This window comes from Cnephaeus nilssonii (assembly GCF_951640355.1).
Source record: "Cnephaeus nilssonii genome assembly, chromosome: 9".
Taxonomy (NCBI): domain Eukaryota; kingdom Metazoa; phylum Chordata; class Mammalia; order Chiroptera; family Vespertilionidae; genus Cnephaeus; species Cnephaeus nilssonii.
The window spans coordinates 29,743,600-30,320,315 of NC_137080.1; the positions used below are offsets into that span (position 1 = coordinate 29,743,600).

General features: G+C 39.1%; 1 protein-coding gene across 4 annotated transcripts; it reads left to right on the forward strand.

Annotated features, from left to right (window-relative positions):
• Positions 1-4,959: 4,959 nt before the first annotated feature.
• Positions 4,960-459,234, forward strand: UTRN (utrophin). 4 transcript variants are annotated; one of them, XM_079779951.1, is made up of 75 exons: positions 4,960-5,397; positions 10,284-10,444; positions 102,849-102,910; positions 116,714-116,806; positions 117,998-118,075; positions 118,405-118,497; positions 120,887-121,059; positions 123,461-123,576; positions 124,887-125,047; positions 129,650-129,853; positions 130,730-130,911; positions 131,661-131,811; positions 132,946-133,065; positions 134,705-134,806; positions 137,622-137,729; positions 138,013-138,192; positions 139,022-139,191; positions 143,962-144,085; positions 147,037-147,124; positions 150,584-150,813; positions 150,977-151,157; positions 153,087-153,232; positions 154,388-154,600; positions 166,149-166,262; positions 166,894-167,049; positions 174,926-175,096; positions 177,623-177,802; positions 181,005-181,139; positions 182,937-183,086; positions 184,025-184,186; positions 184,617-184,745; positions 185,576-185,749; positions 187,499-187,654; positions 189,372-189,542; positions 194,130-194,309; positions 197,693-197,821; positions 198,110-198,280; positions 198,906-199,067; positions 199,476-199,613; positions 201,073-201,264; positions 202,458-202,630; positions 205,945-206,095; positions 207,742-207,917; positions 212,152-212,287; positions 213,860-214,009; positions 215,604-215,679; positions 218,120-218,334; positions 220,311-220,428; positions 225,638-225,843; positions 227,383-227,537; positions 247,401-247,590; positions 322,628-322,800; positions 335,652-335,808; positions 351,892-352,021; positions 364,058-364,326; positions 369,853-369,999; positions 372,400-372,478; positions 375,797-375,857; positions 390,199-390,260; positions 391,646-391,720; positions 400,937-401,138; positions 406,905-406,990; positions 409,596-409,753; positions 412,043-412,209; positions 417,796-417,907; positions 430,914-431,050; positions 436,508-436,546; positions 436,773-436,838; positions 437,910-437,975; positions 445,495-445,653; positions 446,036-446,276; positions 449,377-449,485; positions 450,754-450,852; positions 454,695-454,723; positions 457,233-459,234. In XM_079779951.1, exons 2-74 carry the CDS (start codon positions 10,366-10,368, stop codon positions 454,721-454,723), a joined length of 10,293 nt encoding a protein of 3,430 aa, XP_079636077.1. In that variant the 5' UTR covers positions 4,960-5,397; positions 10,284-10,365; the 3' UTR covers positions 457,233-459,234. The 4 variants fall into 4 exon arrangements, with proteins under 4 accessions (XP_079636077.1, XP_079636078.1, XP_079636079.1 ...); XM_079779952.1 differs by lacking the exon at positions 4,960-5,397 and adding an exon at positions 5,883-6,019; XM_079779953.1 differs by lacking the exons at positions 4,960-5,397; positions 10,284-10,444 and adding an exon at positions 45,466-45,821.
• The last annotated feature ends 117,482 nt before the right edge of the window (positions 459,235-576,716 follow it).

Below are 576,716 nucleotides of genomic sequence, written 5' to 3' on the forward strand. Positions count from 1 at the left end.
GGACCCTTCAGTATGCAGCCGAAACGATCCACTGAGCCAAATTGGCTAGGGCTAAACTATCCTCATTTTAAAATTCTTGTTTCTTTTTCATATTCCAATATTTCCTCTACCTGTCTTCCAAATCACTAATTTGATTCTCTGCTTCATCTAATCTATTGTTGATGTTATCTAATGTATTCTTCATTCAGTTATTGTATTCTTCATTTCTGACCTGTTCTTTTTATGATTTCTATCCCTTTGTGCAAGTTCTCACTGATTTCATCTATTTCCCCCTAAATTAATTGAGTATCCTTATAACCAGTGTTCTGAAATGTGTATCTGGTAGATTGTTTACCTCATTTTGTTTAACTCTTCTTGGAGTTTTGTCCTGTTCTTTATTTGGGACTTGTTTCTTTATTCCCTCAGTTTGGCTGTCTCCCTGTGTTTGTTTCCATGTATTAGATAGATCTGCTACATCTCCCAGGCTTGTAGTGTGGCCTTATGTAGTAGGGGTCTTGTGGGGTCTCCTGCAGACTCCTTGGTCACCTGAGTTAAGTGCTCCAGGGGTGTCCCTTGTGTGGGTTGTGTGTGCCCTCATATTGTAGTTGAGCCTTGATTGCTGTTGGAATGGCAGTGGGATTAACCCTCAGGCTGCCTGACAGTGAGAACTGGCTGTTACTATGGATGAGCTATTCTTCCTGGGGCTGACCCCACAGAATGGTATTCACTTTACATGGGCACTGGTGCCTGCCGAGTTTACCTTTTGGGTGTGTCATTTGTGGAGCTGATTGGGGGGTGCTCTGGTGTGGTCTGAAGCCAGCCATTAGGTGTGTTGGTTTTGGGGCCTCTTAGGAGAAGCTCCAGTCAGGCCCAGGTCAGCCACTGCCTGTGCTCAGCCAGGAGTTATCTGGTAGGAACTACAAAGTGATCTACGGTTGGTAGCTGCCTGTGCTGGACTTGGAGGTGCCTGGGAGACACTGTGCTATGAACTAAGGCTGGCTGCCACTAGTGTTGGGGGCCACGTAGCAGGAGGTGCAGGGCTCTCCGAAGCCAGCCACTGCTTGTTTGGATTTGCGGGCCTTTGAGAGATTTTAGGAAAGTCCGCAGTGTGGGCTGAGGTAGGCAGTTTGTGAGAAACAACTGCTAACAGAGGTTCAAGCCAGGTGCTTGAGTTGGGTGGGGTGGGGTCTCAGAAAATCACCAGGGTGGGGCTAGAGTGGTATTAACCAGGCTAATGGAGACTCAGATATGGTGCCATCTGTGCCTGCTGGCTGTGTTGGGGGAGGGATCAACCAAGCAATAATGTCACCTGCCAGCACTTCCATGTCAGAGAGAGCTGCCTTTCCAGACCTCCCCCTGAAGCCAGACAATTCAGTCCCGCCCCACATGTCCCTGTAGCTGTTCAAGCTGCGAGCATTTGTGGGCAAGTGAGTCTGTGCTCAGGCCCTTTAAGAGAAATGTCTGAATCCCCAGTAGCCCTCCACCTCAACTGGATGGAATCCCTGCTGATTTTTACAGACAGCTATTGTGGGGACGCCTGTTCCTGCTACCGGTGCTCTAGGCTGGGAGCCCTGAGGGGGATCTCCACACCCAAGATATGCCTTCTGATTCTTAACTACCACAGGTGGCGGGGGACCAGCCCGGTCCAAGCCTCTACCTTTCTTATCAGTCTCCATGTGGCTTCTTTTTTTATATCCTTAATTATAGGAGTTCTGTTCAGCTCATCTTCAGGTGTTTCTCAAGGGTAGTTGTTCTATAATTTAGTTGTAATTCTGATGTGGTTGTGGGAGGAGGGGAGCACAGAGTTTACCTAAGCCACCATCTTGACTGGAAGTCCAGGCCCTGGTGATTCTTTAGCTCACCACACTGGAAGAAACTCTTCCTTCATGCTAATTATTCTTAAAAGTTTCATTCATCATCGTCATCATCATTGTCTTCTTCCCCTTAATTGTATCACAAAAAATTTCATTTATATCTATCTTCAAATTGCATGATATATATTAGATGTTGGACTGAAGAATTCAGCAACAATTTCAGCAAATATTCCAGTATGTATTATATGTAAGCTACAGATCTATACTTCCTTGACCTGAAAAAGATAAGAAAAGGTAAATTCCCTAACCTTTGTCCCTCTCTTAAACGCCTCCATGTAGGGCTTTATTCATAATCAACACCAAGTGTAAAACTGAAGGAGTGTCTTGCTTTTTATACATTGTGTTTCTGTTGTTTATAGAGAAACTGCATTTATGTAATCCTGCACAAAGTTTAGTAGAGAAAGTTTCCTTTTTGGCTCTTGTATTAGGATGCTGTTCCTTGTATATGAACAATATCTATGTGGAATTATGTCTCTACATATTATATATACATACATATGCATATATCTTTATATACGAATCTACATATACACGACTCATATCATAAGATTTTCTCCTATATCAAGGGCTTTAGCCCAATGACAGAAGTTCAATTTTCTTAAAATTTCACTGTTCTGTGATGACTGTTGGGTTAATGGTAGACCCTGGGCCACGTTCCTATCACTTTCTCTGAAGGCTCTACATCGATCTTGAAGTGGGCAGACACAGCCCCACTGAGCACGGTCATTGCAGGCCCACGTCCCTGCCGTGTGAACTGCAGGTGGAATGTTGGTTGCAGGTTATCTCTCACTCCCCAACTCCATTCTCAGGCTTCGGAGGAAGATGATACTGCCTGCCATGGAAATGTAGCCCTCTGTGGTCAGAATCTGCCATTAAATGTGATTTTCCCCACTTACACAGGAAACAGGGAGCAGGACCTGCTTCGGTCCTCCCGGTCATCTCATCAATAGGAAGTTCTCTGTTCTCTCTCGTCCAGGGCCCACAGAGAATATCAGTCTGTGCATGAGGGGGACCGGGCTAGAAACAGATAGAGCACAGGTAACACACCATAGGCCACTGAAGCTGTAGTGTGGGGTGGAGTCACTCCCGACAGATGGTGGCTGTTGTCCCTTATAACCCTTTCCTTACAGCCTTTCGGGAAACGTAACTAAACATTCCCTCGGAACTTAAAAACTCAGAAATTCTAGGTCCCCAAACGATTGTGTTTTTCAAAACCTTTGAGTTAAATATTTGTGTAGCACTTCACAATTTACAAAGTGCTTTTCACTTACATAATTTTAAGTAACAAAATCCTCAAACACTCCAATGGGCTTTTATTTTAAAGGAGGAAATCTGAGTTTCCATCAACTCAACAAGCAAGATAACAGTGCCCAATGAGAGCTTTTAAGGGTCTGTAGAATTATCAGTTCAAAGAAACAACAGTCTCCCTTAATACAGCCAGACTCAAGAAACACTTGATCTGTCATTTTCTTTTGATACTTATTGCTGATCTTTCATAGCCTAACTTGTTTACATGCCTTATCTCACTAGATTTGAAGTCCTATAAGGTAAGATCTCGATGGGATTTTTTACTTGCACCATTCACAGTACCAGGAGACCCCACAGGCCCCAAATTGGCACTTGTTGAATGAATGAATGAATGAATGAATGAATGAAAGAAAGTGAATGAATTATAACCATTTCAAATTAATCTTCTGGATTTTATTTGGATTATATGAAGAAAAACCCGCAAGGAAGAAAGCTAAACTAGAGATGTGAAGAAAGACTATCTTTCAGGACCTCCTACAACTCCGCAGCATTTAGGGACTGGGGAAACTTTCACTTTATAACTAATAAAAGGCTAGTGAATTCTTTCTGAAAAAATTTGTTTAAGGTTCCAAGGGGTTTATTTTTACTAACTCGTAAATACTAAACCAGCAAGAGCCCAGAGCTTGCTTATCAATCAACCTTTCCTCTTTGTTTATACCAATTAGCAACTTAGATTTTTTTTTTCTTTCCCTCCAAAGCATGAAGATCAAGTAAAAAAGAATCACAGAAACACACGGGGAATGAAATATGTGAATAAGAAAAAGGCACACACAGCACAAACTCCTTTTCCCCCAGATATTTTTTAGCCAATCCCTCAGCCTAGAGACGGGCTCTAGAATAGATGTTTGTATGTTTGTGTGTGTGTACATTGGACAAATAGGAAAATAAGGTCAGCACAAACACTATTTGTAGGCATGAATAACTATAAAACGAAATTTCAAGTTTGTCTTAATATTTAAAAGACACTAAGAAAACTACATAAAATAAATACTAGTATACTCTTGAAAGTAGGGCCAACAAATCAGGAATGACAGCCAACCTAGACGGAGTGAGTGGAGGAGCAAATGGAAATTTATCTCTAAAGGGGGAAAATATCCCTAGAACTACCCAGTCTGGCTGAGGAGGGGGCGTGCCTCACATTTTCAGATAATGTGAATGTAGGGGATTGTGTGTGTGTGTGTGTGTGTGTGTGTGTGTGTGAGGCTGGCTCCTGACTTCGGGAGCCGCGGGGGCGCGCAGCCCAGGCCAGCTGAGCGCAGGGCCGGCCGCCACCGGCCGGGAGGGCGCGCGGGGCGGGCGCTGAACGACCGGGCACGCGGTCAGGTGACTCCGGGCGCCACGTTCCCCGGGGCCCAGCCGGCGGTGGCCGCTTGGGCCGGGCTGGGGCCAGGGCCGATCTGGGAGGCGAGAGGGGCTGATCTCTCGAAACAAAGTTGCTGGGCTGGTGGCGGCGGGGCGCGGGAGGAGACGGGGAGCTGGAGCGGCGGCGGCCGGCGGACTGGACCTGCTCGGCCTCCTCCTCCTCCTCCTCCTCCTCCTCCTCCTCGGGAGACCGCGCCCCGGGGTGCCCGGCTGCGAGCCGGTTCCCAGGGGGGCGCCACGGAGCGATCCCGCGCCCCACCCTTCCTCCTCAGCCTCCAGCGCTCCGCTCCAACAAAGGGGCAGGCCTGCGGGCGGGGAGCGGGAGGCGGAGGAGCGGGAGGAGCGAGCCGCTCGCCCGAAGTTGGGGAGTCGCCTGGCCTCGGCGGCGGAGAGCGGGCGGCCGCAGCCTGCCGCGGGCTTTCTCCCGCCGCGGGCGAGGAGGAGCCTGGGGCTCCCGCAGCCCATCGGGGAATCCCCGGGAGCGGCGCCCCCCTGCTTTGGGGTCATTTCTGCGGACGGAAAACTCTCTGGTGTTTGGCAAACTTGGTGCCTCCGCGCCCGTTCCAGGTTTGCACTGGGACTGTTTTGTTTTTTTGGCGGAACTACGAGGCAGGAAGATTGCACAAGCCAGGGGCAGTTTTAATCGGGTGTCAAAATTCTTTTTCCCTTTCGGACCTCGTTTAGGTCTCTACATTTCTTCTTTTCTTTTCTTTTTTTTAAAAAAATTGCGCCACAGAACTCACGCTTGCACACATCCCCCCCAGCCCCCCCGCGATTACTACGGCTCGAAACACATCCCAACGAGCCCTGGGCCCGCCGGGGACGCGGCGGCGGCGGCTGGCAGGCGAGGCGGGCGCGTGGGTCCCGGGAGCAGGTAAGTGCATGCATTATTGAAGCGCCGCGCCGGGTAATGTGACCCAAGCCCCGGGGAAACGGGGCGTGGGCTGCGGGGCGGACGGGCTTCCCGGAGGCTCCTGCGCCCAGGCTCCGCGTCCCGAGCTCCTTCTCCACCCCGAGGGCTGAGATGCAACCAACTTTCGCGTACACTTTCCCGGGGACCCGAGTTCTGCTACCCCGCGGCGGAGCAGAGAATGACTGGAACTTGGAGCAAGGAGGAGGTCCCGGGGATCCGTTTAGTAGGGAAAGAGCCTCACTCCCCCGACAGGTTCCGGGCTGCCGCTGGCCACCCCCCCCCCCCCCCCAGCCTCCCCCTGCCGGGGTGAGAGTCCCGCATCCGCGCCTCGCGCCGTCGGGGGCGCAGGGCCAGTGATCTCCGGGAGGGGACGTGGCCTGTCACACACGCCCCAGCCGGGGAAGGCGGGGCCGGAGGTGTCCGCTAGGAGAGGGTGGCGTGGTCGGCGGGCTGGGGAGCAGTTCCCAGCCGTCTGCCTGACAGGAAACGTGTTGGACCTCCGGGCCGTCGCTGCTCGCGAGGGTGGGGCTCCGGAGAGGGGGCGGTGCGCGGTCCCGACTCTTGGCATCTCTTTCTGCAGCTGGTAAGGTCATTCATGCCCTACCTTTGGCCCCGGATCGAGGCTCTGGTTGTCCAAGGCCACTTACAACCCCCTCCCCCCGCAAAAAAGCACCGATTTTAGGCTGTGCAACTTTTAGAAGGCACGCTGTTAAAAGACCCCCCCCTCCCCTCCCCAGACCCGGAAAGGGACTTGTTCTAGGGAGAGAGAAAACGTGCCCGACCTCCTAGACCCCGCGGACCCGCAATTTGTTTTGCATTGAACGAGAGCCCGGGGTCCAACCTGGCTCTAAGGGCTCCCCTTTCTGGGACGTCCCGGGCCGAGCCTCCCCATTTCCCAGCCATCGGGTCGCCTGGGTCACCAGGGCCTCGCGGGTCAGTTTCCCATGCGGCGCTCGGGGGTGTCGGTGGAACGGTAGCTGCGGCCCCGAGGGCACGCGTTTGAGGGAGTCCCAGGTCCTCGGGACCGGACTGGAGCTCCCGCCTCTCGGACTGGCGACAGCAGCCGCATCCACAGCTCAGTGAGCTGCACGGGCCTCAGGAAGTCGGGTGGGCCGGTCCGGCGTGGGGGACGCCGTCGGCGGGCGGACGGCGCTGCGGGATCGGGCGGAGCTGGAGGAATGCGGAGCTCGTGGGGGCTTCAGCCTCCAGCGGCGGCGGCGAGGGCCCCGGGTTACGCAGTCATTCCCCTTATTTATGGGCCCGAGGAGACAGCTCTTTAACTTTCCTTTGGGTGTTTACGTACAATTTATGGCCCTGTAAACAGTATTAATCACGGTAGTATTCACCTTCCCTTGGAGCACTTCCGAGAGGGAATGGCAGTTCTGGGCGCTGGGTGGTGTCTTTTACTGTGAATCCAGCCGGGCGGCAACCTCCCTCCCCCGGGGCTTCCCTTCGCCGTAACTCTAGCTAGGGTTTTGGTGCCCAGCGTAAATGAATGAATACTTTTTGCCCACGCATCAGCATCACATTTCCATCAAAGTTGTACATTGTTGAACACATTTGTATCCTTCCATTGTGTAATTCCCATATTATTTCGAAATTAAAACCTTCCCTTGAAGGCCATCCCCTGTCCGTTCACCCCACACACTCCTGGTGTCAGGTCCATAGGACAGCCAGCCATGCTCCCAGGAAAATGTTGGTGAACCTTGAGTTGAGTGAGTGTATTGGTTTCAGCGAGAAGATCTGGCTAACCTTTGCGCACATCCTTTTCAGGGCACAGAAACATGGAGCAATGGTAACATTACATATAAATAACGGTAAATGGTAACAATACAGGGAAAGGGCTTAAAATCTCTAAAGGGACATCCCATTCATTTCTTCTCTTTCTCAACTAGCTGGGTGTGGAAGATGGCCTTCCCTCCGTGTCATAGATGTGAAAATGGAGGGCCACCTTAAGGCACATTGTTAGTGATGAAACTTTCATTCTGTCTCCTGACCACCAATTATACCCCAATGCAGCATTTATCGATTTAGAAGGAGGTATCTTTTTTTGCCATGTTACTCAACCTGGAGTCCCCTGCCATTCATGGCAACAAGTGGAAGGTGTTGGCTAGACCTGTTTCTTCCTTCTTCCCATTCTTCCCTTGTCCTCTGATCGATCCCCCTTTCTTCTGTATCTTTGTAGTATGTAAGGGATTTTGATGATCAAGCAGGGAAAATTTGAGAAATTATCTTAAGGAGAGTGGCAAAATAAAATGTTACAATGAGCAAATATTAATGTGAAAAAGAATTAAAGTCCTGTGTAAACAGTTCACTTTTTTAATGGAGTAGGATAGGTCTCTGGGAAGCTTTGAAGTGAAGACCTTTGGCTAAGACCAGTTATGGAGAGCATTAGAAATATTTCTCAAAGGGAATAGTTACTTTCCGGTTAAGAGAATTTTGTTGGGCAAACTTGATTTTCTGTAATAAAATTTTATATGCATTCCTCTGAACAAAGTTTTTGGTTTTTGAATATAATAAAATACACTTAAGAATTCAGCAAATCTTTACAGGCATGTACCCCCAAAAGGAAATGTAACCACATAATAATACCTAAAGTCTTAACAGTAGTAGAGCAATATAAAAAAATGTAAAACTTTTTTGTACTCATAAATTTTGGGAGACTGATGACCCACAATCCACATTTTCCTCCCTACTGGAGAGTAAATTGTTCCTACAACTTTAGGAATCTACCACAGTTTTCATCTGCTTCAACTCTTTAACACAAAACTTTTTTTCTAAGGTAATTTTGATCTCTTTATTATTATAACACACCCTTTTTCTGACTGATAAGGATAAAACTCTAACAATTATTACATATTACCTATTTATATTATTATGAAATAACATGATGTTTCCTTGAATATTACATATCATAAAAATCTTCTATATATATAAAAGCCTAAGCAACCCTTATGACTGATAGAATGACTGGTCGACTGGTCGCTATGATGCGCACTGACCACCAGGGGGCAAAACACTCAACTCAGGAGCTGCCCCCTGGTGGTCATTGCGCTCTCACAGCCAACCTCCCGTGGTCCCTGCCCCTGGCTGGCCCCGATGGGCCCTTATTGGGACTGTGCGAGATGGCCCTGATCGGCCCTGATCGCTGCCCAGGCCGAGGGACTCCACCCTTGCACGAATTTGTTCACTGGGTCTCTAGTAATATATAAAACAATAGTACATAAATTTAAAAAATGAAATACATTATAAAATAACAATTCTATATGATGCATCCTTGAGTTAAAGAATTGAGGTGTCTAATCCTAGCTAGCAGTAAACTCTGGCTCTGATATATGTTGTAATACTAGTATGTGAATTATCATCCATTTTTCACAGATTAGTATTTGGATGTGTTGCCTGTTATATTCCTAATGAAATGATTAATCTATTTAATTTGCATTTGGGGTCTGCTTAAGGGACTCTTAGGATAGAGCCAGTTGCTGATTGAATTCTGAATCTGTCTGGTTTTTGGGGGGCAGTGTGTTCCAGAAGGTATTAGGGCAATGCAGCAGTCTGATATTCTTAAAGAAAAGGTGGCATTGTAAGACAGAATCTTTAGTTCTTTAAATTCTAAAGAAGCTCATGACTAATTAATTACTAAAGATTAAAATTATTTTGTTGAGTGATATCTGTACCCAGCAGAATTAATGATGTACCTTCTAAAATGACATAACATATAACTATTCAGATTTATATATAATTCAAACTATACCTGAGATCAAACCTGCATACCCAACTGCTTTTTGTTATTTCCACGTATATATTTCAGAGGCACCTCAAATTCAGCAAATCCAAACTACCTTCATTATTTCTTCCTGCAGAGGCTTATCCTCCAGAACTCCCCAGCTCAGTGAATGACTCGCCCTCTACTCAATTGTGCAAGCCAAATTGGGCAGTCATTTTGTCCCTTAGTATCCTGAGCCTCATATCCAACCAGTTCCCAAATCCTGTGCACCTTCTTTACTTAGTCTTTAAACATCCCACATATCCACCCGTTTCTTTCCATATACCCTGGTTTAGGCCACAATAATTTTCTGTCTGTAATATTACACGAGAAAAAATATAAGACTAAACACTCAGGTATTCTTTAACTACATTCCCCACTTATCACTTTTCAATATTTCATATGTCTCTCTCTCTCTCTGTGTGTATGCATGTGTATATTTGTGTACATTTATATAGATAGACATATACAGACAGATACATGCTGTCCTTCTTGAACTTAAGTTGAAGATATTATCATACTTCATTGCTATTTCATCATGTGTCTTCTACAGTCAGACATTTCCTTGCATAAGGACACAGCCATTAACCAATATTAAAGAAGTTTAACACTGATACAATAATATTGTCTAATATAACGCCTGAATTCAGGTTTTTCCACGTTATCCCAAAATGTATATTTTGAAAAATTCTGAATTCAATCAAGGATTACCTAATTAAATTCTTCTCATCTTTTGAAAACTTAGCTCAAATGTCACTTCTTCAAGGAAAATTGCCCAGGGCAGGTTAGATTGCCCTGCTCTGTGATGGTGTTACTCTGTGCATCTCTTTTGTATGTTTGTACATATCAGAATAATTAATTATATAATTAACCGCTTAGTATCTATAAACTTCTTGATGGCAGAGGCTGTGTCTCTTTTTGATAGTCATATCCCCATTCCCAGATCAGTGCCTTATACATAGCAGGCACTGAATAAATATTTCCTGAATAAATGGTGACGATATATAACTGTATATGACTATATGTATTAAATGTGTATATATCTATTTTTTCAAGTCCATACTTTCCCTTTTCTCTTTAGGTATTGATGCCTTAAAAAAAAAAGAAGAAAAAAAAAAGGAGGATTTAGTAAAGTGTTTGGATTTTACTGAAACTCAGCGAAGATGGCCAAGTATGGAGAACATGAGGCCAGGCCTGATGATGGGCAGAATGAGTTCAGTGACATCATTAAGTCCCGATCTGGTAAGTAATGGGAGCCTAAGAAAATCCCAGGTTTATATGCATAAACTACTTAAAAGACATAGGTTTAAAAAAAATTTTTTTTTGGCTTGTGTTGCACTGTTCTTGTGAGATAAATTTCTTTTGAGAAATATAATTCTGACAAAGGAGTATTATATTATAAAAGGTAACATAGTGTCTCTGACTGTCCTATCTGAATTTCTCAACCCAGTTTGATCTCATCCTGTGCTGACTGGCATTGTTTAGTTACACTGCGACCAGCAGTTGAATGCTGTTCATTTACCAGACTCACCCCTTTCAACACAAAAATATTGCTGAGCATATTTTCCCTTTTCAGCCTATTTTATGAAGTTGAAAGGATTATATACTTAAAGTAGGAAGTACCGTTTTTTCTGGCAGGATGGATCTTCTGTAGTTTTGCTTCAATCACATATGACCTTACCCCGATTCCTTTTGGTGGTCAGGGCTAGGCCTACAGGTTTCTTACCTCTGTTTCCATCTTTGAAACTTCTTATGAACCTTCTCAAGGTACAGTTTTCACCTAGGTAACCTAATAAACCGGACTAACACAGATTAATGGTTTTCATCTGAACATTTAAATTGGGGACCTAAGATACCGCTCTCCCCCCCAGTCTTTTAATGTAACCAAGTGCTTTTCTGCTCTCACTGTTCAAATGAATCAACTGGGGAGATTTTTTTTTTTTTAATGCAGATGCACTGGCTCCTCTCCATACCTACTGAATAATAAATTCTGTATTTTAAAAAAGCTTCAAATATGATTTTGAGACAGGCTCTAAGGGGAGGTATTTTTGAGTAGGCTGGGCTTGTTTGAGCTTTGAAAATTACACAGAACTCTACCCTGGGTGTGAACACTGTACTTAAGTAACCTTGAGAGTTAGTCACAGGCATAAAATTACAACCAGTGTCCCTTTAAGATAAAAACAGTAATATACAGCCTGTTTTGCTCCGTGTATCATGTTTATATTATATTAGGAGCTTATTTCTCAGTACATGAAACTGCAGAAATATGCACTGAAAATCAGCTCTAACTTAATAGACATACATACTTAAGACACACATTTCTTTCTGTGGTACTGGTATTGGTTGATTGGTAAAGATTTTGGTTATAACAGTCCTGGCTCTAAATTTATAGTGACTGCTGTGGAGCTCGAAGGATCTTTAGGTACATTACAGCTTACTATCCTGTTTTAAACATCTGAGGATGCCTTTTCCTCTAAAATTCTTTTTGTTTTAAATATTTTAGTAATATAAAATATTATGTAGATATAAGGGATTATTAATATTTTCTTAAGAGTATAGAATGTGTATCCAGACTATGTAAATGTAACACAGAGGAATGTGAAAGTGAGACAATTTAACATATCCATGATGGTCATGTTCTATAAATTGTGAGGAGATATATTCTTAAATAGTTGTCTGAGTCAACCTCTATTACAGTAAGACCTTTGATATTTTTAACTATGTGCTTTAACCATGCCCATAAAAAGTAATTGAATAAGTTTCGAAATGCTAAGTATATATGATGAATCCACATAGCTTCCAAACTGTTTTTTAAATTAAAAATTATCATTTAGAAAGACTTACAATTCTCATACACTGTTGGGGGACAGTTGGGCAGAAATTATTACATGTTTTTAACATGTGTATACCAATTAGCCCATTAACTCTATTTTTAGAGTTATTTCCTAAAATACACAGAAATGCACAAGCAAGAAGTTGGTCACAACATTTTTATAATAGGAAAAAATTGGAAACACCATAAAAATACAGTATTGAGGACTGGTTAAGTCATAATTTCCCAAAGTATTTTGAAAATAGCATAAGTTCTAATTAAAAAAGGATGCCATGGACAAATAATTTTAGGAAATAGTGGTCAGCCTACTCTGTTCATTTAGTGTAGGGCCTCTGAACTGATTGTAGAGAATCTCAGTGGAGTTAATTATATTAGGTATATTCATAAAGCAATTACATTCATAATATGTTATTGATATATGTATATATAAGCATAGAAATGTGTTCTTGACATTGTCAAGTAAAATATGAATTCAGTTATGTGAAAATTATTTTTTAAAACAATTTAGCAGATTGTACACTACAATGTTAATAGTGTTAACCTTGGCATTTTGGGATTATTATTTTTCTCTTTTTGCTCGTATGTATTTTCTAAAGTTCTTCAATGAGCCTGCATTACTTCGTTCTTATTTTTAAAGAGTCTCAAATTGCTTAGAGTGTTTCAATGCCAAGGCTCTGACTGTTACATTTTTTTTGCTTGGTGGCACCTACTTCAAAACACATTGAAAAGTTAGCTGTTGCATAGCTGAGATATGAATCACATTCTTTTGGCTGTATTATGTTGCAAGAGCCAGTAGATAAATTTGGATTTGAATGGGCCTGTTAGTCCCAATTCTGCTTTCTGGAAGGCACAGTTTTGATTCTTTTTAGGTAAATATTAGTATACAGTAGTAATGTCTTTTGGTATACCAAAATGTACATATTGAATAGGTATTTTTAGTTCAGATTAATTCAAAGGAATCATCCACATATAATGCATTTTTAAAAAAAGATTCTTCTTGGACATGTTCTATGCTTAAGTTGTTGCTTTCTCATTGTTTTAAAGGGATGTTTTCCGATGGAAGAATTTTGAATCTAATCTGCTTCTCTAGATTTCTTCCTTTTGGAGATTGGATATGGGGGAGGGAGAAAAGATTAGGGTGGGAAAAACTAAAGTTGAGAGTAAATTGATTAATTTAATCTCTTGGTTTATCAAAGATTCTTCCTTTCTCACTCCTTCCCAAATACTTTAGTTTGGAAAGTTAAAAGCCTGGTATAACAAAAATATTTGTGCATTTTACATTCAGTTATGGGGATTATTTATATTGCCCTCATTCATTATTATTTGGCTTTATGAGGTATATGAGGTTTTACATTTTTTATGTTATTTCCACCTTCTAAACAAACATATGAAGTTATCAAGGGTAGATGATGAAAATGTGTATACCAATTAGCCCATTAACTCTATATGGGGCATATACACTGATTGGCCAGATTGTTATGATCTCTGAATGCATAATAATCTGGTCACTCAGTGTATATCCTATATAATAAAAGGCTAACATGCAAATTGTTCCCTCAACCAGGTGTTCGACCAGCAGGCAAGCCGGCCAACTGCCCATGTCCCCTCCCTGTGGCCAGGCTGGCCGGACCCCACCCATGCACGAATTCATGCACCGGGCCTCTAAGACATATATATATATATATATATATATATATATATATATATACACACACACACACACACACACACACACACACACACACACACACACACACTGAGTGGCCAGATTATTATGCGTTCAGAGATCATAATAATCTGGCCACTCAGTGTATGGTCCCATATATTTCTTTATGGTTGTACCACATTTGCCTTGGATTTGAAGGAACATTAGAAAAGAACTTGAAATAATATGACCTTTAATTATTAAGAGCTTGGGGTCGGGTAAACGGAGACTTGTCTTTTCCAAACTTAAACACACCTACGTCGTTTGTCATCAGTAACTGCATCTTTGACAGCCTGGATTAGTGGGCTTCAGAAAGCTTATCAAGTTAGTAAATATTGTGAGAAAGTAGGCCAAGATATAGAGTTGTTTGTTTGTTTTTAATGGAAACATATAGCCAATGGAGTCTGTGATGTGTACATTTCTGTTTGGAACATTTTAAACATGAAATAATACAATGGTTTGGGATGCATGTCAAGTCAAAGAATATGCTCATTGCTACTTCATCCTATCAATAGCTAACACATGTTAAAGCTGGTAATATAGACAAGGCATCCTTTTCTGTTGTTCTCAGTTCTGTTGTGGTTAAGTTTTAACCGAGACCCTCCTAACCAGGGTAGCTTTCAGGGCTAAAGACAGTGTGTCAGCTGGCTACCTGTGGGGATTTTGACAATCCGGGGATTCGAATCATAGACGCTTAGATGGGAAGGGGCCATTTGTTGAATGAGTTAGTCAGGTAAACGCCACATTGTTGCATGATTCAATTCGTTCTTTAAGTACCTTGGGTAGGAAGCCTGTGTATAACAATCTTACCCTTTCTTCTTCCACCTTTGTGGATCTAATTGCTGAGAGAATTTTAGAGGCCATCTAACTCGGCCATGCCTGCAAGGTGGTTACCCATCCTCTGCTTGCACACCTCCAATGATGGTATCTCATTGGTGATGATGATGAGGATGATGATTCTAGCAATTTACATTTATTGAACACATACTGTGTGCAGACGTGGTGTCAAGAGTTTCATCCTCACAACTACTGTTTTACAGATGACAAATGTGAGCCACACAGAAGTAGTTGACCACATTGGCCTTCCTTCTAGTTCTCCAAAGGCCCAGTTGTGCCGATCTCAGGGCCTTTGCACATCCCTTTACACCTGTCTTTGTCTGATGGGCTCCCTGTTAGCATCTAGATTTAGACGTAAATGCAATGTTTGAGAGATCTTCCTAGATAGATCTTTAGAAAGTAGGTCTCCCTTGCCCAGCTAGAGTGGCTCAGTTGGTTGAGTATCACTCTGTGCATTGAATGGCTGCTGGTTAGATTCCTGGTCAGGGCACATACTTGGATTGAGGGTTTGAAGAAGGCAATCGATCTATATTTCTTTCTCACATTGATCTCTCTCTCTCTCTCTCTCTCTCTCTCTCTCTCTCTCTCTCTCTCAAGCATGTCCTCTGGCGAGGATTAAAAGAAAAAGAAAGTAGCTCTCCTGATCACTCTTGACTGCATCAGTATATTTAAATTCTCTCTTTGTTCTTATCTCTATCTGGCACTCTTCTTGTTGTGTGTATTTATTAATGTACGTCCCACTAGAATTTAATTCCAGAGGTGCAGAGACCAAACTGCTAGCTCATAGTAGGTGAGCAATGAATGTTTATTCAATGAAAAAAAGGCTTACAAAGCTAGAAAGTGCCAGATCTGGGATTAGAGCTCAGGAGATCTGACTCCAGAAACCTTGCATTTGACCTCCACATAGTGCTGAGTCTTCTAGTTTACAAGGTCGTTTATTTTGTTGCTTGTGGAATTCTTCGTTGGGAGCCTAAATCTGTTGCTTACAAAGTTTTCACAGTATGAGTTGGACTTATACATGCCTCTGCCTCTTTCTTTATGGTGACCGAGGTCGGGACTCCAGGCTGTGAGGGAGAGCCTTCCTGGGCCCCCAGTTGTCATCGCAGTGCTGCCAAGGGAGGGCCGAATTGTAGGAGACACGACCTGCTGCTCCCAGACCTGCCCTGGCCTTCCCTGGCTCTGGTCTTTGTCATTCTCTGTCAAGAGTTAGCAAAGGGGAAAATACCAGGGGACAGGCAGTCCTCTGGGTGGAAGGTAGAGAAACTGATCATCTGTTTGTGACGTGAATTCTCCCTTCTCTTTTCTTCCGACTGCTGCTCAAGGCTTTTCACTGGCTGGTGAAAAAAGGTAGAGGATTTCAGATGCACTGCGATTTGGCACAGTTTAAGTCCTGGTCTGATGCCCAGATGGGTATCTGTGGGTTGAAAGAGTTGGTAAGAGGTGGGGGGAGGGAGAAGGGAGAAAAGAGAGGCCAGGGAAATAAAAAGAAAGTGAATTATTTAAGATGGAATATTACACCTGGTCACATTTACTGCAAGCCTTCTAAAAAGATGCTATATTTGCGATAAAGTAAGCTTGCTTAGCAAGATTCAGTTTTATGAAAATTAGGAGGAAGATTATCGTGTTTGTTTATCTTTCAGAAGCCTTTCTTTACAAAGGACAGTGGTTAAGTTGTATTTAGGGAGTCACTGGTCTGCTTTTCTCTCTCATTTAAAAAAAATATCATTGTGGGGATTTTTCTAAAGAGCTTAAGGGACTGTAAAAATTAGTGTTTTTTTTGTTTTTTTTTTTTTCTGAAGCTTTGCATGGCTGGAATACCTGTGCTCTGAAGGAAGGTCTTTGAACAGGTTTGTTTTTTTCCATGAGCCCTGGGGATTTGTGGTGAGGGACAAGTAACCCTGATGGAAATTCAACTCTGACAGAGTTGAGCAGCTATTCTCGTAATGCCTGTAACATCTTCTCCGTGTTGTTTCCTCATTGTGCTGAAATAGTGCAATCATAGAAAAGTTTTCTATATAGATGTGATTCCCCTGACTTGTGACTATGGTTGTGAAAGGTTGGTAGGTGATCCATACGTGATCGGAAAATGTGAATTGCTGAGAATGTTCTAGTGAAAGTACATTAATTATATAGACAGAACGGAAAACTCAATTTTATTGAACCTTCGTTGAGGCCAGACATTTAAACTACATGCTGATATGATGGTTTTCAGGGAACAAGGGAACATGTAAGGTCATTGAAGCAGTTGTAAATATTAGTTAAAATTTAATCGTGAAAGGATACTCAGGTGGTTTCAGATGTATTGACTGGACGACCCCTCTCATCCCCCGCCGAAGCTGTGTGTGGAGGCAGAGGTGTTTGCTATATTATTATTTTTGTATACCATAACTGTATAATAATAAACACTCAATTTGGTATTCAGAATGTGAGTTTTTAAATACCTATGTATTTACTCTCAAAATGCTGGTTTGTGAGCTGAGAAATCTAGTTCAGACCCAGCCTTTTCACATTTGCTTCTTCTGCCCCTGGGTGTGCACATGCCAGCTGCCGGAGGCTTGCACGCACCGTTTGCACAGCCAAATACCGAGGCTGATTGCAGCTGGTGGGGCTCTCTGTCAGAAGCCTGTGCTGCTGGCCTAGGGATGGGGGAACTGTTTGTATGTGCTCACTTGGCAGCTATGCTTAAGGTTGGGGGTGGTAAAACCTCGCATCAGTTTAGAGAATTCAGTTTCTTTAAGAAAAATCAATCCTGTCCATCATAGCCATCGAGCTCAAAGCGTAAAGTGTGAGAATAACATCTCATAGGTGAATATTTTCAAGTGAACTTTTCTTGGTGAGTGGGTGGCCAGTTAGTTGTTACGATTTCTGTCTAGTTCAATAACTCTTACATTTAATTATGAAGCAAATTGTTATGAAAGGGAAGAAGAGAACACATAATCACATTTCTGATGTAGCAGCGGAATCCATTAGAAAATATCACTTTGTGTCTCTAAAGTGGTGCAACTGTGCAATAAATACGGTGCTGTAATTGAAAATGTATTATCTGTTTAGATCTTTTCTAATTCCATGGTGTTAATACTTGCAAATTTCTTCCATTCCTTTTTCTTTTTCAAAAAACCTTTATTGTTGAGATTATTACAGATATCCCCCCATGTCCCCCTCCAGCTGGTTCCTACCCTGCCCCAGGCCTTTGCCACCCTATTGTGTTCATAGGTAATGCATATATGCGTATAAGATCTTTGTTTAATCTCTTCCCACCCCCAACCCCCTTCCCTCTGAGAATCCTCAGTCTGCTCCATTTCCATGCCTCTGATTCTATTTTATTCACCAGTTTATTCTGTTCATTAGATTTCTTATTCATTTATTTTGATTTTTAGATTCAGTTGTTGATAGGTATGTATTTGTTGCCATTTTGTTGTTCATAGTTTTGATCTTTTTCTTTTTCTTCTTCTTCCCCTTCTTAAAGAATACCCTTCAACATTTAATATAATACTGGTTTGGTGGTGATGAACTTTAGTTTTTTATAGTCTGTGAAGCTCTTTATCTGACCTGCATTCTAAATGATAGCTTTGCTGGGTAGAGTAATCTTGTTTGTAGGTCCTTGCAATTCATCACTTTAAATATTTCTTGCTATTCCCTTCTGGCCTGCATAGTTTCTGTTGAGAAATCAGCTGACAGTCACATGGTCATTCCCTGGTAGGTAACTAACTGCTTTTCTCTTGCTGCTGTTATGATTCTCTCTTTGTCTTTAGCCCTTGGCATTTTATTTATTTATTTATTTATTTATTTATTTATTTATTTATTTATTTATTTTACTGATTTGAGAGAGAGAGGAAGCGGGCATGAGAGAGAGAGAGAGAGAGAGAGAGAGAGAGAGAGAGAGAGAGAGAGAAAGAGAGAGAGAGATATCCAACCCACAACCTTGGTATATTGGGATGATGCTCTAATCAACTGAGCTACCAGACCAGAGCATCCCTTGGCATTTTAATTATGATGTGTGTTGGTGTGGTCCTCTTTGGATTCCTCTTGTTTGGAACTCTCTGTGCTTCCTGGATTTGTAAGTCTATTTCTTTCACCAGGTAGGGGAAGTTTTCTGTAATTATTTCTTCAAATTGGTTTCAATATCTTGCTCTCTCTCTTCTTCTGGCACCTCCCATAATGTGAATGTTGGTATGCTTGAAGTTGTCCCGCCAGGAGGAACAAGGGGTCCCAACCCCACACCTGACCCCCAGTCCAGGGTTCCAGAGCTGGGAAAAGAAGTCCCTATGGGCAGTAAGAACTATGGGCTGTAAAAACCAGTGCTGATTGATGCTCACACTATCTTCATATTTTGGGATTCTTTTTTCTTTTTGCTCTTCTTGTTGGGTGTTTTTTGCTTCCTCATATTTCAAACTGTTGATTTGATTCTTAGAATCCTCTACTCTACTGTTGAATCCCTGTTATTATTCTTTATTTCAGTCACTGTATGATTAATTTCTGACTGGTCCTTTTCCATTTTTTTTTTTTCTTTTTGGAGCTTTCTGGAAGATTCTTGAGTAACTTTATAACCGTGGTTTTGAACTCTATATCCAGTAGTTTGCTTTTTTCCATTTCTTTCATTTGTGACATGTTTCTTTGTCTCCGCATTTTGGCAGCTTCCCTGTGTTTGTTTCTATGTATTGGGTAGAGCTGTTGTATCTCCTTGGGTTGGTAGAATGTCCTTGTGTAGTAGGTGTCCCTTAAGGCCCAGGGGCTCAGCCTCCCCAGTCACCTGAACTGGGAGCTCTGGGTGCACCCCTTTGTGGGCTGTGAGCACAGTCTTGTTGTAGTTGAGACTTGCTTGCTGTTGGTGTCACTGGGAGGAATAGACCTCCAGGCCCATTGGCTGTGAGGACCAGCTTCGACTACAGTGGGAGAGCTGCTGTGCAGGAGACAGCCCTATGGAGCAGGACTTGCTTCAGTGGGGCTTTGGTGCTCACTGAGTCTGCCCCTTGAGTGTGTTGCTTATGGATGTGTAGAGCCGTAATCTGGTGTGGTCTGACACTGACCACTGGGTACACTGACTCTTGGGTCTCCAGGGAGGTGCAAAGTCAGCCACTGCCTGGGGCCATCCAGCAGGAGCTACAGAGAGATCTTCAGATTTCTCTCTCAGGTTTGAAAGTGCCCAGATGAGGCCCAACTCTGAAGCAAGGCAGGCTGGTGCTGGCACGGGGTCTTGGGCCTTTTATTGACAGGTTTGGGGCTCCTTGACCCAGCTGAAGCTTGTTTGAGATATTTTAGCCTGAGCAAGGACAGGCCATTCATATGCAAAAGCTTCTGCACACAGCTTGGGTGAGGTTGTAAATTGGATGAGGCAGCGTCTTAGGGAATCACCAGGGCAGAGCAAATAGAAATGGCTGCCAGTCAGCCCTGCAACGGGGAGGTCCCAGCATAGGAACTATGATCCCTGTGAGCACCTCCGTCTGGGAGAAAGCCACCCTCAAGTTCCTGCTCTGATACCGGATAATCCAGTTCCTCCTCGTATGTGTCTGTGATTCCCAGAGCCTCGTCCTGGTTCTGGAGCTTAGAGGAAGTGGGATGGTGTAAGTTCAGTTCATGGTGCTGGCCTTTTAAGAGGAACAGCTGGGTCTCCAACAACCTCTGTGTCACTGAGCCCCAATTCACACTGGTTTTATAGCCCGTCATTCTTACTGCATGTAGGGGCTTCTTTCCCCAGCTCTGGGACCCTGGGCTGGGGATCTGGTGTGGGGCTGGGACCCCTTGTTCCTTCAGGCGGCCTCCATAGAGACGATCTCCCTCCCTATTAACAAAGCGGCCCACGTGGGTGCTGGACCAGCCCATTCTGGGTCTCCGCACCTCCTACCAGTCTCAGTGTGCTTTCTTCCTTACTTCTCTAGTTGTAGGACTTCCATTCAGTCAGCTTTCCAGTGGTTTTGGATGATGGTTGTTCTGTATTTTAGTTGTATTTTTGATGGGGTTGTGGGAGGCGGCGAGTACAGGCGTTTACCTATGCCACCATCTTCAAATCCCCCATTCCTTTTTCTTTTTAAGATTTTGGTATTGTTCTTCAGTGTGATCTTTACATGAGGAGACTGTTTGTTTGGGGGTGGGGCGGGGCATAACATTTTGAGGGTGATACTAATTGGTTGGTTCTCTTGCTCCTCACAGGCTGTGTGTGAATCATGTCAATATTAATTCAGTAATTACATACATGTATGCATATGCTTTTATTTTGAAAGTCAGGCTTTGGGCTCTTTCCATGTGGGGTTTCTAACCCAGGCTGCATGTCACAACCACCCTTTGGGATTCTGACTCAGTCACGTGAGTAGGTTCCCGGCATCTGGAATTTTAATAAGCTGTGTTTAGTGCCATTGATTTATGGACAAAGGAGGCAGGTTTAAGACTCCCGGAACGAAAGAGAATGTGGTCTGTGCATTTCAGAGAAGCAAGGAGAGTGTTAGTCAAAGAGTGAAGATTATTTCTCCTTGTAAACACTGCCCTTTAAACAATTTCAAAAGTCAGTAGATATGTTGGTATTGGGCATTTCCCCCCCTTTTGATTTGTATTTTGGAGAGCTTGGGTTGTGCTGAGCCAAGGTAAAACTGTGGAAGTTGGTCAGGAGAGTGATGGCATTGTTGGTGCATTTCTTATTGTGGCCCATTGAACCAGAAGATCATACCAAAATATTCAGCACCAAAGTATTCCTTCACTGAGCTCCTGTCAAAGATGGCTTGCTTTGTTTTCTGTGTTCAATTGATTGTTCTCTTCATCCCTACTTCCCCTCCCCACCCTGTGTCTATTCTCCCACCCCCCAAATTTGAAACCTCCATCCTTCAAACTTCAGCAAAACATTCTACCACCTGATCACCGAGCTAGAATTCATCTCTGCCTCCTGTTCACTGTTTATTTCTGTTTTTGGCTCTTTTTGTTTGTGTATGGGTATATGCTTTTCTGATTTGACTTTCTGATGCCAGTAGGTAGATTAGTTGCTACAAACAGTAACTGCACTATAAAGGTTTACTGTGTACCTTCAGGATTAAAAAAAAAAATCAGATGTGCTTCTATATAATGGTTGTTGTTCAGTTTTTGTTTTTTTTTTAAATCATGGGTTCCGCAGTGAGTAAGACATGTGTCTATTCTTAAGGTGCTCTCAGGCTGCTTGGGAAGAGAGGCACAAATAGGCATCCTTGGTGCACACAAGGCCATGGGAACATAGGAAAAGGAAGCACAGATTCTTGCCCTGGTAGGAATGAGAGGGCTGTAAGAGGAGGGAATTGGAACTATGCTGTGAAGGATGCATAGGAGACAGCCATGTGGACAGCAAAGGAAGGGCATTGCAGAAGAACAATGCATTTTGAGTCTGTAGCTGGAGTATGGCTGGGGCTTTGCAGAGGATGAGCGAGATTGGGGCCAGATTTTGAAAGCTCTTTTGAAGTAGGCTAAGAGGTGTGATCTTTTCTCTGGAGGGAGTCACTATGAGATTTGAAGTTGGTTAATGACTGGCTCCATACTGTTCTTCAGAAAGATGACTTGGTTGGCAGTATGAAAGATCCCTTTAGAAGGGAGGAGAGTTGGAGGGAGGCAGGGAGCAGGTAAGAGTTGAGAAAATAATTGAGGTTAGAGATGCTAGGGGCTTGGACCAGAGTGGCACGGGTGGAGATGGAGGAGGAGAAAGGCTTTGAAAGATGGTTAGCCGTTAGTCACAACACAGCTAAAGCCTCATTGTACACTTTACCTTCATGGGATTTGTTTTGCATTTTTAATCACAGGTATAGTTTTTCAAATCATGTTGTAATTCAAGTTTTCAACACTGTCAGTTATTAGCTCTTCCTCCAGAAATAATTGTCTTAACTTGATTAGTTTCTTAACATTTAAAAAAATATTTTTATTGATTTCAGAGAGGAAGGAGAGGGAGAGAGAGAGATAGAAACATCAATGATGAAAGAGAATCATTGATCAGCTGCCTCCTGCATGCCCCCTACTGGGGATCAGGCCCGCAACCCAGGCATGTGCCCTTGACTAGAATGGAACCTGGGACCCTTCAGTCCACAGGCCAGACATTCTATTCACTGAGCCAAATCAGCTAGGTTTAACATTTTAAAGATAGGTGGTTTTTTTTTTTACTTTTTATTGAAGTTGATTACTGCTGTTTTTCTTACATTTCCTCTGGGTCAGTATATTTAGAAAAATTTACATTGAATTAAATTTCATTAGCCTTCATATTTTTTCTACATATATATTCTGAAAGAAAGGTCATGCTTCAGAAAAAATTAAATTAGTTAAAATGAGAGAAAAAATATGTTTATTCCATACAATATAAAAGTTCTTTGAAAAGGTAGCAAAGAAAGGTAATATTCATTTCATCTTAAAGTGAAGATAATAGTCTTAGGCAGCCAACAGAAAATCTATATGCAAACAGAGCCTGGAAAACTATTTCAGAGGGACCTCAATTGTATAGAATGTTTCATGTGATGATGTGAATATAATGTCAGCCTATATTTTAATTTCAGCTTCAGATAGGATGAGAAAATGCAGATTAAAAATAAATTAGGAACAGATGTTGAGAAGTACTTCTTCATTTAGGGAACAATGAAGTGGTAGAAAGGTCAGAGTTCCGTTAATAAAGCTGGATGTTAAGAAATCATAATTATTTGGGTAACAGATGCTTTTTGTAATGTGAGGCTCTGCTGTGGAGGTTTGGGGAATAGGAGAAAGAAGAGGCTGTTATTGTCATATAGTGTTTTTTTTTTAATTTTATATTTGAAATCCTTACATCCAGTAGGCTAACTTTAAATTCATGTACATAAGACAAGTATTCCAGAATGGTGGTTCTCTTGGCCTTTAAGAAAACAGAAGGTGTCATTTGGAATCTCTGCATTGTTGGGGTGTTCAAAAACACCAACTTTTTTATGTGGCCGGTGTAATTGGCTGTCTTGCCTGTGAATCTAGCTATCTTTAAGATTCAGCTCTATCCTAAGCAGTGGAGATCATTAGGGAAGGACTTCATTTGTCTGTGGGGTTGGCACAGGGTGACTGAGACGGTTCCAGTTGTCAGTTGTCTTTCATCTAGAGAGGGCAATGGCACACATTTTTAAGTAAGTCAATTAAATAAGCAGTTACACAGTTGTAAAAAGTACAATAGCACAGAATGCTGTGTGAGCTCATGGGAGTGTAGCTGATGTCGGAGAGGTCTCAGGAAAGGCATCTTTGAAGAAGGGATATGTACCATAGTATCAGAAGCATGAATGCAAGTTAGAGAAAGGGTGGGGAGCTGCAGGGGGGAGGGCTGTTAAGATTGAGGAATCAGTGCATGTTTGGAGGTGAGAACTGGGACTCTATGTGCCTGAAGAGGGAAGTGTGAAGTAAAGATAAAGACTGGGAAGGTTAGCTTACACCAGTTAATGAAGAGTGTAGTAAATCGCAGTTAGGTGTTTTGATTGTACCCTAAAGGTAACTGAAAGTGTTTTTTTTTTTTCAATTTAAAATGCTAATTTTAATATTATTAAAAAAATAATGAAGCAGTTAACGTAAACAAATTTACAGGAAGTGATATACCAGATATGTGTGTCCTTATATGAAATTTATCAGTTATTAATATTGTGACATATTGTTTTAGACCATATTTTAAAGAGCTAATTATATCAGCAAAGATAAACCTTAAAAACAATTTTCAGTATAAACAAAAATCAAGCTGCAGAATTTATTGACTGGAACCATCTATAAAGGTCACATACCTACAGAAATTACTATGTAATGTTTATGTATTCATAAATGCATCCTAAAATACAAACGTGCTCAGCTGTCAGCACTACCAGCCGCCAGGGGGAATATACGCATGCGTTGCCTCTGTCCTACAAGGCAGGTCTATGCAGTGCACCACAGCATCCCTACAATGATGCACTTTGTGTCTTCTTACTGTTGTCTATTTGCATGCTTGAAATATTTCGTACTTTTTCAAACCTCAGCATTAAAAAAAAAACTTTCTGCCGAAACCGGTTTGGCTCAGTGGATAGAGCATCGGCCTGCGGACTCAAGGGTCCCAGGTTCGATTCCGGTCAAGGGCATGTACCTTGGTTGCGGGCACATCCCCAGTAGGGGGTGTGCAAGAGGCAGCTGATTACTGTTTCTCTCTCATTGATGTTTCTAACTCTCTATCCCTCCCTCTCTCTTCCTCTCTGTAAAAAAATCAATAAAATATATTAAAAAAAACAACAAAAACTTTCTAATTTCTAAGTAATCCCCACACTACTCCAACACACACTCTCACACACACACACCCCTACAACATCAACTCCAGTTCTAATAGCCAGTCACATATTTACTGTCTATGGATCTCCAACATAACCCAAGTACCTACCCCCCTCCCCCTCCCACCACCGGCAACTGGAGATGCCCTGGTTTTGGAAGGCCTTGCTGCCTTTAAGAGGCTTTAAGCAGAAGGTTGGTCTGGTCAGATATGCTCTTCAGGAGAAGAGATGACTTGGGTTGGGGTGGTGGATAGGGCAAGTCTGGGGACTGGAGGGCTACAGTCCGAGAGTAAGTGACATTGTTCACCTGAATTAAGGAGTTGCGGCTGGGATGAAGAAGAGGGGAGTTGGAAAGCTTTAGGCAGGAGATAGATGTGATGGGACATAGTGGTAGGGAAGAAGTCTACTTTCTGGCTTCAACACCTGGCAAGTGAAGCCTTTCTATTAAGGTTTTGGGAGGGCGGGAAGTGGAATATATATCCAGGAGAATAGATGGCATGGTCTGGGATCACATCCTTGAAAATTGGCAGCTGGAGTTTTGACTATTTTCCTCAGTAATCCTTGGCTCTCTTTTAAATATATTCTTAACATTTCTCAAAATTTCATCAAGAACTGTTTAATTTCTCTGTATTTTCTGAGAGTTTTGACTGCCCTTAGAATGAGCGTCCAGAGGAAGGAGAATATAAAATGGTAGATTTTGGCAGTGGGGGATGAGGAACAAAGTGGATTTTGGTTTTTAATATTTTGATCTCCGACAGTCACAGGAAGCTGACTTGCAGATGTTATGCTAGCTCACCTGGTTGGCCTGGGGAAGAGGGGAGGGGTTGTTGATAAGTGCATGCAGTGTGTACAGAATTTTTTTGCACATGTGCCTCTGCACATTTTCTGGGAAAAAGTGTTCACAGTTTTCATTACATTTTCAAAGGAGGTCTATGATCCATCAAACATTGATCCTTATTAGGGTTGCGTTTCTTGTAGTGTTTCCGTCTTTTCTGATGGAAATGAAATTGACAGTCTGATACTCTGGCATGAGTTTAGGGTCCCACACTCTTGCCACAACCCAAATTCTGAACCTTTTGTTGCTTCCGTTGTCTCAGACCCATTCAAGCAAAATACCTGATTGCTGGAATTAGGGTGGGTAGACACAGGTTTGAAGGACATAATTTCCAATCATGTTTGACCCAGTTTTGTATATAATGAATTTTTATTTGTTGATGAATCTTTCCCTTTTGTTGCCAAAAGTGGCAAATAATTAACACTCTGGTTCAGATTTTTTTTTTTTTTTAATTAATGGAACCTGTGCTTCATCCATCTCTGGTGGAGTGGGTATCACATGCTTTATTTTTCCTAATGTCAAAGGTAATTTACTTTTCAAAAATGTTGATGTGTTTGTCACTTGAAAATAGGCCAGTCAATCTCTCTTTTACTCATGGAGTAATTATAGTAGTGGTTCTCACCTGAGGACCTTGCTCCCTATGGCCTCCCATGGGCCTCTTTTCTCCCACCCCTCTCTTACTCCCAGAGAGATTGGCGATGTTTGATCCTCTTGCTCCTCAGCTCACATCTGGATCAGACCCCCTCTATGTCATCAAGTTGTGTCACCAACTAAACCTCATTGTTGAGATGCCCTTCTGTCCCCCGCTTCCTCATCACTCTCATTTTTCCTTGGTTTTAGCTCCTGGTTCACTATCACCCTTTGTAGAAGTTACTTTTCTTTTAGTTAGTTCAATGTAAGCATAAAGTTCATCCTTCTAACACTCTACTCTCTCAGTTCTCGAACCTCTCTTGGCCAACCATGTCATCATTTATGCCTGCAGCCCCTCCATAATCTAAATTTTAAGTGTCGCACTTTCTGCTCACCACATCTTACATGGCTAGTCCACTCCCTCGTGTATCCTGATTCTAGCAATTTCTGACCTCAGAGGGGTCTACAGTCCATTGATCCTATGACCATTATGCTATCCCCATCCCTTCATGTCCTCTCTTGGCTCTTCATTGAGATTTATAGTCAATTGCCATCACTCCTTGCGGGCAGGTCTTTTGTTTGGGTTGGATGGCTAGTAGCCAGAACAGTGCCTGGCACAGAGTAAATGTTCAGTAAATGCATGTTGAGTGAATAAAAAAATTGTGTCTTTTGTTGCTTTCAACAAATGTGTAATCCCCAAGACAAATAACAGCTTAATCACTAGTGCATCTTTTTGCATTGATTAGGTAGCTCTAAATTAGTCTACTACTGTATTTCCCCAAAGCTGGCTGGCAGTACTTGATTTTTTCAACAGTCAGACATGAAATAAGAAGACTAGGGCCAATGTCATGTAGATATATGTCAGTGTTAGGTTGTCAACTGCCTTTTCTTCTCCAAGCTTGTCCTTTATTTAGAGAACATGTTAATTTCTGTTTGGCACAAAAATGTCCATTTAAGGGAATGATGGTGATCGTTTTTCTGTGAGATGGATTCTGGCAGTAGGAAGCTTTCCTCAGATTAAGCATTCCAAAAGGGCCCAAGTAAAGGGTTCTTGAAAGCATGCTAATACTTGGTTTTGTTTCTGATTTGGAGGCTGCCTACCTCTCCTCCTTCCCTTCCCCCTCCCTCCTCCCCCTCCCCTCCCCCCTTCACCTTCCTTTCTCCCTCCCTCCCTCCCTCCCTCCCTCCCTCCCTCCCTCCCTCCCTCCCTCCCTCCCTCCCTCCCTTCCTTCCTTCCTTCCTTCCTTCCTTCCTTCCTTCCTTCCTTCCTTCCTTCCTTCCTTCCTTTTGCCTTGAAAGTCTTTCTGAAAATAGCTTAGATGGAGGTGCATTTTAGGAATGTGAGGATGCATTACTGCCCTCTTTAATGCAGAGCTGACAGGCAGGGGGAGCTTTCTATAAAGCAAGTTTTGGTGGGGGGTGGCAGGTTGCCCCCCCCCCCCCCCCCCGCCCCCGCCAGACCCCTGAGGGTTCTTCATGGTTTTTGGAACATAATTTAGTTGATAAATTCTAGAAAACCTAAATGCCTTAGTCTCAGATAAGAGTTAGGTTCTAGTCTTGGTTCTGCATATAACCAGCTTTGTGACCTTGAATAAATCAATCTCTTTCTTTGTACAGTTAATTGATTTGTTTGTAAGGTGAGAAGTATGGACTGGATGACCTCACACTGATCGATGTATAAGCTCCAGAGAACCAAATTGTTGCTGACTTGTCATAGCTGTGCTGGTGAAGGTTGTGCTCTATTACCTTCTTCCTCATTGCTGGAATTTCAGTTTTGTCTGCAGTGATCTGATGATCTTCCCAAGTATCCTCCACACTGGGATTCTTAAAGCAAGCTTGTTGAGATTAATCCAGCTGGTGTGCTTCAGTGGTTGATCATTGACCTATGAACCAGTAGGTCACCGTTTAATTCTTGGTCAAGGCACATAACCCGGTTGCTGGCTCGATCCCCAGTAGGGGATGTGCAAGAGGCAGTCAATCAACGGTTCTCTCTCATCATTGATGTTTCTATCTCTCCCTCCCTCTCCCTTTCTTTCTGAAATCAATAAAAATATGTTAACAAAACAAAACAACATCAAAAAGAAAGGATTGCAAAATGGCATTTGGGATAAGCCTTTTTTAAAAAAATCAACGTAAGTATATTATGAATTTATTTTAATTTGTATGATAGATTTCATTTGTATGTTTAATTGGTAATGAAGGTAAACATTTCTTCACTTACTTATTGGCCATTTTGTTTCTTCCTTTGTGAATTATCTTTTTAAAAAAATCTTTATTGTTGAAAGTATTAGGTGTGTCCCCTTTTTCCCCCATTGACTTCTCCCACCCCTCTCGGTACCCCCAGGCCTTCACCACCCTATTGTCTGTGTCTATGGGTTATGCATGTACGCATATGCATTCATTGGTTGATCTCTTCCCCGAAGCCCCTCCCCTGCCTTCCCTTTGAGGTATGAGGGTCTGTTCGATGTTCCTATGTCTCTGGGATAAGCCTTTTATCTCTAAAGTGGGTTAGGTAACAAGTATACCATGATATATTTTACACTATATATATATATATATATATATTTTTTAAATATATTTTTATTGATTTTTTACAGAGAGGAAGGGAGAGGGATAGAGTTAGAAACATCAATGAGAGAGAAACATCAATCAGCTGCCTCCTGCACACCCCCTACCAGGGATGTGCCTGCAACCAAGGTACATGCCCTTGACCAGAATCGAACCTGGGACCCTTCAGTTCGCAGGCCGACGCTCTATCCACTGAGCCAAACCGGTTAGGGCACACAATATTTGAAAAGCAGAATAAGAAATGCCTAAGGATTTAAAATTTTTATCAGCACTCTCTAGGGGTGATACCATATTAGGGACTGGTTGATACCATATCAGATGATGTGGTTTTAAATGTAAATGTGGCCACCTATTGGCTGTGTGATATTGGGCAAATTGCTAAGCTGATCTGTGCCTCAGTTTCCTTTTCAATAAAGCAGGGATAGTACTAGTGCCTACTTCCTCACGTTGTCATAAAAATTAAGTACATTACTATATGTAAAGCACTTGGGCACAGCAGCACTCAATAAATGTTAGCCACTACTGCCACACACATGCCTATTATGAGCTGATGTATTCTTCCCAGTCTTCTAAAATGAGCATGTAAGAATAGTTTTAGATATATCACACAAGCAACCTTTGTGTCTTTATTTCTTAAATATATCTAGAATTTTCCTTTTTAATTGTTTGCTCTTTTCTATTTGAAAAGAAGGCATTTTAAATTAGACTGAACATTTTATAGACATTTAGGTGCTATGATTAAATCTCCCATGGAATTCTTTTACCTATTTTTTCTTGTGTGACTAACTATATTTTTGATAGATTTTTCTGGTAAGATGTTTTTGGAAAAAAATGACTGTATCCATACAAAATTCCTCCTCTCTTTTCCTCTTTTTTTTTTTTTTTTTTAATGTTGCTAAGGCTTGGTATTATGAGTTTTGGTCTGGGATTACTATTGTTGACTCATATTGTATGCTTTCGCATACCCCCAGAAATCTTATTTGCAATCAGTTTATTTAGGTCATTTGCAAAATTGCAAAATACATTACAGAGAGGCTAAACTGGTGTAACTCAGAATTCCATGGCACTAATAGGATTGAAGTTTATTTTTCTCTCATGTTACGGTTCAGAGTGGGTGGGTGGCTTTGGAGACTCTAATCCGTAAGGTCTCTCAGGGATCCTGGCTCCTTCTTTGTTGTTCTGTCATTCCTCAGTGTTGTCTCATCTTGGTGAAGTCTGGCCCCGAAGCATGGTGTCCAAGTGCTAGTCCAAGCAAAGGGGAAAAAGAGGGAGTAAAACACAAGCCATTTCATTTTTAAAGGATGTGACCCAGAAGCTTCACTCATGATGCCTTTTGCTGTCCCATGGGCTACAGCTTAGTTACATGCCCCATCTAGCTGCAAGGGAGGTGGAGAAATGTGGTTTGCGGTAAGATGGCCACGTGCTGAAACTGAGAGGAAGCAAGGAAAGGGCTAGATTTCTGATACCAAAGAGAAGAAGGTGAGAATGGATAATGCCAAATGTACTTTTATGACAACTTGGTGAGTCAGGTTTCAATTGAGGATTATCCAACTCCTCAGAGTTTGTGCAGGCTCCATTCTGCCCCGAGAAGGGCCTTACACACAAGTGGGTGGTCACCTGGCCAGTCTGCTTCCCTTTTCTACTTGCAAACAGAGGTGTGGCACACCTTGGGAAGTGAGCTCCCATGGACAGGATTACGGGGCTCCTGGGTCCCTGGAGGATGCTTTAGAAGAGGTTGCATGGGCTCTGAGTACATAGTTGCCCTTGGCCCTGAGCTCTCTGTCCCATGGGGAGGCGTGCAGCTGGAGGAGGGCCAGATAGGGCCCTTGAAGAGGCGGCGTTGAAGGCAGGGGCTCTCTTGTCTAGGTCTAAGGATAGTGCTATAAATAGAGCTCATTCACTTGATTTAGCTCTTAAAGTTTTCCACTTTCCCCATGCTGCTGCTTCATTGATACTCATATTTATTATTTATAGCATACACGTTATGTATTTAATCCACGACATGTAGAATATCTTTGGAATGAATGGAGTGTTGTTTTAATGGATGGTAAGGGTGGGGAAGGGTGCAGTGAGAGAGGCTGGAGAATATTCTCTTATTTAGTTTAATGTTTTCAACAGCCTGAAAAAAAACCTTTGAGTGGCCCTTGTGATTCGGTGGCAGTTTGCCCAGACTCAAGGGAGCCAGTGTTGGGACTGAAAACTAGATTCACTTGAAAATCTAGGAAAAAAATGACTGAACAGTTAGAATGTGCTTGATGGCTTGGGTCCTCTGAGAGCCAGTGAAGTACTGGGGCGGCCTTGGCTTCCGTGTCCCCGTCCGCTCAGCCTGTCAGCTCTTTCCTCCCCACCCAAGTGCCTGCTTCCCCAGGAGACTGATTCTAACCTGCCCCAGGGCTGAGCCACTGCTGTGCTCAGACCTCCTGACAACTGGCCTTCGAAGACTGCTCTTGGGTTGACCCAGCAAGCCCCCACCTCCTTCACGTTAGGGATGGGTAATGATACACTTTTTTTTCCCCCAGCAATAAAATTATTATTTTATTATTATTTTTCCAATATACAAAATAAATCTATTATCAGATTGTAGATACAAAATAATTAGTCATTTACATACAATAAACATTAATATTTCCAGAAAAACGATTTTAAATATAATATTACATGCAATAAACATTAATATTTCAAGAAAAAAAGATTTTAAACATAATATTACCAAACTGTACTAACATAGTATAATATCACAAAAGTTGTAGGAAATATTAAAAATCTGTAAATAACAGGATTGCCTCTATTATATTCTAAAATTTTCCCCCCTTCTGGCTCTATTTTTGTTCCTCAGTTTATGTTGTTCATTATATTCCACAAATGAGTGAGATCATGTAATATTTATCTTTCTCTGACTGGCTTATTTCGCTTAGCATAATGCTTTCCAGGTCCATCCATGCTGCTGAAAATGGTAAGAGTTCCTTCTTTTTTATGACAGCATAGTATTCCACTGTATAGATGTACCACAGTTTTCTAATCCACTCATCTGCTGATGGGCACTTAGGCTGCTTCCAAATCTTAGCTATGGTAAATTGTGCTGCTATGAACATAGGGGTGCATATATCCTTTCTGATTGGTGTTTCTGATTTCTTGGGACATATTCCTAGAAGTGGGATCACTGGGTCAAATGGAAGTTCCATTTTTAATTTTTTGAGGAAACGCCATACTGTTTTCCACAGTGGCTGCACCAGTCTGCATTCCCACCAGCAGTGCACGAGGGTTCCTTTTTCTCTTTCAATCCCGAATCCAGAGCCCCGAGAACCAGATGTGTTTTCAGAATGAATGATTTTGTTTGTTTCAGGGAGCTTATGGTACCTATCCCATAATAGATGTAATGTCTGTGGGAGAGTTTGGGACAGCACCTGCAATGAAAAAATATTACTATTCCTGCGGTAAAATATATGACTATTGCCACTAAATGGGACACAAACAAGGTTGTAAGTAGTCTGAAGTCAGTTCAGGTCACGTTTTGCTGCCAAGTGGGTCATGAACAAAACCTTGGGTTTTCGGGGCTCTTTGGACACTGGTGTCGCGGGTGGGGGGTTGTGCACCTTGTGTGATGGTGACTGTTTTCTCGGTGTTGACTCTGTGCCAGGCACGTTCATGCATTGCATTTTTTAGTGCTCACAGTAGGCCAAGGGGAAGGTATTCTGTTATCCTTCTCTCTCTCTCCCTCATTTCTAATTTGCTGTTTGAAGCTTTGGAATATAAGCCAGCGTGCGAATCCTCTTGCACATTTCATGGTTGCTGCAAGACCCTGGGGCAGTGCGAGTGCCGTTGGAGGTGGTCGCCTCTGTAACACTGTTTCTTGAGCCAGTGCCTCTGAAGCTCACCAGCAGGGTCTGGAACGGGGGTCGCCAGGCCGGTCTGCAGCTGATCCTCTTTCCTAGAGCTGTGTGGCTCCTCCCGGCCTGGCAGGGCAGTCGCCCAGGGCCCTGGGCCAGGACCACGGGGGTGTGGGCAGGGCCTGGGTGAAATGGAGGGTAGGGAGGAGAAGTTTGGGGTGTTTGGCGTGATAGCAGCAGAGGTCAGGGGTGGGGGAATTGGCTGAGGTCTGACACTCGTTGGGCAGGGCCCAGTTCCCGGCGCTGGTTCCTGTTCTCACAGCACTGGCCTTGGTGCTCCAGGAAAAGGAATTCTCGTAGAGGTGGTGAGGTTAGTGGGTAGGTCCATCAGGACTGGATGGGTGATATTTTGCCTTTTTGAATAGTAGGTCAAAACAGCCCTTCTCGGAGGACAGTTGGATGAAGGTGGTCCCTCGGGAGAGAGAGAATCGGAGGGACACACTTACTTAGTGGGCTGTGCCTCTGTGCAGAGAAGTGCGATGGTGACTGTTTTCTCGGGGTTACTGTGCTGGCCGGATATCAGCCCCTTTAGCACCATGGCCTGGTGCCCCTGCGGTGGGCAGACTTCCTCCTGCAGTGTGGCAGCTTGGGATGAGTAGAGATCTGTAGGAAAGCCCTTCATCCATCTAGAATCCTGGGAATTGGTCTATGATGATCCTGTGGAGTGGCTGTGGCTACAGTTGGACAGCTGGGAATGTCATGACATTGTGAGCTGCTTGGGCTCATCGCAGGAGTCCGTGGCTCATGGCTCCCTTGCTATCTTGGTCTGTTCCCTACACACCTGCCTCCGAAATGGAAGAGACAGCAAGCGGAGAGATTTCAGTATCTATATCCCCCAAGTGGTTCATCCTCCACTCCTCTTCTTTCATTATGATATTAAAAAGCCTACAGACTGATAGTGACTCATATTTGCACCCAAGTGACCACAGGTGGCTCTTCGTGACCCCATGGCTGTCCTTCATGCCGTTTGCGTTACAGTGGGCTCCTTGGGGGTGCCATTGGATTGGGAAATGCAGTTAGGTTCAAAGAAAACATCAGGAATGAGAAGGTCTGGGTAAAAAGTAGGACACCAGTCCCTTTGTTAGCAGTATCTTCATGTACGTGACCCTCATTTAAAATTAAACATGATTTGTTAAACTTTTACTTCATGTAATATAGAGGTCCAGGAATCTTAGCCAGAGTCAATGTTTTTTATGGAAGTATCTGGATATACATTAACCTTTTATAATTGTAACCAGTTTAGTTGCACCATAAAAGTTAGCAATGTGTGAACTAATTGATTGCTTGCTAAATCCACAGCACATGAGGAAAATTAATTTGAGATTGAAAAAGTACTTCCTAAAAGAGTAGAAGGAGGCAGAGAGATAAGCTTATGTGCTGGGACATTTAAAATACATTATTTCATTTACTCCCTACAATAATTCTATGGGAAAAACGTAACTTTCTGTTTCAGACGAGGATACATCTGAATTATCAGCCAGGTCTTACAGTAAGTTTCTTTGTAATACTTAAAAGACTTATTCCCTGTTTTATTCCAGTGTGCTACCAAAAGTCACATAAGAAGAAGAATTTGAAGAAAAAAAATACAACAAAAATGCAGAGAGAGGAAGAAAAGAGTTGATAAGTAAGATTAGGACAAGAGGAGTCAGTTCACAGAGATTCTGCTTGCTTTAGATGAGGTGCCCTGTCCTCTTGTTAAACTTCAGATGGAAATTTATCTCCAAGTGGGCAATGCGAAGAGGAAAGTGATTAGTTATTAGGCTGACATTATCCATCACTTTTCAAAAAGACATTTGCTGATGTGAAGCACAGTTTTCCTTTCCCCGCCTGGCCCTGGGGTTCCAAAACCTTTTCCCTGTAACTTCATAATGGGGCAGCGAATAATGTGGAGAACGATACCTCTTCAGCTGTATGTGATCCCTGGACTAAGAGAACTCTCACTTGTGGCAGTGCAGGTACACATTTATAAAATCACTTTTTCCAGTACAGATGGGAGGAAGTTTTCTGGTGTTTTGCCTTAAATCAACAGCCATTTTAAACAATTCTGGTATCTCGGTAAGTTATCAAATTTTCGTCATATGAGGATAGTACCTGCCCTTATCTTTCTTTTCACAAGTTAATCTTTAAAAAGTGGTTCTCAGACTTTCCTGTTAAGAAACCCTTCGCGATTTGGTCATTTGTCATGGTACTTTTTCCATAGTGGCGCATGGACGTCTACTCTCACCGTCAGTAATTCCTAACATGAGCATTCTTTCTGCGCCTGTTCTTTCCTCTCCTCCTTTCCTGGAAATAGCTTCCAGATGGGATTTTTCTTTTTACAAACCTCAAGTCCTTATGTTTTCTTATTTCTTGACCTATTATCTGTTTTCTGAGTTTCATTTTTGGCTTAGGTACTCTGCTTTTAGGATTTTTCTTAATACTTTGTAATATATATGGAAAGTACTTGGCAACTGTTAAGAGGCTGCAAAATACTCTGGTCATGATGCGGTGGCCTGGACTTCTCTGTCGCATGCAGTTCTTTAAAGAAACATCTTCCATCAGTATATCCCTTCTTTCTTACTCCTCTAGGAGTACTTAGAAGATAGCAAGAAATAAGGTGCTGCTTAGTTTATTCTTTATACTATCCATTGAAAAATTTAAAAAAGACAAATTTTAAATGATTTCGGATTAAAGTAAATTCATATTTTATTAGGTCTTTTTATTATTATTATTATTACTCTTTTGTAATTGTCTCAATTAAGCCGCATGCATTTCCCTCTTCTATTGTCCTGGCCCAAAGGTATTTGTCTGCCCATCCGGCTGCTAAGGGGAGGGTCTGGGGCTGCCTGGGAGAGCTGCTTTTGGGTATGTCAGACTTTCTGTCCCTTCATGGAGCCTTTGTCAGAGACTTCGGCACTTAAAGATCCTACATAATAAAAAGGTAGTATGCAAATTACCATCACTCCGCTACGCCCACGATTGGGCCAGCGGGAGACACAGGGGGCGGGACTCGGGGTGGCTGGGGTGGTGATTGGGCCGGCAGGACGCTGAGCTCGCGTTGCAGCACAGACGGGCCTCTGGGGCAGCGAGCCGGGGCATTTGGAGGTTTGGAGGCTACGCGGGTGGGCGGGTGGCGCGGCTCCCGGGGGAGGAGTCTGGCGGCAGTTGGGCCGCAGGAGCACGTGGGGGAGTCCCGGTGTCCGCAGAGGACGCGGGTTTCCAGGAAGGCAGAGGAGGCGGTGGCCCCAGCCTTCCTGGGCGGGAGGCGAAGGCAAGACCCCTGCCTGGGCTCCAGCTGCAGGAGGATCATGCCCCCGCCCCGCCTCGCCCTAGGGGCCCAGGGACTTAGGAGCTGCCGGCCACACCGGGTCCTGACCAGCGGACAGACAGCCTACATGTGCATGATTAAATCATGCACTGGTCCTCTAGTTTGTTGATAAAATGCTTTAAATTATTTGTTCTATGAGACATTTTATGGGACTTGGGACTAAGGATTTGGATGATAATTCTTTAAGAGTAACTTGATTCACCAACATCCTTCTGCTTCCTGTCTTCTCGTTTCTGAAAATAAGGGAACCTAGCAGGCTCCCCTATGGAATCTTCTACAGCATAAGATTTATTTGAGGTGTGTGTCTCTATCTTCAATTTTTGGTCCCAATTTACGTAAGGTAAATTTAAAAAAATGTCAATACTGGGCACTAGGTGGAAGAAAAATAATGATTCTGTGTATTTTACTGGCTCCGTAGAGTTGCTGTGAAGGTGGAAGGAGTTAAGAGTGTTCGCCTAATATTGTTAGAGGCTCTCGCTTTTGTTGCTGTTGTTGCTGTTGTTTTATTGTTACTTCCTGCCTTCAATCCTGCGCTCTCTTCCTCTCTTTGCATCACTTGCTCTTGACTCCCTGCAGGCTTATTGAGGGAGACAGAGGGTTACCAGGTCTGGCAGAGTAGTCTCCGACCCATGTTTCCAGCCACTACATTGGTTGACAAATACTCAGACGTACACACTTTGACATTCTGGTTGGACCTCACAGTGTAGGGACTAGGGGAAGCAGCAGGAGAGAGAGGAAGTGTATAGACTAAGGTGAGAGGAGCATTCAGGAGCAAAGGGCAGTTTCTCATAGGTAGGATTACAGAGGTAAAACATTAAAACAAGTTAGTGTAAAAGCAATAAAAACGAGTGCCACTCAGGCTGTTTCTCACCCCTTCCTTTGTCAGCCGTGGTGTGAAATGTTGGGATTCAGGCTGGTGAAGGACTCTCAGAAGCCTCCTTTATTTAATACTGGGACCACTCACCCCAGTCACCTTCTTAAATTCTCTTAAGTACTTTCCGAGCAACCGAGATTCCGCTTGTGTGTTATTTGCCAGATTCTCTTATAGCCTCTTCCTGCCGATGGGGATGGGGGGAGGGAGGTGCTGGCTGAAGCACCCGGATAAGCTTACTGTGTGTCAGTGGCTGTATGGCACAGGTGTTTGGAATCAGCCGAAAAACTTAAATCATCTCTAGCTCATCATATTAAACACAGTTGTACATGTTTAGTGTTTCCTTAACTTTAACCTGAGACACCACATGGAATAATTTGGTGTATAAGAAGCATTGCATAATGGGGGGATAAGGACACACATGTAATACCTTAATCAATAAAGAAATTTAAAAAAAGAAGCATTGCAGTAACAAGAAGGGTAGCTTAATGGTTTTTGCATGCTTCCTAGGCCAGTCACTATTAAGCTGTTTTACTCTTATTTACACACACACATACAACACACACACACACTTTCATATATGTGTATATAGGAATATATACATACGGACACACACACTTTCATATGTGTGTATATAGGAATATATACATACAGACACACACACACTTTCATATATGTGTGTATAGGAATATATATATACAGACACACACACACACTTTCATATGTGTGTATATAGGAATATATACATACAGACACACACACACACTTTCATATGTGTGTATATAGGAATATATACATACAGACACACACACTTTCATATATGTGTATATAGGAATATATACATACAGACACACACACACACTTTCATATATGTGTATATAGGAATATATACATACAGACACACACACACTTTCATATATGTGTATATAGGAATATATACATACAGACACACACACACACACACACATGAAATCATTTAATTCTCACAACAGCCCTGAGAAAGGGCACTTCTATTATCATCCGCATTTTACAGTCAGGAAACCAAAACGCAGAGTGGTGAAGTAACTTACCCCCACAGCACAGATCGCGAGCGGCAGCGTTAAACCCAGGTAGCTGGGCCACACTCTCAATTGCTACCTGTCGGATTTAGTGCTTAGAAAATAATAATGAGAGTAAATAAGTTTGAAGTTATCTGATTACAAGAAAACCTAAGGAACTCTATAGTTATCAAAATGGAGCCCGGCGTCGGTTGCTTGGCACATGTGGCCTCTGCTTGGGATCTGGCTGTTTCTGTTTGTTACATGGAGGCTTTAGCTGTCTGGATGTTTGTGCAACAAGTGCTCTCTGCGATTCCCTGTGATGTGTCCTGTCTCAGTGAGCACCCAGCCGGTGTGTCTGCTGGGTTTACCGTCCTGTCTCAGTGAGCACCCAGCCGGTGTGTCTGCTGGGTTTACCGTCCTGTCTCAGTGAGCACCCAGCCGGTGTGTCTACTGGATTTACCGTCCAGCTGGTGTGTCTACTGGGTTTACCGTCCTGTCTCAGTGAGCACCCAGCCGGTGTGTCTACTGGATTTACCGTCCTGTCTCAGTGAGCACCCATCCAGTGTGTGTACTGGGTTTACCGTCCTGTCTCAGTGAGCACCCAGCTGGTGTGTCTGCTGGGTTTACCGTCCTGTCTCAGTGAGCACCCATCCAGTGTGTGTACTGGGTTTACCGTCCAGCTGGTGTGTGTACTGGGTTTACCGTCCTGTCTCAGTGAGCACCCATCCAGTGTGTCTGCTGGGTTTACTGTCCTGTCTCAGTGAGCACCCAGCCGGTGTGTCTGCTGGGTTTACCGTCCTGTCTCAGTGAGCACCCATCCAGTGTGTCTACTGGGTTTACCGTCCTGTCTCAGTGAGCACCCAGCCGGTGTGTGTACTGGATTTACCGTCTTGCATCTGGAAACCTGTACCCGCTAATCCCCCAAAGTCCGTGAGAGCCCTTTCAACAGCTGTCCTGAAGGTCACTTTGTGGGCCAGGAATTCCTTTCTCCCACAAAACTCAGGGTTGTGATGCATCACCTGGGGTTTCTGTCTTTCCTTAGTAGGCACCTGGAATGAAAGACACTGACTCAGAAGCATTTTCAACATGGGGACCCGCTAGATGAGACTGATGGGCAGAGTGTGGGATACAAAGTAAAAGGATTTCATAGACCATTTTACGTCACTGCCTTGAACAACACTTGGCACATAGGGGCTGGATATGTGTATAAAGGATTAACGAATAGAATACTTTAGGCTAAAGACATAGGAAAATGTGCATGGAGTATTTGATTTTGATCTTTTTAGAAGGTAAATCCTGTCCAAATGTAGGGAGTGGAACTATTTTGGCTGCCCTAGGATTTTAAGGTCTATTCCCCACATTTAAGTAATGAAGACATTTCTAATTATGCACGAAACTTGGTAATTCTTACTTTGGTTATTGAATCAATTACACTTCCTTCAGAGGGCTATTAAATTGTCATGACTACTAGGTAAATTGTGGATTATAAATATTATTTGTAAAATGGTGAACATCATTCATCTATATTCCTTTATCAGCACTAATTGGTTACTATAAATGATAAAACTATTATCATTTGAATGAGAGTGGAAAAATCCTCCTGCTCCATTTAGTGATGTGGTGGAAGGGAGCAAGGAAATAAAGGTTGGAGAGCCTCTGTTTTGAATGCTAGGGGCTATTAAACATGCCTGGGTCAGAATCCAAGGAGCACAACATTAATACTGATTTTGCCTTAAGGTTGAAATCACTTAGTAGTCATTACCTTTACTTACTTTAGCTATTGCAGAAACAGGAAGGTTTAAAGAAAATAAAGAACGTATTATTAAATTTCTTGCTTCCTTACCATCTTTTTGTGATACATTAAAGATATATCATGACTTGGGCAAATATATTTTATGAGCTTCCATGACTTCCAATGGCTCAATTAAACTGGCTGTATGTGAGCTACCAAACCACATAATTTATGCTAAAGTTTGCAATTTTATGAATATGCTGGAAAACCTTACTTTTATTAGCTTGAGAAGTTTCCACTCTCTTTATAGGTAGCCACAGTCAATTTCACTGGGTTTTGTGGGGAATATTGGCATCCAGCTGTGAGGTTCTTTCTGATCCAAAAGAAGGTCTTGAAAAATGATTTCTGTATTTCAGCATGTTACTATCAGAAACATATGTGTTCCCTTTCAGCCAAGAGGGGAGTGGCTCTTTGTGTTTTTAAAACTTATAGGCACCCTGTTTATTGTTGTGAGGCACTGAGCTGTCGGGTTATAGGGCCATCTACACTGGGTACTTTTTCTTTCATTATTAAATGCTTGATACACCTATAGTTTTTTTAAAAATAAATATGGATGAACTTTGGACTTCTATCTTTATTTTAGTGTACACTTTCAGAGATAAAATTTATTGGAATTTTTAATAAAGTTATAATGCAATTTAGTATTATTAGTTTATAAAGTGAATGTGCATTAAAGTCCCCAAATAGCACTTAAAATTGGGCCATACTGAATTACTAAATGCAAAGTAAAATTTCACATTTGAAGGTCAAGCAAAGAAATGTAATATGCTATAACTGTAAAATTTTGCTACATATGAAATCGCTTTGTGTCATATTGTAAATGTTGAATTCAAATTCCAAATCGGACCTAATCATGAAGAGAATAAATAACTGACAAATCCATCTGATATTATGAATATTACTGCACAAAGTCTGGCTTGGGCCATAAAATATTCAGCAGAATTGCTTTTAGAATTCGAGGCTGTGAGGACCAAGTCTTTGCCTGCATATGGCACCATGGAAATCAGTGCCCGGCTCAGGGTAATGAGACCACATTACGGGGGGGGGGGGGGGGGGGGGCGGGTGTCTTCCTAAGGGTGTTGAAGAGAGCAGATCTTACAGCTGAAAGCGGTGGAGTGTATATATTTATCACTGCTTGCTGCCATGATATCACTGTAATTATGGGAGAAGAACAAAAAGGAATAAACTCGTGTGTCCAGAGGGAAGTGGAGACAAGGTAGCTATGCCTGGGCAAGGCGTCCCATGTTGGGAGATGGTGGCAGAGTGGTTACTACTGAGGCTCCAGAGCAGGGGCCGATGGCGAGAGGTTTCTGGATGTATCTCTCAGCATTTACAAGCCCCCTGACTTGGAGTCACCAGTACGGTCTGTAGTTGGATCAGCAGGAAGGGGGAGAAGTGGGCGGGGGGGGGGGGGGGAGCTAAAAACTGGGAGTTTGGTTGAGATCTGTGAACAGCACACTTTGCCTCCCTTCTTCCCCATTTGCACAGGAGAACAGAGATTTATATACCCTGGGTATTCCCCGGGGAAACTGAACCCTGGCTTGGGGTCCCTGACCTAGAGAAGACGCTGGGGCTCTGGTTTGACATCAGGAAGATTAAGGGTTACCAGGAGGGTGAAACTCTGGCACACCTGTCCCAGAATTCCTAAAGCTACACCAGCTCCAAGTCGAAGGATGCTTTTATTGGGAGTCCAGTGTAGCTACAGCATGGAAACTGCTTACCTGCTTTGAGCTCCCCAGTCGTCAAGTGACACCCAACCTCCTGGAACTTGAGCATTTGATGGCCTCATTTTAGTATGTGAGGGGCTGCCAGGAGCCAGGGATTTGAGGATTGATGCCGACCCCAAACAAACAGCAGGAAAAAGGAATTTAGGGGAAACAGGAAAAAGATATATAATAAATACCCTCAGAGAAGTGGGAAACTAATTGCATCTTCGAAACAAGAACAGGATGCTATAGAAAATCAGATTTGGGGAATGAGAAAGGTATTAGAAATTTAAAGGATGATATAAGAAACAAAAGACTGGATAGAGTCTTATCTGGTGTGGCTCAGTTGGTTGAGCATCGTTCCGTGCACTGAAGGGTCGGTCGCCAGTTTGATTCCTGGTCAGGGCACATGCCTGGGTTGTGGGTTTGGTCCTCTGTTGGGGTGTATATGGAAGGCAACTGATTGATGTCTCTCTCTCTCTCTCTCTCTCTTCCTCCTCCCACCCTCTTCCTTTCTCTCTCTCTTAAATAAATAAAAACATATTTAACACCCCCCCCAAATGTGTGAATACTGATTTTCCTTAAACAAACAAACAAAACAACAAACAAAATCACCACTGGATAGAGAATGGAAGAGTGGATATAAGGGAAGTAAATCCTTAATTACTATAATAAAATTCTGTAAATAATGTTTGACAATCTGGAAACCGTAGTATAAGTGCAGCATTTAGAAATGCGTAAATGAGTGTCAGAACAAACAGGTAACGGACAGAAGTGGCTGGCCTGCTGAAAGGGAGGGCTGGGCAGGATTGCTGAATTTTGTTGTAGTCCTATTTGATTACCCCCCCCCCCCCCCCCAAAAAAAAAACTATGAGCATTTATGACTTTGATACAGATTGAGAAATAGGTAATGGGAGATTTACTTTGGAAATAATTCTGTTGGAAAATGTATTGAAGGTATAGAAAATGCGCACAATATTACTGTCTTGGCAGTCACATAAACCTCTGGGAATAATGTGGTCTACGTTTTTTTCAATAGCTGTCTTTTCTCAGCACTGATTTCTCACCACTGTCAGGCATGGTTATCCCACCACTTCCTCTATCTTTTGCCAGGCTTCATGGCCTTAGAAATCATTTAATGTGCATGTGAACTGTAAATATCCAAATTAATTGGAGCAAGTTTCTCCTCACATTACAGTCACATACTTTTTGTATTGCTAGTGATTATGGCCTATTTTCTGTTAGACATTTCTTATGCTGTGTATCTTTAGTTTACTGGTAATGCAGTACAAATTAAATAATAGAATTCCGAATGAGACCTTGAAGCTGAAATGATCTCTTTCCAGCATTTCCTGACTTCTGCACCATTTTAGAGGTCAGTGGCCTTCTGTCCTTCCCACTCACTTATAATAATCATGGATGGCTGTTGTAACAACGTGGAGCCTCACAGGACGTTAGAGCTAGAAGATGCTTTACGGGACCATCTAAGTCTACTCCCTTTGCCTGATACTTGAGGAATCTCAGTCAAAGAGGGAGGACATGGCTTTCCAAGATTAAACAGTGGCCCCAAACTTAGTGTTCTTTCTGCTGCTCTGGGCTTCCCGGATTTCAGGGCAACGGCTCACTCCCTTTTGTAGATAGCTGACTTGTGCCTCGGAATAAACGTGTTCACAGATTTCAGGGAAATATTCTGCTGGGAGTTGGGGTGTGTGAATTTCTTGAAAGATTTCAGTTTTATGTTAACTGTGCTAATATTCCGAAAGAGATGTGATACCTGCCTGTGGATTCCAGCAGGCAGGCCTTGGACTTGGAGTCCCGAGTTTTAGGGTAAACAGGGAGGATGAGGGAGAGGGCAAGTGGGAAGGACAGAGCAGGGGTGCAAGGACCGGTTTCCCCCCTGTTGTTTTCCTTTTGGTGGGAAAGAATGAAAATGACATTGAATGTAACTGGAGCTGCTGAACGGAACTGGCCAGAAACTGTCTTAATTTGTGTGAGAAAAACTGTGTATTCAGTCTTCCAGAGCATTCCTAATAAGGAGAGCGGGACCTCTGGCTGCCATCGAGGGTCTGCAAAATTTGACTTACGTGCCTTCTCTGAGCTTTTTTCTGCTGACCCAGCTTCTAGATGCTGTCCATTGGCCTGCTACCTTCATGGAGGCCTGGCTCCTCCCTTCTCTGGTCTGCCTCCTTTTTTATTGGAGGGCGGTGGGTGTTACTGCTATTAAAGCAACTCACAGTAAGGTGTTAATGATTACTCTGTTACTCCTCCTGGTGGGTATGTGCGTATATTCCCAGAGCTGATCCAGAAGTAAGATGATAAGCTGTGGTATATTTTGTAACCCTACCTGCCTTGTTTCTCACTTTACCAACCCAAGGGGCTCTCTGGATCAAAGATGAGTCTTTCTGGAAAAAGTAGAAGTTTTATCATTATCAAGAATAGATCAAGGATGTAGAGTAGTTGAACTGTACAGTAACTATTAACCTTGTAAATGCCCCTCGAGAACTTCCTCTTTTATAGTTGTTTTGTACAAAAAATAGAGGTTTTTATTGAAAAAATGACTTCTTAATAATTCTGTTTTGCATTGTCTTTTTTTAGATTATGTTTTTATTTTTACTCCCTTTCCCAGTGAATAAAATTATGTTCAATCCATTGAAAACAGATTGTGTTTCTTGGTACATTAGTGTTTATATTTCTTGATGATGATGTAGATCAGAGTTTTCATTTTTTATTCTCATCACCTCGCTCCCTGTTTTTTTTTTTTTTTTTTCCCCATGGACCTCTTTCACAGTTTGGTGAATTCAGAGAAATGTTTTAAAATGCATAAAATAAAATGCAGGGCATTATAATGGAAAACCAATTATATAAAAATTCAGTTACAGAATACTAGGAAGCCTGTGATAGAGTAATATTTGTTTTTTTATTAGTGCATTCAGTGACAAGATCTAACAGTGGGCCCAGTAGCTCCCATACTGTTCTGAGGTGATAATCAGCCAATTTTTTATCTGTAATGTCTTATGAAAATGGCTATGATTTTTGTTGGTGATACAGTCAAAGGTATTACTAATAGTGCGCTTTATGACCTACCTTTGTAATACGTGATGCAAATTTCTGTTAAAGGTTAGTGAGAAATATCTACTTTTCCCCTTTCTGAGTTCATGGACCCCCTGATTTGTAATAACCTCTGACAAAGTTGATGCTTTAAAATGAACATTGGTTTCCTTAGAGCTGATAGCAGTGGGCCATGTAGTTTTATAGCGACAACAATCTGAAATGGAAGTAACTATTTATTGCGTGCCTCATATACCACTGCACTGGGCACGCTCAGGAAAATGGATGATCGCTACAGACATGATGTCCGGCCTCTGGGATGTGTAGACTAATAGAAGAAACAGTTATCAAAGGGCAGAATATACTAACAGTTGTCTGATTGCCTAGGGGCTAAGTGTGCTGCCGTGCTGTGGTAGTGTATTCTGATGGGCCTTTACCTGCCCGAGCTGGGCACTAGTAGGAAGGGAGGGCCATATTGCAGTAGACACGTGAAGAGGGTAGAGGGCGTTGGCTGAGGGCAGAGCTCATGTGCAGGCCCTGAGTAGGGCAGACCTTGGCCTACGGCCAACGTGAACGAGGACAGTGATTGGGGGTGAAGTGAGCAGCAGGCTGTGCGTTGAGGTTGGCAGAAAGGTGCAGTTTGTATTTCACTCGATAGTATTTTTAATCCTGGTTGAAGAGGCACAGTTTACCTTTCAGCTTGACCACATGCATTATTTAGGGTATTAATGGATGGCTCCTAAAAGCTTTAGCGATTCATCTGGAATATATAGGCTGAAAATTTTATTGTAAACGTTATGAGAACAAGCTCTCTTGCGAGAGCTGGACACTTGGGAACATTTTAAAAAGTTGTTTAATTCCTAAACATTTTGCCCACCCACATTTTCATTTGGCTCCAATGGAAGGAAAACCCAAGAAAAAGCGAGCAAGTGCTTGGCTTCTCTATATTCTAAGCAATTTGAACAGCCAGAATGCACACCTCCCATGTTCCTAGGCAGATAAGTGCTGTCACACATCCGGATTTTAAAGTGACAGGCTCCCCAGCCTGGCAGAGGCTCAGGCTCAGACGGAATAGACCAGGATTGGGCTGTGCTCAGGCAGGAATGTCACCATTCTGGTCGGGGCAGTTGGGAGGGACTCCTCTCTCCGTGGTTCCCATACAGTTCGGCCTTGTTTTTCAATTTGACTCCATAAAAGCACATTCTCCAGCGACTTTAGAAAACATGCGTGGTTGGTTGGTGAATCTTAACTGCCTTTGGAGGACATGCTGAGCCAAGGAGATCTGGAAGTGGCGTCCGATTTCACGCTTGGAGATGGCAGGGAGTCGCAGGCAGGTAAAGAAGACTCGCCGAGAACGTGGTGGCTGCTTAACCTTTTGTCCATCGGTTGTAGAAAGGAAACCTCGGCCGGACTCAGTGAGCTCCGAATTGGTGTGGACAGTTCTGAGTGACAGATTTTCAATGATTTTGTCCTCTGGGTGACCTTGGCATTTTTTAAAAAGCAGTTTTTCTTAACATTATGAAAAAAATAAATTACATGTAAAAAAATCTTACAAGGTCGGTCATTAACAACATTTTGGAAATGTGACTTGCTTTGCTTACTGGTCTTGAAGACATTCTAGGGCAGGGTGACTGTCAGCCTCAGAGCCTAGTGTGGGCCTGTCAGGGAATGGAATGCGTGCTTGTCCAATGTGAATGGAGCGGGGCCGGTGTCTAATGAAACGCTCTGAAAATTATCCTGTCACTTCTCTGTGATGCAAGATGATTTGCCCCAAAGGGTTTGAAAATCATATGGGGAGAGAAAACATCCTGTCTTCAAAACTACAAATGGGTTAATGAGTTGTAGCCATAGCGCTATTCCAAACGCCTTCGTTTAACTTGTCCATTCCTCTCTTGGTGTGGTCGCTCACTCACTTGTCATTTACTGCATGTCTGCTGGAGTCACGTTCCAGAACAGACTGCTGGGAAACAGACAAATAAGGCAAGATCCCTGCTTCTAGGCCCTTGACCACAGCGATGCTGTGCAGTGTGGTAAGAGGTATGACAGTGGCACGTACTAGGTGCTGTGGGAACACAGGTAAGGAGGGATTGACTCCTGGAGTTTTGTTCTTCTCTGGAGGATCAGGGAATGTCGCACAGAGGAGGGACCTTTGAGGTGGCAGAGAGTGAGTAGAAGGGAGGGGTTCCAGGCAGAGGGGAAAGTGTGTGTAAATGCAAAGGCGTGTTGGGTGAGTCACATGGCGAGATGCCGTTGGCATATTTATAATGAGCCTCCTCTCTCTCCGTCCATCCGTCACCCCATCTGTGGCTGGCTTGTAGCTCCAGGAGCAACATTTTTACAGGCTCTTTTCTCTGCCTGGAATATCTGACCCCCAGCACTTGGCTAGCCCCTTCCACTCTCTCTGGGGTTGGGCATGGGAATAAATTGTACCTCATCAGAGATGCCTGTCTTGACTACCCACCTGAAGTAGATTTCCTCCTATCCCCTGCCACTTGCCCTGTTGCTTGCTTCATCACAAATATCACAGTGCTGTTTGCTTTAACTTGGTTGTTGATAGTCCCTAGACTGTGCTCTCTGTAAGGGAAGGAGCAAGATTTTCTAGTTCACTGCTGTCTGTAGTGCCTGGCATAGCCCCTGGCCTGTAGGGATGATGGATCTTGTGAATGAATGAATGAATGAATGAATGAAAATATGTCATTAAAAAACACACGAAAGCACTCTTAAGAGATTTGCTATTCCAGTTTATTGCTTGAAGTTAGTAATTCTTAACTAGGTACCTAGGATCTTAGCTAAGAATTTTATTCAAAATCTTTGGGTATTACTTGGAGGTAAAAGGAAGTAGGGGTTCTTTTGGATCTTGGAAGGAATGAGTTGAAAAACCAAAGGATTCCTTAAATTGGATACATAGGATGAGAGAAATTCTATTGGGAATACTAAATACTGTTATAAACAAAAGAAAAATTCATGAATTTAAAGAAAATTAAATAGAATATTATTAGATTGAGTTATTATAATTTTATAAAATTAATTTACTACTCAATAAAATATTTTTATTGATTTCAGTGAGGAAGGGAGAGGGAGATAGAAGCATCAATGATAAAAGAGAATCATTGATCGGCTGCCTCCTGCATGCCCCACACTGGGAATTGAGCCCGCAACCCAGGCATGTGCCCTGACTGGGAATTGAACTGTGACCTTCTGGTTCATAGGTCAACGCTCAACCACTGAGCCACACCGGGCACCTCTCTATATTTTTATTTGTATTTCTCAGTTCTCTGACATCTCCTGGGAATTTTGATGATTTATTTTTATCTGTGCTCCGAACCCTTATTTTTATAATTAGTATCACTATGTAAGTCTTCATCTGATGTAAATCAGTGATGTTGTCACATTGATATTCTTTTTATTTGGTACAGCATTTCTATGACAGACATCCTTCATCAGCGGGCTCAATTTCATTGCCATTTTCCTCCATCCTTTCTGTCAGTTTTTATACCTCATAAAATGGCTCCACTTCTACTCCACCTTATCCACACACATTTTTCTTATACCTGTCACATATAGCACAAGACATTTTCCATGAGATATAATCAGTGGATTATTTTTATCATGTTGAAAAGACTGTACAACAGAATTTATTTTATAAACTCTGTAGTAATGGCAGGTGGACAGTGTTATATGAAATGGTGTTCTGAAAGAAAGGAAAATCCAAAGGTGGATTGCTCAAATGATTATGATTGCTTTTCCCATTTGGTTTTCTCCAAATGAGAATTCCCTGCATAGATCCCTTAGTCCCAAAGGGCTTCAGCCAGGGGGTTCAGGGGTAGGCACCCCCTGACATAGATGTTCATTGGTGATAGCTCTTGTTCTTGGCTTCCGGCTACAACCTTTTGTTCTCTTCTTGGAGAAATTGGGAAAAACTACACTTATATACTACCCTGAAAGTGAGATTTTGGTTACCTTTATTTGTGAAGACAACTTTTTGTTTACCTGATTGTTGGTTTCATTCATTCATTCATTCATTCAGTACATATTTATTGCCTGCCTCCTATGTGCCAGGCACTATACTAGTCACTGACATTAAAAAATGTTTTTGTCGGAACCAACATTTAAATTATTTTCCAGTAAACTGTTTTAGGAGGGGACTATGTCAAAAAAAGTCGTGTCAGCAGAGAAATATTATTTGATCCGTTTGCTAATTTTTTTTTTAAAAACAAAATTGCTGTGGCAAGGACATGACGCTTTGCGCCTCTGACATTGTTGCTAATACTGGGTTTCTTTGCTGCGGAGGCGACAGATGTTTTGAGAGTCATTATTGCACCGGAACGCTGCACCTGTTGCTGGGTGTTCTTGCATATGAAATTAGAACCTAGAGTCATTTGCTTTCGTTTCCCTTTCCTCTCCCTCTTTCCGGTGTGCAGGGGTCGAGTTAGTAACTCCTGTGTTGAGTAACCACCTTGTTCCTTTGGGGCTATGATTTCAGTGCCCTGGGGAGTGGAAGTGTGTTGGTGTTCTTTTCATTCTGTTGCTGAAAGACTCCCTTCTGAGTGGCCTCAAGGTTCCGAGGCTTGTGTTGGTGCTGAGTTCGGGACTGCGGTGGGGGTGGGCGTGGAGGTGGGGGTGGGCGTGGGGATGGTGGAGGTGGTGGGGGTGGGACCGCTCTCTGCAGCAGCTGCTGCTCCCTGATACCTGGACCCTCCTGCTCTTGAGGAACGTGCATTTCCTCCTGGTGTCACCTGGTGTTTGGCTGTGACTGAGGAAGAGAGGAAGTATTGTATGGTGTCCTTTACTTTCAGGAAAACAAATTTGCAGTGTCTGGGCTTCCTGTTGGTCCAGGCCATGCTGCTGAGAGCCAGGGCTGCTGCAGGAGGCCCGCGAGAGCTGCTCCTGAGGCTGAGAACACCCACAGCCTGGGTTTGGGGTTTCACTCCGTGTTCACAGACCTCAGTTACCTCATTTTTCAAATGAGCGTTGAGGTATTGACAGAGCTTAAGTTGTAAGCATTTTGCAGGCATCAATGGAAAGCGATGTGAAGGAACTTTCAAGTTCAGAGGTCCCGAAAGTTGGTCAGTTGTTACCGACCAAATTACATACTGCTGTTCCAATGGGAACGGTGGTAGTTCCCGCACGCCACCGAATTGGCAGCCTCCAGGAAGCAGTTCTCTTCGTCCAACATTCCTACTTTCAAACCCAGTTCATTATATTGGCTGTATTTATACGTTTATAGATAGACAGGTTTCCTCATGGAACTTCTCCGGAGGAGAAGGTTTCGTAGAAAGTGGAGTTTTGTGGGAAATGGGACATACATGGCCCCAACCTGCCAACCCCAGGACGGTCATCCTCCCCCAGGGACCGCCCTGGAGCCCGAGGGCCTGGCCTTGCTCTTCCCTTCTTTCCGGGTCACCCGTTTCTCTTTCGTACCTTCTCTGTGACTCCTTAGAACACGTGAATCGTAGGCGTGTGCTTCTTGCTTCCGTGGTGTTCACTCCCACCTTGTTTCCTCCTTGAATATTTCGCAGGCTCAGGCCTGTCGCAGGGCTCCGGCCTGGTCCCTGAGGCCGTGTCGGCACTGGGTGTGAGGTGGCTTCCTGGCCTGGGAACTGGCTCTGCTCCCTGCTCCGCCTGGAACCCAGTAGGTGCTCAGCAAACAGATCGTTAGCTGCCTGGCTCTCCTGAGTACTCCTTTCTGGACCCCTGAGAGCTTGTCGCTGAGTGTCATGCCTCCAATTCTCGAGTGATTAGCATTGTTTTCAGTCTCTGCTCCTCACTGGCTTACCCCTTAGAAACCTGGAACTGATGTACAATACTCCCTGTCAGTTCATTGGCATCGGTTCTGCCTAATTATTACCTGGCTCCTTCCTTTTCTCCCCACGCTCAGCCCTCAGTTGTCACAAGTAGGTGATGATGCCTTGTTCCCAAGTTGAGAGAGATGGCACATGGGAGTGTGGGTGGGTGTGCCCTCAGACGGGACAATCTTTGTGTGCTACCCCTTACAGATGACTCACACATGTTATACACCTATCTTCCCACGTCCAGCATCCTCAGGTTTGCTTAAGGGCAGAAGGGTCCATAGGCAATAAATTGAGATCATTGCTGCAGGTGACGAAGGGACAAAATTTTAGGAGTCCCATTAGGATTCACAGGCTGTGTGCCCAACGGGACACTTAGATCCCTTCTTCCACTAGATGGTTTTATTGTTAACAACAAAGAACAACCCTGTGCTTCCCTCTTCACACCTTCCCATGAAGCTTGAGGTTCTAGAACCCTCTAGAAACTAGCGTTTTCCTCACAAGGCCAGCAGTTGCACTTCAGGAAAACTCGCTTGCTGACTTTGGCTCCATAGCCCCGCTGGGAGACAGTGTTACTGCCTCTACTGTTACAGCACTTTTATTTCCAAATTACTCTTTATATTCCTGAAAGTGCCTTTCTCGCCTGGCCACAGCTCTCTAGTCCCGGCGGAGTCTTTCTGCAGCGTTGGGATTGCTGAGTTTGCCTCAGAGCTGCTGTTTTGATTTTGCTCCTGCCCTAGACCCTGCCACCTCCCTTCTGCTTCAGGTGGGCATGTCGCATGCTCTGTGCTCTTGGAGGTGGGGGGGGGGGGTGCTGGCCAGGCTTCTCTCACTGCCCTGGCACACCCTCCCTTCTACACTGATGTCTGCCACGTCATCTCATCTCTCTCCTTTCAGTAACTGTTCATTTATTAAGTCCATATCCCGTGCCAGGCACTGTGCCAAGGGATGGCAATACGAAGGCAAATGAGAAAAGACAATGTTTTTCCCTCCTGATGGATAAAAACAGAACAAAGTAGAAAATCCAGAAAAATCACCCCTCCTTTTAAAAAAACAATGTTTTAAAATTCCTCTTGCTTTTTTAAAGCATTTGTGTCTTATTCATCTCTTAATATCCCTGCAACTACTCTGCCTGTTCCCGGAGGAGCCCTGCAGCGAGCTTCCTTTTTACTGCTGGAGGGAGAGGTTTGCAGCCGGAGGGGCTGTCCCAGGGACCCTTGTCCTAGCAGACAACACCGCAGGGCTCCTCCCGGGGCCCTGGCAGATCGGATCCTGGCATCTACAAAGTGGTGGCACCACCTGGCAGCCATATGGTGTCTGCTTGTTCCACCGGATGCCATACCAGTGGGTTCCAGGCAGTTGCTGGTCTGTTTGGAAGCAATTCGGCCAGACATACACATGTACATGTGTGTACACACACACACACACACACACACACACACACTCTATTATAAAAGGAAGGCCTCCCTGGCAGGGAACCCGGGTTCCCTGCTCAGAGCCCTCCTCGCCTCACTTGGTGTAGGGAGAGGATGTCGGCTCCTACAACCTCTCCCTAGCCCCCTCATTAAGGGATTACTACTACTGTGCAATTTTCCTGGGAGAATTGTAAGAAAGGTTATAATTTTATCTTGAAATACAACTTCTAGGAATTTTTCTTTTAATTCGAAGTAGGTATCTTTGACTGTTTTCACATTAGAAAGTAAAAGCAATAATACTTAAAATATGATTTCTTTCTTCTTTCATTGGCATATTCCTTAAAGTCTGCATCTGATGTCAGCCTCTGGGTGATTTTGGATAAATTCTAAACTCTTCGATGTTGGGGATTTTTGTTTAATTCTCTCTAACATAATTCTGTTGATCATAATGTCATTTGGTTGCATGCATATACTAATATGGAAACAAAGGCATGATTTCAGATTTTATTTATATCTTTGTTCCTTGGAAAAACAATCCCCATGAGAAAGCACTCAGCCCGTTAAGTGCCATCCTTGGTGTTACTTTTTTGGGTTTGCTTGTTTTTAGAAAAGTTTTCCTGGCTTTTGCTTTCTGTAATTGTTTTAACCATACCAACAGTAACGTAGTGAGTATTTTTAGAAATGTGTTGTTAAAATCATGTGAAAAATTCCTTTTATGTCAACATGTGGGATTTTGTTAGTCGTGTGATAGTAATGTTAGTTAATGTGGTCAAGAACTAAGGTAGAGTTTTCTAGCTAGAAAAAAAAATGAGTTAAAGCTCCTGACATGCTCTTTGAATATTGGGGAAATTGTATTCTGAATGTAATTAGTTTGATGAAAATATTAAAGAGAATGAATTAGATTGTGAGAATCTTGATGATAGGGCTTGTGCCCTTTTTTTGGGGGTTCTCCTTGGATGTGATGCTGTGTAGATGGTCTGTGCAGTCGGAGGAGTTGGCTCAGGTGGTGGAGAGTTTTGTAAACCTCATGAAGATTAGACTCCCACCTCCATCCTCCTATGAATTTGGAAGCGAGGGAGCTGTAGGTGTTTTACAAAGATCACCCTGGGGGCTCCGTGGAAGGTGGGGATTGGAATGGAGAGAGCTTAGAGGCAGACATAACCTTGCAGGTTATTTTGCCAGGAGAGGGAGTGACAGAGGATGCAGCGAAGAAGGGCAGGAGATGGGTGAGGCCATGGATTTCATATGTACAGATCCAAGTGGCCTCATTTGCAGTTACAGAGCTCTGGAGACCAAAAGGTATTTTCTTTGTAATTCATTTGACAGTAAAACCTGAGTTTGGCCTGAACTCATTTGGTGGCAACATTTGACCTGCACTGCTGGGATGTTTTTCCAATCTTTATTTATCTCACTCACCATTAATAAAATATACATATTTGCTGCAGATGTATCTCAATGTGTTTAATTAGGGGAAATTTCTCTGGGTCTCACTGGTTTATGTTTCAACGTAATAGATGGCTTTTGTGCTGTCTGACTTTCTCAATTGGGGAAAGTTCTGATTTGGGAAGACACCTAGCTCAAGGATTTTGGACAAGGGATTGTGAAGCTGTATGAGCTGTGCTATGAGAGAAGTTTGATAAGACGAACAGATTATATATGGAAAGAATTTTGAAGGAAAAGAACATTTCTAACTGAGAAAACTCAATGGTCAATGATGACACTACCTCATTAACATGAAAACCAACTATTGGGGGGGGGGGGCTCAGGAATGTTCATTAGATATTGCATGAATTATTGGAAAGGATGTATCTTGGATTTTTAAGGATTTGCTTGAATGTAGGCTCTTGGATTGAATCATGATCCAGAAGAAGGGGAAATTATTAGAAATTTGAATAAGATGTGTAAAGTATTGCATCAGTACTAAATCTCTGGTTTTGATAATTGTATTTTGATTATGAAAGATGGTGACATTTGGGGAAGCTGGGAGGAGGGAATAAGAACTCTACTATTTTTACAACTTAAAAAAAATAAGGTTTTTATTGATTCCAGAGAGGAAGGGAGTGGGAGAGATAGAAACATCAACGATAAGAGATAATCATTGATTGGCTGTCTCCTGCACGCCCCCTATTGGGGATTGAGCCCGCAACCCGGGCATGTGCCCTTGACTGGAATCAACCCCGGGATCCTTCAGTCCCAGGCCGACGCTCTATCCACTGAACCAAACTGGCTAGGGCTTTACAACTTTTTTGGTAAATCTAAAATTACTTCAATTTTTAAAAAATGAGAAAAAAATTGCTTGTTATAACAGGAAATAGCATCATCTATGTTGTTTTTAAGAAGAGAATATCTGTTAGCAGGAGTGTGTTTTTTTTTTAGAGAATTCAAAGTCAAGAAAGAAATATAAGTCCAGTAGAATGCCAAAGTTAGGTTCCCACCCCCTCCCTATTTTTTTTTTTTTTAAGGCTGACCTTGTTTTTATCATAAGATTAATTTAACATTTTCTTGATTCCACCTGAAGTGCAGGCAGAAGAGTTACAAAGTGAAGCCACAGTGTCTGGAGCATTCACTGGAGGTCCTGTAACTCCAGGTTCCCTTGCACCTGGGCTCCCTGGTGTCGGTGGGTGTGGTTTGTCTCTAGCTTTTGTCTGCTGCTCCGCAGGGTTAGATGTAGTAGGTTCATTAGTCAGGACTGGCGGTTATAATTAGATGCTCAAAGCCAAGAGGGTTTGCAGATAACAGAAAGAAGGGTAAAGTATGTGCCTTTAATAGCCAAGGTCAGCTCAGCTGGTCTTGGCTGTGCTGATGTTGCTGGGCCTGTGTCTTCCCAGTGGAGAGGGGATTAGTCTTGAAATGACTTTGCTTCTCTCTCTCTTCTACACCACCTCCTGTAGTTTCAGCTCAGTCGTCCTGTAACTCTCTCTCCAGTCCAGTCTTTTTTTCCTTTCTGGTGAGAGTAGACCTAGGCTGGCAGCCAGTGACTGTTGAGCTATAATAGAGCTAGTGGTATGTGCAAAATTTGATTACTGCTGTCAACACCAGATTGAATAAGAAAGTGCATACCCTAGACAGATCCTTGCAGCATAAATGGCCTATTGATTTCACAAGAACTAGAAATGAGGCCACCGTGTAACACAGAAGAAGAAGGGGTCTGTGGATTGAGAGTGGGTTCTGACGTCACAGAGCAATTTTAAAAAGTGCCCTCCTGTTAGAGCTTTTTAGAAGGACTTTCAGATAACGTTGCTAAGCTGATCGCTGCTTCTGATTTTCTTCACGGTCAAGTGTTTACAGAGACTCCAGGGAAGGCTTTGCGCTGGTGCTTGTTCAGTGGCTGGCCTTCCTGTGCAGAACCCAGGCAGGAGTTGTGCTGGTTGACACAGACCACGTTTGCTCCTGAGCTGTGATGACATTCCCACTTAGCTTAATGTGCATGTTTTAGACATTTCCCACAATGGAAAGTTCTATTTGACATAGGAAAGTGCAGGGGTCAGCCTCATAGTCAGCCGTATGCCAAGAAATAACAAAAACAATGGATTACATGGTGCAGGCTTGGGATGTGGAAAATTTCTTAGAAGATGGATGAATCATATTATTAGTACATGCTGCAAGGCCTGAGGCCTTATATTGGAAAATAAAGAAAAAAAAGGTTACTTTTTAAAGTTTATAGCCTTTTTGTATTTGTGTGTGTGTGTGTGTGTGTGTGTGCTTGCTTTATGTTAATTATATTCTGTTTAGTTTTTTTTGGGGGGGGGATTAAAATCCAAAATAGGATGTCTTAGGAAAGAGATAATTAACATTGTCTATGAGTTTGTTCAAACACCACAAGGTCTGAAAAAAAAAAAAGATAATTCCTCTGAATTAGATTGAAGCAGATTTGATAGTCCCTTAGAATTAAAAAAAAAGTAATAATCCCTTCAAATTAGATTATTTTAGATGGTTTGAATTTTGAATTAGATAATCTCTTTGAATTAGTTTGGATAATCCCTTTGATTTACAATAATTACCACCCTTCTTACAATATCATATTTTTAAGAGGGAAGGGGGAATCCTGATTTGTTGTCCTCCTTGGCTACCTTCAAAATTTTTGAGATTTTTAATCTTAAATCACAACACAACTGATCTCTGTGTGCAGGAGGCAGCCGATCGATGATTCTCATCATTGACATTTCTATCTCTCTTCCACTCTCCCTTCCTCTAAAATTAGTAAAGACATGTTAAAAAATGGTGCCAGGTGGGTACTGGAAATATCAGGGGAATGCTTTGTAAAGTATATGACTGTCTAACCACTATGTTGTACACCTGAAACTAATATGAAGTGAAACTGAAGTAAACTGTAATTGAAAAATAAAATTAAAAAATTTCCCCATAAACAATTATGAGTATTCACTTACAAAACGCTGCCTTTTAATTGGGCCTGTTTCTATTTAAGAAGAAAATAAAGCAGAAAGAGCTGGTTTGTAAGTGATTGAAATATCATATTTCCATTGAGAATTTCATCTTCTAATACGTTTTCTTAAGCAGCCCTTTGGGAGAGCAAGCATGATCAACTACTTTAGCAGCTTCTTACCAGAGATAAGAAGGCCAGCACTATTTAGCTGGCACAAATCCATACAACGATACCAGTTGAAAATGTTGACATTCTTTCATAACTGTTTGAAAATACCCACTATTAAAGCTGGGTACCTTCAAGGTCTTGCTTAAGCACTGTAGCCAGTATCTATTCTGATCAAGTGGTCCCCTTGCCTTGCTGCTTGCTCTGTAGTTTGAATATGTAGCCCTGCCTTTAAATATGGAAGTATTTTTGGGCTACTGGTAGAGACTGGGCTTTAATAACCATCAGGGAACTGCAAATCACACCACCAGGGGATGTCACTTCTACCCACTAGGATGGCTACTATAATAAAAAGACAGGTAGTAAGTGTGGCTGAGGATGTGAAGGAATTGGAACCTTTATACACTGGTAGTGGAAATACTTTGAGAAAACTCTTTGGCAGTTTTTCTAAAACTGGTAGTGGAAATACTTTGAGAAAACTCTTTGGCAGTTTTACTATGTGACCCAGCAATTCTACCCCTGGGTATATATTCCCAAGAGAAATGAAAACATATGGCAACATTCAGACTTGTACATGAATGCTCAAAGCAGCATTATTCATAACCAAAAGGTAGAAACAACCCAAATATCCATCAACTGATGAATGGATAAATAAAATGGGGAGTGTTATTACAATGGGATATTATTCATCCAAAAAAAGGAATGAAGTACTGACACAACACGGAAGAACCTTGAAAACATTGTGTGCGAAGTGAAAAAAAAGACCCTGTACATATTCAATGATTTCATTTATATGAAATGCCCAGAAGAGGCAAATCAATAGAGTAAATGTAGATTTTTGTGGTTGCCTGGGGCTGGAGGGTGGGAGGAGGAAGTGAAGCGTGACAGCTTTTTGGGGTGATGAAAACGTTCTAAAATTGATTGTGGTGATGGATGCACAGCTCTGTGAATATATGAATAATCATTGAATTATACACTCTACATGGGTTAATTGCATACAAAGGGAATTATAAATCAATAAAGCTGTAACCCCTCCACCCCCCCCCAAAAAAAAAATTGGGCTTTGATTATCCTATCTAATAAAAGAGTAACATGCAAATTGACCATCACACCAGGACACAAGATGGCCACCCCCATGTGGTCAAAGATGGCTGCCCCATGTGGACACAAGATGGCTACCACAAGATGGCTGCCACAAGATGGCCTGCAGGGGAGGGCCGTTGTGGGAAGTTAGGGGTGACCAGGCCAGCAGAGGAGGGTAGTTGCGGGAGACCAGGCCAGCAAGGAAGGGCAGTTGAGGGGGACCGAGGACTGCAGGGGAGGGCAGTTGGGGGGGACCAGGCCTGCAGGGGAGGGCAGTTGGGGGTGGGGGACAAGGCCTGCAGGGGAGGACAGTTGGGGGGGGGGGACCAGGCCTGCAGGGGAGGGCAGTTGGGGGTGGGGGACAAGGCCTGCAGGGGAGGACAGTTGGGGGGGACCCGGTCAGCAGGGGAGGGCAGTTGGGGGGGGACCAGGTCAGCAGGGGAGGGCAGTTGGGGGGGACCAAGCCTACAGGGAAGGGCAGTTGGGAGCCAGCAGTCACTGGGATCGGGCCTAAACAGGCGGTCGGACATCCCTCAAGGGGTCCCAGATTGGAGAGGATGCAGGCTGGGCTGAGGGACACCCCCCGCCCTGTGCACGAATTTCGTGCACCAGGCCTCTAGTGTGACATAATCTGTATCACTGTGCTTCTCTCCTCCCAAGACTCTTAGGAGGCAGGTGAGGTCTCTACTCCCATTTTACAGGTTTGGAGATTGAGGCTTAGAGTGAGTATTTTGCCAGAATCATACTGCATCCAGTCTAGGCAAAATACACAGGTAAAGAGGAGGAGAGTGGGGTAGGTATTGGCTGGTTCTCTTTTCTATGCCTCAGCCAGCAGTAGTAAGGAAGAACACGGCTTTTAATTTAAACCCGTGTGTTTCTTGGTAAGGGTACATATTCTATGAAAATCTTTGCTTAAGAGTAGGAAGTTTCTATAAGCAAGAGAGAAAAAGAGAATAGGAACAGGAAAACAGGTGAGGTGATATGGTGATGATTTATCTTGCTTGTTATAGGTCTGTGGAAAACATGCAGAAGTGATAGCCAAGCGGGCAAGGCAAATATAGAAAATAGAATAGCCTGGAAATGTGAGTCAAAATTGTTACCTCTTATCTTAGAGTTCTATGTGGTTAATTTTTTTTTCCATAATAGCAGTTTTCTAAGGAATTAAGAAGAGATCATTTTGAGTTTTATTTCCTCAAGATATAGATATATACATGCCCATTAAAGTGAAATAACAAGTCCAATTTATTCTTTGAAGTATAGTTAATTTGTAACCGAACTCTTCACCCAGTTGTATACCCAGGGCAAAAGCCTCTATTTATGTACCTTGTGGGTAGAGAGGTGGGTGGAGATGTCCCTTTCTAGCTGAGGCCCATGCTGTCAAAACAGGAAACACAGTTATAATCTCTTTGTAGTTGATCAGAAATATTCAAAGGCTCTTACTTGTGACAATTAAAAGACAAAACAAAACAGAAAACAAAAAAGAAATCAACCCCAGCCCCAAATGACCCAAGGCGTTTCACTGACTGCTAAGTGTAACTTCCTGTCTGTCTTGAGAGGAGATTGGGCTAGGTTTAGTCAGATCCTCTCATGGGAAAAGAAAAGCCACCCCAACACAGGACATCCCAGTGTGCAGTTCGCAGGCTGCTTTGTTGTCCGCTTCCTCTGCATCCTTTTCCTCGCCTTTCAAGCAAATGTAGGTGATGAGCAGCCCGGCAGCCACCGCATTTCGTTGGAAAAAGTGCAGGTTTGACTTGCCGGGGCCAGGAGCTCACCGGGTTTACCAGCGAGGGCCAGGTAAGTTTGTCAGCTTGCCTGACTCCCCACCCGAGAGGTTTTGAAAGGGGAGCGTCAGCAAGGACAAGGCTCCCTCAGCCACTTACCCGAGTCTGTTTGTAACAGAGCCACTGAAGGCAGGGTTTTGCTGGTGACAGAGCGCCCTGTTCCTCCTGATGCCACCTCTGTTGTGGACTCTGAATAGCGGAGACCATCCTTCTCTGTCTGCTTCATCCTTCTCTTCATTCAGTGTGTGATGATTTGCCACATATTAGCTTCTTTGGGAAAAACACTCAAGGAGCCATACCTTGGTTGTGACAAGTGTGTTTCACTTGATTTCCCTGTATTTTTGAAGCAGCTTCTGATGTGTGGACTGTTTGCAGTTATACAGAGAGCAGTTTCCTCTGCTGTTGAATTGTGGTCGAGCTCAAGCCGTGCTGTATTTGATTTACTGTGCTGGTGCAAAGGATATTTCACTTTTGAAAATGTACAGTTCAGAGCTGACAAAGGGGAGAGCTGGAGGTTTGTACTTTTGGGGGGAAGTGGAGATGGGGGGGTTTTGTTTTACCGGAGAACCGCCAACGCCGAGCTTGACATTGGATGTGCTCATGCCCGTTTCCATCACTGGACCCCACTTCCACGTGACCTTTCTGGACCAGTTCACGTATATATTCATGGACGGTCATAGAAACTTTCTGAGAAAAACAAAACAAAGCAAGCGATGTCTTTTATTTGATCTCATATATCATGTTTGAACATTGTCACTATGGGAACACTTTTAGGCTAGTTAGTATTAAAAAATTTTCTTTCTTTCTTTTGGAATTACTTTGTCCCTCTTAATGTTCTATTCCTTATAAGTCCATGTAAATGAGGTGGTAAATGCATGTAGGCAGCGTCTCTATGGAGGGCATTTAAAGGGAAATGATTGGAGTGGCCCATATTTTCCTTGTAAATTTACTTTCTATGCCACATGTAATAGGAGAGCAGTGTGCTTATAATTCTCTCCTTGGGCTATTGACTTTTCTCTCTTATTTAAAGAACCATGTGGTCTCAACAAAAAATTAAAATAGCTTTCAGGCACTGAATTAAAACCCCGTGCTTGGGAGTAGCAATTACAGCATTGTGGTTTTTCGAGGATACTTCTTAACTCTCACTTAATCCTCTGTCTTTCCCTGGCATTAATAATCTCTGTAGTTTGCTTGTTTGCATTTTATTGTCTTGCTACAAAGGGTCTCGGGTAACTCTGGTGCTCAAAATCAGAAGATAATTAAAAGAAAAAAATACCAATAAACCTTTAAATAGTGAGCAAACTTGAAAGCAAGTAGACTGCAGCTTTAAACAGGAATTCCCATCCAATTAGACAAGATTTCTTTCCTGCCCTCTGACCAGTCCAAAGGCTTTAGGAAAATACAAAGCATTTAAAAAAAGATACTTCAGAACATGTTATTTTTAACAAAAATAGAAAACCAATAAGTCCATGATTTCAAATTCCACAAGGGCCTAAGCTCCCTGCACGTTGCTATTATTGAATTGAGTACTTCCTTATACCTACACGTAGATCTCTTTAGTGATCCTGATAGAAATAAAGATATAAAAATACTTTCTTATGGATAGTGTATTTCATTGCAACACATGGCCTTTTTTGTTAAAGCTGTCTCCATTATAGCTTAAAGTTTGGTATGAATCCTTTATTTACAGACCTCAAGTAAGGCAGAAAGTGAAACCATACGTGTTTTCTATTACATTTTTGACAGTGCAGAAGTTGATATGTCAAAGGACTGTTGCAGAATCTAAGTGGAATAAAAAAAATTAAATAGAGTGGATTTAAAAGACATATTTGCTCAAAATTAGCCTTTCAGTGTTTTTGTTTGTTTGTTTTATTTTGTTGAAATTGTCATTCTTTTGCTCTATGTTGTCATCTAGAATGTGGAATGCTAATTTGATGAATTTGCATCTCAGCTTACCCACTGAGATATAACAGGAGGAAACTGAATAAGGTGGACATATTAATCTCTGTCTTTGGTATAGAATCTTTTTATTTAAAACTTTGGTGAAATATTTTCTTATTCTTGATGTCTGTGTACAAATGGCCAAAAGTTTAAAATAATGTAGTTGAGAGAGACCAAAGTTAAAAAACCAACAGCCCATCTTGAAAGTGTGAAATAAAAATGTACAGGAGTCGTAGGCAGGTCCTGTGGCACAGATGACTTATGTCTGGAAATCGCCTGCTCAGGAAGCCACCTCTGAGAGGCCCTGCTCTTCTCGCCACCCTTCCTGCTTGGCTGGTGGGCCGACAGGACTCTGTGCCAGCTATTTCCTTTTCAGATGGGCAGATTAAGCTCTTTTCAACCCTGGCGGCACTCAGAATCCTTAAAGGGCTGGGGCACTCATGTAATTGGACTCGCCTTACCTGTGAAGCTTTTCAAAAATATCCAAGTGATTCTAATGGATTCAACTAGGAGGCGCACAGACCCAGACTGCTCGTTCCTTACAAGGCTAAAGGCTCCATGAGGTCGAGGACCAGAGGGAAGCTCTGTCACCGTGGTACCCAGCCCCTCACTGTGTGCCCGGCGTGCAGGAAGGCTCAGTATTGGCTTGTGGAATGGGTGAATAAATTTCTCTGAGCAGCAGGAGGGCTGGCCGAGGGTAGGATCTCTTAATTTCCGGTCTGTGTTGGTGTGGAGGAGTGTTCTAGGACACTGTAGCCCGCCTGAATATCGGCTGTCATTTGGGAAGCTCTTAGGAGAGTGACAGGGGGACAGGCAAACCTCGGTACGCTGAGCAGACCTCTCAGCACAGACCAGGCTCCAGGTTGGCGTCGTCTTCATGAAGCAAGGCAGGTGGAAAGGTTGGGAATCAGACTTTCATCAGGGGCTTGGGTGCAAATGGGTGTGAATGTGGAGGTGGGGCCTGTTGGGGACACTACCAGGAGGGTCTCCTAAAGTGACCTGGGCAAGGGGAGGAGTGTGATTATCTTTGGCAGGTCTTAGGGGCTGCCTGACCCACCAGGTGGCTACGGTATATAAGATTGAAGGAACACAGAATTCAGATCAGAGTGTGCTGAGGTTTGCCTGAAAAAATTTCCCAGGGCTTGTGAATTTTTAGCCAGTCTTAATGTTTATAAAAAAATGATTTCATGGCTAGGAAGAGCAAGTAGAATATAATTTGTGGAGGCTTGAGAGACAATTATTAAGTTGGAAGAAGAAGGGTAGGGACAGAATGATTTGTTTGAAACAAAAGAATTGGGAGGGGAGCTGAGAAATGTGATTAACGTAGTACTGAGCAGTGGTTCAAGGGGTGGACCTGGATCTCAGGCCCACCTGCCATGGATTGTGGAGGCACTTACCTTCTGTGATGGGTCTTCCTACCAGCAGGATTCCCCCAGCGGGTCCTGGTCAGGATTAATGATGTAGCACATTTTAAAGCACCTTGAAAGCTATATGTAACAGCTTCAGGTAAATACTAAAAGGAATAAGTTCTGTAAAAATTGTAAAAATCTAGTTAGTCGATAAAGAGCTTTGCCCGTGACCTACAGCCTAGAAATAGGAAATCAAATATTTTGTTCATTATGGTACTTAAAATACATTAAATTTGAATATCTATCTATCATCTATCTATCTATCTATCTATCTATCTATCTATCTATCTATCTATCTATCCATCCTGGGTCGGTTTTATGTTTCACTTGGGTTCTCTGACCCCTTTTTTGAGGGTACCAGGTGCTTCCTATTCCAGCTGTTTGCAAATTTCAGGATTTGGTTGGGTTATCTGTAGGGTGCTCTCAGTCCTCACCTGTTGCTGGTGGAAGTGGGCTTCTTGGGGTGCTGTGGGAATGGGAATTTCCTGAGGCCCCCACGGGAGGATGAGGTATCATGGAGAGCTTTATTTCTGTGGAACGAAACCCCTGACTTCCCAAGGTCCCATCTCCCTCTGTTCCACCAAAGAAATAGCTCCATTTTGTCTTCAGCAGAGCTAGGATCAAAGCCATTGCCCAGAGTTTCTCTCCATATTTGTACAGACCAGTTCAGCACCTGGCTAGGTTAGCTTGTGTGTTCCCAGCTGCAGTCCACTGTATAGGGTCCACATGGCCATGGGGCATGGGGCTTCTAGAGCCACATGGCTATGGAGGGAACATGGGTGGGTACAAGGAAGCAGGAGGGAGGCGAGAGGAGCAAGGTAGAGAGGACTCCTTTGTCTCGGGATTATGGATTCCCACACTTTCAGACTTGAATTAAGTAGCAGTTCCAGGTAAATAGTTAAAGGAAAAATAAATTCTGTAAAATAAGGTTTGGCCAATGATCTTTATCCTGAGGCTAGACTGACAGGAAAGCACCTTCCCTCCATTACCCTGACTTCACTGTGCAGGCACCCATCTTCCCCTTTGTTCGATCCCTTTCCCCAGTGATTTGCAGGGAATGGACCAGTGATTTGCAGGGAATGGATCAGTGATTTGCAGGGAATGGACCAGTGATTTGCAGGGAATGGACCAGTGATTTGCAGGGAATGGACCAGTGATTTGCAGGGAATGGACCAGTGATTTGCAGGGAATGGACCAGTGATTTGCAGGGAATGGACCAGTGATTCCCCGGGGAGTGTGAAGTTGCAGCTTCCTAGTGAAGCTGCCCGGATGACCATGCTTATAATGTCTGGCCTTCCCTTTGTTCTCTTCCTATTGTTAATATTTCTTCCTGTTATTAATATTAACTCGTTAGGACAACAGCAGTTGAAGGGCAATTGAAAGGACTGATGCCAGAATGCGATAGGGTCTGGGCCATGACACCGTGCTCTCACCCAATATTTTGACCTTGATTCCAACAGCTCGGTGAACTGGCAACTTAAGTCGTTTTTTCCCACTGAACTAGAACGTGCATTGTTTTGCAGAGGAAGATGAGTCATAGCCCAGTTCTAATATTGTGCCAAAGTGAAATTTTAGTCTAGGACTAAAGGAACACTGGTCAAACTTTCTGTCTATACCACGGAGTATTCAAACTTGGATTGTGAGCTGGGCAGCAATTGGTGTGGTCCCCTCTGAAGGGTTGCTTTCAAGTTACAGAAGCTCTCATTATAATACATTTTTTGATCTTCATTCTAACTTTTAATAATGTATTTAAAATATCTTTTAAAATACCTTAAGTAATCCAGCTCCTTCTTAAAAAAATTCAACGCAGAATAAAAAACAGACAAAGTGGAAAATTCTCATTCCCTCCCTCCCTCCATAATTATTACCAGCTTTGTTTGTCCCGCCATACTTTTTTTTCTATGAATATGCAAATGTACAGTTTTACATCTAAGTTCCCACAAGCTCAATTTTTCTTTCTGAACCAAAGTTGAAACCACCCTGTAGTAGTGGCATCCCATTTTTGAAATTATTAAAAATAATGACCTATGTAGGTGTCTTAGTTCATTTGGGTAATTTCAGTGCTAATAGGCTTTTACTGTTAAATTGCTATCTGTAAAGAGTAGAGAGATGAAAAGTAGAATATAATTGTTTGAACTTGTATTTCTTTTTCTGTGAAGTTGAACTTCCCTGCATATGTTTATTGGCTGTTTTGACAAGCTTCTTCAGTGAATTGCCTTTTTATACATTGCCTATTTTCTTCCATTGTTTGGATCTTTGGCTTTTAAAGTCTTACTGATTCTGAAGGAAATTCCTACAAAATGGCAGATTTTTGAATGACTATGTATTTGAATTTCTTTTGAGTTCTAAGACAGTTAACTTCCATCTGAAAAAACAGACAAATTTCCCGATCTCTGGGGCAGAGGTTTGAATCTTTAGAAATAAATTCTCTATTTTTTCTTTCTCTTTTTGGTAGTGTAAAGTGTCATCATCCGAAATTGTGCTGAAACTGGTAGTTATTTAGGTGTCCTCACTACTTTATTAACTTTTCATATTCTGATCAATTATTTTTATAGGGATAGTAAATCCCAGAGTTAACTATAGAATAACCCATTTTCCGTGTAATTTGTGGAAGATGTTAGAATTAGCAGGAAGAGACCTGGAGCCTGAGTCTCCCTTTCCTCACTTGCAAAATGGAGATAATGGGGCTATTGTAAGTCTTAAAAGATGTATGCATATAAAGTCCCTCGAACAGCACATGGCAAATGGCAGAAAGGATTATAGCCAATGGTGGATGTTTTTATTGGTAGAGACTTTCAAGTTAATGCCGGAAAAAGAATACACAAAGATATTAGTTTAAATGACATCCCATGTGTACCATGATGCCGAAAATGTACGTTTGTCCTCATCTCTCAGTCTAGATCTGTTAGTGATTTTTCACATCAAAGCATCGAGGCTGTAATTCTATGCCAGGCTCATTCAACCACAGATCCACTACATGGCAAGAAATACAGAGCTAAACAGGACAGCAAATGGCCCACAGTTGTCTGGAGAATATCCTTGTGGCAGGGTGCCCGACATGTTTTGTGGGTTCCAAAGTCCACCTTCATTTGTTCAGAAAGGTTTTTATTGTTTGCAAGCAAGCAAGGCCAGAAGAGGGAAAGGGCACACAGCCTCCCATATGACTCTGTGCTGTGCGACCTATTTGCCTTCCAGTGCCTTATATAAAACGCCTTATTTAGTCTGCAGAGAGGACTATTTCTCCAAATAGGGAGAACTGTCATAAAGGTCTGGAAACATGATAGATTTCGGTTTAATGCCGCTGATCCAGATAGCGTGAGAGGCTGGGCTACGCTGCAGTTGTAGGATAGGCATCTTGTACAGATTCTTCCAGGTCACTTGCATATCATCAATGGAAATGCCTCATCAGATAGCGATCTCCTTGGCCCTCTGAGAAAGAGCTCCTCCAGTCACACCAACACTGACCCTTTTCTTCTGGCCTGGCCAGCCCCGAGCTGAGCGAGTCTCCTGGCTTTTGACCTGGCCTGTTTTCTTGTTCGCCTCCCGGATTCTGTGCCTTTAGCTTCTGTTTCCACTCTTTGGCAATAGCTTCCTTTCTGGTGTTAGTAGTTCCTGTGCTGTGTTTGACAGAAGAAATGTATTTCCCCAGTAGATTCACTTTCTAGATAACTTTGACTCACCCATCCCATGCAATCTGGTATCTGACAATACTCTGAGAGCTGTTTAGTTAGTTTTTAATAAATATTTATAGTCTAACTCTGAGTAACTAGAGTTTCAGGAGGAAGAAGAAAAGTATAGTTGTGTGCATGTGTGTCTAGCAGCGATGTATGGAACATTTGGAAATAAAGGAGAAAAAACATCATGAGATGAAAATACCATATTTTATCTCTGCTCATGCAAATTCTATAAAGTACCTATGACATTCTATCTTTGTTCATAAGCATTTTTACAAAGCATAGTGTATTTTACGGTGATGGATTTTAAACTGGGAGGTTATAGATATTTTACAAGTGGGTTGAGAAAATAGTTCTCATTTTCCTCCTCCATGTCCCACTGGATTCTTCTTTTTTTAAAAAAATATATTTTTATTAATTTCAGAGAAGAAGGGAGAGGGAGAGAGAAATAAAAACATCAATGATGAGAGAGAATAATTGATTGGCTGCCTCCTGCACGCCCCCCACTGGGAATCGAGCCCGCAACCCAGGCATGTGCCCTTGACCAGAATCGAATCATGACCTCCTGGTTTACTGGTCGATGCTCAACCCCTGAGACATGCTGGCCAGGCCCCACTGGACCCTTCTTATCTACCTACCAATTTCTTCTGCTGTTACAAAGAGAATCTTATGTTTTATGATGAGAATTTATTTTGTAGCTAAATGAACTGTGACCTATTAAAAAAATCCTTGCGATTGCATTCTGTGTATTCTGAATTTGTTGCTAAGCCTTATGCTGCAAAATTTCTCTGAGTAATAAAATCTAAATGAAAATGAAAGGTGTTGAAGGTAAATCTATCCCTTGATTACTGTAATAAAGAATTGATATTTACTTCCCATAATCTGGAAGTCATTCAGTAGGTAATATTTGCCTGGTGTTTTATGGTGAACAAGTCTTATCATATTGGGTTTGTATTAGGAAGAAAGTAAGCATTGATTTCCCTGTAATTTTGAAAATTTCTCATCTTCATGTTTCTTAAAAGAGTAGTGCTTAGTTTTCTGTCAATCTCAACTGTGCCACACATGGCTAAGAATTAGAAGTAAGTTGCGGGGGTGGGGGGGGGGGAGGGAAGGAGCCCCAAATGATTTAGAGAACACTTATTGAGACCCGCTGTTTTTTAGCTCCTATTAAGGTTGTTGAGTGTTTGAAATCTGGTTTTTAACTTAATGATTCTGTTCACTGGCAGCCCAGACCACCGCCTATCCTGCAGACTGCACATAGATTAGAATGGACATTTGTCCCTTGGTCTGTGCAGTGTGGGGCCCTCATTCAGTGACTGCTTTCTTAATTCACACCCAGGGACTCAATTTCTGGGTCTAGGGCAGTAAATGAGAAGGGTAGCAGGCGTGAGTGCTGCTACGAATTGACATGATGACAATAATGAGATGTGCTGATTGTGGAGGAGAGGGGGCGGGGAGTGGGGGGAGAGCTGCCCAGAGAAGCCTCAAGCCCAAGCAACCTGGGTCAGATGGCATTATATTTTGCTACTCCAGTAAGCAAAAATTGGGAAAAATACACACATTAGCAGGTGAAAAACCTCTGCCAGTGAAATGACTAGTAAGTGAGGGACAGCAGCGTGGGCGCCTGGGCTGCAGCGCGCATTCAGGCTTTAGTGTATTTTGTTGGCGTATTTTGTCGGAACCAAGTGAATGAAAACAAAGCCCTTTTCTCTGGCTCCAGAGTGGCCCGAGCCCAGCCCTCTGCGCTGGGGTTGGTACTCTGCAGCCAGCGTTCGGTTCCTTTCGGAGTCACCTCCGGTGTTCTCAGTGAGCCGCGCCCCCTGTATGCAGGGTGTGTCCTTTGGTTTATTCTGCTGTTCGATCTCCAACAGTCCACTCCTAAGGTTGGTCAGGTGCACCTTTTCCAGGGATTCGTTGCGTACCTGTCCTGATAGAAAGCATTTAGAACCGCCTGCTGCTGCTCTCCTGCTATACAGGGTGTGGCAAACGTAGGCTTACAGCTGTAAGCTGTGAGTATGTGAAACACAGTTTATTCTTGTATTATTTCTTAATTATCGTATTGTTTTCCACATGAACAGCTGTCAGCCTACGTTTGCCCCCGCTTGTATAAATGTTTGCTATTCTTTTTACTATTGTTATCTCCCGTCATTTCAGTTGTTTATTTCCAATAAGTTAAAAACATACAGCCCCCGGATTTCTTTACATAGTGAAATCACCACATGTATTCCAAATAAGTTTATATTCACTACTTTACTCACAGTTTGTCAGAGACGCAGACATATGGTAGGAAGAAACGTTAGCTCTATCCACAAAGGAGGTTTGCCCACTTTCCTCACCCGCCTCACCTGCCACTTTCCTTCCTGTTGCCAGTAGGCTGTGAAGGTGGCTGGTGGGTGTGGGTTTGGAGGCCAGTTGTTCCTAGACTCTGCACCGACCTGCTCTGAGGTGATAGCGGCTCAGCCAGGCTGTGAGCTTGTACTTTGACTCATGCCAGATTCCCTTCCTGTCCCCATGATGATATGTTATTAGTCTCCTGATCCCTGTTATTTGTTGAGTTAATCGTCGCTTCAGGGATCTCAGAAGATCACAGCATTTTGTTGTCAGTGACCTCATTTTGTAATACACGCTCTGGGTAGGGGAGACTAGACTAAGACCTTTAAGCCCAACAATTTAATATCTACAAATAGTGTTTTATATTTAACGTTCCGATCCATTCCTCTGCAGCATTTTAGAAGCAGATGCTTAAAATGTTTAAACAGACAATCCCCTGTTACTTACTCTAAGGGTATCCATTTTATCATTAACAGGATATAGGCTTATTTTTTTAACCCTCAGATCCATGAGAAGAGAATATTCAGTGGGATATGAGGATCAGATGAAATCCCTCACGTTGGAATCATTGATCAACGGACTTCCTGCAGAAATACTGGCAGCCTTATTTATTTTTTTCTTCAGGTGTTTTTGGCAAACATTTGTCTGTCACTATTGATTATAAAAATAATTATTGAAAACATTTTAATATAAGCTTAATTAAACTTCGTAATTTAAACTTCTTTAAAATATGAGGTCTTGTTGGTTATGTCTTTGTTATGTCTACTCAGGCAAAGTAGAAAATGTACTTCAAAGGCAGGTTTTACATCCCACATAGCAGATTGATCAGTCAATTGCTGTAGGCAAGGGTGGGGAACCTTATTTCTGCCAAGGGCCATTTGGATATTTATAACATCATTCGAAGGCCATACGAAATTATCAGCTTAAAAATTAGCCTGCTATATTTGGTCAAACTTTTAATGAACTCACCCCTAATGCCTTGGCGTGGCCAGACTAAATGATTTCTCAGGCCTTCTAAGGCCCGTGGGCTGGACGTGTACCACTCCAGTGTAGGGAGAGGAGGAAGGTGGAACCTGCCCTCCCTGCCCCCGTCATGTTCCCAAGCACACACTGGGGCTTTGGAGTCACACTACCCGAATTTCAGTTCAGGTATTCCCATTACTAGGTGTGTATAATCTAGGCAAGTTACTTAATTTTAAGTGTCTGTGATCGCTTTTGAACAATAGGGACCATGAGAACATTTACCTTTAATGGATGTTGTGGGGATTAGATTATATATTAATCCATGCAGGAAGCATTCAATATATACTGCTAAGAATAGCAACCATAGTATATAGTGTATATATAATATTCCTAGTATTATTAACAAATTTAAAACAATAGTTTAAATATCTTGTAGAATAGAGCTCATAAAATGAATTAGACTTGGCTGCATTGAAATTTGATTCCTTTTGCCCATTCTCTTTAGGTGATAGTGAGCCATGAAAAACTAAAAGGTAGAAAGAAAGGCAGATAAAAAATCTAGGTGATTTATTCGTACACTGCTCAGCTGTCCTATGACTGTAGAATTTAAAGCACTAGCATTTGTTGCTGTTCCCTGGAAATCTGTATTTGAATTTCTTAATATTAACTATCTTCTTAGCCTGTTTACCCTTTCATTGTTAAAATAAAATGTTCCTTATTTCATTAAAATTGTGTTCTTTAAAGAAAATTCCAAATTTCTTATCTTCATTGGTAAGTGTTTTTTCCTTTAAAAAATCATATTAATATCAAAGAATATTAGAAAAGAAAAAATATCCATTCCATTTTCTGCCATCTTAATACCATGCTAACTTTCCTGTCTTATTTTCCCATTTAGTGTCTATAATCATATTTTACAATAATTATAATTATATAATCCTTTTAATTTTTTTGTCCTGCTATTTTAGTTTTATATTATTTTATAAGTACTTTCCATGTTTCCATTAGGTAGTTACACTATCATTTATTGAACTCTTTCCCTGTTTTGGGGGATTTAGTTCATTCCTAGTATTTCAGCATTATGGATAATAGTGCAGTGAAAAACTGTCTTTATTGATCTGTAAAATGGAGGTAATAACAATAATTACTGTAGGGTTATTGGGAGGATTGTATGAGTGAATAGATAAAAAGCAAGGTTTCTCAGCCACAGTTGCCAGTTGGGGCCAGGTAAGTCTTTGCTGTGGGAACTGTCCTCTGCGTCATAGATGTTTGACATCCCTCGCCTCTACCCATTAGTTCTGACAAAAAAAAAAAAAAGGTCTCCAGAGGTTGCCAAGGGTCTCCCAGGGGGTAAAATGGATCCCAGTTGAAATCGCTCCCAGTTGAGAACCTCTGACATAAAACAGTTAAAGCCCCAGTACCACTCTAGTGAGCACTAGATGAATATTTGCTATTACTGTTATTGGTGTTGGTATCATTCTTTATTGTAGTTATTCATTTCTGATAAGTTCCTAGCAATAGAATTTTTGGAACAAGAGGTTTAATTTTCCGGTTTCTGACATGTGTTCCTAAATGCTCTCCAGGGCTGTGGTAAGCTTAATGCCATCAGTTGTATATACATATGTCATTATCTTGGAGATCTAGCCAGTATTCAATTGTGAGTACCGCATATTGTTTTATTTTTAATTTCTGTAATTATTAGTCAAGACAGGCATTTCCTATTATTCTTTATTTGTGTTGTCATATCTGAAGATTCAGGAATTGCTTTTGTTGTGTTACCCTTTTCCAATTTTGTTTGTTCTTTAGCTGCTTTGTTATCTACCATTTGCAGTTGAAGTCATACCCTCAGTAACCAAGCCTGTATTACATTTCTTTGCTTGACCTTAAAAACATCCAAGTTGAACATGGTTGAGGTCCTTTCAGATTATTGTGTTTCACCCAAAAAGCCCTTTGCTTTTTCAGAATAAGAAATAGTAGTTGACAGTGCCCCATAATATGAGTAAGTATGAGACGGTTCAGGATTTAAATGTAAGGTTGCAGTCTCTGTTTTCTGAAGGATAATTTTGTGAAAAGCACTCAACTTTGTATCCTGTGATATGGGTCATCTGATAAACATGGTTGCCTCTGAGTTACCCTTTTGGAAATTCCAATCCTAGCTGTAGCAGAGGCCCTACCAGTAATCCCTGCTTTTAGCAGTTTCAAGTGCTGGGGACTTCCAGCTGCAGGCACCGCCATTCCTTTGCCTGAGGGTATTCCTGGGCTGGGAAAGCTCCTACTCAGGTTAGGCAGGAAGTGCCAGGTTCCAGCAGCCCACAGCCAGGGACTGCCGTAGTATAATCCCCCCAGCGCTCTGGCGTCTCAAGGCCAATTACACGATGTAATACACAGATGATGTAGCATAGAATTGTACACTTGAAACCTAGATAATCTAATATGACCCCAATACATTTAATAAAAAACAAAGGCCCAAATAATAATAATAATAATAATAATAATAATAATAATAGTTACGGAAACAAAGAAAATGAGTAAAATAAAAGAGTTGCAAATATTTGCTTTATTAATTAAAAAAATAAAAGGAACTTATCAGAGTTGATTTCTAAGAGTCAAATTTGGCGAGAACATAATAGCTAAATTTCTTTAAGTGGGGGAGGTCAGAATGCTGAGGTCCTGACATGGGTGTCTCATGCCAGGGTAGAAATTTCGGTCGCAGGCACGTACTGAAAGAGCCCTCCCAGGGAGGGTCTGTGGTCAGCATGTACACCGACACCTGTCTCCCCCACCCCCTCCCATCTGTCCATCACCCAGCTGCTGTCCTTCAGTGCTCCCTCTTCAGACTGCAGTCTCCAGGAGCACTTGTCCTAAAGTCACATCACTGTTTTGTTTTCTCACCAACAAAATGGTGAATGTAGTTTTTAAAAAGCTGAAGTCATTCCCCAGTCTTCAACGACCCTAGCTGGAAGTGAATATGACCCCGAGAGACCCAGAGTGCATGCTGGCCAGCATAGGTTTCACATTTTCCATGTGAAAGTTCTTCCTTTGTTGTTCATGATTAATAACTGAACAGGATATAAAGCCAAATGATTTCATTGTGGAACACAGACTTGAAGGTCATGAGAAAGTGCCTGTTCAAATGAAACTTTGCCAATATGTGGTTGAAAAGGTCTGCATTAGCACCTGGATAGTTTTTGAAGCAAGGCAGAGAAAAGACAGAAAAAAAAAAAAAAAGAACCATCATTCTTTATATGACATGAACATTGATTTCAACTAGACCAACTGATGTGTTGGATCCATAAGATAGGATTACCTATTAGGCTGAGTTTGCACCATGAGTAACATTTTACAACAAAGGTGTATTGAGGACCTGCTGTGTGCCAGGTTGTGCAGGTGAATTTGTTGTGCCAAGAAATGTGGTAAAGAATTAGCTGTAGGTAAGTCTACTTTGGTAATAGCTTGATTTTTAAGTTTGGTATCTTATTGGTCCACTGTTTGAAATAAGATTTTGAATGAAGTTTCTTAGTACTTTGAATTTTATTAGGCTTTCTAAAGAATTTAGTAGTTACATGATAACTGATAAAAATACAATAGTACTTTAAAAATAGAGAGAACAAGACACATGAAATGTAGTATCTTACAGAACTATATTTTATGTTTATCTTCCCTTTTAAAGTATTTTTTAGGCTTTTGAGTCAGAAGTTAGGAAAAGATTGGCTTCTAGTCTGTCCATCTTTACTTTCTCCACTTATGGAAGAAACTACCCCACCACTTAGTTATATACGTATATACATATGTCTGTTTGTATGACGAAATGCCACAAGATCTATCAGCTATAACTTTAAATCATAAGGGTAGATTCATTTTGAAAGCGACACGCTGAAAGGGTGGTTTTCCCAGGACTGGTACAATGTGAAATGGTTGAGGGATGACTGGGTCTGGCTGGGTCCTGTTCCTTCCTGTGTTTTTACTCGTTTGCTTTCCAGCTGGGTCTTAAATCTCCTCTGGAAGACGGCTTTTAGGTCCTAAGTCAACTGGTAGGAATTTGGTTGTGGGGTAGGAATAATGGCCGATGGGAGGGGGATGCACTCTCTTCACTCAACAGTTCCCACTGGAAAATTTCCCTGCTTAAAGCATGCACACACAGAAAACCCTAAAACATTATAATTTTATTGGAGATGAATTATCCCTGTTAAAGATGTTTTCTTACATGGCGAATTCTTAAGTTTTTTTGAACCATCAGGATTTCTCTCTCTCTGCCCCGTCCCCCGCTCCCCACCCAAGGATACATCAGATTATTTCTTTGGTAAGGATTCCTGTATATCTATGGTGCTTAAGTAACAGAAGCCAGGGAATAAAACAGTTTCTTCCTTTAGGGAGTTAAGAATCTCGTTAGAGGGGAGATCAACATAATATGGTCATGCATGTATATAATATTATTAAATCTTCAAGCTCCCCAGAGAGTTTGTTACAAGTAAAGAACAACCTGTGAATTTAATAGGTGGGATGAGGAAGCTTTCTAACAGCTTCAGGAAAGAAGGTACAATTTGATGTGGAAACGATGGGCGAGCTGGGGCTGGAGGACAAGGTTGCAGGCAGAGGGCACGGGTGAGTGGGGATGGCTAAAGGAAAGCATGCTGAATGCCACGAGCCTACAAGGCACAGCTGTACCTGGTTTTGAGGGCAGTGGGTGATGTTTGGGAGGATCTGTATGTGCAGAATTTCAGGATCCTAAGTTAATCTATCAAAGGTATTCAGGATGCAAATAGGAGGTGGGCGGTATAGGAGGGTTTTATAATACGTCAAAGGAAGGATATAGAGGACCCGGGCATTGAGGTTGGTAGCTTGGGAATATCTTGGTTCTGTGGAAGAATGAAATGTTATGGCAAAGCTCACTTCATGGTTTTTAATATTTTAAGATTCTGCTGCCAAAAGCTGAGCTCACTCTTCTCTTGGTGTAACTGTGATGGAAAGAACTCGTGTGTGAAAGGCTCTTCCCTCTGGTTGTATTTACAACATCCACTTCTAATTGAGGAGCTCAGCTGACACCTGCGGAAGTTGCTTCTTGAGTGTGACCTGCTGTGTCTTCTGTGCTTTTCCAACTTCTTTTCCCTCGACTGGTAACAGAAGGCGCTCATGCCAGATTTCATTCCTGTGGGTCAGTGTGTGTGGGATTGCCCCCTGTGCTGGTTTGTTTGCAGGGGCTGATCCGTGTATTTGCCCAGTTAGGGCTAGAGGCTTGCACGGCTACAGCTGGGCTGTCCCTGGTGTGGGCTGCTACTTCTGAGTTTGTATTTCAGTTTGTGACTCACAGGCAGGGATGAATGGCTGAGAAATGTTGCAGGTGAATGGGTGTGATCATTTCCTGTTGCTGCTATGGTAAATCAGCGTGAATTTGAATAATGTTTAGAATTTTTAGAGTAATAACAATTGGAATACTTTTGAGAAGGTATACATTTCTGAAATACTCGGGTTACTATTCGATTTAAAGTAAGGTTTTTGTCCTAGATGTCAGTGTAATAACCCACACACTTAGAAACTGCCTGAATCTTTTGTTTTCCTATGATAAAGTGGATTAGCTTTTATTTTCAAGGAGAAAATTATCTTCAAGGAGACAGTTATTTATTGGGTATTTCCAAAAGTTATTTCTCTTGGAGGGCCAAGAGAAAAAGTGTAGGAGTGTTAAGTCCCTAGATAAGGGGAAGTTTGTGTTTCTTTTATTACTGATAATCCTTGGTGATCTAAGGATTGAAGTCTTATAAGTTTGTTCCTACTCTTCCTTCAGATTTCCTATAAGAGACCTCATAGGAGCAGTTGGAAATTATTACATAGACTCTTAAGATGGTCTAATGTTTGAAATTTATTCCATCAGTTTCTTTATTCTGCAGCATGTAGAAGAAAGAAGCACAATCCTGGGATAGAACAAATAATAATAACATTAAAGAACAATGAGTCTGGCTTATAGTAGATGCTCAATAAATAACTCTTAAAGAAATTAATGGGATAACTTGTTTGTATATGTAGTTAAGGTTAGTTTTTATAGGATGGATTTTCTCCTTTTGCTCTAGGAAAGATTTTTGTGGTGTATTTAAAGAAAAGAGAAACATATCTTTAACATTTAGAACTATACATCAGAAGCTTAAAAATCAGATTACTTTAGTGTCATGCTAAGAATTACCCAGGAGGGCTTATGGAGATCTAATGATTATTCTTTCATTATTTTGAAGGTGTCTTTACTGTGCTTGGCTTAAGGACTTTTGTTTTGTTATTTGATCCTTTAATTTGTATCTTGACCTTTCATAAAATGAGATCTTATCATATTCTTTTAAGATAATGTTCTTAAACATTTTTGGAGTCAGAGAATCATTTTAAAAATGGATAAAAACTATAGAATTTCTGCCCCACTCAAAATCACATACGAAAGTACATAATTTTTTTTTCATGACTTAAAGGTTGTAAAGTCACTAAAACATGCAGATATGGACAAAATAAGAACTTTTGTTATCTGAAAGAATGGTGGTTGTTCTTTTAAAAACAATATTTGTATATATGTTTATAAATTTAAACATTTTATTATGTAAAAATTATGCCTTCTTCCCAGGGGGAAAATATCCACAATTAGATGTCATTTTTTGTTGTTTGTGTGCATATGTATTATATATTCACTTTGCCTATTTTTAATAAATATAAGATCACATTTTTATGTTGTTTTACAGGTTCCCCCCCCCCCCTTAACTATACATGTTTAATTCCTTTCCATGCCAGTATTGATAGATCTAGCGTATTATTTTAAACCACTAGTTCATCCTTTAGTTAGCATGAATATAATTCTATAGATGAACTAAAATTATTTGCAGATTACCTTTTATACTCACTGTGGTATATGACAGAAATAAGAGGAAAATAAGAAGCGACTGGCTGGAATGACATCTTAGTTGCTAAAGCTCTGCTTTGTCCATTTCTCAGAGAATGGTTGTGCAGGGCTGGGGGAGGCATGCATTTTGAACAAAGCGGGTTTTTGGCCAAGAAACAGGCCTCCACCTAACAGAACACCCACTGTGATGACTTACAATGTTTGAATCTCAGCAAAAATACCACTTGTGTTCTGAATTCCTTTGTTTTAACTGCATAACTCAGTAAGAAAGAAAGTTTCCTACAATTGAAAAGAACAGACACTGTTCAGAGGCCAAGTTTTGCCTTTTTATGGCTGAATGTGCTTTATTTTAAGCTACTTTTTCTTCTCAAGAAGATTGGTATAAACAACTGGAGGGGCCTCTGGCATTTCTATGCAAAGCATCAGTAACTATTTATTTTTAAGTTAGTTATTTTAAATCCCGGTTGCTTATTTAGTGCCCATTGCTATAGCACGTAGCAAGCTCAGGGTCTCTGACAGTACATCTTACTGATGAGCGGAGGCAGCTTGCCTGGGTGGGGATCTCTGCTTCACTCCTATTAGCTATGAAACCCCAGGCACGTTTGTTAAGTGTTCCCTCATCTATGAAATGGCGGATACTCATCGTACTATCTCATGGCTCTTGAGAGGATTAAAATAAGATAATGCAAGTGAATAGACAACCCAGAGACTAGGAGAAGGTATTTGCAAAGCATCTTATCTAATAAAAGGGTAATATGCAAATTGACCGCACCTTCGCTACACCCATAAGCCACGCCCACCGGCCACGCCCACCGGCCAACCAGGAGCAAATATACACGTTAAACCAGCAAAGATGGCGGGGGGAAAGGGCAGCACCCATGTCAGTGAGATCCAAGCCATGATGGTGGACCAGGGCAGGCGGCGTGGGTTAAGGCCGGCAGGCGGCTGCCCAGGTCCGCCATCCCCGATCGTGGACCTGGGCAGGCGACGTGGGTTCACGCCCGCTGCCGCCTGCCCAGGTCCGCCATCCCCGATCGCGGACCTGAGCAGGCGGCGTGGGTTAAGGCCGGCAGCCGCCTGCCCAGGTCCGCCATCCCCGATCGCGGACCTGGGCAGGCGGCGTGGGTTAAGGCCGGCAGCCGCCTGCCCAGGTCCGCCATCCCCGATCGCGGACCTGGGCAGGCGGCGTGGGTTCACGCCCGCTGCCGCCTGCCCAGGTCCGCCATCCCCGATCGCGGACCTGGGCAGGCGGCGTGGGTTAAGGCCGGCAGCCGCCTGCCCAGGTCCGCCATCCCCGATCGCGGACCTGGGCAGGCGGCGTGGGTTCACGCCCGCTGCCGCCTGCCCAGGTCCGCCATCCCCGATCGCGGACCTGGGCAGGCGGCGTGGGTTCACGCCGGCAGCCGCCTGCCCAGGTCCGCCATCCCCGATCGCGGACCTGGGCAGGCGGCGTGGGTTAAGGCCGGCAGCCGCCTGCCCAGGTCCGCCATCCCCGATCGCGGACCTGGGCAGGCGGCGTGGGTTCACGCCCGCTGCCGCCTGCCCAGGTCCGCCATCCCCGATCGCGGACCTGGGCAGGCGGCGTGGGTTCACGCCGGCAGCCGCCTGCCCAGGTCCGCCATCCCCGATCGCGGACCTGGGCAGGCGGCGTGGGTTAAGGCCGGCAGCCGCCTGCCCAGGTCCGCCATCCCCGATCGCGGACCAGGGCAGGCGGCGTGGGTTAAGGCCGGCAGCCGGCTGCCCAGGTCCACGATCACAGATCACGGACCAGGACAGCTGCCTGCCCAGGTCCATCACTGATCTCAGAGCTGGGCAGGCAGCGTGGGTTAAGGCCTGCAGCTGCCTGCCCAGGTCCATGATGAGGGATCACGGACCAGGGAAGGCGGCGAGGGTTAGCGCCCGTAGCTGCCTGCCCAGGTCCGCCATCACCGATCTCGGACGAGGGCAGGCAGCTTGGGTTAGCGCCCACAGCCGCCTGACCAGGTCCTGGATAAGGGCTTCGAGTCAGCCATTGCCAGTGGCAGCTGACTTAAAGCCCCTATCAGGGATCATGGACCAGGTCAGGCAGCGTGGGTTAAAGCCTGCAGCAGGCTGCCCAGGTCCACGATCATGGATCACAGACCATGGCAGGCGTCATGGGTTAGCACCCGCAGAGGCCTGCCCAGGTACCGGATCACGGATCCAGGTGGCGTGGGTTAGCACCCACAGCCGCCTGACCAAGTCCCCGATAGGGACTTGGAGTCTAGCATAAGGAAAAGAATAGTCAGCAAAAGCAGGAGACAAGGTTTCATAAGTTCTCCCCCAGGTCACCACTGTTCTCTTATACATTTTAAGTATCCCAGACTTTGCATGATGGGATTTGATTTGAATTATGCCTGATAGAGATTTCATGACATGAATTGTAGGCTCATTCTTTCTTTTTGTGGTTGCCTGACTGAGAAAGGCCTTGGAATGAGAGAAGGCACTTTTATTTTCCTTTTTCATTCTTTAGAGGCTGAGGAATTACAGTTATATGAAGAAGTTAGTGAGAGAATGAAAGTCTCATGCTGTATTATTCTGTAAGTTTTATCATGTGGACTATCAAAAACTTGGTGGGATCCTTTTCAAGAGGTGTTACAAAAATTATGTTGAAATTAACATTCAAGAGTAAAAGGAGAGAAGTGAGTGGTGGGTAAAGGAAAGAACTTTGTCCTAGAAACCAAATAGAAGCCACATAAACCTTCAGATTCTTACTCATTGTGCTTTGGAGGTATCCTATCTAATGAAAGAGTAATATACAGATTGATCATCACTGCAACACACAATATAGCTGCCCCCATGTGGTCAAAGATCCTGCCCCCATGTGGACACAAGATGGCCACCACAAGATGGCCAGCAGGAGAGGGCAGTTGGGAGGCACCCAGCCTGCAAGGGAGGGCAGTTGAGAAGGACTAGGCCTGCAAGGGAGGGCAGTTGGAGGTGATCAACCCTGCAGGAGAGGGCAGTTAGGGGTGACCAGGCCGGCAGAGGAGGGAAGTTGGGGGCAAACAGGCTGGCAGCAGAGTGGTTAGGGGCAATCAGGAAGGCAGGCAGGCAAGCAGTTGGGAGCCAGCAGTCCTGGATTGTGAGAGGGATGTTCGACTGCCCGTTTAGGCCCGATCCCATCGGGCCTAAACGGGCAGTCGGACATCCCTTGAGGGGTCCCATATTGGAGAGGGTACAGGCTGGGCTGAGGGACAACCCCCCTCCGTGCACGAATTTCGTGCACCGGGCCTCTAGTGTATCTGATAAAAGGATCTAGAATCCAGAATATATAAAGAATTCTTGCAACTCGTAATAAAAACACAGGTAGCCCAATGGAGAAATAGGCAAGGATTTGAATAGACATTTCTCCTAAGATACACAAATGACCAAGAAGCTCATGAAAAGATGTTCAACATCATTAGTCTTCAGGGAAATGTAAATCAAAACCAGAATGGCGTTCCCACTTTCACACCCGCTAGGATTGGTATAATAAAAAATGTGGAAAAGGACACACGTTGACGAGGAGGTGAAGAAATTAGAACCCTCAGACATTGTTGGTGGAAATGTAACATGGGTACAGTAGCTTTAGAAAACAGTTTGGCAGTTCCTCAGAAAGTTGTGGTATCCCCTGATATTCCCCTCTAAGTTATATGCCTAAGAGAACTGAAGACATATGTCCACACAAAAATGTGTACAGGGATGTTCATAGGAGCATTCTTCATAATAGGCAAAAATTGGACACAACCAAGTTGATGGATAGATTAACAAAATGTGGTCTCTCGATACAGTGGAACATTATTCAGCCATAAAAAGAAATGCGGTATTGATACAATGCACATGAACCTTGAAAATATAATGCTAAGGGAAAAAAGTCTGGTATCATTGGCCACATATAACATGACTATTTATATGAAGTGTTGAGAACAGGAAAATCCATAGAAAGTAGATCAGTGGTTGCCTAGACCTGGGAGGAAGGGAGGGACTGGGGAATGATTGCTAAAGGGTACAGGGTTTTGGGGGTAATGAATGTGTTCTGGAATTGGAGAGTGATGATCATTGCTCAACTTTGCAAATATACTAAAACCCACTGAATTGTACACTTTCAGTTGATGGGTTTTATGGCAGGTGAATTATATCTCAATTGACAAAATATAGGATAATGCATGGAAATTGGTACCAAGCCTTCACATGGCAAGAGCTCTGCGCTTATTAGCTACGTCTGTGGCGGCTATCATCATCATTGTTATAAAAAAGATAATTGCTTATAATTTGGTTATATTATTTTTAGTTCTTTCCTTCAAATTACACGAGTACTAGCAATTCAGTGCTTGAAAAATGTTTCTAGAGGTCTGTGTTTGTGAGCGAGTTTTGTGATGGAAAGCCTTCGAATTACTGTGAGTGTATGCGTTTTCCCCACTTGCTTGCACTGCATCTTCTTAGAGAAAATAAAGTACTTCTTGACATGTCCTATGGCACTTATAGATTTTTTTTTCTTTTTTACTCTCTTGCATTGGATTTCTCTGATTGGACACACTCAGCGGCTTTAATGGAGAGAAAGCAGAGAAACCAAGAGTAGGAAAATCTAGAGGAATTCCTCATTCTTGATGAAATTTCCTCTTAGTGTTTTCCCTCATGCAGTTAAACACATTTTTTCTCTCCTGGGCAATAGCTACATAGTAGTACATGCAATCTGCTACTGTAACCACACTTGTATGTTTTTAAAAAACCACTTTATATAAAATGCATGTAAAATAGACTCTTTTCTTTAGTCATTCATCTGGAATAACATTTGGACTGTGTTTGCTAAATATTGTGCACCACATCCTAAAACTGATCCTTTTAGAACTACTGATAGATGAGATTGGGGGCATTTCATGGTTTTAAGGATTACATGGTATTTATGCATGTGTGTAAACTTCAATAAATTATAGTTGTTAACAGGTGAGAATATTTGATAATGCTAGGGAAGTGCACACTATCTGAGGATTATAGGATCTGAAATTGATCAGAACTGTAACTTTCATTTCTGGGTTTATTTCCTCAGGCTTACACCGTGTTCTAGTTTCATTATTATCAACTAGTGTCCTGGTTCATGGATTCGTGCACATTGAAAGGAAATTAATTAGAAGAAATATTTTAATATTGCTCTTCGCCCTTTCTGTATAATAGAAGTGCCAACCAAATTCACGATCGACAATGACAGATCGAAACACACGCGTGGGATTGGCGCCAGAGAGAGCTTTATATGTATCGCGCATGCGCGAGTCAACTTAGCCTTTTATAGATATGGAATATCAAGACAAGATCATTTTGGTTTCCTTGTAGCTGGGCGTCATGGTGACATTTTTCTTTTTCTTGCCAAGCGCTTTGTTTGGTGTGACCTTGTGTGACTTGTGTTTAATTGTTATAGATCTCTACCCCCTGTCTGCCGTGCCTGGCTACTCATTTGCTATTTCACTTTGACCTTTGATAAACCCTACACCTACTCTTTCTTTCCTAGTGGACTCCCACCTGGTTGTCCAGCCAGTGGGATGCTTTGCTCTCGCTTGCTGGTTGGAGTGTGTCCCTTGATGGCCCTAAATGTTGGTATTCTTGTTTCCTAGCTCTTGTCTGGGTGCTGCTTTGGGGCACCCCTCTTTTGTTCTAGTGCACAGGCTGGTTTCCGACCCTTGCCGCCTTCTGCATGGCAGTTTAATGGTATGCTTTTTCCCCCTCACAAAGGGTAGCAGCCTTTTTTATAAGTTGTAGTATATTTAACATGAGTATTAATATAAACATTTTATTTATTTATATATGAATAAATTATATATGGTTGTTGTTTTGATACCTAGTGTCATTCTGAGTTGAATTTTTCTAGAATAATTATTATAGCTTAAACATTTATATTATTTATTTTCTTTACCTCTATTGTTCAGAAAACAAAGTTTCATCAGTGTGTTTTGGTAATTTATACATTAAAGAGTTATGTATTCAATTGCCATGGGAATGGGTGGTTAAATTCCTTTATCAAAATTTCAGTTTTAGTGAAGTGAAAAATTAAACACAGTAAAAATGGTCTAGCTTTATTACTTGGTTTATAGAGAAAATAAGTTATAGTTAATATTAATAATGTACTCTGAGCTACAATAAAACAAATATGTGTACCTGTTTGTCACAATGAGTGGAATGACCAAAGCTATAGTTTTTCAGATTCAATGAGTATTCTATCTTTCCCTATACCAAGTAACATTTATTCCTCAGTGAGTAAGTATATAATATACTATACAACATGTTTATGAGTATAATTGAGTTTATCATGTTCTGTCACTATGTATTCACATAAATCTATTAAGATGAAATATGTGCCATTCACCAGAGTTTGGCACAATTTTGTGTTTATACGTAAACCTGTGGAATTTAGTCTTGGTACTGCGCTGAGGTCCGTGGGTATGAATGTGGGTGGAAAGACTGCATGCTTTATGTTATTTCCACCGTGGGTACCATGCACAGTGTCTTTCCTGGGTAGTTGCTGCCAACTCTACAGTGGGGCTGTTCCCTGTATGTGGCTTTGCCTCCTAACTTACACACTGTCTGCTCCCAGGCCTGCTGCGTCTCTGGGCAGGAGCCAGAGCAGTATTGATTGGAAGCGAATGGCTGGGTGTGTTGCTTCACTCTGTGCTTTAGCTGCCCTTACTAGTATTTCTTGGTTCTCCCTTCAGCAGGTCTCTGATTGCTTCATCAGAAAATAATCTTGTGCAGTGTCATGATCCTCCTGCCTTTACAAATCCACTGAGCTGTGGAAAGGGAAATTATTATTCATCAAAACTCTAAAGATCAGGATAAAGTGTTCCTATTTAGATGAATTAGGGGTCAATTTAGTTTTCTAATGAGCTTTGGAATTGCTTTTTCAGTCTGCCTTTAGGGATTATTTTTATACCAGTGGTTCTTTTTTTTTTTAAAAAAAAATACATTTTTATTGATATGAGAGAGAGAAAGAGAGAGAGTGGGAGAGAGAGAGAGGGAGAGGGAGAGAGAAAGAGAGAGAGAGAGAGAGAGAGAGAGAGAGAGAGAGAGAGAGAGAGAGAGAGAGAGAAACATTGATTGGCTGATCACACCCATAACCTGGGCATGTGCTCTGACTGGGAATCAAACTGGTGACTTTTCAGTGCACTGGACGATGCCCAATCAACTAAGCCACACTGGCCAGGGCACCAGTGATTCTTTTTAATGTTCCTAGAAGGCCAATTTTTATTCTTTGCTAATAAAAAAAGATCTTTAAATATGTGAAAAAGAGGAAATGACAATGAAAGTCAGTGGGTCATCTTGATAATTATGATTTGAAAAATTTACAGAAAAGGCCATAATATAACAGAATCAAGTTCTTTTTACTGAAGTGGAAAAGTTAGAATTCTAGATTGAATAATGGTTAATACACAGTTTGTTTAGATTTAATGAACACATTAAATACACTCATTCAATAATTTTTTAATGGATACTCTGTTGGGAACTGCATATACTATGGTGAGCAAAGTAGACATTTATTGCCTGCATGGACTTATACAAATAAATATGTAATCAAATTAAGTACTAGGGGGCAAAGGAAAAGATAACAGGATGCCTTGAAGGATTGGAGGAGTCCAGAGTCTGCTCTGAGGAAAAGATGTTTAAAACTAGGCCTTAAATAAACATAGGAATTAAGCAGATAGAGAATGGGGTGAAGAGTACTATCGGCAGACAGAGCAGCATGAGCAAATATCCTGGGGCATCTGAGTAATTCAAAGACCTGTGTGTCTGGAGCAATTGAGAGGAGGGCAGAGCATTGCAAAATAAGACTTGCTGTAGGCAGGGCTCACATGATTCAGATCTTTGTAAACCATATTCATTTGTTTCAAAGTTCATGGTCAAGCTGGCTACCATTTCAAAAGTTGATTGAAAAGAAACTAGGAGGTTAATGTCAGATTATTGGTTTCAGGTTAGTGCAGTGGTTGGCAAATCGCGGCTCTTTGGCCCCTTGAGTGCGGCTCTTTGGCCCCTTGAGTGTGGCTCTTCCACAAAAATACCACGGCCTGGGTGAGTCTATTTTGAAGAAGTGGCGTTAGAAGAAGTTTAAGTTTTAAAAAATTTGGCTCTCAAAAGAAATTTCAATCGTTGTACTGTTGATATTTGGCTCTGTTGACTAATGAGTTTGCCGACCACTGGTAGTGGATTCCAAGCAAGAGATGACAGTAGTTTGGAACTGGGGGATGACTGGGAGGTGAAGAGTTGTGGATGGATTCATGGTATATTTAGGAATTAGAACTAACAAAAGTTGGTGATAGATTGTGGTATGAGATAGATTGTGGAATGCCAAGGATTTGTCTTAGGTTCCTGGCATGAACAAGTCAATGGATTTAGGTGCTTGTACTGATAAGAAAGACTGGAGACAGAATTTATTTGAAAGAAGACCAACAGATCAGTATTAGACATGTTAAGCTTGAAATGGTCTGTGAGATATCTTGTGGAGATATCAGGTAGGTGGTTGGATACATGCTATATGATTGATCTCTTGCTGCACAACAAGTTACTCTGAAACTTAGCAGCAGCTCTATATTAGTAATCTATTGTGTATAATACATTACTCCAATATTTAGCAGTTTAAAACAACAAATATTTATTATCTTATGAAATCTCCTGGGTCAGGAATTTGGGAGTGGCTTTGGTAGGTGCTTTGCCCAGCATCTCTCATAAGGTTACAGTCAAGGTGTTGGTCAGGACTGCAGTCAATTGAAAGCTTGATCGGGGTGGGAGGATCAGATTCCCTGATGGCCAATGCACATGGCTTTGGCAGAAGGCCTCAGTTCCCTGCTGACTGTTGGTGGTGGGAGACTCTAGGTCAGTGATGGCGAACCTGTGACACGCGTGTCAGCACTGACACGCGTAGCCATTTCTGATGACACGCGGCCGCATGCCAAGGATGAAACATTTGCTGCTCCTGAGGATGAAACATTTGCGACTAGAGTCTTGGAGTTAGTTTTTTCCTCAAAGTGACACACTACCCGAGTTATGCTCAGTTTTTTGGCGAAGTTTGACACACCATGCTCAAAAGGTTGCCCATCACTGCCCTAGGTCCTCACCACATGGACCTCTCCATAGGGCTGCTTCAGTGTCTTCATGGCATGGCAGCTGGCTTCTCCTGGAGCAAGTGATGTGAGAGAACACAAGGAGGAAACTGTAATGCCTTTTACACAGTCTCAGAAGTCCTGCATCATCACTTCTGCCGTATTCTCTTTGTTAGACTTGAGTTAGCAAATCCAGCCTACATGAAAAGGGAGGGGAATTAACTCTACCTCTTGAATGGTGGACAACCAAGTAATTTGTGAATGTATTTATTTTAAAACCATCCTATATAATAAAGAGCTAATATGCTCATTAGACCGGACAGCGGAACGACCTTCCGGAATGACCTTCCGGAATGACCAGTGGGCAGGGGGCAGGGCAGCCTGGGCCGCGGGGCAGCCAGGGCCACGAGGGCTGAGGCAGCCGGGCTGTGAGGGCTGAGCCCCTTGCACAATTTCATGCATCGTGCCTCTAGTTACTAGTACATATAATTTGGTAATTTAGTAGAGAGCTTTGGGTTGCAAATACAACACTGGGACTTTTGCACATAGATGGTATTTGAGACTATAAGGGTGGATTACAGACTACTTAGAGCAAATATATTGAGGTGAAGTTCTCTTAGAATATCTGACATTTAGAAGAACTGGGGGAATAGAGGAGAAGGAGAAATTTGAATCTGGGGAGACAAGTAAAGAGTGTTTTGAAAGGCAGGGAGTGATCTACTGAGTGTTGAAGGCTACTGAGATGTCTATTTGACTTAAACTTTTAAGAATTTATCCTTTAAATGGATGAATGAATGAATGAATAAGTAAATAAATGAATCATATATGTGTACAGAATTGTAACTCCAAGTATGTTTATTAAAGAAATGCTTATAAAATTAAAAACAGAAACAGCATTGAAAATGTATAAGAGGGTGATAATGGTATATAAGTTATTGAATGTTCAGTCAATGAAACACCTCTGTATCTTTAAAAATGACATTATAGAAGAGTATGTACTATGATGGAAGCATACTCATAATGTATTTTAAGGCCATAAAATGCCATGTATTTTCTTTTTCATTCCTTTTTTTTTTTGTAAAAAAAATAAAAACAAGCAGACCAAAATGTCCAGGCAGATGGACACAAATATGTTAACAGTGTTTATCTCTGAATGGATGGAAAATAGGCGGTTTAAGTTTTCTTGCTTTGGCTTACTAAATCTTCCTTAATACATTGGACTGATTTTGTGATAAATGTCTTCCCAGAGCAAAGCAAAAAGTTAAAATAATACTTATCCCAATGATACTTACAACGTGATTGAGGAAAACTGTAGTACAAAACTTTGCTCTGAACTTCCTGGCAGCCAAGACCAAGTGATACAGTGAGTGGATGAAATAGCACCAGTGTCTGCGAGAAAGCAGAGCTCTGATTTATCAGCACAGCCTGCCTTATTCCTGGTCCCAAAGTGAGAGGAGGCAATGCACATTGCCCTCTAAAGCAATTTCACATAAACTACAGAGATGCTCTTAAATCTTAGTGAAATCAGAGAGCATTCTTTGAAATGTAGGTTCTGTGAAGACAGTTGTGTGGGCAGAGGGCAGATTCCTGAGTGTGGCTTAGGTATATAAGCTCTCTAATGATTTGGTGCAACAAAGTGGTATCTTGAGAGTACATTCTGCAGTTCAGAGTCCCTGCCCCCGCCCCCACCCCCCCACAATTCCCCTCCTCCTCTCCACCAGTCACTGCTTGCTCTATGACTGGGCACCCTCCTGCTTCAATAAGTCTGGTTGGGCTCAAGGAATCTGTACTGAGGAAATTCAACAGGGGATTCTGATGTTTAGCTCTTTCTTGGGAATTTGGGCAGTATGCTCTTCTAGATGAATGACAATCACTTTTTGTTGAACCATATTCCCCTTGCTACATACTTTGATTATATTATCTTTTATTCTTATTACAATTACTTAATTGTTGCATTTTTCTCCCCCTTTACTTAGGAGGAAAATCATAGAGTTTGAATGAGTTAAGGCCTAAAGCTATCAAAAAGCAGTTCAATAAAGTGGCTGGGAGTACAGGCTCTTCCTTGTAAGGTTGTTGGGATGAAATGAGAAAATGTATGCAAAGTGATTACCCTTATGGCTGGCGTGCAGTAAGCATTTAATGAAGGTTAGTTTCATTAAGAAAAATATCTTTTGTGGATTGAGGTTCTGATAGCATCCTCCATGCCTTCATCTCACTACTTCAATCATTTGTCTTTTACCTCTTAGATGGGGGAGGTGACATGGGGACTGTTACAATTCAGTTTTATCAATATCCCTTTTACAGAGGTAGAATGTCTATTAGTAACTCCATCTTCTAGACCAGAAATATTCCTGAATTTCTTCCTTCAGACTTATCTCAGTGGTGACAAGTTGAGTTAAGATTGAGTTTACCTACAAGTAAGAGAAAGCCTTCTAGTCTGGCTTAATGAAGAAAGAATTCATTTTTCTCTAGTAACCTTTAGTCTGTAGGTAGGCAATCCAGGACTGGTTACCTGCTCAGGGAAACTGGCTGCTCTGATTTTTGGAGAAAAGTACAAGGCTGAGGGCAAAATGTTATGCCAAGTGAACTTGATAATTTTTTGACAGGGAAAGAATAGATTTGCTGGAAGTTTCACACAACACCCTTTGCATGCCATTGGTCAAAAACTGAGCCATATGTTTGCAAGGTGAGTATTATAACTGCCACCTTGCTTCAAGGAAAACAAGATTCAACCAGTAAAAAAAAAGGGGGAGAAAGGATTGTGTAGGTAACGAGTAGTATCTACCACAATGAGTTTGAACAGATAGTTCCCTGTTGAGTAAGATGTCTGGAGACATCTTAATGAAAACAATTCTGATTCTAAAATCCAGATTACCTGGATTTACATTCCAAAAGGATGATATGCTGAGAATAAGAGTTCTAAAAGATGAAATTGGAACCTAGTGAAGTTTCCCCCTTTGTCTTGCTGGGGTGTGTATGAACTAAGACATACCAAATATCTCTTCTTTGAAAATCAAGTTGAAATAGAAATGAAAAGTATTTATTGCATATGCTCTCCTTTCCTATTTTTCCCCCCGGTGGTGAATTACAAATAACATGCATTTTACTGTGATAACCACTTTTAAGTGAACAGTTCAGCGGTATTGAGTACATTTACATTGCTGTGCGACCATCACCATAATCCATCTCTATATCTTCTCATCTTTCAAAGTGTAAACTGTCCCTATTAAACAGTAACTTTCATTTTTCCTCTCTGCCTAAACTATGCCGACCACTATTCTACTTTCTATCTCTATAAATTTGACTACTGTAGGTACCTCGTGTAAGTGGAATTGTACAGTATTTGTCTTTTTTTTGTGACTGGCTTTTTTTTTTTTTTCCACTTAGCAAAAGGTCCTTAAGGTCCATCAATGTTGTAGCATATGCCAGAATTTTCTTCCCTTTTAAAGGCTAAATAATATTCCATTGTATGCATATACCACGTTTTGTTTATTTGGCCATTGATGGACACGTGGGTTGCTCCCACCTCTTAGCTATGGTGAACAGTGCTGCTTTGAACATGGGTGTGCCTATGTTTCTTCAGGATCCTGCTTCCAGGTTTGCTGGCTTACCCTTGTCCTGAGAGAAGTGCTAAAGCTTTAAAGGAAGATTATCTGTTCAGATCTTTTTGTTTGACTCACTGTCTTGCTAACTTTAAGAAAAAATTGTCCTCACGAGTTATGTTTTGTATAATCTAGGATCACGGAAGGGAGGAAGTAATTGTAGTGTTCTCAGAAGACACTGGCCTGGGAGTTGCTGCAATGAAAAAAAAAAGACACTAGTTTTTAGGGTGTGATTCGGAAGGAAACAGGAAAGAATACAGAACATTACCCTTCCTTTGCAAAGCTAAGGATGACCGTACACATGGATTACTCTCCGTGACTCTGGTCCCCTGCTTAATTGAACAGCGAGAGAAGTCTGGTGAAGGAAACTTAAGTCCTGGAGCAAATACATTTGATGTTTTTATAAAATGGGCTAAGATGATTAGGATTCTTTGGTCTAAAATGATAAAAGTGAAGAGAAAATGTAATTACTGGCCATAAAAGCATTTATTTCAGAAGAGCAAACATGAACTTGTTCTTCTAATCTTCAACTAAATTAATTAAATTAATCGTTAACTAAGTTAAATTAATATGGACTTTTTGATGTTTCAAAGAGGGACATTTAAGACTAAAAAAGGAACTATTTTATGCCGAAGATAATTACCAAGTCTGCTATACCCAGAGACTAAGTTTACAAATTTCTAAAAAGGCAAAGAAACGTCAGATCCACAGAAGACTATTAAAGGTGCTGATTTGAGGCAGGATCCTAATTTTCAGAGGTTCTTAGAGAGTAAACGATATAGAGGATAACATTAGCATGTTGGGGTAAGGCTGGAATGGGAGGTTTCTTGCATTTTTGTTCATATTGTAGATTTTCTCTATCTCCCTGTCCATTGCTACCTGAATAAGCTTTTCAGTGAAAAATATTAATAGTTCATGTGAATTTTTACATAGTTATGTAAATTGAAAATGAAGCAGTATACATTTTTTTCAACATGAGATTCAATATTTAAATTATTTTACTTATTAGCTTTCAATGTAAATACTTTTAAGTAAAGAATGTTGTGCTTCATGAGTCAATTTCATAACTGTGAAGTCCATGGGAAAAAGTCTTTACCCCTGAGTTTTTAAGGAGAAACATAGTGTTCCTTTCTGGCTTGTTTTCCCTGCTTATTATAAATATTTGTCTTGGACAAAGGATGGCATTTTAATGGACTTGAAATTTTGAAAATTCAATTATTACAGTGACTCTTCCTGTTAAAAAATTGTTTTAATGTATCATGCTTAACATTTTAACATTAAAATAAAGAAAATAAATTTAAAAAGTACTTCTAAAATATTCTATTTTTTATTTTGAAAATTATACTTATAGTGGGTGGTATTTCATGAAAGTATATGAACAAAGAACAGATATTTCTTATCCCCTTCCTCCCCCCCTGGTTTATGTTCATTTTCTAAAAGTGGGTAACATATTCTATCCTTGAGACAGTCTGGTAGCTTTGTGTGATCCATCAGTAACACTTGGTTTTGTATTAATCTTCCATGTTTGCCTTTCCATCTTAATAACTAATTATTATCGTGATAATTTTACCTAGAAATGCTTGAATTTATTGCAAATGTTGTATTTTCAATGATGCACTTCCCTCTTCAACAGTGTTTCATAATGAATAGACTAGAAGATGGGAAGAGATGGATCCCCATAGGTACTATTACTTTTCATCTGGCTAATTATCTCTTCAGACTGGAGTGGAAAACTCACTGGAAAGACAGATACAAGAAAAGCAATTTAACCTGCAGTTTCATTTTTAGAAATATGTGACCTTAACAGGATCTGGTTGAGAAACGTGGCTCCTAATGTATTTCTCTCATCCATCCTGTGGGGTTTGGCTCCATCAGAGAGCCCTTCTTGTGTATTGAGTGTGGCATCCCATCTCTCTCTCCCTCCTAGATCCTTCCTGTCTGCATGTAATGACAGGTAATGCAAGTCTCCCTTATTCTTATCCCTCCCCCCCCCCAAAAAAAAGCAAGCAGACAGGAGATCTTTCTCACTCAATTTAGGTTTTTGGCTGCTACATTCTCTTCCTCTCCTACTTGTCCACATCCAAGTGGAGAAAAATACACTGTTTGTAGGTGGTTGTTTTAAAGAAAAAAATGGTACAGAGTATTCTATTTTATTTATTATAAAAATCAGAATATATAGTTAATAAAATTAGGATATAAGAATATTCTCTGGGTCTTCTTAGAAATAAACAGTACTAATATTTTGGCTTTTTTTCTAGTCATTTATGTACACAGTATATAAATATACACTATATACTTTTTAATGACCATAATTTTTATTCCTTAATATATTAAAATATATTTAAAATACTGACTAAGTAAGAAAAAGAGAATGTTAGATATCAGTAGTTTTCAAAATATTGAGCATGTATTGAAATGATAATATTTTGAATATATTGGTTACATAACATATTATTAAAATTAATTATACCTCTTCTTTAATGTAGCTACTATAAACTTGAAAATTATGTATATGCCTCACATGTATTTCTATTGGACAATGCTGTTTTAGAGAGAGGATTTAGTTAAAGAAATTAGTCAGCATCAGGTAACTAAAATCCTTCTAGCCAATGGCTGAACAGAGGGCCTTAAGGGATCTAGTCTCCTCATCTCGCCAGATTTTTATTCTGTTTAATCAATGGTGAGGCATGTCTATAAAATATTTAGCCAATTCACATTCATTGAATAACACTAAACTTCACCAGTGCCAATTCTCAAGCCACAGTAAAAGCACATTTCTCACATTTACTAAATTAATTAGCCAAGTCTCTGGTGTTAATGGTGACAAAGATAGCTTATGCCTTGTAATTGGCCACCTCTGGCGTTTAGCCTTTCTAATTAAATTATAGTTCCCCTTCTCTGGAGTATTGTCCTGGGTTGGGACAACTGTGAGTCCCTAGCGTGGTTTTCATGCTGGAATTTGTGTGTTGTCCTATGGCCAGCTTTTCTTGTGGTTAAGGAACCTGGGGAGGCATCTTAGGTACCTGCCTTCTCCTTTCCCATCTTTCCTTTCAGGATTCCCCTTCTTCATTTAACAACAAAAAGAATCATCTCTCACCCTCCTCAGCTTTCACTGCATTACAGTGCTGTTAGGCACCAAGAAAGGGAACAATTTAAGAATGCAAAACAAAGAATACTCCATTAAAAATTATTAAAATGATCTGTGCCTTATTACTAGTACATGTAGGAATGAGGCTTTGTGCCTGCCATCTTTATCCATCCATCCATCCATCCATCCATCCATCCACCCACCCACCCACCTACCCATCTTAGAATGCTAATTCTGAAGTGAGCTGTTGTCCTGGAGATACATATTAACATGGTATTTAGATAGAAAACTAAAATCAGGCTTCCCTTGTCAGAAATTAAGTCTGATTTAGGTGACTAGTTTGATAGTGAGGACTAGCTTTTGCCAGTTAGGTAATAGAGAAGACATTTTCTATTAATTGAAGAGCTAAATTTGCAGCTCCTTAACAATATGCTAGAAATTATGTTTTGTTGCCTATTTAAATTTACCATAAATATTAGCTGTCTACTTAAAAACATACATGGGAATTCTTTTAGAGGTTCATGAACACAAAATGTTTGAAGCCTCTGATTTAAACTGACATAAATATAGCATTACTCATTCTCTGTTGAAATTTTAAAAAGTCTATTATAGACATCATACAGGAAGTTTCAAGAAGAGAAAGAAAAGATGCAAAAAGACATTCAAGAAAAGAAATAATGGAAAGAGACTCCAATGCTGTTGGATTGCTGTAGGGTGACCAGGACTGGTGTTGTGAGGCAGGCTTTATGGCTGAGAATTCTAGAATGGTCCAGGGAGGGATGTTGAAGAAGAAAATTCAGGGAGGTAGGATGGAGGAGCTTTTGGATGTTCAAAAAACTAAAGCAGTCAGAAGCAGGAAATGGTGCTGAACACAAAGAAAGAGGGGAAGAGTCCTGGCTCCAAAGATTCTGCAAATGTTGGGGTGTGGTCATGATAGCTCGTAGTTCTGTTTGTGGGAACGTTCTGGCCTCTAAGATTGTCTAAACTTTTGCTAGCATCTAATCTGGACGACCTGGAAATGCTTTTTCTTTGATCCTTGAGTTTCTTGAAGTCACATTGCTCTTGGGGCTACCTGGGGACTCTCCTGCTTAGCTGATGACACACAGATAACTAAATTGAAGTACTGGTATATTGCCACACTTCTTAAGTCACTGGAGTTGTTTGCTTTGGAAGGTTATCACTGGCATCTACATTGCTCATTCATTTAGTTTATATACTTGTATCTGAGTGTGATGACCCAAAGTTGTGATTATAGAAGACACATGGTACACAGTTAAAGGTTTTCTACATCAGGTCTATAGATAATACTAGCATTCCTATATAGGAGTGCAGGGAGCTATTTGGGTTCTGAAAGTGTTTTCTTTTTATTTTGATGTTTTTTCCTATAAGATTTTTTTTTGGTTTGAGAATGACTATTTATTGTTTATTTTTATTGTTTTATCATATGGATTTATAAAGAATCAAAAACATCTCTTAGATTCTTCATAATATGGAGAAAAATAAAGCAAACTCAGAAAAAAACACTGAATATTTAACAGCCTTGAAAGACATATTTTTTTCTTATTTTGGAAAGTAGAACTTGTTTTGACAAAGTCTGAAGTCAGATCAGTGGAATGTTTTTTACATTCAAAAAATTGTTCCCCATTCCCATGAAAAGTCATTTGCATGAATTTTCATATATCTAGAGATATCTGTTTATGAAGCAGTTATTCTTTTTTGAGATTTCTGTAGCATTTGTAGAACATGATAGACTTTTATTTAATAGGAATAAAGTGAAGAATTAGATTTCACAGTTTTATTTACTAAGTCTAAATTTTGTCAATAACTAAAAAAAATTAGTTTTCTATTGGCTTTTCATGACAGTGACTCATCATCCTTATGACTCATTCAGTTCCTCCTAAATAACCTCTCCTTGTTCTGTGACATTTCAACTGATTTTAATAAAACTCTTTTGCTCCAGGATAAGAGTCCAAAGTGAAGTATTTATATGTAAAGTTTACAATTTCTGTCCCCATAAGTTGAGTCCTTGTTCTTTTGCATTTGCATCACATATACTAAGGTTAATAATTAAGACATTAATAGTTTCTTAAAAGCTATTTACAGAGAGGTTTCAAACATTACTAGATGCCTATAAATCTTATAGTCTTCAGATTAAGTTTAGAAGCTCTAGAAAGTGAAAGTAGGGATACATTTCCTCTTGTATTCCTATGCATTTATTTAAACAACTTGAGGAGTTCATCAAGGTGAAAATAGGTAAAAGGTAAGTAAAGTCCAAAATTAGAACATGGCCAGGAATTAATGGATCTATCTAATTCTGAAAGTAATTATTTGGGTACTAGATTAATGATTTTGCAACATTGTGTAGGATAAATGAAAAAGAACATCTCTGAACCCTAGCTACTAGGAGTGTCATGCTGTTGAACTTGGACTAGTTCAGAACATCTTCAGGATCTCTCAAAGGTTGGGGGGTTTTGCTTAGTAGTTTTTGCATTTTCAAAACTCAGTCTATAGTCAACATCATTAGTGGTAAGGGAAATGCAAATCCAAACCACGACATATCATTTTATACCTACTAAGATGGCTATAATAATAATAAAAAAAAGGAAAATAAGTGTTAGTGAGGATATGGAGAAATTGAAACCCGTGTACATTGCTGGTGAAAGTGTAAAAGGGTGTAGCCACTACATAAACAGTTTGGCATTTCCTCAAAAATCGAAACATAGAATTGCTGTATGACCCAACAGTTCCACTGGGAGGTTCAGTGTATGCAAAGGAACTGAAAGCAGGCACTGGAACAGATAGATACTAGTATGCCAGTTTTCATTGCAGCATTTTTTTTTACAATAGCCCAAAGGTAGGAACAACCCAAGGGTCCACCAACAGATGAATGGCTAAATAAAATGTGGCATGTATGTACAATGGACTATTTATTCAGCCATAAAAAGGAATGAAATTCTGACACATGTTACAATATGGACAAGCCTTGAACACATTATGCTAAGTGAAAGAAGCCAGACACAGGAAGACAGATATATGATTCCACTTATATGAGATATCTAGATGAGGCAAATACATAGAAACAGAAAGGTTAGAGGCTACCAGGCCTGGGGGAAAGAGGGAGGGGAGAGTTCTTACTCAGTGGTTATATAGTTTCTTTTTGGGTGGATGAAAAAGTTTTGGAAACAGATAGTGGCAATGGTTGCACAACACTCTAAATCTAATCAATGCCACTGAATTATTCACTTTAATATGGCTATAATGACAAATTGTATGTAATATATATTTTACCACAATTTTAAAATTAATAATGTAAAATACCAAATACTGAATTGCAAACTTTAAATGGCTGAATTGTATGATATGTGAATTATATTTGAATAATGATATTTTTAAAAAAAGCAGTTTTGGGAGCTAGAGAAGTATTAAATAAAGAGACATGGATCCTGACTTATTTGTGACACCAACTTACTGCATGCTTTGGGTAAGCTTCTGACATTTCTGGTCTCTGGTTGATGAGGTGCCTCTTTATTTTCCTTCCTGCTCTTACACTGTGATTCTGTGATAGTAAGGTGAGCAGTCTGGTGGGTTAGGCTGGGTCTCAGCTGAAACATTTTCCTCCAATGCTGAGAATAGAAACTGTCTATCCAGTCAAGGTGCGGCTGTGGACTTTCTTGAACCCAAGTGCTCCATAATTGTAATGAATTTGGGAGCCGAGTGGATAGGTCAGACAGAGGTCATGCTAACAGAACATCTGTTTACTTAAACAGGTTGATTTTCAAGGAATCTATATCTTCTTACAAGGACATTCTTTTGACCATTTGACAAAGTAATCCCACTTCTAGGAATATATTCCAAGAAATCAGAAACACCAATCAGAAAGGATATATGCATCCCTATGTTCATAGCAGCACAATTTACCATAGCTAAGATTTGGAAACAGCCTAAGTGCCCACCACAGATGAGTGGATTAAAAAACTGTGGTACAGCCCTGGTCGGTTTGGCTCAGTGGGTAGAGTGTCGGCCTGTGGACTGAAAGGTCCCAGGTTCGATTCCGGTCAAGGGCATGTACCTTGGTTGCGGGCACATCCCCAGTAGGGGGTGTGCAGGAGGCAGCTGATCGGTGTTACTCTCTCATCGATGTTTCTGACTCTCTATCCCTCTCCCTTCCTCTCTGTAAAAAATCAATAAAATATATTAAAAAAACCCCAAAAACTGTGGTACATCTACACAATGGAATACTACGCTGCTGTACAAAAGAAGAAATTCTTACCATTTGCAACAGCATGGATGGAACCGAAGAGCATTATGCTAAGTGAAATAAGCCAGTTGGAGAAAGATAAATATCACATGGTCTCACTCATTTGAGCAATATAATGAACAACATAAACTGATGAACAGAAATAGAACCATTGAACAGACCGTCCAACCTAAGAGGGAAGGCAGGGGAGGGGGCGGGGGAGAGATCAACCAAAGGACTTGTATGCATGCATATAAGCATAACCAATGGACACAGGCAGTAGGGGGGTGAGGGCATGTGCTGGGGGATGGGTGGGAGTGGCTGGGGAGAGGTCAATGGGGGAAAAAGGAGACATATGTAATACTTTATACAATAAAGAATTAAAAAAATGATTTGGAGAAAAAAAAAGAACATTCTTTTTGAGCATATATTTCTAACGCCGTACGCTTGATCCTTTTTATGGGTTTCAACTGTTTTCAGGATGGAAAACTTTCTGAAGATTGGGTTATTTTAGAATTATTGTCTTGACATCATTATATGTTAGAGTCCTCTGTGTTTTTTTATAGATACATAATTATGTTTTTATTAAATGTGTTCTTCTTTATAGGGTCTGGTATTTAGTCTGAGCCTGAAATGGAGAGGGTGTTATTCAATTATGTCTTAATCTGTCTAGAATGTCTTTCTTCCCATCTTTGCATGAACCAAACTTCATCTGTCCTTCATTACATATTGTAAACACCAGTTCCCCCCATGAAACTCCCTTTGACCTTCTCTTGCTTGGTTGTGCATTGAACACAGGCTCAGGAGGTGGTCAGACCTGGTTCTGTTTGTGACTCTGTGACATGGTATGTGGGTGAGATTCATTTAACTTTTGTCCCTGGTTTCAGCTTCTCATTTGAAAAGTGAATGGCTTTCCTCTTCTTTCTCACTCCATCCATCTCCACTTCTCCCGAAGAGACCATCAACTGTTTTTTTTTTTGCTTTGTACAGAGTGAAGCAAAACTGTTTTAAATGCAGTTTTTAGCTTTAAGAACTTCAAATTATAAATGCAATAAAATTACAAAAATATAATTTGAAATGTTACCACAATTTCTTATACACTTAGGTAGTTTCAAAAAGCTCATTTTTTAATTTTGTTTCTCCCCACCCCCCCAGATCCTCTGAGGATGTCAGATTTTGAAACAAAATTGGGAGTTTAAGCACTCTGCTTTTGAATCGTCTGTCTCCTCTTGTCTCTGTTTCTTTGTCTATATATTTATAGTATTTTACAGATTATTACATAATATTTATATTTCTGTACGACATTTTAATACATATTGTTTGAATAAATGAATTGGTGTTTTTCAGAGACCAACAAATTGGGTATGACAAAGCGGGAGAGGAGAATGACATGACTAAGCCTTAATAATGGATTTATTTTGGGGTTGATTCACATACCCGGAAAAAGAGGGTGGTCTGAAATGCTTTCACTGCTTCTGAAATCATCTCCTTTTGCTAATGAGAAACTGCTTTCTAGGTTGTGTTAAATTTCTTGAAAGAGGCTTCCATAAAGTCAATCCAAGTTTGAAATCATCCAACAAGATATTATTTTTTGGCCTAAATTCTAAGGACTTCTTTTCTGAAGAGTTACATCTTATGAAACCCAGGTTATTGCCAGCCAATTGGACACGCTTCAGTTGCTTTGAAAAGTGTACAAGGGGTCATGCTTTCTGTCTAATAGTAGAGTTTTAGTGGTGGTGTATGTGCTCCTGAGACGGGTGTGTTTCCCTAGGGGATGCAACTCCTAGTTTCTCTGCCCCAATTCCAGTTGAACGTTTACATCGAGATTTGTTGCTAAGCTCTGCTAAAGGCATTTTTGATATGCATTTGAGCTGGTGAAGTGAAATAAATTTCTAACTCGTTTCTTTGAAGATTTATCAGGCAGTTTTGTTGATGTTTCTTGCTTCATTTCTCTTACCCATCACAGAAATAAAATTCCAGGCTAGGCAGCAGCCAAGGCTCTGGATCTGCGTGAGCATGTCAGAAGCATTCTAAGAAGAGCAAAATATTTAGAGGAAGAATTTGGAAAATCAGCCTTAAGGGATTTAACACATTTTTTCTTCTAATTCAGTCCCGTGTTTATCCCCCTAATGGAGAAAGGTCATTAATGGGTAAGATTTACTGAGTCAGGAAAGGCTTTCAGAAACTACATGTGTTTCTAAACTTCAAATCTAAAGAAAACACTTGTTTGGGAACCAGAAAGAATATATTTAGGCTGTAAATTATACTCACTCATTTAATCTATACTAATAAAAGGGTAATATGCTAATTGGGGCTGAAGTCTTCCGGACATCCATCCAGACGTCCATCTGAACAAAGCCACAGCGGCTACGAGGCCTGGGGCTCAGGCAGCCTTGGGTTCAGGCAGCCTTGAGCCCCTGACGGCTCCCAGACTGTGAGAGGGGGCAGGCTGGGCTGAAGGACCACCCCCCCACCAAGTGCACGAATTTTTGTGCACTGGGCCTCTAGTTCATATATAAATAATATAGTTATACGTAAGTTAACTAATATTGGCTTAATAATGGAGAGTTAAAAGAATTCAAGACTTTCGGAGTTCTGTGTAAATTTCTAGGAAGGCAAAATGGTTGATCAGAATAGCATGACTTAGATTTTGAGATGTCCTGCTACCGCTTTGCTAGTATATTTTCACCTCCCTGTTACAGAGACCTGGGCCAAGGTCCTAATGGTTGTGGTGTGGAGGGCAGTTCTATACTACCAAGTGTTCCAAAGCTGTTACATTTTTAATCTCATAATCAAAAAGCTGCAGGCTAATTCCTGTATTTTACTGAATTCCTGTCTGGTGTGTGTGTGTGTGTGTGTGTGTGTGTGTGTGTGTGTGTGTATGAAAAGAGTGAAATGTGAACTTAAGGCTTATTGAAATATGAATCCTTTTTTCCTCTTTAACTATACCACAAATATTAATATAAAAGAATTTTGATGAATTTTGGAGTGTTTTTGAAATGTTTGGGGTTGATTATCTTTTATAAGCCAATATTTTATTTTATATCAGTTACTTAGACTCGTATTCAGACTTTGATTGGACTCAAAGATCAAAGACTATTGTAGAAAAATTACCTCTTTGATTTTTATAAACATCTCTGTATGGTGGGAATCTATCTTTAAAATTTGATTCATTCTATATTTGATAAAATTGAAATATTTTATTTATCATTTGATAAGGTGATGAGTACTTCATTCTACTTTATACCTGTTGAGGACCCTGTATGGTATTAGATAATTTAATATGTTTTTGAAAATAAGAAGACTAAATACCTAGAAAAGAGGTTAAGAAAAAATACAATCCCATCTAATAAAAGAGTAATATGCAAATTGACCATACCTACACTACACCCACAAGCCACGCCCATCGGCCAATCAGGAGCGAGTATGCAAATTAACCCAACCAAGATGGCTGCAGCCACGGAGCGAGCAGGAGGCTTGGGTTTCCCCGGCAATGGAGGAAGCCAAGCTTCCCGCCCGCCCTGGCTGGCCCTGAACTCCACTCAAGGCTACAAAGTTTCAATTATAGAAGATAAATAAATCCCAACAAAAATGGCAGCAGCTACGGAGCTGGAGAGAGCAGGAGGCTTGGGTTTTCCCGGTGATGGAGGAAGCCAAACTTCCTGGCCAACCCAGGCCTCCACTCAAGACTACAAAGTTTCAATTATAGAAGATAGATAAATCCCAACAAAAATGGCTGCGGCCACTGAGCGAGCAGGAGATTTGGGTTTACCCGGCAATGGAGGAAGCCGAGCTTTCCGCCCGCCCTGGCCTGCCCTAGCCTCCGTTCAAAGCTACAAAGTTTCAATTATAGAAGATAAATAAATCCCAGATACCAGGTCCTCCACTTGGGTCGCTAGGGGGCGTGGCCAGCCTGCAAACCACCACAGGCCCCTCGCCCAGGCCACCCATGCCCCAAGGGAACCCCCACCCTGATCCGGGACACCCTTCAAGGCAAACCAGCCGGCCCCCACCCATGCACCAGGCCTCTATCCTATCTAATAAAAGAGTAATATGCAAATTGACCATCACTCCAACACACAAGATGGCTGCCCCCATGTGGACACAAGATGACCGGCACAAGATGGCCAGCAGGGGAGGGACCAGGTCTGCAAGGGAGGGTAGTTGTGGGCAATCAGGCCAGCAGGGGAGGGCAGTTGGGAGGGACCAGGCCTGCAGGGGAGGGCAGTTAGAGGTGACCAGGCTGGCAGGAAGAAGTGGTTAGGGGCAATCAGGAAGACAGGCAGACAAGCAGTTGGGAGCCAGCAGTCCTGGATTGTGAGAGGGATCCCAGATTGGAGAGGGTGCAGGCTGGGCTGAGGGACACCCAGCCCCCGCTCCTGTGCACGAATTTTGTGCACCGGGCCTCTAGTGTAGTAATATTGTCCCTTAGAATTTTTCTTATTTTTATGGTCAAACATTCTTAAGTTGTATGAAGGTTATGAAATTAACAGAATTTAATATTTATGACATATATATTTGTTTATAGCATTAAAGAATAATAGATACGGCACCATTTACAAAAATAAATCTTTTGAAAGTAGTGGGACAAGTAGATGTGCCTGGTTGCCTTATATCCTGTGTATAATCTGAGCTCTGTCCCTCTGGGGTGTGATGTTCAAGGCTGGGATATTCACAGCATGTAAGCAAGTCCTCTAGGTTAATAAATGGCTGATAGGTGGCATTGATCAGATGGTAGAAAGCCTGCAATCGGGGCTGATGCTGACTGCATTGTCCTCTCTGGAAGGAAGGCCTCTGCTTAGCACAATTAACATCAAGAAGTTTCTTCGACAGCAGCTTTGTTTTTCATCCAGTTGTCCCCTCTGTGTCCCGGAGTCAGTCTCCAATTACCCTTATGGATCTATAGGAGTGCACTTTCCTGAAGCTGCTGCTATATTTATTCCAGGAATGACCTTTCCATTACAAACTCTCCTTCCAGAAGAGAGTAAGGACCAAAGACACCCCAGACATGGGGAAGTGTCGGGGTGAATTTCTAATTATGCTGTTCGAGCTGAGTGCGGAGGTCTGGGTGGGAGGAAGCCCTTTCAGATGGGTGGATGGAGGGCAGGGCACACTGGGGCCTCCTCTGTTACTATTTTGCTGTTATCATGCCGCAGGGGGCGGGCGGGGGGAGGGGGGTGCTGGTGGTATGGACGGTAGTGGAACCAGCCGTGTGTATATAGCAGCTTTCTGCACTGTTCCAGGTGCTCCTTGGGCAGCTTTCAGAACTACTTAGAGGTTGTTAACAGGCTGCTTTGTAGGACTTAAATAACGATGGCTCTTGCTGGTTGTATTAGGGCAGTGGTCGGCAAACTCATTAGTCAACAGAGCCAAATATCAACAGTACAACGACTAAAATTTCTTTTGAGAGCCAGATTTTTTAAACTTAAACTTCTTCTAATGCCACTTCTTCAAAATAGACTCGCCCAGGCTGTGGTATTTTGTGGAAGAGCCGCACTCAAGGGGCCAAAGAGTCGCATGTGGCTCGCAAGCCGCAGTTTGCCGACCACGGTATTAGGGTATTGGTGAGCAATTGAAGAGGATATGATTAGAAGTAACAGAAAGGGTAAAATAGGTGTTTATCTGATTTGTTCATACATATACTATACTAACAACCATAACAAGAACAAAGAAGAATTGAACACCAGCTCTGTGCCAAGTATTTTCCACTTATAGTCACTAATCCTCACAGTGCCCTTAGGAGCCGGGTGCTATTTATCCACATTTTACATATGGGAGCCTAGAGGCTAGGAGCCCCTATAATGACTTACCCAAGGCCACAGGCTAGTACATTGGGATGTGGTCTATTTGGTTCTAAAGCCCTCTGATCTTTTCATTATACTGTCAGGCCTCCTTATAGCCAACTCAGTAACCCTGCCCATCTTCAAGAAGTTCAGGATGCTTTAGTTTTTTAAGGTCAATTTTCATTTGTGCCTTGAAAAATGAATTTGTAAATATTTTTAAAAATACTGATTTCTCTACTTGCAAAATATATAGATCATATTTATGGAACAAGATCATTCATATCTTGCCATGTCATTCTTTCTACAGGAAATAGGTTATGGAATTGACTGTAAACCTTATACTGAACCTTGAACTAGTTTTTGTTCTGGAAGGCATAAAACTCATATGAAAAGAAGGGAAATAATGAATTTCTTAGTTTTTAATGGATATTTTTTTTTTGTTTTGAACATGCTGACATTTTTATTATGCTGAAATTTTACTTAAAATGCAAGTCTGTATTGCATATGATAGTTCTATCCTACAAATGTGGATTTAATGGCTGCTGGCAATATACCGATGCTTGGGAAAGGTGCCTGAGCCTCCCTGTGCTGCATAAATGTGTTAGCAGGCTCCATAAACACTGGAGTCGTCAGCCATGACATTCTTCATTAGCTGGGGATCATTGTGCCTCAGGAATTCTGCCAGTAGCACCGTTTAAAACTCCCTGGGATAGAGATGGTCGTGTACAGTGTCTCATACTTTTCCCTTCTCTCTCTTTTTCCCTCCCACAGATGAACACAATGACGTGCAGAAGAAAACCTTTACCAAATGGATAAATGCTCGCTTTTCAAAGGTAACCAAGACTTGCCAAAACCCTCTGATGATTCACGTGCTCCATTCTGATTGATGGAGCTTAGAAATGTGATCTAACAAAAATATAGAGCTACATTTATTCTTCTTTTATTGTCTTCTAAGATAGGTTGAAATGGAAATTCTGGGATAAATAGTTCAGGGTGAAAATGGCTGTTTATTTTCATGTGGCAGTCTCTGGACATTAAGCCAATAGTTTGCTCCTTTTGCCTGTCTGAATCCTGGGTACATTTAGGAAATGAGCATATCACTGGGAAAATTTTGTGTTCACTTGGCTAAAAAGGTGATTTCATTTTGCCTGGTTAAGATTAAGTTGTTATCATTCAGGCAGCCTTTCTACCTTGTGCAGAAAAGTTTAGGGACTTTTACACTGGCTGCGGCTAATAATGCTTACCTACCATGTTGTTCTTTTCTTGTGAACTTCCTCAATTCTTTCCCCAAAGTTGTACTCTTCCCCAGTATTTCTTACCACTTGGATTATAATCAAGGTTTTGGTTGATATTTTGCTTAGGGGCAGAGTAAGCTGAAGAGAGGAATTGCAACACTATTTTCAAACTTGTCCTATTAGAGTTATCCATTGGTTATTGAACTGGTTCCCTCCTGGGGCCTCTGGGTAATCCAGAGGCTACAGGAAATTTTGTTCTCCGAGTCTGAGAAGAGAGGAAAATTTTCAGGTCAGTGGATTGTAGGATGACACTGTAGCAAGATGAAAAAAAAAAAACTTTCTCAGAGAAATGCCATTATGGTATTTAAAATAGTCTGAAAGCTATTTTAATTGAGCTATTTTTTAATAATTTCTACTTGGGAAGGTTGCAAAGGTTAGGAAAATAAACATTGCTATTTCTTTTGAAGCAAAATGAAAGTGTTTTAAGATTACTTTGAGTAGCAGTGCAGTTTAAAATTGCTCCACATCCCAATACTTAAAGTTGATGATTTGATTGCAATGAATTTTTAGGTTTTGCAAGTTTTTTTGTTGAGGAATATTTTATCTAGCCTCTGAGAATGTAAGGAGTGTGAAAACTGTCTGACATTGACAGAAAGGTCAAACATATAGAAGTGCTTGCACAATTGGTAGTTTTCTGTATAGGATTATTCCAAAGCAGACAGAGGTTTTTTTGTTTTTGTTTTTGTTTTTTTGTGTTTTTTTTTGTAAACTTTAATTTGCTTTGTTGTAGAGGCACAGGTAACCTTCGGGTGCCTTTGATTGCCAGTAGTCCCAGGATAGATGATTTTATGAACTTGATATTTAAAATTTTACATTTATAATGTACATATTATTTTGTAACATTAAATCAGGGCTTTAAGTTCCATGCAAGTTATTTGCTCCAGGAGGCTTGTATGTATTGCCAAGACAATGAAAAGCCCAAGTAACATTACCACTCAGTAAAAGCTAAAGTTATGTAAACTGACACGGAAGCTAAAAGCTTGTTTCATTTGGAGAAACAGTATTAAAAGTTGAGCTGATCCTGGAAACTATTTCTTTGAGATTACTTCTAATAAGAAATAGATGTCAAAAAATAAATTTGGATGAGTATAGAACAGATATATCAAAGAAATTATGAATATTTGGATATAATGAAATAGAAGAATATGTTACACTTTATATACTATATATACACTAGAGGCTCGGTGCATGAAATTCATGCATGGGGGAGGGGGGTTGTCTCTCAGCCCAAGCCTGCACCCTCTGCAATCTGGGATCCCTCTCACAATCCAGGACTGCTGGCTTCCAACCGCTCACCTGCCTGCCTGCCTCATTGCCCCTAACTGCTTCTGCCTGCCAGCCTGATCACCCCCTAACCACTCCCCTGCCAGCCTGATCGATGCCTAACTGCTCCTCGGTCAGCACGATTGCCCCTAACTGCCCTCCCCTGCCGGCCTGGTCACCCCTAATTGCCCTCCCTTGCCAGCCTGGTCGCCCCTAACTGCCATCCCCTGCCAGCTCGATTACCCCTAACTGCCCTTCCCTACAGGCCTTGTCCCTCCCAACTGCCCTCCCCTGCAGGCCTGGTCTCCCCCAACTGCCCTCCCCTGCAGGCCTGGTCCCCCCCAACTGTCCTCCCCTGCTGGCCCGGTCACCCCTAACTGTCCTCCCCTGCAGGCCTGGTCCCCCCCAACTGTCCTCCCCTGAAGGCCTGGTCCCCCCCAACTACCCTCCTCTGCCAGCCCAGTCACCCCTAACTGCCCTCCCCTGCTGGCCTGATTGCCCACAACTGCCCTCCCCTGTTGGCCATCTTGTGGTGGCCATCTTTGACCACATGGGGGCAGCCATCTTGTGTGTTGGAGTGATGGTCAATTTGCATATTGCCTCTTTGTTAGATAGGATATATATTTACTTATTTATTTTTATGTTTATGTTTATTTTTTTCTTCTGGCTGTCTTAAGTCCATTAATCTGACTGCTTCCATACTGGTGACCAGTAAAGGGACAGACTGGGAGATTCCCATAGACTCCTTGCTTGGCTTAACTCCTGCAGAGCTGGTGTAAGGTTGGATTTGAGCATGGTGTCACTAGGTAATCGAGAAGCTGGCACAAGGAAAAAATCCTGTTGAAGGGGATGAATTGTATGTCACTCCTACTTTATCCATGCCCTTTGGTATATCGTGGTGAACTTTAAAATAGAATTATTGATCAAGTCTGCTGCTTTCCTGTGGTGTGGGCCCCTCTGGAGAAATAGGGCTGGTCCCATGTGGTAGGAAATCCAACAGACCCTCATGGCATCTTCTGCCATTTAGGAATTTGCTTTAAACTCCTCCAAACATTTAAAACTTTGTGGCTTCCTCCCCGGCCAAAGTTTTGAACGTCAAGTCCTTGTTGATTCTAGTACCCTATATATTTAACATTGTCTCTTCCTCTCCATCTTTATTGACACCTTTTGCCAAGTCACTGTTATCCGAGTTAGGAAAAACTGTGAAAGACTTTAAGATTGGCAGAAAAGATTAGTGGGAGCCCTGCCAGCTAATCTATCTGGGTTATCTACCGTCCATTATTTTTGAGTTGCTCTGCAACTCATGTGATACATATTCATAAAAATGTAAAGTAGCTTGGAATGCAATTGATTATTGCCCCCATGGAAAGATCTGTTTTTCATCTATTAAAAATTTATTTCACCTTTCCTTTATATAAACATATGGCATTTTGAATTCTCCTTTGAACCAGTTTTAACACCTTACTGGTTCCCTCATTAATTAATGAGTTGAAGTCTTTGACACATGCTAATATTACATTTGAATGAAATCCACAGCTTTACCGTTGTTTTTTTTTTAAATTATTCCTGAACACACAGACCACTGTAATACTTTGCCAACTGGTTCTTCCTTTCCATGCTTCACTTTATCCATCCCCTTCCTTCCACTTTCTACAGAGTAGCTGGAGTGATCTTAAAGTGTAAGCCTAATGACCTCTTTCTTTTCAGTAAAATCTTTCAATGGCTGCTCGTTGTTTGTATTCGGTTTTTAAGGCCCTAAATAGTTAGCCACCCCCGCCCCACCCAGGGTCTTCCCATGGCTTGTACACAACTCCTTCCTCCATCATTTCCTGACCAACTGTTACTCTTCCTTGCCTGAGCGTAAATGTCACTTACTCAGGACACTTCCTGAGCCCCCAGAGTAGGGTGGGTATGCTCTATACTCTGAAAGTGTTACCCTTTAAAGCACTCATCATACGTGTAATTTAAATAATTGTTTCTGAAAGTATTTGTCTCTCCTCTCCTAGAGGGTGGTATGTTCGATGGGTGCGGGGTTGTCTGTTTTGTTCACTGAAACAACTTCAGGCACCCAGCAAGCACTCAGTGGGTATTTATAGACTTAAAAAATAAATGAATGCAGTGACTGAAACACACATTGAAATGCCTAATACTGTATGTCCATAAAGCAGTTAGAAGTGGTTGATTGGAAAGAGATAGGAGTGTGGAAATGAGAGCAAAGTGGCATAAACTCTGTTAGTTCATGGATTTAAATGCATCAGGGATTTTGCTGCATTTATTCACAAAAACAAACAAATCCAACTATGCAAAGGTTTCATATTTACCTGGTTTCTTGGAGGTGTGCTGCAAAGTTTATTAAATTGCCATTTGGATTTAATAGGTACCATTCCCTTGTCTAGAGGGTAGGATTCTTCAAATAGGATCCATCTATAAATTTAGAGTGAAGAAAATCAGTTTTAAAACTAAAAATTGGCTTAATTTATTCCTTGATAAGAGATTTGGAAAAGAGCTTGAGAATACTGAATACTATGTATCTAAAACCATATTTCAATTTTTAACTATATAAAATAAATATGATCGCTAAGACAGCATTCACTATATATACATATATTTGCTGTAAGTCCTTGTTAATATCTCACCAAGTACACAGTGCTTTGGAGTTTGGTTATCCTGAGAAGTCATACAGTATAGAAAAACTTATGGTTGTTGGATTTTGAAAAGTTATGTAAAGCACAGAAGGAAATGATTATCTAAAGGAGCTAAGTGTTAGGAAATTAAGCACTTCTTGCTGGATATGTGGCTCATTTATTTCTGACCTTTGGCAGATTATTAGCCAATTTTTTCAGGTCTCTTAGTTTTTATTCCTCTAGCTATGAGACACACTTGATCATAATTGCTTGCCTCATATTGCTAAGAAATAGAGAGGCATTATTGTGAAACATTATAGAAGATTATAGTTAGAAATGCTAAATTAAAACCCTATCAGGTACCCCAAACTTGTGGTATCCCTGGCCTGTGCTATTATATATATTTTAAAACAGAAATGGAAGAAGAAAGCATTGGCTCAGTAAGCCCACTTGATTCCATTGTCGGGTGGGTAAAGCGTGAGTGTTTTGTTCCCTCTAATTTGAAGAGCCTTTGATTTGTTAGTGGCTGGTCTCCTGGGGGACCAGCCTTGTTGCTTCACTGTTGGGAAATGTGTTCTGACTTTAAGCCTGCATTTTCTTTGGATGACTTTCAGAGCTTCTCATCTGGCAGAGCTGAGATGTACAAATTGCTGAAGCTCTTTTATCAGTTTAGTGAGGTGATTATCAAAAACAACAACAACAACAACAAAAAACAACAACAACAACAACCAAAAAAAAACCCCCAACGTTTAACACATAAAGGTTAGAGGTAGAAATGTGCAAACTTAAAAATGCTGAACTTGAGTTTGGGCATATTTCTGCTTTTCCCCTTTTGAAGACAAAGGTGAGCCAAGTTTTCATTTAGTTACTATTCCAGACTTGACATTTAAATAGATAGAACAGAAAAGGGGGAAATCTGGAGCATTTTTTTATAGGTTTCAATGTGAAGAGCTATTCAAATGTGTTCTTTTTGGAAACAGTGGGACGCTGCTGTTAGTGGCCTATCATTTTCTCCTTTTTTCATCTTAGAAGTTGATAGTCACAAAAATAGAAGTGGGAAAAGATGTATAGGGAGGTTTGTAGAGGAGGGAGCAACAAAAGCATCCTGCAGGTGTTTAAGCCTTTTTTAAGTCTTGTTAAGGAGACTGTCCAGGCTTCCTTGTGTGACAATAAATAGCATTTCCAGTAGAGATTTGAGCTCCACGGTTACGCACTGGGTCTACCATTGATTTATTTTCATGAATTTGTGTGTGGCATATAAAACACTCAACGAAGTGTCTTAGGGGCCATAACCATTCAAGTGGCCCCTTAGGAAGTTTCAGTTTATGTCTGTTCACCAATGCCTCTCAAAAGCGAACAATAAAATGTATTCCATATTACTAAACAGCTTCCTGATAGGTTTTGGCTATATTATGTAAGTTTGCTTGTTTTGTTTTCATTCTGTTTGATATTTGTTTGTTGGTTGGTTGGTTCCAAACATTATACTTGCAAAAATCACTTTCATTGGCTACTCTGGTGAAACTAAAATAAATACATAAGTAAATAATTAAATAAAAAAATAAAAACATATTTAACAAACTGTATTTTGTACATATTGAGTACTTAATAAATGATTTTGACTGAGCTTATTCGTATTTGTAGTTGTTAAATACATTTGGTATTATAGGCTGAATTTTTGTAATTGATGATCAAGTTTTGGATTAATCTGCTAAGAGGAAATGCCTTTTCACCCTTCACCTAGAAAGCAGTGAGCAGAGCCACCTACTTGTGTTCTATTCAGCTTGTGGGAACCCCCTCCCCCAATTTCGCCCACTCCTCCCTTCCAGGATCACTATACTCCCTCCAGTCACCACCCAGGGCCAGCTTTGGGTAAATGCCAGGTTAAGTGGTCCTTGTTCTTTATCTCTCAGATCCATCCTGCCCCAGCTCTTCCAGACCTCCTGCTGGTCACATCCAATACAGGCATTTTAGGCTGGGGGGTGGGGCACTAGGGGCAGGGCCTGAGGAAGGACCCCCTCTCTGCTGGAGGCCTCCCTTGGGGAGGGAAAAGCCCCCTGTCCTCTGACTCCTGGGCCTCTCCCACAAGCTCCTGCATCTTCTGCTACTGCCTCTCAGGTGTGCCTGGAGGTTCCAGAATGGCCAAATGTATATTCTGCCTCCTGCAAACAAAAATAATTTTTTTCTTGGAAAATTATTTCTGAACATGTGGATCACTGTAATAACCTACCATCTGGTTCTTCCTTTCCGTGCTTCACCTTATCCATTCCCTTCCTTCCACTTTCTACAGAGTTGCTGGAGCGATCTTAAAGTGTAAGCCTGGATGGGGAGGCCTAAGCCAGTGTGTGCCAGTGAGTTAGTTATAAAGAGAGAACTGGTGAAGAGGGGTGGTTTTGGGGGAAAGAAGCCTTTTCTGTTTAACAGAGCTAGGGGGCACTGGACCCATTTTCCGTTGTACGTGGCCTAAGAAGCTTTTAGCTGCAACTGCTACAGGTAGCCAGGCGCCACTAACCATGAGGGGAGCCTTCCTGGGGTGCTGGTGACATTGTTATTGTTTTCCCTGTTAGGGACATTAAAAAACAAACCTGCTAACAAAAAGGCCTTTATTCAATACTAGTAGCCCGTTTGCACGAAGATTCGTGCAATAGGCCTTCATTCACCTGGCTGCCTGCACCAGTTTTCTGCCGGCACCGGGGACCCAGGCCTTGGCTGTGGCCACCACCTTCTGCCTTCTTTCAGGGTCGGGGCTTGGCCCTGGGCGGTGGCCTTGGGCTCGGCCGCACCCAACATCCCTGCTAAGGATCGCAGGAGCCGACCCCCAGTGGTTTCCTGCGATCCATGCAGGCTCCCCGCTGGTGCCCAAGTCCGGGAAAGCCTCGAGCAGCTTTCCCGGCCTTGGGCTCTGCCACACCCCAACGTCCCTGCAACGGTTTCCTGGTGGGCGTGGCTTGGGCGTAGCGAAGGTGCGGTCAATTTGCATATTTGTCTATTATAAGGTAAGATAGAATCCAGGGAAAACACAATTTATTATGGAATATGCAGTTCAGACTAGTTGCATGCAGGCAGTGGCAAAAGACTAGAAAGTCTGGACAGAATTTCACATGATTATATGGTCAAGTAGAAGGAAGAACAGTGGGCACTCATGTCCTGGAGGGACAAATGGATGCACCTGTGAGGTCTCTTGTCTCCCTCCTGAGAGACTCCTAAGGAAGCGTTCAGGTGTTTGTTGTCTTGCATTGGAAAATTAGAGGCAATTTAATCCCTGATCAAAAATTGGGCCTATTATGTTTTATTTTTTTTACCATTTAAAAATGTTATTACATTTATTGGGGTGACATTGGTTAACAAATTATATAGGTTTCAGGTAGACAATTCTGTAATACATCACCTGTGTATTGTATTGTGTGTTCACCATCCAAAGCCACGTGTTCTGTCAACATTTACTTGACCCCCTTTACCCTTTTCTGCCTCCCTCTCACCCCCTTTCCCTCTTGTTACCACCATAAACTTGTCTCTGAGTTTTTTGTTGGTCTTGTGTGTTTGTTTGTTGCTTTCAGGTTAATATCTCACATGTGAGTGAAATCATATGGTTCCTAGCTTTTTCCGTATGACTTACTTTGCTTAGAATGATATTCTCAAGATCTATCCATGTTGTCGCAAATGGCAGTGTCTCATCCTTTCTTATGGCCGAGTAGTGTTCCATTGTACATATGTACCACATCTTCTTTATCCAATCATCTATCAAAGGACACTTCAGTTGTTTCTATGTCCTGTCCGCTGTGTGTAGTACTGCAATGAACATAGGGATACATATATATTTTCCAAATAAATATTTTCAAAATTTTGGGTGCCCAGAAGAGGGATTGCAGGGCCTGTTATGTTTTGAAACGAACACTCTAAGGCAGTGGTCGGCAAACCCATTAGTCAACAGAGCCAAATATCAACAGTACAATGATTGAAATTTCTTTTGAGATCCAAATTTTTTAAACTTAAACTTCTTCTAACGCCACTTCTTCAAAATAGACTCGCCCAGGCCATGGTATTTTGTGGAATAGCCACACTCAAGGGGCCCAAGAGCCGCATGTGGCTCGCGAGCCGCAGTTTGCCGACCACGGCTCTAAGGGAAATGAAGAGGCAGGGCAGCTGCCTCTCCTGTAGTAAACAAAGAAAGTGGCACTTTATTTACCTTTACGCTATCGTTGTCAATGCCATAACCAATGTTTCACCTGGTACCACGGAAGCCCATCTTTTTAGGAACCACATTCCTAGAAATACGTGGAATCAGCTGTGTTGTCTATTTAGTCTGCCTGCAGACCTTGCCTGACGTGCCTATGGAGCTGGGGTTTACTCAGCCAGCAGCCCTTGCCTGGTTATTTGTCCACGGAGTCCTCACGTGGCCCTGCCTCTGGCTGCCAGGTGTGTGAGCCCCACATATGGGTCCTTACCATTCCAGTTTTATGAGCACTGTCTCAGTGCCTTTGCTTACCAAAATCAAGGAAACAATTCTGTTACTTGCTGTGTGACTCCCGATGCTCTGAAAGACATATGTGGTGTAGCTAGTCATTCTTAAGGTACATGCACATTCATTGGTTTGATTCCTCTGTGAACACGGTGTAAATCATTGCTCTGTAGGTAACGTGGCGTTAGTGTGATCACCGAGCCATCTGTTTCTCTTATTTCCCTCTTTCTCCTTCCTTTCCTTCTCTCCCTCTCTCCTTCCAAACAAGTTTCTAAGTGGAATCTTAAGATCTTGTGGTGACCACCATGAATTTTTAAGGGTGAATTAAAAATTAAGCCCTGTACTCTCTAATTCTTTAAGCGACCATAGCACATCTTGCTAGTTTTCCTTTGTCAAGGTGTTTAAAGACTTTAGGCATTTCATGGAACTCATTCCGCTTTCAGTCAAAAGCCATGCTGTGTTCATTCTTTCACCAGATCATACAGTCTTCATTTCATTGGTTAAGCTACACATTTTGTAATTGTGACGAACCTGAATTGCATCAGTTTACTTAATGTGGCATAAAGAGAGTGCAAAGAAGGACAGGGAAAAAGGGGACCCGAGGGGCGGGCGACCAGAGCTGGGCACTTACAGCTTCTGTCTCTGGAATCATACAGTGTTGTTGCCCTTTTTATTTTTATTTTTTAAGGTTAAATGTGACTCAAGGCTTGTCTTGCTCCACGTTCAAGATTGTTTCTATTACTTTGTGTTTATTGGAAAACTATGGAAACCCTGTCATATGAATGGGGAGGGCGACCTGAACTTGGCATTTCTGCAAGGCCAGGCACAAAGGAGGTTTTCGCCAAATATTTGATTGAATTATTAAACTGTTCTCTCTGTCAGAGAAATCTCTGCAAATACATCTTTGTAAAGAACCAAAAATCTAAATTAAGAGGTTAACTGTCCGGAAGAAAGTTTTTATTTTTATTAAACGGTGACTTCTGACATTCCCAAACTGTTTCTCGGGGCAGGTCCCGGTTAGAGCCTGTGAAAGCACCAGCTCTGCTTGAGAGCCGTGAGCTTGAGTTCATTCAAATGTGATGTACATATACCTTGTTTCCCTCTTTGGGAAGTCATGGCATGTAACTCCCTCTGTTCTCTGCTCCCAACTGATGCAATATTTCCTTCTCTGTATGTTGCAGTTTTGTGATCTCATAATTTTAGTTGCAATTTAGCACAGACTTTGAGGACCTGGGTTCGGAACCAAATTCTGTGGTTTCACATCCAGGTCTGACTCTCAGTTGTCATCTCTACGTCTCAGTTTCCTTACCTTAAAATACTCTTAAAAGAAACAAATACTGCAAGTAAATAATACATCTAAATCTCTGTAAATCTCTTAGAACCTGTCTGAGCGATTGCTTTAACTACGTTGCAGAACATTGCATGCTTCCACTCTCTGTTTTGGTATGGCCCACGAGCTAAGAATGTTTTTACATTTTTATGTGGTTGTAAAAAATCAGAAGAAGAATAAATATTTTGTGACACATGGACATTATATGAAATTCAAATTTCAGAATCCACAAATAAAGTTTTATTGGAACCCAGTCATCATTCTGACCAGCTTATTTGTTTATGTAATGACAGTGGCTGTTTTCACATTACAACTGGAAAGAGAGGTTTCAGTAGAGACCAACCCCCTGGCCAGCAGCACCTAACCTGGGTACTCACTGGACCTTTACAAAAGACACTTTCTGATCCCTGCCATAGGGCACAAAGCACTGAATCACCACGCCTGCCGATGTTACTCTCCGGGTTGTAGGTAGAACTTCCTGTTAGGCTTGGGCTGTTTTTTCCCAATCCACATCTGGGACAAATTGTGTTTGTCGGGGATATGTAGTATTATGTATTGGTTGGCCAGATGTGCGGTGAGCATGGCTGTGCTTTTGTGTAATTTTGAACCATAGTTTTGGATTTGTATGAGTGTCAGTACCTTCCGAGAGGAGATTTCCAGGTTGTATTTTGTCTTGTTTGGCTGTCCTGCACGCGGTCCTCCTGAAGGTAATAGATGGGAGTGAGTACACACTGATAGTACCATCCTTGGGGATGGGGTAAGAAAGTGCTAGGATAAGACAACAGCACAAAACATATTTCTTATTGATTGCCATCAATATTTGTCTGAAATTTTGAAATAGAATAAAGAAAGAGTTGTTGTTATGGTACGGTTTTTGTTTTTAAAGAAAATAAAGGTATTGGCCGACCTTGTATGAGTGAGTGGCTTCTAGAAAGACAGGACTGAGTCTCAGTTGTCTTTGTTTCAACAGAATGCTCCACAGGGAAACTTTCTCAAAATTTGTTGTTCAGTAAATGAATGAATGAATGAATGGGATACGAGAGAGATGAAAAGAGTGTCTCATTCAGAAAAATTAATGCTACCTCTTAATTCACGCCTCCCACTTCACCACTGAGCAGCAGCGGAGCTTAAGGAGGAATCCAGTGAGTGTTCTGCAGAATTACGCCATCTCATGGTGCATACCTAAAGCACAGGTGTGCTCTCGTGTCAGCACATTCCTTAGTTTTGAATGGGATGCACCCTTCGTGAATTCAGGACCTGGAAGATATTTCTCTATGAATTGACACTACCATGTACTCAGGTTCAGAGCTTGCTTTTACATTCCTTCCTGAGATGAAGAAGTGCTTATTTGTTTTATCCATCTTTTCAGACATTGTTGAAATTTTATGGCACCTTTATGACAGTAGAAATATTAAAGTTAAGAGTTTATGAGATGAATGACAATATCTACTTATTGAACATCTGTCATCTTAGTTGTATTTTTGTTTTTTAAATTCTCACCCAAGGATATGTTTTACTGATTTTAGAGAGAAGGGGAGGGGGAAAGGAGGGAGAGAGAGAGACAGTGATGTGTGAGAGAAACATCAATCAGTTGCCTCCTGTATGCACCCCCATTGAGGATTGAACCAGCAACCTAGCTATGTGTCCTGACCCGGATGGAACCGGCAGCCTTTCAGTGCACAGTGTGTGCTCCAACCAACTGAGCCACACTGGCCGGGGCTGTCATTTTTGTTTTTTAATAGATGAGCAAATAAACACAGAAAAACCAAGTAACTTGCCCAAAGTTATACAGTGGGTAAAAAGCTTTTCTTGTCTACCGTGAGGTCATTGATGAACATTCATAATTAGTTGTAACTTGGACAGATGTTTACATGTATTTTATTTTATATTATGCTGTTTTATATTATCTTGTTTATACATGGACAGTGAATTTGAGATGGGTTCAATGCTGCCTGGACGTTATTTAACTGCCCTTGTCATCATTATTTCCTACGATCCTTCCTGTGCTTAGATTGCCCTATTTGTTTCTCCCATGAACTTGACCTCTATTCTTGTCTCTTCACTCTAAGACCAAGGTTGCTCACCTCCCCGTGAGACGGAATCTGATTATTTGGTGGCAGGTTGCTGAAGTGCACTTTGGTTGGTGGAGGAAGGGGAAGGTCAGAGGCCGCAGGTGAGCAGGCCACTTCTGCTCTTGGCTTTCCCCGAGAGCAGCAGGAGGGCTTTAATGTGCAGGAGACTTCCCCTCGCTCAGCCTCCTGAGATACTTCTGCCTCTGGACCGAGTCTCCTGTATCATGCAAATCTGTTTGTTATTGGGGAGATAATCTATGTGTCTCTGACACCATCGCTGCTCACGAAAGTGGGAACTGGGAAGAGAAGAGCAGCTTTGTTTCACATACAAATGAGTCATAGTTTATTCTTTGCTGATTCTATGATGAAAACTTGGCCATACTTCTCCTCATTTAGAGTATTTAGAGCATATGGAAAAGCCGCATGTTAGAAATCGTTTGTTGACTGACTGTTACACTTCATTAAAAAATGTAATGAATGAGGCGGAGAGGAAAAGGGGATAAATGTGAAGTTTCTGGAAACCTCAGACGGCTCCCCTTTTCCTCCTCCATTTCAAGCTCAGAGTAAAATTTTGCTTCATATGACTTTATGCATATGTTTTTTAAAGTGAAAAGGGAAGAAAGTAAAATAATTATTGCTTATAAAATACCTTTATTACTGAAAGCATCTAGGACTATTAATCTCTGTGAAAATTTTCTATTAGAAGGGAGTAATTTGATGCGATAGAATGATACACTATTAACTACAGTGGACTTTATAGTTTTCTGGACATCTTCATGTAGTATACATTATTTGATCTTTACTATATATAGTCTGTGATTCAGAAACAGGTTCAATAGCTGACTTAGCTTCACCAGCAAACTAATGGTCAAACTGGGATTAAGGCGGAGCTTCCTGATTTTCTGTGTGGTGATTGTCCCGCTGCACACAGCCTGTCTGATCACACAACAGTCAGGATGGGATGCGCCTTGGAGGGGGTGGCATCTCCTGGTTTCAAACACCAGAGCCTGTTTATCGGGGAAGCTGATCAGGGATGAGAGGATGAGAGTTTAAGAATTCTATAAGCTTTGTTATGGAAAACACTGAACCGATAACTGAACTTCCACACAGAGCCCAAAGCATGTTAATCATTCAGAACTGAAATGGCTAGAAATACAGACCTAGCACCCAAGAGCTGAAATTCATGCTCCCATAATGGAAATACAAACAGACATTCTCCTACCATGAACATAAGGGCAGTGATGGAATAAGGACCCGCACACTCTTCATTGGCCTCTGCCAGTTTGGAGACTCATTTATATTTTCACTGTATCTTCTTATTCCTTCTCAGGACTATATACCATCGTCAAGGCATATTGACATCAACCACAGCTTTATTTGCTCCCTTTCTAGGAAATAATGCACTTTAAATCTTTCAGCTCACAACATTTGTGATGAGATTTCAACGTTCTTTGTGTTTGTATTTGTTCTTTATATACAAAGCAAAGTTGAATAGTCAGCTGATCATTAGAAAAAAATAAACCATTCATTTGCCTGCCAGGCATGTATGGAATTTTTGCTGCTGAATTAAGTGGTATTTTACTGTTTCTTATGCAGAGTGGGAAACCGCCCATCAGTGATATGTTCACAGACCTCAAAGATGGAAGGAAACTGTTGGATCTTCTGGAAGGCCTCACGGGAGCATCGCTGGTGAGAGGCGTCAGCCTAGAGAACCAGGCCAAGGCATTGCCTGTCTCCCAGCATTAGTGGTACTTGAGGACCCACCGGGGCTGCTCAAAATGTAAAAGCTGAAATACAAATGTTAAAAAAGAAGTGTTTCAGTGAACTTTTTGATAGAGCAATATTCAGGCTTTCTGGGAGGGTGCTATATGTTTATCAAAGATAAAATGACTCAAATGTTTATTGTTCTCGGACAGCACAGTAGAGAATTATAAAGAAGAATGGAAACGTAAAGAGGGCATCATGTTTTGAATAGCAGAGTGTATAGAGACACGGTTAAATGTTATTTAACACATATTAAAACAAGGCTGTTCAAATGATGAGGTTTATCTTTATTCAAATTTTCAGTATTATTTTATTTCTCCATCAAATCCCACTCTATTACTTTATGTGCAAGGCACTGTATACTTACACAGAAATAGCTCTGCTAATGAAGAGGATGCAATTTTATGAATACAATCTTGAACACTAGAGGCAGAATTACTATAAAAGGCATAGAGAGATGCACTCCCAAGATGAATTCCTTTCTTACCGAAGTGTGGGGTGCTACACTCTCCCTTTTGCCTTCCAGATGGTGGGTAGGCCTGTTGGAGAGGCTGATCCCTCTGTCAGATAAGATTCCCTGGCCAGTGAGGCAGGAAGAAGCCTCCCAGATCACCTTTCCCCAGGTGGCAATTCCTGCCTTCCCAGTGGGCCCTTGCAATGCTAGCTGGAACCTGGGATAGCGCCCCCGAATCCCCCTGCTCTGTCCGCACTAGTGAAGTATGGATGTAATGCGACTTCTAAACTTCCCTTCATCCAGACCAATTTAGAGAAAAGAAGCTTTGTCCCCCAAATTTGTCTGTGCCTTAGAATCACCAGGGAATTCTAAAAATTCCAAACCTGGACTGCACCCGACTCACTAAGTCAAAGAGGCATTGGTATTTTTGGAAGCTCCCTGGGAGGGTTCAGTGTCCAGGCAAGCTAGGGAATACTGCCTTAAGGTGTTGGAGTGGGGAGTTTTCACCGTCAACACCAACCCCCACGCGGCCTGAGAAGCAGCCAGAGCTCCTGGCACAGAGGGGTGTCCATGCCGAGCTGCTGTGCTCTGTCCGTCTCAGTGTCGTTTTTTGTCAGGCTGTGGAGGGACTGTCTCACTTGATGTTGTGTTTTGTTTTCCAGCCGAAGGAACGTGGTTCCACAAGGGTGCATGCTTTAAATAATGTCAACAGAGTGCTGCAGGTTTTACATCAGAACAATGTAAGTTGGTCAGGTGATTTGGGGCCCCTTGGGTGCCATCGGGATTATTTATTGTGGAAACCAACCACAAGCTCTGTGCATGGGCATCAGCTCATTTATGGAAACATTTTTCTTATGATAAGTTTTTAACTTTTCCTATGAGTGAAGGAATAGTCACTCTTTTTCTGATTACTTTAATGATTTAGTGTATAAGTAACACATTTTTTGAGATTTAGGTTTACCTGATTTCTCTTATCATTCACATGTATGGCTGTCCAGATGTGCTCAACCAAAACCCTCAGCTTCCGTGGAGAACTTGTCTGAACCTTTATTTTCTTTTATTGTATCAGGTGGATTTAGTGAATATCGGAGGAACTGACATTGTAGACGGAAATCACAAGCTGACGCTGGGCTTGCTGTGGAGCATCATTTTGCACTGGCAGGTGGGGAATTTTCAATCACTTATTACTAGGCATTGAAAATGTGTCTTTCGTGTATTCGTTTCTTAGCTCTGCATCACAGAGCACCACAAACCGGGTGGCTTCAACAACAGAAATTATTTTCTCCCAATTCTGGAGGCTACAAATCTGAGATCAACGTGTCAGCAAGGATGTTTTTTTCTGCAGCCTCTTTCCTGGGCTTGTGGGTCCTTTTTCCCTTTGTCCCCACATGGTCTTCCTTCTGTGTATATCATATCCTAATCTTTGCTTCTGATGCCAAGAAACTAGTCATATTGGATGAGGCCCCTCCCCCCCATCTGATCTCCATTTACCTTAATTACCTCTTTCAAGACCCTTTCTCCAAATACAGTCACATTACGAGGTACTGGGGGATAGGACTTCAACATAGAATTTTGCGGGGGACACAATTCAACGCCTAACAGTTTGGAATGGAAGAAACTGACAAACTGCTCTATTTTCCTGGCCTAGGAAAAAGAAAATGTCTTTTTAAAATACTGAATTTAAAAATTTCAGACATCAAAAAGTTGCTAAAATAGCTTAAAGAATTTCCAGGTACCTTTACTCAGATTCCCCAAAGGTTAACAATTGTCTATATTTGTGTTTTCTCTCTATTTTTCTCTTTGCCTACATACTTCAGTGTATATTTTATGAAAACCAATTGTTCTCCTAAAATCAAGGAATTCTCTTACATAACTATAATATGTTAACATAATATAAAATGTGTACTATAACACTAATAGTTCTAACTTATTTATCATGTCTTTTTCATCTTCTTTAATCCGGAATAGTTTCTGAGTGTTTGTGTTTTATGATATTGACATTTTTGAAGAGTGCTGGACAGTTATTTTGTAGAATGTCCCTTTATGTGGGTTTGGCTGATATTTTCTCATGATTAGATTCAGGTTATTCATTTTGGGCAGGAATGCCGCAAAAGTGACGTTGATTTGTTCTTAGTGCACCGCACCAGGAAGCACACACTGTCCATTAGGTTTGTTCTGGAAGGGTTAACGTTCATCGTTTGGATAATGTGGTATCTGCCTAAGCCTCCACTGAACGTGACTGCCCTATGTTATTAAAAAATACCTTGTGAGATATACTTTGAGACTGTGTAAATATTCAGCTACTTATCAAATCTTCCCCATTAGTTTTAAGATCCATTCATAATTCTTAGCTGATCAGTTATTATTATGATGCTTGGCACATAGTAAATTTCTAATGTCATTGTTCCTTCTACATTGTAAGGAAGAGCTTTCCCTTGTCTCTTGTTTATCTGTCTGTCCATCTACTTTTTTATTCATTCATTGTACACGCAGTGTACACTCAAGGACTTTTACGTATTTAATAGGCTGTAATTTTTTGCTATTATTGTTTACTAGAGGCCTGGTGCATGAAAATTCGTGCACTGGTGGGGGGGGGGTCCCTCAGCCTGGCCTGCCCCCTCTCATGGTCCGGGAGCCCTCAGGGGATGTCCTACTGATGACTTAGGCCCGCTCCCATGGGCCTAAGCTGCAGTCTGGCGTCCCTCTGTGGGAGGTGACTGGGCCGATCAGGGGGAGGTGCCGCCCCCATCACCCTGCCGCTACTGCTGCTGCCTCTGGCCTCCTTCTGTGGGAGGTGACTGGGCCGATCAGGGGAAGGCGCCGCCCCCATCACCACGTTGTTGCTGCCACTGCCGGCCGCCGCGGCCACCTGCCCTCGGCCCTCACAGCTGCCCTGGCTTTGTCTAGAAGGACATCTGAAAGGACATCCAGAAGACGTCTGGTCTATCCAGTCTAATTAGCATATTACCCTTTTATTAGTATAGATTTTGATGCTTAAATTATACTAAATTTGGCCCATGTGATTGACCCCCCCTTAAATCAGCTCTTGTGTCCTTTTGACATGTCCACATCATTCTTTGAGCACTTCCTTAAAACACATGTATTTCTTTAGAATAATAATGTGCAATATTAGTTCTTGATTATAATTGGGAAAGTTACTTCATTCTTTGATTTTGCATTCAGTCAAAAAGTCTTCCTTGCATCCTCATCTTTTGTAGAAAATCAAAACAGTTATCTTTCTATCAAAAGTTCTTTGTAAATTTATTGTATTAAAATATTACTCTTTTAGTGACCATGAAAGTAATGTTTATTGTAACCAAATCTAATATGAGTATTGTTAAGATATAGAAACTATGGTAATGTATAATGATGAAGTAAAAATCACCTCTAAATCCTAGTACTTCAAAATAATCACTGTTTAAAGGAAAATTTGAAATAAATTGAATAACCAGTGACCTGATCCATATGGTTAATTAATGAAATAGTCCTCGTTCAAGGACTTGATCCCAGTAGCTGCTTTACGTCATAGGCAGACATGGTTTCTCTCCCAGGTGAAAGATGTCATGAAGGACATCATGTCAGCCTTGCAGCAGACAAACAGCGAGAAGATCCTGCTGAGCTGGGTGCGCCAGTCCACCAGGCCATACAGCCAGGTCAATGTCCTCAACTTCACCACCAGCTGGACAGACGGACTCGCCTTTAATGCCCTGCTCCACCGACATAAGTGAGACATGACTCTCCTTAGACATGGGCTTTCCAAATGTGTATCTTCTCTCTCCCTCCCTCACTGCTCCTCCCTAAAGCCCCTCCCCACTACCCCTGCTATCCTCTCTGCACACATTCTACCAAAATATTGAGAAAAGAGATATCATGGAAAAAACTACCCACCAAGTCTTTATTCTGTAGGACTTAAATGGCACAGTGCAGCCACAGTTGCTTCTACATATTTATAAGTTAAAACATGTAAAATGATTCACATAGTTCAGTCCCACTCATTCAGCACTAACCAGAAATATATGCAAAGAATTGTGCTAGTGTTCATTCTTATACCAAAGGGAAAGTTCTATAATTCAGTGCAATTCCAATTTATTATAGAAAATTATTTTTTTCATGAAATTTGTAAACAGATTCTAAATATATGAAAGACCAAAAGCCCATGAAGAGCCAGTACAATTGTGAAACAGTAGAACCAGGCTGAAGTACTTCTCAAACAGAAACCAAAACTGATTATGAAGCTACATTAATTAAAACTGTAGTGCTATAAATAAATACACTAATTTAATTATAGGCTGAACCATATGAAATTGCCAGTATTTGACTGTTATTTTGACATAAAACAATGGCAGTTTCTATACTTCAACCTAACAGAATAAAGGGCTCAGAAATAGCTCCATCCTGATATACAACTGAACTGATTGCTATTAAAATAGATGGTATGGGACAACTGGTTACCCATATGTAAATAACTGAATTGGATCTTTACCTCACCATACCCACAAATAAATTTCAGATGCATCAAGGATTTAAATGTGAAAGGTGAAATTTCTTATATGTTTTAAATAATTTAAATATGTTTTAAATAGCAATTTTAAATAATTTGTTTCAAGTTTTGTTTCCTGTATATGCTCTGCTTATATATAAAAATATAATTGACATCTCTACATCTTAGATCTAGAAACTTGTTAAAATTTTACAAAATTTAAGTTTGTTTCTGCAGACTTAAAAACATATTTTTGGTAGACCATCCATAGATCATAATAGTCCCCTCCCCTCCCCTCCACTCCCCTCCCCTCCCCTCTTCTCCCTCCTCCCCTCCCCTCCCCTCTCCTCCTTCTCTTTTTCCCCTGTTCATTTGTGCAATGTCTTTCAATACAATATTGATTTGAATTGGTAATAGTGAGCAGAATATTTTGTACTTGAAAATAAAGGGAATGTTTTTAATGTTTTACAATAATAATGATATTTGCTGTAGCTATATATATATATATATATATATATATATATATATATATACACACACACACACACACACACACATATATATATTATATCTGGTTAGAGAACCTCCACACCCAATCTTTCACTGTATCAGTTTAGAGAAGTTACCCTCTGTTCCTAGTTGGATAAGACATGTAGTCAGAAAACTTGAGTTTTAGCCTAAACTTTTTTCCATTGATTACTTAATTGGTTCAATAAGTGTGTTTGTAGTACTTTCCCTGTGTTAGGCTCAGGTTGTATAACAGAGAAAAAAGTGCAACACCCCCATCTCCTTGGGGTTTATGTGCAAATAAAGGGAGGCAGACAATAAAGAAAGAAAAGGAAATATAAGTTGTGTAGCATAAAGCAGTGGTAAACATGCTGAAGAGAAATGTAGCAGGCAAGAGGGGAGGCCAGTGGGTGCAGGGCGGGCAAGGCAATCCCAGGAGGTAGGTGAGTGTAGGATGCAATAACAGATAGAGTGCACAAAAATGACCAACTTTTGGATAAGTCAACACACAAAATGTCCAGTTCCTAGGATTAAAAGAAAATCTAGATAGACATGAAATACTAGGCAATGTAATATGGAGAGGGTGACTGGAGGGTAATTCTCTCAGGACCTTTGGTTTAGGAATATCCTGTGAAGATTAAAGCTGAACTTTCCACTCTGCTAATATTGGTCTTTCAATAAGAGAATTAATTCATTAGCATTAATGGCGGTAATTGGTGTATTTAGGTTAATTTTTCATTTTTTTTTACCAATTTATTTTGAGCTTTTTATTTCTCTTTCTGTATCTTTTTTTCTTTTTTTATCTTATATTAATAGGTTCATTCTCCCCTTATTTTTCTTTTACTATTTGGGAAGTATTACATACTATTTTTAATCTTCTAGTGGTTACTCCAGAAAATTTAATAGGTATGTTTAGCCAATATAAGAAACTTAGAATATTTTATCCATTGTTTTTATTTTTATAAGTTACTTTAAAATACTATATATTTGACAAAGTTTTGGGATATAAAGTTAAACTTTTAAATTTAAACTCACAAACAAAAAAAATCTAAAACTGCAATGTGTTAGATTATAACAATGACCACTTCGTTTCCACATGTGTTGTCTTCACCGCATTTTATTTGCATGGTGTTTTCAGACCTGATCTCTTCAGCTGGGATAGAGTTGTCAAGATGTCCCCCACTGAGAGACTTGAACATGCCTTCAGCCAGGCTCAAATGTACTTGGGAATTGAAAAGCTGTTAGATCCTGAAGGTATTGTTCAGTGATTAATTTTAATCTTGATTTTGCTGCACAATTTTGGATACTTGAAGAGCAGTGTTTTTTGTTGTTGTGTTTTTTTGTTTTGTTTGTTTTTTTTTAGGAGGAATTATGAGAACTGAGCAGTGTTCTTCCGTTTGAAACATGGTGCAAGTCATTTTGTCTCAGTTATTCGGACTTTTGTACTTAACAATTTGTAGGATCCTTTAGGAGGAAATTTAATTACATCATTGGAAAATAGTTATTTGATACCAGCATAAGAGTTAAAGTTTTAAGAAAATATAATTATTGGATAACCAATTCAGTATTTGGTTTAATTTTACTGAAATGCATTTTTATACTAGTCTAGAGGCCCAGTGCAAGAAATTCGTGCACAGGGGGTGGGGGGGAAGGGGGTGTCCCTCAGCCCGGCCTGAACCCTCTCCAATCTGGGACCCCTTGGGGGATGTCCGACTGCCAGGATCCAGCCTAAACTGGCATTTGGACATCCCTCTCACAATCTGGGACTGCTGGCTCCTAACCACTCACATGTCTGCCTACCTGATCGCCCCCTAACTGATCCCCTGCTGGCCTAATTGATGCCTAACTGCTCCCCTGCTGGCCCGATCACCCCCAACTGCCCTCCCCTGTCAGCCCGATCACCCCCAACTGCCCTCCCCTGCTGGCCTTATTGCCTCCAACTGCCCCCTCCAACTGCCCTCCTCTGCTGGCCTGATCTCGCCCTCAACTGCCCTCCCCTCCTGGCCATCTTGTGGTGACCATCTTGAGGCGGCAATCTTGTGGTAGCCATCTTGTGACAGTGTGGGGGTGACCATCTTGTGGCGGCCATGTTGTGATGACGTGGGGGTGGCAATCTTGTGGCTGCCATCTTGTGACAATGTGGGGGTGGCCATCTTGTAACGATGTCACGCGACGCCACCTAGGCTTTTATATAAGATATGCTTCTTGTGTATGATGTGAAAACTTGAGTTACAAATGTTGTGGAATTTAATTCTAGACTTATTTTTATAATGTTAATAAAATCTGGCATTATCTTAAATGTCAGTGTATCTTTGAGCATTTGGGAGAAGCTTTCAGGGAAGAATTTTAAGAAATGGGATACTGAACAAAATTAAGAAAGTGTCTATGCCTTGTTTCTTATGTCATTATATGAAACAGAAACTTAATGAGCTATGGTACTGTAAAAATATATATAATAGTATTGTTTATGGGTGCTGAAGATAGTTATTTTATATCTCCTACTGAGCTGTTCACATATTTTGGACATCTAATTTAAGCTGGTCTTTATTTCCTTCCCCTTTTAGATGTTGCTGTTCAGCTTCCTGACAAGAAATCCATAATTATGTATTTAACATCTTTGTTTGAGGTGCTACCTCAGCAAGTCACCATAGATGCCATCCGTGAAGTAGAGACTCTCCCAAGGAAATACAAGAAAGAATGTGAAGAAGGGGATATTAATATACAGGTAAAGGTAAATTTTTATTGAAATGTTTGATTGGCTGTATTTGTTATCTCTTAGGTACCAGATAAAAACACTTTTAGGGGATTTTTTTTCTTTCCTTTTAAAAAATGTTTTTATTAATTTTAGAGAGAGAGGAAGGGAGGGAGAGAGAGAGAGAAACATTGATCGGCTGCCTCCTACTGGGGAGTGAGTTCAAAACCCGGGCATGTGCCCTAACCGAGAATCAAACTGGCAACCTCTTGGTGCATAGGACCAGCGCTCCAACAACTGAGCCACACTGGCCAGGGCAGGGAATTTTTTTTCTTGACTGAGAACATCTTGGCTTGTCCATTTGCATACACCTTAGAAGTTCAATTTATAAGTTAGCATGCTGTCACGTGTCACATGTGTGTAACGGAAAACCATAACTCAACTGATTTCTTAAGAAGGAAATATTCTGTTTCACACAATAAGGGGGCCCAGGGCTGTGATCATGCTGCTGCATGATATGCTTAAGAAGCAGTGTTTTTCCATCATTTGGTCACCATCTTCCATCAGTGTCATTTTGTGTTACAGATGGTTTCTCTCATGTCAGCCTAGCTTTGTTCTAAGTACTAGTTTTCTTTTCATTTTGTCTTTAGCAAAAGGATTTTTGCCATTATATTTTCACAAGGGCTATCAAAATACAAGGTTTATTTTCTCTTTCATTTAGAAGGAATGACAATATGTTACTTGGTGGGTTTTTCACCTAAAGATTTATAATGCTTTTACTCATTAGGATAAAGATTTGTTTTTTTAAATAAAGTCATGAATTTTTCTTCCTGAATTATCCTGCCTTGAATTAATACATATTTTATCTTACTTACTCTGTTTCAATCTAACTGGTCCTCTTAATTCATAAAATGAGAGAATCTTAACAGTTGGGTAAGACCTTAAAAAGTCGTTCAGTCCAACATTTCAGCAACCAAGAGATACACATGAATTTCAAAATGATAAGAAATATATTTTAGAGAGGCAGAAGCATGGAGTTTGAAGCTTAAATTATATTCCTGTCCCTATTTGTTGTGGATTAGTTACTTCCCCTCTCAACCACAGTTTTATCTGTAAAACCTGGATAAAACGACCCACTTCATAACAATAAGCAACTCAAAGTGTCTAAAATAATATTAATAAGCACTCCATAAGCAGCAGATACCATTATTATAATTTTTCCTTCTTAATTTGTTTTGGTGTTCTTTCTCACTCAACAAATTCCTTTGCAAAAATGTTCATTAATTCTCATATAATGATAATGGTCTTGAATTGGCATGTCATCTCCTTTTTCCTTTTCCAAGGTTCAAAGAACTTATTATTTCAGATTTTTTTGGGGTAGTAGGTACCAATCCTTTTAACTTCTTCATTCAAAAATAGTATGATGTCTAGAAAAAGGAAAAGACTTACGGAGGAAAAGAGGCAAGAGATGGGGCCAAATTGTTAACCTAGGGCTTTTTTTTATAGTTTTGAAAGTCAAGTGATGCTGAGGAAAAGCTGTATTTTTATAATTGACTGAAAATGCTGAGAAGCATTAGTCTCTAGGGGTGAAGTTATTATCCTGCATTAATGATGTGCCCTTTTAAGTGGTTCAGATAATCTGCTGAGCTTGCTTTTTGGTTTGAGTTATTTGTTTATTGAATTTGGCTTCTTTTGTTAGAAAGCTGGGGTATCTTACTTCTTAGAGTTAAGGCCATTCTCTCTTAAAAAGGAAGATTTCATTTGCCTTTCATGAAGTGTAGATAAAAATGATCGCGTCTGTGTAGGGCTCAGGGTGGCATGATAAGAATTGTAGAACCTATTTCCTGTTTGATTAAGAGCAGGTGCATTAACACGAACCTCTTCATTTGCATGCTTTCATTCGTGCCTTAGAGATTGAATTAAGCTAATTAACGAAATAAAACGTGGTGTACTTTTAATCATTTACTGTTTGACAGAGCTTGCCATCCGATACTTTGCAATGAACACTAATAGCCAGCCTTCCTCTCTCGCTGTGTCTTTCTACAAATGTGCTGCGGAGCATTAGGTGGTCAGCAAATAGTTCTTGCGTTTCTCTTTAATGTCTCAGTTGAAAGTCTCCTCTTGTGTTTTAATTAATACCTTCTGGACATTTGAATCCAGACGGTGCCTTCCATCTGTCTCCCACCTCCCTAGATCCTAGTGCTTATCTCATTGACCTTTGGCTGGTCACTCACTAAGTTTCCTAGTCTCAGATAGCCTCATTAGAGCGTAGAGGTTTGGTACTCACAGTTCCCCAGGGCTATTTCGGGTCTACAGTTTCAGAACATGAAGTCCGAAACTTAACTCATTTTCCCTTCTCTGTCTTTGGTATCCTGTGCTTCATCTGTGTGCTCATGGATTTATTCATTTTTTTAACTCCTGCATACAGTTGACTGGGTCTGTGTGATTCTTTCTCCAAAATGTGCCTGGTGCACGTTTTCTTTCTGTTCCAGCCTTCATGCTAATTGAAGACTCATCTCTTGTCCTTTACAATACCCAGCCTCCCTCCACAATTCATCTCTGGCCACCACACTGCTGTCGTGTGGACTGTTTCCACTCCTTCCCTAAGACTCTTTCTTCTACACGTGGGTTTCTCTCTGTGAAATGTTCCTCCACCCACTGTTTGCATGGCAAGCTTCCAATCTGTCCTCAGTTTCAATGGAACTTTTTCAGGGAAGTCTTCCCCTACTAACTTATTGAAATCAGCCCTACACACTCACTCATTCAGTTTCTTGCTGTCACAGTATTTTTGTCAACTATGTTAAGAATTTTAAATTGTATCTTGTAGCACTAGGAAAGCAGTGAAAGATTTTAAGGCGGGACGTCTTGTGATGTGATTATATTGTCAGAGATCATTCTGGAGGCTGAGGGAGAAGGGGGTTGCCGGGGTGGCAGTGTGGGTGGCAATGGGAAGTGAGATACTGGTTAGCAGGTGAGCAGGCTGTCGTAGTCCTGAGGACAGACGATGCTGGTTGTGGAGAGGGAAAGGTCTGGATGGCTTGGAGACACATTTTGAAGGTAGGAATTGCTTACATATTAAACATGAGAGGTGAAAGGGAGAGAGAGAATCCAAGGCTGGCTTCCTGGTTCTTGGCTGGAGAAGTTTAGTGCATGAAGGAGCCATTTAGGAAAATGGGAAAGTCTGAGGAAGAATAAGTGTGGGGAGAAAATAAAGGCTAAGTATAGGCATGGTCGGATATGCCTTTCACATTGACGTGAAGATGTTAGGGTAGCTGGACAGAGGAGTCTGGAGTTTGGGTTCAGAAATAAAAAGGCAAATGTCTGTGGGATATAGATGGTTCTTTAAACCCCATGGGAATAAACGAAACCACTCAGACCAAGTACACCGAGCGAAGAAAACAGGGCCCAGACTTAATTTTGAGGAGATTCATCACTTACAGATGGGCTGCCGAGTCAGGAGGAAAACGAGTGTGGTGTTACCGAGGCAGAGAAAGGAGGGCTTCAGGAGGGTGGGAAGTCAGCCATGCAGTGGGGCTGAGCGTTTAGGTAAGAGAGAGGGTGACCAGATCTCTAGGTTTGCTGGGGACAGTTCTGGTTTATGCGGGTTGTCCTAGCATCGTTTTTATAGAAATGTTCTAGTTTGTTGGTTCATAACACGGTCACCCTAAAGGTGATGCTAGAAAAGTGGATTTGTCAGTGGGAAGGTGTTTGGTGACATTGGCAAAAGCCTTTTCAGTTGAGTGGTGGGGGACCAGTACCAAATCTGAAAGGGACTGTTAACAAATCGTAGCTGTCGAATCCATGAGAATTTCTTATGTTTCCCCCTCTACATTGTTGTATGTTTGAAATATATAAACATTGTGGATGGGAAGTGATTAAGTGAAGATGGGTTGTCCGCAAATTTTAAAGAAGTTTTGCCCTAAAAGGGAACAAATGAACAAAAGAGAGTTCATTTGGTTATAAGATTCTAAAGTAAATAAAAATCTTCCATTGCTTGAGATGAATTTATTCCCATGGGCTTAAAAACAACAACAACAACAAAAACAAGACCAGCAAGTAAAGCAGAGGGTAGCAGCCTCCAAAAATTACCATCAGCAGCCTGTATGTGTGCCTGCCTTTCAAGGTCAAAAATAAAATGCTAACATGCATTTCAGTAAAAGCAGTTTCACTAGGGTCAGAGCAGAGTTCTAATCTTTACGTCCTTTTCTTTAACTGAGATTTATCCTTTAAGGCCCAACACAACCCTGCATGCACCTTTCCTATTTGAGCCCTGGCTGAACTCCAATAGCATCTCTTATTGGGACCATGGAGTTCCTAGCTTCACTAAGAGCCATTTTATTTTTGTTCAGGAGTGATTCACGTGGGTTATTTGTCTCTTCCCACCTATGTGAGGATCCCCATGAGCACAGGATTCCAGGAGAGCAGGCTGCTTCTGTGCTCTTGGCCATCCTCGGGGACTAATACACGCTTTCCGAGTAGCTCCGGGCCTGGCTCCCCCAGTGCCCGAGAACTGGCTGAATGTCTGAGACACAGTGGGCTCTTCCTGCCGGAGTGCTCTCCATGCAGCGTGTCTCCGTTGAACACCTTCTCATCTTCACGCTGCTTGGGGGTTTTCTCTTGGCTTTGTTTTCCTAGAGCTCAGCGCCGGAGGAGGAGCACGGGAGCCCCCGGGCTGACACCCCCAGCACCGTCACCGAGGTGGACATGGACCTGGACAGCTATCAGACAGCCCTGGAGGACGTGCTGACCTGGTTGCTTTCTGCCGAGGACACTTTCCAGGAGCAGGATGACATCTCGGAGGATGTGGAGGAAGTCAAAGAGCAGTTTGCCACCCACGAAGTAAATAATCTGTGGCCCATGAGTGGGCCCTGCCCGCCACGGTGCCTGTGCCTTCTCGGGCTCTGCCCTGATGTGTGTGCTTACTGAATTCTGCTCCGCAGGAAGCTCACGGCACATTTTAGGACTCGTGATATTTAAATAGGGCTTTGTTTTAAGGTCGGCGCGGGTGATTCACTGTGCATTGGAATTAGGTTTCAGATTTTAATCTTATCGTAACTCGTAACTTCTGTGGAGCCACTGACACAAATCAGTGCACAGCACTGCTAGTTTCTGAAGTGTATGGTTATAGTTAAAACACAAAGTGGCTAATTAATACAATACACCCAGTCTTTAGACTTGGAATGTTCCCCAGAAAGCGGTTATTTTTATTTATTGTATGATTAAGCAAATGTCATAGCCAGTGTTCATGTATACTTTTATACAATGAAAATTTCCTACTATTTTGAGAATATAGTATATTGCACTGTAGTGATTAGCTTATATGGAGATTTCTTTTTGATTAAGTAGGTTTGTTTTTGTGCCAGTATATTAATTGACAGGTCTTATGTGCTGTTTTGGTTTGAAAATAATAGAAATTGTCAGATTCTTTAAGCAGTTTCTCTTAGGTGAGCATGGTGTTTTATTCTGTTTTCTCATAATTCCATGTCATGATCTCTCAGTATCAAAATAAATGCAGATGTAATATTGTTTTCTTTGATAGATTCCCCTTTTTTTAGTTAGGCCAGTGCCTCTTTCCTATATTCAAAGTTGGGTCAAAGTCTACTTTATTTACACTCTTCACGGCTGCCTTTTTCTGCAGCCCTGATATTGCAACATTAATTTATTTACATTTTTTTCAATGAGCTGCTCACAAATCATAGTGATGTACTTTTCTAGGCTTTTATGATGGAGCTGACTGCACACCAGAGCAGTGTGGGGAGTGTCCTGCAGGCAGGAAACCAGCTGATAACACAAGGGACTCTGTCCGATGAAGAGGAGTTTGAAATTCAGGAACAGATGACCCTGCTGAATGCTAGATGGGAGGCCCTTAGGGTGGAGAGTATGGACAGACAGTCTCGGTGAGTGGAAGCAAAGAAATTAACACTTTATTCCACAATGTGTGTTGTACGGTTTAGTTGAAATAAAGGTCTGTGAATGCAAGATAATTACAGAGCTTGCCTTGTAAAATGTTGCTGGAGTTTTGTATGATCTTGATGTGATAACCAAATTAAAAGGTAGAAGTTGGAGTACAGAAATTAGGTAAAAGAAAAGGACATTTTATATGGATAGATATTGACTTGCAGTATTAAAATTGGCTAACCATTAACTCAATGTGAAGACAGGACTATGTAGTATTTATTTACAATTTATTACATTTTTTAAATCAGTACTGCCCCCCCCTCCCCCAGCCTCCCATGGTTCTTTTCCCCGCTCTGCATTGTGTATTAAGGAGCAAACTACATTCCATTGCAATTTCCACCTATTTAATATGCAGGAATTCCTGATTGAAGAAACAATGATTCTGATAGGAATGGTGGGTGCTGTTATTTGCATTCTTGGACTGCATTTAATTGATTCCATTTAGGTGGAAAATGAAAGTGTGTGTGTGTGTGTGTGTGTGTGTGTGTGTGTGTGTGTGTGTTTGCTTGTTTCTATATTTAAATACTAAGTGCTGCTTTAAATGGTTAGACAGGAGTGAGTTTCCTTGCCCCCCAGTCCCTACCCCCCATCCCACCCAGTTTGTTTGCTGCCAGGAGTGTGTGTTGTGTGTATTTGCCTTTGCAAAGGGGAAAAGCTAGTGGGACTGATGCTGTGTCCCTCCCCACAGGCTGCACGATGTGCTGATGGAGTTGCAGAAGCAGCAGCTGCAGCAGCTCTCTGCCTGGTTGACGCTCACGGAAGAACGCATTCAGAAGATGGAGACTTGTCCCCTGGATGACGATTTACAATCCTTGCAAAAGCTGCTAGAAGATCATAAAGTAAATCTGGCTCGTTTTTCTTTTCTACCTCATCAAATATGAAACAGCAGCAATTAGCCTTCTCACGGGCTTCTGTCCTTAGTGCAGAGGTGGGACACTTTTCAGTGTCCTCTGCTCATCAGCAGCTTAGAGGCTGGAGTCCGTGGGGATGTGACTTTACTAACATTTTACGTGGGTATGTATAGTGCTCTTAGGAAAGCCCAGAGCTTCCCTAAGATTCTCAAGGGTTGTGTTTTGGGCCTGTAAGTGGTTAAGAACCCGAGTGTGTGAGCATCAATGCCGTGCAAAGAAGCAAACCCTCAGATTTATCTGTACCTTACCCTTTAAGGAAAGCTATTGCTTCTTCTCCAATCTGGAAAAGTATCCGGCACTGGGTGAAGAATCAAAATTCGGTGGATAATTTAATTTGATCACAAATTAAGGAGAAAACTTTTCATAGTCAAGGCAAAGTAGAGCAAATAGCCCCTCTGCAAGTTGTTTGAATAATTTGATTTTTCAATGAAATATCTGGATAACTGGTAAATAAAGCTTTAGGGATACTTTAAATGCAACTCAAAGGCCTTTGACAACACTGTTGGTAGTGTTTAAATGAATTACCTGTATACATACATCTTAGCACCTGCCATGCTCTTCCTGTGGAAAGGGTGAGAATGGAAGTCATCTGTGTCCTTAACTGCTTTCCTGGACAGCTATTCAGAATAGCTTCCGACTATCAAATATTATCTACTTATCTCTCACTTTATGTCATGCTGCACTAGAGAAAATGATCTTTGTATAGTTAAATTCAGGACTTTTTTGATTTACCAACTCTACATTCTTACCTTAATTCCTAGTATAGACATTCAACTCATTTATGCTACATTTTTTTTTTTTGGCCACAATTTGGACTGAAAGTAATGACATCCCACTTGCCTTCTGTTATGACATTGCATTTTCAAACTGCTTTGGTTCATACTGAAATGTAAAGATATATAACGGGCTTGTTTCATTAGTAGAACACTTAGGGTAATGATTGGAAATTTAAACAGGATGCCTCATTAAATGTCTTTAATTACTATTGACAACCGAGTGGATTTTAAATAGGTAAATGTGAGAGAGTAGAGATAATGGTATATCTTAATTTTTTTTATCTAGAGCTTGCAAAATGATCTTGAGGCCGAACAGGTGAAGGTAAATTCATTAACTCACATGGTGGTGATTGTTGATGAAAACAGCGGTGAGAGTGCCACAGCTGTCCTGGAAGACCAGCTACAGGTAAGGACCCTGAGAAGGAGGGTGATCCCAAGGGGCCTGTGGTCTGAGACCCCATTACATGTACCCTTATTCTTTACGTCTCATCACACTGTAGAAGAGTAGAAGAACCTACTTTAGACTGTCCTTCCCAGCTGGGGTTCCACAGCATATGGTGACAGGAGGACCTCGGGACCATTCCTTTACATCAGCCCTTGGGGTGAATGGGCGGTGTGCCTTGTGTGCAGTAGTAACTAGGTTGGGAAGCACAGGAAGTGATCTTAACAAGTGGCCCACAGGCTTCTTGCTCAGAATCATTCCCGGGCTCCAGGCAGACCTGAATTCCTGGGATTGGGGCTCAGTGGATCTGCACTTGAAAAAAAAAGGTCCATGCATATTAAAATTTGAGAATTTCAGCTATGGAGGATTTCCTATCCCTGTTTCTTTGGTGGACCAATGTGTGAATTTCAATAGCAGTTTTAGGAACCCCAACAAATTGCTTCTTTTCTCACAAAGGTTATGGTGTCAGGTCTTTACAAAGAGATTGATTGGTATTTCATTTGAATAATACTGGAATCATCTGCTATGGTGTTGCCAGTTTATGATTTTCAGAAACTTTCGGACATGTATCTTCATTTAAAGTTGGCCAGTGGTTGTGAGACTCTGTGCAGAAGTACTTAGTTATTACAGTAATCTGAGAGGTAGGCATTCGTGTCTAGCCTGTTTAGACAGGGAGTTTTCATGATGAGACCTGTCTTCTGGCTCTGTCTTCGACCTGTTGCACTGTACAAAGCTTTCTCTGGTATTACATATCAAAGTAGGATAATATGAATTAAATAACTCTTGCTTATATTTAAGTAATGTAGAAATAAATTGAACATTTGTTAGTTATCTATATAATGGTAACAAAATAATTTATTGGGAAACTTATTATGAAGCATACTTTTTTAAAAAAAGTTATCAAAATTATTTATTTAGGATTGCTAGTACTTGTACATATTCTGTGTCTAAATTTTGTGGAATTTTCTATGGATCATGAGATGTAAATAGAAAAAAATCAATTAAGTATATTTAACAGGAATACTATCATTCAACACATAGTTTTTATAAGGTTAAAAGTTTTTTCTTAACTTTTGTATTACAGATGAAAATTTTCTTGGCATGTAAAAGTGGTTAAAAAATTACTGATATATTGTATTTTGTTTTAAAGACAATTACAGCCTGAAAACAATTTCAGCACAAAAAGTAGATGTTTTCTCTATTTTGAAGATATATATAGAATTGCTAAATTCTCAAATAAAAACCACAATAAAATGGAAAAGGCAGGAATTTGGAGTAGACAGTTATAGGATAGAGTTCTAGTTGTGCTACTTTTTAGCTATGTAGGATAAAATAATTAGTACATTATGGAAATTAGTTTTTCTCATCTATAAATATATAGGATTCATCTGTATTATTTTAAAGCAACTTTTATTATATATATATATATACATATATACATATATATGTATGTGTATATATATATATATATATATATATATATACATATATATATGTTTAAAACTTTGTAATAGAGAACAACTGATGTCAAGAATTTCTTTGAGGATTGTGATAACTGTCTCTTAAAGCTGTGTTGACAAAGGATGGTTTCTCCCTTTACTAGAAACTTGGTGAACGTTGGACAGCAGTGTGCCGATGGACGGAAGAACGCTGGAATAGGTTACACGAAATCAATATCTTGTGGCAGGAATTATTGGAAGAACAGGTATGAAACTGTTATCCATAGTGGTCAAAATAGATGGTGGAAGGTAACTCATCCTTAATTATGGCATTAGAATAAAGTCTTACTTTTCTTCTAAAGGAATTACTTGTTATTTTTAAAGTCAGATTTGTATCCATTTTACATGAAGAGTATTCATAGAGATTGTACTGTATTGCTCCACTGTGACAACAATTTGTGTTTATTTTGAAGAATGTTAGTACTTAGACATGCTACTTTCAGGGTTTGCTTGACATTATCATTTCATTGCATTTGTACTGGGTAACATGTTTGAACTTGTACCAACATAGTGCCTAGCATATAGTTTGTGCTACATAAATAAGGAATCCACTCAATACTTTGTGGCCTTTAAATCACAAGAATTTTTAATGGTTTTAAAACAGAATAACTACTGAAATCAACTAGGAAACATTATTTAGCAACACCATTGATTAGACATTTGGATACTAGTATATTTTTTCCTACTAAGCATTACCATAGTAAACGAACCTTTGGTGCAAAACTGCCCCTTTAGGTTTTCAGTTGGAGTGGGGGCCCTTTGCCTCCTCGACCCTTCCAGAAAAGCAGCCATCAAAACAGAATACAAATAAGGAAAACTTTGCCTGGAAAGACCAAACAGTTGTGGTTTAGAAAATAAGCAGATACTCTATTCCCTCATCTCAGTGTCCATTTCAATTCTTTTAAATGCATCTCATTTCCATCTACAAAAAAGCAACTGTATGCTTTTCAGGCAATAAAAACAAGTGTGTGATGCTTTGTGGTTTACTAAATATGGTGCAGCTAGAACATCTTCAAAAGTGAGGTACAAAATTTGTCCCAGTAAAAATTGTTAATCACTACTCTCCACCCCCAATCATTGGTCACAGTCTTCCTGTTAAGAATCCCGTAATGGACCAGATTCTGATTTCTGAAATATTTACAGTTCACTTTATGAAATACTTACATTTACTTAGACCCTTGTTTTCACTCCAAAGCGTAACATCGAGTAGTTAAAAGTTTACTTTAATAATGACAGTAGGAGGGAGACATTGATTGCCAGAGAAAACCATTGTGTTACTTTTCTGCTAAGTAAAATAATTTAAAATTTGGAAAGAATTTTAATTTGGCAAATAAAAATATTTACAAGTAAGGAGTAGCTGGTATTTTGGCCAGTATTTTGGGTTTACAACTCACCTTTGAATGGCTTTCTGCTAGTGACGTGGAAGGAGGGATCATCTGAAAATGGAGAGTTGAATCCAGCATGGGTACTTAATGTAGAGAAATCTGCTATTGCAGGAATGAGCCCAAGTCAGCCGTATCCCAGTTAGTACCTCTTTCATGGGGTTATTGTGCACTCAGCTGCCGAGGCCTCAAGCGTCAGCAATGGGCTGTGAGAAATTGGTTCCAAACTTCTGTAAGCATGGGCCAGTGTGAAGTGTGGCAGGGGGGCCTATTCTGTAAAGAACTCCAACCTACCTTTCCAACCTTAGTGTTCCCTCTGTCCTTCCATGTGCCCAGTGCTCAAACCCTGAATTCCCAGTCCCTAGCCCATGGCGAGGCTGCCAATGCCACAGGAATAGTGCTGGTTCTTCTTTACTGTCTATTCCAATGCGTGGGGCCCTGTAGGTGCCTCGTGGTTTGGGCTGTTGTTTTGTTGTCTTTGTTTTTTGAAAGAGTGGCTGTATTTCATTTGTTTTCTAGCCTTTGTGTTTTTGGTTAAGGATTGGCATTGGCCATGGAATGTCCTTAGACCCATCTCCTCATTTGTGAGTTCTCTCCAGCCATCAAGAACCGTGAAGTCATCTATAAATCCCCCGCTCTCCTTGTCTCTAAACTGGAAGCCGTCTCTTGTGTGGTGTCTGCACTTTGTATCTTGTGCCATAGTTACTCCTGTGCATATCTTATTACCCTTACTATTACTGAGGGCAGGATCCACTTTTGTCCTTTATGTCCTTCATCTTCATCTTTTTGTTTGTGTAATACAGAGGAAAGGAATAGTTGTCAAATCCACTGATTAAAAAAATACAGTTAGAGAAAGAATTGATTCTGTTGCAAACATAGAACCAAGACACCCCCCCGCCACACACACACACACACACACACACACACACACACACACACACACATCCGTTCTATAGAAAAGGGTTGGTGTGGTAGATGCCACATTTTGGGAAGAATTATCCCAATGTAGCTATGTTGTTTTCCACTCCTGCTTCAAATTGATCTTCCTACTTCTGCCTAAAACAACTTGTATTGTTGGCCAATGAAGTTTAACTGTCTTTATACTTTGGACTATCCTCAGACTTCTTCCTCTGACCATAATTGCTGTTGAACCTGGAGGGTTGGTGTGGTTTTCTGGCATGATGCTCTGGAAAAACCATTAGCTTTGCAGTGTGGGTCTTTGATCTGGCTCTTCTGTGAACTAGCCAAGGGACCTTGGATGTATAACTTGGCTCTCCTCTCTCTCCTCCCTAAAACAAGGGACTGAGACAAGGCAATATCCCAGATTCTCCAAGTCTCCGGAGTGTTACAATGTGATTCTTTGGAGACTCGAATAGCCTTTTAGATCCCCAACCTCCTTGAGAATTAGGTTTACTTATCCAGGTTTGGGGCTAATTTCAGGTTGATCTGTTGCAAATCTAAGAAGGTTAATATCTTTTCTGTGTCACTCATGCCTCATGCTTCGGTTTTTGAAGCCCTTCTTTTTCAAGATAAGGATAAAGCTTCTAAGAATATAAATGTTAGAGATTTGGGAACTTGATTGAATCGAATTACCAAATGATTCCCCAAATGTATATCTAACTTTTGTTATTATTTATAGTGCTTGCTGAAAGCTTGGCTAACTGAAAAAGAAGAGGCGTTAAATAAAGTCCAGACGAGGAACTTCAGAGACCAAAAGGAGCTAAGCATCAGTGTTCGGCGCCTGGCTGTAAGTGATGTCATTGTCAGCATCTGTCCTGTAAGCTTGTGATATTTTAGTGTTTTACATAAATGGTTAAAACCATTTAGAAAATCCATAGTAGGACACATTACCTAACACTGGAATGCTGCCATGGAATGGTCTAGAACCAGGAGTCTTATGTTTTAGCATCAGATAATTACAGGGGTACATTCTACTATAAAATATATACATGTTTACATGCCCTGACTGGGGAACAGGAAGATAAAGTCCTGTTAAAAGGGAGTCATCTAACAAATATCTGAAATACTAGATTTTGAAGGAAGACATGGAAATGAAGCGTCAAGCATTGGACCAGCTGAGTGAGATTGGCCAGGATGTGGGTCAACTACTTGATAACCCTAAGGCATCCAAGAAGATCAACAGTGATTCTGAGGAACTGACTCAGAGATGGGATTCTCTGGTTCAGAGACTAGAAGATTCCTCCAACCAGGTACTGTTTGCTCTAGGTAGTATGTTGTGCTATTAAGAAGAAATTAAATTTCAGGTTAGTTTTAGTTTTTATGAAATAAAAGAGTAGTAGCTAAACTAAAAAGTTGGTTCCTTATATCTGGTTTACTATAAAATTGAAAAATTGACATGAAAATGTTCTTTAGTTTTCTAAAGTAAATTTTAATGGATCTTAAAAAAAGATTAATATCCAGTGATTTAACGCTTGCTAACTGATAACAGACATGAATCCATTAAATGATCTCTAAATTTTATTCATTTAAAAATATTTTAGCGAATTGATAAAAAACCCAAAACTTTGGTATCTACATGAATGTTCATAGCAACATTATTCATAATAGACAAAAAGTGAAATGACTCAAATATGCAATAGGTGGATTGATAAACAAAATGTGGTATAGCCATACAATGGACTATTTTTTGGCAATTAAAAAAATGAAGTACTGATATATGCTATGACATGGATGAACCTTGAAAACATACAAGTAAAAAGAGCCAGTACCAAGTTTATAGGCACCATGATTCTATCTATATGAACTACGTAGAATAGACAAACTCATAGAGACAGAAAGTAGGTTAGTGGTTGCCAGGAGCCAAGGGGGAGAGAGATTGGGAAGTGACTGCTAATGGGTACTGGATTTCTTTATGAAATAATAAAATTATTCTGGGAATAGAAAGTTGGCATGGTTGCATAAGTCTGTACACTAATAACCATTGGATTTACATCGTCAAAGAAATAACTTTCTGGCATAGGAATTATACCTCAATAAAGCTGTAATAAAACCTTAAAACTTTGGCTGATTTTATTTCAGGTGACTCAGGCTGTAGGAAAGCTGGGAATGTCCCAAATTCCTCAGAAGGACCTTTTGGAGACTGTTCACATAAGAGAACAAGTAACCACCAAAAGGTCTAAGCAAGAACTGCCTCCTCCTCCTCCTCCAAAGAAGAGACAGATCCCCGTGGATATGGAAGCTAAGAAAAAGTGAGAGCAGACAGAAATTTTCCAAACCCAAGACCCCACACTATGTATTTTGTACTCAGTACTTATGTCATACTAATCACTAATGATATGCAAATGTAGACATAATTATTGTTATGAACCACTCACTACCCCTGAGTGTTCTGAATATTCTACTTCCGACTGGCTAAGTATCTGTATTCTCTCAAATGGTTTCATTTATCCTGTGCTCATCCTGAACTGTGTGCTGAAACCCTTTCTTCTTCCTTTCCTATCGTTGACCTGGGAGGATATGATTGCCCACGATCCCTCATTTCTTCTTTCTTTCACTATCACGATTCTGACAGTCTTGCTTTAGTTACATCTCTTTATTGTTTGTGAATCTGCTTTCTCTTCTCTCAAGTAAAAAAAATACTTAATTCAGGGAAGTAATTAGTCTCCCTTTTTCTTTCTTTTTTCACCCCCTCATTCTTTTTTCATGTTTTCTTTCTTCCTTTGTTAATTCGTTTTTCTAGATTCATTAACAGATTCTTTGTGTTTGTCTTGAAGATTCATCTTTAGCTTATGCTATCTTTTCATCTTTTCAACTTGGGTTTTTTTAAGAGGATTAATCACCCTGGCATAGATAGAGCTTTTATGAATGCCAGCTACCCTGTTAAGCCATGCTGTAGCAGCTAGTCCTCAAAACACCCTTGAGTAGAACTATTATTCTCTCCCTTTTTCAGTAGCGTCCCAGTGCTCGGGTAAGTGGGCAGTTAGTTTTGCCTGAATAAAAATGATGTGATTTTACCAATTTAGCTTTTGTCAGACAAAGCAGGATTCCAGTTTTACCGGATGATTTTCATTTTGGTGACAGGGCTGTGCATCCCCCAATAGCATCTCCTCGAAGGACCAGTGTCCCTCCATAGAACTGTTACTTTTGGAGCCAAGACAGCAGATGAGGAAGGTGCTTTTGGTGTTAATGTTGTCGTAGACCTTTCATTTCATGAGTGTTTGTATTCTGCCAGTATAACTAGCAACGCGTCTGTCCAGGGCTGACTTTGTGCTTTTGGAAGCTGAGAAGGTTTTAAAACACTAGGGTGCATCAGTAGGTTCTGGTACCAATTCCAGTGTAGGTGGGAGTGGGAGGATTCTCCCAACAAGCAGTTCATGGGACACTAGCTGGGTGTCCTACAGTTAAACTCAATTCTGACACTTCCTACCGGGAGACAGCGTCTGATTCCACAGGTGAAGGGTTCAGTCCAACGAGTTGTTATCTGTGCTTCTAACCGACTGGCTGTACATTGGAGGCTCCTAAGACCTCCTCTGTGTGGGTTTGATTAATTTGTGGGAGTGGCTCACCCAACTCAGAGAAGCATTTTACTTACTAGACCACTGATTTATTGTAAGAGGATATAACCCAGGAATCGCCAGATGGAAGAGACACATAGGATAAGAGAAAAAGCACAGAGCTTCCATGCCCTCTCCAGGTGGCAACTCTCCCGGCACCTCCACTTGTTCACCACCCCCGGAAGCTCGCTGAACCCTGTCCTTTTGGGTTTTTGCAGAGGCTTCATTACCTAGGCATGATTGATAAATCATTGGCCATTGGTGATTGATTCGAATTCCAGCCCCTTTCCCCTCCAGAGGTCAGGATGGTGGGGTGAGACTGAAAGTTCCAACCCCTAATCACATGGTTGGGTCTCTTGGCAACCAGCCCCCATCTTTAGGCGAGGTCCAAAAGTCAGCTCATTAACATAAGAAGTGATAACTCTGTTGTTCTCATCACTTAAGAAATTTCAAGGGTTTTAGGAACTCTGAGCCAGAAATGGGACTAAGACCAAATATACACTGAGTGGTCAGATTATTATGAACTCTGAACGCATAATAATCTGGCCACTCAGTGTATATCCTACCTAATAAAAGGCTAATATGCAAATTGTCCCCTTGACCAGGAGTTCGACCAGCAGGCCGGCCAACCGCCCACGTCCCCTCCCCCTGGCCAGGCTGGCCGAACCCCACCCATGCACGAATTCATGCATCTGGTGAATATACTGAGTGGCCAGATTATTATGCGTTCAGAGATCATAATAATCTGGCCACTCAGTGTATATTTCTTACTATAAATCACAATATTGCAAGTGCGTAACTATAAAATCTTAAACACGGCCTGTTGTATAAGGTGCATTCTGCTACATGAAACACAATACTGTACCTGTGACTTACTGAGGTCTCATTTCATGTTACAAGGAGTCTGGAGGTAGGGGTGGTCATGCAGCATGCTGCACGTAGTCTCCGCCTTCCTCAGCCTGGTGGCTTTCACCCTCAGGCTTGTCTTCTCCGGGTCCCCAAGGGGCTACTGAAGCACGGACATCCTGTACAACCTGCTTTATAGGCAGAAGGGCAGTTTCTTATTCTTTTTCTTTTCTTTTCTTTTTTTTTAAAATCAGGGAGATCTTTCCTGGAAAACATCAGCTAAGTTCCCCCAGTCTCACTGGTCAGGACTCGGACGCTTGTCCATGCCCTGGGTGCTTTGGAGGTTGAAGCTGCCCTGCCTCTCCAGGCTATTAGTTGTGCTCTGGGGACTCGGGCAGCAAGGAGGAAGTGTGGGGAGGGAGGTGTCTGTTGGGTAAGCAACCCGCTGCGAGGACCACAGTTTTCTGTTTTACTGGTTGGTTGAGGTAGAAATTCCTTTAGGTGGTTCCTGGACAAATAGAAGTTTGAGGATGTTCAGTTCATCCTAATAGAAGGCAGCGAAATCTCAGTATTAGAAATTAAGCCCCAACTTGGCCCCCTCTCAGTCTACCCATATGTGATGTGATGGGATCCAGAAGCTTCCTGGAAAATAAATGTAGCCATAACACAACTTTTTGATTCAAGCTAGCTCAGTCTTTCTGGGGCAAGATAGAGCAATACCTCCCCTCTTTAGTATTTGAGGATAGGCTTCATATTCCAATTACCATTCATTGTCCTAAAGTCCAGGAAATTCTTTACCATTTCTATTGTAAAATGGCTTCCAGACCCTTAGAAACCACTATGCACTTGTCTTAAAATGAGCTGTCCACGCGGATATGGGCCTTAAGGAACTGCTGGGCACAACTTCCTGTAATAATACTAGTACATGCTTCCGAAATGGTGGTTTATTTCCCCTGCTCTTCCCTTGGTGCTGCTGGTGGCTGCTTACCACCGTAGGGACAGCCGTTTGCTGTAATGTAGACGTGGCTAAAGTGGCCTGAGCTCATGAACACCCCGTAGCTTTCTCAGAAATGGACTGTCTCCAAGGTCATTTAAATGTGTGACCTTTGGGCGGTGCTCCCCTTCGCTGAAAGAGTAAAGAGAAATCAACTGGTAAGATGACAGGAGGAGGGTACCATGGTTTGAGCGGCACACTGACCCCTGGTTATGTACCTGGAGTGTCACAAAATCTTGTACCAGCTACAAAGAAAATTTACCTGGATGAAAAAACAAATATTCCTATGTTTCTCCTCTTGCTCCTCCTCACTGTGGTTTTCACTAGAAAAACTTCAAGCAAAGTTTCCCAAAAGAATCAGCAAGGACAACCCATGCTCACCTTCAAGTGCCTGCAAGTATCCAGAGGTGGTTTTGAGAAGCCCTGGCGGGAGAGTCTGATCAGAGGACAGATGGCCTCAGTTGGACTCCCAGCTCCATCATTTATTAACTTTGTGGCCTGGGTCAGTTATTTAAACACCCCAGAAGCTCAATTCCTTCATCATTCAAAGGGAAATGATAGTGTATTCTTCATAGGATTGTTGCGAAGAGGCCTTGAGTGAAGAATACACACAGAACGCTTAGAAAAGGGCCTGGTGTGTGGCCAGCAATCCCTGAATGTTTCCCCTCTTGTTCCTCCTCACTGTGTTTTGACTTCCCTTCCCAACACCTCTCCAGTCTGCACACTTTCCTTCCTCCCCACTGTCATTACCTGCTCTCTGGCTCCTGTTCCCACCAGCCCTTTCTCTCGTCTTGCCTCTCTTGATCTTCTCTGTGAGCACCCACACGTAAATGGGGTCTTGTCATTACTGCCCTTTAAACCCTTCACTGGTTCTCAGTTGCCCTTTGTTTAAACCCCAACGCTTTCATGTATCATCTAGGGCCTGTCTACTAACTGGTTGGTGTACTCCCTGCCTAGTACTCACCATTCCAGCCACATCTAAATACTTGTGGTTTGCAAAGTGTAAGTCCTTCCTTTCTTTGTTCTCCCTTTGCAAGGAAAACTCCTGGCTCAATGCTGTTCTACTCCAGGAAGCCTTCCCTCCCTGGCTGGATGAGGAGTGGCCTGTGAATTCCTGGAATTAGCACCTCACAAATTCCTTTTGTTATTGCCCTTCACTTTCCATGGCCCTCCCTACGGCTGGGATTGTCTCATTTACCCTCATGTCAAAGCCCAGAACAGTGCCTGGCATACAATAGGCTCACTTCAGAAACATGCTGGATTAAACAAGGCATGAACTTTAGCCCTGTCCCTACTTGTTCTTTTTTGTCACTATCTAACCAAATCTGTTTTTCATTATCTATGGGCGTTTATAAAAATACAAGTAATTTCTTTGAAAGTTTCCACTGTTTAATATTTATTTTCTTTCTTTATTAACACGACACTATTATTCCTCTGTTCATACTTTGAATTGTGCGTGCATGATCTTATTTTGTGCGGTTTCTGTATTTCTGGGCTGGCTCTTTTGTTTTCTGAGGAGTATTTAAAACGCTGGCTGGATGGTGCTCCGCTGCTCCCTTTCCTGAGCCAAGTGACACAATAGAAGGAAACGAATGACAAGTGTTAACATCTGAATCTCAAATCAGGTTTGATGCCCTGAGTGCAGAGCTGCTGGACTGGATTTTGAAATCAAAGACTGCCATTCAGGCCACAGAGATAAAAGAATATAAGAAGATGCAAGAGACTTCAGAAATGAAAAAGAAGTTGAAGGTAAAACATAAAACAGAAGTACACTAGTGAATAAAATATTTCATCAGGATAGATTTACTTTGGCAGAAAGATGGGAGGAGACCCAGAAGCTTCCTGTAGAATACATGTAGCCATAACGCAGCTTTTAGAACATTGTAGTAAATTTCGAATCGATTCAAGCTGGTTGGCATCAGATCCCTGTGTGGAAGAGGAATTTTTTCCCTTCCTCCTTAACCACTGAGTTGTATAGGAAGGAACACTTACTTCCTAAGGTGATCTAAATATTATTTCTATTTTTAGCTTGATTAGATTTTTTTAAAAATTTAAATTCTTTATTGTTTAAAGTATTACATGAGTCTCCTTTTTCCCCCATTGACCTCTCCCCGGCCACTCCCACCCCCCTCTTGATTCGATCTTAATCTGGTACCTAATAATTTGTGACTGTGTGTGCAGAAGACGTTTTGCTTTCTGCAGCAAACTATAGTCGTACCTCCTAACGCACAGTTATGTGCAATCAATCACAATCCAAGAATATTAAATGGAGAATTCCAGAAATAAACAGTTCAGAAGTTTTAAGTTGCATGCCGTTCTGAGCAGCATGTTGACATCTCGCACTGTCCTGCTTCGCCCCACCTGGGGCGTGAATCCCACCTTTGTTCCGTGTATCCACGTTGTATAGGCTACCCTTCTGTTAGTCATTTAGTTGCTGTCTTCATTATCAGATCGACTGTTGAGGTAGCACTGTGCTTATGTGCAAATAAGGCTATTATTTTACTTAATAATGGCCCCAAAGCACAAGAGTAGTGATGCTGGCAGTTCAGATATGTGAAAAGAAAAGGTGGGTACAGTGCAATAAGGTATTTTGACGGAGAGGGAGACCACATTTACATAATTTTTATTACAATGTATTGTTATAATTGTTCTATTTTATTATTAGTATCTTGTTAATTCCTTATTGTGCCTCATTTATCATGGTTGTATATAAATAGGAAAAAATATAGCGTATATTGGGTTTGGTATTCTTCGTGGTTTCCGACATCTAATGGGGATCTTGGAAAGTATCCCCGAGGATAAGGGGGTTACTATATTTCAAATTTCTTTAATATATTCTCTTTAGAGAAGAGACACCGTTGTTTAAACATAAATGCTAATCAAATGAATGGAGCTTAGCTCGGCTGCTTTGTACCCATATGTGTGTTACTGAAATTGTGACGGGGTTGTAGTGATTTATGTCATTGGTGGTCCTTAAGCCTCTGCACATCCTTTCATCAACTATTTGGGCATCTAGAGCAAGCCTGTATTGCTATGTACATCAGCAGTGGAGTTTGTTGGTAAGGAGTTTGGGGGAATGTTTAAAACTCCCCACGTGGAGAATCCCTAGTCCAATCCACCACCGCCATAAAAGGTATCAAAAATCAGTTTGTATAAAGGGGGTAATCATTTTCCTCCACTTTGATGGTGAGTTTTTGCGTGAGTACTTAGCTTAACAAAAAGAAATGGTATTTCTTAGATTCTCTTGTTATTTCTTGACCTTTTACTAAACAAATGGCTGTGTTATGTAGTCAAATTAAAGTTTATGTGGCTGGCCCTGGCCGGTTTGGCTCAGTGGATAGAGTGTCGGCCTACGGACTGAAGGGTCCCAGGTTTGATTCCGGTCAAGGGCATGGAATCCCTTGGTTGCAGGCACATCCCCAGTAGGGGGTGTGCAGGAGGCAACTGATCGATGTTTCTCTCTAATCGATGTTTCTAGCTCTCTATTCCTCTCTGTAAAAAATCAATAAAATATATTGGAAAAAAAAGTTTATGTGGATGAAAATAGGAAAGCTATATTTATTTGACAGTGCTTACATGTATCATAAGTTAGAAGAGGCATCCTTCTTTGGATTGTCTGGTTGTAATAATATGGGTTTCCTACAAGTTTTTGTTGTTCTATTTTAGACACAATTTGAGTAATTAATATCAATTGGGAATTGAGGAGAGGGAAAAATTTCAAATACTGAGTGTGCATGTATGTGTGTATGTGTGTGTGTATGTATTCTCATGGTCTTGTTCAGCCCTTTCTTAGAGGTTGTGGAATTTGTCTTCACAACCTGTTAATAGGCACATTGAGAATATAAAACCATAGAGACATAAATATTAAATTAAGCCATTTTTAAAATACAAAGAACAAAATACTTTAGTTTGGATTCTAAAGTATGTTGGAATTATTTATAAATTATGTATGAATTTATGTTGATGACTGAAGTTTGCAATACACTCTAGACTTAATGTAATACCAACAAAAATACTGTGACTCAAATTATTTTGGTCTCTTTTTCTTTATTTTTTAAAAAATAATTTTTATTGATTTCAGAGAGGAAGGGAGAGGGAGAGAGAGATGGAAACATCAATGATGAGAGAGAATCATTGATCAGCTACCTCCTGCATGCCCCCTACTGGGGACTGAGCCTGCAACCCAGGCATGTGCCCTTGACCACAATTGAACCTGGGACCCTTCAGTCCACAGGCCGACATGCTATCCACTGAGCCAAACCAGCGAGGGCTGTTTCTTTTTCTTGTTAATTAATTTTTGTTCATTGATCTCTGTCCGAGCACATTCAGTTCACTGGATACAAACCCTTATTTTTATGGTGTGGCATATGTGGAGGCTATATATGTGAATAGATAGATAACCTGGATCTAAACCACTAATTTTACTTATTTCCTCTTGATAGGAACTCGTAACTGTAAACATTTTTTTTAAAAGAAACCCAAGTTTTTTATTGTTTATTTGAATATACCTTTTAAAATTAAACATCTCTGGTGCTCTGGAAGGTGGCCTGCAGTTGCATAGTTGTAGTATCCTCTTAGGTAAACTGTGTGCCACCTAAAGGGAATGTGGGAGGGACTTTAAACACTAAAACTTAAAAGAGCTTCAACATTATCCTGAGAAGAAAGTTTACAGTATTCTTATATTGAGACTTTATTTCCAGGGAATAGAAAGAGAACAGACAGAAAGAAGACCCAGACTCGATGAATTAAACAAAACTGGACAAATCCTTTTGGAGCAAATGGGAAAAGGTGAGACCCTTGATTTTCTTTTTTTAATGTGTTTTTAGATGGTGGCATTGCATCCTATTTACAGTTTGACAAATCAAATATATATGTTTTGATACTCTAACCCTCTTTGCTAGAAGAGTGGTTTTCAGAAACTTTTTTGTCAGCAAAACGTTTTTTTCAAATGAAATCTTATGCTGAGGCTGATTTATCAAACTGATAAAAGCAAAGTCGTTCTGCTTTTAGACAGGATCAGGGAAACTAAAACTCTGATACCTCAGCAAAAGAGTTACACTCTACTGCATAGATTTAAAAATCTCCTCCTTTGGGATTATATGTTGGGAAATTTGTGTGTATGGGGGAGGCGGGGGGGTTGTAAAAGAAAATTTTGCTTTGGCAACATCGGAGAGATAAAGTTACTTTAAGGTATGAATTTTGTGACCTAATATATGCTTTTTTAATTTCACAAGAAACCTTTTATATTTTGCATTACCATTTTTTTGAGCTTTGGTAGGACTGGAAATGCATTCATTACAGAACCCTAATTCTATTTATTTAATATCTGTTATTAAAAATTTTTTAGGATGGGGTGGAAAGCTGAGAAATGGGGGCATTGATCTGACTAGGGTTTATATGTTCTGGGTTTAATTTTATCATTTTTTGAAGGTGTATGCTTTTTGTTAGTGAGAGAATGAAAATGATTTTTTAAAAGTTCCCCGCTGTCGTTCCATGTTAGCCATTATTATAATTTTACAGCATTGCATATTATTTCTCCACATGTGGTTAGTGCTGATAATCCTGCTGCTGCTATAAAACCAGAAATGTTGAACAGAAATGAAAGCACAATTGGGTGATCCTCTCTGTTCCTCCTCCTCCTCCCCTAGAAATTTGAAGTAAGTCCTAGAACACCGATAATTAATAAGAGGATTTTTTTAATAGGGTGTAATCCGGCCATAGTCTACCTAGGTAAGGAGGCAGGTAAATGATTCAGTTCAATTAGAAAAGCATATTCAAATAATCATGTCACTGGCTTCCTCAAACTATTCCATCAAAAATCCTACCATAATGAAGTCTGATAGGACTTTTCTGGCTAATGCATTTGAATTAAGTTTTGTGATAGCTCATATAGCATAATGAGGTTTTAAAACAGAAATGCTCTGCTATACCTGGTTGTGTTGGTTTTGCTTATCAGGTTCTTAGGGTTTGCCAACAAATATAATAGAGTCATTGGGCATTGGATGGGCATTTGGCTTTATGAATTGACGCTCATTATGCCTGGCAAAGTATATGATGGTCCCATGTTCTGTAAACCTTTTTCTTGATTACAACAGTGCAGTCACTGAAAAGCATAAAGTCAAATGAGAATAAATGGCAAGAATATGTTCTATTTTATTCTTCCTAGGTAAGTAGTAAAATGAGGAGCTATTAATGTGGCTTTGATTAGTCCTCTAAGAGTTGGGTGTTGTATAGAGGTAGAAAAGTCATTATTTTGGGTCTCTGGGAGCAAAACAATTATTTTAAAGAACAGTATGTAGTTTTCCTCTTTTTTTATGGTGCAACTTGTGCTTTCGTTATTACTTGATATTGGTCCGACCTATATTACCTCAAGCTTGGAGGAGGGAGATTTACATTTTGAGAATTGGTTTGAAGAGGCAACATAAATGGATCATGAAGTACTGTCAGTGAATAAACAAAGGAATTGGAGAGGTTGCTTCGGCTTCCCTAGTACCTAATATGAGCACCCATTGTCTGTTTTCTAAATGAGCAGCGATACTTTTTCATCTCAAAACTGTGTTTTACCTGCTCGATTTTCTTTCTTGTTTAGCACCAAGTGCTGACATGAAAATGAGGTGGTTGATGTTATTCTTTTGCCTACTTAGAATAGAAACGACCTGGCGGCAGCACAGCCTGGGTTTCCATCGCTCAGTTAGTTCGTCAGGAAGATGTTAATGTATTTTGCTTATGACCCCCATTAACAGAGATAATTGAACTTGGGCTATGGTGTGAATGTTTTGCTTAGGTCTAATTAATATTCTGTTACCTGCTTGACAGACAGTGAACTTCAGCCACTGACACGGGTGATGTATTCAAATCATGTCACGTTTGCATTTCTAATTTTCAATGGATACCAGGTGTTACAGGAATTTCTGAAATTGCATCGTTTGTGGGTCAGAAGTGAACTTTCATTGTACTTGCCTTTTTTCCCTTAGTGCTCTCATTACCCCGGATTTCGATGGTACATATTTATAAAGTATAATTGTCTTTATCAGCCTCCTATCTTCCCAACAAACATGCTCTCTTGTGCAGATTTCTCATACTTTTTCATAGTACTTCTACAGGATTTTATATGACAAAAGCTATTTTTACATATAACTTGATTATTTCTATGAACACTCCTAACTCTCAAAAATGTGAGATAAATCCTAGCAGGTTTGGCTCAGTGGATTGAGCATCGGCCTGCTAACTGAAGGGTCTCAGGTTCAATTCTGGTCAAGGTCATATGCCCGGGTTGTAGGCTCGATCTCCAGTGGGGGGCACGCAAGAGGCAAGTGATCAATGATTCTCATCATTGATGTTTCTATCTCTCTCTCCTTCTTCCTCCCAGAAATCAATAAAAAAAAGAAGTAGACAAGCAAAATTATATATAAGATAAGTCCTGGGGATATAATGTATCAAAATAAATAAGTAAAACTGTTGGGATATTCCCACTTAAAAATAAGTATAAGGTGCCTGTAATAAACATAATGGCATTTTTTTCTGATGTATTTCTGAAGTAGATAATATTACTGCTGCATCGATGTTTTGGTATTTGCTGGTCTGTGTGTGGTGTGCCGGGTAGGCTTGCTGATGCCCGTGGGTCTGGCTGCTGGCTGACTGTCCCTACACTCCCCAGGTTGCTCCCAGCACTGGGAATTCTTGCTATTCATTTTGCAATTCCTATGACACTGTGGTTTGGTCACCAAAGACTTAAGCTGCCTCCTGTTTTTTGTAGCCAGCTGCCCTTTTTCTGTTAACAGAGTGTCTACCTTCTGATGTCAGAGCCCCAGACACCTCCAGAGAGTCTGTTTTATTTCCCTGGCTTAGGCTAGAAGCTAGCAGAATGCCAGGATGCCAAGGATGCAAACACACCTTGTATAGGAAAGGCAGTGGCTGAAGTTCTAAGCTCTACTGATGGTCTTTTTGTGATAGTCACACCACTCCTGAAACACCATTTCAAGTTCCCCCTCTCTCACTTTGTCAAGGAATTGAACAGTTATTTTTAGCAGCAGCAGCATTATTATTGCATCATTATAATTTAGATTTTATATATATTTATTTTATTTCATGACTATATATTTTTTGTTTTGTTAAAAGGGATTATGGAATGATCATTTTATGTGAGATTACCTCATTATTTTGAGTATGTTAGAATATTTATAACAAATTCCAAACCAGTTTTGTCATAATATATGAAGTGTGTGCTTATTTTTCATGTCTGTGTAGAAGGTCTTCCGACTGAAGATATAAAGCATATCCTGGAGAAGGTATTATCAGAATGGAAGAATGTATCTCAGCATTTGGAAGATCTGGCAAGAAAGATTCAGCTCCAGGAAGATATAAACACTTGCTTTAAGCAACTCGACGAGCTTGACAAGACCATAAAGACAAAGGAGGAGTGGCTAAAACATGCCCCCTCTTCAGCATCCCCCCAGCAGGCCTTGCGGAGTGTGAAGGTAAAGAGACACCATCCGGGATGTGAAAGAATTCTGTGCCCAGTCCTGTATTGAAAGGAATGCTCCTTGTTTCATGACCGTTAGGTTAATTCTGCTCTGATCAACTTTCTGTGCGGACGTTCATCCTCCAGTGAGTTATGTGACCCGATTTTCTCGTCCACAGCGGGAACTGACGAATCTCCTTGGCCTCCACCCCAGAATTGAAACGGTGCGTGCCAGCTGCGCAGCCCTCAAGTCTAGGCCTTCTGCTCCCGATTTTGTCCAGCAGGGCTTTGAACGCCTTCTGGGCCGCTACCAATCTGTGCAGCAGGATTTAGAGGATCGTCAGCAACAGCTAGAGAACGGTAAACGTGCTGTCTCCTCCATCACCTCCCTGTTCACCCTAATTTAAAAATTACTCCCAGTATTTGGACATTTAGCACGTTTGCTTGTTTTGTAGGACACACTGTTTTCCTCTGTGCCTGCTACTGTTCCAGGTCAGAAAGCATATCCAGACTATTTCCTGGATTCACAATTGTTTGTGAAAATACAAACAGCTTTCACCTGCTCTAAAATCTTGTGGTAATAGGGTATAGTGATTTTAAGGCTTTTATTAAAGGGTGCTGTTTCTCCCTTTCCTTTAAGGAGGTCAGTCAATATCATTACTAAGGGCTGAAAAGAATGGTAAGTTTACTTCCATTTGCTCAAGATGGTTCAAGTTTTAACAGTACCATCTTCTTTTTTAAAAGAAATCATGTTCCTGTTTTGAAGTCTGAAAGAGTTTTTACTTTTAGAATAAACCTGGTTTTGGCAAGTTAACCGTTAAAAGTTTTGAGAGCGTATTCCCCATGTTATATATTTTTTTCTCCTTAGCTATTGTTTAAGTCAGAAATTGTGTTGTATTAGGTAATGTTATGGGCGGTGCATGTTAAACAGCTGCACATTTAACCATACCCTTACCTGCAGCAATTGTAGACTGTGTATTGGTGAGCAACTGTGTCACATGCCCTTCCTTCCGGAAAGGCATTTGGACACCATACTCTTTGTTCGTAGAATTCGGTTAACCTGGAATGTGAAATGTTTGACGCTACCTCTTTTTAAATTTACTGTTACAAAACATGCTTTCATTTTTGACAAGGACCCATAGGCAATTGAAATGTTTAGTTACTTAAAAATTCAATTTATTTTTTGTCTTTATTTTTTGGGGGGTTTTCATTGTGATAAAATACATGTAACATTAATTTGACCACTTGAACCATTTTTAAGTGTAGAGTTCAGTAGTATTAAATATACTCACATTGTTGTGCAACCAATCTCCAGAGCTCATTTCAAACTGAAACTATATCCATTAAACAAGAGTTCTCCATTTCCCCCTCCCTCTAGCCCCTGGCAACCACCATTCTACTTTCAGTTTCAAAGTGTTTGACTACTCTAGATTCCTCATATAAATAGAATCGCGTAGTCTTTGTTTTCTTGTGACTGGCTTCTTTTGCTTAGTGTAAGATTCTCTAAGTTCATCTATGCCGTAGCATGTGTCAGAATTTCCTTCCTTTTAAAGGCTGAGTAATATTCCATTGTGTGTATACACTACATTTTGTTTATCCATTTATTTGTCGATGGGCATTTGGGTGTTTCCACCTTTTGCCTGTTCTGAATAATGCTGCTAGTTTTACTTTAGCTGCTAGCTGGTTTGACCACTTTGTGCTTCAAATAAGTTTACTCCTTTCCACACAAGTGTTGCTTGACTGTGGTTTTTACATTTGCGGGTGCAGTAGACTTCATGCCAGTTGGCGTTTGCAGTCATTGTTTCTCGGGGTGCCTGCAGCAGCCTGGCTGTGGTGTCCCATATAATGTCCACCACTCTGCAATGGCAGTCCATCTGCACACTTGTGTTTAGAGGAAGACTGGCTGAAGGGATCTTTGTTTTCTTTTGTTCTTTGTATAGCTACTGGGGAAAAAGAGATTATATGAGACAAAGAAACATTGTAGTACCATCTTCAGAGAGACATTTCATCATGACAAAATGAAGAAAAATGGTAGTGGGTTAGTTAATATTTCAAACATCAACATCCGTAGGAATGATGTCACTATCTGACTCTCAGAGATGCCAGTGGAATGCCAGTAGCTAACAGAGACTCTTTTTAATTTTAATTACAGTGTTTAACTTCTTATGTACTAGAATTCCCTTATTATATACAGAAGATTAATGTTATATATTAGGCTTCTAGCATTGTTTCTAGTAATATTAGGCTTCTAGCATTGTTTTCTCAAATGAAGTATTTTTAAATGAACAGAAATGAAGAGCCAACCTGGACATGCGTATTTGGAAACGTTGAAAACTCTGAAAGATATGCTAAATGATTTAGAAAGTAAGGCCCAGACATCGTTGGATGTCTTGAATGAACCCGCAGAGGTGGAGAAGGCCCTGCAGGAAAAAAAGGTAATATATATTTTAGGTCTTAGAAATCTAGAGTCACTTCTAATATGTCACATATTTTGAAATACATTTTTCAACTATTTATGTTTTCTTTTAAAAAATATATTTTATTGACTTTTTACAGAGAGGAAGGGAGAGGGACAGAGAGTTAGAAACATCGATGAGAGAGAAACTTCGATCAGCTGTTTCCCGCACACCCCCTACTGGGGATGTGCCCATAACCAAGGTACATTCCCTTGATCAGAATCGAACCTGGGACCGACCCTTCAGTTTGCAAGCCGACATGCTCTATCCACTGAGCCAAACCAGTTAGGGCTATTTTTCAACTGTTTAAAAAACATTAGTCACTTTTGGTCATAATTGGTCAAAAATTTCTTACAATTGGAAGCTACTATAATGTAGCACCTTAGCTAAAAGAAAAGATAATTATATTAAATATTTTAATAGAATGAAACCATATTTTTCTTTTATTGTAATTAGCTTAAAATTCTCAACCTATTAATAATCTACTAGAATAGGTATATTTAACAAAATGAACAATATCAATTAAATTGACGTGTTGTACTTTTTCTATGCTGAGGAACAATGCTTCTCTAGTCATTTAGGATACATGGCTCCAAACCATTTCATCAGATAAAGTAGCCACGGAGTGAGCCCCACACCCTGGGCCCTCATTGGGTGTGTTGTTACAGAGGTTTTTAGTGTAGAGAATGTACTACACTACACTACATGTACACTCACCCACATACAACTCATGAAGGGAAAGCTTTAATTTTTCCGATTGTGCTTATTTTTTTGATGATTTTTTTCAGTTTTTGAAAAATATATTTTTATTGATTTTAGAGAGGAAGGGAGAGGGATAAAGAGATAGAAACATCAATGATGAGAGAGAATCATTAACCACCTGCCTCCTGCATAACCCCTATTGGGGATCAAACCAGTAACCAGGCATGTGCCCTGACTGGGAATCGAACTGTGACCTCCTGGTTCATAGGTCAATGCTCTACCACTGAGCCCTGCCAGTTGGACCTCAGTTTTTTTATTTTTTTTATTCAATGCTTTTTAAAAGGTGACTTTGAACTGTTTATAGCTCATATTATTACATCTGTACAGGCAAATCACTGTGCATATTGTTAATCTTTTAAAATTTTCTTCCAGGCTCTTGATGAAATCCTTGAGAATAAAAAACCTACATTATTTAAACTTGCAGAAGAAACAAAGGCTTTGGAGAAAAACATTTCTCCAGATGTAGGAAAAATGTATAATCAAGAATGTAATGATGTTCAAGGAAAGTGGAACAAAGTGAAGGTCAAGGTTTCCAAAGATCTGCATTTGCTTGAAGAAATTATCCCCAAACTGAGAGCTTTTGAGGTAAATCTAGAAGCTATTAGGAGTTTACATTTATCCCAGGGTAAAATAGTAGTTACCATGTAAGATTCAAATATCTATTATTTGAATATTTTGCATTCTTTCTAGTGCCACATTTATTATGTCCTTAAGTTGGGATTTATAACTTGCCTACCAAAGCTGTATGTTTACTGTGCTGGAGAACACAAAGATAAGAGAAAATTACTTAAAAATGGTCAAAATAAAGTTTCAGGGATGAGGAGCTCACATGATGTACAGACTGGTGACTAGATTGCAGGGATTATCAGAGTGGTTGAAGTTTCCTGGGTAGCAGCAGATACCTGAGTCTTTGAGGCTGTTTTTTTTTTTTTTTTAAGGTTTTAGATATTTGGAGTTGAAAAATCTGAACTAGGCCCTCAACAGAGAGTGTCAGATTAGAAAAGCAGGTAGCTTGAGGTGCACGAAAATTCAGAAACGGGATCCTTTGCTACGTATGAAAATGTCTACAGAAGAAGGAGCAAAGATAAAATCCCAGAGGAAAGGATACATGTGAGGACATAGGAGAAAGTGGTAAAAGTCAATGTCAGAATATTAACACTTTGCCTGTGAGGAAGATGGAGAAGTAGAGTTTCCAAAATGCCTGGTTTTGCAATAGAAAATATCTGCATGAAGAGTGATCCCATCATACTCACCCCCCATAGGCTCTGTGTCCTCCCGAGGCCTCCTTACCTGGGTCTTCAGTGTATGTTTTTTTGCACTTAAGTATCCCAAAATGTACTTCTAGAATAGAACCTGACTCAGAGAAGGTACTCCATAAATACTTCCAATGCCTGAAATGAGATCAGTACTAGAGGGTTTAGTTATGGAAATTATATATATATATATTGATCCCAAGAGAACATATGTAAGAGATTATGTATATTTATATATTTGTACCTAGGTCCCAAGAGAATTTGTGTTAAAGGTGTTGTTAAAAAAGTGAGAAGATTAAAAATGAAGAAAAAATTATTGAGAATTATGTTTTAAAAATTAAAATCAGAGGACATGTAGTAGAAGAGGGTGGGGAAGGCTTAGAGATGAGTGTGAAAGGATCCAGAATGATGAGACAACTGTGGTGACCACTGAACTTGGAGGGAAGCTCTTTGGCCCAAGAACCAATGGACAGGTCCAGTGAATGACGAGGAGGAGAGTAAAGATGGCCAGTGAATGACAAGAAGGAGAGTAAAAATGGCAAGGTGTGTGTGGTGGTGGTGGTGGTGGTGGTGGAAGGAAGTGGTTTTCTCTAAGTGTAAGTTGTAGTTCTATACTGAGATGTCATTAGAACAAACCTGTAGTTGCCAACTGGTGTGCTGCAAGAATTCTTAAAACATGCACTACTTGACCAGTCAGGGGCACTGACCTCTTTTCCCTTAGATTGTCAAGTAAAAGAAAAAAAATAAAGATAATAGCCAACACAGCAATAGCTGTCCAGTGTGAACAAATCAAAATTACACCTATTTTTTTTGTCAGGTTGGCAAAAAATATATTTTTTTGGTGTCCCACCAAAGTTTAGTAATTAATTTATGTGTTCCATGAGATGAAAAAGGTTGATATGGCTGGATTAAATCATTCATTTTGAACAAGAGTGTGTTATGTGTGGCTTAGTATTTTTGACTCATTTAACATTGTGAGTGGATCCACTTCCCCTCGTCTGTCTTCAAATATAATTCTTTCCAGCTTTAAAAACCAGAATTACCCTTATTCACAATTCTAAAATTTTTGGATGGTATCCAAGCATTGGATTATCAGTGGTTCTTAGCCAGGGGTGATTTTGCCCCCTAGAGGACATTTGTCATTGCTTCCGGACAGTTGGCTGCAAGATGGGGGAAGGGAGGGTGCTATTGGCACTAGTGGTAGGGACTGGGGCTGCAGGTGAACATCCTATAGTGCCCAGGACAGTAGTGCCAGGGTTGAGCAATGCTGGATTAAATCTTTCCCATATTTTCAAAAGAGCATTGCTTTGTTTTCCAATTTTAATCTGAGATGTAGTTCAGGAAATTCATAGGTGAAGAATAACCCAAAGGTTAATCTCCTTTTGACTCTTAAAAGTGTATTATAGGGAGAGGGAAGTTTGGGGTGTGGGGAGGGTGAGTAGGGAGAGATTAACCAAAGAATTTATATGCATATATGCATAAACCATGGACACAGACAATAGTGTGGTGAAGGCTTGGCGGGGGGGCAGAGTAGGGTGGAGGAGGTTGATGGGAAAAAAGGGGGACGTATGTAATGTTTTCAACAATAAAGATAAAATTTTAAAAAACCTGCATTATAGGGTTAGCTAGATGTGTGCCAACATTTTAATGTGGAATTTAAAGATAATGCATGTTCTTCAAAACACAGAAGAGAGTCCTGTGGTTATAGTAATCCAGCTTTCGGCTTTAGGGTGTTGTTACTAATGTAGCAAATTTAGGCACTTCAAGTGACCAGTTGGAGTGCATGCCGAATTTATTTCCATGGAAAATATCCCACATCAAACACATGCCTCTTGATAATGAGATTTTTTATTTTTACAGTAGCAGATTTGTAATGTCCAGTTATTTTTAGCTTACTTTTTGTGTCCTAACTACAAGATTGTTGACAGTGTCTCTATTACCTAATTAGACAACTTTCTTATCGAAATATACATTTTTAAATTTTATAATCCTTTATTTGCTTTGAATGAATTGGTTGTTACTTAACTACTTTGGGTATTCACTTAGGGAAACTTAATTTCCACCCCCCAAAGATAATTACAATAAATATTCATTTTGAGATTAGCCTTCATTTCCCTCTTTTAATGACCTGATTTATAATATTTTAGGCATTTTAGTTCTATTTGTCTTTAAGCAGTGAAGCACAGTAGGTTTTTTATTCAGTTCCAATTTATGGTAAGGTTTCCTAGGAACACAATGGATGACTTGTTTATTATGAAAATGCATTTTAAGCTATATAAGTAATACACGAATAACGCTCATTGAAGAAACTGAATAACAGAGAAGTATTTAGAGTTAGCACTTACAGTTCCCTTTCTGGCCCAATACCGTTTCTTTTCCTGGAGGCAGCAAACATTAGCATTAATTCTTGATGGAGGTTAATATATTCAAAGTAAAAAAGGAAAGTTCATGAATATTACTAATTCTAATTGTTCTTTTTCCACATTCATTGAAACAACTGATATTGAACTTCATGAGGGGCATTGAAAAAGATAGTACTCAAATGCATGAGCTTGGAGTATGAGTTTTCGTTACTCAAAATAATAAAGCCTCTCATTGAAGTGCATTTTGTTGAAATGTTAACAGCATTCGCACAGCTATTGCTTACTTTTTTCCTGCCATCCTACAATACATGTAAAGAGCTCATATTATCTGTTTATGTGCAAATTTTAGTTTTCTGTTTGTTGGCAAATAGTGGTTTCCTTATGTGCCTACATTTCCTTTGTCTACACGGCTGGTTCCTTTTGCACAGATAGAGAATGGGGCTGCACACTCCAAGTCAGCGATTTTTAACCTTTTTCATCTCATGGCACACAAACTAATGACTAAAATTCTGTGGCACACCAAACAATATATTCTATTTTTGGCCGATCTGACAAAAAAAAAAAAGGTATAATTTTGATTCATTCACACTGGATGGCTATTGTTGTGTGTGCTGCTGTCATTTTTTAATTTGACAATCTAAGGGAAAAGAGGTCAGTTCTCCGGACTTAATAGTCAGATAGTGCTCGTTTTAAACATTCTTGTGGCATACCTGTTGAAAATGGCTATTCTAAGGTATAGTGTTATGCTCAAATACATTCTTGAATTTTTCTTCTTCATCTATTCTATGCCAAAGTAGTGACCTCAGTTCCTGTAATTAAGAGTTAAAATGTTAATTTGTGCATTTAAAATGACCTCATGGAAAGTCCTCCCACTCCTACTTGGCAGCAAAACATTTAAAAAATACACGAAAAAGGTAATTTTTTATTACTGATTTTACTGACAAGATTTCCTTATGAGTTATGGCAATTAAATATTATAAAATCCTGAGGCTGCTCATCCCCAGCAATAATATGTTTGATTCAGGGGCTGAAAGATGCTTCTTGTTATTTCCTTTTTGCTTTTGAAGATCTCCTGCATTGTGGTGTAGCTGTGGGATCGTGAAACCATCCTCAAGGCCCACACAAAACTCGGCCTTCATTTCCCCGCCCCTCCTGCCTCTTTGGGTCCCACCTCCAGCCCCTTCCAGCTGTGTGCAGACTCTCAAGTCACCTCCTGCCCTGACAGTCTTTTTACCCTTCCAATCTGACTGCTGCTTCCACTCTCTTTCCTCTTGAATTCTTGTTCACACTGGGGCCCGAGTTGCACTTCCGGGAAGGATCTGGTTGTCTTTCCACGGTAACACAGAGTGTGTTCCCAAATGTCGTGTGGAGCCTGCCTCTTCCTTGCCCCCAAACGCTGCCTGCATTCTCCTCTGTGAGCTGAGTTGGGTCAGGAGACAATGTGGTGGTTTCAGAGACCACACTGGACAACGACCTTTCTCTGGAAATGCCCCTTACTTGCTGGGAATTGACATCCTCCTCAGCTCATACTCATCCTTTAAGAGTAAGCTGCTTCTACATGCAACCTTGAGTCTTGCTTACCACAGCACCCACAGCGATCTTCCCTTCTCCAGTGATTCTTTGTTGTTGACACCTTCAGAATACACCTTACACCATCTCAGGCCAGCCTTTATTACAGCCTTTATTATGGCTAGAACTGCGAGTCTGTCCTCCCCCAAGGCATGCTTTTTTTGAGGATAGATAGCAACCTTGTCTGGCCTCCGGCACTTTGAAGGCACCTTCAGACATCTTAGCCATTGTTCCTCTCTAGTGAGGTTGGATCTATAAAACCTAAATGCCTGGTTGCCCTAAATGGCAGGACACCTGTGTAGTCGCCCAATTTCCTCAGTGGCTGAACAGGCACAGGCACACAGTGAACAGACTGCGTGCTGTGCGCTGACCCAGAGTGTGGAGGGGACGTGCTGGCGCTCTGAGACATGCAGAAGCAGGCTCTGACATCGCTTTGGGAAGTATTTTAGAGTAAAAACACAATGCTAACTACTTCCTCAGGGTAATGCGCAGGATGGCTGATTTATCTTTCTAGATATTATATAAATGCAATAATTATTTCAGAAGGTTTTCCCCCCCTCATTTTGAATACATGTTACTTCATTTTACTGATGCATTCTAAACCTTAGATTTAGGAACTAGTTTCAGATAAGAAATGTAGCAATGTCATGGCTAGTCTTCCCCATGAAATGAGGTCATGACATTTGTGTTTTAGAGGTTAATGAATATTATAAAACCAAATAAAATAGAAGTCTTCTTACCTTAAATTACTGTTTTAATTCTGGTTTCACAATTTTTTTTTTTTTTTTTTTTGCTTGCCTATGTCTTGGCTTAGAAATTGACTGCTTAAAAGCTGTGGATATTACAAAAGATGGGGGAGGAGCAAAGGAAAATGCCAAGAATTTGTCGGTAAACAAAATCTCAGGGAGGTGGTTGTGTACCTTGGAATCTCACTGTCTTCCATCCAGAGTTGCCAAGCTTCAGAGTTCCTCCGCCCTTGGCTCCGGGGCTGGGCTGGGAGAGGCCGTGACAGGGGAAAGGGATTGTTTTAGTGACCTCACATTGCTTTTCCGTGACCTACCGCAGGTGTTACCCACCCGCATGCTTACAGATCCGTGCTTTTGAGCAGTAATGGTCCATGTAGAATTTTGGCCATCCTAAACTAGAATATTTGATGCTTTGCTTTTCAAAACTACCATATTAATCATTTTATATCTGAGAATTTGTGAGTATAAATAGGAGTGGGAAAATGGCTGCTCTAGATAGTGCTTACAGTTTACATGTTTTATTATAGAGTTTAAAAATATTTCAATTACTGTTTATATTCCATATTATTCTGTATTAGATTCAGGTGTACATCAGTGGTTAGACAATCATATACTTTACACAGTAGTCCCCCTGATTTTTCAAGTACCCACCTGGCACCATACATAGTTATTATAATATTATTTGACTATATTCTCTATGTTGTAATTTACGTCCCTGTGACTAGTCTGTGACTACCAATTTGTATTTCTTAATCCCTTCACCCCTTTCATCTGCCAGCCCCCTCCCCTCTGTCAACCATCAGTCTATTCTCTGTATCTATGAGTCTGGTTCTATTTTGTTTGTTTGTTTATTTTTTTCTTTAGATTCCACATATAAGTGAAATAATAGGCATTTGTCTTTCTCTATCTGACTTATTTCACATAGCATAATACCCAGGCTGTCACAAAAGGTAAGATTGCATTGTGGTTGTTGATTTATGACTGAGTAGTATTCCATTATGCATATGCACTACTTTTTTACCCACTTACCTACTGATGGGCACTTTGGGTTGCTTCCATATCTTTTCAATTGTAAACAATGCAGTTTACAGTTTTCTGCATGTGAAATAATGATAGACATTTGTTTTAGAAATGTACTAACAAGTTTTCAAAGAACTGAGATCCTCCAAAGAAGACAGAACATTAGAAATTGCCTAATCTAAGATATAAATTCATATATTCATTGGTTCAATGAATATGTTCGTATTTTTAAAAATATTTATATTTTATTGAATTTTTACAGCAAGGAAGGGAGAGGGATAGAGAGTTAGAAACAATGCTGAGAGAGAAACATCGATCAGATGCCTCCTGCACACCCCCCACTGGGGATATGCCCGCAACCAAGGTACATGCCCTTGACCGGAATCGAACCTAGAACCTTTCAGTCCACAGGCCGACGCTCTATCCACTGAGCCAAACTGGTTAGGGCAATATGTTCGTATTCTGCAAGTGGATGGAGGTGGAGAAACATTCAATGCTCCTGGTACATTAGAAGCTCACAGTGCATCAGCGCAGTGATTTTTAACTGGACAGAGAAACTGCATGTGAGCGCTTTCACTGTCTCAGTCACCTCTTTGCTGAATGATTGAATGAAAGGTGAGCTGACTTTTGGTATTTGTAAAAAATATTTTTATTGACTTTAGAGAGAGAGGGAGGGAGAGGGAGAGGGAGAGGGAGAAAGAGAAACATCGATGTGAGAGCAGAACATCTATGATCGGCTGCCTCCTGCTCAACCCCACCTGGGATGAAGCTTGCAATCCAGCCATGTGCCCTGGCTCAGAACCAAACTAGCCACCTTTTGGTGAACAGGATGATGCCCAACCAACTGAGCCAAACCAGGCAGGACTTGATATTTTTTAAATCACAGGGAACGCGCCGAAACCGGTTTGGCTCAGTGGATAGAGCGTCAGCCTGCGGACTGAAAGGTCCCAGGTTCGATTCCAGTCAAGGGCATGTACCTTGGTTGCGGGCACATCCCCAGTAGGGGGTGTGCAGGAGGCAGCTGATCCATGTTCTCTCTCATCGATGTTTCTAACTCTCTATCTCTCTCCCTTCCTCTCTGTAAAAAGTCAATAAAATATATTTAAAAAAAATAAATCACAGGGAATGTTATTACAAGTCAAGTGAGACAATGTTTTTCTTCCAAGGAAAGAGGAGCCGCTGGGGGGCGGAGCAGAGCTCCCTCTCTGGTGTTAGCAGCTTGTCTTAGTGACCCTCCCACTGGTGTGGCTGGCAGGGGCAGTTATGTGACGCTGCTCCAGGCATTTTTAAAGTTGGGCCTTTCCTCATTTATCTGGCTTCCTTCTGCTGAGCTGGATTCAGTTCTTCAAACTGTTATTTTTAAACAGTTACTTTTCAACAGTTATATGACAGAACAAGCATTAATGTTGGCAGCAAGTTAAAAACATTAAACACCCTTAAGGAAACATGCACTCACCCTTGCTTATTCCTGTGGAGTCTCCACTGGGAATCAACACCAGAGTTTGGAAGTGGTAACTCTTACGGGGCTAATCTTGGTCCTAAAGCACTTAGTTTTGTAGATCTTAGTAATAATAGCTACCGTTTACTGCATCCCAGCTCTGTACCTGTGCAAACATTATGTTTTCCAGGAAATTTTCAGGCAAGGTATTTGATATTTTTTCTATAGGCTTCTGAGGCTCAAAGAAGAGAAATTAGAAAGTTGCTGAGCTTGGCGTTCAGACCTTAGTCTTCCTCTTCCTGGGGGCATGCTGTCTCCTAGGACTCAGCATGGTCGGGGAACATGTGGGGCTCTTGGTTGTGAAAACAGCTTTTCAGATGCCTATCTGTGATCAGTTGGTCTGCCTGGCTTGTGTCTGTTGCTTCCCTCTTTCTTTTTCCTCATAGTGAAGGGTAAGCAAGGACAGGTGTGTGTGAATTGGGTGCCTTTCTGTGTGTGAGAGAGAGGGAGGAAGGGTGAGGGTTAATGCCATAAAACTTCCCTCATGCCAACAATAGGTATCGTGGAGGCCATTTGCTCCAGTCAAGGCTGACTATGACTAAAACTTCCTTGCAGCATAATGCTTCTGTGCAAATGTCAAAAAGCCTTGGCCCGGGAGACTGTCAGTTTCCTTATTCAAAACTTGGTTTATTGAGTTGTCAGTTATATGGCAGTAGAGCTGCTGCTAACTCTTAAAAAGTTTGAAATGGAGATTGACAGTGCCAGAAGTGGCAGCAACTTAAGTGGGCAGGTCGAATTCTTCATGTACTCTATAGGAGTTTCATACTTTCTCTCCATATTTTTTAGATTTTTAAAAATTTATTTCAGAGAGAAAGGGAAAGAGAGAGTTAGAAACATCAATGATGAGAGAGAATCATTGATCGGCTGCCTCCTGCACACCCCACACTGGGGATTGAGCCCACAACCCGGGCATATGTCCTGACCGGAATCCAACCCTGACCTCCTGGTTCATAGGTTGACACTCAACCACTGAGCCACACTGGCTCGACTCTCCCTTTTTGCACTTTGGTCTTCTTGCACACCCCACCCCCACTTATCCTGACCATGTCTTCCTAAGCAGTCTTCTGTGGTAAGATCCTCAAATGCTGGAGCCAATACAAAGAAGAGATACATCACCAAAGCCAAGAGTAAGAGTAGCATGGGCCTATGGGACAGGGGCAGGCCACCGAAAGAACAGAGGGACAGGGAACTGTGGAAGGTGCACAGTGGGATGAAAAGGGCTTTCAAAGCTGTGGATGGAAAAGGGAGGAGGTGGTTGTGCAGGTGGTATAATATCAATAGAGCCAGAAAGGCCTCAGCATATCAGCACGTGTTGCTTTCCATCTTCATCAGAGAATGGCCCTGCAAACTAGAAAGTGTGGAATAGTCATTACTGAGAGTGCATTTGAGCCTGAATTCTGAGTTAGATGGAAAAACTACACGGATCCTTCAGATGCCTAAATCTACATCCCAAGTCACCTGGGATTTTTACCCATGGTCTCAAGGTCACATCATGTATTTTGTGAGAAATTACCAGAAAAATGGAGATAGATGAAAGTCCTAATTAAAGGGGAACATTTTTTTAGAAGTTAAAGACCTGAAGTAAGATGGATGTTGGTTCTTAGCTGTAGATAAATGACCAACCAGACGTCTTATATGTGCTTGGCAAAGGCTGTGTGGTTGCCAGGAATCAACATGGACACTACTAATAAGCCTTGTTCAGACTCATTTCCTTTAAGGACTGATTTTCTTTTAAACTTATTTTTTTTTTTGGAAAAGGGATATTAGATTATTTGAATCACAGACTCATAGAGCCACATTTCATGTTTGCTCATTTAGTTCAAATAATGCTACAAACCATCATTTTTGGCAAGCCTAGATTTCAGTAAAGTATTTGAGAAAATCTCTTATAACCTTATGAGAGGGAGATGGAAAGTTAATTGGATGCTAGTATTAGGTTGACTCCTATATTTTGAAAAGTAAGCTGGAAATTTGTTGAATAATGAATGACATGGTGTCCTCACAGGGGAATGCTCAGATAGGCACTCCCATTGTCTTTATTTTTTACCTGAGAAAACCCAACTACCCCCAAAAAAGTCAACAGAAAAGGAATACTTCACTCTCAGATTTGCAAATAAGAGAGAGCTGGGAGGGTTAGCTGGTATGAAAGGAGAGAGGCTAGCCCGGCTGGTGTGGCTCAGTAGTTGAGCTTCGACTTATGAACCTATGAATCCAGTGTGGGGCGTGCAGGAGGCAGCCAATCAATGATTCTCTCTCATCATTGGTGTTTCTCTCTCTCTCTACCTCTCCTTTCGTCTCTGAAATCAATAAAAATATCTTTAAAAAAATAAAGTAGAGAGACTAAAAATTCAAATAATTTTGTGAGCTAACAAGGCAAAGTTCATTGTTTGTAAACATCAACTCCTAATTGTAAGCAATATTAGATAGGGGAAATGTAATTTTGTGGAAGTTATGGAAATTTTGGAGTTTCAGTTAACCATACTCTTGTGAAGAATATAGCTATAAACAATCAAATAAAAGACAAAAGAAACAAAAAAACCCTACAGTAGGGAAAATAAAACTTAAAGAATTTTAGATGGCATTTCATGAATGTAATTATCTGCGGTCAAATACCAGTTAGCTCCCTTTGTTGTCATTCAACCCAACATTATAAGAATACTCCGTTCTGTGTGGCATACCTACTGTAAGGACATTAAAAAGTTGATGTAGTTTCCAGAACATGTTGATCCAAGTGGGGAGTGCAATGCTTGGATATCATGTCCTAGAGCCATCATGGAAGGGATTGGGGATGTTTAACCAACGGAAGACTAAGGGGAGCCATGGTGGTTGCCTTCAAATCTGAAGGTATTTTTTGAACAGGATAGAAAATTTATATTTATTCCATGGGTTGGACAAGAAGCAAAGAATCAAAGAAAGTGCAAGGAAACAAAGTCAGTTTAATACAAAGGAAATTAAGAAGTCATACTGATGGATGGTGTTATGGGAGGCCTTGGAAGGAAATGACCATTACTTTTCTCCAGTGGTAGAGATCAAGTTGAACCATTGGCCACTCCCAATGTTGCTGCCTCTGAAGTCTCTTTCCCTCTGCAAAATATTTCCTTTCTTACTTGTTTTCGACCTCCCAGCACCATACACAGCATCGGGCTATTGTGGGTGTTAGTACGTTGTGGATGAAAGCATGGGGCCGGGCAGTGGACAGCCCTGGGCTCTCAGATAATAGCGTCCAGCAGAGCTAAGAACAACCTGTTTCATTCCCTCCACTATGCTCTTTATTTATTTCTGCTTTGAGTAGCTAACCATAGAAGAAAATTTGTTCTCAATTGTGTAAGAACAAAAGATATTTCGCTGTTTATACCGAGAAAAGCATTTTTTTCCCTATAATTTGAGGTTTTAATCATAGATACTGCTGACATTGAGGCAAAATAGCTTGGTTCACTGGGGAATGTTTTGATATTTTTAGAATGATCAGGAAACTGTCAAATCATGGGGAATTGAGTTATTCATGAAGAAAAAAATCATTATTTATAAAATTGGTATATTAAAAAAAGAAATAAGTAAATGAAAATGATGCTATCAAACTTTTGAACAATTGTCTTTTTTTTTTTTTCCAGTAGCAATAGATTTTGAGATGCAGTAGGTTGGATGTCACTGAGTAATATCCCCTTTGTTATTGTGTTCCATTAGGCTGATTCGAAAGTCATTGAGAAGTGGATGGAGGGTGCGAAAGACTTCTTAATGGAAGAGCAGGCTGTCCCAGGAGATGATGAAGGGCTACAAAGGCAGCTTGACCAATGCTCGGTGAGTCCTGCCGACCTAGGGGACCTGCCCTTATAAGTAACATGTTCTTTTCCTTTATTATTTGCGGCTATTATTAACATTGTCAGAATATGAAATGCCAGTACACTGAGATAAAATATCTTTCATTATAAAGCTTTCTTTGCTTTAGAGTTAATAAAAAGTGACTGATTATTTATATTTTATTTTTGGCCATGATTATAGAAATTTGGATAGAGAGAGCGAGAGCTGTCGTTTTATGCCATGATGACAATCTTAGTGTCATAATTACCAGTTGCATATTGCTCTTATTGTGCCACATGGTGAAGCATTAAGAAAAACATACTTAATAATGGAAATTTCCCAGTAATACTGCATACAGCTTATATTTGGTGAAATCATTAGGCTTCTCTAAATTCATTAAAAGTGCTATATCCTGCTGAGAGTCACGTATTTCCAATCTAATTTGGCAGATGCCTATATGAAGCACCCAGGTGAAATGAATTTCTTAAGGCACAATATTTCTGAAGCAGTTAAACTTTTGAGTCCCAAACATTCTGTTCTTACACTATTTGCAGCGATAAAAACAAACTATAATTATGGCATACACTTCTGTGGAAATGAACTCAACAAGGTCTTAATTTATGTTGTTCAGGCTTTTGTTAAAGAAATAGATACAGTTGAATCATCGCTGAAAGACATGAAGGAAGTAGAGACACACCTTCAAAGTTGTCCAGTTGCTGGAATCAAAACCTGGGTGCAGACCAAACTAGTTGACTACCAAGCCCAACTGGAGAAATGTAGCAAGGAGGTAAGTTTCTCAGCTTTACTGTCTGTGTTTTTTAAGAGGTAGATGCCATTGACAACATTGATTGTTATGGCCCATACAGTCTGAAAACCAGAGAGCATACTAATTGTCCAGTTTGGCTCCTCAGGGGGAATGAGCTTGTCGTGCTTAGTAAAGAACAAGAAAGGCACTGCAGCTGGGATTGAGTGAGCCGGGGAGGTAGTGGGCTGGAGAAGGGTGAGCTGTGAGGTGGGAAGGGAGTTGGGGATGGGCTGTTTATCGCCTTGGAGAACAAGGCGGGGGATTCTGTTTCAAGGATAATGTCACACAGAAGGCAACTTGTAGAGTTTTGAACAGGGAAGTGACATGTGATAGATCACTCTGGATTCATCTGGAAAGGCAAGAGGTCATTGCAGCCTTAAGAGAGAATGGCTCCTGGACTGGGGAGATGGTGGTAGAGGCCATGAGAAATGTTAGGTGTGGACTGTGGTTTGTAAGTAGAGATGAGAGTCTGGTAATGGCCTGGAAGTGTGATATACAAAAAAGTGAACAGTCAAGGGCAGGCTAGGAATTTTGCAAAAATGTTCACTTTGTGTGAATTGTGGCGCCATTTACTGAAATGGTGAAGACTCAAGGAGCTGAAGCTTTTGTTGGAGCAGGTGACGTGATGATTTCCATCTGGAAGGGTTCAAGTCGAGATCCGTGTTAGACATGCAGGTGGAGTTCCTTAGCACTTACCTCTGGAAAGAGGAAGGGGCAGAGGCCAAGGATGCTGAGAAGGGAAGGTCGGCCAAAGGAGAAACGCCAGGAGAGTGTGAGGTCCTGGAGGCGGGTGGAGCAAGTGTCCCACAGAGCCTGGTGCTGAGGGTTGCTGAGGCCGATGGGAACTGAAAAACAAGCTCTAGACTTGACAAATGGAGGCTTTTAAAGACCCAGAGAAACGGGGTGAGTGAGGTGCATGGGCATCCAAAGGGATGCTTTTGTAATTTTTAAAAGTAAGAGATACTACAGGATATTTGCATGCCGAAAAGAAGGACCTCGCCTAGAAGGAGAAAATAATGATGCAGAAGAGATTGAGGGAACATCATTTCTGAAGTGAAGTCTGTGATTATGTGTGAGAAGGAACGAAATTTACTCTCTAAGCGAAAGAATCGCTGACGCAGGGTTTCTCCCTGGTAATGGAAGGGAAAGTGACTGTACTGATTGCTTCTCTTTTGTTAGTGAAACAGCAGTGGAGTGAGGAGAGGGTAAAAAATGAGAGGAGAAAATGTGAAATACAGGAATAGTTCACAGACAGCCCTGTGGATAGTATATCATCTCTTAATACAGTGTTTTTTGGTTAATGTTTATATAAAATTTTTATATTGCATCCTTGAGTATTTTTTTATGGTTTTCCCCCAAATTGCTTAATTTGCATATGTTTAAACTGAAAGTTGAAATAATGGAACAGGGAGGAGCCTCATCACCATTTCTGAATTTGCCCGTTTTTAATGTTTTAGCATGTTTGCTTTCTCATTTTCTCCCCTGCTGTCTTTAGATACATACATACATCCATCTGTATTTATTTTCTTTTTGGTTAAAAATGTACTTTTGACAAGGATTTGAAAATATCGTAACACTTCACCCCTCCATGAGGACACTATTACACAAAACCGCCACGCCATGACCATACTTAAAAAGTAGTTAATGATATATCTTACTAATAAAAGCCTAGGTGGTCCTCACGCTGTCACAGGATGGTTGCGTGCACAGCGGGCGCGCGGGTGAGCGGGGCTGGGCTGGACGCTGCGTGCGCGAGGGCGCCGGAGGGAAGTTGACCAGGAGGTGCATCGGGGAGTCACGCGGGGCGCCGGCCACGGGGTGCCGGCCGTGGGGTGGGACTCGGGGGAGTCACCCCATGGGGCTGCGGCCCCGCGGGCTAACCATCAGGGCAAAAGGGACCCCCCACTCCACCTCCACCTCCACCCAGGGAAATGAGATTCGGCTCCAGTGTAGGGATAAACCTGGGGTAGGGAGCTGCCCACACGCCAAGCCCACCCCCCCAGCCTTGACCTGGGGTATGGACATGTCACAAAACCTCCCGGTCACTGCCTGGTCCCCCACCGTGAGCTGCTCCCCACACGAGAGCAGTGACCTCACTTCCTGATGACATAGAGTGGAAACCTGGTAGCCAGGCAACCGCATTGGTAACACAACCCCCTACCCCGCTCCTTGGATGGAGACGCCTTTGATGGAGATGTCCCTGTAGAGACATGTTGTGCTGTTTTCGGCAGTCCCAGTGCTCTGGTAGGCGGAAAGCCGGCCATGGCAGCTCTTCCCACCGCTGCTGCCGCTGGCTCCGCCCTTGGCCCCGGAGCCTCTGGCCAGTTTCAACGGGGAACCTAAAGGTAACCCAGGGAGGCCCAGGGCGGTTTGGTTTCCTTAGAGCCAGGCCACCACTCTCATCCTCCTCACCGGCCCCAAGTCCGCTGGGGCACCGGCCCTGCAGGGCTGCGGGACTCTGGAACTCCGGGGAGTCCCACAGCCCCACAGGGCACTGGCTTAGAGGTAACCCAGGGAGGCCCAGGGTGGTTTGGTTTCCTTAGAGCCAGGCCACCACTCTCATCCTCCTCACCAGCCCCATGTCTGCTGGGGCACCGGCCCTGCAGGGCTGCGGGACTCTGGAACTCTGGGGAGTCCCGCAGCCCCACGGGGCACCGGCTTAGGCTTAGAGGTAACCCAGGGGAGCCCAGGGCGGTTTTCCTAGAGCCAGGCCACCACTCTCATCCTCCTCACCAGCCCCATGTCCGCTGGGGCACCGGCCCTGCAGGGCTGCAGGACTCTGGAACTCCGGGGAGTCCCACAGCCCCACAGGGCACTGGCTTAGAGGTAACCCAGGGAGGCCCAGGGTGGTTTGGTTTCCTTAGAGCCAGGCCACCACTCTCATCCTCCTCACCAGCCCCATGTCTGCTGGGGAGCTGGCCCTGCAGGGCTGCGGGACTCCGGAACTTGGGGGTGTCCCACAGCCCCACGGGGCACTGGCTTTGACATGGCAACCCCATGGGTGCCGTCACAGACTCTGATAGGACGGAGAGGGACAGATACCCCCACCGAGGACTTGGCAAATAGTGATACTAAAATATTTCTTCTAATTAATTCCCTTTCAATGTGCATGAATTCATGCACCAGGACACTAGTCGTACTAATAACAGGCTAGGTCAGGCGTCCTCAAACTACGGCCCGTGGGCCACATGCGGGTGTTTTTTGTTTTTCCCGTTTTGTTTTTCTACTTCAAAATAAGATATGTGCAGTGTGCATAGGAATTTGTTCATAGGTTTTTTTTTTAAAACTATAGTCCGGCCCTCCAACGGTCTGAGGGACAGTAAACTGGCCCCCTGTTTAAAAAGTTTGAGGACCCCTGGGCAGTTAGGGGTGACCAGGCAGCAGTGATGCCCTCACGCTGTCACAAGATGGCTGCTCACACATTGGGGGCGGGGCCTGGCAACACTCTGGGACTCAGGGCCATCCTATGGCACACTGGCCCTGCGGGGTGGGACTTCGGGACTTGGGCCATCCCATGGAGTGGGCGGGGTCCTGGGTCTCCCGAGATTTCACTCAACGGGTCATTAGTCATCTAATAATTTAGCCAAATTCAGATTTCTCTAAATGTGCTATAATCTGATGCTATATGCTTGAATGGGGTTTTGGGGGAAGTAAATAGGGAAAATGGTTTTTAAGTGGCAGTGAGGAGCCAGGAAGGTGATGGATACATACATACAAACATAGACATAGATGTTCAGATCTATGTCTGTCTCTATCTCCCTATCCATACACACACACACACACACACACACACACACATATGACAGTATAGAATTAGTTGTGAATTATTACTGGTTCAAAACATGAAACTGAATGTACGGGACATTTTTAAGTATCCTCAGCAGCAGGCAATCCTCCAGACTATTGCATTTCACTGAGTCGTAAAAAGGTTGAAGAACTTGGAGATAAACATAATGCTGCCAAATTTTTATTTTGCTAAGAAGGGACAGGCATATGAAATCAATCAACAAGCAAAAATCAGTCTATGTCATCTATTCTACCTAGCCAGGATCTCATGAAAGGAAGAACACTATAATGCCAGAAAATAGAAAATTTATAATTTCAGGGAGTTAATTACAATTTTGAGCTTTGCTCTTTCTGAAAAGTTTGCTAGTGTCTTTATTTATCCTACCTAATAAAAGAGTAATATGCAAATTGACCTACCTTCAGCACACCCACAAGCCATGCCCACCAGCCACACCCACCAGCCAATCAGAGCGAGTATGCAAATAAACCCAACCAAGATGGCTACAGCCACAGAGAGCAGGAGAGAGGCTTGGGTTTCCCAGGCAACTAAGCCTCCACTCAAGGCTACAAAGTTTCAATTATAGAAGGTAAACAAATCCAAACAGAAATGGCAGCAGCCACGGAGCTGGAGAGAGCAGGCTAGGGTTGCCCCCGGCAACGGAGGAAGCCAAACTTTCCACCTGCCCTGGCCTGCCTAGGCCTCCACTCCAGGCTACAAAGTTTCAATTATAGAAGGTGAATTAACCCCAACAGAAATGGCTGCCGCCACGCTAGGAAGTGAGCAGAAGGCTTGGCTCCGCTCCAGGCTACAAAGTTTCAATTATAGAAGGTAAATAAATTCCAGATACTAGGGCCTCTGCTTGGGTCACCAGGGGGCGTGGCTAGCCTGCAAACCACCACAGGCCCCTTGCTCAGGCCGCCCCACACCCCAAGGGAACCCCCACCCTGATCCGGGATACCCTTCAGGGCAAACCAGCTGGCCCCCACCCGTGCACCAGACCTCTATCCTATCTAATAAAAGAGTAATATGCAGATTGACCATCACTCCAACACACAAGATGGCTGCCCCCATGTGGTCAAAGATCCTGCCCCCATGTGGACACAAGATGGCCACCACAAGATGGCCAGCAGGGGAGGGCAGTTGGGAGGCACCAGGCCTGCAAGGGAGGGCAGTTGAGAGGGACCAGGCCTGCAAGGGAGGGCAGTTGGAGGTGATCAACCCTGAAGGGGAGGGCAGTTAGGGGTGACCAGGCCGGCAGAGGAGGGAAGTTGGGGGCAAACAGGCTGGCAGGGGAGCAGTTAGGCATCAATCAGGCTGGCAGCGGAGTGGTTATGGGGTGATCAGGCTGGCAGGCAGAAGCAGTTAGGGGCAATCAGGAAGGTAGGCAGGTGAGTGGTTGGGAGCCAGCAGTCCTGGATTGTAAGAGGGATGTCCGACTGCCCACCAGGATCAGGCCTAAACGGGCAGTCGGACATCCCTTGAGAGGTCCCAGATTGGAGAGGGTGCAGGCTGGGCTGAGGGACACCCCCCCCCCCTCCATGCATGAATTTCGTGCACCTGGCCTCTAGTTATATATATAACTAACTAGGGTCCAGAAACTAGCAAAATTATATAACTAACTAGGGTCCAGAAACTAGCAAAGAGAAGGTTCTGGAAGTGGGGCCCAAGAAATGTGTGTGTGTGTGTGTGTGTGAGAAGCTGATCAGATTGAACTGCTGATCAGCCAGGCCTGGGCCAGGGCTGTGTGTATTGCAGTCAGCAGGATCTTAGAGTACCAGACTGGCATGAGATCAAAGCTCCTGTTTGACCCCTTTCTATTTTTATGACTGTGATCCTGTTGGAGAGTGGGGACAGGAAAGCCGCTAAGCTGTGCCCCTTACTCTCGTGAGAGCCATCTATTCCTGTCCTGGCCATTGGTCACTATCAGCTGCGCAGCCAAGCAGCCCTGGCAGGTGACGCTGCCGTGAGATTGAACTTGAAGGGCAGGGGGGTGGATAGCGAGTGAGCGTGGTCTCTGTGGCCGGTATCTCTCCCCTAGTAAAAGAAAGTTTGCAGTTAGAGGGAGGAGCTCTCGGGAAATATTTTAGGTTTCTCTGAAATTTTTAAGTTATTGAACCAAGTTGAGAAAAACACCTATTTTCTTGTAATATTTTTTTTGTCTCTGTGGAATATACAAGTATAGTAAATTATCAAAATTAAAATTTTGTAGAGCAGTATTTTATGAACATCGTTAATAACAGCTTCCTCTTCTATGCTTTTAAAATTAAAATTGTTACAGCGAATCCTATTGAAAAGGAGAAAATGTTTATTTTGGTTGCATTTATTTATTTTTTCTACAATAAACAATGCTACAGTAAAATTCCTTATAACATGTGCTTTTATTGCTGTAGGTTAGATTCCTTAATTTGGGAAGTTATGCATTTTAAAAATTATAATAGACTAGAGGCCTGATGCACGAAATTTGTGCAAGAGTAAGCCTTCCTTCCCCCGGCTGCTGGCATCGGCTTCCCTCTGGCACCCGGGACCCAGGCTTCCCTCCGGCCGCGGCAAGCACCTGGGACCCAGGTTTCTCTCACAACCTGGCTTTGTCCGGAAGGATGTCTGGTCTAATTAGCATATTGCGCTTTTATTATTATAGACTAGAAGCCCGGTGCACGAAATTTGTGCACGGCAGGGGGTTGTCCCTCAGCCCAGCCTGTACCCTCTCCAATCTGGGACTCCTGGAGGGATGTCCGACTGCCCGTTTAGGCCCGATCTCACAATCCAGGACTGCTGGCTCCCAACTGCTTGCCTGCCTGCCTTCCTGATTGCCCCTAACCGCTTCTGCCTGCCAGCCTGATCACCCCCTAACCACTCTGCTGCCAGCCTGGTTGATGCTTAACTGCTCCCCTGCCAGCCTGTTTGCCCCCAACTTCCCTCCTCTGCCAGCCTGGTCACCCCTAACTGCCCTCTCCTGCAGGGTTGATCACCTCCAACTGCCCTCCCTTGCAAGCCTGGTCCCTCGCAACTGCCCTCCCTTGCAAGCCTGGTCCCTCGCAACTGCCCTCCCTTGCAGGCCGGGTGCCTCCCAACTGCCCTCTCCTGCTGGCCATCTTGTGGTGGCCATCTTGTGTCCACATGGGGGCAGGATCTTTGACCACATGGGGGCAGCTATATTGTGTGTTGCAGTGATGATCAATCTGTATATTATTCTTTTATTAGATAGGATAGAGGCCTGGTGCACGGGTGGGGGCCAGCTGGTTTGCCCTGAAGGGTGTCACAGGTAAGGGTGGGGGTTCCCTTGGGGTGTGGGGCGGCCTGAGCGAGGGGCCTGTGGTGGTTTGCAGGCCGGCCACGCCCCCTGGCAACCCAAAGAGAGGCCCTGGTATCTGGAATTTATTTTCCTTCTACAATTGAAACTTTGTAGCCTGGAGCAGAGCCAAGCCTGGGGCTCCGGCAGCCATTTCTGTGGCAGTTAATTCACCTTCTACAATTGAAACTTTGTTGCCTTAAGCGGGTGGGCCCGGCCAGGGTGTGCAGAAAGCTTTGCTTCCCCTGTTGCCGCCGGCAACCCGGGCCTGCTCTCTCAAGCTCCATTCTGCCGCCATTTGTTTGAATTTGTTTACCTTCTATAATTGAAACTTTGTAGCTTGAGTGGAGGCTTAGGCCTGCAACGGCTATGGAAAGCTTGGCTTCCTCTGTTACCTGGGAAACCTTGTTCTCTGTGGCTGTAGCCATCTTGGATTGGGGTTAATTTGCATACTCGCTCTGATTGGCTGGCGGGCGTGGCTTGGCTGGTGGGCGTGGCTTATGTAGCGGAGTGATGGTTAATTTGCATATTACCATTTTATAGAGAGGATATGTCCAGATTAGATTAATATCCAAAATGTGAACTAGAATCACAGTTATCATTATTGTTTTCATTATCGCTTATATTTTCACAGCATCAGCAGAAAGTGTATAAAAGCTTTTATCTGAATTTTAACTGTAAGAGTCTTTGTGGGGAGTTACCACTGTATCATTAGCTATTAGAAACCTGACATTTACTGTATTAACACTTGTTTATTTGGCTAAATGGCTTTTCTTTTCTAGCTTTCTATTCATAAAAATAAATTGACTGAACGTCAGGAAAAAGTGTTGAACCTAAAAAAAGACTTAGCAGAGATGCAAGAATGGATGACTGAGGTGGAAGAAGAAGACCTGGACAAGGATTTTGAATACAAGTCACCAGAAGAACTTGAGAGTGCTGTTGAAGAAATGAAGGTGAGGCTGGGATAGTCAGTGTCAGCAGGCTTTATCTCTCCCTTCAAAGTCAGTCGATCACACAAACAATCATCCATCTGTCTGTAAATCATGATTGTGCAATTGACCCTTGAACAACACAGGTTTGAACTGTAAGGGTCCATTTATACAGAGATTTTTAAAAAGAAGTACTGTAAATGTATTTTCTCTTTCTTATGGTTTTTTAAATAACTTTTTTCCCCTCTAGCTTACATATAACATACAAAATATGTGTTCATTGACTGTTTACATTATTCGTAAGGCTGTTTATGTTATTGGTCAACAGTAGGCTCTTAGTAGTTAGTTTTGGGGGAGTCAAAAGCTATTCATGAATTTTGATCCATTGTGTTGTTCAAAGGTCAACGGTACATAATCCTTCATAGGAGGATTTCAAATTAAAAAAAAAAAAAAAAGAAGGGGAACTGCTGTGATTCTAGTAAGGAAGGAAGTTCAACGTGGCCCGTGAGTTGAATCCATGTAGGGCCCTGAGACATTTTCTTATTTTAGAACCTGGGGAACCACAGACACTGAATTAAAAAAATTCAGTGACATCAATTACATTCACAATGTTGTGCAATCATCACAACTATTTCCAAAAATTTTCAGGAATAATTTTTTTTTTTCATTAGGACCAAGAAAGACTTTCCAGTTTGCTTGGGGTTTATCCTTATTTCATCAGATGTGGTCTTCCTGTTACTACATGGGGCATGCCGCATGTATATAAGTGGTTTGTTAGAGCAGGTGGAGTTGCAGTAGGAACATTGTGAAGGGATTTAATATTGGTTGGGGCCACAGGATATACTTCCTGTGAACTTATATTCCTATGTCAACAGTCTTGAACACTTTTTTTTTTTATATGATAAAAGAACTGGGCATCATTCCCAAATTTCTAATCTCACTTCAAGTCTCCTTCAGTGTCCAAGCCAAAGAAGATAGTGATTAAAGGCTATTTTAAAAAATAAGATTAAGCAACACATTGAATGTTTTAGGCCAAAGTTAACTTGCCTAAAAGTGTAACTAAAGCAAAAATCTCTGTGCAGATGTCCTTTAAAAAATATTAGATTTTGCCCAGCTTGTGTGACTCAGTGGTTGAGTGTCAATCTGTGAACTAGGAGGTCACGCTTCAGTTCCAGGTCAGGGCACATCCCCAAGTTGCAGGCTTGATCCCCCGTAGGGGGCTTGCAGGAGGCAGCGAATCAATAATTCTCTCTCATTATTGATATTTCTATCTCTCCCTCTCTGAAATCAATAAAAATATATTTAAAAAAGGATTAGATGTAATCCATGCATTACTATATATGACAAAGGACTTTTATTGTATTTTCACAGAAGCATAATTTTTAGTGTAGCTTTTTAAAAAAATACATACATATATTTATTGATTTCAGAGAGGAGGAGAGAGGGAAAGAGAGAAAGAAACATCAGTGATGAAAGAGAACCATTGGTCGGTTACCTCCTGCATGCCCCACACTGAGGATTGAGCCCGAAACCCAGGCATGTGACCTGACTTAGAATCGAACCTTGATCTCCTGGTTCATTGGTCAGCACTGAACCACTGAGCCATGCCAGCTGGGCTAGTGTAGCTTTTTTTTTTAAAGCTTTAAAAATATTCAGTATATAAGGTATTTTAAAGGTAGCCTACTATGTTAAGAACCATCTTATTTCATTTATTCTCTTTACAGTACTGCCATTGTAGTTCTGTGGTTTATTTAAGTCTCTAGGGATGAGAGTTTAGAAAAATGAGATTTAACACCCTCGATTGGGCAACATTCTATTTATTTTTATTTTTCCAAACATTTGAATTTTAAAAACAACTGCACTTAATAATTTTATCCAACCTATGAAAGTTTAAAACCATTTAGAAGTAAAGAAAGCTGAACAAGAAAGTATAAAGCTATTTTTGGTTGATTTTCCTGAAAGTGAGACTATCCTAAGTGCAGAGTGGGAGTCAGGAAAGAAATATTTCTAGATCAGATTTTCCTAGTATAACTTTATCATCTTGGAAATGCTGTTCAGTATCAGAAGGCTAGATATACTGATGTCACAGAGAGAAAAATATATTTGCGTAATTTTTAAAGGACACATCTACCATGGTGCATCTCAACTTTTGTGACCATTTATTTATTTCAGTCTAATGTTCAGAACTCTAGTGGCCAATTAAAATTAATTCACTTAGATTTTTATCATGGGCCCAGACTTTGAAAATATTTAATGTCAGTAAACATAACTTAAGGATGACTTAAGGTGTTAACGTTGCCTGCCTGTTATTAAATGAAAATGTTTATGTGGGACCATTTTCATTGGGGCATATAATGAGTGAGAATTTATAGTTAGTATTTAATTTTATTTTATTATTTTATTTTTTTTCAAAAGCAATCTCTGTGTTCTAAATTAGGTAGTTGAAATCACATAGATGTTTTAATTTTGGTTTAGTTATTTTAGGAAAAAGAAAGACATTTATTAGTGAGAAAGGGGGACGATTTTCATTTCTATCCTTCCCTGGAACAGAGGGCGAAAGAGGATGTGCTGCAGAAGGAGGTGCGAGTGAAAATTCTGAAGGACAACATCAACTTAATAGCTAAGAAGGTGCCCTCTAGTGGCCAGGAATTGACATCTGAGTTGAATGTTGAGCTTGAGAATTACCAACTTCTTTGCAACAGAATTCGAGGAAAGTGCCACACTCTTGAGGTATGCTATTTTTTTTTTCAGTGATGTGTTTCTGAGATTAAAACTTTGTAATGTACTGACCATTTCCATTTCTTGAAAAAAAACTTGATTTTTCCCTCCAAACACTGGATCATAAAGGAAAATAGTTCTTGGTTAATAGGTTAATAAAATGAAGCAGGGATGAAAAAATACAGGAGACCAAGATCTGCCCTCAATTAAGGTTCATGGGAAAGTCATTTAACATCTTTAGACTTTACATTTTTTATATTTTAAATCAAGGTTTTCATATCACAGGTGATCTATAGGCAGATTCTATAGATTCTAGAACAGTGTACTGTGAACTCCTCTAGAGCAGTGTACTGTGAACTCCTCTAGAACACCTGCAGGGGAGGGCAGTTGGGGGGGAACCAGGCCAGAAGGGGAGGGTGGTTGCGGGAGACTAGGCCTGCAGGGGAGGGCAGTTGGGAGCCAGCAGTCCTGGATTATGAGAGGCATGTCGGGATCGGGCCTAAACGGGCGGTCGGACATCCTTCAAGGGGTCCTAGATCAGAGAGGGTGCAGGCTGGGCTGAGGGACACTCCCCACCCCATGCACGAATTTCGTGCACTGGGCCTCTAGTTTTAAAATAAGGAATGAGGGTTTGGAATTGCTTTGAGAATTAATTTTATAGTTACTTTGAAATTAGTTTGAGAGAAGAGAAGGAAAAATGCAAAAAAAAAAATAAAGGTAAAAGAGAAAAGGTAAGGCCTTGATATTTTTAAAATGGTAAATGAAAAAGAAGAAAAAAGGGGTTTAAAAGTAAAAACAATTTTAAAATTATGTCAGCGATTACCAAGGAATATTGGGCAGAAATAGACCAAATTTCTAAATTAGAGTGAGAATGCCCTTCTTAGAGGAATCCAAATGTATCACCTTGATTATTTTTAGACTCCTTAAAAAGATATGAAATCAGGAACTAGTTCAGACTTACAGAAGAGTAGAGGCAATACTATTAATACATCTTTTAACTATAACTAATGTTAACTTTTTGCCATATTTTCCCAGATCTCATTTTTAAAATAAAGTACATTAGTATTGTGGAATCTGTTTTCTTCTTTTCCATCCCATCTCATCTCATCTCTTGAAGTAATCTTCATCCAGAAGTTGGTGTATATTCTTCCCAACCATGTTTTTATATTGGTAATATATACACCCACTTATGTCTCAGTTATCAATTTCTATGCAACCATCTCCCCAAAACGTAGTGACTTTTAAAACAGCCATTTATTATTTCTCATGGTTCTGTGTTTGAGGTGTCTCAGTGGGGTGGCTTCCTGCTCCATGTGGTCCATGACTAGCTCACTCAGGTGGCTGCATTCGATGGGGGGCTCAGCGGGGACATTCACAATGGCCTCTCATCCCCCAGGCCTCTCTCCACGTGGTATCCCAGTTTCACAGCTTCTCTACCACATGGCAGCTGGCTTTTCAGAGGGAGAAAGCGGAAGCTCTTAAAGGCTTGGTCTGCAATTTGACACAGTGTCACATCTGTAACATTCTTTTGGTCTAAGCAAGTCACAAGGCCAACCCATGTTCCAGGGCAGGAGAAAAGAATTTCACCACTTAATGGGAGTCAAGGCAAAAAAACCGTGGCCATCATTAATCCACCGGAGTTCATCCTCTGGTCATACATTAGTCCTCCCACATGCAGAATGCACTTACACTGTCCCAGGTGCTCCCTAAGGCTTATCTAGTACAGCATCAAGCTCGAAACCCTGCATCGGGTCTAAACAAATGTGACTCTCAGGACAGTTTCTTTAGGCGCAGGTGTGGCACCGTTCAATCTGGTGACTTGCCCGTTAGAAAGATAAGTTATCGCACCCCTTATACTCACATTCAAAGGTGAGCTAGGCAGAGGAAAACCTTAGCGGCACCCCATTCAAAAAACTGGGGGCAGTGGAAGGTAAATCGCAGTCACTGTTAATAGTGACTCTGAATTCTAATAATAGTCCTTCTGAAATCTGGCCAGGGGCGGGACTGGTGCTTGATTAGGGACCAGTTCTGTTTCCTGGGAATGCTGCTCATTTTTCCTTTCCCATAAGAAAATGGGCTCTGCTTGCAGTTGCAGCCGAGTAGATGTCTCTGCTGCTTTCCACCTGTAGAAATTTGGGGGACCAGACCCACCTTTTCTCTTTTAGTCTTTATTCAAGGGCTGGCAAATTGCACCCTGAAGGGTCAAATCTGGTTTGTGTCTCTTCCACTGTGGCCTGTGAGCTAACAATGGTTTGTATGTTTTTCATTTTTAAGGGGTTATTAACAACTAAACCAAAACACACACAAAATAAACAGAAGAATCTGTGGCAGGGACCAGATGTGGCTTGTGAAACTTAAAATATTTACTGTCTGGCCTTGAATGGAAAAAGTTGCTGCCCCCTGACCCGGTAAACACAACTCATTCGTAGTGCAGGCTGGAACGTGCCTTCTCTCAGTCAGTGGATCCCAAAGAAAACCAACCGGGAGGCTCCACGTGGAACTCCTTTTCCTACATTTATCCGTCAAATAGGCTCCTCTTCTGTGAGGGAGGGGCTATTCCTCCCATAAGTTTCTCCTAGGAAGTGGGGGGTGTAAATTTATCCCCCTGAAACTCCTCCTAGGCACTGGGGAATAGTGATTGCCATTAATATAGTTAGTATAGCTCCATTTTGGGCAAAATACGGTTCCTTGCATATATAGACATGTTCATATGAAATTAGAAAAGAGTTGGAAAGAGTATACAGCAAATTGTTACATCCATTAGCTCTGGGTTGGAATAGGATGGGCCCACGGAATTCCTGTTTTCTATATAATTGTTAAAAAGTGTTGCGATTATGAGTGCTTTTACCTTTCTAGTTTAAAAGCAAACTAATAAAACATTCCTCCTGTGTGTTGTGTTTGGTTTTTTTTGCTACCAGTTAAATAATTTTTTTTTTATTTTTAACCAGTTCCTTGGAATTTATTTTCCTGTAAAGAGTGAGGCAGGTCGCTCCTCTTTGCCTCCCGTCTCCCTCCAATTGGTCCAATGTGATTTAGTAAAGAACGAGGTTTTATTTCATTTATTTGAAATTCCAATTTCATCAGTTTCTGGGTCTCCACCTATGCTCCTATCTAAATGCAGTGGCTGTTGAATGGAGAGAATATGTAGTGCTGGAGATGCACGCATCTCTAAATGGCTGCTTGTCTAATGCCCCTTCCTCCTTGCCTGCTCTAGGAGGTCTGGTCCTGTTGGCTTGAGCTTCTTCACTATTTGGACCTTGAGACCAGCTGGCTGAACACTCTGGAAGAGCGGATGAAGAGCACAGAGGCCCTGCCGGAGAAGGAAGACGCTATCAACGAGGCCCTGGAGGTGGGCGCCTGCGTTCTCCCTGGTATTTCTTGTTGTAGGGAAGCCAAATGAGTATGAAAATGAGGAACATTCTGCCTTACGCCAGCAAGGCATTTTCGCCCTCAGCAGCTTTCAGTGTTGCCTTCCATTGCTTGAAGTGTTTGTACCATCGTTTATGTTTAGATTAATGGTGACCCACTAACTCAGTCCCCGAGGTGGGTACTTGTTTGTTAATTAGCGTACTGCAGTGATTTTCCTGCTTCTTTTTACCAGTCCCTGGATGGAACTCTGCCTTATGTTATGAGGACAATTGCTCTCTTGTGTTTTCATAAAGTTAATTTTGCTCCTAAGGCACGGCAATGACTGTGTTTACAGTGGCTCCTACCGTGTTATTTTCAGATGTGACAAGTTGGAGGACAGGGTGGGGAGGGAAGAGTGAGAAGTGTGGGATCCTGTCCGAGGAGCTTGTCTCCAGGCCCCACTTGAATTCCTTGAGGCCAAGAAATGCACCTGATTTTTCTTTCACGATGGCTTAATACCTGTTTCTTAAATAAATTATTAATAAATTATGAAGACAATAGAGCTGCTTTAAAAAAAAGGAGGAAGAGGCTAGGAAGAGGATAGATATGCTTTTGAAATTGTAGGGACACATGGTAATTAAGCGGATGACTGGATTGAAGGTCAGAAGTAAGTCAAAGGTGCTGGATGCTCTGTTGGAGAAAAGATGTCACTTCTCAGATAAAGGAGCAGAGTGAGAGGTGAAGAGCATGAAAACAATGAAAAGCTTAATTTAAAAATGAATATTTTCCTAACATGAGAATTAAAACATGTGCATTCTAGAAATACGGAAAATGGAGAAAAGTATAAAACAAACTCTAAAATAAATACTTTTAAACATTTTGGCAAATTTCTTCCTACTTATTATTATTATTTTTGTTAATCCTCACCTGAGGATATTTTTTTCATTGCTTTTCAGAGAAAATGGAAGGAAGGAGGGGGAGGGGAGGGGAAAGAAAGAAAGAGCGAGAAAGAAACATCATTGTGAGAGAGACACACTGACTAGTTGCCTGTTGCACGAGCCCCAAGCGGGGTGGGCGAGGAGTGAACCTGCAACCCAACTAGGTGCCCTGACCAGGAATTGAACCGCCACCCTTCGGTGCCCAAACTGACCTCTAACCACTGAGAAGCACTGGCCAGGGCTCTTCCTAATTATTGTTATTTTTAACACACGCACTGGAAGGTAGTACCTTATAATAACTGGATCAAAGACTTTGAAATCATAAGGAGTCAAGTTGGAATCTCAGCTCTTCTTTTTACCGTATGTACCCGTATGTAGGCGAAGTACTTAAGCTCTCTGAACTTCAGTTTTCCCATCTGTAATACGAAATAATATTTAACTCCAAGGTTACTTAGATTTATGTACATATAAAGTGTGTATACAAAATAGTACCTAGCTTTCTGTATATGTTATAGAAAACTGAGTACCTATTTTTCATAATCAGCAGTTTGAAATAATTTTGCTTTATAGTATTGTTTTCTGATTTCAAACTTTGTATCACACCATGAACATTTTCCCATGTAATTAATAATTACTAAAATTATTTATGAAGTTGTATTGTCATGTATCATCTTTTATGCTGAGTTCTCAATTTTATGTATTTTTTAATACCATTATGGATATTTTTGCAAATTAGTTATTCCTCGTCTTGTTTCTTGGGTAGAAATGGAATTACTTGTTAAAAAAAATGAACACTTTCGGATCCTTGATACATTTTGCCTCAGTAAGTGCATTATTTTTTCCCTCCTGTCCCTGTCCAGTCTCTAGAATCTGTTTTGCGACATCCAGCGGATAATCGCACCCAGATCCAGGAACTTGGCCAGACTCTCATTGATGGAGGGGTCCTTGATGACTTAATCAGTGAGAAACTGGAGGCTTTCAACAGTCGATATGAAGAACTGAGTCGTCTGGTAAGAACTGGGACGTGCATGAGTGTAGATTAGGTGTTTGTGAGACGGAGCTGACTTCAAGAACTTGTACCAAGGGAAAAAGTTGGTAACCAACATTAACAGGGGCGTTGCGGGCTTTGAAATACTAGCTGAGGAAGAGTAAACCCAGCTCTATAGCGAGGCAAAATTTGATGATTAAAAAAAAAATCTATCTTTGAGATGGTTTCTATTTATGAACTATTTCATTTCCTTTGAGCTATATTATAGCTGTATATAAGAATAACTCATATTGTCCTAGAAATACTAGGGCGGGCAGAACTTGACATAAGCTGTTGTGATAAAATGCCAAGCTGTCTTAGATGCATATCCAGAATGAATTGCAATGTTTATGCTCATATCAGTAAGTAGAGAAGGGAGACTGTTCTTCCCGAGGAGGGTTAGAGGGATATTAGTGCTTTCAAACACATATTAAATAATAACTGTTGATGCTGAGATTGGGAAAAGAATCAATCTTGATTCAAAAGTGCAGCAAGTAGTGGTATACACACATGTACATGGAACTTGTTTTAGGCTTTGGAAAAAAGCTTTGTATGTTCACTCTACTGATAGACGTTTGTTATATTTTATATCCTTGTTGACAGGCTTATTGCTGATTCCTAAAAACACCTTAAATTCATAGTAAATGAGAAATTCTCTGTTTAATATATTATTTAGGAAATCTTTACATTTTTACAGATTGTCATTGTAGGTAGAAAGAAGTAAAAACGAGTAATTCACTGAAAGATATGTAAGATACCACAAGGACCTTTTTATCATTGCTAGTTATTTATTCATACTGCTCACCAAAGTTTTGAACTAGAGCCTGTATTTCTTTTCTTGGCGGCCAGATCATAGGGTTTTCTTATATTCAGCTATTTATGTTTGTGAAGACTAATGATTCCGTTTTATCCCCTGTGTAGGCAGAGAGAAAGCAGATTTCTTTGGAAAAGCAACTCCATGACCTACGGAAAACTGATCAGATGCTTGAAGATTTGCAGGAGAGCTTACTGGATCTGGACAAGCAGCTCACAACCTACCTGACGGACAGGGTAGATGCCTTGCAAGTTCCGCAGGAAGCTCAGGTACTGCCATGGATCGGAGGTGTTTGAGTTGTCAGAAGAGCAAGTGTAGTAATCTCCTCCTTACCTGCAAGAGCACCAGCCCCTCCTGCCACCCCAAACCGGCAATCAGTGAGAAAGGGTGACCTTGCTTTTGGGGCACCATGTGGGTTTTGGAGTTCTCTTGGCCTTTATGTGAAATCCTGGTAAAAGATAGCTTTCTTAGCTATGAAATTGGGAAAATTCCTTTTTATAAATAAGCAGTGAACATTAGAAATGACAAATGCAAAGACCATAGTTTGTGCACAACATACAGTAGTCTCCATTTATTATTATTATTATTATACTGCAAACTTGCTGAAACTTGAACAAGGCTCTGCATATTCTTATGTAATATATGATTATATGGAACTTAAAAAAAATACATCCTTCCCTGCTTCTGATCTCTTTGTAGAAAATTCAAGCAGAGATCTCTTCCCATGAGGTACGGCTGGAAGAGTTGCGAAGAAACATGCGCTCTCAGCCTCCGACCTCCCCAGAAGGCAGGACTGCGAGAAGAGGAAGTCAGATGGATGTCCTGCAGGTGAAGAGGGGGAGCGATGTGTGGGCAATGATTACTTGGATGCCTTTGGTTTTCTTTTTAAAAAAATAATTTTTTACAGAGAGGAAGGGAGAGGGAGAGAGAGCTAGAAACATCGATGAGAGAGAAACATCGATCAGCTGCCTCCTGCACACTCCCCACCGGGTATGTGCCTACAACCACAGCACATGCCCTTGACCGGAATCGAACCTGGGACTCTTGAGTCCACAGGCCAACGCTCTATCCACTGAGCCAAACCGGTCAGGGCTGGTTTTCTTTTTGATGTGAACAGTGAGACGAGTGACACATTGCAGGTGCATTGCATTCCAGGCAGAGCTGCAGAAAAAAATTATTGCATGCGTGGACAATATCAAATGTGATTCTGTAGTTGAGTTGAGAAGAGATAGAAAGCTAGGTTTAGAAGTTAGGTTGATAAGTCTTTCCCGTAATGCAGAGTCCCTGTCAGTTCTCTGCGGCTAATACACCGGGCACCACTCAGTCCTTTGCGGTGGATGCAAGATTGATTTTCTCTCTGAGCTCATGAATAACACTTTGAGTTCTAGGTTCCTGACTGTAGTTTTCGAATAGGTGGGAAAATTAGTGAAGTTTTAATTTCAGCGAGGCCAGCTTAGCCTTTTATTATATCTAAGACTGACATACTGAATGTCAAGTGATGTATGACCCTGGGTAACCTCGCTGAGTTCCTTTATGGAATGCTTTTATTGTGATTTATTTTTACAGCTTTTTAGCAGCAGGTGTTATACTAATACCGTCTGTTGAGAGAGATTATCATTCTGATGTGAATTGCTTATTATTATCATTTCTTCAAACAGAGGAAACTTCGAGAGGTGTCCACCAAGTTCCAGCTTTTCCAGAAGCCTGCGAACTTCGAACAGCGCATGCTCGACTGTAAGCGTGTGCTGGATGGTGTGAAAGCAGAACTGCATGTGCTGGACGTGAAGGATGTGGACCCTGATGTCATCCAGACCCACCTGGACAAGTGTATGGTGAGGGCATTGGTGGTTAATGGGTCCACTAGGTTTTCCAGCAGCAAATACGGCTTCATCTAGCATAACGTACATGGTTTGTTCAATATTAATATATATTGTAAATATATATTAACAATAGGGGTGAATGATGAAAAATAGGTTATAAAATAAGAAGTGTGGTCTTTTCCTCCAAAGACATTAGAAGAGATAGGGGAGATAGGTAGGATGGAGTAAAATCAATTATTACAGTGTCATGAAATAAAAAAAGAAAAAAGGCTTAAATATACATACATACATATATGTGTGTGTGTGTGTGTATATATATATATATATATATATATATATATATACACACACATATATATATGATTAAAAACAAAGGAAACACTCAATCACAGTATGACATTAGGAAAGGCTTTGGCAGAATTTGACTAATGAACTAACTTTCAAAGGATAAATTTGAGGTAGCTGGAAGAACCATACTTAGAATGGATGTTAGAAATATTACCATGTAAAAAAATTATTCTTAAGGATACTTAAATTTTACTTTATAAAGTCTAAATCCAAAATATGAAAGAAGAAATTATACTTAGAACAGATGTCAGGAATATTATTACAGAAAAATCATTCTCTAGAAAAATTAATTTTAAATCAAAGTTTAAACCTAAGATCTGTAAAAAAATTATTTAGAAGGCCTTATTGCTGTTGCAGTCTTGAATTTTAAAATTCAGTTGCTTATACATTTTAAAATGTGGCTAAGCATACACATTCTTAGAATTAGTGTTCTGCTAGAGAAGAATCATGAAGCTGAAGATGACACCTGTTAAGACAATAAAAGATTGGGAAGAGTTCTTGGTGCTTATCAAAACTGTTATCTCCACATGTCTGTTATATACCAAAGGTTGGTTGATTACTCAAAAGCTATAATGGGTGGAAGAATGAATAAATAGGATACATTTCTCTGTGTGTGTGTGTGTGTGTGTGTGTGTGTGCATGTGTACACACACTGATATATGTAAATATTTACCAAGATATAGAGGTCAACAAAGCAAGCACCATTCTTGACTGTGTGTAACTTGGCCCAGGGGTCTGTTATGTGACAGAGCCACCTGAGATGCTTCAGGTCAGGATCACGATGAATGGAGGCAAGAGAACCTGCACAGAATAGTTTAAGGTAATGAAGATGAAGACAGCTCTGAATTTGACTTGATGACTAAAATTTCTTAAAGTCATATTCATCTTGATGTGTTGAGTTGTCATATATCTTCTCATTACATAAGTTGTATGTACCAATGTGGTAGTCTTGGTACTTCAGAATTGTAAGAAAAAAATAAGAATGCGAATACTTCCAATTTTCAATAGCCAGAAATACAGCCAGAGTTGGCTTTTTTCTAATAATAGCATTTAGGATTTTTAAAGTTATAATTTAAAAAATGATAGACATTCCAATTTTTAGTCCTGATATTTTCACATTTTATGTTTGGAAAATGTTCATAAACTTTCATAAACTTTTAAAATATGTATCTAAGGGTTTTTTTGAAACAAGTATAAATGCCATTTGTTTATTTTCTTCTCTGATTTAAAAAAGTTATTGCAAACTTGATGCTATTTTTACTCATCCTTTGAATCCACATTGGGGAAAGATAAAGCCCTTTGATCTCCGTAGTTAAATCATAGCTGTCAATCTGGATAAGCCGTGTTCTGAAATGATTCCAGTTACTGGGTTTTCACTGTGATGTGTGCGATTTGTCTTGTTTTCTTTTTAAGAAACTCTATAAAACTCTAAGTGAAGTCAAGCTTGAAGTGGAAACAGTAATCAAAACCGGCAGACACATTGTTCAGAAGCAGCAAACCGACAACCCCAAGGGGCTGGACGAGCAGCTGACTTCTCTGAAGGTGCTCTACAACGACCTGGGTGCTCAGGTGAGGACAGCCACACCCACCACTTTCTCTCTCTCTCTCTCTCTCTCTCTCTCTCTCTCTCTCTCTGTGTGTGTCTCTCTCTCTTTTGTGCATTTTAAAGTTTCACTTCTGGGAGAATATGTGTTTAAATTTTATGGTATTAATAATGTTTTCAGCGATTCCAATAATTTTTATTAATTTTTAAATGTTTGTGCTAATATTGCAATGAGTACAAATTGTATTGAAACTTATTTTTAATATTTAATCCAGATTTACTTTATATTTTCAATGACTATTGACATTTCAAAAGTAAACTTTAAAAATAATAGTCCCTGTGTAAACTCAAGTTATTGGTTTATACCAATAATAGCATTTAGGACTTACAAAATCATAATTTTAAAAATTGAAATTAAATTGAATAGGCTACTGAGAGTGTTCAAACATCGGGTTCTAATAAATATTATGTGACAAGAAGGTCACATTGATCTAGCGGGATTTAAAATCCTTTCAGGAAACAGCTATAATTTGGGCATTTTAGTGAATCGGTGGGGGAGTGGTGGGTCATTTACTGACTGGATCCAATAGGCTGAGTGTCTTCTCTCACTGAGAATCCAAGTCTTGAAACTAGGGAAGTAAAAAAAAAAAAAAAAGTGTGGAACTGAAAACTTGGCAGTATTAGAAAGCTGTGTTAGATTATATTTTAGGTCCTTCTCGAGTTATTAAATAGTAACTGAGTTTCTGTAAGAGCCCAGAGAAAACCAGCTAAAATGGTATCACTTTCAAACCAGTGAACATGGGCAGTCCATGCATTTCCTGGGCGTTCACTTCACTTCTGCAAGATCGGGTGGTTGATTTTGATTCATTTTGACTCTGTACCACTGGATCACATTTCTCAGCGCATCATTTTGGTATTACACAGCTGAAGTTCTTTTTGAAACGTGATATTTATTTATTGACTGGGCAGTTTATGCACGGGAGTGGTGTTGCTGGTTTTTTCACCTGTCCTCTAATTCTGGCTGCTGGCTCAGACCAGGCTCGATCCAACGGCTGTGTCACCTGGGACATACATGGTCTTACCCTCTTTAGGCTTCACTGTCCTGTTCTGTAAATTAGGAAGGGCAGTGCCTATTACAGAGGTGGTTGCGGGTTTTATTGTATAACATGTGTACTGTTCCTTAACACCATTTGGGGGCTGTATCCAGAGTCTGGTCAATGTTAATTCAGTTCATTTTGCTTTCTGTCAACAATAGTAAGTACAAAATAATAATAATAAAGGGTTTTATTGCATAGTCATTTACTGTGTTTTTCAATAAATGGTTAACTGTAAAACATGATTGTGAAAATCGTGCTGTTTCCCTTCAAATTGCTAGAACATGTAATGTGTTTTAAACAGAGTCCTTCATTGAGATGATTCTAAGCATCTTGTGTTCAAAATAGTAAAAGATAACACTTACCGATCCCTTAACCCTGTTGCAAGGATTGGGCCAAGTCCTTTGTGTGTGTATTTTTCTCATTTAAAACTCAGAACAGCCTTTGGAGGGTCATACCTCTACCAAGGTCCCTTAGGAAAGAAGTGGCAGAGCTAAGATGAAAACCGAGGGTTGCTGACACTTAACCACTACTGTATAGTGTCCCCTTGCAGAGATCAAGGTTGTATATCTCTTGGGGTTCAATCCGCGTCAGTTTGGATCCTCAGCTATTATCCATGTTTAGTCCTCTCTCGGTTCCTTCTTTTCAGGTGACAGATGGAAAACAGGATCTGGAAAGAGCATCCCAGTTGGCCCGGAAAATGAAGAAAGAGGCTGCTTCTCTCTCGGAGTGGCTTTCAGTGACTGAAACGGAACTAGTACAGAAATCCACCTCAGAAGGTTTGCTCGGCGACTTGGACACAGAGATTTCCTGGGCTAAAGTGAGTTGTAGTTCAGGGGGACCACCAATATCACGCCCGCGTGACCTGTGGCATTTTTGTTCAGGGCAATCTGGGTGGATGTCATTTTCCTCCATTTTGGATTAAATATAGCCTTTTCTTTTTTCCGTTATTTTTTTCCTACTTCTCTGTGCTAAGAAAAACAGTAAGAATATTTTTAAAACAACTATTTCAAGAAGCTACTTTTGTCTTGACTCCAAAAGTGTTGAACTCTGATCAGTCATCAACAGGCCTTCAGAGGCGTTCTGCTTATGTGGCACTTGAAAATATGATAGTTACACTTTCGAAGTTGATTTTTTTTTTTTTGAGTATTCATTCCACACAAAGTGTTGTGCTGAATTTATTTGTTAATTCTTCTACGATAACTTTTGTACCAGTTACTAGCTTTTCTATTGCAAACCGATGTAAAGAGAACAGAGACAGAATTTTCAAAAGAGTCAACAAAAGATTGAAGAGTGTTCTTTGGCTCTTTAGTTACTTTGATATTATAGAGATTAGAGAGTGGATTTTCCAATTCTCTTTTGAAGTGGACAAAAAAGGAATGGAATACAAAGTAGTTTTTTTTTTTTCCAAGGCATTTTCTTTTCCCAAATTTATTTTCTAAGAAAGAGGCATGTATACTAGAGATAAGTACTGAAAATAATGATCAATACTGTGACAAAAATTTCTATAAAGTCACCAGATCTGTTTTGGCATCCTACACTTGTGCTGGCCTGTGGGAAATGAAGAGGAGGGGATTTGAGATCACAGGGGGTGGTGCAACTCTTTAATTTGAATGCTCTGTGAAGAGAACAGTTGAATGAAAGTCAAGATATTAGGCACCAGAGAGAGTGTTCTCAGTTTAGAAAATAGCTGATGAAAAGCATAATTATGCCATAGGCTTGTGAAGGGAAAAAACTATATGCAGGCAATGAAGAACGTTGGCATTTATAGGTGTATTGTGGGTGAATGGGAAGCAAAGGTACCAAACTTTATTTTTGTTAAGTTTAGCTTTTTCAAGGAAATATTACCTTCTTTGTACAATACATTTTGAAAGCCCTTGTTTTCTCATTAGTAACATAAGTTATATAAGTTAATTGAATGACATTTTTATGGTGTAAAAAATAAAAGAGGGGAGCAAAAATCATCTATAATGAAAGAACACCCTGTTATCTTTTCAGTTTTTTATAGGCACATATAGACATGCACAAGCACAGCATGTATTTGAAAATAATTCTATTTAGTGTTTCATGACTTTCTTAAAAAAAAAACAACCCATCTTATATCTTTAACATTTTTCTTTACCTATATGTTGTATCTCATATTGGAGACAGGCCTAATATTTAATTGCATATTTTATTTTTGATTGTTCCATTTTTCTATTCATGTTCATTTGATTTATTACCAATTTTCACTATTATGAAAAATGCTATGCCCTGCCTGGTGATCTCAGTGGTTAGAGCATCAGCTCTTGCACTGAAGGATCGCAGGTTTGATACCCAGACAAAGGCACATACCTGGATTGAAGGTTCGATTCCCACTACAGTTGGGGCAGGAGGCAACCAATCAATGTCTGTCTGTCTGTCTCTCTCTCTCTCTCCCCCTCTTCTCTACCTCTCCCTCTTCCTCTCCCTCTCCCTCTCCCTCTCCCTCTCCCTCTCCCTCTCCCTCTCCCTCTCCCTCTCCCTCTCCCTCTCCCTCTCCCTCTCCCTCTCCCTCTCCCTCTTCTTCTCCCTCTCTTTCTCTCCCTCCCTACCACTTTCTCCAAAAAGCAATGGGAAAAAAAATCCTCTGGTGAGGATTAACAAAAAATAAAAAATGCTATGATGAATATACTTGTAGCTAAATCATAACATGTATTCATAATTATTTTCTGAGGATAAATTCTTCGAGCTAAAAATACTGAGTCTAGGGATATATTCATTTTAAAGTCTTATACAAATTATGAAATTATCCTTCAGAAATTGTACCTACCAGCTCCATGTGAGAATTCCTATTGCTTGTTTTAACCACAACTTTGAAATGGTAGGCAGATATCATGTTTTGGTTAGTTAATTAGAACATTTTCCATCAGTTTATAGGGCATTTGAAGTTCTTTTTAAAAAAATTGCCTTTTATTGTAATTCTGATCATTTTTCTTTCACCTGTTAGGTCTTTTCATTTAGAGCTCTTTACCTATTTATTAATGCTTTGTATGTTGTCTATTATTGCAAAAATATTTTTTGCTACTGTAATTCCCTTTCTGTTCTGTATATATTTAAAAATGCTGTTATTATATATTTTTGAATAATAAAATCATCTTTTTCTTCATTATATATGCCATTAGTGCTTAGAAAGTTCAACTCTGCTCCAAGGTTATGTAATTATTTACTTACATTTTCTTCTAGCTCTTTTATAGTTTCATCTTTTTATCTTTAATGCTTTAATCCTTCTGGAATTTATTTTGGTGTATATAATGAGGTAAGGCTCTAACCTTTTTCCAAGTAGTTAACCAGTTATCTCAACACTATCTACTGAGTAATTATCTCTTCTCCATTGATTTGACATGCTAACTTCATCTATTATTTTTGGCTGTTGATTTTCTTTGTCTGATTCACTGATCCTGCCCTCTGAAATGTCTTTTAGGTGTTTAACTATGTGGCTTTAAATATGTTTGAATATATACTTAATAGATTCCTTGTTTTTAATGTTCCTTTTTTTTTGTATACACTCATATACACTTTAGAAGTATTATTCTCAAAATCTTAAAAAAATATTTTCTTAGAAATTTTGATTTGAATTGCCTTAAATTTATAGATTTGTTTTGAGAGGATTTGACATCATTGTTATATTGTCACATGGCATGTCTCATTTCCCCTCAAATTTTTAAAATCCCTATATAATGCTTTGGTTATTTTCTTCATAAACACACACATACACATACACATATGTGTGTGTGTGTGCAAAGAAGTTAATTTATACTTATTTATTTTACATGCTTTAAAAAACATGCCTTTTCTCTTTTTTATTAATTGCTTATAGCTGGTACATATATAACTTTTTGCATATTTAATATTTATTCATTCATCTTTGTACACGTATAAATTCAATTAATTTTTCAGATTAAGACTATAAAAATAACCTTGTATTTTCTGTAACTACTCACTCTTAAATTCCCATTTAGTCTTATTTTGGATTTGAAATAATGAAGGTGGTATATACAAGTCATGAATTCACAGCACATTCTCTTCACTAGAGTAAATCGAATGAAACATCAATATGTAACATAATCATCCATTTTTTCAAAGTTGTATTTTCAGATTTAAGAAACATCCATATTTCACCACATTTTAATGTATTTGCACTTAAAATAGGTAAAGTTATTTTCAATGCAAAATTTAAGTAGCATTTTTATTCCTGAACATAGTGTTTTTATTCCATGGCGTCAGTGTCATTATTTTAGATGTGGTCATTTTCTTTACAGTGAAATCTGTTAGCATAGATAGCATGTGTACTGTTTCAATTTAATTACTCATAGTTAAATCTTTCTTAAAGACTACACTAGTCAGTACATTCCCACTGAAGGAATGCAGAAAGTCTTAACTTCAGGAAGCATGGCTGTGGGTATTCTATTTTTCCCCCCTTCCCTGCTGGAGGACACTTGAGAGAAACATTTCAGTGCCTTTAAAAATATCAGTAATTGACATGGCCAAGTAGATGTTCAAACCTTGACTCACTGGAGAATTTGCAATTTTTAAGCTTTCCAAAATGTGATTTAATGATGTGAGATTAAATATAGACTCACGCTCCTTTAAAGAATTTGTTTTAATATTGGTTTAAAAAGGTGCCAGCAGCAGGTTAGATATGCACATGTCACTTTATGATTGAAAGAAGATTGTAATTTTAATTTTGGAATCCAATATTCTCTCTATAACTCTCTGACTATACACCTTACCTATTGAATCTTATGAACATGAGAATTAAGTTGTCATTATACTATCCAGAGTATTATGACAATTGTAAGACCAAAACTTAGATGTGCTAGTTCTTAATGATTTACTTAGGATGAAATACTTTTGTAATGCTTTTACAATAAATTACATTAGGCCATTTAGTTATAGGATGCAGTCCTTGCAAGTAACTATAGTACTCAATTGTCTCCTGTAGAAATCAAGGAGATACATTCATTATGAATTTTAGAATTATGAGTTCTGGGGTAGTTCTGCTTTGCCAGCTATAGTTACAGAAAGTGAACTTGATTGTTTACACCCAGTGTTATGATGAAGATAAATTAGTACTTGTGTGTGATATATGGAATTTACTAGTATACTTAAAATAAATAAATAACCTTTTTTTCATACCTGAATTTAATACATTTCCTGTTATATGCATAAGTAAATGTTTCCATTTTTATTAGCATCTTAAGAACTCTCGCATGTTAATAAGTTATGGAGTTTTGTAAACCTTTGGCAGTTGTAAACTTTCTAGGGTGTATGTGGAAGAACAGTTTCCGTTTTTGTTTAGTTTTGTTTTGTTTTTTTAAAGGAAGGTTGTATAAACTTTTATCACGTTTTGAAAGATCAAATGGGTCTTGGTATTTTTATTTTCTAGACTATTCTGAAGGATCTGGAAAAGAGAAAAGCTGATTTAAATACCATCACAGAGAGTAGTGCTGCCCTTCAGAACTTGATCGAGGGCAGCGAGCCTGTTTTAGAAGAGAGGCTCTGTGTCCTCAACGCCGGCTGGAGCCGAGTCCGTACCTGGACTGAGGATTGGTGCAATACCTTAATGGTACGTTTCGGGAAAAGTGAACGATGAAATCTTCTCTCCTTTAATTGTTTAAAAATGAATACAACTTTGATTAGAGTTCCAAATCCTATTTTCTTGGTGTCACAATAATGTTTTGCTTGTGAATTAATTTCATTAGATTACATTTTATTTTTCTCTTTAAAAAGACAATAGCTAGAAAGAGTTTGAAATATCTCTAGTAGGTAATAACCATTTGTAATATACATGGAAGTATATGCTTTAATATCTTAGTAAATGTACTTATTTGTTGCATTTTAATGATTTATTATTATATTTAACTAGAGGCCCGGTGCACGAAATTCGTGCACGGGGGGAGGGGGTTGTCCCTCAGCCCAGCCTGCACCTTCTCCAATCTGGGACCCCTCGAGGGATGTCCGACTGCCCATTTAGACCTGGTAGGATCGGGCCTAAACGGGCAGTCGGACATCCCTCTCACAATCCAGGACTGCTGGCTCCCAACTGCTTGCCTGCCTGCCTTCCTGATTATCCCTAACCGCTTCTGCCTGCCAGCCTGATCACCCCCTAACCACTCCCATGCCAGCTTGATTGATGTCTAACTGCTCCCCTGCCAGCCTGTTTGCTCCCAACTTCCCTCCTCTGTCGGCCTGATCACCCCTAACTGCCCTCCCCTGCAGGGTTGATCGCCCCCAACTGCCCTCCCTTGCAGGCCTGGTCCCTCTCAACTGCCCTCCCTTGCAGGCCTGGTGCCTCCCAACTGCCCTCCCCTGCTTGCCTGATCACCCACAACTGCCCTCCCTTGCAGGCCTGTTCCCTCCCAACTGCCCTCCCCTGCTGGCCATCTTGTGTCCACATGGGGGCAGGATCTTTGACCACATGGGGGCAGCCATCTTGTGTGTTGGAGTGATGATCAATCTGCATATTACTCTTTTATTAGATAGGATAGAGGCCTGGTGCATGGGTGGGGGCCAGCTGGTTTGCCCTGAAGGGTGTCCCGGATCAGGGTGGGGGTTCCCTTGGGGCGTGGGGCGGCCTGGGTGAGGGGCCTGTGGTGGTTTGCAGGCCAGCCACGCCCCCCGGCGACCCAAGCGGAGGCCCTGGTATCTGGAATTTATTTTCCTTCTACAATTGAAACTTTGTAGCCTGGAACGGAGCCAAGCCTCTTGCTCGCTCCATGGTGGCAGCCATTTCTGTTGGAATTTATTTATTTTCTATAATTGAAACTTTGTAGCCTGGAGTGGAGGCCTAGGCCGGCCAGGGCTGCAGAAGCTTGGCTTCCTCCATTAGCCCGGGGCAACCTTAGCCTCCTGCTCTTCCAGCTCCTTGGCTGCTGCCATTTCTGTTGGAATTTATTTACCGTCTATAATTGAAACTTTGTATTCTTGAGTGGAGGCCTGGGCCTGCCAGGGTGTGTGGGAAAGCTTGGCTTCCTCCATTGCCAGGGAAACCCAAGCCTCCCTCCTGCTTCTCCGTGGCCACAGCCATCTTGGTTGGGGTTAATTTGCATACTCGCTCTGATTGGCTGGTGGGTGTGGCTGGTGGTGTAACGGAGTGATGGTTAATTTGCATATTACTCTTTTATTAGATAGGATTATCATAAGCTATATGTTATTTATAATCCTATATAATAAAAGGGTAATGCAAATTGACTGAACGGTGGAACGACCGGTCACTATGATGCACAGTGACCACCAGGGGGCAGATGCTCAATGCAGGAGCTGCCCCCTGGTGATCACTATGCTTCCACAGTGGGAGCATCACTCAGTCACAAGCCAGGCTGACAGCTGGTGAGTGCAGTGGTGGTGGTGGGAGCCTCTCCCACCTCCATGGCAGTGTTAAGGATGTCCAACTGATGGCTTAGGCCCACTCCCCACTGGGAGCAGGCGTAAGCTATCAGTCAGACATCCCCTGAGGGCTCCTGAACTGCTAAAGGACGCAGGCCTGGCCGAAATCCCCTCCCCCCACCAGTGCATGAATGTCATGCACAGGGCCTCTAATTTCTAATAATTTTGACTAGTTGGGTGACATTGGTCAAGGTACTTGAATGTTCTCTAAATCTTAGTTTTCTCATATGTAAAATGGGCATTATTATTATTATTTCTACCTCATACAGTTTTTTTGATGATTATATGACATAAAACATGTAGTGCTTATATATAATTATGCCTAAAAGAACCAATTTTAGATTTTAGTATGATGATTATGATAATTGTTAAGTGTTATATGTTGTTAGTCTTTGGTTATACCACTACACTATTAATTACTTCATGGATATATATACTGAGTGGCCAGATTATTATGATCTCTGAACGCATAATAATCTGGCCACTCAGTGTATATCCTATATAATAAAAGGCTAATATGCAAACTGTCCCTTTGACCAGGAGTTCGACCAGCAGGCAGGCCGGCCAATTGCCCATGTCCCCTCCCCCTGGCCAGGCTGGCCAGACCCCACCCATGCACAAATTCATGCTCCGGGCCTCTAATATATATACTGAGTGGCCAGATTATTATGCGTTCAGAGATCATAATAATCTGGCCACTCAGTATATATAACTTTATCCACATTTTCATAACCCTTCTATATTTTTCAGTCTGTACCTTCTAATTCTCTTTTCAAGTAGTCTCTTCCTAGTCCTGTTAGAATATTGATTTACCTGCTTTATTGGGGCAAATAAGTCTGGTGCTTATCAATTCTTCTTACTTAAAATGCAGAACACTGTCAGAACATTTCTCATGTCATTTATTAGTTCTCATTTTATTTTTCAACTCTTTTTCCATGTTATAGATAAATAATTTGTTTCTTGTCTTTTAAACACTTTTTATAAATTTGTTACAGTTTCATTTATCCTATAAAACAGTTTCTAAAAGTTAATTTTATCTAAGTCTCCACCACTTTTTGATCAAGTTCTAAATTCTCACCTTAGTGCCAGCAATTTTGCCAGTTTATTCAGCTTAATCTAAAGTTTGATTTTGTTTTTGGATTTATTTTCTCGATAACATTTTATATCCTGCTTCAGGAAATAGTACTGAGGTCTGTGCCAGATGTGATATTAAGTGCTGGTGACACCGCGGTGAAAAGACACAGGACCTGCCCTCGGAGATGTTAGTCTCCTGAACAGCAGACGCTTATTCAATCCATATTTTAATCATTCTATTATGTTATTACTTTCTTAAATGCGTTTTAAACCAATATGCTCAAGGAGGCAAATTAGATTATTTGCAATGTAAGAATGAAGAATAAGGGAGACAAATAAAATGGTATTGAAAAAGAAACTTTCAGTAAGGTGGAAACCCTTTAAATTCAGCATATAATTAGCTCTTTGAAGGCTTTTTAAATCTCTTTGAAGATTATCATGTTAAATATTTCATCTGGTTGTATCAACACGTCATTAATTCCCTTCCAGAGCCATCAGAACCAGTTGGACATATTTGATGGAAATGTTGCTCACATAAGTACCTGGCTTTATCAAGCTGAAGCTCTATTGGATGAGATTGAAAAAAAACCAGCAAGTAAACAGGAAGAAATTGTGAAGGTAGCGAAAGAGGAGCAGTCATACTTCTTGGGGTGGAAGGTTTGGCTGTAGTCTTTCTCTTGTGGAATGTGCCACGTTACCTGTGCACACCTTCTCCCATTCATCAGCATTTATTTTGGTGGGAGGACCTGAAGTCTTGAATGAGTCTTAATATATGAACAGCTCTGACTCAAGTTGGCATAGGAATCCCAGACATTTTTTTAAACTGCCTTTAATTCTGAGTTAGTGTTGCACCCATGTTTGATTTTGATTTTTCCGGTGTGCTAATATGTGTTTTCTTACAATTAGCGTTTACTTTCTGAGCTGGACAATGCCAGACTGCAAGTTGAGGATGTTCGCGATCAAGCCGTTGTTTTGATGAATGCTCGCAGAGGCTCATGCAGGGAACTTGTAGAGCCCAAATTAGCTGAGCTGAATAGAAACTTTGAAAAGGTGTCTCAGCACATCGAAAGTGCCAATGTGAGTAATTATATTTTTATATAAGGCTATTTTTCATAGAAGTATGCATCTAAATTATAGATGACTATGTGGTATACATAAGTAAATAATTTTAAAAGTAAATTTTTAAAAGTAAAGTTTTCTTGGAACGGAGCATTTGTCCTTGAGAAATGGGTACTTTGCTGAAGTTTGGCTGTCCCACTCCAAGGGCACTCCGACTGGCGAAAGGTAACGGGAGACTTCCTTTGGGACGTACCTGTACTACGTGGTGGCCTTTCTCTTTGTCGGTGGCCATGCAGGGATGGCTTTTGGATCATGGCGCTGTTTCCTGCTGTGCTCATATGTGGTCTCAGAATCCTCCAAACAGCATTCGAGGCAACCACAGCCATTTGCACACTATTTCACACCCCTGAGGTCTTAAATGTAATTGTGAGATTTTAAAAATGGGTGAGATAATAATGCTATGAGGTTGGCGAAAATGGGGTAATTCCGAGAAGCTCAAATTGGTAAAATCATTGCTGTAAATGAGTGAAATTAAAGTCAATACACATAAATGCTGATTTCCTTTCTGACATTCCATCCCTCTGATTAATGACAGAAGGTCCAGTTAAGAATATCTTTTTAAAGAATGATTTTCCTTCCACAGCTGCTGATTAGCCAGGAACCATTATCATACCAATCTCTGGTCACCACGGAAGCACTTGAAGCTGATGTGCCTTTCTCTGACTTGGAAAAATTAGAAAGTGACATAGACTATATGTTAAAAGTTGTGGGAAAGCATTTGGAATCCAGTAATGAAGATGAAAAGGTTGGTTCAGAGTTTTTCAAACTATGATGTTCTTATTTTTATTCTCTGTTAATTATAGTTTTACACCAATATTATTTACCCAAATATCTGCCAAACATGATAGAACAGTGCAAATATGATTTTCTGATGAGTGTCAATGTAATTGATTTATGTAATGCTTAAAAAATAGACATCGCACTTTCTGACTAAAAACAGTGTTATCTTAATGCTAAACTAGCTAGCATTCTTTATGTTTTAACATCAAATATGAAATATTTTAAGAAAAACATGACTTCTTTGTTGTATATAATTTAGATGAACATATCTTGAGTTATATTTTGTAGGTTAGTTTTCCTCCTTGGGAACTGATGGTAAGTGACCCTAGACACATTTTTCTTTTGAGTAACTTTTTTCTTTCTAAACATTCAGATGGATGAGGAAAGAGCCCAAATTGAGGAAGTTCTACAAAGAGGAGAACAAATGTTACATCAGCCTATGGAGGATAATAAAAAAGAAGAGATCCGTTTGCAGTTATTACTTTTGCACACAAGATACAACAAAACTAAGGTATTGTCATGGGGAGTGTCTGTGCCACTGAAGTAACTCAGCCCTTGCCGTTCAGATGTTTGATGTTGCATTCACGGACACCTCAAAACACACCATTTGGAATACTCCCTCCTCCTTCCTGGTGTGCATTGCTAAACATGTTTATAGTTTTAGGTGGGGCAAGGGTCAAAGAAAATAGGGAACGTAAAACCTTATTATTGGGCATCTCTGTTGGATTTCTGATAACGTACTAAATCTTAAAAGGGACCTTTTTCTTTTAGAGTAGATTCCTCCTTCGGATCTGTAGTTTATATGGAGAGGCCTGACCATGTCAAAAAACATGTCTCGTTTACAAATAACCAAATTTGTGAAGTTGATAAACTGTGATTATATTCTAGAAGAGCTTCACTACCAGCTCCCTTTTCAATGGCCATATTCCCAGCCACATTATAAATGTGCTGGTGTTCCCCAGAGGTCTGTTCTTGTTACAAATAAATGCAGAACTCTAGATTAAACATCTTGTTAACACGATTTTAGTCTTGAGTTTCGGTTTCTTTTAGGAATTGTAACCATTTTCAGAGTCACTAACTCAATGAACATGTATTTGTGATCATTTTACTATACTTTTGAATTTACAGAGGCATATCATTTTTCAGAAGTTCAATATAGAGATACAGTGAAACTATGAAAGAAGCTACCTTAATTCATGAGTAGATGAACTGTGGTTATTTGCATTTATTAAATTGTAGCCATCTACAAGTAAAAGAATTCAACTCCTTAAGGACTAGTGCGTGGCCATCCCATTTGCTATTTTGAAAGTTCTGATTAGAGGACACAGAAAATAGAATTATTAGGGCAGATAAGTAGTCCACTCAGTTTAGCTTAGTTTTGTCTGAAGTTAGTGTGTTAGGACCTTTTATTGTCTTATGTAGGATATTCATGTTCTATAATATTGTTGTCCAGCGTTAAGATTATATATTGAATTACCTGTATGTTATTTTAATCAGAACCCCCATTAAATTTCTTGTTATGTTATAAATACATATTTAACTTAGTTACATTTTTAACAGTGAGGCCCTGAGGTCTCAAATATAATTATGAGATTTTAAAAATGGGTGAAATAATAATGATATTAAAATGTTCCATTTCATATGGAAGTTTATGATTTGTAGCATATTCTCCCGTCCTCAGTAACTCAGGAAAGAACCTGCTATGCTTTCCTGTTTGCTAAATGAGTTTACGTGGCATTGGTCATAAAGTGAAACATTTCTGTTTAAGAGCAGGCTGCAGATGAAAATTAGAATAGAGATTAAGGTTTTACATAGCAAAGCAGGGCAAAAATATAAAAAAATCAAAACATAGTTTTAAAAAATTTGGTTCCAAGTATTGTACTTCTCCGCAAAATAGTCTTATGCTTTTTTTCAATTAATTGTGGGGCTATTTTAAGAGATGTACATTATTATTTTTAATGATTTTACAGGCAATTCCTATTCAGCAGAGGAGAACAGGCCAACTAGCTTCCGGAATTAAATCATCACTTCTCCCTGCAGATTATTTGGTTGAAATTAACAAGGTTTTACTTTCTATGGATGATGCTGAGTTATCACTTAATACTCCAGAGCTAAGCACTGCTGTGTATGAAGACTTCTCTTTTCAGGAAGATGTTCTGAAGGTAAATTTCCAGGCAGGGCCTTTGAATAGCTGCAGTTAATGTAGAAATAATGCAAGGAATTTGTCATTGTGTCTACCTAGATGATCTGTAGCTTTTAAAACTTGGGCCAAGGAATTAATAATGTGTATGAATAATAAACCTTTCCTGTATTCACCAAGGAAATATTATAAAATTTTAATTTTTTAAAAGTAGATGTGGATTTTTAGTATGCAGTTACTTCTTTCCATCATCAGAGACATTTTTTAATCAAACACCTGCACAAAACATATTGCTTTCTTATAAACTGGACTGCCAGTTGGATATGAAATGTCAGCATTAATCTTGCCACCTATCATGATTTAACATTGGCCAATGGTTGGGGTATGGGATGGGATGTTGATTGTAAGTTAATTAGGGACCTAGAAGTTTTCAGTTAACTCACAAAACTATTAAATATCATTAAGGTTTGTTCATATAATCTGATCATACTTATACTAGAGGCCCAGTGCACGAAATCGTGCACTTAGAGGGGCTACCTCAGCCCGGCCTGCTCCCTCTCGCAGTGTGGGAGCCCTCGGACATCCTTAGTGCTGCTGCCTCTCCCGCCACCGCTGCTGCACTTGCCAGCCATGAGCCTGGCTCAGGGCTTCTGATTTAGTGGCACCCCCCCCCCCCCCCGTGGGAGCACACTGACCACCAGGGGGCAGCTCCTGCATTGAGCGTCTGCCTCCTGGTGGTCAGTGCACATCATAGCGACTGGTCGTTCTACTGTTCAGTCTATTTGCATATTAGCCTTTGATTATATAGGATATAAGGTCACAATAAAATTGCTGATAGATTTGATGGCTTTGATTGACAACTAATTTCTGTCATTTAAACTAGCATTTTAGATATATGAAAATATAAATGATTTTAGCTTCAAGCACTTCATTACCTTTACAGAATGTTATAGAATTTTTTTATATCTGGACAAATGCCACATGGAACAACTTTTAGGATTTTTTTTCTCACCATTGGGATATCATGTAGTGTTCCTCACACTTTGGTCAATACAGGGTATTATTTTTTTTTTAAGTTTTCAATTTTGATTAGTAAAAATTATTATATCTCATTATCTATTAAATAAGTATTATACCATATAAATTTTTCATCTGTGATTTCATTCTTTTTATCTTTTTACTGGATTTTGTTAATGTTTGGCAATATATTTGTAGAATATCAAAGACCAACTGGACAAACTTGGAGAGCAGATCGCAGTCATTCATGAGAAACAACCAGATGTTATCCTCGAAGCTTCTGGACCTGAAGCCATTCAGATCCGGGATACGCTAACTCAATTGAATGCAAAATGGGACAGAATTAATAGGATGTACAATGATCGTAAAGGGTATGTGTAAATTAAGTTAAAATTTAATTAAAAAAAACACCTATAAGCTCATGAGCCATGACAAAGGTCACATGTACATTAAGATTAACGAGAGTATGTTTCACATCCTTGGAAGAGGCCTTGTTTAATAAATTGTGATGAGTGTAGTTCCTTAAAGAAAGAGGAAAGAGATTACATACAGGTGATCATTTGCAACATAATATCTTAATAATTAAAGGAAGCACTTTTAATTTTTAATATCTAAATAGTGTCCGTTCTCTTTAAAATAACTTAAGGGTTTTCATTAATTTTCACTTTCCCAACATGTTGATGATTAATGTGAGTGAGAGACAGGTACAGATAATTGGAATCTATATATAATCACAAAGTCTTTAAAAATAACTTCTTAAATAAAATGATTTTGAGCCCTCTTCTTTCTAGATTTTGAGAAGATTTTTGGCAGTAACTGGTTATGTAGTAGAAAGGCAAATAAGGCAAATAAGATGTGAAATAGCCCAATACAAAGTACCATGTAAGAGAAAGTTAACAAAGAAAGGTATATTGGAAAACTTTAGAGACATATACACAAAAATTAGGCATATGATCTTCATCTTTTTTGTTTTGTTTTGTTTTAGCCTACATATTCTATGTGATTATATAATCCTTGAAAAGGTAACTTTCAATGGCCTTTTGGTATATTTGTTTGTATGGATTTTTAAATTCATCTGTATATATTTAGAGAATATTGTTTTAAGTATACCTTTATGCATACTTTTATTTAATTAGACTTGTTTATTAGATAAAGACTAAATTATTAAAAGTAATAACATCTTAAGGCTCTGCATTGCATTATGAGATTGGTTATTATACTCTTGCCAACAGTATGTGTGAAAGTTAACCGAACCCTTGTTAATAATGAAAGGTTGTTTGTTGTTTTTTAAGACCTTTGCTAACTGTATAGTGAAGATTGCATCTCAATGGATTTTCACTTCTTTATCAGCGACATTTTAATATTCTTACATATGTTTATTGGCCCCAGTGTTATTTCTTCTGTCAGTTGTTAGGTCATGTCTTTGCTCATTTTTCTATTATGGTATTACTATATACTGATTAATTTGTAAGAGCTTTTTTATACATTAAGGATATTACCTATTCATATTGTTTATTGCTTAGTCCCAGCTTTTCATATGCTGTCTAATTTTGTTAACGGTATTTTTTTGATGTATGGGTTTAATTTTATATTATTATATTTTATGAGTCTTTTTCCTTTGTGATTTTGGTTTGTTTATATGCATACAAATTACTTTTTGTGTGATATTAGTTAAATATTTATGTATCCTTTAAAAACAATTTTGTTTGATTTAAAATTAACATTTAATAACTAAGCCACCTGAATTTTATTTTTAAATATATTTTGTGTTAAGCCTCCAGGTGGGTGGTTCTATATACTGACTGTTCAGTATCAAGCCTAGGGACCCAGGTAGGCAATGGTAACATCATCAGAGACCAGGAACTGAGGTGGTGAATGTTTTTGGGGAAAGATATCAATGCCAGTTGCAATATTAGAAAAAGCAAACTTGTATGTTTCTAGATTAAGGCTTGAGTCCTTTGACTCTCTGGAAGTCCACAGACCTGCACAATTCCATACTGCCTCCCATACGAACTGACCGTGTTCAGAAAGGAGGTGATGACCTAGTGACTCCTAGTTGAACATTTCTCTCTCGCTCTCTCTCTCTCTCTCTCTCTCTCTCTCTCTTTTAATCTACGGCTATACTGCTTAGATTTATTTGGTTTACTGTTTATATTCTCAGTCTTTAGATCTTTGGAGCAGCCTTTCTAGCAACATTTTCTCTTTATTATTGCAGCATCCCCAAAGTTGAAATTTGTGGTTGTTATTTAGTTACTGCACATTTTTACCAAAGACGATAAATAATGTTTTAATATTTTTTCATAATATTCTGTTTGAAGTGCTCTTAATTTTGTCATGCCCCATAGAATGTTGCTTCCCTGTGGGCACTTAACAAATATTAACTACATTTTCAAAATGATGTTCATGGGAGAAGGAAAAATAAACATTATTTTAGAGTTAGAGATGTCAGGGATCGTTTTATTATATTTTAAAAATAGTAATATCTTTTTATTATATAAAGTAAAAATTTTATTAATATTAAAATCTCAGAGGTATCTTCTAAGCCTTTCCCAGTACCACTTACGGAAATGAAAAGGCAGAAGGAAAGTGTTCAGAATCTGACTGCAGTAAAACTTATACTTTTTTGTACTTATTTTATATGTTCCAAATATGACTAGCACTGGACTTTGACTTTATCTTATATCTAAAGGAGAGATGATTAAATGGGCAACTCAGTAGTCCTTTGTCTCATTGCCTAACCTGGGCTTTGCAGGCACTTCCATACTGTACTGTGAATTAGTCATTGCATAGAGGGTATTAGTCTGCTAGAGCTACCTTAATAAGACACCACAGGTTGGGTGGCTTACTCAACATACATTTATTGTCTCTCAGTTCTGGAGGCTGTAATTCCAAGATCACGGTTCCAGCAGGGTTAGTTTGTGTTGAGGCCTCTCTTACTGGCTTGCAGTTGGCCACCTTCTCTCTGTGTCCTTCATGGCCTTTTCTCTCTGCTTTCTCAGACACAGAGAAAGATATCTCTGGTGTCTCTTCCTCTTCATATTAGGACACCAGTTGTGTGGGATTAGGGCCCAACCCTTATGACCTCATTTTAAAAATTACCTCCCTGAAGGCCCTATCTCCAAATAGTCACTATAGGGGTTAGGGCTTCAATACCTGAGTTTTGGGGTCACAATTCAGTCCATCACACAGAGAATAAGGGAGGGAAAGGAAATTTTGAAGTGTTTGGGCATTTTGGGTTTTGTTCTACCTGAGAAGTAAAACACCATACTTTTTTCCTAAAAGAATAGAGTAATCATATTTGACATTTCATGGTATTTGAAATGTTAAGTGTTTAAAGTTGGGTGGGTTAACTGCCTGTAGCTAATCCATCTTGATTTTCCAAGCTGGAGAAGGCTGTCTTTTCAGTTCATAAGCTGCCTAGTATGTGTGTGTATGTGTGCAGGCGTGTATGTGAAAGAAAGGGGGGTAGGATGGTGCTTGAGCCAATTTCTTGGTACGATACCTTTCTCTAAAAGGAATCATTAACTGTAATCCATTACAAAAACTGATCCTAGCGCAGTGAGCTGTGAATTCACTGATTTTGGAGCTTTCAGTTTAAATTAGATTTGAATTTATTTAGAAAAGTTGTTTCAAAGCAGTCCTGGAAAGTTTGGAAACCTATTTTATGTTAATTTTTGTCCTCTAGTTATTTTGACAGGACTATGGAAGAATGGAGACAGTTCCACTGTGACCTTAATGACCTCACCCAGTGGACAACAGAAGCTGAGGAGTTACTGGCTGACACCTTGGCTCCAGATGGTGGCGTGGACCTAGAGAAAGCCAGGGTCCACCAGCAGGTGAGTGCTCTCCATCACAGGATGCAGATCTGCTAAGTAAGTGCCATATTTCTTTTTTTTTCCTTCTTTTTTTTTTTTTTATTTCAGAGAGGAAGGGAGAAGGAGAGAAGGATAGAAACATCAATGATGAGAGAGAAATCATTGATCAGCTGCCTCCTCCATGCCCTCCACTGGGGATTTGAGCCCGAAACCATGGCATGTGCCCTGTTCAGGAATCGAACCATGACCTCCTGGTTCATAGGTCGATGCTGAACCACGGAGGCACACTGGCTGGGCCATATTCTTTTAGTATGTGGCATTTAAGATACATTTCAAAAGTTAGGGCTCAATATATGAATTTTTAGATGCATTACAACCTGTAAATTTTGTTCCAAATCTAGTTTTCAGTCATAAAGGCTTAAGAAACATTATTTACATTTTTAATTAGAATTTTAGTGATATTTAATTAAAAATATTCTTTAGTGGATAATATGAAAACAATTTATTTAAAAAATTTGTATTTATGCCCGGCCAGTGTGGCTCAGTGATTGAGGGTTGACCTATGAACCAGGAGGTCACAGTTCGATTCCCAGTCAGGGCACATGCCTGGGTTGCAGGCTGGGTCTCTGGTGTGGGGCATGCAGGAGACAGCCAATCAATGACTCTCTCTCATCATTGGTGCTTCTTTCTCTCTCTCCCTCTTCCTCCCTCTCTGAAATCAATAAAAATATATTTAAAAAATTTAAAAAAATATATATTTAGAATAACATTTATAAAATTTTGTACCCAAGACTAAGGCAGAAAGATATCTCACCCCTGCATACCTCACCCCTGTTCAGTGTACTTAGCACTATTGCCACTTTGTATTATTGATAATTATTATAAAAGTAAATTATTCATGAGCTATGTCAGGGCAGCTGCTCATGTAAGTCTAATTCAGTCTTGGAAAATATAACAGTAGCAAAATCAGTTCTGCTAATAAAATAGGTCTTTAAACATAATGGTCGAAAAGCAAGCAAAATTTCAATTTACTATTGTTAAAATATTTTCTCTTTTATTATATTTAAAAATGTATTTTATGTAGAAGGTTCATGAGGCATTAACAAATACATTTATTTTTCTCATATACATTTTAATGCATTTTCCTTATTTTTAGAGATATAGATGAGTGCCTAAATTTAATTTTAAAATATTCTCTTTAAATCTGTTGCTTAAAAATTTAGAGACCAGTGAAGCAATGTCTCAAGAAAATGCACATTGCGGTTTACCTATATGTGGTAGGACATAAGGGCATATGGATTTACTTTTCCTTTTGAGAGTTGCTTTCAAGCACATATTTGGAAAAAGATAAGCAATCCCATTTAATCAAACCTGATTGATGCTTATGCTTCAGTTGTAAACAGCTGCTATTTCCTTTATATTATTTATCTACCCTGTTTCACTGTATGACATTCACAAGCGTGGGTGAGATTTCAAAATGGATTTTGTTTAGTGTGCTTATTGAAATTTAATGAAAGTTTTTTTAAATACCTTTTTCATGAACATAATGTATCCCAGGAAATTGTTCCTCTAACACTTAAATTAATGCCTGGGAACCTGGGGGATCCCTTGCATCAGAAAATCTTAATTTAGTGGCAGATTTCATCTTGGGTTGTCCTCTGTTGTAGGAACTTGAAGAGGGGATCAGCAGTCACCAGCCCGGTTTTGCAGCGCTAAACAGAACTGGGGACGGGATTATCCAGAGACTCTCCCCCACAGATGGGAGCTTCTTAAAAGACAAGCTGGCAGGTTTAAACCAACGTTGGGCTGCGATCATCGCAGAGGTGAAGGATCGGCGGCCAAGGTGACTGAGCCTCAATAAGTTAAGGGCACAGGGGTAGACATTTTGGGCAGGGCCTTTTTAAGATACAGTCAGAGGAGTTCAAAGTTCTCCTGTTGCCTGATATTACTGACAGTTAAGACCTGCACTGTCCATGTTCTGCATTTTAGAACCCTTCTCCTAACTGAATTTTCGGGCTGTCCATGAAGTCCCACTTTTCTATGCAGTATGATACACATAAAAATTGCCTTGTTCTTTTTATTTCTGACTGTTTATTGTGATACGGTGACCATGTGGCAGGAACTGGAAGTAGTTGAAAGAACACTCTGGACTTCCAGTCTGAAGATCTGGGTTCAGGGTCAGGCTTCTTGCTTGCTCATTTCCTGACTGGACCTTGGGATCTTCATTAGTAATCCTCTCACTCGGTCGTTCTTAGTCACAGGGTGTGCTGTGCTCGTATATATGTCAGTGCTTGGTAAATAATACCGCTCCTCTTTCAGGTAACAGGATACATATGATGTATTGTTGTTTGTTCTTATGTCAAATTATGTTACAGTGCCCCATATTTTATTAGGGTACCTTCTGGTTGTAAACACTTTACCAGTGACTATAAAGTTCAACATTATACATGTGTTATATATTACTTTAAAATTACTTGAAGAAGTTATTTTCCTGAGATGGTTAATAACTAATGGATAATTTCTACTTTGCTTAATACGTTCTGTGTCATAAATGACCTTTTTTTGGGGTTAATGGTAATCGGAGGCTAAAAATTTCCAGATATTTTTTTCTGCTAATTTTAACTCTGTAGATGATGTATTATTTTAGAAGAACGGTAATATTTTGTTAAAGGCCAACCTAATATCTTTTTATGTCCAATACAGGCATACTTTGGAGATATTGTGGATTCGGGTCCAGACCACTATAATAAATCAATTATCACAATAAAGCAAGCCACACATATTTTTTGTTTTCCCACTGCATATAAAAGTTATGTTTAAACTATACTGTAGTCTATTAAGTGTGTATTAGCATTTTGTCTAAACAACCCATTATATACCTTAATTAAAAAATACTTTATTGCTAAAAAATGCTGACCATCATCTGAGCCTTCAATGAGTCATAATCTTTTTGCTGGCTGAGGGACTTACCTTCAGTTTGTAAGAAAATGCAATTCCTGTCAAACACAGTAAAATGAAACACAATAAAGTGAGGTATGCCTATATTATAACATAAAATATTCAAGTATGACTATTTGGCCTTTGGCTGCTTTTTATAAAATAACAACATCTATCATTTTGTGTGTTTTGGTAAGAAGCAATAGTAGTTTGTGTGTCTTGGTTGAGAGTTTGCCACGTAGCAGAGATAGCGTTTGGTACCTTGTACACCAGGCCCCAGTTAATCCTCACCACTATCCACTAGGACAGGGGTGGGGAACCTTTTCTCTGCCTAGGGCCATTTGGATATTTATACCATCATTTACAGGCCATGCAAAATTATCAACTTAAAGATTAGCCTGCTATATTTGGTCAAATATTTAATTAATTCACCCCTAATGCCTTGGCAGGGCCAGACCAAATGATTTCTTGGGCCTTATATTGCCCATGGGCTGGAAGTTCCTCATGACTGCTCTAGGGCACCAGTAGGCCCATTGTACAGCTTTAGAAACTGAGGCTCAGAGAGGTGAGGTCCAACTTTGTGAGGTCACACAAAGTTATTGATGGTGCTAACTTAAGCTCTCAAATACAGTGCTGTACAAACTTGGGAAGGCCACAGACCTCTGTAGCTGAGTTTTCTCTCTGTATTTAGAACTCTGTCTGGTATTTTCTTAGAGGAGTGTCATAAGGATTAAATAAAAGTGTTTATGAAAAGCATATCTCCTACATGCCCCCTACTGGGGATCGAGCCTGCAACCCAGGCATGTGCCCTTGACCGGAAATCGAACCTGGGACCCTTCAGTCCGCAGGCTGAAGCTCTGTCAACTGAGCCAAACCGACTAGGGCAAGAAGAAAAGATTTTAAGGAAAAAATGCTATGTTTTGATGAAGATGCAGTGTTGTCGCAGAGGTGGGGTGATGGGCCATGGCATTGAGGCATCACAGGGGAAGGATCCTGAAACTGAGCTTTGAAGCATTTATAGCAATTTCCCATAAATTCCTCCTGGGGAGGGCTTTCTAGGGGAAAAAAGTAGAACAGGCAAAGGTGGGAGGGAGGCATGAAAGAGTATGGCAGGTGAGAGACCTGCCAAGGTTAGATGGAGAGGAAGGTTCAGGGACCAGGGCCAGGATTGGAAGCTGAGGTTCTTAGGATCTTCTATGCCATGCCCATGAGTTTTCATGGGCAATCTCTCCAGCTTGAAAATTATCTATCTGCCTGGTCTTCTAAAAGAAAAGGATGTACCTGCTGGCATGGTATTAGCAACAATACAGAAATTCTAAAGTTTTTCAAATGGATCTCTGTGGGATGTGCTAATTATTGCTTCTAGAACTAACAAGTTGAAGCCACTACTTATTTTACTCATTTTTTTTTGAAGAGAAAAGAATAATGTACCTCTTCTCCAACATCTGATATTTTAACTAAAATGCTTGTTTTTATAAATTCATGGTTTAACTTCACTTCAGTTAGTCCTTTATCTTAACTCAGAGCCACGTTGGCACTTTAAGAGCTTAGATGTGTACTATTACCATAGTCATCGAAAAAGCACACACTTCAATCTGTTTTGTATTGAGTGCCCGTAGTTAAATAATTGCACAGGTCAACAGCTCACAATTGACCTGTGCAATTATTTCTTAATGAGCAATTGTTGTCTACTGTTTGAACATGAATTTAAAGCTTGTTTTTATTCATAGGGATAACATTTAAAATGTAGATTATATTTAGCTAATTTGCAGATGAAAATTTTGTGACTCAAATATGCAGTATTGAAATAACTTGCTATTTTCCTTCATAGATATATTTTCAAAATACTAAATTAGTCATGATTATGAAACATGAAACATTTAAATGCCAACTTATTTTTTTTTGAAATACAAGTCTATAATAGTATTTTAGGTGTTTCCAAAGTTGTTATTTTAGTGAAATACTCTGATACAGAGGGTAAATTACCTGTTTTGGTATTTTTAGTCTTAACAATAGTACTGTTGCTTGATTTTTTTTGTTTTTAATTTTGAAGCAGTATTCCCTCCTAATGGATACTTAAATTTAAAAACTTGTGATTTTCATTAATTTTTTAAATATTAAGATACCCTCTTTCAAATATTACTGATTCTCTACTAAATATATAAGTATTTATTTAGCATTTTGATATATATATATATATATATATATATATATGTGTGTGTGTGTGTGTGTGTGTGTGTATGTGTTTTTGTGGTTGAAAAGACAAAATTATAGCCATAAAAATATAATGATACAATGTAATTTATTAAAAAATTGCATTGTATTTTTAAATTATCAGCTATAAAATTTATGGTACCACCCCCAAGCTCTAAATAGCTTTCAAACCCTTTCTTAAAAATAAATAATCTTGTTTGTCATATGAGTTCTAATCATATTCTCATCTTCTGACACATGGTTTATATACTTATAAATGTTATTCTTATAACATTTAAATGATCTAATTAAGGCAGTTTCTTTTTTATATTCATAATGACTATTTGTGTCCTTATGTCCTTTAAAACTTTTCTTTATTTTCTAGATCTCTTTTATGACTTGGTTATATTTAAATAATCAGTTTTATTTTAATGAACCAACTAGATTTCCATTTTCTAATACTTGTAAAAGAAATTCTATTCTCAGTATCTATTCTTCCTTTTCTTGGAATAAAGTGGAATAATAGTTGCCACCTAATGTTAATAAAATGTCATATAATGAAGTCTTTCTCTCTCTATGGAGTAATTATGTGGTTTTTCTTATACTTTTAGATCAAAACACTTTTCATGGTTTTTAAAAAGTCCATTATGTTGAACAGTGGTATCTAGCTTAAATTCTTCTTATTAAATTTCATTATAATTTTCATGATGAGAGAAAATAACAGTCTTTAGTTTCAATGTTTTTGAATTTAATAAAGGAAGAATTCTTACATTGTCAAATAATTGGTATTGCAGAATGTATACATTATTATTGACACATTAAAACATATTGAAATCAGGAGTCATTTCATTTGCGGTTTATTTAGTACAGATATGCAAAGTAAATGTGTGCTGTTCTGCTTAATTGGATAATTTTTCCCAATATTTTTCAATAATATATTCTTTTAGGCTACAAGGAGAAAGCAAGCAAGTGATGGAATATAGAGGGAGACTAGATGAGATTATCTGTTGGTTAACAAAGGCCGAGAATGCTGTGCAAAAGAGATCCACCACCGAGCTGGAAGAAAATTTCAAAGAATTAACAGTAAGTGGTTTGTCTCTACATTTGCCAATCCTTTTTTGATGCACGCACAGTCACACTAAAAATAAGGTAAAATATTAGAAGAAGATAAAGGTAAGAAACTTGGTACTTTGTGGTGAACTTTAAAGAGGGCTATCTTGGTCTTCTAAAGAGCACCTGCATTTTGTTCTTGCAGAGGTAAGGCTTCCCTCATAAAAATGATAAATCATGTGGTCTCAGTATTAGACCTAAGGTTTTTAGGATATTTTAAACAGACATCATCATTGTAGAATAAATTATTGCTTTGAAGTAAAGTTTTTGCTTTTGGATTTAGAAGATAATTGCTAATTACTAGCTATAAAGTTGAGTTTTGTAGAAACAAGAAAACTCTTAAGTGACTTGAGAGTAACTCATGGTGTTACTCTAGACTCAGTGTCATGGTTTTATTAATACAATTTTTTATGTTTATCTACAACCTACAAGGGTTGTTTATAATTGTTTATTTATACTAGATATAAAATACATAAGGATATATAAATAAATATACTCAAATTGCCATAAATTTTATATTTTTTTGTGTTAGGAATTGAAAGACTTATTGCAGAACATAAGCATACTGCATTCATATTTTTATTTAAAAAAAGAAGAAATTGGGTGTGTACACTGAGTGGCCAGATTATTATGATCTCTGAATGCATAATAATCTGGCCACTCAATATATATATATATATATTAGAGGCCTGGTGCATGAATTCGTACATGAGTAGGGTCCGGCCAGCCTGGCCAGGCGGAGGGGACATGGGTGGTTGGCCGGCCTGCCTGCTGGTCGAACTCGTGGTCGAGGAGACAATTTGCATATTAGCCTTTTATTACATAGGATATACACTGAGTGGCCAGATTATTATGTGTTCAGAGATCATAATAATCTGGCCACTCAGTGTGGATGAACACAAAGGCATGCATCAAAGTATGCCTAAAAGGATGCCCACTAATTTGAAGAAATTTTGTCTAAAGGAGTAAGATTGAGGCATTTTGGAAACTATTAGTAACAACAAAAAAAATTATGTGGGAAACAATTATTAAGTTTTCTTTTCAAAATGTGACATCAAATAGCTAACAAAATTGTTCCTGTTTTAACTACAAATTTCATTCATTTTCTTGGAATGTCCCTTCTGTAAACAATTTGGGGGCCGTTGCAAAGAGCGGAACAGTACAATAGGGTTGGTAGAGATGAGGTAGAAAGAGATGCATACAAGACTTTTTATTTTGTTTTGGCCTTTCATTGGAACAGATATCATTTGCATCATCTAAGAACAGAATGTTAAATTATCAATGTAGGTATGAGAGGATATGACCCTATTATGAGACAGGGTGGCGGGTGGGAGCACCTGAGTGCACATTGCAGGAGGTTGGTCGTTCCCATATCAATTACAATTTGTTAACATATGTTCAGGCTTCTTATAAGTTTATTGTCTGCTTAAGAAATTAAAAATTCACATTTGTAAAATACCCAAAGTATGTTAGTTTCTAATATAGTTCTTGAACTTTCTCTAGTATGACAACCTTCTAATCATACCTCTCTTCTGACACCTTTAGGACTTAAACCAGGAGATGGACGTACAAGCCGAGAAACTCAAATGGCTGAATAGAACTGAATTGGAAATGCTTTCAGATAAAAGTCTGAGTTTACATGAAAGAGAAAAGATTTCAGAAAACTTAAGAACTGTAAATTCGACGTGGAATAAGGTGTGCATTAAGAATTACTGTGACACCTTTCTAAGTAACTTTATCGTAGAATTTCACTGATTTTACTGTACGTAGGCGAATTACGAATGTCCAAGAACAAGCAGTGCTGACTGTGCAGAGAAGTCCAACAAACACACTTTAGAAAATACTATTCTGGGATATTTCATTCATTCATGCAGTCATTCACTCCCTGAATAGGTTTTAACCGAACTTCCACTTCATTCCAGTCACCATTTTAATACAGCAAAGAGTATGTCACTCCTTCTAATCCCAAGAGTTTATTGTGGGGAGACAAGTAGCTAAGCAATTATAACATAGAGGGATCCATAGGGATATAAAAGTAGGGCATATCCATGGCCTTAGCGGGTAACTGGATGGTTTTTTGGAGGAGATCATTTCCAAGCTAATTTGTAAAGGATGAATAAGAATTGGACAGATGAACCTTGGGGGAAAGGGCATTGCAGAGAGAACAGCAGCAAGTGAAATGGTCTAGAAGAGACAGAGAATGAGCACAATGCACTTGGGTCCTGGAAGTCGCTCAGTATAAAGTGAAGAATGAGTGATGCTGGCAAACATCAGATCCTGGAGGCCGCACCATGCATCACAAGGAATTTAAGCTGTGTCTTGAGAACAGTTCATCACTTTGAGAGCAGTGGGCAGCTGTCGAAGGTTGTTAAGCAGGAGAAAGTTACCTTTTGAGAGCTCACCACAGCTGAACTATAGAGATGATAGGGTGATCTTAGGATGGATGTTCTTAGGATATCAGGAAGTCAAGTGACTCCTCTTAGCAAAACCCACTATCAGATCAGGATAGCTGATCTGGAAAGATCAATTAGACCTTAGCTTTATCAAGGGGGTTTCAGGGAGACAGATGATGACTTCAGATTTGGACATGTCTGAATATCTGGTTGCCAGACTGAAAATATATTTTTTGGAGTCCTTAGCATCTTTAAACTCTGTATTGTAGATGTAACCATTAGAAACCAGGACCCAGGGAGAGAAGCCTGAGTCAATGGTAGAAAGACCAAAAATCCTACCCTTTAGAATGTTAGCATTTGATGGATGGGCAGACGAGAATGAGCTGGTGAAGGACACTTAGAAGGTCAGAGAGAGGTGGGAGGAAAGTCAGGAATACAGATTGTTCAGAGTTCAAGGGAGGGGGCGTGACAGCATTAAATGTAGCAAAGGGCCAGGGCAGCTAAGGACTGGATGGCGTTCTTTAAAAATTTTTTTTTTTAAATTTTATTGATTTCAAAGACGATGGGAGAGGGAGAGAGAGATAGAAGCATCAATAATGAGAGAGAATCATTGATTGGCTGATTCCTGTATGCCCCCTACTGGGGATTGAGCCTGAGACTAGGGCATGTGCCCTGACTGGGAACAGAACCATGATCTCCTGGTTCATAGGTAGATGCTCAACCACTGAGCCACAATGGCTGGGCTGGATGGCATTCTTGATAGTAATGTTGGTGGAGTAGGGGATTAAGCAAGACTGCAGTCGATAGCAAAGCTATCATGTAGAGTAACATTTTCTCTACATGATCACCTTTATTTATATGGTACTATTCTCTTTCCATTTGGCCGGATGCTATAGGTATGCAGAGATGTGCCCACTGCACTGAAGGAACGCGTCCAGGAGCCCTGTTCTGTTTCTCAGTCAAGAACTGCTGGTAAGATATAGTTTATTCCTTAACCATTTTTTATAAACATAGCAAAACATTGTGACTATGAGCATCATATATTAATTAGAGAAACTGAAAAACACAACGCAGATGTGATTTGTTATTCTATTCTCAATTATATGAAAGGAACGTCTTCTTTAAACCCAACACATACTTGACTGCAAGGCACTCATGAGAGATAAACTTTTTGCCTTTCCTGGAACCAGAGCGGGACCTGGTCCCCAAGAGAGCCTGGGAAGGGAAGGGAGGAGACAAGGTGGGAAACTGAGGACATGCGGTTTTTCAGAAAGTCAGCTATAACCATTACGGAACATGCCCTGGGAGGGGTGTAATTGCATGCAGATCATGACTGAGAACAAAGGATTAGGTATCCTGGAACCAGGTGGGAGATGGGGTTTTAGAAGAGTTCTCCATCCCAGGGAAGCTATTTACTGATAAATGCTGATGATCACTTATGTGTGGAGGAAAGGAGTTTTCTCACTATTTCCTTCTTTCCTTGTCCCGATCAGAGTGCGGGTTACGGCACCATAGCTATAACACCGTGCCTTGCAAGCTCTCTGAAACACCGTGCCCTGCTCTCTCTCTTGACTCTTACCTGGCCCTTTAATTTTGGAATTGGACATTTCAATAGATGATTTTGTCAAGATATATGCAAACCTGTTGGGGCTTTTAATTTAAATTGTGCTGAATTTATGGATTGACGATATCTTTTAGAAAATTATTTAAGCCTTATCTAATATACCGTATGCTAAAGTGGGCTCCAGATGGGTGTAATAATTCAGCTACCTTGTATAAAACTAAAGAAAAACAATAAACCTTCCATCATTAAAAACAGAAGACAAGCACAAACAACCGAGAGAGAAAAATATATATCCAAGTTTTGAAAAAGCCAAGAATCTCTAACTGAAAGTTCTGGAAAAACAATCTCCCAGGACAGATTTATGGATCTGATCACCCAAATTTGATAACATCTATATGTTAAAAAGAAAACACACATTAAAAATCCTAAAGTAGAAACAGTGTTTTCAGCAATATGGCAAGATTCATCGTTCCTATAAAAACGAGTCCTTGCAAATTGAAAAGGAAGCAGATAAAGACCACAGTTATAAATTATACTATATTTGGTTAACAAACAAAAAATGTTTGCTCTCACTGATAATAAAAAAAACAGTAAATGAGCACACTGGTGAGCACTGTGTGTTCATCCATTGAGACAGAGTATCATTGGTGTGTATCCTGGATGCGGAGTCCACATGTTGCTGTTGCAAATCTCAATTTTCAACTTTTAAGGAAAATAAATTTGCTAATAAGTATTAAATACATTACTTTTATTTTCATGTTTTCTGATCCAGTCATTCTACTTTAGCAAATCGATACCAAAGTGTTCATCAGAAATATGCAAAGTACTCTACACAAAAAAGACATGCCTTGCGAGTTTTTTTTTTAAAGTGAAATGTAAGGAGCCATCTAAATATCCAGAAAAGCACTTAACTTTATAATATGAGCATTAGCAATTCTTCATCCACATCATTGTGAATACCTAAGTAAGAATATCTATACTAATAAAAGGGTAATAGGGAAAGAGTTAAGTAACAGGTAGTGAGTATATATACATATTAGAGGCCCGGTGCATGAAATTAGTGCATGGGGGGCTGTCCCTCAGCCCAGCCTGGACCCTCTCCAATCCGGGACCCTTCAGAGGATGTCCCTGTGGGTTTGAGCCTAAACTGGCAGTCAGACATTCCTCTCGCAATCCGGGACTGCTGACTTCTAACCGCTCACCTGCTTACCTGCCTAATCGCCCCTAACTGCCTCTGCCTGCCTGTCTGATTGCCCCTAACCACTCTCCCCTGCCAGCCTGATTGCCCCTAACCACCTCTGCCTCAGCCCAGCCACCGTGGCTTTATCCAGAAGGACGTCTGGAAGACGTCCAGTCTAATTAGCATATTACCCTTTTATTAGTATAGATATTCTCACTTAGGTATTCACAATGATGTGGATGAAGAATTGCTAATGCTCATATTATAAAGTTAAGTGCTTTGCAAGCTCTCTGAACAACAGAAAACTGTGAATAAATTGGCTTTATAATTAAGGCAAACCTCTTGACAAAATAAAATAGCAGTGCTAATTTTCTCACAGTTGGTGTATTTCTTACTATAACTTCTCTTGGTGTCAGTGTTAGTTACTTCTGAGTTATTGCTGCCCTAGAATATTGTATAACTGGGTGTTTAATTGGCTTTACAGCTACCAAAGACATAGATACTGTCGGAAATACCATTGCCACTTCCATATGAAGAAATAAAAACTCTCACCATTTTTTAAACTAATCTAAATTTTACATAAGCACACAGACGCATGTCACCATTGCCCCACCATAGTCAGAATATCTTGTTGATTTGGTAGTACTTTGCTACATTTTTTATTTCAGCTCATCCTGGTGCCCTAAAGGTGGTGCTAGTATCCTCTGCATCAGAGCCTCCTGCTCAGGCTCCTCATACTTCGGAAATTTCAATACCTGATGATCTGGATAAAACAACAACAGAACTAGCTGACTGGCTGATATTGATCGACCAGATGCTGAAGTCCAACATTGTCACTGTCGGGGATGTGGAAGAGATCAATAAGACGATTTCCAGAATGAAAGTAGGTGCACAGGGTAGAGGTTTGTCATGGCAACACCTTAGCACATGGGTAGACACGATCTGTTTGTCTCCCTTTTGTTTGTCCTGAACTCTGGGAGAGTGAGCTTTAAGAACTTCTTTATCTGCCAAACAGCCATCCCAGACTAGCTCGGAAGAGTCCAGATTTTCTTGCATTTATGCTGTTTTGGTAAGATCACCTTTACCACTTGAGTTGTAGACTCAGTGTATATTTTAACATCTGAAGCTGAGATTGTAAATCTAGTCCCATCAGTACAAATAATGAGCTAATTTGTTTAATTGCTGACATTAGAAGTCAGAATGCCTGACCATCATTTTATATATATATATACACACACACAAACACACCATGCCATGCCAATTTGTAAAGTTATTTTTCCATATTCAGTGTGTGCTGGCTTCTGGGCTTGTGTGCTATATAGAGATACGGAAAAGAATATACTAAATACAAATTGGGAATGAACCATTAAATAATAACAGTGATTGCTAACTGTTATTAGGTGCTTAATGTGTGTTGGGAACTTTTGTAAGTAATTTACATGTTTACTTCCTTAACTATCTTTTGAGATAGTTACCAAATGTACCCCAGATTACAAATATGCCCGATTACGATGGAGGCACTGAATGTGTGCAAGTAAACGGTCTCTGCGCAGAGCAGAGTGTAATAACAGGCACAAGCAGGTGCACGAACCGGATAGGGAAGCCCGGATGAAGGAGAGAGTTACTGCCACAGCGATGGAAGGCAGACCATGTGGGATTTTCACATCTAGAAACAAGTAAATGGCATTGCTGGTCTGGGGAGCAGAGTGAATAAAGACATGAGGTGGGGGAGCATGGGGAGGGGGAGGGACATGGGTCAACGTTTGTGCAGCAAATAAGTGCAGTAGGAAGTGAGATAGCAAGGGCGGCTCGAGTTCACTCTGACAGAGCTTGCAGGCCAAGCAGAGCCCTTTGGACTTTTCATCTGTAAGCAATGGGCACGTGTTTTTGCTCCTTTTCTTTTTTAAATTGTGGCTGGAGACTGATGATAACAATGATTTGTTTTAGCAGGAACAATGGGAAGAGTGCAAGATACGCTTAATACAAAGAAAAGAGCCTTTCTGGGCAGCTAAGACCATGCTGTCGCAATTAGCAGAGATTCGGAATAGCAGAAGTGAAATGTGGATGAGGGTTTGATTGATTCAGTTTCGAGTATGTTGTGTTGAGAGGTTCTTAGGCCATTTGGAAAGAAATGATTAGCATTCATCGAAATGTCTCTCCAGGCCCCGGATTGGAAGTTGTGAATAATCCATTTAGAAATAACATTTGACACTGCAGGAGTAATTGGAGTCTGCAAAATTAGTGAATTCCTAAAGAGGAAGAGCTGGGAGAGAATCTTTGCCATACCATTTGTACTTATTGGAAATAGTGTTTATGGCTATTAGTTCCATAGTTGAAACACATCATTTCCTGACATTAACTTTTCTCCCATCCTTATCAAGAGATACCTGTAGAGCAACAGTTTTTGGTGTCTAAAATTATTTAATTTACAATTATTCAATTAGCGTTTTTCTAATACCTCACTGCCATCCCTGTAGGTGACATTAGTTTGTGTTCATACCTGATGTAGGCCTGATATGCAAGGTATCTTCGGCAGAAATCACTGCTAATGTTTTCAGAGCAATTTTTAGTTTTTAAAGGGACTTCTTCATTTAATCTCCTCAGACCTGAATAGCTGAGCTATCAGTATCTTACTATTTCTTTTTGTGAAAACAAAAACACAGGTGAAGTGCCTGGTAACCTAGATGATAAGTGGCAGAGCTGAGATTTGAACCTAGGACTGACTGTGCCACATCGCAGATGCCTCACTGTCCTGTTTAGGAGACAGATAACTTTGATGTCAGTACACCAGTTTTGCTCCGTAGTGTTCTTGGCAAATAGCCTATTAACAGATCTTAAAAATCATTTCTTCTTAAACAGATCACAAAGGCGGACATGGAACAGCGCCATCCTCAACTTGACTATGTTTTTACACTGGCTCAGAATTTGAAAAATAAAGCTTCCAGTTTAGATGTGAGAACAGCAATCACAGAAAAATGTAAGTCCAAAATAATTATATGTTATCATCTACTTTCACTGATAATGGTTACACACATATACACCTTTTCAAAGATTATTCAACCAGAAATTAATATTATTTGATATTGGATACTCTTTATCTATGAATAAATACCATTTTTTTTCTAATCTTTTGTGATCAGTCAGAATTCCCTTTTGAATTCCTCAAAGTATTAATATTATTACATTTAAGTAGTTACTGATTCATTGGATTATTTGCTGTTAAGATAATATTCCTTTTGAAGGAACCAAGAAAAGAAAAATTAGAGAAACCCACAGGAATGCAAACCCATTCTTTCATTGTAATTCATTCACTAAAACTAAATCTTGGCATGTATTTTAACTCATCTTCTCAAAATTCAGTCCAAAGATATTTATTGAGAAACTACTCTGTGCCTCTGTAGCTGGCAGTAATTTGGGAACACGTTAGCTAAAGACAAACTAAAACAAAATAAAAAATAAGCAAACAAAGCAACCACAGCCACGATTTTTGTTTCGAGTTTAATATCTGGCTTAAAAGCATCTATATGTCATATAAAACAAAGTCTGAATTCTCAAGAATGGGAAGGCAAAAACAATCCTCTCTAATAAAATGGTAATATGCAAATTAACCATCACTCCGCTACATAAGCCACGCCCACCAGCCAAGCCACGCCCACCAGCCAATCAGGGCGTGTATGCAAATTAACCCCAATCCAAGATGGCTACAGCCACAGTGAGCAAGGTTTCCCAGGTAACAGAGCAAGCCAAGCTTTCCATAGCTGTTGCAGGCCTAAAGCCTCCACTCAAGCTACAAAGTTTCAATTATAGAAGGTAAACAAATTCAAACAAATGGCAGCAGAATGGAGCTTGAGAGAGCAGGCCAGGGTTGCCGGCGGCAACAGGGGAAGCAAAGCTTTCCACACACCCTGGCCGGGCTCACCCACTTAAGGCTACAAAGTTTCAATTGTAGAAGGTGAATTAACTGCCACAGAGATGGGGGCCGCCCCGGAGGGAGCAGAAGGCTTGGCTCCGCTCCAGGCTACAAAGTTTCAATTGTAGAAGGTAAATAAATTCCAGATACCAGGGCCTCCGCTTGGGTTGCCAGGGGGCGTGGCCAGCCTGCAAACCACCACAGGCCCCTCGCTCAGGCCGCCCCACGCCCCAAGGGAACCCCACCCTGATCCGGGACACCCTTCAGGGCAAACCAGCTGGCCCCCACCCCTGTACCAGGCCTCTATCCTATCTAATAAAAGAGTAATATACAGATTGATCATCACTGCAACACACAATATAGCTGCCCCCATGTGGTCAAAGATCCTGCCCCCATGTGGACACAAGATGGCCACTACAAGATGGCCAGCAGGAGAGGGCAGTTGGGAGGCACCCGGCCTGCAAGGGAGGGCAGTTGTGAGGGACCAGGCCTGCAAGGGAGGGCAGTTGAGAGGGACCAGGCTTGCAAGGGAGGGCAGTTGGAGGTGATCAACCCTGCAGGAGAGGGCAGTTAGGGGTGACCAGGCTGGCAGAGGAGGGAAGTTGGGGGCAAACAGGCTGGCAGGGGAGCAGTTAAGCATCATCCAGGCTGGCAGCGGAGTGGTTAGGGGGTGATCAGGCTGGCAGGCAGAAGCCGTTAGGGGCAATCAGGAAGGCAGGCAGGCAAGCAGTTGGGAGCCAGCAGTCCTGGATTGTGAGAGGGATGTCCGACTGCCCGTTTAGGCCCGATCCCACCAGGTGGGATCGGGCCTAAACGGGCAGTCGGACATCCCTCCAGGAGTCCCAGATTGGAGAGGGTACAGGCTGGGCTGAGGGACAACCCCCCGCTGTGCACGAATTTCGTGCACCGGGCTTCTAGTCTAATAATAAAAGGAGGGAGAAAGAAGTAAAATGGCGAATTCAGGAAAAATAACCCCACTTTGTGAGACGCTAATTCCTCTGTTATAATAAACCTTGTTGCCACATTTATTTTGAAATGAAAATATACTTTAGGGCAGTGATGGGCAACCTTTTGAGCTTGGTGTGTCAAACTTCGCCAAAAAACTGAGCATAACTTGGGTAGTGTGTCACTTTGAGGAAAAAACATTTCGCAAATGTTTCATCCTCAGGAGCAGCAAATGTTTCATCCTCGGCATGCGGCTGCCTCAGCGGCCGCGTGTCATCAGAAATGGCTACGCGTGTCAGTGCTGACACGCGTGTCATAAGTTCGCCATCACTGCTTTAGGGACTTCTAGGGACGCTCACTGTCTGCTTTTATCACCCTCTCTTCCATTCCAGCCCTCGGCCTCATCTGTAGCTGTTCTGTACTGTATATGTCCTTTAAAACTTCCGGACAGTCCTTATTCTCCTTACCTTTATTCGCATATTTTTCTCCTCAGCTAACAAAATGTCACCCCCTCTATAAAGTCTTTCCCACCCTGTTCTGGTCCCTGGTGTTTTCTATCTTTAGTTCCTGCCATGATCTTTGCCCATAACTTCATTGTGAATCTCACAGTTACTGAAATTTCCTCCACAGATTGTGAGTAGTCCCCTTTCTGTGGCCTCCCACCATGCTCCATACAAGTGATGGACTTAATCTGTGACAGAATATACACTGGAATGTATTTTATCACCTTGTTTACTATTTCTCGAGGGGAGAAATTTGACTATTTCTCCTATAAAAAAGGTGCTTCGATTTCAAAATAAATGTGTGGCAGCAAGGTTGTTGCAAGGGATGAGTTAGCAAAGAGCTTTTACTGTCTCAAAGTGTTGCTTTATTTTTACTGATTCAGCCATTTTTCCTTCCTTTCCTGAATTGATGGATTGCTATGTCTATGGAGATCCAGAGGGACCCCATTTCCCATCACTGGCAGGGGAGCTTCTCCGGTTTAGTGACACCAAACTCTTTGCAAATCCATCTCCATTTTGCCTTTTCTACCATCTTACGTTTTCTTCCCACCACCTCTGTTTTTGTCCAAAGTTTCTTTCCTTCTCCCAAATATCTCCCCTTTCCAATTTACCTCTCTCTCTTTGTTTTCTCTCCGTTTTCTTATGTAGAGACTGCACAGTCTTTGTCACGATTTATTATATGAGAAACCATCCTCAGCTTCTACTATCAAAAGTAGTAGAAGTTTTTTGCTCTTATTCACAAATAGTAGGATAATCTGCTTCTTTTTATGATAAACCGGTGATATTTGCAGGCACTTGATGTCTTTAGTTTTATTTGTTCAATTTTCAGAATTCTATTTGTAGTAGAATTGGTCAAAACTACTCTATGTAATTCCTTAACTGACAAGTAGAACATTATGATAGATTTGTCTTCTCCTTAAGTTACAATCTTAAGCAATTTATTTAAGCTTTTATTCAGACAGTATAAAACCAATAATCTCATTGACACAATTTTTTAGAATTATTACATGTAAGTATAATTTGCAGGTTTCTGAACAATATTGGAGTGATAACTTTAATGGTTTATGATAGCCTGTATTATCCCAAGAATTTTACCAGAAGAAATGTTATATTGTAATTAAATTCTTCTTGGCCTGGTACTTAACTATAGCCCTTCAATTTTCCATGACATTCACAATATCTTCTAGAACTTTGTTTTTAACTTTCTACCTATTATCCATGAGTTGTTGAAGATATTGAAAGCTATTGCTTATGGGTACTTCAGTTCAAGATCATGAACTGCCCTTGAAGTCATTAATCAGAAGTTTGTTTCCTTAGATATTTCTTTCTTAACTTCATCTTAAAAATGAGATGAGGAAAGAAGGGAGGGGAGGAGAGAAAGAGACTGAGAATGAAAGAAAGAGAAAGAGAAAGAAACAATAAAAGAGAACAGAAAAGAGCCAATATTTGTGGGTGTTTTTTTTTTTTTTTTTTTTTTGTTTTTAATGAAGGGCTGCTGGGTACACAAAACTTGAATTTACTTTATTTTTAGTGTCTCTTGAACTTCAACATAGAAAAATACTTCCTTTTTAGAGAGATTTAATGCTACAGTAAGACAAATGTGAAAGTATTCTTAAGAAGTTTTCTTTTCAAATAAGACTACCTTAGAGCATCTCCTTTGAGGATGACAAGTGACTATGTGTTGGAGCCCCTTGTTCGGGGGTCAGTTGTTAGAGCCCCTCGTTCGGGCGTCAATTGCCGGGCTTCTTTTTCCCCAGCCTTACAAAGGGTTCAGTGTTCTGGACAAAGGGCTGCTCGTAGATGATTAAGAAGGAGTCCAGGACGAAAGTTATTTTTGTTAGGCATTGGGGGTCAGAGGAGCTTCCAGCTGAAGGAGCTAGAAGACTCTCCTTGTCTAGGACCCCGAGCTTTTATTAAACACAATCTGTCCCAAGGCAAGGTGGAAATATACACTTCAAAGGGTTTGGTATCAAAGGGTACAGAAACATTGTCAGTTTGGGGAATAGCCTACAGCCAGGTGTTTGGCCAACAGGAGGCAATAAAATGCCCTGAACTGTCTGGCAGTTAACAATACCATTCAGGTTTGGGGGAAATGCTTTGTAGCCCTTTCCAATAGGTAAACTACATGTGACTAAACCCTGTTGAGCTCCCCAAGCTTCACCAACCTTTTGGTAAAACTCTTGTAATTGTTACATGCTGGAATTGGTTCTGAGCAACTATGTCTGCGTCTTAAAGTTCTATCATAAAGTGCTATTAATACCTTTCTTAAACCAGGTCCTGTAAATATAAAATAAGATAGAAAATTATTTTTCTTAGAAATTTTTGCTTTACCTGTTCACAGTAGTAGGTATTTTTTATTGTAAGGTATTTTAGTGCATTTAAAATATATATTAACCAAAGAACTTGCATGACTTGTATGCATATATTCATAACCCATGGCCACAGACTCTAGTGTGGTAAAGACCTGGGATGGGGCAAGAGCCTGGTGGAGAGGGGTAATGGGGAGGAAAATGGGGGACATCTTTAATACTCTCAACAATAAAGATAAATTAAAATATATAAACAACTGCTCATATATAAAAAAAGAAAAACAATAAAAGAGGCCAGCAGTTGGAACAGTAAAAAAATAAAATTTAATAGAGTTTAATAGAATTTTTCCTGAAAAATGGTTTCCAAAATATATCAATTGTATAGTGTGACTGTGTGTTGACTTGCCTCTTTTCTCTTTTCTATTGCTAGCTTCATTTGTAATAAATTTGGGATCAGGTACTTTTTCTCTTTCCTGAGAGTCACTTTCAGGAATTCTTTTTTTGTAATGCTTCCTTTAGTGGAGAAGGTAAGGAACCAGTGGGACAGCACTCAGCATGGCGTGGAGTTGCGGCAGCAGCAGCTGGAGGACATGGTGATTGACAGCCTGCAGTGGGATGACCACAAGGAAGAGACCGAAGAACTTATGAGAAAATATGAGGCTCGACTCTATATTCTTCAACAAGCCCGAAGGGATCCACTTATCAAACAAATTTCTGATAATCAAGTAAGACTCATTAGATACCTTTGGCGATATTGATTTGTTGGATGTGTGGTTTTTTTGGTTCTGTAATTTGTGATGTTTTCCCAAGTTCTTAGAATACACATTGAAATTAAAATAAAGCATTTGACCAGGAAGAATTCTGAAAAATTCCTGGAGGCATAACAAATCGAAATGTACATATATCTTAGATTTACAGCTCACTGACTCCTTGCAATTGGAACGCACCCACAAACCAGCCACTAGAAAGGGAACATTTTCAGGATCCCAAGAACCTTCTTTTGTTCCCTTCATGCCTACCCTGAAGGTTATTTCTATTTAGGAAATTTCTTGGGACTTACATTTGAGGGCTACTGTAGGGAACAAATCAGGTAATAAGTAAGTTTAGTTTTTTTTAGTACCTTTATAACAAACTGATTTATCAATGTCATCAGAGCAGGGACCTTCTGTGATCAGTTTGGTTAATAATATTGAACATGTATGGCAGTATTTTAAATTTTCTCCGTAATCACAGAAAATATTCTTGAATTAGAGGTTATGGTTGTCAGTTTATATTTTAGTGTAACATTTATTTGCCCTTCAGATAGCCTAAGAGTAAAGTGTACATTTGTGAAGAATATAATAACTAATATGTGGGAATCTAAATCTAAATCTGTGGTTATAATATAAAAAACAAGTGGCCAGGTGTCCTGATTTCCTGGATCATTCCCTGTGTTTATGATATCTGCTAATTGTTTTTACCAAGTGGATCAAAAGTAATATCAGCAGAGCCCCTGACCCTTCAGTAAAGGAATACAATTTAAAGTGGTATCAATGCTTCAATCATCATATGTAGTATATTCTTTTCTAATTAGCAGTATGGTCATTTTCTCCAGAAACTTTAGGGTTGACTTTTTTATTTTTTTGTCAATAGCTACAAAAACTGTAGGAACTTTCATTTGTCCTTTAGATTTCATGAGGAGTATCTTGGTCCCAGGGACTCTTCAGAGATTGAAAAGGCGTGTCAAGGAACTGATATGCCAATGGACATAGCCTTGGTGTAGCTATTCCAACAACTCCCAGTGAACCTTGGGTGGCTGCTTGATCCACTCAAGCAGTTACCTATAAACATACACAGTGATCGCGAGGGGCAGGAGACAGAAGACTTCCGTATTGTTGGCCCTTTCCATTGCTCTAAGTACATATAAGGGAACTCTATAGTCAATTCATTCCTATACAGTGCATGTTCCTATAAGGATCAGATGTATAGCAAAAGGAATGAAAAAAGACATTGTTTTCAGGAAATAAAATATCTAAAAGAGGAAAAGACGAGCATTTGTTTAATGTCATCTGCTATGTACCTGATGATTTTCTTAGTCATTTTTCTTTTCACGTCTGTAATTATTTTGGTTTAAACTTACATGCAAGAGTTTGTCCAATAATTTGTTTCCTCCTTTTGATATCTGTGTCTAAAACATGTTAAAACCTACTGGGAGGACCAATGTTTTGGCAATACTGGTTACTGAGTGACCAAGTCTAACCATGGTGCCTGAAATTGCACCTTAGATACTGCTTCAAGAACTGGGTCCTGGAGATGGGATCGTGATGGCGTTCGATAACATCCTGCAGAAGATGCTGAGGGAATATGATAGCGATGACACAAGGAACGTGAAGGAAACCACAGAGTATCTGAAAACATCATGGATCAATCTCAAACAAAGGTAAATGCTAAGGCCCTGCCAGGTAACGGTGTGTTGTCAGGTTGAGAATTTGATGGCTTTGGCTTTCTCATGGAAACAGGCCAAAATGTGAGACTACTGGAAGTACATTTTATTGTGATTAAAATTTTTTTATGCTATTCTGAGTGTTATCATACAGAATGTATATTTATACAATATCTACTTGACTTTGTACAATGGAGATTTTCCTTAAATAAGTCTAAACCTTGCCAGTGATTATTTATGTGTTCTGATTTTTTTTTCTTTTTTGGTCTCCTTGGTGTTACCTAGAGTAAATCTTGTAGCTCCATGATGCTAAGGAACACTCAGGTATGCACAGCTGCATTAGGGTGATAGTAATCCTAATGGTCATTAAAATAGTGGGCTGTTTGGCCAATTGCCTCAGTTGAGGCTGAGAACACATGAATCCAATTCTAGACTCCTGAACTATTCTGTGTGTATTCAGGGCTTACCTGATATATATATATATATATTTTCTTTTTATTACTCTGTCTAGTCAGTATATTTGGAACAGTCTTAAAATAGCATATGGGTTTATAAGAGAGATTTTCCTGTCACTTGAAGACCTAGGACTTGAGGACCTATAAACAGTGGTTAGCATCTGTTTAAGATGGCATATTTATATTCACCATCAGTCAAGATGTGTTTACCTTCAGCATCCTGCAGGGAGCACCTTGCCTAAGGGAATTCAGTTTCACACACATCTTTACATATGCAAATGTAGCTGCCTGAAAGCTTCAAAGATATCATAACGCATTTGTTTTTCTGTGAATAAAATGGATAATATTAGAACACTTTATGATATATATTACTGGTAATAAAGTATGGTCAAGCATTTAATAACAGTTTGACATGAAAGGTGTTTTATACAATTTTAGAATGCCATTTTTAGTTATAATTTCTAAAGTGGAGTTTTGGAAAATTCAGGGAGAATTATGAGGGCGTTATATGAGCATGAAAAACCTAGGATTCTGGAGGAAATAAGACTGGGGTTGCAAATACAAAACTTCATAAGTGGTTAAAGCAGAACATAGCTATAATATTGATCTTTCTAGCGTCTTATACAACTGTTTTGTAACAAGGTATTTGGGTGTAGAAAGGATTCGAATCCAAGGCTGGGAAGAAGGTGAATTAAAAAACAGATTTAAGATACAAATTTAGTTATAAAATAAAATAAATGTAATGTGCATCATGGTGACTATACTTAACAATAAATAATGTATTATATATTCGAAAGTTGCTGAAAGGGTAGATCTTAAAAGTTCTCATCACAAGAAAATTGTAACTGTGGTGATGGATGCTAATCACTCTATAATATATACATAAATCAAATCATTACGTTGTATACCTAAAACTAATACAAGGTTGTATGTCAATTATGTTTCAGTTTTAAAAAGACAGCTGTAACACTAAGAGACGTCCTTAATCATACTTCATCTGTTTTCCAAAATTCACATATAAGTTATGACTTTGTTCTTGTTGTAAACAATGCCCCAAAAATTGATCATGTAGAAATATGTGGCCTGCTTTATTTAGCACCCCCAATTCTTTTTTTTGCTTTTACTTTGTAAATATTTTATGACAGACTCCAGCAGTAGTTAGATTAGATGGAAGAGGCAATTAAAAATGAATTATATTCCAAGGTGATCTTTCATTTATCATAGCAAAGACAGCCACAGTGTTCCAACTTCATGGTGGTTACAAATAGTTGTCCTTATTCTAGTTTCTTTCCCCATTTTGGGGGAAAAGAACTAAATATATTCATATCTGGACATAATTTGGGCAAACTGTTATCTATAAAGTAGGGAAAATCCAACACAACTGTGGCTCATAGGGTCCCTTCATGAGTGACAGCTGGGGTTTCTTTGATTTGAGAGGATTTTCTCTTTTAAATACAGTGACATTTATAATTTTGATCTGTTTTAATTGGAGAACTTTCTAAAATATACAAATCTATCCTAACCTTCTTAAACAAAGTGTGTGAACTTGTAGTAAACATTTTTTGAATTCTTGGCATTATTGTAAAGATAGGATTAAGGACCATTAAGAGCTATATGTAAACTTACGATTCATTTAAACCAGTATTTCTCAACCTTTTAAAAATTATTATTAATCCCCTAAGAAGCCTTTTTAGGTACCTTCCCTCATGAAATTTTAATACCATGTGTATATTGTGTGTCTGTTTTTGTACTTTATAGTTATGCTTTATACATAAAAAGAGTCAATTACCCCTCCCACCCCCCCACCCCACACACACTCTTGTCCTCTACCTTACCTGGCTAAAGAATCACTTACTGCCTCCCTTAAGAATAAACTGGTGAATATAATAGAATCAGGGGCATAGAAAGGGAGTGGACTGACAATTCTTGGGGGAAAGAGGGCATGAGGGGTGTGGGAAGAGATTGGACAAAAATATTACACCTGTGGATGAGGACATAGGTGTAATATTTACCTGTGTTGAGTTTAGAAGCCAGATCTGATTAAAGATATGGGGCTTCTGTTATGAATAATGTAGCACTCTCCAGTAGGTGGCCATTGTAATGGCTGCTGGGAGGCCTTGCACCATGGCTCACCTCCTGCCTCCCAGCTGTATTCTTTTGTTGTTTTATAAATATAAAAATATGTTTTATTGTTGACAGTATTACAGATGTCCCCATTTTCCCCTCCTTTGCCCCCCTCCACCCAACTCCTGCCACGCCCCAGGCCTTCGCCACACTATTGCCTGTGTCCATGGGCTGCGTATATTATATACATTCATATTTAAGTTCTTTGGTTAATTTCTTCCCATCCCCTGCCTGCCCCTCAGTTTGTTCCACGCTTCCATGCCTCTGGACCTATTTTGTTGGTCAGTATATTTTATTCATTAGATTCCAGCTGAATTCTGAACATACACCATTGGCAGCCAAGTGCTGGAGGGGTGAAAGGTTATTATACTTGCCAATGGAATATTGTTATTGTGGGATAATGTGTGAAGTTTAATATCAGCTTTCAAAGGAAATGTTTTCTGTGAATTGCAATTGGCCTAAGTAATTTGGCCACTCACAGTGGCAGGTCCATAGTCCCTTATCTGCAGTGCCAAAATCCAACATGCTGAGATATCAGAAAGCTGTGGCTTGACATGAGACCATTTATTATAGTCTTTATTTATCCTGCTTGGTGTGAATACCCTTGTTCCTAAGCGCAGAAATATTAATGCGTTTGCCACTTCACATCCCACTTAGAGGTAATATGTCATATAGATACATTCATAATAGATTGCTAATGTACAAAAAAGTTTAAATTCTGAAACACAACTAGCTCCCGATATTTTCGATTCTATATACAATAGGTCTTTTTCTAACATTTTAAAATCTGTCCTGGCCTTCTTAAACAAAGTGTGTGAACTTATTGTAAGCATGTTTTGAATTCTTGGCATTGTTGTGAAGATAGAATTAAGGACCTTTAAGAGTTGTACATAAACTTACAGTTCTTTTAAACCAATATTTCTTAACCTTTAAAAATATTATTAACCCCCTAAGAAGCCTTTTTTAGGTACCTTCCTTCATGAAATTTTAATACCATGGGTATACTGTGTGTCTGTTTCTGTACTTTATAGTTGTGCTTTACACATAGAGTCAATTTTTTCCCATTCCCATCCTCCACCTTACCCTTCTAAAGAATCACTTACTGCCTCCATTAAGAATGCTTGGTCTGATCGGATGCTATAAGGCTCAGAGAAGTTTCAGTGACATGTTTAAAGTTACTTAGCATAGCTAAGATGAGATTTCTCTATACTTAAAATGATGGTTTCTGAGAATGAGGTGAAGGTGAGGAAGTAGAACAAATTTGTGGAAAGAACATTAGAAATGCTTGTTGTGAAGAGGGACAGAGAGATTGGGTACTACCTGGAGGGTTTCTTGTTTCCCGGTGTGGTCATTGATTTTTCTTTAGGATGGGACATGGTAAAGCATGGTTTTATGCTCATGGGAATGATCCAGTAGAAGAGAGATGGATAATTCCAGACAGAGAGAACAAAGTAAGAGGAAAGAAAGTCCTAGAAGGCGAAATCTGGACAGTTGGGTTTGGTAAGAGCTGGGGTGTGTTTTCCATTAGGACAGGAAGGACAACGAGGGGAAGAGTAGGGATGCATGTGGATTGGAGCCTTGGTAGGAAGATGAAAGGTTCTCTGTGCAATGCTTCTGCTTTCTTTATGATCTGTGAGGCATGCTGTCAGTGAGACTGGAGGTGGGACTGAGAGATTTGAAGAAAGAAGATCAGATATAAAATCAGAATTCTGGTGTGTGGGACAGAGAGCTTCCTAGGGGTCTTTACAGCATTGCTGGGCAGTGCCGGTACCTACTTGTGGTTTATGATTATAAATGCATAGGGAAGATAGACCTTTGTAGTGTTCTTCAGCAGTGTTCATCTACTCAGAGACAAGTAGAAAGAATGTAGATGAAAGATAGGGGACAGAGCAGAGGAAGGTGTTTATAAGGAAGTAGAGACCAGGATTACCTCTACTCCATAATGACGTCTCTGGTGTCCTTTTCCCTGGTGATGCAGTCCCTCACTAGAGCCTGTGGCTTGCTCAGAAGACCTTGAGTTGGATTTCAGACACCATTTACCTGTTGAGACAGTGAGCAACCTTTATAACCATATGCAGTGACCATAGACCTAGAGGTGAGGATTTGAACATAATGGATAAAAATCTTATGTTTTGAAAGAGTAGACTTTTGCCCAGAAGAGAAAAAAATGGCCAGAATTAGTAAAGATAAGCAAAGAGGAAGATAGGGTCTGAGAGAAACAAGAAAAAAAACTTCATTAAAGCTTTCAGGGGAATTGATGGCCCTAGGGAAACCAATTTTCGTTAAGATAAGGTGAAGGGATTGATCTGTGGAGTCTGCCCAACACAGAATAGAGTTCTGGGCATAACAGATGGGTTTTGAGGGTGGATTTTGGCAAATTGGGAAACGTGCAGAGTAGCATTTGAGTTACAGTCTAATGTTGGTTGGCTAATAAAGGCCCAATGTCGAGTAGTGATTTATCTAAAAAGGAAATAGGATGTGGTGGGATGAATCCTCTCACGAGGATAGCTCTGTGGTCTTAAATATTTACTTGCTGTCATTGGCAGCCAAAGAGAAAACTGCTCCTTTGGGTTATATAAAGTCATGGGCAGGCATCACGGGGTGGGCAAGGGGATTGGGGCTCTCTCTAGAGCTTCCTGAGCGTGTGGTATTAGCAGCTTACAGCAGTCTTCTTAAATCCCATGGTGTGAATTTTTAAAGTGCTTGATGATACCCCAATCTCTATGTAACAGAGAGAAATATGCAGTGACTAATTCTTCATTAAATCTACTGCATTTCCCCACGGGGTGTTTTAATATATTTCCCAGCTAAATCCTACTTTATTTACCAAAGAACAAAATTACCTTGTGAAAGTACCCATTGAAAAACTTAAATAATATTTCTTTGTAAGTTTTCTACATGCCACTCAAACTACTGATGCTACCATTTTTTTCCGCTCTAAAAAAGATACATATATTTCAGTCTCATGTAACTGTAAATAAAGGTCACCTTTTATGTATACCAAAGTTTAGTAACACATATTTGTGGGTTTTCTGAGATGCTCTTTTCCATTTAAGTTTTAAAAAGTCGTATGTATTTATGTTCAAACCCTCTTTTGACCAATTATAAGCACATACACACTTGCTTAACCAGTATATCTTGTAGTTTAAAATATCAAGTATCATTTAACATCTTTAAAATAATATTTAAACAAGGCAGTTATGTGGGTGGCCATGTTTTTTGTGCTAAAAAATATAAGCTATTTAGATGGATTACTTTAAGCTATATCAGTTGCTTTTATAATATAAATTTCCTTAAAAGCTAAGAGTTTACATTTTTTTAATCCCAGCTATCTTTAATGTAAACTATTGTAAGTAAATCTGTCACCAGTGAATTCCTCTAATCTTTTATGAGAAGCAGTTTATATTTTTCATCTGTACCATTTCTTCTACAAAAGAATTCTATAGGGTGTTACTTCTGTTTGAAGTAAAACATCTTGTTTCTGCTAAAGTTAGCCTTCTACATCAAATGTTTTATCCTTTAGGTTGTCAGCCTGTCCTTGCTCTTTATGATTTGTAGGTTAAAAAAGATTTTTATGAAACTTCTCTGCCTTTGTCTGGTAGCCACAATTTCCTAAAGTTAAGATGATTCTTTTTCTAGAATAGTGCTCCTTCCCCTGTATTCTCTCATTATATTTCTCAGTACCTCCTCTAGCTCTGTTCTGGTCTTTCTTGAGATGCAGCAACCAGAGCTGCCACATCCAAACTCTGCGTTGTGAACCATGGACTAACGGGAGCTCAGTGCTGGGTGTGATCTCAGGAATCTTCCACATCAGTACTTCCTGAGCTTTTTGCTTTCTGCTCACTGCTCATCCACTCCCCTCAGTAACCTTTCATTTCCAAGCAGGGATACTTAATGAAGCCAAATTTGAAGCTAGGGATGGGTGAGAATGGAGGACCTCTTCTAGCAGATTTCATTATCTCTGTGATGTGATGGCTTATGTAGTTTTTAAAGGACCCTTGGTCAGTCTGAAATGGGTCTTTTACTTTTAGTCCAAACAACTTATTTTAGGGATGAAAAACCCCTCACACAATTGGAGAATTAAAATGATTCACCCAAGCCTTATAGCTAGTAAACTGCAGAGGTGTAGAATTAGGTTGTTTTCTTCTGAGAGCAATGCCCAATAGCATAAGTGGTAATTTATTAGCCTGTCTAATAAAGTGTGCATACATACTCCTGAGCCTCTAATTTTAGCAATTATTTTTGGCCATATAATATATCATATGAAATTCCTTGAAAATGGATAAAAGATTGTTGTGGTGTCCTTTATACCACACTCTAGCATTTGATCTAATTTTTAAGAAGACTGAAATGGGTGGTGTGGAGAACTCCCTTTGAGCTATATTCTATTAACAATTTCACATAGAATTATATTAATTTAAAAAACCAGACTATAAGTTATGTATATGTACATATATTATGATTATAAAAAATTAAAATGTGTATTATAATAATATGAAGATCATCTGGACTCCTATACATAGGGTTTAGTTGTCACTATGTTCATTATTTTAATAGTTGATTACATTCACAATAAAAAATCTGACACCAGATATATGTGAATTTAAAAAGATTCCTCAGGACATTTGTGATTAAATTGCTCATTTGTATGCTATAAGTAAAATTAACTTCCCAGTATTTCATCAAGTTCATATATAAGGTAAGGTAAATTACTATTTATTGAGTATTTACTATGTTTTGATACATTTATTAAAATATTGCAGGAAGGGAGATATTAGTCCTACTTTTGTATTAATTTGTAATAAATACTTGTTGAGATGCTACTCTGTATAGGTCCTGGTTGTACCAGGTGAACTGATGATTCAGAAACTTTAAACACACAGAAAGCAGTCACTTTCAGTTGCGATCGGAGGTACAGTATCATGAGACAGGCAGGATAATGGCCCCAAAGATGGGGAGACTGTCTTGGATCACTAATGGGTCCTAATAATTGGAGAAAGAAGGCAGAAGAATGAGTCAGAGAGATGTGACGTGAGGACTCAGCCCTATACTGCTGGCTTTGAAGATGGAAGAAGGGACCATGAGCCAAGGAATGTGGGTGACTTCTCAAAGCTAGAAATAGCAAGGAAATGGATTCACCTTTAGAAAAAAACAGTCCTGCCTGCCAACAGCTTCATTTTAGTCCAATGAGACCCCTCTCAGAAACTAACTTATACACTGTGAGATAATAGTTGCTGTAAGCCACTAGGTCTGTAGTGCTTTGTTATAGCAACATTGGCCGTGGCAGGGAAATCGTGGGTGCTCAGGGATGAGGTCCCATGTAGGTTAGGAAGGTGTCTGCACCACGTTCTGCAGGGTAAGTAAAAAGGAATGCAGTGGGGAGGGGAAGTGTAGTGGAGGGAGGGAAGAGGTATTTAAGGAAAAAGAAGTAAAAACGAAAGCTCTGGATATGACAGAGACAGTGACCACTTTGAGGATTAGGAATTGATTCATTTTTGTAGTTAAATAAAGCACGAGGCTTGGAGTGATGAGATGATTCTTGAGGAGGTAAGCAAACACTCAGACCATGGAGAACCTCATGTGCCAAGCAGAGTTTTCAGAGATGATGAAAATGATGCTGGAGGAGACAGGCAGCTGCCCAGGTTGTGAGAACTAGTCCGTGGTGGAACCTTGTCTCCTTGATACAAATGCTTATTCTTTGGCTTTCATAACGAACAAAGTAGAGTTTTCTTACATCATCTAACAGTTGTTTTTCTGCAGTTTCCTACAAAGTGAATATCTTAAAAGCAGAATCACTTTTCCACTGATGTCCAGTAGGTAATTTGTCCTTTTGTGGGTCACTTTAGGTTCTCTACCTCCCCTGCCAGCCTGGTTCTTTATGCTTGCTGGGTAGATAATTGTCTCTTGTCTATAAGGAATCCTCTGAATTCACCCATAGGGTCTAGGACATTTGCACTTTTCCTCTAGTCTGGCCATTTTTCGGGTTTAATAGAACTAATGTATAATGATCTGTTTTTACATTGGCTGTTTGCCACATAACCCATTATGAATATTCTTTAAAATAAAGGATACTGAGTATGTAAAATGAAAAATTTTATAATTACTACATTTTATATGAGTGTTTTTAAAATAAGAATCATCTGTTCATGGATGATTACTTGCGTGTGTGTACTCCTTTGGTTTCTTTCTTTCTAGTATCTTATTGGCTCAGCCTTTATTTGGCTATTTTTAATGTTCTTACTGTTGATGTTTTAATTCTTGCAAATATGGGCAGGCTTAGGTGGAAGATAAAACACCACTAACAGCAGCCACCCAAATTCTGGTGGGTAACTTCTAAATTTTAAAAGTTAAAGAGATATAGGCACATGATTATCAAAAAATTAAAGTTGCTTCCACATTTTAGCTATTGTGAATAGTGCTGCTATGAACATAGGTATATGGATATCTCTTTGAGACCCTGCTTTCAATTCGTTTGGGTATATACCCGGAAATGGAATTGCTAGGTGATATATTTACTTTATTTATTTATTTTTTTTGAGGAACTGCTATATTATTGTCCACAGTGGCTGTACCATCTCATCATGAATTTTTAGATAAACAGATACTGTGTTGACATTATTATGCCTGTCTAAATATCATTAACAGCTGAACCCTGTAAGTTGACTTAATCTTGCTTCCTCTGTTTGGTTTACCTGAAATTAATGATGGCTTTGCTTTTACATGCTTAGTTTTCTTTGCACCTGTTGCTCATTCTTCCCACATTTTCCGATGGCCTGACAGCACAATTTCCCACAAAGCCAATCGCATTAAGTAGTCTGTCACTTCTAATGTGTTTACTTGGGGACCAGCTTTCTAGATTTGCTGCACAGCCATCATTTGGGTAGTGTCTGTGCCTTTCTGCTCGTCTGGAATCCCTACTTTCTGGATCTCATGAGTTTTTGTTTTGTTGCTTTCTTTCCTCTTTTTTCTTTTTTTGGTGTGTGTGTGTGTGGGGTGTCCTATTTTGGGTTATTTTTTCGCTTTGTCAGGATGTCCCCTTTGTAAACTTTGTCAAGTGAAAACAAAACATGGCAGTTGGAATGGTGATGGCAGCCTGCACCTGCAGTTTGGATTCACCACCCTCTTTTCTGAGTTCACCTCGCACTGTTTGCGTGAGAGCTCCTCCCTGTGCTGATCTCTTGTTTTCATTCTTCTCATATCTTCTTTCTGGATTTACAAACTGAGTTTTATGGAGGCTGTCTTTTAGTAGCTTCTTGAAAATGGATGTTTGGGAGGTAATTTTAAAGGCATATTATAAATTTTCATTATTCTATAAATGCTTATTATAATAGTGTAATAAGGACCGAGAAACATCCTATATAATAAAAGGGTAATATGCAAATTGACCCTAATGGCAGAATGACCAGGAACAACCGGTTGGTATAATGTGCACTGACCACCAGGGGGCAGACGCTCAATGCAGGAGCTGCCCTCTGGTGGTCAGTGTGCTCCCACAGGACTGATAGCTGCAAGCCTCTTCTGCCTCCTCGGCAGCATTAAGGATGTCTGACTGACAGCTTAGGCCCGATTTCCTGGGGAGCGGGCTTAAGCCGGCAGGTGGACATCCCCTGAGGGGTCCAGACAGCAAGAGGGTGCGCAGGCCGGGCTGAAGGACCCCCTCTCCCCCTGAGTGCACGAATTTTTGTGCACTGGGTCTCTAGTGGAGATATAAAAGACTGCTTCTGCCCATTGTGAGTTACAGAATAAATGGACAGATAAGAAATCTCTATAATATACTTAAAATAAAATTTAAGTAAAAGTAAGGTCCCAATCCAAGGATTTCCCTAGGATACATGTGATTAATTTCTGTATAAAGAGGCATACTGACCTTTAATGAACCCAGACCAAGGAAACCTAATTGGCCTGAGATATTTTGGAGGAGACGGTAGTTATTAACCTTTAAAGGATTGGTAGGATCTTGTTAAGTGGAGGTGGTCGGAATTTATATGTGGATATAAAATTTTTATGCGGACATGGAACAGCCCACCTTGACCTGAACAGAGTATTGGAGAGAATTTAGGGAAAGCTGGAAAAGTGAATTAGTAATGGAGTGTGGAGGGCACCGTGTCCCAGGAGAAGCAATGTGGATGTGTTCAGCAGGCAGCCAAACACTACGGGAAGTTTTTAGTAAGTAAGTGCTGAGATGAGGCCACTGACATACCAGCATGCCATATAAATGTGATCATGGTATGCAGCTTTTGTGTCTGGCTTCTTTCACTTAGCAGAATGCACTGGGGATTTCATCCATGTTGTTTCATCTATCAGTAGTTTATTTCCATTGCTCAGTATTCCATTATATGCATGTACCACAGTTCAGCATTTACCATTGGATGACTTTTGGGTTATTAACAGTTTTTGAGCATTATGAATAAAGCAGCTATAAACAGTTGCATTTGGGTTTTGTGTGGACACATTTCCATTTTTCTCTGGTAAAATGATTGCTGGATTGTATCTTAAGTGCAAGGTTAATGTTAAAAATTGCCAAACTGTTTTTTAAAATGGCTGTACCATTTTCCACTCCTACTTACATTGTGTGAGAGTTGCAGTTACTCTACATTTTCACCAGCATTTGATGTAGTCATTTTAAAATCCATTCTAATAAGTAGTGATATCTCATTGTGGTTTGAATTTATGTTTCTCTGATGATTAATGATGCTTAGCATCTTTTTATGTGCTTATTTGCCATCCATATATCTTCTATGATGATGTGTCTACTTAAATCTTTTACCTATTTTTAAAAAGAATGTGTTTATTGATGTGTAAAAAGATAACTGTTCATTAAATTCAGAGAATGTGGAAAAGTACAAATAAGAAAGTAAACCACCTTAAATTGAATATTAAAATAACCATTTTAATATTGAGTTAACATGCAAATAGAAGGACAGATGGATGGATGGTGATGAATGGATGGATGTGTGGATGGACAATTAGAAAACATACATAAATGAGATAGCACATGTTGCTAAATTTTTTTGGAGGGACACACTGACTCCATCTGCTGCTTTTATTTTTTTTAATTGACTTTCTTTTTTTTAATTTTTAATTTAAATTTTTTTTGCACTTTGTTGGTTTATTTATTTATTTTAAATTTTAAATTTTTATAGCACTTTGTTTATTTATTTATTTATTTTAAATTTCTTTATTGATTAAGGTATCACATATTTGTTCTCATCCCCCCATTCCCATTCCCATCCCAAACCCCTCTCCACGCATGCCCCCACCCCCCCTGTTGTCCGTGACCACTGGTTAGGCTCATATGGATGCACACAAGTCCTTTGGTTGATCTCTCCCCTTTATCCCCACCCTCCCGTACCTTCCCTCAGAGGTCCAACAGTCTGATCTATGCTTCCTTGTCTCTGGGTCATCTGCTGCTTTTTAAAAAATTATGTCTTTATTGTTAAAAGTATTATATATGTCCCCAAACTTCCATTGATCCCGTCTACCTTGCCCCCGCCCTCTGCTCTAGGCCTTCACCATCTTATTATCTGTGTCCATGGGTTATGCATATATGCATACAAGTTCTTTGATTGATCTCTTTTCACCAACTCACCCTCTCCCGCATCCCCTCTGAGATTCTGGCCTGTTCCATGCTTCTATGTCTCTAGATCCATTTTGTTCATCAGTTTATTTTGTTCACTAGATTCCACATATGAGTGAGATCATGTGAGACTTGTCTTTTTTTGACTGGCTTATTTCGCTTAGCATATTACTCTCCAGGTCCCTCCATGTTGTCTCAAAGGGTAAGATATCCTTTTCACTGCTGCATTGTATTCCATTGTGTAGATGTACCACAGTTTTCTAATCCCCTCATCTACTGATGGGCACTTGGGCTGTTTCCAAATCTTAGCTATGGTGAATTGTGCTGCTATGAACATAGGGGTGCATATATCCTTTCTGATTGGTGTTTCCAGTTTATTAGGATATATTCCTAGAAGTGGGATCACTGCGTCAAATGGCAGATCCATATTTAATTTTTTGAGGAAACTCCATACTGTTTTCCATAATGGTTGTACCAGTCTGCATTCCTACCAGCAGTGTACTAGGGTTTCCTTTTCTCAACATCCTCTCTAGAACTTGTCATTGGTTGATTTGTTTATGGTAGCTATTCTGACAGGTCTGAGGTGATACCTCATTGTCATTTTAATTTGCATCTCTCTGATCAGTGAATGAGCATTTTTTCATGTTTCTTGGCCATCTGTATGTCAGCTTTGGAGAAGTGTCTATTTATGTCCTTTGCTCACTTTTAAATTGGGTTGTTTGTCTTCCTTTTATTAAGTTGTATGAGTTCCTTATATATTTTGGATATTAACCCTTTATCAGATGTATCATTGCCAGATATGTTCTCCCATACAGTGGGCTCCCTTTTCATTTTGATGATGGTTTCTTTTGCTGTGCAGAAGCTCTTTATTTTGATGTAGTCCCATTTGTTTATTTTCTCCTTAGTTTCCTTTGCCCTAGGCGATGTATCCACAAACATATGGCTACAACAGATGTCTCAGATTTTGCTGCCTATGGTTTCTTCCAGGATTTTTATGGTTTCACACTTCCATTTAAATCTTTTATCCACTTTGAGTTTATTCTTGCATATGGTGTAAGTTGGTGGTCTAGTTTCATTTTTTTTGTATGCATCGGTCCAATTTTCCCAACACCACTTATTGAAGAGACTGTCCTTATTCCATTGCATGCTCTTGCCTCCTTTGTCAAATATTAATTGAGCATAATGGCTTGGGTCAATTTCTGGGTTCTCTGTTCTGTTCCATAGATCCATATGCCAGTTCTTGTGCCAGTACCAGGCTGTTTTGAATACTGTGGCTTTGTAGTATAATTGATATCTGGTATTGTGATCCCTACAAATTTGCTCTTCTTTCTCAAGATTGCTGTAGCTACTCAGGATCTTTTTTTATTCCATATAAATTTTTGGAATATTTGTTCTAGATCTGTGAACTATGCTATTGGTATTTTAATAGGGATTGCATTGAATCTGTAGATTGATTTGGGTTGTGTGGACTTTTTAATGATGATAATTCTACCAATCCATGAACATGGTATATTCTTTATATCTATCTTCCTCTATCTCTCATTTCAATGTCCTGTAGTTTTCTGAGTACAAGTCTTTAACCTCCTTGGTTAAGTTTATTCTTAAGTATCTTAATTATTTTGTGGCAATGGTAAATGGGATTATTTGTTTGTTTCTATTTCTGAGAATTCATTATTAGTGTATAAAAACACCCATTGATTTCTAGGTGTTAATTTTGTATCCTGCTACATTGCCGAATTCCTGTATTAAAAATAGTAGATTTTTGCTGGAGTCTTTAGAGTTTTCTATGTACAATATTATGTCATCTTTGAGCAATGAGAGATTTACTTCCTCCTTTCCAATTAGGATGTCTTGTATTTCTTCTTCTTGTCTGATCACTGTGGCTAGGACTTCCAGTACTATGTTGAATAAGAGTGGTGAAAGTGGACATACCTGTCTTATTCCTATTCTTAGGGGAAATGCTTTTAGTTTTTGCCCATTGAGTATAATGTTGGCTATAAGTTTGTCATATATGCCCTTTATTATGTTGAGATATGATCACTCTATTCCCACTTTGCTGAGAGTTTTTATCAAAAATGGGTTGTTGGATTTTGTCAAATGCTTTTTCTGTGTCTATTAATGTTATCATTTGATTGTCTTTCAGTTTGTTTATGTGATATGTCATGTTTATTGATTTGCAAATATTGAACCAGCCTTGCATCCCTGGAATAAATTCCACTTGGTCATGATTTATGATCGTTTTAATATATTACTGGATCCAATTTGCTAATATTTTGTTGAGGATTTTAGCATCTATGATCATCAAGGATATTGGCCTGTAATTCTCTTTCTTTGTAGTGTCTTTATATGGTTTTGGAATTAGGATAATGCTGGCCTTATAAAAAGAGCTAGGAAGTATTCCTTCTCTTGGATTTTTTGGAATAGTTTGAGGAATGTAGGTGTTAGTTCTTCTTTGAATGTTTGATAAAGCTCCCCTGTGAAGCCATCCATACCTGGGCTTTTGTTTGCTGGTTTTTTGATTACTGCTTCTATTTCACCAGTTATTACTAGCCTATTCAGGTTTTCTGATTCTTCCTGATTCAGTTTTGGGAGATTGTATTTTTCTAGGAATTTGTCCATTTCATCCACATTGTCCAGCTTGTTGGCATATACACTGAGTGGCCAGATTATTATGATCTCTGAACACATAATAAGCTGGCCACTCAGTATATATATATTAGAGGCCCGGTCCATGAATTCGTTCATGGGTGGGGTCCAGCCAGCCTAGCCAGGGGGAGGGGACATGTGTGGTTGGCCAGCCTGCCTGCTGGTCGAATTCCTGGTTGAGGGGACAGTTTGCATGTTAGCCTTTTATTATATAGGATATACACTGAGTGGCCAGATTATTATGTGTTCAGAGATCATAATAATCTGACCACTCAGTGTAGTTGTTCATAGTATTTTCTTACAGTCCTTTGTATTTCTTTGGTGTCAGTTGTTATTTCACCACTTTCATTTCTGATTTTTTAAATTTGGGTCCTCTCTCTTTGTTTCTTGGTGGGTGTACTAATGGTTTATCAATCTTGTTTATCTTTTCAAAGAACCATCTCTTGGTTTCATTGATTTTTTTTGGTCTCTATGTCATTTATTTCTGTTCTAATCTTTATTATTTCCTTCCTTCTACTTACGCCGGATTTTTCTTGTTGTTCTCTTTCTAATACTTTAAGTTGTTGGGTTATTATATAATTTATAATAGTTTATTATTAATTTTTCTTGTTTATTGAGGCAGGCTTGTAGTGCTATGAATTTCCTTCTCAAGACTACTTTTCCTGTGTCCCAAGATTTGGGGTTGTTGTGTGTTCATTTTCATTTGTTTCCAGGAAGTTTTTTATTTATTTCTTGATCTCATTGGTACCCCATTCATTGTTCAATAACATGCTATTTAGCCTCCATGTGTTTGAGTGTTTTATGGTAGTTGAATTCTAATTTAATTCCATTGTGATCTTAGGAGATGCTTGAAATGATTTCAGTCTTCTTGGACTTGTGGAGACTTGTTTTGTGTCCTAACATGTGGTTTATCTTTGTGAATGACTCATGTGCACTTGAGAAGAATGTATATTCTGCTGCATTGGGCTGAAATGTTCTATAAATGTCAGTTAAATCCATCTGATCCAGTGTGTCCTTTAGAGTCACTCTTTCCTTGTTAAATTTTTTTGGAAGATCTATCCAGTGAAGTCAGCAGGTTATTAAAGTCCCCTACTATGACTATATTGTTGTTGATCTCTCCCTTAAAGTCCTCTAGAAGATTTTTAAAAATATATTTATGTGCTCCTATATTGGGTGCATATATGTTTACCAGGGCTATATACTCTTGTTGAATCAATCCCTTTAATATTATGTGGTGACCTTTGTTATCTCTTGTGATGGCCTTCATTTTGAAGTCTATTTTGTCAGATAAGAGTATTGCTACCCCAGATTTTCAATTTCCATTTGCATGGAAAATATTTTCCACACGCACACTTTCATCCTGTGTGTCTTGTTCTGAGGAGAATCTCTTGGAGACAGCATATAATTGGGTAATGTTTTTGTATCAATTCAGCTACCCTATATCTTTTGACTGGAGTATTTAATCCACTTACATTTAAGGTTTTTATTGTTTATTGCCATTTTAATACTGTGTACTTACATTTCTCTCTTTATTTTTTCTTCTCATTATAGCAGTACCTTTAGCATTTCTTGCAGTGCTTGTTTGGTGGTGATAAACTCCTTTTCCTTTTTCTTTTGTCATAGGAAGCCCTTTATCTCACCATCTATTTTGAATTTGGGTTGGATTTAGTAATATTGGTTTTAGATCCTGGTTTTTCATTACCTTGAAAGGCCATTCCCTCTGGCTTGTAGAGTTTCTGATGAGAAATCAGCTTACAGGCTTATGGGAGCTCCTTATGTAGGTAACAAATTGCTTTTCTCTTACTGCCTTTAAGATTCTCTCTTTGTCTTTAATTTTTGGCATTTTAATTATGATGTGTCTGGGCATGGGCCTGTTTGGGTTCTTCTTGCTTGGGACTCTCTGTGACTTCTGGACTTGTGTGACCTTTTCTTTCACCAAGTTAGGGAAGTTTTCTGCCATTATTTCTTCAAACATGTTCTCTATTCCTTGCTCACTTTCTTCTCCTTCTGGCTCAATTGTTATGCGAATCTTGTTACATTTCAGGCTGTCCCACTGCTCCCTTAACACATTGCAGACAGATCATAAGAATCCTTACTTCATATTACACAGTGTTTTACAAAGTATCATATTTTAAAAAGATATTAGCTTGTAAGAACATGTAATAAATAACTTCAAAATGCAATGGGTATTTAATTTTAAAGTGTGCCTTTAACATTTATGTAAAATGTTTTTTGTACTTATTCAATAGAAACTTATCTGGCCACTGGATAAAGCTAGCAATAAAACTACTGGTCCGAAATGTGTTAAGCTTTCCTCCTGTTTTTTGTTTTTGTTTTTGGTTCTCTGATTGAGTGATTTTTTCCTACCCTATCTTCTAATTCACTGATCTAATCCTCAGCTTCCCCTAATCTGTTGTGTAATCCTCCAATGTGTTCTTTATTAGTGCTATGCCATTCTTTATTTCCAACCGTTCTTTTGTAGTTGCTCTATCCTTTCTCATGCTGTTGAGCTTCTTTGACATCATTATTCTAAACTCTACATCTGATAAATTTCTTATCTCCATTTTGTTTAGCTCTTCTTCTGGAGAATTCTTTTGTTCCTTTATTTGTTTTGTTTTTTTCTCCCCATTTTGGCTGCCTGTTTGCATTTCTATCTATGTATTAGGCAGATCTGCTGTTACTCCCAATCTCTAGTGCAGGACAATGTCAAATGCTATTTCTGACTGGCCCTGAGTCTCCTGTTTGGAGCTATCAATAATCCACAATTTGTGCTCCCTCTGCTGGGTCTAGGTGCCTTTGGGAAGGACCAAGTTGTGCACCAAGGTCTGCTTTTCCTAGCCCCAGCTCCAGAAGGCAAAGACACAAAACCTCCAGAGATATTCCTCTGCTTGTAGTCTGATTGTTATCAGCTTTGATTTGCGTCAGGCTGTTGACCACAGGGTCGGGTGAGAGATCTTCCAAGAGGGTATGGCAATTGCCTTTTTCCCAGGCAACAGCCACCTGGATAGCAAGGTCTGCCAGAGAAAGATGTCTTCTCAGGATGAAGGAATGACTCAGCCTAGGAAACCGGGGTGGCTGCCCTCTGAGCTCCAAACCCAGAGCCCCCAACCCTGGAATTTCCTCACTCAGCTCCAGTCCACTCTGCCCTCCCTCTGTCAGAGCCCAAGGTGAGTGACTGCACATGAAATTTTGTGTATTGGCCCTTCTAGAGGGTGCCTGCATTTCCAGTAGTTTCTCCCTGACAGATAGCAGCCCTCCTTCTTTGCTCAGCCAGATGTTATATGGGCACCGTTCTCAGTTCTGGTGCTCTGGGTTGGGAGCCCAGCTTGGGGTTTAGACCCCAGAGTCTTCAGTGGGAATCCCCCACAGCTGAGAGATCCCTCTGGCACTTCAGCTGCTGTCTTTGGAAGCCAGGCCAGCCCTTTTGTGCATCTGCACTTCCTAGCAGTCTCTATGCAGTCTCCACTTTCCATCTTGATTATCTCTCAGCTAGTCTTCAGTTGATTTTTCAGAGTGGTTCTTCTGTACTTTAGTTGTATTTCCTGGGAGAGTGTCAGTGTAGCTCCCACTTACTCCACTGCCATTTTTAATCTCTTCTCTAGCTGTGGCTTAAGAGATTTTAGCAAAGTCTGCCACAGGTGCTAATTAAAAAAAAAAAAGATATAGTTTATTATACCATTCAATTCACCATTTAAAGCAGGGGTGGGGAACATCTGGCTCATGGGCCTTGTAAGGCCCACAGAATCTTTTGGTCTAGCCCTGGAAAAGAATTAGGGTTGAATTAATTAAATGTTTGACCAAATATAGCAGGCTAAATTTTAAGTTGATAATTTTGTGTGGCCTGTGAATGATGTTATAAATATCCAAATGACCCTTGGCAGAAAAAGGTTCCCCACCCCTGGTAAAGTATACAATTAAGTGGGCTTTAGTATATTTACCATGATGTAAAAATATCACCATACTCTTAATTTTTGTACATTTTATCACCACTAAATGAAACCCACCACTTATTAGCAGCCAGTCTCCACTGCCTCCACCCCCAGTCCTAGTCAACTGCTAATTGGCTTTCTCTCCCTATGGATTTATCTTTTTGGCAGTATTTCATATAAATGAAATTGCACAATATGGGGCATTTTGTATCTGTCTTCTTTCACTTAGCATAATGTTTTCCAGGTTCATCCATGATGTAGCATTTATTGATACTTCATTCCTTTTTATGGCTGAATAATATTTTCTGTATGAATATATTATGTTTTGTTTATCAATTCATCCCTCAACTGATAGATATTTGGGTTGATTGTACCATTTGGCTATTATAAATAATGCTGCTATAAATATTTGTGTACAAGTTTTTGAGTGGACATATGTTTTCAGATCTCTTGAGTTTAAGTACCTGGGAGTAAAATCATTTGTATCCATTTAAAAATTAGGTTGTTTGTTTTCTTATTATGGAACTTTGATGTCTATAAAGTTTTAAAGGTTGATACAGTGTGTGTATCTCTTAAATCATGAAACTCTGGAATAGTTCTTTGTAGATTAAATGAATGGCATATAAAAGCTTGATATCCAATGTCTTCCAAGAATAATATTATTAAATCAACTTAAAGAACCAATTTGTATTGATAATATAAAGTTATTTTTATGTTATCTTAAAAAGTTTCTTCAGATGCTGTTTCTTATAGAATTCATTTAGTCACTCATTGTGTACATATTTATTGGTATTGCCTTTTGTGTCATGTATTATACTAAGGTATTGAAATAAAACATATGGGGAATAACATACAATTATGAGTTATAAAAATGTAGTCATAATTATTTTGTAATATGGATGTGATTTTTGTTGAGTTATGCCTCTCTTCCTCCTCCTCTTCTCACAATTCACATTATCCCTCCATTATGGATTATTCAAGACACACATGAATAAAATCCCCCAATTCTGTTAGGTGCTTGAAGAAATTGAGGTCCTTTGAGGCTGTCTGCTGATTTTTTCTTTAGTGTGTCATGATGAGGTGTGTCACACTGTAAGTAATGGAGACTTGCCCATCTTGTTCCTTGCAGCATTGCTGACAGACAGAATTCCTTGGAGGCTGAACTGAGGGCAGTGCAGGCCTCTCGCAGGGACCTGGAGAATTTCCTAAAGTGGCTACAAGAAGCAGAAACTACAGTGAATGTCCTTGCAGATGCCTCTCAGCGGGAGCATGCTCTTCAGGACACTGACTTGGCCAAGGAGCTCACACAGCAAATGCAGGCAAGTGCCCAGAAAAATGTAACCAGTGCTTGTTTACCATTAAGATTTATTACCATTCAAAAGTGAGGTCATCACCTCATCCTGTTACGGCATCCATGCTCTCCTGTGAATAATTGGTTTTTGGAAATAAGATCTGTAAAATACACTTACTTAGTAATTGGGGAAAACACTTTGTTTTATGAAAGTAATAATTGTTTATTTAGACTTCTAGACTTCTAGCTATTCTGTTTTTCTATCATTTTAAGCCCTATTACAGTTAGCCTTATTGAATCTTACATTATAAGAACATTTCCTCTAATATGAAGTTGTTTCATTCTCCATTTATTATAAATACTTAATATAAAAGCTGTAAAGACTCTATGGCTTAGTTTACAACTAAGAACATTGGGCTTGAAGGTATTACTTTTATGTCTTTGGCTTGATAAATATGATATATTCAGTCTCAGGTTCAAATTTTCCTTCTACACGAAATGTGGTAATACAAAATCTTTCCTTTATAAAAGTTTATGAGGAATCTCATGAAGCACATCTGCATCCCTTTTCTGTCCTCAAATACAGGTGAGTCAGTGTCCTTGAACTCCCATTTTCTTTGTGTAGAATAACTTATTCTTGTCAATCACAGGCCATCTCACCTAGAACTTGCTTTAAAATCTGCTTTGATGGAGAAATCTCCTTGCTATTTTATATTTTAACCTGGTGGCAATGAGGAGAAGTCATTAGAGGATATTAAGCAATAGGGTGATGCAATGGGATTTGTATTTTATAGGAATCTAGCTGATGAGGAATGAGTCTGAACTGGGCAAGACTGAGCAGAGCAGTTTGTTAGGATATCTTGTAGCCAACTGCTCAGAGGTGATAATGACCAGGAATGAGGCAATAGCAGGGGGCATACACCTAAAGACTTGCTAGTAAGGATCCACTAAGGGAAGGGGAAGAGGTAGAGACACAGAAGCTTGCCAGGTGCTTTTAGAGCCTGAGATTAGGAATACAGGAAAATAAAATGTCAGGGCAGCAGTGCAGGTGATGGGATGGGACATTTCATTTCAACTATGTTGAAGTGAGGCATTTGTGGAATATCCAGGAGGAGATGCCTGGTATGCAGTTGTCACTATAGATCTGTATTCAGATGAGAGACTTTGACCAAAGACTCAGAGAAACTTTTTGTTGTTGTTTTTGAATGAATGTCTGTTATTGACTTCCCACTTTATCTATTAATTCAGATGCATTTATTCATGATTTTCACGCCCACATTCTAACACATTATCATTTTAATTATTTTATTTTAAAAATGTGAGCTTTACCTTTTACCAGTACCAATGAGCCTAGATGTTCTGATTCTCTTCTGGGTAAAATCATGCTGCCTTGCTCCTTTTCCGGGTGGTGTTATAACAGGTGGCTGGTCTTGTTCTCTAACAATATGTGTTTGGACTTAACGTTTTTTCATCTCTGTGTTCTCTTTCAGCCTAATTTTCATCCTCTTGTTCAATAGGTTCAGACTTTGATCAAATCTTCCCCTGTACCCAGCTCCATACCCAGCATAGTGTTTCGGGGGGAGATACATACCTGTACCCTGGAAACTTCCCCTGTTGGTTTACGGGCAGGAATTACAACTTCATGTTTTTTGATAACAGTTTTATTGACCTATAATTTATATTCCATACAATTTGTCCATTTAAAAAGTACAATTTGATTGTTTTTAGTGTACTCACAATTATGCAATCATCATTGCAATCAAATTAGAACATTTTCATCACCTCTGAAAAGAACCCTGTACCCCTTAGCTATCAATCTCCCATTTGCAGCTTCCTAATCCCCAGCCCTAAATAATCACTAACCTAATTTCTGTTTCTATATATTTGCTTAATAACTTAGTATTTTTAACTGACTGCTATCATCAACTGACTGCTTCTCTTCCGATTTTGCCTTTGTGTAGCTATTTTGATATTGCTAGCCTATCCAGAAGGAGGCAGTATAGGCTCTCAGTATAGACATACATGGGAAAACACAATATACAAGCAGAAGCCTACCAAAACACTGCTTGATAAACACAACTCTCTCTGACCAGTAAGGGACTTAAATCAGGCTAAAATCAAGGACTGAGAAGGCAAAAGAAGTAAAACATACTTTAAATATTGTGCTTCTTTTTTAAAAAAAATCACAATAATAGTAGAGAAAGGCGAAAAGGCAACATTTCCTGGGTTATTAGTTTGAGCGGGACACTGATAATGAGAAACGTCTGGGTCCTATTTTTGGCTGTGCCCTTTGACTCAGTCATTTAATCATTCTGGGTTATTTTTGCTGCTTTCCTAAAAGTGCTTTCCCCCACTGGGTACTTATAGTGGCCTTCAAGCTGTAATTTGAGAAAATGCATCTCAAGTTGTACACATGCCTATGAAAGTCAAAAATTCTGTACTTGATTTTTACATCATATAATCATGTCTTCTATTTCTTACTCATTAAACTAAAACAGCTTTAGGACATGAAATGAGATCATGAAGATGCTGTCTATGGGGAAATGTGGTCATTTGGAATCTTCAGTAGTCAGTTACAGACTTTTATGTTTTATTAACTTTACTGTTAAATTAGAGGAGTCCTAACCTGACATTAGAATTGGATTTCAAATGGCTTTCGTCCTAGGCAGCATCTGTGACCCTGCTTTTAGGGTGCCTAGGTAAAGCCACAGACCCCCCTGCAGGTATTTTTCTTTTGTTTTGTTTTAGATGATCTTGTTCTGAGACCTGTCGCCAGGTGATTGATTAGCACTTAACAGAGAGGCTGATATCATTAGAGTTAGGTACCTTCTGCTCTTCTCAAGATTTATAACAGGGTCTGTTCACTCATCGCACAGAGCACGGCCAGAGCTGCGTTTAGTCCGCTGGTAAATGCATCCCTCTGTACAGTCAGAGAGTGAATGCTACTTGATCTCTTAATACAAACCCGCTAGGAGGCATGCACGGCGGCGGTGATGTGTTGAATCTCTGTTCCCAGGGGGTGTCTGCCTCGTATCTGCAGCTTTAATGTTTCACTTAATATCCTTTTTGGCTACTGAGCGCGCTCCTCTCCAGCAGCAGGCAGCGTTTGGCTGCTCCACTTGCTTTTTTTCCCGGCCATGCCCGGCTGAGCAAGTACTGGCTGGGAGCATCTGCTGGGGGGCTTTCTGGGTGCCGTCTGCATACGTTTTTTAAATTGAGAAGAAGTTGAAGGCATAGCAGCCTCCTTTTGCCAAGAACCTGAGCCCCTGTTATCTTTCAAATGCATTCCTGGAAACGAGCATGCTCAGAGAACTGGCAAATCATTGTCCAGTGACCAGGAGGAAATGATCATTGCTCTTCATTTATAATGCAAATTCTGAGGTGTCTCCAGAAGTGTGGTAAACTTAAAATGATGGCTGTGGTGAGAACGTCTCTGCAGAAAGTTGTGGTTTTGTTACATCGGTTACAAAGGATGGCAGTTTCTTCTCCTCGGTATCAGAAGCTCTGTAAGGTAACTGGTGATTGAAAATAATTCTGACAATTCTACTGTTTCTCAGGCTCTCCAAACTAATCTTTCAGGGTTCTCACCCAGGAAAGGCTCCTTTCCGCAGGGACGGAAAGAGCTGCTAAGTGAACTGCTAACTACATTTTGTTTAAGAATCAGGAACCAGTACTGTTTTGTGCTTATTTTATTTTGCAGCTGACAAAATCTTCTGAGGAGGGCTAGTGAACTGTTTGAAGGAAATACAGCCAAACTACATTTATCAAGACCTGTTACCTCTGTGATACTTTGAGTGTCTTAATATTGAGTGGCACATTAGCCTTATGAAATTTTGGTAAATTTAAAAGAAGAGTTTAGAATAATCTTTCAGTAGGTTACTTAAAAGCTGTGCATCTCTTTATAGTTAATTGTTGTTTTTTTTCCGATTTGAAGAATTAAAGCACATCTTCAAAACTATTAGACTTACTCTCATCATACTGTATCCCCCATATTTATGAGTCTTCCTGTATTACAGTTTCTCTTAAAGAACTTAATTTTATTTGGACAGGTAGATTAAGTACACTTGCAAGAGGCAACTTGTTTGACAGTTGCAAATTTCAAATACCACGTCATCCTAAACATAAACCATTGAGTGAGTGCCTGTATTTTTTAAAGTTAGCTATTATATTTTTGATCATAGTTTTGTTTATTTAAACTATGTTCACACTATCTCGTTACTTTTGTTAAAAATTGGAGTGATTTCATATAAAAGGAAGGAATTACAACAGGAAGGAATGTTAAAAGCAATTTATACAGTACAATGTAAATTGTGTAATACTCTGCCTTCCCCTCATGTTCTTAGTACCATTTCCAAGAATGTAGATTATTGTCCCCTGAGCAGCCCAAACTCATTTGTAATTGGAACAACTGTCTCTAGGACAATAGTATGTTCGTGATGATATAAAATATAACAGGTCTAAGCACCTAAATTGTGCATGTTATGTAGCAGCAGACTGGGGGTGGGAGAGGAAGGCAGTATTCTATTAAATTTATCACATCATATTTTTATTTCTTATAGTTTGGTCAATTAAATGTATTTCTTTCTGAAAACATTTTCTTTGAAAAGTTTTAGGAGACAGATTAAGGTAGAAGGGTATTTTAAGAAATTCTTAGAAGTGTTTCATTTGCATAAAAAGTTAATTAAAAGTTAATATAACTTAATAATCAATTAATTGTAAAAATGTGTAAATTAATGATTTCATTGTGTTGTCTTTTGGTCCACTTCAGAGAATAAATTTATCCCGGTAAAACATTTGTGTATTATATGAACAGGTAGTTTTGATAATAGAGAAGTGAGGCTCATTCTCTAATGCATGTTGTTTTATCTTTTTAACTTCAAATGTGAATGTGTAAAGCATCCATTTTCTATTAGTTGGGTCATTTTTCTGATTCATTTGTATGCATACTTTCACAAAATCAGGTAATTTTTCCTCAAGTCCTGTGACCCTAAGTATTTAGTCTGAGGTATGAAGCAGTAGAAGTTCAAATACTGGACATAGTTGTTTAATTACTTACATAATCATACCCAAAATAAACAGAAGTTCAGTAACTGAAGTCATTGGGTAAATTAATTCCCATCAGAAATACTCTTTGAGCAGACTTCTTGAGATTTACAATTTCCTAAAGAAACCATTACAGTTAAAATGTTTAGAATAAATGGTGCTTTTTTTCCTTTTAGAAAATTAAAATTTGCAGTTAAAATTATATCTTTCACAGATGCAAAATTAACAACTGCCCAGATAATAAAATAAGAAATATACAATTCCAGTACTTTCCAGTAGGTGTCAATGTAAGGCAATGATATATGAGATTTTGCCTAAAGAACTGCAAATCCAGAATAGGAAGTGGCACAATTGCTATGACATAAATCAGCTAGCAACAGATATAATTTATTTGCTTGGTTATATTTTAAAAACTGATCTTAGTTATTGACTGTGTTAACTCATATGATATAAATAAAAGTTTAGTTGCAGAATTAAATATTAACAGTTGTCATCTCAAATACTGACACAAATATCTGTACTAACTACAAATAGTTAATTGTAGTACCTGAAGGTCTAAATAAGCTTGGTATTTATTTGCTTCAAGACACCACAAATTCTGTTCTGAAATTGTAAATGCTGTAATGACTTCATCTCTACCTATACCTCCTACATTCTCTAAGTTTAGTTTCTGAGAAAAGAAATGCTCTAAGTTTCAGTGTTTCTTCAGAAAAAATATAGAGGCAGTCTATTGTAAATATACCACAGACTGACATGAATGAGAAAAAGCGTTGTATAATCTAAGGGAGACATGACTATTTTAAATTTATATTGGCATTTTAATCTCCCCCTTTTTGTCCTTTTTTGGATCTTTCTTTTTACATATCATATGGAAATTCTATTTTTTTTAAAAATTAAATTTATTGGGAAATTCTGTCTTTTATCAGACATTTTCTGCCACGGTACCTTGTCTTCCTTGGCTTATTTTCATACTTGTCTTGAGTGTCAGAAAATAGCTTGTGTTGCATAATTGAAAATTTGTGTTAAATATTCTCATTTTGTGTTTATCCCCTCATGTATGTTTTGAAAAGAGGGGAGAAATGAAAAGAGGCACTTGGAATCCACAGCTCTCAGAGTTAAAATATGCTTCCCCCTCTCTCACCCAAGTCACACATTCACTTGTATTTTTTTTGCTTTTAAAAATATTTCTTCTTGGTTATACATCCCATAAAATTTGGTCAGGAAACAGAAACATAAGCTTCTGCTTTCTTGGAGATATAATTAGCAGCATTGAAATTGCCCCGATGACCTAAAATTACCTCATCCTGAATGCTAATTTTTCCAGATTTGGTTTTCATTGCTTAGGTGCCTTTAAAATACTGACTGTAAAAGTATTTTTTCTTCTAATACAGCACAGTAAATGATTTATTTAAAAAATTAATATTCATTTGTTTTTATTGTCATCTGATTACTTGGGGATATTTTATCATTAAATCTTTGGATTAAAAGTTGATTGAATTACGTTGAATATGAAAGGAATTTTGTAGGTCCTGGTTTTTTTCTCTAGTGCCAATTTTCATAAAATACTTATTCATCGGGGAGATGGTAAAAACAGCTTTTGTAGAGTAGATTGAGATATAAACCATTACAAAAAATGAGAAAAATATAAAATTCATGCTATAAATTGAATTTCTTATGATGTAAGCATTTAAAATTTTTAATTTAAATAATGTTTTATTTGCATGCATGTGTATAGAAATTACTTTAGTTTACATGGTTTTAATCATCTCAAAACTCTTGATCATGTAGCACTATCAGTAAAATATTTTAATCATCTTTATCCATTTAGAAATTATAGAATATGTATGGTAAAAATCACATATTAAATATTAGTAGAGCACAATTTTGTTCTTACTTTCTACTGATGTCTCCTTGCAACCCAATCCGCTGTCTTTTTCTCTCTGTGTGGTATACACATGCCATTTTGGTGACTTCTGATTCACACATACAGTGAATGAGTGCTGACCTCAAAATCATGCTGAAAACCCAGGTCTTTTGTGGTATCAGAGCAGCTGCCTCTGAGCACTCTGTGAAAGTAGAAGTAGAGCAGGAGATTCCACTCGGTAGGTCTGGATTGATGGGTGATGTCTACAAAAGGCTTAGTGTGTGTGTGTGTGTGTGTGTGTGTGTGTGTGTGCGCGCACACACACACAGACACTAAAGAGCTGTGTGGAGGCTTAATATATGACCACGATGGCACAGAGTCTCTGAACAGATTTTCACATTCACTGATGAAGAAAGTGCACATATCATTTTTCATCTACATGTGTGGGTTCCCTTTATTTAGAGGTAGTTAAGGTTGAATATATGTTTTTAAAGAAGATATAAAATGCAATGGTGTATAACTTACACCCCATAAAGGTAAATTATGTTTTTTATTCCCTTAAGTTCCCCTACTCTTTTTTTTTAGATTGAAAACTTTCCTATTTTTGAATAATTAAATCCTAGGGCACTGGAGCTTTTCTTTGTTATGATCTGAATGTTGGGATGTATATATTGTAAGGTCAGCTCTCAGACTCCCTCCATTTCTTTCCATAATCAAATCACACACATACAAGTATTGTTTGAACCACAGAAAAGGTCAGAATCATGGTCTCTAGCCTGGAGGTAGAATTCTAGTTGATCATATGAGCATTGTCTCTTCTTAGTTTTATGACAGAATTCTTATTTTGGTTAGTTCAGAAGATTTGTGAAGGTATTTAATAGGGAAAAAAAAGCCAAATGTGGAAGGATTTGCCTGCATCTCGTGTGTCTTCGTTGATGCTTTAGGCCTATTGCATCAAAGCTGTATGGGCACCTGGGTAGATGCCTTTCCTTCCTCTCCCTCTAGTTCCACACACGCTCAGTGGGTTGAAATTACAGATAAAAGTGAGTCAAGAGAGACAACACCTACATCCCTATTTGTCATCAGGTACAGCAGGCCCCCTCATCTATGCTCTCACTTTTCTCACCCACGGTCAACCGTGGGCTGAAAATATTAAATAGAAATCTCCAGAAAGAAACAACTTATGATTTTTAAGTTTTGCTTCATTTTTAGTAGCATGATGAACTCGTGCACCATCCAGCATTGTCCTGCGTGGGATGTGAATCATCCCTTTGTCCAGCGTATCCATACTATACGTAGAGTGTAATACTTAGAGAGAGACCACATTCACATAAGTTTTATTACAGTATATTGTTATAATTGTTCTACTTTATTATTATTGTTGTTAACCTCTTACTGTGCCTAGTTTATAAATTTATCATAGGAATGAGTGTAGAGGGGAAAAAATAGGATTTATAGGATGTGGTACTATCCGTGGCTTCAGACAACCACTGGGGGGTCTTAGAATGTATCCCCTGCAGATAAGAGGAGACTACTATGTGTGTATTTTGTGTGTGTGTGTGTGTGTGTGTGTGTGTGTGTGTGTGTGTGGCTTCCAAAACTTGCCATGCTTTTTTATTTTTATATTTAATTTTTAATATGTTTTTATTTATTTCAGAGAGGAAGGGAGAGGAGAGAGAGAAACATCAAAGATAAGAGAGAATGCCTTCCAGTGGGGATTGAGCCGGCAGCCCAGGCATATGTCCTGACCAGGAATCAAACCATGACTTTCTGCTTCATAGGTCAACGCTCAACTACTGAGCCACTCTGGCCAGGCAAGCAGTGCTATTTTAGATTTCTCCCTGATCTCTATTTTGCCATAGCTCCTCAGGCAAACTTATTTTAAAAAACAGTTATCTAATTTACTAACATTTTGTTCATTAGAAAACTCATGCTGTCAATGACTTTTAGCTAAAAGCAGTATAATTAGATGTGATATAATGCTTTGCCTCTTAACTAAAAATAATTAAAGCCATTCTAAAAGATTGCATTTTAAATAGATCTTTCACAGTCAGGATATCATTATTTGTATAAGTCTAGATCAGTTTTAGAATAGCATTATGAATATGGATAAAAGATGTCCTTTATTTTTATCATTTGATAATTCTGGCTGAAGTGTGAATGATTTGTGTTTACCTAGGGTTAAAGTTTATTAAATTTCAAGGGGAGATTTCTAAGTTGAATGTACTGCTAAATTTTAAGTGTAGAGACATTATCCACTCCCTCTTACCAGTGACTGTAAACATTGCCAGTTTCTCTTAGTATACTTGGTACTTTATTTTTAGCTCTGTAAAATAAGCAATTAGTAGAACTCCTACCATAGAGATAGAAGAATATAGAAAATTTCATGCTATGATAGCTTCCTCAGTTTCACAAAGTTTATTCATTCCAGGGCAAGGTAAGTGAGGACAAATAACTGAAATTGGAAAGGATGCGAAGTGCACTCAAGGTTTTTTTGTGTTTTTTTTTCTTCTTCCAGTTTGTTCAGTTCTATGGAATTCTAGAGGATTAATTTATAACAAAGTTCACCTATAAAAACAGATGGAACCTTTTACTGCTGAATAAAGAATAGGCAGATATGAAAGTATAGCTTGATAGAGGTTAAGGAAGACTTTTGGATAAACAGCAAATGAAAGAAGGCATTGAATTTTTTCACAATACAATATTTAACTTTGCTTTAAGAAAATTGAAAGAAGAATGTTCAAATACAGCAATAAAATAAACTCAAGCTTTCATGCTTGAAAGTCTTGTTACCACTGATACAATTTCCTTTAAGTTTTAGAGTGTTTTCTCATATATTTCATCATTAATACATAGAGTATTAATGAATAATTATAGTATTTATCTTTAAGAGATAGGTAGCAAGGAAATTCTCATTCTTCCCCTTGAACAAATGGGGAAACAGGTTTTGTAAATTGGCAGGTTTAGGAACATGTCATTAATTGCTCAGTTAATATGTGGCACAACTTGAATTAAACATACGTTTTCTGATTCCAGATCCAATACCTCTTTACACTTAATTGCAGGTAGTTTTAGGAATATTTTGTTGCTGCTAGTTTTATGGGATGTAGATGTACTTGGTTTCTCCTAGTAGTTTGAACATAATGAAATATGTTTTTTTCATAACTATCTTGATATTTGAGTCCGGGCTACATAATTTGAAGAGAACAAAGATTTTGTTCTAGTTTAAACTTGTATATTGAATGTTTTTTTAATGGGCTCATTTCACAGTTTTATAAAAAAGGTAGATTGGTTCATTTTAATGCAAAATAATATAGTTGGTTCTGGTGTTTGATACTTTAGATTTTCGTAAGTCTCCATACCACAAGCATTGAGTCATGCATTCACTGAACCTAAGTCTCTATATTCAAATGTAGTTCTTAAAATCATCATTATATGTAAAAGGGTATAATAGCTCCTTAAAAAATAAATTGAAATGTCAGTCAACTAACTTGCTAGACTGGGTCTTTTTTATTAAGAATTTTTTAAACAATTAAACTCTAATTGGGGTGATGAACACAATGTATGGATGATATATTATAGAATTGTACACCTGAAACCTATATAATTTTATTAACTGATGTCACCCCAATAAATTCAATAAAAATAACAACAACAAAACAATTCAACTCCAAGATCATGTATTGAATGGCTATCATGTATCAAAAGTGCATGTTAAGCAGCATAAACACAAAATACAACTTTGCATTTCCCATGTAAAACAAGCAAGTTCAGAAAACTTGTTTGAAGAAATTTAGTGGTTAAGAGAACTCATGATGCTGTGGTGGTTGATGGTATGAATTCAAACAATCATGACTTTGCCATTGGCCAGTGATGTGACCTTGGGCAAGTCATTGAATATCTGCTTCTCGTCTTCCTTTTCAGAAAATGGAGTTAGAATTAGTGTTTGTCTGTCTCTCTCACACAGAGCTGTGAGAATTTTAAGGGGACATATGTAATACTTTCAACAATAAAGATTTTTAAAAAATAATACATATTTATAAAATGGTATCACAGAGCCTACCACATAATAAGATGCTATGTGTGTTGGTTGCTCTTGTGACCGTTGGTTGTTATGATTACCTTACACATTGTTGTGTGTGGATCAAACAAGATGATCAATGTGATATGCCCAGCACAGTTCCTTGAACATAGAGATTCCTTAATGTCTCTTCGGTGTTAGGGTGTTATCATCATTCTTATTATCTTTATTCCTAAATGAACCCTTAGATCAGGGGTCCTCAAACTTTTTAAACAGGGGGTTAAGGCTTAACACGGGGGTTCACTTGTTAAAGTTCAGTTGCTCAGGGAACTTTTCCTAAAGACTCATCCCCCCCACTCTGACTTTGACTCACAGGGTCTGAGTTGCAAAATGGGCCATCCCTGCTTTTAACATGGGGTAGGGAAAACAAATCTTTGAGGTTTTTCCCAGTTTATTTTATCTGCATGAGAGTCAGCTTGAAGAAGTGCAAGAAAAAGCTTCCTTGGATTAATGAACTTTGACAGAAACACTTGTAGAATTAGTATTCACCAATATCTGAGGGTTCCTCTAGATTATTGATTAGGTTCCTAGAGAGCTCCTAAAATTCAAATGAACCCACAATGAAACTGATACAATCCTAATTTACTTAAAACACTTGTGAAGAAGTTCTTTTCCATTTCCAGAAACTGAACAAAGCAAAGAAGTTATCTTTACAGTGACTGATGCAGGAGGAGAAGCAAGCATGTTTGGTTAGAAGAGAATGGAAATACAGAGATTCTTAAATGTATTCTCAACACTTTTAAGAATTGTGCTTTTCAACACCATTATATTTGATTTTAAGTTCACTCCCAAAATACTTAAATTTACTGTTCTTGGTATAGATAGACTATTCATTATGACCTTTTATGGAAATCTCTTGCTATTTGGCTCAAAAACATGATCTGAGACCATATTGACTCCATATTCAGAATTTTAAAAGAATGCAGTGTATGTGCACCTACCCAGTGTGAGTTGTGATCTAGAGGCAAGGAAAGTATTATTTGCAATTAGGTTTCTTTGGGGATTTTAAAATCTTCCTTTTAAACTTGACACATCATGAGGGATTTTCCATGTTATTAAACATTTCTTATATGAGATTTTTAATAGTGTAAATAAAATTCTATTGAATGGCTGCAAGATAACTTATTTAAGCAATCCACTATGGTTAGATAGCTACGTTATTACTAGTGTTCTCATGATAAATACTTCTTTTTTTTAATTTAATATATTTTATTGATTTTTTACAGAGAGGAAGAGACAGGGATAGAGAGTTAGAAACATCGATGAGAGAGAAACATCGATCAGCTGCCTCCTCCCCCCCCCCTTGCCTGGGGATGTGCCCGCAACCAAGGCACATGCCCTTGACCGGAATCGAACCTGGGACCCTTGAGTCCGCAGGCCGACGCTCCATCCACTGAGCCAAACCGGTTTCGGCGATAAATACTTCTTGATGAACACCTTCATAAATCAGAGTGCATCCTGATGATTCCCAGGATATGTTTTTAGAATTGACTAACTGGACCAAATGAATAATTAATGACATTTACTATCTATTGCCAAATTTCCCTCTTACAAGGCAGTACCTGTTTACATGCCCACTAGCAGCTTGAATGCCTAGTTTCCTGTACCCTCCCAGAAATAGGTGATACTAATGAAAACCATTTTATGAAATTGTTAGCTGAAAAATGCAACCATAGACTGTAAACTAAAACCTAGCGAGGTTAACTGGTTTGCCTAAGTGTAAGACCAGTCTATTTTCAAAAGTGTCTAAAATCCAGATGCTAAGCTGGGAACCCAAACACTAATGTCTAAAATGGGAAGTACCATGTAATAAAACTAAAAGTTTTGAGTTCACAAAAGAAAGTCAATTCTGACTTGAAAATGTCATGGAAGTATTTAGAGAAAAGATAGTTAGGAATCTTAAGAGGTAGGTAGAATTTAATAGAGTAGCTAATTCTGGGAATAGACACTGAATGAGCAAAGACAAAGGGCACAAACATGTGCTCATTGTATTCAGAGAACATTGAGTACTTGTTTATGAGAAATGGCTATGAAATTCACTCATTAACATTTACATTTTCTGCTCAATAAAAAATTACTCTTTTGAGTGCCAACTGTGTATGCCAGATCACCATTGACCTTTGACTGTTTCCAAAATATATTCTAGTTTTAAAGGAAAAGTGTTTGTGAATATTGGGTATTTTCAAACATGGAGAGCATTTCAAAAAGGAAATTCTAAAATGAAAAATTGCATATTTACATCTTTAAAATATGAACATAATTCTTTTGAATGTAAGTCATTTTGGTATGAGTGACAAAAAATGTTACGCTCTTGTTGTGACTCAGTTGATGAGTGAATGGCACAATATTTTAAGCAAAAAAGGATAAATATTTTGCTACTTTACTGAACTTATTTATTCTAGTAGTTTTTGGTGGATCTTTAGGGTTCTCTACAACATCATGTCATCTGCAAATAATGACAATTTGACATCTTTCTTTCCAATTTGGATGTCTTTTATTTCTTCTTGTCTGATTGCTGTGACGAGGACTTCTAGTACTATGTTGAATAAGAGTGGTGAAAGTGGATAACCCTGTCTTGTTCCTGTTCTTAAGGAGAATGCTTGTAGTTTTTGTCCATTGAGTATGATGTTGGCTGTGGGTTTGTCATATATGGCCTTTATTATGTTGAGGTATGTTCCTTCTATTCCCACTTTGCTGAGAGGTTTTATCATAAATGGGTGCTGGATTTTATCAAATACTTTTTCTGCATCTATTGATAAGATCATATTATTTTTACCCTTTATTTTGTTTATGTGGTGTATCATGTTTATTGTTTTGTAGATATTATACCAACCATTCATCCCTGGAATAAGTCTTACTTGACCATGGTGTATGAACTTTTTAATGTCTTGCTGGATTCGGTGTGCTAACATTTTATGAGGATTTTAGCATCTCTGTTCATCAGGGACTTTATCTGGTTTTGGAATCAGGATAATGCTGGCATCACAACATGAGCTTGGGAATCTTCCCTTCTCTTGAATTTTTTGGAATAGTTTGAGAAGGATGAGTGTTAGTTCTTCTTTGAATGTTTGGTAAAATTCACCTGTAAAGCCATTTGATCCAAGGCTTTCAGTCTATCTAGTATTAAATTATAAATTTATAGAACTTTAGAATTGTTAGAAATTATAAAAAGTATCTGACCAATTTCCTCATTTTACATATGAGGAAATAAATGCCTTAACATTTATTGAATTTGGGGCCATATCTTACTGTGCTTTCATATATTATTTTATGCTGCTGAAGGTTACACAGCCAAGTGGTACTGGGCTACATGTTTAAGTTTCCAAGAGATTGCTCGATTGTTTGTAAGATTTTATTGTATTTATTGTACTTATTTTTATGGAATTTACATTTAACTTTGCCCAGTATTATAGTTTGCTATTTATTTCTCAATGTCAATTTCTTGAATTTGGGGCCGTATCTTACTATAGAAGAATCATTTGAACAGAACAACATTTGTAAATGTTGAATATAACCCAAATTTCAAGGTTTTTTTTTTTTCATTTATGATGTTATAATATAGTAGAAATGCTATACTTTGGCTCCAGGTATTCTTTTAAAAATAATTTTATTGAGATATAATTCATATACAATAGAGTTTACTCTTTTAAAGTGTACAATTCAGTGTTTTTAGCATATTTTCAGGGTTGTACAACTATTATCACAATTACATTTGGGAACATTTTTGTCCTTCCCCCACCAAATAAAACACCATATCTATGTGCAGTTGCTGCCTATTTTCTCCCAGTCCTAGGCAGCCACTCATCTATTTCTTTTTAACATGAGGTTGAGAGTAAAAGTTTGAAATCATGTGTTAGGTAAAAGGGATGGAAAAATAATTCTCATTTACTGTGATAAATTTACTACTGTATCCTACAGAATTTGAGAGTTTTTGAGTTTTAATTATAATAATAATTAGGATAGCTTTTATTAAGTGATTTATGTACCTCATAGCATTATAAAATATCCAATTTATTTTTCATGTTTTTTAGAGTACCATAGAAGTAAGTATAATGTGAAAAATGCTAAACTTGGAATCAGCAGACCTAGGTTTGATTATCTTACTTGCTGTTTGATCTTTTGTAATGCTCAAGTGATATGCCAATCCTCAGTTTCTTCATCTAGATAGTGAAATAAATATGCATTCTGTCATTTTAGAAAGATATTATAGGACCAATAAGTTAATATTTATGAATTTGCTATACAGGGCTAGAGCTTACTAAAATTAAGATATTAACATTCTGAAATTTCTTGTTCTATAAACTAACCAATGAACGAACACAATGACAATATTTATCCACATATGCTTTTACCATGGTTTGCTGCTGCAATACTTTTTGAAACAGCGAAAGAACATGCTAACTAAAATCTCCTGTTTGTCTCAAATCAGATGCCAGAATGTTGAATACCAACCACCTCATGTCTTTCTGCAATGCAGGGTCATTTTGTTTTTCTTTTTTCCTACGGCACCAAGCCAGCTTTCATATTAAGGTACATTACCTTCCAGTCAAATCATACAATTTCTAAACAACTGAGATTCACATTGGGGCTACATGAAAGGAAGCATATCTTCAGATCGGGACTAATGGTCCCCGAGGGAGAGTTATCTAGGCAAAAGAAATATTATGAAAAAAAAATTTTTTTACTTTGTAATTGTTGACACTATTACAGCTGTCCCCATCCCTCCTCCTTTGCCTGCCTCCACCAGGCTGAATTTTTAATTCAATCTAAAATTAGGGCCGCCCACATTTTTATAATCTATATATCATTGATCTCATATGTAGGTGGGCACATGGAAAACCTGGGAAGGCTTGAGGAAGATCTTTCTTAAATTTCAATAATAATTCAACATCCTGGTAATTCTGAGATTATTTTTAAATAATGTCTATTTAGAGCGAGAGGTTTTGATAGACACTGAATAACCTGAATTAATGACCATAAGGACTGAGTGCTCTTTTCCATTAATTCTTGAAGCAATTCCTAAATCGCTTTATTACATAGCCCGTCATTGTGGAAGATACTCACGTGGTGTGGTGGTAAAGAAGGGAAACATTTACTCTTTTTGAGGTAATTGCTTCTAATGGAAGCCTAATGACCTAAATGCTTATTTCTAAAACTGGAGCAGCAAGACTTGATATAAAGCTAGTGAAAGATTTGAGAAATTATAATGTATACCCAAAATTCCAGCGAGTCCCATGTGGTTGAGAATCAATACTTTATGACAATTAAATAATTTACTAATTCACTTGTGCCGGATGTCATCATCCTTACTTAAAAAGCTGGAGTGATTTCTAGAAATGCCTCAGCACTAAGAGTGGGGTAGAGGGCTGCTTCTGGCAAGGTGTCTTGCATCTTTTAGGTGTCTTCTGGTTTCTTGTTGGTAATTTCATGTTGCAGATTGAAAAAGGCAGTGAGAATAAAGTTTCCTCGTGGGCATTGAACTCATCAAACTTACTAACAAGTGGGGGCTTTGGATATTTTCAAGTGTAGCTCTTTCATTTTTTAAAGATGAGAAGACAGAAGTTTAGAGGGGTTAAGTGACCTATCCTGGGATGTATTAAGAGTGGCAATGGTTGAACTGCTTTGATAAAGATATATTCCATTCCTGGATTTCGTGGAACTACTTTATAAAAGTGTATTTTGTAGGTTTCTGAGATGGATTATGAACACCAAATGAATCAAGTTGTTGATGTGAATGACCTATTTGGAGGTGGTTCTGGAAAATAAATAAATAAAATATCTCTTAGATAAAACCCATACGGTAACGTCTTAACAGTTGTTAAATCTGGTTGTCAGTACATGGGTGTTTATTTTACTATCTTTCATCTATGCCGTATGTTTGAACATTTTTATGATAAAATGTTTCAAAAGTAGCAGCAACTCTACTATGATAAATGTTGGAGAGATTACTTGGAACTCTGAAAGATTAACTGTTGAGAATCATAAAAAATGTAAGTGTCCTTTTTGTGTATTCTTCACATTTGTTAACTTAAAACTGTGACTAATGCAAAAATAGTTTAAACGTGTCTTGACTTAATAAATATTTAGTGAGTCTTTGGCTTTACTTTTATCTCATTTAAATTGAACAAAAGTCATTTTTAAGAACTCGTATTTCCTTTACAAAAGCTGCACATGCCCACCAATAAAGTTTGTGACTTCCCAAACTCTGAAATATGTATAGTGTTGATACCCTCACTTGTTATAGTTTCCTAATTCCTGTAGAGATTGGAAAGAAAATTGTCCATCATGAAAGCATTCATTATTTAAAATTCAGTATAATAGGAAAGTTTGGTTTGCACCCCTATTTAACAAGATTTTCCAAATCCTGTTTGGAACTGATAATTTTGTCCAGGCAGGCTAAGAGCCTCTTTCCTTTGGAGTGCCGATAAAATGTCTTTGTCTTTCACATTTGTCGAGGTTAATAGAAATTTATCAAGGCACAATTCTTAAACTCCGGGACTATCCTTGTCTTTATTTAGGAATGACACATAAGCTTTGTCCAAGGAACAATGACTCATAATAGGCTATTGGAAACACTATTTATATTTGCATCTTTTTGTTACGGTTTTTTTCCATTATTTCCTGAGTTGCTATTTAAAGCTGCTGTTTTATAAATTGACTTAATCCTATATGGTGTAGTTCTTTTAGGACACATCCTAGAATCTTTAAGCTTTTTGTCTTTTATAACTCAACTAGAGGCCCAGTGCATGACATTTGTGCACTGAGGGGGGCTTCCCTCAGCCAGGCCTGCACCCTCTCGCAGTCTGGGACCTCTCAGGGGATGTCCAACTGCCGGCTTAGGCCTGCTTCCCGCTCCTTAGTGCTGCCTTGGAGTCAGGAGAGGCTCCCGCCACCACTGCTGCACTTGCCAGCCATGAGCCCGGCTTCTGGCTGAGCAGTGCTCCCCCTGTGGGAGCACACTGACCACCAGGGGGGCAGCTCCTGCATTGAGCGTCTGCCCCCTAGTGGTCAGTGCACATCATAGTGACTGGTTGTTCGGCCATTTGGTCAATTTGCGTAATAGGGTTTTATTATATAGGATATATGTAACACTTTTCACATTGCCAGATAAACTGAAATTTCTCATCTGGTGAAAGAATGATAGAAATTGTAGTATTCAAAACCTAGTTTTATTGCTTATTTACTGAAAATTGTATGGAATACATTGTATGCTGTTTTCCAAGAATGAACTGGAATGGTATATTCCTGAGACTATAAAAACTGAAAGAGTTGTTGGGAGATTTTAAAATGTATTTATTTATTTATAACATATAGCTTGTGCTCTTGATTAATTGCTCTTAATTAACTTCCCTGCTCTTTAAATTAAATAAAAATTAACAAATATTCATTACAGTCTGGGAGAAACCTCATTCAATGCTTAAAGCACTGCGCAGAGCAGTAGAAATGTTTCATTTAATGAAAGCCAGGAATTGAAGAATAGAATCCACCTGACATGTACCTGTTTAGGACAGCTGAGTATCAGGAAATGGGGTGGTTGATTAGTGCTAGAAGGAATTGAGTAAGGTACTGGTAAATAGTTCTTTGTGATGACATTTTATGTTGAAAAGTCTTTTGGGAGGTTAAATAAATAACTAAGGACTTGTGACTCAGCAAGTGGTAGAGGAGGGAGCCCTGGAGTGGGAGTGAGGAGACTGTCTTTCTCGACATACCTTCTGCTGCATTGAGCATAATGGGTATGCCACTTAACCATTGCAGAGCCTTGGTTTTTCAACTTGTAGTTGGTATGAAAATTGTTGTTGTTTTTTTAGAAAAATTGGTGAATTACACTGTCAAAGAAGTATAATGACAGCTTTTGAATATGCACATATAGCAAATGGTCTTTTATTTTGTCCAGCAAATTAAACCAAATTTTATTAGTTTTAGAATAGCATTTACATGTTTACTCCGTATATTAAAACCAAAGTGATCCTTTTATAAAATGCTGAAAGGAAAAAGAAAATAAAATTTATCAGTTAATTCTGCTTATTCAGAAGGAAATATTATTAATGTCTTTCTCTATGTCCTTTCACTCTTTCTTGTGGCATCTGTATTTGTATAAATTTGATTTATACAAATTTGGAATCAATTTACAGAATGCTATTTGCCTTTTTTGAATATTTGTCTTCCCTCCTCTCATAATAACAGTGCATTTTTTATTTCTTTATTTTAAAAATTAAGATTTTTATGGCAATTGTATATTGTAAAATAGACAAGTAACGTTTTCTCATTTTGACCTTAGAATGCTGCAAAGGAGACTTTGTGTATAAATCTTTGACTGTAACTGATAGTTATTTTTTGTTAAGACGAGTTTCTCTAAGTGGCTCTGCTGGATCAAAGGTTGTATACTACCAGGTGGCTTTCCAGAAAGACTGTCCCAAAGCATATTCCTATAGTGTATGAGAGTATTGGTCTCACCATACTCTTGTCAGCCTTGGATTTTATAATTTTAAAGTATTTGTCAATATTTGCAATCACTAACTACTTGTAAAAAAATTTTTCTTGTATTTATTGGCTCTTTTTCCATGACAAAATTTTAATTTCCTTTGAGCTGGTGTACATCTCTTTGATGTTTTAACACCTTGCCAATATCTACTTGATGCTAGAGAATTCAAATTACTTAGGAAGGGATTCTGTTATTGAAGTTATAAAATAAATAGGTCCTTAAGTATTTGAGAGCAAAATAGCAAGTTTCAGTCCCTATCGTAAAATAATTTTGACACTTTATGAAAACAAATCAGACATTCTAATGATTTATTTAAAAAATGCCAATTCACAGATATATTTGTTGGTGCCCCAAATAAAGCAGCAGTTACAAACATAGTCTCAGCATTACTTAAATTAATATTTTCTGGGGAATTAATATTTATATTTTTAATTAGTTCCAAAAGGGTCTAGCCCACTTGACGTAGTAGTAGTGTATCCATATTCCTAGTGTTATAAGATTTAAATAAATAAAATATGTTTGAGACAAATGATTTGGGGTGGGGCTAAAATATAAGACTTTCCAGAATATAATTATGTCCACCTCTGTATCTCCACTTCTCTGTTTCTGTATAACTTCAGAACCTTTTATCTTAAAGCTGGACACTGTTTCACACTATATTTTGTCACTTTCAAACTATACGAACCCTATTTTTTACTTATTTGCGGTAGAAACAATAATTCATATCTGAGAGTTGTCCATAAGATACTGTGCCTGCTACGGACCTATATAACACACTGCCTACAAATATAGAAAGTAACCTATAAATGCTATAGCCATTCCTACCTTAATGGTCTTCAGCAAGACCAGACAGTATTATGAGAGAAAAAGAAGAGTAGGAACAACTTCTACCCAAATATGAATGCTCTTAAGAAATCAATGACCTGGTTTTTAAGAGTTTAAATAATTTAAAAAATGAATGTCATTTGAACACTTCATAACATTGTAGGCTGATCTCTAGCTATAACTGACACAAAACATTAGGTAAGTTTAGCAGCTTTCAGGTGTATAATAGTGTTGTTACCTATAGTCACCATGCTGTACATTTGATCCCTGGAACTTATTCATCTTACACCTGGGAATTTGTACCCTTTAACCAACATCTTCCCACGTTCCCCACTCCTCAACCCCTGGCAACCACAGTTCTACTCTGTTTCTGTGAGTTCAGTGTTTCTAGGTTCCACATATCAGTGAGATCATACAGTATGACAAGTGACATTTTTTTTCCGCTAAAGGTAAGATCTTTATGTTATGAGAACTTACCATTTTCCATCATGGGTCTCCTTAGTATAATGGGTGGGACATTTTGTAATTGCCGCTCAAGTTAAAATATTACAGTTTGGTAGCCTGTTTGAAGGCTTTAAGAGACAAAAAATAAAATCACTGAAGTCTAAAAATATTTTAACTGAGACTAATCTCTCATAATAATCATGGAAGGACCCACTCACCACAGGCCGTCTTGGGATTCCCACAGCTATGTTGCTATTGAGTAAAATTCTGCCATCCTGGAAAGTTCTTCCAAGTCCCCAGCGAATGCAAGATCTCTCTTTGACACTGGTTTGATATACCTCTTGGTTCTTAGGCCTGATTGTATTGCCTTTGTACCAACTTACAGGACCAACTCAGTTCATCATTTATTTCTGACACAAGGTACAAAATTTTTAATGAAAATAGATTTTCCATGCATCAAAATTCTTGATATTTAACATTGGTACATAAGATACTGAAATATATTTGATGAAATGAATTAGGATAGAATATCAGTTTGCAAGGCAGGGCATTGATGATAGAACTTCCCTTGCAGTTTCTTTGTTGAACTCCAGTTCCAGATCTGTTCCCACTCTTTCATTGTCACTGAATAACTTTTTTCTTATCATCAGTTTGGCAAGAGATAAGCTATCAATTACTTGTAGAAAATTACATTGAAATGAATCGATATTCTATTTATTGTGTCGCCTCTACTTTGAAAGGCTACAGCCCTGTTTCTTGCAACTAATCTCAGAATTCTTTAACTTTAGTGTGTGCACAGATTTTTTTTTTACCTTCCATCTTTTATATCTAGCAAATGAGCTTAATGCTAAGTATGAACTTTTCATATTTCTTTGTATAAATGCAGGTTAAGGTAAGTTTCCGGATATCTAGGCTATTTAGAAATTAAACTGAAGATATTATTTTGAGGATTTCATATAGCTTTTTATGCTCATTTTGGATCTCCCTTTTTCTTCCTGTGTTTGCTTTTGTGAATGGCTGAAAAGAAAATTTTTTAAGTTGTAACCCTATTTTAGTGGTACATAAGTTCAACAACTTTTGGAAAGTTAATATAGAATATATTCTTGTGATTTTTTTTTCATGTCTTAACATTTTAAGTTGAAGGCATTTGATTGTTAGCACATAATGGAAATGAATTTGACTGTATCCCATTGACCTGAAATGTGACAGTGAACAGAAATTAGAGATGAACTTCATTTTATTCAGTACTATTTATAAAACTGTGTTTAAAATTTGAAAGTAAAATAACTGGTCTCTGCTATTTTGGTGTGGTAGCATCATCGTACACAAAACACAACTTCAAATCCTATGCACTTTGTACATGCACAGATGTAATTGCTAATGCAAACCAAAAAAAGAAAGAGAGGGAGTGAGAGCTAGATGGTGGTTAGGGCATATAATAATTAGCATTTTTCAGTAACAACATCTGTTGCTGGCAATATTGGCAGTATTGTAGGAGAAAGCAATCATTAAAATTAGCTAATGCTCAGTTTAAGTGTCACACAATGTACTGATATTTTCAATATTTTTACAAGTTTTGCATGTTCTCATTTCAATAAATATGTGTTTTAGAGTCTGTATGAATGCCTTGTATTATATTAGAAATGTTCTTCAAATGTCTCCAAATAGATCTGGGGCTAAAGCTTGTATTTCCATTGGGACAAAGTCGAGTTGATGTGAATTATCATAGATGTATATTATCCAACACCTGTGAATGGATCTTGCTGTGAATTTGACTCTACTTGATTTCAATCACCACTGGGTTAGAAATTTCCCTCAACCTGAAACATGCATTTTCCTCAAATCTTATCCTCTTATCATTCTTTTTATTTTTCATCTTAGAATTCGTATTTGAGATTTAATTAGTGAATTGTAAGTCATTAGATTAATTTGACAGGTCACCCATTGATTCTGACTTCTGATTCCTCCCCTGTAGAGGGGTGTGTTGCCCACCAAGCCTCAGGTGAGCCCTTTCACCATGTAGTATTTGTCCTTAATCTTCTTGCATAGCCTTTGCTGTCCACTTGTTTGCTGATTTTGTCAAAGTGAGAAAAGAAAAGGAATCCATATTTTCTTTAAAGGTGGCGCTGGTTTGATACACCTCTTGGTTCTTAGACCTGATTGTATTGCCTTTGTACCAACTTACAAGAATCAACAGTTGAATCATATGGTAAGATACAAAACAAATGTGGATTCTGAATAATTGCTCATGAGAATTAATGTGGAGTCAGAAATTATGTTTCTGGAAATATTTTGATGAGTTGAAATGTTTGCCATTTAATCTTGTTAGGCCTGTGTTTAATACACTGGATATCTCTTGAACCCTTTTCTGGGAGATGTAAAAATGTATATCTTGACAGTGATTTTTGTGGTCCAATTATTTTGGAAAATTCTGCAAATTATGTCTTTCGTGTGTGTGTTGCATGGTACACATTATATGCTTAAGGCTATGAAGACTTCTGCAGTAAAGAAACATATTTAACTTTGTTCATCTCACTGTTTTTAAACATTTTTTTTCTTGAACCAGTTTATCATTAATATCAGTTTAGAAAATGCTGTTCCAGTCACCCGAAAGTTTACTTGTTTCATGTTTGTTGAAGGTTGTGGGAAAGGCTTTGAGGTAAAGGCTAGTTGTCTGACTTGTAACAGGCTTTTTGGCTCTTTGTGATTTTGATGGCATTTTCATGGCAAGATTGATTCTTAGACTTTATCAGTAGACTTAGAGGGATGGACACTCATAATATCAAAATTCATAAGAAACTGCTGATTAAACCACAATGAATTTTTCATTTATATTGGAGAATGTTTTGTCCTATGGCTGGTGTGCCCAAGGACATATACGAATGTAACTTAGGTCATAGATAAGCTGGAAGAATTATTGAGATTGAGATGATAATAAGGGCTAATGACATATGCTTCCCTTTAGGGTAGGATGACCTTGCCCGATTTTGCATGGTACTTTTCACATTAAAGTTCCCTTGTTCTGAGATACCCTTCACTCCTGGACAAATCAGGATGGTGGGTTACCCCACTGTCCTACAAAACAAAGCACATCTGCAGTGGCTTCTTGTGTTCCCCACATGCATTTTTATTTCCCCTAAAAGTTGTGATGGTTAATTCTATGTGTAAACTTTGCCAGACTACAGTACCCAGATATTTGGTCAAACATTATTCTAGATAATTAACAGTTATGTCAGTAGACGTTCAGTAAAGCAGATTCTGCTCTATAATGTGGTGGGCCTCACCCAATTAGTTGAAGGCCTTACTAAGAAAAGATTCACCTTCCCAGAAGAAAAAGGAATTCTGCCAGCAGACCAAAGTAGGGGTTCTTGAACTGTAACTCTTTCCCTCATCTCCAGCCTGACAGCCTACTCTGCTGATTTTGGACTTGCCAAGCCTGCACATTGATATGAGCTAGTTACTTAAAATTAATATCTCTCTCCCTCAACCCCTCTCTCCATGTACTGCAGGTTGTGTATTTTTGTGTTGTTGTTGGTTTTGTTTTGGTTTTTTTGAGAACCCTGATTAATATAAATGTCAAGGGCTTGCTACCAAGTTTTGTTCTTCTGTTCTGTGTTTTATTTTGGCCACCATTTTTTTTGTTTTTTTTCTGAGGCAATTTGTTTTCTTAGCCACATTAGTAACCTTGATTAAACTACTCTCATTTCCAGGACACCCAAGGGACAGAAATTTAGTTCCATCTTATGGTACAAATTTAATTAATTTGACTTTTGTGGATAATTTTCTTGGAGGTATGTCCTATATACCATTGTTTTAACACTGCAAGTCCACAGCAGTGGAAATAACCAGATTTTGCCCACAGAGAAATATTTGTGATATTTCATTATCACTCATGATACTCAATAATGTTATTATAAACTATAGCTCTAGGAGACATCTCACAAGGTCATAGCCTTATAAAGAAAGAGGGCACATTTTAAAATTTTGTTTTGGTTTATTAAACAGTGTTCAGGGAGAATGATTCTACAACACTGTTGGTAGCCTGTCTGGTCTTTAATCATTTTTACTCAAACAGAATTTTTTTGTTTGTCAGAATCCAAGAGATCTTCTAATTAAAGTCATTATTTTCCACCTGGCTGGTGGTGCTCAGTGTTTGAGCATCAACTTATGAACCAGGAGGTCATGGTTTGATTCCTGGTCAGGGCACATGCCTGGGTTGCTGGCTCAATCCCCAGTAGTGGGTGTGTGGGGGACAGCCAATCAGTGATTCTCTCTCTGATCATTGCTGTTTCTATCTCTCTCTTCCTCTCCCTTCCTCTCTGAAATCAGTAAAAATATATTTTAAAAAGTCATTGTTTTCATTTTTTCTTTTGTAAGTAACAGGCCCAAATATCCAAGATATTACAGTTCTGAAGTACTCAAAGCTGGAAAGGGCAGTTGCAATTGCATGTGAAAGCCAGTACTACTCAGAAAGAAAGCGGTGGGCTGCTGGAATTCTAGACCATATTCAAACCCAATGAGATTGGATTGAGCAAAATTTAAGCAAATTCCTACACTCTTTTAAGAAAAGGAAGTTCAGAATTATAGGATAGAGGAAACTTGTTAATTTTTGCTCATTTCAATTGAAGGGGGGTCCATAGAAAACCAGAGTAACACTGTTAACTGACATTTTTAAAAGGTTTGATGAACAGAGGATAACAAACATTTTCCACAGGTAAGTCTGTAAGCTGTGGTTTTTTTTTCACCTAAATGCTGTAGACTCTTGATTTGATGGTAAACTTGGGCCTGTGGATCACTTATGGGCTTTGGGTTCTTAGATAGAGTGAGCATATGAGGCAGAAAATGGAAAAACGAACTTAAAAAAATTTTGGTAAGAATTAATCACATTTTGTAAAATAAAAAATATACACACATTAAAATATATGTATATGTACATTATATTTTTTAAACACTATGTTCTTTATTCTAACTATTGAAAAGTACTTATCAGGTTGTTACCATTTAAAAAAATATATTTTTATTGATTTCAGAGAGGAAGGGAGAGGGAGAGATAGAAACATCAATGATGAGAGAGAATCATTGATTGGCTGCCTCCTGCACACCTGCTCCTGGGGATTGAGCCCACAACCTGAGCATATTCCCTTGACCAGAATTGAACCTGGACCCTTCAGTCTGAAGGCTAATGCTCTAGTCATTGAGCCAAAGTAGCTAGGGGAGGCTGTTACTAATTTCTCTGCTACTCTCTCCATTTGGTTACTGTAGGAACCAAAGTCTTTTTCTTTTTTCCCCCCTGAATTTTCAGCACTAGAAATGCTCTCAGCAGCCTGTTTTGCCCATCATTTTTTTATAATGGGCTATAATTTATATAATATATTATATAGCATAATATTGTTATTTAATGCTTTCTGCCTATTCTAAAACATGCTATTTTCAAATGTGTTGAATGAGATTCTTGGTAGTAAACAGGAAGATAAATTCAAATGTTATCATAAGACAGAAACAGTAAAGCATGGAGAAAAGATCCAACAGATACCAGGATGAACAAATGAAGGAGAAAAATGAGTGAAAAGATACAAAAGACTCTCAGGACCTGCTCCCAAGGAAGGATACCAGGGAGAGTTTCCAAGGAGTTTGGAACCAGACCATTAAGTACTTATCCTAAAAAACTAGAAATTATAAAATAGTCATATTTCTTCTCAGTTATGTAATATAGATTACTTGTCAGTTACATGTTCCTTAAGCAATGAATAAATAAATATGAATGAATGAATGAATGAATGAAAGGAGCCTGGTTGCCAGCTTCCTCTGGCCTGTGGTGCTTCCATCACCAGCAGCAGGTTGCTCAAGATGAATCCTACCAATCAACTCCTAAATGAATTACAATAGTTGAATGTCTTCTGCAAAGTATGTGAAATGTGAGGAAGGATAAATTCCTCTTAGTATTTTGACCTATGAAGTCTGTATATAGTTCAAAATATAATAATTCTCTAAACTGTACCCTACTAGAGAAGTTACTTACATAATTATAAGAGTTTAGAAGCAATCCTACCCAATAAAAGAGTAATATGCAAATTAACCATCACTCTGCTACACCCACAAGCCACACCCACCAGCCAATCAGTGCGAGTATGCAAATTAACCCCAACCAAGATGGCTGCTGCCACAGAGAGCAGGAGGGAGGCTTGTGTTTCCCCAGCAATAGAGGAAGCTGAGCTTTCCACACACCCTGGCGGGCCCAGGCCTCCACTCAAGAATACAAAGTTTCAATTACAGAAGATAAATCCCAAGAAAAATGGTGGCAGCCACGGAGCTGGAGAGAGCAGGGTAGGATTGCCCCCGGCGACTGAGGAACCCAAGCTTTCAACCTGCCCTGGCCAGCCCAGGCCTCCGCTTAAGGCTACAAAGTTTCAATTATAGAAGGTAAACAAATCCAAACAGAAATGGCGGCAGCCACGGAGCGAGCAGAAGGCTTGGCTTTGCTCCAGGCTACAAAGTTTCAATTGTAGAAGATAAATATATCTCAGATACCAGGGCCTCCGCTTGGGTCACCAAGGGGCATGGCCAGCCTGCAAACCACCACAGGCCCCTTGACCAGGCTGCCCCATGCCCAAAGAGAACCCCCATCCTGATCTGGGACACCCTTCAGGGCAAACCAACTGGCCCCCACCCATGCACCAGGCCTCTATCCTATCTAATAAAAGAATAATATGCAGATTGACCATCACTCCAACACACAAGATCAAGATAGCTGCCCCCATGTGGTCAAAGATCCTGCCCCCATGTGGACACAAGATGGCCACCACAAGATGGCCAGCAGAGGAGGGCATTTGGGAGGGACCAGGCCTGCAAGGGAGGGCAGTTGGGGGCAATCAAGCCTGCAGGGGAAGGCAGTTAGGGGTGACCAGGTCAGCAGAGGAGAGAAGTTTGGGGCAAACAGGCTGGCAGGGGAGCAGTTAGACATCAATCAGGCTGGCAGGGCAGTGGTTAGGGGGTGAACAGGCTGGCAGGCAGAAGCGGTTAGGGGCAATCAGGAAGGCAGGCAGGCGAGCAGTTGGGAGCCAGCAGTCCTGGATTGTGAGAGGGATATCCCACTGCCCTACATGGGTCCCAGAGGGGTCCCAGATTGGAGAGGGTGCAGGGTGGGCTGAGGGACAACCCCCCCCCCGTGCACGAATTTCGTGCACTGGGCCTCTAGTTCTGAAATAAACAAAAATAACTTCAATCTTTCAACATGTGAATTTTTAAGAAACCCTGGAACTTGGTCCAGAAGTAATCCAAATTAGAGCACTTTACTTACTTTTATCAAAGGTTTCACCTTGGTTAGTATAAATTGGAGGATACTCTTTTTTAAAAAAAATATATATTTTATTGATTTTTTACAGAGAGGAAGAGAGAGGGATAGAGAGTTAGAAACATCGATCAGCTGCCTCTTGCACACCCCCTACTGGGGATGTGCCCGCAACCAAGGTATATGCCCTGACCGGAATCGAACCTGGGACCCTTGAGTCCGCAGGCCGACGCTCTATCCACTGAGCCAAACCGGTTTCGGCAGGAGGATACTCTTTCCTGGTGTTCATTTACAGGGTGTGAAATATTTGATAGAGAAGGTGAGACAGAAAAAAAAAAATCTAAATTGTTCTATTGTTACAAATCAATCAGAATTGTATTAGTTTATGAAGCACTTATAATTATTCAGAAATACTTCTATTGAAGGAATCCCAAACTGGGAGATCTGTAACTTCAGGGAGGAGTCAGTGTATCTATTATGTAAAATTGAACTTCTCAGTGGTTTACTTCCATTAGTCATTTCCTTTACTATTCAGCCATATTGATGTATTAATTCAGTTTCTCAAATGTATGGACCTCATAATTTAATTCTGAGTCCTCATAGGTATTTTTGCCTCTGACTGTGTAGAATGTTCTTTTTAGGGGGCTCTTGTCTAATTGTTTCAGTTGCCAACTTAGATATTACTTCTGGGAAGGAAGCCCATTCTGACTACTTCCCCTTTTAGATACCTGTCGTAGGAGTTTCTCTGTGCTCACATAGTACCTTTTCCCACCCTGTCATCTTTAACTTGGATAGTTTCTGAATTTTTTTTAGCTCAAAACAAAACCCTGTGAGTAATGCTCAATAGTTCATTTTCGCACCTATCGTAAGCTCCATCCCTGTTCGGTCCACATCAGCATGTACACTGACTGGTAGGCTTCCAAAGTGTGCTGTCAATCATTTCTCCCATCTTCACTGTTAATCAGTCAAGGCCAGGCTCTTTAACTGAAGACAAATGTCGTAGCCAGCTGAGTGATTGCTTTTGCTTTCTTATTATTCCCTTACAGTCTAACCAACAGCCTCAATGATGTTTTAGAAATGTAAATCCAGTCATGTCAGTGCTCTACTTAAAATGCTCTATAGGCTTCCTGTAATCCTATATAATAAAACCCTAATATGCAAATAGACCCAACTGTGGACTGGTCGCTATGACGCACACTGACCACCAGGGGGCAGACGCTCAATGCAGGAGCTGCCCCCTGGTGGTCAGTGCGCTCCCACAGAGGAAGTGCTGCTCAGCCAGAAGCCAGGCTCAAGGCTGGTGAGCGCAGTGGCGGTGGCAGGAGCCTTTCCCATCTCTGCTGAGCGAGGATGCCCTGGACTGTGAGAGGGATGTCTGACTGCTGGCGGGATATCTGACTGCGAGAGGGATGTCGTGCACTGGGCCTCTAGTAAAGAATAAAACCAAACCCCTTAACCTGCCCTGCAGGTCCGGCATGATTAGACTTTCATTGGTCTCTCCAACCTTATTATTTTAAAAAAATCACTCCTGTGCTATACTTGAGCCACATTGACCCCTTTTTCTTGCACAGCCCCAAATATCTACCACCGACCTTTGCATTACTATATCCTCATCCTGAAGCAATTTGCACTGGTCTTCATTTGGTAATTCCTCGTGTGTAGTAGCATGGGGCCCTTGATGTAAACTGTTTTATTCTATTTAATTCAGTTACTCTGAACTAGATCAGCAATCGGCCATACAGTGTACACTGGTAAAATCTTGAACCATTTAAAAATTTTATGACTCTGAATTATCACTTAAATAATTCTCAGTTAACTATAGCTGACTTAATAAAGTAGGGTTTGGGGCTAGGATTTAGAGACAATTTATTGGATATCTTCAAATCCTAAAAATGAGTAGCAAATCTTCTTGGATTACGCCACAAGCCATAATAATTTGCCACAGCAAGCATTGTAATTCTAATCACAATTGTGAATCAGTCATATTTATTTCTTATTCAACCATGGATCAGTGGTTGCTTTGGACATTTGTGTTTTCTGATAATTTTTTTCTTTGATAGCCTTTTCAGATTTTAAAAATTGAGGTGAAATTCACATAGCATAAAATTAACCCTAAGTGAGCATCTTTGATAGGATTTAAACTTTGATTTTCATCTTTATTTATACCGTTATTTAATATCGTCTAAAAAAGACCAGAATGTTTTTCCAATGTCTGAAAGGAATTCTTTTGTCTCCCCAAGTCATATGCCCACTGGCTCATTGGACAGTCTCTATGAAATCTATGCCAGTTCTGCTCTTGTAAATTGTAAGCCTGCATTTCTTGTGCCAGGTTCCACTACAGGCACAGGTGGGCTTTGGCACAGCCAACCCACCCTGTCACTCCACCACCTGGTGAAGAAATCTGTCAGGAATCTGAGAAGACTGCTTGTCGCTTCTATAGACTATTCTTTTGCCTTTGAATCTACTAACAGAAATCAATGATTGAATAAAGCACCATGAATTCAATTCAGACTCTGCATTATTGATTTCCAAGCAGAAATAGTGCCATCTACTCTTACACTGCTGGTTACATTCAGGGTCAATAGCGATGATCTCCTGAGAAATCAGAGGGCAGTTTTCATTTGAATTAGGCAGGAATAGGCTCTGTCTTCCAGCTGTCCACATGTTTTAAGTTCTTAATGACTTAATACCACTTTTGAATGAATTGAATCCACTCTATTCCTACTCTGGTGAATAGGAAAGGAAGCATTCTCTAGCATGCAGATGCTATGTTTAGTAACAGAAATTAGGAATATTTTAAATCACTCACTGTGACCTAACTGTACCATGCCTGCCATCAATTCATTAACCTAAAGCAGCTGTTTTCAATTGGTGTGTCACAGCAGGCTGTGTGCTGCAAGAATTTTTAAAACATGGAATACCTGACTGTTTAGTCAGGAGCACTGACATCTTTTCTCTTAGATTTAAAAAAAATAATAATAACAGCAGCTAACACAACAATGAATCAAAATTATACTTATTTTTAAAATCAGATTGGCAAATATATATATATATATATATTTGGTGTGCTGCAGAATTTTAGTAATTAATGTATGTGTCCATGAGATGAAAAAGGTTGACAATCACTCTTCTAAAAGCCATCATTGTGATTTCACTGGATAGTCTCTGTACTTAAACTAGTATAATTGGAAGTCTGAAAAAGCAAGTTGTCTCAGTTTGGTACCCAGGTTTGCATTTGACAGCTAATTTCTCTTAACACTATCAGGAAGGCACATTTTTAAAGCTAGACCTGCTGAGGTGATGTTAATGAAGGCCACAGTTATGACTGTTGGGTTATATTTGGTTTGAACACCTTCCAGCCTAAATTCATTGTTGGCCACGCTTTGTGGATGATGTAGGAATTTGATTGCCTTGGGTTTGCATTAGAGTGAACTTAGCTCCTATACTTCTTCAGGTCAACTCAGGACAGGTAAAGTGTATTTCACTTAGAAATGTGTCCTTTTTATTCAGCTCTTTATAAATGTCCATCAGCCCTGCTCTACATGGCCAGGTTGTTGAAGCATAATCACTTTGCATTTAATAGCCTGCATAGAGTTACTATTCAGGGAGTATGCTTGCAAGGGAGCATAATCTCAAATTTATTGCCGCCCACTCAGTACCATTCAGAGCTTGCCTGAGAATTAGGGAGGATTCTCTGAAATATGCAGTCCAACTATTTCTCCAGATAACAAAAATTCATCCCGGGATTTAGCGGATCATTGGGTAGTCCCTACTTTGACTGTTGTGTTGTCCTTTAAAAGCTTGCTTTGATTAAATTGCAACTTGGTGGTTTAAAAAGAGAATATATATATATATATATATATATATATATATATATATATATATATATATATAAATATTTATATATGTAATAGTGCACTTACATTGTATTTCAGAAGATGGATCTTTTTTGCAAACTAAATTAAAAGGTATATAGCGACTATTTGGAGAAGCCATCTGTCACTATTTGAAAGTTATAATTAGGATCATAACTTTTAATGATATTGTCATATTCTGGAAAAAAAAAAGCTTTGGAACATCAATGGAGGTTCTCTCCTTTGTAATGCCACACTACTTCAAAATTTGGAAGTCTATATGGCTGAATATTTTTCTTCCAATTTTTAATTTATATTCATTTTTAATTGTTGATACTGCCTTTTTGCATATGATATTCCTTAATAAAAATTTCTTCACTTTATGTAAATACTATGCCACAGCCAATCTTCAATTTGAAATTTGATTTTGTACTTCTGTGTACTTATAAGTAAATACAAAACATAGGAAATTAATAACTGCATTTTAGTTACAGACTAAAAATCTTTAGAGTTGATTTTTAAAATCCACTTGCTTCAAATACAGTAATTTTAGTACTGAATGGTTACCATGAAATTTTAAAATCTGACCCCCATTTCAATTTTATTTGTCCAGCTATTCATTCATTTGACAAATATTTATGTTAGTGTGCATTATGCACCTGGCACTGTGAAAACCTTTCACCAGTTCTTTTTCTATGTCATAATTAATGTTTGCAAATTAGAATACTTATGCTTACATGTTTTATTCAAGTTACAGCTATGCATGTAGTTGTATCACCAAACACGTTAGCCCCAAAACGCAGAATACACCAAATATGTTTTATTTATACTCAAAGATTTAATATTATATATTTACATATAATAATAAGTTTCATGTTCTATCAGAATATATATTCTTTCAAGAAGAACCATTAAGATGAGAATTAAATTGATCACACACAATTATTGATAGGATTAAACTATTTAGTCTTTTAAAATTGATCCATTTGATTTTGATACTTAGAAAATAACCCATTATATTAGATATAATAGCTTTGTAATCATAATTTTAAAATCATAAGTGATTTCCTCAAGGAATTAGAGCATATTATGAATTTGATATGTGATTAAATAAGCACAGCAAATTGATATTAAATTGGTCAATACACATGCTTTATTATTGTGTCAATAGAGTGGTCAGTTTTTTGGTTGTTATTGTTTTTCATTTTTAAATCAATAAGTAGAAGCATGACCACAATTTTATATTCATTAATAAAGTACCACGGTGTTTTAAGCCATTAGGATAATTTGGCATTTAGGCAGGACCTTCTATTTTACATGCCATTATCATTTGAAAACTCTCCCTATCAATTTGGTCATTCTCAAAATGCAACCCATTATAGGATGAAATAGAATAACTACTTAATGAGGCAGGTTACAGCTTGACAACCTCTTAAATCAGAATATGGGACAAGTCCAGTTTTCCTTTAAACGGTTTTGGTGTCTGTGTGGAAAAGACGTTAATGTGCCTTGAGACATTTCTCAAGGAGTACACAATGGTGAATACATTTCTTTTTCTACATGATTTATTTCTGGAGAGTTTATTTAATCTATGTGAAGTTGCTGGATTTTGGTTGAATTTGCCAAAATGTACCAAAAATGTAAATGATCCCTCATCTACCACTTGGCGCATATAATCTGGAGAAGACAAAGTCAGACTGGCTCCGTAAGAAAGAAGAGAATGTAAATGACCTCTTATGAGCTCTCCCAAGTCTGAGTGTGATTTTGTGAATTAATGTTTATATTACAATTGAGTTAGCAATAAGGAAGCATCTTGTGCCTGATTAAACTCCACCCAGAAAAGGCATTTAGCATAAAAAAAAAATAGATCTTTCAACCGGGAGTAGCTCACCACATGTATTGTTTAAGTATGGACTTCCCTCAGCCAGAGCCCAATGCTAGATATCCTGTGTCTATATGAATGTCTGTCTGTTTTGGTGTGTTTGTTTTTTTTTGCTATGAATGCAAAAGGAATGTAAAATATTGGATTCCTCTTGTATCATTAGTTTATTTAGTTGCCTTCTGCTTATATTGAACTGGCTTATTTGGGGTTAGCTTGTGAGTTTAATAAGATCATAACACATTGTGATGGCCATGACTGCAGAATGGAAAATGTCACCACTGCATGCCAGATCATTTAAATCAATTTTAAGTACCCACCTGTGCTGCTGAACTCTCCATTTGAATTTTATTGGCTAATATGTTTTCACTCCAATTTTGGTTCCTTTAACTCTCACTCGTAGGTAAATTCATCTGGGTGTGTGTGCTATTGCCCTTCAGCTTTGGTTTTTATTCTAATAAAGGCACCATCTGCTTAATTGCTAGACATATAGGCCTTTCTTATTTTATTTAAAGTTAAAATATTTTTATTATTAGAAAAAAATTTAAATTATAGTTGACCTACAATATTATATTAGTTTCAGGTGTACAACATCATGATCCAACATTTATATCCCTTACAAAGTGATCACATCAGTGTAGTAACCATAGTTATTACGTAGGCCTTCACTACATAGTTATTAGGTCGGCCTTCCCTATTTTAGAAATCGATTTTAAAAAGTGCAGTTTCTAAAGGGCAAGAAGAACCATAACACTTTCAAACGTATTATTTGGGAAATGTTCAATTTCTGTTGTTGATGTGCTGAATTGTAGGGAATGAGAAATAGCATCTGAAACAACAGTGTTTTTTTTTTTACTACTTTTTCTCATCTCCTGTGTATCTGTTTCTGTATTTCATGAAAAACTGCCTTCTCTAGTAAAGAGTTGGTGACTTGGGGACAAGACAGCTCTGAGGATTTACCTGTCTCAGACCTAAAAAAAAAAAAAATCCTGCTGTGTCCTGTCAACATGCGCCCATGTTGGTGACATTACCATGAGAAAGAGGAAGGAATAAGGGGTTAGTGTAGAGTGAAATGGCAGCTTTAAGGTCTGAAACAAAGAGAGGAAAGAAGGAAGAGGAGAGGAGTAGAAAGGGATTTTAACTGGAGGCAGAAGGTGAGTTTGAGATCTGTGACTTCTTTTGGTCCAAAGTATACTTAGGTTGAGAAGACATGAGGAGATGCTTGTATAGTAAGAGCAGCTCTCTATTAGGAAGTGAGGTTAATGTTTCAATACATAGGTTATATATAGCATGTAGCTAATACAGTGATTTTCAACTAGTGTGCTGTGCCACAAGAATTTTTTTTAAAATATATTTTTATTGATTTTAGAGAGGAAGGGAGAGGGAGAGAGAGATAGAAACATCAATGATGAGAGAGAATCATTGATCAGCTGCCTCCTGCATGCCCCCCACTGGGGATTGAGCCTGCAACTTAGGGATGTGCCCTTGACCAGAATTGAATCCTGGACCCTTCAGTCTGCAGGCCAATGCTCTATCCATTGAGCCAAATCAGCTAGGGCCCTCAAGAATTTTTAAAACATGCAATTTCTGACTATTTAGTCAGGGGCTCTGACCTCTCTCTTTCCTTAGACTGTCAACTAAAAGATGACAACAGCCAAAAAAACAATAGCCATCTGGTGTGAATGAATCAAAATTATATTATTTTGGTCAGATTGGCAAAAAAAATACATTTTTTTGGTGTGCTCCAGAATTTCAGTAATTAGTTTATGTGTGCCATAAGATGAAAAATGTTGAAAATTGCTGCTCTAAGGATGTCCTGAAGTCAAACGGTGTGTCCCTGGCAAATTAGTTATTTCTGGGTTTCATTATCTTCATCTGTGAAATGGGGATAATGCTACTGTTTACCTCTTAAGGTTGTTGTGAGGATTAAATGAGCTATTATTGGTAAAGTGCTTAGAGAATGCTTATTTAATTGTAATATTCATATTTAATAGCAGTTTATTGGTGTGGGGATAGCAATGTGGGTAAGTTTCAAAAAACATGAATTAGGAACCATTTTAGAGAAGTATCGCTATTTTATTGCTAATGTGAACAAACCATATAGGATATCAAACCTTTTATGTGTCTCCAAAGAGACCATGTACTTTTCTGACTTTGGTCCTCTCTTTGTGACTGAATTGCCTTTTTCTTAGAAACTTTATTCAGGTCATCTCAAATACCATCTTCTTAGTAAATATTTTTGAAAGCCGACAGTTGAAAATTAGTTTACCTCTACCTGGGACTCCCATGGCATTATAAAGTTAACATCTTTAATATGGCATTTATCTCGTTACAATGAGATTATTTCACACATGTGTATTCCCGCCCTGTTGACAAATACTGAGTCTGGTAATTTAAATAATCAACATGTGTGGTCTGTGTATGTGAAACAGGTGGATGTCACTGATGCTTGATTAGGAAAGGTATAGGGTTCTCTTAGTGTTCACAGGGAAGATTTTCTTAATGCTTGAATCCCCGCCATGCCCTTTACCTTGCATGTGAGATCCCATTTTGAGAGTTCTAAATATCTGCTTCAGTTCCTAGGAAATACTCTAGGAAAGCCGATCTGGATGATTATGGAATAGAAATGTTTATTTTCTTTTTCTTCTTCCTCCTCCTCCTCCTGCTTTTCTCCTTTTCCAACTCCTTCTCTTCCTCCTCTTCTTTCTCTTCCTTCTCTATCCTTCCTCCTTTTGGGTGAGGGGTACAGTTAATTTATTTAAAGTTCCTATTTATTTTTGCTCATCCATTTAGATATTTATTAAATCTTAGTATAAATAGATTTTTATTATATTCACGAAGTATTTTTTTCATATTTTTCATGAAATTTTAATTAATAACTGGTTGAATATTTTCTGTTTATAGATTATTTACATATACTAGTACATGTTATGTTACTCACTCCCTCCCCCGAAACCCTGCTATTGAGTTAAGTGTTTCATTTTGCAACAGATGGCGTTCTATAACGAAGAAAAATATGGTACTATCATGACACCAAATTTAAGAATAATAGCCATATACAAATTTGTGGGATTGGCTGATAAGAGCTTTTTTTACTGGTTTATTATTCTTAAGTGGATTAATAATATGTGCTTTGTTCTGATATCTTTATAAGCATATTAGAAATCATCTGTATTATAATGCTGTGGCATCTAATCTGAGGGGAAATAAAGCATGGGCATTTATAGGCTTTTATTTATAAATGGATCTTTTAGAGATGTTTTCTCACATAGAGGAAATTTAGCTCTAGGAAACAGGAAAGGATGGTAGACACTCCCATCTGCTGTGGAAAATGACTTTTGCTCTCATGTTGGGCCGATGATGGTTGCAGATGATATCCATTTCATTTTGAATCACCTCTATTTAAATATTAGATAAAACTAATTAAAATAAAAGTAAGATTATTAGCAACTCCATAAATATTAGTATAAAGACAGTGCTGGTAACATATTTGGAGAAGCATTATAAAGAAATATGTGGCAGTGCGCCTAATCAGCCGAGTTTCTTCCAGAAAATTATAAAGGAATCATCCATATAAACTAGTTTTCTTACTCTTGTATTTTTTCACCCAAAGTAGTGACTCTGTTGAGTAGAGGACTGAACGTGTGGGTGTGGGTCCTAATTTGGCAGCTTTATCAGATATATGAGTTGGGTCAAGTCACTGAAGTTCTCTGCACCCCAGATGAGAAAGGATGAAATCACTTATTATCACTCCATTTTGTTAATCTTAATGGAAACATTAGGGACATCTGTAAAGCTGGAACCTATGAAGTCATGATTTCAATGATTTAAGAAACAATACAAAATATGCCTTTGAAATTCTTTATAGGGTGTTGTGTTTGTAAATGACAGTGATAGCAAGAATGTGTTCAATGCTATTTTGCAAATAACATGAAGTGATTCTAAGTACCTATTACTATATTCTATTTAATTTATAGACTCGAGGCCCAGTACATGAATTCATGTACCAGTGGGGTCCCTTGGCCTGGCCTGCGGGATCAGGCTGAAACCAGCTCTCTGACACGCCCCCCCCAGGGGTCCTGGATTGCGAGAGGGCGCAGGCCAGGCCGAGGGAACCCACCGGTGCACGATCAGGGCCAGGGAGAGACGTGGGAGATAGGTCAGCCGGGGAAGGACCATGGGAGGGCTCCAGGGTGTGTCCAGCCCGTCTCACTCAGTCCCGATTGGCCGGACACTAGCAGCAAGCTAACCTACCAGTCAGAGTGTCTACCCCTTGGTGGTCAGTGCACGTCATAGCGACTAGTCAACTGTCTGCCCCCTGGTGGTCAGTGCACATCATAGCGAGTGGTTGAGTGGCCTTAGCATATCATTAGCATATTACGCTTTGATTGGTTGAACAGATGACTGGACACTTAGCATATTAGGCTTTTATTATATAGAATGGAGATGGGTCCTTTTTAGGACAATGGAGAAGGGCTTTTAAAATTTCATTATGGCACAGAGAATTGAGTGAAAAAAGAACAGCTCCCCTATAGGTAGATTACTGAATCAGCTCTTTGAAATTCTGGGTATTAAAGGTCCTAGGGTCCTGCAAGTTATAGAAATAGGAAATGATCATCAGATATTTCAGATACTCATACAGGCTACTGACTAGTGAAAGGCTATATAACTGTACAATTCCAAATTATATTTTTATGGTTTATACTTTCCATGGAGAACTAGAATAGGAACATTTATTGATGAGGCATTTATTTATATATTTGACTTCTTAGCTTACCTGTGATTTATTGACTTTGCTTTCAGAATGAAAATGTTCAACTTTGTTAAGAAAGCATTTGGTTTATTTTTAGTTTGTAAATAATACCCGATATAAAATCGCTATTAGTAGAATTCTCTTAAATGTTTCAGTGGAGATGGTTGAAAAGCTTGAAGATTCGGGTGAAGAAACTGGTATGCTTTGTTCAGTGAAAAGCTGCCCAATTTTTGGGCAAATGTAATAAAAATGTTTATGAATTGATTTGTTCTAAATATTTTTTCTTCAAATCAACCTTATGTAACATGGAACAAAAGCTAAATGCACAACTCAACTACAGTTCTCTTTGCTTTCTCTGGATCAATTGAATATACTATATTTCATCTTCCTTTTATGTGTGCATGTATGACAAAAAGGATTGAGCAACATTGAATGATGCTAATTATTTTGAAAATTTAAACAACCTTAGAGATTTATAAAGACTAGTTCTAAAACTGAAGTGGGAAAAATCAATTGCTGATTGGAAATCTTTGTTGATAATGGACCAAGTAAATAGTTTTCTTTTCAGACAAGATTTCTGTAGCTGTATTACAGATGCAAAGGCCTAACAGTGGCCAGTAAATAGTTCATTTTCATTGCTTCAAGCTTTTGAAAAAGCGAATATGGATTTGGACAGTTATTGATTTAAATATTTGTTAAGTGATGGGTATTTATTTAAAGAATTAATGAGAACCCTGATTTATGTTTTTAAACTAGTCTACCTATTATCTCTCACCTTTTCGACTGTTTTCCCATGGTATTACAGTAGTTATTTCACTAAATCTGAAATACCCTGCTGACACAGAATCAGTAATAAACAGACCATTATTCATATCATGGCTTTCAGAAACATCTGCAAATTTTTTTGTCCACAAGGTACCTCTCCAACCTCCTCTAACTCTAGATCACCCACTAGGTGAAGCACCAGGCATTACAGGTACCCCAAATGGTGCCCTCCCTTAAACATGACTTCTGTTCTCTTTCCTCACTTTCTGTAATTCTAATTCACCTTCAAGACACAACCTAAGGGCTGTATTTTATGGGAAGCTTTGTTTCCATTAGTTCAAAATAATTTATCTTGAAAAATTTGTAGATTTGGTAGCAGTGGACTTAAACAAGGCAGCGATTGCCTGAAAGTGAGCTGATGGATCCCGTGGACTGCTGCTCTCCAAGATCCCAACCAGCCCCTGTGTTTTCCCCAGCACTGAGGTTGTCCCTGTGTACCATCAACCTTGTGCTGTCGTTTTTCTTACACGCAGATCACTTTGTGCTTCTACGGCAGTTGCATTTCAGTTTGTAGCCTCTGGTGTAGAGCTTATGTCTGAGTAGCTCTTTGAAAAACGAGATTTGATGACACAAATGGAACCCTGACCCAGTTTCTGTCTCCTTTCAGTAATTTTTTCCCCCCCATCTCTCTCTGTGTGTACTCAGGCATAGGGAGCATGAATAAGGGTGGGGCTGGTGCTGGGCTTGTCTCCAGGAAAAGGGCTGTTGGCTAAAGTTGTGCTTGGAGCAAGGGCATTACACCCAAGTGCTGTCATTCCTATTGTAAAGACCAAAGATCTGTGCAAGACTAATAGCTTGTACAATAATTTATCAGTTCACAGTTTACGCTCTGTTTTTACACTTTACTCTTGGTTTCAAATAAGATCTATATTTTGAATAATGTTGATAAACCCTTTATCTTTCTGTCGTAGAATTCATAGCTCTATTTGGTTACTTGACTATAAACATGACCTTTTTTTTATTTTGGGAACATACACACAGTATCAGATATACACTTTTCACCATTTTAAAGTGTTCAGTTCAATGGCATTAAGTGCACTCACAATGTTGTGCAGCCATCACCACTGTCCAGCTCTAAAACTTTTGCATCATCTGAAACTGAAACGGAGCCTGCAACCAAGGTACATGCCTTGACCGGAATCAAGCCTGGGACCCTTCAGTCTACAGGCCGATGCCCTATCCACTGAGCCAAACTGATTAGGGTGATTTTTACCTTTTTAATATATGTTTTAATCAGTTACTGTATGGCATACTTTAGTAGTTTGCCAATACCTCATTGTATGTTTGCAGTGAGGCATTGAACAAAATAAACAAGAAGTGTATATTTATATTTTTTTTACCTGTTCAGTCAGATAAGGTATTTCTTGAGGAGTAAAGAAACTTGAAATATAATCTGCTTCTCCATTTCAGTCACAATTTTTTTTCAAAATTATCCATTGTTTTGTAGTGAGGACCTTATCTTAGTGAATACACCATTTCCCCCCCCAGATAGTCACCAGAACAATCATAAAAGGAAAAGCAGTACTATGTAATTGGGCTGTGCCTCAAGAATATTCTTTCCAGTTCTTTTGAGGTATTGACTGGATACATTATTAACCTTGAGGATAATTTTCATTCTCTTTCTTCCCTTCAGTATTTCAAAATGATTTTGTTCAACCCCATGAGAAACTGAAAATAAATGAAAAAAATCTTATTTATCTTATTTTTCAGTTTGTCAGGAAAATATTTCATCAATTCTTGACTGTCTTGTAATCTCAACCCCTGTTAGAGATTGTCCACTGATGAGGTGGGAGGTTCTGGGGTTGGATGAGCAGGGATAGGCATTCTCTCTTTCATGGATGTCCAGCTGTGCAGATGAGCACAGAGGCTGGGCAAGACAGGCCGATCAGGTTGCCCATGGGAATTTCCTTTATCCAGCCACATTCAGGTCAAGTATAGGATCATGCCATGGTAACACATGTTCACGCCGGTGGGTGGGACACCAGGACAAATCCAAGCATGGGTTTTGTGGATGTGCATTCTTTCCAATGCTCAAGAATGCAGGAATTTAAAGCCCATAGTTAGGGTAAAATAGGCCATGAGGAATGGAGTTTAGGAAAATCCTGAAGCAAGAGTACCAAGAAGTAGAGCCCTCTTATCAGCTGGAAGCACTTCAGGTGCCTGTCACATTGAGACTGTTCATTGGGAGAATCTGTTGGTTCCTGGTTAGAGCTGCAGTGTGGGTGACGGCTAGAAGACTTGACACTAATTTCCCAGAGGTTCATGACTGGGATGGTTTATAGTCTTCCTGACTCTGGCTCAGGAATAGGGTTTATGAGGTTGAGATCAGTGAACACAATGGCAGAGGCTCTTGACTTGTTAATGTGCCTTTTATTTTTTAACAGCTTTATGAGATATAATTCACATACATGTAAGTTACCCTTTTAAATTGTGCAATTCAGTGGTACCTAATATATTCATGGAGTTGCCCAACCATTACAAGTCTATTTTGGAACATTTTTATCATCTTCCAAAAATCCCATACCCCCTGGCCAGCATTTCCTGATACCCATATTCCATCAGCCCCTGGCAATCCCAAATCTGCTTTCTGTTTCTGTAGATTTGCCATTCTGCATATTTCACATAAATGAAATTATACAATCTGTGGTCCTTTGTGACTGACTTTTTCACTTAAGCATCATGTTTTCAAAAGTTGTCCATGTTGTAGTTTGTAACAGTATTTCTTTTTTTATTTTATAGGTATGCCATATTCACCATTTGTTAGTTGATGGACATTTGTGTTATTTACTCCTTAGCTATGATAAATAATGCTGCTGTGAACACTGTACACAACTTTTTGTGTAGACATATGTTTTCATTGCTTTTGGGTATTTCACCTAGGAGTATAATTGCTAGGTCAGTTAATATATAGATATAGATATAGATGATATAGATATAGATATATAGATATATAGATATAGATAGATATATAGATATAGATAGATATATTTGGGAACATTGTCAGCCAGTGTGAAACTGTTTTTATATAAAGTTAACATAAACTCTCCTGTTAATTGTGGTTGCCATGAAAATGCTTTTACTTTTCCCTTTTAGTATAATAATGTTTCTGAATTGATAGACCTCTCACTATTATTAAGAGCCAGCCCCTTTCTATTCAACTTATTAAAACATCTAAGCATAGTTCTCAATTTCTTTGGCTAGTGCCCTCTTAGGCAATTATTTTGTTACTTTTTTAATAAGAATGGGATGAGTTTTGGCACCATATCTGGGTGCTTGCTTGTAATTTATATGTATGAATTTTAAGTATCTTTAAAATGATAATATATGTGATAGTATTTTTAAAAATAGAAAATTCTGACAAACTATGTTATAAATTATTAAGAAATACTTCTTGTCCATTGAAATGCAAATTCTCATGATTTGATTTGTGACTTTATTATGCTTGTATTGAGATTAATCATTTTTCACTAGTTTCTCCAACAAAGTTTTCCTTTAATAATGAAAGTAATAAAGAAGATAGACTTCAGCATCAGAATTATTCTTTTCTCCACATTTCCAGACATTTTCATAGTCATCTTTATAGTTTACTCCAGTGCCATAACTTGGTTTATGGTTGTTGGCAGTATAGAATTTTATATATGTGGATTTTAATTTGCTTCTTGTGAGTCATTCTGAAAATAACTGTTCCTTGTTCCTTTCTCTTTATTCATTCTTTCTTTTTCTCTCACACTTCCTTTCATTCTGTCTCTGCCTGGTCTTGTGAAAGAACATGATTGGGTTTTTGCTTTGAGCTATCTTTAAATTTGATTCCAAACTATAACAGAGTAACACTGAGTTTTTAATGGTGTGGTTTTGGACTGGTGTGGTTGAAATCATGCTTTTTTATTTTCATCACATTGTCATGTTCAGAATCTAAAGTAGTTAATTGGCCCTTGGGTTATACTTGCATCCACTATCTTCTTTATTATTTAGCATTTATTTACATTCGATTTTAAAAAATATATACTTTATTGATTTTTTACAGAGAGAAAGGGAGAGGGATAGAGAGCTAGAAACATCAATGAGAGAGAAACATCGATCAGCTGCCTCCTGCACACCCGCCACTGGGGATGTGCCTGCAACCAAGGTACATGCCCTTGACTGGAATCGAACCGGGACCTTTCAGTCCGCAGGCCGACGCTCTATCCACTGAGCCAAACCGGTTTTGGCTATATTCGATTTTTAAATTATTAAATAATGCATGTGTCTTGTAAGAAAAACATGAATGCAGTAGTACATAAATATTATAAAGTGAAATCTCTCTCCTCTACACGGATTCTCTGATTCCCAGGTACAATAACCCAAAACAACCAGTTTCCTATACTATCTTCAGGAAAATTTTAATATACCCAAACACTTATATTTACATACAATTAAAAAAAGAAATAGTGCTATTCTGTACATTACATGCATTTCAAGATCTTGCCTTTCCCCCCCACCTATCATTGAAGTTGGATAGTGATGTAACTCATTTTTTGCTCTTCTGTTTGCTTTGGCAGCCAGGGAGCTCTGAACTTATTTAGTTTCCTGTGCTCAGATGCCTACTACAGCCCCAATTTTCTAGTTTTAATTTGTCTCTCTCTTAAAAAACAACAACTGGTGGTGGTGATTATTATGCCTGTATGTGAATTATTGAAACTATTTTAGTGAATGGGATAATTTTAAAATTATTATTAATAGGAGAGATATAATTGCCTTTATGCACCAGATAGTGTCAGATGCTACTCTGTGTTTGTATAATTTTGGCACTTTGGAAGCGCTAAAGATCAAGATATTTGCTTTTTCGACATGGAGTTGGTACTGCAATACTCCATAGGATTAATGTAGTGCATAAACTTGGGAAAGCTCCCCTGCCTCCCCTCCTCCCCCCACTATTTAATAAAAAACACTAAAGATTTTATCTTTGAAACATTTTATACAATTTTGAAGTGCAGGGTCATTTTTTTCAAAAGCAGTGGCCGTCTCATTCCTTAAGATAAGCTTTTATGCATCTGTCATCATCCTTATTAATGTAATTATGCTGTTTTTCTTTTTTCCTTAGGCTTTGTATTTAAATAGAAAATATATTTCATGGGTGGTTTGTTTGTTTTTCTCAATCTGCAGTGTTTTATTTTGAATTTTGTAAATATTAATTTAATTACCCTTGGGGCCACTTATCTCTAAACCCCAGGTGTTTCCCTTAAACATGGATCCACAGATGAAAAACCACTAAAGTGTTTGTTCAGCAATGAAAGAGGTCACTTAACATAGGTCTATCCTTGTTTGCCATTGTATGTAGAATTTCTTAGTAGCACAGTACCCATTTTCTTAGCAGGGAGATTAGGTCTAGGACATACTGTTTGGAAAATTAGATTAGAAGTGATTTTCAATTAATCAGTTACCAATTAGTGCTCTGGATTGCCAGTGGTATTTAAGATGATTTTTGGAAGTTGTGTGTGTGTGTTGTTTTCATTTTCTTGTGTGATAGAATGCCCACATATTCAACTGTGGATCTTGGTTGTGATCCTTTTAGAGGGCAATGAGGTGAACTGGCCAACCTATCACTATCAAGTAATTTTAGTGCTAGTGTACCAGAGAATTGGGTGGGTGAAATTCTTCCATCACTAGTGGAAGTGGGATTCTTACAATATCTTGAGAAAATGAATTTTCTAAGACTTACAAGGGAGGATGAATGATTTTTATTCATGTGGAATTATATTTCTTGGTTTCCAAAGTCTATAAACCAGTCCTGGAAAATGTGCAGCTGGGGATTTAGTAGAGCTAAAAGCAGGGCCAGTGTCCAGAGTTTTTGTTCTATGGTGGAGTTGGGTCCGAGGTAGCATCAAGCAAGTTAAAGTCCATTAGTTCATTGTATGGAGTCCACATGGCCATGGGCCCTGTGGGCGAATGCAGGGCGTATAAGCTCCACAAACCAGGAGCATCAGAGGGCCAAGAGTGCCAAGAGAGCAAGAGAGAGAGAACGTCCTTTGTTCAGGATTTAAGTATCTTGGATTTCGTGCCCTTGCAGTGGCCACGCCTATTCTGACCAGTGGTTCAGTTGCAGATGTGAATGACAGACAAGCACCTTCCCATGTCACCCAGACCTTACTGAGCATGCTTCTAAATTGTAGCTTCCCTTTGTTCCTTTCCAGTTACTAATTCATAACTAGGTTATCACAACGTTATCATTAGGACTAGAGTTACTGTTCTTAAATTCTTACATTTGTTAATGGTTCATTCATCCAATTTTAATTTTTAGTGTTATATGGACTGGTCAGAATAAGGTGGTCTGTAATTTTCCTTCCTTCCTTCCTCCCTCCCTTGCTTCCTTCCTTCCTTCCTTCCTTCCTTCCTTCCTTCCTTCCTTCCTTCCTCCCTCCCTCCCTCCCTCCCTCCCTCCCTCCCTCCCTCCCTCCCTCCCTCCTTTGCTTCCTTCCTTCCTTCTTCTTTCCTTCCTCATTTCTTTCACAGCCAAAGTTACTGAAATGTTTTCTTCTCACATTGTTTTGACATCCTCACTTTCCATTTGCCCTCAATATAATGCAGTCTGGCTTTTGCTTCAGCCACAACATTGCCATTGCCAGGATCATTGAGAGCTTTATTGCTTACCTCTTTCTAGGCCTTACCTAATTTTATTATTCTGTACCATCTTACACTGACAATACTCTTGTTAAGTATTCTCATTTTTGGTGTATCACACACTCTTATTAATTTTATTGCTGCAGTTAGCTATTCCTTCCCCTTGGTTGGCTTTCTTTCCTTCGTTCAATATATTACTAACTTCCCAGAGTTTTTTCCTCAAACCTGTTTCATTTTCATTTGATGAACTCTTCCCTGGCCTCTCTAAATGTCTATTTGCTGATGACTCCCAAATCTTTATGTTATTATCACCAGCCCTTATCTTTCTTGATCTCAAAAATTTTTAAATGTTAAAATATTTTACTTAACCCAATGAATCCAAAATGTTACTTGAACATGCCACTGACATAAAAATTATTTCTGAGATTTTTTTTTTTTACACTAAGTCTGTGAAATCGGGCATGTATTTTATGCTTAAGCTCATCCCAGTTTGTACTAGCCCAATTTGGCCACCATATAGGATGGTGCGAGCTCTACATTCTTATGTTTAACTGCTTAATGGAAATTTATGTTGGTGATTTCATAGACCCTTTAAAGCCCAAACCCATTTCTCTTACTGTATTCTCTTGTTTGGTTAATCTTGTCCAGTTAACCAAGCCAGAAATTTAGGTATCATTTTAAAATACTTTTTCTCTGTCACTCCCCACATCCAATCAGATACCAAGTCCTATTGCTTCTTATATTTCTTGTTTTATTGCTTTTACTGTCAATACTTCTTGAATCACGAAACCATATGACTAGAGAAGGTGGCAAGTGTATGTTGTATTAAGGCTGTGTAAGGATGCAGCTGTGGGAGTTTCTGCGAGGAAGAAGGGGTGGCATTTAGCCAGGTTTTGAGATTCCAGCACAGACTTCTCAGAAATGATCATTGGCAGACAATTCTGAAGAATTGTGTTGGCATTATCCTGGCCAAAGGGGCCTGAAAGCTTACCAGCATAGGAAAGAGAGGGGCTATTCCTAGGAAAGGCTTCGGCGTGTGCCAGAGACTGTGCAGGCAACATGAAGATAAAGCCATGAACTAGTACTAAAAAGGAATATGGGAAAAATGGCTTTGGGAAAGTCTTTCAGGTTTTAAAAAAATAGAGGGAAAACTAAGGTGTCATGGTAATTACATTACATTCAAATAGAGAAAGGGTCATCTTTTGAAAATGTGAGCGTGTTCTGTGATATCAGCAGAAGCCGAAGGTAAGACATACGATAGAGGCACCTTTCTTTCTGTTTTAATATAGAGAAGGAATTTTGGGATCTGATGCATTGAGAGGCAGTTCTCTATCGTGTCATATGTCAATATAGAAAATAGGAAATACTTATCATGTATTTATAGATGGAAGCATTATAGTGATTATTATAATGATCATACTGCTACTAAGATAATACTATAATATGGAAACATTATGTTAATTGAATCACTATAAAAAGTAGACTAGAGCACCTCTAAGGTTCATCCCAAACATCATATATTGAGAATATCCTTTAGTATAAAACTAAAGCACCTCAGAAAATTTATAGTTTATTCTTAAGCTTGAAAATATTTGTAAGAATATACTACTCAATAAACAATGTCTAAACTTTTTTTCATTCTATTTAATCTCTTCTAAGATTATTAGCTTACAATTTCCTGAGAAATTGCCAGAAAAAATGTCTTATTTAGCTTTTATATTCCTTAAAGAGTATCTTATCCCATACTAGCAGTTAGCAGCTGTGCATCACTGCAGGTTACCCAGGACCAAACCAGAGAGAGTCGGACCTGCATTACCACCATTTGTCCACCATCCAGAACTGTAATGTCAGTGCTGACATGTACACATAAGGAACTGTTGGACATTGAAATTGGGTCTCAAAAGAACTGATGGCCCAGAAAAAAACTCACTACAGACTGATTCATTTGCCTGTCACCATAACCATTATTGCTTGTCTCATTTTCGGTTCTTATAAGTGTATTTCTAATAGCACATGATCTCACTCATCTAGGGGAAATAATGAACAACATAGACGAATGAACAAGAACAGACCCAGAAACAAGGAGGCATGGATCAGACTGTTGGGCCTCAGAGGGAGGGTAGGGGAGGGTGGGGGTAAAGGGGAGAGATCAACCAAAGGACTTGTGTGCAAGCATATGAGCCTAACCAGTGGTTAAGGACAACAGGGGGGTGGGGGCATCCGTGGGGAGGGGTGTGGGATGGGAATGGGGGGATGAGGACAAATATGTGATACTTTAATCAATAAAGAAATTATAAAAAAATGTATATTCTGACAGCTTCAAAAAAAAAAAGAGTATCTTATAACATAGATTTGAGGCAGGAAGGTATATAACCATGAATACAGTTTATATTTATTTGTTCAAAGCTCTGGTCTCATTTAAGTTACTAAATAAATACCAGTTTTAACAACTGTTGTTATTAGGGGTTTGTATGAAAGTCTGCCAACATGGTCCCAATATTTATACTATAGATCAAAATGTTTTCAAAAGAGCTGCTTCTCAACTGTGAGCTTTTAAAACAACAACAACAAAATGTACTAAAGTTATTTTCATTTAATGTAGTTGAAATTGTTTCTATTGCCAGTCCCCCCCCCCGCCCCCCGCCTCATTTATTTAAAGACCAGAAGTTCTTGGACAAAGAATATCTGCTAATAAGTAAATAAGATGAAATAAGATGATTTTTGCTTCTGGAACTGAGGAAGGTGAATTAATAAAAATAATGCTCCTAAATGTTAGTGTCCTAGTGATCTTAACACATTCTCACCAATGATATAACCAATCATTGAAATTACTTCTTTGCCCTAAGATAATTATAGATTCTGGGTACCATGCTTTTATTAAGTGATATAATGAAATGCTAATTTTAGAGTTTGAGTTTTGCTATGTTTTCAGTAAATTCAATGAGCAGAACCCAGTTATTAAGGAAAAAATACCCAAGACCTGAATAATATCTCCATGAGTAAGATAATTAATTTGTTTGCTTTTATGCTTTTAGGTTCACAGACATCTTATTGCTCAGGAATCTTGACACAGGCAATGCAGATGTTTACATGAATATAAAATTAGCAACTATATTTGGCTTAATTAAAATCTAGTGCGGTATATAAAACCTGCTTGTCTTTGATGGAACTTATTCCCAGTTAATGAGATCTCAAACAAGGCAGAGTGTATGTTCCTTTTTGAAAAGATGATATTTTTCTAATTACTGCCTGTGTGTGGGTTAGCCAATTTTAACTCAGTTAAAAAGCTGTAAAAGCATGGCCTGAACTTTGTTTTTATTATGGCTAATTTTTCTTTAATTTTATACTACTTGTACAAATACCCTGTATTATAAATCCAGAAATTTTACGGGTGTGGTTTTAATCTGTGGTGTGGGTCCATAGAGGTTGTACATATTGTATGAAGCTTCATGTTTTTATCTCAGTTGTCCTAGTCATTTCTAGATCTTTTTTTTCCAGTTTTTTTTCGCTTTACTTTCTTGCTAATCTGACATCATTTCCACCATAAATAATTTTGATATGATCGTTTGTTCTTCTAATCTTAATCCCAAGAGTCAAAATTGATATAATGTGAGGGATTTGGGAGGGATGTTTCTTAATTTCTGAGTTATGTGTTTGCTTTCTTCCCGCTCAGACAAGTTGTATTGCTTATGGCCAGATCCCAGCTGTTTTATGCAATAGTGATGGAAGGTTGGCTTGGAAATAAAATGTCACAAATCTACCCATCTCTTCCATCCTCTTGAGGAACTCTATAACTTCCACATTTTTAATCTTTTTAACTGGAAATGCTTTCTTTGTTTTGGGAAAATTAAAGAAACACTGATAGACTATCCCTAGCCCATGGAAGAGATCTTTTTCCAATAGCATAGTTGTTTTATTCTGAATATAAAGCGTGGCCACCCCTAGAATCAGGGGAATACATATTGATATGATTTTATTATATTAATTTCCCCACTTGGATTATATTGAAAATTGTGCAATATATTATGGCATGTGGTTCTTAAATAGATGTTACATAATCAGGAAATTTTTGACCCTTGGCCTAATTTACTACTTTGTGGCTCCTTTTGGTTTTACACAGACAAATGTGATTTCCCCAGCACCCAGAGCTCTCTGTCTCAGTCCCCCTTTCATCCATCATAATCATACAGTTTTAGGGAAATAATTACCCTGGAAATTTTATTGATTCATGGAGGTAAAGTTCAAGGCAAAAAAAGATACTGAATCAAGGGCTTTTGTCTCTATCAGGGAATGATGGGGTCTTGAAAATAAAATACATGACTTATCACTGTTTTAGAAGGAAAGAAAATTTCATGGAAGAAGTTGAGAGGAGGCTTTGAAGGTGGACGTTTACATTTCGACTTACCGGAATGGGCTGGAGAACAGTGTATTATAAGGGAACTACAAATACCCAAAGTCCAGGTTAAAGTTTAAAGTATTGCATATGGGCAAAACAGGAAGGAAATTAGTTTAATTTTGTTCAGAGAGAGAGTGGGTTGGATTGAATAGTTTTGATGGAACTATGGAAGTTTCTGTTTATTTTGTAAACAACTGGATTTTGTTAAAAAACTTTTGTTAATTTTGCTGAAGTGTTCCTGAGACTGGATCAAAACTTTTATTACTGTATACTTCTGTATACACGCTCGCACACTTTTTACAACTATGTTCTGCATGTAACATTGAGTCCTTGGTATCGATGGCGTGCTATATTTGTGGTTTAGTTAATTAGTTTCATCATCTTTCTTTTTTTATTTCTCTTTTTTAAATTTCTTGATTGATTAAGGTATTACATATGTGTCCTCATCCCTCCATTAACTCCCCCAACCCCCCCCCCACTCATGCCCTCACCCCCCTGGTGTTCGTGTCCATTGGTTAGGCTTATATTCATGCATACAAGTCCTTTGGTTGATCTCTCCTCCTTTCCCCCACCCTCTCCTATCTTCCCTCTGAGGTTTGGCAGTCTGATCAATGCTTCTCTATCTCTGGATCTGTCCCTGTTTATCAGTTTATATTCCACAAATGAGTGAGATCATGTGGTATTTATCTTTCTCTGACTGGCTTATTTCACTTAGCACAATGCTCTCCAGTTCCATCCATGCTATTGCAAATGGTAAGAACTCCTTTTTACTGCAGTGTAGTATTCCATTGTGTAGATGTGCCACAGTTTTTTAATCCACTCATCTGATGATAGGCACTTAGGCTGTTTCCAAATCTTAGCTATGGTAAATTGTGCTGCTATGAACATAGGGGTGGATATATCCTTTCTGATTGGTGTTTCTAGTTTCTTGGGATATATTCCTAGAAGTGGGATCACTGGGTCAAATGGGAGTTCCATTTTTAGTTTTTGAGGAAACTTCATACTGTTTTCTACAGTGGCTGCACCAGTCTGCATTCCCACCAGCAGTGCAATAGAGTTTCTTTTGCACAGCAAAAGAAACCATCAACAAAACAACAAGAAAGCCCACTCAATGGGAGAACATATTTGCCAATGTCATCACCGATAAGGGTTTAATCTCCAACATTTACAGGGAACTCATACAACTTAACAAAAGGAATATAAACAATCCAATAAAAAAAATGGGCAAAAGACCTAAATAGACACTTTTTGAATGAAGACAGAAGGAAGGCCAAGAGACATATGAAAACATGCTCAAAGTCACTAATTATCTGAGAGATGCAAATCAAACAACAAATCTCACACCTGTCAGAATGGCTATCATCATCTTTCTTAAAATGGCAAAATAAATGGGGAATTTTTCTCCTTAATATTGTGTCACATATAACTGATTTATGTTTACATTTGCAAAGGAGAGGTATATGTAAATGAAAGCATGGCTCCACAATTGCTGAAACATAGCCATACATGTCTGGGAAAAGCAAAATCCTATGGAGCCATGTATAAAATTAAATACTTTCGTAAACATTTCTAATCTCATCCTTTTGTGTCATTTTAATGAACTCTAAAATTAGTATTTAGAAAGTCTCTCTGACTAGTTCAAATGGCTGATGTTGATATGTCATTTTAGATCCAGAGATCTAAAATTGTAGTTTACTTTTTAAATAAACATAGAACTTAGATACTGTCTATATAATAAAATGCTAATGTGCAAATTTCCCCTTGGGAGGCTGGGCTGGCCGGCCTGCCCCTGATCAGTCTCCCCACCCTGATTGGGGGCAGGGCTGGCTGGCCAACCTCCTGAGTCCCTTACCCTGGCTGGCCCAGCCTGATCATCCCCAATCAGGGTGAGCCAGCCGGACCCCACCCATGCATAAATTTGTGCACCGGGCCTCTAGTTTAGTTACAAAATATTTTGTTTTGAAAATATGTTTAAATTTAATGGCTCCAAAGATAGCTGTTGTATTTCTTCGTGTCCCTTGCTTCTAGGTCAATTTGAAAAATAAAGAGAAAATACAGAAATTTAGGTAAATGATGGAAATGTGATCTATGTGGTAGAATGGTGCCTTGTAATATTAACAAGGCAGTTAATACATGTCTACAAGGTCGGTTGATCCTGGCTCTTTGATTAGTAACTGGAGTCAGAATTTGAAGGTTTAGAGGAAATACATAAAAATAGGAAACAAAATGAGCCAGAGAAAGCAGCCTTAAACTTGTTGATTACAAAATGTGTGCTGCTGATTACACAGGAGCTGTTGAAGTTTAAGGGTAGCAAAGAAAGGGGGCTGGAGAAGAGGCAGGTGACATGTAGGAAGCTGTGAGTGTTCTGAGCTACTCCAGAGCATGGTTCTGACTTTGCCAGAAAGTGGGAGATGCCACAGGAATGTTCACTGCTAGTGAGGGGAAGAGGGAGAAATTACCTCCTTAAAAAAATTTATGTCAAAATGGCGTTCATTGGTCCATCATATTTAATCAACACACCTCTATTGAAAACTGATTATTTAGCACACGCTGTGGGGGACCATTTATCTTATTCTGTGAACTTGAAAACTTTCTCTGGTTGATCTTAGTATGGGTCATTGAACAGATTTGTTTTACCTGATTATATAAATGGTAACAAGACTTAGGTCAATGCCTTCTATTTTAGTGTATTTAATAGTTCACTTTGTCAACCTTCCACCCCCTCTACAAGATTAAGAAAATTAGTAGTTACAGTGTAATGCAATTCTGTTCAGCATGAAAAGTTATTGAGGCATATCTTTTCCCACTTTTTTAACCTTCATTTATTTGTTGGAAGAATTCCCTTATGTGTATGATGAGTCAATATTTCTTTTGCCTAAGCCCAGTAAAATCAAAGGATTGTTTAATTTAAAATGTTATAAATCGTGTGCATGATAATATTCTTTTCTTAATATTTAATTGGGAACTTTTTTCTCAGTTCCCCAAAATGTTACTAGGTTCCTCTGTGGCTGTCTGCTATTTGAACAGAAAGATAACTAATTAGAATAATGGAACAGCATGATTGTTATTCCTGCATTTTATAGGTTTTATAAAAAGATATTTTTTTAAAGGAAGCTATACCAAAATGTATTATGTTACTAAATATAACATTCATACTCTTCCTTAAGGCACTTTTTCACCTCATTATCAAGGCATTTCTTTATTTTCTATTATAATTTCAATCAAGGAAATGGATGTTTTTAAAAGTTAGGAAAACCTCTCATGCATAAAAATTCAAACTGCTAAAAATATATATTGGTGGTAACTTTTAATTTGACAAAAGATTTTCTACATTACAAAAGAATTTCCTGAAGATTACTTCAAATGGACAACTCCCTTAGAGTGCTGAGGATTGAATCAAATAATGTTCTAAATTTTAAACACTTTTAATTATAGGCACACCTGTTCCTAATATTCATATATAAATGGTGGCTATGTACATATGTGTCCCAATGTGGTAGGTAAATGAAACCTAGCTTGTGAATTACTTATTTTTTGGAATTAGAGAAATAGTCTGGATGGTTTAGTCTATTCTTGCTGTACTAGATTCAGCCAACTTCTCCTCCTCCTATTCCAATCCCAGGGGAGAGGACGAGGGAAAGCTCATTCTAAGAAGGCATAGTCTATGCAAAGAGAGGACACACTATTGGTTAACACTAAATTTGTGTGTGTGTTTTTTCTTATTTGTGATACCCTTAGAATTGAGATAACCTACTATTTGTCACTCAAGTACATTTTTAGTAAACTGATGTTTAATTGGATCCTTAAAGCCTACCGGATTTATAGTAGTCATTTTTGTGAATTGTAAATCTACTAACATTCATTCTTCAGGAGATTATAGAATTTTTTTTTTCTTCATGTATTTTTATGGTTAGCTCAGAATGTAAGCTTCTTGAAAGTAGATACTTTTATGTATTTTTTCATTGTACCTGGTACTTGTGCCACATAATAGATGACCATAAAAAGACAGCGCATACTGCAATTGTTAGACTTTCTGAGAGATTGTATTGTTTAAATGCCTGTCTGAATGTAATCCTATTTATGGTAATATTATTATTTTGGTTTAGTAATCTTTAATAAGCACTTACCACTTGACAAGGATTATACTAATGATTTTACCTCTTCTGTTTCACTGAATCTCAAAACAATCTATGTAGTTTGTGGTATTATTAAAATGCTCACTTTATATGTAAATAAGTGGACTGAAGGTAGTTAAACTCTTGCCAAGGTCAGAAAGTGAGTTAACTTGTGACTTTCCATGTTGTCATTGACTCATCTGCTTCTTCATTGGCCTTGCTCCCATTATCTCCTCAGTAACACAGTATTCAAAAATTAAAATCTTTTATTTCTATTATAATGAACATATTCCAGTCATTCATTATTTTTCAGGCATTTACAGTTGTGAACAGTTTACACTGATGATCCATTCTTCACTTGGTTGGAAAATTAACCAAGAGCATGAGAGGGAGGCCTCAGGGGAAACACATACAACTGTGAGATAACCTCTATTTAGTTTTAATGTTAATTTTTAACTTTTAATCCCTTTGCAGTATTTACTTATCTGACAGTGAAATGAAAAATCTTCTACCTCATTTCACAAGAGGGCAGCACTTTCTTTTAAAATTTAAAGTGTGATTCTTAAATACATTTAAATTAACTTTTCAGTCAAGTTAAGCTTGAGTGGTTTATAGAAGAAGGACTGAAACTTCTCTTTCTTTGGAGAAATGTATGGTCAGATAAGTGCAAAATCTTTAGAATAACTTGGGATCCTTTCAGGAAATGGAAAGATGAATAAAATAACCCCTAGAGTTTTTTGCTGGAAAGTTTAATTAGATTAATTATTCTGGTAACTTTGTAAGTGTATTAGGTGTCTGCCAAGATCCTGGCTTTTTTTTAAATTGTAAAATCACATTAAGGATGTAAATTTTTAATACATTCTAATTGTTTTATTCTTGCCAGTAAAAAAAGATTGAGCAGTGGTTGTATGTTTATCATTCTTCAGGTCATTTGAGGGACAAATGAAGTCAACTTCTTTTCTTTCTCTTGAAAAGCTTACTGTCTAGTGGGGTTAAAGGGAAAGTAAAACAAATTGGCAAAACAACTTGTAAACAAAGCACGGCAACATGTAAGTAAAGTACAGGATAGTTATGCAACATAAGGGAGATGACCAGTGTGAATAGGAAATTGTTGAATTGAAGTTGTCATACAAGGCTTTTAGTAGAGGGTGGAAATTAAATGGTACCTCAATGGCTGGATGAAATTTGAATGCATAGAAAAAAGGGGCTATTACTTGAGAGAAAAGAATTCTATCGATGGAGAAAAAAATAGAGTGTATATTGGAGAAAGTTAGAAAACAGTATCCTTCAGGATATTGTAAGGAAGTCATACCTGGAGTGTGTAGCAAGGCACTAGCCACATGTGACTATCTGCATTTACATTTAAATTGATTAAAATTAAACAAAACCACAGTTTAGTTTCTCAGTCATACTAGCCACATTTCAAGCATCCAATAGCCATACTACTCTATTGGACATCAAAGGTGAACACCATTTCCATCATCGGAGAAAGTTTGATTGAACGGGGCTACATTGCAGTTGTTTAGATATTTTTTGGGTTGGGATGTGGAGAGCCCTTAAAGAAAGGCAGAGGGACTGATATACTGTATCAAGAACTTTTGAACTTAAAAGCTATAAGGGGATGAATTTTTATTATTATTAATAAGTGCTTTCTATGGCCCAAACACAGCTTGCCAGATATAAGTGTATAGGTGTTCTGAAAGAGTCATATCATCGTTGGTCAAATATATGCTTGATGGTACAAGATTTGACTTCGGATGGTTGGCACACAATGCCATATATGGATGATTAACCAATGACACCCCAATAAATTTAATAAAATTTTAAAAGCTAAAAAAATAAAGTAACATAATTGTAGTTAATTTGCTTTTGAATTAGCTATTAATTTACTAGTTTTATAGATGAGGAAATAGAGGGTGAGATAAACTAAGTGACTTTTTTTTATTAAAGTCGTTTTTGAGAAGAATTTGTTTTGGTTTGTCATGCTAATGGGATACAGAAGATAATTTAAGGATCGGAAGAGAAGTCAGGAAGGATGGCTTGAAGTAATTCTGTTAGAAGGTCAGTGAGAGGACTGAATGAAGAGAGTATCAAAAATATTAAGAGATTTTGATATGTAAACAGCTGCTAACTAGTTGTATTTAATGGTGATTCCTGGTTGTATGTAGAGATCGTCTACAGGACATTGATTCAGGAATTCAGTTTCTATTTTTTGGTTGTCTGCTATGCGTCAGGGACTATTGTAATCTCTGGGTACATCAGTGAACAAAATAGAAAGAAGATTGCAATTCAGGAACCTCTTCACTAATGTGATGAATATTTTGTTATATAATATTGCTTTTTAATAATTAGTGATCGCCGAAACCGGTTTGGCTCAGTGGATAGAGCGTCGGTCTGTGGACTGAAAGGTCCCGGGTTCGATTCCGGTCAAGGGCATGTCCCCAGTGGGGGATGTGCGGGAGGCAGCTGGTCGATGTTTCTCTCTCATCGATGTTTCTAGCTTTCTGTCCCTCTCCCTTCCTCTCTGTAAAATATCAATAAAATATATTTTAAAAAAATAATTAGTGATCAGCAATGAACTTTGCAATAATTTATTTATATTTTAAAAATCTTATTGCTAATGATAGCCAATGTAAACAAAGGACATGTTATGAACAGTTTGGTGAAAATAAGCAGAAATATTAAGAAAACATATACATGCTTCTCAAAATACTCTATGGTAATAATATCCTTTTCAGAGTTTTTATTAATGTTTGGGAAATGTGTGAAAACTTTGTAGAACCCTCACTTTCACTCCTAGAAAACCTAGTGCACTCCTGGTATTGTGCAGAATTGTATGAAAGTCTTAATCGTGCTATAAATAACATTATCTAACTATCAATGAATTTTTGTTGAAACTCATCATGACCAACTAATAACATAGTGCTACTATGTCTTTCTGCATAAGAGTAGTTGAGTGTTTGCTGAAGTGTCACAGAATCATTTTACAAAGAAAAATCAAAGTCCAGACAAGGGTTGAAGTGTCTTTTTCTGGGTCAAGCAGTTAGGTAACTGATATAAATGTAATCACAACCCAGGTCCCGTGACTCCAAGAATATTGTTCTTTCTTATTTATCCCATGAAAGATATCACAGGACTGGATGTAATAATATCAATCAGTCATCTAGTTCTTATATAATATCAGTTATTACTTTCTCATATGATTGAACAGGTTTATATAGCTTTTCATACTATTATAATAGTAGTATGATCTGATTCATAATTTCTAATGAGAACATTATATTTTAATGATTTAATTCTTAACATTCTGAGCTATAATCTTTTCTATAAGAATGTGTACTATTGGCTGTAAGATAATGAAGAGGCATTAAAAAAATGCCACAAGTAAAAAGGAACCATTAATAGCTCTAAAAGTGGGAATAGAGATGGGGTAGAATGAGTCAAGGAATATTATGCTTCAAAATATTTTGTAGCAACATTTAGTTTGCACTTAAGCTTTCTAAGTTAGTTTCATATTTTTTAATATTATGTAGTCAGTAGCATCCTTAATAACATGCATTGTGCTTTGAATCCACTTAGTAATGATAAGATAGACTTACTAATGTACAGATCACCAACAGTCAAAATGGGTATTAATAATTTTGGTAAAAGTGGCAATATAATTGAAAAAAAGGATCAACTTTATTATATGGATCTTTAATTAATTATAAAGGTATCTCTAAAATAATATTCCAAAAAGGTTTTGTGCAATAGTAATATCACTTGGATGTAGCCTCCCAAGGTTATGATTTTGATGTCAGTACTGATTTTATATGCATACCAGTAAATACTAGATTTGGTCTTACTTTTTTAAAAGCTTTGTTACTATATCCATCCCATATTCTAATTTTAAAGTTAAAACATCTGGCCCAGCCGGCGTGGCTCAGTGGTTGAGTGTCGACCTGTGAACCAGGAGGTCTTGGTTTGATTCCCATGCCATGGTTGCAGGCCTCATCCCCAGTGTGGGGCATGCAGGAGGCAATCAATGATTCTCTCTCATCAGTGATGTTTCTATCTCTCTCCCTCTCCCTTCCTTTCTGAAATAAAAACAAAACAAAACACACATACAAAAACAAACATCTGCCAGAACAATTTCTAGATTTAAATTGTGCTTTAAATTCCTTGGTTTACAATCCTCTCTAATAAAAGAGTAATCTGCAAATTGACCATACCTCTGCCACTCCCATAAACCATGCCCACCAGCCACGCCCACCAGCCAATCAGGAGCAAATATGCAAATAAACCCAACCAAGATGGCTACAGCCACAGAGAGCAGGAGGGAGGCTTGGGTTTCCCCGGTAACAAAGGAAGCCAAGCTTTCCGCCTGCCCTTGTCAGTCTAGGCCTCCACTCAAGGCTACAAAGTTTCAATTATAGAAGGTAAACAAATCCAAACAGAAATGGAGGCAGCCACGGAGCTGGAAAGAACGAGAGGCTTGGGTTTCCCCAGCAATGGAAGAAGAAAAGCTTTCCGAACACCCTGGCCGGCCTAAGCCTCCATTCAGTGCTACAAAGTTTCAATTATAGAAGGTATACATAAACCCCAAAAGAAATGGCTGCAGCCACAGAGCAAGCAGGAGGCTTGGCTCCGCTCCAGGCTACAAAGTTTCAATTGTAGAAGATACATAAATCCCAGATACAAGGGCCTCCACTTGGGTCGCCAGGGGGTGTGGCCAGCCTGCAAACCACCACAGGCCCTTCGCCCTGGCCCCCCCACGCCCCAAGGAAACCCCCACCCTGATCCAGGACACCCTTCAGGGCAAACCAGCTGGCCCCCACCCATGCACCAGGCCTCTATCCTATCTAATAAAAGAGTAATATGCAGACTGACCATCATTCCAACACACAAGATGGTTGCCCCCATGTGGTCAAAGATCCTGCCCCCATGTGGACACAAGATGGCCACCACAAGATGGCCAGCAGGGGAGGGCAGTTGGGAGGGACCAGGCCTGCAAGGGAGGGCAGTTGGGGGCAATCAAGCCTGCAGGGGAGGGCAGTTAGGGGTGACCAGGATGGCAGAGGAGGGCAGTTGGGCGGGAAACAGGCCTGCAAGAGAGAGCAGTTGCGGGGGGACCAGGCCTGCATGGGAGGGCAGTTAGGGGTGACCAGGCCTGCAGGGGAGGGCAGTTAGGGTTGACCAGGCCTGAAGGGGAGGGCAGTTAGGGTTGACCAGGCTGACAGGGGAGCAGTTAGGCATCAATCAGGCTGGCAGTGGAGTGGTTAGGGAGTGTTCAGGCTGGCAGGCAGAAGCGGTTAAGAGCAATCAGGAAGGCAGGCAGGCGAGCAGTTGGGAGCCAGCAGTCCTGGATTGTGAGAAGGATGTCCGACTGCCTGTTTAGGGCAGTCGGACATCCCTCAAGGGGTCCCAGATTGGAGAGGGTGCAGGCTGGGCTGAGGGACACCCCGCCCCTCCATGCACGAATTTCATGCCCCGGGCCTCTAGTATTTAATATAAAACTCCTTCTACTATTCGATTTAGTCCTAAATAAAAATGTACCCAATCTTGGTGTCTGGTGGTTGCTTAGCCTGTAGTGGTACATCTCCTTCAGTATTTTGCTAGAGTAACCTTCATAGCATATCCAGCATGCCTTCTGCAGCCATGACAAGCAGGATAAGGTCCATGGTGTTTTCTCTCTCACTACTGTGACTTAGACCCATGAACAGAAGTGCTGTTGGTACTGCAGTCTCTCTTCAGCTGTTGAGTAGACCCTGGCATTCTCCCTCTGCCAGCTCACTTCCATTGTGACTTCATCACTCAATATGAAGTCACAATGGAAGTGTGGCTTCATCTTGAGTGATGAAGCCACACTTCCATTGCTTGACAAAATCAGGCTAGATATTCTTCCTTTCTGTATGTGTGTACTAATTTTATAAACATTGCAAAAAGTTCATGCCATTTAATGTCACAGTTTAGATGAAAATAGCAGTACTGGCTTCCTTGGAATGAGAATGACTTAAATTATACATTGCCTATTTAGACACAGTTATTATTTAAATAAATTGGAGTGACTAGTTATAGAGTAACTTCCGGGAACAAAAAGGCTTTGTTCCTGTCTCCTTTGGAAAAGTTTACCATTGACCAGCCCACTGCGCTGAAGGCGTGTTTCTGTTGAGGGCTGATTTATTGGATTGTCAGACCATCTGGCACTTCACAACTTCTGAGTCTTTCAGAGACAAAAATGATTGTCTCTGGTGGCACTTACCTCAAATCTAATGATGCCACCATTTTGGGGACTAGATATCTACCTAGAAAGAGAAATGTGTTTTACTTGGGAATTTTCCATCTATTAATTGATTTAATTTTGTGTGGAATATGTACCATGTGCCTGTGATTAAAATTTTCACACAATATAAAAGACTTCAAGTGTCCCATTCTAGACACAGAGATCTCCAGTGCGTCTCTCAGGGGTAACCACCTTTATCTTCTTACATATCTCTCCAGAAATATTATTTGTATCCTGTATATGCATCCATGTCAATATCCCCCTTTTGGGCACATACATGCATACATACATACATATTAGCGATTATTTCTTATCAGCGAATAACCACCTTCTCCCTCTTTTCCATAGCTGAACAGCATTCCATTGTGGGAATCTGCTATAATTTATTTACATAGTTACCTATTAATGGACATTTAGATTCTTTTCAGCATTTTGCTCTGTCAAACAGAACTTATTGAGCATCTTTGTCCCTATGTTTGTACAAATATTTGCAAGTTAAATTCCTAGAGATAGAATTTCTAACGCAAATATTATATGAATTTTAATGTTTGATGAATATTGCTAAATTATTTCTGTCCCAAAATTTGGCAGATTTTTAAAAGTCAACTCTGCTGCTTCTCATAATCTCCAGAAAATATAATAGCTTGACTTAATTCTGTCAAACCTAGGCATTCTTCCCTTTGTAATCTGCCTACTGATTTTATTATGTCCTGCACAATAACATTGTCTGCGTGCACTGCCTAGAGAATACTTTATTCAAAACCTTTTGGAAAGAAACAGAGTCATCACAGAACCTGTTGCTCAGACTAAACGAACGAGAGAAGTGAGATTAAAGGTACAGAAAGTATATATTAGTAAAGTTACAATGGTCTTTGACTTTTGGGGAGCCATATTTGTTAAATATAAGTGGTTCATGTGTAAGTGTATTGACTGGTTATTGATGAGATTAGTGAAGATGAATCATCATTAAAGTGGGGAAGAAGGTTAGGCTGTGATTTTGCTGAGAATTCCAATTTGGATGCTAAGCAGTCAGAATTGAAGCAGCAAGTCAGCTCTGAATGGGTTGCATCAGAAAAGCTGGTATTACACACAGAAGCAATTTGTAATTTAATGTTGGCTTTAATTTCTCAAAATCTGGAATCTGAGGAAAGGTGGAATGATCCTTTAGAAACCTCTAAGAAACTTCTCCAGAGCCCTGTGGGTACCCCACAGACTTGAGCCATCAGCAGACATCTGGAATTGTGAGGCTTGGCTGTCTGAGATGGTTTCACTCTTGTCTCATGCTGCATATTTCTTAGGAAGGATATGGTTTTGAAACATTAACTTGTCTTGGCCTTATTTTTAGTAGCCTAATAAAGTGCTCTCTGAATCATTAAATATTTAGAAGGTTGCTGAACGCTGACCCCTGCACCTGGTTGGCTAATTCAGAAGCAGATCAACTGGGGTTTCTCTTCCTCAATCCTATCCACTCCCTTTAGAAGAAAAAGCTCTTTGTGCCTTTAAAATGTCTGGTTAGAATCTTCTGGCTATAGATTTTGGAAATATAGAAAGTGTTGAATTTTTTTCCTTATGAGTTATAATTTCTATTTCCCAACTGCCACCTGTATAGTTATCAAACTATATGACATTATTGAAGAGATGAGCTTTCAAAATAATTCTTTGTGTCCAAAGCATATTATCTGAGCTTCCTGGGATAAAAGGAGAGTTCCGCCTTTCATCAGGGGGCTCAGGCCTCCATTTCAGATTGAACCTTCTGCCCTTTAGGGCTGTATATTACTTTAAATAGCTACCAGCTGACAGACTTGGTTGCTAGCTGATGTCAACTAGAAAGCTGTAATGTATTGAGTATTCTCCCTTAACAGAACCACAGCAGCAGTAGACAATGAATTTGAAATCGCAGATCTTGACTAGGGCCTTGAAGCTATTTTATTTTCAAATTATAAATGCTGATTTAGAAACGTTATGAAAAGGAGAATCATGCATATTCCTTTAAAAACCATTATAACCTGGATCTTTCCTGGAGTCAGAATGGGATTATAACCAGTATATTTTTCTACCCATGCCTGAAGGGCTTCATTGTGAATAATGCCATGATGTACCAATTTATTTGTAATCACCTATTGACCTCCATATGCTTCGCCTTAGAAGTCCCCTAGAAGTTTTTACTTTTCTTCTCTCTTTTTTTCTTCTCTTTTCTTTCCTCCATATTGACCAATATAAAGAGAAAGCTGTTTGGTTTTCCATAGAAAACATACTTTATCTTTACAGCTTTTAAAAATTTGAGTAGCAGGAAGGGTACTTTAAGATCCACCATATGCGTGAGACATTGGTTATCTTTCAACAGAGCATTTAGATGGCTCTTTTTGCTTGTATTTGAGTGAACCCTAAATTAATGTTCTATTGCCTCAATGAAATTGCTAAATAAGGAAGCCATTTTTTAGCCAATTAGATGACATAGAGTTTTTAATCATAAACAATTTTAAAAGTAGCCTAGCTTTTGAAAGTTTATGCCAAAGCCATATGGGTATATAGCTCTCTTCATTCGGGACACGGAGTGTGGTTTTTATTATGTCATTTAGATTTAGATTTTATTTATTCCATTGTTGAGTTTTTCTGTGCTGTTTGGCGGTTCTGTGACCTTCACTGTCTTGTGGATCTAGGTGTCTGTGTTTGAGACACCGATTATTTTACTAGAGAATTTCAGGATACTCGGTGTTGTAGGGATTATACTAGGATCTGTTGTAGGGATTATATTTATTCCACCTCTTGCAGATTAGTGCCTAATTTATTTATTTACATACTAGTGTGGACCTGCAAAATGTCAACTCCTTCGAATTGTATCATTCAGCTTATTGTCTCTCTGGTGATGTATTGCTGTCACTGGAAGCCTCTGTTTGTTTGTTTGTTTTAATGATTACAGGATTATAGGAGATAATGTATCAAAGAGGCGTTTGGTTAAAAAAAAGAAGAGGCTTTGGAGATGTAAAATATATTACTGAGATGATATTTTGTATACAGAGTTTCATAGAAAATATACTTACTTATAGGTATCAAACACAAATACATGGTAAAATGAGCTCAGTTATTAAGGCAATTCAGTTACATTTTATAAGTCTCACTTGTAATAAGTCACTCAGTCATCAAGGAGCGCAGTAATTTAGAATAATACATTAAATATTTAGCTAATGGAATTTTGTAGCATATCTTTGGATTTGTACATAAATAATCTATTTGTCTTTGACACTTTAAAAATCACATTTTAGTTGCTTTCCAGTGTTTTATTGAGCGTATAGTTACCCTGCTATTCAAATTAGGTGAGAACTAAAAACAAATTTTTGGATGGTTCCATAAAGATCCACTAACACCCCCCGCCCCTTTCCTCCTAAAGAGTGTGCATCATATCTAGGTTCATCAGTATCTTAGTTCTTGATATTTTATAACTGTAAGTAAGGGAGCTTTATTTTGCGTTCTCTTTTCTGCCCGAGCTGAGGGCGTCAGTTCTGAGAAATGGGTATGGGGCATTTGCCCGGGATGTCAGGGAAGCTGGTAGTTGGTACAGGGGCAGTGACTTCTGGATACTCCCCTCTAGAATTCCATGTGACAACATACTCCTCCACTCTTATCTTGTTTTTGTCCCATCTAGAACGCAGGTACCTACCATGTGATAAAAATTCTATTGCTCTTAGCTTTTGAGAAGACTCCCTCAAAAGGTCAACCTTGTATCAGGTTATAAGATATTAGCAGCTCTAATAATGACATATCGTTCTTATCTTAATGTCAGAACCCTTTAAACCTAAGAGTCTACTTTAGAGAAAAACTAGGGTAGTAGTCTCTGTTGTTTCACAGCTTTTGTTTAATTCAGTCTTGAGATACGTGCTCCGGGGGATTGCGTGTTTGCACAAGCCTTCTGATCACAGTCATTCAGCACCCTGGGTGGTAGCTGGAAGTTTGCCCAGTTGAGAAAGATTGTTCTTCTCCTCTCTCTCCTTCGTTTATTTATTTTTATTTTTTGTGGTGCTGGTGCTGATGGTTCCTTCTGTTTTGTATTTATGTAAAGAGTTTATTTGTTGCTGCTGAAAGATCTCAGCATGTGGCCCCAGAGCCCTCACTGACTGGGTCATCCTGGTCAGTTTGTGTATGTTTCTTCCCTCCTTTCTGAGGACCCGTCTTCATACTGATGTCAATGTCTTTTTTGTTGTTGTTGTTAACTCAGAGTGCACAGATTGTTTTTACTTATAAATTTCTGGGTTATCATTCATTTACAACACTCGTTTTTGAAGTTAACAGTGTCTGTGTATAAATCTGAATTGGGCACTTGGAGGTGGAATACATTCTGCTAGAAATCTCATAAAGCCATTGTGCCCCTGGGGACATGTTGATTTTTATGAATAAATGATGAAAATATTTTAAAAGCTTGTTAAATGTTGGATAGATCCGCATATGTAAAACACATGCTATTTGAACACTGATATGAAAATAAGTTGGGAATGAAATGGAAAGAAAAATGGTGTGCAAATCCAAAAAGTAGTAATTATATTGTATACTGTTCCCTGGCAAGTTTTTGTTCTTTTCTTTGTTAGTGGAAACTCTATCTGTATATGATTAAATAAATGCTAACAATTTTGATATTTGAGTAATTCAAATAGCCTTTTAGGAGATACATATTCTAATTTTTTTTTGCTCCATGCCCTGATGCAGAATAAACTTAGTTATATTAAGATTAACTTTCCATTTGTGATGGTGTCACTTTTAAAAGCATTATATGTTTATAACAAAACTGCACACAGCTAGATAAATATGTTTCATATGGACACATCTGTTGCACTTAACCTTTTATTGGTATATTAAATAGCTATGTAATCCATGATGTCCAAAGAATATATCATTTGGATTGAACATTTTCCTTTAAAGCAATTACACAACTTTGTGGGAGACAGTGTTTCTCTGGGTACCAGTAATAACAATTTAAAAGTAACTGGCGATTACTCACATTTGGAGTAGTTCCACTTAAGTTTTATTTCACAAACAAGTGAATTCCCCACACGAAAACAAGTCTGAATGGCTCTTAGAGTCATCAATGAGATCAAAGGAACTTTCCTTTATTTTCCCCATCATTGGTACTGTTAAAACATTTTCAGAAATAACCCAATTGATCACTCATATTTTGTTTTGTGCCTTGTATTGTCTTGTACACCTACCCCCGTTTGTTTTCCTGGGTGGGCTCCAAATTGGAATATGAATCCTGAGATCCATTCAGGATCCACACCATTTGAGAGCAAGTTCTGCATTCTGGAGCAGGGAGGCCTACAGGAAGTGGGAGTGCGCTTCACTTCAAACTGTGTGAGGGGTGGTGGAAGGGAGGATGCTGATTAAAATAATAAACAACTGCTGGAAAGAGCAGTGGATTACCCCACCACTGTCAGATCGGCCAGGGATGCTGTTGGAGCTGGCTGCCCTGGCTCCCCTGCCACAAACTCTGCAAATGATCCCCTGTCATGAGATCCACTGCTGGAACTTTTCTCGGGACAGATAGAACAACTTACCATCGGCTTGGTTTTGTTGCACTGACAGCATCCCTTAGGCATAGCCTGACCTAGGGAAATGGACTGAAACTAGCTTGGTGGTTACCATAGCAACGCAAGCTGCCTGTGTCTGGGAGAGTCCAAACCGGTGGCCTCTTGTCCGGTGTTTGGGTGTTTCTTCAGACAAGAGTACACTCCTTGCTGTTCGAACTCTACATAAGACATGCTCTTTGAAAACTGGCTCTTTACCCAGGATTTTTTTTTCTTTTTCTTTCTGAAACCAGTCTGAATGGAGGAAGTTGGTAATACTTGGCTCTCTCTCTCTCTCCTTTTTTTTTTTTTTTTCTGCCTTCTCTCATGCAAGTTTCCAGGATATAGCTTCTTTTTTGCTGTGTGTAATTGAGACCAAATTCTAAGCTCGGGGCCCAGGAGAGACCAGTTGTAGGCTGCAGGTCATTAGTGAGGTGAGCAAAAGGGAATCCTGGGCTTCCCAGAGAAAAAGGAGAGCATGCCAGCCTCGTGGAACACAGCTCCCAGGAATTGTAGAAGCAGGTCTATTCCTTGCGAATTCCAAAGTCCATGAAAGAACGGACCCTCGCTGGGGTGGCTAACATGTCCCAGCGCAAGCTGCTGCTGCTCATGGACCATAGCTCAAGGGCAAGGCTTGTAAAGGATTTTACAAAGGATTTTAAAGTATAGCCAGAAAAGATACGGTGTGTGGAAACTGAACGCTGTTGTCTGAAGGAAGTTTGCCGGAAAGATGTAAACTTCAAGGGCTACTGGACGATGATTGGTCTGAACTTCAGCTTACGGGAACTGCTGACAAGATTTGAAAAGGTATGCAGAAGGCGACTTCATGCATGTGCTTCTTCCATTCTGCCTTTTCTTGCCTTTTGTTTTTACTCTCCATTTAGATGGCATATATTCTGTTGACCTGATTATTTAATGTAATTTCTAAGGCATCCTTGGTGTGATAGCCTGGTAAACACTTTCCTGTTTCCACTAAAAGAGCAAATTAGCAATTCTTTCCTTTGGTCAGGAGGCTTCTCCCGGTGCCTGTCAGTTTCAGAGTTCCACATCAGAAGAGATCTTTTGTACTCCAGACACTGGTAATTTAACTGAAAGTTATTTTGGAGGAGAAAAAAGAAAAAGAGCAGCAACAACACTGGGTTTTCCTGCCAAAGTCTGACTTCATCAGGCATGGGTTCTGTTTTCCTTACCCTCAGGTTTATCTCCCTGCAGTGGCCCAGCCCTGCCTTCCCCAGCCTTTTCGCCTGAAGATTCAGTTTTGAGAGTTGGGAGACGATGCCTCCCAGTGATGATGGTGCATCTGATCTTAAACTTCTTTCCTTTTTTTTCCTGAGTGTGTCTGTTTTAAACACGAAGTGCTTGCATGCACCGTGGAGATTGAATGCTTGGATCATTAGTTTTGCATTTAGTTCTTTTTTTCCATAGGAAAGTTCTTGGCACACTCTGAGATTCAGTCTAGCCTGCCAAATGCTACCTTACATTTATAGTTAAACAAAACAGAAAACCTCAATGTGCGGCTCATGGGCTCCTGCCTGCCTTAGGCTTTGGATGCCAAGCACCTATCTTCTTTCAACTTCCAGCCTTTAAAGAAAAGGAAAAAGAGGTGAAGGACTCATTATGTGCATAAATCAATTACTTATCAGTTGTTAAAGATGTGCTCAGTGGTTTTCACCATGAATACATTGCAAGTACAAATATAAGCAAGACTGTATGGAGTCATTGAAGGAATCAATGGGCTTTTTTTCTTACAAAACTACAGTTGCCAGAGGAGAAAAGGCATAAAACCAAGTCATTTGAAAACTTGGAAAGCTTTTCCAAAACAGTTGCAGTTATTGCTTGCCTCATGATGGTAGAAAGTGTATAGGTAGAATATAGAGAAAGAAGAATTTAACTTCCTTTGATGCACCCGCCTCCCCCATCTCTCCCCACAAACCCAACTGTAGAAGGAAGGATTGTAACACAGGGTGCACTTTGACCTCTCACTTTAATATGCTGTTAAGCACCTAAATTCCTGAGAGCAAAGGATGGTTCCCAGTCTACTTGTTCACCATTTAAAAGGGGTGGAGGAGGGAGAGAATATCTTCTTTATGGCAGCTAGTAACAGCAGGTGACAAACTTTATGGCCATAAAGAGGTCTGTTAGCTTGGTTTGCATGGATTTGTCTGTTTCTTCCTAAAATGGCATAGGGTATATGTTACATGAATAATTCATTACTTAGAACCCCTGAGAGGCAGTAATTGTGGGCAGTAGTTGGACTTTTGTATTGTAATTGCTGCTGATAGTCTTAAAAGCCCAGGTCAGATACCAGAGGTTAGGAACCTGCCTCTGCCTTTTGGCCATTTTATTGACAAAGTGACAAGTTCTGGTCATATGAGTATGTTTCCTCTCTTAAACCGAAGCTTTAGTGCCTGCATGCTTCTTATTCTTATTTTAGTCGTTGTATTGACAGCGAAAGTAGTCTGCTGACTTATTCCTATCAAAGGCTTGATTTGGGATTTTTTTTTTTTTGAGACAAAGAGCCAATTTAGAGCAACCATCCTGCTGCAATTCACAGCCCGAAGTTCTCCTCACATGTTTATTTTTGTGTTAGACGCCGTCATGAAAATCTACGTGAAACTTAATCTTTTTGCCATATTTCATTTGTAGGAAGTTGTCAAACACGAACGAATTTTTCTTCAACTCAAGTATTAAAAAAAATAATAAATTTTGTGTATTTTCACAAAAGCCGTCTCATATATTTAGCCCTTGCTACATTGATTCATTGCCAGGAAAGCTGGCATCATAGAAAGGTACCAGTGCCTGACACCTCTCAGATTCAACTGCCTGCCTTCCCCGACTCTGAAAGCAGTAATGCCATCTCTAGGGAAAGGCCAAGCTCACTGCTGTCATGCAAAAGCCACATGATACCGTCAGAGCCGAATAATAGTCCTGTCTTTTCCTATACTAGTGATCTGCTTCTAAAGAGAATTCTAATCGCAGTGATTTCCTACTTTTCTCTTCATATCAGCAGTTGTAATTGTTCCGTCTGATGTGTAGGTTGTCATAGCATAAAGGTAATTTGGCTGTATTCTTAAAGCCATTTCAGGCTTTAAGAAAACTAGGGTCCAAGGCTGGGACAGTGTTGGGTCTTCCAATGACGGTTAATCTGCAAAGCTGTAGACTGGTTGATCATCAGAAATCCCAGAAGACAGCAGACCTTCAGCCTAACATCTAGACAGCAGTTTCTTTGTGAGGTAAATTCTGGTCACTATTATTTAATTTTAGAGAAATCCAGTGGTGTTGTGATTTATATTGGGTATTTATTCATAAATGAATATTGGCACATGATTGAGATCCAAGTTCATTCTCTAGTCCCAAAACGTATGATGTACAGATTGGGATTTGATAGCATAGATAGGAAGGGCAAGTTGCACTTGATGCTCACTCCTAATCTCCTAGCATCAGAAAGGGCAATTCTGGGAGTCCTTGAGGTCCAGGAGTCAGGAAATGTTCTCTACTGTTTCCTCAAGGTGACAGCTCACCAAGGATCAGGAAACCCCAATTGATAGGAGCCATGTGTACCCAGAGTGGTCCTAAAGGGGAGGTTGAGACAGACTTCTCACCAGAAGAGGATGACCATGTGACAAGATGTACCTGCCAGCAAGCAGGTCCTAGTCACCTAACCAAGTGGTGAGGGGTGAGCATTGGACAGTGTATCCAGGTGACTATCTGAAGAGTTGACTTGACCCAGAAAGCTGGACCACCAACGCGCCTCTCTGAAACCCAGCCTCTGAGTTGGTTTATTGCCATCTGATTTGAACGAATTAAGTTTCTGCTTGAAACTACTTCATAAAGGAAGTATCTGACGGCTTCGGTGGCTGTTAATATACTGTCATACTTCAGCCATTGGCATTGTGTACAGTCCCATTTATTGAGTAGTCAAAGAAGATAGAGTAATGGACAATTTTAGCTCAGTAACATTTTGAGTGACTTGTTGCCTTTTATTAATTTATGCAGTTCTGCTACTAGATGATTAATGATAATGGTGGTTCTTTAAGGGTGTGTGTATGTGTCTGAATTTGAATATCACTCTTGTTGTGAAAAGATGCTTCCCATAGTGACAACACAGAGAGAAACCACTCAGTACAAAATTTCCTTTACGGCATTTACCTCCTTTATGATGACTAACTTAAAATTATACTTTGAAGCTATATTTTACTGCTCAACTTGTAATATTTAAATGTGTCCTTGTAGACACAGTAAGTTTCCAACTTCAAGGTCCATTCATTCATTCATTCATTCAGTGTTTTGTAAATATTTGTGAAGTGGCACTGGGCTGAGTTCAGGGATGGAGTTGAGAACAGGGAGACTTCCCCTCATTGAGCTTCTAGCCTTGTGGGAGGACTCAGACATTAAATAAATTTTTTTAGTACAGGTAGGTGATTTAGCAAAGTAGAGGGAGTTATAAGAATACAGGTAGCCCCAATTTAATTGGAGTGTGGTGAAGTCTTTCCTGAAGAAATTACATTTAAGCTGGGACTTAAGAGATGAGTTTAAAATAAGGAAATCACTGAGATTGTGTGTGTGTGTGTGTGTGTGTGTGTGTGTGTGTGTGTGTGTGTGTGTTGTGGGAAGAAATTGAGAACTTTCTGGGCAATAAGAACTCCTTTACACAGGTGAGGTGTAGAGGAGTGGATGCTCCACGAATGTAGATTTAAAAATTTAACATGAAAAATCCTTGACTAGGTTTTCAAGCCTGTTCCGTTTTGAATGTACTATCTGGTTTTGATAATTAAGGTGGGGCAATAGTTCGGCCACATGAAACATTTAATAACTTGTGTTTGTATGCACCTTGGAAGGAAAGCTGTGCTATTTTAATTCACGAGGATTTTAGTGTGTTTTAGTAACAATTGGTATAGAGTCAAGAATTTGGAACTTTTTGCTGTGAAAAATATTTTTGTCAATAGCAGTGTTTGCTATGCTGGAATTTAAAATGTCATTTGTTTATTTATTGATTCTTTGTCATTGTAAGTTGGCTTGTTCAAATTATCTTGAAAGGGCAGTTAATTGTAAGCTTGTTCCACTTAGTACTTTAAATTTTTTTTCTGTTCTGTTGTCTAACATATATTTATAATCGCAGGAAATGGGGAAAACATTACTGGTATTGATTTCTTAATAAATGCTGCTGCAGACCAAGTGGCAATTTCATAATTCTTAATAGAGTGGTTAAAACCAATGAGATTAATTGTTGAAAGAAAATGTAGCTTATCAATTATTGATTGGATAATTAATTGAAGTAAATAAATTAATTATAATTATAAATTGACTAATTAACTGCAATAATTCACCAGCAGCCTTAGAAACTGTCTCAAAGTATATTTACCATATCACTAATGACCCTTGATGATATTATCTGGTTGTTGTATTATTTTTTAGATAATACCTATTTTTTTTAATGTTATAATTCCTCATTTTCAAAACCTAAAACTCTGGCCATAATTCTGCTGACTCCTGATAATCAGTCCTTAACTGCCTCTGAAGTCCGGTCTTATTCTGCAAGGAACAGAGGACTTCCTTTCCCTGAATGGTTAGCGTTGTTGATCTAGCCTGCACCTTGGGATACAGTAGGGAAGTTGTTGCTGACCTTACTTCTTCACCGTCAGAAAAGGGGTCAGGACTCCTTCAGGGGAAACATTGCTGTGTCCACGTAGGGTTAGGTAAGTATGCCATGCAAAAATAAACCAAAATTATGTCAGCAAGGCCCAGAGAGGATGAATTCATTCTAGCTCCAATTTAGTTGTTGAAGTCTTCCTGGTGGTACTCTCTAGATCTATTTCCTGTCGGAGGGTTCAAATAGTCCTTTTTATCATAATCTAAATAAATAGTTTTGCTTACATAATTAGGGCCTCTTCTTGATTAGAGAACACTATAAAGAAGTAAAATGTATGTGATACACATTATAAAGTGTTTGCTTATAATATGTCTATGGGTTGTATCATTAAAGGTATGTCCAGTTAAGGGCAAAATTGGTATTAAAATGTCAATGATTAAAGAAGTAAGCAAAAAAATCAATGTTTTCCTTTTTTGTGAATTTGTTTTGTCCTGGGGAGTGGGTGTTGTATTCAGAAAGACTGTTGATCAGTGAGCTGATGTGAGCTTTTGTAACTGTCTTCTGGAAGATTCTTCAGAAAGGGTGCATTTTAGGCTTTTGATGGTGCTTTGACTTAGAGAAAAACATGTAGTCCTAATTTAATTCTAAACCCCTGTTTACATTGTTTGAAGATAGGTTTCAAGCCTCACAAGTGAATCTTTAAAATATTTCTCTGCTCTCAAGTGTTAGTTTAATGGCTTGGATATCTTGCTGTGGCCCCTCTGTGCACATGACTGGCTTATGTTAAATGCTTGGAAGAACATTGCTTTGTGCTTCTAGCTGGATTGCATTCCCATAACTAATTATCAGTAACCATTTTGTGCTGTGTAATGTTCAGAAAGGCTTTCAGGGGACAGAGGTAAGTCTTTCTAGAGCAAGTCTCGCAGCTGAGCAGTGAGAGTAAACCCTCTTTCTTGGAAACTTTAATTTACTTTAGCATTTGATGCTACATCAGGGTCATAATCTGACAGCCTCCCATGCTGGCGTCTTGATTTTAAAACCAGTGAATCATTGCACAGTGATCTGTGAAGGAGCATGATTCATTAATTGCTTGTTATTCTAAATTTCCAGCGAAAAGCTTAGGCAGGACTTTGCAATGCAGGCTTCTAAACAATTTTAAGTTTCCCTTGTTAAAAATTTATAAATGAAGACATTAAACAAAATTATTACTATATTCCATTATAATTCTTTAATTATCTGATTATTTTTGTGGGGCTAGAGTGGCTGATATGACAGTCAGTCAAAGTGAACTTATTCATACATTCATTCATGCATTTATGCATCTATCCATCTATCTATCTATCTATCTATCTATCTATCTATCTATCTATCTATCTTCCTACCTATCTATGTGTTATCTCTATTTATTTTAGGCTCAGAGACTGTGAAGGATATAGAAGACATAATAAGATGGTTTTCTGCCTTTAGGTGCTGTTGATATGTTTGTCCAAATAAACTTTAAAATTAACATAACGTATAGTTTTGCATCCTCCATTTTTAAACTTGATTAATATATCACCATTAATGTGTTATAATAGTTTCCACTTTTTCCCAGTTTTATTGAGAAATAATTGACATACATTTTTGTATAAGTTTAAGGTATACAGAATCATGGTTTGATTTACAGATATTGTGAAATGATTACCACATTGGTTAAGCTAACATCAATCTTCTTATATAGATACAATAAAAAGAAAGGAAAAAGTCTTCTTGTGATGAGAACTGTTAGGATTTACTCTCTTAGCTTTTCTGTATGTCATGTAACAATGTTAACTGTAGTCATCACGTTGTATTGCATCCCTAGTACTTATTTATCTTATAACTGGAAGCTTGTATCCTTTGACTATCTTCCTCCAATTTCTCCTCTCTCACCTTTGGTAATGGCAAAAAGTCTGATTTCTTTTTCTCTGAGTTTGTTTGTTTTAGATTCCACATGAGATTGTACAGTATGTGTCTTTCTCTGTCTGACTTCTTTCACTTAGAATAATGCCTTCAGGGTCTATCCATGTTGTCACAAATGGTAGGATTTATTCATTTTTTATGGCTGAAAACATTCCCATATATATATCTCACAACTACTTTATCCATTCCTCCACCGATGGACACCTAGGTTTTATCCGTGTTTTGGCTATTGTAAATAATGTTGCTATGAGCGGATACATTTTTGAATTAGTGTTTTCATATCTTTTGGATATATTTCCAGAAGTGGAAGTGCTTGATAGTTTCCACTTTTTTTTTAGTTTTAAAACAATCAATGTGATAGATGTGTTTATACATAAATATTCCTAGGATACATAATTGCAACAGGTTTTTTTTAAAATATATTTTTATTGATTTCAGAGATGAAGGGAGAGGGAGAGATAGAAAGATCAACAATGAGAGAGAATCATTGATTGGCTGCTTCCTGCATGCCCCCCTCTGGGGACTGAGCCTGCAACCTGGGCCTGTGCCCTGACCGGGAATCGAACCCTGACCTCCTGGTTCATAGGTCGATGCTCCACTACTGAGCCATGCTGACCAGGCAATTTCAACAGTTTTAAGGCTTTTGATACATATTGCCAAAATGCCTCTTCAAAGTCTTTTAACAAATTTTTATTATTAATTTATAATAATTTTTTATTTTATTTAAACTACACTAAAATTTACTTTATAAAAATAAACAAAATATTATCTATTTAATAGGAGAAATATGACTTTACAATTAGTTTTAATTTCTTAATCAGGAAATTTTTATGAAAGTGTTCTTTAAAAATTATAGAAATAAACTTTATTAGATTAAAAGAATAAACAATTAATAAATTTGTCTAAATGTGAAAAACCAGCAATTAATATCTAACAAACTTTGTAAAACTTCATATTTTGAGGGGAGCTTTACCCGTGTATAAAGGGGATAAATAATTTGATTGAATCGGACTAGCTAATACATGAAATTAAGATTATAATATATTTTATTTTTAAGAACTTGGGAATCAAGGTATTGAAGATTTAAAGATTATTACTTTTAATGTAAGAATGTGGAATCACTTGAATTTGTTATTTAAGATGACATTAACTATTTTTCTTTAAAAAATACACCTCATCTATGAAATATAAAAAGTTAAAACTCTGTATAGCAATCCCAAGTAATGTTGATGCTAATACCTAACATTGCATTGTCTCTGCTTTTCCATCTTTAGGACATTCAGGCGGAAATTGATGCCCACAATGACATATTTAAAAGTATTGATGGTAACAGGCAGAAGATGGTAAAGGCACTAGGAAATTCCGAAGAAGCTACTATGCTTCAGCATCGACTCGATGACATGAACCAAAGGTGGAATGACTTGAAAGCAAAATCTGCTAGCATCAGGTCAGAATAATCAATGTCAGAATACAACTAATGGGGGAGGGGGTTTCATGACTCTTGTATGTAAGACAGAGAACCAGCTGTTTCCCCAGAAATACCCTAAGATTTAAATGCAAAGACTATTTTTTTAAAGTCCTAGTTTTAGTTCCATCAATGTCCCGTGCCCTTTGCCAATTGTTCTCGATTATTCACAAATTTGCATATATTCAACCTAATGATACCAATTATAATGTTACCAACACCTGGTAATTTTTGTTTACCTTAGCCAAGAACTATGTTAGGATCCTTGCAAGCATTACTTTTTTCAGTACTCAAAAAATTCTAGTAAGGTCAGTAGTAAAATTCTATCTTAATATGCGGAAACAGGCTTAATGATTGTGAGGAACTTGCCAAGAATTTGAACTAACAAGTGCCAAGCCAGGATTTGAATCTAGATCTTTTGGACTCTTGGCAATGAACATGTTTTGCCTCATTATTCTATTTGTATATCCAATTTGAAGATGTTTTATAGAAATTAAATATTGCTTATGGGCACTAAAGTGGAAAATTGATGATTCATGTCTGCATTTGGAGAGAGAAAAATTAAATAAAGATGAATCTGAGGACCAGGATGCTGACTAGGAAAGGACCTTGGGAAAATACTTCTGTGACAATTATTAATGTTATTGAAAGTCATGAATATTTTAGAATTATTTTTAATAGATGGCGAATATAAGTTTAGAAGAAACTGAGATCATGTTACTGAGCAAACATCCAAAAGCAAATGTTGGGGAAAGACCAAGATCTTGCACCTGGATCAGTTTCTTTTAAAGTTCAGAAACATGTATGGAAAAATGTACAACCTTAAACCAAATGATCTTGAGTTTGACTTTTTAAATTAACTTATTGATCTTGAACAAGTTACTTAGTCTCTCTGATCCTTAGTTTTTAAATTTATAAAATAAAACTATTTAATTTGTATGATTGCTGTGAAGATTGAATAGGATAATCTGATAGGTCCTTAATCTATGTGAAGCCTGTTCAATGTAGCTTATTTATTTATTTTTTACATAAAGGTGCTCAGTGATTTCATAGAACTAGCATACAGAGAGTAGAAATCTTCAATGATTATTATTGTGAATTAATTTTTAAGTTTTTGTTTTGTTTTTCCTGAAGAGATGTCCAAAGATTTTTATTCTTCTGGGGCTCATTGAGGAAGATTTGCACTTTGTTTTACACGTAAAGAAGGGGGTCATGTATCACGGCTATATGAAAACCTCAGTGTAAAGATCTCATTGAAAATCATGTCAGTATCAGGCAACTACCTATAATAATAAAAGGGTAATATGCTAATTAGACCCGACATCCTTCTGGATGTCATTCCAGACATCCTTCCAGACAAAGCTGGGGCCGGAGCGAAGCCCAGGTCCTGGGTGCCTGCCGGCGACCCAAGGGAAGCAGCATGCATCCTGGGTGCCAGAGGAAAGCAGGTGCCGGCAGCCGGGGGAAGGAAGGCCTACTCTTGCACAAATTTTTGTGCATCGGGCCTCTAGTTTTTAATAAGAGGGAAATTATGGAATATTGTACAGTGAGGGACTATGCTTGTTGAAGATTGAGTCTTCAACTGGCCAAATCCCATTTGGTTGCACCTTTCTGTTCCCCATAAATAGAAATAAGTGAAGAGTTTTAGAATGTTAACACAGTGGCAAGCTTTCACTGAGGTTCTAGCAAAACCAACATCTCGTGTAATGAGCTAAAAGTCTCAGGAATGGTGCTGGTGACAATTGTGCATGTGGTTGCTGGACCTTTGAGAGTTTGGAGGATGAGTTCTTTAGGTAGGAGAACTTAATGAAGGTACATCTGTTTAAACAGACCAATTGGAAAACTACAGACAAAAAAATCTTTGGCATTTCATGGATGTTATTGCCTAAGCCCATTGATTCATGGAAAGAAATACCTTATAAACTTCCGTTGCAATATTATCTTACGCATAACTTAATGTTGATGGGAGAATAAACTTTTTCCAGTGAACTTCTGCATCACAATAGATCATTCCAGTAAAATGTGTTATTAATGTGATGAACTAAAACTATTTTCACCTTTTTTTATCCTTACCCACTTTTGGAGATTCAGGCATTTATTTAAGCATTTAATTAGAAATTACTTCTATATTTAAGGCATTGATAATCATAAATAAGATATGGCCCCTGCTCCAGAGGGTTCACAGTTCTGTCCAAGTTCAGATGGACCCAAAGGAGGGAGCGATTACTTTCATTTCAGTTGGTCATCAAAGGCTTCATAAAAGAGGAAATTTCTAAGTTGAGCCTTGAAAGATGTATAGTTATTCCTCAGATGGACTGAGTGAGGACTGGAGAAGGGCTTCTAAGCAGGAAGCTTGAAATAACACTGTGTTTTCATGGAGTAGTTAAAAAGTTCAGTCTGGTTAAGAATAGATTTTGCCATTGGTGTAGAGAGGAAAGATTATGGCTAGAGAAAAAGGTAGAGAGATGCAAGACATAAATCCTAGAATACCTGTGTGTACCATATTCTGTTCCATTGGTGATGGAATCTGAACATAATTAGATTTGAATTTGTTATGATCCCTCTCACGCAATTATGAGGATGTATTAGATAAGCACGGTTCTAAAGACAGGGAGACTTGTTACTTAATTCATGTTGTTGAGGCACTGGCGGAACACCTAGAAACAAATAACCAGTAACCATTGGATTGAGAGCTCTTTAAAAGAGAACTGTAGGCCAAATAGATGGTGGGGTGGGGAGTATCAGACAGAGGTGGCAGGTGAGCACTGTGAGTAGGCAAGAGGATGCCACCAGAAGAGGGTACAGCACAGAGTTCCAGGAAACCCAGGTGCATAAGGAATAGGGGAAGGAAAGGAAACCAGGAAAGAACCTGAGAAGTGGCTGTCCTTGAGGAAGGAAGAGAACCTGGAGAGTATTGCCAAGAGCCAAGAGGGAGGGGGTTTCAGAAAGGAGGGCTTAGTTAATAGTGCTGGCTGCTTCAAGAAGGCGAGTAAGACCAGGGCTGCTGAGTCCAGCTGTAATTAGAAGGGCTTCGATGACTTTGCCAGGATCATTTTGTGATTGAGGCAAAAATATGATTGCAGAGGACTAACAAGTCAGAATGGGAAGTGAGGCACTGGAAATAGAACCGAGTCTACACAGTCTCATGTTCTCAAGTAACTGCTCTGAAGGGAAGGGGGAGAGAGAACGCATGGCTGTAACTACATTATTACCCATAACAGTATCGTAAGTCTATAACAGCTGGCAGGCTCCATCTAGATTGACCTTTCTCTGCTTTCATATAGATTAGATATGTTCAAAGTAATGAGTGATATAGCCTTCATTTTTATCTTAAAAAAATGGACAAAATAAATTTTATGAATATATTCATCATTACTTAGACATTTATAAAAGATAAAATGGTTTATTTTTCTCAGTAGTGGGCCCTCATATGGGAAGCACACCTTAGAGAGAAGTGGTAGAGGATAGTGTTTCTAATGTTACACTCTGAGCTAGACTGCCTGGGTTTAAACACTGGCTTTGCCATTTATCAGCTGTGGACCCATGGGCAGGTTACTTAGCCTATTATTAGTCTCATTGATCACCATTCTGTTTGGCACTGATCAGCTCCAAGGACATAGAAATTCTCTCTACCCCATCTTTTTCTACCTTTATTCACTAGTACCAGGAATTTCTGAGCAGGTCCCCAACAAGGCTGGATCCTGAACAAATACGGACCAAAAGTATGGATAATCCTATATAATAAAAGCCTAATATGCTATGTATCCAGTCATCCACTCATCCATTCAACCAAAGCATAATACGCTAATGATATGCTAAGGCTGCTCAACCGCTCACTATGATGTGTACTGACCACCAGGAGCCAGACACTCTGACCGGTAGGTCAGCTTGCTGCTGGGGTCCCGTGGATCTGAGCAAGATGGGTCGGACATGCCCTGGAGCCCTTCTGCAGTCCTCCCCAGCTGGCCAATCTCCCGCATCCCTCCCCACCCCTGATCGTGCATTGCTGGGATCTCTTGGCCTGGCCTGTACCCTCTCACAATCTGGGACCCCTTGGGGGATGTTGGAGAGCTGGTTTCGGCCCAATCCCACAGGCCAGGCCGAGGGACCCCACTGGTGCACAAATTCGTGCACCAGGCCTCTAGTAGAAAATAACAGTGTCATGTGAATTGCTGAGGTTGGAGGATAGAGCTTAGAGTAAGAGGTAAATGGGGCTGTTCACTGAACCCCACAATGAGGCAGAAATTACTAGCAGTCACAATTCAAGGTGGTTTCTAGAGTACAACTCTTTACATGGAAGAATAGAAAGAACACAGTATCTGCAGACCTGTTATCAGGAGTTAAGAGTGGGCTGAGCTAAGCACACCCAGTAATCCCCAGATTTACAGATCAGATTCCTCATTCTGCCTCTACAGGAAATGAGAGAATAAAGGGGCAGAAAAGAGGCCAGAAGTGTGCTTAGTGAGGAAATCCCTACCCAAGGCAGGAAGTGTTCTTCTCATTAGCAAACACAGTAGGTCCTCGCGTTACATGGGAGATCCGTTCCTACGGGTGACGTAACGCAATTTTCGCCGTAAGTTGGACTCACCTCCATAAGCACCTACGTCACTCACATGGAGCACATACACAGCAGTAATGAAGTGAAACAGTAACAAAAATTTAAAAGAAAGATAACAATCCCTGACCTTTACTTGTGGTAAATACATAATAAAAAACATAAAGCACATATGTATATAGGTCGAAATGACGGAACTTTTTTTAATAAATAAGTGGGAGATGGCAATGTAACCATGAAATGACATATGTGGAGTCCGACGTAACCCGAGGACTGCCTGTATGCAGAAACAGCCTATCTCCCAGACGCCTGCCTCCTTCCGTCCTTTCTGAAAATGATGCCTGTTGAGCACTGATTTTCTGCTTCTCATTCCCCTCATTCCTTTTTAAAATATGTATATTTTTGTTGATTTCGTAGAGGAAGGGAGGGGGAGAGAGAAATAGAAACATCAATGATGAGAGAAATATCATTGATTGGCTGCCTCCTGCACACCCCATGCTGAGGATCAAGCCCACAACCCTGGCATGTGCCCTGACCGGGAATCGAACCATGATCTCCTGGTTCATAAGGATACACTGACCACTGAGCCACGCCGGCTGGGCTTTCCGCTCATTCCTTTAAAGCAAGGTCTACCCTTAACACTGACCTCTTGTGAACAAAATCTCTGCCTTTAATATTTCTGTAAGCTCTTCTACCACTTTATAATTGAAAGCTGGCTTTCCCCTTAATTGCCTGGTTTACTTAAATTTAATTAAATTTAAGTTTAATGTGTCCATTTTCCTCACCTGGCAGCCATTGGGAATAATCTGCATATTTTGCAACTGGTATGGATACCAAACAATCAGAATGCCAGCCAAAGACGTCTAGTATGGCACCCGCAGAACACTGGCTGAGCAGGAGCCCTGCCGCGCAGCTGGTAGCAGGGGGAGGTGGCAGCCTCTTCACTGCTTCCAAAGCATTGCTTCTCCATCTGTCAACAACTCCTTAGAAGTGGATACAGCCATTAGTCCACCCTCTCACCATCTAATTCCTGCTTCCTCCTCATCTGCTGGGCACTCTCCTACTCTCCTCATTACTTTAAGCATCTGACTTCCCTTTGCTTTTCCATCTTTTCTTCAGTTTGTCATTTTTGATGTGCATATTGATAATTTTTTATATTTTCACTTCCAAGTGTCTGTATTGACTTTATCTATAAAAGTCTTTATCCCTAGTCTGTTTCCAAGTCCCATAGACTTGGCCCTACCTAAGATTCAGTTCATGCCCCATGTCATCTTGGCGTTCCTGAGACACTCGATCTTCAAGAGACCCAGGGCAGATTGTTCTCCAGAGCACACGTATCATTTTACTACATTCCACCTGCCATGTGTATTTCAATGCCACTGTTTGCCATGTTAGTTAGAGAAGAGCCCTCTGTTGTATAAAATCCGAATTGCTTACCATATCATCGGTAAATCAACTCTCCTTCACATTAAAATACAATCTGATGAAGTGGGTGCCTTCTTTCATTACCTTATTATATACCAGGACCACCTCTATACTATTATCCAACTTTATAGTTTTGTCCTGTATATATAATTAATCTACAATATTACAACTAGATTTTTTTAAAAAAATACATACACATTTTCTAATGTTTTCAACTTTTGAATTCTTAGCTTTCTTTTTATTTTCATTCTTCCTAAACCTGCCCATCTCTGTCCCCATATTTAGTTGCTTAAACCCTTCCTCTTTTCAAACTCATCAATCTTATCACCCAGTTTGGATTCCATCGTAAGCCATTTCAATGAGGTCAGGATCTTAAATTTCCTCTCCCCACTTGATTTTCCATCTACTTTTTAAATCTTTGACATTCTGATGATCACACCCTCTCTTTTGCCTGCTCTTAATTCTGGATTATTTAGTGTTGCACTAGAAAGTAAAAAAAAATAACATTTCTTTAATTTGAGCCTTTCTACTTAGAATTGGTATTGTGATGCTGAATGGTTTTCTGTCATAGTCACCGCCATACCTATTTTTAAAAAGACTTTGATTCCGCTTTAGCTCCCACACTCCCTCTCTGCAGGTGGTCTTGTTTCCTTTTTCTGAGAGTGAGACCATCTGATGAATGCCCCTTCTGTGCATTCTGAATTTTAAATTGTGTTTTAATTGTGATAAAGTTAATATTGTCATAATAGGGAGCATTTGCTCTAATTTATCATCATTTTTATAAAGAGAATATCTGCCAAAGATCACAATAACAGTTAATATTTATTAAACATCCACGTGCCAGACCTACAATAAGTGCTTTACAGACATTACCTCCTTGGACCATAGTGTGGTCATTGGAACTATGTAATAATATTTGGCTCAATATCTTGGTTAATATCTTAAATATTATTTTATAATCTTTTTGGATGACTATGATTAAACTTTTTAAATACTAATATCCAAGGTACCAAATACTCTTTTGTGCTAAAAACCAACACATACAATTGTATATTATACCTAGAACAGCGTAAGAGAAGATTGCTAATGATTTGAAACTTCAGCTAGAAGATAGGCTCTTAGGAATATTTGACAATATTTTTTTCCTCCCTGGAAAAATGTGAATTACAAATATACTAATAAATTCAGTAATGGGAATGACATGGTTTAAATTTTTATATTACATTTATTTAATTTAGAATTATGTTAATTAAATATCTACTTATCAGCTTAGTGATGTTTAATATAGGTCCTTATTAACATATGGTTTCAAAGGCCAGTGAAATTGTCAAATCTAATGAAAACAGAGTTCAAAGACAAAATTTTATCATCCCATTCTTTTATGAGCCTCTTAAAAATTCAGGGCATCTTTTAAAAAGCTGTTAGAGAATATTAACCTTTAACATCGTCATTACATCTAATGTTACCACATTTTACAATGTCACTGACTCCACTTTTAATCTTAGGGAGCTGATTTTGCTACACATGTTGTAAAATACTAAAACTTCCTTTTCTCGAGTCTAATAGAGGAATGGTCTGCTGCTCTCTTCTTCCTTTTCCTCTCCGGTTCAGTGCTGGGCCCTCCACTTGCCGCAGCGATGGAAGTGTTCTACATCAGCATTCTTCAGAAGGGCAGCCTGTAGCCACATGTGGCATGCTGAGCACTTGAAACATAGCTATGCAACTGATGAACTGATTTCAAATTTTATTTAACTGACATTTAATTGAAATAGCCACATGTTGCTCGTGGCTACCATATTGGAAGCCCAGCTCTAGTGTTCCTTCAGCACAGACGGAATTCTGAGGACTTCATTTTTTTTTCCTGATGGGTGTTCATTCTCTTTCTGAGAGCAGGAATACTCCTCTTTTTAATTTTACTGGTTGTTTTTGTACTAACAAAGGTATTTTCTTTTATTATAACTTTAACTTATAATCTATGGGTATTACCGTAAACGAAAAATAAATTTGATTTTTAGCGAGAATGCCAAATTGGACATCTAATTCCATAGTCCTCACACAATAGGGGATAGTATGTCTTTGCTCCTCTTAGGTTGGGTCGTATAGTCTCTTGTAGACCTGCTTTCCAGATGTCTACATGTCTATCTGGAAAAGAGCTTGGGCTTGAGTTTGTATTCCACGGTCTCACCAGAGCTTCCTGAGCACCTTTCTTCTTTCTCCCAGCCACAGTTCTCTCCTAGAGTTGGTAGGTTTCCTGCTGCAGAGTGCATTCGGATTACTTGTCTTGCTCCTAACCTGACCCTTGAAGTTTCTATTTCTGAAGCAGTGTGTAGTACCTGTTATCAGAGTGGTTGCTGCATAAATGTTGTTTGTATTGAATAAATGAAAAAAATCTATTTTAATAAATGCCCCATCCTTACTCACAAAGTTTCCTTTTTTATATCTGTATACTGGGAGAAGGACTAAAAACTTATTTGAAAAAACATTGAAAAGAAGAGGCGTCTGGTGATTTAAAATAAATATTAATTCATCATTTCATCCTCTCTCCCACCCTCCTTCCCTCCCTCCCTCATTTTTCTTTCTTGGATGTAAAGTACAGCATTGGTAATATAATCAGTAATATTATAACAACTATGTAGGTATCAGATGGGTGCTAGACTTATGGGGGGGGGGTCACTTCATAAGTTACTAGTATATAAATGCCTAACCACTCTGCTATATATCTGAAACTAATACGATATTTAATGTCAACTGTATTTGAAAAATAAAAATATTAAAAATAAAGTAAATGGCAGGATACTTTCTACTACAGGGTATCCCAAAAAATGTATACACACTTGGAATAATTTACTAATTCCAATGGGTTAAATCTGATAAGAAAGAAACATCAATTGAGCTATCAGCTATTAAAGTGTATATATATTTTTTGGGACAACTTGTATACTTAAATAATTATCATTTTTATGAATCTTTGCCTTCTAACAACTTTTTGCATATTTTTACAAATAATTTGTCATTTACAAATGTTTAGTCAGGTATAAATTAAATTATTCAATCTAAAAAGAGGGAATTTTTATAAAGCATATTATTTAGTAGACGTCATCCTAGGTTGATAAATACCTTCATCCAATGAAAGTATTTATTATTTTGCCTGTGTTAAGTGACTAAAGAATGAACTGAAGCAGGTGAGAGTTAGGATAATGAGTCAATTATCTATAATGTAAGTGCCCACAGATATGTGTCAAATAAAAAAAATGTTTTAAGTGAAGATTCTGAAAACATGATTGATGACTGCTTCTAAAGTCTCAGGGGAATGTAAGCTTTAAAATATATAGAGTCAAATTGAGAAAGTACAATTAACATCATACACAAATTTAAGGATTCTTCTTGCAAAGCATTCAACCCATTGCCCAAAAAAAAGCTTTCATCTTATAAGATGAAAGAATTAAATTGAAACTAGAACACTGAAGGCTACTACGGAAGCATGCATTTATTTGGGCATATGGTAGTAATCCACTAAACACAGTTATAGTCCATTGGAGGATAACCAAAACAGATTTTCCAAGCAAAGATTCTGCCAGATCAGGTTGCTTTTTACTATGGAAAAAGAAGGATGCAGAAAAGTACATATACTAATGTTGGCTTTTTAAATTTCAAAGTCACTTTAGTATCTCTTTTATAAAAGTATTGTCTTCTTCTTTATAAATAGTTCTTCAGGTGCTGAGTGCCATAGATTTCCATGATCAATTTTATTATTTCTATTCAGTCAGAAAAGTTAATTGCATTGAAAAAGGCATTTGCATGCTCTTCAATACAATGAGCGTGTAACTGGAAATCAAAGGAATGTCTGGTTTGTTATTGATTAAAGAGTTAACTACAGACATTGAAGATGCAGGATCAAATCTAAAATAAGAGGTCAGGGTATGTGCATACCTGTTTTGCACACAGAGAGTGTCAAACACTTCTTGATTTACTGAGGACCTCTGATTTCTACTCTGATTTCTAATGGTCTTTTTAAAAAATTTATACTTAAAAATACTGGCAAGAAATTGCATCAAGTCAGTCAAATGTACTTACGGCAAAATAGTTTTTAACTGTCAGAGAGGTTTTCAGTTAATATAATTTAAATGATTTAGTTCTGCTCTGTGACTAGTAAAATCATTATTTATCAGGGATAGGTAATTACATATTTGGCCTAAAATTAATCAATATGAACACAGAAAAGCTGGCACTGGAGCAGAATTGAAATCTCATTAAAGAACAATTTTATACAGCATAGGGAATATACTAGTAGTCAATAGTGTTGTAATAACTATGTATGGTGTCAGATGGGTAGTAGGCCTATCAGATTGATCACTTTGTGTAAGGTATATAAATGTCTAAGCACTACGTTTTACATCTGAAACTAATACAATAATGTATGTCAACTATAATTGAAAACTAATTAAAAAAATAAATATGAAAAAGAGGCAACTCAAAGAAAGGAACAATTTTGTAAAGTGAGGTCAATTATAGCACCTATGGAATGATTAGAAAAGATTGTAAATGCAAGAGAATAAAACAAATTTTTTTTAAATATGTTTTTATTGATTTCAGAGAGGAAGGAAGAGGGAGAGAGAGATAGAAACATCATTGATGAGAGAGAATCATTGATCAGCTGCCTCCTCCAAGCCCCCCACTGGGGATCAAGCCCACAACCTGGGCATGTGCCCCTGACCAGAATCGAACCTGGGACCTTTCAGTTCACAGGTCGACGCTCTATCCACTGAGTCAAACCAGCTAGGGCTAAAATAAAATTTTTAATCATATAGTTCTCAAAGAACTATAAAATACTGCAAACTTCTTTTTGTATTTATTTTAATTTTATTTTATACCTAGCTCTTTTGAATAAGACATATAATTTTAATTCTTTTTCTATTAGCCAGTAGGCATTGGAACTGAAAGTAGATCACAGGACAATTGGCCTTTTGTATGTGGCTGAATGCTGGTTCATACTATTTTAGAGAAATTTTTCTTTTAAACAATAATATTGGCTGATGGATTATGGTCATGCTTTTATGAATTGGAGATGAGCTAGAGATCAATAACTTATAGTTCTGAAAAGATTATGAACTTTTTAAACAAAGAAAATATATTGTTGATCTATTTCTGGGAGTACCATCTAATTTGGTCAATGGGGAAATATCTGTTTGAATGATCTAGAACAGATAATTCAGTTTTAAGACAGAGCCTCAAGTAGATCAGATATCCAAAACAGGAAGTCAATGGTGGGTCTGAGGGACAGTAGTGGCTGTGTCTAAATCTCTCAGTAAAAAAGCAACTTTGTAGAAGGGGAAATCCTAATACCAATGTCAAGGTAAGGATTGCTGTCTGAGAGGATATGGAACCTGATCAACAGAGGTTTCTTGCACCTGGAGTTGCCCCAAATCTTTTTTCATCATAAGTCCTTAGTCTTTGCAAACTATTGCGGAACAAGGCTTACGTCTGTCTCTATCAGCCTTGCCCCTTTTGATCTGAAAGGTCAAGGTAATTCCATTTCACACAGATTAGTTTGTAAATCCACATTCACAGTCTGTCCACTGGGGTGAAGCAGGATTGACTAAATGCTGATTTTTTGAGTCTCTACAGTTGTTTCTGATGGATCTGTTTTTTCAAATCCTGCCCATGTGCTATGGGCTGGAGACTGGATACGTGGGTTTTCTCCAAGTCCCTTACAGGAGCAAGGAACAAATTTGTTCTTTGTTTGCATTTCTGTTTTCAAAGGTCTTGGCTGTTATTGGAGCCTTCATCACATAAAAATGTATTTCCTAAACCTGGTTTCCTGATTGTGAAGTTCATAATTTAAGTATCTGAATGTACTCTTCTGTATAGTTTTTGTTGGTAAGGAAAATAATATGGGCCTATTCTAAATATTGTATTGTAAATATTGTTACAAAAATTCATAAAAAGTAGGTGTTTACTGTGTTCTTACTAGTAACCACAGCTGGTATACATCTTTCTAAACATTGTTTATACATATAATTTCTTTCTTCTCTATCCCTCTCTTCATGTACATAGATGAAATGAGAAAATATTATTCTGAATGTGCATATATACTTCACATAAACTACTGAAACTTGGTTTTACAATTTTACATTATGTTATGCACATTCTTCTTGAAAGCCTCATGTTTATGCTTTTGTGGTATGGAGATGGACATTATAATTTTGATAGATAGTACCAACGTGTACTCTGAATTCAAAATAACTTTCTTACAGGGAAATTATATCTTTAATATATATTATTAAGATACATGGCCAATAGTATTATAATAACTACTAGAAGCCCGTTTGCACGAAGATTCTTGCAAGATATTCATTCATCTGGCTGCCTGCACCAGTTTTCCGCCTGCACCAGTTTTCCGCCTGCACCAGTTTTCCGCCAGCACCAGGGGGACCCAGGCCTTGGCTCTGGCTACTGTCTTCTGCCTTCTTTCAGGGTTGGGGCTTGGCCTCTGGCGGCAGCGGCGCAGGGCAGGCTCTGCCCGCCCCACGCCACCAGCAGCGATCTGGGCACCTCCTGCCAGCCCAGGTCCTTCAGCCGCTCAGCGATGGGGGGCGGGGCAGCGCGTGGGAGCCGCCATCTTGGTTAATTTGCATAGCACCCTGATTGGCTGTGGGGCATAGCGAAGGTACGGTCAATTAGCATGTTACCCTTTTATTAGGTAGGATAATTTTATTATTAGTTTTATTTTTTTGGCTTCTTTCTTAGATGTGAACATTAGTCGGTCATATAAGATTTTCAGGCTAAGAGAAAGTATATACTTTTTTGGATGCAATTCAAACATCTAAATGTGGTCAGCATTATCTCTCAACAGGGCCCATTTGGAGGCCAGTGCTGAGAAGTGGAACAGGTTGCTGATGTCCCTCGAAGAACTGATCAAATGGCTGAATATGAAAGATGAAGAGCTTAAACAACAAATGCCTATCGGAGGGGATGTTCCAGCCTTACAGCTCCAATATGATCATTGTAAAGTAAGTTGACCACATACGGTGGGTATCTTTTAAAGTTAATTTAGATTTTGGTGAATAAATACTCAAAATAAAATTCTAGATAAATATCAGTTGAACCAAGTATCACAGATTCCTCCCATCTCTGCTTCTAAATTTCAGTATTTATACATTTACTTTAAATTGTATTAATTGCTTCCATTTGTTTCAAATTAATTTTTCTCTTCATATTTAACTAAATATGAAGAGAAAAATGTAATGTTAAAAAAAACATTACAGACATCTAAAGCATAATATTGCTCTTAGGTAATTATGAAATTTATCTAACTTTCCAAAAGTTTTAAAATATTAATATCTTATATTGGGGACTTTTTTTTACTATATAGTAATCTTAAATTTGAAAGTCATAGAATCATAAAGAATTACAAACTATTTATAATAAATGAAAGTAAAAAAAATAAGGACTTGTACTAGTAAAAAATATAGGTCTTATAGCAAATGATAGTAGTATTTAAGATCATTTTATGTTTTCTTTTTCTGAACTTAGATCTTTTTTTTTTTGAGTAACATTTTCATTCTGCTCAAATTTCTGTCTCTGTACAAATGTGTACTTCTACGCTGATAAGCAGATATGCTTAAATGTTATTAACTGACAGATTAATTCTTAGCTCTTTGTATTAGTTAAGTTTTTTGCCTTATTAACTTTTTATTCGTTTATTTATTATTCCTTCGTACTAATTTATCACATTACATATCAGCTTGTTCTATTATATATTTTATTCTCTTCACATGCAATGCAAGTTCTCATTCTAAATCTGTACATTTTAATGTGATGTCAGAATGCTATTCCCATTTAAAAAATGACAAGCACCAACATACGCATCTTTAAAGAAAGGTGTTATCTATATAACATATTGCTTCAATGCAAAATGATAAGACCATGAGATTTATTTTATTTTGAACCCTTCTGATGAGGTTATTCAAATTACCTTTTGGGTAAACTTTCTTTTTCTACTTAAAAGAGAATATGATAGAGAAATAACTCAAACATGAATTATTTATTTCTGAAATTTTCCATTTAATATTTTCAAACTGCAGTTGACTCCAGGTAAAGTGAAACCATGGAAAGTGAAACAGTGGATAAGGGAGGACTACAGTAATGGTTTTGTAAAGTTGGGGACTGATTGAGCATGCTTCCTTGCTGATGGGAATTATCCTATAAAGTGGGAAAAGTCAGTGACGCAGTGGGGAGGGTACCACCCAGGAACAGTGATGGGTGGATCCAATGTATAAGTGGAGCAGTTTGTTTTAGGGAGAAGGGCAAAGAGTTCATCCATTTTAACAGGTAACTGTCTGACTTACTTTTTTTGAACCACACAGTACTATTTAAAGAAGTTGAATTAATTTGACGTAATTTCTCAATGCTAAATTAGAACATCTAAAGATTATGAGATGAATGTGTTTCACGTCATTTTCATACCAATGTGACCTTTCAGTTATGTGGGGGCATTCATCAGAACTCTTAACATCCTTTCTCCAATAGAATGCATGATTGAGTTTAGAAAAGGAAACCACCCAAGAATCATTGAAAGTGTGTGGTTCAGGTAAAATTTCTTGTTGGTTTGTCCATTCCCTCAGGTATCTTCTGACCTTTGTTTAACCCAATGTAATTCTTATATTCAAATCTCATAAGAGTCCGGACATTAGGGCCTTAAACTGAATTACCAAGATACACAAGCAAACTTATTAAAATAATGAATTGGAACATTATCTTTAAAATAGCAACACCCCACCATGAAATTTAATGTGCGTGTGTGCGCGTTTCCCTGGTAAAGCTATCTGAGATTCCTTCTGCAAACCTGTAACTTCAAGGTTTTGCTGTGTTATGAGCCTAGTTAAATGTGAGAAATTGACCTCTTGGTAAAAGTGCTTAAAATTAATTTCCAAGTCCCCCTCCTACTTTGCCACCTATGTTGACTTCCTTCTTATCAAATATCAAATGCATGGCCCCGTACAGTCTGTTAGTAAAGAGAAGTAGCAGTTCTCTAAGTGAGCCTGCACCTACCTGCCATACTCCCATTTAGTTGTGTGTAGTCTAGTCTGTCACCTGAACCTGACAGGTATAATTGGAACCTCACCCCAAAGGGTTTATCCAAGTCTAGAGGGAGAATCAAAGTAGCCTAATAGCTGTCACTCTCTGGTGGTGAAATGAAGGGTGGACCACAAATACAATCAAGAAATAGAGGTCTGTAAAACCAAGTGGCACAGTCCACCTCTTTATTCAGCCCAATCCTAACGAACTAACTGCCTCTGAACATATTTAACCCAGAGACAATTTTATGTATCTCACAGTTCATTTCTTTATTCAGGAAACTTCTGTGTTACACCTGATGTTTGCCAGATACATTGCTAGATATTGGGCATGCATCAATTTATGACTGTTTCTGCTATCACAGATGTCACCCTGTAGCAGCAGAGATACGTTTGAAAAGAAGTAATGACAGTAGATATCAAAAGCGCTGTAAATGAGCATGAACACAAGCCAGGGAGGCACAGAGGAATCATGATTATTTGTACTTGGGAAGATTGGGTAGGGCTCCATAGAGCAAGAGGCCTTTGAGCTAGAAAGACACCGTGAAATATGAATACACTACAGATTTTTACAAAAACTTCTGGCAGAAAAATCCTCCAAATTAGCCAGGGTATGAATTGGAGTATGCAATAAAGGAGTTGCTCATCTCCCTTTTTGATTACATGTAGAATAAGACTGAATATATTTGCTGGATAAAGAAATACATTTATGTATGCATGTATTTTAAAAATGGAAGAAATAATATTATTTTACCACTATAAGAAGCTGAATGTTTCCTATCTTAGTTTTATCATTCATACTTAGTATTCTGATTGAGGCATCACTTTTGTATGCCAATGTGATGGAACCAAAATAAATTTATATATTGTACGTTCATTTAGGGACATTGACCAATATTTCTAAAGCACTGTGAAGGGAGATTTTTAAAAACATTTCATCTGCATACCAATGAAAAGTAAGCCTGTTTTCTTCCCCTTTTTCATGTGGTTTTATTAGTGCTATCGAATTTAATGACTCTTCAGCCCCATTTACTGTCATTTTATGACTTCAGATCCATATATGCTGATTTAGGTTTGAAAGCAACTTGGGGGAAAAAGGAAATTGCATTCTAACACATTCTCTTTATGTGGCTATCAATTATTTTTTTCTGCTTATATTCTTCAATGAACAGTGCTTTTGTGAAACCAAAAGCTAAGGAAGCCTGACATTTCTGTTCTAGGTACGATGCCTTGTGTGTAGGGCCAGCTTCATGGGTGTGTCCAATGCAGTCACCGTCATGCAGGGCTTTGCTCTTAGAAGGGCCTGTACTTGGTTTCCTGCTCTGCTGCCTCTTTAAATGCTGAGTACTATTGGACCAGGCACCGTGATTTCACTTCTCACAGAGCTCTGCAGATTATATAGCCAGACCTGCTTGCATCGAGAAGGAAAACATTTATGTCTATGTTTTGGTATATATAAACCAACACTTTTACAATAATGAAAGCCTCTTCAAAATTACTTTACGCGCCCTCTTTCTCCTCCAGTAAGTAAGGCATCCTGAGCCCCTTATGTGCCCCTCATTGTGACTTGTGATGGCTGCTTGTTAGTGTCAGCTGGGTTGTGATTAGTGGTTTCTTTTTGGTCCTCCCTTTCCTGTGGACTCACTCAGTGTTCTTCTGTTCTGTCTTTTTACCTGACTTCTAGGTCACCGCTCTTTCCTCATATTCTTCTCACCTCACTGGTAGCTCCTTCTCTATTAGGCTACTTTGATTCTCCTTCTCAGTTTATTTTACTGGTTCCTCCTTTCCCCCTCAACCTCCTAAAATAGAGATGCACCAGGGGTCAGGTCGTACCAACTTCATTTCTGAACTCATCTGGTCTCCTGGTTTTCCACCACATCTATATGCCAACTGTTCCCAAATTTATAACTGTTCACCTGTCATCTCTACTTGGGAATCTGATAGACATCTCCAACTTGAAATGTCCATACTGAATTCCTGAACTTACCCCTCAAATTTCTTCTATCCAGTCTTCCCGATTTCAGTGGATAGAATTCTGTTCCAATTGTTAGCTAAAAAACAATAATTACTTCAATATTGTCTTTCATATTCAGCTTGTTAGGAAATCTTGTTGGTTCTATGTTCAAAATATAGAATCTGAATCTGACTGCCTATAACAAGTTCTTTGTAGCTACAGCTATCAGTCTGTGTGTATGGTTTGTTTGTTTGTTTGTTTTAGCACAACAGCCAGGGTATTCCCATTCAAATAAATCAGAAGTCTTTGGTAGCTCTCTAATTCAGAATAAAAGCCACAGTCCTCAAAATGTCTTTAAATATATATATATATATATATATATATATATATATATATATATATATATAATTGATTTCAGAGAGGAAGGGAGAAGGAGAGAGAGAGAAATGTTAATAATGAGAATCAATGATCGACTGCCTCCTACACGCCTCCTACTGGGGATCCAGCCTGCAACCCGGTCATGTGCCCTGACGGGGAATCAAACCGTGACCTCCTGTTTCATAGGTTAATGCTCAACTGCTGAACACACTGGCAGGGCCTCAAAATGGTTGTTAAGACACTACATGATCCGACCTACTTCCTATTCACATCTTGCTCACCTCATTTTTGCTATTTCCTCTTCTTACAACCTGGTTTTAGCCACTCTGGTCTCTTGGTATGCCTTCAGTCACAGCTGGTTTTTTTTGCCTAGAATTCTCTTTGCTTAATATCCACATGGTTAACTCCACCATTTTGAAATATTTGCTCTATGGCACTTTCCCAGTGAATCCTATCCATACTTCTCTATTTGATTGTAACCCCCATCTCAGCATTTGTTATATCTCTTACCCTATTCTATTGTTTTCTTTTTCTACAGCATTTATCATCTTCTCTTATAATTATTTATTTTCTGTTGTCTCTTTGTCTATGCCTGGCAGTTTAAATGCCTAAGAAATATTTGTTGAATGTCGAATGAATGAAATATACCCAAAGATAACATGTCCTTTGGCATAAATGTTCCTTTTTATTTCTCTTTAATCCCCTTTTTCTTATTCATGCTTGAAAGCATATCACATCTTGATAATATTTCTACTTTAAAGAGCTGAATCTTCAATAAAGGTAATAGCTGACCGAAAACGTAAGCAACAATATTTTCTCAAGAGCTAGACATAATTTCAATTACATGACATACTTGAAGTTGTAAGAGAATTAATCAGTACCATTATACTTTATGCTTTAATATTGTAGTCAACTAAGAGGTTATCTTTTACCTGTCTTAATACTGCCTAAATTATTCAAACCAAGAGATAGAAAGATTTTTATATGAGCAGAAAGGAACTAACATGTGTTGATTGTTGAGATAGCATTTAAAATGTACCTTTTTATGCTGGATACTGCCAGATTCTCCCAGTGTTTTGCTTCTCTCTTATGTAGGAATTTGACAGTTGAAAACTTGATGATTTATGATTCCTAACAAACCTAGGGAGTAGCTTAAACACATGGACTCTCTCATTCAGTAACTATGTTGGCATGTATTACAGTTTATAAATAAATCTATCTTCAGAGATGTTATTGAAGTAGAACATAAGGAAAAGTTTTATGATTGTTATAGATAATAAAAGTGTGCTTCTAAAAATATTTGTAATTCTTAACAATACTGTTCTTGTAATTTGTTAAGGATAAATTAGATGATAAATAAACTTGATTTCATTTGGTATTCCTTTCTTAAAAGTATAATTTTTAATTATGAAAATAATATTATAATATAGATTTTGTCAAAAACATGGCCGTAATTTTACCACTGTAACACAAGCATTTTCATTTTGCATTATTTCCTTTTTGCATATTCACCTTTCACTCAGTTTTAATAGGGTATATAGGTTTTTTATCCTGTCTTTTTCACTTAGATGTATGCCATGCCTATTTCTTCACATTGCAATGTAGTCATTATTACAATAATTTTTCAAGGTTACATAATGGTCTCTAGTGTAGCCTTACCTAGTGAACCTAAATGTTTTCCAGGTGTTAGGTATTTAAGTTGGTTTCAATTTTTATTAATCATAAATAATGTTACAATGAAAAGTGTTGTGTTTGGAGCTATTTTTTCGTGTGGATTATTTTCTTAGGATATATTCCCAAAGCTGAAATTCTTGTTTCACATAATATGTACATAGTAATGGGTCTTGATATATTGCCAACCTACTTTCCCAAATGATTGAACCAATTTTCTGCCTCCAGCAACGTATGAAAGTGAAGTTTCACTGCGTCCTTGCCTGTGATTTCTCATTTTTTTTTTGTGCCTCTTTCTGGTGAACGTTGTAATTTTTTTTTGGCATTAACATGCTTGTATTTCATATCAATATGGGAATTTAGAGAGCAGGTTTAGGATGTCAGATGTCTGACTCAAATTTCTCTCCCAAAAAGAAGTGGTGAACTGATTAGATGTTTTGATTTAGTTGCACCTAGAAGGATAGGGAAAAAGTGGTCCATTGTTGTTGAACTGGTTAATTGAAGAAATTTGGTATTTATAGCAAATTAGTGTGTGTGATGTAATCTGGTTATTTTTACCACCAAAGAGATTTACATTACTATTTTATTCTGGTACAGATTGGTTCACTACATTTATTTGTTGGCTATCTACAAATCGAAAGTTACATAAGAGGTTTGCAATTCAGTTTTATGCTTAACAAACACTTTGGCTTAATTTTGGAGGATCACATAACTCTATTTTTCTCATTAAGAAATAATTTTTCTCTTGGAAGAATTAAATTCAGTTGTTACTGCTAATGAAGGTTTGGATACTGGTATTGGTCATCCAAACTATAGATAAAACAGGTAGAACTTTCCTCCAAGTATAACTGCACAGAGGCTGAGGAGAGAAATTCAGTTTCAGAGAATGATGGTAAGATATTAGATTAGCATGTTTTAATAGCTAGTTATTCTACAGCACTGAATAGTTTTAAAATCTGTTTAAATTCACTGTCTCACCTGTGCAGTGAAGTGGAATGAGAGATTCTGTTACTAACCTGCAGAGAAGTTATGGGCAAACCCAAGGACTCATGGTAGGTAAGGGTGTACCTACATGGTACCTACTGAGCTATAGCACAAGGATTTGGTTGCAAATTTCTATCTGGTTTTACTACACTACAAAAAAAAAAAAAAAAGAAATGTCTCTTTATTCTTTTATACACAAGCTAGAGGCCTGATGCACGAAATTTGTGCAAGAGTGGGCCTTCCTTCCCCCGGCTGCCGGCACCAGCTTCCCTCCCAGCCCCGGCTGGCACCCGGGACCCGGACTTCCCTCCCAGCGCTGGCTTTGTTCAGAAGGTCATCTGGAATGACGTCTGGTTTAGTTAGCATATTACACTTTTATTATTATAGATATATTAAATTTCCATTCTACCCTCTCGGCATAGATGTGAGTCTTCAGAGAGGTTCAGTCTGATGTAGGAGCCAGGTCTGCACAAAGGCCAGGACAGGTATGTGTGCTGAATGCTCAGAAAAGCAGATGCCACGCATTGTGGAGGCATAGAAGAAGGAGGGCTGACTGCAGGGGAGCCAGGTGATGTTTATACAAGGTGAGGTGGTATTGGAGCTGGGTTCCTGAAGGTCAGGAAGGATGACCCTAGTGCATCTTTTTGACTTTGACCAGTGAGCGTCAGTGACATGGCTAAGAAAGCACACAGATATTGTGTCCTGAGAAGTAACCTCTTCTGTAAAGAGCTATAAGGAGATGACTACTTCTCTGCTCTCCTGCTCAAGAGTTATTTCATGCTGATTTCTTCTACAGGTCAGCTTTATTTGAGCTGCTCCCATTCCCCAGTTTTCTCCCTTTTCCCCATTTTTTATTTCAAGTCAGTTTACTTATTTCTTCCCTCATTCACCCAACAGATATATGTTTTGAGTGTTGCAATCTAAATAATCAGAAGGAGCCAGCCATTGGAGATTTGATGCAAAAGTGTTCAGAATTGAAAAGTCCACGAGGCAGGAAAAACTTGGCATATTGTAGGAATGGAATTAAAAACTCAGAGGCTAGAAATTAGGGTGTGCTGGTAGTTGAGGTTGGAGAGCAAAGAATGTCCAGATCTCGGTTGGAAGTTTAGAATTTGTCCTAAGTGCACCAGGAAACCATTGGAGTGTTTTAGGCAGGCGAACAAAAGGATCTGATTTATCTATCATTTTAATATCTAGATAACGTTAAGAAAAGGGAGTCCCAATGGATTTTGGCACTTGATATACAGACAGTTTGGGTGATGGCTTTAGATTAAATAAAGAAGAGGAGACGGGTGTCATTTAAAGAAGAGATAATGACACCAGGACTTAGTACACACCCACATATTCACATTTTGGTATGGCAGGTTGCCAGTTTAGGAGGGCAGAGGATGGCACCGATTTCCCTTCTTGGTCCAGGTGCCCCCAGACCCTGCTTTCACATTGAGAACCTTGCAGGATCCTGTCCATTTCATTGCTGACAGGAGTAACTGATGTGTGATGGCCATTTGCTGGGCTGATGCCATCTTCATGTTGAAAACAAGGAGCTGCTGATTGACTTGTGAGTCTTTCTGACTTAAGCCACAGCAGTCCCTTCTTTATCCCTTCTTATCCCTTAATCCCTGCTCTTCCCACTAAATTGTAGCAGGTGGGAGAAATGTCCCCAGGCCTTCAGGCACTTAGAGTTGAATGAGGAGTGATTTTCTCTGCTGTCTGGCAAGTGATAGGAACCAAAGAGCACCCTGAGTTTGAAAGGGACAGAGAAGTGGCCGGAAAGGTGGGCTCTGCTAAAGCTTGGGCTCATAGAAATCATTGCGAAGGAAAACTGATTTTTAGTAGTTAACTTCTGGTGTTTGAATCAGGTCTTCATTAAGCTGACATCCCAGGGCTTCGTTTGGTTTGCATGAGCATGCGGAAGTTACTTATACCAGGGAAAACAGTGAGACACTAGATTACCTCACCTCTGTTATGTTTACTTGAATTGCTTTCCCCCTTACTACCTTTAATCTAATTCCGATTTCTTTTTCATTTGCAGTTCCCATATTTCTTTAACAGGTAGCTTGCAACCCCCTCCACCTCCCACCCTCACCCGTATATTTCCTCAGGGCCCTATTTATATCTCTCTCAAAGGTTTGTGGCACTTTCTATATCCTCACTAGCATTACTTTTTCTTCTTTAGTATAAATTCCTTGAGAGTTAGGATCATGGCTTACTAATTGCTGTCTTCTCTTGTGCCTGGCATGTTTCCTTACAGATTATATGAATTGTTTTGACATTTTTATTTTGGTGGAAATCTTTGTTGGAAAATTCTGTTATGCTCTCATGCCACCTTAGAAAGGGAGAGAAGTTGAATATTTTCTTATGGCCGTGGGACAATCATGGTGCTCTCCATTTATTATTCTTGACTCTTGAGTTATGAGACTATATTCCCTTATATGAAACTTTTAAATATAGTTTACATTTAATTTTTAGAAATTGTTTTGTCTCTTTCTCCTTGTCAAACTGATTCTAGTCTGCTGCTTGCAGACAAGGCTTCATTTTACATGTATTTGTCTGCAGGAGGCTTGAGGCTCTTTCCACGTAGGTACTAGAAATGGAAAATGCGTAAGCTTTGTGACAGGTTGCCACACACAGCGCTTTTAGGTCAATGGTCAAGGCTTGAGTCCACAAAGGAGCTAGATGTCAGCTGTATGGAGATCGTTCTTCAAATACCACTGTCTTTGCGATGCCTTTGTGACTGCTTATATGAAATATTAGTGACCCCCACGCCTGTGCTAACCTCCTCTTTCCCTCTGATTCTGGGTGGTAGATTGCTACAATAAGGAACCATGCTTCTCAGTACCTAGCCCCCTGTGCAGAGGATTGCTGCTGTTCCCCTCAAGAGAGTCAGGATAACAATGGGATGTGGTGGAAGTGATGTGCGGATTCTAGAACTGCACTGACTTATATGGTAACCTTTAGCCACATGTGACCCTTTGTCCTTAAATGAAATCAATTACAATTAGGTAAAATTTAAAGTTTAGTTTCTCAGTTGTACTAGTCATATTTCAAGGTCAAAATAGCACAGGCAACTAGTGGTTACCATGTTGGACAACATAGTTTTAAAGCATATCTATCATTGCAGAAGGTTTCATTGGGCAGAGCTGTTCCAGAGTCTGTCCATAGAGATCTTGCAGCTTTCACTCTGCCCTTTGGGAACACTAGTTACCGTGCTTTAAAGAAGCCCAAATCCAGCCTATTGGGCAATTTGAGACCAGGTAGAGGAAACCGAGCTGCTCCAGCCAGACATGTGAGTGAGGCCATCTTGGACTTCCACCCCATTCAAGTCACAGATGACTACAGGCTCTGGAGTAACCTCTGCTGGCACCAGCTGGGTTGCTAGTCAAATTGCCAGCTCATAGACTCATGAAAAATAAATCATGATTGTTTTAAGCCAATAATTTTAGATGGGCTTGATACACAAGAGCGAAAATGGATATAACCTTCAATATAATCACTGCAATAGTTTTGAAATTATTTGAAACTATGCCCTATGCAGTTACATCATGATTAGGATGTGGTAAAAAGGGGGCAGATGGAATGAGCTCATACCACTATTTTTTCAGTTAGATCAGTTCCTTGTTTATCTAGGGAGAGAAAAGAATATTTGCTATTAATAAAATAATGGCCAACAGCAAACTGAAATACTAAGTGCTTATTAGCTGACAGGTGATAGGAGAAAACTAACTTTGTTTCTGAAAATTATTCACCAATAATTTGCAAAGTAGATAGTTCAAAAAATCCAGAGCTACCTGGAATTCAATAGTTATTCCAATTTAAGATAATAAGATTTGGGAACTTTGGGATATTTTGCTTGGCCACATTTTGTGATTCCACATAGTATTTAATTCTGAAATCATTCCTTCTTTATTCATTATTTCCCAAGCACATATTCAGTAATATCCTATATAATAAAATGCTAATATGCAAATCAACCAAACGGCAGGACGACTGGTCACTATGACACACACTGACCACAAGGGGGCAGACTCTCAATGCAGGAGCTGCCCCCTGGTGGTCAGTGCGCTCCCATAGGGAGAGCATTGCTCAGCCAGAAGCCGGGCTCATGGCTGGTAAGCGCCTAAGCCAGCAGGTGGACATCCCCGAGGGATCCTTGACTGCTAGAGGACACAGGCCGGGCTGAGGAGCTCCCCCTCTCCCCCAGTGCACGAATGTCGTGCACCAGGCCTCTAATTATAAATATATACACACAGACATATATATATATATATAACTTCAAATAATTGAAACGTGAGCCTTACTCTGGAAGAACTGACACTATATTAGGATGAGTTCTGTTAGGAATACAAAATGCTCTGGAAACACTAACATATGTGATGGAAACACTCTAAACATATGGAATGAGTTATTACTTTGCAGGTGAGAGGGGATAAGGTTAGAAAATAAATAAATTACCTGCAGCACTTTTTCAGAGAAAGAACAGAATTAAAATGTACAGCACAGTGACTTTTAGTATATGTCCAGAGTCACATGACCATCATCACAAACTAGTTTTAGAACATTTTCATTATCCCAAAAAGAAACCCTTTACCCATGACCAGTGATTCCCCCATCTCCCCTCCTATCTCCCAGTCCTAAGTAACCACTAATCTACTTTTTGTCTCTATACACTTACTTAACTGTTTCCACATTTTATAATGGGCATTTATGTCTGGTTTTTTCACTTAGCATGATATTTTCAAGATTCATCCATGTTGTAGCATGTATCAGTATTTCATTTTTACTGCTGAATAAGATTTCAGTATATGGATATACAACATTTTATTCACCCATTCACCAATTGATGGATATTTAGGTTGTGTCCACATTTTGGCTATTATGAATAATATTGCTGTGAACATTCATGTACAAGTTTTTATGTGGACATATATTTTCAGTACTCTTGGGCATATACCCTGGGATTGGGATTGCTGGGTCATATGTAACTCTATGTTTAACATTTTAAGGAATTACCACACTGTTTTTCAAAGTGGCTGTACCATTTCATTATTCCACCCGCAGCATATGAGGCTTCCAACTTCTTCACATCCTTGCCACTACTTGTTATGATCTGAAAGCAGAACTGTTTAGAATGAAAATATAAAGTCATTAAAATAGGAAAAATTCCAATTAGATTATGTTATTCTCACTTGAGGCAGCCCATATATGTCACGTGATATCAGAACCTACAGCTGAATGCCACTTTGTAGCTCTGTATACAAAACAACTCTATTGGAGTCTAATTATCTTATCATTAATGTTCACCAGGTGCTTAGGAAATGCCGTTTTTTTTTCATGTCTAATTGAGAGGTAAAGGATGGTGAAGTGATTGTATGTGTAATGCTGTTGAAAGTTAAGCCCATTTCTGACATGCAATTAAATATAATGGAAATAGAACAAATTGAATTGCAAAATTAAATTTTCAAATAGAGTATGCACAGGTATTATTAAATGTATGCTGTCCTCTTGGACATTTGGCTATTGAGTTGGCATTGGTGCTCCGGCCCCACATTTTTCTTTACCTGGCATGGTTCCCACCTGCCCACACTTGCCTCCTCTACTTCCATACCTTGGCATATCAGCGGAGTTCATGAGACAGTTCCTGACAACAGCCTGTGGAGAGCAGATTGTTTTATGAAGTGCTGGAGTTTAATGTGGTCAGGAAGGAAAATTGGATTCTCCTGTGCTGTGCAGCTTTCTCAGACTCAGATTTGTTTTTCACAAATCCAGGAAACCTGACAATTACAGGATAAAATGGAAGATGCAAGTCTGACAGTCACTCCCCCACTCCTTGTCTAGCTTGTCAGTGTCTTCCCAGCGCCCACCTCTCAAACTCGGCTGTTGCTGCTCTATCTGTAGTAAATATTTGTCGTTCCCGGAATGCTCACTGTCACACTCTCTTATTCTGTTAATGTCTAGGTTCCTCTGTTGGGAGTACCCTTGTCTCTGCAGGACTCAATGTTGGCACCACCTTCGCCAGGAAGCATTTCAGAGCCACCTAAGCTCTGCTAGGTCCCAAGCCATCGATTTGGGTGCCTTTTTCACCTTGGTGGACAAAAACAGAAAAGGTCCTTGGCCTTGTGGAGATTACATTTTATCTGAAAAAAAGACAGAAAACAAACAATAAACATAACTAAATACCTGCCTTGCAGAGTACAAGATGATAGGTGTAGAAAATACACCAATGGTGGGTGCAGCATAGTGATGGGGATGGGACAGGTCGTGGAAAGGTGGAATGCTCCATTAAATGAGGTGGGTGGGGGGCCTTGCTGAGAAGGCCTCATGGGATGAGGGATCTGCCGTGTGGATATCTTGGGAAGAGCTTCCCAGGCAGAGCCCACCGCCAGCTAGTGAAATGATCCACGGTGAGAGCATCTGAGTGAAATTGATGAAATTCCAGCCATCAAGGAAGTTGACCAGTCAGTTTCCCCCAATATGTTTTCTATAGATAAATATATTTTTCCATTTGGATTTTTGGAATTCTAAAAAGAGTCTGAAGACAAATCTCTTTTTGCCACCTCCCCTCCTTACACTCCTACCCAGTACACACTTTGAGGACTAGTGCTAATCTAGAGCGTACGCCTCAGTGTGTGAGTCGTATCTTCTTTCTACACCATAAGATCTGGATTCATCCTCTGTGGATATGGCCCATAATCGCTTCCTCGGGACCGATCCTGCTTTTGTTTTCCTTCTCTGAGTCACATTCCTTTATGTTCTGGCTTCTCTTAGCTTTTCACTTCCTTCTATATCACCACCCAGTTGGTGTTTCCTGGGTTTTCATTTGTGCCAAGTCTCTAAATACTGTCCGTGAATCCTGCATCCTATTTAATAAACCAGAGTGGGGTGTTCTTCTAGCTTCTTCTAGCGGCTTGTGTTCAGCGGGTGCATTCTTGGTCCTGCCCTTTCAAAAAGAAGGAATCTAGTGAAGCCTTTGAACACCATTTAAAAACCTTTGCTGTTCCCACATGTAATGGTTAGGATTGGGTTTGGGAGATAAATACTCTTGGCCACTAAAATTTTTAGAGACACTTCTGCCACATTTCTGACTGTTTTTCACTGCTATCTTTTAGGCAGCATGTTTTCTTCATGTCCTCATTTTAGATTCCAGTTGATTTTGGAAGCAAACACTAGGGGTATTTTCATTCATCTGCAGCTTCTTGCTCTAATAGTAATCTAAGTTAAAGGAATAATTGACTCAAGACCTATAAATGTGTGTGTGTGTGTGTGTGTGTGTGTGTGTGTGTGTGTGTGTGTAGATAGATAGATAGATAGATAGATAGATAGATAGATAGACAGACAGATAGATATGTATATATTTATTTCTGGATCACAAAATATATTTTCTTCTTTTTTGTGTGTGTCTCCTTTATTTCCGTATAACAGAAATTTTAAATGTCTGAAGATCATCTTGTTTTCCTGGAGTGTCACACCATGGGACCTCCTCGCAACCTGCACTTCTTAACTAGAGATGGTGGAGGTTTTGTTGCTTTTCCCCCAACATAGTTATTTCATGCTCATGGGTGATAATTGATCTGGAATTAATTGCCTAGTGCTTGCTTCATGGTCAGTCTTTGCTTATATAAATAATAGGAAGGACACATGTTACCTATGGATTTTAGAGAAAGTTTTATTTCATCTTATATCCTGTACATTATTACTGTGTCTAAATTGTGAGTTGCTGTTCACTTTTATTCTTTTAGTTTACATTTTTAATCAAACTCATAATTATACATAATTTAAAAGTCAAAAATACTGACAATACTTATCACAGAAAAACAGCATCTCTCACTCCATCTCGGCCTCCCCTCCCCAGCTCTTCTTAGCCCTCCCCAGCTGTGATGGTCTTTTTAACTTCATTACCAGTGTTTTCTGGTGTTTCACTCCAGTTTTTTACATCAGATGAATATTCTTGCATCTCTAGATTTTTACTTTTTATTTGCTGTGGAAAATGAGGATTCAGCCTGGAAATACCTCATTGTCCCAACATAGTTATGTCAAATGCTACCTTGTGGTCAGAAGGAAAGACTGTATCGATTCTAAAATACTATTAGAGTGTAATATTTTAGAAAGTGAAAAAATGAATTTTCATAATGTGTTGACAAGGAACTTCATTTAAAGCAAAATATTAGAGCCAGAAGGTGTTTATGTGCGTAATTTAAGAGGATAACAATACTAACAAGAATTTTGACTTAGCTATAGTATTAAAATAGCACGTAAGAAAATCTTCACTTGTTCTTATCTTGCAATAGTCATGGGCTGAGTTTTATTGTTTTTAAATTTTAGTCAATTAGAGTTTTAGTCACCAAGCATTTTATAGGAGCAGGGTGAAAGTTGAACACTACCTAAAAGAATAAAAGTACTGAAGACAGACTTTTCTGAGAATCATAGATTTGCATGAAAAACCTCATGGGGAAAAATTGTAATTGCCTCAGCATGAGAAATGGAACATGTTTTAAGATAATTGGAGACTGTCTTATATGTGTTCTCTGGTTTAGTTTTGATTTTGTGTACTTTAATTTGTTTCAATCTCTTAATTTGGTTCTTAATATATCCTAAAGAATGTAAACACTTCTGAGAATCTCATTACTACTTTTGAAATTGCCTTCTTCTGTACCACTGGGTATAATATTTTGTCAGTCTTATTAGAAAAAACGTGTTTTAGAACAGGCTATTATTATATTTTAGCAATATGACCTAAAAGTACATTTTGTGTAAGCTCAGCACACTGTTGCAATTCCTTGTAAAATTGTTTTGTTTTTGTTTGTTTGTGGGGGTTTTTTGCATTTTTAAGTTCTACAGGAATCATCTTTTTGCTTTTATTCATGTGTAATCATTCATATGTGTAAAATTGATATTTTTCACTTCTAACTTTGCTGTAATGCTGGTAATTAGTCATTCCTGTTACAAGTGTGGTGGGAACTTTAATGTAAGATGTTCCATTACTTGCTGAACACTTTAGTTTACAAATTCAACTTTTGCTTCTCTTTGCAAAGGCACTGAGGCGTGAGTTAAAGGAGAAGGAATATTCTGTCCTGAATGCAATAGACCAAGCTCGAGTTTTCCTGGCTGATCAGCCAATTGAGGCCCCCGAGGAACCAAGAAGAAACCTACAATCAAAAACAGGTGAGATTGGTTTCCTTAGTACACCATAAAAACACATGCGAGGAGAACAAATAACCAAAATCAAGTAGGAAATGTCCCTAGAGTATTTCAGGTCTGGCATTATTTCAGGATTGGACATTACATTTTTTTTCTTCTGGAAATAACTGAATCAAATTTTATTATTTAACAAATGTCTAGCTTCTTATATTAAAAGATGAAATGACTGTATACCTATATATTATTTTTTCAAAAGGAAAGTAACTTCAGAAAATTTTATTTATTAAAAAGCACATTGGAACTAAAAGTAATTTCTTTAAGAAATAAAAATGGACATGTCTTAAATAAAAATGTACATGTCTTATATTTCAACAAATTACATAGTAAATAATTGAAAATATAAAATGGTATTTAAATACAATAGTACATGTATGAAATATTTAAAAACTATAGAGATTGTTATAAATTTGTATTTTTCAAGATTACTTTTTAAAATAAGATATTCAAGTGCCTTTCTGTTATAAGGACAGACTTTATTTAATTTAAAAATAACAACCTGTACTCTTTGTGCACTTTGGTTTAAAATGGCACACTACCTTACTAGCACATAGCAATAAATCACATACATTTTGGCGCCAGCATATGTCCTTATTACGATATTTCATTGTTGGCAATCAAAGCATTTTGATGCATTTTTTAAAATAAACACGCCATTCAAAATAGTTCTCACTCACTCGCTTCACATAGTGAAAGCAGACCTGAGCATCGGCCTCCTGCTGTGTCCTGCAGTGCCATTCAAGAGCATTTTTACTTGTAAGGGAAGTACATTTGGAAAGGCTCCTTTTAAATGCGGCTGGAACTGGACCGTTTTCCCACTCAGCCTTTCTCAGGGAAGTTCTGCTTCAATCTGAATAAATTTCCCAAGGGATGATTTCCTCGACCCTTTGAAATCTAGTTTTATATGTGTGTCTGTGGGACATACGCGCAGCAGCACACTTACTTTCTTTTCTAGAATTAGCTTTTATTTTCTGCTGTGGTAACACTGTCTTCCCAGTTAGCCTACTGGGGACCTAAGTCATTGTCGAGTCTCTACCTTTAGACAGCCCCCCAGTCTCAGCCTTGTTATTTCTATCTTTGAAGAATTATTTCCTTTGAGTACTCAGTTACATATGAATCATACACACACATACCATATACATGTGAGTGCATGCACATACAGACATGTACATAGTAGATGCTTACTGCATAGCTGTTGCATGAATGGATGCCTGAGCTGAGCACTCTTGGGTATGGTAGGAAGTGATTAGGCTCAGGGCAGAGGGATGACCATGCCGGGCAGGACCAGCAGAAGCAGCGGCCCAGCAGCGAGGGCTGTGCATCCGGGAAGTCAGTCAGCCTAGCCTGGGGGGTCAAGGGCTGGTGCCTGGAACGGAGGTGAGGAGCTTGTATGTGCTGTCTGGTTCAGATTACAGAGGCCCTGGAAAGTGCAACAGAATATTCCAAGTTAATGCAGCAAGAAAGAAGGTGCTATTGTAGTTGTATTTTTTTTTTAAGCTTGGAAGAAAAAAATTAGAAGTTTACTTGTCTCTCCTTATTCAATGTAGAGTCTACCTTAAATCTGCTTTTCTCATCTCCTTGCTTCCCCAGCACTTTGCAGAGAACAGAGGAAGCATTTTTATAATAAGCTACTTCATAGCAGTGAACAAGTGTTATTATGTCACTAGCGCTTCACTTTGCTATAAGTTTTCCTCCTCAGCGGCCAGTCAGTTTAAGGGGTTAAAAAAACACACATTGCTTTTTGAATTCTTATTTTGCTATTACCTTCTAGATGTTCCTAAGCCCCATTTTCACATACTTTATTTGATAGGCAAGGAAAAAAATCATATAACTTTATGACTTTTAGTTTTTTTTCTTTTTACGATTGGCAATTTCCATACTTTCTCCTTTCCTGGTATTATTTTATGTTATTATTATTATCTTTTTTTTTTTTTTTGCAATGCTGGCTGATTTTACCCGCTGTTAAAAGTAAATGAAAGAAAATTATCCATAATAGATTTTATACTTCTGTTGTTTACCATGACTCCGTGCCACTGCTATCAGAAATAGAAAGCATTTGAACATTATCTTGTGTAACACTGCGTAAAGCACTCATTGTTGGAGGGGTTGGAGCGGGTTAGAGATCATATCATGGTTAGTTTCTAAATCTTCACCCAAGGGTGAAGATTTTTTCCATTGATTTCTACAGAGAGTGTGAGAGGGAGAGAGGGATGAAAGGGAGGGAGGAAGGGGAGAGAGAGAGAGAAAGAGAGAGAGAAATCAAGGTGAGAGAGATTCATTTATTGGTTGCCTCCTGCACGCACCACTACCAGGGCTGGGGAACCTTCAACTAAGGTACGTGCCCTTGACTGGGCATGGAACCCGATACCCTTCAGTTCAAGGGCCAATGCTCTAACCACTAATCCAAACTGGCTAGGGCTCATATTATGATTTTTACAATTCTTTTTAGTAAGCATATGTGTACTGTGCCACATGGGCACACCAAAATGGAGTCATCTCTTTATTTGTAAATAACTATTCCAGAAAAGACTCCTCTCCATGATTTTTCTTTCCCAATGTCTTTTTTCTTCCAACTTCTTTTCTTCATTATGTTCTATTATCAATTATAGTGTCATGTGTATATTTATATATTTTAATGGTACCCTGTGGAGTTTTGGGTCATGACTGAGTAGCACAGGTATGAGGTATGAGCTGTTCTCAGGCATTTGTTGATTAAAAAATACCATTAAAAAAAGCAAACTATTTCAACTAAATGATTAGTTGCTGACAAAGAATCTCATCAGGTATAGTTTGCTAGGTATTTTCTCCCCCCCCCCCCCCCCCAGTTTTACAGACATATAGTTGATAGGTAAAGTTGTATAAGTTTAAATATGGCAACACTTAATGCAGTTGAATTTGTTTTTCATTTTATTTTAATCACCTGGATTATGTGTTAAAAGTAGAACGATAAACCTCTCATCATCATTTATATTGTTCTTGTGCTTATTTTTTTAAATGTTTTTATTGATTTCAGAGAGGTGAAGGGAGAGGGGAAAAGGATAGAAACATCAATGATGAGAGAAAATAATTGATCCACTGCCTCCCAAATGCCCCATACTGGGGATCGAGTCTGTAACCCAGGCATGTGCCCTGAATGGGAAGCAAAATGTGACCTCTGGGTTCATGGGTCAATGTTCAACCACTGAGCCACACCGACCAGGCTGTTCTTAAACCACTCTCTTATTCTCCTAACTATCTTAATGAGTTGGGCAGATCATATAGTATGGCTTCTTTTAAAAAAAATAAAAGCAGAAGTCCAAAAAAATATCGTGCTGCTGACCAAGATCATCAGCTAAAGTAGGGTAGAGCCAGGAACAGCACTAATCCATGTTGGTGACCTTCTTTAACCCCCAGGGTTTGGCTGGCTTCTAACTCCTTCCTTCATTTTGATCTCCTCTCACCCTCTGCTCATTGGCCACTGACCTCCTCGCTCCTTAACTTTCAGTGTCAAGAACTTCTTAAACCTGCACAAATGTTTCTTGGCTTCTCCCATGTTCTTCCAAACTCCCTTGCTGTTCTCAACACTAAATTTGAACTCCTTTGAAAACCACACAACTGTATAGTGATGGTAGCTAGCAAGACATCTGTGGGGCCCAGCCACAGAAGGCCTTAGCCCATTCCTGACCCCAAACCTCTTGAGTTTATCATTTAATAATGTGTCTGCTTAACTATTCATTACCTACAGCTCAAGTTAAAAGTCAAATTTGCACAGGGGAGTTAGCGCCTTAGGTCTGCATCCCTCTCTCCACACCACATATAGATGCAGGCAGGTGCATATGCCAGCGCAGGTGCTTGAATGCCTGTGCACACACATTTTATGATTTGAGGTTATGGTATTGGCTACTAAATAAAATTGCTAATGTTTTAACAAGATATTTCACCTCCAATAGTGTTTAGAAAACTGTACAATTCATTGTAGATGTAGGTGTAGGAAAGCGCTTTTACTCTGTTCGGCTTTTGATTTTAAGACAAAAAATTTGCATTATTTTGTTCATAAATTTCCCCTTAGTCTTCGTTAACATGTAATTCCAGTTCAGGCTTTACTATAACTATGACTATTATTTTATTCCAGGCTGTCTGAACATTATTTCTTTTTAGCATGGTGTAGTTGATTGGTTTACTTTGCTTCGTTTCAATCGTAGTCAGAATATTACTTTAGTATGTTCATGCTTTTATAGTTGTGTGTAATGTGTATAGTTGTGTATGGGTTTATTTATCCAGAACTTCACATAGTTGTATATGGTTGTACGTGTGATTACTGGTTACTAATGATCATCCTTTCAGATAAAATAGTATGTGTGGGTTATTGTTTTTTCTCTTTGATCTTTGATAGCTGGCTGCATATATTTAGTAGTAGTTAATACTTTCAGTTAATACCTTAATTAATACTGTTTTAATAATTAAATATTTAACTATTAAATGTTTAATTAATAAATGTGCATGATATTTTAGAAAGCCAATTATTAGGACTACTTTTATTCTATGTAAAATCTCATATATTTTATGGTATAACAAGTAATAAATGACATTTTTCATTCTAATATGTCAGTCTATTTTATGCCAGTATTAGCAAATTGTTGCAAATAAAATGGCATGATCATTAAATGAGTAAAAATATGAAATCAACATAAAGTTTAGTAGAAGTTACATTTATACTGATTCTCAGTATAACTTAAGGTTCCATTAAAAAGATGGCAGTAATTATTTCCTTGCATCTCATTAAATGAGACCAAATGACACATAACCTAAATATTTAGGCTAGTAAAACTAATGGGTATTTTCTCACACTGCATTTTTTGTTTCACTAATAACAGATATATTAATTAGAACCCCATTTATTGTGAATAACAGACACCCTCCTTCTGTAATCATGGGCACACAGTAAGGGCAGGGCACAGCTGGCCACAACAACAGGAATGCCACCCAGAAGCCTTCTCTCCATGTCTTCCTTCTGCCTCTTCCCACGGGTTTTCAGTGTCTTAGCTTTCCTATCACCATCCGCCTCACACCCTCATCCCAGGGAGGGAGAGCCCTGTTTTACATCCAGCATATTCCAGGGCAGGGCTCTGACCTACAGCCTGCGGAGTGTGGAGCTTAGGGTCTGGTGGGATTGGCAGACCTCCCTATATGTGAACATAATGTTAGATGGAGGAAGAACCAACACCCAGAAAGGGAGAGAAAAGAGAGAGATGTTCGTAAACATAGATGTTCACAAGTCAACGTTTATCCCATGCTACCGTGTGACAGGCATTGTGCTGACACCTCACCTGCCTTCATTCCCGTAATTATCATAGCAGCTCTCTGAGGTGGGAGTACTCTTACTAGCCATTGGATGGATGAGAAAACTGAGTCTTTGAGAGGTTTGGAGTATACTGTCACCCATGTGACAGAGCTGAAATACCAACTCAGGCTTGTCACTAATCCTGCTGCTCTTAACCACCATAGAATACTAACTTAATTATCCCAATTATCATAAATGCTTCTAGATATTTGTAGAAATAAGATTTTATATTCTATATTTTTCTACTTAAAAATTATACAATAATGAAATTTTTAGCCCTGGCCAGATAGCTTGGTTGGTTGGAGCATCATCCTGTGCACCAAAAGGTTGTGGGTTTGATTCCTGGTCAGGGCTAGGCTGCAGATTCTATCCCAGGTCAACATTTCTCTCTCACATCTTTCTCTTTCTCTCTCTTTCTCTTCCTTTCTTTCTCTCTATTCTTCTTTCTCTAAAATCAATAAAATATATCCTCAGGTAAGGATAAAAATACAAATAAATAATAATTAAATGTTCATAACTCTTTGCCTTGCCCTTTACTGTTGCTTTTTCCTTAATGAAATATCAGCTTGTCTAATAGAATGACATACCAATTTACGTATTTCCTGGCACCAAGGGAAAAGGCATTTAGACAATATTAGACTTTGTCTTTTTAATTTTCACATAAAAACTTGGAAGATTAATTGCTTTCCGGCCTATAGACCAAGACAATAATTTAATTAGCTTCTTAAGTCCAAATTAGATTAGTAAAGTTGTAATGTGTGAAAAAGCACAGAAAAATATAATGTTGCTTTCTTTCCCAGTGTTCTTTACTACAAAGCAGCAATGTGTTTCTTTTCAATTTAAAGTTCTACAACACGTATATGGATATATGTAATGAACCTAGTCTTTAACGTAATAAAATGAGCCAGCTCAGTAAACCCATTGATTGGGTAAAAATTTCAAAATGTTTGGGCCTGCTAATGAATACCATAGTAATGAAATTGGATTTAAAGAAAGAAATCAACATTCTTGATGAAAAATGATATGATAACAAAGGTTGGTTTGATGGATGCAATATTTTATATTAATTGTTCACATCTGTTATGTTCTATAGTCATTGTTACAACCATCCATAAATCACATTTGTCTAATAAAAAAGATGGTAATAATTTACATGTATGTATTGTATTGTTATCAACATCTGGGATGTTCTTTTCAGATTTAAACATAAAGAATAGGGGGATACTAATCTCTTTTAATGTTGTGGTGTATTTATTTTGTTGTTCCTCTTAAAATGTGGAATCTTCAAGAGTGACTTAGAGGGTTTGCCAAATTAAACTTCTTATTTTGGCAGTTTATAAATATGAGCCATAACTTAAGTTCTCTTATAATAATGGCTAAGCTTGGAAAGAATGGAAAGCTCAGGACTTCTTTTATAGCTTGATCATGAGCTGGTATGACCCACAGGGAAGCAGCCTGGGGAGAGATGGGCAGCAATGTAGCAAGAAATGGAAGACTGTTAATCTAAGACTCCTGCCCTTTGGCTCTTGAAGGAGAAAGGGGAAATTTTATTTTTTTAAGTCAATAATATTGTACGGATCTTTGAACATTTATTCAACAAGTACTTATGAATGCCTACCAGGTGCCAGATGATATTCTAGATAGATCCTGAGGATGTAGCAGTGAACAAAACATCCTTGCCTTCCGGGAACTTACCCTCCCAGCTTCTCTTCCTCCCTTTCAGCTTCACTCTCCTACCCCTAGTGACCTGCCCCCCTCTATCCTGCACAGATTCCTGACTTGAATAAATTACAAAACTACCATTAGAGTGAGGATATGCAGGGAATACTCAGTTACAGAAAATTGAAAGCTGGATCTTAGGTTGCTTAGCTAGGTCTTTTCCAGGGCCTCTCAGTAGTTCTTGCTCCTTTCTTTAGAGGTTAATCTTATTTTTTAAAATATATTTTATTGATTTTTTTTTACAGAGAGGAAGGGAGAGGGATAGAGAGTTAGAAACATCGATGAGAGAGAAACATCGATCAGCTGCCTCCTGCACACCCCCTACTGGGGATGTGCCCGCAACCAAGGTACATGCCCATAACCGGAATCAAACCTGGGACTCTTCAGTCTGCAGGCTGACGCTCTATCCAATGAGCCAAACCAGTCAGGGCGAGGTTAATCTTCTTAATAGTCTGTTACTTCTTCCTCATCTCGATGCTGGGTTTGTTTACTTTGTCCCTCTTAACAGGAACAGTGTAACTTGTAAATATTTGGCCTCTCTTTCTACCTTCATTAACTTCTGGTCAGAACTGCTGTTGATCTCACTCCATAGTGTGATCTGTATTCCTATTTCCTCTCTACCCCCTGACACCCCCTGCCTCAAATTAATACCTTGCATTTTGGTATTGTAAAAAACGTTCTTTTCTTTGGAGTTCGATTTTTCCTAAATGCATCTGTTCATATTCACCCCCTGCCCCCCCCCCCCCACGGGATTTGAGAAATCCCTTGGCAGCTGGATGGGTCCATATCATTTCTATCATATCGCTGCTGAAAGATTTGGGCTACACATTAGCAATTTAATGTACTTTGACTAGTCTCTTACTATTGTCATCTTTATAATTTATTAGGTGAATGTAATTAGAAGCATGAAAGTAATCAACTAATGGTACTTGATGATGTACTTGTAATCAGGTTTATAAAGAATTGTTGTCATTTGTCAACATACAGAATAGACAATGGGCAGGATCCTCTTAAACACTGATTATTTCAAATAAATTAAGTTGATCTTAATCATGTAATCAGAAGAAATTTTAAAGAGAATTTATTTCCCATTATTTTAATCAGAAGCATCTTTTGGTCATGGATAAGAAGGAGGAGAGAAAGAGGAGCAGGGAGAAATAGAGGGGGGTTAGGAAAGAGGGAGTGAGAGAGAGCAAGTCAAGTTGAGTCTCTAGAGAAAGGGGGCTGCATTGTTATTGCCCTTGAATTATTGTTTGCTAATTAACTTGGTTTGCTATGTAAAAATCTCTATAGATGTCTAAACTTCCCAGATTTAATAATATAATAATAAAAGGAATGAAATCAATTAACTCTATTGAGGCCCTACTGTGGCCTGGTATGTGCCAAAAGCTTTATACTTGTAGATATTAACTGAGGTTCAAAGAGATAAAGGGCCTATCTAAGATGAAATAACTAGCTAGTATTGGAGCTAGCATATGATGTTCTAATCTTTTCTTGTCCAAATTGTCCAGCATTGAAAAGCTACTCTGGAGAATTATTTTTCTATATGTGTTTTTCTATACTTGTTTTCCTTAATATTTTCTTTTCATCTTATGGTGAAATACAACTGTAAGAATATCATGCATGTAAAAAAACAACAACAACAAATAGTACAAACAAGGTAGTTGAAATTACCATACTTGAAATACTTTTTAAAGCATTCTCTTTCAGAGTATAACATTTTTTTCTAAATTCTTTGCATGGGTGTGAGGAGGAGAAAAAAAATAGGAAGGGTTTCACTTAAAATTATAAAGTTGTGCATTCTTAATAAAGATTAAAGCTAAAAATTCCATTCAACTGAACTCAATTCATTAATTTTATATTGAGGACAACCAGTGTCTAGACTGAGGCCTGCAAAACCAAGATGGAAGGAAATGAAAGATGAATGACATAAAGCTTTAATACCTATAGAATAAAAAGTCACAATGGAAATAATAGTTGGCAGTACCATAATTGATAAAGAAAATAAAATAAATATGGGACATGTTTATTACAAACAACACAGGACTGGCTCTAATAGATTTCTATCATTAGTTCATAAGAGAAATGCATACTTTTGGTTTTTTTAAATTAAAATATATATTTTTTGCATAAACACACAAAGGAAGATGTTTTTCCCCCTCTACTATTAAGATTTCTTAAGACAGCTCTGCCTTTCTTATATAATTGAATTTTAGAGGTAAAAGAGCCTATATGTATAAAATGTTTTCCTAATATGAGAAAATAGGGTTCCCACCTGATACAGCTGGGAAAAGCAGGTCATGAAGCTTGCTTCAGAGTGAAGGTCAAGGTGGGGGCAGGGCTGATGACAAATCCTAGTCTCTGCTCCTGGTCCAAGTTAGTTTTTCACCTGTATTACAGTGAGCCATATTATGGTCTTTCTCCTCGAGATAGAAAGGAGAGTGTGATGTAAATGCCATCCAACTGATCCGCAAAGTTGAAGGATAAAGATAATTGGATCAGAGTGCAAATTTCAGGATTGATCATTCCTTTCTCCTCTCTTCTTTTCCTTTTTCTTATTTTAAAATAGGTTTTAATTGATTTCAGAGAGGATGGGAGAGGGAGAGAAACATCAATGATGAGAAAGAATCATTGATTGGCTACCTCCTGCATGTCCCCTACTGGGGATCAAGGTAGCAACCCAGGTATGTGCCTTGACTGGAAATCGAACTGTCATGCTCAACCACTGAGCCACTGCAGCTGGGCTCTTTTTTCTTCTTTCTCATCTTCCTTCCTCCTAAAAGATACTCTCCTTTGAATATCTTTGTAACACAATAAAAATTGCTATTTTAAAGTATGTAAATTTACAATAAATGTAGTAATAGTTGCAATATACTGTATTGTTACATAAATAATCCTAATATATAAAAGGCCAGGGGTCGTGACAACCGAAACAACCGGACGGACGACCGAACAGCAGGCTGTGTGGGACGACAAGGCTGGCAGGAAGGTTAGTGAGGGATGACTAAATGACTGAACAGCAGGCTGCATGGGGCGACTAGGCCGGCAGGGAGGTTAGTCTGTTGCAAAAAATCATGCAGCAGCCGCGGCTTATTAACAAACCCGCTGTTGCCATTATAGAAGTGGTCAATTCCCTTTCTCATCCGGCCATTTATGAATGGTTGTTTCATCTCACATATAGCATTTTGTATTTATATAAAAATAAATTACATATAATATAAGTATTACATACTTGCCATTTTCTCAATATCTTGAAGGTATGGGATTTAAATAAGGTTTGCCTAATGACATATCTTTTCTCCCAAAGTCCTTTCTTGGGAACCTTGGAATATTGACTATTGCATGGTTTAGGGCTTCTCTCCCGTCCTCTTGATTCCTCCCCTGACTGTTGTGCTGGACTGTATCCCAGCTTCAGCCTTCCTTGAAGCTGGGTCTTGGATTCACTTGGTTTTCCATATTTAGCATGTGCTGGTATATTTAGTCTACCTATCATAATACATTCTCTCCTTATAATCAATGTCATTGCCAAGGGATTTTTTCAAGTGTCTCTATAGCCTCAGAGCACTTCAGAGTTCTATGGTTACTAAATTCTTGAGTCCATTTGGTCCCTTGAGATTTACTATAGCTGGTGTTAAGTCTAAGTATTGATATCTAGAATATTCTGGAAATTTAGATAGATAAAAACATATGTTCAGGCCCCTTTAACTTGACTTCTTAAATAGCATTTAAATAAAGACAGACAGACAAATTTATGTTGAGTATGAAAGCTATAGTTAAGGAGAGCTAGCTGAGTTTGTCTCCCTAGGAAGTTCAATGAACTCGAGTTCATTTTATGGTGATTTGGAATATTTTTGAGGTGCAGAGGAAGTTGTTAATGTGACTGACACAAAAAGATAGATGTTATCCACAAAGAAGAATGTGCATTTCTATCGTAAAGTAATTTACAGTTTGACTTGATTGTATGTTTCTCACCTGCTTCTCTGTTTCCAGTGGTCAAGCAGGAAATCCATCAGACCAGCTGGCTAGGGAAGGAGGCATCCTCGGATGTTGAGGCAGTGAGGCCCAGAGGAGATTAGCTGGTGATCTGTCTAACCTGCTTTGAGAGTGTCTGCTTATGTGCATCCAATTCCTCTGCCCTTTTCTTGTCAGCTTCTCATGTCTTTGTTTCTGACCCTGGGCTTTGAACTTGACTTTCGTTTCTGTCATTATCTTTTCCTCGTCTTCTAGACTCTCTCTCTGTCTTTTTGCCCCTGTCCTGTGGTAGGACTTTGCATTATGCCTTCCCTTTCCTGGCTGAAAATCTAACTTTACCTCCGACATTCTGGAAGCCCTCTGGTCTATGAAATGTTTGGGATGGTCCTTGAAATCATACATCTTTCTCTTGAAACATTGGTTATGTGCTACACTGATCCCGGACTACAGAAAACACCCTGTGTTAAAGATGAATGCCAAACAAACGCAGCTAAGATAAGATACTTACCTTCAGTTACTTTTTGTTGTTTTTTTGTTTTGTTTTGTTTTTGGAACATGTTAAATTCATCTTCTTTTTGCATAGTTTTCCCTCATAACTTAAAGTGATTTCTCTCCTAATTATACTCCCAATTTCTCTGTAAGACAATGAAATGAAAAACTGTCTTTGGTTTTTATATAACGTGTGAAAATCATGTGAAAGAAAATTTGTTATTTTTTTACTTGTGACATTTCAAGGTTTGCAAATATATTAAAATTTAGAAGTTGCCAAAATCACTGGGCCACTTATTACTCTGTAACTATTTTCTTCTTTTGAGAAGCATCAGGGCATTCTTAGAAGAGGTATAGAGACACTCTTTCTTCCCCTGCTTAGTGTAACTCTGCCTCCCTGTGTACCCTGGGAGCAACGTTTCAAAAGATGCTCTTCACACTTGGCTATAAGGAATACAAAGTTGATTAAGCTTCCAAATATATATATATTTTTTTAATCACAGAATTGACTCCTGAGGAGAGAGCCCAAAAGATTGCCAAAGCCATGCGCAAACAGTCTTCAGAAGTGAAAGAGAAGTGGGAGAGTCTAAATGCTGTAACTAGTAACTGGCAAAAGCAAGTGGACAAGGCGTTGGAGAAACTCAGAGACCTGCAGGGAGCCATGGACGACCTGGATGCAGACATGAAGGAGGCAGAGGCCGTGAGGAATGGCTGGAAGCCCGTGGGCGACTTACTCATCGACTCGCTGCAGGATCACATTGAAAAAACCATGGTCAGCATCACTGCCTCAGATAATGGATTTTAAGACATGTTTTATGGTTAAATATGGCACAAGCAAAGAGAGCCAGATATATAACTTGTTATAAGGGATTGTTTTTGTTTTGTTTTGTTTTTTATTGTTTAAAGTATTACATATAGTAGTATTTATAAAGTATTATATATAGTAGTACTTATTTATTAAAGAATGAACTAGTGACAAATCAGAATACTACTATATGTAATATAGATAAAGTATTACATATATCTCCTTTTTTCCCCCCATTGACCTTCCCCCTGCCTCCTCTACTTATAAGGAATTGTTATGTCAATGCCATTACTGCCCCTGCCAAAATCAGGATACAGAAGATTTTTAGTCACAACAGATGCTTTCCTCTGCCCCTTGCCATCAGAATCTTCCTCCAAATAGCAACTCTGACTTTTTTCCATAATTTACCTTATTTTTAACAAAATAATTTTTTTACTCAACTGTGCATCCCTAAACATTTGCTTAGTTTTTAAGAAATATTTTAAAGTCCCTTTTAATCTCTAATATTCCCCCTCCATCTTTTTTTTTTTTTGCAATGCAATTGTTAAGGCAGCTGAACTGTTTGTTTTATAGTGTTTCTCACAGCTTGGAGTTTGCAGAATGTCATCCACATGGTGTAATCTGGCAGATTCCTCTCTACTCTGTATTTGCTGTAAATTGGCATTGAATTTACGTTTCAATCAAAAGTATCCTGTTTTACTGGGAATTCTTATCTACATATTTTATCTCATTGTATATACATGATAGATATACTATATATATATATTGTGTGTGTGTATATATATATATATATATATATATATATATATATATAGCATATCTATACTATATAATATACTCAAATAAACATTTGAGTATATCAATAAAGGATTCGTTTAGGTATAAATTTGTGGTCAGGAATTGCCCAAAGTTATGGTATTAGACCTATCTTTTGGACCCCTTTTGATACAGATTTCTAGAACATATCCAGAAATGAAGTTAATGGGATTTAAGCAGTTAGAGACACAAATAACAGATTTAGAGTATAGTGTAGTTTGTAATAGCATGGTAAACTATATACTGTGTAGTTAGAAATCAAATCAAAGAATGAACTAGTGACAAATCAGAAGGTATTAATTGATAATGTCTATCATGAATAGGATTTTTATTGCAAAAGACATCCCTCTTTTGTGCACAGACATTGGATAATGCTTTCTCTTTGTTTGTAAACATGTGGCTGAATAGGAAGAGAAGAAAGGTCTAGGTAATTAACTGAATGCTTAGATAAATTACATATATGTGTGGGGGGAGGCATGGGAATAATAGCGTTTATTGAGGTTTACTATGTGCCTGGAACTTTCTTAGCAGTTTACATGGCTACCTCTTTTAATCATCCCACTAACCCAACAAGATAGGTCTTATTTTTATGCTCGTTTTACAAAGGATGGATTTGAAGATATTGCTCAAGCCCACATGGCTAGTAAGTGGTAGAATTTTCATGATCTGTTTCTTGCTCTTCACTTTCATTGTAGAGACCTCATTCATAATAATGTAATTAAACACAATTTTGATCACCTATTTAAATTCAAAGCTTTAAAAGTTATGTATTAAAATTTAAACTTAAAAATACTATTACTAAAAGAGTATTGGTGTCTGCCATCTTTCATTTTAAATATACACACCTTTCCAGCCACCCAATGAGTTAAGTGAGTTTCTTCCTACAACTCTAGTATCTTAAAAACCATGTCTATGGGTGGATCTGAGTTTCAAATAACCAAGTGAAAATAAAGCTCCTTTGGAAGTTGCATACTTCTTGTATTTTAGTTTTTATTAATCCTCACCCAAGGATATTTTTTAAAATAATTTTTACAGAGAGTGGAAAGAAGGGGAGAGACAGAGAGAAAAACATAGATGTGGGAGACATATCAATTGGTTGCCTTCCGCCCTTGACTGGAATAGACCATGGGAAACTTCAGTCCGTGGGCTGATCCTCTAACTACTGAGCCAAACCAGCTAGGGCTACGTCTTATATATTAAAAGATGGTTTTAAACATTGAAGATCTTCAAGTCAGTGTTCTACAAAAGCATATTCATTTAAACTGCATGATGTCTTTTGGTTAGAGCAAGAATTTATCCATTTGAATTTGAAAGTATCCGTTTTTAATATAGAATGATTAGTGTTGGATGAAAATAAAAAGTTGTATCAGGTTATTAAAGGCCAAAAAGTTTTGGAGTTGTTAATCCAATTTGATTAAAGAAATTATCCGGTGCTGCATCCAAATCCTTTTGTTCAAATCTCTGCTTACATGGGAAGCTAGGAAAGTTACAATTAATTTAAGAGAAAGGAGTAAACTGTGGATTAAGATATTTTAACATCTTATTAGGAAAATAGAAAATAAAAACCCAAATCTTACAGTTGGGGCGTTTTACATGTGTTCTAACATATACCCCAAATTCCATCGAAGCTACAGGCAGATGAAAATAAGTACTGATTATTGCTAAATATTATTCAATATGCCAAAGCAAGTGGGAAACTAAATCTTTGGGGTAATCAAATAATTTTAAATCCCTAAAATTACCTTGTCTTTCTTATTTGCATAATGCACACCTGATTGGAGACCAGTCTGGGATTCACATCTGCCAGCAGGCTGCCAGGCCGTGCCTTTAATACTAGCAGATGTTTCTGTTTTTACGGCCAGAAGACCACATAGATTTTTATTCTCCTATAGGAAAGTGCAGCCAGAACATGATAAATTGCTTCTCTATAATAGAACACATGGCAGATCTGAGATCATTTTAAAACTTGCTTTATTTCTAGCCCCTTAATTTGGAAGCTTCTACAAACCGAACTATATACTTCCTTAAGAGATTTCTTGTTGCCATAAAACACCTGACCACTGCAACAGAAACAAAACCTACAGACCTTGTTTGTCACAGATCTTTTCATGTTTTTTACCTGTGGCTTGTAAGAGAAAAACACCGTTTTATCATTTTGGAAGATTTTAAAATCTGTCTTAATGTTAGAATCTAATTTAAAAAGTTTTATCTTCTGAAGGGCATCTTTTGAAGGTCATTTAAAATGTTATGAATCTGAGAATATTTTCTAGCATTTTATTTTTAATCTTTAGTATCTATATTTTGGTATTTTACAAAGATATTGATTTTAAAAGCAGATTAAAATTCTTGAGTCCTCCAAGGAGAGAATATTAATGTATAATATTAAAATCACAACTGAAGGAAGCTTGAAGGGTTTGAGTTCTGTAGGTACTCCGAAAGTGAATCTGAGGGACACCAGGTTTCTTCAAAGTCCAGGCTGAAAAATTCTCTTTCCCCATCCTAACTCCCACTTCTCTCTGTCCCATAGGTCTGTTTCAGTGATTAATTCCTTAGGCCTATGTTGTTAACAAAATGCCTTTGTTACCATATAACTGCTTTCCTCGCTGGGCTGTACCAGTATGTGTGTGCACTGTCTGACATCAGCCATGGAGAAAAGCTGTCACAACTCCCAGTTCTTTTTTTTTCCATTTTGCAGCAGTTCACATGTCTTCGTGGACTTGCTTTCTTCTACCGATTTTGAAATGTTGATGTCTTTAGAGTTCTGGCGATGTTTCTTACCTTTGGCCCCTTGGCGTGCAGGTTCATTGTTTTAAATATATGCGCTGCTCTCTCCACCATCTGTACTTTTCACTCCGACTCTGGCTCCAGATCTGTCCCTGCTGAGTCCCTACCTTAGCTTCTTTATGTGGCTTTTGGGCATGTTCAAAATTTTGAAACACTGAAGCATATTCTCTGATTTGCCTAGAATTAATTTCTTTAAAAAACAGTTATAACCTTAATATTATTCTGATGTTTATCAATCATAGTGATTATTTTTAGCCTATGTGCATTATATAAGGAAGAGTTCTGTAGCGTAACTAGAAAAGTTTTGGAGAAAAGAAGGAAGGAGGGAAGTAGTTAAAGGGGCTTTCTTTTTATACTCATAAGGAGGAAGCCAAATTAATACTTGCAGTGTTTTAATAAAACGTTATAGTCCCCAAAGCACTTTAATGTATATTACTTCATTCAACTTGGAGTGATGAAAGAGGAGAAGAAAAAGCATATGCCTAGTCTCTTAAGGGTGGGGATTAGAACATGAGGGCTGATGCCAATAGGATGTTCACAACACCCAATACCCAGAAGTTAAATTTAATACATGATTAACTCTAATCTTATGATGTACCACAACAATAAAAGTACACAGTTCTATTTTTAGAACCCATTCTGTTCCCAACCCCTTATTGGCTTAATCTTGCTTCAAAAATCATTTTTTGGGGCCTGTGTCAATAGAAAGGAAGTCTGCCCCTCTTGTATTGCAAACCTTGTGCTGAATTTTGCCAGGTGCCTATCTCAAGAAGCTTCCATTCTACAGGGGGGGACATTAGGAATATGGATGCTTACACTTTTATGTACTAAGAGCTCTGATAAGGAAAGGTATTTAAAATACATAACAACTGGATGGTATGGCACCAAACAATCAGAGTGGCCTCCATTATAAAACCCAGTTTGGGTGTCAGACAGGTGCTAGTTGAATGTCCTGGCTGGGTTGGAGAAGGCAGAGAGAATCCTGGGGAACCCCTGGGAAGGGCCTGAGGGAAATCTTTTCGGATATGGTGTGCATGTGAGCACCTGAGTGGAATCTTAAAGGATCTAGGCAGACAGTTGGAAAGGGAGAACTTGAACATAGGGGCAGGTAAAATTATGTGAAGAATGGAGAAAACGTAGTGTTTCTATTATTCTGCTTGGTCTCACAGGACAGATGACTGTCATGGCCCCAAGTATTATTTTTTGTTTTGTTTTTTTTCTTTCTGTCTTACATACCCTCCTCATCCCAACCTATAACAGCTGTGCCAGAGGTGGCATTTGTCAGTTCTAAGCTTCATTTCCCTCTTTTCCTGTAGACTCCACTCTTCCTGCCCCACATCTAATCTCAATGATCACAAATGGTTTTGAAAGAGACAACCTTACCTCTCCAGTACATGTAGGCCTCAGTTTTGTGGTTAAGGAAGATGGTTTTACTGGCCACTTTTAAACTTAATTTTCAGTGAAAACTTGTTAAAATCAAGTTGTTGTATTGGTGAAAAAATATTAAGGTAGCCATATGAAGAAAGAAAAGAGAAGGAAATATGGAAGAAATTTAAAGATAAGATCAAGACTAGAAATTAGTAAAGTAGATTATAATGGCAGATATTTTCTAGACTAAATCACGTATAATGAAAAATTTGAAGAAAATACATAATCACTTTAATGTGTTTGCATTATAATCTTTCTCGTCACGTCCTGTCTCAGTTTGTCTGTGATATAAAGGAAGACTCTTTAGCTGGTGGTCTTGATTGCTGAAGACCAGACTTGAATTAGCCGTTGATTAAACAACTGTCGTTGGCCTCTCAGCTGATCTTGCCATTGGAAAGATCAAAATACATACCACCTTCCGTTATATTCTTTTCTGATGCCCTCATTATTGTCCTTTTCTTCCAGGCATTTAGAGAAGAAATTGCACCAATCAACTTAAAAGTTAAAACAGTGAATGATTTATCCAGTCAGCTGTCTCCACTTGACCTGCACCCATCTCTGAAGATGTCTCGCCAGCTAGATGACCTTAATATGCGATGGAAACTTTTGCAGGTATCATCAGCTTATTCCTTTTCATAATTCAGGCTTAGACCTTGGTGGATCTTTAAACCATACCTCACTATTCTGCCACACACCATCATTTTTTTTTTTTACTTTATTGGTGTGTTTGATAATGGATTCATAGCATGTGACATCAGTCGTCTTTCAGTATCTTGAACTCAAAAGCCTCATTTATTTATGAGTATAAGTTTTAATGTAATTTTTGATGTACTGTTCATATGATATTTGTAGAAAATTGCAAAAGGTCAAATAAATCACAGTAATTGAAACATATGGTAGGTCACAGAAACATTTTCCCCATAATGGCTTATAAAGGAGTCATTTTTCTTACTTTAATCATGTATTTTTTGCTTCCTTTGAAAAGTTAGGAAAGTCTCCATCTTTCTTATTGCAACTGCTTGTTCTTTAGGTATCTTGCTCAATTTTTGCAGCCAGCACCTTGATACTATTGTGGTGTTTACCTTTAGCTCAGAGATCTTAGCTGCCGTAATGCAGTTATTTTAATGACTCTATATATTTCTTGCTTGTCCCAGATTTAACCCAGAAGAACTAACCCAAACCCAGAAGAACCCTCTTGAGTATTACTAGGTACCAGCATTTGCCAGCCACTGCCCTTTGAACCATCTTTGTGGAGCTTTGACACATTCAGGGGCCAGTTCCCAAGAGTCATAATAATTTTTTTTTTGAAAACTAGCAGAATCATTTGAGTGGGAGATTGAAAAAATAATTTTTACTAATTCCTCTATATTCTGGGCCTAAATTGTGATACTTAATAATATAAGTGTAATTTTGAGGTGGCACACAGAAACATTTGAAGGCATAATGGGTTTCCTGAATTAATTCAAACATTGAAACACACAATGGGTTTATATTTTCTTCCTGAAATTGAAGTGATACGAAATGAGTTGTATAGTATTAGACAGTCCTTTTTGTCTTTGAAAGAGTATTAATAATCTAGGATTAGTAAAGCACTCAATGCAAATGTGCTTTTCTAATGAGTGGAAGACAGAAATGTTTGAGCAATACTCCTTTTTTCTTCTGTTTTATTTCTCTAATTCATCATTTTTATGTAGTTATTCCTGTGGTCTGTCTTGATTTCCTTCCCATTCTGCTTCTGTTATCACCATCGGAAAAGATTAGAAGTCAGGGAATATGCTCAAAACAGGATATGTGTTCTGCCTTCTTTATTTCTGAGCCTGGTGGCTGCTAGAACTCAGATGCTAGTTGCTGGTTGAATAAGAGGGGGAAATCTATGCTGCCAGACAACACTGTTAAATTTCAGAAGTAGCATCTTGTTTTCTCCTCCTGAATGTAAAGTGTGTCATAGGAATACTTTTTGGCTTTAACAGAAAAAAGTACTTGCTCTTGCAACTTAAATAGCCAACCAGGAGAAACTAAAGCTGCTCAGTGAGCCAGAGATATACACGTTTCATTTAAAGGCAGCTGAAAATAAGATCGGCAGACTACATGGAACAGCTTACCAGCACTACAGAGGCAAAGACTAGGAAAAGAGACATGGAAATGTCAGTAGGCTGTGTGCATTTGTTATTGATTGGCAATAGTTTCTCAGTGTACTAACTCTTTGCGTTTTCATAATGTAGAGAGTTAACCATACAATGTGTGTAAACAAATGCACAGGCATATTCTTCTGTGGGTATATGAATACCCCCAAATCAAGATGATTGGACACAAACTTGAGGAAAATAAGATATTTCATACTCATCTGTATTATCTATCTGTCTGTCTATCCATATATCATCTATCTGTCTGTCTGTCTATCTATCTATCTATCTATCTATCTATCTATCATGTATCATCTAATTCAGCCATCTTTATATTTTTTCTGTCTATTTTCTCCCTTGGAATATTTTAGATCTTCATTTGCTCCCCATAGCACTTTTTGCCACCTTTCTTACAAAAGAGAGATGAATAGCCACTGACCCCGTGGCCACATCTTCTCTTAAGATGTTTATGACCTTCACTGCTCTCGAGGCAATGAGTGACAGCAAAGGCATAGATCCTGGCACCCGATGAGCTGGTTATGAATATTAGCATGATGCATACTAACTTTATGTCCTGGACACCTCTGTATGTCTCCAGTGTCTTCAGCTGGGAAATGGTGATCATAATAAATAATGCCAATTATGTTGATTATGAGAATAAAAGAGTTCATTCCTATAAATTGCTTAGAAGAGTGCCTGGCACTATTTGCTGTCACTTGGTACCAAAAGGAGTCTGTTTTCATCCCAGCATTTTGATTTTAGAGATGGAGGAGGAATCTGTACAAGCAATCATATTAGGCAGTAACAGCCTTTATAATAATGTTTAAGTCAGGAACATTATTAAAGTTATTGTTTTGAAATAAAATTATTTTTGGGGTGTGATATGCAGGTTTCTGTGGACGATCGCCTTAAGCAGCTTCAGGAAGCCCATAGAGATTTTGGACCATCTTCTCAGCATTTTCTCTCCAGTAAGTACTAATAAACTTAACTGAAACTCATGAAATGAATGAATCAGCATGTATTTTCACTCAAGAAGCCATATTCTTTGCTATAAATATGTTTACTTATATTAGATAAATATATTATTTATTGGTTCTTATTTGTAATAACCTGGTAACAATTGATAAATCTTTGAAGTGGAGCCAAGGTAACTTGTCTTTAGCTGTGGCATTCCACTGAACCATCATCCTATATAATAAAAGGCTAATATGCAAATCGACCAAATGGCAGAACGACTGATCCCTATGAGATGCACTGACCACCATGGGGCAGATGCTCAATGCAGGAGCTGTCCCCTGGTGGTCAGTGCATTCCCACAGGGGAAGCACCGCTCAGCCAGAAGCCGGGCTCATGGCTTGTGAGCGCAGCAGCTGTGGCAGGAGCCTCTCCTGCCTCCACGGCAGCCCTAAGGATGTCTGACAGCGGGCAGTTGGACATCCCCTGAGGGCTCCCGGAGTGTGAGAAGGCACAGGCTGGGCTGAGGGCGCCCCCCCACACACCCGAGTACACGAATTTCATGCACTGGGCCTCTAGTCTATTATAACTACCATAGTATCATATCATCATTGTTATGTCACATACAAAGGTTATGAACTTTTTCACAATAAAGAAATCATTTTTGTATTTTAAGATTTTAAATTAATTTTTCTCTTTCAGAAGCACTATTAGTTTAAAATGCACCTGTGCCTTTCAAAGTAAAACTTCATTCCCCACAAATCTTTAAGTGAGAAGATTTTGAGTTGTCAGGCTCACTGCAATTCTATTTAGCTTTTCTGCTGGTCAGGTGTTACAGACTTAGCCAAACCACATATGCAGATTTTCATGTAATCTTCACCAACTGAACTTTTTTATTTTATGGACTGTTCATGAGATCTTGAATAAGTAATTGGAGCCCCTACGCTAGCCTTCACTGCCGAAGAAACCGGAGAGCATAGGGTTCAGTCCCCCAGATTGGGGTTAAAACAGTAATTCTGCTTAAAGTTAATATCTTTTTCTTAAAATTACTATGATAATACTTACTTCCTCTATCATCTGGAAAATTAAATGAGAAAACGTGTTGCACAAGACACCTAACACAGTTCTTGGCACAAATGTTTTCACTAAACATTAATTCCTTTCCTTTCATTGTCTCTGGCAAACATATGTTAAGAACAGAGTTGGCTTAATTCAGTTTAAGGGAAGTTTAAAACTTAAGGCAAAGCGTATTTCCCAGTTGTTATAACTTCTTTGTATCTACAACCATAGAGAGAACTGAAGTAATACCATGTCTCCAACTAAATTGATTACAGTTATATTTTCTCTTAACCTTTTGTCATGGTTAGTAATCTGCTTTACCTCCAGATCAAGGTCAGGCTTTTCTTTCACAGTTTCAAGAGTAATCCTAATTAGTCATTTCTGCCCAATACACCCCTAGTGCTCAAGCTCTCTCTCCCTCCACCCTCCCTCCTCCTCTCCCACCTGTTTCACACACCTGAGCCCTTAGATAGACCATCTTTGAGTGAGCTATAGCACTTCCTGGAAGATAATGTCTACCTTCATGCCAGGATGCATTCCTAAAGTTTGGATACCATCAATGTTGATGAATTAAATAAGTTTGCAATCTACTCATTTGGTATGAATCACTCCAGATTTCTTAAACTTAATTTTATAGAATATAAAGCTATGTGCTAAGACCAAATTAAAGAGAATTTAGCAAGGAACTGAGACTCTATTTACACTTCTGTTATAAGGATTAGTCATCTATTAGTACTGATGAAACTTGACACTTAGCAACTATTCTTTCAAAATAAAAATCAAAGTCATATTTCTTAGGAAATAAAACATTGTAAACATTGTGAACTTCAAGCGCATTGCCTTCTATTGTCTAGCATTGACAGTCTAAGGAGGTCAGAATTATTCAAATTAAAACAATTATGAAAATGAATTGAGAAGTGTAAACACAATCCCAATTAATAAATTTAACAATTGTTATCCCTGCTGCTTGGAATTTTTGGCTTTATTATATTTCTTGGACATTAGCCCTGGTTATAAAAGGGGCCTGTTTCGTTAGGCACAAAATAGAAATCGGCCTGTTTGCCTGGTGCCAACACTGAAATGAGGTTGGCTCTAATGAGAAGCTGAATATGCCTCATTCCACATTTTCATCCCTTTTTTAAGACTTTCATGGACATAGTTAGAGAAGGGAGTCCTCCCATCTTGTAAAGAGAGGAAGAATTGTTGAATAGAAAGATTGCCAAACTAATGGTCAGAAGTCCCGAGATCACGTCTGAGCTCAGCCATTTACTTAAGCAAGTTATTTAATCTCTTGAATGTTTAGTTCCTCATTTATCAAATGGAGCTTTAATATCTATCTTGTTGGCTTCCTTATCAACAGATACATTCACAAACGCTTTACAGAGTTGAGAATGCTATGTATTTTTGAGGTAGTAATATGACATGAAATTCAGAAAAGAATATTGGTTAAAACTAGTTGTATGAGAGTCTACTGATAGTTACAAAGTTTTATTTTTTAAATTTATTAGTTCATTTAGCAAAATTTCTCTAGATTCACATGTACAATTCTTCTTAAATAAGCCTTAAAATAATTGGTTTACTGTGGGAATAATATAAGGCATAACTGGAATTGTAAAAAAAAAAAAAATACCTCAGTGAAAAAGTCTCGCAAAGTCTGCATCATAGTGATGTCAAGTGTAAAAATGTAGGAAACTACATTTTCTGTGCATTTAAAATGCAAATACATATTTGGGATTCTTCTATCCATTTAATTGCCTTGGTTTTTTACAACCTTTTGCCTATGTTTATTTTAATTTTCCTTTTTAAAAATTCATATAATTGAGTTTGTTTAAATGCCAATTGTTCTTAATAGTTATTCCTGTGACTATAAAATAAAGCAAAGAATGTTACTAGTGATTTGGAAATTTCAGTCTTGAGGAATTTAGTTTATAATCCAGATATACCATATATATATAGTTTCCAAAGAGTACTAAGTTTTACACTGTGTTGACTATGAACAATAAAACTTGATTTTGAAAACTAATTTTATCAACAAGTTCAATCACTTCGAGGTGGCATTAGAAATTGGACCTGTGTTGTTCTTTTATTGCTTCAAATGAATTTTTAAAGTGACTGTTTTTTTGGCCTTGCAGATTTTATAATTATAGGAATCCAGCTGGAAAACCAGAGCATTTTTCATTGAATTTGCTGTAAAATGTGTTCAGTTGCTTTGCATTAAGGCATAAGGCTGTGGGGTTAGCAGTGTTTCCAATAACCTCCCTTTGTTTCCTCAGCTTCAGTCCAGCTGCCGTGGCAAAGATCCATTTCACATAATAAAGTGCCCTATTACATCAAGTAAGTTGATTTTAAGTCTCCTTTACAAACCAAGAAAATAAAGTTATATTGATAACTTAAGAGGCTTTTTCTCCTACAACTGTTTTAAAAAGTGAAATTTAGTCCTATTATCTAAAGGAAATTATATATCTATATATTTATAGAGATAATATGTATTTAATATTTGAACAAAATTAGTTTGAAAATCAGTGTGACAATTGTAATTTATTAAGTTAAGGCTATAACTGTGTTTAGTTAATATATTTTGAGCAGGTATTAAAATATTTGGGGGAAATGACAGAATTTCTATAATACTTTTGACATAATGATGCTGCTCAAACTGTACTGATTCTAAATCATCTTTTATTTGCCCCAGAAAATACATTTCAAAAGTTCTTGTGTTCTTCTCATTGTAATCCACCAAAAGAAACATCATTGTTTTAATCATGAAAAAGTTCAGTATTTGCAAGTTTTTCTTTGATTTATGGAAATTAGCTGCAATATTGGTCTAGGTTTATCATCCTTCATTTTGTTGTTGTCTATTTGGCAGTTTCTCCTTTTTAAGTTCTAAGTTTCTCCTTATTGTGTAACAGTAATAAATTTTGTATAATTTACACAGTGTCTGCTTAGGGTTTTATCCTTGGGTTAGTTTATATGTTGTCATAGGACAGAATAATAAAATACAACTTCTGCAATCCCTTGAGGTGTGAATTGGCAAAGTTATTGATTTACAACGCGATAAGGTGATGAAGAGTCATAGTTGACTATTTCATGTGTAAGGTGAATGGCGTCATAATTGAGGGGGAAATGCTGACTTATTCTATCAGGAGACAGATCTGTCTCAGATTAGCTTAGTGACCTCAAGCAAGACGGTGAAGGTCTCTGAGCCAAGTTTTCTCTATATCCTTTCTAACACAGCATGTGGTATCTCCAGAATCCATGCCAACACTAACAATCTACTCTTCCAAAAGCCCTCTTCCTCAAAAATTTATGTGTGAAGTCATTTGTATGAAGAGTATTTCCTTATCAAGCTTTTACTGTGTCTGAGATGTAGCCTCAGGGTAAAAATGATAAATAATTTTGCAGTAACATATAATAGGTATAGTAAGCAATATGTGTTACATTGTCTTAAGGAAATTTAATACTTTTATCAGTGTACAATTTATAGTGTAGTGAGTTGTGATAAACTCATGGATGAAGTGCTAAATTTATGCAAACATGAATGGGAAGAAATCAGTGGCTGGGCACATTGACATATCTATTGAGCTAAAATGTGATAATCTGTTGATTATTTATATATTTTTATTTTAAATTTTTAAATATTAGAGAATTTTAATTTATTGGATGAATATTAACTTGAATATTACAAGTTTAGGCAAAAATCTGATGTACCATTATAGGCAGAATAATGACCACACAAAATGACCCACATCCTGGATGTGACTACACTAGGTTACATGAAGATGGAGGCAGGGGACATGAGCCAGGGAATGCTGGAGCCTCCAGAAGCTGGAAAAGGCAAGGAAATGTGATTCTCTCTTAGGACGTCCAGAGAGAAACACAGACTAGGCAACCTTGACTTCAGCCCAAGGAGATATTCGCATTGTGGTAATTTGTCCCAGCAGCAATATAAAAAACTAATACACGTACTGTACAAAATCTAGACGTCCATGCAAATTAATTGAAATGAACTTACTGAATTAATCTAGAAGCCTGTGTCATCTGATTTTTTAAATATGTACATTAGATCTAATAAAGCAGAATTTCATTTATTTACTAGAGAAAGACGATATTAAGTCTCGTGCTTGATTATGTACTACAATGGTTATCCATTTGAATTGGCACTTTAAAAATCCATTATTAAATTTAGCACTATAATTAAAAGGGATTTCTGTATGTCCAGGTTGGTATATATGACTAAGAATTATGTTGTCTAAGTCAGAATTTCACTAATTCAGAATTTTTATAGCTTTGGTAGGATCTAGCAGGATCATATCTTCACTTAGTCTATGTGTGCTTTATGGGGCAGACCAGTAGAGTAAAAACTAGTTTATCTGGCATCTCATTGGCTGAAGCATAATACAATGATGGCCAGTTTTGTTAACGACGACGTGTAACTTTGTAGCATCCTAAACTATCTTCGACATCATTAGTGAAAGATTGCATTTTCTGAAATATGTATAGTTTTAGAGTCAATTATCTTTTATGGTTTTCAAATATTTGGGAATCTGCCCATGTATATAGAATGAATTGTCTTATTTTTAGAAAGCTTGTTTAACCAGATTCTTGCATTACGTGCTCTCTTGTGTAAATTACCAGTTTATTTCCTCATAAAGAGGGAACATCAATCTCAAGAGGTAGTGAGCATTATATGAGCCAGAATTTCCAGATGAAGAATTGTTATGAAAGCAAAATTTAATTCCCAAACAAATTAATAAGCAAGTAAATGATGAATGAAAAGGTCTTTAATATATACCTTCCTTTGCATGGCTGCACAACTAAGTAGAAGAAAATTTGAAAAACAAATTTAGCATAAATTTCATGCAATTAGAATTTCCTGGAGTATATTAGAATGCACTAATTTGACCAACAAGAAAATAATATTCAGGTCGAATTGCTAGATATTTTCAGTATTTAGGTATGCCGTTTTATATACTCTAATGTCAGAATATACCAAGAAAGTTGAAAGGAAAATGGCAAAGACAAATTATTTTTATTTCACATTTTAGTGTTACAGATTAATTAAAACATACTTTGATGGCTTCCAAATACATTTCTCTCTTTCTAGGTAATTCTTTATTAATATTGCAAGGTGTACTGCAGTGGTTCTGGGACTAATTTGTTTCTAGAAAATGAAAGATAGGAGTAGATAGAATATAAACCCTCTATGTTAATATATTAAGTTGAAATGCATAACTTTAACTTATATTTGCTGCCTCTAAGGTGGACTTTCCAAGACTGATCTGGTTATTTTTCTTTTTTAGTATAGTGCAGTGGCAGCTCATTGTCTTATCAGTTTAGGAAACTTTGAAATGCCTCTGACTGCTTTCACAATATACAAAAATCTACCAGAAAAAAAACAGGTATTTTTTTGTGAATTGTTAGGTGTTTTGCAAAGTTGTTCATTTCTTCAATTAAAAGTCAACATCCAGGGCCTTTTGGGTACAAACGGAATGGTGAATAAAAGCTTTGGGTTGAACTTTCCTAATATGTCATATTAATCATGTAAAACTCGTTGCTTCTCCTTTTATTCCAGAATAAATGTAATAAGAATAAGTATAATAAAAGACCTGGTGGATGATAATAACTATCATTGTAATAAATTGTTTTTGAATATCCATTTGCCAGCTGCCATGCTAGTCCTGTGCATGGATTATCTCTTCTAATCCTCACGGTGGCCCAGTGAAGTATAGGTACTCTCATGGCGCCCACTTCCAGGCGAGGCTGAGATAGAGCGCAGGCACACACAGCCTGCGTGAGATCACACAGCCAGTAAATGGAAGAGCTCGCGTTCAAACCCAGGGAATGACTCCTGAATTCCTGACCACTGTTGTCTCCGTTCCCAACATTATTAAGGCAGAGAATAGAAATTTTTAGTCACATGGGAAATTTAGGTAGAATGAATGATTATATTTCCAAAGGAGCAGTCAGGTGAGGAAAATATGAGTAAACATTCCTTTTTCTGCACCACAGACTGGCTATCATTTCTTAGGCACTACTGTGTGCCAGCATTAAGCACTGAGCTGTCCAAGGACAAGGTCCATGTTTTCTCCCGTACTCCACACTGCCTTTTCTGTAGACTTCCTAGAGGCTAATTTCTGTCGGCTAATGTATGTTGAAGGAAATTTTACACATACATTTGCCCTGGACAAAGGTGCTTTTCTGTTGATGGGAAGGTGTCATTCTCCACAATCTGGCCTGTCAGATCTTGACGGTTCTGAGTTGGGGAGACAAACTACGGTCCTCCATTCCCTTTCCTCATTGTCATGGTCAGGAAGTTTCTGCCCTTCTCAGTGAAGCTGGCTCCTAGCTCCCCTGGGACTTTGAGAGATGACAGTGTGTACACAGGCCCAGCCTGTGGGTAAACCATACTGTTTCATGGGTGTCTTTAGGAAACAGGTGTTCCTTTCTTCACCCATGGTGCCTTCTCTGAATCTCAGTGGGTGACTTTTCGGTGAGCCTTCGTCTTGGCACCAGCAATTACCCGGCTCCCCGCACAGGCTTCATGCTCACATCTTCACAGATCTATGGCTCTGTTTCCCCACTAGAATCTGAAATGCAAACTTTAGTTCTTTATGGAATCCTAACTGCAATCCCACATGCAGCTTGGACATGAACAATTTCATAATCTCAGGTTATACAGACAATATATATCACAGTCTCTAAAACTGACGTTTCTTAGTATTACAGGGTCATTAACCAGAATGAACTAATCTGTATCTACAAGTATAAATACCATGCATTCTCTGACTTATTCTAACTTTCCCTTGTGAGCAGGTCTAAAGTAAGAGTCTCCTCAATTTATTACATCTCCTTTGTATTTTCTTTTTCTGTCAGTGTGTCCGTTATGGATAACCCTGCAGTATTCTTTTAGACACTCTTCTCGCCTGCCAAGGACACTCTACTACCCTAATCCATCAATCGCTGAAAAAAATTAAGTTTACAATTGTAAATGAAATGAAAGCTGTTTTTTTATACAATGGTGCTACTCATTTGCACAAACCACATATACTAGTCTAGGTGTATATGTGCGGTCTGAAGAAAATAATTAATGCTTATGTCTTTAGAGGTATCCTGGACTCCACTTAGATGATGTAGGAAAACATTTCTCTAAATACAAGCAGAGAAAAGAGGCAGCAATGGGATACCCAAATAACAGGAAGGTCAAAGATAACAAAGAAATAGATACAAGAGTAACAAAAATAGAAATGAACAGAAATCATTTTATCTTTAAAGATCGCAGATAGCTCATTCCAGAGCAAAACAAATCCACAAAAGTATAATTAACAATGCAAGATACATGTAGTTCTCTCTGAAGGCTTCCTACTGGTGTCTTCTCTCTTTCCCTCCTTCGTCAAGATGAGAAACGGCATCCTTTCCATTCCTGATTTTTAACTGCAGCTCTGGGGACACACTGAGTCACTTTCCTAAAGCGGAGCTTTAATGATAAAGAAATAAATGAAAGAGGAGTGTAAGAGACGTACTGGAGAGTCTACATTTTTCCAAGAAATGGTCTGTGACTCTATCTTTATTGAAAATAAATATTTAAAACTCACTGGGCCAACTCCGCTGATGAGGAGGTAGGAAAGAAATTGCTTTACGAGGGAACGTAAGCACCTTGGGATCACTAAACCTCCAGGGCTTGGAGCAGCCTCAGACCAAGGAGCTTACCGTGGCTAACTGGAAAACTACGCGCAGACCGCCAGCCCTGCAGCAGCCAGAAACTGCCAAGCCGCAGCTGGGCAACTTCCAGTGCATTTTCCTGTGTCCTGGTTTATGGAGATAATTTAGGTGGAATTGACACGGTCTTAGAAAGGTATTGAGCATTTCAGGACTTAAGAAGATACTAACTTGTCACATATCTCTACACTGCTGGGGCCAGAGTTGTTATTACTATGAGGAATTTTGGCTTGGACTCTTCCAGATGACTCCATTCCATTGCTTTATAATAGTACCATCAGCCTTGCTGCACAGTTTGATTTTTAGGGTCAGGGATGCAGTTAGTAATTGTCTACCATAAGGTACAGAAAGGATCGCTGTGGAGCCACGAAGGGAGGAAAAGTGATATCTGTACTTTAATTGGTAAAGATTACATTTTTAAAATGGTCTTTAAATTAACAAGAGTAATAATGATCAAATAAATTGTGAAATAAATAGAATATCTTTTCTGTACTGATTATAAAGTGAAATAATACAGTAAAAGTGTCAGTACAATCATACACAAAAAAATAGAATGAATTTCTTCTTTAAAATATATATAAAAGCGCTAAAGTAGAAAAATTTTAAAAAACATACTAAATGATATAAACTAGCTTTAAAAAAAAAAAACAACTAAAAAGGATACAGTGATAAGTGGAACTCTGGTGGGAACATAATCCTGAGGTCAGACACCCCACCCCCACCCCCCCGCCAAGGCAGGGCATATAGGGCTCCCAGGGCCAGGGCCTCCACAGACCTGTGGCAGAGTTGACAATGTTGATTGATGGTCTGATTCTCCTGAGCTTGAGAACCAAGGGAGACCAGGCATAGTGTTGAGTGGGAGGTGTGGCTCCTTATGAGTTCTGGGCCCCAAGCAGAGATACTACCAGGTAGAGGCTCCCTGGTGTTTATTGACTGTGTGCATGTTTATTCTTCCAGACCACCTTTCGGGCCCGCAAAGCAAGTATCAAAGTATCACCTCTCCCTCCACTCACACTCAGGCACATCCATTCCTGTCATTGATTCTGCTCTTTGAACGTAAACACAAACAAGCCTTGCCTCATTGTCTTGTAACAAATGTTGTATCCACGATGCCTGGACGATTGATGTTGTATTATGGGGTGTGCTGTTGCCTCTATTTCTGTATCCCTTTACATGCTGGCTCTGCTGCTGAGTGAAATTATTTTAAGCTCAGTTTATAGTCAAATCCAACAGATTTGGAGTTATCCACTGTTTACAATCTAGTTTTCCTGCTTTGTGTCTTCATTGTTATGATAAGCTAATGGCAGTTTTTAAGGAAGACTGTATGCTTTTGCACTATCTATTATCAAGTAGGAGCATATAATTTGGATTTTGAACAGAAAGGTGTGTTTTTTCTCTGATGTTGGCTTTAAAACTTTGTTTTTCTTTGGATTTATACTTCCGTTTCCAAAAGTATAACCTTAGATTTCTTGCCTGTAAAAGCCTAGAGTACTGTTTGTGGAAGTTCATGAAGTTGCATACAACCAGAGGAACATAAAAGTTTACTCCCCACACAGCTTCCTATCTACTGCCCTAATCCCCTCCCCAGGGCCCCAATACAGGCACACACATAAACACGGACACACAGAGGAATGATCAACATTACTGATGGAAGAACGCTGTATTTTTCGTATATTCTGGCCTCTGGTGAAACAAAGTTCTTAGGGGATTATGAATTACAAAATGAAAATGTCACCTCTTAAATCTTTAAGAAGATACACCTCAGGTAAATTCCATCACATCAGATTGCCAAAACTTATTTTCACTCTTTATAACTGATTACAAATTTGATTAAGTGGGAGCCCCATGCTTGATTGCTATATATAACTTTTAAAGCATCTGTGAACAGGGTGCTGGCAGAGCCTGAGTTTTGCCTGTGTCAACTTTATTTTCTGCAGGTTGTGTTATTTTCATAGATTTTACTTAAGAAGACTACTGTCTCCTTATTTCTCCTCACCCTGCGGAGAGAGGGTCTAATGAAATGAAGACAGAGAAGCAACCATTCCATTCAGCAACATAGAGTTCACTGATGATTTTGATAGACGAGTTTGGGTGGAGGAGTTAAGTTGGCAACCAAGTAAAAGTGAACTGAATAGTAAGTGAGACATAAGGATGTGTGTTATGAAGTGATATATATATATTTTTTTGAATTGAGAATTTTGTCTGTAAAGAAGAGGAAAAGGGTGATTGCTAGCAGGAAATGGAGATTCCAAGCAGGGGTGAGTGTGTGTGTGAGAGAGTACACATATGTGTCTCAAAATGGCTGATCCTTACATATTTATATACTGAGAGTATTGTTATTGAGAAGAGGGGTTGATAATGCAGTACAGGAGTTTCTAAGAAATCTTTGGGATGAATTGGCCTTTTATAGGAGGGGAGACAATTCCTCGGTTACAGGAGAGAAGAACACAGTCTGGCAGATGGAGGGTTTATTGATTTGGTGGTGGGAAGATGAGGAATTTTAATCTGGTGGGTTTTTTTTTTTTTTTTTCAATAAAGCACTAGATTAAGTTAAATGATGCTTAGGGAGAGAAGCTTAGGTTTGGGAAAAGAGAAGGCAGTGGGAAATTGTTGTCTTGCGTTCTGGGAAAGCTAGTTGATTAGGCAATGTAGTGCAGTTGCCAGCAGTTGGACATTTGAGGTTTGAGTCAAATATTTAGAGTAAAGTCAGTCTGTGTGTTGAGTGATTTTCTCCAGCTGTATTCATGCACAGCTGGTCATGTCCAGAGAAGGTGAGTAATTAAGTTGATCCATGCTTGGGGTTTGCCAGGAAAGAGAGAGAAGCCAGGGAGATGAAGTTGTTTGTAATGATTATAATGATAGACTCAAATTTAGACAGATTCATCAGAAATATTTAAAACCTCAATCATGCAAGTATACTTCCATATTAAGACCTCAAGCTTATGATCCATCAATCTGGGTTCAAATCCCATTTCTACTACTTGCTAATTACGTGACCTCGAACAAGTTATCTAAGTGAAAATGGGGATAATATTGGCTCTTAACTCATACAATTATTATGCAAATTAAGTTTACACATTGAAAGAGTTTAGAACAAAGGTTTTCAATCTTTTTCATCTCATGGCACACAAGTTACTAAAATCCTGTGGCACACTAAAAAAATTTTTTTTTCTGATCTGACAAAAAAAATTGGTGTAGTTTTGATTCTGGACAACTGTTGTTGTATTGGCTGTGTCACTTTTTAATTTGACAATCTAAGAGAAAAGAAGTCAGTGCCCCTGACTAAATTGTCAGGTACTGCATGTTTTAAAATTTTTTGTGGCACGCCAGTTGAAAATCACCAGTTTAGAAGATTACCTGGTACAAATTGAGCACTGAAATAATAGGCTATTACTATAATTAACACTATACATTCTGACCCAGTGTGTGTTATCTTTCACTATGCACAGCAAAGAGAAACATTTCTCTTTCCGAAATTGTCTTATCACAGTGCAATGTCCATAGTTCTTTTTCCTACATTTGCATTTTTAATGAACTCACCTTTATTGTTTTTCTTTTATATGCCTTTAAAATTGTGATTGGAATCGAATGATAAGTGACAAAACTCACAAAGTCCAGTTTCAAGTGTAAATTTGGGTAGATAAGTAACAAGTGTGTTTGGCTAAGTGTCAATTTTGGGACAAGCAGGGTGCCTTTTCATCATCTTTTATGGGCCCATGGAAATAATAAGGACCACCATAATGACAAGTGATTTGAAAGTATCTTCCTGAGAGCAGTCTTTGGCTTTTAAATCAGTACATTATTCATCTATCAAAAGTGTATGTGTTTTGCTGTTGGTTCCTTGTCTCATATATTGGACAATTTTATGAAACAACATTTTTGTGTTCTATTCATTGGTGTATAATCTGTATTTTACTTTGTTGACTTATCAGAATACATTATGAATCATACTAGGTAGAAGGATATACTACTTATTAATCACTGATTAGTTTTCATTAAAGTTCATTTAATACAGGCACCACATGTTATCCAAGTGGGACACCAGGAAAGAGACATTTTTAATAATTATAGAGGACAAGGGGTCTGAACCAGGACCATCTCCGATGTTGAAAAATGATTTAAAAAATAGGGGATGGGTATGTAACACACAGCATTGTGAGTATAGTCAACAATACGGTATTATCTTTCAAAGTTGCTAAGAGACTAGATCTTAAATGTTCTCACCACAAAAAAAGAAAATATAATTATGTGATCTGATAGAGATATTTGGTAATGCTACATTGGTAATCAATACGTAAGTGTATCAATCAACAGGTTGTACACCTTAAAACTACACAATTTTATATGTCAATTATATCTTAAAAAATAAAAATTTTAAAAATTAATTAAAGAGAATACAATAAAAATGAATAAAATCTTGACTCTTACAAATATAAAAAGAACATGTGTCAAAGATTTCATTTAACCCACTAATTAATAAGGGAATGGGTAAGAAGTTATAACAGGTTCCAAGGGGAATACTGAGTACTGCATCTTTATAGTTAAGGGTTGCTAAAATAAGTTGTCATGCAAAGCTGACAAACTTGTCAATATCCACAGGACAATAATCAATTTGTATTCCAGAGGACACAATTTGCATTTCTATGGACAAAATATCATTTGCATTACTATCAGTTTCCTTCAGTGTTCCATTTTAAAATAGCTCAAAGACAATTTAAACTTCACAGGGCACCCACTAATTTTTTGCCCACAAAAAAGCTTTTATAATTTTTCCTACACAAGCAAAACCGGCCTGGCTGGGCACCCTAGTTACTGTCACAGATTCTCATTACTGTTGCTGCATATGATTTTGGATGTAGCTGCTAATTGCTTCTTTGTTAGACTTTGAATATTTTGTTTTATTCTTGGACAGATTTCTGTGTCCATTCTTTCTTAAAAAGAGGATTTTTATAATAAAATTACAATTTCATTTTACAGTTTATCAAGTTGTATAATATTAAGTCCCAATCCTCTTTCCTATTCCAGGTTGGGCAGAAGCTAACCTGTTGTATTTTTGGGGGGAGGGGGGAAGTGCAACTTTTTCTGATTTGGTTGCCTACTCTGGCAGCATTTTGGCTCAATGAGCTGAGCAATCTGCAGCTGTTCAAATACTTTGAGCTTTTGTGTTGATTGTGGATTTTGCTTTAAAATCCTCTCCCCCATTTGAAAAAAAAGGAAAGAAAGAAAATCCAACAGCCAACTGCATCTACTACTGGTTTTTTGTAACTGTTGTTGGGTAAGCTGCAGTTATACGTTTGTAACCAGAGGCTGTGTTTATTTTCAGTGTTGGCAGTTCTGCCTAATGAATCAACTGGTATTGAATTCACAAAGGGGGATGCCTTTTCCCTCCCTCCATCTGTTTGCCAAATGTGTGTGCTCCCTCAGCAACTACTGGTGCTTTCACTAAAAAGAGCTGTTGGCAAGCCTTGTTCCCACTGAAGTCTCAGGCCTCTGCCTGGATGCCTGGAGAGATGTTTTCCTCTCATGGTTCCATAGGGGTTTTGGCCAAAACACCACACTTGTGACTCTAGAGAAAGTGTAATTATGTTTGTTGTTTAAGTATAAAGTTTGGCTCTGCATTACTCATAGCCTTGTTTGGTTCATGAGCTTTGGTTTGTTCTTTCAGGATGGGCTGTCTGTCTCTGGACAGTAGTGTTGCCATGGGGATTGAAATTAATCAAAAGTAAGAGACAAGCGATCAAGTGAATACTGGTAGGCTGATTTAAGACTGGGAGGCCATGATGAAATTGTTGGAATTACACTATATTTTCAGCAAATCCTTCTTTAATTGTTATTGATGGTAGGGAAGCAGTTGTTTTATTAGAAAAATTTGGAGGTGTTTTTCTTTATTTTTTTATTTTTAGGTTCTCACTTTCAGTCATGCATTTAGCAGCTTTTTAGGTCAGTGCTTCTCAAACTTAAATGTGCATATGAATCGCGTGGGATTTTGTTAAGAGGGGATTCTGATTCAGTAGAAAAAAATATCTATATTGAACATATTCCTGGGCTGTACTATCTATCACTAGTAAGAATGTTAGATGAAACAACTTCAGTATTTTCTTTGTGGTCTTTGGAGCAATTCAGATAGTAAATGGGTAGAATGGTTTTGTTGGTATTCGGTAGCAGCTCATGAAGTGGGAATATGTATTTGCCTCTGTATTAGTATTAAGAACCAGGTACAGGAGCCAGACAACTTTCTAACTCTTCCTGAGACAGATCTTCACATAGTAGGTATGTTATTTTGTTTGAGATTTTGGAAATTCTAGGATATTTTACCTAGTACTTTTCGAAGCTAATATTTTTCAAAGCAAATTATGAGTTATTTGGGGGTTCTGTTACCTCTGGGTACATGACAGTGATTACATCCTTTTCCCAGTGACATGCTCCACCTCTTGATATATTACATAGGTTTAAAAAATAATGTCTCTTAAATGCGATTGTATGAATATTTTAATACCTCTCTCTTGTGCACGGTGCCATTTCACCTAGCTTACTAAACAATTTTATAAGAACTGAGTGTCATCCAAGAAGTCTTTCGAGTACTATAAAATGTTATTACTCTATTCTGACCCAGATAGGGATAGGTAGCTATTTTTAAATATAAGGCCATTTTCCCATTGAAGTTGAGAGCTGACCAACTCACATACACACTCAAAATGAAGGAACCTGTGTTGATCTGCTCTACCATCTCACTCCCCAAAGACTTCCAATTCTTTGAGTTAGTTTGGAAATTATAGAAACAGAGAAAATATAAACCTTGCTTTGAAAGTGATGAATAAGAATCATGAGAAAAAAATGTTTAATATCTATATTTTTAAAACTCCAGTATTGGTTGAAAGGTTAAAGTAGGTGGTGGGCAGGCAGGCTAAATAGCAATCTTAGTGAATAAAAAAAAAATTGAATTGATTTAAAGAAAAGGGAATGGGGAATGGGGATATCCAAAGGGAAGGGCTACACAGCCCTGAGCCAAAGGGTATTGGGTCCATGATAGCAACAAAAATATGCTTGGGACAGTGAGACAAGGAAGGACATCTAAGAAACAACAGGAGAGCCTAGCCTGGCTGCTTTGGTTCACTAGGTAGTCAGAGAAAAGGGGGCCTTGGAGACAGGTTTAGGGGGTTAGCCTGGGATGAGCTGCTGCTGCCCATTGATCCCCTCGGTGCAAGTCTTATGGGATCCTTTAGAGGGAAGAAGGGGCAAGGGAATGACACTGGGGTGCTCCCTTGGGGGAGAGGACATGCTGGGTCATTTTGTCCTGAGCATATTTATCTCTCTCTTGTGGGTGGAAATCTTAGGGGAGGTCTCAGGGCAGAATCTCAATAGAATATTCATCAGCTTTCTAGGTGTGCTCTTTCAGGGTCATGGTCTGCACTGATTGGTCGGTGCCAGGGCAAGGGTGGGAGGGTCATTAGTCAATGTATCTGGTCTTTAGGCAGCCAGGGCATCACTTGGTTTTGCTGCTTTTCTGGGCCTGGAAGTGAAATACAACTGAGGCCTAGATGTTATCTTTATAGAGGAAAAGGTCGGGAGAGAGGGGAGCGGGTCTAACCTGGAAGACTAGCCATATGAAAAGTCAGGGGGTCCAAAGAGCATGACCAGCAATATGCTAGGGGAGGACAGGTTACCCTGGGGGCAAGGTCCTTGTTTTCCCAGTTTTGCCCCTTGCTATCCCCCAGCCCCCGGGCGTTCTGGCCTGGTGAGTTTCTATACCTGGTCCATCGTCCTTGCTCTGCTTATGTCTAACAATGGGTAACTGAGGGACCATCATGAAGTCAAAATGGCAAGAGACACACATACCTCAGGGGAGTGGGGTCCAGATACCTAGGAAGAAGGTGTCAGGGAAGAGAGCAACTTTCACTCTACCTTCATAGGTCCTGTTTCTGAGGGCCTGGGAATTAAACTGAGGATTGACAGATTAGCAAGAGAAAAGAAAGTGTTAATTTATCCGTGCAATGTTAATTTATGTGTGCAATGTACAGGTCTGCAGGTAGGCTGAGTAGTGAGTCACACTCAAAGGTGTGGTTAGAATTTGGAGCTTATACACCTAACTTAGAAGGGAAAAGGGATGGGGAGAAAAGACTCCAATGAGAAAAACCAGTAAGTTTCTTCAGGAAAGACATTTTCTTTTTGTAAGAACAAACATGAATTAAGAAAGTTTGTGATGACGTTTGTTTATGCAGGTGCGAGTGTGTTTCTACCTTCTTCAGGGCTACCAAACTTCCTGTCCAAGAGGGGATTTATGGCAGCCTCATGTCCCAGGAGTGGCTGCTTTTAGTCAGATAAAGGAAGCTCTGAGAAGACCTCTGTTGAACCTCAGAGGTCTTTAGCTTAAGATAATTCTTACCCCAAGGCTAGGGTTCTGAGTGGCTCCCCACAGAGGAAAAGAGAAAATATGCACAGAGGAAGGAGAGACTTGGGCTGAAGAAGAGGGAGGCTCAGTAGATTGTGAGGTGATGTTATTCAGAGGGAAACTCTTCATGTGTCTGTTCTTCAGGAAATTTGATTAGGACTTCAAAAGTTTATCGACTTTGACAGCACTGCTGCTCTTGGAGGCTTTGTTCTGAAGGAGAATATACATCTGCCTAACAGGAGTAGAATTACCCTGGAGACTCTATTGACCTGGTGTCATCAAGCCTGAGGCCCCAGAATCCATGACAGTCCCACTTTACATCTAAGTTTTAATTGTAATTCTTTTTGAATATATAAAGCAAAAAATTTCAGCTACATTGTCACAATACAATTGCTCAAATAAAAATGGATTATGTTGTTCAAATATTAAGTAATAATTGGGCACCAGGTTTCTGAGTGATCCATCATGGGGATATTTTAAAAACTTGAATAAAAATTCTGTTTGTGTACTTTCTGTGGGACATATATTACTTATATGTTCTTTTATTTACATTTATTACATTTTTTTCCCCAGCCATCAAACACAGACAACCTGTTGGGATCATCCTAAAATGACTGAACTCTTTCAATCCCTTGGTGAGTATTGTTTTATTTAATAGTGATGAATTAACTGAAACTGAAAAGGACATATTCTTGGATAAAAACTAATCAGCAGCTTTTTTTTACATGGCATGTTATGTTTAAAGCATCGTGACAGTGACATATAAAAGCAGTTGAATTGCTAAGGTCAATAAAGCAAACAGGTTTTACCATTCTTCTTAAGAGAATGTAAAGTTTGAAATGGCATGGCCCAAAAACCATGATTTTAAAAGGGGAATATTATAGGAGGTTTTTACCTCCCTCATATTGGGCCATCTTAATCTTCAGTTTTGTGTGAAAACAAAAACAATTACAATACAGCAACCTCTAATCCACTGCCTTTAAATCTGCCTTTAGCTCACTCTTTATTTAACAAATCTTATTAAGTTAGCTAGCTGAATTTTATTTCTTCTAAGTATAGCTGAAGAGCTAAATACATTTTTAATTAAAAAATGCAAGAAAACTCATGAGATGACAATTCTGCTCTTGTAGATTTCCAGTAGAATATGACTTTATGATGTGTGTGTGTGTGTGTGTGTGTGTGTGTGTGTGTGTGTGTGTGTCATTTTGAAAGAGTTTTTTTCTTTAAGGAGCAAATGTGCTGCTGCAGAGAGAGGGATAGCACCCTAAGGCTCTCATGCCCACTCCCATTTCGACAAGTGGGGAGCACACTTTCAGTCTCTTTAAATATCAGGCTCATATGTGAACTTCTATTTGGGTGGGTGAGGGAGGCTTCAGAGTTGAACAAGTGAGAGAAAAGCCACTGGTTTGTTTGGTTAGCAAAGGAGAGGGCAAATTTTGATGATTTCTGAGTTTTCTTCTAACTCCACTAGTCTCAAATACTGGTACTCTGTCTTTAGGGGACAGAGAAAGAAATTGCAATATTTGCTCTTTCCGAAGGCTGGAATAGTGACTGTAAGATGATCTGGGCCAGATCTATGAACGGGCAGAAGCAGCACATAGATCAGAATGGAGGACTGTAGAAATATAACTAGCTCTCTGAGTAGTGAGGTGACAGAAAACGGACTGTCCTTGTGGAACACGGCCCTGGAGGAGGGTCCCGCCTCGCTATACAGAGGAAGGACCCTCTACCCACAGTGGCATGTAGTTATGAAGCCGTTGAAAGTTCACAGACCAGGTGTGTTTCCTTTTCCTCATTTCCTTCCTTTTTCTTTCCTGGAATTTTCTGTGTAGCATTGCTTTGGAATATATCTCACCACAGTGCCAATGAACATTTATTTTTTTCCTTAAATAAATGCTGTGGATCTTAGAAGAAGAATTTGTAATGCGAATACGCATCTGAAGTAAACAAATACCTTCTTGTCATGGGATATAAGTTAAGCAATCAGCATGCTTTTGAATGTGTTCCTTTTCCATTACAGCTGACCTGAATAACGTGCGTTTCTCCGCCTACCGCACGGCCATCAAAATTCGAAGACTACAGAAAGCACTGTGCTGTGAGTCATCCTACCAAAGTTAATTACTCCGTTCTTTGAGTTGCCTTTTTTTTTTTTAAGACAAAGATAAATGAAGAGGGGGATGTGTTTGTAGAGTTAATCTGATTTTCGGTGTGCGTCACTCAAGGAGTTGGCTGTGATTCTATAATGCTCTGTTATTTGCCCGTCAGCATCATGCAGCCGTAAAACAAATGAACATATGCTATTCCCAGTGGGAGGACAAAATTAACCAAAATACAGCAGTAACATAAAAATATTTTTCTATAAAGTATGCTGCCACCCAATTTAAAAGGATTAAAACAAGAAATCAAAGTGCATATATAGTAGATCATTGCCTTTTTAGTACTTTGTATCTATTTGGAAGTGTAGGGTTTGAACCAGTTCCATTCAGTACAATCATACATAAACACTTAAAAATCGCATTTCTAACCCGAATTTGAACTGTCACTTTAGAAAATTAGATAAAAGGCTCTGTGTTCATTTAAATATGTCTTGAGACATTTAGAATTATCAATATGAACTTTTCCTTTCTGTGGTAATCATTTTACTAAAGGGCTATTCCCCCCACCCCACACCCCGCCAAATAACTGAAGTTTAAGTAGAAATATGCATTATAATTCTTTTATAGAGTATAGATTTAAGCTGTCTGGATTCAATTTGTGGTTGTAGTTTTAATGATTGAGTCTATTCAAAGAACATTTAGGTCTTATCAGCTAGTTAATGTGGAAAGTGGCATTTGCCCATACTTTTAAGAGGGTAATTTAAATAATTCCAACGATTCTTGTTTGCTGCCTTTTGCTCACAGTTGTTATACTAGTATGTCTAGACAGTTCAGTGAAGCTTTGAAAATAACGCTTAGAAAAATGATATGTTAAGGTTAAAAATCTCCTTAAAAGTCAGGAGAAATTCGAAATGCATGTAAGCTGATTACATGAAAGGAGTTGAGGAAAGACAGTGTAGAATCATTCAGAGAAAAGACAGAATGCAAACCTTTAAAGTAAGAAACGTGTAAGCTATGTGTGGGAGAGAAGTCTATGAAGGGCTGAAAAACACCTCTACATTAGGCGATAGAAGAAAGGATGAGATGGCTGTCCTGCACATCACATCATCCGGGGAGCCCCACATAACTGGCAGGTTGTAGTGATGGCAGCAAGGGTTGCAAAATTACCAGTCAAAAAAAAAAAAAGCCAGCACTCTGGCCAGTGGTCTATATGCTGAGCCAGAAGAAAGTGGGAAGTGAATTAGGAACTCACAACAGGGATGTTCTGAGCTCAGTGAGTCCTTAGTGGCAGCAGTTTTGAAAGAGGCTCAGCTGCATGTCCAGCATCCAGCTGCCAGACCTGAAAGGTCTTTCAGGCCTGATGAGCTATAAAATGAGGACAAATGACTCAGCCGCCGAGTCCCCACTGACAGAAGACTGCCTCGTACATGTTCATTATGAACAGGGCCCCATTTTCACTAATACTTCTTGGCGGGGGTGGGGTGTAGACATTAATGCATTTGGTGTTTCTTTCTGCTGTTTTTTTTTTTGTTGTTGTTTTTTTCCTTCCAAAGAAAAATGTTCCCCATTTCACCTCATTTTTTCAAACCTGAAAGGATCAGCAGAGCGATGCCTCCCACTTATAAACTAAACAATGGCATTTAGTAACACTTAGAAAAGTGCTGGCTTGTGAATATTTGAGGTGATGTTCGGAGAGCCACCTGGCCTCTACTTCCCCGGCTCTGCCCACTGCTCTCTAGCCTGGGCCTTTGCTCCATTGTCAGGCTCACCTGTTCATGATTCATCTGCTCCTTCCTCTCGCTTCCTTTCTGTCTACTTGCAGTTCCCTGACCCTCCTCAGCAATGGTCTGTAACCCTTTGTTCCTCCCAAATGCTGTTAAAAATTTACTCCTTTTGGAAACATTTACCAGCTAATTCCACCCGCCGCCCATTTTTCCAACACTTTATGATGGCCTCTAACGGCTGTGTCTCACATAAGTGCCCTGTGTGTGCCTCTGTGTGACAGATAGTGAATGTCAAGACGATTGCCCCGGCGTCACTGAGAACGGCTTTAGGTCAGGGGTTGCCATTCATTTTGTGTAAATCTCCACCCACCATGATGTCCTAATGTAGAGGGCACATCACCATCTCTGTCATTGTTCACTCATTTATTGGGCTCCAAGACTGTGCAGGAGATAAAGAGACTTGGTTCCCACACTCGAGGAACTTAAACTTGGAGAGAGCACGTTATACATGCACATAGCTCTCCTACTTACAACAGATTCCTGCTGCCCTGGAGTGAAATGGCCTTTGTCTGGCTTATCTCCATCTACCCGGTCCTCTCTGCTCCTCTATGGGCTCTTATCAGGTCGAAGGGACAGATGAATGTTCAGCTCTGGTTTCCGTTCTCGAGCCAAAGAGTTCCTGTCTTGGCTCTTTGTGCTTCTCCTCTTCCCCTGGCTGGTGCGTTCTCTCCCTCTAGGTCCTAGTTTCACGGTCGCCTGGCTTTAGTGAGGCTTTCTGGGCTACTTCATGTGGACCGCCCCATACATGTCAGCTCATGGATGCAGTTCTTATGTGGCGCCTGCCATAATGTATGGTATTCTGTTTATTAACCACCTGACTCTCCAAATAAACTAAGCTTTCATGTGAGGGAGGAATATCTTTTCTCCTCCACTTCGGGGCCACATACAGCTTCTGGCACAAAGCAGTCTGCGAAGACATATTGAGTAAGTGATTGGAGTTTGAAAGTTATAGGAGTACACAAGAAAATAGGTATAAGAAGATTTGTAGCTGCACTTTTGTATAGTAAAATGTGTTTAATTTTGGCATATTGATAAAAGTGATATGATACAGTAGCAAAAATAAATGAACGTGTAATCAACATCAGCATGGTTGACTCATCTATATAATAAAAGCCTAATATACAAATTGACCGAACAGCGGAATGACTGGTCCCTATGATGCGCACTGACCACCAGAGGGCAAATGCTCAACGCAGGAGCTGCCCCCAGACTGCAGGCCCCAGGCCAGCCAAAGCGGGTGCCAGTGGGGGTCCCCCTGAGCACCCTGCCGGTCCCCCTACCGATCAGCCCTGATCGCCGACCAGGCCTAGGCACCCTACCCATGCATGAATTTCATGCATCGGGTCTCTAGTAAAACTATAAAGGTGAATGAACAACTAAATGCTATATTATTCAGGGACACATATATACATCCAGTAACTGAAAGTGAACTAAAAAGATTAGTTATCCTGTGATTCTGAAGGGATTGATTGAGGTTTTCCAAGGCACTCCCAAGATATTAATATCAATCTATTTCTTTAGCTGTGTGATGGATCAGTGGGTGTTTATCATTTTTCTTTAGACTACACGTATATGTATTCTTTTGTGTTTCTATTTTTAAAAAGCTTTATGTGATAGGCAATAAACAGAGAATCCAGAGGGAAGTGCTGTCAGAGGAGGGAGAGATCCCTTCATTATGAAGAACAAAGTAAGCTTTCTTGAATAGGAAGCAAATTAGCCAGGCCTGGAAGCCACACAGGATTTAGGCGGGCAGCTCTGATCCAGGGTAAGAGGGGAGGGAATTATATGCATGACACAAAGGCCTGGGTGGAATTCAGACTAGTAACACAGTCTAAATGGAATAGCTTGCAAGATATGAGTCCAGTATTTAGAAATGCCCTTCAGATCAGGTTAGGTCCAGTTCGAAAGTCTTTTTTTTTTTTTTAATAAAAACTTTTCTGATTTTTTAGGTCCTTTTTTTTTGCGGGGGTGTGTGGGGTGTGTGGGGAGTGTTCCTCAAGCTTTCCTAATGTTGTATTTAATGTTTGGATTTGTGTGTGTGTGTGTGTGTGGAGTGGAGTGCTATAGAAGCATTTTCTGTTTGTGAAATTTAGGAGAAAAGGCCAGTTGTGGCTGAATGCAGACAATATCTAAGGCAGATCAAAGGACAGAGGACGAGAAAATAGTGCAGGTGAAAGATGGTAGAGGCTGAGCTGGCTGCTGGTAGTAGGCAGAGAGATGAGGGTATGGATTTGTGAAGAGGAGAAAGGACTGATGACTGGGGGAAACTGGTGACTGATAAATTGCAGAGAGTAAAAGGAGAGTGATAGCTCAGGATTTGCAGACTGATGGTCAATGGAAGGTAGTAACACTGTCCCTGGATTTCAGCATAACAAGAAGGCAAGACCTTTATTTGGAACATGTTAAGGTGAAGGTCCCTGAAAGAGAAGAGTATTGCTCTAGTTGGGAACAGAGCAGCAGGACTGCAGATCAGGTGTTCAGGCAGGAGAAAACAGTCTGGAGTCATCCAGAGAGAAGAAATCACTGGAGTGATGAAAGTGAGTGAGGCTTTATAGATAGGAGACCTTGAGCGTCACCTGTATGTCTTTGGTGTCTGGGGAATAGGAGATGGGAAAGGTGCTAATCAAGAATGGCCAAACAGTTCAAGAACAGGAGGAGTCACAGAAGCCCAGGTCAGGTACCACCTACAGATCTACAGTGAGTGTTTTTACAGAGGAAAATGATGACCCATTTTCATTTGATCACCTGTGCCTCATATGCAGGATTAAAGAAAATAACTGGTTAGAAAATGATTCTGCTGTTTGTTTCATTTGCCACATGACTGAGCTATCATTTCTCTTCCTTTGAAAAGGGAAGATCATAATTTTCTGTGATTTTAATGTAGTCAATTTTTAAAGGTACCTAAATGTGACACACTTCAGGAAGATGTTTGCCTTGCTTAGGCACTAAGACAAGGTGTCAGAGTAAATCACTAAAAATTGAAGACACCATAGTCTGTGGCGTGTGGCAAATTACTGTCATATTTACAACGTGTATTACAAAGGGGACTTTTCTGGATGAAATGTAAGGACAGCCTCATCAAGGGAAGGGTCTTTTTGGAATTTGGTCTATTGTCACTTTATGCCCGTGGGGGGATACAGTAGCACTGCTGTGTTGCTGGCACAATTAGTGCTGAAATTCAGAAACTTGGAGCATTTTGGCAGTATTTCCATATGCTACTTTTTATCTATGTGGAATAGTAGTTCTGTAGCTCCTACTATCATTACTAAATCCTTCCTTTTATCATACACCATGAAAAGTGAACTTGAATTATGTTCCTGCTCTCCTGGAGTTTATCATGAATAAAACCAAGAAAACGCTACAATGAAAATTTCGGATGGTTCTAAGTTTTGGGGTTTTTTTGGTGTTTTGTGTGTGTGTGTGTGTGTGTGTGTGTGTGTGTGTGTGTTTGTGTGTGTGTGTGTGTGTGTTTAATACATTTTTATTGATTTCATAGAGGAAGGGAGAGGGAGAGAGAGATAGAAACATCAATGATAAGATAGAATCATTGGTCAGCTACCTCCTGCATGCCTCACACTGGGGATCGAACCTGCAACCCAAGCATGTGCCCTGACCACGAATAGAACCATGACCTCCTGGCTCATAGGTTGATACTCAAACACTGAGCCATGCCAGTTGGGGTTATTTTTTTTTTCACCATCTCTAACTCATGGGAACTTTACACAGTTATTTTATATATTAGCTGAAATTTTGCCAATTATATATTTGGCATCTGAAGGAAATGGATTAACTTATTATCCACAGTTGTGTTTTATATTTTTCTCTCTTTTTAAAAATATGAGCTATTTTTAGAAATAATTTTACTTTAATTCCTGTTGTGTTGTTTTAGAAACCATTTTAATCTGTATAATTTAAAGTAGTTTTTCTCCATTGTAGATAACTTGAAAAAATAAATAATTCCATGGTGTTTAAGCAGCTAGAGTTAACACATTTTATCCATGTCTTTAAAAATTCAAAATTAGTGTGAGCTGTGCCTCCCTCAAAACTTGTTACAACCATGACCCATTACCCATCTGATATGAAAAGAAAATAGGTTAAATACAAAGGAAGCTGTTTATTTTAATTAACTGTCCAAAATATCACTATATGTTTTGAGGGGACATTTTTGCATCTGACAAAGAAGAATTAGTTGGTTACATTATTTTTAAAAGTTCCCCTGCCCTAACTGGTTTGGCTCAGTGGATAGAGCATCGGCCTGTGGACGGAAAGGTCCCAGGTTCGATTCCGGTCAAGGGCATGTACCTTGGTTGCGGGCACATCCCCAGTAGGGAGTGTGCAGGAGGCAGCTGATCGATGTTTCTCTCTAACCCTCTCCCTTCCTCTCTGTAAAAAATCAATAAAATATATTTAAAAAATAAAATAAATAAAATAAAAGTTCCCCTGAGCTGATTTCTTTTCATCTTAAAAGTTAAATGTGGAGATATTTGTAATTTCCATGAGCAGACCTTAAATTCTGTAATTTTCAAAACCCATTTGTTTAGAATTAGAAGAATCATCTCCACACTTAAGAGATATACTAGAGGCCCGGTGCATGAAAATTCATGCACTGGACAGGGGTGGGGAGCCCCTCAACCCAGCCTGCCCCCTCTCACAGTTAGGGAGCCCTCAGGGGCAGGAGGCGATCTGGCGATCAGGGAAAGGTGACGCCCCTATCACACCTCTGCTGCTGCCACTGCCGACAGCGCAAGCCTCAGCCAGCCCTGGTTACCTGAGCCTTGGGTGGCCCTGGGCAGTTGGATAGCCACCATTCAAGGCTTGCCTACGCCTTGGGCCAGCCCTGGGCAGCTGGGGGGATGAAAGGACTGGGGGACTTCAGAGGCAGGTGCGAAGAGCGGCCAGACCCGCCTGGGGGTGAGCCTGGCCGTGCCGCCCGCCTACCACCCTGGTGGGGCTGAGGGGACTGGGCGCTGTCATCTTATGGCTGTGGGCGCCGCCATCTTTGAGGGTGTGGCAGTCAATTAGCATATTCCCTCTTTATTAGATAGGCTAAATTACATGGTGGTTTGATAATCTATGCTTCCCTATTTTCAGTTAGTTAATCAATGACTCAACATTGATTTAAAAGAAAGGTTAGAACAGACTGATGAATCTCAGAGATAAGGCAAGTGGGTCGATAGGGGGGAAGAGATTAACCAAAGAACTTGAATGCATGTATGCTTAGCCCATGGACACAGACAATAGTATGGTGAAGGTTTGAGGCAGAGGGAAGGTGTGGGCTAGAAGGGGACATCTGTAAAAAAATAAAGTAAAATAAAGATTATCTAAGATTTTTATTTCTTTTGTCTAAAATCTTACTCCTATCTTTTGAGGGCCTCCCCTTGGGCAATGTGTGCCTGGTTTCTTGAACTCTCCATGTCTGCCTGATGGTCACCACATACCACTCATACATAAACCCCACACCATTCATCCACATTGCTGTTGGTCATTCTGGAGAGCCCCTTGGAATTCTGTGAATTCTTGTCTTTCCTCAAGCAGTTCTATCTTCCTGGATTTCTTTCCTTGTTTTACATGGATCTCTTGTATCTTCTCTTTTCTTTTTTTTAATCCTCACTCAAGGATATATTAATCCATCATAGAAAGAGGGGAAAGGAGGGAGAAAGGGGGGGGTGGGGAGAGAGAGAAACATCCATGTGAGAGAGAAACATCAATCACTTGCCTCCTAAACTTAACCTGGCTAGGGATCTAAATGCAACCTAGGTATGTTCCTTGACCTGGAATCAAATCCACAACCTTTTGGTGTATGGACAATGCTCTAACCAACTGAACTACTCGGCCAGGGCTATCTTCTTTATTTTGTAAGGCCCATTTCATACCCACTTTCTCAAGGGGCCTTTTCCAGTTGTCCTTCTACTCCCCGAGCAGGAGTACCTCTCATAGAAATTGATGTATTCTTCTCTTGGGGTACTTTCACTCCTCCTTTTAGTCAGGTTATCAGTCTGCTTGTCCTCCTTCTCAGACTGAGAGCAGGGCCTCTCCTTATCCCCTTTGCCACTCTGTGCTCTAGCATCTGCCATGCCCATAAAGATGTTTTATACATGAAGAGTAAGGATGGGAGCCTTTACTGTGAACCTCCACTAATCCTTACTGGCTACAAGTTGCCTGTATGTCAAAGCATCATGGGAAGCAAATGAAGTTAGGACCAGATTGTGAGGACCCTATAGATAAGGCTTCTTTCAGTAAGCAGTGGAGGACTATTAGTTTTCTACAGCATACGTTTGTTTGTTTAACTTTTTCTTGAGGTGGCATGTATATAACATTATATAAGTTTCAGGTATACAGCATTATAATTTGATATCTGCATACACTATAGTATGTTCACCACCAAAAGTCTGTTTACCATCCATGAACATATATTTGGCATCCTTTACCCCTATTGCCCTACCCCACTCCCCCTTCCCTCTTGTAACCACCAATCTGTTGTCAGCATCTATGCCTTTGTTTTCTTTTTGTTTATTCATTTGTTTCTTTTTTGTTGTATATTCCATGTATGAATGAAATCATATGGTTTTCATCCTTTTCCTTTTAACTTATTTCAATTAGCATAATAATCTCATGATTCATTTCTGTCAAAATGGCAATGTTTCATCTTTTTTGTGGTTGAATAGTATTTCATTTTATATGTGTATATAAACCAGATCTTCTTTATTCATTCATCTGTTGGTTGTCACATAGGTTGATTCGATATCTTGGCAATAGTGAATAATGCTGTAATAAACACAGGGGTACATATATCTGGATTAGGGTTTTTTATATTCTTTGGATAAGTACCGAGAAGAGGAACTGCTGGACCATATGGCAGTTCTATTCTTAATATTGTGAGGAATGTTCATGCTGCTATGCATAGTGCAAAGCTTGTTTGTCTTTTCTTTTTCTTAACTGACCATCTTTAATCAACTTTGTACCTTATGATATACATGTTGAGAAATTGTTTAAGTATTATTAGTTTGAAATGGGAGGGGGGTAAGCAGGCTGTTCTCTGGAATTAAGAGAAGGAGAGCAATATAACATGTGGGACTTCCTACCATTTGGAGTAGATTTAGAGATTTATGCCTTTCTATATTTACGAGTAGAAAGAGCTTGGAGAGAAAAATAGCCAGAAAAAGAAAGCAGGAAAAATTGATATTCCAAAGAGTGAAAAATGGGATCATATTGTAAAGTGACAGTTCAGATTCAAAATAATGCAAATGGAGATGAAAGAAGAGGTTAAAAATGTAAGAATGGAAATACTATTTATTACTTTAAAAACTGAAAATAGCTAAAAAGGATAGATTCTTAAAGAACAAGACAAATACTTAAGACTAGAAATGTTTTTGTTCCAATGTTGTTATATAAAGTAATGACTGTACATACTTCTTTCTCTCACCCTATTAGTGGATCTCTTAGAGTTGAATACAACAAATGAAGTTTTCACACAGCACAAGCTGAACCAAAATGACCAGCTCCTTAGTGTTCCAGATGTCATCAACTGTCTGACAACAACTTACGACGGCCTTGAACAGCTGCATAAAGATCTGGTCAATGTTCCACTCTGTGTGGATATGTGTCTCAACTGGTTGCTCAATGTATATGACACGTAAGTTTTTATTTTTTCCCATTAAAGTACAATTCTTGAATGACATATGTGAATAATACAAAATACATACATCTTCAAAGTGAAAGTCTTAAAAGTGCTTTCAACGTACTTTATCCAGTGGAAATATTTATGTTAATTGTTGCAAATGAATGACTTTCCAAAAATTGAGCCATTAACCAACAATAAAACAAAAAGGAATGTCCATCCATTATTTTAAGATTTTGCTTTAATTACAAAAGCTGTCAAATTTGTAGGGTCTTTTGTTTTTTGTTTTGTCACCATGCTAGAGGAAACCTAATTGAAGTACGTTCAGTTTCCTTCTCCTTCTGGAATTTTTTATAGTATCTTTTGAAGACAATATTTTGTAGGTTTTTTTTATGAACTAAAATAATTTACTGGCTCATAATAATCTGTGATTTTTGTGTGACGACTTAAGAGCAACTCAAAGGGCAATTAAAATCATTTTACGTCTCTTTTAGTATTAGCTTTACTTATTACAAAGGCAGTTGTGTATGGATGTGGTGTTTTAAGTAAGTTATGCTGCAGGGCACTAATATCTGTAATTTCATTAGGTACTCATTGTTACATAAAGAGCACTCTCAACTTCCCAAATAACTTAGTTGCCATTAACGAGTTTTTTAATGTGACAGTGCATTTGTAAAATAATTCTAGAAAGACCTGCTGTGTGCTGACATTTCTGAACTATTAGGAGGAGTTATTCATTCTTCTGGTAGGGGGTTAAAATATGCGAAGATGAAATAAGAATATGAGGACTGTTGTTTTTCTCTCACAACCCGAAAGTTCTCTTTCCATTAATTAGCTGTATGAAGATTTGTGTTTATCAGCCTTTCATTAGGCTTAGAGAAAAAGAAGATAGATGATAGTTCATAAGTACACACACTTAGCAGCTGATTCTGTATAAGTAAGTGTGATGACAATAGCTCTAGAGATGATTAATTAAAGTTTGCTTATACTTTGGCGTAGAAACATTTTTTCTTTTTCAATATTCACAAATATCATAAAGTTTTTTAAATAATCCAATAGCCTTTGTGTGCTTGAGCGTTCTTTAAAAGTTCCTTGAGAAGTGATAGCATGAATCTCAATTACCATAATGAATGTGGGATTTACTATATCCTTGTCTGACATATTTTAATACATTTTATTTTAATGCAACTCTATCCTGCTATGGTAAAATAAAACTGTTAGCAATTATGAACTATTAAGTTGATTTTCAATTTTTTAAACCTCCAAAAGAGACATTTTCTATAGTAAATTCACCAAAATAGCTGGTCAATTAGTTGTTTTAACTACAAAGCCTATAAGTTAATTTCACATCCCAGGAAGAAGGCTAAATGCATAGCATATTTAGGAACTTTATTAAGCCCTGTGGCATATGGTAGAGGTGCACATCTTGAACCATATTTAAAGAATGAACACCCTCGGCAATGACTGTGGCCCTAACACACTGTATTAGTTTGCTCTGGCTGCCATAACAAAGTACCACAGAGTAGATTAAACAACAGAAATTTATTTCCCACAGTTCTGGAGACTAGAGTATAAGAACAGTATGTCAGCAGGGTTGGTTTCTTCTGCGGCCTCTTGTCTTATAGATGGCTGTCTTCTCCCCCTGCGTCTTCACATGGTCTTTCTTCTGTGTGGTCTGTGTCCTAATCTCCTGTTCTTATAAGGACACACATTGCATTATGGCCCAACCTAATAGCCTCATTCTAACTTAATTACCTCTTTAGAGATCCTGTCTCCTAATACAGTTACATTCTGAGGTACTGGGAATAGGGACTTCAACATACGTATTTTAGGGAGATAAAATTCAGCCTATGACACAGATACATGCTGTTTACACTGAACGGCCCAAAGAGAATACTGTCCCTTAGTTAGGAAGGAAGCAGTATGTGAAATGTCATTCTAGGAAGTTATCTGTTTGTATATTTCTGTTTCCCACCATCAAATGTGAACACATGAGAACTGCTCTACTAAGATACTGTTTCTTATTTAGAAAGACAATATCTTGAAATTTTCCATTATAAAGGGGAAAAAAAAAGCTTTTAAGATATACCTCCCTTTCATGTCAAAGAAATATAGCAAAGACCATGGTGGGTCAGAACAAGGTCTAGTCTGTTTAGTTTCTCTCTCTCGGAGAAATATCGTGAATTAACCTTAGGAAGAAAACATGGTCTCTTATATGACAATAGTGTCAGATGGCCAGAGTTGATTGCCCAAATCTCTCTAATAACTATAACTTATTCATGTATCTAAACAAGAGTGTTTAACTCTTTTCAAACCATTAGTTTCCTTTGAGAATCTAATAAGAACTATCTATCTACTCCTTCCTATGCACCAGAACATGATGGACCCTAAGAAGTCTCTGAACCTTGGAAATGGTGCCATGATCTAACCCTTTCATTCATTCAGCTGTCTGACATTCATTCATTAACCATATGTTTTGACTGCCTTACTTTGTGTAGTATGATGCAGACAGAACTGGCATTTGCAGCTCTTGAAGTATATTCAACCAGCTCTTGAAATATAGACAGCAGATAGTCAGACAGCAGATCATAGAATTCCAGAAGTAGGACTATGAGGACCTACCATTTTGCCCTCCTTGTTTTACTGATTAAGAAACTGACCCAGTGAGACAATACAATTTATCCTTGGCCACCTATTGCATATTAATGGTAGGTATGGCACTAATATTCATTTTTTTTAATATTGCTTGATTATTCTTACCATATTGCCATATCTACGAAAAAAATAGTACTTTATAAATTATTCTACGTTTACTGTTTCTTTGAAGTTTTAACATGTACCTCCCTTCTCCCAATATTCTAAATTTTGTTTTAAAAATCTGTTTTCTTCTGTTGTGGATAATAAGAATGCAAATATTTTAATCTGGTTGCTGTGTGATTTGGTAACCACTTCACTTTTGACATCTTAGTTTCTCATCTGAAAAATTGCAATAAAACATCTGCTTGGATCACCACACATAAGTGACTATGAAGGCCAAATAAACTAATATGTAGAAAGGTCTTCATAAATAATAGAAATGAAATTGATTCCATTTATAAGAGTTCACAGCCTCACTCAGTCTTTATCTTCCCAGGGTAAAAAGTCTTAATTTCAAAATCTTCCTTCTACATTTAACGGAAATTAAAATTGTTTAAATTATTATTTAAGGTAATAGAAGACTTGGTTCAAATGCTTTTGTCTCTATGGAAACTATTAACCTCACTTGCTGCAGTGTGAGGTTATTTTTTTCTACTTTTCCAAGATAGATATAAATTGTAGGGTGCATATCTTCCCAGTTAAACTAACGTCAGGAGTTAATTATGAAAGCTACCAGGAAACCAAATACTTAAGTATTGGGTTGTATCACACAATAATAAATTTTCCTAGCTCGCTATTGCCTCTCAAATCCAGATACCTTTTTTTAACATCAAAGCCCTGTGTCATCTGGCCCCATATCATCTGGACAACTTTATCAACAATTTAGCCTCAATGCAAGTTCTTGCCACCTGAATGAGTCTTGTCACTGGTGCTCACAGGCCTCCCTCTATTTATTTCCTTCCTAAGCTTAACTTGTGGTACTTTCTCCTAGTTGGGACAGGTGAGCCATGTCATGCTCCAGTGTCCAACTTACATATTTTTAATCAAATGTTGTTATGCTAAGGACTATTTAGACTAATCACCAATCATTAATTAGTCAGCCACAATTAACTTATATTGATTATTTCCATACATAAAGGTTGGTTTTGTATATTCTTATGATTCTCTAGTTGTTTTCTTGTTTCACTTCCACAGTGTGTGAGCATATCATGGGTAGGAACTGTGTCTTGTACTTTTGTAGTGGTCCCTATGGTATATAGAACAATGCTGGGATCATCGTAAGCCTTCATAACTGTTGATGGTGTGATGAATGGATGACTGACATTTTCAGTAGTCTTCCTGATGATTTTCTTTTCTTCTGTTGACACCACAGACTGGAGGTCATCCTGTAATGCCTATCATTTTGATCTTTTTCCCCCATAAGGGACTGCTTTGTCCTTAGGCATATTCATGTACTAGTCTATCCACACAGCCCTTTGTTATCTTCTGCAAATCTACTGTCTGATTATGTCCAAAGAATAAAATTTCCTGATTTCTGGAGGAAAGGAAAGAGACATTGTCTATTTGCATATGATAATTAGAAATGCCTAAAAAATATGAAGTAGAAGCAAAATTTCTAGCATAGCTCCGTTTAAGATAATTGTAAGAAACTGGAATATACAGTATATATTAACTTAGAAATTCTGCTTATAATAATTACATTTATTTTTAAATCTATTACTTGTTTCATAGGGCAATTCTGAATGTTGTATACATGCATAGTGAAGGTTCAAGTAATTTGTTGGCTATGATAAAATTTATATATATATATATATATATATATATATATATATATATATATATATATATTCCAGGCTATTGAGGGATGGTTTTGAAAGTACATTATAGCAATACCTAAGCATTTTTTAAAATTTTATTTTATGTCATTATATGTATACAAAAATTTACCAGAGTATTTACAATTTGTGAATGGAAGATATCAATTAATATTAATAGTAAAAATATCAATAAGATCAAGACTTAAATACAGTTTGACAATAAGACTACCTAAAATTAAAGTTCCACAATACAAATATTTGCTTGTTTTTGAATAGCATGAATTACTAAATTTTATGTATTCATATAATTATGTAAAAATTTATTTATAGGTTTTAAATGCTTTATTTGTAAGTCGAAAACATATTTTAAGAAAATTAACAGCAACAATTTAACTGAAAACTGATTCTGAATATGAAATATAAAGATAGCAATAAAGACTTTTTTTTTTTTACTATGTTCTATTCCATAGCAAGGATCATCATATTGCTAATTTTTATAGTTTCTGCATTTACTTTCCCCATCCCCAGGATCTAGTATAGCAACTAACATTTGGTAGACAGCTCAGTAATTCTTTGATAAATGATGGAATAAAACAACTTTCTGCTTTAAAATACAATAAATGTTTTTCTTTTAGTCTGCTTATAAGTAAAATTGAAATGGTCTCTCATTGGTATAGTGTAAAGCTATTTTCTCATGTTGATTAATTAATACATTTTGAATTTAATTATAGCTTAATGCTTCCCCAAATAGAGATTCCACACCTATCTGTTTAAGACCAATGGCTAGTGTAATTGCAATAGTAACACAAAAACTGCATTGACAAAGACCCATATCAATTAGGCAATACATATTTAAGTATTCAGCAGTGAGAAGCCCTCAGTATATAGCTAATTTTTCAGTCATTTTTCTTACATTTGATCTTAGATGTATCTTGCTGAATTCATATGCATATATGTATCTATTTTGAATTTTGCATTTGTAGTTATTAATAAATAGATTTTAACTCATAGTATTTATAAAAATGATATATTTTCAGCTTTATAATTAAAGTTTTAATTTTGCCTTAATTTGTTCTTCCTAGTTTATATATTGTGTGTAACGTGACTTCAGGCTATATATTCTTTGAGACCAGGTCGAACATGCTATTAAAATATGTAATGAAATTATGGTGTAGGTTTAACATTAATTATTAAATGTGAATAGAAAAGTCAGAACTTTAAGATGCAATTATTTTTTAATGGTTTACCCTCAAGAAAATAGATATTTGGAAATATTTTACATACTGTTTTAAATTCATGTAAGACATTGAGATTCTTATAATTTCAGGGGTCGGACTGGAAAAATTAGAGTGCAGAGTCTGAAGATTGGATTGATGTCTCTCTCTAAAGGTCTCTTAGAAGAAAAATACAGATGTACGTAAGACCGTTCTTATACCAATAGTGTTTATAGTAATGGGAATGATCATTTTATTGGAGATTTACTTTATATGATTGGCTAGTAATAATAGTTCTCATTTTTTTAACCCTTACTTTACATGTCCAGGCTAGACTGAGGGTGTTAATAACATAGTGGACTTGTGTGTAATGAAAAGCTGTTAATAGGATCAAGAGGTGAGATGCCTTGGTGGAGTGAGAACCAACTACAAGTTGTATCTCATTTAATTCTGAGAATAATCATCCCATAATGATGTAGGCATCGTGATTTCCATTTTTCAGATGAAAAAATTAATGCTGAGATAGGTTACAAATCTAGTCAAAGGCTGCAGTGACAATAATTGCAGGGTTAGAATTAGATCACAGAGTTTTCTGACTCTAAAGCCCAAGCCTTTTCTATTTCTGTGTACTTCCAATACTTAAATATATATATATATATATATATATATATATATATATATGTATGTATATATGTATGTATATATATATATGTATATATATATATATATATATATATATATATATATATATATATATATATCAAGATGAACTAGAACTGTTATAGACATAGTTAGACAAATAATTAAATGAAAGGCATCTTGGTATTTGGAAAATAACAGGCCCAAAGGCCAGAGAGACCTGCCTTCAAACCTCAGCTCTGCCACTTAGTAGCTGAGTGACAGGGCAGGTGTTTTTACCCTGGTGGCACCTCCCTCTTGAGGCCTTCCTGAAATATCCCTTCATTAGATTCAAACAACACCCTGGCCTTCCTGCTTATAGCTGGTGGCCCATTTGCCTCATCAAAAACACATTTACAAAGATCCTTTTCAGTGGCCTTTTACATCTCTTCTGTGCTAATTTATTGGATCTTGGGTTTTAGATTGTGACTTTTCTCCAGCCCATTCCCACATTCTGACGTTCCTTTTTATTTCTGACTATGACATCAAAAATGTGAACATTTATGAAAATTTAGAAATGTCAACATTTCTAATGTTAATGTTAACCTTTTCTGGTTTGTGTGTAGTTTTACCTTAATGGTGGCATAGCAATATAGCTACTCGTCTCAAAAGAGGAAAGTTGGACATGATTGATCTTGTTGAACATGTGCATTCCTCTGTACAAGCTATTTCGCATCTTCAGCAACTCTATTTACCTAAGAGGCCTTTCCCAGGAACAAGTTTAAAATGAGCTTCATAGTAAGAATCCTGGACAGATATTTTCTGACCATGATCATTTTATTTTTGACAAATGAAGAGAAACAAGTAGAACTCTAACAAAATTTAAGTGAACAAATGATAATAAAAATTAAAGTTATCTTAATTAAATTTGCTTTCCCTATGTATACTTATAATTAAAGTCATATTTCATGATAATTACTATGTAAATATCACTAAGCCTAGTTCAGTTGTTTGAAAGTGCACTGTTGACAATGTTAGATCTGGCATTATTCTCCTTTAAAATAAAGGGAATATAAATTTTGATCTGATATTCATTTATCAGTGTGGTTTTTTTATGGTTTGTAGGATCCAATAAATATTTACTCCCCCTTCTTCTGTTCTTGGAAACGTCACATGAAAAACATTTATATTTTTCGTGATTATGAATTTTCAGAACTTGGAAATTTCTTTTAAAAAAATATTAGTTTCTATAACAAAGTGGGTCGTTTTTACATGAAATTTCTCCCCACTCCTAAAGTAACTTATTTAATCATATTAGCTTTATTTCTTGGAACAAGCTAATAATTTTAAATCTTCAAAATGTTTCAAGTGGTGAAAGGAAGGTAAGCAAACACTGGAAAGGAGAGAAGAGTTTTAATTTTATTGAATCAAGAGAGCTATGAAATAAATTAGTGTTTTCTTAATAAATATAAAAGGCTAAAGAACTATGAAAGAAAGCATGAGTTTTGTTACTATGTCGTTAAAATTTGAATAAATGTATTTTAGTACATGAAATGAAGTAAAACAAAAATAATTTTTATGGCTTATAAGGAATGAGACTGATTGGGCCTAAAAAAAACGCCACATACACACCTAAAAATAAGACTCTTTCTTGTATTTCTTAATGTTTTTTTTATATAAAATAGATTTAAGTATAGTAATCTTTAAAAGAAGTAAATATATACATTTAATAGAATATTAAATTTAGGAGTGAACACAAAACGTTAGTAAACAAATAGTTAAAATGTAAAGATTTGCCCTGAAGGCACATTTATTCCTTTGACAAGTCCTGAGAAGCTTAGTCTTGGCTCACTGTTTTTCTCAATTAGAAGGGAAATCCTTACTGAAATCACTGATTGAAACCCACACGTATTTATTGTACCATTTGTAAAGGAAATCTGTAGTTACTGGTCTATTTATATGTATTGACATACAACAGGAGGTTGTTTTCAGAAGCATGTGGTTAACCAATCCCCTGATTACAGACACACAGAATATCAAGGTTGTCAGAATTCAGGAGACAACTAATTGATTCATGTCCTCATGATTTTTTTTTTTTAATCTTCATTGTTCAATCCCCGTCACCAAAGACATAAGAGAACACTGCAGGCAGATGGAAGTTAATCTCTTGCCTCTCCTCCTTGCAGATCTCTTTAAGGAAGTGGCTGGACCGACAGAAATGTGTGACCAGCGGCAGCTGGGCCTTTTACTACATGATGCTATTCAGATCCCCCGGCAGTTGGGAGAAGTAGCATCTTTTGGAGGCAGCAATATTGAACCCAGTGTCCGCAGCTGCTTCCAACAGGTAAACACACAGGATTGCTGGTATACAGGGTGTAGTGAGGAAGAGTTTTGAGAATTTTCCAAGAAATGGGACAGGGAAGTTGGGCTAGAGCCAAATGGTGAAGGACATTGGGTGCCATCTCAGTAAGTTTGTATTTTGTTTCTTAAGGCATATTTGATTCAAGGAATGGCTATCACCTCAAGAATAGCTGCTTCTCAATGTATAAAGTCCAAACTCTTTAAAATGTGCTATCAGATTGATGTGATCTGGCCCTGCCTTTGCCCTGGCCTCATCTTGTGTCACTTATCCCCTTGCTCACTGCTTTCTACCCACACTACTTCAGTCCCTCCATTCTTGCCTTAGTGCCTTTGGACACGTGTACTCTATTCAGAATGTTTTTCCATATCCTCTGCCCACAAACTCTTTTCTCATCACCAATCTTTATTTATTCTTTAGATCTTTCCTTAAATCTAAAACCCTCTGAAAACCCTTCTCTCACCTCTTTAAATAAGGTTATGTGTTATCCTATTCACCTGTATCGGCTCTACCTTCTTACAGTGCTCATTACCATTATCATTACACTAGAGGCCCATTGCAGGAAGATTCCTGAAGAATAGGGCTTCCTGCGGCCTGAGCTCCCACCTGTCTCCACTGCCTCACTCCCTTCTGCAGCACTTGGCTTCCTTCTACACACCTGCATATGCAAATTAACTGCCATCTTTGTTGGTTTGATTTGCATACTTGCTCCTGATTGGTCGGTGGGCATAGCATAGGGATGGTCAGTTTACATGTTTTTCTTTTATTAGTGTAGATACTAAATTGTATATTTGCCTGTTCAATTTTTTCTTTCATAAAAATCTAAGCTTCATGAATAAGGATAATTTTTACCTTTTTATTATTGTATCCCTGTGCACAGTGCCTTGAATATTATAGCTACTTAATAAATATTTCAGTCCTGAGTTCCTTGGAGGCAAGATTTTAAAACATATATAAAATAAAAATGTTATTAAAATAAGGTCTTTTTTTGAGAACTTATGTGCAAAAGGAGAATGATACACAAAGTTTTATACTGGTCTAAGTTGTTAATGTTAAACTGGAAAAGAATTTTAGTTTCTTTTTAATGCTTACTGTATATGAAGCATTTTAGAACTGTTACTAGTGATATCATACATTTACATAAAGTACAGCCTACAGATATTTTCTCAAAGCATACTCGGTGATTTATCATTGAAGAGAAAAAAATTGCTCACACCATCTTTTTAAGGCAAATTGATGTTATGGGTTATTACGTTTTATAATAGCCCTTTTTCTTGTTTTAGAGATAACAAAAAATACCAATTGAAAAATTCTAAATGTAATTTCCTATGTCCTGGTTCATAGAATGACTTTGACACCAACAGAAGAAAGATGTTGGTACAAATTTAATTTGGCACATATGAAAATAAATTAGTGTTCACAGGGGGGACTAAGATGTTTTCATACATTTTGTTATAAATTTTGAAATCTTGCCAAGTACATTCATAGTACTGTGCCCCCAGTGTGATGTTGTAATAGGACTAGAGCAGGACACAAAAATAACAGTTTTTATGTACCATTTATAATGGCCTTCAAGTTTGGAAAGTAATCAGTGAGTTTTTACTTTCACAGATTTTTACTGTCTTAGATGAGTGAATTTTATGGGGTTAAAGCATATATGTGAAAAGAATACCTATAATAGTGCAGGGTTTTTTGTGTTTTTTGTTTTACTCTTGAGTATATGAAAGTACTTGGTTTTTTTTCTTCTTCTTATATGACAATATCCTTCCTCTCTTTCTCTCTCTCTCTCTCTCTCTCTCTCTCTCTCTCTCTCTCTCTCTCTCTTGTTATTGTTATTAATCTTCACCCAAAGTTATTTTTTCCATTGGCTTTTAGAGAGAGTGGAAGGGAAAGGGAGACACAGAGAGAAACATCGATGTGAAAGAGAAACATCAATTGGTTGCCTCCCCTCACGCACCCCAACCAGGGCCAGGTATCAAACCTGCAACCAAGGCACGTGCCCTTGACTGGAATCAAACCCAGGATCCTTCAGTCCACGGGCAGATGTTCTATCTACTGAGCCAAAATGGCTAGAGCTGCTTTTTATCTTTTTAAATTCTAGAATTTTCTGTCCTTGAAGAACCTGAAATATTTTATGATTTAACTGACCTGGAAAGAAGTACATAATGTTTAATTGTGCACAGATTTTTTTCAGAAGATTATGAAGCAGCAACACTTGCTGCAATTTAAATAAATAAATTTTCTTCACATTTAATGTATTTGCTTCTTCACCAGAATAACAATAAGCCAGAGATAAGTGTGAAAGAGTTTATAGACTGGATGCGTCTAGAACCACAGTCCATGGTTTGGCTGCCAGTTTTACATCGAGTGGCAGCAGCTGAAACTGCAAAACATCAGGCCAAATGCAACATCTGTAAAGAATGTCCAATTGTTGGATTCAGGTAAGATCTACCACAGGTGGTGGCAGGAGACGATTTTCTGTTCTGTAGATGTCAGCTCAGTGTATGTCTATCATCCCTTCCATTCAGTCCCATTGGGGGTTTGCCTTCTAAATAAATGAGATGCTCAGCAGAGTCTATCTGTCTAAAATGACATTTATTATAGCCAGTAGATGAAGCTTGTTGTTATTATTTTAATATTATTTTGCAATATAATGAACAACATAAACTAGTGAACAAAAATAGATCCAGAGACAGAGAAGCATCGAACAGACTGTCAAACCTCAGAGGGAAGGCAGGGGAGATGGAGAGAGGGGGAGAGATCAACCAAAGGACTTGTATGCATGCATATAAGCATAACCAATGAACCACAGACACCAGGGGGTTGAGGGCATATGCTTGGGGTGGGGGGGATATGGGGGTAATAAGAGGGGGGGAAAGGAGACATACGTAATACCTTAATCAATAAAGAATTAAAATATATATTATTTTGCTCCAGAACCAAAGACTTTTCTGAATTTCTATTACATATTTCACAGAAATGTTCATGCATGATAATTGCACAAATCATTATACATATATGGCCCTGATGGGATTGGGTGATGTTCGGAGGCCTTTGGGGTCAAACTTGGAAAGCATAGAGCAAAATTTAAATAATAACTGAGAAGTAATGGAGTTACTTTGTTTTACTTCTACCAAGTTTGGAGTGAAGTAGATTAACCCTGTTTGCCCGCACACAGGAGCACTGCTCACCACTGCACTTTAGTGTAATCAGTGTCAGATTCATCAGTTTGTGGCCACAAAGCAGAGAGTATAGGGTTAAAGGTTGGCCCCAAGATGAAGTGTCTTGGCTGTCATGATCCTTTCACCTCCTTGTCTTATGATCAGTATGCATTAGAATATATATGTTTCTCTTCTGCGAGGAATATTGAAAGTAACCCCAGTTGGATTTGGCAATCAGTTATGAAAAATACAAGACGACTCAGCAGTGCAACTCCAGGTTTTGTATGTGCCTTTCACTCATTCCAAAAGAGGAAACAGCTAAGATGGTGATTTCACTGATGGAGGGTCAATCAGGATGGCTGGGATTGGATTTGTTGTATACAGTATCAGTATCAGTGTGCTGAACTAAACAAATTGCTGTCATTTGACTGACGTTGCCAATATAGTTTGTATGAAGAGTATTGTTGCATTTTCTGGGAATGGCAAACTGAGAAATTGAGTGTAAATGTCCTGTTCTCCCGTCATGGTATGCTGGGGAGCCAGTCCAAAGTGTGGCAGGTTCTGAGTGCCTGGTGCCAGCGAGGCTGTACATTCTAGGAGGATGGAAAGGCAGGTAGTGGGAGGCAGAATCCGCATGAGCCTGGCAGCCAGTGGAAGTCAGAGGGCAAACCCTGGGAGAGGAAGATGGAAAAGGTCCATTGAAATGCAGCAGGTTTCTGGGAGAGGCTAAGTTTAAAGCACCTGGTAGACAGGCAGACAGAGACGAAAGGAATAGCTGGAATGTAGCAAACTACAAGTGGGAAGAGAGTCCAAATAAGATATAACCATCAGCACTAATCACTGCTATTTATCCAGTGCTTACTGTATGCCAGGCACTGTGCTCAAACACTGCATTTGTTATTTCATTTACTCTCCATAAAAACCCTATAAGATTGGCAGGATTATCTCTACTTTACACATGAAAGAACTAAGACTCAGAGATTAGGCAACTTGCCCAAGGCCAGATATCCAATAAGTGAAGACAAAACTGGGATTCAAATATAATCTTTTTGACTCTGCAGTTCATGCTCTTAGTCAATATGGTATTTTTTAAAAAGCAGGCTAGATTTTTAGAAGAGGTGAGATTTGACACCAAGAAACAATTAGATGATACTGAATAGAACAATAGATTTAGGACTTTGATTATTATGCTATATTAGTATGCTTTGATTAGTATGCTATATTAAAAAGTAATGTGAAATCACAGGAAACATCCAGATAAACTGATCTGGAGAGACTGGCTTATATAAAGTCTGCCACATACAGCCATGCTATAGCCCTGGGAGATGTGGAGGGATGGGATTTTTCAGAGCGAAGGAGAGGACAAAAGACTAAAAATTAGTAGCATTTGATTGTACTTTTAATGTTTTATTTCTTCAATAGAAAAAGAAATTGAAACAATTGTAGCATAACATTATGATTCAACACAGCTGAGACGTGGATGTTTATTATGTTACTAGAGGCCCAGTGCATGAATTCGTGGACCAGTGAGGTCCCTCAGCCTGGCCTGTGGGATCAGGCCAAAACCAGCTCTCCAACATCCCCTGAGGGGTCCCGGATTGCGAGAGGGCACTGGCCAGGCGGAGGGACCCCACCGGTGCACGATCAGGGCCGGGGAGAGATGTGGGAGGTTGGCCAGCCAGGAAGGGACTGTGGGAGGGCTCCAGGGCGTGTTGGGCCTGTCTCATTCAGTCCCAATCGACCAGACCACAGCAGCAAGCTCACCTACTGGTTAGAGCATCTTCCCCCTGGTGGTCAGTGCACATCATAGCGACTGGCCGACCAGTCAGCTGTCTGCCCCGTGGTGATTAGTGCATGTCATAGTGAGTGGTTGAGCAGCCTTAGCATATCATTAGCATATTACGTTTTGATTGGTTGAACGGCTGACCAGACACTTAGCATATTAGGCTTTTATTGTATAGGATACTCTCTGCTTTTGAATAAACTTGAAATATTTCATAAGAGACAAATGAAAGAGCAGTTACAATAAATAGGTGAACGATATTAAATGTTGAATTTTAGTTATTTAATGTAAATTTTATATGTAGGTGTCTCTAATATAAAGATGTGGAGTTGACCAGGTAGGTGGTTAGAGGTCAAGGTTATAGCAGGACATGCAGCAGGTGCTGTATTGAGAACTAGCTCTTTAGTCCAGCTGCTTAGGTTTGAATCCTGAATCTACCATGTGACTGTGTGACTTTGGATAAGTTACTTGGCCTTCCTGAATCTGAGTATCTTCAACTTCAAATTCGGAGAGCATTTCCTCCCATGAATAATTAATGCATGAAAAGTGACTAAGGCAGTACCCATCACAAAAAGAGCAAGCAGTCAATAAATGTTAGCTCTTGTTATTATTACCAAAAACTAGTAAACATTAGTGGGATAGTAGGTCAGCCTATAGGTGATATTACACTGTTTATTGAAAAGCCTGAACAATGATGATGCTCAGCAGAATAAGAAAGACTATCAGAGTTCTCAAGAGAAGTAAAGAATCATAATGTTGTAGAAATCAGAAAGAAGGCTTTAGAAAGATGGTAGAGATGTTAGGTGCAACAGAGAGATTCAAAACATCAGATGTGAGAACAGACCTTTGATTTGGGAGGTCACTGGTAATTTTAAAAAGAACTCTTTCCAGGTCACGGTAAGGTTGGAAGGCACATCTCAGGCTCAGAAAAATAAGGGGGTTATTATGTGCAAACAACTTGCTCAAGGAGTCTAACTCTAACTTGAAGTAAATATGTCAGTGTTATCATCTTCCTTTTACTTGCATATATATTTTCCCAGTTTTCTATTTTGAGAATGTAGTCCATTTAAAATGTTTAATTTCTGAACGGAGGAGAGAGAGATCTAGAGTTGATACCTGGTTTAGAGATGAGACCAAGCAAAGATTCCTTCAAACTAATCAACTTAATGATTGCACAGAGATTATCCATGGAAAGAATAATGTAAGAACAACTCCAATAATAAAACAGGGCCGAGACAGAACGGGTCCTTTAGCTCTCAGGTAAAGGATTGTCTCTTTCTCTGAGTACAAGGAAAAATAGAAAGCCAACTCCAGAACTAAAGATAGAGGCGTATGAGCCTTGTAGAATAATGTTAACTTTGTCCAGGTTGACTCTGCTACCACTTTGTATATATATATTTTTTCATTTATTTTCCCTGAACTTTTACAAATCCTGCTAGAGTCTTTCTGTAATTACTTCCAAATTAAATTTTAATGAACTCTTGGATTTGTAGAATGTTTTGTAAACTGGGAATTGTTTCAGTTAGGATTACATACAGCTGCTAAATAGAAGCATAAACAAGTTAGAAGTTTAGTTTCTTTTCATATATATATATATATATATATATATATATATATATATATATATATATAAAAGAGTCCTAAGATAGAAATCCAGGAATGAATGGTGACTTCCCTGTCATCTGGGTCCACTGTTCTTCCCCTCCCCCCAACCCCCTCCCCACATCCCCAGTTCTGAGATAAAATTGACATGTAATAATTGTAGAAATTTAAAGTGTATAATATGTTGATTTGATACACGTGCTGCAAAATGATTACCTCCATATTGTTAGGAAACACCTGCATCATGTTACATAATTATCATTTCGTTTTTGTGGTAAGAACATTTAAAATTTTCTCTCTTAGCAACTTCCAAGTATACAATATAGTATTATTAACTATAATCACTATATTATTACGCATTAGATTCCTGGAAATTATTCCTCTTATAACTGGAAGTTTGTACCCTTTGACCGGCATCCCCTTTTCATAGTTCTGGCTTTATTCTCTGTCATTCTTAACACAGGGCTTCCATCTTCAAGGTCACCCCATGGTAACAGAATGGCTGCTCTTTTTTTTTCTTTCTTTCTTTCTTATTGAATTTTGGGGGGTAACATTGGTAATAAATTTACATAGGTTTCAGGTATACAATTCTACAATACATCACCTATGCACTGTACTGTGGGTTTACCATCCCAAATTGTCCCCTTGCATCACCATTTATCTCCCCATGTCAGAATTTCTCTTCTTAATGTCAGGTTCATTTTCCAGGAAGGAGGAAGTGGGACCATGCTTCTTCCCAACTGAGTTAGTCCTTTGAAATCCCACCCAGTGACTTTGACTTGCATTGCATTAGTCACCACCATCAGCAAGAGAGACTGAAAAGCATATTTTCACAGGGCACACCACCCACTAATAGTACAAGGGTCTGGTACTAATGACAGGAGAATGGCCTTCTGCCATGAGGTGTGCAGACATAAACAAACTCCATTTTAGAAGACAAGATGTCAGTCATATTTGTCAAGAGATGTATAGGTCAGGAAATATTAGTGTAGGTGAATGTTTCAGACCAGGTTGCTTCCCTGCCAAAATAAGCTGGATGCAGCAGTATATGCTGATTTATTTTCTTGAGATCGATTTGCAAGTGCTTTTTTGCAGGTCATTTTAGAAGCAACTCAGCACTTAATGGTTTACAGTATTAATCTCACATACCCTTTACATTTTGTTTCCATTTTCATTCTTAGTCTTTTTCTTTATTTTTTCTGTAAATATTAATATATTTATGTTCTTAGTTACTAACTGCCATTCTAGAAGATGGAGGAATTGGGAGATATTTTCCATTTTGAAACTTAAAATTTAGAATTTCACTTCTCAAAATAAGATTCTGCAAATAAAGAGCGATGTACAGTGTCACTAAGCAAATTCCACATTTGTGGCCAATATACTTTTGTAGTGATTTGGATGAATGAAATTCTTTCCACAGATGATTTATTTGTACTAAATATAGGCATGCAAGCCAATGAATTTTATTTTCTTCTCTCTAGGTATAGAAGCCTGAAGCATTTTAACTATGATGTCTGCCAGAGTTGCTTTTTTTCTGGTCGAACAGCAAAAGGTCACAAATTACATTATCCAATGGTGGAATATTGTATACCTGTGAGTACTGAGCCAGTGTTTGTTTGTTTTAATATATTGCTTTTTAATTAACTAGCATCTGAAATTATTCAGTTTAAACAACTTTGGGGGCAAAAATCACTTTTAAGATGGCTTAATAGAAGTATAAACAAGTTAGAAGTTTAGTTTCTTGTTGTTTTGTTTTCTTTTAAATAAATATATCTATATTATGTTAATTCACAGAATCATTATACACTTTTCAGAAAAATTAATTAATTATATTTTATTTCCATCTGTGATTTTAAACAACTTTCTTGGCAGCAAACTCTATTAAGGGCTCATGCTGACCTACATTGAAAATTATACTATGTGATAGGAAGTCATGTTTCCTTTAGACATCTTTAAAATGTTTAATAATTATATATTTACATTAAAAATAATGTAGAAAAGGAAGAGAGTAAAAAATCCATAAATCTAGCTCCTGTTCAAGCTACCTTCCAGTATTTTTCCATGTCTCTGATTTTAAGATTTTGTTTACTTTTATATTTATATAAGTTTGATCCTTTTGTTTTCAGTGAACATGTTGTGTAATAAGTTTTCCCCTCTGTTGTCACACAGTATAACTCTTCCTTGTTACAGCTTATTTGAGTGAATTACTCTAAATTATCTAACCATTACCTTAAATTTGGATATTTAGCTTATTTTCAATTTTCTGATATTATAAACAACACTCATAAATATGATTGTGAAGATAGCTTTTTCCACATAATACATAAATTACACTTCCATAGAATAAAGTACTAAAAATGAGTGAATGTGAGTGTTCACATGGCCAAAATACTTCATGTCATTTTTCCAAAAGATGTCTTTTAACCTCCCTCCAAAAAGTGAACCAAAATTTATTCATAGAGCTATACATTTTCTTTAGTTTAGGAAATTGAGTTACTTTTTGCATCAAAAATCGACAAAAAGACACCAGTACTTATAAAATATACACATATAAATCGCACTCACATTCTTAGGTATCTTCTCAAATAAATAGGTACTCTACACGTGGGGAAGAAGCCTCTAGACAACGTTGGAGAATTATAACAGATAAAATATTCATAGTGCACGATAACCAACCAGGAAAAAATTCTCCCATGAAAATGTGTGAAGTGTACCATTTATTATTATGATTAACATATTTATTTATGCAACAAAAAAATAGTGAGTACTAACCATGTGTCAGACACTGTTCTCAGCCCTGATACTTCATCAGTGTACCATCAAAATAGACAAGATTACGACTCTCCTGCTACTTTCCATTTAGGAGGAGGGGATCTTTGACAAGCAACAAGGAAACAAATGAGATCATTTCAAATTCTAGTAACTGCCTTTAAAGAAATAAATGGATAATGAGATAAAAGGTTACAGGAGACACTTTAAATAAAGAAATAAGTTAATATCTTCCTGATATGTTAACATTTGAGTTGAGATTGAAGGAAAAGAAAGAATAACTTTACTTCATGTGTATAGAACTAGTCGAGGGAAGAGACAACACACAAGGGAGTCTGGAGGTGAAAAAGAAGTTAATGTGATTGGGGCACAGGAGAGAGCATATTCCACAAGGGAAGTGTAGTAGGTAGGCACTGGCTATCTACTTTGAAGTGACCAGAGCCAAATGAAATGTGGGCCCCTTGTTAAAAAATTATTGCGATATTCAAGATGGCAAAAGCAGAGCATTACGCCAAGTTCAGAGCTCTCTGAGCATGGAACCCTGTGCAACTACACAGGTGGGTGGGAAGGAGATGGAAAAGACTCGGGTACCAATAGAAACAAATGAATTTCATTGAAAGTGAATTTATCCCATCTCAAAAGAGAGAGTAGTAGGAGATGGGATTAAAAAGAAAGTCAGGTATCAGATTGTGAGACGCTGAAGGTCATTGTAAGGGATTTGGATTGGGGAGAAATATAGTATTGACTTGAGGCCTGGTGCACGAAATTTGTGCATGGGTAGGGTCCCTAGGCCTGGCTGGCAATCAGGGGCGATCAGGGCCTTCCTTCATACCACGCCGTCCCCTGGTGGTCAGCACATGTCATAACGAGCGATCGAACTCCCGGTCTCCTGGTCAAACTCCTGAGGGGACAATTTGCATTTAGGCAGATAGATAGATAGATAGATAGATAGATAGATAGATAGATAGATATTTACATGATCATAGCTAGAAATTTAGGAAACTGTATAAAAAGCTAATGTCAAAGTGGAAAAAATCATAGGGTAAGTATATGTTAAAGATCTATAAAAATGATTACATATTCAAAAATGTATAAAGAAAAGATGTATAAAATTACTATTTTTCTTGGTTTTAACTACAGTAATCCCTAATGATTTTGCAAAATACCCACAAAATTTGAAATCTATATCTCTTCCCTATCAGTGATTTGCCAGTGTGGGCATGCTTGAGTATCACTGATACACTGATGAATTTCACTTTCCAACTATAATTTTTAAATTAAATTTGTAAGTTACCTAGAACACTTCTTGTTATATAGTCCTCCCAAAGTCATTGTTATTATGTCTAAGATTACAGCTTACCCTACATTGTACAGGTTGGCTCCCTTTCTTCAGACATGCTTTGGGAAGTTCTTTGCCCATTTCTGAAGATCTCATAGTGATCTTAATCAGCAGCCTACATTCATAAATCATCTCTTATGACTGTTTTTTTTTTTCTGCATTTGACCCCTCAACTTTGGATAAAATGAAGAAATCCATATAGGTTGAGTCTTTGAAAGGCATAGCCTTGAAGTTAATAGTAATAAATTACTTGATTTAACAGTTGTCCTTTCTTTTTCTTTTTAGTGAGCTTTCTTTATGGTGCATTCATCTTTTACCCAACATTCCCTAAACTCATTTGATATCTGCCTTAGAAAATGAAATCAAATGTAAAAACGTCAATGCAATGATAATAAACACCACTTGAGTGTTAAATGGATCAGACCTTTTCGTACAGATCTTCATGTTTGCATTTCTCATAGCACATCTCCATTTGTGTATCTAGGAAAGTGTGCTAGTTACATTGCTCTCTTGATTTCTTTCTCCTTTAAGTTTAGCTGAATCACAGTGTTTCTATATTTGAAGCTTGTTTTTGAAACTTATAAGCCTTATCTTAAACCCTCAGAGCTCCAGAAATAGTTCTTGGAACATATCAGCTTATTATCTATAACAGTGTTTGTCTTTAGATGTAGGAAGACTAATGGTGTATGAAGGAGCTATCATAATTTATGAAGGTATTTTCTGGAATTGATAATTAGACATTTATATATAGAAATGAAGTGGAATTTTTCTCTCCAAGAAATAATTTTTTAACTCTTATTTTTCCTGATCATTCTATAATCCAAATTTGTACAATTGAGAATTTGTTCTTTAGGCTCAAGAAGAGTTGAAGATAGACAACATGACATAGACTATATTTAATACCTGTTACCATTCTCTATTCATTAAAATCCCACCTTTTCACAAAAACAGCTCAACTCTTACTTTGTGTGTCAACTATTCCCAAGCTCCTCTGTTTCCCTTCGCCAAAACAATGTCATTCTGTGATTTCTACCGATAGCCCTTACTTCACTAGTTAATATTTTGAGTCTGTGTTATCCTGTATTGTTTTTTGTGAGGTGCTTTTGCCTCTTCAGTTGTCTTTTAAATTATGTGAGGACTCTTTTTTTTACTATGCTTGGTTCATTCTGGTCCATAGAAGCTAAATGAGCTCATATCTGCCGTTATAAATACTAACTGGAGAAATATTAAAGCTGGAAATAATCTAAATCATTCTCATTTTAAAGAAAAAGCTAAATCTTACAGAAGGTAAATGATTTGTTCAACGTCAGTGGCATAGATTTATTATTTAACTCCATTGTATGTAGTCATAAGCAAACAGTATTTTCTGTATATTTGCAGGAATATTATACTCAGTGGGGACCCTATTTTATACCAGGCATATTGTTGGGGACTGGAGATACAGAGAAAATATAATGAACAAAAGATGACCTCTATGTGGGAAATTTCAACAAAAGACTATAACATTTTACATGATTAAGTTTATGGATCAAGATAATATTCAGATTTTTTTTCTTATTACCTGCTCACTACATGTTTGAATTTGGGGATTATCATTTATTTTTAAAATGGCTACATTTTATATTATTTTCATTTAATTTTATAATGAAAATTACCCTAATTAGATCTTTTTTTAAAATAAATCATCTATATTCTCTGTTGCAAATAACCTAAATTGAATTCAAATTAGAAACATTTGTATGTTAGGACATGTGATAGTCCATTAGAGAAAGAGGATGATTTTACGTATGATTTATAAGAGTTTTTGCAATTCTTTACAAGGTTGGATAGGGTTAAATATTATGGAAAATGGAAAATATTTAGAATTGCTACTGGGGGCAAGCATGAGTCACCAAAAATTGAGTAAATTAATTGCTACACTGCCACCAGAGTGCAGCTGAGGTTAATTGGCAAGCTTTGCAGTCTGTGACTCTGTCATTGCAGCTGCTTTGGAATTAAAAGGTGGTAGGTATAGTTGAAGGCCAAGAGAGTAAAGGATTCAAAGGTGTTAGTGGTACTAGGATGGATTTGGGCTATCCTTATGCTGAAGAAATCCCAAAGGGGTTTGAGGGGCTAGAGATCAAGATCCTGGGAATAAGAATGGATTTACTCATATTAAAAAAGTAGGAGCAAGGGTCAGAAGGTTCCAGGCAGTGAAAAATTTCTCCAAGGTAGAGATTTGGGAATGAAAGATGTTTTATGATGAGTCCTGAAGTGTGGCCATATCCCAGTGTGTGATTAAAGTGGAACATGAAAGGTTATAGAGATGAGATGGACTTTAGAAGACCATCAGTCTCTAGAAGTGACAGATGATACTGTATCTGGTCAAGTACAGTCAAAGGGAGTGGACAGGCACTTTGGTTTTAGTGGGTGATCAGGCTGAGGCTAAGGGGAAAATGGTGTATACTTTTTTCCTTGGCATTTGTGAGGGAGAGATTATATAGCCTCTGATGGAGATGATTGTAGGGAGAGGTTGTTGTCATGGGAGCATCAGGATTCACTGAAGGAGAAAGGTTGAAATTTCAGTTATGAACAAGATGTAGGGAAATCCTATATAATAAAACGGTAATATGCAAATAGACCAAATGGCAGAACAACCGAACAACCAATCAAAGCATAATATGCTAATGATATGCTAAGGCTGCTAAACCACTTGCTATGAAGTGCACTGACCACCAAGAGGCAGACAGTTGACCAGTCGCTATGACGTTCACTGACCACCATGGGGCAGATGCCCCAACTGGTAGGTTAGCTTGCTGCTGGGGTCTGGCAGATCGGGACTGAGCGAGATGGGCCAGACACATCCTGGAGCCCTCTCACAGTCCCTCCTTGGCTAGCCAACCTCCCGCGTCCCTCCCCAGCCAGCTGACCCTGATTGGCCCCGATCAGAACTGGGTGAGATGGGGCCAGACATGCCCTGGAGCCCTCCCATAGTCCCTCCCAGGCACAACCATGCACCAGTGGGGTCCCTCAGCCTGGCCTGCACCCTCTCGCAACCCGGGACCTCTCAAGGGATGTCGGAGAGCTGGTTTCAGCCCATGCAGGGCTCATGGCTGGCAAGCACTGCTGTGGCAGCACGAGCCTCTCCCAATCAGACTAATTGGGCATGAACCTGCAGCAGGCACAGTGGGCCTGAATGAGCAGGAGCAGCGGATAGGAGCTGTGGGTGGTGTTGGACTGCATGTTTTACCCGATCCCTGCAGGCCACCCAGAGAGACCCCACCCGTGCACGAATTTATGCACCGGGCCTCTAGTGTGTTCATAAGTAGAAGAACAGAGTCCATGCTAGTGGGGACAGAAGGGTAAACAGACAAAGACTGTGTGCATCTGGTGAGAGACAGTGGCCCAATCCATGTACAGAAAAGGAGAAATGGGGAAAGGCAGTAAAGTACTTCCCCATTGGTCAATACACATATCAGCAACTGAAGGTCTGGTCAGCATAGGAAGGTGTTCTGAGAGACATGTTAGCTCATTTAGCTCAGGAAGGGATGGCATATTTGCAAAATTTTATTGCCAAAAAGATTAGCAACATCAGCTACTCCCAGCATTCAAATTGTTGGTGTGGAATCATTGCAAAATTCGCTGCTTACATGCTTGCTTTGGATAGGACTAGTTTGTACTGATAGTTTTGTTAAGATTTTGGTGTGAAGAGGGGAGGACAAGGGAAAAAATGCCTCGATGGGAAACAGCTTATTAAGTCAACAACACCTGAGACAAAATTTGTATTGCATTTTTAAAGCAAATGCATGTTAGTTTTAAAGCAATAGTTTATAAGCATATTCTTGCTGGTATTGGCTAATATGTGGAGAAATAAACCAATATGTTCAGGGTTTGCAGAACCTGTCGAAAAATCACAGTTCTTTACTAAAAAAAACACACACACACAAAATAATTTCTTTAAAGTGTAAAGTCAAGTCACATCTTTAAAAAAACATAAACCTATATGTTGTTGGGCAGAAACAAACAAAAAACAAAGAAAAATTAGAAATAGTTGTATTGTCCACTTCTGTCCTCCCCTGCTAGCATCAGTGTATCATCTCATAAGACTATAAAAATCAAATGTTTAGAAAATGCTGATTCATCCTTTGGAAAGCTCTACACTGAGTTAGTATAGTTTGTTTTTGGCAGTGTTGCTTCTTCAGATGAGACTTGAGATGTTTACCAATATGCTAAAAATGCAGCATCATTGCGATTTCACTGACCTCAGCATCTAGAAGTGGTTTTTCAGCTCATGCCCACTTTACACTATTTTCCCAGTAAGTTCAGTCGTTAGCTTTTAAGGAGAGGTTTGGCCCAAATCCATTTTACTTTGACTTGTTTTTGACACCTTGGTGATTCTGTTAGTTAATGCTAATTTTTTAGGTTCATATTTTTCCATTAGAACTTGATAAAGGCTCCCAGCTTATCCTAATGATTTCATACTGTCCATGGAATTTACTATCCCTGAATTTGAATTTGTTAAAAATCAATGAAACTTAATTCAAAACTGAGAAGTTGTTTTGCAATTTTTAAAAATGATCGGAATGTCTTTAAAATAAGTTCTATAATAATGAAATGTACTCCTTAATAGTATACGTATACCACTTAGGACTATTGACTTCTATATTTAATAAGTCTTGCTAAAGAGGTTGCTATTCAACAATAATTTCTGCACTTAATGCATGATCCAAATTATAATGTTTCATTATTCTACTCATATGCTAAATGACTGTCCTCTTATAAAATCTTGATTTTCCTCTTTGTACTTCTTTGTTTTCCTTTGTACATAATTTAGTCATAGTTGTAGTTAACAGTTAAAAATATAATGTTATAATGTTAGGAGTATTTGTTAAGGAATTAGATAGTACTGCCCATCTTTAGTTACAAGTTGACCAAAAAATTGGGGCGAGATTTAAAATGAATGCAGTTTTGTTTCTTTATTTGCAGTTCTTTTGGGTGTTTTGCTTAAAGTGCTAAGTAATGAGAAATTTTGGCCATTAGTTTAATTGGCATCATTGTAATACCTCTCCCCCTTTTATATTTTGTTTTGTGTATGTTTGGTGAAGGGAGTCTTTTGAGTTGAAATAGTAAAACAATCAATTTAAGAACCTACTTAGCTGTCCAACTGTTATGGTTAGCATTTCTTAAGTGTAGATTCTTCTGCACCTTAGCCTTATTGATCCTTGTGATTTGCATTAATGAGAAAGAAAAGTTATATGTCAATATTTTTGAAGTTCAATAGTATATAGGTGTCAGCATTTATGATAAGAACTAGAAGCCTGATGCACAAAGATTCGTGCTAGAATGGGCTTTCCTTTCCCTGGCTGCTGGCACCGCCTTTCCACTCCAGCCCAGCCCCTTTCCGCTTAGGCCCCGGAGCTACCTCTTTCCACTCTGGGAGCCGCCTCTTTCCGCTCCGGCCCCACCTTCCCACACTGCCTAGAGGCCCTGAGGGATGGGAGTGGAGCAGAACGCAAGCATTCCGCCCCCATCACTCTGCCCTTGTGTATGCAAATTAACCACCATCTTTGTTGGGTTAATTTGCATATCACTCCTGATTGGCTGGTGGCATAGCGGAGGTATGGTCAATTTACATGTTTGTCTATTATTAGGTAATATATACAGTTTGAAATATGAACAGGAATATAGACTAAGACACATGCATTTATATGTAGATATACAAACACAAGCAAAAGATAGACTAAATTTTGCTCTATACAATGGCTATATTTGTTCTCAATCAAGGAATAAAATGGAGGAAAATTTAAAATACTCCCAACCTTGGCTGGCAAAATAGAATTCAAGAAAAAATCATCAGACGCCAGCTTTCACAAAGGAGTTTTAGGGTTTTGGTAGAGAGTTACATGGATAGACTTCCACAGGGTAGATTTTCTGATTCAGCCTCACTTTTAAAATATTTTATTCATTCATTTGTATTAGTTTGTGGGAAATAAATAGAGATCTAACTACTTATCATTATCTAAATAAATTTCATTATCATCTCACTGTTACATAATGGCAGCGTAGTGGAGGGAAGTCTAATTCCCAGTATTCATATGCCCCCTTGTGTGTGTAGGTTTAATTCTAAAACGTTTTCACAGTGACCTTCATTAGTGTCCAAAAATGACCATTTGAGGAGCACTCTTTGTTGGGTATGTCCTTCCTTATGTGCTAAAAATCACTGCGGGAGGATTTGGGAAATATGGAGTCGGCAGTGGCTTTGGTGTTTTTCAGTCTCTTTCACCTTTGCCGTTTTCGTCCCATTTGTAAAGTAGTTACACAGAAAGAGAGCAACTCTGTGGAGTCGGAAAGTGTTTCCTGAACGCCACATCATTCTAAAAGTTTAGGAAAATTCATTTCAGAAAAACACTGAGCAACAGAAAGGTTCACAATCAAATCTCACATAAAGCAATTATAAAAAGAAGAGAACAAAATAATCCAACTACAAATACAACATGACAGAAAGAGGTGCTCACTGAACAGGTCAAGACAATAACCTACTATTTTCAAATAAGCTGTAAGCCCTTGCCAATGAAACTTAATTCAAATTAAGTTTCTTAGCAATACTTATTTAAAATGAAGGGGAAATTTAGAATGTAATCATAGATATTCTAGTCAATGGCTATATGGTTTTTTACTCTTACAAGACTTAAAACTGTTTCAGTTTTGTAGAAGTGACATATGGTGAAAAGAGCAGTTCTTTTGGGTGTTTTGCAAGAGCAGCTTTCTCCTCACTGACCTTGTAAGTCTGAATCCCCGAAAGCCTTCGTGTCAGTTTCCTTATGGGTCACAAAAGTGATGAAGATCTCACTGCCCTTGACGGAAAAAAGAGATTGAAGGAAGGCTATTTATAAGGTGCAGAGTTCTGTGCCAATATGCTACCCTCGTTTCATCTCATGAGATCTGCAAAATCTTTTGTTCTCCTTTTCATGTATAGCAACAAATGAAAACCTAATCTTTCAAGAAATGCATAGATAATTTAGAGAATTGGTAATTTGTGTAGTAATGAAGGATCCTTTCAATTTCATCTTCATATCATAATATAAATAGCTATTTGCTTAAAAAAGAAGTGCAAAGTATACCTAGCATGAAGATAGAGTTAAGTTTGATTATTTATGTTCGTTATAAGTGGTTGGTCCTCTTTTTTATTTTTTACCAAATCATTGCTCCTGCACTTAAAACAGAGAAGTATTAGGAACCATCATTACATAGCAAATGTGATCAAATATGTATAAATATCTTTTAACTTTTTTGGTGAGAAAATAGACTTAATTCATTTTCTTGGCTTTATTCCAACTAAAGAATTACATCCTGCTGAACTGAATATAATATCTAGTTCCTGTGGGATGAATTACTTTTTGCTTTTTCTTTTAATATTGCATAAAGTTTATGGCAGTGCATTTAGTGCCTTTAGGTTACAAATGTTGGTGGTAGTTGTTTTTTTTTTCCCCTTGATATGAAAATTGATGAAATAAAAATGTGCCATTTCTGTATAAGAATGAACTAACTTTTTATCAAATATTAAATTTGGGCCTTATATCAGAAACTCGTTTAATTCCAGCCCCCCCTGTAACTTTTTGGGAGGCGGGTAGGTGTTGTTTATTTGTTGATTGGTGATTTTCCTTTGTTCTTCCAGGTCTTAAATATATTTAGCTAAAAAGTGTATCATGTGGAATTGGACTTGCACTTTTGAATTATGTTTTTCCCAATCAGGAGGAGTTCATGTTGAATCCCATATATAGATAAGCTAGAAGAACATTATGCCAATGAAAGAAGCCAGTCATAAAAAATCACATATTGTATTTATAAGAAATATCCAGAATATGCAAATACATAGAAAGAAAAGTAGATTAGTGGTTGCTAAGGGACTGAGAGGAGGCGATAGTACGTGAGAGGGAATGACTGCTAAAGGGTGCAGGTTTTCTTTCAGGGTGATGAGAATGTTCTGGAATTCCATAGTGGTGATATTTACACAGTTATGTGAATATTAGAGGCCTGATGCATGACATTTGTGCACTGGCAGGGGCGGGGGGTGGGGTCCCTCAGCCAGCAAGTAGACATCCCGCTCACAGTCCGGGACCCTTCGCTCCTTACCACCCGCCTGCTTGCTGCTCCTGACTGCTGGGCTCACTGCTCCTTAGTGCTGCCATGGAGGCGGGAGAGGCTCCCGCCGCCGCTGCACTTGCCAACTGTGAGCCTGGCTTTTGGCTGAATGGCACTCCCCCTGTGGGAGTGCACTAACCACCAGGGGGCAGCTCCTGTGTTGAGCATCTGCCCCCTGGTGGTCAGTGCACATCATAGCGACTGGTTGTTCTGGTCATTCCACCATAACCATCGCTTAGGCTTTTATTATATAGATACTAAAAAACACTGTATTGTACACTACCTTGGCTGAGCCAGACTGGCAAAGCAGCCTGGTACAGTGTGCATGTGGTCTTTTCTTCCCCACTTCCCCCACTCATGGGTTAGTTGAAAACCTGGATGTGGTTTAAAAAAACACTGGCCTAAGAGATGAAAACCTTTATGCTGCCAGATGGAGATGGCCCAAGTAAAAGCTGGAGCCCATTACTTTATTATTTCCCTGTATATTAACAATATGTTAAGATCAGACATAGACATAAATTGGGTCATAAATGCTTATCCTTGCATCATGGGGCCTTATTTTTGCATTTCTATCATGAAAAGCTTTTTTCCTTTTTTTTTTCTTACCAAAACATTCAAAGTAAATATATTCATAAACTTAATGATCTGCAGTTGTCTTAACCATTGTAAAAGGCCTAAATGCCCTGGAGGGTAGGTGAAATATCCTCCCAGGCTTTCTCCTCTGAAAACTCTTTACTCCCAACTATATTCTGCTTATTTCTCCTTTCCTGCCTGGTTAAATCTTAATAGCATCATCTCTTATAGCAACCCTTTTTTCTTTACAGAGGGCTTTGCATTTCTTTTCATTAATGGCTTCTTTTCTATACTTATTCACATTTAGAATCTATATCCAGAGAATGATAGGCTATTATATAGTTTATTCTCAGAATTACTCAGGAAAAGATTTGACATTGTGGATCTGATGGTAAGGCCTAGTGATACTGCAGACTGTCCTCACTATACTTTTCTTTTCAATAAAGTGAAAATTGATGAATTTTAGGTTAGCAATAACCTGGGCTTATTCATGTTTTCTCTATGCTCTGTAAACCTAGAGAATCAAAAGTCCCCTTAACAGTTTACTAGAAGCAGGCATATTTAGGTAGAAAAGGAACAGATAGGAAGTAATACAATTACATTAGTGTTGACCCAGAATTTAGTTGTTTTAAAAAATAATTATATATTTTTAAGCTTCTGCTTGAAAAATAGTTTTGGTAGTATCACAGTATGAATCCTGGAAATGCTTGTCATGAAGGAAAAGGTAGACTGGAGAGGGTGCAAGAAAAGGGAGGGAGGCAGCAAGTAGGGCAATGTATTTAGCACTCAGTTTGTTATTATAGAAAAGTTCTCTGGTTCTGTTTTGTAAAGAGATTAGAGTGAGGTCTATCTAGTTATAGATTGGACAGCCAATCAGGAGTCAGATAGCCAAGGCTGTAATTTAGTTCCATGCATATAATGCAAACATTTTAAATTCATCTTCAGAAGGACTGAATGAAGTTGATGTCTGTATGATGTATTGCAAATAAAAACTAGAATTGGTGATAGAGAGTCAAAAACTAAATAAAAATTTAATCCGTGTCAAAATTATTTATGTTCATATGGTTGGGAAAGGACAACTGATGTACTTTTTACAATATAGAAGAGAAGTGTGATGCTGCTTTTTGTCTCTTATTGCTGCTTTCTCTTTTTTCCGACTACAGTATATACTAGCGTGTGTGCAGTCAGTATAGGCTACAATTCAGGGGTCCTCAAACTTTTTAAACAGGGGGCCAGGTCACTGTCCCTCAGACCATTGGAGGGCTGGACTATATTTTAAAAAAACTATGAACAAATTCCTATGCACACTGCACATATCTTATTTTGAAGTAAAAAAACAAAATGGCAAAAACACCCGCATGTGGCCCACGGGCCGTAGTTTGAGGACGCCTGGTACATAGCTCAACCTCATTTCTGCACCTTAATTAAAACCATATAATATCCATCATACTTCATCATCCCGAAAAGTAAACTGAAACTTTACAGATGGTAATCAGGCAATAAAATTTCCAAAACTAATTTTACTTTTTGGCCCAATTTGTAAAATATTGGGCAAATAAGCTAGCTATGGTTTATTTTCAATAAGAAATAAAATAATTATAAACTAATTGCTGTGTATATTTAATGATGAGTCGTGATCACCATGTGTTTTCATGACATTGTGTGTTATTACAAAAATACATAAAACTACTGAAACTATTGTTATTTAATTGCATTAATTTACATCTGGTCTATTTATTGTAGAAAGTTATCTTCTTCCATTTTAATGAGATAAGTGTAATTTTTTCAACCTCATAGACAACATCTGGGGAAGATGTACGCGACTTCACAAAGGTGCTGAAGAATAAATTCAGATCAAAGAAATACTTTGCCAAACATCCTCGGCTTGGCTACTTGCCTGTTCAGACCGTTCTTGAAGGTGACAACTTGGAGACGTAAGTTTGATTTTAATATATGTACTTATATCTGGTAGTGTCATTTATTATGTTAGTGACACAAAAGAAATTGTTTGATACCAAAAACTATTTGTGTTTTGGTAAACTGTTCCATTTTAAAAGAGGTAAATTAAACTTAGAATCAATATTTACAACATTAATTTTTACTATTTGCTTTTGACAGTGTCACAGCTAAAATGTTGGGTTTCATTGTGCTCTTGTTCCTATACTTTACAAATATGTGTTAATCTTTGCATTGGTTATCTCTTTTCCTCTTCAAAATACTTAAAGCAAATTGTAATATTGTATATTCTTTAATTATTTTATTTATTTTCCCTTTTCCCTTTTGGGGGAATGTTTTACTATTTCTTATAGTATGTTTCACACTTATTTTATATACTTTTAATATAAATTTATTAATACTTATCTTTCTTCAGATACCTACCTATACTAAAATCTCATCAAAATCTAACATTACATTTCTAATTTCTTTTGTCTTGAACATGACAGCAAAATCAAATAGCTTTATAGAGTACATGATATAGCCCTAGTTGGTGTGGCTCAGTGGATAGAGCATCAGCCTGCAGACTGAAGGGTCCCTGGTGTGATTCCGGTCAAGGGCACATGTCCGGGTTGCAGACTTGATCCTGAGAAGGGGGCATGCAGGAGGCAGATCAATGATTCTCTCTCATCATTGATGTTTCTATCTCTCTCTCCCGTTCCTTTCCTCTCTGAAATCAATAAAAACATTTTAAAAATAAACATACAGTACATGAGATAGACACAACTTCTTTAAATTTTATAATTTGTGTATATAAGCATAAATGAAATAAAATTTCAAGATAACAAAATTACTATTGGATTTTAAAACAAAGAAAAATTATAACTTATAGCCTGAAATAAAAATAATTTTGAAAATGAGCCAGAACAAATGTAAGAAGTAATTTTAAATTACTAAATAATTATATATAGAGATCAAAAATAGATATGATTTAAATCTTTGAATCTTTAGAATATTAGCTTAAATATACCTGCCAAAGCAAATATTTTTGTGTGTGCTTGAATCTTGGGGAAAATTAAGCTTAATTGCTAATTATCACCAACCAGAGTTCCTAGTTGTAAGGAATAGTGAGGTTCTTATTACAGAAAGATGCCCTCTCAAATGACTATAAAATAAGCTCAGAAGTGTGAAGGGTAGAGTTCTTTACATTATACAGTAGAGAGGTAGTAAAAGTGTTCCAAGTACAATTTTTGTGAAGTCAAACTTTCTTTAACCTTCAACACTCATAGAGACACAATCTAAGAACAGTAATGGTCCAGTGTATTATGACACTGCATGTCTCAAAGATGTCAAAATAGAGGGGTAGACTGTTGGTCTGAATTTTTTTCCATATAAAGCTCTATACATACATTTATGTGCAAATGTATTTTTTTTAATTTGTGAAACTGCTAAGAAGTAGGAAAAAAAAGACTACAGCCAAACCATAGTGGATGTCTTTATGCTGCTGAAGGTACTATTATGGGTGTACATATAGAAAGACATATAATGTAGCTGAATACATAAATAGGTCAAAAATGTCATGTACACATTTAAAGCATATGAAAGAAAACAAACTTTTTGATAAGTTTGCTTGATATCAAACTGTGTACAATTAATATATATGCCTCCAAGTCATTTTTTTCTGCACGACACTTTAGGAAAAATTTTAATAAAAGCAATTATAGTTCAAGGAGATCTGTTCAAATACTTAAATCCATGGAAAAGGTAGATTTTTGGTCTTTGTTTTGTGGCTATATTTTTGTCCTTTTCGTCATCAGGTTGTTTGATAATACATTCTTATTTATTTCAGCATCTAACATATAGTTTAACTGGGCTGAACACTTCAGGATAAAGACAAAAATTTACTACTCTTGATATCATATCCAACTAACCTTTGGAGTAGTTGCTTAAAGCATAGAATTAAGACAGTGCTTTTTTATGGGATTATTGATAGGTTTGAACTGGTGATGTGCTTTTAAATCTTTTGATATGTTATTGGCATTTCGTGCCTCAAATATCTATATACTTCCTATTAGTTGTGCAGACAAATAGATCTTTTATAGTCCTTTTAAGCAGTTTTGATAATTTGCCTTTCAGTGTCAACATAATCATTGGCATCCATCATTGTATTCTGAGTGATTCAGTTAAAGTAAAAAAGAACAGAAAAGCTTGCCAATAATTTTGTGATAGGATTTTTGGCTGTAACTCTGAAAATGTTTCATTTCATCTAACATATATTTACCAGCATTTTCAGTGAGCGGAAAACAAGAGAAAGAAAAGGCGTATAAGATTAAATCAGATGTCACAAGATGCATTTTGAAAAAGATTTATGAGCTACTGTTTAGAGTGGGTAGATTTTCTTTTTTTAAAATCCTGAAACTTGTTCTTGTACTTGCTGTAGTTCATTTTTCTGCTGAGCCCTCTCTAGTTCAAGGCCACTTAATCTTCTGGTGTAACAATTTATGTGAGTGGGTAGTAAAAAAGTTTGATTTCGTTTATTTTCTTATTTGTGGGAGGAGAACATTGGAGAAAAATCAGCGAAGTGGTAAATGGGTGGAAGTTATTTATGAAGCTGATTAGAATGTTCTTCTTCATTCTCTTTTATCACTGCAAAATGCAATCTTATCCCCTATCCAGTAATTATACTTGCATGTGTGAGGGGGATTTATGGAAAAAATGAGTTATTACTAAAAGAAGGTAAATAAACCCATGCTTAGGTATTTAATTAATTGTATAACTTTGCAAGATTTCTCAAAACATCAATCAAAATAAATGAGTAGAGCTTGATTAAAAAGTTACCATTGAATAAAAACCTGAGAAACAAGTTTAAATAGTGCCAAAATAATTTGAGAATTGTGAGATATTATTATTGGGTAAAAAGTTAAGTTGGTTTCCCTACATTTTAAAGAATTAATGTAGACACCTGTCCCTGATATTGGCTAAGGTGGAATAGACAAATTGCATGGGTTATTAAATTCTTACTGTAGCAAGAACCAAGTCATAGTAAGTGTAATTATGGTTGTGGGAGCACTGGCCTTGGAGAAAGTGACAGCTAAACTGAGACCTGAGTGATTAAAGGGCCAAACATTCAGTGTTTGGTGTGGGAGGCAGAAAGGGAGCGTTTCCAGGCAAGGGAAACATTTTCAAAGGCCCAGAGTCAAGATTGTTTTTGAAAATGGGATGGGAAGCTGGGAATAGTGGCAAGAAATGAGAGAGGAGAAGGAAGCAGGAACCAGAAAATGAAGGGCCCTGTAAGCCATGCCAGGGTTTTTGGAGTTTATCCTGTGAGCAGTCAGGAGCCATGGAGGGTTTATATGTTAGAGAAGGAGGGGACCCCACTTACCTGCTCTGTGACCAATGGATTTAACAAAGCAAAAGACTGGAAGCAGAAGTAGTCTGTTCAGCATTAAATGCACTAAAAGAGCCACAAAGTTCTTCAAAGAAAATCTGGGTTCTGTTTCATATATTGGTAAGTGTATTTAGTAGAGTCGGGTTTCTTGCATATTAGTGTGTGATTAATCAGACCAACCTGTTCAGCCACTGCTCTGGAAGCAGGAGGGCTTTATTAAATCTAGGCTAACACACAGATCGATCTTACTTTTAACTCCTTTTAATCATAGATTCTAACTACGCACTGAGAATATTGCCATTTTTTCCCTTCCAGAGTTACATGAGAAATAAAATGAATTATGTGTTGTTTCTACCAATCAAAATACTTTGAAGTCAATGAAGCATAAGTTTCATTTTTTTAATCTTTACTTCTTTTCTTAGAAAATCTCTCAAGATATTAAAAAAAACCAAAACACTTTCTTTTGAGAAACTCTTCAGTTCTGCTCTCTGCCTCTGCCATTCTTATCTTAGTTCAATGAACCACTTTTGTGCACACTGAATTAACTTCACAAGAACCAGCCAAGCAGTTTTACAAAGCCTTTCCAAGTTCAATTAAGACTTTTAAAAATGTATGTATTATTCTGTGTTTAAGCTCACAGTAAATGTTGCGATGCCCTTGAATTCTAGAAGTGATCTCTCAAGCAGTTACAGCTTTTTGGAACACGTAGAGCAATCTATTCACCTGACAATTTAACATTCCTAGTTCCGAGTTAATGAAACGTAGTGATGTAAAAAAGCTATAGAATAATACAGTATTGATTCATTGTTCTTGTATCTGTTTTATGCATGGATAATTAAGTCTACTTACAATAGAGATCATCTGACAAACACAGCCTGGATAAATGCCTGTTTTTGAAAGTAGATCCAAAGAGTCTTAGTTTTTTATCCCAATAAGATGACCTTCCATCCCTGTTTAGTCTTTGCTATTTAGACATCAACTTGTGCCTCCCAGTAGGAGATAAGATCATTAACTTTTTCTTAAGCATGTATGTATGCTAGGTAAAGGAGAATCAAGTAGAACTGAATAATTTCAACTTCCCTTCTTTGTTTCAGTCAACACTGGCTTTTCTAGAAGACTTTATTTAATTAAATAGAGAAGTGATTTTCTTTATTTTAGACTTTTAAATATCCACATTTACAGTAGTACCTCCCCTCTCTCACACAAAAAAAGTTAGGGTTTGAGCTAGGTTTTAATTAGCATCAGTTGTTTTCAAAACATTGTTCCTGGAGACTAGGGGATTTCTAGGCAGCCCTGTGAGGTTGGAGGGAACCCCCCCAGGCCAGGAGTAATACTGAATGATCTCACTCCAGACTCAAGCCCTGCTTCAAGCAGAACAAGTTTGTTTATCGATTTTATAGATTGAACTTCTGGATAAAATTTTATATGAAGAAAGTGCATAATGATCTAAAAAAGTTATTTTCAGTTTTATTGACAATGTGAAATTTTTGGTGGGATATGAGGGAGATATCTGCGTTACAGAGATATCTGCTTTACATATTTTTTAAATGTATCTGTGATGTATGCTTGGATTTGAATGTTTACATTTAAAATTGGACACAGAATCAGAAAAGTCTTATATTATTGCAACTCTGCCATCAATACATAAAATATCGTCTTTGGTATTTAACTTTCCCTTTCTGATCAACTTGGTCAGAAGGGTAAACAAAAATGTGATTGCACCTTTCCTCAGTATATTATGGGATATTATCTTTAAAATTTGTTTAAAATTTTGAGTTATTTTGGAGCATCCTGTCTCTTTTTTTCAATAAGAATATTTAAAGATGTGTTTGCTGTCCAGTAACAAATACCTGTAAATGTCTGTGAAAAGGCCCCACAGGCTCTTAAATATCAGCATCTTCTCTAGAATAAACAGTGAATTTTGTGACTTGATCTCCGATTGTGAAACCTAACAGAGCAGAGGAAGACAATTGAGAATGTCCCCCACCCCCACCTCCCAGGGCTTTTGTCTTAGCTTGCTTTAAAGTGTTTGTTCTGTGACTTTTGTTTCCCTCTCCCCTCTCTGCAGTCCTGTCACACTCATCAGTATGTGGCCAGAGAATTATGAGTGAGTATTTACGGCTCCATCTGCGGAGGAGGATGTTCTGATCAGTTTTGTTAGCATGGGGGTGATTACTAAACTCTCATTCTAAAATAATAGTTCTGCCTCCCGGGTAACAATCCTAGTGGTTTCTTTGCATGGCAAATTCATTATTTAACTAAGCTAACATTTCTAACAGGAACATTTATCAATGTGTGGGTATAAAACTGTTTATTTGCATCTTCCTTTATAGCCCTTCACAGTCTCCTCAGCTATTTCATGATGATACACATTCAAGAATAGAACAGTATGCCACACGGTAAGAAACTTGTGATAGCAGCCCTCTGCTGCATTGCCTCCCAGAATGGATCTATGTCTGTATTAATCCGATACCTTTAATGTGTCTTGACTTAAGGAATGTTATTTTGTAGGAGCCATGATTCTATTATATTTGGAATCCGGGCTCTCATCTTCCATGTTGTAATTTACACTTTACCAAATACCTGCTATACATTCTATAAAAAGTAACTCAGTAGCATATGATTATTGAGCTCATAAGAACCCAAATACTGCACAAGCAGGATTTAGACAATGTAACCCAGTGTCGTTGAATGAACGTGGGGATTGAAAGTGTTCTCATGAGATGGTGCACTGAGTTACAATATGTAATTAACATATGCTAATGTTTTATTCCAGGGGTTTATTTTAAATTCCCCCCAAAATATAAAGACTAGACTGGTGTTGATGGTATGCAGAAACTTTCAAAAACAGGTATACTAGGTGTCTCCAGTGCTAGTAACTAGCTATGCCTAAAAAGGTTAATTCAAGCATCATAAAAATAGTAACATTTGAACTGGGTCTTTGCCTAATAGAATTTCTGAAAAAGCCAGGATTGGACTAATAGAAAAACATTCTCAAAAGCATTGAGCTGGGAAAGAACATGGCTTGTTTGAGGAACTGCAGGTAGAGAAAAGGTCAAGAATGAAGAGTGGACGGAGAGAAGCTGGGGTCCAATAATGCAGGGCCCTCTTGCTAAGGGAGTTGGATGATGTGTTAGGTAAAGAGAAGTCATGGAGAATCTTGAAACATGACCGGATCACAGATTTGTGTGAGAATGAAGATGGACTTGAGGGTCTGGGAGGAAAAGTAGGAGGCTAAGTCAATTAGAAGACTGTAGAACATGGTATAAGATAAAGGCCTATAGGCCTTAAGTCAGTGGTGAAAGAAATGTAACTCAATGTTAGATGTTTTAATGTCACAGTCTTGTCAGGATATTTGGACCTTCCTGTATTTTTACTTTATCACAGTTTAAAAATGATTGGGGTTATACCTCCAGTTGACTATGCCCCATGTGGTCACCTTGCCTACCCTCCTTATTTTCATTTTTCAGACTGGCCCAAATGGAAAGGAGCAATGGGTCTTTCCTCACTGATAGCAGCTCTACCACAGGAAGTGTGTAAGTAAATCATGAAATCAGTACTGCCCGGGTAGGCTAGTTCTTATACTATGGCTGTCAGAAATCATCTTCACTGATGGAGGCTCTGGATTTTGATCCCAATCAGAATTGATGTGTGGTTACAAATATGTCTACATAAATTTTATACTTTCAAGCCATAGTGGTATAAATTGGATATATTTATTTATTTACTTCCATATAAATTAATGAATTCCTATTGAAAAAAATCCTGCATTTGGCAGCTAATCTTCTTCAGGAAAAACAGATTGTTTTATTAATTAATGCAGGTGCAGATAGTCATTCTACTTGTATGATATTTCTTGTATACTTAACAAATGTAATTGCACAGAATCTGTGCCCATCTGTACAGTCATCATCCTTCTGCTCACATTTCCTCCATAATCCCTGCCATTTAACAACTATGACCCACATACCCTTGGACATATACTCCCCACCATTCATTGAAAAGTGTTACCTCTTCTGCCAATATTTGATTAGCACACAAAGAAAAGCCTGATTGACTTTAGAATACTTCTTATAAACCTTTCTAGGCAGATGCTTTATTTGACATTGTTATGTGTCATTGTGCTTTTGGAACTTTTTCTTCCCCCACCCCGTGCAATTGACCTTTTTAATTCTGAATGATGTCTAAAGGATTTCAGTAGTGTCAAGTTTACCTGACTTACTCAGGTTCATTGCCATTTGGATCTAATGGAAAGCTGTAAAGAACATTGTAGAACATAGTACTTAGATGTTTTATACTAAGAAGAACCATGGAGAGAGCCAAGTTGAACCACCTTAGGTACTCTAATATAGAAAGTGTCCCTGTCAATATTTAAAAACTAGTTTTACTATCATTAAGCTTATAAATAAAAGTTCTCAGGAGATTTTTCAATTTCATATTCCAAAGGTTAGCATGTTAATACTTTACAATAATACAGCAGTGATTTATTTATACATTATTATTCATATACTGTGAGTTTGCAACAATTCCCAAACAAGATAATACCATATTCATAATGCTTGTTTCATATTTAACTTAGTAGTATGTATTTTATATAAAATAGTTAAATATATTGAATATCTCCTAAATCAACAATTTCTACCAAAGTTGACAATACTTAAAGAATTCAAACCAAATTTAAATTCTTTAAAATGTGTTTGTCACATCCTGTGAACATAATAAAGATAATGCTCAAATTTAGTATATCCTATCTTCAAATTAAAATCAACACTATTTATTTTTAAATTTAGCACTATCTGAGGAAAGAAAAAATAATCAGGCAATTAACAGCTGAATACAATTCATTATACTAACAATAGATGTATCAAATCATTCATCCATCCAACAAATACTTATTATATACCTACTGTGCACTGGTGTGCTGGAACCAACTGTGAGAGCAAGTTGATAATACCTAATAAAAAAATAATAATAATAATAATAATAATAAGTTTTAAGCTGTTTGTCAAAGAGAGCCGTTATTTAAAATTATACATGAGGCCTGATGCACAAAATTCATGCAAGAGCAGGCCTTCCTTCCCCTGGCTGCCGGCACTGGCTTCCCTCTGGCACCCGGGACCCAGACTGGCTTCCCTCTGGCCCCAGCTTCATCTGAAATGATGTCCGGAAGGACATACGGTCTAATTAGCATATTACCCTTTTATTATTATAGATACTCATACAACTAAATAGATAGGATTAAAATAGAAACAAAGGTAATACTCAAAACTCATCATGCCCTACTTATTTTACTTTATTACAAATGTATGTTGCTGGGGTAGTTTTTTGTATTTGTCAGATGGTATATACCTCTTTATCTTTTCCCAACTTCCCATTCAGGGAAGTCATTAGCTTAAATTGGCTGTGATGAAAGTACTTAAATCATAAAAATTGCAAATCCCAGGTCTTTTTCTTTTTCTTTTAGAAAATCTGCTGTTAGACAGTTATCAGCACACAACTGCCATGTACCCAGGGCTATAAAGGTCTGCAGACGTAGATAGCGTGTCTTCATGAATCTTACATGCTAGACAGAAGGCAGATAAGTGTTCCTACAGGGGAAGAACATGCTGAGGGCATTTGTGGTAGAGAGAATAATGGCCCCCAAAAGAAGCCCACATCCTAATCCCCAAATTCTCTGAATATGTCACTTTATATGGCAAAAGGAACTTTGCACATATGATTAAGTTAAGGATCTTAAAACGGGGAGATTATCCTAGATTATCTGGGTGGACCCAATGTAATCACTAGGGTCCTTATAAGGGAAGAAGAGTCAGAGTTAGAGAAGGAGATGTAATCATGAAAGTAGAACAGAGCTATAGAGAGATTTGCAGATTTTAACTCTGCCGGCTTCGAAAATGGAGGAATATAGAGAGATTTTCAGATTTTAACTCTGCTGGCTTCCTCTGGGCACTGGAAAAGTGAGGGGACAAATTCTCCCTGATATGTAAGATTAAGTTAATTTAATAGTGCAAAAAGGTATAAACCACTAAAGAGAAATTGTTTCTCAGTCACTGGTGCATTCTTAATGCATATGTCAATACATCTTATTTTGATAAAGCTGGTTTTAGAAGGCCTTTGCTCTTCCACAATTTGAATTACTGAGTAAACTAGGGTTCTTTTGCTGTGGACATATGAGGGTTCAGCCATTCAGGTGAGAATACTAACAAGGACTCTGGAACAATAAGCCCTACTCTGGACCTAAAACCCAGTGGTTTGACTTACCAGTGATCACCCTTTCTTCTTCAAATGTATATTTACTTATTTAAGTATTTTCATTTTAATTAGTACTGTTGACTTGACAAGACAAAGAAGTATTACTACAATAACTACCTTTTCTCTCAATGGATAGAGACTTACAATGAGGATGGTTCTTACCTTTTTTGGACCGATGGTGTGTCTCAGGATTTTTGGAGGAAGGTTTAGGAACTAAGCATCACTATTTCTCTGGCTCTCCAGCTTGTTTCCCATCAATAATTTAGCATCCTGGATCCTAGGATGTAGGAAGAAGTGTTAGCTGCTCTTGACAAGATGCTGTGCTAGTCTTTCTTTGCTTTTAGCTTGGATCAAAGTTTATGTGTCTCCCAGGACATTTTTGTAATAGCAGGAAGTAAACAACATACTCTAACACTCTGGCCTTCCCCTGGAAATTTCCTAAAGCTTCAGCATTCATAGGGTCATGATACAATCCCAAGAGACAGTAGATGGCAGTTTTTAGTACCACTGAACAGTATCGCCAGCTTCTGAACAACGAAGGGGGCAGTGCTTCACAGGGAAGCATTAGCTCTTCTGCTTCATGCTCGGGTCTGTCTGGAGGCAACCAATGTCTAACGATTAGCAATTTTTACTGTTTTTCTTGGGAAAGATGAAAAACTACCTCAAATTGCCTTAAGTAAAAAATGGTATGAGTTAATAAATATATATAATGCTTTTTAGAATTGTTCTCTTTCTCAAATCCTTCACCTTTCCCCAAAGCCCTCTTGAGTTGAGGTTTTTGTTATTCCAAGCTGAGTCATAAAAATACTATTACTAGGTTTCTCTTAAGTAATAATGGTGATGATGCAAAAACAACCACCCCCTTAATAGAACATACTAAGAGCCAGGCACTGTTTTGAGCATTTTGCCCATCTTTGGTTATTTAATCCTCACAGAACCCTTTGAGATGATACTCTTTGTTCTTGTTACCACCATTTTACAGATGAATAAATGAGGCCCTGAGATGTTAAGGAGCTTGCCCAGGATCTCACAGTCAGTGGGTGGTAGAGCTGGGATTCAGACCCAGGCAGTCTGGCTCCAGGCATAGGCACCCCTGCCTTGACTACTCCTAACCACCGCACTGTCTTAGCTGCTTTGGGAGGAGATGGCTCCCAGATGGGGATGGGAAGGGTTCAGAGCATCTGAAGATCCATCCAGTCTTTCCTGGCAGTTATCGTTGTTCTTGTTCCAATCCCATTGCTCATTCATGACCCAGCTTCACAGACAAAGCTTGTCTGTATCTTATAGGACCTTTTTGTAATAGCAGGAAGTATAGATAGGTAGATAATATAGATAGTAGTGGGAAGTATAGATAAAAGATTTTGTAACTCAACATCTCCAGACCAATCTCCTATATTTGGTTTGGGTGATCTCAGCCATAGTCAATAAAAGAAAGCCCTAGGCTTTGGGGTATGAATTTTGAGATGTGAACCTATAATTCTAAGTTATCCAAGGCTCTTGAGTCATTTGTATTTGAGTTTTTCTCTGTCCCTCAAATCTGTCTGTAGAACCAATTGCCCGAGCCCCACAGTGGTCATCTTCTGTGAAGCTGGTTAGTTGTTGCTTCTCTCTGCATCATGGGCTGCTACCTTCCCAGCCTAGACCTGAAACAGTCTCACAGCTCTTTATCACACATAGAACCAAATCCAAGTTCTCCCTATTCCTCTGAAAGTCTGACTCTGGACAATTTAAAGGACATTAATGTTAAGGATACTAATTTTCTTTGACAGAGGAAACAAGCAACCATGTCTCAAAGAGACACAGGACCCAGGGCTGTTCTGAGAAATCTCAGTAGCAGGAACTCAAGGCCCTTGCCATCAGGATGTCTCACTTCATCTGGCATCTGCCCGAGAGCAATACAGTTTTATGTGGAAGGGTCAAATTGGGAGGCTGGTGTGGTTTGCACTGGCATCACTATTTGCAAGTTTGAAGCCTGGAACAGAATAATCCTTTATAGGAAGATTATTATTTTTATTTATGTCTTGCCTACTTTCAAAAGCTCATTGGATGAGTCACAGTTCTTTTGTCATCTGATATGTACTCATTTTGTAGTCTAGATAGTATTTTCTAAATGTGACATAAACAGAGTATAATTATATTCCATCTAATGGTACTTTGTTGGTGCAGACCTATATTTTTACAACACTTTGTATCTTAGCACTAGGCACACTTTTGGCACTTAATGACCCTAATCTGGTACCTCATGTACTACCTGTATCTAAAGGATATGCTCTTATTTTTCACTGCATATAACTAAGAACTTTACTGTATCTATTTTTATATTTAACCTTTCAACCTGATAATCTGTGAAAAACACTTAAGACTAAGATTATAGGTTCTATATAAATGATTTTTTATAGAAACTGCCTTCATTCCCTTCTTGGATACCTTAATGAAAGAAGGTAATGATGGTGGTGGTGATGATAATTATAATAATATGTTAAATCCCATCACCTTCCCAAAATAAATGAATGTATGTAAATGTTGACAGCAAAATGCATCTCCAATCAAATTTTAACTCATCTGCCAGTATATGTGTTTCACTGATGTGTTTATGAAGTCCTGTCCTATAAAGCCCTAGATTCCAAGATTGGTTTCCCAAAAGCCGTAACAGGCCAGGTACAAACTGCTAGAGGTATTCCATGGCAGGACTCCCCTGGTAGCATTAGCCAGATCTGTCATTTGCACGTTTGGGAGAGGAACTGACTGCATCTCCCCATAGAGGAAGGGAAGGGATTCCAGGCCTTCTGGTAAGCGTCTTCTTCTCATAAACATATCAGCTTTGTCTACTTTGTTACATTTCTGTTTCTGTCCATCATTAGATTTAATCATATTATTGATATGTCTAGTTCATCGTAATTAGGAAAATAGGAGAATCCAAGTGAAAAATGACATGCTGATAATATTAAGTAAAATATCTGTAGGTGTTTTTAAATATCTATAATTTGTGCTGAGTCATTTAAATAAAAGAATATGAGGATTATGTTTTCCTCACTATGGGTTACAGAGCATTACAAAATGACTTTCAACCAAATGCTGAAGACACTGAGATGAGATTATGTCTTAGTACACATGGGCTACTGTAACAAAATGCCATAGACAAGGTGGCTTATAAACAAATTTATTTCCGACAGTTCCAGAGGCTAGGAAGTCTAAGGTCAAAGTACCTGCAAGTAGGATTTCTGACGAGAACCCACTTCCTGGCTCATAGATGGCCACCTTTTGCTGTGTCCCCATGAGGTGGAAGCGGGGAACTCTGGTCTGTTCAGTCCTTTAGAAAGGCACTAATCCTTCATGAGGGTTTTAATCTCACGACCTCATCACTTCCAAAGGCCCCATGTTCAAATACGGTCCTCCAGTATCCTCCAGGGATTGGTCCCATAATCCGTGGATGTTCTTATATGCATATAACCTATATTTGCTATAGCAGGTATTCCTACACATCACTTTATTCTAGTGAAGTTAGTATACTGCTAATTCAAGTGCTTTTTAGAACTTTCTGGGAGGTGTTTTTTTGTGTGTTTTTTTTTAACTGTTTTTGAACCACAGTTAGTTTTGATCCAAAACCCACAGATATGGAAAGCTGATATTGCTATCATTGATAATTAGGTGTCAACTTAGAAATTTTGGAGAGACACAAACTTTCAGTCCATAGCTGTTTACTTTTAATTAATAGTCTTTTCATCTATTTTTGGCATTTAATTATTGATTTTGCCTACATCTTTTATATTAACTGTTTGTGCATTTTACTTTGTTTTATAGCCTCTACTGAGTAAAATATCTCTTTTAAGGTTTGTGATAAATACATGTTACTAGTAAATTAAGGCAAAGCATGAAATGTTGGTATTTGTAGTACACATGCACTATTGGATAAATGTCTTCATAGAGTTTTAAAGTGAGGTCATGGGATGTCATAAGAAACATGGCATTGGGTGTCAGAGCGTCCAAACCTGTAGAGAATTTTTGAGCCAAACTGACAACATACTGGGGAGCAAGATCTAAAATTCTCCAGAGAATGACGGTTTTGAAGTTTAGGAGGGGACTGAGGAAGGGACTGAGGACCTTGGCATTAGGTCTGGACTAATGACGGTTTTGCAGTTTAGGAGGGGACTGAGGACCCTTGGCATTAAGGAGGGGACTGAGGAAGATTACACGAAGGTGGAACAAAGCAAGGTACACAATAGTCAACAAGTTATGTGCTTCCTTCAGGTTGGTAATGGCATTGAGCAGTCTGGAAAAGAGGATGTGTTAACCTAGATCAGTGATGGGCAACCTTTTGAGCTTGGTGTGTCAAACCTCGCCAAAAAACTGAGCATAACTCGGGTAGTGTGTCACTTTGAGGAAAAAACTAACTCCAAGACTCTAGTCGCAAATGTTTCATCCTCAGGAGCAGCAAATGTTTCATCCTCGGCATGCGGCCGCGTGTCATCAGAAATGGCTACGCGTGTCAGTGCTGACACGCGTGTCATAGGTTCGCCATCACTGACCTAGATGCACAAGAACAATGGACAGGGTTCTTTAATTAAAGAAGTTATCGGCCTGAAGTGTGTATTCCACCATGACCCACCCAGTTATGATCAAATCACCCTCTGAGATTCATTTTGGATAGATTCATTACAGTGCCCCTTTTTCACTCGCTGGGACCCTGAGCTTCAAGGCAAACTTGCCCCAGCAGCCATCCTGATCATCATTGCTTCCACTTCCTTTACATTCAGAGACATCAACGTCCAGACATGAGCCCCTGTGTTCAATTTGTCTCCCTAGGGAGGACGAGCATGCCCTCATCCAGCAGTACTGCCAGACCCTCGGAGGGGAGTCCCCGGTGAGCCAGCCCCAGAGTCCAGCTCAGATCCTTAAGTCAGTCGAAAGGGAAGAACGCGGAGAACTGGAGCGGATCATCGCTGAGTTGGAGGAAGAACAAAGGTGTGCTAGACCTGGGAGAAAACATGTCATCCTGGGAAAACTTGTAATGGAAAACTTTTAATAATAACTTCAACATGGCTCCTACCCATTCCCTTTTCAAACTGTTGTCCAAGAGGTCATGGTGGAGTCGACGTTTTAGAGGACATCACCAAACTTGCCTGCTGGCTTTGGGTTACACCTGCATTGGGGGTTCAGGGATGATGTTTATTAGGACAGTTACTTAAAGCTACCATTTAAATCATGCTTGCTCATCTCACTGTTAAGAAATGTTCTTACCTAAGGAAGAAATAAATAGCATTCACTACATTTGGAGTTTATAGATAATTTGGGGTAGAAGATGGTGTGCACAATAGTAATTTCAGTTTTTGTTTTTCGATATTAGAAATTTGCAGGTGGAATATGAGCAGCTAAAGGAGCAGCACCTGAGAAGGGGACTCCCAGTGGGCTCACCTCCAGACTCTATTGTATCTCCTCATCACACATCTGAGGATTCAGAACTTATAGCAGAAGCGAAACTGCTCAGGCAGCACAAGGGTCGGCTGGAGGCTCGGATGCAGATTTTAGAAGATCACAATAAGCAGTTAGAGTCTCAGCTCCACCGACTTCGACAGCTGCTGGAGCAGGTAGAGTCTGCAGAACTCGGTGTCACCCTCGCACGCCACTTATCCTAGTCCCATCTCCCAGGGGCTTTGCCCCAGTGTCACTAGAGAAGTTCAGTTTCAATTTCTCAGTTCTATAGTTAATTTAGACTTGCTTAGAAATCCCTCTTCCAATGTAAGCAATACATCCTCACTGGCACGCAAAAAATGTGCTTTGCTTGCCCAATATTGGATGGAATTTCCCATTCTTCTTTAATACTGAAATCTATCCCAGCTCTGAATCATTTAAGGAAAAAGTTCCTATAACATGGTTCTATGTAAATTAAAAAGGGACACATCTGTGCAGGTTAAGGGAAAGGAAATGACCTGAACTCTTTATTTTAAAGCCTTTCTTCCGATAAGCTATTTTCAAGAAATTAAGTAACAGATGTTTATTAATTTGCTATTATTTTCTAACACTAGGCCACATTCTATGGCACTTGCTTGCAAATTTTTTTATTTTATTTTTTAAATTTTTAAAAATCCTCACCAAGGATATTTTTTCTACTGGTTTTTAGAGAGAGTGGAAGGGACGGAGAGAGAGAAAAAAAATTGATGTGAGAGAGACATAGCTATTGGTTGCCTCCCACACGCACCCCCTACTGGGGCTGTGGACCAAAACCTGCAACCCAGGTACGTGCCCTTGACCAGGAATCGAACCCTTGACCCTTTGATCTGTGGGCCAACACTCTAACCATTGAGCCAAACTGACCAGGGCAAAATATCTTGACAATAAGAAATACAATTTACATTATGATGAATACATTCATTTATGATGAATATAAAATAATTGCTGTTAAAAAATTCTTATTTTTTCTTTCCTTCCTTTCTCCCTCCCCTCATCACTCCCTCCTGTCTTCCTTCCTTCTTTCCTTTCTCTTCCTCTGTGTCTCTCTTCTTCCCTCCCTCCATTCCATTTTTCTTCTTTTTTCTTAGTGCTGATCAAAAAGTTGATTTACCAAATAAACTTTATGACTCATCAATGGGTAATAGCCTGCAGTTTTGAAAAACACTGTTCTTTGAGATATAAAAGTTTCTGCCCTTTTGGTGCCTGCAGTCTTATTAAATGGTATGATCTATAACAAGATGGTTTCTTATGTAAAGACACAACACATTGTAGAGAATTAAGTGCTTGGCTACATCTAGCAGTTAAATAATAGGAGTCAGGTCACAGAACTGGTAATGAAGATGCCTTTACAGCAGCTGCAGATTGTGGAGAATCCCAGCAAATGGGCCTGGAGCTTCTCTCTCTTGAACCCCTGACATCAACATTTATGTCACCTTATGCATTTTTCTTTGGCCTATGCAGTGAGGGATCCCTTGGCAGTGACTAGGAATTACTTTCTCTGGAGAAGATCAATTGAATCAAAAGCAGAAACAACATTCTCTCCAGTGATCTGTATCAAATTCTAGAAAATCGTCTTTCACACTTGCTATCAGTCTTTTTACATGTCAGAGTCATTAAAACAGTGTCATTTGGGCATTACCAACACAGCAGGCCAAAGTTCACCCCTTATACATAATTCTTATTTTTTAAAAATTGAGTTTTTAGAAAGAGAGGAAGAGAGAAGGAGAGAGAGAGAAACATCAATGTGAAAGCGAGACATCATTCGGCTGCCTCCTGTACACCCCCTACGAGGGATCGAACCCACAGCCCAGCATGTGCCCTGACTGGAATAGAACTGACAGCCTTTTGGTGCACGGGACGGTGCCCAACCAATGGAGCCACACTGGCCAGGGCACCCCTTATATGTTGACCATATGCTTCTCTGTATGTCTGCTAGTGTTTCAGAATTTGTGTGAGACTGTTTTGCGGACAGCTTACTTTGGAGCCTCCAAATTGGGCATCATTGGAAAGTAATATTCCCAAGAATAACCCAAGGCTGGCACTCTTGGAATGTCTGATTTTTGCTTCTGTGCCAGTCACATGCATGGGAAAAGTTACGTTGTTGGTATTATGAACCTGAATTTTCTGAGTGGTGCCTGTGTAAGGGATTACTTTTCTCTTGAGAGCTCATATTTAGAATATGAAGTGTTAGTAATAGCAACCTAGTGAGTAGATGAACTGAAGGAAGCCATACTCTGAAAACTTCATTTTCCATAGCCTGTTGATGATTTTAAGAGAGCTAAAGTCTCTTTGCCCACCCTTCCTTCTTCGGCCCCCCTTCACTCTCTCCATCTATTAGACAGAACTGCCTAATGACTCATATGTTTCCAGAATTGCACAGTAATGCTTTAGAGATAGCGGATATCTGAACGTCTCGGTATATCCCAGACTGTAAAATTATTAGCTCTTCCTACTGACAGCAGGAATGCCAGAGGGAGATAGAAAAATCGACTATGAAAGTAAAAACGACTAGGCTTCCACTAATTTAAATTTAATGAAAAAATCAGCATCAAATACATTTTAACTTCTGCCTTTCCTCTACAACGGGTCACACTTTCTCATTCGGCCTCATGCTTGTTAATATGTCCGTCATCATTTCAGAGCTTTGTGTGAGGGTGCACTTGCCAAGGGTTTGCCTCACACCTGTCAGCTCCTGTCAGCCAGTTTAGAAAGAAAGAATCCAAGGCACAAAAGGTTAAAAACTGGCTCAGAATTACACAGCTTCTGAGTTCAAATCTAAGCATCTGAATTAAGAATCATGCTCTTAAAACACTTCAATATTTGTCTTTAAACATTGACTTAAACTTAAAAATTAGCTGGTTTTGACATTAGATCCATTTATGATATGACAAGCAGTGCTAATTTTCTCAAGAGGAATTGAACATGTTTCTAAATTCACTTGGTTGACATAAAAATAAGAGGGAGAACAATTGAGGGCTGAAGCTGACACTGATACATAAATCTTGCGATATAACCCAGTGAGTTCTTCAAGTTGCCCAGACTGAAAGGGAAGGACCACCTAGTGCTCAGCTGAGTTCTAGCAGCTACTGATGCTAATGTATTTGAAAATGTCTGAGGGTAAACAACCCCTACACGGTGTAATTATCCATGGTGGGGAGGGAGACGTTAGAAATGGAAATGGTTTCCTCCATAGTATTTTCATTCTTCCTCTGGCCTAACATTTGAATGTGCTTCCAGCCTGAAACTGATTCCCGAATCAATGGCGTCTCCCCCTGGGCTTCGCCTCAGCGATCTGCACTGAGCCACTCGCTCAGTCCTGACACAGGCCCACAGTTCCACCAAGCAGGTCAGTGTCCCCAAGACTTGGCTCCTCCCCTACACTGCTTGGGTCTGGGTCTGTGCCATTGGCTTGTTTTTCATTTGAAATAGCATTCTTACACATGGGTGCCTCAGGGCACAAAGGAGCTTTCTTTTCTCTCTGGTCTTGGATAGGTACACCAAGCCATTTTAACAATATCAAAAAAAAAGCGTACATTTTAGAATAATAGCTATAATACATGTACATATATCGGGTGTAGTAGTGGATTGGATTTTAGTGAAAGATGAAAAAAAGTGCTCTTACCTTTTGGGATGAGCAACAATTTGAGTGTGTGTTTTTTGTTGTTTTTTTTGCATTAGGAATGATTCTGTTTTCTTTTTTTAGTAAATTTTATTTCTCTAAAATGTCATATTTGTACATATTCAGAATATAATGCTTAAGAACAGTATACCAAACATGGTTTTCTCTGCCCAGGTCTGGGAACTCAGTATTCTACTTTCTGCATCCCAGTCACCGCAGACATTGCCACCTCTATCACCAGCATCTGAGCAGAGGTCCCCTCCAGCCTGTCACTGATCACAGAGAGGGCCTGTCAGTGCTGCTAGTCAGGACTCTGCCAACCAGGCATTCACAATGACATTTTATTACCGATAAAATTCAAGTTTCCAAATTCTGCTGAGCACCATATACTTTAACCAATTTAATTTGTTTATGAGATATCTTTTGCTATATTAATCAGGAGAAAACCTAAAATATTAATACTGTTTTAATTTTTTTAAATAAGAATTATTTTGCTATTGATTATCAAATAAATACATGAATGTATAAAGTCTCTTATGAGATATCTATAGTTTTGTGGTGAAAAAGAAATTGGTAGACTATTTTTCTCATATGAAAAAATATTTGCAACACAAGACAATGAAGTTTCAAATGATACATTAAGATAATGTGACTACATTCTGTATTTTTCACTCATGAATTTTTCACTAGCACATTTTTTCCCCACAGAAATATCTAATACACTTCATTTATGTATACAAGTTTATTACTGACGAATACAAAAGTGATTCTGGTATTTTTCCCTAAAACTCATTCTCTACAGCAAGCATGTCAAACTCGTGGCCCGTGGGCTGCATGCCTCATTTATTTGGCCAGTGTTACATACTGGCATACTTGCTCTACAGAATTATTTTCCCATTGATAGTTAGAGGCCAAGGCTAGTATTTTCTCCTGAAGTTGGGTTTTGGTGAAAGGCCAGGCATTAATTTCAGAATGTCTGTTCTTTTAATGGGCAGTCCCAGCCGCGGAGGACCTGCTGGCCCCCCCTGATGACACTAGCACCGACCTCACCGAGGTGATGGAGCAGATCAACAGCTCGTTTCCATCCTGTTGCCGTGAGTATGAATGAACTAACACCACCACTGCACCTTCTCCTTCCATTGTTTTTCCTGGTGTGGGGCCCTCTGTCTTCTTAGATAAGAGAACAAAAACCTATATTAGAACCAGATTGAATGTTAATTAAAAATAAAGCAAACATGCTGTATGTCAGCAAAGCACAGGAAGCTTAGCATAGATCCCATCCCATCCCTGGGGCACAGCGACAGTGCCGTCCTGCTCTTGGAGATTTTTCCTAAGCCTTGTGAGTGATAACGTGAAGGCAAATACAATAAGTCTGTTTGTGTTGTGTGTGTGTTTTTAAGAAGAAATTGTTCTCGTCAGTGTAAGCTATAGTAAGAAATGTGTATTACTTGAAAATGGAGCTTTCAGTGGCATGCCAAACAAGGCAAGAAATAGCCTTTTCTAATGCACTTTCTTTTCCAGACGTTGATCTCTGATATCATCAGATGCAGGTACAGAAAGGGATTATTTTCAGGTTTTCCTCTTGTTTTCTTCTGGTTTCTTTTCTTCTGGGATAAAGTAGTCACTGTGTAAGGCCAGGCCATTAAAGGTATCACAGATGATAACCCTGTGAATTTTCCATATGAACAACCAAGAGCCACATAATAACAAAATAGAAGCAGCTCAATTCCTAGAGGAACTTGTTAATAATTCTTATTTATTGATTTTCTTCAAACATTTTGTCTTCAGCATCTTGCCACTTTGCAATTTCTGCTGAGCTCTCACCAAAAACACTTCTTCTGTTTCACACAGAAACAATTGGCTTAAGTACATATACATACTATTTAATGCTACAATTACATTTTAAAAAATTGTTTAAAGAAATATGAATATATTATTTATAATTTTTGATAAATTATTTGTGATTTTTAAATCTAGGCAGCCTCTAAAGACTTTAGTATGTATATATACTATCATATGTTATATGTGGATAGTATACAGATAAACAGCCTCTCATATTACATTTTTCCATCTTCTTTTCGGAAAATACCTATCCTAAATGAGGAAAAAAACATTATCAGGAGTATAGATAAATAAGATATACTGACTTCATTTACAAAATATCATTCAATTTATGCCACTCTACAGTTTACAAAATTGACCATTAGCAGGAAGTGCAAACAGCTATTTGAAAAATAGTCATTTCTGAATTTTTAGGAGTATTTGCCTAAGGGACATATTATGGTTTCTGCAGCACATAAATATATTTATATTTGGGACTGTGTCATTTTCCAGGTTATTATTTGTAGTTCTACTTCTTGAAGTTTGCTGAATCGCATTTACTCTGACAGTCCCCACACTCAGCCCCTAAAAAAGCTTGTGTGTACTGTAGATATTTACAGAGGCATTAAGTTCATGGGCTATCAGATCGTTGCTTTTCTTCTAGGCTTTGTAACAGCCATAAAAGATGAACAGATTAAATTTTTTATATTAATTATACTTCAAGGTTGAATTTTCTAGAGAATTGGGTTCTGAGGTTGTATGTTACCTAGTGACTAGCTATAGTCTTCCTAAGCCAGAATTTCAAAATTAAATTTACAAATGAAATTACTTTTTAGGTCAGCTTAAATCTAAACACATTAATAACTAATTTTTAAAAATTATGTAATAAAATCCAATTATAAGTTTTTATTTAAATGTCGTGATGGATGATTTCATTTTCCCACTGGGAAGATTAAGTTGTTAAAGTTTCCCCATATAGTACTCTGAAGGTTCCATGGGATTCATTTGCTTTGTTGTCCCTTTTAAGTTGCTAAGCTAGAAAATATTTTAATAAGCCTTCAAATTCCCAAAGCTTACTGACCACCTTGGGAGAATTTTTCTAAGCAAATCAGCTTGGCACCTTCCCAGTGCCAAGCCAATCTCATGAGCCCCTGTAACTAATGAGAACTTTAAAATTACTTGTCACTAGCATACAGTGAATTGATCTGCTTGTTAATCTTGACTTTTGATCCTTCGTGAATTAAAAATTAGCATGGTCACAAGTTAATTTCTATTCCTGGCAATCTTGGAATTAAAATGAAACTGTATTCATAAATCCTAATTGCATGAATTGCCTACTTACACAGGGCTTTTTTAAATTTCACTGTATCTATATATTGCCGCATGTAACACCTTGGAATTCCTCTGTCTTAGAGCCCTTTAAAGTCTTCTTTTAATTATTTACATTAAGTTTCAGAGCAAAGAGGCAGGTATGACCATCTCTTTCTGGCGAGGGGTTAATGAAGGGAATTTAATTGTGTTGTTTATTAACCAACATACACACTAAAATTTCCACTGACTGATGTAACTGTTTTTTTACTGTAAAATGTTTTGTTAGTTTTCTCATTTATGTCATCTAAATATATGGGATACTAAGAGTCAACTGAGTATTTTTTGCTTTAAAAGCAACAAATGTTTTTAAATTTATTTATATCTATAGGCATATTTTCATTGTGAATTGCCTATGTTTATTAAGCTTCAGTGACATTTATAAAAAACACAAAACCTACAAAAATGCATTGATTTCCTGATTTCTTAAAAATATATTTGTTATGATTTGTTCAGGGGGGTACCCATAGCCTTTTATTTGATAAAAAGCTATGGGGTTTTAAATGTTGGTTTGGAGCAAAATGGATTTGATTTCTGTTTGGGTTTGGTTATTCGTTACTTAGAAGCGTAACTCTCCCATGTGGTACTTAATACTAATGCAGCTAAGCTCTCCCTTCGGTGTAGCTCACGTGTGTGATGAATTTCACTCACTTTCTTCCTGTTTTAACTTACATGTCCCTTAGGACTAGGCTGTCCTTAGCCTGAGTCTTCCCCCTACTACTACTGGGGCGCACTCTCTCCGTGCAGGCATCATAAGAAGGTTGTCCTCATTTGCTCTTTTATTCTCACAGAGCTACTAGCACTCGCTGTCTGGTCACAGATATCTTTTTTTGTTTCCCCCCTAGAACAGAAAAATGAAAGAGGGAAGGAGTGAAGCAGGCTAGATGACTAGTGACAATTCTTATTTGACACAGCACAGATGTTGCCTTCACTGGAGGGGCGGGGCTCTCTCACCCCAGTAGGGTTGAGTATGAGAGAATCATTATGAGGTTTGTCAGTGAAAAGGAGAGATGAAAAAGCAGGCTTTAAAAACAATATTGCTAGTGGCTGCCCTCACAGTGCACACCAGAGCAGCTACACTGTCCGATGCCCTCTGTAACCAGGAAGGAATTGAGCCGCAAATCAGATGCAAAGGTGAATTAGATGCCAAGTTCTAACTGCTCCAATGCTCTTAGCTGGAAGGCACAACTAGTAGCTCAAGTTCCTAGAAGACTCTCAGGGATTAGCCCAGCCTTTTCCTTGATGTAAGCACATTGCTACCATCTTCCTAGACTTTGGGGCATGCGTGCGTCGAGGGTGGTAGAAATGAAACTCATGCACCTTCATTTCCCTAATAACTTCTTGGTCAGAACTGGTACTATTCATCAAAATATACAGATTTTGCTCTGTTCTGACACAAACCCAATACATGGCATGATTTCAATGGGCAATTTTGAGATTTTTTTTTTTTTTTTTTGCAAAACTAAGAACTCACTGAATGCTTTAGTGTGCACTTTTTGACACAGTCAGCATATGCTTTGCATATTTTGGTGGAATTTGTGTATCTTAAAGCACTCGGGAAATGAAAAACTAGGGAAACTAGCCCTTGTTAAAGCATCTAGCAAAAAAATCAAAATAAAAAACGGTTTCTTATTTTATTAGCATCCATTTACCATGCTGAAAAAGGCACACTTTTGCATGCCTTAGAGGGGGAACCAGCCAAACAACAGTATCACCTTCAACTTATTTATTTTGTTTTCTCTTTCAGCAAATATCCCCAGCGGGAGCAGGCCATAGGTAAGAGTTCATGGTTTTGTTAACAAAAATTCCAACAGAAATCAAAAGAGAGTTTTGTTCACATATGATACACAAATCAGGGACATAGCCCTCAGTATGAACCGAAGACATAGAGATGGGCAAAGTGTTTAAAGGCAAATTTGCAAGGAACTGATGATCAAAGAATTGGGTTGCTAGGGGAAACAAGAGCACAAACTTACATTATTCATTTTCTGATTGGTGGGGGCAACTGGGCTTTCAACAGTCAGCTGATTCAGTGGTCAGCAAGTGTGGGGCTGGGAGAATGTGAACAATGGGTAACATGATTAGGCATTTGTCAACATTCCAGTTGAGGTTCAGGCTTGTAGAACAAAAGCTTTGAGGTGACTTACCAACCAGAATCAGACAGCACAGAGAAGCTGTTCATTCCAAGTCCACAGAGCAAAGTCAAGCACTGTAAGCAGCCTCAGAGTTCAAACTGTGAAAATCCAAAAGTTGGGCCACAAATTATATTGAAGTTCCTATAAGTCTTCAGATTGGTTGGCTCACGTGTTGACTACAACCTAGAGTAAACACATTAGCCACTATCAATTTTAGTGCTACTTTATTCCCCATGTAAATAAGTAAACTTGCTTGACATTTAAATGTTAGCTGATTCAGTACAACAGTTTGTCAGTCTGGGGGCGGGGAGCAGGGAGGGACCCCTCCCAAGCCAGTTCTCCCAGATGCCCAAAATATGCAGTGCTTGATCCTTTGGGTTCTAATAGCTTTTTAACAGCCTCATAGTATAGTTAGCCTAGATAGATTTGGCTGACCACTGTTCTCCCAGATATCTACTTAAGGTGGCTATCACAGAACATTGATTAAAAACAGTGACCAGAGCAGTACACAGAGGTGGCTTTGTTACTTTTGTGGGGGGGAGGGTGGAGGGAGGAGTCGACTTTTCATTTAAAAATTTGCTGAGGACTGTTGGCAGCCACACGCTTATATCCTTCAGTATTTTCCTTATCATATAGGTACTCTTAGTAATGTGCCATAAGACCACAGATCTTTGGAGAACATTTTCCTCCATGAACTTTTTTATTGATCTTTTTGAAACATTGAAACATCTTCTGATTGTCTTACTGACAAGAGAGGCTGGGATCTTAATGAGAAGCACAGGCAGTTTGTCTTTAGTAACCAAGGAACATAAAGCAGATAAGGGGATGTGTGTGTGAGAGCTGCTGAGACAGAAGGAACTCACCCCACAGAGCAAAATTCCTCTCTGATTGCTTCTGGTGTCTTAGTGAGTCAGAAGCCAGGACCCTTCAGCTCAGTGAGGATGAGAGGGAGTAGCATAGGTGTGAGGTAAGACTAGAGGAGGAACCACATAGACCCTGGAACAGAGTGTGACCGATTGCCAGGCAGCATTATAAGGCATCACATAAGGTGCCTGTTAGTGAATATAATGTGAGGTCGGGGTGGGGCTGAGTGCTGCTCTCCAGCCACATTCAAGTTCATGAGCACAGGCATCAGAGTAGGCCAAGGATTACAGTTAATCGAAGTGGAAGTTGTGGTTTAGCCAAGAGAGTACGTACAGCAATTCAAGGGAAGAGTTAAAGGGGTGATGATAATGATTGAACCAGGCATCTACGTTTGATAGGAAAAGAAGTGAGGATGTCAGGTGTGGGAGACAGGAAGAAGGTGGGAGAATCCATGCATTGTAGTATCAAAGGATACATGAAGTTGGGCCTTAGCAGAAGTAAGCTGGAAGGATAGAGGTGGTTGTCAGAAGGTGGGGTTACTGAAATTGGAATGTTGGAGCAGTTGCAGGCATTTGGTAATGGTCCATATTTGGAACTTGGAGTGAGTGGCTAAGATGAGTGGAGTACAAGTTAGTTGGAGGCAATGACCTCAAAGAACGAAGTGGCCAGAGTGTTGGAAGAATCATCTATGTAGGTGTTGAAATCATTGAAATTTAAAAATAGTTTTAAATTTGGTGACAGTGTACCATTTCTTCATCAAGAAGTAAGGGAACATTGACCCTGGGGTCAGAATGTGATGCATAGTGGCTGATATAGTCTGATGGCATGACATTCAAAGCTGGGTGTTTTTAAGGATGAGAGCGGAAAAAAATACCCTGAAAAACACAGGAGGCCCTAGGAAGGAGTTAGGCAGGGTATGAGGAGTGTGGGAGATTTGGGGTGCTTGCACCAGCCTAATTTACTCACCTTTGGTACCTCCCACAAGAAAAAGACAAGTTCTCTCAATTTTAACTTGCTTTCCAGCCTGGCCAAGAGCGGCCTTCCAGACCTCCTCTATATTGGCTGCAGTGATAAAGGGCACACTAGGTGACTTCAGAATGAGAGGAAAGGGCCTCACTCAGGGAGCAGAAGTCACATGGGAGGAAAGGGTCCCCTCTGAACAGAGCAAAATAGGATATGTGTTCCGAAAGAAGCACTTCTCTTTCCTTGAAGAGTTGACAGGCTTCTGCTACCTGTAATGGTTTATGTAAATGTTGTTCTGACAGCACGGTTTTCCCTTCCCGCAGGCAATGTGAAGTACTCATCTAGCCAACAAACATTTCCTGACCTTCAGTATTGCACTTTCCAGCAAATGCCACTCCCAAGCCCCATTTAATCAGAAGTTCCATGGCTCCTTGAGACAGGCTGCTGAGCGCCGACCTTGTGTTCTACTGAAGGGGTGAAACACCGACTATCCAAAGAGAGAAACCTGTTTTATTCTTACAATGATCCTATGTTATTGTTTTCTCCTTCCCTCTCTATGCAACTGTAAACTAATGAACAGAGCAGTATTGGGAAATGTTAATACATTTGTCACTGATTTGTATACTGTACACAGCATTGGGAAAGTGGGTGGGGGCTTTCTTATGTGATGCTTCTTTTTAATAACTGTGACAAAAATTGCATAGGAACTAGAAGAGAGTTTTACATTCCTTTCTATTAACCTTGTACAATAACTTTATGTATTTCTTCAACTCTTTTACCTTTGTGGTTATTTATAAACTTATCAGCCACACGACCAAATAAATTTCCTATATTTGTTTTCATGATTTGGCCAATTAATAGATTCATATAGTTCAGTCAATTATATTACAGGTGTATGGATAGGCTATAGCTCTGTGCATACTTTTTAACTTTATTTGACATCATACACTTAATTTTTCTTAGCAACCACTTGGAAACCACAAAAAACAAAAACAAAAAACAACAACAACAAAAAAAACACAGTGGCTCTAACTGGCATGTTCATTGGTGTTTATCCCTGCATTTTATTTCCCTGCTCTATATAAGTAGCTCTTGATTTCTTTATTTATTTCATCCCCCTGAGTTTATATGATAGAGGACACTTAAAGTAGGATTATAATAATCTCACACATCATTTTACCAAAGGTTGCCTACTTAGGCATATTTTTATTTTGGGCACAGAAACAACACTTATACAACCTTTCCTAGTTCCCATATCTTGATTTTCATCATTAAATACTCAGCAGGTCTTGACCCAATTGTAATGCCAGACACATTATTATCTTTGGTTCCCTTTAAAGAAAATTTTATTGTTGTTGATGTATATTTAAGCCCTTATAATTCTTGAAACTTCTAGTTCTTTTCTTTTTTAAAGCAGACACAAATTTAGTTCACATCTCATTTTCCCTTTTGGGTGAATAAACAGATTTTTATTGTCCTTTATGTAATTCATACATTTGGGAAGAATGTTTATCAAACGCTTATGCCACTCCTTCTGCAGAAGAATGAAATTGGATGCTGGTAACCTGCCTAACTTCAGTTAGGCATTTGGTTTAGCTTCTGATTTAGCATTCAATTCACTTAGTTTAAACATGGTATATAATTACCAAATGTAGAGAATTTTTTAAGTTAAAGTGTTTTGATTCAAGCACATGTGCTTTTAAAACAGCAGGACAATTTAACTTTGGGTTCTCTGGACCTGTGATCTGGCCAGAAGGAGGCTTAAAGTTAGAAATTCTATTCTTTGTGAATAGGCCGGGTGGGTTGGGGGGCAAGGGTGTCTATTTGCAGCATAGATATTTTGAGAAGAAGATTGTTTTATATAAGAGGAAAGCCATGACCACCTTTCTACCTCAGACCCGTCTTTATCCATCTTGTCAGAAACAGCTTTACCCCGCTACAGTCTGCAAAACTTAAAGCTTTTATCAGCCACATTATACCCAAGAAAAGCACCTATTTAAAGAAAAAAAAAAATCCCTGAACTCTGAACTACAAGTTGTAGATTTGGTGTCTTCCTTGTTCTTTGAAAAAGTTATGTATTAGTTTTTTCCTGCCTGTAATTGTGTGTAACACGTCTTCTATCTGCTATTATGGAAAAACTACATAAAACACTACATTGTAACCTTGTAAGAAATATTATATAAAAAGAAATATAATGCAGTAAAATACAAGGGGAAATAAGTATGTAGTTCTTTGGAAATATGTGGTAAAGTACTAACCATAGACTATCATCTAATGTGGTTACATGTATTTTTCATCCTGAATAAAAGTAATTTTAACACAAGATGACTTTGATATTCTTCTCAAGTGTTCACTGAGAGAATCTGAAGTCTGAATGCACATTAATGAAAATAAAATAGAGGAGATAAATCCCCTGATAAATCCACATATTTTCCTACAGTTTCTCTCATACGCATTATTACATTCTCTCTTGCTCTCATTTTCTCTCTTTCTCTGTGTTCCTCTCTTCTCTCTAGAGGCCCAGTGCACAAAATTCGTGCACGTGTGTGTGTGTGTGTGTGTGTGTGTGTGTGTGTGTGTCCCTCAGCCCAGTCTGCACCCTCTCCAATCTGGGACCCCTCGGGGGATGTCCTTGGAGGATGACCTCTCTGGACCCCTGTAGGATCGGGCCTAAACCGGCAGTCAGACATCCTCTCACAATCTGGGACTGCTGACGCCTGCCTGCCTGATTGTCCCTAACCTCTCTGCCTGCCAGCCTGATAGCCCCCTAACTGCTCCCCTGCCAGCCTGATTAATGCCTAATTGCTCCCCTGCCAGCATGATCGTCTCCAACTGCCCTCCCCCGCCAGCCCAATCACCTCCAACTGCCCTTCCCTGCCAGCCTGATCGCCCCCAACTGCCTTCCCCTGCGGGGCTGAGGGGACTGGGGGACTCCAGCTGGATGAAGCAGGGCTGAGGGGAATGGCACTGCTATCTTGTGGCTGTGGGTGCCACCATCTTGTGAGGGCATGGCCTTCAATTAGCATATTCCCTCTTTATTGTATGTGGGTGCTGCCATCTTTGTGATGGCATGATGGTCAATTAGCATATTCCCTCTTTATTGGATAGTATTCTCAATTTCCTTTACAGATGGGAGGCTTTATTAATATGGAAAAAATAATGTTGGATATTGAAAATGTACCTAAGCCTATTGAGCTTTCTTTGTTTTAAAAACTTGAGTGATTACCTTTTCAAATCCACTTTTAGCCTCATGCTCTTAAATAATGTGTTTTTTATATGTGCTCTGGATTTTAACCACTCTGGCAGTAAGTTTAATCCATTTCTGAAGCCATCCTGTGGGAAGTGGTGTCAAGCAACAATCATGTTACTTGATTCTAAAGTTAAAAGCTACTTGTGAAATAGAAAAATCCCAAAACATATAATTTGTTAAAATAAAGAAAATTGATACTCTCTAATGAACATGCATTTTAAATACCCTAGACAACCCAAAGTAATATTCACATCAAGTATTCCTAAGGAAATAATTGTTGGTTTTCAGCAACCTTTTGAGTAAGTGTTTAAAAATGGAAATGAGAACAAATGGAAACATTTGGTTTTTATGCTAAGTCTTCAGCTTGTTACTTTTTGATATCCTTGAGATTACATTTTTTAAATTTAAAGAATGTAGTTTGCTCTTGGATATCTCCCCGGCCACTACCACCACCATTCAACTCTCAGTAGACCAAGTTTTTTAGAGATACTTCTTAATTCATTAATTGAGAACTTCATGCAAATACAATATGACACCACACCGCCTAGCCCTGTAAGCAGAGTCCAACCACTTCATTGACATGCATTACCAGCTTGTGTTTTTGTGAGGTCAATTAAGTGACAAGAGTGAGCTTGGTGGTGGAGGTTAGGAGCCAATCACAATCACATTATATCCACTGCTATCAGTAATAGTTTTCTATTGCCACAGTAATGCTGCATGGCAGCCATAAAACTTCAATAAAGCATTTCTTCAGCCCATGGGATATGGGATTCAGCTGATGTGGGCAGGACCCTTCTAATCCCAGCTGGACTTGTTCACATGCCTGGTGTTGACCAACTGTTCAGTGATGAGAACTGGCCCACCGTCACTTCTATTGAATTCTGTTGGTCAAAGCAATTTGAAGGCTAGGTATAGGAAAAAGATTCCACACGGTATAGCTTCAAAGAGGGGCCCTCAGGTTTCACCATATAAACCTGAGGTAGGCAAAGGAGAGGACTTTGGTCAGAATACTAAAGCATCCATTTCCTTGGGCATTATGTTCATTGTCTCAATGGAATGGGAAGGAAGTAGTCTTTTTAACAGGACAATCTTTTAAAACAAAGGTCAGGAAGACCAGCCCCTTCATCCTTCAGAAATCCAATTTCAGAAACAAAGACAGGTAAGGAAACTTAGCATGTGTCTGCCAAAAATCTTATGAAAAGGAGAAGCCCTCAGGACTGATAGTAAAATGAGAAGGAAAAAGAAAAAAAAACACAAGGAAAAAATCCTAGATGAGAAATGGAATAAAGGGGATATTAGTATAAACTAGAGGCCCGGTGCATTAAATTCAGTCCCTCAACACAACCTGCACCCTCTCCAATCCAGGACCCCATGGGGTATGTTTGACTACTGGTTTAGGTTCGATCCCACAACTGGTAGTTGGACATGCCTCTCATAATCCAGGACTGCTGGCTCCTAACTGCTCACCTGCCTGCCTGCCTGATTGCCCTAACCACCTCTACCTACCTGCCTGATCACCCCTAACTGCTCCCCTGCTGGCCTGATCGCCCGTAACCACCTCTGCCTCAGCCTACACCTGGGACCCAGGATTCCCTCCTCCAGCTGGCTGCAGGCACGAAGATCCAGGCTTCCCTCCCTCTGGCTGGCCGCAGGCACCTGGGACTGTGAGGCGGGCAGCTTCTCCCTCTCCTGGGCTGCAGCCACAGGCAGGCATTGGTGCCAGGGACCTCGGGGCGGGCGGCTTCTCTGTCTCCCAGGCCACAGCCACACGCTGGCGCCTGGGCCCGCGGGAGGGCAGCTTCCCCCAGGGCCAGCTTTGTCAGGAAGGATGTCCGGATGGTTGTCCAGAAGTTGTCTGGTCTAATTAGCATATTACCCTTTTATTGGTATAGATGGTTCAGATGAAATTTGTTCAAACTGAATTGTTAATTTTTAGCCAGAAGAAAACGCAATACATAGGAGGTTCTTAACTTTGACCAAATGAGCAGGCACATGTGATATTGTGTTCCTGCCAAGCATTTGTTTAGAAGCATACAATTTATTTTCACTTTGTATAAACTTACCCACTTGCTACTAATCTCTCATTTTGAAGATTCCAATTGCTGACATAGTTTTTATTTTAGAATATGCTTACAGACAGCTTATAGTGTATGCTTGAGTTCAGATATTCTCTCACAGACAGCTTATTTTTGGCACTGTTTTGAATTTTTAGTGTGCAAATTCATGAAGTACTCCATATTTTATAAAAGAAAGAAAAGACCAAAAAAAAAGAGAGAAGTCAATTAATAATTTGCCCACAGCCTAGCTCAGTCTTCAGTCCAGAAAGTACCAATGTTGAATTTGTAATTAAATAAGAGTTTCCAGACTGCCATGGTATGCAATTACAATTAGTTCCTGATACTACATTTTAGACCACTTTTCAGAAGTATTCAGACATTGATTTTTACTCAAATCAATTATTTTTTCTTATAAAATCCTACCTAATAAAAGAGTAATATGCAAATTAACCATCACTCTGCTACATGCACAAGCCACACACACCAGCCACATACACCAGCCAATCAGAATGAGTATGCAAATAAACCCAACCAAGATGGCTACAGCCCCAGAGAGCAGGAGGGAGGCTTGCGTTTCCCAGGCAACGGATTAAGCCAAGCTTTCCACCTGCCATTCCCGGCCTAAGCCTCCACTCAAGGCTACAAAGTTTCAATTATAGAAGGTAAACAAATCCAAACAGAAATGGCGGCAGCCATGGAGCTGGAAAGAGCAGGAGGCTAGGGTTGCTCCCCGCTTTCCGCACACTCTGGCCATCCCAGGCCTCTGCTTAAGGCTACAAAGTTTCAATTATAGAAGATATACACAAACCCCAACAGAAACGGCTGCTGGCCAAGGAGCAAGCAGGAGGCTTGGCTCCACTCCAGGCTGCAAAGTTTCAATTGTATAAGGTAAATAAATTCCAGATACCAGGGCCCCTGCTTGGGTCGCCAGGGGCATGGCTGGCCTGCAAACCACCACAGGCCCCTCGCTCAGGCCACCCCACGCCCCAAGGGAACCTCCACCCTGATCCGGGACACCCTTCAGGGCAAACCAGCTGGCCTCCACCCGTGCACCAGGCCTCTATACTATCTAATAAAAGAGTAATATGCAGATTGACCATCACTCCAACACACAATATGGATGCCCCAATGTGGTCAAAGATCCTGCCCCCATGTGGACACAAGATGGCCACCACAAGATGGCCATCAGGGGAGGGCAGTTGGGAGGCATCAGGCCTGCAATGGAGGTCAGTTGAGAGGGACCTGGCCTGCAAGGGAGAGCAGTTGGAGGCGATCAACCCTGCAGGGGAGGGCAGTTAGGGGTGACCAGGCCGGCAGAGGAGGGAAGTTGGGGGCAAACAGGCTGGCAGGGGAGCAGTTAGACATCAATCAGGCTGGCATTGGAGTGGTTAGGGGGTGATCAGGCTGGCAGGCAGAAGCGGTTAGTGGAAATCAGGAAGGCAGGCAGGCGAGCAGTTGGGAGCCAGCAGTCCTGGATTGTGAGAGGGATCCCAGATTGGAGAGGGTACAGGCTGGGCTGAGGGACACCCCCCCCCCCCCCGCCCCTGTGCACAAATTTCGTGCACCGGGCCTCTAGTGACATTATAAAACTGTTGGCGAGAACTGAGTCCTTCTAGTGTAAATCTCACCTGAGTGAGCCTGTCAAAATCTAGAGCAGTCTCATTCGTTATACTCTGAATCTCATGAACTATGGGAAACTGGACAAGCACACATGCTGCTCGGGATGTCTGCAAGGATAGTGTCAAAAGCTCACCCCTGCCCCCCATGATCCTCCTGTACCCTGTTCTATTCCTACTTCCACCTGCACCAAGCAGATGTATATTGTTAATGATGCCTAATATAAGATGACACTTAGCACAAAACAAAATGCATGCTGGAAGCCAGATCTCCAAAATGTCATTGAGGAATTAATAAAATTAAAAAGGTAAACGGGGTCTTAGGATTAACTAGAGGATGTAAACCATGAATCAAAATCCTGCTTTGACTTGAAATTTAGTGGCTATAACTTCCTGAACGACAAAATACACAAGTGACTGGGATATGCATGGCACTGTTTGTTGCTGAAAACAGAGTAAGGGGAAAAACCCGTGTGGGTGTGTGTGTGTGGGGGGGTCAGGGGGGGCTACTCACCTAATGGATGAGTCCAATGATAAGCAATAATAATGAAGCTGGAAAGAGGGTTAATAGGTCTCTATAAGAACATGTATTGCACTCTATATCCACACAGCATATGTACCCAAATATAGGGATACAGTTCAAGAAAAAAAAAAAAAAACAATGTATGGAATTAACCATCCCCTGTAGAGCCATATCCCCAAAACTTCACTGGAATGTTCCAGTGTGGTTACTGGTGATGTTAAGAGTCCTAAGAAGATATCGCAGTGATCACTTAAAATGCACTGGATGTAGCTCTACTTCCCCAGTAAAAGAATTCCCTGGTTAAACAGTTTGGAGAAACGCTGCATGCTCTAACTCACTTGGAGATTGACAATGCACATGAATATATTAAAAGCTTTGAGAAATCCTGAAGTAAAGCAGCCTGCAGAACTGTGCATCACTCTGCATTTGTGAGGGATTTAACCACAGAACCCTTTGCCTCTTGCCTATTAACATCCTGCAGTGTACACTTTGGATGTTGAATTAATGTCATAGGTTTTAATCTTGCAAATACATCTAGGTGGTAATCCCATGAAGTCTAGAAAAAAAATGACAAGTGAATAGTAAAACAGTTATCAGTCTCAATTCAGGATTTTTATATGGAAAGTAATCTTGTGTGCCAACCACTATATTCCTATCATTAAAGAAATATGCTATAACCTGGGTCAGAATCCAGGCAGTTTGCCTTCAGTTCAGCTTTGTCCTTGGTTCAGAAAACATATATTTCTAAAGAAAAATAATTTCTATTTCTAAAATCCAAGTCTTCCTAAATGAGCCATGCCTAGCAGGCACTACTAAACCAGGCATGAATTACAAAACAACACGATCTAGGAATGGCTGGGGTATCCAAACTTGTTTCCTTTTTTGTTGTTGTTGTTTATTTCTTTAATTAATCATGGGACTTCCTGGTTTTTGCTAAGACTGACAAAACAGCCCTGTGCCAGGTGGATGAGTTGGTTGGAGAATCATCCTGTACACTGAAAGTTTTTGGGTTTGATTCCCGGTAGGGGCACATATCTAGGTTGCAGGTTTGATCCCCTGTTGAGGTGCATATGAGAAGCAGCCAATCGATGTTTCTCTCTCCTCTCCCCACCCACTTCCTATCTCTAAAATCAATAAACATATCCGCAGGTCAGGACTTAAAGAAAACAACAACTGACTTTATGCAATCAGAATGTGACTGCATGTAAGAAACAGAGCTATAAATACCATTTATTTTCTCTCCTCCAAAAGCACTTTTAAGGTCTGACTCCTTTGCATGAAGGTAAAAACTCTGTCATACTTCTCCCTCAGGTCTGTTTATAAAACAAAACAATGCTCTAGAGCAGTGATTTTCAACTGGTGTGTGGCAAAAATTTTTTAAACATACAACACCTGACTATTTAGTCAGGGCGACTGGCCTCTTTTCCCCTAGATTGTGAAATTAAAAAATATCAGCAGCCAACACAATAGTCATCCAGTGTGAATGCCCTGTCTTGAACCATAAATATAGGTCATATAATAGAGTTGCATCTTATTGGTCACATCACAAAATAAGGATGCATCTGATTGGTTAATTCTTGATACCAGAAACCCTTATATATAAGTACAGGCACCTGGTGTTTTAAAGTCACTTTGGAGCAAAAAGGGTAGGTAGTTACTATTATTATTTTCTTTGTAAGTCAATCAATATTTTACCTATTTTTTTGTCAGATCAGCTATATATATATTTGGTGTGCCACAGAATTTTAGTAAGTAGTTTATGTATGCCATAAGATGAAAAAGGTTGAGTCCTAGATAGCAGTTATTGGAAATGTGCACTGAGAATGTGAATGGCTCCTCTTGAGATTTGTTATCAAATATCAATACTCTTAGATTTTATAGAGAGAGATAAAGTGGTTAAGCTGAATTCCTGAGTTGTAACAGTTTAGAACCAAACCCATGAATAACAGGGATCAGAGTATATGTCACTGTGACTGGCCTAGTCTCAATAACTAATTATTTAGTTGATTTAATATTAACTGGTTTTTGTAAGATTAAACACAGCTGGATATCAAAGCAGTAAACTGTCCTTACACCACCTTCCTCAGAATCACCTGGAGTTTGATTAGGTCTTTCCAAGATCTGAATATGAAGCTCTACAGGTCATGCTCAGGAATCTCCATTAAATATGCCTGCTGGTTTCCCAAACACCAAAGGCACCTGTTCATAAGACAGGGCTGAGGGTATTTGTAAAAGCATAAGGGAGATCAATGCTTGACAGAGATTTTGTAGCATCTCTGAGGGGAAAGGGCTTGATTAAGATTGCAGAACCGGGCAAGGGGGGGGTGGGGGTGGGGCTGATTTAATAGCTTAGGATTGGTAGGCATCGCAAGGTGAGCGTTTTGAGATAAGGGTTTTGAAGAACGTGAGGAATAAAGGTGTTTGATGGTGTCTGTTGAAGAATTGAACTGTTTGACGTTCATATCAATGAATTTTTTTCAAGAAGTTTCTGGAATGAACAATGAAGTTATAATAAAATCATAATGATGAAGACAGAGGAACACCAAAGCTTTGTTAGTGAGGACAATGAACTTGTAAAGTCATGACAATGTGGACAAAGGTGAGTGGATGTACATGCTCTTGATTCTCAGCCTCTTCAGCCTGAGCTGAAAGGGTAGAACATTAGTGTCTGGGAGCATGATCAAGCCATAATTTCACCACAACTCAGGGTGTCACAGTCTTGTATCATGTTCCCAAGTGGCTGTTTTAACTACTTTGGTTTTCCTCTTCTTTTTGTTGGACAATCATTGGTTGGATCATTACATGGGACAGCAGCTACAATAAGTATGCAAAACTCTGGCGATCACAGAGCTGACCACTGCAACCTAGACATTTAGTAACAGAAGGTTTATAATCGGAGTTTGCAGTCTGCTTCTCAGCCAGGAACCAAACCAAGAGTTCTCATCACCCATCTGAATAGGGGGCTATTAGCAAAAGTCTCTAAATTCATAATTTCTTCCTTTGCACTTGGATCTCATTGGCAATATTTTAGCTACCAGTGAGGTCTGGAGGGAGGCAATCACAACAATCTTCCGCCAAAGTACCAGCTGTTCCCCTTGAGAGATCTGAAGTACTTTTAAAGTTACTCTATTCTGACCGCCTGATATTTTCCTGTTTCATCGTAAGATATATCCCATCAACAAACAAAACTCTTTTGATGTTCTAAAGTTGTTTTCTAGCAAATCTGTCCAAAATATGCTAGATTGTTTGCAATCAGACAGTTATAGGTGCCCCCTTCTTAAAGACAGTGGAAGAAGAGTAGAAGCATTTGGTGAATAGAAATAAATAAAAGAGGTGGGGAGAGAAGAGGATTTCCTAGGATCTACTTGCAATGAGGTGTTTATTCTCAGTGGGCAACAAAAAATGTGCACCATCAGGGACTGTCAAGTTTAAAGGAGATTCTAAACACCAAGTCAACAGAACCTCCACTAGTTTACTAGTAGCTGCTGTGGTTAGTGCCTTAACAAGATCAGTAGACTTTTGCTGCTGGTTCAAGAGAGAAACTGAGTAAGCTAATAGTCTCTGATGATTCACAAGAAGTTGAATCAGAACACTCAGTCCTTCTTCAAATCTCTCATATTACATGTGAGATAGACAAGCTTACAATAATTTAAGAGACCCAGAGTGGGCAGTTTTTAACTCACGAAAGGAGTGTCATCCTTAGATTCTTGGATAAGAGGTTGGTTGCTTCAGTCTAAAGTATGCTGAACCTTAGAAAACAACCTTTCAAAAGAGCCAGGGTCCCACAGATAATTCAATGTCAATTAGGTTAACACTCCCTTGAGGCAAGAAAAGCATGAAGTAAGGTTTGGGGATGTCAATCATTTTTAGTAAATCTCCAAGTTTACCTTCATCCTTACTACAAGATGGCGGCTTAGATAAGACAGGTCAGGTGTTCCAGGGCTGTCTCCAACTCCCTCACATTACAGTCATCCCAGGCATGGAGCCACTTCTTTCCTTTGATAGATGGGTGTGGAGGGCTGAGTTAATCACAGCCAGGAAGAGGGGTCTCCCAGAAACTAACCCTGACAGCACCTTGATCTTGGACTTCCAGCTTCCAGTCTGTGAAAAATTAATTTCTGTTGATGAAGCCACCCTGTCTGTGGTATTTTGCTATGGCAGCCTGAACAGAGGCACTGTGCCCTTGGTGTGATTTAGATGTACCTTTAAATGTATAATTCCCAACCCTTGGATATTTTTGACACCTTGGAATGATAACACAGTCTCAATTTGCATTTAATGTAACATAATTGTACTAGATGGCATTTTTGGAAGGGAGTCACAGAATCAGGGCTGACAGCACTGCTTGAGGGGACAGCAGAGCGGTAAAGCATCCAGAAGGGAGGGTCACTCCTTAGAACCAGTGACCCTACAGTAGTTCTTCCTAGGATATGCCCCAACAGAATAACACAACATTTTAGACAAGCCATTTGTTGCTCTTTAACACTGAGAACAAGAAAACATAGATCTGAGAAAAGTCTGGCTGGATAGCAAGTAATAGATTAACTAACTTCTTTTCTCCCCTTTGATGCCTTATTGTTCAATTCCTTTATTAGCATAGTGGACACAAACATCGTTTCTGCCAAAGTGATTGGATAAACGTTTGGCACCAGAATTCCCTTTAGGAGAAAACTGTTTGTGTTTGGATAAACACCCTAGTAGAGCTCGAGGATAATCGGTGTCATCTCATGGTCTCCCGGAAGGACTACAACTGTTTCGTAGAAGACAAAAAGAGACATGTGTCTATTATTCTGGAAAAGGGTGGGGAGGAAGGAGACAATAGAAAAATGCCACTGGGGTCAATGAGAGAGATTTGCTGAAGGCCACTTGTTGTGTGATAGGACTCTTCCTTAGGAGTCCCTATGGTTCCAGTAAAGGTGATAGATCCTTTGGTGTGAGTACATACTGTATATTATAAACTCAGGTGAAAAGTGAAGTTTTAACCTTGGCAGTGATTGAGGCCTGTGCACAAGGTACAGACAGAAGGCATCCTGTGCGAGCAATCATCAAGAATTGGGAGGAATCAGGTGAGGGCTCTTGGTATCTACAGGCCTTAATATTGAGTATTTGAGTCAAATTGACCTACAAGGACCCTGATAAACATTCAGACCACATGAATAAAAAGAGAAATCCAAGTTGCTTTAAATTTCTTAAACATCTGAATGGCATTTAGAGGAATGTACCTGCCAAAATATCGCCATTGCACCTTCACTCTTTCTTTCACTTTGGCTTCATGCTTCCACCTGGCTGGTTTTCCCAGGAATCTTGAGTCCAGAAGAGGTGGGGTGAGGAACAAGGGCCATGTCAGTCTGAAGAAAAGGAAACTAAGAAAGTCACAGAGATACACAAATGGCTGCACGGGAAGCCTGAGTTGCAGAAGACAGCTCTAGAGCTAGGCAGGAGGGACCAGCTGGTAAGGTCAGATAGACTCTCAATGCTCCAACTGGCTTCTAGGTGCTGAGCTGATGAATCCTTCACTCTGTCCCAGGGCTATGGCGAGCATAAAATCATTCAGTATTTTCAGATACTTGAGGAACAGGCTGGCCATAGGTCTGAGTCTGAGATGATGCATGTCTCTCCTACATGTTTTTACCCACCTTTCATTTCTTTGCTAGCAGCAATTTTTTGAGGCTTGGTTCAGCTTTTTCTACTAGGTGTACCCGTTAATAATGCGGATTTTTTTTCAATAGACAGAGTTACACATATGTTGATATATATGCATTTGATATTTATGCTATTTTGTTGTATTGACAGCAAGCTTCAAAACTTCATATGTCGAATTTGCTGAAGGTGTTAACATCATAGATATTTTTATGCTTAAAAATGTCGAATTTCGTGCCAAAAAAAGAGCATTTGCGGGAAGTTTTAATTCATTACTTTATTTTGAAGAAAAAGTTACCATATACTTTGGGAAGCTTATGGTGAACATGCTCCATCTCAAGATACTTGTGAACTCTGGTTTAAGCACTTTAAGATTTATGATTTCGATGTGAAAGACAAAGAATGTCCAGGTCAACCAAAAAAGTTTGAAGACCAATTACAAGCATTATTGGATGAAGATTTGTGTCAAAATCAAAATCAACTTGCAGAAAGATTAAATGTTGCTCAGCAAACAACTTCCTATCATTTACAAGCAATGGGAAAGATTTTAAAGGAAGGAAAATGGGAGCCACATCAACTGAACGAAAGACAAATGGAAAACTGAAAAGTCATCAGTAAAATGTTACTTCAATGGCATGAATGTCTTTTTTGCATCGAATTGTGACTGGCAATGAAAAGTGGATTTATTTTGAGAATACCAAATGCACAAAATCATGGGTTGATCCAGGTCAACCATCAACATCGACTACAAGACCAAATTATTTCTGAAAGAAGACAATGCTCTGCGTTTGGTGGGATCAGGAAGGTGTGGTGTATTATGAGCTTCTAAAACCAGGTGAAACCATTAATACTGATCGCTACCGACAACAAATAATCAATTTGAACTATGCTTTGATCATGAGACGACCAGAATGGGCCAGAAGACACGGCAAAGTAATTTTGCTTCATGATGACGCACCATCACACACTTCAACACCAGTTAAAGGCACGTTAAAAGGTCTTGCCTGGGAAGTATTAACCCATCCGCTATATTCACCAGACATTGCTCCTTTAGATTACCACTTGTTCCGATCGATGGCACATGCACTTTCTGAGCAGCACTTCAAAACGTACAAAGAAGTGGAAAATTGGGTCTCTGAATGGTTTGCCTCAAAATAAGAAAAGTTCTATTGGGACGGTATCCCCAAATTACCTGAAAGATGGGGAAATGTGTAGCTAGCAATGAACATTACTTTGAATAAAGCACTTTTGATGTTTCTCTTGAAAATTATCATGTTTTCTTTGATTACAAAATCCACCATTATTAACCGGTACACCTAGTATATAATATGGCATACATTTTAAGTGGTTGCTTCATTTTTTATCTTTAGAAAAATAGAACTGGAAAGAATTGAGAGGGTGTAGGACAGGCAGTTTTGCACTGAGCTAACAACCAGGATGCAACCCATCTCTCCAACTCCTGAGAGTTAAGGGGCCAATTTCATTGTTGGTGCCTTCTCTTGGTGCTGACCAGGTTTTAATGCCTAAAGGGAGGACAGAGGGGCAAGCAGTGTCTCTGCTCAGGTGCCTCTACTTTGCCTCTAATGCCCCCTCTGCAAGCAAAAGGTGGTTCTGACCTCTTTCCTTCTAATAGTAATTTCAGCCCCTATAAATTTTCCAGAAGAAAATAGATGTGGAAAAACAACAACAACCCTGAAAACAGTGGAGCAACACCTGGGGTGAATAAGAGTGTCACTCTTCTTCTCCCCCACCCTCACCCCCATTTCACACAACTGGAGTGAACACCTTCCCTTGGAGGCAGAGGCCCAAGGCCAGCGGTGACAGAAATGGATATGAAGCAGTTCAGGTTAATTGCCATAGAGTGTTATGATTCAGTTTCAGTTGACAGGAAGTACCCAGGCAGTCTTTTCATTTTGCTACATTCTCATCTCCACTCTTTACTAAAGTTACTTAATTGGAAACCAGAATTTACACTATGGGGATAGATGTTCTTTCCACTCCTGGAGGGCCATTACCTGGAGCGTGCTTATCACAGGGCCCACTCACGGAAGGATGGAGGGGCTGCGCAGACAATGCTTCCCTGGAGGCGGATCAGGAGGTTCGGGCGTTATCTCTCCTGCCGGCACATGCATTTGGGAATATTTACAGAAACCTCTGGAGATATTAATGTGGAGCCAGCCGGAAAGAAACTTTCTGAAAACTGGCTCCTTTCAAATGAAATCGTGGGTCATTTGGAAAGCACCGCTTCATAGCCAATTTGTCACCAGGCTCTCCAACATCTCATGACGGTTAAAAAGGATGGGGTGAGACAGGGAGGATATGACTGGGGGACGTGTGTATGTGGCTCACAGGCACAATGTCAGAGGGACCCACAAAAGGACTGGGAGAAGCAGGGGTGGAGAAGAGGAGGACAGACCTGAGGAAACTCCCATATGGCTGCCTTCCCTCTCCACCACCCCCCCCCCCCCCCCCCCCCCCCCCGCAGCTCCTCTCTACACTTGAGGCCCACAGAACCAGGGATAAAGCCCAATCTTGCCAGGACCTGAACATTTTATTGGAAACAAAGAGGAAAAATACAGCCTGCATGGAGAAACAACATGAAGTGTTTAAAAGTTGGAAACAGTTACATGGATAGAAACACAGCTTTCCTCCTTCACTGTTTTCATGTGTGAGTCATCTCAGGTTCAGATGACATGAGATAGTTTCAGGGGTCTCAGTGTGATAGATGGCGACAGTTTTTGAAAATGTTTATTGTCCTTGCCAACAAGAAGCACCCCGTTGCTTTCCTAAATCTCATGGAGGTCAAGTCAGCCTGCTCTGCTTAGAGAAATCCTTGGTAGAAATCCCTGCTTAGCTGACACAAGACAGATTTTCAAAGGAGGAGACATGGTTGACGGTGCTCATCTGCACTGATAAATATGCAGGGAAACAGCACCGCCCAATGTGTGGAGATAAAACCTGTTTGACTCTGACCTTGTAGGTCTGCAGAGTCCTGACATTTTTAGCAGAGTTCAGCATCCTGGCTGGTCAGAGAATAAACCCATGGTTTATAAACACAACTGGAAACCCTGCAAGCCTGACAGTGGCTATTGTTAAAAATCATGAGTTTAGCCCGGCTGACATGGCGCAGTGGTTGAGCATCAACCCATGAACTAGGAGGTTGAGGTTTGATTCTGATCGGGGCACATGCCCAGGTTGTGGGCTCAATCCCCAGTGGGGCACATGCAGAAGGCAGCCAATCAATGATGTTTCTCTCTCTCCCTCTCCCTCTCCCTTCCTCTCTGAAATCAATAAAGGTATATTAAAAAAAAAAAAAAAGAAAAGAAAATCATGAGTTTAAAATAACCAGTGTGGTTCGAGCCAAGCAGCCAACTGCACTTGGGAAGGACCAGGGAGACAGGCACCCAGGGGACAGCGAGGACCATGGGAGGAGCAGAGCCTTCGAGCTGAGCTGGACAGGGCACCCAGGGCTCCTCAGCCGCTCTCCTGGGCTCTCTCTCACCTACCAGATGTGCACGTATTTCCCAAATGTCTCAGGGCCCTTGTCTTCTGTGGCCAGAAAGAATTATTTTTCCCACTGGTGCCACAAATCCCTTTCTTCCCCCTTATGAGCTTAATTTTTCCCCCAAAATTCATATGTCAACACTAACCCACTGGACCTCAGAATATGACCGTATTTGAGATTGGACCTTTAAGGAAGTGAGTAAATTAAAATGAGCCCATTAGTAGGGCCCTGCTCCAATGTGATTGGTGTCCTTATAGGGAGAGAACATTTGACGGATAAAGAGACTCCAGGGGTGTGTGCACAGAGGAAAGACCAGGAGGACAGGAGAAGGCAGCCATCTGCAAGGAGAGAGGCCTCGGAGGGAGCCGAGACTGCTGACATATTGCTCTTGGACTTCTAGCCTCCAGCAGTCTGAGAAAATAAACTTCTAATGTTTACACCACCTGGTCTGTGGTGTTTTGTTATAGCAGCCCGAGCTTTCTTCCTCCTGGTTTTCTCTCTTCCATATGAAAACTCAACTTAAAGTAAACATTGCAAATTCAAACTTTACTTCAGTGTAAATGAGAAAAGAGACCCTGAAATGTTCCCTTTCTTTGGGCTGTCATGTCACTTGAATTCAATATGATCCTTACCATGAATCCCAGGATTGAGGCTCTAAGTGGGTGGCCAGGCACCAGGAGGGATGTGTGTGGACAGTGCGCCTCTCCAGATGGACCCAGCACATTAGCCGCCCACTCTGGTGCCCACTCTGGAGCCTTAGTCCAAAGGTCATGATATGGACATAAAACTGACCTATTTCCTGGCACAACGAAGATGTAGGATGCCAGGGTCCCTGTTTGAAATCTTCCGCTATCATAGGAAAACTCCATTGGCTCCCAAACTCCCCCATCATCATCATCATCATCATCATCATCATCATCATCATCATCATAAGAAATGTTGAACTGAGAAGAAAGGAAAATGCCAAACTTGTACTAAGGTTCTACATGGTAGCAGGAACCCAACTCAAACAGATTTAAACATAAAAGACATTTTTTATCCTGAATAATGGCAAGTCTGGGCGTGGAGTTGTTTTGAGTTTGATTTAATGGCTCAAGTGTGTCACCGAAGACCCAGGCTGCCTCCTCTTTTCACTTTCCTCAGTGTCAAGTTCATTCTCAGACGTGTCAGAAACCTGACGAAAAGGAGAGTGTGTCTTCCTGTAGCTTTTTCTTTGGAACAATAAACTTCTCAGGAACCTCTTGGAGGATTTCTCTCCCCATCTCAGGTTTCTGTAAATAAAGAAGGCTGTAGGTAGGAATAAATGTCAAGTAGTGGCTAACAATCTCCACAGCACTGCACTCGACTTCTAAGTCATCATCAGATTTAAGAGTCACGCACAACAATGAATGAATAGGAAGGGGCACATTGATTTAGGCCCATTGGTGGTCAAGAGCTGACAACCACCTGATGGGAATGGACTGTCCAAGGAACACAGGACATCTGTGCATGAAGAGCCAGGATCCAGCTGACTGAACTTATTTCACCCGTGACTGTGCTACTTTCTTTTAAGTCTCTGCTTGTCTTTGTGTATTTTATTTTTATTCCTTTCACTACCCATTCATTGGTCATTCTCAATTATTTTCCAACTCCATGCAGAGACAGTTTGTGTGGTCTGCCTGGCAGCATCTTTTGCTCTCAAACACTATCTTGGACCTGTTGAGCCTAGGCCCAGGCTGCCCTTAGGCCATGGGGTCCGTCTCTGGTCCCTTCAGCAGGGATCTGGGAGCAGAGCAGGCATATTGGCCTCTTCAGTGTAGTCATCACACGTCTCTCTTATAAACTCCAAGAGCAAGTCTGTTTTAAATGTTCTTAAATGTGGTGACCCTAAAAGAGAAAAGGATGTTGTGGTCCAAATCAAAATTAAGTAAAAGTCTAATGTCATTATCTTAAGCAAAGTGGCATATTTCCTCAGGGTGTAAGGAAGGAGAAGCAGGAAAGGGCAGGGACTATAGGTATTTATGGTGATATTTTACTTGTTAGATTTTAATTAGAGTTTCAGGTACTACAAAACTAAACTGTCTTGAAGTATTTAAGGATATTAACTGAATCCTCAAGTCCTGTATTTTCACTGTTCTCTAAGTGCTGTTCTTTCAAATATCATCATGGAGTATAGGAGAAGGAAATAATGATGTAAGAATTTTAAAAATCCTGATCCACATACTGTTCTTGTAAAATACTCAGCCACCAGCCAAATGGGCTCACACTCTGTACAGAGCCAAGACCATGAATGACAGTTTCCCTCTCTCTATCTCTCCTCTCTCCCCATTTCTCTCTCTCTCTCTCTCTCTCTCTCTCTCTCTCTCTCTCTCTCTCGCTCTCGCTCTTGCTCTATGTCTAACTCTAGCTCTAGCTCTAGCTCTAGCTCTATCCCTCCTGGAAATACCCAAAGAGGAAACAAGAACTAAGGACATAACTCCATCATTATTTATACACCTGATCATTTCAGGATATTTACTGAGGGTCTGTTACGTTGACAAGATCTCATATCTTGCTTAGCTAAACAGAATAAATACAAGGTGAAGGAAGTGCCTGCAGGGAAATCTTATATGTCAGAATGGACAAAGAAGAGTAAAAAAGTCTATAGGAATTTAGGAGCGGGTGTGAATCTGGGAAGTGGCAGTGAGAAATTTTCAAAGGGAAATAATGTCTTAAACTCAGCACATTTCATTGTTTTATGACTTTCTTTGATTGTTTCATGTCTCTTCCCTCCTGATATGCTTATTAACAGAGACAGGCCTTGCACGAATACAGCGAGATAGCAATATTCTGGGCTTATAATAGGCAATCAAGGTATCCTTGCCAAGTTCACCAAAAAAGGAATAGGTGTGAACCACCACAATCCAAATCATGATGATTGCTGTAATAATTAGTTCAAGCATAATTATTAAGAGTGATTGTTGTAGCCAGAAGCTAAGGCTGACATTGATGTTAAAGGATTGGTCTGGAAATGATTTTAATGAAGGCTGGAAAAGACTGAGGCTGATGGGTGAAAGAGAGTTAAATGTGGATGTCTGTGTGTGTGAATTCAAGTGGACAGAGTAAGCGGAAGTTTAAGATAAAGTGAGTCACAGTGGGAGAATGACAGTTTTATCATGATGTCTCTGGAGATGAAGCAGAAATAAACAGGACCACTCAAGTGGGACCTGGTACAGTCTGATAAGCTTACTCTACGGCGACCTTTTACACTAGGGAGAGTCTGAAGCAAAAGAGACTGGAGATAGGAAGCATCATGATAATACATGAATATCACTTAGAACTGTACCTTCTATATAGAAAGAAGTTGATAAATACATTATCAACATTACACAAAATTTCTTAGTAATTGCTCGATTTTCCAACTTCAACATTTTTTTATGAATATATACCCATGTGCTTTAGTAGGTATTTCTTGTTTGATTGGCTACTTCCCAGCTCCATGTAACACTGGAATAAACAGATGTGTCACTTTCTTCTATGCCTGCAAGCATGCCTGTTAGCTGTTGTGGATGAACAGGGAAGTCTTGATTAGTAAAAAGATGTTTTTTCCCCCTGTTATATAGTGAAAGAACTTTTATATATTAATTTCTATTTCTTAGCAGGTAGACAGAAACCAACTTGATTGAAATATTAAAGTCATTTTTGCTATTATTCAGTAATGTTCACTTTTCTTTGTTGACCATCAAATGTTTTCTATCCCTGCTTCCCTGATAACAGCCGTGACTAGCTTAATTGCCTAATCTAGTCAAGGCTTTGCTCTTCCACACTTTCATGCTCACTAATGAATACATTATATATGTAGAAAAACTGGTGCAAACTTCTTGGACTTTTTTATAAAATGCCAAGAAAATGAAATTTCCTCAAGGCATCATATCAAAACAGACCAAGCTACCATCTGCTTCTCTGTGATTATAGGCGGCCACTCTGAACGAATGATGGTCCCTCTGAACTGCCTGTGTTTCTCTCTCGCTTTTTCTATATAAATGTTAAAGAAATTTATTTGGAAATTGGGTTGCTATACCTGTCCTTGAATTTTTCTCTTGCCTTTGTATTTCATATTTTATATAAATGTTATCTTAAGAAAGTTCTAAAGATACTTATAAAATATTTTTAAAATATGTTAACAGCAGTTGATTCTGCTGTTGTGAGGCAGAATTTCTTTTCTTTGGGAAAGAAACCTCAGTTTTTGCTTTTAAGACTTTCAACAGGTTGGATGAATGCACATTATGAAGGGTAACATCAACTGACTGTAGATGTTAAGCACACCTACAAAATGCCTTCTAGCATCACTGAGGCTAGTGCTTGATTAGATAACTGGACATGATAGCCTTGCCATGTTGACATAAAACTAACCTTTACATGTGGTGACTCTTAAGGCAGGGAAATTAAAATTGCAAATGGAAATGACTACAGCCCAGAAAGGGCTGGTTATTCCCTCTAATTAATAAACAAGCACACAAACAAATGAACAAGAAAATCACACACACACACACACACACACACACACACACGCACACTTATTCCTAACCAGAGGGAAAGGTGTTCTTTTTCTTCCATTTCTGCTTCTTATTTGTACTTTGAGAACTCACTTTGATCTATTTAAACTCTGTTCCTTTCTCCTAATCATTTTGATCACGTTAAGGGGCTGACTTATGGCTATCTTGAGTCTATGTAGATACTGTTAAATTGGACCCTCTTTGTTTAATTTGCTCCACCTCTTTGTTTGGAGTCCTGCCTTTTGCTTATTGAATGGCATGGGCAATTTAGTTAAAGGTTACTGGGCATGTTGAGTAGGAACTATGTCTTTGAATGAACTCATGGGAAAATTACAAAAGAAACAAAGAAGTCAATTGTTGAATCTGGTCCCTCTCTTTTTGTTAAAGACATTAGAACCTTTATCTTAATAAAGAAAACCACTAAAGGGTGAGAAAGGTAAATAGGACCACATATCAGAGCATGTCAGACTGATGGGAAATTAAAAATTACAGAATAGTCTGTCTCTGAGGCACAATGGATGCAGTAAGTCACCAGGGAAACAACATGGGATCTGGAGTTTCAGTGTGGCTATGGGCCCTGGGTTTAACAAGGTGGCTGCAAGTTTATTCCCTCTAAGCAGAGACTTAGGGAAAGTGTAATTTTTATTTTCTCTGAATTACTGATGTCTTTTAGAGCCTCCATCCACTGGAGGGAGGGAGGGAGGGAGGGAGGGAGAGAGAGAATGTATGTATGTGCCATGAGGGAAAATAGATTAGACCAATCCAGTAATCTCAGTATGAAAAACATAGCATATTTTTCTAATCTAATCTAATAATAGACAAATATGCAAATTGACCGCACCTTCGCTACGCCCAAGCCACGCCCACCAGCCAAGCCACGCCTACCAACAAATCAGGACGAATATGCAAATTATCCCAACAAAGATGGCGGCTAATTTGCATATCGCGACAGCGTAGAAAGAAGCCAAGAGCTGCAGAAGGGAGCAACGCTGCAGAGAAGCAAGCAAGCCGGGGGGAGGAGAAGGGAGGAGCGGAGGCGGGGCCGGGGGAGAAGGAAGTTGAGCAGGTGGGGCCGGGGGAGAAGGGGCGGGGCCGGGAGAGAAGGGAGGAGCGGAGGCGGGGCCAGGGGAGAAGGGAGGAGCGGAGGCGGGGCCGGGGGAGAAGGGAGGAGCAGAGGCGGGGCCAGGGGAGAAGGAGCGGAGGCGGGGCTGGGGGAGAAGGAAGGAGAGCGGGCTGGCGGAGAAGGCGGGGCGGGGGAGAAGGGAGGAGCGAAGGCGGGGCCGGGGGAGAAGGGAAAAGCAGGCGGGCTGGCAAAGAAGGCGGGCCGGGGGAGAAGGGAGGAGTGGAGGCGGGGCCAGGGAAGAAGGAAGGAGAGCGGGCTGGCGGAGAAGTTAGAAAAGCAGGGGGACTGGCGGAGATCGCGGGGCGGGGGACAAGGGAGGAGAGCAGGCAGGGTGGGGTACAGTGCAGCAGGAAACCCTATTGCAGGATTTTTCCTGCAACGGGAACGCTAGTTAGATAAATAATTCAAGCTCATTGTAGAACAGCCAAACAATATATAAAAGTAAAGAAAGTAAAAATTACTTGAAATTCTGCCATCCCTGAACATGTTAGTGACTATCCTTTTGCTGATTCAATAATTAAGCTGTCCTTCTGGGTTTCATGCTTGGTCATTCAGATCCCCTTCCCTCCCTTCTCTTTCCCAAGATGCATCTGGGCACATGAAGAGGCTTCCTGTGACTCCCGGCCAGCAGAGTGGGAGGGCCTCCTTTGCTGGCTCCTCTGGTCTCTATAGCACTGTTTTTGCCTGCAGTCTTGGCTGTAATTGGTAGCTTGAAGTTGGAGGCTGATATGATTCCTGTCTACATCATCCTTGGCTTGGTTTAATTGGTATCCTCCAGCTCCTCCTGCTGGGACTGTAGACCCTTCTGAATCTCTGTTGCATCCTCAGTTTGGTTTCCTGGCCCCTACCAAGACAGGCTTATGGCAGGCCCATTGATGCCCAATCTAAGATATTTTCCTGGGCCACTTGAGGGCAGCGAGTTGAATAAGTCCTGAGGATCTAACATATAGCATGGCAACTACATATTATAGTATTGTATACCTCAAATGCGCTGAGAGAGCTTTTTCACAGTTCCTTAGCGGTAACTATGCGAAGTGATGGATGTGTTTGTGTGTTTGTTTAATTAATTTGAGTGGTAATCATTTCATAAAATACACATATATTAAGTTAGCACCTTGTATACTTTAAATATGTACAATTTTATTTGTCAATCATACCTCAATAAAGCTGGGGGAGGGGAGGAATTATACAACCTGCACATGAAGTAGTGAGGGCAGCTTCAAGCTGATCTGCTCCAAAGTTCAAATGTGACCCAAATAAAACAAAATCCTGTGGCTCACATCACTTCCCTCAGCTTAACGGTACCACCTTCTATTCTTTGCGCCAACCTCTGGAGCAGGGACAGCATCTGTTGTACTCTGTCCCTATGCTGTCCTGCAGGGCTGGAAAGGATGAGTCTCTCCCACATCAGCCTTGCCTAGAAGCCATTCTAGTAGATGAGATGAGAAGAGAGAGGAACTGGCTTACCAATGAGGGAAACAGAATGCCTGGTACAGGTACAAGTGCCAGGATGTCTTTGAACCTGAGGATTGCCCCACTGAAGAGAGAATGAAAGGAGATGGATTACTCCTCTCAGATGATTGGCTTTTGCAGTATTATTGAAGATGGTAAGCTCTCTCCCTTACTGGCAATTTAAAAATTGGATGCCTCCATTCCATTAAACCTGCTCTACTCTCCTCCCAGATAAGAGAAGATGCCCCTACTTTGTCCCTAAGACCCCATGGTCATCAGATTTGTTGGCTGTTTCTTAGGCACCTGGGGCAGAGTAGCTGAGATGATGGATGCTTGAATCGTTGCACCAAGCCCAGTGTAGGGCACACACTTGGCTTTCCACAAATATTTGTTGAAGAGAAGAATGGAAAAAAAAATACTTGATAGATAAATATTATTCTACCTCTCTAAGACCTATTTCCTTTGAAGGCTGAGGAACAAAGACGATGCCCCTCCAAGGTCGTGGGTGAATCTGTGAGTCTGTGTACACATTCCCATGGCTATACAGCAAGATATTGGAATTCGTCAACGTTTTCATGCTGTCCACCTAAGCCAGTTGCTCTCCTCGGCACTGACATCTGTAAACAGGTCATTTGTATTCTTCTGTCACCTGCATTCCTCTGAAGAAACATCCCTCAGGTTCACAGAAATTAGTTATCTCGCAGGCTGGACAGATGATGGATAGGTGGCTTTTTCACTGGCCCCACTCCGTTTGGAAAACACCAGATGCCTTCTCTGTCCTGCCGATGCTGCTGATGCATGTGATTAGAGAGCCGGGGCACACTCAGAGCAGGAGCACCAGAAGCAGACGGTGCGTTTCTCGCCCAAAGGAGCTGTCTCCAGCGACCCAAGACTGCCACCGCACTGGGACAACCCGTGCTGTCCTTCTCACTCCCCACCCTCCCCTGAGAGAGAACCAGACAGAGTTGCAACCTTGGAGCAAGGAGGCTGCCAGCTATTCTCTTCACTGTTCTCAGCGGGGCCTTTCTCTGCCTAATTGTCCCATTTACTCTTCCTGTTCCCTTGGAAAAGCCTGGCATTCAAAGCAGAAATAGTTCTGTTCTAGAATGTTGCAAGGGATCAACATTTAATCTACCTGCTTTTGAATTCTGAAATCCGTTTTGTTTCTTTGTTTAGATAGAAGCAGGACATTTGTTGGTTTGAGTTCTTCTGATATCTCCCTTTTTCCCCCCTGTGATTCTTTCGACAGAACTGTCTGTGTTTACTGTTCCATCCATTAACATGGGAAGGACACTCAAGATCCCAACACCATCCAGTTCCTAACACCTGTGAGTCACTGACAAACCTGGTCACAGCAATGGGGGCACCTTAGACACAGGAGATTGATTCGGGGGTCATGCTCACACCCTGACCCCTTCTAGAGCATATTGTGAAAAAATATCTGGATTTCCTTGTCCATTCGTATCTTATGTGACTTAGACTACTCCCCAGAAGGCAGGCTTTACTATATCACTTGTAACACTCCAAGGAATATGGCATATTATTATGTGTCCTTCAGTATATTATTCATAGGAACATCATTGAATGTTTGTTGTTGTTGTTGTCGTTGTTGTTACAGAATTCACAATGCCAACAGAAAAGTGGCTCTTCTGGTGCCCCACATTTCTTAAAAATATGTACCCCCCTCTGCTTGAACGCGTAGCTCATCTTTTTGGATCAATTCAGATCCAACACTGTGTTAGTTTACTAGGGCTGTCATAATAAAATACTACAGACCAGTGGCTTAAACAACAGAAATGTAGTTCTCACAGTCTGGAGGCTAGAAGTCCAAGATCAAAATGTTGGCAGGTTTGGTTCTTCGGAGGCCTCTGCCCTTGGCTTGCAGACAGCTGCCTTCTCCTGGTGTCCTCACATGGCCTTTCTTTTGTGCTCACGAGTCCTTGGTGTCTGTGGGTCCAAATTTTCTCTGCTTATTACAAAGACTCCAGTCATATTGGATTAGGGCCCACAGCTTCATTTTAACTTAATTGCCTCTTTAAAGTTCCAATCTCCCAAAACAATCATATTTTGAGATATTTGGGGTTAGGGCTTCACCATATAAATTTGGGGTAGGAGAACACAATTCAGCCCATAACAAAACCTAAGTTTTTTTTCAGATATTCTTTTGTGCCAGCCATTGTGAGAGGCATGTATGCTCTTATTGAACCCTCACCATGATCTTGAATGGTAGTATTCAGTAGGAGTTGCTCAGTTGATGAGGAAAATAAAACAGAACAGATCAAGTGGCTTCCCCAAGCTCCAATATGTGACTGGACCATGATTCTGATCTCTGACCCAAGTCCAGCCCTGCTTCCTTTACCCCATATAACTCCCAATCAGTGATTGAAATTCATTGGAACAAATAACACCTCTGCTCAGAATCCTAAAGACTTTCATCAGATCTTTAAAACATCTGTTCAGCCCTCCATCTACTAAATCAACATAGTTGTCAATTGGATACAGAATAATTTCTCCTTTTTCTGGTGACAAAAATACCTCACATCCTTTAAGAAGAAGCATAGGGGCCCGGCCAATGTGGCTCAGTGGTTGAGCGTCGACCTATGAACCAGGTAGTCACAGTTCAATTCCTGGTCAGGGCACATGCCCTGGTTGTGGGTTTGATCCCCAGTAGGGGATGTGTGGGGGCAGCATCAATGATTCTGATCATTGATGTTTCTATCTCTCTTTCTATCTCCCTTCCTCTCTGAAATCAATAAAAATATTTTTTTAAAAGAAGAAGCATAGAGGAGGAATTCTATTTTCATCTGAATGTAGTTATGATTCTATTGACCTAATGGTGTCCTTTAAGCTCCTTGAAACTCGGTCATTGAGGTTTTCGGTCTTGGTAAAGGTCAGAGCTTATTGTGGTCAGCATCTCTTATTTCCACAGGTGATTCAGAGGTTTTCTTCCTGAAATGCCACAGCCCTCGCCTTTGATTTATAATGTTCAAAAAAGATACTCTGAGTATGTCTGATTAGTATAAGCATTGTTTAGGTGCCAGTGAACTCTTTCTTGCTCACAGCCAAAACTGACTTTATGAGGTCTTCTTTCATGATGAATTAGAAGTTTTTCTTGGATCTGAGTGTGTTCTGTACTCTTGGGGCTTCCTGCGATGTCCTCATAATTGATGAGATAGTTGGGAATCAAGGCTCTAAATGAAATTACACAGTATGTAGTCTTGCGCCTGGATTCTTTCACTCAACATAAGTTAGTTGTGATTCCTCTATGATATTATGATGTTATGTGCAACCAAAGTTTATCTCATTTTATTACCAAGTAACATTATATGGATGTACATTGTTACCCTTTTTTTTAAACCCATCTTTTTAATTCCTTGAGGCAAGTCTGTGACATTAATGACCTTGCCTCTCGTGTAGGGTCTGACAGGTAGTAGACATTTGTAAAGTCTATTTAAGTAAATGAAAGTTCAAAATATTTCATTTCCAAAAATTTTCACAAAGAGACATTATCACTTTCACTGTGAGAGATTCTCATGAGAGTTTATTGAGGTTTCTCTATCATTTATATATAATACAATTAATAACCATATTCATGCCATGAGGAATTAACTATGGTTAGCATTGGATTATATTTGTTTCTTTAAGAAAATAAAAACATTGCCAATATAATTAAGGTTTTTATTTTTGTTTGTTTTTTTGCCCCTGCTTCAATGTTCCCTCTCCTCTCATATACCACAGAACCAACTGCTATTGCTGTGTATATTCAGTATACTATTAGGTTACAGAGTTCTTCTTTGTGTAATCCACATTTGCCTGAGATTTTGCTCATAATTTTTTTTAATGTATCTCAGGACTTGCTCCTGGATCTGCTTTCTTTACCACCCCTCACCGTCCCCCCCCCCCCCCCCCCCCCGACCACCTTGGATTATTAAAGTAAATTTATCCAGATTATGTCTACCTGAACAGTTTTTTGTTCACCTTCATTCTTTGTGATCTGTATATGATCTTAAATACAGTTATTTTCTCTCAATGAACTGAAAATATTCAAATTTTTTCTGCTTTCAATTATGGACATTGATATTTCTATAGTTAGTTTAATTCATTCTATGTTAACCCAACATATTTTCTTTTTGTTTTCTTTTTGAGGTCTTCAGTATTCCACATTTTGTTTTGGTATTCCACATTCATTTTGCTACTCGTGGAGTTCTTTCTATTTATCCTGTCTTGGGATAACAAATCCAAAGCTTTTTTTATTCCAGTGACTCATATCTTTTATAAATTCTGGAAAATTCTCAGTTCTTCACAATCGTTCTAATCTTCTCTTCCAAAACAACATTTAAAGGGAAGAGATGTATGTTGTATCTTCTCATTCTCTCTTTTCTGTTTTATTATTTCTCTTTCATATTTTCTAACTATTCTATTTTTTTATGAAAAAAGATTCATTTCATGAGCTCAGTTGTCCATTTTATTAATGATCTCTTTAGTGGTGACTAATTACTTTTTAGCTTGTCAACTGAAAATTTAATTTTATAAGTCAATTTAAATTTCTACTGTAAGTATCTAATCATTTTAATTTTAAAACCTATATTTTATAATTCTATTATCTAAGGTCTTTTGAATATTTTTTAAATCCTCAGCCAAGGATATATTTTCATTTATTTTTTTATTTTTATTTTTTTAGAGAGAGAGAGAAAGAGAGAGAGAGAGAGAGAGAGAGAGAGAGAGAGAGAGAGAGAAAGAGAGGGAGACATCTATAGGTTGCCTTCTGTAAGAGCCTGATGGTGTATGGGACAATGCTCCAATCAACCTAGCCCCCTGGTCAAGGCTTATCTCAGGTTCTTAAGGCATGAAGTTTGTCCTTGGCTTTGCCTGCTGGCTTCTGTTTCTGAAGAATTCCTTCCTTATGTGTGAGCTCATAGTTAGAAGGGCATGATTTGTGGGAACCTGTGTATTTTGAAGAAGGTAATTTCTTTCAAAGAATATGTACATTTCCTTATGCAGGGACACTATCATCTTGGGAAAATTTTTATGTTGATTTCTCACCCTAGGGGTTCTCAGATGACATAGATAGTATACGTTCAAGTTTGAAATGTGGTAACACGGGAAGCCTAAGTTCTTTGAGGAGACTTATTATTTTTCTACCCAGATGCTAGACCTATGCAGTCAAGAGACCTTGTTATCTCTCTGGACAGATGGATCTTGGGGGATTTATCCCATCAAGAGTCCTAGTTTCATGAGAAGATCATTTTTTCTAACCCTCTTGACTCACATGTGCTCAAGGTCTCTAATCCTTTCCCTGTGTGACTAGAGCCCAAGTCCCTTGGTAACTGGGAAATGTACCTCCGCTCCATGTAGCCACAGCACCAACTTCTGCCTGCTGCTTATTTATAAGTCTCTTTTTTGTTTTGCTTCTTGGGGATGTATATTTCTTGAGAGATATCCTCTCTAATAAAATGGTAATATGCAAATTAACCATCACTCCGCTACATAAGCCACGCCCACCAGCCAAGCCATGCCCACCAGCCAATCAGGGCGAGTATGCAAATTAACTCCAATCCAAGATGGCTACAGCCACAGAGAGCAAGGTTTCCCAGGTAACAGAGCAAGCCAAGCTTTCCATAGCCGTTGCAAGCCTAAGCCTCCACTCAAGCTACAAAGTTTCAATTATAGAAGGTAAACAATTTCAAACAAATGGCGGCAGAATGGAACTTGAGAGAACAGGCCAGGGTTGCCGCTGGCAACAGGGGAAGCAAAGCTTTCCACACACCCTGGCCGGGCTCACCCGCTTAAGGCTACAAAGTTTCAATTGTAGAAGGTGAATTAACTGCCACAGAAATGGCTGCCGCCCCAGAAATGGCTGCCGCCCCAGGCTACAAAGTTTCAATTGTAGAAGGAAAATAAATTCCAGATACCAGGGCCTCCCCTTGGGTTGCCAGGGGGCGTGGCCGGCCTGCAAACCACCACAGGCCCCTCGCTCAGGCTGCCCCACACCCCAAGGGAACCCCCACCCTTATCTGTGACACCCTTCAGGGCAAAGCAGCTGGCCCCCACCCGTGCACCAGGCCTCTATCCTATCTAATAAAAGAGTAATATGCAGATTGATCATCACTGCAATGCACAATCTAGCTGCCCCCATGTGGTCAAAGATCCTGCCCCCATGTGGACACAAGATGGCCACCACAAGATGGCCAGGAGGAGAGGGCAGTTGGGAGGCACCCGGCCTGCAAGGGAGGGCAGTTGGGAGGGACCAAGCCTGCAAGGGAGGGCAGTTGGAGGTGATCAACCCTGCAGGAGAGGGCAGTTAGGGGTGACCAGTTCGGCAGAGGAGGGAAGTTGGGGGCAAACAGGCTGGCAGCAGAGTGGTTAGGGGGTGATCATGCTGGCAGGCAGAAGCGGTTAGGGGCAATCAGGAAGGCAGGCAGGCAAGCAGTTGGGAGCCAGCAGTCCTGGATTGTGAGAGGGATGTCCTGGTGGGATCGGGCCTAAATGGGCAGTCGGACATCCCTCCAGGAGTCCCAGATTGGAGAGGGTACAGGCTGGGCTGAGGGACAGCCCCCCGCCGTGCACGAATTTCGTGCATCGGGCTTCTAGTTTACTTATATTTCCCAGAATGTCTAGTGTTTTTTAAAGAAGAGTGTGTTTCCAGTTATTGGTAGCACATACTGAATTGCCAGAAACTGATGTGTCTATTGGGTTTGCATAGATAATCATATTTTCTGTGTCAGATGACAATTTTATTTCTTCCTTCCAAAAAAATACTTTATTTTCTCATGGCTTAATTTGCCAGGACCTTCAATCTTAAACTTAATGGTAATTTTATCATTTAGAAGGATGATGGCTATAGATTTTTGGTAGATTTATTTAATCAAATGAAGACAGTTCTCTTCTAAGCTTAATTTCTTAAGATTATTTTAAAAATCAGAAATGGTTTGAATTGATGACATGCTTTTTCTGCATGTGTTAAATCATTATTTTTTCTGTATTAATATCTGGATTTTGAGAATCACATTGATAGTCCTTCTAAAGTGAACTGTATTTTTATTTCTAAGGTGAATCCAAATGATCATGATATAATTTCCCCCCAACTTTTTATTTTGAAAAATTTCAAACTTACAGAAAAATGAAAAATAATAGCTCAGTGAGCAGCCATACATCTTTTATCCATGTTTGCTAACACTTGACATATTTGGAATGTGTATCTTTCTTTCTCTTTTCCTTTATGCACATACACAAACACACACAAATGACAGGCAGCAGAATATGGCATCACAAAAGATACTACTTTGGATTATTTTGAGCAGAAGGTAATTGAGAATAAGCAGACATAAGAAAAACTCACTGTCCTTTCCCCTATCGCCCCAAAGCAAGACATAAATTTGTAAAGGTGTCTCCTCTACCCTCTCTATCAGAAATTAATCACCAGAGAAAACTTTAGACTTCTGTGAGCCCAAAGACAGCACCAGAGAAATCTCCATAAGCCTTGCTTAAACTATCTCTTATCTACTATTAGTTTCCCCATATATTGGCCTTCCCACAATTTACCCTGCTAGGAGCTCAAAGTCCTTTTCTTTCTTTGTCTTGCAACTTCTCTAAAACTGTATTGTTCTTTTGTTCAGATGCTATACAAGCTCAAATTCCAACCACCCCTTTGAGTTACTCATTAGAGTGCTCCCATGTGTACATATGAGGCACTTGTTAATAAACTTCCATTTGTTTTCTCATTTACTATGTCTCTTGTTGGTCTAATTTACAGGTCCCTAGTCAAAGAATCTAAGACACATAGAGAAAAAGAGTTTTGTTTTTTTTTATCTTTCCTGCAAATACACATAGTATATTTTCATGAATGATTTCAAAGTAATATCTAGGTACTTTAGCATGTATCTCCTGAGGGGAAAAAAATTCTCTGACATAACTACAGAACTATTATCACATTCAAGAAATTTTATATCATTCTATATGCCATTTTTAAAAAAAGGACATTAAATACATTCCCTAATTTATATTTCAAGATTCAAATATAAATGTAGATGAAGCATTGCTGTTATGGCAAGCCCACAACTGGCCACAGAAAAGAATAAAATGCAAAACCAAAAATGGGAACTAATGCCGACATTGCCTTGGCTTGGAAGGATGTAGGTCACTGCTGGCTTTCAGAAGGGCTGCTCTAAGGGAGTGGTGAAGCTAAAAGCTTTTACTGAAGTGGATGCAAGAGAGAAAAGGAGGGGGGAGTGGGAAACAGTGAGGCCAGACACCCTTTTGAGAAATTTTGCCGTGAAGAGGAGCAGAGAAATAAATAATATCTGGAGAAGTCACAGAGGTTTTCTTTTTTTTTTCCTCCCTAATTGGGTGATATTAAAGTGAGTTTATATGTCAATTGGAATATTCCAGTAGGGAAAATATATTAATAAAATAGTAAAAAGTAAGTAATTGTGCAAATAGCATCCTGGAGAAAGTGAGAGTGTATGCAGTAAGTGGAGTCCAGTTAGCTAGAGGAGGGGATGGCTCTCTGTAAGAACAGAGCAAGCATAGAATGAGTCAAGCACAAGGCGGTCTGCAGGAGAATGAATTGCTCTAAACCAGAAGTCAGCACCTTTTTCTGTTTGGGCTAGACAGCAAGTACTTCAGGTTTTGCAGGCTATGCTGCCTCTATTGTAACTACTCAACTCTGCCATTGCATCAGGAGAGCAGTCATAAATGTGTGGCTGTCTACATTATGGACGTTGACAGTTGAATTTTCATGCCATGAAATAACATTTCTTTTGATTTCCCCCCCCAAAAAAACTTTATAAAATGTAAAACCCATTTTCAATTCATAGGCTATACAGAAAAAAACAAAAAAACTGGGGACCAGATTTGACCTGCAGGTTATAATTTGCAGCCCTCTGATTTATATTGACTGCAACTGTTTTTCTATTAGGCATGACTGGGGCTGTCATCAGCTGAGAGCATGGAAAGTGTGGGGCTGAGATGTTAAATTTTGAGAGGCGCTGAACAAAACCAGAGCCACAAAATGCTTAAAATGGTAACAACAGATTTTAATCAGGAACTCTTGCAATAAGGGGAAAAGAGACCTCAATATAGAAGTGAGCTCCACTCCAAAATGAAAGAACAAGTGGGATGTATAGGAAAACATTTGGGTTGCAGTAAAGGTCAGTGGATAAAAATTACTAAGAAGAGACATCAATAGTAGAGGTAGCTTTTGCTAAATGGACCTACCAGGATTCTTGCTCAGGGCAGGCTAGTGTGATCATATATCACTGTGGGAAGATGGAGGATGAGGTATTTAATCAGATATTGAGGGTGATCAGGTATCAAGAATGAGAGAGTCGGCTGGCCAGTATGGCTCAGTGGTTGAGCATTGACTTATGAACCAGGAGGTCATGCTTCAATTCCTGGTCAGGGCACATGCTCAGGTTTCGGGCTCTATCCCCAGTAGACAGAAGGCAGTGCAAGAGGCAGCCAAACAATGATTCTTTCTCATCATTGATATTTCTCTCTCTCTCTCTCCCTTCTTCTCTCTGAAATCAATTAAAAAAAAAAATGAGACAGTCTCACTAAACTGATTTAGCAGGATCCTTACTAAACCTGAGCTGTGTTAGTCTGAGAGCCCAAGTCTGAGGTCCAGTTGAGAAAAGGCCCAGAGGGGTCTGACTAAAGTTTCGTCAGAAGAGAATCTTTGTCGGGGGAGAAGAGAAGATATAAAATAGTCATTCTGAAGTGTGTGAGATACACTTTATTAAGGCTATGTAGTAGTACTAGTTTGCCAAATCAATTGTCCAATTGAAATTTGTGATAAAAAAAAATTAAGATGAATCTATCAGTAATGCTCCAGGCTCACTCAGCTGATATGGTGCAGGGGAAGAGGCAGTGGTTGCTTAGACATTCCCAGAATTGGTATTGCTGAGTGAGCTCAGAGGAGTAAGAGACACAAATAATTTAACAGTGTTTCCTCTGTATTGAATCCTAAGTAACTACAGGGAGAAGTTAGGGCATTATGTCATATTACTTAGTAAAAATGTAGCATTATTGGAGGTCTCAGCATTATTGGAATGGAGTTAGAGTATACTAGAATACAGAAGCTGAGAATCAGAGAGAGAAAATTAAACAATGATAATTTAAAAACAGTACAGTTGATAAGGTATGGTCATGAGTTACATGATTGAGGTGGGATTGAGTGAAGAATTATTGGAGCTAAAAAGTTTTGAAAGTGGATTTTGAAATCACAATAAATTGTGGTGAAAAGTTAGATAGTCCAGCAGTTTGCAAAGTCATGGGGGGAGGGGGATTGTAGTTGAGTAAGAGACCATATTTGAAGCAAATTAGGAGTAATTAGGGTTTTGAAGTAGGCTTGTTACTGATGAATTTGGGTCTTTGTTTCCTGATACAAAGGCAGCTTTATTGAGGTTCTGCACAGGGTGAGAACACTGAGATAGGGTCCTAGATTCTGTGTGCCTAATATGGAGCTTAGGGGTTTTCATTGTTGGGGAACACAGAAGTTCCTGGGATTAACCAATCAGGGTGTAGGTTGGCTGGCTTTTTCCTTTTTAGGAATGCTGGGGTGCCACTGAATTTCAGGTTCATGTCAGTAAATCAAGGCATTCTGGGATTGTGCAAGATTTATTATGGGATGAAGGAAGGGACTTTCCCAACTAGGTGTTGAGTTTGTCTCTGTGGTTTGTGACTTGGCTTTAGATCTAAAAAACAAACTTAAAAGAAGTCAGGTTAGTTCTTGGACCATTGTTTTATAGCTACCTATTGATAACTGCCATAGTTCTGACAGAGCTTAACTTGATGGGGCAATTTTTAGAACATTTTATTCTACCTGTTTTAGGCTGATATTCAGTTTAAGAAAGCAAATGGAATTTTTTGTGTGTTTGTTTTCTTTGTTTCCAAGAAGAAAACAGGAACTCTTGCCTGAGGACATCTTGGCACGTATTTACTGTTTGTTCTTAGTTGAATCCTTCCCTGGAATAAATATTCTAAATGAAATGCATCTCTCTGGGCACAGTTAAGAACTTTTGCACTGTCTTCTGGTTGATTACACTTCATTTAGGGTCACAATTAATTTTAACTGTGTCATTCCAAGGAGTGCTCTTCTTAAACCCCCAAATAACTCCCCAAAAGTGGTTAAGAGCTTCCTGTTCTTCATCAAATTCAAACTAAAATTCAATGTAGGGCATGTAAAGCATAGTTTAGCTTCATATCTGCATATTATTGGTAAAATGTGTGGCTTTACCTATGACTTGCCTCATGAAAATCAATAGCCTCTGGGTTGAAGCCACATTGCTTCTGTTGGTAATTGGAGACTAAAATACTCCTTAAAGAAGCTCTCTGGTTTTACAGTTACAAATCCCAGGACCACAGTTGGGTTATGGAACATTCACCCATAGGCTTGGAAGGAGCCAGACCACCCACAGTGGACGGTAAACACAGGCTGGTTAGTATGTGGTCTAGACTAAGAGAAAACTGAACTGGATAGTTGTCAGAGTTTAATATCTGCTGATAGCATGAGAACAAACATTGAGAAAAGGAGCAGATTTATTATAATCATGCAAAAGAACATTGTTTATGAAAAAATGGGGAAGAGATAAAATGAGGATTTTTAAATGAAAATTATAAATTAGCATAATTAATTTAAAAGAAACAAACAGAAAACCTGCCTAGACTAATAACCATTAGAGAAGTCAAATTGTAATACAAATTACTACCTACTCATCCACCCAAAATAAATACCAGGTCTATTTTATAGGCAATTTTTTGGCAAATTTTCAGAGTAGCTAAACTATGGCTTTTTAAAAATGTACCTAAAAATATAGAGTTAAGGCTATCTGATTCATTTTTATTACCTAGATTAAAAACAAAAAACAAACAAAAAAACCTTGGGAAAACATAGTACAAGAAAATAAAATTACAGGCCAGGAAATTGAATCTAACAACATATTAATCATCATAAACGAGTTGGTCAACTGAAGAATGAAATGATAGTTTAACATTAGAATTTCTGTCAGTATAATGTTCACACTACTTGGAGATTAATAAAGAAAAAAGCATTTGATAAAAGTCAACATCAATGGATGATAAACATGCTAGCAATAAAAACTCTTTGGGGGAAAAAAAACACACCACTTTGTAAACCAAGAGAAGAATGGGATTTTCTTAACTCGGTAAAGGATATAAAATATCAAAAGTAAACATGATTTTGAATGGTCGTGTTAGAATGTATTCTCACTAAATTCAGCAATAAGACATGATGCTGTTATTCCTACTATTATCTACTATCGAAGTGTAGGTCCTGGTCCTTCTAATAAGAAAGAAACATGAAATGAAATATATTTAGATCAGAAAGCAATAGGTAAAACTGAAACTGTCATTGCTTGAAAATATGGCATCTCTTAAGAAACAAATTAAGAGAATAAATGGGCAAATTCTGTGGGCTAAAAGAGATCTCACAACACAGGAAATTCCATGTTTCATTACACCATCAATAACAAATGAAAAAAAATATAGAGAAAATTACACCAGCTTTATAACTATAAAAATATAATAAGTCCTTTTCAAGAGCTAACGAAAGTATGGCTCGACTGAGGTTTTAAAAAGATGAACATCGTTACAGAGGCAAGTGAAGCCGGGAGAAAGCTGAGTCACATGCTGCAGTGTTTTCAATCACTTATTCTACTGTTGGTTGGGCCCTAGACTCCTGCTTTCAAAGCAGTTTGGTCATGGTAATTCTAATAATTCTCACCCACAGATCCTCCTGATTGGAACACCTTTGCTAGTCATCTGCTTGGTCACTCCGCCCAAGACTGAGCTCCTTTAAGGTCTGGCTGGTGCCTCCCAGTCTTTGGCAGGTAGGAGAGGGCACAGCACATCTTTCTTTGTTGAGTGGCTGGTGCTTGGAAAATATTTGTTTTGTGCACAATTGTTATATATTTTTAACATATTTGGTTACCTGACAAAATAGATTTGTTAAAAAACACAATTCAACCAAGTGAATTAGAAGCGCTAACTGGCTTTATTAAGCAATTTACGATCGGGCAGCATCCCATCTAGCAACTAGATGCAGTGATGGCGAACCTATGACACGCGTGTCAGCACTGACACGCGTAGCCATTTCTGATGACACGCGGCCGCTGAGGCAGCCGCATGCCGAGGATGAAACATTTGCTGCTCCTGAGGATGAAACATTTGTGAAATAATGTTTTTTCCTCAAAGTGACACACTACCCGAGTTATGCTCGGTTTTTTTGGCGAAGTTTGACACACCAAGCTCAAAAGGTTGCCCATCACTGATACTAGAGGGCTTTCAGAGGGGCTACAGAACGACAGGTTTATTTATATAGGAGGATGAGTGGGGTAAGGGAGCTTTAACAAAAGAAAAGAAATGATGATATTTTCTTTGGGGAGAGAAAGAGAATGGGAAGGGTTTTTATTATGCGGATTCTCTCTTCTTTCTATGGGGATGAGGGTGGAGTGGACCCACGTGACAGATTACTTTACTTGACCAGAAGATTCCATACTGATTAACTAAGATTATATTTCTAGAAGAGCTTGAAAAGGCAATTAGATCAGGTCTTAAATTTAGGTTTGGGATTATAGGCTTTTTGCACAAGTGATGGTATTTTGGGCCTGTGGCTTTCTGTTTAATACATTGAAAATATTTGTGTGCTGCTGTACACATGTGGAGGACTGATATTATAAATTTTATTTTACCTAATGATACTGGGTCTTAAAAATAAGATAACTTCTGGCACTTAAATGAGACCACTATGCAGAAATTTAAGGTAAGGACTGGAGTTTGCATTTGTGATGAAATGCACTTTCCCCAGGAGAAGGCTGAGTAGGATGGTACTTCAAAATAACATCAGGCCCACAGGCTACTGTGAATACACCCATTCAAGGATTCTGTGTAGGCCCTTAACACTTGGACGTGAATTGCATGCTTAGTCATTCATTTGGAGCTTTCTCCTCTCAGGCTTTTGTTTTGAAGTAATTAAACCAGGATTGAGTTTCCTTCTCCTGCTTTCTTCCTTAAATGATCTCTTTCAGTTGCTTCTGATAGAGGAAGATTGCCTTTTACAAACCCACTCCCTCTCGGGGAGGGAGATCTACCAAGAGCAGAAGCTGGTTCCCCACACTGGCGCTGCCAGCCCTGTCCCTGCAGCACCTATGGCTTTGCTGCTTTCCTAATTGCATTGCCCTTTTAATTTATGATTCTTTTCCCGCCCTAATATAGAAAATGATAATACCTTATATTTATGCATTGTTTTATAGCTTATATAATTTTCCAAATTAAAAATTTTTTTCCCTTCTGTCTTCAAATAGAATTTTACTTAGAAGCTTAAAATAAGTAACCAGATTAAAGGTCTGAGATGCTCTGGCTAAGGTGTACGGTGGAAGGTAGAAGGGAAGGTGTATCTCAGAGTTTTAAGGGCTCTGCCTTCTAGGCTGGTGGACCAAACTTCAAAGCCACTGGAATGTATTATTACCTTAACTCTTCAAACCATAATGGGCAGGCGCTTTTACCTCAAATTTCCCAGGTACATGCTTTTAAACGATACAGTTAAGGTCTTGTCCCTAATAAGTAGTAAAGCCAAGACTGGGGCCACTATCTTTTCCAAGGAGCCCAGTACTCTTTCCACAAACATGATGGGTAATTACAATCTGGGCAAAAATGAATTTTACATGTGAAGTGAGTAATCCTACATGCATTTTCTTTAGTAATTATACTCATAAATATTTTTCAACTAAAAATTTATCCAATTGATTAAGTAAAATATGGTATATGCTTTTCACGGACAGTTTTGCAGTCATTAAAAATAATTTCATTGTTAAATGAAAAAAAAAAACCAAGACAGAGCAGTGTCTTGCGTAGAGCATTTAGTGAGCTGTTACTTGTGAAAATGTGCACTTGTTTGCATTTGTGTACATGTGTATGTCCAGAAGATAATGGAAGAATTCGCTGGAAACAGTGGACACCAGTTTCTTCCAAGAGAGACACAAGGCAACTGGGGATTGGGAGTGGGGCAAGAATTACTTTTTATTTTATATCACTTGGTACATTTGGAATTTTGTACCACCTGTATTTAATCACAATAAGAAAATGATTATTACATATAAAATCTTGGTCTATGGCAATATATTTTTACTAAGAGCTATATTCTGATCCTCAGCCATATCAGGTTCCCCATGATATGTTCTCATGTCACTGCATACCATATCTTTAACATGCTCATCAAGTTGCATATTCATCGATTGTTTTGTGATTAATTAGTTAATAGCAATCTCTTCCACAAGACTATAATCTCCAAAAAGTCAGGACCATGTCTGTTTTTGCTCTTTTTATTCTATCAGAAAAAATTATCTAAGACTGAAAACAGGTGAAAGGTTCCTGGAATCCTTTCATTGTCTAGTGGACCCTCCAAAGAGACTCTGATTCTCTAAAGGTCTACATTTTTTATTATCTTTCAACTGACTAAGCTATTTTAGAGCTCTCTATGGGTAGAGGTTAAGTTATAGAAAGTGGATAATTATGCAAATGATTCTTTGGCTAGGAATTAAAATAATGTTTTCTGGTAGCTTACACTTTATTGAAAAGATAATACCCCAAACATTACATTTTATTGCCATATAGGATATTAACCAGTCTAGCATCCATTAGTCAATTACTTTCAACATTCTTGATTTTATATATATATATATATATATATATATATATATATATATATATATATAATGTATATATCACATTTATATATAATACAAAACATAATATATAATATAAATATGTTTATATATCATACAAGTATGTAATATATACTTATAGATTTAAAGGAGGGAAAGTATATAATATATAAATATAAAATATACTACATATAAATAATATATACCTATATTAATTTTTCAAATTCATCTTCAAATCAGTTTTAACATTTTACTACTTCCTGTTATGTCAGAAACTGGAAAGATCTGAGCTGCCCCTTTACTTGCAGAAACACCAGGCTGTGAACAGGAAGTCACACCTTCGTTATTCACAGCGATAATGGTGTATGCTTCCTCATGCCCAGCGCCTTGAGGGTGATGCATTGAGAATCAGATGGTTGCACCCGTGCACACAGGAGGTTGTAGCACAGGAGAAAAACTCCAAAAGTATGAACCTCAGAGCTTGTGTAGGAGCTGGAGCACCCACGGCTCCTCCCCTGTAGAGAAAGAGAGATTATTTTTACTCAGAATGTAAACGAGTGGAGGAGGGGATGGTCTCCACCCTGGAAAGTGCACTTGGCTATGCTGGAGAAAATGTTCCTATTGTTGGTTATGAATAGAAAGGAAGCAAAGGGAGAGGCAGACATTGCTAAGCATATTCTGGTGGGAAAGAGAGGCCTGCCTGCTTCAACAGAAAGCTACAGCTTCACACCCCAAGAAATCTCAACATTGTCCCTCCAGGGGATATTAGTAAACACCCCTCCTTCCCACCTCAGGTGCTGGATTGGGTGGGTGGTGGGGGAGCAGGGGCAGATAAGGACATATGCAGTGAAGTCAAAATGGCAAAGTGGAGGTGATGGACCATAGAGGCTTGGCAGTCTAACCTGGGGAAGAGATAATAGGTTAGGGGGCGTAGGGGGAGTGGAGTGGGAGGACAAGCCTGAAAGTATGGTAAGCTGATTGGTTATTTCGAAAAAGCTTCTGGTTCCTCCCAAGCCTGAGAAAACCTAATTCCAGGTAAGAAAAGAAGCAAGAAGCTCTCTCTCTCTCCTGCTTGGAACCCCCTACTCACTCATTCCCTCTCCATAGAAGTCACATGGCCACATGGACCCCACATTCAGGCTCCAGGTGGGAGCGTGGGTATAGCAGCAAAGCAACGATTACAGCCGGGACCACAATCTGAGCTAGGTGGGTGCTGGACTGGGACTAAGCTTTATTATGCCGTGGGATCTCTGGACATTGACTCTATTTCTGGCCCTGATTTTCCATGGTGAGATGGGTAGGGATGGGACATGGGGGAACTCCTTGATTTTACTTCCCGAATAAACCTTGCCACCAGACCTCATCCTCTCTTGTGGGTCCCTGGAAATGCTTTCCCTTGCAATATTGCCAGAAACCCACTTCTACAGGCAACAATAAGAAGCATTTTATTAATCTTTGAATGGGAACCATACCTCTACCATAAAGGAGGCAAGCAACTCATGTGCAATACAATTAAATTGGCAAAAGCAAATGGTTCTGGGGGAAAAGGGAAACAGTCCTTATCCTTATGGCATGTCAATTTCAATGCTTAGGAGGCTCACACTGTGTAGTGATAAGAAGCTATATAGGAAGGATTAGTTGTCAACATTGATTCCCTCATTAATGAGTTAAATAACATCTTTGTCATCTATTCATTTTATGAACCCAGGTATTCCTCAAAGATATTGTGTGTTTGGTGTCAGACCCCATAATAAACAAGGATCTCAATAAAGTGTCATAACCTTTTTGCTGGTGGAGGGTTTTGCCTTCAATTTATAAAACATTCAATATCTGTGGAGCACAATAAAGTGAACTGCATACAAAAGTATGCCTGCATACAAAAGTCAAAATTTTAACTGTTTGAAATTTATACTTTAGAAATCCCAGTTTCTTTTATAGTACCTAGCACATACAAGATGCTCAATAAGTGTTTATTACATAACTAATTAATAAATAAATACAAATATAATAATTTTTATTTTCAGAAAATTATTATGGAACTTTAATGATTTGCATAATATACTCCCAAACCCTCCTTCTTTCTTCCAATTTTTACTGGTAGGACCTGTGAAATAAGCATTATTAATTGAACTATGTAATCTAAAATCAAGTATATCTCACTTTGCAATTTATGTCCTATGTTTCTTCATTCTTTTCAAGAGATTAGCCATTAATCATAACACGTCTTATACCAGTAAGCAGTCAGGGAGGGCTTGGAGGGCTTGATAATCATGTGTGATGTTCTGAGAAGGAAAATGGGTTTTAAACAGGCAAGTTCCAAATTCCCTTGATTATAGTTAACATTGATTAGAACTCTTTTGCTTGCAAATAACAGAAAATCAATTCAAACTCCTCTAAGCCAGAAAGAAAATTTATTGGGGAGATAATGGACTATGTCGTTGAGTGTGAGGGCAATGAAACAGCTGAACCCTAGGAAAGTCAGGATTGCAGTGTACAGGGATCCTGGAGAGCCTTCTCATCATCTCTCATCTCTGCCTCTCTCTGTGTACATCTGCTACATTACTCTCTCTCTGTCTCACTGCTTTCTCATTAGCTGCCTGGCCTGATAGAAAACGGCTGGCACCTCCTTCTCCCAAGGAACAGTTCCTTATTGCAGACCGGTGACTCAGTAGGAAAAGGAACTCTTGCTCCCTCCAGCTAAGGAATTGCTTTCCAATTCCCAGGAAAGAGACGGATTGCCCAGCTGTGCCAGGTCCCCAATCCATGAGAATAGAGGATGTGGGGGTGGCGTTGACATGCTGTAAGAATATGTCAGCTCCTAGGATAACCTTGTGGGTGGCAAGAAAAAAGGCTATTTCTAGAAAAGTAGAATCAGTCAAATAATTCAATAAGTGCTCTCTAGAGTAACTTTTCCAAACAAATTGTGGAAAAGGAGAGCATCAGCCCAGCAAGCTGGGAAAGCATTAAAGAGGACAAAGGCATAGTCTGGCCATTAAGATAGAGAATGGCGAATGTAAAGTTGTAAAAAACGGAATGAATGAGACTCAGAGGGAGAATGGAGAAAGTGGAAATTTTCCAGAAGGGTGATAATGGTGCTTGCATTTTCCTAGAGCTGTTTGGAAAGCTAACAAACAGCGCTGTAAAAGCGTTTTGTTATCTCTTTTATTGTCCCATTGAACTTTTTGGCAATGACAAAATGTTCTATATCTGCACTACCCAATTCGTAGTCCATTAGCCACATGTGGCTATTAAATGCTTGATATGTAGCTCATGTGACTGAACAACAGAACTCTAAATTTTACTTAACTTTAATTAATTTAAATTTAAATAGTCACATGTGGCTAGTGGCTACCATATTGGATAGTGCCAAATGCTGGGCTGGACGGTACTTTAATATGAACAAAAACTATGGCAGAGGCCTTAATTCTGGCCCTGCTAAAGACAAGATTGGCAGGACAGTGGTTGGTTGCATGAGTCTAAAAATCAAAGTAAAGACTGTTGAGATACAAATGTGGGAGTCAGTAGTGCGTGGCTCAGAGACTTTGATTTCCCTTTTATCCCCTGAACATCTGACTTCACCATCACCACCAGCATCCCTTCCTGCCTCTCCAGTACCTACTGCTCATCTGCCATTTCTCATCTTCCTACGGAAAACTAGTTTCAAAAAAAATTAGCTGTGGACTTGGTGTTAAATAATGCCGAGTTCAGGTGGCATCTCTAACACTTTCCATCTTTAGCCAGGGAGTCCTGGGCAACCCAATCACTTAACCTCCACTCCTCTTCTGAAGTAAGAATAAGGATATTTGCCTTACAGGGTTGCTGTGACATAACACCAATACAAGAGAAGAATCAATGTGAAAGCATTTTATAGAGTAAAATTTTCAATAAGAATATATGGGTTTATTGGTATCATTCAATTACATTTTGATGTGGTGAGTTCATTTCTGAGGGCGATTGCATATAAATTATAGAAAAAAATGTTGAGCCATAGAAAATATGTCTAGAATTAATGATGCAAAAGAACCGCCATCCACTCTCCTACCCTAAATCTCTTCATATAAATGAGCGACTGATCTACCTACAAATGAAACCACTTTTAACCTCAATTTTCTAAGGAGTGGCTCTATTTCTGTTTATTAACTAGCCTGCCTTGTTGTAGAAGATATGATACAGACTGTAATAGAGTTATCCTATCTAATAATAGACAAATATGCAAATTGACCATACCTCCGACACACCTACAAGCCACGCCCACAAGCCACGCCCACCATCCAATCAGAGCTACTATGCAAATTAACCCAAACCAAGATAGCTACAGCCACAGAGAGCAAGGTTTCCTAGGTAACAGAGGAAGCCAAGCTTTCTGCCAGCCGTTGCAGGCCTAAGTCTCCACTCAAGCTACAAAGTTTCAATTATAGAAGGTAAACAAATTCAAACAAATGGCGGCAGAATGGAGCTTGAGAGAGCAGGCCAGGGTTGCCTCCGGCAACAGGGGAAGCAAAGCTTTCCACACACCCTGGCCAGGCCCACCCACTTAAGGCAACAAAGTTTCAATTATAACCCCAACACAAATGGCTGCGGGCCTCGGAGGGAGCCCCAGGCTTGGCTCTGCTCCAGGCTACAAAGTTTCAATTGTAGAAGGAAAATAAATTCCAGATACCAGGGCCTCCGCTTGCGTTGCCAGGGGGCATGGCCCGCCTGCAAACCACCACAGGCCCCTCGCTCAGGCCGCCCCATGCCCCATGGGAACCCCCACCTGATCCGGGACACCCTTCAGGACAAACCAGCTGGCCCCCACCCCTGTACCAGGCCTCTATCCTATCTAATAAAAGAGTACTATGCAGATTGATCATCACTGCAACACACAATATAGCTGCCCCCATGTGTTCAAAGATCCTGCCCCCATGTGGACACAGGATGGCCACCACAAGATGGCCAGCAGGAGAGGGCAGTTGGGAGGCACCTGGCCTGCAAGGGAGGGCAGTTGAGAGGGACCAAGACTGCAGGGGAGGACAGTTGGAGGTGATCAACCCTGCAGGAGAGGGCAGTTAGGGGTGACCAGGCTGGCAGAGGAGGGAAGTTGGGGGCAAACAGGCTGGCAGCAGAGTGGTTAGGGGGTGATCAGGCTGGCAGGCAGAAGCGGTTAGGGGCAATCAGGAAGGCAGGCAGGCAAGCAGTTGGGAGCCAGCAGTCCTGGATTGTGAGAGGGATGTCCAACTGCCCATTTAGGCCCGATCCCTGGGACATCCCTTGAGGGGACCCAGATTGGAGAGGGTACAGGCTGGGCTGAGGGACAACCCCCCTCCGTGCACGAATTTCGTGCACCGGGCCTCTAGTAGAATTATAAGATGTTAAAGTAAAAGACTTCTTGGATATAGTTCCAAGGATAGCAAAATTACAGCTTAGTTTCCAGTCTCCTATCCTTTGACCATGGAAAACATTGCTTATCCACTGAGCCCTTTTATAGCCTCAAAATTGTTTTCTTCATAGTACTCATATATCTACTACCCTTCAGTGTTAGTGGGTAAATATCATTTCCCATATGTGATTTTAGTTCAATCTTCTCATTATACAGATGGAGAAACTGAGACCCTGAAAATTGATTTGTCTTACAGTCTGCTTCATGTTTTCAGTGGGTGCCAAAATAATCCAAGCAGATAGATGAATGTCTATGTGTGCAAAATAAATATTCTTGTTATGAATATGTATGCCATCTCCCTAACATCCTCTCTTCCCCTGCACATATAGATGACTGTTCATTTGAAGTCTTTTTTTTCTGATTGAAAGTAAACCTAGGGAAGCTGAAAGTGCATTTCATTTAATAAATCTTTCTTGACCAACATTGGCAGTATTGAAGCAATGCCTTCTGAAAGATATAGCTCTTGTCTTTGCTTAATTAATTCATTATCATCTGAATACAGCAAAAGTAAAGACAGAAATTATTAGGTTCTTGTAATCTGTTGTTTACTTAGTTCATTACAACCAAGCTCTTCTATTCTTAAATGTCTTTTAACTTCTGAAAAAATGCAGGCAGAGAGGTTTCTTCCCCTTTGGTCCTCTTAAGGGCAGTGACACATTAAGGATACTATCATGTTTCGGGCTGCCAAAATATAATGGTAATAACACTGTGTGTTCTTCAAACATAATGTCCTTCCTACAACATCTTCCGTTGACAGGCATAATTACTTGAAGCATCCACAGGGGCCTCTTAATGAAACTTTCTGTGTTTGTGGTCACTTTTGTTTCATTTAATTAGCTGTCCTCAGGAACAGCACATGAAGACAGAAGACAGTTGCCTTCTTCCACAAGGAGAGGAGAATGTTAATGAATATCTAAGAATGGACTAGTTTGATGGTATGGAACTTAGAAGAATCACTTTCCTTTCAGATTGAGTAACAGCTTAATATATAAGCCCCCATGTTACAGCATTTTTGTAGCCATATAATCTCACCTATAAATTTGCAAATTTCTCATCAGATTACTATTGTAATAGATGTTAAAAAAGACCGTTTCTTATCTCAATTTCAATAGAAGCCAATGAAAATAGACTTCCTCCTTCTACAGTGAGATGTAAATCAAGACATAATGAATTCCATCTTAAACCACATTGGAGGTCTAAAAAGTATTCAGTTATTGGGCATAACAAGAATTTGGAGAGGATTTCATTGGAGAAATGTACCCTGTTGAGTCCTCTCTATCTAAGAGTGTCTGCATGAAAGGGGCAATTGCTTCCTAACCCAAAGTGTAATGAAAGGAACCTCAAGGAGATTGCATTGAGAGCCTGATAGGGAATCTCTGCAGGTACAGGACACAGATGAGTGAGGTTGATTCATACTTGAGGAAGCTAAAGCAGCTTGGAGCATGGAAACGGGCTTTGGAAAACAGCTGTCTTTTCTCCAACAGCGGATCAGAGGGTAGCATTCTAGGGACCAAATGTGGGAGCCAGACTGGTACCATCAGCCTGAAGTAATTGTCCAAGAAATTGGCCTATTGGGACTTCCAGGAATGATAGTATGAAGAAGGGGATGGATTCTCTCAGACAAACTGGACATCTTAAAAAGAAAAAAATATTTCAGAGCTCTGAACCACAGAGCCCAAGTTGTGTAGACCACCACTCGACAAGATGTATTCTTTTTGTCTTTCTCTTTTAAACAGTGTTTTGGGTAGGAATAGCAGTAGTCTATGGGCTTTTTGCTTGAACTACTCTCATCCTCTCTCCCACCCCAGCACAGTTGGCAAGAAATGTAGTTTTACCAGTTTGGAGATGGCCACAAAACCCCAAAAACTTTATTTTCAAAGGAGAAGGAATCAATTTGGGGAAGGAGGGGAAAATCTATAGTCATGTCTGCTAAAAGTGAAAAGTTTGGTAGGAAGCAAATAGGGAAAACCAGTAAGTAGCCTTGCTTGCCCAAGTTTGTGGTCCTGGATCATTCAGTCAAGACTGTTGTCTGCCTCTGGTCAATGTCCTTTCCAGCTCACCCAGTGATTACCAGATTTTATGTATTCTGTTCAAGCTCCTTATTCCACATCTGCCCTTTCCTCTTTTAGCTGGTGGAGCTACCGTCTGCATCCCAAAGATAATTGAAGTTGAAGTGGGATAAACTTTATGCTCACTCACCTCTTCTTCTGCCCTCTAGCCTAGGAAAAGAAGCTTTATTTATAGCTGGTATTGAGCTCATTTATCCTCTCCCATCTCTTCTATATTTACCCCTCCTCTGTATTTTTAAACTTATCTGCTTCACTGGCTTCTCAGCACCCTCTGTACATGCTCACACTGTTCTCACTTTAAAATTAATCCTGCCACCAGTCCCTTGTATTCCTTCATTTAAAGCCCTATATCAAGGCACTCCTTTGCAACTAAGAACATTGACAAAGGATTCTATATTTTGTCTTCACTTTTTCAGAGCCTACTTACTCTGCCCCTAGAAGTAGATGTTTTACATCTTCCATTTGACAAATCAAATGCTACTTTCTCATCAGTCTTGTGAGATTCGATGCTGCTGATGACCCCTTCCTCCCTTGACTTCCATGACACCACTGTCCTCTGGTTATCATCCTTCCTCCCTGATGCTTCATTCTCTCTGCCCATCAGTTTTCCATGTCTGAGAGTTCTGCCCTCAGAAATTTGATTCTATTACTCTAAATTTCTTCTTAAATTATGGCATCTGATCTCAAAATTTTAACCATAGACTCATAATAACCTGGGTTCCTGGACCAGATCTCTGTGTATTTAAGTCCTTGGACATCTTCATTTGAATTTCCATTCCCTGAGGACCACAACCTCAATGTGTCTAACATTCATCTTATCTCCTTCCAGCACACATACCTTGCCAACAGTGGTGAATGACATCTACCACCTATAATTCCGCTATTCAAGTCAGACACCTGAAATGAATTCTTACCTATTCAATTTACTTCTCCTTTATTGTCCCATATTCCACTAATTTTAAGTTATTTGGGTTTTACCACCTTTATATCTAGTCCATACTTTTCACCATCTTCTGTTAAAGTCTCAGTCTAGAACTTTCAAACTCTCACAGACTATGCTACAGTTTCTTGGTTTCTACAACTCTGCCACACTAAATGTTTTAAAATGCACTTTCCTGCTGAAATGTCTTTAATCCCCATAGCATTCAAGTTAAAGCATACATTTCTTATCTGGCATATGAAGTCTGTCATGATATAGTTTCTGCCTCTTTCCAAGACACTACTCTGTTCTCTACCTCCTGAACATAATCCTTGCTGCCTACTCCCCCAACACTACTCAGCCTTTTTATATTCACTGAACTATTTGTTCTTACATCTACTTTGTGCTTTATGCTGTCCCCACTGCTGCTATGCATTTGTTTTCTATTTGCTACTCACCTTTCAAGTCACAGAGCTTTTTCTTCTCCTCCAGTAGAATCGATTTCTCCTTTGTTTCTGTTCTGACTCTCTTCTATGAAGACACCATTGTGTCATCTTGAGATTCAGTTGGGTTTCCTGTAAGGTTCCTGGGATCAGAACTCCATTTTGTTTATTATTGAATACACAACACAGAGCACAATGCCTGGCACATGGTAGTCACTCAATGAATATTCCTTCAATATAATTGAATTAATGGTAAATAATTAATCTCCTAATTCCATCTCTTAAGGAAACTGAGGGAGGAGCCAGGCTGCAGGTAGGCTTCTAGAACTCTCTCTCTCTCTGGATCTTTGTGCTGAGACCCTTCAGTGACCAAAAAGGAAGTCAGTTCAAGTGGAAGGTCATACCCTGTGGTTGTTTTTCCTATTTATTCATCAATTTTGGAAATAAATAATGAAAAATCTCAGGATACATGCCCTAAAATTCCAGTCAATATTCTAATGCTTGGCACAGTGCAGGTCATTAAGGTTCTAAGCTAATTTGGAGACATAACCTAATGTTTAGCATTTGTGTTTATTTTTTCAGAGAAACAAAAGCATGTATGGTTGAATGACTTGCCAAAGGAAATTTCTAAGTTTTGGGTGAATTAGACAGAAATGCTTGCTTCTCTTAATTCAGTCCTGGACTCCTTCCCATGTCCTTTTTAAGGAAACTAGGAAATAAAATTGGGTGTTGTAGAAATGTTCTGTAACTGCTAGCATTTTGGATGAATTTTTTTTTTTTTTACTTTATTCACTCTATCACCCAATCCATCAAAGGATATTGGCTGACTACCCTTTACATATGACATGATGCTAGTCTCACCTTACCACCCAGCAGCTGTAGGATCTTGGATGAATTCCTAAACCCACTTAAGTCCCAGTTTCTCAGCAGTAGAATGCATTTGGAAAGAGTATAAAAGTATATGATTGACCCTGACCTTTAAGATTTGTTCATCAACTGGACATATGTGCACAGTAATCCATAGACCAGCAGTGCCACCGCATAAAGAAGTTTCCAGATTGCAGCTCCATATGAAGTAGCTAGAAAGCAGGAGAAGGGCATTGGCCAGAACGGTAAGGCCTCACTGAAAGGTTAGCTAAAACCCAAAAGATGTAACTTGTGGATAAGGAGTCATTGATTTTTTTTAATTAAAAAAAATTAAATGTTAACTTGAAGTGTCTTCTTGGCTCAGTGATGGTGGAAGAAATTGCCCTCTTTAGAATCTTCCCATCCTCACTTGCTCATCTGCATCTCCATTCTCTCTCTCTCTCTCTCTCTCTCTCTCTCTCTCTCTCTCTCTCCTGTCCTCCTGTTACCCATCCTTTTATCTGCTGCATATTTTCACAAACTATTAATCAGTCATGTAGGCTTATTTTATACCTCCTCCTTCTTTAGAACCTGGAAATCTTGTTGGTATTGTTAATGAGGCCATAGTCCAAAGCTTATGAATTCTAGAGATTTAATTCTGGGACAGAAAATCCCTGGCTGACTCATGGAAAAAGCCATGTGTTATTATTTTGTTCTATTTTACTGACTTTGTAGATTTGATACAGTATAACTTAAACAAGGGCTGTCAGATACTCTGTTGAAGTATTAACAATTCAGATAGTTTATGTATTTAATACATATTAATAAATCACCCTCTTAAAGGTAAAGTCCCTTTCATTTGTTCATTCCTTTCTTGGTTGACCCACATGTCATTGAAAACTGTCAAGAGACACATTCTATAACCACAGCACACATAATGCTGATGAGGCACAGTTGCTTAGCAAAGCATTTGAGCTTCCTTTGCATGGTCTGTCCTGTATATGACACCTGGTATCTACCCCAAACATCAAGAGGAAAGCAAGAAAGACTCAATTCTTGAAGCAAATATTTTCCTTTATTTGGGGTATAGTTGGGGTATGCCAAAAGCAATGTGTTGTTCTTCTTAGAAAAACCAGGTAAGTGGAAGGGGTGGCTCAGAGCACTGATCCCTCTTTCAAGCTGGCAGGGGTGAGTCAAGAGGAAACATCATTCTTCCTTACATTGTAGAACTGCCTGTTGGGTGGCATGAATTCCAAGCAAGCGAAGCAAGGTTCTCCCTAACTGCTACTGTCTTTCAGCATTTAAAATAAGCAGGTAGAAAAGTTAAGATAATCCCTGGGAGAAAGTACAGTCATAAGGCCGTCAACCTTGATGCCAAAAGATTGTTTCGCTTTCTGGATTATGGTATGAAAAATTTGTGGGACCCCAGTTGGTGATGATTTTTAGGAATGTTGATTGAGTTGCCTAATAACTCCTCATGGGCTTGGTTCATTGACCTTAAACTTTTGTAATGTTTGGATAAGACTTTCAAATATTTTGAAAAATTATTATGTAAAAGGATTTAATAATAGCCAATGATGACATGACAATCTTAGGTAAATGGTTTGTAAGAATGTGCCCTAAAATTTAGGAACATAGACATAATAAAGCAGAAATTTTGGATTTAGGGGGAGATAGTGAAGAAATAATTTACTTGGAAATATATTGTGTGAAATAGGAGAAAAATCTTCTAAAATTCAAGGTAAGGTGACTTGACAGGCCCAAGGACAAGCAAAAGGAGGAAATATTGATTGAAGTAGTTACTGGTGAGCTGTGGGACATTTTTCAAGCACATTCACTTCTGTGATCCAATGCCATCGCAAATACAAAGGACACTGAGATATGTCTGTGAATCATTCATGAAATGACTTTAAAATGTTCTCTTTAATTAGTGATGACAACCCACTGTCCAGTTGAGGGGCCTCAGTGGGCTGGATTAGATTGAGTCCACCACGGAGAGTGTTCAGTGACCCAGCATATGGAAGAAAGTCCTCCCATATTGTCAGAGCTGCAGTGAGCGGAAACTGTATGTCTGAGCTAGCTAGAAAAACATCCTTTTGACTTTTACAAGAGACTTTTAAAGAGTGGGCATAATTGAAACAATGTGTTTTCTAAGAGAACGAGACATAAAGGAAATTGCCTCCACAGAGAGCAAAAGCCTTTGTCATATTCAAGAGAAAGAAATAAAAAACCTTGCGCCTGAATCTCCCAGGGAGTCAGAGACTACACTTTTCAAGGGAGTTAAATAAGGTGCTGTGTTTTCCAAATCCTATATTTGGGGCCAGGATTCCAGGCCCCATGTGAAGGATCTCTAAGACCAAATTAATGGCACCTGCATTGTGCCTCCAATCACATCACTATGAACCGGCATAGTGTCTGGTGACACAAAAGGACATTCAAATTGTGGGATATTAATCATCATATAGACACTTGCGTGTAAGTTTAACAACTCCCAAGTCTTTGTCTGCCTCTCTCTGCTGACCTGTGTCTACATCTCTCTTTCTCTGTTGCCCTTTGCAATCAAATCCAAACTCTAATCTGGGCAATGTAGATTGAGAGCCACACATTTGAGACTCTAGACTAAGCATGGGCATAATTCACAAAGCTGACATGGCCCAGCAACCTTTGGTAACCTACTAAATCCAGAAGTAGGGATGAGAGAGGACACTGGGGTCAATGGAAGGAAAAGAATATCACCTCCTTCTTCAGACAATATATTGCAGAGCCCAAAATGATCTGCTCAAACACATTTTCTAATTAGTGCTAGAACCAAACACCAGCCTCTCAGGTTGGAAGAAATCAGCACTCCCAGACTGGGATGTAAACCAAAGATAAGTTGCATTTCTTGGCACAAATATTGAAGCAGAGGAATATAGTCTCTTTGATGATACATTGGTACCTGATTTTTGACAGAAAGTTATTTGCAAGATGGGCTATGATCTGAGTTTCAGAACAGACCATTAAAACCTCCAAGGGGAACCAAGGGGAATTTTATTCATTCACATTGCTGGGCAATGTCAATGAAGGGCAAGTACTATTTCTGTTGCTGTGAAAAACTGGGCTGTTTCAGGCTATGACTGTGTGTGGTCAGAGGAGCATATGTTTAGCAGTTGTTTTTCTAACACTGAGGATGGGTTGTTCTGTGATAAACTCCCACATCAGCCCAATCCATCCTTGTAGGTTGGCATTTATCGTGCATTTCGTGCAGAGAGGAGACTTGTTTGTTCTCTGTAATCATTGAGGATAAACCTCAGACTGAGGACAGAACAATCTCTTAAAATATTAATATCTGGTCAATTAATTCTCCTGCTTAACACCTTCAAAGTTTCCTAATACCCTTGAAGTAATGTTCAACATTGTAAAAGAGCTTCCAAAGTCATAAAGGGTCTGACTCATGTCCTCCAGTCCTTTTCTGCACCACACTTGGCTCTTAGTGCTCCAGGCACAGTGACCTCTCAATGGTCCTTGAATTGCACCAGTTGCTCACCTCTCTTACTGGAGTTTCCCCCCACTAGGACTGCCCCCCATACACACATGACCAGTTTCTTTTCCCTTTTCAGGTCTCAGATTAAGTGTCACTTTGATAGGAAACTTCTTGCCTGAATTCTTTAAAGGGAAAGCCTAAGATTTTATTATTATTGCACCTTGTATATTTTTATCATCATCATTATAGTTGTAATTACTCAGCTATTTCCATCTTTATTAGACTGCAGACTCCATGAGGTTAGGAGCTATTTCTGCCCCAGCCTCTGCTCTGGTTTCAGTTCCTTGCACATGTTCTGGCATTAAGTAGGTGATCAAGAAATACTTTCTGGAGATTGAGTGATTTGTAACTACAACTTTAGTCACTGCAGTCTCATGCTGTCATATAGTAAAATTGCATTGCTGGAGATCCTTTTAGGAGGCACATATTTTAAGCTTAACAAAAGGAACTTACTTTTGTTAATGTACAAAGGCAACAGCAGAACTCTTACAGGAATAAAATTACAAGGAGCATTCAGTCCTCATGATTCTGAGAGTAAACCAATCACCATTTCAGGGCGAGATGAAAGATGTTTCCCTCTTGCCTCATCCATCAGGGTATTACAGTTGGCAGACTTCTTTATGAATTCACTTTTCTCCCTCTCAGTGTTCTTGGATGAGGCCTGGTACATTTTTCAGTGACACTACAAAGGACAGAGCATCAGAATAGTCCCAAAGCAGGGCTGTTCTGTGTCCACAGATTAGTATGAAAGGCAAAAGATGATACCAATTTCTCAAAGTTGGTTTGGGCCGACTACTCCTGAGAGTGAAGGATGCTTGTGGCAAGGTTCATACTTTAGCCATGGGGTTAAGCCTTTTAGAGTTCGGAGTGGAAGAACTTCAGCTTATAAAGTCAATAAAGGCATAACCATTCCAACTCTGGAAGGGGAGGACCTTGGTGATGTTGCCTCAGCCCACTGCTCAGAGACTCAAGGCTCCCCTTTGTGAAGAGGGGAACTCTCTTACCAGCCTAGAACTCACCTCGAGAGTATCTATGAGGAGGCCTTCTGAGACCTGAATTTGAGTGCAGAGACATGATACAGATTATGACATTTTACATGCTTTTACAAATATGCAAAATATTAATGTTTATTAATTTATTAACATTAGGTAGAACTCTTTCTAATATAAACAAGTAGGTTCTCCTTATTCAGTAAATTTAATCCTATAAAGATAATCCATTCTTCCTTGAACATTGGGGATTTTCTCATGCCTTCCTGCTATGATTATTAGTTTTGATTTCCTAGAATTATAATTGCAAATACAGCAACTGTGAAAGATTGGAATAAATGTTTATAGATCCAAGAAAATAATCTGAAAATTTCATTTCTTGGCTCCTCAATTACTAATATAAGCTTATTTTCTCTTCCTTTTTTCCTTCTAAAATTAAATGTTAAGAAAATTTCGACTGAGCAAGTCATCCAATTTGATGAGTCACATTTTTTTGGAATACTTGTCATAATTTTTTTTTTAATTTATTGTTGTTGACATACAATACATATTAGTTTCAGGTGTACAACAGAGTGATTAGACATTTATATAACATACAAAGTGATCACCTTGATAAGTCTAGTACCCATTTGACACCATACATAGTTATTACAATATTATTGACTACGAGGGGCCCAGTGCACAAATTTGTGCACCTTGAAAGGAACTGTGTGCTGCGAGGCTGCAGTAGGCACAGGGGCAGGTCTCGGCCCATCCTCCACACCCCTGCCTGGCACCTCCCACTGCAGCCCCTAGTCCCCATCTGCCGGCAGCTCTGCTCCCGCCGCCACTGCTCCCACACACTGATGGTGCTAGCCCCGCTCACACCCGCTGACAGTGCAGAGCAATTGGGGCCAACACCAGCAGTGGGTGCGAACAGTGTCTGCTGCCCCAATTGTCCCTTAGGAGCAGGGGGAGGTGGAGAAGCCCTCAGGGGCGATCAGGGCCGGCAGCCGCTGCTCGCACCTGCTGATGGCACTGAGTGATTAGGACCAGTGCCAGGTACCATCAGCGGGTGCGAGCGGCGGCTCCAGCGCCAGCAACAGGTGCAAGTGGGGCCAGTGCTGGCAGCAGGTGTTAGTGCTGGGCAGAACCACAGAGCACGGGAGCAAAGAATTTTCAGTAACCACCAGACGCTCGCACTGATGACAGCAACTGGTGCCCCACCTTGGCACCCCCGCTCACCTGCTCCACAATCCCACCACGGCCAATGCCTGCCATGTTCTGCACATGTCTCCTGGTGGTCAGTGCACGTCATAGCAACTGGTTGTTCGGTTGTTCCAGTCGTCCCGCTGTTCGGTCAATTTGCATATTAGCCTTTTATTATATAGGATATTTCCTATACTGTACTTTATACACCCATGGCTGTTTTTATTTTTATTTGTTTTTTAAATATATTTTTATTGATTTCAGAGAGGGAGGGAGAGGGGGAGAGATAGAAACATCAGTGATGATAGAGAATCATTGATTGGCTGCCTCCTGCATGCCCCCTACTGGGGATCAAGCCCACAACCCTGGCATGTGCCCTTGACCAGAATGGAACCCAAGACCCTCTATCCACTGAGCTAAACCAGCTGAAGGGTTCCATTACTGTTTTTATCATGGCAATTTAAGACATATAATAATAACTAAAACTTTAATTATGTCTCCTACAGTATTCCACAGTATTCTATAGAGTATTTACTTGGTGTGAATTTAGATAGGAAGAAAAACCTCCAAACCAAATTCACCTGATTTTTGATGTCTAGGAATCAAGAGATTATAGAGTTTGAGAAGCAAGTTGTACTAGTAAATAGATGTGTGTGTGTGTGTGTGTGTGTGTGTGTGTGTATGAGAGAGAGAGAGAGAGAGAGAGAGAGAGATTGAAAGATTCTCTCATCCTGAACAACTCCCTATGGAAGAACAACTTTTATTTTATTAAGACTTTACTTTTTCGGAATGTCTATCCTGATGTAGGGATTGTGCTTCTAGAAAGTTAAACATGTTCCATTGTAGCCAGTAACTTGGGCATTGCAAGCAGAAGGCAAGTTGCGATGGAAAAAGATAAGAAGACTAACTGGCAAAGGAATATTAATTTTAGTTGACATGCACAAATGATGACATATGCAAAACATGAGCATTCCATAATTAAGGAAGCTAACACCGAGGTTTTACTGTATGCCTGATATCACACACACACACACACACACACACACACACACACACACACACACCATTCAATCTTTATAGATTTGTGAGGTGGATATTATTATTCACATTTCATAGATGTTAGGTTGCTTGCCAGAGTATATATAATCAATATGGAATTCAAACCAGGTCTCCCTAACTCCGATTATTATGATCTTTCTATTATACTCATTACATATCATGCCAGATGGGCTCCAGCAACTGCAGTCCTACTATGTGCCCAAAGGAGGAAGAATAGATGAACTTGGCAAACAAGAGGGATGATTCCACATTAGGGAGCTATTACCCAAAGAAGGCTACTGTAGTTATATTAGCAATTAAATAAATTAGACTTGAAGACACAATCATTACTAGAGATAGAGTCCCTTCATAATGAAAAATAAATATTCAGTTCACTCAGAACTGTGAAAGTTTCTGTTTAAGTCACCCACCTGTGGTATTTTGTTACAGCAACCCTAGAAAACTAGTACACAGTTATCCTAGGGCATTTGCACTCATGTTCTCTCTACCCAGAATACTCTTTCCATAAATACACATGGGTCTCATTTTCCTGGTAACTTTAGGTAGGTCTTTACACAAATATCATTTCTTTTCTTTCTTTCTTTTTTTTTTAGAGAAGAGTTTTTTATTTTTTTAAATCTTTATTGTTGAAAGCATTACATATGTCCCCTTTCCCCCCTCCAGCCCCCTCCATCCCCCCAGGCCCTCACCACCCCACCCTCTAAGTCCATGAATATCAATATTGTTTCAATGAGGCCTTCCCTTGGCATCCTACAGAGAAGTGAAACCTCCCCTTGCCAACATTTTCTACCCATTTCCCTGCTTTATTCTTTTCATAGCACTTCTCTCTGCCTACAACTCATATATCTTATTTATTTTATATTGTCTGTATTCCATCAATAGAATGTGAGCTCTACAATGGTAAGATTTGTCTATTTCATTCATTGCTTTATTCCCAGAGCCAGAATAGTGCTCATCACAAGGTAGACACTAAATAAATATTTATCAAGTATATTTAGTTTTCAGGTGTGTTTTTTAAATCATTAAAAAAATTTTCAATTACAGTTGACATACAGTATTATATTAGTTTTAGCTGTACACCTCAGTGATTAGACATGTAACTTACTAAGTGATCATCTTGGTAAGTATCATGCCCATTTGACACCATACATAGTTATTAAAATATTATTGACTATTGCTATCCCCTATGCTGTATTTGACATTCCCATAACTATTCTGTAACAACCAATTTGTATCTTAATCCTTTCACCTTTTTCACTCATCCTCTCCAACCCTTCTCCCATCTGGCAACTGTGAAAATGTTCTCTGTATCTATAAGTCTTTTCAAATACGTTTGAAGAAATTTCTCTCAGTAGTCCCAATAGTAAGGCTTTAATTTACTGGTTGTTAAAGGAGAAGGCAGGCATCCCCTACAGAGGAAACCACGCTCATTGGCAAGGGGACCTGAAAGCCTGCTGAGGTGAGTGGGCCCGTGGCTGGGCCAGGAAAGGCCTCACCTGTAACCTCACCCAGAAAACAAAGGTGACTTGCTATTTTCAGAACTTCTCTGAGATTTCAAAATTACATTAAATAACTCTGTCAGTCAGAAAAAAAAAATTTGTTTTCCTTTAACCAGGGTGGCATTAGGGATATAATATTTTCTCTTTTAATGGGCAGTTTCTTTTCCTTCATATTTTTAAATTTTATTTTTGAAAGTAGAACTTCCATTGTTTAGTTCAGAGAAAACAACGTCAGTAACAGCCTGCACTTTGAGGGAGAAGTGTTCTACTGTTCGTGTGTGTATAGTTGGACTTAGTTGAGTTTTAAGGTTGTCTGAAATATTTTAACATTAAGAAAGCGGTCTTTATTTGCCCTCCTGGCTCTCCTAATGTTCATTTCACTCTATACTAAATGGATTGCTTTGTTTTTGGGCAGTCTCCACTGATTTGAATTTAAAGATATACCTCCTTTCATTGTGCACTTATGGGTGACCCAAGAATTCAGTTTTGCATAACACATATTCCTTTAAACAAATAAACAAAATACAAATATTTGCAGATGGCTTGATTTTTTTTCCAGTAAGGTGAAATGTGCCCAGAAGTGCTTTGAGCATGTTTCATCTCATGGGAATCGAGAATAGTTATGGGTTGTGACTTTGAAGTTGGTCAGAGTTGTGACTACTTTCGTCAAACCGGACAGCCTCTTTACATTGCATTCTCCTGTGTTTCTGAAATTCATAATTCAAAAATATCTAAAATTAGAATAACAGCATTTACCTCATCTATTTTTGTAAGGTTAAATGAGATCATGCATATACAGTATTTGGACCAATGCTGGACACATAGTAAATATGAGGTAAATGTTAATTATTGTTAATGTCATTATCTCATGGCGTGACTTTTGTGTTTGTTTCCTCTGTGTTTCTCTAAGTTTTCACATTGGCAGGAAGATTTCTTTAAAAATACAATGACACACAAACAATCCATAACCTTAAAAGCACACTCACCTATAGAACGGCCTATGTAAGTAAAAGTCAAATCCCATAATCGCTGGCCCCCTTTTTCTTTCCTCATGAGCTCCAGGTCAGACTAGGAGAATTGAATTGGGAACCAGAAGAATCCTTATCACTGTAGAGACAAAGGAACTTGAATTCTGGGAGCTTGGAACACAGTAGAATGTAAACAAAAGTTTACCAAATAAACCTATTGATCCCTAAAATGTTTCTATTTATTTTTCTGTTAGGTTAGGTGTGCAGAATTTCAAGGCCAGAACAATGAATTAGGGACAACACAGTTATTGGTAATTATTTGATCTAATATAATAGCTGTAGGCTATGTTGTCATGGGCAATGCAGTAACTCTCTTAGACATAAGTAAGAGGGGCCCCTGCTCGTGGAGCCCTGCTCTTGAGGGTCCTGCCCTGGCTCTATTCTGGCCAACCTCCTCCCCATCAAATGAAGAGTTTGGTGGACAAGAGAAAGCCTGCTTAGAGCCCCACCCCCCTTTTCAGACTACACATATATACTTGAGACCCCCTCCCCCCAATTCCATGCTCAAATGGCTTCAAGCAAATCCCCTAAGTCTGTCCTCCCTAAGCAGACCACAGACAGTGTGCACACCCCTGAGCCCCGGGCATGGCCAAGGAGCAGTGGTTTTTGGAGTGGGAGAATGGGGTGGGGATGTGAATGGAGCTGCATGTACTAGTATGTCCACAAGGCCCCTCATTGTGCAGGATAGAGCCCCAGATGAGAATCGAGGAGGAAACAGGCTGTAAGCTAGTGGGCCTGCGTGGAGAGGGGCTGGCTCCCCCAGTGCTGCCACATTCTGGAACTCAACGGGATACAAGAATTTTAAATTCAAATCTAGCCTCCCAGGTGTTTTAAAGTGCTCAAACATATTTATGCAGCTGCTTGTTTCCTTGGTTTACATAACTTTGTGCTATGGCATGTTATGTAGAATTCCGTCAGTGCTGTGCTCTGGACCCCACAAATGCTAGATGCAGCAAGGACATGTCACAGAGTACTAGATTACAGAATGTCAGAGCTGGGGATTGTCATGATCAATATAGTACAATTATTTCATTTTAAAGAGAAGGAAAATTAGATCCTTTACAGATTGGCAAAATTTACAGCTTTATAGATTCTTTGATGAAAGAGGACCCAGGTTCTGGTCACTCAGAAGATATGATGGTTAAGTATGGCTTCACCTATGCTCATGATTGTGTTGGCAATTTATCAGAAGATGTTGAGATTTTATTGTATGTTTTACGCACGTTAAGTGTTTGGTTAACTTTTCCTGACAGATGGTGGTTGGAGGTACACTGGAGAATTAGAATTCAACTCTCACTCTCCTCCAGGTAGTCACTGCCTACTTCTAGGAGGTTGTTGCCTAAGCCTGTCAATGGGCAGCAGACCTAAGTAGGTAACCTAGGTGACCATACTCTGTTCCACTGGATGCCTTCATCCCGGATGCTACTAAATGCACCAGGAACAGATGCCCACCTCAATGGAGCCCACTCGACTTGCCCAACACTCATTAAATTGCTAATCAGATTGTTTTGCCTGACAGGATTATTAGTGATGAATTAGACTCTGTCTTAGGAAATTTGCATATAAAATATGGAGATAACTGGGAAAGGTGCTGGGGGCAGAAGTTAAGTGCCACACAGAGAGAAAGCAGCGTGGTGACATCATGCAGGAGCAGGAGCTGGACAGGCAGAACAATGAGGTCAAGGAGAGAAGCTGAGTCCTGCCAGTGGAGAAGATTGGACAAAAGCAAACAGATGTATAGCTGAGTGGGGCTGGGTGGGGGCAGGGAAACAAAATAACTTGGTCATTAGCATTACTCAGATTTTCAATGAATTGTAAACTTCCAGTTGCATGAGGCCTGCCTGAGTGAAACTGATTTTCCTTCCAAAGATTTCTTACCATTTAGCTTTTCCTGGAGCAAAGAAACATAACATTGACAATGGATAACATTTAGTGAGTTCTCACTTTTTTTGCCAGAACTGTTTTCAAGAATTTTCTCTTTAATTCGCAAAACAATTCTTTGAAGTCGGTACTTCTTTAACCCCTTATTTAAAAATAAGAACACTGGGGCAGGCAAAAATGGTTAGATAACTTGCCCAAGGTCACATAGTGAGTAGAGACTAGAATTTGGAATTTACATGTTGGTAGTATTATGATTTAGAGCCCAAATTCTACTCCATCACCTCTACATGGCTTGTGTTCTGTGTTCCCATATTTGCTAGTATTTATTGCTCACCCCTCACACACTCTCTTCTAGGTTGAGTTGATGTTCTTTGCAACCCCAAGTTCCTAACTAATCTAATTCTTGGCAACAGCAGATCTGCCAATCTCAATCGCTAGGCAATCAACTTGAACTCCCTTTTCCAGGCACATAGTGGTGCTTTGCTGACCCTGCCTGTCACATAAGCTGGCCAACTCCTGGGAATACAATGTTCCTACGAAGACTGATCCTCTCTCATAGCACATCCTGTCCTAAACTCAACCGAATTGTGTCTGTCTCCTCCACCCAACTGAGCTCTGCTGAGAATATAAATTGTTCATTTATTTATTTTGTGTCTCTGGTACTTCGTACACTGTCTGGGACAAAGCAGATGCTCCAAAACCATTCAGTAAATAGCACCTTTCATTTATATTCTAGGCTTTAAATGTCTATTCACACTCTGTCCTAGCCTACCTTGGGAATAAGCCAATTGGTTGATAAAGAATATATACCTAATGCTAGGGGCTTTCCACTCAGATTGATAACATGTAGGCATTTTTAAAAAATTACTTTGGTAGAGACAGAAGGCCAGACCAATAACTTCATATCAAGATGTATGTAATTGGATTAATAATACATATTTTCAAATAATACCTTTACTTGCATAGCACTTTATAGAGTGAAAAGCATTTTCATTTAAGTGGTCCTCTTTGATACTCATAGTGAACCTCTGAAGGTGTATTATTCTAGCCGTGAAACTGCTCCTCACGCAACCATGGCACAGCCACATGGGCTGACGAGGTCTCCTCTGCTGCTGCACTTCTGTGTATCCTGCACTCTGGCTCCCTGGTGGCCAGGCCTAGAAAACCCCAGGATTGGGTGGGATGGGAGTGAGGCTGGTGGAGCTCCCCTCAGTTCCATCTGTGATCTACCCTCTGCAAATAAGGGGGGCAGGTGGTCATTTCCCCTGGGTGTTACGCTCCTTGTCCTTATCCTGCCTTTCTCCAGCCTATCACACTCCCAACTATGATGGAGGTTGAAGATAATTTTTCTAAAGGCTCAGATTTCAGAGGAGCTTGTATACCTACCTAAGGACTTGGCCTTCAAAAGGGGGGGTAAACCATAAAAAACTGTCTCTCTCCTAATCTCCTTCATCTTTATCTCCTTCATCTTTGTTGCTTCTCCTTTCCATGCCACCTCCCCAGTCAATATCTCTTCTCTAACCACCCACATGTTTCCTTGAGAATCTCCATCATTCTCCATGGGAAGGTGCTTTACCACCCTTTCTACCTTCCTAATCTTAGCCAACTTATTAATTTACTAGAGGCCTGGTGCACAAATTTGTGCACGGGAGGGGTCCCTCAGCCTGGCTGGTGATCAGGGCCAATTGGGGGGGCTGGCCAGCCAAGGGGAGGAATCACAGGAGGTTGGCCGGCCGTGTGAGCTTGGCCAGCCTCATGAGATTGGCTGTGGGAGCACACTGACCACCAGGGGATAGCTCCTGAATTGAGCATCTGACCCCTGGTGGTCAATGCGCGTCAGAGCAAATGGTCAACTGGTCGTTCAGTCATTCAATTGCTTAGGCTTTTATATATATAGATGAGGCTCTTATCTGATCAGTCATTGGTTATTAATGAGCCACAGTCCAATAAGTGATGATGGACATAGGAACTTCTCACTAGGGAGAGGCCAAGTAAATTTCTTCCTAAGATTACCTGCAATGCTGGCATACGTTGTCAAAACCAAAATTACTTTCTCTGAGATAACACAGTCAAATTTCTTATGTAGAAAGAATAGTCACCGACTTCTTGAGAACAATAAACTCTGGCATTACTGTAAAGGCTTTTGACTATTTCCTGGGCATGGGTCAAGTTACCAGAACCTCTACAAGGTGAAACCTGTTTCTTTTTGCCAACCGAAAAGGACAGACCACCTCTGTTTATTTTATTTTTTAAAAAATTTTAAACACTTTCTTCTTTCACACTAAACCCAGTTCCCCTTCACCAGGGTAGTGGGGTCAGAGAATTTTACCATGGTGCTAAGAAGATGGATCCTTAGAGAATTTAAGTGAATTACCAAGCAAGAGATGATGTAGGCTCTACAATGTCTCACTCATAAATATTAATTGTGTACGCTGCATGAGATTTACTGGCAGCTCTGAGAAAACTTCTGATGGTAAATTATTGAATCTGAATTTCCTTTCCAGCTCCCTGTTATTTTTTAAAAAAACAGGTTAAAAACTTTCAAAAGCTCTTGGTTTATAATAATCAGGAGGTAAATTTTTATCTCTTAAATTGTCAAAGTGAAAATTTCTGAAGACAATAAGCTAGAAGTTAAATATTCTTTATGTAATAACTTCTTTTTAGATCCTGCAGAGTTAATGCTAATAATATTTATATTCTGCTTCATTGTCTCCTTTACCGATACTGTGCCTTGCCCTTGTAGGAATTAAACACGGTTTCTGCTAGAATTCTATGTATGATTTTATTGAGAATGTTTGCATAAAATCATCACAGAAGTTAGACCCTTGCCAATTAACCTCCAGGCCAGGTTAATTCTTCTCTGCTGTTGTGAATATTCCTTTAAAAATCAAGCGATGTGAACGTTAGTGCATTTACCAAAATGAAAGGCCCTGAAAAACGTATTATCAATTCTGGCAGAAGAAAAAATTCTGGCTCGTTTTTTTCTTAAGCAGTGCTTTATCCAAGGAGACATGCATGTCCCTTCCTCCCTCAGTCAGCCTTTTGGATCAAGCCTGAAGACTGTTGAGTTTAAAGAAAACACCTTCTTTTTCACTTTGTGTCCTTCCAAAACTCTAATTTTACCTTACACAACCTTCCGCCACCCAGATTTTGCTCTCTCTCTCTCTCTCTCTCTCTCTCTCTCTCTCTCTCTCTCCTGTAGTTAATACACACCTGCAGTAAGTGGAATTTCCCTTGGTGAATGCTTATTCCATTTGCTTTAACAACCACTTTATGTGCCGGGAATTGGTTGTTCACTTCTGCCAGCAGCCTAAGGACACTTGGGATATATTTCCAGATTGTCAAGGAATGGAGCTCTGTTCTTAAGCTAAGGGCAATGGCTCCTTTTCTTCAAAATGGTGGGTTACCACAGGATGTATGACCTGTGGTCTTTCTAAAGCCATGGAAGAATGTGACTGGTATTCAAAGGCTTTCCTTTCAAGCTCGGGCAATTTTGTAGAGGAAGGTGCTGCGTGGGGCCTGCTATAGCACAAGTTTATAGCAGGATGTTAAATAAAAGTCTTCTCCTTGTTTTTCTTAAAGCTGAGGCCTCAGAGCTAAGTAGGTGGACATACCCCACATTCTGAAGAAGGTGCTCTATCATCCCCGGAAGATGAGGATTTTCTTGAGGTAAATGAATGGACAGCTGTGCAATGGCCTTCTCTTTCCACCACGGAGAGGATAGGATCACCTCCCTGTCCATCAAGAGAGGCTGAGGGCCACAAGACCCCCGGCCCAACGTCTTCACCCCAGAGTTGGCAGGAATGTCTGTCAGGAAGGAGTTTGCCATTTCAATCCCCTCCATGCCATGTACATCAACAGGAGAAAACTCGAAGTCCTGTAGCATCGAAGGACTACTCTGAACGAGAGCCAAGTATGGGAGAAAGTTCTTGAAGAACTTGACCTGTGCCTCCTATACTTTGGTGTCTGAGGGATTATATCTAGTTCTCACCTGGAAAATCCAAAGATGTGAAGCCAGCTGACACTGCCTCTGATTGCAACATGAAGAGAGAGGGCCAACTTCACATCCAGATTTGGCAGGAAAGTTGTAGACTATTTTTCCTTGATCGGCTGCCTCCTGCATGCTCCCTGCTGGGGATGGAGTCCACAGCCCATGCATGTGCCCTAACTGGAATCGAACAGTGACCTGCTGGTTCATAGGTCGATGCTCAACCACTGAGCCACGCCAGTTGGGTGAAAGTTGGTGACTATTTAGCTGAGAGCCAGAACAAGCACAAAGCAAGGTCTGGGCTTTTCATTGTGCAAAAGGTCCCACTCCAAAGGGATGCCTAATACTAGCAAGGACCCAGCAGAGAGAGCAGCATGGGGAGCAGGGTGGAAGGCTGCTTTGCAGGGTGGAGCCAGAGATTACAGACGACAGGAAAAGGATATTTTGTGGAGTGGTCTTTGTGGGGAAGGGGCCAACGGGTCTTCAGAAGTGCCATGAAAGAAAGAACCAACATTAGATTGCCTGGTGAAGAGTGCCACTGTAATAGTCAAGGTTGCCTTTTTTCCTCATACTTTTCCCCCTTCTGCCACCCTCCTCCTGACCCCACAGGCAGCAGTGAGAGGGAGGAGTGAATGAGGAAGGTGAAGGAATGGTGACCAGGCAGAGCCTTTCTGTGGGGTTTTGAGCCAGAGAGAGGCTCAGGGAAGAGGAGCCAGAAAAACTGTAAATCATTTGAGAGGTTGAAAGTTGATATTAGACAGGACTAGACTTTTTTTTAATACTTAAAGATGATACTTTCATTATGTCCTGAAATACACCAGAGAAGCTCTGAGATCCATCCAGAGAGAATGAAGAGAAGGCTTATATATGAGAAAAAAAAATAAAGATTTCCTTTTCCTCTTCATACTCTACTGTGTCGAACTTTTTCAGCTAAATTCCATAAGTAAATATTTGGTAAAAACTTACACCAGTTTATTTTACTTCTGTTGGGAAGCCCATGTAGCCAGAATCCCCTACAACACATTAACCTTGAATTAACTAACGGGATTCTGAATGCCTTGGGTGAGAGGGGCTCATTATTGATTTAAATAAAGATTTTCATGTCCACTTATAAGCTTTTCTAGCATTTGCTCTAGATGCTCTGGATCTTTTTTGGTTAGGTAATAACCAAAAAAGATCTGCTCTCTGAGATTGGAAATAAAACTTGGAGCAATTCAGATAATGGCTCATGGCCTTGGTCCTTGCTAGAAATTTACTTGACAAAATACTACACATTGTTTGGAACTATGAAGTTCACTATTTTCCTTTGAATAGGAATGCAGGGGAACTCTTTATTTCAAATGCTACCTTAGATCATGTGGCGTGATCCCTTAATGTAGCTAATCTTTGTCTTGGCCGTGTGCCTGAGTCTAGATGATACACATGGGCTTAGAGAAAATTTTACTGTGGTGAGTGGAATCATGTCTTGGGGATGGATATTCCATTTCTTACAATTACAAAATAACTTTGATATCACTATTTAGGGACTGGTTCTGAGATGGCCTAAAGTCTTAGCCTCTAGTGACATAGTATATACTAGGCTTACCTGCAATAAATTGAGCCCCCACGCAATGAAACCTTAGGGCTTCTGTGAAACCAATAGAAATGTGGTGAAATGCACACACTGAGACTGCTAAGCTACCCGTGCAATTGCCAAGAATTAGATGGTTTTTCTCTCCAGAAGGGATTAGGCTGATGAATTCCAAATACAGGAGGGAATGTGTAAGTGATGGATATTAAGATAGTTTCTTCTTTCTTTTTATATCTCATATGCATAAAGCCAAATAATTAAGTATAAAATAGAGCAGCTAAGATTAGGATTAGACAAAATAAGAAAACATTTAAAGCAGGATTGATAAAAAAAGAATGTGCAGTCTCTTGGACCTGTTATACAGCAAAAGCAATGCCCTCTTGGAAAATATGTCACTGAAGGCAAATGATTGGGCTCTAGAGGTCCATTCGAAACGCTTGACTGCATTCCCATATTTCACCAAACATTTTAGTTTGGGCTATAGAGAAGTCTGTGAAGTGTTGGCCTCCCCTTACATTGCCTTCTACAGCGAGTTTCCAAAAGCATCAAACTCATCTTTCACTTTAAAGTAGAACCTAGGCTTCAATGCTCTCAAGCTGAACTGCTTGTCCTAAAGAATACCATGATCACTTTGATATTCAAAATGAAATCAAGAGGCTTATTAAAACCAACCCTTGAACATCGTCAAACATTTTACTCATTTCTATTTGGGAACAAGGGGCCTAGTTGCAAAAGGATTAGAAGTGGGCTTACCCTTTCAGAGACTCTCCTGAGCCCACCCTTTCAGAAATTGCAAAGGCACATGTTATTAAATAGGTTTATTCCTGTTTAGTTGTGTGGTTCATAAGTAAAAATCTAAAACCCTGTAACTTGAGCAATCATAATGAAATCTAAGTTGTACTCCCAGTTAAGTGACTGAATAAAATTATACATGATAGCCTTAGCCGGTTTGGCTCAGTGGATAGAGCGTCAGCCTGCGGACTCAAGGGTCCCAGGTTCAATTCCTGTTAAGGGCATGTACTTTGGTTGTGGGCACATACCCAGTAGGGAGTGTGCAAGAGGCAGCTGATCGATGTTTCTCTCTCATCGATGTTTCTAACTCTCTATCCCTTTCCCTTCCTCTCTGTAAAAAATCAATAAAAATTTTTTTTTAAATTATACATGATGAGTTTATTATCATGAGAAACACAAAGCAGAAAAATACAAGTTTCTATTATTGTTGTGCAAGCCAATTCTTTAGGAAAAATATGATTACAAATCCAATGAACCTGTGAAAATAGTTATAGTTTTAATATTTACTTACACATTTATATAATCTATTAGCATAAAATCATAATAAACATACTCATGTAAAGGCATCATGCATTTTGAAAGTTCCTCTTTATAATTTTCCTAGTGTCATCAAATCATTTAATACATTATTTAAAAGCAAATCCAACTATTAAAATGAGAATCTTAAATTATTCACCTAAGAAGACAGATTATAGAATTACTTTTTTACAAAATATTTTCTGTAATCTCAGCCAAAACTTTTCTTTCTCTGCATCATATTCTTTCCATTTCCTCCCATTAACACACACTATCAATAATTCTCTAATTTTTTTGTTACCTTGAAAGAATGTATAGGCTATAACCATGTGCCTCAAAGTCTCCTCTTTTCTACTACATAAGGTTAGATTTCTTTGGCTCTTGATATGTCATCCATCTGATGCTGAATCATCCTTTGCATCTCCAGGGTTTTGTTATCATACATGTTGGTCACGTTGTTGGGAGCTGAGATGCACCTGAGGTCCTTTGTGTAATCAGTCCCATCCCATGTCTCCCCTTATACAGAAGGTTTAAATCAGACACCATCTCAGATTAGATGGTGTCCCTAGGCTCTGTCCCTCCTCCCAGTGGGGCAGGGGCCGGAAGACCCATTTGTATTACTGGGTTTGGCTTAATGAGATGGAGGGCGGGGGGAATGGCTGGAGAAGTATCAGATCCTGTAGCATCTGGCAGGGGACTTTTGCCGCCTTCTCCTGATGCCTCACCAGCAACCGAGGAGAAGGGTTGTTCTCACAACCATTCTCTATAGGCAACTGATTCTCACACAATGCTGGAGTTGATTTTTGCTGAACTTTTTATTTGTATGTAGCCAAGCCATGATTGTAATTGATGACTGAATGTAGATCTGATATGAATGTTGGCTGATATTTTATTTACATTAATGGGTAAGACTAAAGTGAAAGTGAAACAATAAAGATGTATGTCAGAACTTGATTAGTGTGTCAATGATGTGAGCAACTTCTTGTTTCAAATTCTGGGAGAATAGTTCTCAACTTTTTGTGTGCTACTCATGTTAAAATGGCTTCAGATACTTATACGTTTAATCTGCATCAATAACACTGTCTCCATTACTTCTTGTGTCTAGACCATCAACCAAGGAATAAATCAAGCTCTGATTGGTAGCCACCATGATCAATTTAAAGATACCAGTATTATGTTACTGATTACAGAGTTGGAAAGAGATGCACAGTAGTACATCATCATATATTCTTCTTACTATACAGACAGAATAGGTGTAAATGACCTCAAAAGCATAGATAATAGAAAAATATAGTACAATAACTAGGATGCAATGAGTTTAGGGTATTTATTTTTATTGTTAATATGTTTTATTTACACAATGTAATTTTTCAAGTTTACACAATGTAATTTTTAATAATGACTTTGTTTAACAACTGCCTCACAAAATTCCTGAAAAATTAGTAACCAGCTCTTATAATCTGGTACAGGTGGGCTCCAGAACACCACTGGCCACAGCTCAGAAGTTTTAAAACATGATAGTGATGGGAAATTAGAGCTGGCATGGATCATATCCATTGTCCCCAGTAAGTGGCCTCTGATGTGTCATGCTTTGTATAGGAAACTCTATCAGCAGAGAAGTTCTGGTCTGATTCCCAGATTCCTGGGGGTAGAAATCACTAAGAAAGTATCTCTAGCATAGATTGTCCCTTTTCAAGGGGAAGCTTGGCCAGATCAACTTCTGTGTCTGTTTGCCATACTCCATGTATGTACATGTGTGAGGGGAGTGGTGGGACTGAGAAAAAGGGGAGATGTTGGGAAGTCTTACCTCGCAGGACTCTAAACCCTAAGGCAATCTGGAGCTTTGGGAAAGTCTGAGTTCCCTTAAGAGGAAGACTTTCTCTGTGTACTCTGAAGCTATCAGCTGAAAGTAAGCATGGAAATGGTAAAGCTTCCGGAAATAAGTAAAGTTTCGAAATTGTGATCATTCCAAATGGGAGAGGGAAAAGTTAAAATAATCAATTCCAGCTGGGACTAGAACTATAACAGCTAAGAACAGTTAACATTTACTGATTCAGTACGTTTATCATATGCTAAGCATTTTGCATGCATAATTTCACTTAAACTTCAACCTGACCACATAAAATAGATATTATTTTTCTTGCTGTTTTTCAGATAGGGAAACTGGTTGAGAATTTTACACAAGGTAATACAAATAGAAAAGGGCAGAGCTGGAATTCATAGGAAGCATAAATCTTTGAATCATGAATATACAAAATCGTATGATTTTCTCCATCAGCTACCCAAGTATTGGGACCAAGAAGAACAGAATTGGATTTCACTAGTTAGATTGGATAGAAATGTAGGGGTAGAATGGGATCAACCCAATATTTTCTATCACCATTAAAACCCTAGGTCAAATACCATCATTACCACCAAGAATAACAATGAATTATGAACAACCAAAGATTATCGAACTGCAGGGTCCCACACACCAAGAATGAAGACTGTAATCATAGTTTCCATCACTTTAGGCTGATGGAACCACTTAACTATTTTTCTTCATTGAACATTACTTTTACCCAAAGCTAGCCTAAAAGAAACAGACACAGCCTGGCTGGTATGGCTCAGTTGGCTGGGTGTCGTCCCATGCACCAAAGGGTTCCAGTTTGATTTCTAGTCAGGGCACATACCCGGGTTGCTGGCTCCATCCTTGGTAGGGTCCATCCGTGGCAGGAGGCAGTCAATAAATGTTTTGCTCTCGCATTGATGTTTCTCTCTCTCCCTCTCCCTTCCTCTCTCTCTTTAAAAAATCAATAAAACATTGGAAAAGGAAGGAAGGAAGGAAGGAAAGAAGGAAGGAAGGAAGGAAGGGGGAAAAGGAAACGAAAGAAAAAGAAAGGAAAGGAAAGGAAAGGAAAGGAAAGGAAAGAAAAGAAAAGAAAAGAAAAGAAAAGAAAAGAAAAGAAAAGAAAAGAAAAGAAAAGAAAAGAAACAGATGCAAATAACTTCTAGCTGCCAGAGTGAAGATGGGGGGTAATTAAGAAGAGGTGGTGGTATCCTTTCTGGGTGTAGAGTAATGTCTCAGCAGGCAGAATTGCAACTGTCAGAGCTCCAATGTTAGTGGGAATATAAAAGGAAAAGTGGGGAAATTGTCTGTTGGACAATGGCCTATGGCAGATCCTGCATGGGTTTGCTCCTGTCTTGAGTTGGTGAGCAGATTCAGTGTGTTCTCAACTCCTTTTACTTTCAGCCTTATTTACCACCTTCCAGGTACCAAAACTACTAGTAACAATAGTCTTGCTATTATGTAAATCATCTCTTAATTTGTTTAATATTAAAAAAATAAAGTTTGTTATAGCTGTTACAGTGGTGGTTCTAATGAATAGACTCAAATGCAAGTCTGATAATGAGGATGAAAGAAAAAAGGTCACACTTGCTATCATACATGTCAGTTTTAAAACACGGACTCAAAGTTGCAAGGTGGGCATCTATGTCCTTTCCATGTGGATTTGGTTGGATTTGTAACTACTGTTCCAGGCCAGGTCGTGGTCTCTGAGTCCAGGTGAGAAAAAGCTGTGCCGCTTCTACCTAGTCTTCTTGGAACTCTCTAGAACTCTCCCACTCAGAACCCAGTTTTCGTTCTGTGAGAAGCTCAAGCCATGTGGAGATTGACATATAGGTGCTCTGTTTGAAAGCTCTAGTTGAGCTAGTCTTCAAGTCATCTCAGCCCAGGCATCAGACACTTGAGTGAAGAAGCCATCTTAGAAAGGGCTACCCTCCTCCCAGATGCACCTCCTTTCAGCCGTGCCAGCCTTTCAGGCTGATTTCCCAGGTACTGTGTGGCAGTGAAAGACTGTCCCAACTGTGCCCTTTCCTAATTCTTGACCTACAGAATTTGTAAGAATAACAAAGTGGTCATTGCTTTGTGTTGCTAAATTAACAATGGTTTGTTTTGTGGTAAAGATAACTGGATCATATACCAAAGAAGCATCTCTGCAATTGTAAGCATTAGAGTACATCTGGCATGTGCAAAAATAGCTAATTATCGCATGAATGCTGTGTACCTTCAGAGGCAAGACTCGCCTGGGTTCTTGGCTCCTAGAAAGGTGGAGGTTCTGTGAGTCAGAGTCCCAACTTCTTCTTCTTCTTTTTTAAAAAAATTTATTTTATTGATTTTTTACAGAGAGGAAGGGAGAGAGATAGAGAGTTAGAAACATTGATGAGAGAGAAACATTGATCAGCTGCCTCTTTCACACCCCCTACTGGGATATGCCCACAACCAAGGTACATGCCCTTGACCAGAATCGAACCTGGGACCCTTCAGTCCACAGGCTGATGCTCTATCCACTGAGCCAATCTGGCTTGGGCCAGAGTCCCAACTTCTGAGAAGACCAGCACTGGCCTAACAGTTCAAGTGAAAGTTGATAGAAGATACATCAACACAACCAAGTAATAAGGACGGCCCCCATTATTATTTTAATCCTTATAATAATGATATTATATATCTACTAGAGGCCCGGTGCATGAAATTTGTGCATGGGGGGGGGGGGCGTTTCCCTCAGCCCAGCCTGCACCCTCTCCAATCTGGGACCCCTTGAGGGATGTCCAACTGCCTGTTTAGGCCCAATCCCACCAGGATCGGGCCTAAACAGACAGTCGGACATCCCTCTCATAATCCAGGACTGCTGGCTCCCAACTGCTCGCCTGCCTGCCAGCCTGATCACCCCCTAACCACTCCCCTGCCAGCCTGATCAATGCCTAACTGCTCCCCTGCCAGCCCGATTGCCCCTAAGTGCTCTCCCTCCCAGCCTTGTCACCCCTAACTGCTCTCCCCTGCAGGCCTGGTCCCCCCCCCCCCCCACACACACACACAACTGTCATTCCCTGGAGGCCTGGTCCCCACCAACTGCCCTCCCCTGCAGGCCTGATTGCCCACAACTGCCCTCCCCTGCAAGCCATCTTGCGGTGGCCATCTTGTTCCACATGGGGGCAGCCATCTTTGACCACATGGGGGCAGCCATCTTGTGTTGGAGTGATGGTCAATTTGCATATTACTCTTTTATTAGATAGGAGGATTTTCAGTGTAATACTGGTTTTGGGCTATTTCTGCTTCTTAGTCTATTTACACTTGAGTCTTTAAGTGTTTGGGGTGCATACTAACAGCAAATGTTCAGAGCAGTAGCTATATGCCCAAGGGCAGTGTGAAGCACAGGGGATGATCACACTCTGGCCCAAATCAAATGTGGAGTCAAACTGCTCACATCTTGGTTGGTCCTCAGAGGTCATCAAGAATATGATGGGTGAGCCCCAGAGGGGTGCTCCAGTGCCTGGGATGATCAGACCCAGGCGAGGTGTGGTGGGAAATTGTTCTGGAAGTAGAGGATTTTATTTCCAGTCTTTCAAGAAGATATAACCAAAGTGAGCTGCATATCGAAAAATATGTGCAAAGGATGCCCAGTATTTGCAATTGTGTCAATATAAAAATTGTTTTCCTTACATACAGTTTCCTGTTGATATTTTATTGAATGGCTTCTAGGTAAAATGTTACTTATTTAAGACCTAAAAATCTAAGAATGTAGGTACTAATTTGGGTGTTGTTTATATGCAAGTTATTTGTATTAATCTTTGGGTTACGTACTTAAGCCAACTTGTTCAAACCATTTCCCTCAAAATTTGGTAACTTATTTCCTAAGAATTAGTCAACAGTACTATTGGATGAAATAATTGTTTTCACATAACGTTGTTGCAGTCTGGTGTTGACATATTAACAATATAAGCTAATAAACATTAAATAACATACAAATTAAATATTTGCATCTTGTAATAAAAAACATTTCCAGGAATTATAACTGCCTTACCATCTAGAGTTTTTCCTACAATTATAGAAATCAGGGAGTTTTCTGGGCAGTGTGTTAATTTAAGAAAAAGAAAATACTGCATCTTCAGGAAAAACCCTCATTCACTGTAACTTTCTTCTAAAAACAAAGGTGGTACAGTGAAGTAGGCATGAATCTTGTTTTTCTCCCTGTTTAGAGCCTGTTCAGGCTGGGTGAGGAAGAAAATGTCCTCCCTCCCCTTACAGGAGGTAGCCATATATTCCAATTTGCCGTAAGTGGTCCAAATTTATATCTGTTCTCTCTCAGAGGTGCTCTGGTTTGGATGATAAATTATATGGTCACTCTACTCCAAAGTCTAGGGGGAAAGTGCTGTGCCACACACACACACTTGGTACAAATTCCTTTGTTCACATGATTCACTATCCACAGCATGGAATCTGCATCCAATTTCTTCCATCATGTTTAGAACGGAATCCATTAAATCTATATTCCCCTTCATTTTCACTGTAAAACCAAATTGGCTGCAATTAAAGCCCAGTTTGTTTCATTTGTATGGATTAAACACCTGTGACTTTTAATGAATACCTTTTGGGATTGGTTTACATTTTGCAAATATACTATTTGCAACCATTAAAAACTTAATATATAAGCACTAGAAGCCCGGTGCGCAGAATTCATGCATGGGTAGGGTCCCTAGGCCTGGCCGGTGATCAGGGCCAATCGGGGCCTTCCTTCCCCAGACTGCCGGCTGCTGGCCAGGGCCTTCCTTCATTCTGCGCCGCCCCCAGGTGGCCAGCACATGTCTAAATCCATGTCAGTCGAACTCTACCCATGGGGACAATTTGCATATTAGCCTTTTATTATCCTACATAATAAAAGCCTAATATGCTAAGTGTCCAGTCATCTGATTGTCCTTTCAAACAATCAAAGCATAATATGCAAATACTACTATGCCAAGGCTGCTCAACTGCTTGCTATGACATGTACTGACCACCAGGGGGCAGACAGTCAACCGGTTGACCAGTCACTATGACAAGCACTTACCACTAGGGGGCAGATGCTCAATGCAGGAGCTGCCCCCAGCCTGTAGGCCCCAGACAAGACCGGTGCCAGCAGGGGCCCCCTAATTGCCCCGACGGTCACCCCACAGATCCAGCCTGATCGCCAGTCAGGCCTAGGGACCCTACCCATGCACAAATTTCGTGCACTGGGCCTCTAGTATAGGATAATAGATGGACAAAGTGATATTTTCCACAAGAATGTCTTCATTTCAACTAGATGAAAAGGCCAGATACAGTGTAAAGAACATCAGACTTGCCCTAACCAGTTTGGCTCAGTGGATAGAGTGTTGGCCTGCGGACTGAAGGGTCCCAGGTTCGATTCCAGTCCAGGGCATGTACCTTGGTTGTGGGCACATCCCCAGTAGGGGGTGTGCAGAAGGCAACTGATCAATGTTTCTCTCTCATCAATGTTTCTAACTCTCTATCCCTCTCCCTTTCTCTCTGTAAAAAATCAATAAAATATATTTTAAAAAAAAAAAAAAAAGAACATCAGACTTGGTGTCTGAAGCTCTATGCCTAAGTTCATACTCTGCCCCCTGTATGTAGAGGGGCAATATATCACAGTTTGCACAGGATTGTACCAATTTACACTTTTTTCTGGTGTAGTGATTAAGAGTAGCCCTTTTTATTCTCAAAAGTGCTTTGGTTTAGAAGGGAGGGAACATCGAGATGCATCCTGAATGCCTGTGAATGAGACCAGCTGCTGGTCAACAAATTCATCTCCTCTTTCCCCTATACCTGTACTTAAACCTTATTTCCCAGCCTCCCTGGAAGGTGTGTGTCCATGTGATGAGATTCTAGCCAATGAAATGTTGGCAGATGTATTTTGGGCCAATCCCTGTCCTGACACATGAAAATCTCCTACACACAATCATTCATACTCCTTCCCTTCCATCTGGCCAGAATGAAAAAGCCCCACAGGGAAATGTTGAGACCCCCTGGATTATAGGGCTTTCGTTGTGAGTCTGGCTTTAAGTTAGTGCCTGAATGACCAGTGTTAGACTGAGAGAGATATACTAGTTCACTTTTATTATATTAAGTGGTTGACATTGGAGATTTGCTTATTCTTATTAATGTTAGTTACTGTTAGTATGTTGGTGCTTTCTTGATCTTATCAGAATAATCAAGGGACATTTTTTTAAAATAGTTTTTTAAAATATTTTTTATTGATTTCAGAGAGGAAGGGAGAGAGAGAGAGATAGAAACATCAATGATGAGAGAGAATCATTGATTGGATGCCCCCTGCACATCCCCTACTGGGGAGGAATCGCGCCGGCAACCCGGGCATGTGCCCTTGGCCGGAATCAAACCTGGGACCCTTTAGTCCGCAGGCTGATGCTCTATCCACTGAGCCAAACCGGCTAGGGCACAAGGGACATTTTTTGCCACACAAATTATGTCACCAATGACATTGACTGTAAGATTGGTCTTGATTTCAGAGAGGTTAAAGGTAAAAAAAAAAAAAAATGTGTGCATCTTGGACTTGATGAAACAGAATAATTCAGTGTTCTGGTGTGGAATTTTTCATAATGTTGTCTGAGTCTCCTAGAAATGAAAGCTCTTAGAGGACATAAAGTGTATCTGTTTTATTCACTCTGGTATCGCCAACATCTGGAATATCACCTGGTGCATTGTAGTAACTCAGTAAAATTGTCTAATAAGGGACTGATGACCACGTTTAAGAAATAAAATGGTAATTAATAAAATATGATGGGAAATCTAATTTGAATATGCTGCACTCAGGTCTGTGTGAGGAGTGAATTCTCCATCTGCAGTTAAGCCCCATGGGGAAATGAATGACAGCGAGGAGCACAGACTCAGAATCCAGAGTTATTTTGATGAATTGGGTGTTTAATGGCACCACGGTGTGGTGCTTGTTGGCAGGGCTTCTGAAACGTGTGGGAGGAGAGTACAGGGAGGCAGGGACCTCACCTTATTGTGTGGACTTTTAAAAATTATGGCCACGACTTCAAAAGCTGAGTTTATTATTTTAATTATGGTCTTCAGTGTTAAACATCTACAAAGCTGCTCTATTTGGTTCTAAATAATTTCACATGACTACTTTATTTCCAGTGACTGCCTGTTAGGTCTCCGTAAGGATGTGTCTGTGACTTGGAGAGGAACACTCACCTGGTCAAGAGCTTGTCCTGCTCAGACATGCCTTGACTTGGCTCTTTGTGGCTGGCCAGTCAGCAGGGACTGTGTCTCGCCCACTGCTGGATGCCCAGTGCCCGGGATAGCACCTGGCATATTTCATAAATAAGTTGTAACTATTATTTCAACTGGAAGAATGGATGACTCAGAGCAAAAAAAACAACAACACCCATATCAACTCCCATCTGGAATTGGAAAATAACATTAGCTCCATTTTTTGAGAGTTTATTATGAGCCAGGCACTTTACATACATTATCTTGTTTAGTATAAAAGAAAGCACTAGCATTATCTCAATTACAGAGGGAGTTGAGACTCAGAAGAGCAAGCCATTTGCAAAAAGTCGTAAAATGACAAGAGTCAGGTGTGAGCTCAGGTTTGATCTCAGAGTAAGCTTTCTTAACCACATGCCCAGTGAGAGAGGGTGCAGTTTGAGCAATGAAATAGTGGCTTAGTTCCGACATGATAACTCCAAATGTGGACACTCCTACCTTCTTGGTGGAGGGGCTTGACCTCTAATCAATGAGCTTGAAACAGAAAGGAGTAGTTATTTTTTGAAAAAAACTAGTTCCAGGTGAGCTATACCCTTTTGGGCACCAGCCTGAGGTCTCTGTGATTCTAGGGGAGTGAGAGCAGAGTGATCTCACATGCCATTACCTCAGCTGCTGAGAGTCCACCGTCAATTCCAGACGTTAGCTTACGCAACATGACATATTGCTCAAAGTGACCAAAACATTTGCAAGGACATAGACTTCTTAGAAGTGCTTGGGGTAGATCGTTCAAAAAGATTACAATGTCATCATCCTTTAAGTTATAACAAGCACTCATAGTTTTCCTTTTAATCTGAATAAAAAATCAACACAATTTTACCCAGTGGAAAAATAGAACTAGGACTTGTGTGTCACAGTAAACATCTCTGACATCCTGATCTAGACACCGTTTATTTTGGTGTGGACACTTACAGTTTGTCTTTCCTCCAGGAAGCTGGGGTGGCAGTGGACAGGTCAAACCCTTTCTCCCTTCCTTGAGTTCTCACCCAGCTTTCCACTTACACACAGCATCCTACTAGTCACAGATGGAAAGGATTTTCCATGTGCTGGAATAACAACATATTCCATGTTTCAGGTTGGCTAGCAAACATATAATGTATATTTTATTCAGTGCTAAGACCTCCACTCAGTGAGAATATTTTCAGAAAAATAATTATTTGTTAGGCATCCATTTCTGTAACAATCCATTTCTGTAACACTGTTATTTGCAGAAGCCATGAACGTGATGCTCAAAGTTATCTGAATATGGTCAGAAACCAGGAGAGTTTTGTAAGGAAGGTGATTCTACCCAGAAATTCTCCTGGAGGTACAAGACCAATAAGGGTCTCTGATTACTGTGCAGCAGGGGGCCTTGGGGAAACCCAAGCACAAGGCAATGAAGTGTTTCTACCATAATTTTTTACCTAGGCAATAAAAAATAAATAAATATATATGTACATATAGATATATATCTAATATATATATATGTGTGTGTATATATATATATATACACACACACACACACATATATATATATATATATATATATATATATATATATATATATGTGTGTGTGTGTATATATATACACACACAGAATTGAAAGTCAGTGTCCTTAGTTGGCATTATTCCTTTATCTATTATGATACATGTCTGTTACTGACCTTTCTGATTATTGAGGTGGCATTCAGAAGCAATAAGTAATCTCACGTGGAATATTGAGATAATAACGGATATGGATTTGCAACCACAGTCTCATCCTGAGGATGTAAATTGTATTACATTTCCTTATTGTCAAATAAAGTCTACACTGAAACCCTATCTTGTCAGGCTGGTGAGAGCTGTAATTACTGGGGAGTAGGAAGTTTCCAATTGTTTAGAACAGTGGTCGGCAAACCCATTAGTCAACAGAGCCAAATATCAACAGTACAACGATTGAAATTTCTTTTGAGAGCCGAAAACCAACTTCTGCGCATGGGCCACGAAGTTTCAGTCACACTGTACGTGCGCACCCGCACGTGGTATTTTGTGGAAGAGCCACACTCAAGGGGCCAAAGAGCCTCATGTGGCTCGCAAGCCGCAGTTTGCCGACCACTGGTTTAGAAAACAACCACAATGGCAATAGTAACAGCAAGACTAACCAAAAAACCCTATCTTCAACGCAGCTCTCTAGTTTTTTGTAGGAATGCTTTGAAGTCCTTAAAAGTCAGTATCTATGTGGCTCCCATGTGTCATTTGGACAAGGGAATGCTCTGATGCCTGCTACTCTGAAGTGAGCATTTGACAAGGCACATTCTTTTTGCTTTCTGATCCTGATGTTTTTGTATTCCTCTGACATGAGGTGGACTTATTCCACAGATAATTAAAACTAGCTTCCAGGCCTTTCATTTCCCAGGGCCCTTTCTGAGGCAAAGTGTTCACATGGTCATATATTTTTGTAAAATTTTCAAAAGTAAACTATTTAGCCATGATCAGTGAAGACCACTGTCTCCACTCTGATTTCTTCTCATGTTAGCTGGCTTTGGTGTTTGCTGGCATTTTGAAAGTCATGCTAAATGGAAGTTGAGTTGAGGAAATGTTTAGTTTGCTTAGATCATGTACAATGCCTTCTGTGTATGATAATGTTATCGCTACATATAGGTGTCATGTAGGAATGGCTTCCAGAAATCCTCTGATGACTCTCATTCAACGTTGTAAAACAATGGTGCAGGATCATGGGTCAGTTGTGAAATAAACATATCCTAAGGCACTGGAAATATGTGAGTAGTGGAGGAGAAATGAGGTTTGAAAAGTTTGGGGCCAGAATCTAGTCTATGAAAGATTTATCCAGTCCTTAGAGGTTTAGTGGTGATGCAATTCCTACCGATGCCTAGTCAAGACATCCCCTACAAGGAAGATACTTGTTGATGCATTATATGCAATTATAAACGTAACATATGTTTTTGTTTTTAAAATGAAAATCAAGAAAAACATCAGAATTTTTATATTTGTAGAACATAAACCTATAATATATACATGTTTTATGCATCTCAACATATCCTATAAAATAAAAGGCTAATCTGCAAATTGTCCCCTGGACCAGGAGTTCAACCAGGAGTTCGACCATGGGGTGGGGCTGGCTGGCCAACCGCCCGAGGCACCTCCCCACAACTGGCCCTACCCAATCGGCCCAATTGGGGCAGGCCAGCTGGACCCCACCCATGCACGAATTTGTGCACCAGGCCTCTAGTTAACTCATATTTTAGAGTATCTGAGGCATATCATTCTGAAGTATTCTGGAGGTTCCAGATGAATTGGCATAGAAAATTACTACAACAAAGCAAAACATCCTGAAGAAACAAGTGGTCCAGGGACAGAACTCCTACACATATCAATATGTTAATATATTTAATATTGAAAACTGTATAGCTCACTACACTATGGCAGCAGATTAACAATATATTCAAATTTTTATGTGCTTTGATTTCAGATTAATTCTGTACATTGTTATTCAGAATTATTAATTACTAGAAGCCCAGTGCATGAATTTATGCATGGTGGGGACTGGCCAGCCCTGCCCCCCCAATGGGAGTCTATTGGGGGCCTGGCTGGCTGGAGGGAGGGACCATGGGTGGTTGGCTGGGCAACCCCGCCTCCAACTAGGGTGTTGGGGGCCGATCAGGGGTGGGGCCGGCTGGGGAGGGGGGGCGCCGTGGGAGGGCTCCAGGGCATGTTGGCCTGTCTCGCTCAGTCCTGATCAGCCGGACCCCAGCAGCAAGCTAACCTACTGATCGTAGCATTTGCCCCCTGATGGTCAGTGCACATCATAGTGAGTGATTGAATGGTCTTACCATATCATTAGCATATTGCACTTTGATTGGTTGAATGGACAACTGGACGACTGGACACTTAGCATATTAGGCTTTTATTATATAGGATATACAAATTCAGATACTATATGTTGGGAAAATTTCCCAAGATATACTGGACCCGACCTCCAAAGGGGAAGAGGGCAAGAGACTGAAGAAGCTGGCAACTCCAGAATTAAATAAAGAGTTCATAAAGGAAACATACAGACAGAAGCAACGTCCTGGGCAGCAGCAAGATGGAGAATCTCTGTGCCCAAATGGGGTTGGAGCTTAATATATATAGACTTCGGCAACAAAGATGGCTTATTGCCAAGTGGCCCACAATGGTTAAGAGCCATAAATTCCAAAGCAGCATAGAGCTTATTGGGCCCAGTTACCTAAGAATATTCCATTCAGGTGACATAGGCTTACCCCTCCTGGGGTGAACTGACAGTCACTGACAGCAACTTGATCTTTAAGATGGTATTGATCGTGTCAAGCACTAGAAACCATTTTGCCTAATGTATAAGAAAAGAAGTACCTAGTTGAAGCCAAAAATGTAACAGAGAAAATTTTGGCAAAAAGCAATTTGGCAAGGAAAGACAAAATTTATCACATCAAAAATGCTCGCTGCAACCCAAACTAAAATTTGTATGGTCACCAGAGCACATGGGATTTCAACAACAGCTATATTGGGAAAATTCATTGACTTTGGTAAGTACCATGCTTGTTCCAATAAATTTACTTAAGCACTGTTTAATAAAAGAAAGTTGTCCCCCCCCAAAAAAAACAACAATTATGATACCAGTGATATTTAAAGAATTAAACAGAATATACAATAGATAGTAAAACTATTTTTTTTAAAAAAATATATTTTATTGATTTTTTACAGAGAGGAAGGGAGAGGGATAGAGAGCTAGAAACATCGATGAGAGAGAAACATCGACCAGCTGCCTCCTGCACACCCCCTACCGGGGCTGTGCCCGCAACCCATGTACATGCCCTTGACCGGAATCAAACCTGGGACCTTTCAGTCCGCAGACCGACGCTCTATCCACTGAGCCAAACTGGTTTCGGCAGTAAAAATATTTTAAAGTATATATTATGAACAACAGCAACAACAACAAAAATAACAGTGTGCTAACTGTTATAAGATCCCAGCTAGTAGGTCCAAGATAAGACATTGCATATATCATGTAATTTATAAAGTTTTTTAATAAGGCAGACATAACTTCCTGAAAGTCAGGAGGACTCCGCAGACAAGAAGGCACTTTAATTACACATCAATCAAATACAAATGCACTAGATGAACTCCTTAAAGAACAGGGAAGAGAGAACAGTCAGTTTTACTGTTAATGTTTAGTATTTTTAAGCATTCAGAAAAGTAGTTATGACTATTAAGTTTCTCAGTGAACAAGATTTGCCCTTCAGAGGGTGCTATCAAAAGTGGTGTTCTTTAAATAATGGTAATTACTGAAATAATGGGAATTATTGAATAAATCACCATATTTGATTCACTTTTGTATGTGTACATTAAAAAAATGTCAAAATGAAAAAGTACAAATGTAACTTATTATCCCAAATCATTTACCAGAATTATAATGGGAAAATGTATAAAAGTAAAATGAACTAAGCAAAACAGATACCAAATATTACTACTTTATTTTCGAGTCTACATTAAATGATTTTAGTTGGCCGTTATTGCATGCTACTATTCTCACTAAAACCTTATGAAAATCTTTTAATTCTTTTACCAGCCAAAAATTCTCTCTGTGTGAGAAGAAGTGATAAAGAGAGTGAATGAATATGCCCTTGAATTGCTTTAATAATCCAATTAATAGAGAGGAGTAAGTCATGAACACATTGGAAAATGATTTAAATGTCTTGCTGTTTTGACATGAAATAGTGACTTCAGTGATCATATTTTAATGCCTAATACAACACTATGATAAAGACACTGATGACAGACTGGTCAATGGTATCATCAATCAAAAGGGTATTTAAGATTGGTCACAGAAAAAATAACTTGGGATGACCTGAATTCTTACAGCTTATATATATTAGAAACTCAACAAGAGGTTTTCCTCAACTTCACAATTCTAAAAATTTACGTTTTACCAAAAGGAGTTATAAAGCTGAAAGAAACCTTTCTAAACTTTAAATAACTAAAGATAATAATATATTTAAATTCAATCGATTGTGCTAAAAATAGTCAATTTTGTACCTTTTCTATAGAAAATACATAATTGTCATATGAAGAAATCATTGAGGAGTACGCAGCTCAAAAATTTAAGCAAAAGCAGTATATATATGTGGTCTGTATATATATAAAGGACCACATATTAAACCTGACAAGCTCATGGGAAGCCTGCATGGGGTCCTTACAAACTCCAAAACCTAAAGTAATCATATAGATTATAAATTAAAACTTTCTAACTAAAAGCAGTTTATGATGGGTAGTCATATCCTAGGCCGGTATTTTTCCTTAACAAAGGTTAATCTTTACCTTAACTGAGCCTGTAGTCTTTTTTTTTTTTTCCATCTATGATAACATACCTTTAAAATATCAAAGTAATTTCATTTTCCAGACTCCCCCCGGCCCCCGCCAAAGCACACCAACCACACCAGGGCAGAAACCACAAATCCCCTCATTATTGTTATCATGTTAATTGTTAACTGCTAACTCTCATATACTTACCCATGTAAAAGAAATATATGTCTATTTGTTTTACTTTTTATCCAATTTCAGAAATATCCCTGATTTGCTCTCTCCTGCCTCCCTAATCTGTCACCAATGAATGTCATGTAACCCCCTTATGCCTTCTCCTTTGATTGTAATGTATAAAATAAGGTGCAAAACTGCCATTCTCTGGAGCATTTCCTCAATCTGTTGAGATTTTGCTTCCCAGCAATTGTTATCAGTTGGGCTCAAATAAACTCATAAAAATTCTTACAGCTCTGGATGTTTCTCACGTTGACAATAATATAGGTGTGTAGGGCAGTTCATAAATAAAAATAGCGTATTCTGGATTTATGATGTTTCCTGTTCTTTGATGCCTTTAACATTTTTTAAGGTCAGAAGGCAATTTCTGCTTTCAGAGCAATGGCATATTCCTCCCCGCAGCCCTGGAACCCAACAGAGAGGGGGAAGGTCCAGAGGGCTGGAGAAAATATTGTGAGATCAAACAAAAACTAACCATCCATCTAGCATTCTGCCACATTTGGACAGCTAATCAGCATGCCTACCCTGTGCTGTGCCAGTCCTCGTCTTCTGTCTTTTCCTGCTGCAGTCAGAGTAATCTCAAAAGCAAAAATGAAGGCAACAAATGAAAGCCTTACTTGATCATGTGACTCTCCCTGATTTATTTATTGGGCACTTATTCTGTCCTAACAACTCTGCACTGTCCACGGGTGGAGTATTCAAAGGTCTAGAGCAGTGATTTTCAGCCTTTTTCATTTCATAATGTTGCCAGTGGAAATGGGTCCCTTTCACGGAGTTGCGGGAAAAGAATTTTGGGGACCCACGTGTAGGAGGATAAGATGTAGTATAAGATTTATTGGAATATAATTAAAAGACTGTCCCCAGACTCCCGATGTCTCCTCTCTGTCTGTTCTGCTACGAAAGAAGTCCAGTCTTGTCTTCAAGCCCAGAAGAAAGGCCAGGGTCCAGAGATTCTGTACCATTGGTTCAGTTCAGTTCAGTCCCTGTCCCCATCCGGCTAGTTTAGCCTCTGTCCCAGCTGCACTCCAGCTGGCCCTGAATTGTTGTACCCTGTACCCAAGCTCGTACTTGGAGCTCGCTGCTTGAAGTTGGAATGGATGCTGACCAGCATTTGGGGCCCAGGCTTGGGGCTCAAGGGGCTGCTGGGCCCAAGGGGCTTATGGGCCCACATGGCTGCTATGGTGAGAGAAAATGTGAATGAATGGGTCAATGAACGCATGGAGAGAGAGGGGGGGGGGATATGAGCTTGCATTTCTTAGGCTCTGAATATATATATATATATATATATATATATATATATATATATACACACACACACACACACACACACACATTTGGGGAGGACTAGGCACTCTTTCAAACTAACTAATCAATTTCCCTATTCTTCATGGGCTTGTGCTGGGCCTCTCCCCCTAACCAATCCAGTATTTTTCCCAGATTAGACACCTCCCCTTTATGGTCCCATCTTAGTTTCTACTGCACATGCCTCAGTAGAGAAATTTCCCCTTTATTGTAATCCTGGCTAATGACCTATAACATCCTTCCTGCCCACTTTGGGGATTAGATCCTGAGGGCACAGGATGCATGGATCCCATGGGGAGCCTATGAATGCTGCAATTCCTAGTGAAGCAAGCTTATTGTCTGACTAGAGGCCCAGTGCATGATTAAATCATGCACGTGTAGGGTCTCCTAGGCCTAACCTGCCATCCTGGTGCTGGAGCGGACAGGCACCTAGCTCCTACGCTTTTGCTTTCGATTGCGGGGGAGCTGGGTGCCAGAGCGGACAGGCACCCAGCTCCCCCGCTTTAGATGGTCCGTGGCGGGACGTGGGCTCGCTGCCCCAGAGGCCCCTTCTGTGCTGCAGCACAGCCATGGTGCAGATGCTGAGCTCACGCCACCACTGGCGACGCGAGCTCAGCATCCTGCCAGCCCAATCAGCCCCCCCGGCCCCCCCCCAAGTCCCGCCCCCCCACGCCTCCTGGCCAATCATGGGCATAGCAAAGGTATAGTCAATTTGCATATTTGTCTATTATTAGGTAGGATTCAGCACCCCAGTTCATTGTGCTTACTATCTGATTCTTTTTGCTCTCGTCCGTTATTAATACCACTAGCTACGTACACTAACAATAGCACACATAAACTAATTACTAAAGTTCTGTGGCACACCAAAAATATATTTTTATTGCTTTATCAAAAATAAAAAAATAGTAATTATCTACCATTTTTGGTCCAAAGTGACTTTTTAAGAAATCAGTTGCCTATAGTTGTATATGAGGATTTCTGTTACCAATAATTAACCAATCAGATGCAACCTTATTATGTGACATGAACAATAAGATATAACTCTATTAAGTGACCTATATATTGATGGTTTAAGATAGGCATTCACACCAGATGGCTATTGTTGTGTTGGCTGTTGCTATTTATTTATTTTTTTTGACAATCTAAGGGAGAAGTGGTCAGTGCCCCTGCACTAAATAGTCAGGTATTGCTTGCATGTTTTCAAAATGCTTGTGGCACACCCGTTGACAATCTCTGGTCTAGGGACTTTAAAGAGGAAGCTTAGGCTGTGGGTAGAGGTTGGAGTTGTGGGGTCAGGTATCCCTCAGCAACCCAGGCTATGTCATTTGCTACCTTATATGCTGGACTTTGGCGTAAGGTTTTCTGCAAGAATGTGTTTGTGTTGAAAAGGATTGCAAATATCATTAGTCTTTAGGAAATTTTAAACTCATGACTGGCAAGGCTTCTCAAGATCTAACCCATAACCTTTTTCTCAAACATGCCAAGTGTTCGAAAGCTCTGCCTTCCTTGCAGGCACTATTCCCTCTCTCATCCAGGAGCGCCTTCCTTTCTGTTTGAGAAACAGACTCCTTCCTTTCTGTCTCAGCTAAAAAGCCACCTCTACTCAGTGGCAGCCCTCTTGACCTTGCTCACTGTCCTCTTTCCCCCTGGCCAGCCCATGCAATGATTTCTTTATTTGGATCAATTTCAGCACAGGACTTTGACGTCTTATGTCCAGTTTGCTCATTATGAGTTTTCCAACAGCATTTATCTTGTTGATCTTATATATTTGCGACCTACCTCAGGTCTTGATAAAGTAGCAGGTGCTTGAAAAAAAGTAAATAAAAAAAGATAAAAATTAGCTAAGCTAAGCTAAACTATGTTAATGAAGTAGAAGAAATACTTCCCTGAAAAGCCATTTCCTGAGTTACAGTGGGGCTAAAAATTAAAATATCAATACTTTTTTCCCCACTTTCTCAATTCTAGGCTGGGAGGATTATCACATTCACAGAGACAGATTAACATGAGAATTCAGTCATGAAAACGCCAGAGAAGGTGAGGCAACATTGGGTACATAAGACATTTTTGGACAAAGGAGGAAGGGGAGGGAGTGGGGTATTAGATTTAAGAAGTGAGAATGGGCAATTTACAGGTAGATGAGGAAGAACAACACACATGGCAGGAAATGCTTACTGGGAAACCCAGAAACAATGTACACAGGGGGTTTCTAGCAAACTGGCTCCTGTCTGAACCCCTCTTACTGACCATACTTAATACAAACTAGGCTACGGCAACATCCTAGGCTCCCCTTCTCTGACTGGATCTCCTGGGCAAGAAAGGGGGAGGGTCAACGATTCTTTCTGAATCTTTTGTTTCTTAATAAAGAGCTTAAAATCAATATCTCAAAAGGGCAGCTACAGGGTGGCAGAATTTTGGTTCCCTTTAGCCTCCGGAGACAAAGCCTCCTGAAGTTTAAACAGCACCCTGTTTCTAAGGTGGGAAGTGCCTGCCCCTACACAGATGCCTTGTCTGTGATGACTGATGAGGGATAAATATTAAACTCATTTTGAATAACAAATGATAAGGATAAGGCTCTTCTATCTGTCAGGGAAATTGTGGTTTCCATACATTTATTGCTGAAAAAATAGTTGTCATGGCAAATATGTATATAACTTTGAATAGCCATGGGTAAAATACTGTTAATGGTATGCTTTCAGTGCACCCACAAAATACTTGATAATGAGTATTTTTCTCAATGCTTTGTTGGAGTTGTATTTCCCTGGTTTTCCTGACATAATTGATCTAGTTTCCAGAGTCTCAGATGATTTCTATACATGTTTGTTTTAATCTCTTAGGATGTTCCATTGTGTCAGAAATTATCCTTCTGCTTCTTTGTGCTTTATTCTCACACTCAATTTCTTCAGTTGTGTGGATTTTCAGGATGCACCTGTGGGATTTTACTCTTGGCAATTACAAAATAATTGAATTAAATAAAAAAAATTTTTTTCAGTGCCTATTACGAGCAAGATATAATCTTAGGCCCTGCAAAGGATAGAATAGATTCTGAGGCATGTGCCTAAAAAAATGCAGCAAAAAAATTTGGAAATAAAATAAATGTTGCTGTGTTGCCAATGGAAACAGCATTCTTCTACAGAGTCACCAAAAAGCATTTCGGGGACCCACACATAGGAGGATGAGGTAGAGTGGTAAATTTATTAAAACAAATGACTGCCCCCAGGTATCCTGTGTCTTATCCACAACCAAGTGGCTCAGCTCCATCCCAGGTGAAAGAAGTCCTGGGCTTGGGGAGCATAAGTGCCCACAAGAGGGTCAGAGTCCAGAACTGTAATGCCATCACCTTGGGCTCCAGTAGTTCAGCATGGTCTCTGCTTCCAGATGTGCTCCAGCTGGGGCTGCACTGCCACACCCAAGCCTGAACTTGGACCCTCGCAGCTGCTGGCCCACAGGGCTGCTATGAAGAGGGGGCATGAGAACAAACAGGCTAAGGGACAAGCAAATGTGTGCTGCTGATATGGGCCTTTGTTAAGCTTTGATTATATTATCTTGGAGGAGAGAGCCAGAGTGAGAGAGAAAGAGAGAGAGAGAGAGAGAGAGAGAGAGAGAGAGAGAGAGAGAGAGAGAAAGGCTTTCTTTCAAACTACCAGTTTCTTTCCTAATTCTTTGCAGATTTGTGCTGGCTCCTCTTCCTATCCAGTCGGATCTTCCCCCCAGGTTCTCCAGGCTAGACTCCACCGCTTTATGTCACCATTTTGGCTTCTACTGCACATGCCTCAGAGTTTTGCCTTGTCATCTGGTCTCTACTGTGCATGTGCTTAGCTCCCCCCGCGATCTCACCATCTTGTTTTCTACTGAGCATGCGTCTGGCAGAGGAATTTCTCCTTTATTGTTTATTTCTTCCTGCATAATCCCGGAAGAGTGGACCAGTTGATCCTGGGGAGATTGGAAAGCAGGTCCTTCCTACCCAGCGGGACAGAGGGATGTTAATCCCCTAGGCCAGGCCGGGAGTCAAGCTGTCCCCTGGGGTGTCTGGAGCTGCAACTTCCAGACTTAATCAGGCTTAGGCTTAGCCAGTTTTGTTCCCTTCTCTTTCCTTTATATCTAACCAGTTAGTGTGCCTATGTGAACACTTGATGTTATGATTCATATACAGCAGCATTGCTATGAATTAGGATTTGCTGCACGTGCCACATGAGTGTGAGGTTTGTGCGTGGGGACCAAAGTCAAGGGTGACTTTCCTGTACTCCCTTCTGGTTTATTTTCTTACTGTTCTCTTTGTAAAAAGAGGCAACATAATGTAGTCATTTAAAGCAGAATCTGGGACAAATTGTTACAGGACTGAAGGGGTCCATTTGCCTGTGCACATCAAAACCTAATAAGATACAAACAGGAGTTTGTAGCCAAGAAAGTAAGGATTTACTAAGGACATGGTGTCATGCCTGGACTCACAGGTAGCTCATGCTTGAAGACCTGGCTACCCAGTGGCTTCCAGAGGATGGGTTATATGGGGGGGGGGGGATCATTAATCATGGTGACTAAGGTTCATGGTCAGGGTTGTGGTCTCTACTGATTGGTCAGTGCTAGGGTAGGGGGTAGTTGATCATCTCATCTAGTCCTAATGTAAGCCATCGTGTTACTTCGTTGGTTTTTGCAAGGATGGAGTTGGTGGGATTGTTCTGGAGCTGAAACACAACTGAGGCCTAGATATTATTTCTAGTCTGACCGAAACTCTGTCTCTGTGGTCAACAGACCTGAGGCTTTGTTTCTAAGATTACTGGATGCTGACCAAAATCTCATTGCCCTGACAGCTAATGATTAAGCAAGGAAGAGGGAGGTGGGTGAGTCAGGGCAGTAGGTGAAGCCAGTTTGAGTAGAAGGAAAATAAAAGATGAAAGAAAACAAGGTTTCGGCTTTCTGCATTGTTACAACCTCCAGCCAAGCACATTTCCTAACTTTTCTGTGGCTGCTTCCTCTCTGTTAAATAGGGTTATAAAAGTATTTTCTTTAGAGGTTCATTTTGGGGTTTAAATGAGGTAGCATATACAAAGTACTTATAGCAATAATAATATATTCTAAGCAATTAATAATAATGATAGTATCATTATTGTCATTATTATTAAAGGATGGTAGTCCATTTACGCACATCTAGCGCATCTTGACTCTTTGGCTTAATCCAAATTAGTCTTTCTAATCAGTAAATTGTCTGGCTCAGAGAGATGAACACATTCATTCATTTATCCACCCATGCATTCACCCATCCAGTAACGATTTATTCAATAAATATAAATTAGGAATCATGGGTTTAGATGGTGGAGATACAGTGATGAATAGACATAGACTGAAAGGGAAGGGGAAGATCAATGGTTGTAGCTATTTTGGTTTTCATGGAGCAGTAAAATTGCAAAAATAAATTTTAAGACTGTCATTGAGTAGTCAACATTTTATTTTGCCAAGTAAGAATGTTAAAAAGAGCCTATTTCACTTTGTATCACCATATTTTAGCCTCCAAAGTGTAAGAAAAACATAATATCAGCATAAAGAAATGTGTAAAAATAAATAAATTCAGTATTTAGAAAAAGAGTTGCTATATTTACCTGGCACATAGTAGGTGTTCAATAATTATTTGTTGAATGAATGTGCCATTTCCTTCTTTTTCTCTCAGGCTTTTGCAGGCCAAGGAAACTTTGATGGCAGACCAGTATTCAGGAATGTGGAAGAAAATGAGCTTGTGGTTGTGCACTTAATTAGAATCTGCAGACACCTCTTTATTTCATGTACCTCCAAGGAAATAACTAGATGCAAAGGTGTAAGGTTATCGCGTTAACAGCAGGCAGTGAGTACTGTCCAATAAAAAGGGTTATCAATAAGGCTTGGAGTGCTCTTTCACAAATTATGGGAATGAATTTTATTTCATAAATCAAAATTTTTTTATGAGCTTTGTGATCTTTATATGCTTTGTGGTTGAAGGTTATATTCCTAAGACTTTAAACTTCCTGGTTAACAGTTAAATATCTCAAGAAGCACATTGCTCACTTTCAGTAGAGAGAGACAGGACCAGTAGAGGTATAAATTGAGAGACCTTTTATTCTTCAGATCATCTATTATCAGTGCCCTTTCTTCACTGCCTTTTCAAGGAATGTTACTATTTTCTCACCTTTCATCCTTTATCTTTCCAGCACACAAGTACAATAGACTTATGTCAGCAGTATGCTTCCTCCCAAGGCTTATTAGATACCCTTGGATGCTTTATTTTCTCTTAACTTTAACCAAGGCTGAACAATCCTTTTTTCTTAATAGTTTTATTTCCATAGGAACCACTGACCAAGAAGTGGCTATAACCCAACTAATTTCTTAAGATTGAAAGTAACAACATTTCTTTACATGGAATATACTAGTAATACATTTATCTAAAAAAGAGGGTGACATTGTGCACTTGAAAAGTGCCAGAATTTGAGGGACAGCAAATTAGTGTGGATACAGAAAATTGAATGTAACTCTGCCTTATGACTGTCCGTATAAACTTGGATTATCTGGGTCTAGGAGAAGGAGTGGGCTAGAATTTTTTTAAGACATCAAATTGCACACTGCAGGAAGGAAGAGTTGTATTCCCTGGGAATCAGAGAGTCTTCTTAAGGCCTGTCTCAAGTGAGTGTTCGTAGACAGACATGGGATGACAACACAACCAGAAGTCCACGTCAGCTTCTGTGGGATATAGAAATCAAATTATCTCCAGGAAATAGCATTAGGATCATTTAAATTTTCTATTTTGATTTTTTCATCTTCCTATAGTGAAAATAAGCTATTTTTATAACCTCTGAAAAAGAATATTTAGTATGCTTTTTAAAATAAAAGGTTAAGTGATATGCAGGGTGGGGAAAAAGCAGGTTTACAGTTGTGAGTATGCGAAACAAAGTTTATTCTTGTATTATTATTTATTAACTAGCGTTCCCGTTGCAGGAAAAATCCTGCAATAGGGTTTCCTGCTGCACTCTACCCCACCCCACCTCCGCTCCTCCCTTCTCCTCCGGCCCCGCCTCCACTCCTCCCTTCTCCCCCGTCCCCGCCCCTTCTACCCTGGCCCCGCCTGCTCAACTTCCTTCTCCCCCAGCCCCGCCTCCGCTCCTTCCTTCTCCCCCGCCCCGCCTTCTCCGCCAGCCCCCCTGCTTTTCTAACTTCTCCTCCAGCCCGCTCTCCTTCCTTCTCCCCTGACCCCGCCTCTGCTCCTCCCTTCTCCCCTGGCCCGCCTTCTCCGCCAGCCCGCTCTCCTTCCTTCTCCCCTGGCCCCGCCTCCGCTCCTCCCTTCTCCCCCGGCCCCGCCTCCGCTCCTCCCTTCTCCCCTGGCCCCGCCTCCGCTCCTCCCTTCTCCCCCAGCCCCGCCCCTTCTCCCCCGGCTCCGCCTGCTCAACTTCCTTCTCCTCCGGCCCCGCCTCCGCTCCTCCCTTCTCCTCCCCCTGGCTTGCTTGCTTCTCTGCAGCTTTGCTCCCTTCTGCAGCTCTTGGCTTCTTTCTACGCTGTCGCGATATGCAAATTAGCTGCCATCTTTGTTTGGATAATTTGCATATTCGTCCTGATTGGTTGGTGGGCGTGGCTTGGGCGTAGCGAAGGTGCGGTCAATTTGCATATTTGTCTATTATTATATTAGATTACTAGAAGCCCGGTGCATGAAATTTGTGCATGGGGGAGGGGGTCCCCTCAGCCCAGCCTGCACCCTCTCCAATCCGGGACCCCTCGGGGGATGTCTGACTGCTGGTTTAGGATCAGGCCTAAATCGGCAGTCAGACATCCCTCTCACAATCCTGGACCGCTGGCTCCTAATTGCTCACCTGCCTGCCTGCCTTGTTGCCCCTAACTGCGTCCCACTGCTGGCCTGATTGCCCCTCACTGCCTCTGCGTGCCAGCCTGACTGCCCCTAATTGCCCCCCCCCCCCCGCCTGCCTGATCACCCCTAACTGCCCCCCCCCACCAGCCTGGTCACCCCATGCAGCCTGCTTGTTCAGTCATTTGGTTGTCCCTCACTAACCCCCCTGCTGGCCTGGTCATAGGCAGCCATCTTGTGAGAGTGTGAGGGTTAATTTGCATATTACCTCTTTATTATATAGGATTGTATTATTTTCCATGCAAACAACTGTAAAACTACTTTTGTCCCACTCTGTATATTAAAGACCTAAAATTTTTAAAGAATAATTCACATTTCCATTAAAAATATTTACCTTTATTCTAAGTACAATTCTAATGTGTTTGGTTATTTGTTTTATTAGTTTATATGCGTGGGGAAAAGGAGCAAATAACAAAGGATAAAAGACTTGCAGTTGCAAAAACAGAGGCACCAATTATAATTTAAGAAAAATGAAAACCTGACAGAAAAAAAAGGCAAAATATTCTATATCTAAACATATTTTTTTGGAAACAGTTCCAATTTTTAAAAATAGTTCCTATCCATTCCATTGACTATAGGAGCACAAACTTTGTATTTCTTAATTCTCAACACAAAAGTAACATTATATTTAGTGCCTTTTAATTAAAAAGATGATTATATGTAGCATGCTTATATGGTGTGTGTGTTTTTTTCTTTTAAACATGTTTAAAAAGAAATTTAAGAAGAAACTGTTCATTTCTCCAGCCAGGGAATTGTTTTCAATGCAACATGTTTGTAAGAGAGGCAGAATTAGAAATGAATTTATCCCAACCCTCTCCAAACAAGTCTTCTCCAGCCTCATCTATAATAATGCCTCTATTTAGTAGTTAAGGAGAATCAGCCAAAGATAAAGGGACCAGATTGAACCTGCAGGCCTATGTCATGTCTCCTAAAGAAGAAAATCTGGAACTTCATTCTTTCCACGGTGACATCCCTTAGACTCTAAAGGCAAGGCAGGGTTTATGTGCTGTGGGTGGTGGCTGGGTGGACTCTAGTATTCATGTTCTAAATTGCACTACCCATGCGCTGCCCCAAGGTATTTTTCTGAGACATCATTCTGGTTTATAATATTTCTACATCCGGGTAGTTTTATGATACTTTGGTCAGAGACCAACTCACAGCCTCCCTTTCCATGGCCTAATCCTTCCAACATTTACCGATCTCTGTTTTCTGAACCCCTGGAATACTTGGCTATCCCACAGAATTTAATCTTTTGTTAATCACTGACTTCCATTCTTTTCTATTCTGCTCTTCATAGCACTGAGCTTGGGTCAGATTAGAAACTACACAAGGCTTTCTCATATCACTTCTGTGTCACCCACAAAGCCTAGCTGTCTGTGTGCACAGTTATCGTTCAGTAAATGTATGATGATTAGTTAATGTATAAATATCTAAGGTGTTAGGAGGATGTATATTGAGACCTAAGGTGTGTTGTTTACTTTATATGAGCTTCAGTTTCCTCATTTCTAAGATGGGTTGTGTTAGTCAGGGTTCTCCCCGCCCCCCCCCCAAAAAAAAATAGAACCAATAGGATATTTATATACATATAGGATTTTTAACATAGAATATTTTATTTATATATGAGATTTATTATAAAGAATTGGCTCACATGATTATGGAGGCTGAGAAGTTCCATGATGTATGTAGAATTTGCAAGCTGGAGTCCCCAGAGGTCCAATGGTATAGTCAAAGGCTGGGGTAAATCAGTCGGAAGGCCTGAGAACCAGGAGTGCCAAGGGCAGGTAAAGATTGATGTACCAGCTCAAATACTCAGGTAGAGAGTGAGTTCAACTTCCTCTACCTTTTGGTTCTATTCAGGCCCTCAACAGATTGAATGATAGCCATCCACAATGAGGAGGACCATCTGCTTTACTCATTTCACCAATTAAAAGGCTAATTTTTCCCAGAAACAAACTCACAGACACACCCAAAAATATTGTTTAACCAGATATCTGTGCATCCCATGGCTCAGTCAAGTTGACACATAATATTAACTTTCATATTACTATAGGATAATAGGATAAAAATTGTAAATTATAACAGAGGAGTAATATGAGGGATTAACTGATAGGAAGGAAGATAACTCTAAAGAATACAATAATTGTAGAGGGAAGGAGCAGCCACTATCTCAGGGGCTGATACAGACACCCCCCCAGGCAAAGGACCCCTCTAAGACTGAGAGTTAGATCTCACTGGAGAAGGCACGGCTGTGGCTCACTGAATGGTACAGAAGTCACTGAGGTGCCATGCTTATAGATCTTGCTGGAAATCAACTGTCTGAGGTACCAGGGGAATTTTCTTTGGGCAGCAGGGGGCAGGAGTGTTCAGGGGAAGTTTCTGGATACTTAACCATAGGGTTTTCTTTAATTTTGTTCTCTAGTTAACATTCTACATTCTTTCAGGTATCCCCAACTCCAACTACACTCTGCACTCTACTCTGGGTATGATGTGATAAATTCTCAAGTCTCTTAAAAAGAATTTTTGGGGGGTCAGGGGAAGGGAGGAGAGAGTGAGGAAGGTAATATCTCTATCATCTCTATCTCTATCTCTATCTCTATCTCTATCTCTATCTCTACATTTAAAATATTGACCTCCTTCTTCAGGAGGATTTAGAGATCATTTTCATTACTTTTAGTTGTATTTTTGAAATTGTTGTGCCAGGCTGTAGGTTAGGTGTTTAGCCTATGCTGCCATCTTGGTTTCTCATCCATTTTCATTACTATGCTAAAAGTATAATTAACTTGGTGGTTTCTAAGCTACATCTCGAATAAAATATTAATTTGATTGATTTAGGTTGCAAAAACAAAACCAAACAAACCCAGAAACCAATCCTTTGTAGCTTAAAGAAAAAAGGAATTTATTAGAAAGATAAAAAACCTTGTGAAATTCAAGGAACAGTTGAACAGCCTAAACTTTGGAAAGGAAGGTTATCATCCAATTCTGCAGTCTCAGAAGCAGAAACTATTGTTCTTTCTATCTTCAACTCTTACCCTGACTTCAACTCGGCTCCAAAGAATGTCAGTCTCCAGGCCCCACCATTAGGCATAGGAGAGATCCTCTGTCTGATCCAACTTAGGCAAGATTGTTTCCTTGCCTGAATCCTTCAGTGATGGCCCAGGGCACAGGTGACATAGGATGGTCACGAGCAATAGACACCAACATACATCTGAACTGAGTATCAGGGTCAGAACCAGAAATGCTGGCATCCTGATGATTCAGGCAACCAGTGAAGAAAACACTGCACAAAGGATATATTTTACATGTCACCTGTTCTTGCTAATAAAATATATGAGGAATTATCTGGGAACCGTTGGTGGGCCTGTTCTCTCAATTGATAGCTGGTCCTCATTTGGGAATCTTCAGTTTGTGACTGGCAGGACTTTCTTTTCCATCAGATTAAGCTGGAAAATAATGAGCACCTTCTTGATAAGTCTTGTCACTCTTTTCCAAGGAGCTGAAAACGGTAATTAATGCAAAAGCTGTGTTTATTGGTTCGTGAAATTGAGTGTGTGCAGTCCTTTGATACTGTGTCTTCTTGATAGGGCAAGTTTGGGAGGGGGCAGGAAACATGCTGCACATTAAAGACAATTTATTTGACAAGATATTACAACAAAGACAACCTCATGTATATGAAAATCTTGGCTTTCGTTTGCTTCACCAAGGTAGAGACAATAGAGCAAGAAGCAGGTGTTCTCCCTATTTCTTCTCCTCTGGGAGCCCCAACCCACTCCTTCACTTTATTCACCTCCTTAATAAGGCAACCACAGAGTTGCAATGCCATTCTGCTTCACTCAAAGTCATAGCTCAGAGTTCTGCCCTTAAAGCTCCTCTCACTCAGAGTTCTTATCAGGAGGACACAGTGAAAAATTGAATCTAAAATATTTCCCAAAGCCCTCAAGGAGGCATAGAGGAGTTGGGCAGGGGAGGGGGGCGGTAAAAAGACCCCGTCTGTAGTATAAGAAAATGGGACACTGTGTTTAATAAGAATCTCAGGACTGGGAGCCTATTAGCTGGAAGCCATGAATATACCCTTCCTTTTATTATTTTTAATTGTGAGTTTGGGTTGTGGCCAAAACTGGAGTTGGCTAGAGTTCTGTGATCAAATGTTAGTCATGAGAGAAGTGAAAGAAATTCTGAGGCTCCAGGAAATCTCATACACACACACACACACACACACACACACACACACACACACACACACGGAGGACACAGTGTGACCACAGTCAGAGACTGGAATAATGTGGCCACAAGCTAAGGAATGCATCTTCAGAAGCTAGAAGATGCACTTAGACAAGAGCTGGAGACTCTGAACACAGATAATAAAGAAGATTGTTAAAATTTGACAATTTTCAAGACTGGAAAAATCCAGTGCTTTTGGACTCTAAACTCTAAGTAATGAGAATGAAAAAAATGTTTGAATGAAGGTCCACTGGAGTTGTTTGTTTGTTTATTTGTTTGTTTGTTTAGATAAAGAGAAACCTTACACTTGCAAAAAATAATCTACTAAGGATGTTTCTTTCCCACTCACGTCTATTTTTAGGTGGCCTCAAAGATGTCACCATTAAGATGAAAGAGAGAGCCAGGGGCAATAAAGCTACAAACTTAAGCAGTATTGAATAATATGTCACAGGCTCCTGGTACATGGAGCTGAGTAGAAAAAACTGTATCGGAAGCCTACAAGTTTTTGAGGGAATTGTATTGTCTATTTCATCACAAGCCTGGACTAAAAAACACGCCTGTGATTACAAATCAGCCTGAAGGCTCTCAAATTGCACCAGCAGGGCATGAGCTGAAGAAGCTGTGTGGCCCCAAAAAGAGACAAATCCCAATGTCTAGGTCAAAGTTGACCATGGAGGCTAATAGACAAAGACACTCTAGGACACCAGAAGCAGGTGCTATGGAGAATTATGGACAGGGGAGATCATTAAAGAAAGCAGAAGCACAGTCAAAGCAAGGCACTTCTTTCATTGATAAGGCAGGGACTTTTTATTGTTTCTTCCCGGAAGGATTCCTTATTGTTGTAGACCATGGCTGCTAAGTATCTCCCATTCTTTCCTTTGCACAAAGAAAATTTTAATTGGAATATGGGTCACTGGATCACAAGAGGCACACCTGCCCCTAATGGAGAACACCATACACCAACAAGGGATCCTGGACTTGGTCCCAGACACAATGATTGGATGGGACTTTGGGTTGACTTCCTTATGGAGGCACTGAGTGTATTTTGTGTGTGGGAATAGGATGAACCAGAGGAGAAGGGTGTGCTGAGACGGCTTATGGTCCATAAATATTTATGCTTCACCTTCCACATAGTTGCTGGAAGTAGTGCCTTGCCAGGTGCTACACTTGCTTCAAGGTGTAGTCATGTGACTGGTACTCACCAAGAAAATGTGAAAGGAATTGACATGCATATTTTTCTGGTTTAGAAAGTGTACATGTCTCCTCTATCCTCTCTTTGCTCATCTGTCTGGGTGCAGTGTACTCTGAGACCTTAGGGAATGGCAGAGCCCAAGATGGCAGGAGTGAGGGTCCCTGAACTACTTCACAAGGGAAGAGCATTCACCAACAGGAACACCTGCATCAGGCTGCTATGTGAGAGAGAAAGAAACAAGTTTTATGTTAAAATAATATGTTGCAGGATTTCCATATTATAGAATTTAGTATCACACTAATGCATACCTCATATACACATACCACGCATACACACGCACATACCCCACATATTTACAGACACATACACACACATAAAGCACACATGCTTTCTTAAACTCCATCGGGAGCCTCTCTGACTTCCGTGTTGTGCCAGCACAGGTGCCAGAAGGTTCCCAGATCTATAACCTCTTTGGAACATTGAGAAAAACGTAGTTAGAAGAGACAGTTCTTGATTAGCAAAGACTGATGCTGCAATTTGGAGATTTATCCAAAATGCTTTACTCTCTTGAGTCATATATCTTTTTAAAGATTGGGAGCCCTTCTACTCTATATGGAGATTGAAAGGTGAGGAGGTGGAATAGAAGAAATTAAACTAGAATGCACTTATGGATAAATTACATAGAAGGAGAGGGAAGGCAGTCTGTGAAAGATGATGACTGACTACTTGTGGGAGAACTAGGTTGGGGAGACATCCGCTAATACCCTGTTCAGGGATCTTTCTACATGACTGGTCTTCTTCCCAATATAAAAACCACTGAAATCACATGTCAGGAACAAATCAGTAGCTCTAAAGAAAGTCTTGTTCCTAGAAGAAATTAAAACTATGACTACAATGAAGATCGAGTTTGTTTGTAATCTTCAATTATCTTACTATACATCGCTTCACAAATAATTAAACAGAAGGTGGTTATGGCCAAGAATAATCACTCATTCTTGACTCAGTATGTGATTTACTAAAAAAGTATTTTCCAAATTGCATATTTAATATTTTATTTTTAACCTCATTATTTTTCTAAATTAAAATAAATATTTTAAGTGTATCCTCTGCTTCTTCCTTCTTGAATTCTGAGCAGATGGACTTGCCATATTAATAAGTATTCTGGAGATCATCAACATGAATTATTTTAAATCCTAAATCCCTCCAAACCTCTTTGTACCTCTACTCTTTCTTATCTAACTTCAGAGGAATATTAATTCCTCCTCCTCCTGAACTCTAAATCCTTCATCACTGCTTATGGTCCTTGCTGTCTAGTTCTTCCTGGAGTTAGCACCATCAACTATTATCTAATTCTCTCTCTTATATGTTTAAAATACCATCTTAGTGTATGAACATGCTTATATCTCTTTAAAAATAATCTCCAAATTAAACCTTTCAACCTTAAGCCATCCTTCAACTAATACTAACCCCCTTCATTCTCTTGAATATCATCAAAGTTCTTGAGTTTTTCATATTCACTCTCTCCACCCACTCCTATCTCCTTTATACCTTACCTCACTGCCAAAGGTTACCGTAAAGGTCAGCAGTAACTTCCTGATTGCAGAGCATTGGAATCACTTTACTCTTGCCTCCTTTGACTTCTCGTAAGCGTTCCATATTGAAGCTCATTCACTTTAACCTTGACTCTCATGGTTCCCATTCTACCTCTCTAACACCACCTTTTCCATCTCCTTTACCACCTCTTGTTCACCTTGCAATTTACAATCTAAACCTGGCAGACAAATAGTATCTTGCTTTTGAGATATTCATGTAAATAAAATGATATAATTTATATAAAAGGCATGCTAAGCACTTGGGGCAGAATAAGTGTTCAAAAAATGCAGTCACTACTAATGAGCTCAGTTTTAGATAGGTCCATTTGAAATGCCTTTGACATCTCAATGCAGCTAGGGAAAAACTGTCTGGATTTCAGCGGGGAGAGCTGGAGTTGAGGGCCTGGTCTCATCAGTGCATGAGTGACAGCTAAGATATAGGAGGTTATGAAGTCACTCAGGGAGTACAGACCTGTCAGTATAGGCTAGGTTATGCTGAGGTAACATCCCCAAGACTTAGTGATTTTAAGCAACAAAAGTTTAGTTCCCACTAATGATATGCGCCTATTGTGAGTCAGCAGCTCATTGTTATCCTTCAAGCTCTCAGGCTGCATGAACAGCTGCCAGCTCACACGTGGATAGCTGTAGTACCAGAGGGAAAAGAGCAATAAAAGGTTTCACACTGGCAAGAAAGTGCTCTGGCCTGCAAATGATCCAAATTCCTTTTGCTCACAATTTATTGGGTAAAACTTACCGTGACGTGCACTCATCCACAAGTGTGTGCAAAAAGTGTAATTCACCCTAGCTGGTTTTGCTCAGTGGATAGAGCATCAATGGTTTGATTCTGGTCAAGGACAAGTACCACAGTTGCAGGTTTGATCCCCAGTAGGGATCATGCAGGAGACAGATAATGGATGATGTTCCTCTCTGATCTATCTCTCTATCTCTCTCCCTTCCTCTCTCTCTCTCTAAAATCGATAAAAACATATTTAAAAAACAAAAGTGTAATTCTACCATGTGGTGGGGAGGTGATGAGCTAACAATATTTGATGAGGAGTACCAAACACTACCAGAGTATGTCTAGAATAAGAAGCAAAGAAAATACACTGGAGAATGCACTGTATTGTCTTTCATTATCTTCTACTCTTCCCTTCCCCACCCCTACATTATTGTTCACATTTCATTTTTTTCCAGATATTCAAGCCAGATATCTCTAATTATCCACGACTCTCATCCTCTTCACCCTTAACCTCTAATTTGAATACATTCCCTTCTCTCTATTATCTCTGGGACTATTGCTAGAGCCCCAACTGCTTTTAGTTAGAATGACCTGAAACAAATTTTGTCATCCCATGTGGCTTTAAAAAGAGAATTCTTTTCCTAATGAAATAATTTTCAGGATGGGATAGAGATGGAGTAATGGTGGTTATGTTTGTGAGTTTTTACTTATTAAAATAAATGCTAGGAGATGAAAATTTATAGGAAACAGGAAAGTATAAAGGGATACATTTACATGTTGTCCTGTAGCATTTGATATGATCAACTTCTCCTTGAAACCCCTCATGTGGTTTTAGGACTCTAATTTTCCTTCTAACTGCTTGTCCGCTCTTCACCAGCTCTCTTTTCCTCTGCAGGATGCTTAAATATTGGTATTCCTTGGGGTCCTGTTTTGATCCATATCTCCTCTTACTCTGTATCATCAGTTCTTTCTTTCTCTCTCTCACACACAGCACTTACCTCTTTCTTCATGTTCTCAGAACATTGAACATAGCATGTTCAAAATTTAACTCATTTCTTTCTCTCACAAGTATTGCTCTGCCCAATTCCTTACAAGTTGCACAAGGTAGACAATCTTAAGTTTCCCCTCTTCTATACTCTCTCTATACAATTAGAACCAGGCATGACTGTTTCTAATCTTACTCTCTTCTCCATCCATAGTTCCTCTGCCTTAATCCCGGCACTCATCATTTCTCATCTGGGGAGCTGCAAGGAAGACTCACTGTGGGTCTTCCTCTATCCCCCATATTCCTCCCCAGCCCATAACCCACCAATATATCCTGTCACTGCAGAAGCAGGCCAATTCTTCTAAAATACAAAGTTGATCATATTATTTACTCCTCCTTTAATTCTTCAGTGGCTCCCTCTTGTCTTCAGGATGAAATCTGAGGTCCTTAGCATGGCACAGAGGTTTCCATGACCTGGTTCTTGCTTGCTTCTCATTCTTGCTTGCAGCCTCATCTCCTGCAAATTCCTCAGGGGCACCCTGAAATTCACAGCTGCCAATTTTGGGTTCTTTAGGGCACCATATTGTTTACTTCTCTATAATGATGTGACATCCCTTGCTGCGTGAATGTTATTTTTATTGTCCTTCCCACCTCCTTACACATTTTTTTCTTATTAGATGAAGTATATTCTGCTTCTATTCATCATTTAAGATTATATTCTGCAGTAAACTATTTTCAAAAGTTTTCCTGATACTCTTGAAATCACTCACGCTGTTTTAGTTTCATCCTTTGGTTTCCATAACATTCTGTACTCACCTTTAATTTGGCAACTGATTATCATACTGCAGGGTAATTTTATATTAATTATGAATTGCTTGGGGGAAAATACTTTGTATTTCCAGCACCTGGATTAGTACTTGGCACAAATGTGACATTAAGAAATACATGTGAAGCCCTGGCCAGCAGTTGGTTGAGCATCATCCTGTGCACCAAGAGGTCTCTGGTTCAGGGCACATGCCGGAGTTGCAGACTCAATCCCTAGCAGCCAATTGCTGTTTCTCTCTCACATCAATGTCTCTCTTTCTCTCTCTCTCTCTCTCTCCCTCCTTCCTACTTTCCCCTTTCCTCTCTCCTTAGAAATCAGTAACATTTTTTAAAAGAAGTACTTGTGAAATGAATGGCCATGCTCAGTGTTTCCTTCGCACTTTATACAGGATTGTTCTCACTGCCTTGTCATTACTTCATTTACATATCTTTTTCTACTAGTTTGTGAAGCATCCCAAACATTTACACAATTCTAGACACAAAAGAAGTACTATAGAAATGTTGTCTAATTTGGAAGTTTTTGTATATTTCAAAACACTGTTCGATGTAAGGATTTACTTCAGAGCTTAATCTAAAGCAGGATATGTAACCTGTTATTTTTTTTTTAATGGTGACCAGAAAATATAAAGATTGGAGGAAACTGATACTAATTTTATATGGACTTTCTTTCTCTTTCAGTTATCTTAACTCAAATTTCTTAGTTTTTCAAGATTGTTTTTAACAAATATTAAGAAGTTGTGACAATCAATTCTTTCTAAGGGAAATGAAAGGCATAAGAGGGAAGTAGCAATAGAAGAAAGAAAAGGAACGAATGAAGGAAGGGAAAGAGGGGAAGAGAAAAAAAAGAAGGAAAGTTTATTTAGCCAAACTTCTGGTATTTATTTATTTTTTTTAAAAAAATAAGTGTTAATTATTCAAGTGTTTTATTTTATGAAAGAAACATTTGAAATAATTGATTAACAGGTACATGAGATCTTACACCATGTTTAGCTCATAAATTTAACATGCATTAGAAGAAATCTATTTTATTTCCTCTCTTGGGTAGTATCACCTTTTTTTATATGCCACAGTAAAAGGATACTGTTGTAATGTTGGAATGAAAGAGACATTAGCATTTCCAGTGCATCTGAAATGATTATTGGCAACACACAAGAATAAAAAATAATTTCTGATATGTTTTTTAAATTTGTTTTGTGGTGTGCAGTTTTTTTTGTTGTTGTTGTTTTTTGGTTTTTGTATTTTAACAAACCGCTTAAATTTGCTGGTTAAATCTATTTCATTAGTTTTGAATTATTTTCTTGGGGTACATGATTAAGGAAAAATATCACAATTAGAGGAAAAGTTCTCAGTAATATGAGTTACTCAAAGGACAAATAATAGAGGATTAAACTCAATGAGGCAGCTACATTTTCTAAATATGTTTTCCATCTCTCCAACCAATACAAGGGCCTTGTTTTTAAGAGGTTTATAATCTAATTGGAGAGACAAAGCTTATACATAAAAAGATTAATATCACTATAGGGAATCCAAATGAGTAGTCCAGAAAGTAAATGTTTCTGATTTCAGAGTCCGCAGTAGTGCCTGAAAGCAGGGGTGGCTGGGTCTTGAATTGACTTTTAAAGAAATGGGAAAGCCTTCAACAAGGGGTAGGAGGAAATGGGGAGTGACTATAAATGAATAAAGGGGATTTGGGAGGGGTGATGAAAACATTGTAAAATTGTGCTGACAGTTGCACATTTCTGTGAATATACTAAAAACCATTGAGTTATACATTTCCAGTGGGCGAGTGGTATAACATGTGACTTGTATCTTTAAAAAGCTGCTCTTTTAAAAGAAATCAGCTATGGTCTTGGCACCAGTAACAACAATGTGGACTGCAGAAGCTATGGATATTATCTCCCCGTCCACCTTTGCCTTTCTACTGTTTTCCTTTTACTTTTGTAAAGGGAGGTTAGTGGTGCTTAACTTCACAATTTAGTTCACAGTCACTACGTAGACCAATGAGAAGCCATATCTGAAATAGATGTGGATGATTACATAGCACCTGGAGTTCCTGAATTATTGAGACAAAACTAATGACTGCTGGGACTTTGTGTCTCCTTTCTTTGAGGAGAGTATGAGAACAACTGTCTACAAAGAATATTTGCAACATATTGCATGGAAGCTTGGTGGCGTTGCAGGGGAGTAAAAAATGGTGGAAGGGCAAGAATGGATGCAGAATGATCTGTCTTTGACCTATTTGATCTCAAATCCATTATTCACTCTTCTCTGACTGCTGTGTATAATCTTCTCTGGGGCTGTGGGAGGGAGGTGTGATTTCTGTGGTGACATCACAGAAATCACAGGTTATATATGACTGTTGGTTTCTGGTTTGATTTAGCTAAAGGGAGACACTAGTGGAGACTGGAGAATGAGAAGAACTGAGGATCCTGTGTATATCTCACTTTCTCCTTCTGCCTTGAGCAGCATCTCTGGCAACATCTGCATCTTTTCTGCTGGTGTAGCTGCTGCCACGGTTGCGCCTTCTTCTGGGTGACCTTAAATCTTGAGCTTTCTATCAAAACCTCCTCTTTTCATTATTCTATACTCTGTTTGGCTTCTCAGCTCTCTCATTATCTGTGTAACCAATATCCTTCATTCAGTTTCCTCTGTTTAAAGCTTTTTCAATGCTTTCTGTTTTTATGTTTGGATCCTTAAACTGACACATTATGAGCTTTAAAAATGTTTGTTGAATGAATATATTTACTATATGTGGAACTGGAAAATTTCTGGGGCTATTACAAACAAAAGAATACAGGAGGTGGAGATATTTGAATGAAAAAGGTGATTTTAGACAAGGAAAATTTGGGAAAATATAATGGTAATTAATCATTGGCTAAAGTAGGGGAGGAGGCTTAGGACTATGAGTACAAATCTTGAGATCTGTTTCCATTGAAATGAGTCCTGAACTAGAAGCAATCACAATAGAAAAAGTAACAAGCAAGAATGTGTAAAAGATGAAAGAAAAGAAAAGGTCATGGAGAAAAACCCAAGATGCCATAGAAACACACTATTAAGTAACCAATAAAGGATTAGAAAGTTTAGTCAAAAAGTTACAGAAAGGATCTGGTTAGTGGTTAGGGGGAAACATCATGGAAACCAGGTAAGAGAAATTAAAAAGGAAAAAATAACTAAATGTTAAGTAATACAAGGTAGTTAAGAAAAACAAAGACTAGAAAGGTTGATTGAATTTGGTGATTAGGAGTATGCTGATGATCTTGGAAGTTTAGTTCTATTAGCAGTGTGATGATTGACAAATAGTTATATAGGTGAAGAAAATTTTGCAGTTAAAGTATACAGATAATTTGATTATAGAAATTTTCTCAGAAATAAAAGACAGAGCTAGAACAGTAGCTAGAAGGGGTAAGATAAGTGTCTTTTAAATTTTTTTTGCAAGAAATGTAAAATCTAAATAGATTTGTAGATGAAGGAAAACATACCAATGGATATTGATCGAATGGTAATGAAGAAACAATAGAAGATAAATGATAGAATAAAATGCTGGGGAAAGTGAGCAAAAACAGTGTTCAGAACACAGGGAAGTGGATACACTAAAGAAAATGGAAAATGTTTATTTTGACATGGAAAGTGACAGATATTTATAGATAGAGAAACAGATTTGGAGGTAGAGAGTAGGGAAGTTTACGGACAATGTGATAGTCTGGATCTTATCTGTTGAGGCTGAGGGAATCTGGATGTTGCTAAGCATTTTTGAGAGTCTGGTTGAGGTTAGATGACAAAAAACTTATGAACCAGGGGTGTCATCAGAGAAAGTGATTGATGGTCAAGGTTAAGGGAATATTAGTGGAGAAGGGTAGGTTTGAGAAGTAGTGAAATGTTGTGGGAAAGTCAATAGCACTTGGTTACCAACCAATTAGGTGAAGATAGACACTAAATTTATTACCACTGTTAGAAATAAGCACCAAGTTTATTGCCACTGATAGAAAAATCAGTGTTTCTGCATATGGGGGAGCAAGTGAAATAATGAGCTTGTTGTATGACATCTTAAGTTTGAGTTCAAAATGTCAAGCATGCAATTGGAGATGTTGGACTAAATCTCAGAAAAGCAGAGGTACATTTAAAGTCAATAGGAAAAAGTTGATAGTGAAGCTAAGAAAGTGAGAACTCTGAGGTATATAGTGTAGAATAAGAAAGTTAGGATGCCAAGGACTCAATGCATAATCACATCTGGGGATAAGTGAGGAAATGAAATCAGAGAATATGCAGATATGAAAAATTAAAAACCTTTTCTCAAGCAGAAACTAGCAGTGCTTTCTAAGTGAAATTCCCCTAATTCAAATGTTTCACAAGTGAAGCTATTGGTTTTGTCCATATCCTGCACATTTGCATCCTTAATAGACATCTTGCAGAGCACTCTGAATGGCCCTAATGTTTTTCCACATTTAAGAAGATGAACCCATTCACAGAGAAGCACACTAACTGAAAGACAAATTTCTGCAAATGGTTTGTAATAGGCACATTCATGGCTGACAAAGCACACTGAAAATTCTTAGAGTTGCGTGTGTCAGAACTGAATCAATGTCTGGGGATGGTAGGGGGTGAGAACATGGAGCTGTCAGAGTCTTCAAATTCTTTCTTGAAAATGATAAAGATGACTTTGCTAAATCCTTTGAAGTAGATTGCTGCACTGCCATGGTCTCCCAGGAATTCACTGTGGTTTATGACTACACTACAGTGGCTAAGTCTTTTGAAAGACATCTGATATACATATATGAGACATGATATTTTTCCATTCATCTAGGATACTGTTAATAGTCATCTCCCTTCCCCAGTGAAGTTAAGTCAAATTGCTTAGATCAGTGACCAATTATGGGAGTGGAGGGAGAAGTGGGGGTTAGATCAATATCAGATAAGATACCCTCTGAAATACACAGGCTCTGGGATCTCTCTCCCTTCCTCACTGCATCCCTCCATAAATACAACCAACTTAAATTTCCTTTAGGATAATTCCTTGTAATTGCTAAAAAGAATGTATACATTTATAATGAATCAAACTTTCTGCTTTGAGGAAAATTCCTGATCTGAAGACTTACAAGCATCTAAATATTTCTGCGATAGCCATCTAGCAATTCCTGTGAGCTTATAGGTATTGTCTTGGTTTCAAACTGAAATCTTAGGCACATGAAATGATTCTAACTTCTTAGATAGGGCTTACATCTGCCCTCTCCTCTCCATTATCTCAAACATGTGTGGCTCAAATAACCTTCATGTCTAGCCTTTTTATGAAACTTACATCTTAACTCTCTCCTTACCTTTAATCTCATTAATGCAAAATTATTTTTCATATTGCTATCAGAATAAAGTTTTAAAAACACAAATTGTTAGTGTTATTCATTCATTTACTCAAAAAAGATTGGTTGAGCACCAACTACTTATCAGACACTACATTACATGCCAGAAATACAATAATGATAAAGACGAATCCAGTGAGAAAGCCATACAAACAAGTAATCACACTGAAGAACATAAGAACCTGACCTACGCAGGGATGTCAGGAAAGGTTATCCTGAAGCGGTGACAATGAAGGAGGGGAAGTAGAGAGGGGGGAGTAGATAAATTTAGACAGAAGAAACATATGTGCAATGGGGCAAGGAAGGGAACAAAAGACATGAATGAAGAGCTGAGAAAAGGCCAGAATGGCTGTGGCCCAGAGAGGGAAGTGAGAAGAGTTGGAGAAGAAGCAAGGGTCAAACTGTGTTGGTTCTTTTTCTTTTTTTTAATATATTTTATTGATTTTTTTTACAGAGAGGAAAAGAGAGGGATAGAGAGTTAGAAACATCGATGATAGAGAAACATCGATCAGCTGCCTCTTGCACAACCCCTACTGGGGATGTGCCCGCAACCAAGGTACATGCCCTTGACCGGAATCGAACCTGGGACCTTTCAGTCCGCAGGCCGACGCTCTATCCACTGAGCCAAACCGGTTTCGGCAAACTGTGTTGGTTCTTATGGATTCTTTTTAAGGTCTTTAGTTTTCATCATAAGATTATTGCGTAGTAATGGGCTTTAAACCTGGTAAAGTAGGGATTAGATTTTTATTTTTAATAGATCTGGTTTTGATGTTATCATCAGATTGGAGTAGAATGAATACATTTGGGGAGACTGGAGAGTTCTTTGCCACCATAGTCCAGATGAGAAATAATGGCAACGTGGATTAGGGTGATGACAGTGGAAGAGAAGATAAAGTGATGGATTGGAGAGACATTTTACTAGTAATTTGGTGACAGGATGAATATGGGATAAAGAGATTTAGTATCAAGGATGCCGCATATAATTCTGGTTTATGAGTCAGCACAGATGATGGTGACATTCGCTGGAATGTGGAACACCAGGCGACAAGTAGTTTTGGAGGGAAACTAGATGTATTGAGTTCGGATGCATTCAGTTTAAAGTGACTTTGAGATTTCCAGGTCTAAAAGTGTTGAAAGGCTTCCCATTGCCCCAAGAGTTAAATCAAATCACTTAAAATTGGATTTATAAAATCTTTGTGACCTAAGCTCAGACCCATCTTCTGTCATACTCACATATGCTCCATATTTCAACCACTCTGAATTAGTGGAAATTAGTTCCTGAATGCCCCAAGGTATCTCACATCTTGATTGCTTTGCAAATACTATTACTTCTGCTGGGTAGATAATTATTTCTACTCCCTTCTAGAATGCCTTGTTAACTCATTTTTTTAAGACTCAGCTTAAACATTATATTCTATGGAAAAATTCCTTTAGATTTGTCCTAACCTTACATATATACATGTTTATGTGTCTCTGTGTAAGTGTCTATATGTACACACAGAAACATGCATGTATATATACATGTATATAGGTATATTGTATATGCATATAATTATTTATGATTGTCAGTTTATTAATCTTTCCCTTTAGATTGTTAACTCTTTGAGATTGAGGACTGTAGGTACTTTGTTCATTTCTATAAATCCATTGTGTAGCAGTCAATAAATGAATTAAATGATAGAATAAATGAAAAAAAACAAATTTTGAATTCTTTTTCTTATTTCCAAAAAAATATATTTTTAAATAGACTATTTTTAGTTATCATAACCAGAGACTACAGCTAAGACTGAAAAATCAGAATCCTGTACCTCTGAATATTTATATTAACTATGTTGAGCTAAAAAATTCATCAATCTGTTTCCTTGCCTGATCAAAAGTAAAAAGTCCAATTAAGAAGCCGTAATGTCTTTCATAAGATTCATGGAATATAATTTTAACCATAAACCAGAAGTCAAAATCATTATGCAAAAGCAGAAATTTTAAAAATGATTTTTTTTCCTGATTGTAGAAATAGTATATGCTCACTGGGAAAAACACGGAAGTGCACAAAAAGTATAAAATGTCAGTATAATCTGACCACCAAAACATAGTCACTTTTAATAGTTTATTCATAAAGTGTTTCTGTCCTTTTTCTGTGTAAACACATATTGATTCCTAGTGGAGAAAAGCATTAGATATACCAAAAGCATTCCAAGCCACTTTAGAACTGGCGATCAGAGTGATTATGGGCTAAAAAATACATGAAGACTTTCTAGTTCTCTCAAGGGCCTGCACCTCCTCCGTCCCCTCTTTAAGAAGTTAGAGGACTGGTCAGGGCCAGGCTCGCCTTGGGCAGGCTGGTTCTTCTCTCTCTTTGCAGAAATAAATGAAATTGGGAGGGAGTTAGTAAAAGACTGCATTTACTCCCCGAGGCCTGAGCTTTGTGTTCCACATAGTTCTTAACCAGGCAGCTGTGCTGTGGGGGATATTATTCAATCACTGGGAGTTATAAGCTCAGCTGCTGGGATAGATGAGTCATACCTGAGTCCGGTTTAGAGTCTATGCATGCCCCTCTAGAGAAGTATGTGGGGAGGACAGATGATTGTTAAGCAAGTACTCAGGCATTTCTAGCTTCCAAAATATACATGCAGCTGAAATTCTACATCTCAGTTCTAACTAACATCACGCATCTCATAAGATTGTGGGATAAAATGGTAGCAAAATCATGTACAGACCACATGATCATTCAGCCACAATGGAATACCACAAATACCATCTGAGAGATCATTAGAAAAAAAAAAGGTATATGTTATATAACTTATGCAGAACTGCATACATACATTCACAAACAGGCACACACACATCACTAAAAAGTGAGCTCTAGCCATGGCCGATGTTGCTCAGTTGGTTGGAGCATCACCCCTTACATCTCCATCAGAGGTTTCATGTTCGATGCCGGTCAGGGTGCATACAAGAGCCAACTGATTAATGCTTCTCTCTCTCTCTCTCCCTCCCCCTCTCTCTAAAATCAATAAAAACAAAACAAAAATTCTATTTTTTAGCCCATAATCACTCTGATCGCCAGTGACAATTAAAAAAGATTTTTTTTTAAGTGAGCTCCAGACTTAGGATATTTTCAGAATTATTTATGTTTACTTTATGGCAATTTTGAACACCCCAAATATGTTTGATTTACTTTTGTTTGACTTTACAAAATGAGAGCATCTTTAATCAGTTGGCATAGTTTAATTCTAATATGGCAGAGTGGCTTGTTTTTAGACATCTTTTCTCCTAAGTGTTCATTCATTCTCTTACTATTCACTTGGTTACTTGGCTGAAGAGAAATGTCACAATTATTGGCTGTGGGTTTCTGAGCTTAGTTTTGAAGGCAACAAGAACACTGTCAATGTTTCCCTCGCCTGTTGGCATCTGTGCCTCTCCTGCCATCTGCTCATGTTTAGGTGTAGCAGTGTGCATATACTTTATTCATGGCCTCAAATCCCTGCTCGCTTTCTTACCCTGTGAATTACACTGAATTTTTTAGGAAATCCAAAATGGAGTCAATAATGACAAAACACCAAAGGCACCAAACATCTTCAGCTTCTGTTCAGAGCCCAGTTGGCACCGTTTTTCAATACATTGCTTACCTGCCTTGTTTTCCTAAAGTCTTGTCAGCTAAGAGGTTGTTGAAGATCTGGAGGTGACAGTGGTGTTACAGAACACTGTTCTACGAAGATGGCAAAGGAGTCAAAAAGGCTTTCTCAGGTTTCTTTTATCCAGAACATCTGAGGAAGCTATGCTCTGAGAAGTGTGGGTCAAGCAAATGAGAATGTGTTTTTCCACAATGGCACACCATGGTCTGACCATGCCTCAGAGTTCTTTTACTATCAGGGAACCATTGGCAAAAAAAAAAAGAAAAAAGAAACACCAAAAGTTTAATGGTCCAGGTGGTATTTTCTTAGCTTAATGTTATCTGCTACCATTAAATTGCCTCCTTCATTGTCTTTGTTCTAGTTTCCCTAGAAATAATAATTTTTAGATAAGTCAGAGTTAAACTGATAAGAATAGATCTCTGCACTTGATCTTAGCCACCTGAAACCTATATAATTTTGTTAGCCAGAGGCACTCCAATAAATTCAATAAAAAGGAGAATAAATAATAAATAAACACATAAATAAGCCAGACTTGTTATTTTTATGGTCATCCATTCTTTCACTCTGAAATGTAAGTGACATTTTTTCAATCATTGCTCCTTCTTTGAAAAAAATTGTACATTTTTACTTATAGAGAACCCAGCTCATAACATAACTGTGACTATAATTCTATACTAAAAAGTATTGATGCACATTAATCACCTTAAATATTTTTTTCTCATTAAAGAAAGGAATATAGCCCTGGGCTTTATCACCTTGGTTTTTAAAGAATATTGTTAGACATTGAATAACTTAAAAATTGTGTTTGTATCTATTTAAACTGTGTCCCAAACCAACAAAATATAAAATTTTCATAGTTAAAAACAAAATAAGACAAATACCCTGGATATAAAGATTACATGAACCAAAAGGAAGATATTTGTAGTAGAAGCTGTGGTGTTTTGCTCCGATTCCTTCTTGAGGACCAAAACACTTATTAATAAAAATATATTATTTAATTATCTAACAAATGATGAATTTTGAGCATCTGTTATATAGCAGGGTGGTAAATAAGACAGACATGATCTTTACTCACTTTTAATATAGAATCTATCAAAGTACATGGATATGGAACAAGAAATACATGTGATGACTAATTTGAAAATAGCACAGGATAATATCAGAAACTTACATGAAAGGTACTAACCCAATTTTTACTTGTAAAATTGTAGAATAACAATAATTTTTTTGAGTGTGGAAGTTTCTTTCCTTGATGGAAGTCCCTTGCAACAAACAGAAATAAAATTTTATGATTTCAGTATGGAAAATAAAAATAATATCCCACTCAGACATGGCTAGCTTTAGTTGTTTTTGCTTCCTCCTCATTTGAAGGTACTCCTAAGATGTTAGGAATTGCTAGTGATACCATCTGCCATAGAGATATTTAACTCCTCTCAAGGCCAGACATTTTCACTCTGAGTGGCCAGTACTTAAGCTTTAAAAAGAAACCATCACATTGTTCTGACTTGGAGTCTCTTCTTCTTTACCTTTAAATTGAACAAAAAAGGGTTGGAGAATGAATAATAGTGTCTTCAGTGTGTTTTAGCCCCAGGAAGAGTTAGGATAGTTTTCTTCTTGCAAAAGACTGATGGTGAGAATGTAATAAAATATGTAATGCGCCTTGCACATTACTTGGCACATATCACACAGTAAACTTTAATTCTTTTCTGTTCCATTAATCTAATGAAAAGAAAATGAAAACACACCTGCATGCTTGCTTCTAGTACCCAGTTTTTTTGGGATGAGAGCCCCAATGCTCCTGGGTCAGAATTCTACAGTTGCAAAGTGTACATTACATTTTCCTGTAGGTTATACTGATGCTAAGGGGGGACTTAGAGGTTTCTCTTTTGAACCATGTTAGCCACTGAACAAAGCTGGGGGAGCCCAGCTGCCCAGGCTGTGGTCCCTCCCCGGTATCATGGACACGCAGCCGAGTTCACATCTTTGGCACCCCAACCCCTTCCCTTCAGTGGCCCCGCGTCTGTTTTGTTCTGTGTGGGAGGCAAACAGTCTTCATGATGCTGATTACCTGGATTAATATTGAAAAACCTCTGCAGGCTGGTGTCCCAGGGAAATTGGAAAAGTTCCCTTTACATTTGAAATGAATGAAACAGTGGGGCTGAACAAAGGACTCATCTCTGATAATCATCTCACCTTCTTGTCAGTCAGAGTCCAATTAAATAAACGACCACGGGATCTCTTGTCAATTGCCGGCAGATCCGGCTCTCCCATTTAATCAGCCTGCACATCATGTCGCCGTTTAAATTCTCTTTTCACCCTTTTCTTTGTCCATAAATATGATGAGATTAGGAATTGAAAAGAGTAAGCTTAAAAAAGAAAATAAATGTGCAGATTTCTCTAGGCATCCTTCATATTCTTTCTAATCACCTTTTTTCTTTCCTCTGCAGAAATAATCAGGTCACTGACTTAACTTGTCAGGATCACGGAGGACTTCTGAATGCTGTGGGAGGGCTCCATTCAGGAGGATGCTTCTAAGGACTGGTTTTTCTCATTTTCACCGCTATTCCTATCTTTAAAACAGATAGCTTCCATTTCAGCAACACAAACACACTCTTTAACTGGAAATTGGTTTGGGAAAAATAGGTGCTTGAAAACAGGAATGCATTGTCTGTCTTTGAAAGACGTAGGCGTCTGTCCCTCCTGTCTGTGGGTATGGTCTGGTAATGAGTGTTTCTATGCTACTCAGATTGGATGAGATAGGATCCCTTTTCTCAAGAAGAAAGCCCTTGATTCAGAGAGGGATGCAAGTCAAGGGCACACCAGAAAGGCAGGCAGAAATGTAAAAAGAGAAGAAATGAGGATTCAGTAATAGTCACATCGACTGATCAGCAACATGAATCTAAACTTGGGCAGAGAGTTCCCGGCAGTCATGCCCTGCATAGAGGCAGCAGACCCTTTAGGAAGGGCGTCTCCGGTTGTGGAAGTCTTTCCTCGCAGGAGTCTGTCCAGATGCCCAGGCACCTAAGGAGAGAAAAGTGTGCCTATCACCTTTTCTTTATCTTACTTCAAGTCACATGAAAATGGCAGTTTTCAATTAATGTGTGCCAAGACCAAAAGCAATATAACAAAGGAGACTCAAAAACAACTTGTAAGACTTTTATTTGTAGCAATGTGATTTACTAGTATCCTACTAACGCCAAAAAAAAATGTTGGTAGGCAAAATTTAATAAGACATTTTGACTGCATGGCTGGTTGAAAGCTGAAAAGGGAAAATCCCCACAAGAAGCATCTGTCTTATGGGCATTTGCTGGATTTAGTGGCCAGGTTTTAAATTAGCCCTTGGGGTGGGACACAAAGACTTGGGCTCTATAAGATGGAAAACAAACTAAAACCAGGATCCTAACATGTAGTGAAAAGAAGAAGTCAGAAAAATATATATATACTTACCAGCAAAAGCAGATTATAAGAAAAACTATTTTGGTGGTTAGTGGAAGACAAAAATACCACCTCAGAATTTGTAACCCTAAGCCTGGCCTTATCTCATTCACTGTTTTGAAAAGAATACTTAAAGATGTTCATGTTCCATCTCCAGCATGTAGGACAGTCCCTGGCACGAAGTAAGTGCTCCATACATGTTGATTGAATAGCATGTTGTCGAATGCTAAGCCATTACAAGTCAACTAAACTCAATTGCACCACTGAAGACCAGTCCGAAAAATGTAAATCAAAATCAATTGCATTTTCTTACTACATTGTAGGAAATTGGAGAAAATACACTAGAACAGAGGAAAATACTTTTCAGCCTTTAAATGAAAATTCATATAAATTGAACTGTGGTGATTATTACAATTTTAAATTTTATTATCTGAATTAGTTATTCACCCAATTGTATTACATACCATCCTATGGATAGAAAACCATGTCTTGCCATACTTGTCGACCAGAATCACTCATTGGCAAATCTTCTGTGTGTTTGGGATTAAATGGATAATGCAGTGTACATAATGCAAAGAAAATTAAATACAATGGCTGTCTGACTCTGATAAAAGAAATATCCTTACCATTTGCTGATTGCTTCATGGTTTTTAGTTTTTGTTTTTTTGTATGAGGATGAGCTCTGGATCAGCATAAAACAAAATAAGTTTAAGGCAAATTTGTGCCAGAAAATTCAGTCTGCATTTTTCATCCAGAAATGATCCTACTGCAATCCTACTTGAGCTGTAATTTATCTACAATAAAATAAAAAGCAGTGAGGAGCCAAAAACACATCTTTTAACTTTTTGTGTTGGTGTGTGGGCAACATGTGTAGTTCCAATCGGTTTTCGCTGTTGTAGTGATGGTGGTGAATAGAAGCCCAGTCAAAAGATATGAAGTAGCTGCCCGACAACATGAACTTTGATATGGCAAATACTGCTACAGGGCAGAAGCTCAATGCTGAAAAAAATCTCAGGGTGAAGAAGGTCCTCAATAAATACTGAGGATCATTAGCAGTTGGCTTCAGCATAAAATATATTGGAAGCAGACACCTTCAGATCTTTTACTAATTTGGGTTTAAAAATTTATGCTAGTGATAATTTCAATGCATGAAGTCATGCCCACATACCTAAAGTGCAGGAAAAGGAGGGGTAAAGGGGTGACTAAAGTAATCTCAACACAAGATACTAAAAGCAATTAGATTGCCCAAATCAAAACAAACACTAAAACTGGCCATTTGAGCCCGTCACCTAGGAGTATAACAAGCAGAGGACAGTATACATATATGGGTGAGCTTTTGTTACCAGAAGGGAGAGGTCCCCATCCCCGTGGGTTGGTTCCGGAAATGGAATTCTTGCGATATTCCAAGAAAAACAATTTTCTGAGACTCGCATGGGAAGATGTGATATCCTACAAACTTTTATTTCTGTGGCCTCAAACCCCTGAATTTCCAAGGTTTTATTTCCCCCAGTCCTGCCAAGGGAGAAGTCCCGTTTTGCCTTTGGCAGGGCTAAAATCAGAGCCAGTGTTCAGAATTTCCTTTCCCTGTCTGCACAGTCCAATATAGAAGCAGGTTAGCTTAACTGTGTTTCCCTGCTACAGCCCATCAGTCCATTGCTTGTGGGGTCCACAGGTCCACATGGCTATGAAGGAAACATGGGCAAATGCCAGGAAGCCAAGGGCAAGCCAAGTGCACAAGAGCAACAAGGGAGAGAATCCCTTTGTGTAGGATATTATGTGTTTCCAAATTTTCATGAGCTTCCAGTGGCCACACCCACTCTGGCCAGCAATCTTTGTTCCTCGGTGTGTCTGACAGGCAAGTACCTTCCCTGTGTCACCCCAACTTTACTGAAGATATGTCTATCTTCCATTTGTTGGATCCCTTCCCCCAGTGTTTTGTATGGAACAGTCTGGTGGTTCCCTGGGGAATGCAAAGTTTTAACTTCCTGGTGAAAGCTGCTCAAATGACATGCCTATAATTTCTGCCCCCCCCCCTTGCTCCTTTTCTATTATTAATAACTAGCTAAATACAACAGTATCACTCATAATTACAAAAAAATAGTGAGTCTATTATAAAGATATTGGGGAAACAGGAACTTGGAGCAAGTATTAGGGGGTTACTTGTTTGGGGGAGAGTATCTGCACTGGCCTGAGATCCTCTGAGGACCATTTCTGTATTGAAGTCTCATCACTGGCAAAAGCTAAGAAATGCTATCTTAATTTTTCCTGAGGATCCAGAATAAGCATATGCACTATTTATTATTTCATAATTCTGAAGATATGGATTTTCTTTTCTTTCCCCAAATAAATATAGCAAACAGAATCCAAATACTTTTTATATCCTCTCATCACTGTCCAATCATAATGACTGAAGACACACTAAGTTTTCAATTATTAACAATCTGGCTAGCACTTCATAACAAAGTCTACTTGCTAATTGAGATGAAATGTGTTTTGTCATCAACAAATCGAAACAATATTGTCTATGCATGCTACAACATTTGTTCCTCTCTTTTTATATCCTAGTATGAACATATCATTAGTTTAGCACCATTTGGTCATCATATCCTCTCTGGGTTTCAGAGTAATTTCAAAGGAACCAGATATTCTGATACAATGCATTAAGTATGTTGAGCTCCTCTCATTAATTTTGGAAATTAAATGGTCATGATTATTAATGTAAGCTTTCACCGCTCTCCAAGCTTTCAAAACAGAATTAGGGGGAAAATGCCATTACATGAAACCACTTTGGGAAAATGTAACTAAGCCAGTGTTCTTTGGGTGGGGAGGAATTCTTCAAGGGAACATCGAATTGTTTCTGTTCTATATGCATAGGTTGGAGAGAAGTAGCTCATCAAAATGACAGGGGGGAAAATAGCAGGGTAACTGTTATATAACTTCAATTTAGAATTTTTGAATTATTTTTGCTCAGCTTATTGCTCATGGTGGTGCATCAGAAAAAAGTCACAAAAATCAATATGAGAAGGTTTTAGAAGATACACAGCATGAAGGCCCAATTTGCTGCCTTAATGCCTAACTACTCCAAGCTGGGAAAGAGGTTAATCAATATGGATTTAGATTTATTTCAGGTTGGGATACCTTCTTTAAAGGATATGGAGATGGCTAGATAATTGGTCTCCGTGTCACCTCTTGACCAAAGTAAATCTGTTTTCTCTTTATAACAATGGATCTAGAAAAAAAAAAAGAAAGAAAAAGCAGAGGGATGCCCTAGGTTTCATCTTAGTATCTTTATATGTTGACAAAGCATGAAAAAGGAGCATTCTGAGAGAGGTGAGAAAAAGTCAGTAGTGAAAAAGTTTCAGATGAATTATAAACTCTTTCTTACTCTCTTTATATGCAGAATCTTTCATGACCAAAACCATAACATTGAAAATCAGGCTCTTTCGTTTATGGCACTTTCTATAAAAAGAGTTCATTGGCCTTACCTAAACAAAGAATTACTAGTACACTGATAGACAGTAGCCAGCAGTGACTTAAGCAATTTCCTCTTCCATGCTCTCTGTCATCTCGTACCCTAACCATTTGTTTTAGGGTCACTTATTCCTTCAAGAAATGAGACTGCCATCTTCTGGTGGCCTTCATTAGGTGACTATCATTAATATAGTTTTGTTTTTTTTTTCTATACAGATTCCTCTATTATTTACATCATTAAAATATGCTTGTCTTAGGTCTAAGGAATCAATTCAGATTTGGTCAACAAAACTGAGAACTGTCTGTGTACTAACAGTTTTATCATTTTTTTCTTTTAATGTTCATAACAAACTATCTGTGTTTGCAGTGAGATAAAAAATTACTTGATTCATTTCTAAAATCAGCACATTAGGCAAATACTGTATATACTCAAAACTATGTGAGAAAAATAGTTTGAATTGCTCATAATGTATAAAATCATGATTTTGTGATTACAATTATACATAGTTATATGAATATTACCAGTATGCAAGGTATGCAGTATGATTAGATAATAAAGTGCACAAATATAAAATTTAATTTCATAGTGTTTTTAATTATGTAAAAGAGAGCCATATGGTTGAATATCCAGAGTTAAATGTCATATACTATCTCTGCTTTACAAACTACATAATTAAAACTCAGATAATATATGCCCCAAGAAGCAAAATTAAATGTTATATTAATATGTTCTGAATCTAGACTTGGGGTCAATTACTGCCTAGTTAAAGATGTTAGGGCTTGTAGAAAAGACCAAACACATTGGACTGCAATACTTCTCAATAAGATAAAATGTACCTGCTTTTGTTTCTCCGTACTGATATATGTTGACCAGTGATTCCAAATTATTTCTTCCTTGAAACTGCTCCCTTTCATGGTCCTGTCTATTTGAACAGATACCATGTCTCAGTTCACTTCTCTCTTTTATCGGGGAGAGAATTAAATAACATATAACATAATTTGTGTTAAAAAGTTTTATCTAGTTCCCACACTGATTATCTACCCATATGAACAAGCTATCTTTTTTAAAAATTTTAAATTCTTTATTGTTTAAAGTATTACATAAGTCTCCCCGCCCCCCCCGCTCCATTGACCTCTCCCCGACTGCCCCCAACCACCAGCACATGCCCTCACCTCCCCCGCATCTGTGTCCATTGGTTATGCTCATATGCATGCATACAAGTCCTTTGGTTGATCTCTTACCCCCTCACCCCCTGCCTTCCCTCATAGGTTGGACAGTCTGTTCAATGCTTCTATGACTCTGGTTCTATTTTTGTTCATCAGCTTATGTTGTACATTATATTCCACAAATGAGTGAGATCATGTGATATTTATCTTTCTCTGACTGGCTTATTTCACTTGGCATAATGCTTTCCAGTTCCATCCATGCTGTTGCAAATGGTAAGAATTCCTTCTTTTTTATAGCAGCATAGTATTCTGTTGTGTAGATGTACAACAGATTTCTAATCCACTCATCTGCTGATGGGCATTTAGGCTGTTTCCAAATCTTAGCTATTGTAAATTGTGCTGCCGTGAACATAGGGGTGCATATATCCTTTCTGATTGGTGTTTCTGTTTTCTTGGGATATACAGTATTCCTAGAAGAGGGATTACTGGGTCAAATGGAAGTTCCATTTTTAATTTTTTGAGGAAACGCCATACTGTTTTCCACAGTGGCTGCACCAGTCTGCATTCCCACCAGCAGTCCAAGAGGGTTCCTTTTTCTTCACATCCTCTCCAGCACTTGTCGTTTGTTGATTTGTTGATGATAGCCATGCTGACAGGTGTGAGATGATACCTCATTGTTGTTTTGATTTGCATCTCTCGGATGATTAGTGACTTTGAGCATCTTTTCATATGTCTCTTGGCCTTCTGTATGTCCTCTTTTGAAAAGTGTCTATTTAGGTCCTTTGCCCATTTTTTGGTTGGATCGTTTATCTTCCTTTTATTAGGTTGTATGAGTTCCCTGTAAATGTTGGAGATGATCTTGTTCCAGAAAGGATCCGCGTTGTCCAGTACACAACATGAAGACATGTCTACTGCTCAAGAAAAATCTGTGAAAACAGACATTAGCAATAAGCACAACATTTAATAAAACATGGTCTATTGCTACTGATCAAAGAACACTAGAAACACACCTCTGTAAAACAAAGCTAAATTCATTTGTGTTATTTTTGATACATAGCAAGGTAACTGTGGGGTATTTAAAAAAGGGGGAGTTAGGGAAAGGTACTTGCAGGCTGGAGTTAACCACAGCTTGGGCTCCTCAGGAACAGGTCAGAACTTGTAAACTAAGGTTTTCAAACAGTCAGAGGTCTTATGAACCCAGACAGTTAGATCAGTCCAACTGTGGTTTTATCTTGGAATATATGGTTTTGAATGAGGTGGGAAATTTGAACTTAGGTAATGTGCTTGCATATCATGGTTTGGTATAGTTTGCCTGTATTCACCTTT

Bases quoted from the DNA above. Each gene is read 5' to 3' on its own strand.
- UTRN (XM_079779950.1), top strand. From the start codon at position 59,024: ATGAGCAGCCCGGCAGCCACCGCATTTCGTTGGAAAAAGTGCAGGTTT. The intron at 137,730-138,012 runs GTAAGTGATGTC...CTGAAATACTAG, and splicing joins TCAGTGTTCGGCGCCTGGCT to ATTTTGAAGGAAGACATGGA. The intron at 147,125-150,583 runs GTGAGACCCTTG...ATGTCTGTGTAG, and splicing joins TTTGGAGCAAATGGGAAAAG to AAGGTCTTCCGACTGAAGAT.